Source organism: Mobula birostris, chromosome 4 (genome assembly GCF_030028105.1).
Source record: "Mobula birostris isolate sMobBir1 chromosome 4, sMobBir1.hap1, whole genome shotgun sequence".
NCBI lineage: Eukaryota > Metazoa > Chordata > Chondrichthyes > Myliobatiformes > Myliobatidae > Mobula > Mobula birostris.
The window spans coordinates 175,184,087-175,711,539 of NC_092373.1; the positions used below are offsets into that span (position 1 = coordinate 175,184,087).

The 527,453-nt window shown below is 43.8% G+C and overlaps 4 protein-coding genes across 13 annotated transcripts in view; 1 reads left to right on the forward strand and 3 right to left on the reverse strand.

Moving 5' to 3' along the window:
- The window catches only part of LOC140196079 (DNA damage-inducible transcript 4-like protein), a 6,155-nt gene extending 3,803 nt beyond the window's left edge, over positions 1–2,352 (reverse strand). The window contains exon 1 of the mRNA XM_072254788.1: positions 1,865–2,352. Coding sequence (XP_072110889.1) covers positions 1,865–1,910 — 46 coding nt within the window. The 5' untranslated portion in view covers positions 1,911–2,352. The remainder of the gene's footprint in view (positions 1–1,864) is intronic.
- A 52,367-nt stretch (positions 2,353–54,719) lies between these two features.
- LOC140196775 (protein phosphatase 3 catalytic subunit alpha) lies at positions 54,720–338,074 on the reverse strand. 4 transcript variants are annotated; one of them, XM_072256541.1, is made up of 15 exons: positions 337,847–338,073; positions 207,264–207,464; positions 162,098–162,222; positions 159,914–160,025; positions 151,162–151,307; positions 139,470–139,609; positions 110,059–110,136; positions 107,615–107,709; positions 88,435–88,560; positions 81,981–82,058; positions 80,483–80,509; positions 75,226–75,310; positions 73,355–73,452; positions 67,140–67,169; positions 54,720–56,356 (listed from the first exon to the last, which is right to left on the reverse strand). In XM_072256541.1, the coding sequence occupies exons 1-15, from the start codon at positions 337,896–337,898 to the stop codon at positions 56,175–56,177; spliced, it is 1,575 nt and encodes a 524-aa protein (XP_072112642.1). In that variant the 5' UTR covers positions 337,899–338,073; the 3' UTR covers positions 54,720–56,174. The 4 variants fall into 4 exon arrangements, with proteins under 4 accessions (XP_072112642.1, XP_072112644.1, XP_072112643.1 ...); XM_072256543.1 differs by lacking the exon at positions 67,140–67,169 and having other exon boundaries at positions 337,847–338,074; XM_072256542.1 differs by lacking the exon at positions 80,483–80,509 and having other exon boundaries at positions 337,847–338,072.
- Positions 338,075–391,563: 53,489 nt separating this feature from the next.
- LOC140196776 (uncharacterized) lies at positions 391,564–477,968 on the forward strand. Of its 4 annotated transcripts, none has more exons than XM_072256546.1 (13): positions 391,564–391,696; positions 392,849–393,250; positions 406,275–406,408; positions 407,688–407,829; positions 410,451–410,593; positions 421,319–421,445; positions 446,673–446,869; positions 467,900–468,005; positions 468,690–469,988; positions 472,921–472,980; positions 473,760–473,827; positions 476,208–476,258; positions 476,872–477,968. In XM_072256546.1, the coding sequence occupies exons 1-12, from the start codon at positions 391,645–391,647 to the stop codon at positions 476,253–476,255; spliced, it is 2,778 nt and encodes a 925-aa protein (XP_072112647.1). In that variant the 5' UTR covers positions 391,564–391,644; the 3' UTR covers positions 476,256–476,258; positions 476,872–477,968. The 4 variants fall into 4 exon arrangements, with proteins under 4 accessions (XP_072112647.1, XP_072112648.1, XP_072112649.1 ...); XM_072256547.1 differs by having other exon boundaries at positions 468,693–469,988; XM_072256548.1 differs by having other exon boundaries at positions 391,564–391,657.
- LOC140196777 (NLR family CARD domain-containing protein 3-like) lies at positions 477,093–500,679 on the reverse strand. 4 transcript variants are annotated; one of them, XM_072256551.1, is made up of 8 exons: positions 500,575–500,659; positions 497,723–497,874; positions 497,339–497,607; positions 488,526–490,209; positions 486,697–486,783; positions 480,508–480,591; positions 479,459–479,542; positions 477,093–477,583 (listed from the first exon to the last, which is right to left on the reverse strand). In XM_072256551.1, the coding sequence occupies exons 3-8, from the start codon at positions 497,511–497,513 to the stop codon at positions 477,238–477,240; spliced, it is 2,460 nt and encodes an 819-aa protein (XP_072112652.1). In that variant the 5' UTR covers positions 497,514–497,607; positions 497,723–497,874; positions 500,575–500,659; the 3' UTR covers positions 477,093–477,237. The 4 variants fall into 4 exon arrangements, 2 of the variants coding, with proteins under 2 accessions (XP_072112652.1, XP_072112651.1); XM_072256550.1 differs by lacking the exon at positions 497,723–497,874 and having other exon boundaries at positions 500,575–500,679; XR_011885810.1 differs by lacking the exons at positions 477,093–477,583; positions 479,459–479,542; positions 497,723–497,874 and adding an exon at positions 482,879–483,023 and having other exon boundaries at positions 480,525–480,591; positions 500,575–500,679.
- Between the last annotated feature and the right edge of the window lie 26,774 nt (positions 500,680–527,453).

Consider the following 527,453-nt stretch of genomic DNA (forward strand, 5'->3'; position numbering starts at 1 on the left):
CCACTCCCAATTAGCACAGATTTGTCCCTGGGCGATAGTATAGATTCCGTCCGTCAGAGGCACAAAGGATGTAGTCCTCACTGCCCAGCACAACCCCTCCAGGAGAAATGGCCGGAGAAGCACCAAACACTCTATGTGACACTTTTTGACCTTGACTGGGGTGGGAGGGAAACTGTGGAACAAATTCCTCCAACACAGCTGGCCACAGACAAGCCTCAATTTAATGCAGGCTTCGTGTCGACATAGAAGGCATAAGCCAAAGTCCACCATGGAGCCAACCCTGTTGTCCAACAAGGAAGCTCCATCCGCCAAATCATTTCCAATCCTCTGGCTACAATGAGACATTCCAAAGGGGTCCAGCTGTTGGGGTGAGTACCCCTGGTGTCTGACTGTCGGGATGAGGTACAATAAGGATCGACCGGTTGGGGGTGTGCCACCTTGAGGGCATCTGACTGTTCGGGGGGTTCACCTGGAGGGTGTCAGGCTGTTACAGACTGTCACACAATCATACGGCATGGAACCAGGCTCTCCAGCCTGATCAATTCAGATTCATAGATTCATTTGTCACATGTACATTGAAACACACAGTAAAATGCATCATTTGCATTAATGCCCAGCACACCCTAGGACATGCCCGGGGCAGCTTGCAAGTGCCACCATACATTCCAATGTCACCATGGCATGCCCATAACCTAGTCTGTGCTGCACAAGATTTCCATCTCAATTGTTGCTATTTGTCTGCATTTGGCCCATATCTTCTAAGTCATTCCCATCATCTACCTGTCCAAGTATCTATTAAATGCAGTTGCTGTACCTGCCTCAACCACTTACCAGGGGTGTCCAGCTGTTGTGATAAATCACCCCAAGACCATTTCCAGATTAGCTGAGTGTCAGAAACAACCCCTGACTGGGTGGAAGTGAACAGGAGAACTACCATCAGAAAAGCCAATGCTACTCACATAGGAAGTATCACCAGTTTCACCAAAACAGAAGCCAAGTTTTGTAGCCTTTAGGCACTTAAAAAATTAAAGCAGGAGGCGGGAACCCCAGCCGGCGCTCACAACACTGTCCAGCCAGTGTTTGCCACTACTGTCCAGCCAGCACCTCTCCGTGCTGAAAGTACATTTAGCAGAGGAACAAGAGGTTCTACAGATGCTGGGAATCTGGACCAACATAGAAAAAGGACTGCTGGTGAAACTCAGGAGAAGGGGTGGTCAGGAAGCATCTATGGAGAGAAATAGAGAGTCAGTGTTTCAGGTCGAGTTAAACACGAAGACACAGGTTCAGTGGGGCAGGTTGAGCAGAGAAGAGGACAATGGCAAGTGGGTGGGGAGGATAGTCTGTGCAAGAGAAGATGGGGTAGGGGGTAGTGTGACATGGGGCTGGGATGCTTGGGGAAGGATGTGAGATGGGGACAAAGTAGAAGGTGTGGGCTGAGGTGACAGCAGGGTGACTGTGGTTGAGTTTAGAGGTAGAGTATAAATTCGTGGTCATAGGGATTTAGGGTTGACAACAAAGGAGATTTGGGTTGGGGGGATTTTGGTGTGTTGGGGTGGGTGTGTGATGATGGAGTCTGAGAGGGAGAGGAGAGGGCTGAGCTGATGCTGATGAGTAGGGTAGGTGGCCGGTTAGTAATGATGGGAATTTCGTGTGACGAGGAAAAAGTCAAGTGTGCTTGAGTTTCCGAGGCAAGTTGGGGTTCGGTTGGGATAATGGAGGTTGGAAGTGCGGTGGTAGTGGAGGTGGTGAGGGGGAAAGGCGGGGTGACGAGGGAGGGAAGGTCATGGGGTGATTGCGACCGGAGCGTCATCCGCCACACCCCAAGCAGGTCAGTGGAAGACGGGCATGCTTGTCTTTCACTCACCCGGAGCTCCGCCGACCGCAGCCCTCCGCCTGCCGCCCGCCACCATCCTGACCTCCGAGAGTCCCGCCGCAGCCGGGCAGTGAACTCAGAGCGGCTCCAGCCCCTCCAGTTGTCCCAACACCAACCTCGGTTCGGTTCGACTCTGCCCGCGACCACTCACGACCGCTTCCTCCTCCTCCACCCCGCACACTGAGTCACTACCCCTCCCTCTCCCACTCCTCACTGTCACTCACTCGATCACTCTCCCTCTCCTATTTCCCCTCTGACTATCAATCGCTCTCTCACACACTCACTCTTTCTCACCCAATATCGTTCCCTCCCGTCGTTCACTCCTTCTACCCTTCTCTCTCACTCTTTCTCAGTCTCTGTCACTCTCCTCCCGTGTTATACACTGTCTCACTCTTCCAGCATCAGATACTTTCTCTCCGATATTATTTCACCCCACCCTCTATCATTCTCTCTCCTCTCGCTTTCCCGGTTCTACAAAGTCTAAATTGCAACATGCCGAGGATACAACAAATGGATACAAGTGACTGACCAATCACAGCCCCCACTCGGAGCTTGGCTCTGCCCCATTCGTTGACTGCCCTGAGATAGAACAAATACAGCGTAACGACTGGTTCAGCCTTTTTACCGGCTGCGGCCAATCACGCTGCAGGATTCTGCCCCGCCCCTCCCCCGATTGGCCGTCAGGGAGGCGAGGTTGGCAGTGAGCCAACGGGAGTATCTTTGCCAGGGAAAGAATGGCCTTCGGGTGTGGGAGAGACAGTCTCTGGGGAGAGGGGTGAGTGTAAGAGAATGGTGCAGGGGAGTGGGGAGAGGCTGGCCAAGGCGGTTCAGCAAAACGGCCCGGCGAGATGGTGGAGTACGGAGAAATTCTTATACTCCCATTTTGGAGAAATACTCATTTATATCTTCATTTCTCAATACCTGAGCATTACTGACAGAGACAGCATTCAGCGCTCATCTCCAATTATCCTTCAGGAGTGGTGGTGATACACCTGCTGGAATCTTTGCAGCTCTTCTGGCGAAGGTAGCCCCAATATTCCAGGATTTAGACTCCTGGGCAGCAGGCTACAGCCCCAGTGACCGTGTGGGTTTCTGCGGGGGTTACTGTTTCCTCCCACATCCAAGAACATGCTGGATTAATTAGCTGCTATAAGTTACCCCTATTGTGTGGGTGAGAGGTAGAACCCAGAGGGAGCTGGTGGGAACGTCGGGAGAATGAAATGGGGTTTGTGTAGGATTGGTCTAAATGGGTGGTTGATGGTTGGCTCAGACTCCAAGTCCCAGCGACAAGGACAAAACAGTGCTACATTTACAAGTCAGGATGGTTTTTGTCTTGGAGGGGAACCTGCAGATGTTTCCCAGCATCTGACGCATTTGTCCATCTTCATGGCCAAGGTCATGGGTTTGAGGATTGCAGTCAGAGTAGCCTTGATGAACTGAAAATTGAAGATGACCCACACTGCAACCACATTACACTGGCGGCTGACTAAACAGGCTAATTTATCTTGGGTAGTAGTAGTTAGATAGATGGATAACTTATTGATCCCAAAGGAAATGACGGTGTCACGGTAGCATTACAAATGCACAGATATAAATATTAGAAGAGAAGTAGAAATAATAAAAAAATAAGTTTCCACAGTCTAACAGGAGAGGGTAATCACTTTCCCAGCTGTAGGTTGACTCATTATAGAGCCTAATGGCCGAGGGTAAGAATGATCTCATATGACGCTCTTTGGAGCAGCACTTTAGTGTGCATTTAGTGTTCAGCAGTGTTTAGTGTTGTTGGAGATGCCTCCTTGTCAATAGGGAGTGCTCCGTCACTCTACTGACTTGGCCTTGCAGACAGCGGACAGGCCTTAAGTTGGCAGGAGGTGAGTAACTTACAGTACCAACCCCTGACATGCTCCTGTACCCACGGTGGCAGGTCCATTTCAGTTGTGATTAGCACATGTATGATTTCCCAGAATTTTGATGATTATGAGAACACTCAGTCCTCTTTTATTGTCGTTTAGAAATGCATACATGCATTAAGAAGTGATACAATGTTTCTCCGGAGTGATATCACAGAAAACAGGACAAACCAAAGACTAACACTGACAGAACCACATAATTATAACATATAGTTACAGCAGTGCAAAGCAATACCATAATTTGATGAAGAACAAACCATGGGCATGGTAAATAAAGTCTCAAAAGTTCCCGAGTCCCCGATAGCAGGCGGCAAAAGGGAGAAACTCCTTGCCATAAACCTCCAGGCACCATCAACTTGCCGATGCCTTGGAAGCAGCCGACCACAGCCGACACTGAGTCCATCCATCCAAAAACTTCGAGCCTCCGACCAGCCCTCCGATACAGCCTCCCGAGCGCCTTGGACTCTTTGGTGGGTGACTCTTTGATGGTAATGCCATTGGACGTCAAGTGTGGCGATCAGACTCTCTCCCTCGTGTTGGAGGTCATTGGCCAACACTTCTGCAGTGTGACTGTCAGTGGCTCCATTGACCTGGACGTTGTCCAGGTCTTGATGCATACAGGCATGACATTTGCTTAGGAACTGTGAATAGAATTTAACACTGTGCCAATGTCGACAAACATCTCCACTTCTGATCTTATGATAGAAGGGAGGTCATGGATGAAGGAGTTGATGATGGTTGGGTCAGGACACTGCCCTGAGGAACTCCTGCAGTAATGTCCTGGAATTGGGGTTACTGACCTCCAACAAGTACTGGGGTGCAAGGTATGACTCCAACCACTGGTGTGTTTTCCCTTTGGTGCCCGTTGCCCAGTCTTATCAGGAGCTCTTGGTGTTGCACTCAGTCGCAATCAAGCCACATCTTTCGGATCTTTTGTCCTCCTCTTTCTGTGCAGGTGACTGGGAATAGGCTGACTGGATAGTTATTAGTGAGACTGGATTTGTCCCGCTTTTAGTAGGGTGATCACTTGAGTAGAGTGCGATGTTCTCCTCAGGGGTTGTCTACTGGTGAGTCCTCAGGGGGCTGTACAGGCTGATCTGGGATCCACATATTCTGATGCAGTCCGGGATGTTAGGACGGATTCCTTAGGAGCTAAGTGGCAGATGGCTAAACTCCAGCCAGCTTCGCTCTCAGGAACTCACAAGTCTCTCTGCTGGAATAATTAGGCTAGAAGTGCAGCTAGTTCCAGAGGGCGGGTGTTCAGCACTACAGCTGGGATGTAGTCTGGTGCCTCAGAACTTAGGCTATCTCATGATCTCAGCTGTTTCTAAATAGCACACAGAGTGAATGGAATTTTCAAAAGGCAAGCTGTGGTCATGGTTGGGATATCTGGAGGAATGGAGATGGGCCATTGACTCAGCATTTTTGGTTGAACATGGTTGCAAATGCTTCAGCCTTATTTCCAGCACTCAAAGTAACAATCATCTCTGGATCAACTGCAGATAAAGGTTTCATATTCTGACCTCCTGTTACACATGCTTGGCTCCCATTGGCAGACTGTGATCCCTAGATCCACCTACCAACTCACAGAAACATTTCCTCTCTTCTTCCCCCAGCTGTTCCTCTTAATCCTCTTGAGCAAATCTCTAAACCCATCCCAACACAGCCTAGCTTCTGTAATCTCTCCTTGTAAATGAGCACATACCAGAGCAGATAGTCTGTTCTGAGTTCTCATGCCAAGTGTGACGTCTGAAACAGAACCCAGTGCTCATGGTGTGGACAACACAAATGTATGTGGCCTCTCCCACCTTGTACTCTGAATACAGGCCAGCGTTTCTTCCTTTTTTTTGATCAATTTCAGGATAGGATAGGTCTGTAATATTTCAACAAACCTGTCTACAGAGTTCTGCAGCAGCTAATGTTTTGCAGTTTAGAAAGCACACTATTCTCTCTCTTCTGGTTCATTGTGATGACTTCACATAATGAAAATCAAAACTCTGCAGATGTTGGAATTGTAAAAAAAAGAAGGAAAATGCCAAAAACACTCAGCAGGCCAGACAGCATCTGTGAAGAGAGAAACAATTAATGTTTCAGGTCTGGGACACTCCATCAGAACAGAATGCCACACCTGAAACATTTGCTGTTTTTCTCTCTCTGCAGATGCAACCTGACTCGCTGAGCATTTCCAACACTTTCAATTTTTAAGACCATAAGATATAGAAACAGAATTAGGTCATTTGGCCCATCAGATCTACCCCGCCATTCCATCATGGCTGATTTAATATCCCTCTCAACCCATTCTCCTGCCTTCTCCCCATAACCTTTGATGCCCTTAATAATCAAAAACCCATCAACCTCCATTTTAAATATATCCAATGACTTCGCCTCCACAGCCGCCTGTGGCAATGCATTCCACAGATTTGCCACCCTCTGACTAAAACAAATTCCTCATATTTACCTACATTGAGATGATGAGACATTTAACCACAACCATGTCTGCTTGTTCAGCTGGATGCAATGCCACAATTACAAAGAGGACCATGTAAACTTTTAAATTTCTCTGCCAATGTTACTTTCTCAGCTAACAAGAACAGAAGAATGAGAAATGGGCAAGGCACAATGCAAACCAGCTCCAGAGACCTGGGTTCAAGATGTCTGCTGTCCACGTGGAGTTTACATGCTCCTCCTGTGACAGTGTGGGTCTTCCCCTGGGCTTGCTCCTCTTTCTTCCACATCCCGGAGATGTGTGAGTTGATGGGTTAAATGGCCACTGTTAGTTAGCCACAGTGAGGCTAACAGGGGAGTTAATGTAGCACGTGGAAGAGAGAAGGGTACGGAGGGAGATGGGAACAGCACTCATTCGAGGGACTGAATGGCCTCTTTCTGCACCACCATCATCAATGGGTAGACCACTTGGTCCCTTGTACCTACTTCACCATTCAATAAGGTAACAGCTTTTACCTTCCATTCTCCTGCGCTATGTCCAAGCCTCTGATAGTTCAAAAATCTATTGATTTAAAGAGGTGGATAAAGATAAGCTTTATTTGTCACATGTACATCAAAACATACAGCAAAATGCCTCTTTTGATTCAAATCATATCAAAGAGGATTGTGCTGAGGCAGCCCACAAGTGTGGCCATACTTCCAGTGCCAACATCGCATGCTCTCAATTCACTAATCCTAACCCATACAAAATGCTGGAGGAACTCAGCAGGCCAGGCAGCATCTGTGGAAAAGTGTCCCGATGAAAGGTCTCAGCCCAAAATGTTGAATGTTCACTCTTTTCCATAGATGCTGCCTGGCCTGTGAGGTTCCACCAGCATTTTGTGAGTGTTGTTTGGATTTCCAGCATCTGCAGATTTTCTCCTGTTTTAACTCCAACCCGTAAAGCTTTGGAATACAGGAGGAAACTGGAGCACCCGGAGGAAGTCTGTATGGTCACAGTGAGAATGTACAAAGTCCTTACAGAAGGCGGTGGGAATCGAACCCTTATTGGTGGTCACTGGCACTGTAAAGCAATTGCACTAGCTGCTAAGTTACCATGCCACATCATGGTCTCAAACATACTCAGCAAAAGGGTCCACCTGCTTAGAGAATTTCAAGGACTCACCTTCTACATGAAGATTATTCTCACTTCGCTTTGAATCAAGCAGCCCTTATCTTACAACTGAGAAACAAAGTTCTAGATATCCCAGCATCTTTTCTGCCTCTTGCTGTTGGGCATTGTAAGGATTTTGAAATATAAACAGAATATGCAGGAAATACTCAGCAGGTCAGGCAGTACCTGCGGAGAGAGAGAAAGAGTCAATGTCCCAGATAATACTCAGCAGGTCAGGCAGCACCTACGGAGAGAGAGAAAGAGTCAATGTCGCAGTAGCTGCGGAGAGAGAGAAAGAGTCAATGTCTCAGATAATACTCAGCAGGTCAGGCAGCACCTGCGGAGAGAGAGAAAGAGTCAATGTCTCAGATAATCTAAACTGACAAACGTTAGAAATCATATATGTCTTTAGTTGTACAGAAGGGAGAGGTGGAGGGAACAAGAAGAATGTCTGAGCAAAGGAGTCCGAGTGATACAAGTGTGAGGGATGCCGGCTGAGAGAGGAGTCGTGGCAGTTGAACTCTGTAGAATGTGTAAATAGAGGGAGGTGAATGAAGACAAGAGAAAAGTCATAAAGATGATGTTGAAACGGTAAGCAAAAACAAACAAGCCACTGGAGGATCTCAGTGAGCCAGGCAGCATCGGTGGAGGCAAATGGACAGGCAATGCTTTAGGCTGAGACCCTTCATCTGGACTGGGTGGTAAAAACAATGTTGGAACTGTGAGCTATAAAGCACAGCCGCTGCTGGGAACCTAAAAGGAAAAAGCTAGAAATACCCAGCACGTAATGCAGTGCCTAAGATTTACATATGCTTGAGATTCTGTCAGCAAGTTCAAACTTAGACAAGGCAACTGTGTTTCAGAGCACCTGCATTCTATTCTCAATGGCCAACCTGCCCTCCCTGTTGCATATCATTACAACTGCCCTTCCCATTCCCACTCCAATGTGTCTCTGCTTGGCCTTCTCCGCTGACGGGGAGAGTCGAATAACAAAGTACGGGACCAGCACCTTGTTTCCCACCACAGCAGCTGATAAATTTATAAGCTGCTGGTATGAACATTGAATTCTCCAGTTTCAAGTAACCTGTACTCCCAGTACACCACTCTTCTCCACCTTCTCTCTCCTCCACCCAGCTTCATCCAGCACTATGCCCAATTGTTTCCCTTAAACATTTCACTTTTCACCATTAACCCATGACCTCTAGTTGTAAACTCACCCAACCTCAGTGGAAAAAGCCTGCTTACATCTACCCTATCTATACCCCTCATAATTTTGTACACCTCTATTAAATCTCCTCTCATTCTCCTACTCTTCAAGGAATGAAGTTCTAACCTATTCAAACTTTTCCTATAATTCAGGTCCTAAAGTCTTGGCAACATCCTTGTAAATTTTCTTTGGACTCTTTCAATCTTATTGATATCTTTCCTGTAGGTAGGTGACCAAAACTGCACACAATACTCCAAATAGGGCTTGCCAACATCTTATACAACTTCAACATATCATCCCAACTCCTGTACTTGACAGTTGGATTTATGAAGGCCAATGTGCCAAAAGCTCTCTTTATGACCCTATCAACCTGTGGTATCATGTTCAAGGAACTATGGATCTGTATTCCCAGAGCCTCTGTTTTACCGCAATCCTTGTGTTCTCTACAGTGAAGACTGATGTAAAACATTAATTTAATACATCTGTCATTTCTTTGTTTCCTGTTATTAACTCATCAGCTTTGCTCTCTACAGATCCCACACCAACCTTAGCCGCCTTTTTCCTCTTTATATATCCATAGAAACTCTCGCTGTTAGATATTACACACACATTTTCTCTTCAAACCAATTCTCTGCCTTCTTTTGAATTTTTTAGTACTTTTAAAAGCTTCCCAGTCCTCCCCACATTGTATTTTGTATTTTTCAACTTTCCTTGGCCTCCTTTGTTAACCACAAAATCTCTCTTCCTAAACGGGATGGATTCCTGCTGAGTTATGGCTAGCTGATTTTTTTTCCAAAAGATGCAAAGTTTCAAAGTTGATTTGTTATAGAAGTTTTTGTCTGCAGTATTCAAACGGATTTGTCATTAAAGGTATGTTTAAAGATTGGCTTCATTTGTCACATGTACATCAAAACATGGAAACATCCTGTACAGTGAAATGTGTCATTTGCATCATATCAAATCAGCATGGATTATACTAACAGCCCACGAGTGTTGCCATGCTCCCAGTGCCAAGATAACATGCCCACAACTCACTAATCCTAACCGTGCATCCTTGGAATGTGAGGGATAAATCAGAGCACCCGGCAGAAACCCACACTGTCACGGGAAGAATGCACAAACTCCTTAGAGACAGTGGTGGGAATTGAAACGCAGCCTTTGAGCTGGCATTGTGAAGCTTTGCACCATTTTGCTCATATGCTGTTTGGATATCTGCTCCTGTTCACCGACCGACCTGTCTCTCAGCTTATCTTCCCAGTCCACCTTAGACAACTCCATCCTCATACCATTGTAACGGCCCCTATTTACACTGAAGATTTGGTCGTGTCGTTGTTAACCCTCAAAATGTATCTGGAATTCTGTTATGTGGTGGTCAAGGGTACCCTGAATTCAATATGGACAACAGAGACCTGTTATAGTCATAGTCATAGTCATAGTCATACTTTATTGATCCCGGGGGAAATTGGTTTTCATTACAGTTGCATCATAAATAATAAATAGTAATAGAACCATAAATAGTTAAATAGTAATATGTAAGTTATGCCAGTAAATTATGAAATAAGTCCAGGACCAGCCTATTGGCTCAGGGTGTCTGACCCTCCAAGGGAGGAGTTGTAAAGTTTGATGGCCACAGGCAGGAATGACTTCCTATGACGCTCCGTGTTGCATCTCGGTGGAATGAGTCTCTGGCTGAATGTACTCCTGTGCCCACCCAGTACATTATGTAGTGGATGTGAGACATTGTCCAAGATGGCATGCAACTTAGACAGCATCCTCTTTTCAGACACCACCGTCAGAGAGTCCAGTTCCATCCCCACAACATCACTGGCCTTGCGAATGAGTTTGTTGATTCTGTTGGGGTCTGCTACCCTCAGCCTGCTGCCCCAGCACACAACAGCAAACATGATTGCACTGGCCACCACAGACTCGTAGAACATCCTCAGCATTGTCCGGCAGATGTTAAAGGACCTCAGTCTCCTCAGGAAATAGAGACGGCTCTGACCCTTCTTGTAGACAGCCTCAGTGTTCTTTGACCAGTCCAGTTTATTGTCAATTTGTATCCCCAGGTATTTGTAATCCTCCACTGTAATATCCATTGTAATCCTCCATTGTAATATTCCAGTATACCACAGGTATGAAACATTGCAGCAAGAATGAGCTAAAATGCCACATATATTATTCTTCTCAAATGTGAGTTAGTTGAGGTACAAGCAATGATTCGCTGCAGCCGTCAACAGGGAAGACAGGATTAGTTTTTGCCACAAAGTTTGAAGTGAGTTGCTTTGAAAGAGGTGTCTCCAGACCCTAACATAAGGATCAACAATGCTGTGGTCTTCTCGTTAAGGAGTCAGTGAGTTTAAAGAGCCAGACTGTTGAAGACTGCCGAACAATTGGGTCAATCAAAATCTGCAAACACTTGCAGATTGAACTCACTTTTTTTTTGTTGAGGGCCATTTTGTTGAAATTCTGTAAATCTGTTCAATGAAGGCGTGCACTTCCTGCCCAGAAACAGAATTTCCTGTTCTCATGATCCTTGCTCAGCTGTAAACTGTGATATTTATTCATTTGATTTTTCAGTGCCAGTGTCCTATTAACTGTTGCAGGAATTTCTAAAGCCTTCCTGCTAACTGCTGTGGACTCACACACACCCCGCCGTACTGGACGTCTGGTTTAACATTTTCATTTTCTATTTAGAGAAACAAGCCCTTCTGGTCCAATGAGCCCAAACCGCCCAATTGCACCTACGTGGCTGATTAACCTCCCAACCCACATGTCTTTGGAATGTGGGAGGAAACCGGAGCACCCAGAGGAAACACACATGGACACAGAGAGAATGTACAATCTCCCTATTGCTTGTCCTGAGCTGTCCTTGAGAAGGTGGGTGTGAACCATCCACTTGACGTACTGTTGTCCTGCTGGTGAGGGCTCCCACAACTAGGCCCAGCTTCAGATCCGGATCTGTTTCTACAGCTGTTGCATTGACCCAGTTAGTCCAGCTGAGTTTCTGGAGAACTGTGACAACCACAGTGTTGATCATGTTCAGGTGGTTAGTCAGTCTGTCTGTCCATCTATCTGTCTATTTAGAGACACAGCACAGAACAGGCCTTTCCAGCCCAACGAGCTGCACCAGCCAGCAACCGCCTGTTTAACACTAACTCAATCACAGGACCACAGGACCAATATTCCAATGACGGCGTGCTCGATTCATCTCCACAGATGCTGCCTAACCTCTGGCATTTTGTGTGTGTTGCTCAAGATTTCCAACATCTATAGAATCTCTGTGTTTACGGTATTAATTAGATTGACATCATGGTAGGGACAGACATGATGAGCCACAGGACCTGGTCCTGTAAGATACTGTTCTGTGTTCTTTGTTTTTGTGATTATCCCAAAGATCCTCGTCCATTCCCACTTTATTTTTCTGAAGGAATGATCAACACCTCTCCTGACATTTTCCCAAACTCAGTCCTAGCATCAGCCAGTATGTCCCCTCCCGTGCCCCTGTAGCCTCGATACAACCTGGCAACCTGGGTTTAACATTGGGGTCTCAGTATGTTGTTTCTGGACCACACGGAGAACCCATGGAGACTAAGTAACTCATCCTAATGCCTCTGTCCTACGAGTAAATACAGAGGAAACCATGGTCTCTGGACACTGCAGGAGTATTTCTGGGTCTTGAGGTCTTAACTTCACACATTGGAATTCCCAGTACAGTCTATACCCCAGGGGGAGATGCCAGATTGCACAAGACACCCAACCCAGACTGACCTCAACCAATCTGATTCTGTGATTTAGAGCGACAGTTAGTGGAGACACACCAGAGGGCAGTGAGCTTGTATCCTGATATGTGGCAACATTGAAGATTGAAGAGTAACTTTCAGCAAAAACACATCAACCATTCTTTGGCCAGCCTCAATGACCTTAAGCTGTCAGTCCCAGCCCTGTCAGTACACAGGAAGTGCTACTGCTGTAAAACAGGATGCCAACTTTCTAATCGGTTCCTGGTTGTGCTCCAAAGCTTATCATTAGGTCAATGACACAACCTCTACTATTGTTCGTTTGTTATATACCGCGTCAAACGACGTGGACCGTCACAATCATCAGCACCTGAACTTCTTCAGCCTCTACCATAGAGGAATTCTCCCACTCTGCTCTCCTGGGCTGAATACGACACTGAGCCGCAGGAAGATGGTGCAAAGAACCATTTTAACACTGGAGATGGAAAGGTGTAGGTGACAATTCCAGATCTTTGGATCCAGACTGCTGTCCTGCTCGGGTGACCTGTGGAAAAATGGGCATATTCAAGAGTACAGGAATGAGGGAGCTCAAAGATCCCTGATGTTGTTAGGCAGGATAGAGGGGTGTACAAGCCAGGGAGGGGTTACAGAAATAGGGAGGGGTGTACGAGCCAGGGAGGGGTTACAGAGATAGGGAGGGGTGTAGAGGTCAGGGAGGGGTTACAGAGATAGGGCAGGGTGTATGAGCCAGAGAGGGTTACAGAGATAGGGAGGGGTGTAGGGGTCAGGGAGGGGTTACAGAGATAGGGAGGGGTGTAGGGGTCAGATAGAGAGGGTTACAGAGATAGGGAGAGGTGTAGGGGTCAGATAGGGAGGGGTGTAGGGCCAGAGAGGGTTACAGAGATAGGGAGAGGTGTAGGGGTCAGATAGGGAGGGGTGTAGGGGCCAGAGAGGGTTACAGAGATAGGGAGAGGTGTACGAGCCAGAGAGGGTTACAGAGATAGGGAGGGGTGTAGGGGCCAGAGAGGGTTACAGAGATAGAGAGAGGTGTAGGGGTCAGGGAGGGGTTACAGAGACAGGGAGGGGTGTAGGGGTCAGGGAGGGATTACAGAGATAGAGGAGTTTAGGGTCTGGAGGGGTTTACAGAGATAGGGAGGTGTGTAGGGACCAAAGGGAGGTTACAGAGATAGGGCAGGGTGTAGGGGCAAGAGGGGTTACAGAGATAGGGAGAGGTGTAGGGGTCAAGGAGGGGTTACAGAGACAGGGATGGGTGTAGGGGTCAAGGGGGGGTTACAGAGACAGGGATGGGTGTAGGGGTCAGGGAGGGGTTACAGAGATAGAGGTGTTTAGGGGCTGGAGGGGATTACAGAGATAGGGAGGTGTGTAAAGGCCATGCTGACTATTCCTAATCATATTACGCCTCTCCAAATGTTCATAAATCCTGCCTCTCAGGATCTTCTCCATCAACTTACCAACCACTGAAGTAAGACTCACTGGCCTATAATTTCCTGGGCTATCCCTCCTCCCTTTCTTGAATAAGGGAACAACATCCGCAGCCCTCCAATCCTCCGGAACCTCTCCCATCCTCATTGATGATACAAAGATCATTGCCAGAGGCTCAGCAATCTCCTCCCTCACCTCCGACAGGAACCTGGGGTACATCCTGTCCAGTCCCTGTGACTTATCCAACTTGATGCTTTCCAAAAGCTCCAGCACATACTCTTTCTTAATATCTATATGCTCAAGCTTTTCAGTCCACTGCAAGTCATCCCTATAATCGCCAAAATCCATTTCCATAGTGAATACTGAAGCAAAGTATTCATTAAGTACCTCCGCTATCTCCTCTGGTACCGTACACACTTTCCCACTGTCACACTTGATTGGTCCTATTCTCTCACGTCTTATCCTCTTGCTCTTCACATACTTGTAGAATGCCTTGGGGTTGGGTTTTCCTTAATCCTGTCTGCCAAGGCCTTCTCATGGCCCCTTCTGGCTCTCCTAATTTAATTCTTAAGCTCCTTCCTGCAAGCCTTATAATCTTCTAGATTCCTATCATTACCTTGTTTTTTTAAACCTTTCGTAAGCTCTTCTTTTCTTCTTGACTAGATTTACAACGGCCTTTGTGCACCATGGGTCTTGTACCCTACCATCCTTTCCATGCCTCATTGGAACGTACCTACTCAGAACCCCACGCAAATATCCCCTCAACATTTGCCATATTTCTTCCGTACATTTCCCTAAGAACATCTGTTTCCAATTTATGCTTCCAAGTTCCTGCCTGATAACCTCATATTTCCCCTTACTCCAATTAAATGTTTTCCTAACTTGTCTCTTCCTATCCCTCTCCAACGTTATGGTAAAGGAGATAGAATTATGATCACTATCTCCAAAATGCTCTCCCACTGAGAGACCTGACACCTGACTGGGTTCATTTCCCAATACCAGATCAAGTACAGCCTATCCTCTTGTAGGCCTATCTACATATTGTGTCAAGAAACCTTCCTGAACACACCTAACAAACTCTATCCCAACTAAACCCCTCACTCTAGGGAGATGCCAATCAATATTTGGGAAATTAAAATCTCCCACCACAACAATCCTGTTATTATTACTCCTTTTCAGAATCTGTCTCCCTATCTGCTCCTTGATGTCCCTGTTACTATTAGGTGGTCTGTAAAAAACACCCAGCAGGGTTATTGACACCTTCTTATTTCTAACTTCCACCCACAGAGACTCCGTAGACAACCCCTCCATGACTTCCTCCTTTTCTGCAGCCGTGACACTATCTCTGACCAACAGTGCCACGCCCCCACATCTTTTGCCTCCCTCCCTGTCCTTTCCTTTTTTTAGGTCAAACATGGGCTAATGGGACTAGCTTAGATAGACACATTGGACAGCATTGCTGAGTTGGGCTGAAGGGCCTGTTTTGTTGCTGTATAATTCTATGACACTCCTCCACACCTCAGAAGCAAAACCCTTGGGCATTGGAAAGATCGGGTGTTAGGGCAGGAGGTGATTAGCTGGCACTCCTGTTTTCACGTGCTTCCCTTGTGCCTGTCGCATATCAGCTTTGTTCTGGCACACTGATCTAACCGCAGCCACCAATGTGTTAACACGCACGGCGCGCTCCAGCAGATGTTATTTCCCTTCTTGGCTGAAGGTGCCCCCATTGCAGCCAAGAGCCTCTGCCATCAAGGAGAGCCAGACCTCGCTTAATGCCACCTCTTGTAATGGCTGCCAGCCCACTTCATAACGCACCATGCACAGGCTCTGGGGGAGATCACCTCTACGATTAGTCAATCTCTCTTGTTGGTGTGAAGCGTGGGTTGAGGGAGGTTCTGCTGCATTGGCTGGGTGGAGGATTTTGCCCACTGCTACTTGTCGAAGAGTTGGCATAGTAGGCACCGTAAGCTGCAGCTGTTGGGATGCCTCAGCGTTGGGACGCTGTTCTGTAACATGGATACCCCTCCGGTTAAAATTAGGAGGCACAAAGAACAGGGAAGCATTGGCCAAAAATACACAGCAAAGGCCAAATGGCATCTGCATCTGAGCAAAGCATTAAGTGGTACTCGATCCCTCATTAGCCAATCCCAGATTTCTGCCAGGTTGTATTTTCAGCTAAAGGTTAGTTCGAGGTTCATGTTCTAACACTGCACAATCTGAGGGGGTGGGCTTCACTTTTAACCCTTTACCAGTAGGGCTCAGCACACATCCAGTCTGGCTAAGCACTCACCAACACTGAGAAATGGTTCATTTTCTACCTCACTGCCCAGTTGTTCAGTGACTTGTAGTGATCCAGCCAATACCAAATTATGCGGCTGTAGGTTTTCACAAATAAAAACAGCGGAGGTGTTTTAAGTTTAAGAAGAACCTTAACAACTCATTTATTGTATGCCAAGCACTGAACACAAAGTGTGTTAAAGGTTCGTCACATAACTGCGGCATTACGTCAGACCAGCCCCTTAAAGTGAACCCCTGCTCAATATCGGTGGTTGTGAATTATGTACGTTTCCACCAATTACATTTCCCCTCCCCTCCCCCCCGGAACTCACTGATACCAGCATTGCGAGCCTGCCTAGAGTTCAGACGAGCTGCCCAGCTCAGGTCCCATGTTCCATGGGTGGAGGAGCAGCAGAGGCCTCTAGCTCGTCCAGAGATGTGTGGACACACTCACGGTCATGTCGTGCTGGCAGGGTAGCAGAATCCTCTAAATCTTGGTGGGCGATCTACTGAAATACATTCACGTTTGCCCCTATTATCTATGATAAAAGTCTTTTCTCTCCATTCCAAAACGCGGAATGGGCCGTCGTAAGAAGGCCTAAGGGGAGGCTGGTGCACTTCAACAAACGAGGCAGAACGTAGGCCAACTGGAGTGCTGTACGCCATGATGGGAGAGAGGGTAAGTGCAAAGGAACTGAATTTACTGCGAAGGGTGGGATGCTGTTGAGATGCTGACCAGGTGGTCGTGGTGTCAGGAACAAAATTATCTGGCATTCATAACGGCTGCCCGTAGACCAACCCAGCCACAGACGGCTGCAGATCCCCCTTTGGTGCCGTTCTGAGCCCCAGCAGGACCCACGGGGGATGATCGTGCCAACACTCCTCCATCAGGGCAGCCTTTAACCAGTGGTGAATCTGCTCGCACTGGCCATTGGACTGCGGGTGATACGTTGTGGTCTGATATAGCCTAACGCCGAGGTTCTGGGCTATTGCAGTCCAGAGGGCTGATATAAATGGGGGACCGCGATCAGAGGAAATATCAGATGGGTGCCAAATCGAACAACCCGGGTGCTAATGAACGCCCGAGCCACTTCTGCGGCCATCGTCGATGCTACAGGGACGACCTCTGGCCACCTGGTGGTATGATTCACCATGGTAAAGAGCTGCGTGAAACACTGGGAGGGGGAAAAGGACCAAATGGACATTGTCAAACCATTGCTCAGGAAGTTCGAAAGGTGCCAATGGCTCCTGAACATGGTGGCCGGTTGTTTGCCACTGGCTCACAACACAGGCTGAGGTCCAATCATGCTCGTCCTTTCTAAAGTCATGCCAGGCAAATCTTAGGGCAAGCATTTTCTGTGAGGCCTTCTGGCCTGGATGTGAGAGGCCGTGGATGGAGTTGAAAACAGTTCTGCCTCCAGCTTGCAGGCACCATGGGGTGAGGGCAATCGGTTGAGACAATACACAGGAGAGAAACCCCAGCTTCCCCGAACTTAATGTCAACTAATCGCAAGCGTGTGACTGCTGTCCAGTAAGCCTGAACCTCTGGGTCTGAGTCAGTAGCATAGTCAGCTGCCACGCTGGCAGCTCTATGTATGGCCTGAATGGCTGGCTGGGAGAGGCAATCAGCCACCACAATACTTTTCCCCGTGATATCTGGTATACCAGTTGTGAGATCTGATATGTGGGCCAGTTGGCATTGTTGCTGTGCAGACCAAGGGTCTGATATTTTGGCCATCGCGTGCATGAGGGGTTTGTGGTCTATGAATGCTGTGAAATCATAACCCTCTAGAAGAAAACAAAAATGGTGGGCAGCCGGAAAGAGACCAAGAAGCTCACGGTCAGATCGCTGCTCTTCCTTCCGGGGGGACGGAGCTGCCGGCCGAAGAAAGCGAGTGGCTGCCACATGCCTCTGACCAACTGCTCATGCGCATCACCCACATCGTGGTCTGTAGTAATGGCTATAAGTGCGTTGGGGAGCAGGCGCACTCATAGGGTCACTTTGGAAAGAGCTGGTCTGGAATCATCAAATGCCGTGGTCACGTCCGTTGGCCAGTCAAGCTCGTCATCAGGTGGATTGCCTTTGAAAGCACTGTACAGGGGGAGCAGCTTGCGGAATGAAGCAGTGATAGAAACTAACCAGTCGTAAAAATCCTGTAGTTTTTTTAGTAGTGCGGGGTGGTGGGAAATCCATAATAGTGGCTACCTTTGATGGGAAGAGTCTGGTACCTTCTGCAGAGATGTAATGACCCAGAAAGTCAATGGTTGACAACCTAAACTGGCATTTAGCAGCGTTAATAATCAACCCGTGTTGACTTAAGCACTCATAAAGGGTGCAGGAATAGGATACGTATTCGGAGTTGGACGCACTGGCGACAAGCATACAATCCAGGAGAAACAAAAAGAAAATTCAAGTCTTTTAATACAGAGACCATCAGTTGTTAGAAAGTCTGTGCTGCATTTTTCAGCCCAAGTGGCATGCGCAGAAACTCAAAGAAGCCAAAAGGGGCTTTCACAGGCGTTTTGGGAATGTCCTCCGAGTCCTTAACTAGATCAACCTTGGAAAAATTAACTATCTGGCTAAACGTGCCAAAATATTTTGGATGTGTGGGACCGCGTAACGAGCGGGAGTGGTGGCTTTGTTAAGGTGTTGGTAATGGCCACATGGGTGGCCACTACCATCGGACTGAGGGACCATATGGAGGGGCGAAGCCCAGGGGCTATTCAACTGGCGTACAATGCCAAGACTTTCCATGTTGGCACTCAGCCTTGCAGTTGCCAGCTTTTCTGGGTCCAGTCTACGCCCAAGGGCATGGAGTGACGGGCCAGCTGTGGAAATGTGGTGCGCAACCACGTTTTGTGACGTAGTGGAGAGTGTGGGCTTGGCGAAGTTTGGGAATTCGCCCAGCAGTCGAGTAAACTCACATGTGGTGGTGCATGCGTTTGACAGAGTCGTTGTGGGGAATTTATTCGGGAGCAGGGTAACAACCCAAAGTCCTCGACATGCACAAGACACAAGTTCTTAAGATCAAATAGTAGTCCGTGGGCACACAGGAGATCTGAACCAAGCAGAGGTCCAGCCACCTTAGCCAGGATGAATTCCCATGTGTAACATCACCCGCTGAAGCAGAGTGTCACCCACAGCAAGTCTGGATCCTGCTGCTGTTGGCGGCCTCCAGCAAGGTCTCATCGCTCTTGGCCTTCTCATCAATGGGCAATGCTGGCAGCACACTCACTCGAGCTCCCGTGTCACACAGGATGCGTCGCCCTGAAGGAGTGTCCGTAATGAACAGTAGACGACCCTAGCAGCTGGAACCCATGGTGTTCACAGACCTCTGATGTTCTGACGTGCTGGCTCTGTCAAAGCTACAGGGCAATTGGCACTTACTGGTGTTTGTACTTAAACGGGCGTGGTAAAAACACAGGCCCAACATCGTCCACTTCACAGCCGCCGGCATCCTTGTGTGGGGCCTTGCTAACCGGGCTCACGGAGGTAGAGAAAGGAGGAGGAACAATGCACTTCTGCCCAGCTGAGTGTAGACTATCAGCCAATTTGGCAAGCTCCCTATAGTCCTTCGTGGGTCCATTAGCAAGGGCAATGCGAACTTGATCAGGCATTTGCTGCGTGGCGAGTTCTTTAAAAATAAAACAAGAATGGTGATTTCCCAGGAGAGGCAGCATGTGGTCCATTAGCTCTGACAGCTTAGCATCACCCAGGCCGGGCAAGGAGAGCTACTATTCGTCACGCTCAGACTCTGACAGTCCAAAAGTCTGTGAAAGGTGAATTTTTAGTGATCGGTATTTATCATGTTCAGGCAGGTGGTCTAGTAGACTCACAGTGGAGTTACTGAGTGTCGCTATCACGTAGAAATATTTGGTGGTGTTGGTGGAGATTCCTCGCAGCACGAATTGGGCCTCGGCTCGTACAAACCAAGCAACGGCATTTTGCTCCCAAAACTCCAGCAGTTTCAAAGTGACTGTGTTGGCTGACATATTCAATAACTCCTAGAGTATCGGGGTCACCAATGTAGGTCTTCACAAATAAAAACAGTGGAGGCATTTTATGTTTAAGGAAAAACTATAACAACTCATTTATTGTATCCAAACACCGAACACAAAGCACGGTAACAGAACTCCACTTAATTACATTAGAGCAGCCTCTTAAAGTGAACCCTAACTCAATATCAGCAACTGTGAATTATGTATATTTCCACCAATTACATGACCTTACAAGGGGTCTAGTAGCAAACAAGCTACCAGAGATCACTGGTTAAGGGTGAAAGCCGAGATTTTTAAGAGCAACTTCTTCACTCAGAGAGTGGTGAAAGTGTGGAACAAACTGCAAGCAGATGCGGGTTTGATTTGAACATTTAAGAGAAGCTTGGGTAAGTACATGGACTTGAGGGGCATGGAGGGCTATGGTCCGTGTGTGGGTCAATGGGACAGACTAGATGGGCTGAAGGGCCTGTTTCTGCTCTGCAGTGCTCTGTGACTCCACAACAATCTTCATACAGTACTCCCTCATCTTCACCTCATCTCAGTAGCCAACTCCAGCCAACCCTTAAAAATCTGTGCAATCCTCGAATTGTGGCCTCTTCTGCACCCCCTCCACCTCATCTGCTCCCACTCTGACAACCATGCCATCCCCTGAGCTCTGACGATCCCAACCCCCACCTTCCTGCCCTGTCTCTCTGGGCCTTTCTCCGTGCTCACCCCAAACCTGCTTTTTGCCGAGCGCTGGGGCAGCAGTTGTAAAATCTCCTGCTGTGGTTCTGCTGTTCACTGGGGATGGGCACTCCTGCATACATCAGGGGTACAGAATGATCTGTTCTTGCCCTTTGCCCTGTGGTAGGATGTTCCATTGGTGGCCAACACCCCCTTTGGATGTTATTCCAATTTGCCCTGGGACAGGAAGGTGCAATGGTCTGGCATTCTCTCGGCAGTGAAGAGGGTGGGGGCTTTAGGTGGTGCATAACTTCACTCATGTTATATCTGGGTTGGATGTGAGCAAGAGCAAAGTCATCTTGTTATTCACAGCCTTCAGATCCAGGGGGCATAAATCAGGGGAGATTTTGGATTTCAGAGCTAAGATTCAAATTTACTTATTGAAATATACAGTGAAATGTGTTGTTTGTGCTAAGACCATAGGATACACGTAGGAGCAGAATTAGGCCATTCAGCCCATCGAATCTGCTCCACCATTTCATCATGGTTGATACATTTCCCTCTCAACTCCATTCTCTTGCCTTCTCCCTGTAATCTAGGAAGCACTGACTATTCAAGAACTTATCAACCTCTGCCTTAAATATACCCAGTGACTCGGCCTTCACAGCCACCTGTGGCAATAAATTCCACATATTCACCAGTCTCTGGCTAAAGAAATTCTTCCCCATCTCCATTCTAAATGGATGTCCCTCTATTCTGAGACTGTGCTCTCTTGTCCTAGACTCTCTCACTAAAGGAAACATCCTCTCCTCATCCACTCTATCTCGGCCTTTCAAAGTTCAATGGGTTTCAATGAGATTCCCCCCTTGTTCTTCTAAATTCCAGGCCTACAGCCATCAAACACACCTCTTATGGTAACCCTTTCACTTTATGAATCATTCTTGTAAACCTCCTCTGAATCCTCTCCAGTCTCAGCACGTCCTTTCTTAGATAAGGGTCCCAAAACTGCTCACAATACTCAAGGTGAGGCCTCACCAGTGCTTTATAAAGCCTCAGCATTACATCCTTGCTTTTATATTCTAGTCCTCTTGAAATGCATAGCATTTGCCTTCCTCACTACAGACTCACCCTGAAAATTAACCTTTAGGGAATCCTGCACAAGGACTCCCAAGTCTCTTTGCAGCTCTGATTTTTCAATTTTTTCCCATTTAGAAAATAGTGTAATACCCTGGCTAAGCCCCTGTATTATTTTGTCAATACAGTATGCTGTTAGATATTTAATACAGTATGCTATTGGGTATTTTATTTTCTGCAGATTTTCTCAAAATGCAACAAGTATTCTTTTAATTACATTATAAAATCAAGTATTTCATTTTTGCTGTTTTAAGTTAGGCTTGTTGAATTAGCCAATAGGATTTGTCTTTCTTTCTTTCTTTTTCAATCTTTTTATTGTTTCAAATTAATAAACATAACAATAATAATGATACAAAGAGATCAGGATCACATTAATAACGATTAACGTATACAGACACAAATTCCGAGTAAGATATGTAATTTAAGCCTCCCAATCTCTTAATAATTGAACATGAAAAAGAATTTTTAAGCAAAGAACCCCCTAAACTAAATAAAAAACCCAAAACAGAACAAAACAAACACTGGGCTATCATGTTCCATCGGTTAAAATCATTGTTTGTCATTAACTCCACTCCTCTATACGTAAACAAAAGATTGTTGAAAAGGATTCAGAAAGGGCCAGCTTACATCATATGAAAATGTTATAATATAAATAATATAAATGGCCTCCAGGATTTGTCTTATTAACAATTTTTGTGAGAGCACGGGAAAAGAACGGGGAGTCATTTTCTAGAGAGAGCGTGGGATTAAAAAAGGAGGAAGAATGAAAATGGAAATGGACAATGGACAACAGACATTGCAGAGGAACATGCTGAAACATTCATGAACCCATTGGGAAAGACAGATACTGATGAAAGAAAAGGATCTAGTGCTTTCCTGGCGTGTAAGATGGATAAACTCTTCTTGGGCTTCAAGCCGGGTACAGGCATCACTTATAACTGGCGTTTCAATGACAAGCTCTGCCATCTTCTTCAGAGATGATGCCTGGACAAATCTAGTCTGGTGGTATTTATACCCATGTATTCCACCCCTCCTGATTGGTTAGTTCTCATCCAATCAGGTTTCTGCTCTCCCACCTTGTTTACAATCGAATTCCAGTCCTTACTTAGAAAGAGATTATTGGCTTTGTTAAAATTCTTTCCCTCTAGTTTTATTTCAATTGTTTCCTTTACGAGGCGGTGCCAAACGCCATCGGCATGGCACAGTAGTTTTGTGCTGTCAAAGTCAATCCTATGGCCATTGCGAATACAGTGTTCTGCTACCGCTGATTTCTCTGGGTAACCCAAACAGACACAGCTCCTGTGCTCCTTGATGCAGGTTTCTACCATGCGTCTCGGCTGGCTGATATATGCTGCTCCATGTCAATGTTCATATAGTAATTGGCTTCGTTTTCCCTCAGAAGGAACAACCAAATTTTCATGTTTGTGTTTATCAAAATCATATTTACCCTATCGTGTTTATTTATTGGAACTAGCCTTCTCATCATTATTCCCCATGCATTACAGAGTTATGTTGCTGTTAAGTTGAATTCATTGTAAAAGCAAACTCATTGCAAGCCCTCGGTGAGAAGGTTACAACAGTCTACGCTTTTATTCCTTCTACCAGAGGACATGACCAAACATGTTCCAACACTGCATTCCATCTGCCACCTCTTTGCCCATTCTCCTAATTTGTCTAAGTCTTTCTGCAGCCTCCCTGATTCCTCAACACTACCTTTCCCCTCCACTTAACTTCGTTTCTCCATAAATTTGGCCACAAAGCAATCAATTCTGTCATCCAAATCATTGATATACAACGTAAAAAGAAGCAGTCCCAACATCAATCCCTGCGGAACACCACTAGTCATCAGCAACCAATCATAAAAGAATCCCTTTATTCCCATTCTTTGTTTCCTGTCAATCAGCCAATACTCTACCCACGCTCGTATCTTTCCTGTAATACCATGGGCTCTTAACTTGCTAAACAGCCTCATGTATGGCACCTTGTCAAAGGCCTTCTGAAAATCCAAGAAAACAACATTTATCGATTCTCCTTTGTCTATTCTGCTTGTTATTTCCTCAAAGAATTCCGACAGAATCATTAGGCAAGATTTTCTCTCAAGGAAATCATGCTGACTTTGGTCTAATTTATCATGTGTCTCCAAGTACCCTAGAACCTCGTCCTTAACAATCAACTTCAACATCTTCCCAAATAGTGAGGCATGCTAAATAGCCTATAATTTCCTTTTTCTGTCCCCCTCCCTTCTTGTAGAATGGAGTGACATTTGCAATTTTCCAGTCCTCTGGAACTACCCCAGAATCTGGGGTGTAGTCCATTTGATCCAGGTGACTTGTCTACCCTCAGATCTTTCAGCTTCCCAACCATCTCCTCCCTGGTAATAGCAACTGCACTCACCTCTGCCCCCTGACACTCTCAAACTTCCTGCATTCTGCTAGTGTTTTCCACAGTGAAGACTGAAGCAAAATACTTATTCAGTTTGTCTGCCATTTCTCTGTTCCCTATTACTACCTCTTCTGTGTTATTGTTCAGTGGTCCTATATCCACTCTTGCTTCACTTTTACTCTTTATATACCTGAAAAAAATTGGTCACCTCTTGGTATTGTTGGCTAATTTACCATCATATTTCATCTTTTCCCTCTTTTGGACTTTTTGGTTGCCTTCTATTGGTTTGTAAAAGCTTCCCCACCGTCTAACTTGCACTAAATTTTGCTCTGTTATATGCCCTCTCTTTTGCTTTTACATTGGCATTGACATTCCCTGTCAGCCACGGTTGTGTCATCCTGCCTTTAGAATATTACTTCTTTGGGATGTTTCTATCCTATGCCTTCCAAACAGCTCCCAGAAACTCCAGTTATCCCTGCTAGTGTCCCCTTCCAATCGACTTTGGCCAGTTCCTCTTTCATGTCCCTGTGATTCCCTTTATTGCACTGTAATACTGATACGTCTGACTTTAGCTTCTCCTCAGAGTGCAGGGTGATTTCTATCATATTAAGATCACTGTCTCTGAAGGGCTCCTTTACCTTAAGCTTCCTAACCAAACCCAGTTCATTACCGAACACCCATTCCAGAATAGTTGATCCCCTAGTGAGCTCAGGCACAAGTTGGTTTAAAAAGCCACCTTGTAGGCATTCTACAAATCCTCTCTCTTCAAAAGTTCAGAGTTCAAAGTAAAATTTATTATCATGCCACCACATACAATTCTGAGGTTCTTTATCCTGCGGGCATACTTAGCAAATCTATAGAACAGTAACTGTAAAAATGATCAAAGAACGACAAACTGTGCAAATGTAAATATAAATAAATAGCAATAAATAATGAGCATGAAATAACAAGATAAAGAGTCCTTAAGGTGAGGCCATCAATTGTGGGAACACCAGAAATAGAATGAGTGTAGTTATCCCCTTTTGTTCAAGAGAAATCTCCCGGACCAGATGGAATGCACCCTTGTGTTCTGTGGAGATTGCGGAGGCATTAGCGATGATCTTTCAAAAGTCGATAGATTCTGGCATGGTTCCGGAGGACTGGAAGATTGCAAATGTCACTCTGCTATTTAATAAGGGGGCAAGGAAGCAAAAAGGAAATTATAGACCTGTTAGCTTGACATCGGTGGTTGGGAAGTTGTTGGAGTCGATTGTCAAGGGTGAGGTTACGGAGTACCTGGAGGCATATGACAAGATAGGCAGAACTCAGCATGGATTCCTTAAAGGAAAATCCTGCCTGACAAACCTAATACAATTTTTTGAGGAAATTACCAGTAGGCTAGACAAGGGAGATGTAGTGGATGTTGTATATTTGGATTTTCAGAAGTCCTTTGACAAGGTGCCACACATAAGGCTACTTAACAAGATAAGAGTCCATGGAATTACAGGAAAGTCTCCTGAAGTCTACAGTCAGTTCCTTGATCTTACTGACATTGAGTGAGAGGTTGTTATTACAACGCTCAGCCAAATTTTCAATCTCCCTCCTGTCTGCTGGTTCATCACCACCTTTGATACGGCCCACAACAGTAGAGTCGTCAGCAAACTTGCATACGGTGTTGGAGCTGTATTTAGCCACACAGTCATCGGTGTAAAGCAAGTAGAGCAGGGGGCTAAGCATTCATCCCTGTGGTGTACCTCTTCGGATCCAACACCAACCTGATTTTCCCAATCTACCTGAAAATTGAAATCCTCCAGGACTATTGTAACACTGCCCTTTTCTATCTCCCATTGTAATTTGTAGCCCACATTCTGTATACTGTTGGGAGGCTTGCGTAAAGCTCCCATCAGGGTCTTTTTAACCTTACAATTTCTTAACTCTACCCAAAAAGATTCTACATCTTCCGATCCAATGTCACCTCTTTCTAAGGATTCGATTACATTTTTCACCAGCAGAGCCATGCAATTACCTCTGCCTACCCCTATAAATTCAATACAATGTGTACCCTTGGATGTTAAGCTCCCTACTATGATCTTTCAGCCACGTCTCAGAGATGCCCACAACGTCATACCTGCCCATCTCTAACTGTGCTACAAGATCATCTGCCTTATTCCATATACTGCTGGCAACTCATCCCACTGACTGCTCATTTGCCCTAACTCTGGGGTGGCATGGCAGAGTAGTTTTTAACGCAGGGCTTTACAGTACCAACAACACGGGTTCAATTCCTGCGGCTGCTGGTAAAGAGTTTGTACGTTCTCCCTGTGACTGTGTGGGTTTCCTCCGGGTGCTCCAGTTTCCTCCCACATTCCAGATATGTACTGGTAGGTAGGTCAACTGCTCATTGTAAATTGTTCCGTGATTAAGCCAGGATTAAATCAGGGGATTGCTGGATGACGTGGCTCGAAGGGTCAGAAAGGCCTGTCCCACTCTGTATCTCAATAAATAAATAAATAAATCATCTGCCTGCCCTTCCTCACAGCCTCACTACACACTACCTCTGCTTGTACACCCGGTGCCCCATCCTCAGCCCTGTCACTCTGGGTCCCATCACCCTGCTAATTTAATTTAAACCCTCCCCTACAGTTCTAATAAACCTGCCCACAAGGATATTGGTCCCCCTCAGGTTCAGGTGTAACCAATCCCTTTTGTACAGGTCACACCTTCCCCAGGAAAGATCCCAATGATCCAGAAATCTGAAACCCTGCCCCCTGCACCCGTTCATCAGCCACTCATTCATCTGACAAATCATCTTATTCTTTCCCTCACAGGCACATGCCACGGGCAGCAATTCAGAGATTACTATCCTGCTTTTTAGCTCCCTAGCTTCTCTCTTCAACACTTCTTCCCTTTTCCTACCAATGTCATTGGTACCAATATGTACCAAGACATCTGCCTGCTCACCCTTCCCTTCAGAATGCCATGGACTCAATCTGAGATGTCCCTGACCCTGGCACCTGGGAGGTAACCGACCTGGTGTCTCAATTGTGTCTACAGAATCCCATGTCTACTCCTCTACCTGTGGAATCCCCTATCATTACTCCTGTCGTCTTCTCCTCCCTTCCCTTCTGAGCCACTGTGCTAGAGGCCTGTTCACTATCCAAAGTGGTAACTTATTATTAAGGGGAATGGCTACAGGGGTTCTCTGTACTGGCTGCCATTTCCTTTCCCTGTCCTGACAGTCACCCAGGTACCAGCCTCCTGCGCTACCTCCCTGTAGCTCCTGTCTGTCACCTCCTCAGTCTCCTGTATGAGCTGAAGCTCATCAATCTGCGGCTCCAGTTCCTGAACGCATTCCCTGAGGAGCTGCAGCTCGGTGCAGATGTGGTTATCTGGGAGGCTGGAGGTCTCCCGGAACTCCCGCACAATTCTCTCACAAAGAACACAGCATGACCCCGAGGAGCCATTCTTGCTGCTGCAACTATGCGCAAACAGATGAAGAATGAAGAAGAAACTTATCAGATACTTACCTCACTCAAGCCTGTTCTCAGCAAAGCCTGATGATCCGGATCCTTCCCACTCTAACACTGGTACACTCACACAATAGCCGCTCCGTTTGATGCCGCCTTACTTTTTTATTTCCGACCAAGAGCCGGAGGGTGCGCTGAGGGAAGCCCGTGAGTGTGGTCACACATTCCATTGCCAACACAGCAAGCCCACTCTGTTCAGCAGAACAAGACAAGCAGCAGAACCAGTAACATAAAGCAAAAGACAACAGCAAAGCAATCCTCTTTCCCTTGCAGACACCCTCTCACATACACAGAAAGGGGACAGACTGCCTCCCGGCTTCCAGTCCTTGGCCCAGACTCTCAGACTCACGGACATTCGGCCTTGGCCTTCCACCTGGACTTGCAAACACCACTTTCAAGCCTCTACCTTTGAACTCATTGACTTTGGTCTTTCAACCTTTCAGGCTTTCTAACTCTGGACCTCTGGACTTACCACGCTTTAGACTTTAACCTTCAGTTTGGCGCTCCAGCCTTCATCGACCTCAGGACTCACTGATCACGGGTTTGACCTCCAAGCCTCGGTCCCAGAACTTGTTGATCACGGGCTTGACCTTCAGGCTTCAACCTCTCAGTACGTCAGGCCTCGACTTCCAGAATCACACAACCTCTGATCCCAGTGGCCTGGGTGTTGACAGTCCTTGTGTCTCCCACCTCATAGCTGCTGAACAATGATCATGTAGAGATTGTGCAGAGTGAGGGGTTAGCCTGACCTATCTCAAGGCACAAAAATCAGTCATGGAACATTGGGCTTGGATCATTGAGGATGACGTAAATTACCACAATTTATCTGCCCAAGTCTATAGGGCGATCTCACACTTATCAAATCCTGAACATTTCCATACCCACCAGTGAGCAGAATCCAAAATGTAACAGACTGCAAGGTAGCTGGGCGGGTGGTGGAGGTTTCTGGGGAGACATGACTAAACTCTACTAGTGGATACCATGTTCACTTGCTTGCGTGCCATGTTTGTGCAACCTATCGCAGAATTTAACTCTTACTCTCGAGGTCTTGGTACCAAGTTGTGAATTTCTGGATGGAGAGCCTGTGGGTGTTACTATCACTCAGTCATAACTGGACCAATCCCATGACAGTATGGGTACAAGAGTAGGGCAGGGTCTGGGGATCAAGTTGTCTGCTTGTTAAACACGCAGTCCTGCATGCGCACGCGCGCGTACATGTACACGTACGTACACACACACACACACACACACACACACACACACACACACACACACACACACACACACTATCCAGAGCTGAAAGAAAGCGTTAGGGGTCACTGTGGTATACCTTGTAAGAAAATGGTGATGCCACTGGTATGGAGAGGTTGAACTGGCAATGCTGCAGATTCGAAGTATGTACATGGTATACAACCCTGAGATTCACCTTCCCACAGACAGCCTTGAACCAAAGAAGAACCGTGGAACCAACCTGTTCAAAGAAAAACGTCAATGTCCTCCTCCCCAGCACAAAAAAACAAATCACACAAATGGCAACAAAATCACAACGAGCAAAAACACGGAATTTAAAATCAAAAGGCATATTTCAGTTCAGCTCAGTGTTTGTTAACTGCAGGCAGCCCCAATTCAAACTTGCCCACTTTGTTTCAATTGATTTTTAAGCTGTTCTCATTTCTTCGTAGTGGGGGCTGACAGTTCACGGGAGGTATCTCATGGTGCGTTTATGTGTATATGAGTGTATGTATGTCTGTTTTATGTGTATGTATGTATGTGTGTATATGTGTATATATGTATATTTATGTGTATGTACAGTTACATGCCATTTATGTGAGACGAGCATTGGTAGAATATAGTCTGCTCTTCAACTACATGACACACATCATTTATTCATGCACAGTACTTAATCTGACACACACACAAAACTTTACAACAGGTAAGCATAACTACTGAACTACTGAATCCTGATGAGGGTTCTCGGTCTGAAATGTTGACTGTTTATTCCCTTGCATAGATGCTTCCTTACCTAATGAATTCCTCCAGTGGTTTGTACGTGTTACTCTGGATTTCCAGCATCTGCAGAATCTCTTCCCCCTGCAACTAGATCCTTAACTTCCTTACCGGGATACCACAGTCTGTGCAGATCTGAAATAACATCTCCACCTCGCTGATAATCAACACTGGCGCACCTCAGCAATGTGTGCTTAGCCCACTGCTCTACTCTCTCCACACCCATGACTGTGTGGCTAGGCACAGCTCAAATGCCATCTGTAAATATGCTGATGACACCGCTACTGCTGGCAGAATTTCAGATGGTGATGAGAAGGTGTACAGGAGTGAGACAGATCAGCTGGTTGAGTGGTGCTGCAATAACAACCTTGTGCTCAGTGTCAGTAAGACCAAAGAACTGATTGTGGTCTTCAGCAAGGGGAAGACGAGGGAACATATACCAGTCCTCAGAGAGGGATCAGAAGTGGAAAGAGTGAGTAATTTCAAGTTCCTGGGTGTCAACATCTTTGAGGATCAATGCTGGGCCCAGCATATCGATGCAGTTGCAAAGGTACAATGGTGGTAATACTCCATCAGTTTGATGAGATTGGCATGCCACCAAAGACACCCTCTGGTTTCTACAGATGGACTGTGGGAAGCATTGTAACCACTGCCTGGTTATGGGGAGGGAAGGAGGAGGGGAGAAACTGCGCAGGATCGAAATAAGCTGCGGAAAGTTGTAAACTCAGTCAGCTCCGTCATGGACACCAGCCTCTCCAGAGTCCAAGACATCTTCAAGAAGAGAAGACTCAAAAAGGCGGCATCCATCATTAAGGACGCTCATCAGCCAGATATGACCTCTTCTCATTGCTACCATCAGCGAGGAGGTACAGGAGACTGAAGGCACACACCCAACGTTTTGGGAACAGATTCTTCCCCTCTGCCATCAGATTTCTGAATGGACATTGAACCGATGAACACCACCTCACTACTTTTTTTCTCTTTTTGCACTACTTATTTAATTTTATATATATACTTCTTACTGTAATTTAGTTTTCATTATGTATTCCAATGCATTGCTGCCGCACAAATTTCACGGCATATGCCAGTGATATTAAACCCGATTCTTGTGTTAGTAAACGACTTCGCGGCTGTGGGAAGGCGGCGGTTCGCAGTTGGACACGCGGCTCAGCTGCGCCATCTATTGGGAAATGGCGGAAGTACATCCGTCCCAGAAATACGGTCTGGGTCATTCGCCCCATCACCGGGACCCGACAGAACTGCAGAGACACCGAGAATCTCCCCGGCACCTTCTCCGAGACGAGCCGAGGTGGGGACCTTCAAAAATCTGGCAGTTGATTAAAGTTGTGTCACAAGTCAGAGGTTAGACTTGTTTAGGAACAGACAGGTTAATGTACACAAACCTTCGGCCCGTGTCTCTGTTGTAGAACGCAGGGAAATATTCACTAATAATAAACCGTCGTTGTAAACAGAGAAGTTCGGTCCTTGCCGAGAAGGGAAATACAGCACGTTGCCGTCACGTTAAAGACGCGCAGCATTTCACACACCCCTGGGCACTGCGAGTACAGCTGTGGACGTGGGCTGTAGAGATGGGATGGAAAGGGTGGAGATGTGAGGAGTGGGAACTTGCAATCAGTTTATTGTTGTCACGTGTACCGAGGGACATTGAAAACTTTGCCTTACATCCCGTTCATACAGACCACTTCGTAATTCCCGTGCTGTCTGTACGTTCTCCCCAATGGGTTTCCTCCTGCCGTGGTTATAAATTGTCCTGTGATGAGGATTAGGTTTCTGGGTGTTATGACTCGTGGATCAGAAAGGCCTATTCCACGCCATATCTCTAAATACAATTTTTTAAAAAAGGTGCATTCAGGTAGTACAAGGGAAAGCACTAACAGAATGCAGAGTAAAATGTTACAATTACAGAGAAAATTCAGTGTAGGCAGACAATAAGGTGCGAGGCCATGTTGAGAGTGACTGTGAGGTAGAGTACAGTAGTTTTATTACAGCGGATCTCTGTACCTGGTGGACGTACTTTCAGACTCTGGTAAGGGCCCATCAAGCTCAAGAACAGCTTTGTCAGAATGCAGAGCAAAGTGTAAAAGCGCAGAGAGAGTGTAGTCAAGTAAATGTTAAGGTGCAAGATCATTATGTAAGGGGTGGGAACTTCAAGGGGGATACTGTATTAGAGTATAATACAGGAAGGTTTTTTACTCAGAGAGTGGTTGGTGCGTGGAATGCACTGCCTGAGTCAGTGGTGGAGCCAGATACACTCGTGAAGTTTAAGAGACTACTAGACAGGTATATGGAGGAATTTAAGGTGGGGGGGGGTTATATGGGGGGCAGGGTTTAAGGGTCGGCACAACATTGTGGGCCGAATGGCCTGTACTGTGCTGTACTATTCTATGTTCTATAATGAGTGAAACTGTGAGGTCAAGAATCCATCTTATTTTACAACAGAGTGCAGAGCCCAGTGTGTTAGGGGCAGCATTCCTGGCCCCAGAGACCAGGAGGCTGTAGGTTCAATTTCCAGAAGCTCTCGGCCAGCACTGAGGGAGCACTGTCATGGGTTGGATGCAACTCCTCGGACGGGGCACGGTCCAAGCTGCTCCCCCGGGCTGATGGAGACGACCCCTTGATACTGTCACAAAGAGAGCAGAGTGCAATGTTCAATGTTCAGAGCTTGCTGCTCGTAACGCAGGATCAGTGTTCCACATAACAGTGGGCACACTTCAAAAATAGACGGTAGGTTGCAGAAGCATTTGGGATGTTCTGGGGTGCTTGTACCAGCTCAGCATTACCCATGGTAAACTGCTCAGAATACTGCCTCATGATGTTCCAGTACAATGTGGTCTGCAGACCAGCATCAGACTGCCCTGTGTCTTTTCTGGCATTAGATGGGAAGGTAACAAGAGGCATTTTACAGGCAGGGCATCCTGTAAATAACAGAAAAGCTCAGGGTTGTTTATCAAAATGTAAAGTTAATTTTATTTCTGTTTCCCTGAATAGAGGCAAGAAGTGCAGCCCGGACCAGTGGATGTAATTAGATGAAGTACTGTCAGACGGGGCGGGTGCCAGTCATGAAACTTCACACAGTTCATTCAGTCACATTAATCATCAGACATACCTGCCCCTGGATATCACAAACTCCACGTACCTCTACTACCTTTTCCTAAGTGTTGTACACAGAACGTTGAACAGTGCAACATAGGAACAGGCTGTTCTGTACTGAACATTATGTCATACGGGGGGCGCTGGTGGCGAACCCAAATGCAGGACACAGACACTGAAGTACTAGGAACAGGACTAGGTTTGGCAAGAAAGCAAGGGGAGTCAGGAAGAAACGACGCTGCAAATTGACACAGGCCCTGGACGAGACTAGGATTGAGGGCCTGGGCTAGGACTTGGGCTAGAAACACGGGACCCAGACGTGGAACTAGGAACAAGGAGCCTGGACTAGGACTCCGAGCCAGAGACTGGACAGGGACCCGGAACATGGGTCTTGACTTGGGCTCAGACCCCGGATCTAGGCAAGGACAAGGCGTGGCTATAGGACTGGACGTGGAATCCTGCACAGGGCAAGGCACATAGACAGGATGAGAACACAAAGCCATAACTTGGACAGGACGAGGTCCTTGGACTAGGCTTAGACAAGACGAGGTTCTAGGACTTGGCTTGGATAGGATGAGGTTCTTGGACTTGGCTTGAACAGGACGAGAGACTCCTGGACAGGACGAAGGAATCTCCAGCACAGGATGTGGCTCTTGGACTCGGCTTGGTTAGGCTCTTGGGTACGGAGCTGGGACTCCTCCTAGGATGCAGGGCTGGGATCCTTTCTTGGACGCATGGCTGGTACGCTTTCTAGGACGCAGGGCTGGGACGCTTTCTAGGATGAAAGGCCAGGATGACTGCCGAGGATACTAGCCGAGGGAACTGCTGAGGGGCTCCTGGACTGGACAAGAGACTTCTGGACTGAACGAGAACACAAAGCCTTGACTTGGACAGGACTAAAACACGGCGCCTGGAACTTGGAACACAGGAACACAGAACACAGAGCCGGGACCCATCCTTGGGAACAGGACTTAGGGCTGGGGCTTTACACAGAGTCAGGACCCCTCCTTTGGAAGCACAGGATGTAGGGCCGGGACTTGTACACAGAACATGGACACCAAACATGGGGACACAAAGAGACAGTTCCAAACTCAACAATAGATAGTTCCTTCTCTTGGCGTGGCAAGGCTCTGGTCTCACTCCAGCGGTTGAACTTGACGAGGTTGCAGGCGAAGGTTTCAGAAGGAAGGGGAAAGGAAGGGAACAGTCCAGCCAACAATCCCTGGTTTGCAGAGGTATTTATGTGCCAGACCGAAATGAGAATCATGTGCCTCAATTAAGGCACCCAACAGAACAAGGGAGAAAACAGGAAAATCCGGAACAAGGATCGATGAACCAGAATGCGGACTTCACGGACTGGACCATGACACATTATATCAAATTAAACTAAATCTCTTCTGCCTGCATACGATCCATATCTCTCCATCCCTGCATATTCATGTTCTAGCTCAAAATTTCTGACACTCTGTAAACATATATGCCTCCACAACCAAACCTGGCAGCCTGTTCCCAGCACCAACCATTGTGTGTATAAAAAACTTGTCCCACACATCTCCTAACTTTTCCCCCCTCACATTTTAAGTGCATGTCCTCTACAAAAAGACTCTTCTAACCTAGGGGAAAAAATCTCTGACTGCCTTGATATTTGTAAAGATTCAATCTGCAGCCTGTCATCTGGAAGAGTTAATGGTAGATCTTGGTCAGGACATTGGTCCCTGCATGTACAGAACCTGGTGCTGTTGACATTTCATTGGCATCAATGTCCTGTGGACCTGCCCTCCCAAAATAAAATGAGGGAGGAAATATTTGATACTTGCTTCATCATCTCTACCTCCAGTTCTGGCTCAGTTATTTCTAAATCTCCTGACTACCCTATGTGCTCCAAAACTTGATCTCCCCAAGTCCTGCAGACTTCTGGTCACTGACCTTTTCTAGTGTCCACCTCCCTGCATGGTCTCAATCCATCTCTCCCAGCCTCTGACCCTACCTCCTTCATAACTGGTTTTTCAATTGCAGAACTTAACACACAGGACAAAACCATTCAGCTCCTTGCAGCTTTTGCCAAAGAGATGCCCCACTTATCTCACTCCCCACTCAGTCTCAGTAACTCATATTACCCTCCCTACCACAGAATAGGTGTAAGCAATGAACCCTGCCTGGTGAACATTGACTGACGTAATAGAGGGGAATCTTCTCAATAATCAGGAACTGGAGATAAACGACAGCAGTGGAAGCTCTAATTCTAAGGTCTTCACAAATGTGCTCAGGCTGGACTGTACGCAACTCCCTATCCTCTACACTTGCATCCTCTGGAATACTTCATCAGGAAGCTACTCAGTTGGGACAGGCACTGAATGCCAGCTGAGCTGGTGATGGTCATGCCTGATGGACAGAGAGTGCTGCTGTTTGACCGCGTGCCACCTTTGCCACTTCTCCACGTGGCAGCTGGAAATTTGCCTCTTTTGCACCTCAGCGTTGACAAGGAAACCTCCACTGCTGGCTCCAAGGCTGAGTGAAAGAGACTGGATGAAGCTGAACCAGGTCCCGGTGACCATGAACAGCACAGACTGTGCCCTGTCACAGGAGAATGCAGCTTCAGCCCATTCTTTACACTTGGTTCCTGGGGGGCCGGGGGGGGGGGTGTGGTTCTTACCCTGGACTGGTTCCAGCACAGAAACAAACAGAGGAAGGTCCTCCCCCAAACAGACCTCATGGCCAACTGTATAGTTAATACCAGATTGTTGCCCAGTCTTTCACCCTGTACTAGTAATAGCTCCAGTCTCTCCCGGTTATACAGGTTGCTGGTTCTGGGATGGGTTGAAAGTCATTGTCTTGCAAATGAGGAGAACTCTGCTGTCTACAGTACCTGTGCTGCTTCAGGTAGTCACCAGACCTGTATGATCACCTACTTCTGTAAACAGTCAGCGCCACCCTGACCCTCCCCGTGTCCTGGTACAGCTGGGCCAGATACTGAGGGGACTTGAGTTGTAAAACATGGAAGGATTAAGGCACACTGCTCACATGTGTTTAAGGTTGGAAAGGATTCGTGAGCAAAGGAATGACCCTTGTCTGGAACAATAATGAGGGAAATGGTTCCCAGCCTTGGGGTCAGAGAAGAATGGAAGGGTATTAACATTTGCCCTAGAGACAAAAGGGATTAGTGGAATTGAAGGTCTTTCTTGTGTTACATACCTCATGGATATCTTATGACTGTCTTGTGACCATGATGTAATTGAGTTTCTTATAAGCATGAGGTAATGGTCATATGATGGTGGGGTGATGTAATTTTCCTGCCAGTGTGAGGTCACGTGATGACATGTTCACCATGGGTATAAAAGGGAGACCTCTGGGGTGACACAGTTAGTTTTAAGTTTAGTTCGTTATTTAATTCGTCAGATACTCCATTATGCTGCGTATTCGTCTTATGACGCAGTTTCGTTTTAAAGTGCAGTTCTACTTTCTATTGTTAGTAGTATTGGAGAGTGAAGACCTTACTAAGGTACAGGAATTCGCAGAGTCGAGTAAAGCTGATATTGTTTGGCGGTTTTGGAGAGGATCGACCTTTATTGAATCTTCGTTCAAGAAAAAGTGACCTGTATCTGAGATATCCTCTGCTAAAGCAGGAAGGATTGCACAGTGTCTATTCTCCAGAGGAAAAGGTCAGTTCCTTTAAACCGTTTTATTTCCATCATCGTGAATCCTGTGGACAAGGCAGGTTCCGGCTGGGATCAGCAGTAACATCATGTCTTCGAGGAATTCTTTACTTCAGGGAAGTCTCTCCTAATTGACTGTATAAATCTCTTGGACTTTCGAATTTACCATTCTAAGAACTGTGTTCACATTTACCCTTTTAAGAACTGTTCCGGAGTTGCCGTATAGCAGTTAACTTCCGGTTAAGTTAGTCGTTTAAATACATTTCGCTATTTTTGAGCAGAGTTTAATAAATGTTTGTTTGTTTTTATAAAACCTGACTCAATTCTATATTCATTGTCACTGGTCACGTGACATAATTTGGGGGCTTGTAAGGATTGTTCCAATTTTGAGCTGAAGTGCTTGTTTAATTATCAATCTGATTTGGAAAAGGGGTAATACCCGATTCTTTTGTTTGATTGGTCTGTGGGTGGTATTCGGCAGCAATAAATATTGAAGACTTTATGGAATCACCAGACCTGGAGTTTTTAGCGAAGGCAAGAAAGGGTGATGTATCCGAGATTGCTAGAAGGTTGGATCTTAAAGGAATTACGAAGGTTAAAACAAAGCCTGTAATTCAGAGAAAAATTGCGGAACATTATATAAATTCAGGAAAGTTTGATGATGAGGTGTTAGGGAGGTTTCCGATGAGTACACTGGAAATGTAGTTACATCTTCAACAGGTAAAGTTTAAGAAATTTAAAGCGGAAATGGCCAAAAGAGAGGCAAATAAAAAGAGGGAGTTTGAGCTAGCGATGGAGAAGTTAAGGATGGAAAATCAGTCCTCTGGTTCTAGGAAACAGTTTGTTGCTAGTCAAGAGGTTATTTTGGCTCCTCCATTTAATGAAACAGAAGTGGACAAATATTTCCAACATCTTGAAACTATTGCTCTGAGTTTAGGGTGGCCGAAAGATAGATGGCCAGTGATGTTACAAGGTGTAATTAGAGGCAAGGCATAACAAATTTATACAGCTTTAACTGCTGAGCAAGCATTTGATTATGATATTGTGAAGCAGCATATATTGAAAGCGTATGAACTGATTCCAGAAGCTTGTAGAGAAAGATTCAGAAATTTGAAGAAGTCTGTGGAAAAAACTTGCGTGGAACTTGCCTGCGAGAAGTATATGTGTTTTCTTCCGCCGTCTCCGTCTCCGAGCCTACTTCTTCGGCAAGGACTCTTCCACCCCCACCGATGACCCCTTCTCCCGTCTTCAACCCTCCTCTTCTTCATGGACACCCCGCCCTGGTCTTCTGCCTGATCTGGATCCCTTTATCGCTACCTGCCGACGGGACATCAACCGTCTTGACTTCACCGCACCTTGTCCCCATTCCAACCTCACTCCTTCGGAACGCTCTGCTCTCCACTCCCTCCGCACTAATCCTAACCTTATTATTAAACCCGCCGATAAGGGGGGTGCTGTTGTAGTCTGGCGTACTGACCCCTACCTTGCTGAGGCACAGTGACAACTCGTGGATACCTCCTCTTATTTACCCCTCGATCATGACCCCACTAAGGAGCACCAGGCCATTGTCTCCCACACCATCACTGACTTTATCCGCTCAGGGGATCTCCCATCCACTGCTACCAACCTTATAGTTCCCACACCTCACACTTCCCGTTTCTACCTCCTACCCAAGATCCACAAACTTGCCTGTCCTGGTAGACCTATTGTCTCAGCTTGCTCCTGCCCCACCGAACTCGTTTCTGCATACCTCGACACGGTTTTATCCCCCCTTGTTCAATCCCTTCCTACTTATGTTCGTGACACTTCTCACGCTCTTAAACTTTTCGATGATTTTAAGTTCCCTGGCCCCCACAGCTTTATTTTCACCATGGATGTCCAGTCCCTATATACTTCCATTCCCCATCAGGAAGGTCTCAAAGCTCTACGCTTCTTTTTGGATTCCAGACCTAATCAGTTCCCCTCTACCACCACTCTGCTCCGTCTAGCGGAATTAGTCCTTACTCTTAATAATTTCTCCTTTGGCTCCTCCCACTTCCTCCAAACTAAAGGTGTAGCTATGGGCACCCGTATGGGTCCTAGCTATGCCTGCCTTTTTGTTGGCTTTGTGGAACAATCTATGTTCCGTGCCTATTCTGGTATCTGTCTCCCACTTTTCCTTGGTTACATCGACGACTGCATTGACGCTGCTTCCTGCACGCATGCAGAGTTCGTTGACTTTATTAACTTTGCCTCCAACTTTCACCCTGCCCTCAAGTTTACCTGGTCCATTTCCGACACCTCCCTCCCCTTTCTAGATCTTTCTGTCTGTATCTCTGGAGACAGCTTATCTACTGATGTCTACTATAAGCCTACTGACTCTCACAGCTATCTGGACTATTCCTCTTCTCACCTTGTCTCTTGCAAAAACGCCATCCCCTTCTCACAATTCCTCCGTCTCCGCCGCATCTGCTCTCAGGATGAGGCTTTTCATTCTAGGATGAGGGAGATGTCTTCCTTTTTTAAAGAAAGGGGCTTCCTTCCCGCCACTATCAACTCTGCTCTTAAACGCATCTCCCCCATTTCACGTACATCTGCTCTCACTCCATCCTCCCGCCACCCCACTAGGAATAGGGTTCCCCTGGTCCTCACCTACCACCCCACCAGCCTCCGGGTCCAACATATTATTCTCCGTAACTTCCGCCACCTCCAACGGGATCCCACCACTAAGCACATCTTTCCCTCCCCCCCCCTGCATTCCACAGGGATCGCTCCCTACGCAACTCCCTTGTCCATTCGTCCCCCCCATCCCTCCCCACTGATCTCCCTCCTGGCACTTATCCGTGTAAGCGGAACAAGTGCTACACATGCCCTTACACTTCCACCCTTACCACCATTCAGTGCCCCAAACAGTCCTTCCAGGTGAGGCAACACTTCACCTGTGAGTCGGCTGGGGTGATATACTGCGTCCGGAGCTCCCGATGTGGCCTTTTATATATTGGTGAGACCCGACGCAGACTGGGAGACCGCTTTGCTGAACACCTACGCTCTGTCCGCCAGAGAAAGCAGGATCTCCCAGTGGCCACACATCTTAATTCCACATCCCATTCCCATTCTGACATGTCTATCCACGGCCTCCTCTACTGTAAAGATGAAGCCACACTCAGGTTGGAGGAACAACACCTTATATTCCGTCTGGGTAGCCTCCAACCTGATGGCATGAACATCGACTTCTCTAACTTCCGCTAATGCCCCACCTCCCCCTCGTACCCCATCTGTTACTTATTTTTATACACACATTCTTTCTCTCACTCTCCTTTTTCTCCCTCTGTCCCTCTGAATACACCCCTTGCCCATCCTCTGGGCTCCCCCCCCCCGTCTTTCTTCCCAGACCTCCTGTCCCCTGATCCTCTCGTATCCCCTTTTGCCAATCACCTGTCCAGCTCTTGGCTCCATCCCTCCCCCTCCTGTCTTCTCCTATCATTTTGGATCTCCCCCTCCGCCTCCAACTTTCAAATCCCTTACTCACTCTTCTTTCAGTTAGTCCTGACGAAGGATCTCGGCCTAAAACGTCAACTGCACCTCTTCCTAGAGATGCTGCCTGGCCTGCTGAGTTCACCAGCAACTTTTATGTGTGTTGCTTGAATTTCCAGCATCTGCAGAATTCCTGTTGTTTGTGTTTTGAGAGATGGGTTTCCTCTAAAAATGTGAATGGGGAGTATAATAAATTAAAAGAGTTGATTTTACTTGAGGAATTTAAAAGGAGCATTCCTGTTGAAGTGAGGACATACTTAAATGAAAGGGACACTGCTACATTGCAGGAGTCTGTTAAATTAGCTGATGAGTATGCCTTAAATCATAAGAGTAAATTTTCTCCAGGTAGAACTTTTAAAAGGAAAAATAGCACAGAGAGTCAAGGTAAACCAGAAATTAAATCTGAAGTTAGTGAGAAAAGTAAGGATGAAGGGAGACCTGTGAAGGAAAGACATTTTGGTCCTATTTGTAATTATTGTAAGAAACCTGGACATGTAATAGCTACACACATCAAAGTTGCTGGTGAACGCTGCAGGCCAGGCAGCATCTCTAGGAAGAGTTTCAGCAACTTTGATGTGTGTTGCTTGAATTTCCAGCATCTGCAGAATTCCTGTTGTTTGCATGTGATAGCTAACTGTTTTCCATTGAAAAAGAAAGAGAAGGAAGCAGTCCCAGGTGCTTGTGTGCATCATATTGAAACACCTGTAAATCCACAGAGTTCGATAAATACCAATGAAGCTTTGTCAGAGTATGACCAAGTTAAGAGGGGACATGAACATTTTTTTTTCTTTTTATTAATTTTTTATTGCAACACCAACAAATTGCATTCAATGCAACCAGTTGCCAATTACATTTTGACTGTTTAACCCAGCCACCCCCCAACCTTCATCCCCATCACCCCTCCACCCCTCTCTCCCCCCATCCCTCTCCCCTCCACCAATCAACTGAACAGTAGTACATACACAGACAAAGCATTCCTATTTTAACAAAAGATCTTTTAAGTTAGATATCAAATTTGTCCACATTAAGATTGTGTTTGGTCGTGCATCATTTACTTTTGCTGATGAAAGTTCCAGGTAAGAAATGTCCAAAAAGCTCTGAAGCCAGTGAGTATTTGAAATATCATGGGGAGGTTTCCAATGCTGGACTACAATCTTCTTAGCTGCAGTCATGCCTGCCAGCCAGATTTTGCATGTTTTTTCCGTAAGGGAAAGGTGGGAGTCGTCATTTAGAAGATGTACAGCGGGGTCCATTGGTAATTGTACCCCCATTAGTTCCATAAGAGTACTGATAACCTTCCCCCACAAACCAAAAACCCCTGGACATTCCCATACAACATGTATAAAAGAGCCAACGGTTCCGTGGGGACAAAATGAGCAATGTGGGTCAGGAACCAGTCCCATCTGATGTCTAATTCTCTGTGTTAAATATGCTCTATGACAAAATTTCAAGTGTATATACCGATGATTTGGGTTTTTCGAAGCACCGGCAGCATTATCCCAAATCGCATTCCAGTCTAAGTCTTGTCCCAATTCAGATATGTCCCTATCCCAAGCTTTCATTCCCGATGTGGGCATGTAATTCTGGGAGGTTAATTTATCATAGATATATGACACTATCTGTCCTGGAACACTCTGTATCTGACTTAAAATGGGATGGTCCTTTAAATCTGACCCCCAGGGAACGCTGTAGGCTCTACAAGCTGATCTTACTCGAAAGTAGAAGAAAAGAGAGAGTTTATCAATATTATATCCAGATATCAGTTCCTGAAAGCTAAGGATAGTACTTGCTCCAATGAACATTTTATAACTGAAGGATTTGTATCCTTGAAAGAGGGATCCAATCCAGTACCAATAAGAATCCTTAGAGATACTGGAGCTTCTCAATCACTAATGTTAGACAGTGTTCTAAAGTTTAGTGATGAGTCTGACATTGCTGAGGTAAACTATATACGAGGAGCTGGGAGTGCCCTTATGCCGGTACATTTGCATAGAGTAAATTTAAGGTCAGGGTTAGTTACAGGGCCTGTTAAAGTAGGACTACAACCCAGTTTATCCGTGAATGATGTTTCTTTATTGTTAGGGAATGACTTAGCAGATGGACAAGTTTTTTCTGAAGTGCATTTGACAATAAAGCCTATTTCTGAGGAACCACAGAGGGCTACAAACACAGATTCTTCCTGTGTTGTAACCTGAGCTCTGGCTAAAACGACTGATGTACAGCATGAGGTTGTTACCCACGATTGTTCAACCCGGGATGCGAATTTTGAGGATGTGTCAGAAACTTTCTTACCTTCATTATTTGATCAAGATTATTGTAGTAAGTCTGACCATGAAGATTTGTTTTTATCTCGGAAGGAGATGATAGCAGAGCAGAGTAGAGACCCTGAGATTATCAAATTAAAGGAACAAGCTCTTCCAGATAGTGAAATTGAGAAGGTGCCTGTAGGATATTATTTTGAAAAGGGGGTATTAATGAGAAAGTGGAGATCACCAACAATTCCTGCCAGTGAGAAATGGGAAGTTAATCACCAGGTAGTAGTTCCTAAAGTTTATCAAAATGAGATTTTAACTATGGCTCATAGTATGCCTTTGGGTGGCCATCGAGGTGTAAAGAAAACTATAAACAAGGTTTTTAGACATTTTTACTGGCCTAGTTTAAGAAAAGATGTGGCGACATTTTGCAGGACGTGTCATACTTGTCAATTTGTGGGTAAACCTAATCAAGTTACTCCAGTGGCCCCACTGCAACTGATTCCAGCATTTGGTGAGCTGTTTTCCAAAATTATTATAGATTGTGTAGGCCCATTACCATAAACTAAAACTGGACATCAATATTTGCTGACCATCATGTGCACAGCGTCTAGGTTTCCAGAGGCAATACCACTCAGGAATATAACAGCCAAAACTGTGACAAAGGCTCTTATAAAATTCTTTACTTATTTTGGGTTGCCTATGGAAATACTATCCGATCAAGGTAGTAATTTTATGTCTGGATTGTTTCAGCAGATAGTTTATAAACTGGGAGCAAAACAGATCACCTTATCTGCATATCATCCAGAATCACAAGGAGCCTTGGAGAGGTTCCATTCTACCATTAAAACTATGATTAGTAAGTATTGTGTGGAAAATGAAAAGAACTGGGATGAAGGCATACATTTACTACTTTTTGCAGTATGGGAGGCAGTGCAGGAATCATTAGGTTTTAGTCCTTTCGAACTTGTGTTTGGGCATAGAGTTCGAGGACCTTTGGCCTTGTTGAAGGAACAGTGAACTAATAAAGAGGTACATACTAATTTGCTGGATTGTTTTAAAATTCAAGGAAAGATTGCATAAAATTTGTAGCTTAGCCAAGGAAAATTTAAAATCGGCTCAGGAGAAAATGAACACTTGGTATGATAAGGAAGCTAGAATGTGGTCATTTAAGCCAGGAGGTAAGGTGTTAGTTCTTTTCCTGGTGCAAACGAACCCATTGCAAGCTAAATTTCATGGTCCTTATGAGATTAAATCTAAAGTAAATGATGTGGATTACGTGATAAAAACTCCAGAACAAAGAAAGCCAATATAGCTATGTCATATAAATATGATAAAACCGTATTATGAGAAACAGGCTGCTACTATGACTGCTGTGGTCAATAATAATGAGTTTGATCCCACTGGGAACTTAATGGATGATTCATCTGAAACTCATTTTAAACCCAACATTATTTCTGACAGATTACCAATCTCAACAATTCTGGAAAATATTGATGAGAAATTTGCTCATTTACAGCCAGATCAGAGAAAGCTGATGAAACAGTTAATTTTTAAATATAGGGATTTATTTCCAGACGTTCCTAGAAGAACCACCGTAGCTTCGCATGATGTAGATGTTGGAGATACAAAGCCTATAAAGCAACATCCATATCGGATGAACAGGGAAACATGTGAACTTGCTGAACAAGAAATTAAGTATATGCGAGAGAATAATATTATTAGACCTTCTAATTCGAATTGGAGTTCACCGTGTGTTATGATGCCTAAGCCAGACAATAGTATTCGGTTTTGTACAGATTACAGGAAGGTGAATGCTGTGACAAAAACTGATGCATATCCAATCCCTAGGGTAGATGATTGTGTGGATAAAGTTGGACAAGCAAAGTTCCTTACAAGGATTGATTTGTTAAAAGGTTATTGGTGTGTTCCATTGACAGATAGAGGTAGAGAGATTTCTGAATTTGTACCCCATCCAGGTTATATAAATATAATGTTCTTCCCTTTGAGATGAAGAATGCACCAAGTACTTTCCAGTGGATGATTAATTCTGTGATTCATGGGTTAAAAGATATAGATGCCTATATTGATGACTTAGTTACAGGAAATAATACTTGGAAAGCACCTATTACTGCCGTGGAGAAACTATTTGAAAGACTTTCAAAAGCTAACTTAACTATTAACTTAGCTAAAAGTGAATTTGGTCATGCCACTGTGACCTACCTTGGTTATGTTGTGGGTCAAGGAAAATTAGCACCTGTTCAGGCAAAAGCTCAGGCAATTTTAAAAGCACCCACTCCAACTGGTAAGAAAGCACTCAGAAGATTCTTGGGTATGGTAGGATATTACCGAAAATTTTGTAAGAATTTTACGAACATTGCTCTTCCCTTAACTAACCTCTTGAGGAAAAATGAAAAGTTTGTTTGGACAGAGACTTGTCAAGAGGCCTTTGATAAATTGAAAATTGCAGTCAACCTGTGCTCAAATCTCCTGACTTTGAAAAACCATTTTCATTAGCTGTAGGTGCTAGTGATGAAGCTGCAGGAGCAGTGTTACTTCAAAGGGATTAGGGTGATGAAGTTGATCGTCTGGTAGCTTACTTTTCTAAGAAATTTAATTTGCATCAAATAAATTATTCAACAATAGGAGATGAATTATTATCTCTTGTTTTGGCTTTACAACATTTTGAAGCGTATGTTGGTACTACTCAGAAACCACTCATAGTTTACACCGATCATAATCCATTAGTGTTTTTGAGTAAGATGAAAAACAAAAATAGAAGATTACTAAATTGGAGTTTGATGTTACAGGAGTATAATATTTTCATAACTCATATTAAAGGTAAAGATAATGTGATCGCTGATTGTCTATCTAGATGTTAAATGTACAATGTAAATTTTTTATGGAGTGGTATTTTAACACTTGTAACACTCCTACTATATATTAGTTTGCAAGATGCTGTATGATAATATTGTGCATCTTGTGTAAGTTGTAAATGTTATACATTTGTATTTTTTGTAAATAGTTAATTGTTAAAATTTTGCTCCTAAAAGACCAAAAATTTTCTTGGAGGGAGGTGTTACATACCTCATGGATATCTTGTGACTGTCTTATGACCATGATGTAATTGAGTACCTTATGAGCATGAGGTAATGGTCATGTGATGGTGGGATGATGTAATTTTCCTGCCAGTGTGAGGTCACGTGATGACATGTTCACCATGGGTATAAAAGGGAGACCTCTGGGGTGACACAGTTAGTTTTAAGTTTAGTTCATTATTTAATTCATCAGATACTCCGTTATGCTGTGTATTCGTTTTATGATGCAGTTTCGTTTTAAAGTGGAGTTCTACTTTCTATTGTAAGTAGTATCGGAGAGTGAGGACCTTATCAAAATACAGGAATTCGCTGAGTTGAGTAAAGCTGATATCGTTTGGTGGTTTTGGAGAGGATCAACCTTTACTGAATCTTCGTTCAAGAAAAAGTGTCCTGCATCTGAGATATCCTCTGCTAAAGCAGGAAGGATTGCGCAGTGTCTATTCTCCAGAGGAAAAGGTCAGTTCCTTTAAACCATTTTATTTCTGTCGTCATGAATCCTGAGGACAAGGTAGGTTCCGGCTGGGATCAGCAGTAACGTCACATCTTTGAAGAATTCTTTACTTCAGGAAAGTCTCTCCTAATTGACTGTATAAATCTCTCGGACTTTCGAATTCTAAGAACTGTGTTCGTATTTACCCTTTTAAGAACTGTTCCAGAGTTGCCGTATAGCAGTTAACTTCCAGTTAAGTTAGTCGTTTAAATACATTTAGCTATTTTTGAGCAGAGTTTAATAACTGTTTGTTTTTATAAAACCTGACTCAATTCTATATTCATTGTTGCCAGTCACGTGACACTTGGTGATGGGATCCTCACCCTTGTAATAGGTGGAAAGGCAACAATGTTTGGGGGAGTGTCTGAAGACATAGTTGGTCCTGGAGCATTATATTTGTCGCTTGGGATGAGTGAGAGGTTTTGGATGAGAGCATGGCCTCAAGATCCTGGATATGACCAGAACAGATCGGAGTTCAATAATGAGGACTGTTAATCTGACTATGAGAATTATGTTGGGTGACTGGTATGATAAGTATGCAAAATAAGCTTTTCTCTGTTTCTCGATAGGTTCAACAATAATAAATCAATATTGATATTGGTATCAATATCATATGTATTTGCATATTGTTTATGTAGATCAAGTCATTAAAATGCATTGAGGTAGAAAGGGTAAAATAAAAACAGTACAGAATAGAGTGTAAAAGCTACTGAAAAAGTGCAGGTTGGTAAATAATGTGCAAGATCATAATGTGGTAGATTGTGGTAACAACAATACTAACAATTTCACTGACTTTAGCAGACGTTTGAACTTAGTATTGCCATCTAGGAACTGTTCAGTTTCAGAGGATGGGTGATATTCCCACCCTGCTCCCCAGTAATCATCCAGCACCCTTTATTCTAAGGAAGAAAATGTGCTAAAGATCACACTCTTTTATCTTGCAAAGTCCAACACTGAAATATCTGTAGATTGATATTTACTTTGGGAGAGATGTCCCATAGACTACAAGAGGGTGATGACTTTAAGTAGTCAGCAAGGGATAGAGGAGAGACTAAGTTAACAGCAGTAGGTTTACTTTGCTGTGAAAGGTTTTATGTGTGAGGGAAGGGGATGGTGATGTGGACTGTCCAAGGGTCCAGGAGACTAGTACATAGACAGTCCTCATAGTCAAGGAACAGTACCCGATGTAAGCTTTGGTAATGTAGCTGGGCAAAGGGAGAGAGTGTCAATTAGAGAACATTTCAGACAAAGAGCCCATATCTCTGTTACCTTTAAGGATGATATGACAAATAGCATGAATTGACCAGATTAAGGTCCTGAGTGGCAGGGGGCCAATTTCAATATAACATGGTAAATTTACCAGTAAATATGCATAGATTCTGAGGGATTCATTCAGAAATGAGATAGTGAAATGTTCATGGCCAGTTTAAATTGCACAGTTAAATGTTCAATTAAAGGTTTGGGGTGATTAATAAGTTTGCAGATGACATGAGAATTGGTGGAGTCATGGATAGTGAGAAAGGTTGTCAAAGGTTCAGCAAGATAGAGACTAGTTGGAACTGTGGGCAGAAAGGCAGCCGATGGAGTTTAATTTGACAAGACCATAAGATATAGGAGCAGAATTAGGCCATTTGGCCCATCGAGTGTGAGATGTTGCACTTTGGGAAGTCAGATAAAAGAAGAAAGTGTACAGTAAATGGTAGGATCAAAGGAGGATTGAGGTACAGAGGGATCTTGGAGTGCAAGTCCACAGCTCCCTGAAAGTAATGACACAAGTAGATCGGACATGCTTGCCTTCATCAGTCATTCTTTGATTATGCTGACTCCTATATTGAGGCAGCAAAGAGTTTAGAAGGAGTCTTTCGAGGGGAGGCTACCCTCCAAGTTGTGCTGAGCAGTGTCCACAACTCTCTGCGGTTTGTGGTCACACGCAGAGCAGTTGCCTTACCAAGCCTTTACACATCCATGTGGGAGTAGAGGCATTCTTAGCTGTGGCATCTAAGTAGTTGAACCAGGATAGGCTATTGGTGATGTTTGCAGGAAAGGTTGTTGTCCTATCACCAGGCTCTCTGACTCTTTCCTGTAGTAGGACTCATTATTTGAGATATGCCCAATACTGTACTATGGTATCATCTGCAAATTTGTAGGTGGCATTAGGGCAGAATCTGACCACAGTGACGGGTATATAGGTAGTAGAGTAGGGTTCAGGATGCACTTTTGTGGGGCACCAGTATTGAGGATAATTGTGACGAAGCTATTGCTGCCTATCCTTACTGTTTATGGTCTGGTGGTCAGGAAGTCAAGGAACCAGATACAAAAGGAGGTGTTGTGTGCCACGTTTAGGACTTAGGAGCCTGCCTTTATTTATAGTATTAAAGGTGGTACTGTAGACAATAAACAGTAGTCCATCATAAGTGTCTTTACTGTGGAGCTGGAGGTTTTGTAGAAGGGTCAGAAGTAGCTTATCAAGATGCCTGAATTGGAGAGCATGGAGAGGGGTTGGATAAACTTGGGTTGTGTTCTCTGGAGTGTCAGAAGCTGAGGGGAATACTGATGAACTGTACGAAATATGAGAGGCATAGACATGATAGACAGAGTATTTTTCCCCCAGGGTGCAAATGTCAAGTACTACAGGGCATAGATTTAAGGTGAGAGGAGAGAAGTTTAAAGAATTATGAGACAAGCTTTGTTTTACACAGAGAATCAATCTCCTTCAGCTTTAAGTGTTCATAGATTCTGCATCACTGCATAAAGGCTCATTAACCCCTGCAGGAATATTTTAACTTATCTCGATATTAAATGGATGACTCTTTTTTTTTAAAATAACAGCAACTCCTAGTTCTAGATAGCCCCCAAAAGGGATGTCCTCTCCACATCCATCCTGGCAATATTTCTTGTATGTATCAATTTCTCTGTCTCACTCAAGTTTAGCAGCTACAACCGTTCCTCATCAAACAACCCATCATCAAAGTGTCATTGTGATAAACTGCTTCTTTATACAAGAACAAAACTGTACGCAGTGTTCCACATGTGGGCTCACCAATGCTCAATGTGACATCTGTATTCAATTCCCTTAGCTAGAAACTAGAAAATACTTTTAGCTTTCCCAATCATATGGTGAACTATACTTGTATAACAAGCTTCTTTGTTCTAAATACCCCCCGAAATGGACAATTTCATATTTCACACTCCATTTGCCAGTATGTGTCCACCCATTTAACTTCTCTTCATGGTAGCCAGACAATTTTTCACCCAAACCAACAGTGGCAGAAAATACCAGTAAAGTTGGTCAGACAGCAACTGTGGAGAGAGAAAAAGTTGATGCTTCAGGTCAAGGACCACTAGTCAATCTACATCTTCAGTCCAAGCCAATCTCTTTATTCTAAAATCACAAGCTTTTATTTTCCAGGAGAGAACTGAGGCGTTTCGAGTCAAACCATCATCAACTCTCCAGAATCACTTTTGCTGGAAGTTACTAGGCACGTACTTAAGAGTCATACAACACAGTTATAGGCCCATTAGCCCCCGGTTCATGCTAACCAAGGTGCCCATTCTAGTCCCATTTGGCTTTGGCCCATAACTTTCTAAACCTTTACAATCTGTGTACCTGTCCAAATGTCTTTTAGAAGTTGTAATTGTCTGCCTCAACTGCTTTCTCTAGCAACTCATTCCATATACATTCCACAGTGTGTAAAAAAAATCTTTCCCCTCTCACCTTGAACCTAAGCCCCTTAGTTCCCGATTCCCAAATCCTGAGAAAGACTGTGTGCATTCACCCTATCTATGCCTCTCTTGAGTTATAAGCCATAACGTCCTAGCCTGTCCAACCCCTCCCTATAATTCAGTCTCTCAAGTTCTGGCAGCATCCTTGCAGATCTTTCCTGCACTCTTTCCAGTTTAATAACATTTTTCCCATAGCAGGATGACCAAAATTGAACACAGTACTCTTAAGTGTGTGCTCACCAGCATCCAGTGCAACTACACCATGACCTCCTAACTGTCTTGACTGATGAGGTCAGCTTATCATAAGCCTTCTTCACTACCGTTTACCCACAACTCCACTTTGAGAACCATATGCACGAAACACCGAGGTTCCTGTTTAACAACACTCCCCAAGGCCTCACCATTCACTGTGCAAGTCCTATCATGACTTAATTTCCCAAAATGCAAAACATCACTTAGCTGAATTAAACATTATTTGCCATCCCTGTAATTATATGCTAACTTTCTTTATTGTCTACTGTATCACCTATTTAAGTGCCATCTGCAAACTTACTAACAATTCCTTGTGCATTCGCATCCAAGCCATTGATATAGGTGACAAACTACAATGGACTCAGCACCAAACAAAGAAGTAAACATCATGGACCTCCTGTCCAAGAAACCTTCCACCATTACCTTCTGCTTTCTAACACCAAGCCAATTGTATACCCTTCTCCAGCACTCTACCATGTCCTGATCCAACCACATTGATGCCACGGATAAGAAATATCATCAAGAAATCTGCTTCCTCAGGAGGCTAAAGATATTTGATATGTCCCCTTTCACCTTTACCAATTTTATTGATGCACCAATCCAGATGTATCAGGGCTTGGTAAGGCAACTGCTCTGCATGTGATCACAAGAAACTGCAGAGTGTTGTGAACATGGCTCAGCACATCACAGGAACTCTGTCTGTACTTCTCACTGTCTGAGTAAAGCAGCCAACATAGTTAAAGACTTCACTCGCCCAGGCATTCTCTCTTCTCCCATATGCAAAACAAGCTTTTCACTCTATCTTGGTACATACAACAATAATAAACCAAGACCTGCCTCCGATTTTAGTCTTACTGCTCCCAAGTTCCCAAGTTTTTTTTGTAGCTTTTCTTCATTACAAAATTAGCCACCCTCTAGTCTTCCATCAATTTGCCCATCTCTAACAAAAATGCGTATACAGTAGCTCAGCCAGGGCTCCAGTAATTTCTTTGCTAACTTCCCAGTATTCTTGGATATACCTATCAGGCCCAGGAGATTTGTTTACCTTCATACTTTTTAAGGCATCCAGTACTTCCTAGAACATAGAACAGCACAGCACAAGAATAGGCTCTTTCCCACGATTTGTGACAAACCAATTAAATTAGTAATCAAATTCTAACAAAGTTAGCATTACAGGGATGGTAAATAACACTTAATTCAGCTAAGTGAGGTTTTGCATTTTGGGAAATCAAGACAGACTTTCACAGTGAATGGTGAGGCCTCGGGGAGTGTTGTTAAATAGGAACCTTGGAGTTCATGTACATGGTTCTCTGAAAATGGAGTTGTTCATAGCTTACTATTTTCCTCACATTCGTGTGCCTATTTAAGCATTTCTTGAAAGTCTTATTTCCTTTACTGTAATGTTGACTATCAATACCATGCTAATATCTATCTTATGTCCCCAAGTCTTTGTGTCTTTCTTTATAGTAATAAACAGAGGAGAAATAACCATCAAGGACCTTTCCCATCTTCTGAGACTCCACACAAAGGATGTACAATTTTGAATGCTTTAATATACTTTAAAAATCTTTTAAGATTCCACTACTTAAATGTAGTAATTATATCTGATCCCCTTCTGTGCTGTACAACTCTAGGACTGTTAAAAATCTTATCCTTCAGGTCCCCTGTAAAAGTTACCATAAGCATATACCTTCGTCTTGCTATCAGGTTGAGGCATTAGGTATGGAGGTGGTAAGGAGGCTTCTTGGGGATACAGATGAATTGACCGAGTGGGCAAAGTGGAATGAAATATTGAGAAATGCAAGGTGCCTGAAGCAGCAAAAGTAGAGTATTGGCTGAATATTGAGAGGCTGATGTTTATATTCAAAGTGACTGTAGTGTTTTACACAAGTTACATGAAGTCAAAAGATACCTTGGCCTTTATTTACAAGAGAATTTGAATACAAGAATGGGGAAATCCTACCATTGTATCAGGCGTTGGTATGATTTGTGGGCCTGTATTTTCAATCTAATTGCCCAAACAAGGTACACAGCCAAGGTTCTCAATATTCCTTCCCAGGACCCAGTTTGATGGACATGGTGAAATTGAGCAAACTTGGCCTGGATTCTGGGGAGTTTAGATACTTTATTGAAGCATACAAAATTCTGACAGAGTGGATGTTCACTGGGTGAGTAGGCTCGGACCAGAGCGTAAAGTCTCAGAATAAGGGAGCAGGTCATTTTTCTTTTCCTCTCCAGAGATGGAGACATCAGTAGAAACTACTACCCCAGAAAGCTGCGGTGGTTTGGTCGAAGGTCATTCATATATGTTTTGAGACCGAGGGAATGAGGGATATGGAGATAATGCAAGAAAATTGCAGTAGTAGATCAGCTAAGACCTTGCAATAGGCTAGAGGGGCTGAATGGTCAGTTCCTGCTGTTGTTTGTGTTCTTAAGTATGAAGGTAGGAGAGGGGTGGCTGGTAATGAGAATGGCAGCATTTTGTGGTCTACATTTGATGAAAGTAACTAAGATTAAATAGCAACCAATAGTGAGTCCAATACCACAGTGATCCTACTGCAGCACCACAAACATCCTGGGACAGCCTCCACTCTCTAGCTCTTGGTGCTCGAGGTAGCCAATGAAACCTACACAGATCCACTGATGCACAGCAACAGAAAGAAAGTAGTGATTGTGATCTGAGTTCTGGAGACACTGAAGCCAGTGGATGCGAAAAAAAAAAACCATAAGACCATAAGATATAGGAGCAGAATTGGGCCATTTGGCCCATCATGTCTGCTCCACCATTCTATCATAGCTGATTTATTATCCCTCTCAATCCCATTCTCCTGCCTGTTCCCTGCAACCTTTGACATCCTATTACTCAAGAACCTATCAACCTCCATTCTAAATATAACCAATGACTTGGCCTCTAAAGCTGTCCATGGCAATGAATTCCACAGATTTACCACCATCTGGCTAAAGAAATTCCTCATCCCTGTTCTAAAAGGATGTCCTTATATTCTGAAGCTACACCCTCTGGTTCTAAACTCCATCACTATAGGAAATCTCCTCTCCACTTGCACTCTATCTAGGCCTTTCAATATTCAGTAGGTTTCAATTAGATTCTTCCCCCCTCCCCATCCCCATTCTACTAAACTCCAACAAATTCATGCCAGGGACATTAAACACTCCTTATATATTAACCCTTTCATTTCTGGGATCATTCTCGTAAACCTCCTCTGAACCCTCCCCAATGCCAGCACATCCTTTCTTAGATAAGGGACCCAAAACTGCTCGCCACATGGTCTGACCAAAATGTTATAAACACGCACATTACATCCTTGCTTTTCTAGTCTTCAAAGGTCTTTATTTATTAATCTCAAACAGACATTCTCGCAGTAGAATCCCTCCAAACTTAAAATACCTTGTGTTTTAAACTCAAGAATATAGGTGGTGCTTGGAATTTGCTAACCTACAGAGCTGTGCTGATTCAGTCAGTGACTGTACTCAAGGCACAAATAGAAATGGACTTTTGGTACAAAAAGATATTGTGTGTTATGGGGAACAAGAAGAATAATGGAAACTATCACTGATAATCTCAGACATCAGACCAGCAGGGTCATTTTTAATCAGATCAGTAGTGATCTGGGCAAACAGTAGAGGAAGTTCAAAGCAGAGTATTCTACCTGTGCTGTGTAATCTCAAGTTTCATTCCCATGTACACTTTGGTTGTCGTGTTTCCCAAAATCTGCCATAACCTTGAATAGCTGAGTATTCCCTTAAACTGCCAGGCTTGAAGAATGTACACATATACAATTAGTTCTTTGAACATCAGCTTCAAATGGAACTTCTTCAACTTTGTCTACTCTGCACTGTGCTCCCAATGTGGCCTCCCCTACATCGGCAAGACCAAGCGCAGAATAGATTACTGTTTCTCAGAACACCTACATTCAGTCCACAATTGCCACCCTCAGCTCCCATGTTTACAAACCATTTCAACCCACCTTCCCATTCCCAGAATGGCCTGTTCATCCTCAGCCTCCTCTACTACCACGATTAACCCAAACACAAAATGGAGAAACAACATATTATGTTCCATCTGGTAAGTCTATAACCCAATAGCACAAATATTGTTTCCCCGATTTTAGATAACCCCTCCCCACAATTCTCTGGTCCTCCCATTCCTGTCCACTGTCCATCACACTCCTTCACCCATCTTTGTCCCTTTCCCCCTCTTGATTCTCTCCTGCCCTCCAAATTTTCATTCACCTCACCCCAATGGTCCCCATTGTTATCTCTTTATCTGAGTCCAGTACTGATGGCCCTTTGTGTTTCTACTTACCTCCTTCCAGCAGCTGTCTCCAACCTTCACACTCCCCTCCCCTCACCTTCCGCCAACTACCTTTGCATATCGTCTCTGCTTCCCTCCATCTCTCAATCACTTGCCACTGTCCCCCAACTCCACTTCTGTTCCCCTCCCCTACTGACCACCACTTGCCTATTATCTTGCACTCACTCCACCAATCACCTCAGATCCTTTCTCACTACTCCTCTTTACACTGGTCATTAGTTTCCACCTGAAACATCAGCAGTTCCTTTCCTCCCACCGATGCTGCTCAACCAACCGAGTTCCTCCAGCAGAATGTTGCAATTAGATCTTGAGAGGCCACATTGTTTTTAGATGTGAGTGGAGATGACTTGGTGCAAGCAGTCTCCTGAGCAGCACACCAGACAGACGGAACTGGCTGAGATGCTGGAGGACCTGGCCTAGAGCTAACAAAGGCAGTGTGAATGCTAGCATGACTGGCATCTCTATTCTTACAGCCATTATGTGAGGGAAACCACGGGCTCTTACATTAAAGCCTCATGGATCCACATCAGAAGTGCTATAGGAAAACACAATCAATATGTTCATGCATGTTTTATTGAAATAGTAATATAAAATACTTCCTCATTGTTACAAGTGCATGCTTAAATTGCTGACATTTCAGAGGTCAAATTACAAAGGCAAGGCATTCAAGGTTGTAGTGAATTACTTGGGCACATTTACAGTCATTAAAAAGTTCATGGGTTACCCATTATGGACCAGTTTTTAACCATTTGATCAAACCCGTAACTGATAATACAGCAGAAGGTGAAAATACACGAAACTTTTTTGTGTGGCACTAAAGTAGTCGGACTTCACCATCGGGACTAAAACAGCTTCATGCATCTAGAGTTTTACATGTACCCACACATTGAGTTTTTAATTTTCACAATGCTTGCTAAACATGCTAAATGTCTACATGTGCACTTATCAGTACTGAAAAATGTTCAAAGGTTCCACTCCCTTTCTGAATAATTTCAAGATTTTTTAATTACAAAAGTTCAAAAGGCATTAAGCATTTTCATACAGTGAATATAAAGTATGCAAGTATACATTACATTTCCAGTATATGTCAGATCACTAAGCACATTACAGTCCCATATAGGGACAGTACAGCCATTAATTGGGAAAAAAAACATGCATAGAACAGTTTTACAGACTACAGATGCTTTTCACTGCATTTATATGGTATGTCTTGTTCTTCATATAGTTAAAATAAAACTTAAAAAATGAATGTCACTCATTAATATACAATTCCAGCAAGCCACAACCAACTCAATGCAAATGAAATTGAAGAGCATGATGAATGATAAAGGTTATAAATAAATTTCCAGTTTCATTTTGGAAAAGGCTATCTCCTATCAAGTGGATAAGCTAAGTAAATAGATAAACTGGTAGCATCCAAGCACACTAAATCAACCTGAGGTAAGCAGATTCTGTACAAAACCAAATTTGATTTTTGGCATTTTTAAATGATTTTGCAACTTTACATTTTATTTTAAGACTGCCTAATTTCTTTCAAACTCTCATAAGAGTAGCAAAAATGTTAATAAATAGTCGACATCTCAAATCAGCTATTATTTAGTTTGTACAACCTCATATTTTCAATTGTTTTTTTTAAATATGTCAAACTTTTAATTCTGCAATCATAAACGGACACTAGAAGATTAAAGAGCTGCTAGACAGAGATCCCATATCCAGAATAGTAAAGGCCTTTTCAAAACAGATCTGCAAGTCTTCCTCAATGCAAAAGGAAAACAGTTTGATTCATCTAATGTGTAATATTTAACCAGCTTGTCTAGAAGCATCAAAGGCATATCCCATCTGAGGTAACTTAACTTTCAACAATCACAATACAATTTCTATCACTCTGTTACTGGAATCTGTCACCAACATCTGGCTCCCCAGAACATGCAGCAGTAATCAGAGGCAAGAGTGTCAAACCGCTTGGGACAATGATACAATCATGCCTTGGAACTGGAAACTGCAAAGGGATCATTGAATGTTACCACTCTCAGTGCCGTTCGTCTCTGAGGAGACTGCCTTGTTAATGGAGTTAAAGCTGCCATCAGTAGCGATTCCATCACGTCGCGGAGGCATCCTTTCGTTGATTCGATCCAAACCCTTGGCTTCAGCAAAGCTGCTGATCTTATGCTGTGGTGAGAATCCCCGGATGGCTGAGTGGACCAAGATTAGATCGTAGGAGAGGGAGAGCAGGGTCAGAGGTTTGGGTAGGGGAAGGAAGAAAGAAGAGGGATAGAAGAATAAAACATCACATCTTTTCTTCTCCCTGTCAACATACCAGCTCAGTATTTGGTTAGCACATTGTGGCGTATGCATTCAAGATTCAAGAAACTCTTAACCTCTTTGTATCAGACCACACAGAACTGGACTAAGAGAGCGCACAGGCAGTGATGGGCGAGTCACTCGTGTGAAGTGAAAAACTTCAGCACAACTGTAAATATTGGTGCCAGGCTTTTGAGAAACCAATCCCTCTGCATCAGACTTCAGACCAGTCTTATGCTCAGCTGTTATATGTAGGCCCTTGCTAGGAGGAAAATAACTGATTTTCCTTCATGCTGAACCACAAAATCAGGAAGAACCAAAAATTAAAAGCTCAATTTTACATAAACTGAAGGGGTTTTCCAAATCATTATACTAATGAGGGGCACGCATATAACACTGGAAGAACTCAGCAGGTCAAGCAGCATCTATTATGTTGATAGAGCTTTGACCAGTGGACATTCGGCATTTGCGATTGATTAGTAAGAGTAAATTAAAGGAAGACAGGGGAAAGCACAATGGCCATAGTCAGGTTTTAACTCAGTTAAGGTTTTAACTCTTCAAGGCTTCAGCGAAGAGAGGCTTCACTCAGAGAATGCAAAGGAAAGAAAAGCAGAAGTTTTTTTCATTCTCTTCTTTAAATCTGCTCAGCTAGGACAGTAGAGATGTGCAATGCTCCTCTTGCGGGATGTGGGAAGGCAGGGAGATCACCAGTAGCCCTGAACACTACTACTGTGAGAAGTGCATCCAGCTGCAGCTTCTAACAAACCACGTCAAAGAGTTGGAGCTGGAACTGGATGATCTCCAGATCATTCTGGAGGTTGAAGAGATGTTAGATAGGACAGAAAGAGAGGTAGTTACAGCTAGGGTGCAGGACACAGGAAACTGGGCGACACTCTGGAAGGGGAAAGGGATTAAGGAGCCAGTCAGAATACCCCTGTGGCCATCCTCCCTTCAGCAACAGGTATATCACTTTGGATGCAGTCGGGGGTGGAGGGGGGGTGAGAGAGATGACCCAACAGAGAAAGTCAGTAGTTGGGGTCTCTGGTACTGAGACTGCCTCTCTGACTCAGGAGGGAAGGGAGAAGAAGAGGCACGCTCTGGTGATAGGGGATTCATTTGGGGAATGGACAGGAGGTTCTGTGGGCGAGAACGTGATTCCCAGATGATATATTGCCTTCCTGGTGCCACGGTCTGGGATATCTTGGACTGAGTCCTCTGCATTCTTAAGTGGGAGGGTGAACAGCCAGAAGTCGTGGTCCACGTAGGTACCAATGGCATGGGTAAGATGAGTAACGAGGTACTGCAGAGGAATTCAGAGAGTTAGGTTCCAAGTTAAAGGACAGGACCTCCAGGGCTGCGATCTCAGAATGGCTTCCTATGCCACCTGCGAATGAGACAAGAACTACTAGTTTAATACGTGGCTAAGGAGTTGGTGTAAGAGGAAGGGAATAAGATTTTTGGATCATTGGGTTCTTTTCCAGGGAAGGTAGGACCTGTACAGAAGGGATGGTTTGCACCTGAGCTGGAGGGAGACCAATATCCTAGCGGGAAGGTTTGTTAATACTGCATGGTGGGGCTTAAAGTAGAGTTGCAGGGGATACGGGAACCAGGGTGCCAGAAGGGTTAGTGAGGAGGTTGTGGAGGCAGATGTCCATAAGACCTTAGACAAAGTTAGAAATCAAAAAGTTGAGCATGGTGTGACAAAATCAAAAAGGGTTGAAGGTGTTGTATCTGAATGCACACAGTATACAGAATAAGGTAGATGAACTTGCAGCATAGTAGCAGAATGTCACAAATGATGTTGTAAGCGTCACCAAATCATGACTGAAAGATATATAGCTGGCAGCTTAATCTCTAAGAATACATATTGTAGCAAAAGGATAGGCAGGAAGGCAGAGGGGGCGGTGTTGCTCTGTTGATAAAAAATATGAAATCAAATCATTGGTAAGAGGTGACATAGGGTCCTAAGGTGTTGAATCATTGTGGATAGAGCTAAGCAACTGCATGAGTAAAAAGACCCTGATGGGAGTTGTATACAGACTCCCAAACAGTAGGAAGGATGTGGCCTACAAATTACAACGGGAGATAGAAAATGCATGCAAAAAGGGCAATGTTACAATAGTCATGGGGGGGGGAGGGGGGGATGGAGTTTAATATGCAGGTAGATTGGGAAAATCGGGTGGTACTGGATTCCAGGAGGGGGAGTTTCTCGAGTGCCTATGAGATGGCCTTATAGAGCAGCTCATGCTTGAGCCCACAAGAAGATCAGCTATTCTGGACTAGGTGTTGTGCAATGAACCAGAATTGATTAGAGAGCTGAAGGTAAAAGATCCCTTAATAATATGATCAAATTCACCCTGAAATTTGAGAAGCTAAAGTTAGATGTATCAGTATTATAGTGGAGTAAAGGGAATTAGAGCCATGAGAGAGGAGTTCGCCAGAATTGATTGGAAAAGAACATTGGCAGGGATGACAGCAGAGCAGTAATGGCTGGAACTTCTGGAAGAAATTTGGATGGCACAGGATATATATATATCCCAAAGAGGAAGAAGTATTCTAATGAAAAGATGACACAACCATGGCTAACAAGAGAAGTCAAAGCCAACATACAAGCCAGAGAGAGGGCATATAATAGAGCAAAAATTAGCAGGGCAGTTAAAGAATTGGGAAGCTTTTAAAAACAGAAGGCAACTAAAAAAAATCATAAAGGTAAAGATGGTATAGGAAAGTAAGCTTGCCAATGATATTAAACAGGATATCAGAAGTTTCTTCAGATACATAAATGGTAAAAGAGAGGCAAGAGTGGATATTAGGCTGCTGGAAAACAATGCTGGAGAGGTAGTAATGGGGGATAAGCAAGTATTTTACATCAGTTTTCACGGTGAAAGACACTAGCAGTATGGAAGTTCCAAGTGTCAGGGGTCATGAAGTGAGTGAATTTAGCATAACTAGACAGAAAGTTCTTGGGAAACTGAAAGTCTGAAGGTACATAAGTCGCCTAGACCAGATGGTGTCCTTTGGTGGGAGATGAAGAGGGACAATGCTTGAGAGAACCAGTCGTAGGATTTAGCCCAGTAGGGGACCATGATTCAATGGAGCCAGGTGCCAAGATCGACTGAGGATCGGTGAATATGAATTTTGGTAAGAGGTGGTTGAAGAGATCATGAAGATATTAATAATAATCTTTCAACAATCAATAAGTTTCTGGATTAATTCTGAAAGACTGTAAAATTGCAACTATCCATTCTTCAAGAAGGGAGAGAGGCAGAAAAAAGGAAACTATAGGCCAGTTTGTCTAACCCCAGTGGTTTGGAAGATGTTGGAGTCAATTATTAAGGATAAAGTCTCCAGGCACTTGGAGGCACATGATAAAATAGGCTGTAGTCAGCAAGGTTTCCTCAAGGGAAAATCCTGTGTGACGCCGGAGGAAAGGTTTCACTGCTAGTGTAAAGGTCTTTCTGTAGAAGCAGTGTTTGGGTTAGGGTTAGAGGTAATGGGTGCTTTGGAGTGTGAGTTGGGCCGCTTGTTGGGCGGGAGATGAAGAAGGAAGACGCTTGAGAGAACCAGTTGTAGGGTTCGACCTCGTAGGGGACCGAGATTCGATGGAGCCAGGTGCCAATATCAACTGACGATCGGTGAATATGAATTTTGGGAAGAGTTGAGTTCAACTTGTGCACATTTGACTGTTTAATTATAATGGGTCTTTTCATTTTTTTTTCTTTCTTATCTTTACTAAGTTAACATACATAAATACAATTCCTTTATTTGTATGCAGTGTGCTGTCTGCTATTTCTTGGCACTGTGTTGTAACAGGATAGCAAATTGCACAGCATCCACACAAACCAAGGTTCGGGATGGGAGAGCCATCTCAATCTCATAGGTTTGGCAGGACTGGAGTGTTTATTCCCAAGACTTACACAGCCAAGGAAACCAGGGAGGTTTCAGCAACACACATCAAAGTTGCTGGTGAACGCAGCAGGCCAGGCAGCATCTCTAAGAAGAGGTACAGTTGACGTTTCAGGCCGAGAACCTTCGACCCTTCATCAGGACTAACTGAAGGAAGAGTGAGTAAGAGATTTGAAAGGGGGAGGGGGAGGGGGAGATCCGAAATGATAGGAGAAGACAGGAGGGGGAGGGATGGAGCCAAGAGCTGGACAGTTGATTGGCAAAGGGGATATGAGAGGATCATGGGACAGGAGGTCCGGGGAGAAAGACAAGGGGGGGAACCAGAGGATGGGCAAGGGGTATAGTCAGAGGGACAGAGGGAGAAAAAGGAGAGTGAGAGAAAGAATGTGTGTATAAAAATAAGTAACGGATGGGGTACAAGGGGGAGGTGGGGCATGGGCGTGGGGTTTCACTTGCTTGACAAATCTGTTGGAATTATCTGAAGAAATAATAAGCAGGATAGACAAAGGAGAATCAGCTGGTGTTGTGTACTTGGGTTTTCAGGCGGCCTTTGACAAGGTGCCTTAACAAACTATGAGCCCATGCTATTACAGGAAAGATTCGAGCATGGATAAGCAGTGGCTGATTGGCAGGAGGCAAAGAGTGGGAATAAAAGTAGCCTTCTTTGGCTGGTTGCCAGTGACTAGTGGTGTTCCACAGGGGTCTGTGTTGGGACAGAATATTTTTACATTATATATCAAAGAGTTGATGGAATTGATCACTTTATTGCAAAGTTTGCAGAGGATATAAAGATAGGTGGAGGGGCAGGTAGTTTTGAGGAACTAGAGAGGCTACTGAAGGACTTATACAGATTAGGAGAATGGGCAAAGAAGTGGCAGATGGAATACAGTGTCCGGAAGTGTATGGTCATGCACTTTAGTACAAGAAGTGAAAGGGCTGACTATTTTCTAAATGGAGAAAAAAATACAAAAAACTGAAGTGCAAACGAATTTGGGAGCCCTTGTGCAAGATTCCTTAAAGGTAACTTGCAGATTGAGTGTGTGGTGAGGAAGACCAATGCAATGTTAGCATTCATTCAAGAAGACTAGAATATAAAAGCAAGAATGTAATATTGAGACTCTACAAAGACCATAAGACATAGGAGCAGAATTAGGTCATTTGGCCCATCTATTCCGCTCCACTATTCAATCATGGCTGATCACCCTTTCCCCTCCTCAGTCCCACTCTCCGGCCTTCTCCCTGTAACCTTTGATGCCGTGTCCAATCAAGATCCTATCAAGCTCTGCCTTAAATATACCTGACGACCTGGCCTCCACAAATTTACCATCCTCTGGCTAAAGAAGTTTCTCCAGATCTGTTTTAAATATACACCCGTCTATCCTGAGGCTGTTGCCCTCTTGTCCTAGACCCCTCCACCGTGGGAATCATCCTTTCCACATCTACTCTGTCAAGGCCTTTCAACATTCTAAAGGTTTCAATGGGATCCCCCCCTTCAACAGTTTACATTCCAGTGAGTACACACCCAGAGCCATCAAATGTTCCTCATATGATAACCCTTTCATTCCTGGAATCATCCATGTAAATCTCCTCTGAACCCTCTCCAATGCCAGCACATCTTTTCTTAGATGAGGAGCCCAAAACTGTTCACAATATTCAAGGTGAGGCCTCACAGTGCCTCAAAGCTCCAGCATCACATCCCTGCTCTTGTATTCTAGACCTCTTGTAATGAATGTTAGCATTGTATTTGCTTTCCTCACCACTGACTCTACCTGCAAGTTAACCTTTAGGACATTCAGCACAAGGGCTCCCAAGTCCTTTGCATCTCAGATTTTTGGATTTTCTGCCTGTTTAGAAAATAGTCTGCACAATTATTTTTTCTCCAAAGTGCATGACCATGTCTTTTCAGACATTTCATTTGCCACTCTCTTACCCATTCTCCTAATCTGTCCAAGTCCTTCTGCAGCCTACCTGTCTCCTCATCACCACCCGCCCATCCACTAATCTTTGTATCTGCAAACTAGGCAACAAAGCCATCTATTCCATCATCTAAATCATTGATGTATAGCATAAAAAGAAGCGGTCCCAAAACTGACCCCTGCAGAACACAAGTCACTGGTAGCCTAGAAAAAAAAGATCCTTTTATTCCCAGTCACTGCCTCCTACCAATCAGCCAATGCTCTAACCATGCCAATAACTTTCCTGTAATAACATGGGCTCTCAACTTGCTAAGCAGCCTCATGTGTGGCAGCTTGTTGAAGGCCTTATGAAAGTCAAAATATACAACATCCACCGATTCCCCTTTATCTACCCTACGTGTAATCTCCTCAAAGAATTTCAACAGGTTCGTCAAGCAGGGTTTTCCCTTAAAGAAAACATGGTGACTTTGTCCTATGTTGTCCTGTGTCACCATGTACTCCATAACCTCATCCGTAACAACTGACTCCAGCATCTTCCCAACCACTGAGGTCAGGCTAACTGGCCTATAATTTCCTTTCTGCTGCCGTCCTCCTTTCTTAAAAGTGGAGTGACATTTGCGACTTTCCAGTCCTCTGGGACCATGCCAGAGTCCAATGATTTTTGAAAGATCATTACTAGTGCCCCATCTCTACTACTATCTCTTTCAGAACCCTAGGGTGCAGTTCATCTGGTCTGGGTGACTTGTGTACTTTTAGTTCTTTCAGGTTTTTTGAGCACCTTCTCCCTTGTAATAGTAACTGCACACACTTCTCTTTCCTCACACCCTTCAACATCTGGCACACTGCTAGTGTCTTCCACAGTGAAGACTGATGCAAAATACTCATTTAGTTCATCTGTCATTGCTTTGGCCAGTCATTATTTCTCCGGCCTCATTTTCTAGTGGTCCTGTATCCACTCTCATCTCTCATTTTTTTTAAAAAAATACTTGAAAAACCATTTACTATCCACTTTGTTATTGTTTGCTAGCTTGCTTTCATATTTCATCTTTTCTCTCCTAATGGTTCTTTTAGTTGCTCTCTGTAGGGTTTTAATGGCTTCCCAATCCTCTGTCTTCCCACTAACTTGTGCTTTGTTGTATGCCCTCTCTTTTCCTTTTACATTATCTTTGACTTCCCTTGTCAGCCATGGTTATACCAATTTGCCATTTGAGTATTTCTTTTGTTTTTGGAATACATATATCCTGTACCTTCTTCATTTTTCCTAGAAAGTCACAGCATTGCTGCTCTGCTGTCCCCTGCCAGCATTTCCTTCCAATTTACTATGGCCAACTCCTCGCTCATACCACTGTAATTTCCTTTACTGCACTGAAATACTGCTATGTCAGACTTTACTTTCTCTTTATCTAATTTCAAATTGAACTCAGTCATACTGTGATCACTGTCTCCTAAGGGTTCTTTTACCTTAAGCTCTCTAATCACCTTTGCTTCATTACATAACACCCAATCCAGTATAGCTGATCCCCTAGTAGGCTCAATGACAAACTGCTCTAAAAAGTTTCTAAGATAAAGCACTGGTGAGGCCTTCCTTGGAGCATTGTGAGCAGGTTTAGGCCCCTCATCTTAGAAAGGATGTGGTGACACTGGAGAGGGTTCAAAGGAGGCTCACAAAAGTGATTCCAGGATTGAATGGCTTGTCATATGAGGAACATTTGATGGCTCTAGACCTATATTCACTGGAATTCAGAAGAATGAGGGGTGACCTCATTGAAACCTATCAAATGGTGAAAAGCCTTGATAGAGTGGATGTGGAGAGGATGTTTCATATGGTGGGACAGTCTAAGATCTCAGAATCTACGAGAGTCTAGGACACAACCTCAGAATAGAGGGATGTTCTTCTAAAATAGAGATGAAGAGGAATTTCTTTAGCCAGAGAGTGGTAAATCTGTGGAATTCTTTGCCACAGGCAGCTGTGGAGGCCAGGTCTTTATGTATATTTAAGGCAGAGGTTGATAAATTCTTTGGTCAGGGTATGAGGGGATACGGGGGAGTAGACAGGAGATTGGGGCTAAGAGGAAAATTGGATCAGCCATGATGAAATGGTGGAGCAGCTATGATGAGCCAAATAACCTAATTCTGTTCCTGTATCGTGTGGTCTTATGTTCTTAATGAGGGGAAGCTTTCAGAACAAGTGCATTCTGTACTGCTGATACGGTGCAATGTTGCTATTGTAGAAGTGTTAGAAAATGGTCCATAAGATGATCCCATGCCTATGCACCAATCCCCTCCACCCAGACAAGGGACACATCAAACAGTTTCTCAATTTGGACAAGATAACCAATGAGCCACTGGTCTCTTGCCAGTATGTAACACCTGGAAAAAGTGGGGGGGCTGTAACTGTACTATTGAAATTGCAAGAACTGGAATTCAATTGTAAACAAGGTGGGACAGCGGAAACCTAATTGGATAAGGACTGGCCAATCAGGAGGGATAGATGATGGGGGTATAAATACCACCAGACTAGACATGCCCAGGTATCATTCCTGATGAAGACGGCAGCGTTTGTCATTGAAACATCAATTAAAATCAATACCGGTGCCCAGCTGAAGCCCGAGAAGAGTTTATTTGTCATAAATGTTGGGAAAGCACTTGATCTTTGTACATTTAAAACACTCCTATGTGGTCTTAAATGAACAGGAACTTTTAAGATGGGGGAAAAGATTGAGAGATGAGGAAATGAAGGAGGATGGGAAAATATTAATTGGCTACAAATTAGCAATAATTACTTCAGAGGAAGTGGTTGAAGCAGGTACATTAACAGTTGGATAAGTACATGGATTGGAAGGATCTAGAAGATTATGGGCCAAATGCTGGCAAATAGGACAAGCTTGGATGGGTCACCTTGGCTGGCATGGAGCAGTGGGGTTGAAAGACATGTTTCCATGCAATGACTATGAAATAATGAAGTTAATAGGGATTTAGTTGTCACCCAAAGTGCAGGTTAGGGAGTCAAAAAAAACCCATGTGCTTGGCAAAGAGGGCAAAATTAGTTGATAGAAGTGAAACAAGTGTCCAAAAGTGATTATGATGTACAGGTACTTTAATCACTAACATAGTTTACCCTTTAAGAATTTGGAAAATATCACTGCATCATAACAAACAGCTCTGAAATCATGTTCTGTGCATTTCCTTTTGGCTCAGTTTGATTTATTGAACCCAATTTGTTTTGGATTTTGCGAAGCAGAGAACGAGTGAATTTATATTGAGCTATTAATAATTGATTCTTACCCTACTCTCTCTCTCTCTCTCCCCAGAAACAGAAGCTTGAGGCAGTTCTGTAATCGGACCCTGGTGCATAATAAGCATAACCCACTTGCTGAGCTCTCGAGTTTCTGCTGCTCAACAACCAGCGTTGACAAAGTACCAGGTGTCTGCTTGACAAATACCCACCAATGGCTTCGGGTGACTCTCCCAGGGTACCGTATTACATTTGGCTGTTACTATGGAATCAGATTGGTACTGCACACACGGACCATTTGGCCATCACTGCCCGGACTATCTCTCTGGAAGGGCTATGTGGAAATAGAACCTTTTCATAGTTACAACATACCAGAAAACATGGAGCAAAGGAAACTCAATGCTCAAAAGGTTAAGAGGAACGGTCATTTATATCAGTATATCATTCAAATTCCTACAAACAGGGCAGCTGATTTGGAATGTTCAATACAGCCACAATGATTGTTAACCATTCCATTTGTCACATCCAGAAGACATGCAGCAAACAAGCAGTTAACGTGGTTTTCATTACTGCAGTGGGATCTTTTCATCAATAAAATGGCTGCACTTTAACAGAAACTGCATGCCCAGTGGCAGTCACTAGTTATGGGCAGTTAGATGTGATAATACTTTGAAGTTAAATTGTAATCAAGACTTTTATATATACAGATTTTGACCAAAATAAAATTGTTTCAGAGATTTTAAACAGGAAAGTGAAACACCTCACTGGAATCTTGAATTCATGTCTGATGCACTGCACACTCACTGAATATGGAGTGTGCGTCACAGGCTCAGACCAGAACTGAATTATGGTTTCAGTGCAACAAGGAAATGTATTGTTAACTGACCATGAATAAAGCAAGTTTACTACAATTAAATTATATTATAAGCAGATCCCACTGCACACCATTTAAAGGTTAGTGCTTACTTACAGACTTCCCAATGAAGCAACTGGTGATTCAGCTATCATTTGTAACACAGTAATCCAGTTTGCTGCTATGTCTGCCAGTCTGACAGTGGGATAACATGGCAGTTAACTCACACACTCACACGCGCACATACACACTATTAAACACAACACACAGCAAAGCCACAGTCACAGAAAAAAAAAGCAAAAATTAATTTCCACCACCGTTGCGGACTGTGGATTGGAGATTGTTAAATAGGTGGTTTTTAAGTGAGCATAAATAGTGGTTAAGTAGCCACTATTTAATCAGCAGTTGGCTTTGCTCTTGCTTCAGCATCTTTAGCCAATTTTGAAACATCAATTGTTAATAGCTCTTCTGGAAAAAGTACAGTTCAACTCTAAGTTATATGACAGCACAGTTCAGCCAGAAGACTCAGGTAGGTTTTTGCAAGAACAAAGCAACACAACTGCATAAAAGATGAATCTATTCAAAGCAAGCCACACCTCAACATGGTTAATATGACAGTGTTAAGGAGTGTTAGACAACTACAGGCTAACCCAACACCCACACATCATATACAAGCTACAGAACTATATTTACATTAGGTATGTATAAACCCAGCACAGCCCCAGTCCATTGTACAACAGAAAGGGGTCTGGCTAAAATATTACCTTCATCAGCCTCAATAGCCTCAACAGTCGCTGAAGAAAAGAAAAGGGTTGCAAAACGGATGAGAAAGTTGCTGAGAATTTATATCCTTAACAATCAATGAGAAGCAAAACAAAAAATAGCAACTGCAGCAAGTCTAATATAAGCTTTAGTACTCTTATGTGGTGATGAGAAACAGGACCAACACATTCACAGAGGACAACACACAGTCAATTTATATGTGGAGAGGAAACAGAAAATCTGCTTGTGATGACCGAGCAGAAAAATCAGTGAGCAACTTGCGGCCGCATGTGCGTGTGAATTACTAAATTGAAATTTATTGGTTTACAGTATCAGATGGAAAATAAGTTAAAATTTTCACAAGATTGTACTGAGGAACAAAGCTATGCCATAACTACGTAATGCAACAATAGATAATGCATTTGCTCACTACTGGGAGCAACATCTAAAATAGACCACGTCTCACAGAATAATCCCCATTTTTGATTGATCAGCATTGGTTTAGTAGCTGCAGTGTGATCTGTATGGGTTGGGTAGATTCAACAGTCAGAGCACCAACCCACAGCCATAGTCTTCACCTTATCGTAACAGCATCTAAGTAATCAGCACCATAGGAAGCTCTCCCCAAGGACAGGCTGCATAGCTTGGCTCCTTTTTATTTAAACATTCAGGTTTTACCTTGACACATTGCCAATAAATTTTAAACATGTTTTATTCCTGTTTCAGTGCTCATTCCAAGTAACCAAGGTTCACAGCTTGAGGGCACTAACAAAACCAGTACAAAATGACCAACCACCTGTCTTGCCACTGAAAGCCACGTGGCTACCATTTGGCTGTGGGCTTCCTGGCTGCCAGACTTACCCACCACCTGTCTTGCCACTGGAAGCCACGTGGCTACCATTTGGCTGTGGGCTTCCTGGCTGCCAGACTTACCCACCACCTGTCTTGCCACTGGAAGCCACGTGGCTACCATTTGGCTGTGGGCTTCCTGGCTGGAAACTGAAACAGCCTGGTTTTGGCTTGACTTGATCTCTTGTAGATTGAGAAGCAAAACTATTCATGTACAGAATTTAAATCAGAAATAGGAGTCTTAAAGTCCAACCAGGTTACAGAGAAGTTTTGTAGCTTTGTGACTGGCTAAGGTGGAATAGTAGCGTAAAGAAATGCAAGATAATGAGTGCAGAGTTTTATAGGGAAGACATCTGAGGTGGTGGGAGATAACAGACGGGAATTTGAGGGGCCTTGGTTCAGTGAGCACCTGAGGGCAAATTTGCCCACAGAGAGCGATGGGTTTATGGAATAAACTGCTAAAGGAAGTGTACAATTACAATGTTTAAAAGACAGCCAGAAAGATACATGGGTAGAAAAGTTTTAAGCATGGGGGTCCCAACCTAGGGTCCACAGATCCCTTGCTTAATGGTATTGGTCCATGGCACAAAAAGGGTTGAGAATCCTTGCTTTAGAGGGATATGGGGCAAATGTACGAAATATGGGATTCACATAGTAAGGCATATCTGTCTGCATGGATGACTCAAACTGGAAGGGCTTGTTTCCATGCTATAAATCTCTATGTAGAGAACAAGGACGAAGCAATGAAAGAAGATTCAATTTACTTAAAGTGGTTAAAATTCAAGCAATTCAGGGAAAAGATCCAGTATATTGGGGTTGACCAAATGACCCGCTCTAGTTGGCATAAAGGATGCTAAAATCACAATGAGTTCTCAAAACTGGATGATTTTCTTTATGATAAAATGTTAATTTATCTTCATAGACATCTTCATCCCTTAAAACTGATTCAGCACTCAATATAAATTTCCAAACCTTGCATTATATTTCTGGAATCATCCTCAAAATGCAACGTCACTCCATTTGTACCGACTTGGTGCTCACTTGCTATACGAAAGGCATCATACTTGTATGTCCACCAATGCATTCAACAATCAACCAGTCCTCCTGTGGTGTCACCTGCCCCATCTCAGCAAATTCTGTTAGCCATTAAACTGGAAGAGCACTATGCTCATCCACCTCCACTTCCACATATCCACAGCTTTTCACCATCCACTGAGAGTGGCCACACCATCAGTTATATGGGCCCTACAACCTGGAAATCTAAACCACCACCTGTTTCTTCTTAAAATCCACACAGACTAGACTTTCAGTCACAGTACCTTGGGGTCAAACTGTTCAATAAAGCTCCAGTGAGGCCTCTTTGGACATTCCAGAATGATGGAAGAGCCACATAAGTGAGGCAGCAGTCGATTATTTTGATTCAGACATGATTGATTCTCTCAATTCAGTCCCTTTACATAAATTTGTGCACCACTAAGCTGGGTCTTGCAGGGGCACATATGTGAGAAGTGGATCCATCTCTACAACAAAATGCCTCCAACTAAATAACCCTACTTCACATTCTACATGAGGAACACATGGGAGTGCATGTGATGAGGGAGGTCCAATATGGATGAGATGATATAGCATGGGAATTATCTAGTACAGTCATCAGGTGGCATGAACAAGGATTAGGACATATGCTGTGGCAGCTCTTCTGGGGTCATGGGCCAGACTAGTTAGAGATCAAGAATTTCAATGTGAAAAACTGGCAACTTGCAGTCAACACCAATGACTAGCTTCAAAATTATTCAAGTTCACTAATATTCCTGAGGAAAAGGAGCCATTCTTCCATCTGCTCTGCCAATGGGTTCATCATCCAATAAATGCTTATTCATCTCCTTTTAAGTAACAGGCCACTCAGTTTCAAGATGCACATTTCTGAAGGCAACTGGACCAGTATAACTGCAAGTGTGTCAATGCAATCTCAAAACAGCTTCAGTCTCCAAGACCCACCATTGAGGATAGTTTCAGATTTTCTTAGGAAGCCAAAACTTTTAATCTACACACCTTCCCTCATCCTGAAGGTTGGAACTTAGCTCCATGAGTTAGTTGTGAACAATGAAGGGAAAAGCAGTGACTTCAGCAGATTCGGACTTGGTAACCATAAGATATAGGAGCAGAATCAGGCCATTTGGCCCATTGAGTCTGCTCCACCATTTCATCATTTTCCTCTCAGCCCCAATCTCCTGCCTCCCCACCCCCCCATATCCCTTCATGCCCTGACCAATCAAGAATCTATCAACCTCTACCTTAAATATACATAAAGACTTGGCCACCACAGTTGCCTGTGGCGACGAATTCCACAGATTCACTACTCTCTGGCTAAAGAAATTCCTCATCTCCATTATAAAAGGACACCCCTTTATTCTGAGGCTGTCCCCTCTCGTTTTAGACTCTCCCACCATAGGAAACATCCTCTCCACATCCACTCTATCAAGGCCTTTCACCATTCAACAGGTTTTAGACCGTTAACACTCTGATTAGTAATACAGATCTTGACCCTTATGTGGAAATATTAAGATTGGTCTCTTGTAACCCACAAGCATTACTGGCTAATGCTATTTTTCCTGTTGGGATCTACTTTTCTACTTTAATGTTTTAATTTTAAAATATGAAGTAACTGATTCATAATATATTAAATATGGAAGTCGTGACAATCTAGAGAACTGAAACTGCACAGGTGAGCTATCTTTGGCTGAGAGAACAGATTTCCTCAGTACTTGCAACTTCTGGCTCCACACAGAACTGTTTTCTTTGTGATTTAGTGCATCAGCCTGCACAGGTGAATGTTACTAGCATGTGTAAGTTAGCACTGACACACAGAACACTGACACACAGAGGCACAGGGTGATTTGAATGAAGCGGGTACCTGATTCGTCTGAACAGGAGAAAGAGAGAAAGAGTATATCAGAAAGCAAATAGAACATTGGAAAGAGTGAAGAGGGAGGAAGTTCACAGGGGCTTTGAACAGACAGCCCCATTCCACACACAATACCTAGTTCACACATATATAAATATAAAATAGAGACAACTTACTTCAGTAATTAACTGCAACAACACAAGTCAATGATTCAGGGAAGAAAACTCAGTTACTGAGCAAGTTTAACAGATGGTTAAACACTGATGGTTGATCTCACTGTGTCCAAGACTTACCCCAAGATAGTTCATTGATTAAGTGCAAAGTGTATCCATTTAATGGTGTTTAGTTTGGGAAAAAGGTGGAGGGGAGGGGCAAATAGATTTTGAAATTTAAATTAACAATGTCACTGCTCCAATACATAATGTGGACTCCTGTTGTCCTGGAATATTTATCACATCAAATATGAGGATGCAATATTTAGCAATCATTTTTAATATGAAGATTCATAAATAAAAAGACATTAAGAGGATAATCTATCTGCCAGATTAAGGGTAGGAATTACTTTTCAAACTATATTACTTTGGTTTGCAATATTTCTTCAGCAGGTGCAACCATGCTAAGTCATAAAAAACATGTTAAGCATCCTCAGACTTGCAGACAAACTAACAAAACACTGACACTAAAGTTTAATTCTCAAACAATTGTAGCTCTCAACTCTCCTCATTTAACCTTCCTGGAGGGAAAAAATACAAACTATTTTAAAGATGTACATCAGAGCAAAACTCCAGTAAAGACTTAAGTGTCTTGTCCAATTTTTTAAAAGATTAAATTTAATAAAGAAAAATGTTCTAGCTTACCACTTAACTCAAATGCAAGTGGAGTTACTAGGGAAAGGCTACAGTATGCTTTAAAAGAAAAGCAACACCTGTAACAAGCAAAAAGGAACAGCCATGTTACCTGTAATAAATTATCTTGTATAGAGATAAGCAGATTCAATGGTATCACTCAGACTAGCTCTTGGAACTAATAATTGTAAATGTGCAGAACTGATGCTGAATGGAGAAAGATATTCCTTCACAAATATTTTTAACCACTCACCAAAATACTCGACCTAGGCAACAACTTACTCAACTTCCTTTCCATCAACCTGGGGGTGGGGGGGGGAACCAGTACAGGCCAATAATGTGCAATTACTTCATTGGGGAGCTTTAAATTAAATGGCACCACTTTTGTTAGCTTGGTCTTTCATGATCTTTTGCATCATCTACAAGTCTTAGAATCGGAAACCATGTGGCAATCACACTTGAGATTTTATGATGAAAGGGCAGATATGGAACATGCATCTTTCCCACGAACCTCTTATGCTAAGGCTTGGACACTGGGGTAATATCGATAAAACGCTGCTTCTAAATCATTTTTTTCCATTTAGACTATTGTCTTTAAGTACATGATTAACACGCCACGCAAGTCAAAAAATAATAGGGCTGCTAATGCCAAAGAATAAATTAGATTATCATAAATCAATTGAAAATGCCAGATTATGAATTAATGCTTGCACTTATTCCAATTGGCACCATGATCAAGCTGTTCCCTCTGTTCATGCAATTCATATATCAATTAAAAATTAGCAGCCCTAAAATTAATGAATTAAGAATTCACACACCAATACTCTCACCAATGATCTGGACTTCTTTATCTTCAAAGTTGCTTAGAACAACTTTTAAAAAGATTAGTTAAAACAAACCTTTCTTCTGGTAATGACTGACAAGAATATTAGAGTGAGGTAGTTTTAGCAATATGTTCGGAGTGGCTTCATCAACACTCAACCGGGGATTGAGAAGTATTGCACTGCCTCTGGCTGCAAGAGTGTTGTGACCTATGCCTCCTGCAATATCAAGCAAGCAGGGCAGTAGGCCATGGCACATGCCACCTTGTGGCATCTCACACTGTGGTATTTTATTTAGCTGCGCCCTGCAGTAATTCACCAACAATAACATGAAACCACAAAACACCACAAACAACTGCTACTGCAGCATACAGCTAACTGGATAAATTACTCCAGGGTGCAGAATGGATGAATGGATATAGTGTGTAACTCCCTTATGCTAACGATCTCAGTGATTCATAATAACGAATGGCAAGTAAAATGCTGTGCTTGTGAATAACTCACGAGTCGGAGATAAAACTTGTATATAAGGACATAATCACCTCTTTTGAAAGTGTATTGATACATCGATTTACCTGAAAACATAAACTCGCCAAACAGTCATTTAAGCATCTTCATCCTTGTAACTACTGCAAATTGTAAGGCATCACTTTGATCCAGTCCCAATCATTACCAGTTACAGAATACTGTGCCAAGTCAGAAAAGACTGGTAGTGAGAACACTGGTGAGAGCAGAGATGTACCGTACTTGTTCACATCAATTAAGAAAAGGACGGACAACAAGATGAATTTTGTTCTTACCGCTTTGAAGGGTTTGTTTCCCTCCAGCCAGCACTCCACTGGGAAGCATTCCTGTAGGAGTCAGGCCCTTTAGTGTCAGCACACTTTCACTCTCCTCTCTGGAAAATGCCAACACAAAAGTTATCCATGAACTGCTGTTTCACAGAAACTACAGACATAAACAGAATAGAGATGGACACATTTTCAAAGAGTACTGGCATTCCGCCTTCATTCTAAACTAATGATTACAAATTCAACTATGACTGGGTTTACATCAGAGCTTCTGTTGTAAACCTAATCTGGATATCAAATGAAATAATACAACATCAATGATGGCAGATAGGCTGTGAACAATCTGAATCCATTACAAGGATAGCTTCTGAAGCGTGCATTTGAACCTTTGTCTCAAGTTTAGCATTGTTAAATCTGGGTACCACAACCTCCCAACAACTGGCTCAATTATTCAGCGCATTATTTGATCTGGAGTCACCCTGGTATTCTGGTAACATTTATCCCTCTGCCTAAAACAAGTCACAGTATCTGGCCATTAACACAATGCTGTTTGTGGGAGTATGCAGTGTACAAACTGGCTGTTAGGTTAAGCTATGAAATGTTTCAGAACATCTCAAAATTGTAAGAATGTGAGGCTCTTTTCTCAAATGATTTGCATCCACTGAAATCTCAAGTTAAGGCAGCATTCAGATGCATCTTCCTCATATCTAATACAGACCAACTTTACACTCCTGAATTCCACGCGTCAAACATATGTCCTGTAACGTCAGTCTGCTTTAACATTAGTACAATTGGCAAGTAGAGAGATGTCCTCTTCTCCCAAGAGAAACTAGCCAGGTGAATGCAAACTGAGGTGCATAGCCCCCCCTCCACCCTACGTTCTTTACACATGATTGTGTGACTAAGCACAGCTCCAAAGCCATATAGAAATTTGCCTATGACACCACCTTTGAAGAACAAGTCACAGATCGTGATAAATCAGCTCACAAGAGTGAAGTAGGACAACTGGTTGAGTGGTGCTGCGACAACTTCTCATTCAACATCAGTAAAACTAAAGAACTTGATCACTGACTTCAGAAAGGGGAAGGAGTGTGAACATGCACTAGTCTATGTTGGTGAATTAGTGGTAGAGAAGTCAGCAGCTTTAAATTCCTGGGAACACACACATTAGGTGACCTACCCTGGGCCTAGCATGTGGATGCAATCAGAAGGAAGGGGCCCCAGTGTCTTTTTTTTCTTAAAAGAGGGTTAAAGAGGTTCAGCTTGTTACCGAACACGAGCTAGCATCTGCAGATGTACTATTAAAAGTATTCAGACTGGTTTCATCATGGTCTGTTAAGGCAATCCAAATGTGCTGGAACACAAGAAGCTGTAAAGTGTAGTGGTCTCAGCCCATGCATTATGAGCATGCTCCTCCCATTTTCGATGGTATCTACATGAGATGCTGCCTTAAGAAGTCTACACCCAAAGATCCTTGCCATCTGGGCCATTGCACTGTCTCATAGCTGCTATCGAGCAAGGGATAGAGGAGCCTGAAGTTCCACAAATTTCTTAAGCTTGGAAAGTAAAGGCACTGGAGCACCTGCCTTCAGGATCAAGACAGCTACTTCCCTTCAACTATTTGGTTCCTGAACCAACCTGCACAACCATAATCACCAATTACCACTTTGCACATCAGTGGACTGCTTTTTGTTCTAATTGTGGTCTTTCTTGAATTATTTGTTATGTTTCTCATGTGAATGTTGTGTCTTTGATGTATGTTTCTGTGATGCTGCTGCAACTACCTTTTTCATTGTACTTGTGCATATGACAATAATCCTGACTTTAGCTTTATGGCCCAAGCAATGGAACACCCAAAATAGCAAAGGATTTAGACTTACCGGAGGACAGAAAACATTTTGGCCATCTTGCCAATTGCTCGAATCTTGTTCCTAATCACCTCTTTACGGGCAGCAGCAGACGCACCTATAAAGTATCAGTAGGGTCAGTTTCTGACTCTAGTCAGACTCACTCAGAGATACACACATACACTAGGCAAGCAGACATGCTGAACATCTCATCAAATTGTACGCGTCAGGTGGTGTCACTTGAACTAACAGAATTTCAACAGTCTAACCCAGTGAAAATGAAAACATAATTTCAAGTCTCCATGGACACACTAGATCCTTAAGGAACCTTCTGGAAAGACCTTGAGCACCCAACACTGCATAACATTGGACTGATAATTTTAGCATTCTCTCTGAGTGGGAAGGGCAAACTATACTCCAATATTTAAGGTTTATAAAATGCCTTCATCATAGTGCAAGATTTCATCCCTTGGGTCCCTGAATCTCTTAATTCAGAAAACGAATTATTTTGTGCAAAATAAGGGAGAGGCAGTTTTATATTTACAAATACAGGACTCAAGGTACACAGCAATTTATTATGAGTAGCAGATTCTCCAGCATTGTCACTCTAATTTAGACTACTGTTCTAAATGGGGCTCAACATTTGCTGTCTTTTCTATGCTTACATTCATTAACTGGATGTGTTTTGGAGCTGCAAACTGACTAGAAAATGAGTAAATAGATTTAGAACATGGAATTAAATCCTGTATATCTGCAATTTGCTACATGATAATAAATGGAACTTGTGAAATTACTAGGAATGATTTAAGATTAAAAGTGTAGATTGACACGATATCAATCAAATATTAACATAATTAGAACAGAAATTTAATCCTGAAATATTCTAATTCATGCAGGTGTTTAGCAGTAGATTTTGCAATACAATTTGTTTAGTCACAGGCAATAAGTTAACAACAAACTGTAGGAATTGCAATTTAAAAAATTACTTAATTCAAAATAATGCATCAACTTTACAAGCGCCTTATACTGTTGCACAACAGCTGCTCTAGCTCCTTCTGAGGAGGAGAATCTGGTTCAGTCCACATCATTTTGCACATAGGACGCTTTTGCCTCCAGCCTTTGAGCCATTCATTAACACAAGCCACCAAGACTGTGCATTGTTTTCTACACAGTCACTTTTACTTTCCAATTCTTTCTGCAGAACCAACAAAATTCAAAAAGATTTTATTTTGCTTTCACATTTCTAGGTTTTGCTTTGGAATCCCTCTGACTGCCTGTTTATTGAAACAGCCCCGGACCAAAAATGGTTGATTGACACTCCTTGAATTGATTCTGCTGCAGAGAAGTACTGTCTGTACAAGAGATGAGAACAGAAGATAACAAGGTGTCCCTTGGAGATAGACAGCTGAAGTTATAATGAGTAGTAAAGAAAACGAAAGGGTATTAAACAGATGTTGTTCATTTGTCTTTGCCTAATAAATGGCATAATAAATATAGCAGAAAAGGTGTGGAACTGAAGTTCTAATACCAGTGTGTAATTATTACCACTGAATACGAAGTACTTCGGACATTAAGGGAACTTAAAGCAGACACATTGCTGAACTTAATAGCCTACACAAAAGGGCTCAGAATGGTAGCTACAGAAATAATGGATATATTCATAATGATCTTTCAAAAACCTTACGACTTTAGAATATTCTTGGCAGAATTATATGACAGGAACTGTACTGTCTGCTGGAATCAATCTTGAGGGATTTGATAAGGCATATAGAACATTAAGATAGGATAAGACAGATGCTTTTTAGAATCTAGAAATTACATTTTCCAGATTCTCAAAATGCATCTGCTATGTTGTCACACAAGAAGCTGTTACATTAAATAAGGGCTTACATGGTTTGGGATTGGCTAAGAATGAAAAACAAAGTGGAAACTAACAGGCTTTTTCTAGATTGCTACTGGGGGCACGACTGAGATCTTGGAGTGTCATCTAATGGCAATTATCCAGGAAAACGACGACAAGGGAGTGAACAGGGGTGGCAAACTGAGTACATTAGAAAATATAAGACTGATCACTGATGGGAAGAATAGGCAAGAACATTTTCAGAATGATGAGAAAGTAGTAAGCACATGAGGGTGCAGATTGCAGTGCTGTGGCTCATGAAATATGAAAACAATAATCAAGGATTCGCAAGCAATTCGAAAGGGATTGGTAGATTGGCCTTGAAATCCACTGTCACTGGACTGATAACTGGGTGAGGAATTTGCTCTACATCAGAGCAAATGCCATGGACCAATATCATTAAGCAAGGGATCTGTGGACCCCAGGTTGGGAACTCCTGCTCCACACAAAGCACTGGACGAAGATTAAGGATGACCAATTGAATTAACGATTTCTTGTTAATTTGAAAAGCTGTGAGGAGAGAGGATGGTACTTACTGGAGTTCAAAGAACAAGGTTACTAATTCAAAGCATTGATAAGATATCCATCAAGAAGTTGTTTCCTTTTGATGGAGAACCTAAAACTAGGGATTCCAGTTTCAGGCTAAAGGGCCATTTCAGTTGGAGGTGATGAGACATTTCTTTATGCTATCAATATTTATAACCTCTCCCCCTATAGAAACTCAGTTGCCAAGCATATTTAAGGGTGAGGCTATTAGATTTAGGGTGTATGAGGATTGAGCAAGAGAATGGACAAGGTACAGAATAAGACATGAAGTTTCAGGTTCAGGCAAAGTCAAGGGGCAGAGCAGTTTCTACATTTTATAATTTTTTTATACTTCTGGGATTACCTTCAAGGACTAAATAACCACGTGACTAGCAAACATTACACAGAACTTCCAGTAAACAGATGCAGATATTACTGCTCCACACCTGCCTTTTCCTATCGCTTCCTCCCCCATTCTCTCTCCTTTGTGCTTTTTATCCAGCATCCTCACCAATCCACCTCTATCTTAACTTCATCTTGTGGGAAAAAGTTCCACATCACCACTACTCTTTGGGTACTACTCTTCCTGATTGTTGTATCTCTCATTTCTGTTTTTTTTTGGTAAATGCCTATCCATGCTTTACAAAACAACTTCTCGATGAAAGGACCTGAAGATTAAGAAGAAATACAACTCTTCTATAAAACGTGTATCAACAGCTGGCGATTCCTAACTCCTTAAATTTAGCTCAATTCAATATTCAAACAGTGGCTCTGATATTCTCACAGCCATTCAGCGCTGGTGAATAAAGACTAAGATTTTGAAGTGAAGTGATTCTCCCTACACCATAAAGGAAGCTGAAATGGATTAGCAATTCTATGTAGAAAACACAAACAGGAGGAAATCTGCAGATGCTGGAAATTCAAGCAACACACACAAAATGCTGGTGGAACGCAGCAGGCCAGACAGCATCCATAGGAAGAAGCTCAGTCGACGTTTCAGGCCAAGACCCGTCGTCAGGACTAACTGAAAGAAGAGATAGTAAGAGATTAGAAAGCGGGAGGGGGAGGGGGAGATCTGAAATGATAGGGGAAGACAGGAGGGGGAGGGATAGAGCTAAGAGCTGGAAAGTTGATTGGCAAAAGGGACACAAGGCTGGAGAAGGGAGAGGATCATGGGACAAGAGGCCTAGGGAGAAAGAAAGGGGGAGGGGAGCACGAGAGGAAGATGGAGAGCAGGCAAGGGGTAATTGTGAGAGGGACAGAGAGAGAAAAAGAGAGGGGAAAACATGAATAAATAAATAAATAAGGGATGGGGCAAGAACGGGAGGAGGGGCATTAACGGAAGTTAGAGAAGTCAATGTGGCCACACATTTTAATTCCACGTCCCATTCCCATTCTGATATGTCTATCCATGGCCTCCTCTACTGTCAAGATGAAGCCACACACAGGTTGGAGGAACAACACCTTATATTCTGTCTGGGTAGCCTCCAACCCAATACCATGAACATTGGCTTCTCTAACTTCCGTTAATGCCCCTCCTCCTATTCTTACCCCATCCCTTATTTAGTTATTATTTTTTATTTTTTCCTTTTCTCTCTCTCTCTCTCTTTTCTCTCTCTGTCCCTCTTACAATTACTCCTTGCCTGCTCTCCATCTTCCTCTGGTGCTCCCCTACCCCTATCTTTCTCCCTAGGCCTCCCGTCCCATGATCCTTTCCCTCCTCCAGCCTTGTATCCCTTTTGCCAATCAACTTTCCAGCTCTTAGCTCTATCCCTCCCCCTCCTGTCTTCTCCTATCATTTCAGATCTCCCCCTCCCCTTCCCACTTTCAAATCTCTTACTATCTCTTCTTTCAGTTAGTCCTGACGAAGGGTCTCGGCCCGAAACGTCGACTGAGCTTCTTCCTGCGTACTACCACCATTTTGTGTGTGTTGCTCTATGTAGAAAACCTGGCTTCTAGATAGAAACGTCTGTGGGGGCAGGTAGCAAGGAACAACAATATCAACTTCCTCAACCCTGAATAAGGGCAAAGATTTCTTTGCTTTTGCTTGACATTTGACGAGTGTTGGACAGATATATTGCTGGGTTCAGAACATATACCCTTCTGACCACATGCCTGCCTGTCAGTACTGATAATGTACACATTTGAACAAGTGGACTGAAGCACGGGAATGTAGAAGTTGTTGGAGCAAGTTTATTGAATTATCTAAAGTCTGTCACGAGACTTGTGGCCCATCAGGCTGGTGCTTCTGCCGGTTTCCGTGGTGTGAAGCAACTGAGAGTACGAGACTCCCCCCCCCAGATAGGACACCAGTCTATCACGAGGTTAACCCCCAGCATTTTTCCCGGTACCCACTCTCAGCTGGGTAGACTGGAGCATTGTGTGGTTAAGTGCCTTGCTCAAGGACACACACGCTGCCCTGGCCGAGGCTCGAACCCACAACCTTCAGATCACTAGTCCAACGCCCTAACCACTTGGCCACGCGCCACACAAAGTTTTGGAACAGGACTTGAAATGGTCAGCTTTTCATCCCAAATAATGGACAATTATTCCTTTATAGCTACAAGCTCAATTGGTTTACTTTACTGAAGCTAAAAGCAGAGAGTCTGACAGAAGAGCAGCACAGATTCAGCCAACACAACCCACTCCAAGTTTTATAAAAGGTATTTCCAATAATTGCAGAAGGTGACTCGCTGGAAGCAGTTCCAACACATCAGTTTTTGTTGCAAAAACAAATCAGATTAAGCGTTGAATTTATACAGATTGAGAACACTGCCCTACAGATGTCAGATCGTGCAAGAGAAACATGACAATGAGTCAGAGTCTCTACCAGCTTTGCCCTTCAACAATACGCTTGATTTGTACCTTTCTTCTGGCCATAAATGAGCTGTTCTTCTCATGACACAATCCAGAAAATAAAGAGATAGAAAGATCAGTAGGAAGCTTGGAGAATGAGAACAAAACACAGGTACAGATATCTGACAGAACCAATGGAAAAGCATTAAAACCAAATTCTGTGGAGATAGAAAAGAAACAAATTAGATAAGGAAATTAAAAAAGTTGATGGAAATAAGGCACTTAAAATAAAATAAGTTTGATTATTAGCCCATTAGAATGATCCACCTGAGGGTCAATGTTTAGTAACCAAGGCCTTGGGTAGTGTGTGGAGAAGGCTTACTGAATAGACCCAAGTTTGAGGAAGCTCAGTTCCATGTAGAGACTGGAGAAGCTGGGGCTACTCTTGAATACAGAAGGTTAAGGGAAGATGTAATAGAGGTGTGCAAATAAAAGAATTTGATGAGATTAACTCAGAGAAATTGCAGGAGGTTGGTGACCAAGAGGCATAGTGAAGGGCATCATAGGCAGAGTTTCTATGCAGGGAGTTGAAAGGCAGCGGGAGCAAGTTCAATGGGAACTTGCAAATGAGAAATGAATAACTATGAAGGATAAGTCTTATTGTACTAAGGAAAAAGTTAAGGGGGATGGGACAGGTGGGATGCAAAGGAATGGTCAAAGCTCAGCAAGGTGGCATGATAGTGTAATGTTAATGTAATGCTATTATTCTGCCTGCAACATGGGCTCAATTTCACTGCTGTCTGTAAGGAGTATGTACAGTCTCCTTGTGAACGTGTGGGTTTCCTCTGGATGCAGTTTTCTCCCACCTTTCAAAGGTGCAAGGGGTTAGTAGGTTAATTGGTAAACATGGATGCCGTTGCACCAGAAGGGCCTGTTATTGTACTGTATGTCTAAGTAAGTAAATGAACACCTTCTGGTGCACTATGAATGTGGGGGCTTGACTGTGTGCAATGCCCAAATTGGCTCATTAATTACGATGGCCTGTTGCTCTGATCACATTTTTTACACTACAAGTTTTGATTTGCTTTTAATTACTTCTAAACCAATCCACAAAGAAAACAGGAAGCAGGTCTTGCTCTCATAGGGTGTATCAATTCTCAGTGATAGTCATGCATGTGTTCTAGGGGATATCAGAAAAGCCTTAGCTCGGTGAACTAATTGCTAATATTGAGGATAGCTTCCAATCATGATAACAATAATTTGCAACATTGATCAAGGTACCAAAGACAATTACAGGTCCTGTAGATTAATCATTACGCTATTTATAATCAGTTGGATTATTAAAAATAAGTATTTTAATAAGGCCCAGAGGTTAGAACGCAAAAAGTTGAAAATTAAAATCATTAGGAAAAAATGTTGAAAAACAGGTAGTGGGGAATGAGCAATACTATGAATGAACCAGGGACAGAAGAGGATTTTGGTTTCATGGGAAGCTGCAGGAGAAAGATCTGAGCAAAAGCAGATTTTATTTTGCCAGTGGTAACAATATATTCAATTAACTGCTCACCATCAAAACCATCGTCTCCTTCTGAAATGAGTTCATCATCAGAACAGATATTGAGCACATTCACCAACATCTCAGTCACTAGGAGAAAGACGGATAGAACAGTTAGTTTAAAAAAAACACTTGTACCACAAACAAACCCACATCAATCCACAGCAACAGAAGATGGAGGAACACATGTCCAAGGTGTAAGTGGGCCAGAGAGAAGGTCGGGCAATACTGCGAGCTTTCAAATTGTAGCAGATGGATTACTTTCACTGAATTCTATGTGCTTCATTATTTCTCTAGTGGCAATGACTCAGCATGCAAGAGATACACTCTCTTTGCAATGATTTTTTTTCCTAATTAGGTGAAAATATTCATTAACTGGGGAAAGTTCACATCTCTCATCACTCTACCACTGAGCTCAGCACCTCCAAAACACAGAGCAGCAGCTAAATGTAACCGTTCTCATTAAAGGTGTCAAATGGTGCAACTCAACACACCATAAACTGTTGAAGCTCCTTTCCTTTAAACTGTGTGTTCAAATCGCAAATTAACCAGCACACACAAACTATGGATTTTAAAAGGTATGTTACTCAAGTCTGCTCTTGCAGTATGAGACCTACTTACCCCTCCCTCCATGCTAGCCACCTGCCCCTCCCCTCTACATCGATCTTGGCCCCAAAGTGCAAAATTTCAAGTTTTAATTTTCTAACAGCTAGTTATCCACAGAACAAGACTAAATAGAACTAAATACAGGTTTCCCCCGCTATCCAAAGGTAGAGCGTTCCTATGAAACAGTTCGTAAGCTGGAATGTCATAAAGTGAATAAGCAATTACCATTTATTAATATGGGAAAAATTTCTGTTCCTAGACCCAAACAATAACTTACAAAATCATGCCAAATAACACATAAAATCTAAATATCAGTAACATATAGTAAAAGCAGGAATGATATGACAAATACACAGCCTATATAAAATAGAAATAACGTATGTACAGTGTAGTTTCACTTACCAGAATCGGGAAGACTCGAATAAATTGCAGTTTCGTCACAGTTAAACACTTGCTTATATGAATAACCATCTGACACAATCACCCCTGATCTGGGCCGACATTTATGTGCCGGGCGGCACCTAATTAATTAGCTTCTTTCTTTTGGCTTTTTTCTTAAAGATGTGCTGGGTGCGTTCCGACTACCGCTGCACCACTGCATTCTTCGCGGCAATGTATCGGTCCACGGCCTGGAGGTTGGGGACCACTGCTTAAACTATGAAGCTACCCTCGCCTCAGAAACCGATCAAACCACCCATGACTACCTTTAAATTCCACTTTTGCAACACTTTCATCACCATCGTCCAGTACTTTCTGTTTCAGCTTATTAAAAAGACTGACTGATTTCTCCTTAAGTATAAAAAAAACTTAACAGAACACCACGCTTTGTACACCCATCAATCCACTCAAGCAATAGACCTTCCATTTTATCCATTATTGGATGCCGACCAAGAGAGACCACTTTGCTACGAGCAGAACCAACAAAAACATTGGCAGCTCTCAGGGTCTCTCTCTCTGCGTATAAATAGTGCTAATGGTGGACGCAGGCAAGTTCAACGCACGGACAATATCCTTACTTCGTTCACCACGATCGAAACGCTTAATTATGTCTAGTTTTACACTAAGTGTAACACCCTTACAAGATCTTTTAGGCTTTTCCGATACCTTAGAACTCATCTTGCTAACAGATGCACAAAATAAATCGAAATAAAGCACGTGTTTAAGCAATGCTGGCTAGAATACAGTTCTGGGGGAGGAGCTTGGCTGTTCTGGCACGTGCTGCCTATTTTTGTAACAGTGAAAACACCTGTTAGTGAAAACAGGCAACTAATGTAGGTCTTTCGTAACAGCGAGGTGTCGTAAAGCGAATGTTTGGAAAACGGGGGCCACCTGTACGATGGCCCACAAATTTGTGCCGACCTTTTAACCTAATACTAGTGTATCTACCTCTACCACAACCCCAGCAAGGCAATCCACAAACTCACCATACTGTCTAAAAGAACTCACCTACAGTAGCATGCAAAAGTTTGGGCACCCCGGTCAAAATTTCTGCTACTGTGAATAGTTAAGTGAGTAGAAGATGAACTGATCTCCAAAAGTCATAAAGTTAAAGATGAAACATTATTTTCAACATTTTAAGCAAGATTAGTGTATTATTTTTGTTTTGTACAATTTTAGAGTAAAAAAAAGAAAAGGAGCACCATGCAAAAAGTTTGGACACCCCAAGAGATTTGAGCTCTCAGATAACTTTTACCAAGGTCTCAGACCTTAATTAGCTTATTAACAGTCGTTAGGAAATGCCAGGTGATGCAAATTTCAAAGCTTTATAAATACCCTGACTCCTCAAACCCTGTCCCAACAATCAGGAGCCATGGGCTCCTCTAAGCAGCTGCCTTGCACTCTGAAAATTAAAGCAGGAGAAGGCTATAAGAAAGCAATGCATTTTCAGGTAGCATTTTCCTCAGTTCGTAATGTAATTAAGAAATGGCAGTTAACAGGAACGGTGGAGGTCAAGTTCAGGTCTGGAAGACCAAGAAAACTTTCCGAGAGAACTGCTCGTAGAATTGCTAGAAAGGCAAATCAAAACACCCGTTTGACTGCAAAAGACCTTCAGGAAGATTTAGCAGACTCTGGAGTGGTGGTGCACTGGTTCTACTGTTCAGCAACACCTGCACAAATATGACCTTTATGTTAAGAGTCATCAGAAGAAAACCTTTCCTGCGTCCTCACCACAAAATTCAGCGTCAGAAGTTTGCAAAGGGACATCTAAGCAAGCCCAATGCATTTTGAAAACAAATCCTGTGGACTGAAGTTAAAATAGAACTTCTTGGCTGCAATGAGCAAAGGTATGTTTGGAGAAAAAAGGGTGCAGAATTTCATGAAAAGAACACTTCTCCAACTGTTAAGCACAGGGGTGGATCGATCATGTTTTGGGCTTGTGATGCAGCCAGTGGCACGGGGAACATTTCACTGGTAGAAGGAAGAATGAATTCAATTAAATACCAGCAAATTCTGGAAGCAAACATCACATCGTCTGTAAAAAAGCTGAAGATGAAAAGAGGATGGCTTCTACAACAGGATAATGATCCTAAACACACCTCAAAATCCACAATGGACTACCTCAAGAGGCGCAAGCTGAAGATTTTGCCATAGCCCTCACAGTCCCCCAACCTAAACATCGTCGAAAATCTGTGGATAGACTTCAAAAGAGCAGTGCATGCAAGATGGCCCAAGAATCTCACAGAACTAGAAGGCTTTTGCAAGGAAGGATGGGCAAAAATCTCCCAAACAAGAATTGAAAGACTCTTAGCTGGCTACAGAAAGCGTTTACAAGCTGTGATACTTGCCAAAGGGAGTGTTACTAAGTACTGACCATGGAGGGTGCCCAAACTTTTGCTTCGGGCCCTTTTCCTTTTTTGTTATTTTGAAACTGTAAAAGATGGAAATAAAAAAAGTAATCTTGCTTAAAATATTAAAGAAATGTGTCATCTTTAACTTTATGTTTTTAGGAAATCAGGTCATCTTTTACTCACTTAGCTATTCACAATAACAGAAATTTTGACCAGGGCACCCTCACTAAAGCTTCTACATCCTTCCTTTAATGAGGTGACCAGAACTGAACACAATATTCCAAGTGTGGTCTAGCCCAATTCTATAAAACTGCCACATTACCTTATGGATCTTGAATTCCATCCCCTGATTAATGAAGACATCCTATGAATTTGCACAACAACGTAGAAGGATCTACAGACGTGGACCCCAAGATCAGTCTGTTCCTCCACGCTAAGAATCATGCCATTAAACTTGTATTCTACCTTCAAATTCAACCTTCCAAAGTGAATCCCTTCATACTTTACTAATCTGAACTCCATGAACCACTTCTCAGCCCAGCTCTGCATCCTGTCAATGTCCCACTGTAACCTATGACAGTCTTCTATGCGATCCACAACAACTTTGTACGCTATCCACACATAGTTGAAGCTACCCCTGCTCTTGGCTAAGGAGAATGTTTAGAGCTTGATTAATCCTATCCTGGTGTTGAAGGGATTTTTTTTCTATTCAGTTCATCTTTGTTTTCAAATTCCTCTACTGCTCTGAACCACAGTCACCAAGATTTCTGTACTCCTTTGACTCAGCATTCTTCAGCACCTTACATTCCTAATGCTCAGCAGAAATAGAAGTAAGCCATGGTTTTGATAGAGACAACTTGATAGAGCTATGCAAGACTATAAGAGGCAGATGTAGGTAAAATGGACAGGCATCACCTTTTTCACAGGACACCAATGGCTAATAACATAGGACATAATTTTAAGATGAGCGAAGAAAAGTTTAGAGGAGACGTCAGAGGTAGTTGTTTTTTTGTTTAAGAAGCACAGAGTGGCAAGTGCCTGGAATGCACTACCAGAGCTAGCGGTAGAGGCTGATACATTAAGGACATTTAAGATACCTAGATAGGCACATTAATTAAAGATAAATGGAAGCTTACGTGCTCTATAAGAGGGAAAGGTCAGGTTAATCATGGGGTAATCATGGGGGGTGAGTGAGATCTGGGCCTGATGCCCCACTCACCCAGGGAAAGTGTACGCGCAATACATCGCCTCTCCTTTCCAGGTGTACTGATCGCTGCGTGGTCACTGTCTGGCCTGCTAGGCAGGAGGCCACTGCAAATAGCCTCTCCTACATTACTGAGTCCATAGCAACACCTTCTCGTCGGTGCCCCTTGTTTCCACTGAGCTTGCTATTTCATGGTGCGACCGAGTGTCCAGTGGTATAACTGGATGGGTAGGCTGGGCTTGTTAGCCTTGGTTGGCAGCCAGCCTAAGAGAAGGACAACTCTGAATCCAAACCCGGGCAGGTAGGGCTCGTTAGCCTTGTCAGGCCATCCACCTAGGAGAAGGACATTCCGACGTAAATCCTACGACCCGAGGACCTCGCTGTCACCGTCCCAGCTTGCTAGGCTATGGCAGATGAACCCTGGGTGTAAAGGGTGGGGCCAGTACCATGCACACTGCACTCCACCTAAAATACCATTGTGCAGGCTGAAGGACACGCCCACGTCTACAACCATCCTTGCAGCCGCTGTGACTGGGTCTGCCTGTCCCATATTGGCCTCGTTAGCCACCAGTGAGCCTGCAGAAGACATGGGCAGCCCTCTTCCTAAATCTTTGTTTGCGAAGCCAAGCCATGATGATGATGAATTTAAAAGGTCAGTATCACATCATGGGCCAAAGGACTTGTACTGTGCTGTACTGTTCTATGTCTCTCTAACCTGCCTTGCCATTTTATATCGTATGGACCACCTGATTTCTGCTTCAGTTCCACTCTGCTGTCTATTCTCCATAACCCTCAATACTACAGAAGTCCATCTCTCAACATTCTCAGCTCCTGAATAGAGAACTCCAAAGATTTATTATCCTTAGAGAAGAAATTTCCTTTCAGCTTTAAACAGACAACCCTTGCTCTGAATTATACCTCTCATTTTTGGTTCCACCATCAGCAATTTACCTGCCAATCCCCTTCAAAGATTTGTATTTATAAAATGAATTCACATTCTGCAAATTCTAAAGAGTTGAGATGCAACTATCCCATTCATTCATAGAATCACTGAATGAACCAAAACTATACATGCCTCTCAGCATCTGGTTTCAGTTGTAGGTCTACCTCAGGTACCTGTACAGCTGTGAGGGCATCACTGCTGAGACCCAAAGCACTGTAAATTCTTCCCCAAACATCACTGCTGTTTCTAAGATAATTCTAAACACCCACACCTCAAGAACAGCAGCTGCTACTATCTTCTCAAGAGCAACTAGGGATGGACAATTAAATGCAAACTCAGCCTGTGAATCCCACATCTCTTGAATAAATCTATAAAGAAAGTCCTGATATTTGCTGTGGCTCACTGACAAGTTTGGCATTATTATTTTCCAAGTGAAGCATCCAGGTTGAAAGTATCTCACAAATGCAAATTGTTGTTATTCTTCTTCTCCAGTCCTAGCCTTCTATGCTGTTTAATAGGCAAATGCAGAATGTTTTAAAGTTCAGGAAGTTGTAGCAATTCAGTCAATGCAAATCAAAACAGCGGAGAAGGTAAATCATAATGCAGTTTCTGGAGGTTCACTGCCACAGCTATGCTTACGCTGTATCTGCTTGACAAGATCCAGTCGGCTTAGAGAGCAAATTCAAGTTGCAATAGATAAATGATCCCTGAAAGTGAGGAAATGTGGATGGGATGGAGTGGGGTGGGATAGGGGTAGGGTAGGGTAGGGGTGTGTGTGTGGGGAGAGTGGTATGGCACACCCTCAGTACCACCTACAGTTCTTCCCTGGTCCTACATCAGAGAATCAGTTTGGATAATGAGCACAAATGGCTTTACTGGGACATGGGCTCATCACCAGTCAACATACAGAGGCAAGTTACAAACCTTTCTCCCCAACAAATGGCAAGGACCAGGTGAAGACATCCATGAAGTTGGGCAACCAGTAGGGATGTGGGGAACAGTTGAACTGCCTGATATTCATAACGTTGTTCTCATATTTCAAAACTGCAGCTGGAAAGAAAAAAAGTGAAATGAATAAAGGTTCCCCCCCAGCAAGATTGAAAAGCCAATATGCAACAGTGAGTACAATCAAGTATATAGACTAGGCAGTTAAATATAACTAGTTGCACCACTCACCTTATTCCAAAATAGAAACAACAGCATGGCAAGGTACAAGATGCAGCATATTGTCAAGTTATCACCAAATAACAAATTATTGTACCTGCAGACAGATTTGACCTGGGGAGGGTGGAACTGGACAGATTCAAGAGCTAACTTTCCAATGGTTTCCTTCTAGGCATTCCCCAGGTTTGAGAATTATTTAGAAAGAGAAAACAGAATCAAAATAGTTATAGGACAAAGAAGACCATTCAGCCCATCACATCTGTGCCAACTCACTTTCAGATTAAACTATGTCTGGCTCTTTCTCTGTGGCATAACACACTTCTTCCTTAAGACACATTTGAACAAAACCCTTTGGAAGGCAACTATGGAAACAGCCTTGCCACATCTGCAGGCAACACACTTTAGATTACAACCACACTGTTACTTCCACTCAGGTGAGTTCTTTTAACATAATATGATGGTTATGCTCCAGCTACCATAAGGACTATGACAGAGAACGCTTGGTAAATGCACTTGAATGTCTCCTCACACCCCTCCTCCGATATATTCTACTAAGGGGTCCTAAAGGGTTGGGTTTATGGTGCTTTCCCCGCAAACATGGTGGAATGTTCATTTCTTTATAGAGGGGTTGAGTAAATGGTGTATATATACTATATTAAAGATAAATTATTTTGTAATATGATGGTAACTACATTGTGGGGTGCATCATATTCTGATTCATGTGTAGTCTTAAGTTAACTTTGTGAGTAATTAAGGATGGCACATCCTAATGCCCAAAAAAAAATAGGGCTGATCATTCTCGGTAGCAGGCAGCAAGAGACTGAGCGACCAGGAGTTCGCACTGGGCATAGTATGTCGCTATAATTGTGTTTTCTAACAGATTAAACTTTGAGGTAGATTATTAGGTATGAGTTTAACAATGGCAAATTTCTCACTAAATTTAATTTTCTTTCCATGCTATATATGGATTTCACAAATGGCACTAATGATACAAATTCCTTCAACATTCCCAAAAATTCTTGGAACCTCCCCCCCTCCCCAACCACTGGGGGACACTTTCAACAAAGGGTTGCAGTGGTTCTGATGGTGGCTCATCATGACTTCAAGGGCATTTAGGAATGGGCAATAAATACTACCCTTGCCCTTGATGACCACACCCAGAGAAAAAGAAGTTTTTTAAGAAGTCATTCATGTAGGTGAGATTGTTTTGTCAGACTGAGCAAGATTTGTATAGTCAAATCACTAGTGCACAAAAAAGGTTTGCAGGAATTTCACAAATAACTCACAATGTATTCTTATAAGAATAAACACAATGAATTCACATGAAAACAGGGCAACAAACTGCCGTGGATTGACAGTTGATGATAGGAGAGAAAACAAAATAGGAAAAAATGGGTCCCAGTCTAGTTTGGTTCAGGCAAGTGCCAACTCAGGGAAGGATTCAATGGCAAAATTACACACTTAGGAAAGAACTGCAAGCTGAAAAATCAATGTACATCATGCCAGCAATTTTGTTTAAATTTTGTGTAATCCAAAGATCACAGGGTGAGTGTCACTGGACACTAGGGGTCAGTGCAGCTCTAACAGTGAATGTGGAAATTTTAAACATTTCCATTTTGTGTAATCTAAATAACACTTTCATCAAAGCAACTTCATGTGTTCGTACAAATGTGTAGATTGAGGAGTTTACCATATCTATGTCTACTACCTGCTTCACTTAACTTTTGTTCAGTGGTAACCTAGGCTGCTACCATTTCATTTTACAGCTGAGTATATTGAAATTAACTAAGTTTTCATAACATGAGACAGAAGCAACCTTCATTTACGTAGAATCAGGGAAACCATATTGTTCTTTAATACATTGTCAAAATGGAGTTTAATTCTGATTAATGTGAGGTGTTGCATTTTGGGAAGTCAAATCCAGGCAACACTTCTGCAGTGAACAACAGGGCCCTGCAGAATGTTACAAAACAGAAGGACCTTGGAGTTAGGGTTGCCAACTTTCTCAACCCCCTAATAAGGGACAAAAGTAGCAGTCAAATATGGGACACTTGTGTTTACCCTGAGAAAGACTACCATGACCATGAAGCTTTGCGTGGGCACCTGTGTGCGCATGTGTGTACGTGCCAATTTTTTTCTACAAATCCGTTTTGGCTTAATCTTCCTGATTCTGTTAAGAGAAACTACACTGTACATACGTTATCTCTACTTTATACAGGCTGCGTATTTATCATATCATTCCTGCTTTTACTATGTGTTAGTGTTATTTTAGGTTTTATGTGTTATTTGGTATGAGTTGATAGGTTTTTTTTGGGTCTGGGAACGCTCAAAAATTTTTCCCATATAAATTAATGGTAATTGCTTCTTCGCTTTACGCCATTTCGGCTTATGAAAGGTTTCATAGGAACGCTCTACCTTAGCAGGGGAAATACGGGACAAGGGCAGTCCCATATGGGACAAACCAATTTAGCCCAATATACGGGATGTCCTGGCTAATATGGGACAGTTGGCAACCCTACTTAGAGTACATGTACATGGTTTACTGAAAGTAGAGTCATATTCAGGATGAAGGCAGCTTTTGGCATGCTGGCCTTAATGAATCACAGTACTGTACTGAGTATGAAAGTTGGGAGGACACAGTGCATAGTACAGGATGCAGGTGAAGCTGCACTTGGAGCAACGTGTTGAGCTTTGGTTACTCTGCTATAATTCTTTGGAATAAGGTGGTATTTGCTGCCTATTCCTAATTGCATCAGATGAGCGGCCTGAGTCACAGTGGTTCAACACAAAACAAGTCTATACTCATCTTTTTGTCCACCTACACTCATCCCATTTGCCTGGCCTCTGAATTACTGATCCAATCCCGTTACCTTCTCTGTTTTCAGAACAGCCTGGTGGTTAAAAGATTTAAAAACAAATGTAACTGTTTCCCATGACAGAGGACTGGTAACCAGAATTCCCAGCTTGAAAGTGAATGGTTAAGCAGTGGTAGCTATGAACTGGAGTGCACAATTTGGTTGAGCTCGGTTGGGACCTGGCCTCGCCTGTTGATGCTGCCCTCCCATGTTTGAGCAGTGGAATGACAGGCTGGATTGCATGTGTCTGTACACTGCTGGCAGACTGTATCATCGATTGCTGGACAATGTCACTCAGGGTCTTGGACTATATATGTTTTTTTTTGAGTGAATATGCTTTTTTGTTCAATATTTTGAATTGTGTTACTCGCTACTTTTGAATGTTTGCTTACTAGTTTGAATGTTCTGCACCTTGGCCCCAGAGAAACACTGTCTCGTTCGGCTGTATCCATGTATGCTTTGAATAATAATTAAACTTGATTTGATTTGAAAAGGCTGTGTCAGTAGACTTTATAAGAATCTACAACATTGGATAGATAGCTGCAAAAGGAGTAAATTCTGGGGGACTGAGAGGAAAGAGTAGGAACTGACTAGAAAACTCGTTCAGAGCCAGAACGAGTCTAATGACCAGCTTCAAAGTAGCATCATGACAGACTGAGCCAGTGAAGCATCAGATGTAACATTGATCTGCACATAGACAACTTTAGCAATTCATTTTAAATGCAACTGGACATGACAATTACAATGTTGAGGCACAGGAAGAGCAAGGCCCACAGCAAGCTTAAAGTGATTACACTCTGTTCCAACAAAAACTAAGGCCAGGATTATCTTTTCACAAACACAAGAGAATCTGCAGATGCTGGAAATCTAAACCAGCACACACAAAATGCTGGAGGAACTCAGCAGGCCAAGCAGCATCTATGGAAATGAGTAAACAGTCAACGTTTCAGGCTGAGATCCTTTAAAATGGCAACTGTTTACCCTCTTCCACAGATATTGCCAAGCATGCTGAGCTCCTCCAGCATTTTGTGTGTGCAATCTTTTCACAACTTTTTCAACTTGTAATGCTGAAGTGCAGTAAGGAATTAACACCCCAAACTGTGTGAAGGAAATGAGAGATGTCAGCATTCAGCTTCTCTAGCCCATCTTGCAAGCAGTCAACATTTAATATAAGATCATAAGATATAGGAGCAGAAGTAGGCCATTCAGCCCATTGAGCCTGCTCTGCCATTCAATCATGGCTGATCTAATTCTTCCAGTCATCCCAACTCCCCTGCCTTCTCCCCATACCCTTTGATACTCTGGCTAATCAAGAACTTATCTATCTCTGCCTTAAATGCACCCAAAGATTTGGCCTCCACAGCTGCTCGTGGCAACAAATCCCATAGATTTACCACCAGCTGACTAAAGTAATTTCTCCGCATCTCTGTCCTTAAGGGACATCCTTCAATCCTGAAGTCATGCCCTCTTGTCCTAGACTCCCCTACCATGGGAAATAACTTTGCCATATGTGGAAGAATTTAAGACTCTTTGGATATGTAGGGGTTAACCTAATAGCTTGTGAATGCTCTTAAAATTCAGCTAAAGTCCTTGCTCTTAGAATTTAGCTGAAAGTCCCTGATAATGTCTAAAGAAAAATGTTATGGCGCCGCATTTACGTAATGCTGTTGATTGTTGAAATTTAGGCCAAGTTCAAAGTCATGTTGTTTGTTACATTTTAGGTCTAAATTCACAGTCAAGCAATGTTATTGTTAAGTGCTTTTAGTTACGTGTGCTGTGTCTATATAATGAAGCGTGTCTGAAAGCTCACCAGAGCTTTTAAACACCGCTTTTAGGAAAAGAGGCTCTCCATTATATAATGTATAAATGAAGTCCTTTAGTCTGAAACTGGCCTAACCGACGTGCAGACGCAAGTGAAAGTCCTAACAACAGAAGTAGTTGCCCTTAGGATGGTAGCCTTGCAAAATAGAATGGCCCTGGACCTACTCTTAGCCAAAAAAGGAGGGACATGCGCCATGGTAGGGCAGGAATGTTGTACTTATATTCCCGATGCCTTAGAAAACATAACTGACTTTAGTCAACACATAAGAGGAAAAATTGAGTAGATTAGAAAGATAAAGGAAACAGCTCAAGAATTTTGGTTCAGGTTGAGTCAATGGTGAGGAAGGAAAACACAATGTTAGTGTTCATTTCAGAAGGACTAGAATATAAAACCAAGTATGTAATGCTAAGGTTTTATAAGGCACTGGTGAGGCCTCACGGAGTATTGTGTGCAGTTTTGGGCTGATTATCTAAGAAAGGATGTGCTGACTTGGGAGAGGAGTCAGAGGAGGTTCACAAAAATGACTCTGGGAATGAAAGGATTAACATATGAGGACAGTTTGATGGCTCTGGGCCTGTACTTGCTGGAATTTGAAGAATAAGGTTGGAATCTCATAGAAACCTATCAGGTTAAATGTTAAAAGGGTTAGATAGAGTGGCTCTGGAGAGGATGTTTCCTATACTGGGGGAGACCAGAGGACAGAGCCTCAGAATAGAGGAATAGCTTTGTAGAATGAAGATGAGGAGGAATTTCTTTAGCCAGGAGGTGAATATGTGGAATTCATCGCCACAGGCAACTATAGACGCCAGGTCACTGGATGTATTTAAGGTGAAATTGATAGGTCTTGATTAGTCAGGCATGAAAGGTTACAGCAAGAAGGCAAGAGAATGTGATTGAGAGGAAAAATGGATCAGCCATGATGAAATGGTAGAGCAGACTCGACAGGCCAAATGGCCTAATTCTGTTCCTAGCATGTATGCTCTTTTAAATAGGGTTAACGCATGCATGCTTCTCACCCTCAGGTTTTGTGAGACTAATTAGAGGTCACAAGATTAGGGTGAAAAGTGAAATATTTAAGGGAAATCTGAGAGGCAGCCTCTTCATTTAGAGGGTAATTCAAGTGTGGAAAGAGTTGCCAACAGAAGTGGCGGATGCAGGTTCAAGAGAAGTTTGGATAAGTAGATGGATGAGAGGGGTATAGAGGGATAGAGAGGCATGAGAGGGGTATGGATGGCACCTAATAGTGACTTGATGGCACCTACCGCAACTCCTTTGCTTGCATCTTTGGAAACAGCTCTATTTCCATCTTTCATATCTTTTTTTCCCCTTTTTCAAGGTTCTTTTGAAGACCCTGACATGGAGTTACACGCTGACTTCGGATCTTTGCCAGAATGGGACCCGCTCTCAGGGCCTCATGGCCAGCCGCTTTTCAATATGCCAAGGACACAGCCTGGAAGACTAACGCGCCTTTAGGGGGCCAGATTTTCCTGGCTCTGGAGGCGGGCGGATTCGAGGTCAGTGCTGCTACCTGGTGTGTCATGGGAGTACACAGATCAAAAGCAGCGAGCTGGCTGCTGTGCCCAGAGATTCGAGATCTTTGGGCACAGAGCTCAGAAAAAGCGATGCAATAAACTTTTAACACCATAAATCAGTGAGTTGATTTGTTATAGTCTCCCTCCACTGTGAAATGGGGACATCTCTTTTTAGAGAGAGAGAGAGCGAGAGAGAGAGAGCGCGTGCGCGCCTGTGGTATGTTGAATTACCGGGTGAATGAGTGTTTTTTGGGGTACTGCAAGTGTGTGTCTTTATTGATGCTTTGCTGCACACTTGAGTACTCGGTGGAGGGTGCAGATGTTTTTTTGTTGGTGGGGGGTGTTGTCGCTTTGCTGCTGCTTATGCGTAGGAGGGTGGAATGGGGGGAGCTTTGGGGTTCTAACATTTAACTGTCATTCATTCTTTGGGGCATTCCTCTGTTTTCGTGGATGCTTGTGAAGCAAAAGAATTTTGGGATGTACTGTATATTGTATACATTTCTCTGACATTAAATGTACCTATTGAAACGTATTGAGATGGGCACAAGTAGATGGAAATAAGCAGAAAGCAGGCTGGTATGGACTAGATAGGCTGAATGGCCCGTTTCTGCTGTAGTGCTGTTATGAGTATCTGAGTTAATGATCTTATTACCCTCCACAAATTCACAACTCCATCACTGCTCACCATGTTACTGGTACTTCTACACTTCACTATTCCCCCACAAAATCCTGCCATGGCTCCTTGACTCAATCTCATTCATGCTCCAAAATGCACCCTGTCCCATTCAACCTTTCTAACTTATACTAGCCTGAAACTTAAATTCCTCATCATGTTCAAAAAGGCTTGTGTTTTCCCTCAACCCTGCGATTTCCTGCCTTATTTTTCACAACATGGTACAGCAGTCCACGTTGCTGCCTTACAGCTGTAGATGCCCAGATTCAATCCTAGTCTAGCGCAAGTATGGTCCATGTGTAGTCTATGTTCTCCCTATTCTCACCATTGGCAAGAACACTGCTACAAGAATGGCTCACAGTCCTCCTCATTACATACTCAGTGTTACAATTAATCAAAATGTTATAACTATTCCATCTCAGATAATTAAACCAATCCCTGCTCCCTAAATAATCCATGTAAGAACTGGGATCCAGGAACTTCAGATTCATGACGCTTCTAAAAATATATGTTTGTGTCTCCTTCCATTACTGTCTGTCTATTAATAGATTCTAAACAAGGAAAACCCTGCAACAACTAACAATGCTGCATACAAGATGGGCTACTTTTGAGATAGCACTGCCAACATATGGTTTCTCTGAATTACCGACTACCCCACCTAGTTAGTAGAGGGCCACTAAGCTCCCAAGACATTGACCAGAGCTGCAGTTGGCCTCACTGCAGTAATAGAACAGAATGGTACAGCGCAGAAACAGGCCCTTCAGCCCACCATGTCTATACGGATCCCTTCTACCTGTACATGATCCATTCCATCCGTACTCATGTGTCTACCCAAAAGCCTCTTATACACCACTATCATATCTTCTTCCACCGTCACCCTAGGCAAACTGTTCCACACAGACTGCTCACAGTGTAAAAATAAACTCACCCCATACATCCCCTCTAGTATTCGACATTACTACCCTTAGAAAAAAGGCTAATTGTCTACTTAATCTATGCTTCTTAATTTTATAAACTTCATCTTCCTTCAGCCTCTGACATTTCAGAAAAAAAGAATTCAAGTTTATACAACCTCCCCTTCTACCTCATACCCTCTAATCGAGACAACATCCTGGTAAACATCTTCTGCACCAACTCCAAAACCTCCACAACTGTCCTGTAACAGGAAGAGCAGAACTGCACACAGTATTCCAAGTGTGGTCTTAGCCAAGTTTTACACAGCTACACATGGCTTCTTGATTTAGAGCATATTTCATATTCAATGCCTTGACCAATGAAGGAAAGCATGACATGTGCCTTTTTTTTTTTTTAAACCACCCTATCTCCTAGTAATATTTCAGCAGTCCAGGTGCAAAACATGAACACTGGTTTCAGGACCCTGTGATAGATTGGGAGATGCCACACTGATGGATTGGGAGATTCCTCCTGCTGCATCAAACCAGAGCTTTGTAACTGCAGCACTAGGCGCTTAGGGCATCTTGAGTCTCTCTTCTGTCCCACAAATCTTCTTCACCAGCATCAGTCTTCTGTACTCAAAGGGGCTCCAGGATGGCAGGGACACTGCTAGACAGGTATCCATGTTGAACAAAGGGGTGCCACTGAGAGGGTGCACAGTCTCCAGATGGTGCAAACCACTGAGTTGATTATGTATCTCAACTGCTTTATTTAGCAGTGAGATTGAAAAACTAGAAATTGAGAAATGATTCTTCAAAAGGGCATTACAGTTGGATATACTGTGGGTTATGTTTTAGGTCAATAAGCATTAGGCCAGACTAGGCATTCTTTTTAACTGAAAAAAAATGGTTCTTATTTGCATGTTGATCATCCCTCACTGCTTTGACATGACTGTTCCTGCTGCTTTCCCATAGGTACCATGGAAATTTATGGTATCTCTGGCAAGAAGCATTTCACAAACCCATACACTTAATAACTCCAGACACTTCAATGTCTTCCCAATGAATCCTCCTCAGAGAAAGAAGCAAAATATTATTCAGAGCCACACCTCCCACAGCTGAAGCACTCCCCCCAGTTCTGTCCTTCCCAATATGCAATCCTCCCTACCTCAGTGCCACCTTTCCTGCTGTGCAACACTCCTGCTCCCCTCACTGTACTTCCTGTTGTATGTCACTCCCTAGACACCATCACTCACAGTGTGCGACAGCCCCATCACAAACTGCTATTACTTCAAACTGAGGCACTCAAAGCTGAGAATTTAACATAATTAAACATTTTAATATGGTTAAGTGGCAATTATTAACACTTAAGATAAGAACAGAAAACACAACAGCTTGGGTAGAAGCTGATGGATGAGGAAACAAAAATACAAACCGAACAAACCAGAAAATTCTAACTATATTTAACAAGATCAGGTTTAACAAGTGCTGAGCAATCTCCAATTGGTTCAACATCCCTGGAACAGTATTACATCTTCCAATTTTGAAGAGGATGTTGCAAGGACAAGAGGGCCTAAATTATAGGGTGAGATTTGCTAGGTCTTAATTCCTTGGAATGCAGAAGAGTAAGGGGAAAAACTGTTACTATCCACCTAATCTTATAAAAATACTTAAAGTTGTGAGAAACATTGATAAGGTGGATAACACAGTTATGTGTTTAGAGGGGAGGACCCTGGAGGGATACGGGCTGGACACAGGAAACTGGAACTAGCTAAGCAGAAATAGTTGGTATGGACTTATTGGGCCAAAGGACCTATATCCATTATATCTATATCTGCTCTACATAAAGCAGATCCTTTATGTGGGATCATAAACAGTGTCAGGTCTTTGATAAGTTGAGTTTGTGGCAGGTTCAATCTTGGATGTAGAATAGACAGTGTCCTATATAAATTTATCAAAATTTAAAAATACATAAAGTTTCCTGACAATTAGAATAGCATCTTAAGTTATTCCAAATTGTGCAGTAGAATTGGGGGCAATGTATTAGCATGGATAGAGGACTGGTTAACTAATAGAAAGCAGAGAGTTGGGATACATGGGTGTTACTCTGGTTGGCAATCAGTGGTGAGTGATATACCACATTGGATCTGTGCTGTGCCCGCAACTGTTCACAATATACATTAAGGACCTGGAAGAGGGGACCGAGTGTAAAGTATCTAAGTTTGCTGATGACACTAAATTGAATGGAAAAGCATATTGCGCAGAAGATACCGAGAGTCTGCCAAGAGATATAGATAGTTTAAGTGAGTGGGCAAAGGTCTGACAGATGGTGGGCAAGGGTCTGGCAGATGGAGTACAATGTTGGTAAATGCGAGGTCATTCCAGTTTCCCCCGGGATCAATAAAGTATGACTATGACTCACTTTGGAAAGGAAAATGAAAGAGCAGATTGTTACTTAAATGGTAAAAAAAAATTGCAGAGGATTGCTTCTGCATAAATCTCAAAAGGCTGATTTGCAGGTGCAACAGGCTATCAAGGCAGCAAGTGGAATGTTGGCCTTCACTGCTAGAGGGATTGAATTTAAGAGCAGTGAGGTTATGGTGCAACTGTACAGGGTACTGGTGAGGCTACATCTGGAATACTGCATGCAGTTCTGGTCTCCTTACTTGAGGAAGGATATACTGTCTTTGGAGGCGGTGTAGAGGAGGTTCACCAGGTTGGTTCCAGAGATGAAGGGGTTACACTATGAGGAGAGATTGAGTCGCCTGGGACTGTACTTGCTGGAATTCAGAAGAATGAGAGGAGCTCTTATAGAAACATATAAAATTAAAAAAGGAATAGATGAGATAGAGGCAGGAAAGTTGTTTCCACTAGTAGGAGATTCAGGGGAGTAGATTTAGGATGGAGATTGAGGTCAAACTGCTTTTCTCAAAGAGTGGTGAATCTGTAGAATTCTCTGTCCAAAGAAGCAGTGGAGTCTTCCTCAGTAAATATATTTAAGACAAGGTTGGATAGATTTTTGTATAATAGGGGAATTAAGGGTTATGGGGAAAAGGCAGGTAGGTGGAGATGAGTCTATGGCCAGATCAGCCACGATCTTACTGAATGGCGGAGGCTTGATCAGCCGGCCAGATGGCCTACTCCTGCTCCTATTTCTTAATTCGACAACCCGGTGCACCCTTCATGAATATGATCCTATTCACACATCTTTCCTTCCAACAAGGTCTATTTTCCTGTCACCCACTGAGACTGGTGATCAATACGAGCTCCCGGTGAATACAACAGTTTAATCTCACACTGTTAGCAAAATTCCACTGTTGTCTTATATCACCCTTTGCAGTTCATACAACTTTGCTAGATATCCATGATCCTCCAATTCTGCAATCTTAAATTTAGCAGGATGGGTCTCAATCCCTCAAATTGCCACTGTAAACCTCTCCACCAATTGAGCACATCTACAAGGAGTACTGCCACAAGAAAGCAGCATCCATCAAGGACCCCCCTCCCACCCCATCTAGGCCATGTTCTCTTCTCGCTGTTGCCATTAGGAAGGAGGTGGAAGATTCTTAGGTCCCACACCATCAGGTTCAGGAACAATTATTACCCTTCAACCATCAGGGGATAACTCTACTCACCCCATTACTGAACTGATGGTCCACAACCTATGGACTCACTTTCAAGTACTTTACAACTCATGTTCTCACTATTTACTTGCTTTTTTTTTTCGTAGAGTTTATCTTTCGCACATTAGTTGTTGGTTCATCTTTTTGTGTATTTTTTTATTGATTCTATTTATTTCTTTATTCTGTTATGAATATCTGCAAGAAATGAATCTCAAGAGTAGTGCTTGGTGACATAACTCTTCCTCACTGACTGAGCTCTTCATATCTTCTTCAGGAGTTCAGCACAAAGTGCTGTCATAGCTCAGGACACTGGATGTATTAAGCCTGCTGCAGTATTTTTTTTAAACGTAAAGTGTAAATCATACTAGGGTAAAGTAATTTGGTTTGGATGGGAAAGGATAATTATAACTACAATGACAGCACCCTATTTCTCTATTGAGTTGAATGCCCACTAACCAGCTCCTTTAAATCCAAGTTTGCTGTGTTTAACTTTGAACAAAATCAGACCAATTTAACACGAAAACAATAAGTTTACTTTCACATCACATTTTTCTGGCCACATTTGTTGGGACTATTTATCCTGGCAGAACACTGTACTGCGTACTCAAAACTTCAGGTTTTTCAAGAAGCAGTGATTTGCCGACCTTTCACATCCAAAATTCTTCAAGCTCATGGAGTAGTGGAAATAAAATCTCACTTCCTTCGTATGCCTCAATGTGTTTTTGTGGTCAAAGAAAATGCACTAGGCGCAAAGAGAAAACTATTCAAAGCTCGATTTTTAAGTGAATGCTTTATAGACAAGCATACTAGGTTTACCAAATGCAATATATCAAAAAAGCCTCCAAGAACAGGATTAGGCAGGCAAGAAAACAAACATCCAGGAAAAGAATGCGGAAGGAGTATGGAACTTGTTTACAAATGGGTGTGCACTAATCTTTAAAGGCAATAGGAAGAGTTGGGAGAAAATCCTAAAACTGAGAGGATGTGTGGAAATTTGTGGAAATACTTGGAAACGTGGGGTTGCTTCCTTTGGAAAAGTGTAGCCTTCAGGAGTCAGGAAGGGCTCCAACAAAGTAGCTGTTTACAGAAACTGGAGGTGGTGGTGGAGGGGTGGAAGCTATGATGTCTAGGAAAACATTCAAAGGAAATGATTCAAGAGAAATTTTCAATAGTTATTGAATAAACATTTTAAAAGAAGAGTTTTTCAGGATTTCAGGGAAAGGCAGGGGCAGGTGATATTACTTCAGCAACACGAAAAATAGGAGGGGCAAAATAACTGCCTTACATGATTTCTAATATTAAAATATTAAGGTTGAAAGTGTGTGATAAATGAAAGCTTTAGAGGGTGCCATCTCATTTTCTAATATCCCTGAGGAAATCAAGTCTATTATCCTTTTCCAGACTGGTTTATAGGTGTCTCCAGATCCAGGAATACATTAGATTCGTAGTTAGAGATAGACAAATTTTTTCACACTAAACTAACAAACAAAACCAAGTGTTTGGTGCAAGGGATGGACAGGAGGCCTGCTTAGAAAACTGGGAAACAAGGCCAAACACAAGCAAATGAGATGATCTTAGAAGGGAACTTGGTCACCTTGGACCAATTAGTCCAAGCCCCATACCCACACTGTACGACTAAGGATAATGATGATGGGGGGTGGGGGTGCGAGACAGGCCATGGAAAGACAAGAGAAAGGTTTGAAACTAGTGTTCTGAGGAACGAGCAGTTGAGGATTGCACAAGTGGACTATCCACTAATAGACAAAGCAAGGGCCAGCTAACCCACTGGTTTCAGATGCCATAAATGGGCATTAAGAGTTGGAAATTTAAATCTATTCATCAAATTGTATCTATTTAGAATAATTCAAACACTTTCGATAATTTGTGAGAATATTTTGCACTGTGATTCTAATGGAATGATTCACATTACACTGCATTCCTGTGATATATACATAAACTGTTAAACTGAAGAGGAAGCTGGATTGACTAACTGAGATCTGTAGCATTTGATACAAAACTAGTGATGCCAAAGAATGCAACTATTGAGAGCTGCTGGAGTTCAACAATTAGCAGATGGCTACTGAGAATAAGGAGTTTAACCAAATTATTTCAGGTTCTTAATATAGAGATTAAGCCGAGGTATAGAAATGCATATAACATGGCATATGCCTCAGTGATGCTGATGGTAGAATTAACACTGATCCACAACTCTAGGGACAAAGGTTCTAACCTCTTTCAATTAGGGTGTGCCAGAATTTCGAGCTCTAATGCAAAATCCCATCCAAGGAGACAGAGGTGCAGCACTAAAATGTCAGCCTGTTTCATGCCAAATCCTAAGTGTGATTTGCAATCCCAACGCATTGACAAGAGGCAAAGTATATCTAGCTCGACCATTGCTGACATAGACCTCCACACCTGGAAACAACTCCACAACATCAACCAACAGCACTTTTATCATCTTAAAGAACTCAGATTGTTTTACTGACTATCTTAGTTTGCAGTAACAAGCCAATCTGTCCACTTTGTCCTGTCAATTATACTCTCTTAATTGTGATACAAATCTTCAATGTACTTCCACTGTTACTTTAAAGTTTGTTCATAAGAAAAATGTACAGAATCTCCAAAGACAGAAGCCCTGGCGAAAGTCTTCACAACATTGTGACGAATCAAATAAACCAGCTATTAGCTGCCTAACTAACTTAACCCTTCTGCCTGCCCAAGTCCCATGGCCCTCCATTTTGTGCATATTCTGTGCCTATTGAACAGCCTTCTAAAAATACCTCTATCACAAGTCCCTTCACTACTACCACTGGCAGTCCATTCCAGGCACCCACACTGTAAAATAAACTTGCATATACATCTCCATTGACTGCTCTTCTCACCTTAAATGCACACCATCTTGAATTTTGACCCTGGAAAAAAAGATACCACCTGTTTACTCTATCTTTGCCTTTCCTAATCTTATAAACCTCTATCAGGCCTTTCCACATTCTCTGCTGCTCCAGAAAAAACAATCCAAGTTTGTCCAACCTCTCCTTTTTGCTCATACTCTCTAACCCAGGCAGCATCCTGGTAAACGGCTTCTGCACCCTCGACATCCTTTCTATAACAGGTCCACCAGATTGAAAGCAAAAATCCTGATGTGGCTTATCCAGAGTTTTATAAAGCTTCAACATAATTCCCTGACTCTTGAACTCAGTGCTTCTATTAACAAATTCAAACATGCTGTGTGCCTTCCATATCACCCTTTCAGCCACATTCAGAGAGCTAAGGACTTGGAAATTGATCCCAATACCAGAAGTTGACCCCATCTACATTGTGGACAATTATCAGCTGCCTTGCGCTATGTGGCAATTTATCCTCAAACTCACTGGATGCCATTACCAAATTCTCACAAGATTCTTCATTGTAACATTATCAGATTAAATGAACAATTCAATGCTCTACCTCTCTGCACATACAGGTTATTGGAGATATCATTTTGTCATTTTTTTCTTTGCTCAGACCCTTTTCCCCTCCTTCTGCAATACTTCACTAGTTTTTTTTTCTGTAGTTCACCCATTTCCTCCCCAATCCTTTCATCTCACTGGCTAGAGAAGTGGGCCACTGGCCCCATCATAGTCCTGTCTCAGCCTTGATGGCAGCTCTCACTCTTAAGTCCAGGTGCTGAAAATGCCTGGACTTCAAGATTCAATGAGGAAGTCTAATGTTACATACCACAAACTAGCCTGTTCCAGCAAGGTTTGGGTCAGTCATTATATGTATGAGGGCCTGGAAGCTGCTGTTTTAGGTGACTGAGTACAGTCAATAGAACAAAAACAATGAGAGGAGAGTACAGATCGATAGAGGTGTACAAGACAATAAGAGGCATGACTGGGTGGCTAACCAGAGAATTTTTTTCCCCCCACAGTTTGGAAATGGCTAATATGAGGGAGCATAATTTTAAGGAATAAAAGGAATAAACCAGGGAATTAGAGGCTGGTGAGCCTGACATCAGTAGCGGGAAAGTTATTGGAAGGTATTCGAAGGAACCAGATATATATGTACTTTGATAGGCATGGATTGCTTAAGGATAGTCAGCATAGTTTCGTGTGTAGTAGATTCACATTTAAACAATCTTTTTTTTTTTTTTGAGTTTTTTGACGAAGTTACTAGGAAAGTTGATGAAGGCAAGGCAGTGGATTTAACAAGGTCCCACACATGAGGTTGGTCAAGAAGGTTAAATCACTTGACATTCAAGATGAGGTAGTAAACTGGATTAGATATTGGCTTCATGGATCAGCAAATTTGGAGATAGCACCTAGATTGGGGATGTAGTGGACAGCAAGACTATTGTGGCTTGCAGCGGGATCTGCACTAGTTGATAAAATGGGCTGAAAACTGGCAGATGGAATTTAATGGAGTCAAGTGTAAGGTGTTACACTTTGGTAGGACCAACCAGGATAGGTCTTACACAGTAAATGGTAGGGCACTGAGGAGTACAGTAGAACAAAGGGATCTAGGAATACAGGTCCATAATTTATTGAAAGTGGCATCAAAGGTATATAGGGTTGTTAAAAAGTTTTTGGCATATTGGCCTTCATAATTCAAAGTATTGAGTACAGGAGATGGAATAGTATGTTGAAGTTGTACAAGACATTGGTGAGGCCTAATTTGGAGTATTGTGTGCAGCTTTGGTCACCTACTTACAGGAAAGCTGTAAAGTAAGTTGAAAGAGAACAGAAAAAGAATTACATGGATGTTGCCAGGTCTGGAGGACTTGAGTTATAAGGAAAAATTGAATAGGTTAGGACTTTATTTCTTGGAATGTAGAAGATTGAGAGGAGATATGATAGAAGCATACAAAATTATGAGGGGTAAAGATAAGGTAAGTACAAGCAGGCTTTTTTTTTTAAAATGAGGTTGGGAGGGACTACAAGAGGTTATGGGTTAAGGGTATAAGGTGAAAGGTTTAAGGGGAACACAAAGACTACTTCTTCACTCAGAGTCATGAGAGTATGGAATGAGCAGCCAGTGCAAGTAGTGCATGCAAGCTTGATTTTAACATTTAAGAGAAGTATGGATAGGTACGTGGGTGGTAGAGGTATGGACGGCTATGGTCCCAGTACAGATCAATGTAAGTAAGCAGTTTAAATGGTTTGGAACAGACTAGATGGGCTGAAGGGCCTGTTTCTGTGCTGTACTTTTGTATGACTCTATTGAACGGGATGTCAGAGGCAAGTTTTTTTTCTAAATAGAGTGATAGGTGTGTGGAACACACCACCTAGCAGGGGTGGGGGGGGGGATTGTTGAGGCAGATGCATTAGAGACATTTGGGAAACCCTTAGATTGGCATGAGGATGATAGAAAAATGTATGGCTATGTTGGAGGGAAGGGTTAGATTGATGTCAGAGTAGGTTAAGTGCTCAGAACAGCATCGTGGGCTGAATAACCTGTTTTAAGTTCTACTTGGAGACATCAGACTGGGTTAGCAAGCAAATTACACATTCCTCATCACCTCATATCTCAGATTGAATATTAAACACAGATGGCAAAGTGTAGCAGTTTACATTTATTGTAGAAAATGGAAGCACTGCTTAAAATCAGTAGTGCAGTTGTCATTTCTTCCATTGCACAAGTTTTCAGTTGACTGTTGTAAGAAATGCTCTGATGTGGCAGCTTTCAGATAGCTGCTGTCCGAGGCTGTAGGGGAATATGGATTGTCTAACATCTATCCCAACAGATGAACATCAAGGGAAGAGCACAAGAAATCAGAATTTATGTTAATCTATTATATAAGATCAGGTGGATCCTGGCTGGAGAAATGTGCCTATACCCTGGGAAGGAAATAAGACAAACTTCAGGAGATTTTTGGAGTAACCATGGGACACCAATTTAAAATAAAGATCACTTCTGCTCTGACTGGAAGACAGAGAGATGGATGGAGCTCTTTGGGATCTATTACTTGAATTTCCCTTGGAATGAGAGACACAGAGGTGGGCCAGGGATGGGTGGTTGGGGTTGCTCTTCGACTTATAGAAGAAACCAACATCATAAATGCTTTTGATAATATATTAAGAAAGAATAAGGGCAAGAAGGCTGGTGATCAGAGGGACATGGAATAAAGGGCATCAGCAAAAAGAACCAGGGAGTATTGTAATCTGGACCAAGTGCTTAAAAGGAGTGTAATAGCAGGTTGAACTGAGCTTTCAAATGGGAAGAGAAACATAGGGTGGTGTGAAGGAAAGGAGAGTGCAACAACTCAGAGAAATCTTTCTTCATAATGGACCGAAGGTCTTGACCATGAAGCATGGAACCTGTAATAGGACTATTTGGGAATACAGCTCATTACATGTCGAGAGACTATACTGAACCTAAAGGAGTGTAACAGTTCTTTACATGTCTTGTAAAACCTCAGCAAGTAGCTTCACATTTCCACATCACAACTGACATCTGTCAATACCTGACATCACAGAGCAGATGCATGTTGCAATGATGCACTTAGTGTCACCAAATGGAAAGCATTTTATACACATTCATTCGAAACAATATCTAAGATTTAGGAACTTACACAAGAATTAATTTTAGGTGCATTGTTGCAATAACTTATATAGTGAAAGCATCCAAGGCATAGCAATTATCACTAAACTTGGAAAAGTCAGCACTGGAGAATGGGATTTGATTCTGAAAAAGTTTTCCAATTAGAGATGGATCAGGTTTATTGAAATTGTAATTTGTGACTTGATGCATACAAAATAAACCAACGATAAAGCTTTCTAATCCCTTGCTCTACTCTACAGCAGTGACAGATGACTTATAAGACCAACACACATCACTCCTAATTTATCACATCGATAGTCTTGGGAACACAACCCAAAGTCTACATTTCTCCCACTTGACCCCTATTACTTGCTTTCTGCAAACATCTTGAAAATGCACAGCTTAACACCCGTACAAGCTCTAGCTTACCGGAACAACCCATCTGCTGAGGCGAGAGGTACAGAACAAATACATTTTCAGCCAGCTTTAATACTCTTAAGCTGGTCAGTACCATTGCACACATTCAAAATGACAGTACACAACTACACTATATTATTTTTCCATCACAGAGGGAAGTGCTGCTACATACAGGTCTGAGTGTCAGGCCTCTATCAACTCTGAATGGAGCAGTACTTCATTAACAGGACACTAAGGGATTCAACAAGGTCAATGTGTAGGGATGGTTTGTGTGGGAGAATCAAGAACCATGGGCTATTGTTTGGGGGAGGGGGGCAGGGATTACTTATTTAAAACGGTGATCTGCTGCAATCAGACATAATTTCCGCCACACCTCTTACTGATTCTTCTTTTATGAGTGCAGTAGAAGCAGAGTCTGAATACTTTTACGGGAGAGTCAGATAGATTCTAGATAAGAAAGGGGTGAAAGATTGCCATGGTTAGACGGAAATGTAGAGTTGCATCAACAATCAGATCTTATGGTGCAGTAGACTTGAAAGGCAGAGTGGTCAACCCCTTACATTATGTTGTAACCATCCAGTAATACAGTGGAGTCCATTCCCATACCTTTGTTATTGTAGACATCCAAGTAGTTGGGAGCTGAAAAAATGGTAATTAGTGAGGGGAAACCTGTTGTTTGGCTCTTTCTGTACATTCGGTACCTGGGAAGATAAAAAAAAATACAGTTATACCTGAAGTTTGCATCTACAATCATAGACAGGAATTAATTTGTCAATTTCCAGTCCTAACGATTGTAAAATCTCAAATTATCCATTAATTAGATTCTGTTGAACATACCATGGGCACGTTATGCTATTTGCTCTAAATGGAATCCAAGTAAACAGGGAATGATAGTGATGTCCTCATCCCAGCTGAGAACATTCGTAACGGAAGATGCAACATCTCCTACTCCAATGTCTACAGAGGTGTTTTACCTTCATTCTACAACTGTGTGTGACAGTGGTGATGACACTTTTTACAATTTTAAACTTGTCATTCTGTCTCCACTTTATGTTTGTAGCTTGTGTCTGAAGGGCCTCTTAGGTGATGGCAAGACTGCGACACTGTGGTTCAGGTTTCTAGCCGAGGTGAGTCTTCACTCAGTTTCCTCGCACACTGGCATCAGTGGGGGTTGAAGTCACAATCTCCAAACCTTTCTTTTCCCTCCTAGGAGTTTGAGCAGTTATGCAAGCTGAATTTTATTTTGGTGAAAGGTGGAAGATCTCTACCACCCCCCTCCCCACCACCCCGAGTGGTAGGTGCCTGGAACTGTGCTGCCAGGGGTGGTAGAGGAAGCAGATATGATAGTGCTGTTCAAGAGGCTTTTACAGAGAGATATGAATATGTAGAGAACGTAGGGATATAGATCACGTGCAGGCAACTGCGATTAGCTTCATTTGACATCATGCTCACCACAGCTCTTGTGGGCTAAAGGGTTTGTCCTGTGTTGTACTGTTCTATGTCATCATATTCAGGACAGGCAAAAAAGCTCCTGCTTCAACAAACTGCATTAACGTGAAATAAACTTCTTTCGCCAAGCTCCAGGTCACATAATGATGCTTTATATGATAATGTCAAATTTTGCTAATGCTGCTGTGTAGCTCTTTGGAGAATTTAGAAGAAATGTTAATTCACTAAATATAAATCAAGGATTCTTTAGATGATTAGTGTCCACAAAGAATTCACTAATTAGTGTTAAAATCAAAGCTTGTTGTGGACTCAAAAACTCTGCAAAGTTTGACAGTGAAGTATAGAGACTGAACTATGGAAGGCAATACAAAAGGTGGAGAACAAGTCAGATGTACATTGATTGGAGCACAAGGGCTGCTTGTGCGTAACTCCACACCAAGAAAATGGTTGAAAACATGCTGTAAATACCCAGGCCAGGCAGCATCGACAGAGATAGAGAGACAACAGTTCAGATCTGAGAAAAGAGAGCTGCGGATTTCCAGCCTCAGGAGAGCCTATTAACTCATGAATTGAAGAACAGCTACAATAAGAACATAAGGAACAGGAGAAGGCCAGTCATTCCTTTGTGTCTGCTTCACCATTCAGTAGATCCTTTATGATCTTTTACCTCAGCTCCATTTTCCAACATGACCCCTTAATATCCAAAAAATCTATTGATTTCTATCTGGAATATACTTGGCAATTACGTGGTAGCAAAATCCAGATTCCTATGAAATTCTGTCTTGCTCACAAGATCCTGCATAGCTAATTGCAGGAAACTATAGATTTTTCAATATTAAGAGAATTGAGAGGGGATGTTAGTGCAGGAAAATTGTGGTGCTACGTAAAAGGTCAGCCATTATCTCACCTCTCACTGACAGGCAGTACAGAGATAAGAGGTTGATTGGTCACCACCACCTCCTCAATTTTTAAAGTCATAACATTCCCACAGTGTGCCAAGGACATGTACAGATAATTATCATTTCTGATGTTAACTGGGAAGATAAAAGAATCACTGGATAACAAATGATAGCTTCCCACAGCTCTTCTTCAAAATAATGCACAAGACTTAGATATTTACATGGAGCCAGATGAGTTTCATTTTAATCATTCACCTGAACTGCACAGCTTCTAGCAGTGCAGCATTTACTCTGCAATGGTGTGCCAGCCAAATTCTGTCCTTGGAATGAAAGGGACCCAGTTTCTCTCTCCACGGGTGCTGAGTATTCCCTATAAGTTTTATTTACATACAATCTGCAGCATCTTCTGCATTCTGTCTTTTATACAAAGTCTTTGTTTCTTAATTGCTTCAACACTTCACTATTAGGCATCTAATGGAAAGGACAATGGCATGAAGAGACTTCCTCTGGTGGCATTTATCATAAGCTGGTCATTGCAACACTCTGACATTTAATTTTCATAAAGTAGTCTGTCTCTCATTTTCCCAGCCAACTATTCTGGGCTGAGTTAACAAACATCATCACTGTTGCACACAGGATCTATTTTAATACACAGGAATTAAGTATTCAACTTAAATGTTTAATATATAAACAAGCACCTACCCGGCATCCTGTGCCTCATGAGCTCGGATTACCGATAATAAATTATTGTGCTGTAGGAATTCGCACACTGCAGGGTAACTGCAAACAAACAGATTCAGCAGATCAAAAAGTTGTACCACTGGATTGTAGACAAGATTCTTCACTGAAGCATCAATGCAAAAGAAAACTGGACAAAAAAGATATAAAAAAGCAAATAGATAAATATACTTCTAGATCAACTTTAATTACCTCAAGATGTTATAAAAGGCTTTGCAGCCAAGTATGAAGTTTGATCATTTTGTAATTTAGGAAACAGCAGTCTGTTCAGAAAATCAGTTGTACTGCACAGAAACAAGCCATTCATCACATCAGCTTAGTTACCTCCTCAACCTATGATTCACACAACCTGCGGACTCACTTTCAAGGACTCTTCATCTCGTGTTCTCAATATTTATTGCTTATTTATGAAGTGCTTTTATTTCTTTTGTATTTTCACAATTTGCTGTCTTTTACATATTGCTTGTTGTCCTGTTGGGTGCAGTCTTTCACTGATTCTGTTATGGTTTTTGGATTTACTGCGCATGCCTGCAATAAAATGCATCTCAGGGTTGCATATGGTGGCATACATGTACTTTGATAATAAATTTACTTTGAACTTGAACTTTGAAAAACTCAATAGTTAGGTAGGGCTTCTCCCCACACAAAGCCATGCTGATATTCCTTTTTTCTCTAGGCAAATCCTATGCTTAGGATTTTCCATTAAGTTCCTTACCACTGACATAAGGCTCACTAGCCTGTAGTTATCTGATGTATCATGGGTAGCCTTGTTAAATTAAACAAGTTGGCTATCCTCTTGGCTTCTGATACCTCAACCTGTGAAGATGTTCCAGCAAATCTCCCTAAGCAACCTGGAACAGGTTCATACACAGGTAACCCCCACAATCAGTCGGGTATGGAAGAAACCAACTGACACACTCCTCACCCAGTATACACCAGGATATACATGGGAAATCGCTCCTTCACCACCCATGAGCAGCTACTATCTCCTTATATGACTCATTGTCAAATCCTGTTTAATAATTTCTGGCAAGTATTTTAAAACATGTTACTGTGTTATAGACATGCCAGAAATTGAAATATGACTTTTTTCCATATTCCTTATCTGAAGAATCATATGATGGAATGTGTCAAAGTTCTGAGAACTCACCCTGACACAGCAAGACAGGATAAGGGAAAATTTAATAGATGCATTTACAATTGATGCTTTAATAGAGTACACAATAATTTACATGGCTGGGAGAGCTATGATCCAGAAAATGCAGTCTAAAAGGGCAGTGAGGCAGGTTCAACAGGAACCTACTCATGGCAGTTCATTAAATGCTTGTAAAGAAGTAATCAGTGGGGGGGGGGGGATGTCAGGGTCTGATTTAAAAAGCTATTTTATGGCTTCCTATTCTTAATGACTGCATGATTACTTAAATCACCAATAGCTTGTTCTGATCAACCACTAGACACTATGGCCAAGAAAGTGCACCAGTACCTCCAAATCCTTAACAGGTTAAAGTAATTCTGCATGTCCTGTTGATTGTCAACAATTTTTATACTATAGAAAGCATCTTATCTGGATGCATCACGGCTTTGTACAGCAACTCTCTGCCCGAGACCACAAGAAACTGCAGAATTGTAAATACAACTCAGCACATCACAGTAATCAGCCTCACCTCCATGCACTCTGTCTATACTTCTCATTACTTTGGTAAAGCACTCAACATAATCAAACACCCCAACCTCTTTCTTCTCCTCCCTCCCACTGGACTAAAAATGCAAGCCTAAAAGCATATTCTACCAGGCTTAAGAACATCTTCTATCCTGCTGTTATAAGGCAACTGAACAGACTCACAGTAGGATAAGATGGACTCAACCTGTCTACCTCATCAAGAACCTGCACCTTACTTTCTGCCTGCACTGCAGTTTCTCTATGATTTTAACACTTTATTCTGCCCCGTTATTGTTTTACCTTGTACTACCTCGATGCACTGATGTGATGAAATGATCTGTAAGATGGCACACAAAACAGAGTTTTCCACTGCACCTCAGTACATGTGCCAATAGTAAATCAATTTATATTAGATGACATATTAACTTTTTCCTAAAGTTCTATGAGGTAGGTCTTCATCAAGCAATGCCATCATTCGAATGAGAAGACCCCGTGTAACACAAACTGTCAACTTCATGGTACTCTTTACTAATTGTGATAAGGAGTTAATCAACTTAATAAAAACACATTATTTGATCAATTACTATCTGTCTCAATACCAGCAGTGGTAACAAAGGCAGCACCAAAAAAACCCAAAAAAATGACTGTCATTATTTTTGCCATTCCTGTTTAGCAGGGAACCGCTGGCTGTTGCACAACACCATACGGAGATATCAGTCTGCTTCCAACAGGTACCTGCACAGGTTCTGCTTTGTAACAGCCTTAATGTTGGGATGTTGGGCAAATAAATGGGAAAAGAGGCTAGAATGAGCAGTTCAGAGACATCTAGAAGTGATGCAGGTGGGGGGGGGGAAGGATGGGTTCTTGCAACTAGCACAAAGAGGGTAGGTTCCTGCGGCCCAAGATGGAAGGCCCATGTTGGGTTTCTGTGGCTGGCACAGACAATGAGGGGACTGTCTGCGAGCAGAGTTTGTGCAAGCTTGGAAAGTCAGTGGAGTTTTATCTCAGTTCTTCAATGTCTAGAATTCCCGACCCTTACCTGTGAAAGAGAGTTCAAACCAAAAGATGGATTGGACAAGCATGTAGGGCAAGTGTTCCCAAGCTTAAGTTCATGGACCTCTTGGTTAATGGTAAGGTTCCATGGCATTAAAACGTTGGGAACCCTTGTGTTGGGGGATTTTGATAATGTTGGACTGTGGCAACAATGACATTGGATCATATAGTGGAGATGGCCATCACATGGAGCAGTTAGAATGCACAATTCTTTGCGCAACTACTAAAAATATTGGTTATAAACACTGGCTAAAGCTCTTGTTACTGCTCAAGTACAGTTTCTTTAATATAAATCCACTCCTAGAGGACAACATTTTACTGTTTAAGTAGATCATGTACTCAAGTGCCTGTGGTAAATTGAATGTGAGGGTGTGCTGGAGGCAGACACAAAGCAAAGAAAATTGGAAAAATATTGGGGAGTTCTTCAGAGCTGAAGAGAAACAGAATAACTAGAGAGCCTTTTTCAGAGAAACAGAGGCAAGTGATGAGCTATGTGGCTTCCTCCTGTGCTGAATGATTTTAATCCAGAGCTGCTGAAAGCAGATGAACAGGATTATGAGACCGCAGCTTTAAAATGCTCTAAACTGTCTGCATAATGGTCTAATTGGTCAGTTCAGTCTGAGAATACTTTCGGCTGTGTTTTCCCAAGACAGATAAAAGGCAGCTCAATAACATACTTGTTTTGTGATAATAACTTAAGTACAAACAGCAACAAAGATGGAAGCAAACTGACAAATCTATTTGATGACTTCTGCACTGAACCCATGTTTACACAGACAGAGCAACCAGTGAAAGCTACTGTCTTCCTGCAGGGCAGGAAGAAACCTACTTCCTCAGGACAATGCAGATCAGAGCACTGAGGCAACATTGAGACACTCTGACTACCAGAGTTTCTTCAAATCAATCATTTCACAGATCAAAGCTGCTCCTGTATGAGATATAACTATAGCTGCGTACCCCCTTCTGACGCCTGTCAAGCGTCTTTTCCTGGAGGATTTCCTGGCTGTAGGGAACTGCGTCTGTTAATGGCGATAAGATCTGCTGAAAACAAGTTCAGCTTTCTGCTTTTGGATTAGCAGAGAATGCAGCTCATACCAAAAGTTTGCAATTGGTCTCATTCACATGGGAAACTTGAGAAGCCAAGAGAATTGTAAGGTTACTTGGTCCCTCAAGTCTGTCCCACCAATATAATCATGGCTGACCTATGCTGGCCTCAACAGTTCTGTGGCAGTTCCCCATAGCTTTCAATTCCCTGATCTTTCAAGTATTTATCTACCTCCACCTTAAATATGTCTCATGGTTCAGCCTCCAATACCCTTGGGGGCACAGAATTCCAGATATTCACCAGTTTCTGGAAAAAGTTGCTAGGAATCTTAAATGAGTGGCCCTTATCTTGTAATTATGTCCTCTTCTTCATGATTTTCCCACTGGTGAAAATCTCAACGTCTCCTGTCAAGCCTCTATGGGATGTTTTAATAAGATCATCCCTCATGTTTCTAAACTCCAAGTTATATAGGTCTGAGCTGTCTAGTTTTTCCTTTACTGGACAACTCTCATCTCAGGAACTAGCCTGGTGAATCTCCTTTGAACTGCCTTCAACTTCAGTATATCTTTTTTTAAGGCAAGGCTTTTTTTAATGTAAATGTCTGCATTATTCTAGGTGTAGCCTCATGAACACCCCGTGTAGTTGAAATAAAACCTCTCTTTTTAAAAAAAAAACTCCAGTCCCTTCATAATTACGTACTAGCTGTCTCTACCTACTGATATTTTGTGATAATGGACACTCAGCTCTCACTGGTGGGTCCAAGTAGCTGTCTGCATGCGAAAATGGCCACATTCGGTGAGAGCCGAGTGTCCAATGGGACCAAAGGTGCTATCACTCCCAGTACACACTTCGACCTGTGGGTTAAACAAGGTTAAGGTAGCCAGTAGACTTTATACCCCAGTGAGATGGGGACATGTGTCCTAGCATGCAAAGTCAACTCTGGTCAAAAGAGATACACAGTGAGATCCAATGGCCAGGAAGGTGGTTCTGCAATGCTTCATGGAGAGTGAAGGGCATGACAAGGCACAGAAGATATCATGGTCATCCACTGGAACCAAAGACCCCAGTTTATGATACTTATTCAGACCACTTGAGCTGTACTTCTGAGGTTGAGAGAGTAGAACTGCTTCAGTGCAACAGCTTTTCTATTTTTAAAAAAACTCTGCTGCCATCATCGGACATGATGGACAACCATCATCATATCTGTATATCCAATCATTGTAAAATCACAAAGTCCTCATCAAGATGCCTTTCCACCTATTTTCGTATCATTGGCAAGCTTGAAAATTTCAGTCCCTTCATGTCATTAATGCAAATAATAAATAATTGAAGGCCACAAACCAATGCCAAGGTACTCCATTTACTTCACTTGTTATATCCCTCCATCCTCAAAAGAACCAAATTATTCCAACATTTTGTTTTCTAGATGACACCAAATTTTGAATGATGCTAAGTCACTTCTAACACCTTGGGCTCTTAATTAACGTACCAACCTCCTTATGTGACACAATGTCAAATTAAGCACGTTACTTAACAGAGGTTCCTTTCTATCAACCTTTCCTGCCACATCCTCTAAAGATTTGTTAACTTTTCATAAAACCATGTTTAGCCAGATAGCGGTGAATCTGTGGAATTCTTTGCCACAGAAAGCTGTAGAGGCCAAGTTTTCACATATATTTTTAGGCAGAGGTCGATAAGATTCTTGACTGGTCAGGGCATGAAGGGATACGGGGAGAAGGCAGGAGATTAGCCTAATTCTGCTCCTATATCTTATGGTCACATTAGGTTTGGTTATATTCAGCATTCCTATATGATTAGTTATTTCCTTTTTGATTATTGACTCAAGTGCCTTGGCAACAATAGGTATTAAACGAACTGGCCTATAATTCAACACCTTGTCTTTTTGATCAATGGAATTACATAGGTTGTTTATTAATCTTTTTAGAAGAATTCAGGAATTCCTAAACCTCAAAGACTACAGCGATTCAAGACAGCACCACCTTCTAGAGTATAATTAGATTAGATTATGAACACACGCAGTCCTTTTTTATTGTCATTTAGTAATGCATGCATTAAGAAATGATACAATATTTCCTCCAGTGTGATATCACAAAACACAGGACAGACCAAGACTGAAAAAAACTAAACAAAGCCACATAATTATAACATATAGTTACAACAGTGTAACAATACCATAACTTGATGAAGAAGTCCACGAGCACAGTAAAAGTTCAAAATCTCTCAAATGTCCCACATCTCACGCAGACGGGAGAAGGAAGAAAAACTCTCCCTGCCATACCCGACCCGGTCCAACTCTGAGTCATCCAAAAACTTCGAGCTCTGATCAGCTCTCCGACATCGAGTACTGAGCGCCATCTCTATCCGAACGATTCGACCTCCATCTCGGTCGCCAACAGCAGACAAAGCCGGGGATTTTGAGGCCTACTCTCCGAAAGACTCCCGACTGCGCAGTCACGACAGCAGCCAATGAGCGTTTCAGAAATTTTTCCAGATGTTCCTCTGTGCTTTCATGTCCCTTCTCCATCAAATCAGAATTGTCCATGGCCCCTATTTAACAGATACGATATCATTTTTCACCGCAGGGCTGCGCACGCGCAGTGCGCTGCTCGCTCTCCTCCTGCCTAATTAGGGATGGTAACAAATGCTGGGTCAGCCTGTGTAGCCTACATCCCTTGAACAAATAAAAAAAATTACTTCAGACCAAGAGGGCAGAAGTAGAAACACTCAACAGCAACCCTTTTGATACTGGCTTTTGAACTAACGTCGCCAAAACAAATGTCCTAACTGCTTCAAACCCTTATCACATCAGGTAACCTTAACTACCTTCTGACACTGGATACTTCTGATGTCCTCCACGAACATTCGTTGTGCCACTGTTAAAAAGATGTATGAAAGAATAGAATGGAACAGGAATATTTGTACAATGGTGGTTTAATCAAAGCATTTTCCAATTAGTCATAGTCATACTTCATTGATCCTGAGGGAAATTTGGTTTCGTTACAGTTGCACCAACCAAGAACAGAGTATAAATTTAGCCATATAAAACCATAAATAGTTAAATAGTAATATGTAAATTATGCCAGGAAATAAGTCCAGGACCAGCCTATTGGCTCAGGGTGTCTGACCCTCCAAGGGAGGAGTTGTAAAGTTTGACAGCCACAGACAGGAATGACTTCCTATGACGCTCTGTGTTGCATCTCAGTGGAATGAGTCTCTGGCTGAATGTACTCCTGTGCCCAACCAGTACATTATGTAGTGGATGGGAGACATTGTCCAAAATGGCTTGCAACTTGGACAGCATCCTTTTTTCAGACACCACTGTCAGAGAGTCCAGTTCCATCCCCACAACATCACTGGCCTTACGAATGAGTTTGTTGATTCTGTTGGTGTCTGCTACCCTCAGCCTGCTGCCCCAGCACACAACAGCAAACATGATCGCACTGGCCACCACAGACTCGTAGAACATCCTCAGCATCGTCCGGCAGATGTTAAAGGACCTCAGTCTCCTCAGGAAATAGAGATGGCTCTGACCCTTCTTGTAAATAGCATCAGTGTTCTTTGACCACCAGTTTATTGTCAATTCGTATCCCCAGGTATTTGTAATCCTCCATCATGTCCACACTGACCCCCGGATGGAAACAGGGGTCACCGGTGCCTTAGCCCTCCTCCTCAGGTCCACCACCAGCTCCTTAGTCTTTTTCACATTAAGCTGCAGATAATTCTGCTCAAATCAAGTGACAAAGTTTCCTACCGTAGCCCTGTACTCAGCCTCATCTCCTTTGCATCCAACTATGGCAGAGTCATCCGAAAACTTCTGAAGATGACAAGACTCTGTGCAGTAGTTGAAGTCCGAGGTGTAAATGGTGAAGAGAAAGGGAGACAAGACAGTTCCCTGTGGAGCCCCAGTGCTGCTGATCACTGTGTCGGACACACAGTGTTGCAAGCACACGTACTGTGGTCTGCCAGTCAGGTAATCAAGAATCCATGACACCAGGAAAGCATCCACCTGCATCGCTGTCAGTTTCTCCCCCAGCAGAGCAGGGCAGATGGTGTTGAACGCACTGGAGAAGTCAAAAAACGTGACCCACACAGTGCTCACTAGCTTGTCCAGGTGGGCGTAGACACGGTTCAGCAGGTAGACGATGGCATCCTCAACTCCTAGTCGGGGCTGGTAGGCAAACTGGAGGGGATCTAAGTGTGGCCTAACTATAGGCCGGAGCAGCTCCAGAACAAGTCTCTCCAGGGTCTTCATGATGTGGGAAGACAATGCCATTCCCATTCCATCTCTGCCTCCAAGGCTGCAAAAAAAATTATCCAAATCTCTTTACCCTCCTTATGGGTGCCACGATAGAGTAGTGGCTAGTGCGTCACTATTACAGCTCAGGGGGTTCCAGAGTTCGGAGCTCAATTTTAGCACCATTCTGTAATGGGTCTCCATATGTCCTTCCCATGGAATGCATGAGTTTTCCCCTGGTGCTCTGGTTTCCTCCCTCAGTCCAAAGTCATGCCGGGTAAATTGTCTTGTGATTAGGTTGTGGGGTTGCTGCAGCAGTATAGCTCAAAGGGCCGGAAGGGCCTACTCCACACTGTATACTAAATAAATAACCCGATTGTCTGTTAAAAGTTCCTGCTGAATCTGCTCCCACTACTCTTTCACAGATTGCCATAACTTTGTGTGGTCGATTTGTTTCATTCACCTTAATGCTTCTTTTATTGATTACATTTTATTATATGTACTTAACAATTGTAATTAAATTACATTGATTTGAGAGCCAATGATTTGTCTGGACAAACTAAATGGCAATGGCACAGCAGATGGACCTGGTCTGTGTCTGTAACTGCATGTCACTTTATACTGAAACCCAAACATAATCTGAGCAGAGAAGCACAGTGGCTCAGCTGGTAAAGCCAAAGCCTCAATGTCAGACACTTGGGTTCAATCCTGACCTTTGGCAGAATCTGTGTGGTATTTACACATTTTCTGGGGACTGTGTTAATTGGCCTCTAAATTGACATGGGCAGAGTTGATGGAAATGTAGGGGAAAAAATTATGCTTTTCATTAATTCCACTGGAGGTTGCTCAGACTGACCCATGTATGGAGTCTTACAACACTACCATCATCACTCACTGCCAAATCCTGTTGATTCGTGCTTCACAAGAATGTTCATCTAGCACTGAGTTGTCTCCGCAGACTCCTCCACATCAGGTGGCAGGACAAAGTCCCCGACACGGAAATCCTGGAACGAGCTGGGCTCTGCAGCGTCTACACCCTCCTGCTGAAAGCCCAAGCCAGGTGGGCTGGACATGTGGTCAGAATGCCAGACAGCTGATTGCCTAAGCAGCTGCTGTACGGAGAACTGTGTCAGGGCAAGCGCTCAGTCGGGGGGCAGAAGAAACATTACAAAGACTGCCTGAAAGCGTCCCTCAAAGGCCTGGGTGTCGACATCAACACGTGGGAGAAGCTTGCCTTCGACCGTCCAGCTTGGCGCAGCAAGATCATCACAGGAGCCCGTGCAGCTGAAGTCAGGCGCATCATCGAGGCGCAACGAAAGCGTGCTGTGAGCAAGGCCCGAGCAGCATCCACTGCCACGACAGCACCCACCCACTTGTGTCCCACATGTGGGCGAGCCTTCAGGGCCCGGATCGGCCTCATCAGTCACCTCCGGACCCACAGCCACCAATCTCCCATTTGACTTTGAAGCCATGGTCATCTTTGACTACGAAGGACGAACAACAACATCTAGCACTATATTCATATCAAACCAGTTAATAGCAAAATTTAAACACTGCTGAAACATCTACAGTTGATTTGCCAAAAGAGTCTTTAGTAGCCAAGCATACGCTGAAAATAACCATATAGCTCACACCACCTGGTCAAGGGCAGCAGGAGGTTTGTTGGGGTTTCCCCTGTAGACCAATGAATCCTCACAGCAACCAGACACTTTATTTTTGCTATCTTCCACCTTAACACACATCCCACGAATGTGAATAGGCAATTTCTAATAAAGGTTCTCCACTGTGTCTTTTGTCCAAGTTGTACAGCATACACTCACCAAACCACCATTTATTTGGGGAACTGTTCTGCATGTACGCAACTGCTCTCAATGGGACTGCAAGAAACTGCAGTTGTGAACACAGATCAACACCTCATGGAGACCAGCCTCCTTCTCTATAGACTGTCTATAGATCTCACTGTCTCACTAAAGCAGCCAGCATAATCAAAGAACCTACCAACCCCAGATATTGTTTCTTCTCCCATCAGGCAGATAATACAAAAGCCTGAAAACACATACCACCAGGATCAAGGACAGCTTCCATCACACTTATCAGGCTCTTGAACAGAACTCTTATATGATAAGATGGATGCTTGACCTCACAATTGACCTCATTGTTTACCTGTACTGCACTTTCTCTGTAGCTTTTACAATTTATCCTGTATATTTATTGTTTTACCTCATTCTATCTCAATGCACTGTGCAATGATTTTGGTCTGTATTAACAGTATGCAAGACAAGGTTTTCACTGTATTTCAGTACATGTGACAATAATAAACTAATTCCAATACCATGATTGTAGATAACCATCAGGGGCAGGTTTTCCTAGTCTGAAATCTATTTATAAGAAACAAAAACAATCCTGCACCTAATCCCCAAGCAGAGAGGCAGCTGCCTTGATCTGAAAGAACTCCCAGGATTTTCCTTAAAGAGTAGACCTGATCAAATACTCAATAAGAACACCGTTGACATGGCTCTTACACTATCTCCTGATTTCCATAATACTTCATAGTATACACTGGACAACGAAGCTTTTGCTTCCTGAATATCTTTAGGTGTATCTTATGAATTTTGGGTTACTGATCATGAAAATCACCATGAAATTTCCCTATCACGCACCATTTTTTGAAATCACTTATGTTTATTATTTCAATTCATAATTCAAGTCAATTAAAATGTTGCCTACAATGTAAGCTGGAAAGTTTCCTATCTTGTCCAGGCATGCTTGGGCATGCTTAGGCGGCACAGCTGCTGCATGGCAGGACAGGTTTTAGTAATAATTATTGGGTTCAGGACTGTAAGGATGGAATTTGCTATCACCAGGCACAAAAATTTCTATGAAGGATTTTGATATTTGAGACAGATGCTTCCCAGAATAACTGATGCCAAGATTAAGGAAAGCATTTTTGTTGGCCACAAATCAAACAGATCATCAATGACAGGCAATTTGAAGAATTTCTAGTGGGACCGGAGAAAATCACATGAAAGGCATTCAAGGAAGTTGTTGAAATTTTTCTCAGCATCTACAGAGCACCAAACTACATGCAGCTGGTTGAAAGCATGCTTCAAGCATATAAAACCATGAAATGCAATATGTCACTAAAGATTCATTTTCTGCATTCCCATTTAGACTTCTTCCCTGCAAATCTTGGTGCTGTTAGTGACGAGCATGGTGAAAGGTTTCACCAGGACATTGTGGTCATGGAGAAAAGATACCAGGACAACTGGAATCTATCAATGCTGGCGAATTATTGTTGGATACTTAAGTGAGAAGCCTCAGATTTTCATTTGTACAAATGAAAATCATTAACAAAATATTTTTAACACTTGAACTATTGCAAAGCATCAGCACCATTATACAATTAAACACATTATATTCAATAAAAGTTAATTGCTTGTTTCTCCAAATTCCTACATGATACAAGTAGCCTGAAATTATATTTGTGTTCATCTTCAAGCAGTCTATCATAAACAGAAAAAAATTCTGAGGAAGCAACACTTTTGAAAAGATTTGTTGTTCAGTTATATCAATACATCTAATGACTGAGCCTCCACAGTCCTCTGGGAGATTCAAAGATTCTGTCTGAGTGAGGAAAGTTCTCCTTTTAGCCCTGAATAGCTGATCACCAATTTAAGATTTTGTAGTCCGTGGTTTTAGATAACTCGAAGGAAACATCAACCCACATCTCTTCATATACATGTAAGTTTCATTGGACAATCTCTCATCTTTCTGAAGCCTACAGAATAAAGACCAGTCTGCCCAATCTCTCCCAATGGGATTAAACATTCACCAGACCCTGAAGCATCTGAAACCACACCGTCATGAGCTTTGTATCATCAGTCCGGGATATATTACACTTGGGTGCTTCATCAAATTGTCGTCATAGCTATCCCTCAAGGTCGAGGATGATGCTCTTCGTTCTGAAGAAGTGGCCCACAGAGTGAAGATGCCTGTGCGTATATTTGTTTAACGTGTACTTGATGTTGCACTCCAAGAAGCACACGATACTTCACAAATCAACCGATTCCAATGGCATGGAAACCACAACGATTGGAGCTGATGGATTTGTTGCAGCCTTCATCCGCCTTCACAGCCGTTGAGTTCGAAGTAACTTTGTCCGCCTGTTCCACTGTTAAGGTCTTGGTTGGATTGTTCTTTGTCAGGGACTCACCCTTGACCTTACCGCCATTGGTGACCCTACCAGGAGCACAGCTTCAGACGGCATTGTTCTCGGGATCACAGGACCACACAAGCTTCTCCACAACAAGGTGACAATTCATGGAGAAGCCACAGATATCGTGAACAACTGGGGCCCTCAACCATCTCTCCAGTACCCACAAATCACTGTCACCTTACCTTTCACTCCTATTCTAATCTATTAACCAAATTTACCCCTACATATGAACAAATGTAGGTATCCCAATATGGTATCCCACATCCAATGAGTTTTAATTATACTTAATCTGTTTGGCACCTAAAAAACTTTATGAAAGTCCAAACATTATCCATCATTTTCTATTGTTAGCTACAACCTCAAAATCTTTCATAGTCAGAGCTTCATCAATCCATGTTGATTCAATCATTCTAACCCGATCGCCCTGTTATCACTTTAATAAATTTCTTACTATTGATATCATGCTACGTAGTCTGCAATTTCAAGTTTTCTTTCCTTCATTTTTCTAAATAGTGGGGATACATTTGTTATCTTCCCATTTACAAGAGCCATTCCAAAATCAGCAGGATTTTTAGTGGATCCATTGATGTAATTTTCCATCTCCATAGTTGCCTCTTTCCAAATCTTAGGGTGCAAGTGATCAGGCTCAGGGAATTTCATCTCAGTTCCAATTATTTGACACTTTTTAAAAACCCGAGCCAATTCCCTTCCTCATTTACTGTAGACTTATTGTCCATTATTTGCCTAAAGTTTTCTTTAAGCTTTCTCATTGAAAACAAATTCGTCTTTGCACTGCTGAACAACCCAACGTTCTTCCCAAGTTCTGCACTTCTAACCTTGTGTACTACATTTGTTTACAATGTGGTCACCTGTGCATTGGAAAAAACAAATGCAGATTAGGTGACCACTTGGCAGAGCACCGCACTTCAGTTTGCAACGGTGATCCTGCGCTTCCAGCCACCTGCTCCATCCTATTTTGTTACAATGAGTCGCAACACATGATTGGGGAACAGTACTTCATTGTGTCTGGGCACGTTACAGCCTTCCAGACTTAATACCCAAATTCAACAGCGCTAGATAACTTACCTTCTCTGCATCAGATCAGTTCTGCTGCAGCCCATCCATTTTAGCCTTTATCTCTTTGCTAGCACAGTATGACATGTTGGACAACTCTGCACTTATTGGCTTACTCCCTTTTGGTTGGTTGGTTGGTTGTTTTTTTTATATCTCTCACTCTCTCTCACTACCCTAATTTAACAGCTTCAGTTTGTGTTTTCTAACTGCTATCAATGACCTATCTACCAGATAACATCCTATCCATTACTCCCTCTTGGTAAGGAAAAACTAGTTTCTCTCATTCCCATTTCTGACAAGTACCATCTACTTGAATAATTGGCTGTTTTTCTCTAATGCTGCCTGACCTCCTGAGTTTTTCCTTGCATTTTGTTTTTATTCCAGATATCCAGCATCTGCTGTTTCTCTCCCCACAAAATGATTGTTTTCCATGATAATATAGCAAGCTGAACAGAGCTGGGAATAGCCAGTGTATGAAGCAATGCTGGAGGAATCATCAGTTTCTGGAGCAGAACAATGAGAAGCTTCAACATATTCATCGGGATGTTGTTAAACTGATACTGCCCAAAAACAACATGCATTTGCATGGCAGCCTCAAAGTAGAAATGACCTAGGATTTCACAGGAACTGTACAGAACAAAACTCAGCATTAAACCACAGATGTGTTAAGCAGCTTGGTCAAAACGGGTTGGCTTTGGGAAGTATCTTAAAGGGATAGAGAGGAGTGGAAGGGTTTAGTGAGGGAATTCCAGAACTCAGCTGAAGGCATGATTACTAAAAGGTTAACCAGAAAGCTGTAAGAGTCAGTGAGTATGAAAGGGCCAAATTAGGCAGGCAGGGTATGGGATCTTAGGATGGAAGGAGAGACAGAATCAGCTCTGTTATTAAATAACCTGCTGATAATTTTATATTTTACATAGCACAAGTGTTCCTGTGCTCACCACCCCACAGAGATGCTGCACATCACCAACTTGGCACGATTGTCCTGCACCCACACTTCTAAGCTAAACGAAGAAAACAAAATTTAAAACAGCCTTCAGAAATGGCAAGTCCTATTTAGTGGTTACTGTCAAATTCTGTTTGACTAGATGCCCATGAAACGCCTTGATCATTTTAGTTTATTGTATAAATAATTTTTGTTAAGGTGTTACAAACATTTATCAGATGGCTACAGTGCCAAAGGACTTATTCACAACTATTACAGTGAACTCCATCTGTATTGAATAAGCTACACATGGAAGAATGCAATCTAACATTGTGAGAGATTTAAATTAAATGCTGTAACCTCCTATTGAAGGCACATTTAATCTAAATGCTGTATTGCTAACAGGCTGAGTGGAAAGAAAGGCTGCTGTCCCAAGGAACTGCTCCATCCAAAGTAAAAATACCTTGTAGCACCATAAAGGGGAAAACTGCCACATTGTTCAGTAGAACACTTTCTGAAACACATTCTAAATCTCCTTAGAATCCAAATACAGAAATACCCCAATAAGTGCACTGCCAGTTATTTTAAGACCTGCTCAGCCCCAGTAAAATACACTTGGAAGTCCCAATTTAATCCTGCCATAGATTCCTCAGGATTGTGCCCTGTCATGCCAGTTTCCTGGAATTTCTGTACCCTCACTCAATTTAAGGATCTGTTCAGTAACCAGATACATATCTAAATCTAACACTTTCGGACTTTACAATCTCATCCTTTCCACTTGACTGCAAAGTACATGGCTATTTAAACTTGAGTGCAGGCCAAAACCAGGACAATAAAACAAGATGGTCACTGACAATACAAGATAGTGACTAACAACATTTGATAGTAACTAACAACACGAGATAGTCACTAATAAATCGAATAAGGAATTCAGGAGAAACTCCGCTATCCAGAGGGTAGGGGAAGGTTGAAGTCATAAACAGTGATGGGTTTATGGGGCAGCTGAAAAGCCAAAGGAGACAGGCACCGTAAAAGGAAGCCAGCTAGTATGGGGCAGATGTAGAGCAGAGAAGCCAAATAATATACTACTTAGCTGTAGGTTGTCATCATACAGTATTTGTGAAAACACATCAATATTAGGCTTAGAGTTTTAGCAGGAGATGACTCTAGTAAAGATAATGCTGAGTGTAAGGAATTAATGTTCCTGTATAATAGAGCACTCATATCTCCACACATCTGCCGATTCAACAAATAATTTCTGTAAGGTCCTTAGTCTCACTGAGAAAATTTCTGACTATGGTTACAGGTACACTTAGTACATCCTGTACCAATTCCTGAAAAATGACCAGCCGTTACCCAAAGATCCGGGTTTTAAATTCTTTCACAAATTTCTGTTCTCCTCTCAAGACTTCACAGCAACCAAAACCTGCATCGAGTTCAAAATTAACAACAGTCTGCTTTGATCTTGATCTCCAAACAACACAACAGATACAGAAAAAAAATGCATCATTAAAATTGTGAGGTTTCCAATGAAAACATCTGGAGCCTTGGGCATAGGATAGGCATGTCACATACCAGTGAATCAACTTTTGAAGGGAGATTAAACTGAATCTCCATCTCAGGGAGATTCAGATTAAGTTTTTCTAACCAAGCTCCCACAACTCCATGCATTTATTCTCTATGTAAAACCTTGCATTTACAGCAAGATGCAGTCACTTGACCCTTCCAACTCTGCCGCATTCAATAAGGTCACAGTTGATCCTTTCTTTGTCCACTTCCTCATCCCTCAAAGCCCACCCCCTCAGACCTCATCCTGACCTCCATTCACATTCCCATGCCCTAAATCCTATTGTTCAGGGCCTTTAGATATACAATGACTAAGAATCTCCAGCTTTCTGGAGAAGAGAATTCCAATCATTCACAACCCTCAGCATAAATATTTCTCCCAATTTTTCTAATCCTTAAATCATCTCTCAGCTCTAGACCATCCAGCTAGGCAGAAGGATTGGCTTTTCACCACCTATCCTATCAAACCTTCTCAAAATCTTAGATGCGTGAACATGATCATGTCTCGTTCTCCTAAGCTCCAGCAGGTATAGGCCACCTTTACTCAATCCATCTTCATGAAAATGAACCCTCTCACACCAGAAATGAATTTTGTAAACTTATGCTGCAATGATTCCAAGGCCAACATGACACCCTCAGGTACGGGTATCAGAAGTACACAAGGGGCCAGCTGATATAGAAACCTCTCCATACAGTGAACAATGATGCTGATCCATGATAAACTGGCAGATTCTGAATAAAGAGGGATGTGGAGTCAAGCCAAATGGACAGAGATAAATTACAGATTAACTGTGATGCCACTGATTCGACTATACAAACCGGAATGCTAAATGGTGTCTAGCAAGCTCGGCAAAACCCGTACCTGCTCTTCAACATTTGTTTTTATTGAAATTACACACATCCTCAATTTACCAAACTTTGCACTAATTACATCATCATCAGGTGCCATGCCCAGTTTGAGCTTTGACTGCCATGGCTCACACACTCCTGTTCCGGGTCAAGTGGATCAATTCATTGGTATTCGTTTCCAGTTCTCTGGCTGCTGTCTCCATCATCATTTGTCTTTGTCTTCCTCTTGCTTTCTTCCCTTCAAACTTTCCCATAATTACCGTGCATTCTGACTCCTCTTTCCTCATCACATGTCCAATGAAGTTACGTTGCCTTTTCATGATTACATAGGGGAATCAAATCACCTGCAGTCTACTGTGTTAAAACTAAATGAGATGGGTCTCTCACATTGTGACAACTGTCATTCTAAACCTAGCATATAAATAGACTATATAGGATTGGTATCTCAACTGTTTATACATTACATCTCCCATCCAGTGAGAGCAGAATTGCTCCTCTGTACATTGACTTGATTACGTTCACTCTGTTTACCATGTTATGAACTGGAAACCTGTACATCTTTGCTCTATAAATCAGTTATGCTTGGTTTATGTGGATAACCAGGATGATGTGCTGCAAGGGAAGAAAATGCAATAAAAGGGGAAATTGCATAGGATGGAAGAAGACAGCTTGGTAGAATAGTTTAACAGAACCTGGTGATCTTGTTTCAGGCTGGACACAGTCCCAGCTTCATTACTACTGCTACTACTACTATTACTACTGCTGAGGACAAAACTGCCCAATATGCAACCCATACCTGACCTGCAACGAGGCTGCTAGCTGTTGCGGTTATCCTTAATGGGGGCTTGTGATACAGGAACCACGAGTCTTCCACATGTGCAGATTGATATTAAAAATTTCCAAAGCTGCTGTCACTACACCTTGTTCAAAGTTCAAAGTGAATTTATTATCAAAGTATGCATGTCATCAGATAAAGACTGACAAACAACCAATGTGCAAAACAACTATGCAAATACAAAAATAATAAATAAATGATGGTATTGAGAACATGAGTTGTCGAGTCCTTGAAAGTGAACCCATAGCTTGTGAAATCAGTTGAGATAAGTGAAGTTATCCATGCTGGTTCAAAAGCCTGATAGTTGAAGAGTAATAACATTCAAACCTTACTCCAATCTCACATCTACAGCCTTTGTTACCACTATAGTAGAGAATCAATAAAAATTCCAATAATTCATGAACTGTTCTTGCCTCAAAACTGTAAAAAAAAATGTTATGCTCTGTTCCAGGTTTTAATGATGTACTACAACACAATTATGTTTCATCAATCACTCTGCTCCCAAAAGGTAATTTTATGCATGTCAACTGTAATCTTTGCTTTAGAATATATTTGACTTTTCAATTTCTACTTTAATCTACTTCCAATCTTTATTCAGTCCTCTGTAAAATATTTGAACCTGGAGTGAAAATAAATTTTACTTCCAGGTTTGGCTGCTGAAAAAAAATATTCAACCAATTTTAATCTTTGGCCAGCTTAGGGTACTTGGAACCCTATTCAGCTAACAGCAACCAAAGTCAAATAGGAAAAAGAGCAGACTTAGAACACACTGCATCTTTGAGAGCTGAGGAGAGCAATGGACTTTGCCTGCTGACTGCAAATTCCAAGCCATTCTGATAAACAATCTGGCTCAAAAGAATTCCCCCAACTCACTACAGCTGTGCAAAGAGGGCAAAACAGTGAACAAGAGTGGTTGATGTGTACATTATGTCTGTAGCACTGAATCTATTTTACAGTGGCTTATTCAAAAAGTATATTAGGCACAAAATGGCTGTAAGCATCCAGACTAGCACTTAGACAAAAGCTACATAAAATGAGAGGCATAGAGTACCTATTCTCATGGCAGGGATGTCTAAAATTAGAGGGTTTAGGCTTAAGGTGAGAGAGAGTAATTTAAAGGTGATCTGAGGGGTAGATTTTTTCTTAAACAAAGAGTAGCTGGTTCCTAGAATGAGTTGACAGAAGAGGACATGAAGGCATTTAAGAGGCATCTGGACAGATACTTGCTAGTAGGGGATTGGTGAATGACAATCTAAAAAATATAATACCTGTGGGAAATCAAAGAATTGGCCACTAGAGAGGGACAATCAGTTGTTTCTTGTTCAGATAACATGGTACACTTCCTGCACACCTACTTGCATAACCGCCCCGTGTGTGTACAGGAGTGCACACCACAGAGCACTTCAGAAATTGGTCATCATTTCTGACCCGGCACTCATTCACAATGAACAACTAGACTTGCACCCTGGGCTATTTGACCCCTCTCTGCTTTGCCAGTGTTTGTGCACGGCACCAACATCTTACCATCCCTCTCCATCTCTCTCATATTTACCCACCTCTGTTTCTTGGACCACTCTCTCTGGCAGGTCTATATCCCCACCACTCAGAGTAATGAGGGGCCTCATGAACTTGCCAATGAAGTAATTAATCACATGTATTGGCTCCTACCACAGCTGGAAACAGCTTTATGTCATGTCCACTCTATCAAGTATTTTCACTGCCTTTACGTATATTTGCTAGAAGGGAACAAACCAATAGTGCAGTGGTAGAGCTGCTCACCCACATCTCCTGTGACCGAGTTCATTCTGCCAATCTCAAATAATTATGCAGGAGACAGATGTGTGGGTGAAGCAACAAAAGGAGAATGCAAAAGGAATGCCACAGGAAGGCGGGCTCTTACTCCTGTATCTATAAACTAAAACTAATCAATAAGCATCAAGTCCTAGGCCTCATTACCTCCTTACACAACTGGCTCCTCGATTTCCTCACTTGCAGACCTCAGTCAGTTTGGATTGGCAACATCTGCTCCACAATTACCATCAGTACAGATGCACCACAAGGCTATGTACTCGGCCCCGTGCTCTACCTGCTTCATATTTATGACTGTAAGGCCCAGTGCAGCTCCAATGCCAGACTTAAGTTTGCCAACAAAACCACTCTTGTTGGCTGAATTAAAGATAGTGATGAATCAGCACACAGGCAGGAGATTGAAAATCTGGCTGAGTGGTGCTACAGTAGCAACCTCTCACTTAGTGTCAGCAAGACCAAGGAGAAGATTATTGACTTCAGGAAGAAGAAACTGGAGGTCCATGAGCCAGTCCTCATTGAGGGAAATCAGAGGTCAAGAGAGTCAACAACTTTAAATACTTTTGACCTATCAATTCAGAGGATCTGTCCTGGATCCAGCACATAAGTCCTATTACGAAGAAAGCACAGCAGCACCTCTACTTTTTTTTTAAAAGCACCTCATTTTTTTTTTAAAGTTTGTGAAGATTCAGCATGTCATTGAAAAATCTGACAAACATCTATACAAGTGCGGTGGAAAGTATATTAACTGGTTACATCATAGTCTGGTATGGAAACACCAATGCCCTTGTATGGAAAAGCCTACCAAAAGTAGTGGATATGACCCAATCCATCATGGGTAAAGCTTCCCTCACCATTGAATACACCTACATGGAACACTGTCACAGGAAAGCATCATTTTCAATGATGCTCACCATCCAGTCCATGTTCTCTTCACACTGCTACCATCAAGAAGGTGGTACAGAAGCCTCAGGACCTGCACCACTAGGCTCAGGAACAATTATTATCTCTCGTCCATCAGACTCCTTTACCAGAGGGGATAAATTCACTCGCCCCATCACTGACCTTTTTTCTTCTCTTTCTTTTTATATTTACAAGGTTTTTTTTGCACATTGGTTGTTATCCATCCCGTTGGGTGTAGTCTTTTATTGATTCTATCATGGTTCTTGCATTTACTGTGATCACCCGCAAATAAATAAATCTCAGGGATGTATATTGTAATGTATGTACATTGATAATAAATTTTCTTTGAACTTTGAAATCTTTCTTTCTCCAATGAAGTCATTTGAGTAACTGGAGCTTCCAAGTAACATCTCATCTCACTGTTGAAACTCTGACAAACAGGTGCCTCCCCACCTACTCCACCTTCCCACCAGGGTGACACATCTGCCCCACCCACTACACCCTACCCAGAGCAACACACCCTTCTCAACCACCATACCCTATCCACCAGGACAGTGCACCAACCCCACTGTTCTTTTGACAAGTGCAGTGCACCTTTGATATTGTACTGGTTTTGATTTGGACTTGGTTCACTAGAGTGTGACTTGAACCCATGACCACTGTCTCAAAAGGGTGCACAATATCACCTGAGTCAAGGTTGGTGTTCAGCTAATTCTAAAATTATATGATTAAGTTCAAATTAAATTAAAATTCTCTTTTGTCTGTGTAATAGTAGATTGGGCTTCAAATTCATTTTGTGCATCCTGGTCTTGATTAATGATTAGTTTCCACAGCCACTCTGCATTCAGCAAATCACAAGCCCTGGATTTTGTTTCACCGTGTGGAGAGCTGCCAACTTGACGGTCTCAGAGAATAGGCATTTGTCTTTTCCTACCTATATGCAGCACTGCTTCAATTATTGAACAGCCATTATTAAGATCGACCCATTGAGCTACAAAAACCCTTCACTGTACAGCAAGTGGGTGGATAGTTTTTAATACAAAGATTGGGATAGTAATTATCTTTTCTATTCTGTTTTGTATTTTTAAAAGACCATACCAAGTTAGTTACAGATGTGAATAGCAGCCACGATTTCATTTACAATATGAACCTTTGCTCTCCCATTAAGTGTTCGGATCTGAATTCTCAATTTTCTATTACCAAGTTTCCAAGAGAACTATAACAAGCAAGTATGATATACACAACCATCTCAGGGTCTTACTACTCTGACACACTCCTGGCTGATCTCCCATATTTTCATCCACCATAAACTTAATTCTGTTATCTGTATCTGAACTGACCAGGCTTTGTTTGCCTATCTTCCCCTGAGCACAGGCCTCCATGGCAATCACACCAGAATTACCATCTACCATCTTCCTCCTACTGCTCTCCATCACCACCCCCTCCCCAGACCATGCAAGTATCTGTAACTTTGTCACTTCTGGGAGAACTCTGCACTCTTCCTATTTTGGTCTTGTAAGCATTACAGCTCTGCTTTCAGTTGCCATGGACCTAATCTCAGGAAACCTCTCCCCAAATCTCTCTGCCACTAAGTAACTCAGAAAAATCTTCTACTTTTATTTTTTTTTTTAAATCACTTGTCCTAATATCCTCTGAGACTCAGTATTGCTTGATGAAGATTCTGATGACAAACCTTAAGTTCTCAGAATCAGGTTTAATATCACTGGCATATATCGTGAAATTTATTGTTCTGCGTCAGCAGTACATTGCAATACATAATAACTATAAATTACAGTAAGTGTATATTTAAAAAATTCGAAGTTCAAAGTTTTGAACTTTGAAAACAGAAAATCTAATTAAATAATAGTGGAAAAAGAGAGAGAAAAAAGTATACTAAGGTAGTGTTCATGGATTCATCGTCCACTCAGAAAACTGACGGTGGAGGGGAAGAAGCTGTTCCTGAAACATCGAATGCATTTCTTCAGGCTCCTGTACCTCCTCCTTGATGGTAGCAATGAGAACTGGGCATGTCCAGGGTGATGGGGGTCCTTAAAGATGGATGCCACTTTGAGGCATTGCTTTTTGAAGATGTTCTGGATACTGGGGAGGCTGGGGTGCCCATGGCTGGCTTTCTGCAGCTTTTTTCAATCCTGTGTGGTGGACCCTCCATACCAGATGGTGATGCAACCAGTTAGAATGCTCTTCACGGCACCTCTGTAGAAATTTGCAAGTGTCTTTGGTGACATACCAATTCCCCTCAAACTCTTAATGAAAGATGGCCACTGTTGTGCCTTCTTTCTAATTGCATCAATATGTGGGTGCAGGATAGATCCTCAGAGATGTTGACATCCAGGAACTTGAAACTGCTCACCGTTTCCACTTCTGATCCCCTCAATGATGGCTAGTGTGTTTTGCTCTGACTTCCCCTTCCTAAAGTTCATAATCAATTCCTTGATGTTGAGTGCAAGGTTGTTGCTGCCACACCACTCACCAGCTGATCTATCTCAGTCCTATATGCCTCTTTGTCACCATCTGAAATTGAGCTAACAGTTGTTACTTTGGAAAATTTATAGACGGCACTTGAACTGTGCCTAGCCAATCATGGGTGTAGAGAGAGCAGTATAGTGCACTAAGTACTCATCACTGAGGTGCACCAGTGTGGATTGTTAGCAAAATGTTACTTCTGATCCGCACAGACCAGGGTCTCTCAGTAAGGAAGTCAAGAATCCAGTTGCAGAGGGATAAACAGAGGCCCAGGTTCTGGAGCTTTTTTTATTAGAACTGAGGGCATGACATTGTTGTACGCTGAGCTGTAGTCAATAAATAGTATCCTGACGTAGGTATTACTATTGTCCAGGTGATCCAAGGCCGAGTGGAGAATGCACCCGCTGTAAACCTATTGTGGCAATATGCAAATTGCAGCGGGTACAGCTTCTTGCTTAGGCAGGAGTTGATCCTAGCTATGGCCAACCTCTCAAAGCACTTCATCATCCATTAAAAGGCAGTGCCACTGGGCAATAAGCGTTGAGGCAGCTCACCTGGCTCTTCTTACAATAAGTGTACTATGCAAGTTTAAGTCGATGATGTCATGGAGTGGTGTGTTACATCTAACTGCCCTGAAACACCTTTTAAACAGTTTGTCCAACAGAGAGCAACTTTTGATAAAACCTCTATCCATGCCATTGGCCCTTGATTTGACATGATTCGCCTAGGATTTAGTTCTCAGACATTAAGGAAATCAAAGGATACCATGTTACTAAGTGGAACATTGCCAAAAAAAATCCAGCCACTACCTCATTGAAAGGCAGTACTCAATGGCTCACTCCAGTTTATATTTCCTATATTCAATCAGATTGACAAAATTGTATGTACATCCCCAAAAAAGCTATACGCCATCACTAGAATGGTTGTGTGCATCACCAATCAGCTTTGAATGGCATCTAAATAAAGAAACTGACTGAAAGGAAAACATACAATTAAATGGATAAATGGGGCTGGGGTGAGGCACAAGGCAAGTTTTGCTAAAGAAAATTGAGAAATGTCTTGCATTTGTACAGCATCTGTTATGATCTCAGCTTGTTATCAAAATATTTAGATATCTGATGTAGGAAATTCAGTAACCACTAGCATAGGATGCTCCCATAGGCAACGTGATACGGAGAATATCTGTTAGCAGTGATGTTGACTGAGGGATATAAATGGGATTAGACAGAAGGGAGAACTCACTGCTCTTCATATAACACCATGGGATCTTCAGCAGATGCTTGTGAACTCAGTTTGGGTCTCAGCTTAATGCTTCATCCAAAAGAACTGAGGAAAGAAGGTCTGAAGATGAAAAAGAAAAATCAGCTCATATAAAAAGCTGAAAAAAAATAATAAAGTGCCTGGCTTACAAAACATTGAAGTCTGCAGCTTCAGAGAAAATGTAATTCCACCTGCAGCCACTTCCTCACCAATTATAGCTTCCTTGCCTGGGCCATTTATCAGTCATGTTAATAAAGCTACAGATCAAACTGTATATGTAGCTCAGTCAGCCCTGTGAGCTCACACCCAGAGCAGGTCCTCTTGATAGATGTTATACAGTTTCTTTTCTGCAACCTGCAGTTTTGACTCCACAATAGGACAGTACTTGTTATTCAATTTTCATTGGGAATCACATTAACAAAGAAAAAACATTTTAGTTACAAAACTACTGAAACATTTATTACTCCCAAAAGAAGCATAGAATGTTAACTTTTTAAATACCTCCCTGTGCTTTGTAAAAATAACTGTTTATTAAGAATATTTTGGTTTTCTGAACCGGTAGAGATTATACAGCAAGAACTGATCACGCTGAAGGGAAGGAATACCAACGGCTAGTCACACTTTGAAATGATACTGCTTGTTTCAGTCCACCTATTCTAGGTGGTGTTTCAGTGAGCAGCACTCCCGTTGGTGTCAGGAGATGGTGACTTCAGGTCCCAGTCATCATCTAGACTGCAATACAGGAGACAGCAGATGATGAAAGCTGGAGTAACAAACCAATCTGCTGAGGGAACTCAGCAGGTTGGGCAGCATCTGTGGAAGGAAATAGATAGTCGATTCTTTGAGTTGAGACCCTTCATCTGATACTGCTTGACCCGCTGAGATCCTCCAGAAGATTATTTGCTGTGCTGTGCCCATTTCAAATGAAACATTAAAGCCACATTTCAATGACCAGGGGAAACTTGCCCAGGTCCAGGCTTTAGTTTACTTCCTAGTAACTAAGACAGACCACCTCAAGACAAGCCTGAACTGGCTACAACCATTTTCAGCCTCATCCTGAGATCATACCACCAAGGAAGCACTCTATTCTGTTCATGTGCCAAGGAAAGTGCTCAGCGTTCTGTATTCAGGAAGTCAAGGGTCCCTGAAAATATCCCAGTGACCTTTACAAGCAGTTGCATGGCATCACCGCCACCTACAGGTTCTTCTTCTCATTCACTCATGTCAGCAAAATAAAAGAGCTGGAAGAGGGGGGGAGGGATGCTAGTGCACCTATTGACATCAATGGTGCTGAGGACAAGAGCGTTGAGAGCTTCAAATTCCTAGGAGCAAACAAAGAAAACCCACTAGCATCTCTATTTCCTTAGGAGGCTAAAGAAATTTGGCATGTCCCCTTTGACACTTACTGATTTTTAAATCAATGCATAGATAGCATCCTATCCAGATGCATCATGGCTTGGTACTGTCAATTGCTCTGTCAATGGCCACAAGAAACTAGAGTTGTGGACACAGCTCAGCACATCACAGAAAACAGCTTCCCTCAATGAACTCTGCCTACACTTCCTGCTGTCTCGGTAAAGCAGCCAGCACAATCAAATACCCCACCCACTCCAGATGTTCTCTTTTCTCCCCTCTTTTGACATCATAACCAACCTCATTGACCTTGAACCTTAGCGTCCTCCTACCCTTTCTCTGACACTGCAAGATTCTACCCTGCATTGTTATTGTTTTACCTTGTACTACCCCAATGCACTGTTACAATCAACTGATCTGCAAGAACAGCAAGACAAGATTTTCTCTGCACCTTGATACACGTGAAAGTCTCTGACCAAACAAGTTCAACATGTTAGCTGCAGTACCAGAGGCACCAATATTCTGTCACTGTTACACAATAATCAAGAATGCTACCATACCATCCAAAACTCATACTTTGGCAAGTCCAATCATCTGGCTGTATTTCTACTCCCAGCATATAGGCGGAGCCAATACCAGGGATAACGACCACAAAGGTATGGCAAAGGGAGGCAGAGGTCTGCAGTGAGTCAGCAGACTGGATGAATTACAAGATCTGCAGTCTGCTGAGGGCTAAATCTGTGGCATAGAAAATCAGCAATCTAGAATCCTGCAAGTCCAGGTACAACCTATGACAGCAAAAGACAATTCTGAGTGAAATTAGAGACACAATCGAATGCACAACAGCTGCAGTTGGGTTTGCATGCCATTACTTCCTATCAAGGCAAAACCTAACAGCATAAATATAGTGATGCTTCAATTTCCCATTAGCTCATATTCTTTTATTCAAGTCTTGAAGGGAAGAACAATACTATACCTGTGTGAATTCCCGACATCATCTAGCAAACCCTGTGATCTCTGCCTTGGAGGCTGATGTCAGAACATCATCCTCAACAGGGTGAACCCTTATAAGGCATCAGGTTTATGTCTCCTAATTTTGATAGTCTCTTCCTGGGGAGAAATATTGTTACCATCCACCTATCGATACCCCTCATTATTTTAAATATTTCTCATTCTGCTGTAATTCATGGAATAAAGTCCATTCCTGTCAGGTGTTGACATTTTTGTGATTCTTTCTACATGGATTTGGCTCAAAAATGTTAAATACATTCCCATTGTAATGCCAAAAACAATTGGACTTCAAACAGAAAATGGTTGGTAGACCAAGTGCCCGCAACTACGCAGTAACATCTCTCTAACTGGCACTAATTATACCAAATAATGACATTACAACAACAATGTGGACCACAATTGTAACAGCATAGCCTGGTTTATTTCATTGTCTTTGTAGCCATTGATAGTCTAATATTCCATAAGGAGCCACTTGTTCTCATTATAGGAGAGCTGCCTTCTGTTCCTATTATTGTACATATTGACTGCTCTCTATATTCATTTGCAGGGTATAGCACTGCCAGAGTTTATCGCCCATTCCCATTGCTTGACAAGGTGATGAACCACCAACTTCCTGAACATTTGCAGTCTGTGTGTTGAAGGGGTTATTGGGTGCAATTTACATTTAGAGAAATTGGATTTAGAACCAGCAACAGTCAAAAAGTGATCCTCAGCTTGGTGAAATGGAAGTGGGAGGTGGTGTTCACTTCCAACTTCACCTAGGTAAGTAAAAAGATGTTTTAGAATGCAGCATTCAGAATAATCAATTGCATAGTGAAAAGCATGAGTGGTGGATGGAATAACAACCACACAGGCTGCTTGATGTTGAATGCTGTTACACTTGAGTGCTCGTGGATAGCACTAATCCAGACAGGCGTAAAGTGTTCCATTATGCTCCTGATTTGTGCTCTACAGATAGTGGAAAGTCTTTGGGGTGTCAGCTGAGTCATGCCTTGAGATACTCAGTTTTTGACCTACTCTTATAGTTAGAACCACATTCTACCCTTTAAAAACACCCACCCAAAATTAAATGTGTTTTATTACCAATTCCATCCTCTAATTCACAACGAGCACATTTGCTCAAATGCTTGCTTTAAATCAATTTTTAAACAAAAATATGCATCTCCTTTTTTAATCCATTATTGCACAAGGCTCGTGGGCTGTCATTATGCTGAGGAGCCAAATTACAGCAGTGTTTTAAAATGCCTCTGGGTTCTGCATACAATTTGAATTCTATCCAATTCCTTCCTCATCCACCAACTTTCTACTGACTCTCATACTGTAGTTATGACAAAGTGGTACAATAAATCATATCTCAAAATATTTCGTATGCACTTTATGCATTATACTTCAGTTTCACAGAAAATAAAATGATCTGAATTCCATACAAGTCTCATTTATATAACACCTTGAGTAGAAAGTTGCCACATAGTACACTACAGTTGAATAACACCTCATCTGTCACGGAAAACTACAGCCTTCCATATCAGATTCTACAACTTCAGGTAACCACCATCTGACTGAGAATAGACTACTTCTATTGTAAGACATCCAACTGTGATATGACCTGCCAGCAGTAACTCACAACTGTTTATGCTAAGCTTATCTCGTCTTCCTAACTGCCCCCATTAACCAAAGAATCTCTACAACTCATTCCCACAGCAACCCTGATATCACACTAAGATATCCACTCAGACCTACCCATCCCCTCTACTCTACAGTCTCAACAACTTAAAACTAATTTGTTTTACTCTTCCACAGTTCCGAAGGGCCATCATCCTGAAACAATGGATGTTTCTCTTTCCATTGATGCTGCCTGATCTACTGAGTGCTTTTTCCAGAAAGTTTTAATTCAGATTCCGAGCAACCGCAAGGTTCTTGATTTTCATTTATGGGAAATATGTAGGAAAGATAACAGAAAGCAATGGGTTTTTTTTCTAACCAATGTCTGAGGAATAGCAGTTAATCCAGGAGGGACAACAAGAAGAGCTGAGGCAGGCGAAGGAGAGACAGAGTCAGTTGTCTTTAGAGCACACATAGAGCTGAAGCATGTAACAAAAATTCAGCACAATAAATTTTCAATTATTTTGACATTAAGTAAGCAACAATATTGAATAGTATTAATTTTTAATTGGAAAATAATTCAAAATAAACAATAATAATAGAAAGAATTCAATACTGGAGTCCCAACCATGACCAATTAGCAACCTCATCAGCTCAACTGCATAATCAATTATCTGGTCCAAGCAAAAAGCTAAGAGGAACAAGAGGAGGCCCTCAAGCTTGTTCCACCATTTAATGACATTACAGCTGATCTATATCCCATCCCATTGCCCCCATAATGCCCCTATGCCCTGGTTAAAGAAAAGTTATCAATCTCAGACTTAAAATCATTAATTGAAGCACTGAGAGACAAACCACCTTTCTGTCATCAGATGTCAAGTATTTCCCAACCTCTTTCCTGTTGCCCTGATCTGACTTTAAGATGCGCCCATGTTCTTGACTCAATCCATCACGGAGTACAATCACCTTCCCCAAAAATATTTTCAAAATTCCTTTAAAAAACTAAATGACTCATATTTTATCTATTTTATAAAAACACGAGCTTAGTGTTTGTAATCTAACCCTTGTAGCCCTGGAACATTTGAGTGAAATTATACTGCACTCATCCAAGGTTAAGATGCTTTCCTAAAGGCACTGGAACCTTCTAGTGTTCTGGGGATGGCTCATCAACAGAAACACAAGGCTCTGTTCTACAATTTAATGAGATCACAGCTGATCTGTGACCCAAATCCATTTGCCCGTCTGCTTTACATACTTAATATATTTTATTAAGACTTAAGATCAGGTTTAAAATTAACAACTGATCCAGGGTCAATTTCTGCTCATGACAGAGTCCCAGACTCTACAACAGAGTGTGCAAGAGTGATTCCTATTAGACTCTCGAAAGCCTGGCTTTGACTTCTACATCATGACCCCCCAGCCATAACTTGAAATGCAGCAGACACTTAATCCAAGAGTGATAGGATAAATCCCCTTACCTGTAAAAGTAAGAACAGCCTCGAACTGTGTTATGAGTAAAATGTTCCTGAGACTTTTCATTGCCAAAGTCTTCTAGTGGGTCAGACCACAATAAGTCACACATGGGTCCATAAGCAGGGGGTTCTTTGAATCTATCTAACTAAAGGAAGAAAATACAAATTAAAAACATTGAAAATATAGACAAAAGACATACACAGCACTAGTAGTGCTACAGGGTCACAATGTAAATAAAAATACCCCATTTCACTCTTTCGAGTGGAGGACGACTGATTATTGTATTTTTATTGAATACCTTGGCTTAATTGGTAAGAAACTTTACGAGCACCACAGTCACCAATTCGTGTTGGGAGTTGATACAATATGAGACAAGACCACCAACAGTGGGATTCAGGAAAGGAGAGAAGCTTGTTTTCTCAGACTTCTAAAAAAAATCCACAGTAAACAGAAACCCCTAATTCTCCCCAAAGCAAAACATAGTATACAATCCATTGTCAGCACTTCCAGCCAACATAAAGGACATGAAGACAATTCTGACTTTTAATTAAGACAGACAAGAAAATTCCCTCTCTGCTCCTGAAACATATTAGCAATGCTGTGCTTTACATCAGTAAAAGTGAACAGAATCCCAAATAATACATAATTAAACCTCTCAATATCCACAGAAATTGATACCAGAAGACTGGGGACAGATTTGTTTCTCTCCCTACTATCCAACGAATCTTCCTGACTTCCAGTGGGTTTTTTTCCCAAAGGCTCCCAATAGATCACACTGTGCAGAGAAAATATAAACAAGGGACAAACAAGTTTATCTAATTTGGGGAAATCTGGAAAGCGCTGGCAATGAACAATTATTGAAAAAACCCCAATATATTTGAATCGAAGGGTTTGGTCTCTCACATCTCAGAAAGCAATCAAAACCTTGGCAGTTAGCCACAGCTTCGTGGCAATGATCTAACAGAGAAGGTAGAAAGCATCTTGTTCAACTCCCTCATCCAACAATTTAGTCTGGACTGACAGCCCAAGTGGAATACTGAAATACTTTAAACAGAGACCCATTCAGCTGTCTAAGAAATACAAACCCCACAGCACTGCTTTCAGTGAGAGTACAGGATTTCTCATCTAGGTCCCAGTGGTAATGTCAACACAAGAACAGGTACCGCTGTATGAGGCAACTTTTATGCCTGCAATGGCTGCCATATTCCCTACACTACAACACAGACTACAAGGTAATTTATTGACTGAAAGGTGCTTATGGACAGAGGCATCATGTGATACACAATGGAAATTCAAGCCTTCCTTTATAAAGTCATGTATTTGATCAGGAAAAATCCTTTGTACTACTAAACTTATACACCAAACAAGAAATAAAATTCTGGTAACTTCTGACAAACCCAAATCCAAAAACATTCAGTGCCAATATCTGGAAATTATATACAATCACAAGCTCCCAATACACAACATAGGAACAGCAGTAGGCCACTCAGTTCCTTGAACCCATTCTGTCATTCAATTCAATCACAGTACAACTCTTTGCAGCTTTATACTATTCACTCATCTTAACTTTTACCATTTTCCAATTAACCCTCAGCACCTGCAGCCCCCTGAGAGACAGTTCCAGAATTCCAATGCCAGTCGAATGAGGAACTGCTTCTGAACGTCCCCTGAAACACCTGACCGGTATCTTACACATCTGTCCCTTCGCTTGGAACTCCACACCTTTCTCCCTATTTGTGATGATTACATACAGTCTACCTGGAACGATTTGCTTTGGGCTGTCACTTGCATGAAGCTCACCGCACTGGAGCATTTCACTACTTCATCCGTACAGTTTGTTTAAAGAATAAACAATGCTCAGTTTCTAAGCTAGCAGGTCTGATTATAGCCATTTACTCTTCATTCTAGAAGCCACACTCGAATGCTTTCTGACATTTATTAATACCGCATCCCACTTTCCAAATCACCAACTGACTTTTAGGGGATGGTTGATCTGCTAAACAGCAGAGGATATTAAAAAGGATTTCTGAGGACAATTCATGTCCTAACCGGTGGTGCTCTAGGAGAGCAAGCTACACCCTAATCAATCAGAAATGTCAGGAAATTTCATTATTGCCTTTCAAAACCAATTCTGGATGAGAAAAGAGTCGTTTAAGAGTCAAATACATCAGTGAAAGCTGCCAGTTTTGCAAAGTTATACAAGTACCACAATTTTTTCTAGCTTCAGCTAGTTACAAATACACGAGAATCAATGCATATTCTCCAAATAAAGGCAGTCTAATTAAAAATGATTTTTTTCTTAATTCAACTCATTGCATGCTGTATTAATTCCAACTACATATCATAAAGTTTTATTAAAACAAGTCTATTAAACATATTGACATTTCTGTAGCCCAGTGGCATTGAATTTTTAGTGAATATTTGGGTGCAATAATAAAAAGCTTGGTTAAGTTGTCGACACAGTTAACTTGCTGCAGGCATTAAATAATTCATGCACACTGTCACATGAAAGAACTTCAATAAATCTTAAAATAAAGCAAACTCATAAATATTGATGGTTTTGCAGATTGGAAGTCTGGCAGAGACTTATTACCTCCACACAAACAGGGAAATGAGATGAACGTACTTAGAAACAACAGTCCACATTTCTCTTACATCCGGGTAAATGAACATTCAGCCCATAAAAATAAATTGCTGGGTAGAGAGAATTTGTCACATCTGCATGTTAAGGAATCAGGAATATGATCAACCAGATGGACTACAGAGAACTTGCCCACTTGGGTACTGCCGACAAACCAGAGTTCACAATTCCCCACTTTAGCACTATTTCTGATATATAGCACTTTTAACAGGAAAGTTTCTCTAGATTCTACATCAGGGGCATGTGCAAACAGCTAAGATCCTGACCAAAAAGATGGTGGAAAGGAGAAGGGTGGGGGGGGGGAGAGAGAGAGAGGGAGGGGGGCAGGGGAGGGGGGAGAGGGATACAGCCTTGGTCATTGATGGAAATAAGGGAAAACTAACAGGCTGGCACTGCAGAGCAGGGAAATCCCAATCACATCAGGTGGAGTAGATTTCAGACAGGGCAGATGGCATGAGTGTAGGTGAAGAATATTAAAAGGAAGATCATGCTAAACAGAAAACTGGTGAAGACTGATGGGTCAATTGGAAACGCTCTTAAGTACAAATCAGGCTGAGATCAAGTTTAAAGGTTTTTTTCCAACCCCATTAATTGAGATGTGAGTATTGCTGACAAACCCAGCATTTGTTGAGGTTGATAGTGACAACTACCCTGTTTTATGCCAGAGTTTTCCCCTTGATGCTCGTTGACTTCAGCATCATCAGGACTTCTTCATACCCCCAGTCAAATGTTTCATTGATATCAAGAAGAGATTCAAAGGTGGCACGGAATGTACTCAAATTGTCAAATATAGAGATAAGAGGAATAGATTTTTACCACAGTGCTTGAGCTGAGACAGAGTTGGTGATGGTATGGATGCAAAGTTTGTGGTCCAATACAACACGAATGTTGAGAAAGACAAGCTCAGTTTTCAACAGCTTAGAAATGGATAGCAATTGGAAGATTTATTGCAAACTGTATCTAAAGGTTTTTGACTTAACAAGTATTCTTCCAACAAATGCCGAGAATCTGAACACACGTGTTGGTTTCATCTCTATTACCTTGTCAGCTTCCCTCAAAATATAATTTGGAATTGCAAACACTGATTCGCCCTTTTACCCAGTAAATATACTATTGAAGTCTCAACTCTTCTGGTGTTCCCATCTGACACTTTTTTTTTCTTTTTTGGTCACAGACAAATGTTAGCAATTATCAATTACTGCAGTGAAAATCTGACAGCATTTTTTTTTCCAAAAAAGGGATTCCCCTACACATGATATGTCATTAAAAACTATTTACAAACCGGAAGCCATGCTGGATGGTGCATCTATGCAAACAATAGGCACACACAAAAGTTCATTAATTGCTTGCTCTTTCTCTGGACACAGTGTTTAATTCTGGCCACAATGAGGAGACTAGTAGTGAGTACAGTGAAGGAATGAAGTCAACGAGTAAATCTCCCTGACACCCTTGAATCTGGACACAAACTAAATTCTACAGTAATGTGAGATGTGCATTTCAATAGAACTTTTCACAATAATAGGACATCATAATATGCATTTTGGCAAATTGAATGCCCCTTGAAATATGGTTACTGTTGTGATGAAAGAAATGTGGCACTCAATTTCTGTAAAACTATGCATTACTGTGTGAGAGCTAATCATTAGATTTTAGATTCTTAGAATCAGATGTATTATCATTGACTTACAAGATCATAAGACGTAGGAGCAAAATTAGGCCATTCAGCCCGAGTGACCCACCATTTGATCATGCCTAATCCATTTCTCTTGTAACTGCATTCTCCCCATAAATCTTTCATGCCCTGAATTATCAAGAATCAACTACCACCTTAAATACACCCAATGACCTGGCCCCCAAAGATGCCTGTGGTAACAAATTCCACAGATTCAGCTCTAAATGGACGTCCCTCTATTCTGAGGTTGTGCCCTCTTGTACCAGACTCCCCCACTATAGGAAACATCCTCTCCACATCCACTCTATCCAAGTATTTCAACATCCGATAGGTTTCAATAAGGTCACCTGTAATTCTCCTAAATTCTAGCCAGTACAGGCCCAGAGCCATCAAGCTCTCATGATTACTCTCTCATTCCCAGAATAATTTTTGTGAACCTCCTTTGAACTCTCTCCAATGTCAACACATACTTTCTTAAGTAAGGGGCCCAAAACTGCTCACAATGCTCCAAGTGAAGCCTCACCAGTACCTTAAAAGGCTTCATCATTGTATCCTTGTTTTTATATTCTAGTCCTCTCAAAACGAATGACAACATTGCATTTGCTTTTTTCACCACCGATTTTATATGACATAAAATTTATTGTTTTATGGCAGCTAGGCAGTCATTGGGCTTCTCCCTTGCTCTCTGACAGTGTCCTGTATCCACCCACGGGGCCTATTTGAGGCCATGGAAACGAAGTTCTTCAGGGACCTTCACAGAGGTTTACTGTTAATATTGTGCAGAGATGAATAGACTGAGTGAAATACATCAAGTAGAAAAATATTCTCTTGCTTCAGAAGCCTACTTTGATGAGACAAAGCTGAGAAAGTTCAGAGAAACATTTTCATGCTGAGGAATACAAGACTAACCCATACTGTGTCACAGAGTGATCTCGCTTCCTAGATCTTGACTCTCTCTGGTTCCGGCCATCAGTAGGCCGCCTGTCACTACAAATTCATCTATGTTGGTTTGACACACTCCAAAGCTGGACATTTCAGTAGCTTAGTACCATGTCAGGTTTATCATAATTCATCACCATTTCCATTTACCATCAAACTTCAAGACTGTACTTTAAAAACTTTTGATTTTATTTAAAATCAAATATGAAATCATCCCACATGAACATATGCAATTATCCCTCTAGTGAGGGAAGTACCTGGAATTTAATCAAAGCCACCTCCACACAGCAGGCTGGCGGCTGGGATACCATGCAAGCATCACGAACACCAGCCCACCTGCCACTTTTCAATGATGCAGACAGCTGAAGTGCTAATGCCTGCAGCATAGCCACCTACAGAATGCTTTCAGACATTTAAAAAATTCACACTATTGTACAGCAAGCAGAACATTTACCAATTCTGGCTTGGGCTGCTGCTTTTACAATTTGAAGAGACCCTTGCTCTTTCCTACTCAAAACCTACCAAACACTCAGTAACCCTTCCTACATCACTTCCTTTGATGCAACATAATTTAATTTTTATATGTATTCATTTACAGGGTGTAAACATTGCCAGCACTATCCGTGTTTATTGTCCATCCCTAACCGCTCTGAGTGACCAAGCATTACAGTCAACCACTTTACTGGGTCTGCAATCACATTTAGACTAGACCTGGTGGGAATAGCTGGCTGCATTCTCCTTAGGACATTGATAACTGTGAATCAGATAGGATTTTACAAACGTCTGGCAATTTTTACTGAAGCTGGCCTTCTTCAATTCCAGAACTATTGATTGAATTGATGTTAAATTTGCAATGTGCTGTGGTTGGATACAAACTCAACTCTAGATCAATGGTCCAGAGCTCTAACTGTTCATCCAGTAGTCACATAGAAATACAGAAATCTACAGCACATTAGGCCCTCTGGCCGACAATTTTATGCCAACTACGTAACCTACTCTAGAAACGGCCTAGAATATCCCTAGCGTATAACCCTCTATTTTTCTAAGCTTCATGTACCTATCTAACAGTCTCTTAAAAGGCCCCATTGTATCCGTCTCTACCACCGTCACTGGCAGTGCATTCCACACACCTGCCACCCTGTGTGAGAAAAACTTAGCTCTGACATCCCCTTCGCACCGACTTCCAAGCACCTTAAAAGTATGCCCCCTCCATGTTAGCCATTTCAGCCTTGGGAAAAAGCCTCTAGCCATCCACACGATCAATGCCTCTCATCATCTTATACACCTCTATCAGGTCACCTCTCCTCTGTCGCTCCAAGGAGAAAAGGCTGAATTCACTCAATCTTTTCTCCTGAGGCATGCTCTCCAATCCAGGCAACATCCTTGTAAGTCTCCTCTGCACTCTCTCTATAGTATCCACATCCTTCCTGTAGTGAGGTGACCAGAACTGAACAAAGTACTGCAAGTGGAGTCTGATCAAGGTCTTGTATAGCTCTAACATTACGTCATAGCTCTTGAACTCAATCCCGTGGTTGATGAATGCCAACACACCATGTACCTTCTTAACAACACTGTCAACCTGCGCAGCAGCTTTGAGTGTCCTATGGACACGGACCCCAAGATCTCACTAATCCTCCGCACTGCCAAGAGTCTTACTGTTATTATATTCTGTCTTCAAAGTTGACCTATCAAAATGAACCACCTCACACTGATCTGGGTTGAACTCCATCTGCCACTTCTCAGCCCAGTTCTGCATCTTACTGTTGTTGTGCTATAATCTCTGACAACCCTCCAGACTATCCACAATACCCCCAATATTTGTGTCATCGGCAAACTTACTAACCCACCCTTCTACTTCTTTATCCAGGTTATTTATAAAAATCACAAAGAGGAGGGGTCCCAGAACAGATCCCTGCAGAACACCACTGGTCACCGCCTTCCATAAAGAATAACTATCTACAACCACCCTTTGCCTTCTGTGGGCAAGCCAATTCTGGATCCACAAAGCAAGGTCTCCTTGGATCCCATGCCTCTTTACTTTCTGAAAGAGCCTTGCATGTGAAACCTTATCAGATACCTTACTGAAATCCATATACACTACATCCACTGCTCTATCTTCATCTATGTGTTTTGTTACTTCCTCAAAGAATTCAATCAGGTTTGTAAGGCATGACTTCCCCTTGATAAATCCATGCTGACTATCCCTAATCAGATTATGTCTCTCCAAATGCTCATAAATCCTGCCTCTCAGGATCGTCTCCAACAACTTGCCCACCATTGAAGTAAGACTCACTGGTCTATCATTTCCTGGGTTATCTCTACTCCCTTTCTCGAACAAGGGAACAATACTGGCAACCTTCCAATGCTCTGGTACTTCTCCCGTCCCTATTGTTGATACGAAGATCATCGCCAGAGGCTCAGCAATCTCCTCCCTCACTTCCCTCAGTAGACTGGGGTATATCTTGTCTGGTCCCTCATGCAAGGTATCTAACTTACTACCTTTCAAAAGCTCCAGCACATCCTCTTTCCTAATGTCTATACACTCAAGCATTTCAGTCCGCTGTAAGTCATCTCCACAAATGTCAAAGTTCTTTTCACTGGTGAATACTGATTAAGTACCTCCATTGCTTTCTCCAGCTCTATGCATACGTTTTCACTGTCGTTCCTGATTCATCCTATTCTCACACAGCTCGTCCTCTTGCTCTTCACATACTTGTAGAATGCCTTGGGGTTTTCCTCAATCCAGCTTGCCAAGGTCTTCTCATGGCCCCCTCTAGCTCTCCTAACTAAATTCTTAAGCTCCATCCTGACAACCTTGTAATTTTCTAGAACTAGTATCTAGAATTTTTCTAGAATCAGTATCTAGTTTCTTGAAACTTTGGTAAGCTTTTCTTTTCAATTTGATTTGCTACATCTTTTGTACACCGTGGTTCATTTATCCTACCATCCTTTCCCTATGCAGAACGCCATACAAATATTCCCAGATTTCTGCCGTGCATTTCCCTGAGAACATCTGCTCCCAATTTATGTTCCCAAGTTTCTGCCTAATAGCATATTTCCCCCTATCTCAATTACCCAATTAAATGTTTTCCCAAAGTGTCTGCTCCTATCTCTCTCCAGCACCATGGTAAAGGAAATAGTGTTGTGATCACTACCTCCAAAATGCTCTCCCACCAAGAGATCTGACACCTGACCAGGTTCATTTCCCAATACCAGATCAAGTGTTGGCTTATCTGCATATTGCATCCTGAAATCTTCCTGAAGACACCTAACAAACTCCACCCCATCTAAACCCCTTGCTCTAAGGAAATACTAGTCAATATTAGGAAAGTTAAGATCTCCCATCACAACAACCCTATTATTATTGCACCATTCCATGATCTGCCTCCTTATCTGCTTTTCAATGCCTCTGTTACTATTGGAGATTTTTATAAAGAAAAACACACAGCAGAGTTATTGCCCCCTCCCTGTTTCTGACTTTCACCCACAGCGACTCAGTAGATAATCCCTCCATGACTTCCTCCTTTTCTGCAGCCGTGACACTATCCCTGATTAGCAATGCCACATCCCCATCTCTTTTGCCTCCCTCCCTGTCTTTTTTGAAACATCTAAAGCCCATCACACTCAGCAGCCATTCTTGCCCCTGAGGCATCCAAGTCTCTCTAATGGCCACAACATCATAGTTCCAAGTATTGATCCATGCTCTAAGTTCATCTGCCTTGCTTATGATACTCATTGCATTAAAGTAGACACATCTCAAACCATCTGGCAGAGTGCTTCTGCACCCTGCAATGTTTCAACATGATGTATAAATGCAAGGTGCTGTTATAAAACCGGCTGAATTCAGGGCTAATCCTTGCAACTTTCTGCTTTCACAATTTCGTTACTGATTCAGTATATCTATTGCTCTTCTCACTGTAACTTCTGGTAGACCAAGTTGGTAGTTAGTGGGAAACAGCAATCTCAACCACAAACGCATTTTACATTGTCAAATTACAATGTAGAGTATTGCTCCATCTCACACTTGGTGCAACTAAACATTTCAACCTTCCTTTGCCACTTGTTTCATTACCACTCATTCCCAACAAAGAGCTGCATTCTATATTGCAGCACCTGGTCACCTTCTCCAATTAGGCAATCACATCCAATTGAGGAAAGCATGATAAACAGCACAATACTATTCCCAGAAAGTGATCAGACTGATCACCTGAAACCTTCCTGATTCAAACGTGGGACATGCAACGATGAGAGATAACTGAAATGAAGTCTATCATTAGCTGGCTAAAGCAGATTCTCTCCAATATTAGCTAATTACTAATCTAAACATTTAACCCATGAGGAAGGCCTAATTTTAAAGGCAATATGCTAGAGGAAATCAGTAGATTATGCGGGAGGAAAGTCATCAACATTTCTGGTTGAAACCCTGCATCAGGATGACCAACATACAGAAAAGGAGGCGGCCAGAAAGGATTCTGAGACAATTGGTGGACTGAGGAGGGGAGCAAGATGACAAGCAGGTACCGCCAAATAGGGGTTATGAGTGGAGTTGAGAAACTGTAGCATGTGAATGATAGATGGATGCAGACAAAGAGATGAAAAAGAAAAAAATACAGATGGAGCAAGGTGAGGAGTACAGAAATGTGAAGACTATAGACAGCTTTGGATAGAGCTGAGGAGCCTAACTTTTAAAATGCTAGATGTGAGAGGCCTCAATGATCCACAGAACCACCTAAGGTGTAGCATTACTTCCAGTCAGCTGTGCAGTTGAAAGACAAGGTTGCAGGATTAAGTCCCACTCTAAAGATCTGAGCACAAAACCTACTCTGACACAGTACTATACCACTGGAGGAATTGTGTTTTGAATATGTTAAACAAAAATCATAAATTCACTCTTAGATGAAGATAAAATATTTCAAGTCACTATTCATTAATGGTAAGTCTCTTGGCAGTGTGGATGATCAGAGGGATCTTGGGGTCTGAGTCCATACGACACTCAAAGCTGCTAAGCAGGTTGACTCTGGTTAAGAAGGCATATGGTGCATTGGGCTTCATCAATTGTGGGATTGAGTTTAAGAGCCAAGAGGTAATGTTGCAGCTATATTGGGCTATGGTCAGACTCCACTTGAAGTACTGTGTTCAGTTCTGGTCACCTCACTACAGGAAGGACGTGGAAACCATAGAAAGGGTGCACAGGAGATTTACAAGGATGTTGCCTGGATTGGGGAGCATGCCTTATGAGAATAGGTTGAGTGAACTCGGCCTTTTCTCCTCGGAGCGACGGAGGATGAGAAGTGACCTGATAGAGGTGTATAACATAATGAGAGGCATTGACTGTGTGGATAGTCAGAGGCTTTTCCCCAGGACTGAAATGACTAGCACGAGAGGGCATAGTTTTAAGGTGCTTGGCAGTAGGTACAGAGGAGATGTCAGGGGTAAGTTTTTTTTTTGTTTGTTTGTTTTTTTTTAAACACAGAGAGTGGTGAGTGCATGGAATGGGCTGCCAGTGGTGGCGACAGAGGTGGAAATGATAGGGTCTTCTAAGAGACTCCTGGATGGCTACATGGAGCCTAGAGGGCTATGGGTAAAACCAAGGTACATGTTCGGCACAGCTTTGTGGGCCAAAGGGCCTGTATTGTGCTGTATGTTTTCTATGTTTCTGAAGGTCAAAAGAGTTCTTCTCAATGCTGTGCCCATCTACCCCAGAATAGATTTGGACATTGTGCACACTCTTTTTTGTGGGAGGCTGCGGTGAACAAATTGGCTTTCTGATTTCCCAAATTACAATAGTGACTTTACCTATTGGCTACAAAGTACTTAGGGAGGTCCTAATGTCACAAAAGGAGCTACAGCAACCCAAGGGCAGCAGACATTTGGAAACCAACATGAATTCTCCATTATGCCTCAGAAATGTATTGCGTTGCTTCATTACTTGACCGGTGCTGGAATTCCCCACTCAATAATGCCATATGAAAACCATCACCTGAAGGACTGCAATGGTTCAAGCCAAAGCTCATCACCAACCTTACGGGCAATTAGGGATAGGCAGAAAATCACTGGCCTTACCAGGAACTACTGCTTTCCATGAATGAATTAAAACATTAAAATTCCAACTTGTGAAATATGCATTTTAAACAAGCAGTTAGCAAAGCAAAAATTCTGCCATGGATAGTCCCAAACCTGGCTGCAAAAGGAGGAGGATTGGGTATGGGGCCAGCAACCCTATCCCATAAAAATGGAGTACTACAGAAATGCCAACAGAAGCTCCAAAGGCCTCATCCCTGGGAGTAGACTAAGATGGGCTACACCTGGGATAACTTGTAAGACTGGCCAAGTTAGAGGACTCTGGTGAGCTGCTGAGAGTAGGCTATGCTCCAACAGGGGTGATGGGCTTGAGCTTGCAGAGCATAAATGCTCTCGTAGAGGGTGAATTAATAAATGTACTTACTTTCTTGATGTCTTCTAAGGTATTAACCTCAGGAGAGAGCCCACCATGTACACACAGAAACTGCTGGTTCATTAATGCAGCCAATGGCAAGCAATCAAAAGCATCCATACAGGCATCATATATTCGTTCTGAGTATTTAATTTTACCTAGAGCAGAGAAACAAAATGTTAGACAAGAGATTTACACCAAAATGCAAATGAACAGCTATTACCCCTGCAGCAATAGTAAATCAGACTTGGCCACGTCTTTATTAAACGTGAAGCCTATAAATAACACCACTGGCCTGTACTCCAAAACCGTTGCAATTTCCGAGAATGGTTATCTCTTCTTCCCTTAAAAATTTAATGCCTCTTGCTTCAATAATTGTCTGTGACAATGCATTTCATGTGTTTATAACTAATACTGCTATAATGGAGGTTGCTGCATAGCTCAGCTCTCTATACCATAAAATGGATACAGAGGCAATGGAGAAATACAGAAAGAAATGATTTGCTTGATATCTTATCCAAGTAGTTGTGCTCAAGAACAAGGCTCAGCAGGCTGATGGCTTTCCTTACACAAAAAAGGAAGCACATCAAGTATGATGTGAGAGGGTTCTTTAAAATTACAGGAGGAGTTGAGAGAGTAAATAGATATAGAGGTACAAGAAGACTAAAACTAGATAGTGACTAATAAATACAATAATGCATTCAGGAGGAACAAGTTTAGCCAAAATGGGAAGCCTTGGAACTCTATCTCGCAAAGTGGCTGACAGAAATTCCACAAGCATGATTAAATGAGCTACTTCAACACCAGAAAAATTTTTGTCAGCTCACCATTAAGCTATAAGTAGGGAATGACAGAAAATATTAGGTGGACATTCATTTGATATTTCTGATAAGTTAAAGGGAGGAGGTTAATATCAGGCTTCAAAACTGCTTAATTTATCAAAAAGCTATTGATGCTTTCTTTAAGTGTAAGATTAGCAAGTGATGGCTCTCAATGCTGACTCCTTTGTGTTCATCTACAAAAACCGCTTAATTTCTACCTTTGATGTCTATCCTTTTCAGAATGGATGGGGTTTTGTTGAAGACCCTGACCTGCAGTTACACTCAGACTTCTGTATCTTGCAGTGGTTGGACCTGCTCCCAGGGGTTCATGATCAGCCGCCTTTCTTTCTTTTCAAATCTTTTTATTGTATATATAGGAAAAAATAACATGAGTACATCAAAGTAACAACACTTACAATGCCTCAAAAAAACCCATCATCTTAAAGATTGAAAACAAAATTTTGTGATAACAAAAACCTACTGAGCAGAAAAGTGAGAAAAAAAAAAGAGAACCCATTAGGTGTACAATCCCGGAGCCATGCGTCATACAAAAAGCTTCTAAAAATAAACATCAAACCGCCAGCAAGAAAATATACTAAAAAAATTTACAATTAGATCGTGGAAAAATTATATCAATTAACTCAAATGATAATAATGAGCAAATGAGCCTCATCTTTTCTCAAAATCAAATAAAGGTTCAAAGGTTCGACTTCTAATTTTCTCCAAACTAAGACATAGCATCACTTGAGAGAACTATTGTGACAAAGTGGGAGCTGATATATCCTTCTACTTCAACATAATGGCCCTCCTAGCTATCAATGTAACTAATGCAATAACATGTTGGTCAGACACAGAAATACCATGAATATTTTGAGGAACTATTCCAAAAAGCACAGTTAATTTATTAGGTTGTAAATTAATTTTAAGTGCTTTAGAAATTGTTGAGAAAACCGACTTCCAGAACTGTTCCAATATAGAACAAGACCAAAACATATGTGTCAGTGTAGCTATCTCAGTTTTACATCTATCACAATGACTATCAACATTAGGAAAGATTTTAGAAAATCTCTCCTTTGTCAAATGATAACGATGTACAATTTTAAGTTGAATCAATGACCTGTTAGATACTATTATGAGTATGAATCCTTTCATTAAGGGTTCTATTGGAAGAATTTATAATTTACTATTACAATGGGATAAGCGTCCTTTGTCTAAGATTAAACAGGATTGGGAAAAGGAACCTAATTTGACTTTTATGACAGAGGATTGGATGCGGATTTTGAAGTTGGTTAACTCTTCTTCAATTTGTGCTAGCCATTCATTGATCAGCCACTTTTCAATATCCCAAGGATGTGGTCTAGAAAATAAGCGCGCCTTCAGGGTTCCAAGGTTTCAAGACCCTGTTGACGGCTGATTCTAAGCCAGTGACGCTGACTAAAGCACCATAAGAGAGAACGTAACATCTGGAACAGCGGATTAGCTGTTGGAGGCTCTGTACTAGGTGAACTGCTCTCTCTCTCTCTCACACACACACACTGAAGGAGAGATTGCTGCCGATTCCTGGACTCAGTGGGAAGAAAAGAGGCATGACACTCTTAACATTGTAAATCAGGAAGTTGTCTTGTTTTGTCTTCCTTCTTGCTGTGAAAAGGGACACCTCTTTTTCCCTTCATTGGGGCGGGGGGGGGGGGAAGACAGAGAGCCTTTGACATGTCAGACTGTTGGGTGAACGATTAGTTTTCATTGTACCGTAGATCATGGTCTTTACTGTGCAGCCTATTCAGGGAAAGGCTCTCTTAGATTGGGTGTTGTGTAATAATCCAGATTTTATTAGTGAACTTAAGGTAAAGGAACACTTAGGAGACAGTGATCATAACATGATTGAGTTCATACTGCAATTTGAGAGGAAGAAGCACAAGTCAGATTTATCAGTATCACAATGGAATAAAGCAAATTAAAGATTCATGAGAGAGGAGCTTGCCCAAGTGGATTGGAGGGGGATAACGGCAGGGATGACAGCACAGCAGAGGTAGCTGAAGTTTCTGGGAATAGTTCATAAGGCGCAGGACAGATATATCCCACAGAAGTAGTTCTCAAATGGCAGGGCTAGGCAACCATGGCTGACAAGGGAAGTTAAGGATTACATTAAAGCCAAGGAAAGGGTATATTTGGTAGCAAAAGTGAGTAGGAAGTTGGATGATTGGGAAGTTTTAAAAATCCAACAAAAGACAACTTAAAAAAGATATAAGAAGGGAGAAGATGAATAGGAGGGCAAACTAGCCAATAATATAAAGCAGGATACCAAAAGTTTTTTCAGTTATGTAAAGAGTAAAAGGGAGGTGAGAGTTGATATTGGACCACTAGAAAATGATGCTGGTGAGGTAGTAATGGGGACAAAGAAATGATGGATGAACTTAATAAGTACTTTGCATCAGACTTCACTGTGGAAGACACTAGCAATGTGCCAGAGGTCCATGATTGGCAGGGAGCAGGATTGAGTGCCATTGTTATTACAAAGGAAAAAGTGCTAGGCAAACTGAAAAGTTTTAAGGTGGACAAGTCACCTGGACCAGATGGACTACATTCCAGAGCTCTGAAAGAGGTTGCTGAAGGGATAGCAGATGCATTGGTTATGATATTTCAAGAATCACTTGATTCTGGTATGGTTCCAGAGGACTAGAAATTTGCAAATGTAACTTCACTCTTTAAGGAAGGCAAAAGAAAGGAAATTATAGGCCAGTTAGCCTAACCTCAGTGGTTGGGAAAGTGTCCGCACTCATTATTAAGGGCAAGCTTTCGGGGTACTGGGAGATTAATGATAAAATACATCAAAGTCAACACTGTTTCCGTAAAGGGAAATCTTGCTTGACAAATGTTAGAGATCTTCAAGGAAGTAACAAGCAGGTTGGACAAAGAAGAGAGAAAGAGAGAGATTTACTTGGATTTTCAGAAGGTATTTGTTAAGATGCTTTATGAGGCGGCTTAACAAGATAAGATCACATAGTGTTACAGGAAAGATACTGCATATACACAGGAATGACCGACAGGTAGGAGGCAGTGAGTAGCAATAAAGGGGGCCTTCTTTGGTGGGCTACCAGTGACTAGTGGTGTTCCTCTGGGGTCAGTATTGAGATCGCTACTTTCACACTGTTTGTCAATGATTTGGGTAATGGAATTGATGGCTTTGTGGCAAGGTTTGCAAATGATATAAATACAGGTGGAGGGTAGGTAATGCTGAGGAAGCAATGCGATTGCAGCAGGACTTAGAAAATTGGAAGAATGGGCAAAAAGGTGGCAGATGGAATACAGCGTTGTAATATGTATGATAATGTATTTTGGTAAAAGGAACAAAAGTGCAGACGATTATCTAAATGGGAAGAAAATTCAAACAGAAGAGCAAAAGGACTTAGGAGTCCTCGTGCAAGACTCCCAGAAGGTTAATTTGCAGGCTGAGTCTGTGGTAAAGGCGGCAAATGCAATGTTGGCATTTATTTCAAGGGTGAATTTCCAACCCAGTGAGTGGCAGAGGCAAGGTCAATAGGGATATTTAAAAAGGAAGTGGATACATTTTTGAAATGAGATTTTACGCTATGGGGATCCAGCACGGGAGAGAAGATGACCAAGCAGAAGATCAGCCATGATCATATTACATGACAGGCAGGCTTGAGGGGCTGAGTGGCCTATTCCTGCTCCAAGTTTCTATTATTATTACTGTCATGATATATGTTACAGGACAGCAGATTTGCATACTGCAAGATCCCCATACACAAGCAGGGCAAAGGGGAAACCCCTGATGTCATGGGTGGGACTTCGGGAAATAAATTAATCTTTTGCTAACAAGTTACATTGTTTTAACATGAGAGTACATATCTTTGGAAAGAAATTCAATATTGAACCTTTATTGTTTACACAATTCCTTCTTTGCATTTGCCCTAATTAATATTTGCCACAGATGGAAATCTTAATTTACCAGGAAATGTTGAAGATTTGCCACCAAATACCTGCCAATTTTGATGAATACAATCTTGAAAACTCAGGACAGAATGAGAAATATATATTTATCAAGAACATCTATAAAAGAGTTAGAAATGTAAAGGTTGTTAAATTATTGATATTTGCTGATCTAAGCCATGAGCATTTGTAACAGTATATTGTGATTTTATTTTCTTCAAGCCTTTGTCAAGCCCTGTAAGCCCCCATAATATGACCCTCGTAAATTCTGTCTCTTTGTGCATCCATGACTTCAGTGCATTACTGGCACCAGTGAGTTCTGCAGCAGAGGTTATAAACCCTAGATTTACTCGCCTTAAGTTTTTTCACTTCTTCATTTGTTAAACCCACGTCTATGGGCAAACCTTTGTCCACATTTCATTATTTGATTCAGTGTCAAGCCACCTTGCACATGCTACATAACTGTGGGCTGATGCTGCTTTGCAAAGCCTTTGTGATTACACTGTAGTGAATGATATACATGTTGTTTTACAGAACAGGCAATAGGTGAGTTGGGATGATTGTTTTCTCAATTGCAGAGAGCAACAGAATGAGCCAGGCAGCAGGATGAAGTTGATTCACGCAAAGTAGAGATTTCTGGTTTGCAAAGAAATGACCTGCCAAGACTTTCTTGTACCTAACTTGGCAGCAGAACAAGTTCTCACCACAGGACTCCTGACAGCAGCCTGGTTGTTCCAGGAGGGAGTCACGCAAACTACATTCCATTCCGAATTTTTTTTTAAGTGAAACAGGACAATGGACAGCTGCCATTGTACCACGTTCTTTCTGACTAATGAAATGGCCCAAAGTTAGCTTCCAAGCTCTCAAATCTCTGAGCAAAAGACAGTTCGTGGAAAGCAGAGACAACTCTGATCCACCTCAGATACCCAAGGTAGAATGCTTCACACTTGCAAGCAGGTGATTTTCTAGTCCTGATAAAGTTCTTAGTTTGTGTTTTAATAATCTTTTTCACTGCCCCTACCACCTTGTATCCCTTTGTTACCTGCCCACACAAGCAGATGTGCTGCTTACAGCTCTACAAATTGAGACAGAGGTGAACACAGATGTTACACAATGGCTTTAAACTGCAGATCACATAATGAAAATGAGAGCTCAGAAGAGGTTATGTGAAGGTTCAGCCACAAGCTGTAATTTTAAACTGTGTCTGCACTATGGAAACTGCAGAGAAGGCCATTCTAGACTGGGTATTGAGCAATGAGGAAAGGTTAGTTAGCAATCTTGTCATGCGAGGCCCCTTGGGTAAGAGTGACCATAATATGGTGGAATTCTTCATTAAGATGGAGAGTGACATAGTTACTTCAGAAACAAAGGTTCTGAACTTAAAGAAGGGTAACTTTGAAGGTATGAGATGTGAATTAGCTAAGATAGACTGAGCAAGCATTTAAAGATCGCATGGATGAACTACAACAATTGTTCATCCCAGTTTGGCAAAAGAATAAACCAGGGAAGGTAGTGCACCCGTGGCTGATGAGGGAAATTAGGGATAGTATCAATTCCAAAGAAGAAATATACAAATTAGCCAGATAAAGCGGCACACCTGAGGACTGGGAGAAATTCAGAGTCCAGCAGAGGAGGACAAAGGGTATAATTAGGAAAGGGGAAAGAAAAGATTATGAGAGAAAGCTGGCAGGAAACATAAAAACTGACTGTAAAAGCTTTTATAGATATGTGAAAAGAAAAAGATTGGTTAAGACAAATGTAGGTCCCTTACAGACAGAAACAGGTGAATTGATCATGGGGAACAAGGACATGGCAGACCAATTGAATAACTACTTTGGTTCTGTCTTCACTAAGGAGGACATAAATAATCTTGTGGAAATAGTAGGGGACAGAAGGTCTAGTGAGATGGAGGAACTGAGGGAAATATATGTTAGTAGGGAAGTGGTGTTAGGTAAATTGAAGGGATTAAAGTCAGATAAATCCCCAGGGCCAGGTGGTCTGCATCCCAGAGTGCTTACGGAAGTAGCCCAAGAAATAGTGGATGCATTAGTGATAATTTTTCAAAACTCTTTAGATTCTGGATTAGTTCCTGAGGATTGGAGGGTGGCTAATGTAACCACGCTTTTTAAAAAAGGAGGGAGAGAGAAACTAGGGAATTATAGACCGGTTAGCCTGACATCGCTAGTGGGGAAAATGCTAGAGTCAGTTATCAAAGATGTGATAACAACACATTTGGAAAGTGGTGAAATCATCAGACAAAGTCAGAATGGATTTGTGAAAGGAAATTCATATCTGACAAATCTCATAGAATTTTTTGAGGATGTAACTAGTAGAGTGGATAGGGGAGAACCAGTGGATGTGGTATATTTGGATTTTCAAAAGGCTTTTGACAAGGGCCCACACAGGAGATTAGTGTGCAAACTTAAAGCACACAGTATTGTGGGTATGGTATTGATGTGGATAGAGAATTGGTTGGCAGACAGGAAGTAAAGAGTGGAAATAAACGGGACCTTTTCAGAATGGCAGGCAGTGACTAGTGGGGTACCGCAAGGCTCAGTGCTGGGACCCCAGTTGTTTACGATATATATTAATGACTTAGACGAGGGAATTAAATGCAGCATCTCCAAGTTTGTGGATGACACGAAGCTGGGCGGCAGTGTTAGCTGTGAGGAGGGTGCTAAGAGGATGCAGGGTGACTTGGATAGGTTAGGTGAGTGGGAAATTCATGGCAGATGCAATTTAATGTGGATAAATGTAATGTGGATGAATGGCGGTGCAGGCTCGAAGGGCCGAATGGCCTACTCCTGCACCTATTTTCTATGTTTTCTATGAAAGACAATTCAGTACTTCATGTCCATATTGGCTCCAAGTTCTTCAGTCAGTCACACTCTCCTGTGCTCCCTTACATTACAAATTTCCTTTTTTCAAGAATTCATCAAACAAATCTAACAATTTTTAGACAATTTTTTTCATCTGTCCTCATTGGGTTAATGACCTTCTTGCCAATGAAGACACTCTCCCTTGATTTATTCCATCAAAATCTTACACGACTTTGAGCAAACTTAACAGATGTACTGTTGAAAGTATACAAGTTGGTTGCATTATCGGCCTGGTACAGCAATTCAAATGTCCAGGAATGCAAGGAGCTGCAGAGTAGTGGATGTGTCCTAAATATTACGGACATGTTCCTGCCCATAATCAGTAGTATCTGGAGCAGGAGCTCCCAACCTGTGGTCCACAGACCCCTTGCTTAATGGTATTGATCCATGGCATAAAAAAGGTTGGGAACCCCTGGTCTTGGGGAAGCACTGCCTCAAGAAGGTAATTGCCATCAAAAATCATCATTCGTACCCGGCCATCTTCTTGCAGTTACCATCAGGCAGGATGGAGTAGCTTAGTTAGGCATTTGATTACTGATTTTGTTAACTCAGCACTGGACGATGAAGGGCCTGTTCCTGTGCTGTACTGTTCTATCAGAAGCCTGAAGTACCACACTACCAGGTTCAAGAACAGCTACATCCTTTCAGCCATTCTGTTCTTGAACCAACCACCGCAGTCCCTAATCACTAGAACCACTTCAATTACTTTGTATTAAAATGGATTTCTTTTGGTTCTAATTTTGTTCTTGTAAAAATTTACTTTATGTCTAATTTATGCTTTTTTGTGAATGTTGATTATATGATGCTACACACCTGTGATGTTGCTGCTGCTTTTCTATTGCACCTGTGCACAGATGTACTTGTGTAAATGACAATAAACCCCACTTTGACCTCTATTAAATCTCTCCTTAACTTTCTCTGTCACACATCACAAAGAGGCACATTGCTAAGGCTATTTTGCTAAACCTCCTTTACATCCTTCCTAAAGTGTAAAACATGACCCCAACCCAGGTCTAACCAATTTATAAAAGCATATACTAAGTGATTCTGATCTTCAACTGTGAGTTGGTAGATGTATTAAGGTAACTGAAATGTGAAGCAATCCATACTTACATTCCTGCTTAAAGGTGAAATACTCCGTCAAGTGCCGGCATTCATGATTCCCACGAAGTAAAAACAAGGTTTTTGGATACAAGATTTTCAAAGCCCAGAGGTACAAAACACACTGAAAGACAAACAAAATCTAAGTCACAAATAAGCCAAAGAACACAAGCAAGCTTAGACACTGCGGCTCACCAGCGAAACTTGAAAACAAGACCGATTGGGGCATCTTTTAGAAATAATTATGAGCTGCGTACAGGGACACTAATGCCAGCTTTGAAGAAGATAAATGAGCAACTTCACCATCAATCATGCCTGGAGACCACACTACTGTGAACCGGAATTGTTTCCAGGTACATAACTTGTTGGTCACAGAATTTAGTTGGAGAAATACAACTGCTTTCACCAAACTTTTCCATAGTTTCAGCCAAGAGTGCTTTTTACCGTACTAATAGAGTCTTAAATGGATTCTGTTCATCATACTCTTAGACAGACCCAGCGGTTCATTGGCCCTTGCCTCAAGCTCATCAGTTCAACCACTAACTGCATAATGCATGGTTGTCTGACAAAAAGGTACATCTTCAGGTACAATACTTTACAAGTGTGAGCTACTTAACCAAACTCAGGCCAGACATGCCTGGATGCAAGGGGTTTAATTACATAAGATCAACATTTCTACCAGAATACAGAATTTAAATATTTAGAATTCCATGGAGACATATTTGACCCCATCCTTCAGTGTTTCAATCCAAAAATTAAAATAGTACATTTGCAAGTACCTGGGCTATATATTGACAAGCAAAGAGTGACCCATGGACACAAACATAAATTAATGAACTTGATGCTTAAGTTAGTACAATCTCATTAATTTAATGCTTTAAAGTTGACTAAATTTATGACATGATTAATTTTAGTTACCATATGATCATGGGCACACGAAGGCCTCCAACATTAACCATGGAGATCAACCCGACAACTTCTGTTCAGCAGTCAGCAGTACCACTTCCAGTAACATACCCAAAGAAACAAATCAAATCAATTGAGAGGGTGACCTTAATGCAGAATGCTTCACATCTCACTGTGCATTTTAATTAAACTCCCTAGTGTCATGCTTAAATTCCTTCATAGAGCTGAAACTCCTCTACCCTAATGTCACAACTATTCAAAAGAAACATTTACAAACATTTTTGCTCAGTTATGTATAAGTCAGGCAATGCCAGCAAGTTTAATGATGACATTAAGAGTGGGACAGCAAGCATTCATCCAAGGACTGAGATATTAATGATTTTGATATTAAACATCTTAACTCTGAACCAATTCATTATACTAACCAAGCATTTGTGTATTCTAGCTTTCAGGACCTCAGGATGGCCCAAGTTGGCATTCTAACTAATGAAACACTTTACATGCACAATGTGTAAAGTTGAGAAAGTAGCAGCCCATTTATGAACAAGAAGCTCCACATGTTAATCACCAGACAGATTGCTTTAACATGATGACAAACAAATGTAAATACTGGCCAAGCCACTGGGAAAGAACCTCCTTAACTCTTCGACAAAACAGTGCCATAGCTTAGAATAAAAGAATTTTAAGGACTGTATTTTTGGCAACAAGTTATTCTTAATATTCCTACGGTATCTTCAAGATGCTGCAAAGAAGAATTACTAAAGAAAATTATACCCCAAATCCTTAAGCGACATTAACAGCAATGAGCCAAAGCTTGGTGAAAGAGTTTTCAGAATGTAAAAAAGTAGAAGATAAAGGATAATGGAAAGATTTGAAACCAGGATGAGAGAAGTAAAGTGAAGTGCTGCTGGGTTGAAGAAAAGACAAAACCACTTGGTAGGCTAATTGGTCACTGTAAGCTGTCCTGTGATTAGACTAAGGTTGAATCGGGGGTGGCCGGGACAGCACAGCTCGAAGGGCCAGAAGGGCCTACTTCGCGTGGTATTTCTAAATAAAATAAGGTGCAGATCAGTGAGCAATGCAGTGACTGGGACTTGGTGCAAGCTCAGGTACAGAAGCAGAGTCTGGGTAAGAATGATAGATTGCAGGAATGCTTATGAGAACATTAGAATGGCCCAGATCAGAGGGAACAATGAAGTACAATGAAAACGAGATTGATTCATGGAGGTATAAGCAGGTATTAGCTTCTTCCACTCCCACCCCACCATATGCAAGTTCCATTCTACTCACTTCAATGCTGAAGTAACCTCTGTCCACGTAGTCACCAAGGAAGAGGTAGCGAGTAGATGCGGGGGACCCACCAACTTCAAACAGCTTCATCAGATCGAAGAATTGACCATGGATATCACCACAAACTAAAAGAGATCAACAGAAAGAGTAAATAAGGTACTTAATCCTGCTAATCTACATAATGTACAGTTATAATATTCAGGAGCAACTTGTTCATATCTGCTCCAAAGGGTGGGCGGGTGAATCACAAAACATTCAGAAATTGGAAGCGAGCTGAATACATGTGAAAGCACCTCACCATTTCTCTACTGCTCTACAACTTTAGGTGGCGTTACTTACCGGCTACCGAGCCTTGACTAGCCAATTTACAAATGCAGGAGTTTCTCACTTGCTAATATGATAGGATTAACTGTTCTCCATATTAGAAATTCTTTAGGCCAGAAAATAAGTTTAGCATTGAAAGTGCAATAGATGCAAATGCCATTACATTTCCAAATGATTTCCATATCACATCAGTAACAACACTTCAAAGCACTTCAGTACCCGGTTGTGAAAGAAAATGTACAAATACAGGTTCTTCTAAAGTGAAATTTATTGTATATTCAGTCCTAATTGCTAATAGTACATCTTTAAAAAAACCACACACACACTGCATATCAGGAAGCAACTAACAGCACAGCTTACACAAACTGCTGACAGCTAATCATGGGCAAGGTAAAGAAACTACATTGTTTTCTTCTTTGGAAAAAAGCGAAGGAAAGGATGAGTGAATGACCTCAGATGGGCAAAAGCTATGCTGACCACCGAAGATGGTAGCCAATTTCATCAAGATCTTTCTTTGCTGAAAGCAACTCTCCAGTTATAGGTAGTCATTCACATTTTTTTTAAGGATATCATTATGGGCCTTTATTGTTGAAAAGCTGTCTTTCACAGCAGGGGAAGGCTGGCAGCTGACCTTTAGTGCAAAAATTCAAAGCTTATTCTTTCAGACATCAGTGGATGAATTTATAGCGCTCAAACCTCTGAATGTGCAGATATGCAAGTATCATCTGCTCACCGTTACTCAATCATGATTATGCTGTACTAGCACTTAGATTGGAACAACTTCTCATTTGTCCTGCAGAAAACTCAATGAAAGAGGTGCAGTATTGAATGAAAATTCAGATACACTGGTATACTATCTGTCAAGGACCTGTTGGTTAATAAACACAGCAGTGAACTTCAGGATTCAATAATTATATGAATAGATTTGACCAGTATAATAATATTACCAGCAGAGTTTCATGCAGGATGCCATTCCAACCCTCAGATTAACACATCCTTTCCTAGCAAAGTTTTTAAAAATAACTAGAATTGTTTTTATTGGTGACACTGTCAGTGTGGAATGCCTTGGGACGTTTATTTATAGTAAAGGTGCTGTATAAATGCAAGTTGTTCTTGCCACATTAACAAGTGTGCAGTAAAAAATCAATTAGTTTAAGGAGATCAAAACTAATGCAAATGAGCGATAAATCCCAGTAAGATTAAGAATCACTCGTCTAAACAAAAGCTAGCATTTAATAAATTATCCAATGCAAACTTATTAAAAGAGCTAGAACCACTGATGTTTGAGCTGCCATTTTGTAATAATTGAGGTGAAATCCCCACGTCATGGCTAGGACTGCACCCCTACAGTGCCACTTAAAAGTATTAAGCCCTCAACCCTTTATTCACATAAGTGAATATTACAATCAGGGATTTTGATCAATTTAACCAATAATTTTTATTTGTTAATCACATGCTCCTTTTCTCCCCCCACAGTAGAGTCCAAAAAAAAGGGAAAGTTGTAAAGCATGAAAAACTAAAAATTCAAAACCTGAAACATCAGCATTTCAAAAATATTCATCCTCTTTTGTTCAGTAAATTAGTCGAATCACCTTTCACAGCTACTACTGCCTGTGGACTTTTTGGATAAGTCTCTATTAGCCTTGCACAATGTGATGGAGCAAGATTTTCCCATTCCTCCTTCCAAAATTGCTCAAGGTGTGCCAGGTTGGCGGAGTTCAGCAATCTTGAGGTCTTGCCAGAGATATTTGATCAGGTTAATGTCTGGACTTTGGCCCACTCAAGGCCATGAATTTTCTTCATTTGAAGCCACTCTACGTTTGCTCTGGAAGCATGCTTTTGGTAGTTGTCCTGCTGAAAGATGAACTTTTTTTTAGATTAGATTATGAGGACACTCAGTCCTCATTTATTGTCATTTAGAAATGCGTGCATTAAAAAATGATACAATGTTCCTCCAGAAAGATATCACAGAAACACAGACTAACTGACAAACTGACAAACCAAGACTAACTGACAAAACCACATAATTATAACATATAGTTACAACAGTGCAAAGCAATACCGTAATTTGATAAAGAGCAGGCCATGGGCACGGTAAAAAAAAGTCTCAAGTCCCAATAGCCCCATCACCTCACGCAGGTGGAAGCGCCGCAAACTTGCCGATGCATTGGAAGCACCAGACCGCAGCCGACCCTGAGTCCGTCCGAAAACTTTGAGCCTCCAACCAGCCCTCCGACACCGAGCACCATCTCGGCTAAGCACTTCGACCCCACCCCGGCGACCGAGCAACAAGCAAAGCCGAGGACTCGGGGCCTTCCCCTCCAGAGATTCTGGATCACACAGTAGCAGCGCCGGGAAACAGGCATTTCAGAAGTTTCACTAGATGTTCCTCCGTGCTCTCACGTCTGTCTCCATCAAATCAGGTTTCTGCACGGCATCTACTTGACAGATAACAGATCGTTCACCGGAGTGACCACTGCAAGTTGCGTCGCGCCGCCATTTTCTCCTCCTCCATTCTGTGAACTTCCTCCACAATTTAAGCTTTCAGGCAGAGACTAGGTTTTTATCCAGGATCTCTCTGTATTTAGCAGCATTCATCTTCCCAACAATCCTGACCAGATTTCCTGTCCCTTCTGCTGAAAACCATCCCCAAAGCTTGATGCTACCTCCACCATACTTTTCAGAGGGATGGTGTTACCTGGCTGACCTGTAATATTAGATTCAAGCCACACGTATTGCTTAGTGTTGAGACCAAGTTCCACTTTAGTCTCATCTGAACACAAGACCTTTTAAATCTTTACAACATCTTCTAAGTGACATTTTTGCAAAGTCTTTACAGGCAAGGATATACCTTTATGTTTAAGCTTTTTCCCTTACCATTTTTCCATAAATACCTTTTTTGTACAAGGCCTTAAGAGATTGTGGAGCCGTGAACTTCATCTGCAGTTGCAGCCACTAACTTCTGTAGCTCAGAATGACTGTCAGTGTCATAGTAGTCTCTCTTACAAGTGACATGCCATTCTTCTCCAGCAACAATTTAGAGGGGCGGCCTGACCTAAGTAGTGTGGCTGTGGTTTCATTTTTTTCCCCAATTTTTAAATGATGGACTGCACTGAGCTCTGAGGTATGTTCAGTGACTTTCGAGATGGTCTTGAACCCTTCCCTAGATTAGTGCTTCTCTATTATCAGTTCCCAAACTTGTCTTGAATGCTCATTTGTCTTCATTTTGGTTTCATCTGTTGAAAATCTACCATACTGGTGGACCCTGAGGAGAGAGGGGTGATTTGTTATGAATTCATTAAAAACCGGTGATCCACCAATTTTGTACATCAACAAATTGGGTGAGTTGGGAAGGTAATACAGTATATTACACCTGAGGAAAGTTAGCAAAGTAATTACAAAGGGAGTGAATATTTTTTCAGTCTCAACTTTGGTTTTTAACTATATTTATCATGTGTTTCATTGTACTGCAACCATAAGGCTAACAAATTTCACGACATTTGGCGGCAATATTATACCTGATTCTGATTCATCTTCCTTTGCGTCAGTACCAGAACTGGCCATCTCGGCCTGAGATAATTTTGATTGTTTTTCCTGATCTTCCGCATTTACTTTGGCCTGTGGGTTGGTCCATAGCCTCATCATTTACAAAAAACATTAGGCAGACAGGTGTGCAAGTCACCCTATTCCCCCCCCCCCCCACCACCATTAACACATTTGGTCTTGCTCTATCAGGATATTCCCTTGCTTCTACTCTATTGTCCCCAACCTTCTCAGCTACTAAAGACCATTTGGTTTTCCTCATTCTCAGTTTTCACAAAGTGTCCTGACATGCAATGCCAACTGTTCTTTTCTTTACTGCCTGACCTGCTCAGCATTTCCAGTATTTCCTGTTTTTCTTTCATTTTGTGCCCATCAACTTAATCAAGACCTGTGAGGATGATTGTGTGTCCTCAAGAACATACCAGACATACCCAAACCAAAAGCCTTGGATAAACTAGAAGATTCATAATCTGTTGAGGGCTAGATCCGTGGTATTCAAGATTGGTGATCCAGAGCTATACAAATAGTCAGATATAACCTATGGAAGGCTAAATGAAGTGCCACAAAACAATTCTGATCAAGGTTAAAGGCAGAGTCAGATGCATGTCAGCTCTGTCAAGGCTTGCAGGCCATTACTTCCTACAAAGCATGTATGGCTGTGATGCTTCACTCCCAGATGAGCTCGATGCTTTTTATGCACACTTTGAAAGGGAGAATAAAGCTACACATGTGCAAATCCTTGCAGCATCTGTGATCTCTGTTTCAGGGGCCGACGTCAGAACATCTTTCAAGAGGGTAAACACTTGCAAGGCATCAAGCCCTAATGGTGTACCTCATAGGGCATTAATAACCTGTGCCAACCAATTGGCGAAAGATGGTCAAGGATAAGCTCAATCTATCACTGCTGCAGATGGAGTTTCCCTCCTGTTTCAAAAGGGCAACAATCACACCAGTTCCCAAGAACAGTGGAGAGAGCTATCTCAATGACTATTGTCCAGCGACACTCACATCTACCGTAATGGAGAGGTTGGTCATGGCTAGAATCAACTCCTACCCAAGCAACAACCTGGCCCTGCTGCAATTTGCCTATCGCCATAAGTAGTCTATAGCTAGTGCAATCTCTTTGACTCTCTACTCAGCCTTAGACCACCTGGAAAATAGTAATACCTACATCAGGCTGTGGTTTATTGCCTACAACTCAGCGTTCAACACAATCAACCGCTCAATCCTAATCAACAAGTTCCAAACCCTGGTTCTCTACCTCCCTCTGCAAATGGATCCTTAACTTCCTTACCAGGAAAGCATAGTCTGTGCGGATTAGAAATAACATCTCCTCCTTGCTGGCAATCAACAATGACACACCTCAAGGATACACGCTTAGCCCAATGCTCTATTCTCAATATACCCACAATTGTGTTGCTAGGCATAGCTCAAACAGCATCTATAAATTTGATGACAACACAACTATTGTTGGCAGAATTTCAAATCGTAATGAGTTGGTGTACAAGATCAAGTTAGATCAGCTGGTTGAGTGGTGTTGTAGCGACAATCTTGCACCCTACATCAGTAAGACCAAGGAATTGATTGTGGAATTGATGAGGAAGTCAAGGGAACAAAGGGATCAGAAGTGGAAATTCTGATTCTAATGCCACCTCAAATTGTTGCATGTTAAATGCAATTTGGTAACACTTGTGAAGCATATTAGGACTTCTGCAATTTTAAAATGGGCACTCTGATATACAGCCCTTCTCTTGATCTAACACTGCAATATGAATTCAGTATTTCTCAGAGGGCATTTGCTAGGATCTTCTTCAGGAGACCTCTTGGATTTTTGAATCATAAAAAGTGAGTGAATATCAGGGAATTGATGTATTATCACTTAAACCAATAGTTAAAAAATTGACCAGCTACGTCCATTTGCGAATAATAGAGAAACACAAGTCTTGATTTAGATAGGAATTTTTAACACTTGGGTCTGCAAATCAATGCTGCTTTAATTTCCTATGGACTACAATTTTCTGACAAGCTTTATGGAACTGAACACACATTCTCAATTGTTAGGGATGAAAAAATCACACACTTTAGACAGGCATGGAGACCTATAGGAGGTACTCCCTGCCAACAGAGCTCATGTAACATCAAGGAAATAAGTCCATTTCATGTTTCAATCAAAAGTCAGACACAAAGCTTAAAAGTCAACCAGAGAAGCACATCACTTCATCTAATGGATGCAAAAGCGCATCAATATCTAACAAGTGCATTGAACAATACAGGTTTCCCCCGCCATCCGAAGGGACAGCATTCCTATGAAACGGTTCGTAAGCCGAAATGTCGTAAAGCGAAGAAGCAATTACCATTTATTTATATGGGAGAATGTTGTGAGCGTTCGCAGACCCAAAAATAACCTACCAAATCATGCCAAATAACACATAAAACCTAAAATAACAGTAACATATAGAATAAGCAGGAATGATATGATAAATACACAGCCTATATAAAGTAGAAATACTTTTCCACAATCATTACTGCACTGTTCTCCGTAGCGAAAATCTCACGCAAGCGCCATCGGCAGAAAATCTCACGCAAGCGCTGCTGGCAAAAACACGGCGCAAGCGCTCTCCAGTAACCTTTAAGTTATGAAGCTGCCAAATCATACCAAATAACACGTAAAAATACACAGCCTATATAAAGTAGAAATAATGTATGTACAGTGTCGTATCACTTACCGGAATCAGGACAGCGTCCAGCACACTGATGGTAGTGTGTTAGACTGAGTCGTCGCAGGTTGGGTGGTGCAGTGGCCCCCACCCTCCAGGCCACCGACCGATACCGATCCGCGAAGCATGCAGGGGTCCAGCGGTAGCTGGGAGGCACACAGCACATCTTTAAGAAAAAAGCCGAAACAAACATGCTAATTAATTAGGTGCCGCCTCGCACATAATTGTCGGCCCAGATCAGTGCCGATTTCCGATTGCGTCGTCTCTGATCTGGGCCGACAATTACGTGTCAGGTGGCACCTAATTAATTAGCATGTTTATTTCGGCTTTTTTCTTAAAGATGTGCTGTGTATCTCCCGGCTACTGCTGCATTCTCCGCGAAACGGTATCTGTCTGCGGCCTGGGGGTTGGGGTGGTGGGACACTGGGGTGTCATCGTCTGTTTCCATTAGGGCAGGCAGGTCATCTTCTCCTATGACTGCCCACCTCGATGTCAAAGGTCGAGGTTCGTCGTCTGCTGTGGCTGATGTGAAAGGCTTGCTTGACTGCTTAGCTTCGCGCATTTTTCTATCACACAGTTCTTTGTCAGCACTCAAGCCATCTTGCAAATATCCCCTAAACCTATGTACCCTTTCAAAATTAAAGTCGTACTTTATCATTGCAGCGAAAATCTCACATAGTTGCCTCACGTTCAGTTCCTGGACGACATCACCTTCGGTCCGTTTGCTACTGTATTCGGTTTCGATTGTTATCCTTTTTTCTTCCAATTGCATCAGCTCTTCATCTATCAGATCTTGGTCATGAGATGCCAAAGCCTCTTCAACATCATCTTCAACAAATTCCACAAGCCAAACTCACTTTGTCCTTACTTCGTTCACCACGATCGAAACGCTTAATTATGTCTAGTTTTACGCTAAGTGTAACACCCTTACAAGCTCTTTCAGGCTTTTCCAATACCATAGAACTCATCTTGCAAGCGGCTGCTCACAGGCACATGTTTAAGCAATGCCGGCGAGAATGCAGTTCCGAATCCGGGGGAGAGCGGCTGCTCGGGGCGCGCGCTGCCTTTTATCGCATGCTGATTTTTTCGCGCGCTGATTTTTTAATCGCATGATTTTTTTTTCGTAACAGTAAAAACACCTTCTGAAAGTGAAAACAGGGTACTAATGTCGGTCTTTGGTAACAGTGAGGTTTCGTAAAGCGAACGTTCAAAAAGCAAGGGACACCTGTATTGGCTAGCAATTTATTACTGCCCTCAGTATTGTATGCCCTCAATGTTGTGCACACAATACTGTAGAAAGAATTTAATAATACAACTGAAGTTAAGTGGCTCAACAATGTGGTCAATAATTCAGTTATAAGAAATCAAATTATTGATGCTAAATATCTGAAATAGAGTCAAAGCAGTAGTAGCCAGACCATTAAAGAGTTAACCACATTGTGGGTCTCGGGTAATAGAGCAAGAGTACAAATGGCTCTGAAGGGCAGCACTTTGTTTTTATCTCAGTTGTATTCATGGTCTGTGAGCTGCATAGCTGCAGCTTTTGAACGTCCCACCCTGTGTAAAAGTTAAGCTGCAGATCAAATACTGTGTACGTTTCTAGTGGCCACATTACAGGAAGGATATGATTGCAGGGGATATTCATAAGGACTGGAAAATTGTAGCCGTGGGTAAAGATTGGAGAGGCTGGGATGTTTTCTTTGGAACAGAGGATAATAGGAAACAACTGAGGTGCGCAAGTTTATAAAGAGCTTCCATTGTGTAAATAGGAAAGATCCATTTCCCATAGCAAGGGGTCAAAAACCATGACTAGCAAAGCAAAAAGCCTCACACTTAAGTACTTATGTACTTGAAGTGCCACTGCCTGCAAGGCCAAAGATTTAGTCCTGGAAGGTGAGATTAGGTTCAGGAACCTTTTTTCCAGCCAGCACAGACATAGAAACATAGAATAGTACAGCACAGTACAGGCCCTTTGGCCCACATTGTTGTGCCGACCCTCAAACCCTGCCTCCCATATAACCCCTCACCTTAAATTCCTCCATATACCTGTCTAGTAGTCTCTTAAATTTCACTAGTGCATCTGCCTCCACCACTGACTCAGGCAGTGTATTCCACGCACCAACCACTCTCTGAGTCAAAAACCTTCCTCTAATATCCCCCTTGAACTTTTCACCCCTTACCTTAAAGCCATGTCCCCTTGTATTGAGCAGTGGTGCCCTGGGGAAGAGGCGCTGGCTATCCACTCTAATTATATATACATAGACATAGCCATGGTGGATCAAATTCTTTTCTACTAGGATTTCTATGAAAGGGTGAAATGCAGACAGCATTATCTCAAAGTACAGGGATGTTCAAATCACTTTCTAATAACCTACAGCTTTGCTTTTTACATTTACCCACAACATCGTCCAAAATACCACACTTACAAGATAAGCCATCAGAGAACAAACTTTTAAGAGGTTCCCGCAAGCAGAAAGGAACTAGAGGCTGGAAATACAAGATAAGCACAGGGTGGTGATTGTAGTCATAATATAGGAATAACAAGGGACAAAAACACTGGAACAAGTAGATTGCAATATATCCATAAAAGTGGACGAATTGTGAACTGTAAGGAAGACTATCAAAATATTCAGCAGATTATTTTGACCTGCTGGAAATGAGGTCAGATAAATTTCAGATGGAGTTTAATCTGCACAAGTGTTGCACTTGGAAGGTCAAGTGTAAGAGAAAAGCGGCAAGACCCTTTACAGAACTGTGATCTACAGTTTAACAACACTATGACCACTTTGATCACTTTGCACAAAAATTGACTTTTTTTGTTCTGATTATGTTTTTCTTTTAAAAGTTATGTACAATTTGTATTTGGCATTCTTGTAAATGCTGCTTATATAATGATGCCACACACACAAAATGCTGGAGGAACTCAGCACCAAGTAAGCTTTTTATAGTCATAATTATAGTCATACTTTATTGATCCCGGGGGAAATTTATTACACGTTTGTAGATATGTACTTGTCCAAATGACAATACTGGACTTTGGTACAGAGGAATCTTGGGGTCCAAGTCCACATCTCCCTGAAAGTAATAACACAAGTAGATAGGATGATAAAGGCATTCATTAGCTGAAGTGGTGAGTATAAAAATTGGGAAAACATGTTGCAGCTGTATAACATTTAAGTTAGGCCATATTTAAAATACTGCATGCAGTTCTGGTTGCCACTTTACAGGAAGGATGTGGAGGCTTTGGACAGGATGTAAAAGATGTTTACAAGGATGCTACCTGTAATTAGAGGGATTAGTTACAAGGATCAATTGGACAAGCCTACATTGTTTTCTTCAACCATTGGGGGAAAACTAAAAGAAATAGAAAATTATGAGGAGCATAGACAGGAGAGATGGTCAAAGAGCCTTTTTATCCCCCAGGGTAGTGTGGGCCCCTCTCCCTCCCCCCTCCCCCACACACACATCCTCTGACGGTGTTGGTGGCTGACACAAACAATACTTTCACTGTTTTTTTCAATGTGCATATCACAAATAAAGGTAATCTTTATCCTTTAAAGGAATCACCATGTACTGGAGTGCACAGATTTAAGATGAGAGATAAACCTTAAAGGAGATTTATGAGGTAGGTCTTTCAATTATTTATTATGGCACAGAGTGGTAGGTGCCTAGAAAGTACCGTCAGGATAAGTGTGGAAGCAGGTACAATGTTTAAGAATGGTCTGCATCAAGGACCCTCCACCATCCAAGCCATGCTCCCTTTTCACTGCTGTAATCAGGAAGGAGGTATAGGAGCCTTAAGTTCCATACCACCAGGTTCAGGAACAGTTGTTATTTCCTCAGGCATCAGACTCCTGAACCAGAGTGGATAACTTCACTCACCCCAATACTGTGCAGATTCTACAACTTAAGGGATTACTTTCAAGGGGTCTACAAATCATGCTCTCAATATTTATTACTTATTTAATTTTTTTTTGTATTTGCACAACTTGCTGTTTTTTGCACCTTGGTTGTTCTTTGTCTGTTTGTGTGAAGTTTTTCATTAACTCTATTGTATTTCTTTGTATTTTGCATTTACTGTGAATGCCCACAAGAAAATGAATACCTGGGTAGCATATGGCTGTGCGCGCGTACTTACTTTGATAATAAACTTACTTAGAACTTTGTTTAAGAGACATTAGACAGGCACATGAACAAGTATATTGAGGGAAATAGACCACATTCAGACAGATGGGATTAGGATCATGGTCAGTACAGACACTGTGGGTGAAGGGGGCTGCTCCTGTGAGGTACTATTTTATATTCTCAGTCTTCCTGATGCTTGTATGAGGAGGAATAAAGTACATCAAGGTATATAGATATTAGGAAAGACTTCAACCTTCACACACAGAAGTTAAATCAAACCAGCAAAAGTAACTTGGAAGTGAAGTTCACAGCATGTATTTAGCACAGTTTTCTACAACAATATCTTGGAGTTAGGATTCAGGCCACCTTGAACATAACCTTGAATAATGAGAATTAACTGAATGTCTCAGCAAGAGGCTTTCTGGGAAATTTTCATGACAACAGAATTTTCAACACAGTTTGAAAGAAACTAATCAGTAAAACACTAAAGTACTGGGGGGGCACTTTGGTCAAGGTAGATTAGGAAATATGAGCAAGCACTTAGTCAGTCATAGGGTCATATAGCACGGAAATAGGTTCTACATCTCAACCTGTCCATGTCGAACAAAAAGCCTCAAAGCTAGTCATATGTCCTTGCATTTGGCCTGTCACCTTCTGAATCTTTTCAATCCAAGTAACTGTCTAACTGCCTCAACACCTTCCTCTAGCAACTTATTCACATAAATATCACCTTTTGTACATTAAAAAAAAAGTTGTCCCTCAAGTTCCTATTAAATCTTAACCCTCACTTTAAACCTATGCCAAGCAGCTTTTCATTTCCCAACCCTGGGAAAAAGACAGAGTGAATTCACCCTATCTATGTCCCCATGATTTTGGACACCTCTAAGAGATCATCTCTCAGCCTCCTATACCCCAGAGACTAAAGTCATAGCCTGTCTAACATTTCCTTATAACTCAGTTCTTCAAGTCCTGGCAGAATCATGTGTATTTAAATATTTCAAAATTCTCAAATGTGCACTTCATTGAGAAATTTAAAAACTAAGCAAAGTTATCTACTGGATCAGATCACTCTATTAGCATAATCAGAAAATCAAAAACAGTATATAATGTTCTGAAGTGCAGCAATCCCTAGTGTTTTTGAATGCCACAAACATTCAATCAGTTACTGAAAAGAATGAGGAAATTTACAAGAAATAAAGGAGTATATGCTTCTACAGCTCTCTAGAGTAGAAGGGAAAGTGTTAGGCTCTGCTTGATAAGAAAAAAAAACATTTTTAAGAACAGTGGGAAACTAGTATTTGTATAGAGAAGGATCTAGGTATGTTGGTTCACAAGATGCAGGAAATAAACCTACAGGAACTACAGCAAATTATACTGACAAATGATGTGCCAGCTTTGGCTGTTGTACAGGAATGACAAATCATTGATAAGATTGGGATTCAGTGACGTGTGCCATTTCAGTCTCCAGCTCAGAAAAGCTTGGTTTGGAACCATTGTTGCAGATACATTCACTGGACTGATCCTGGCATGAGGGCTTAACATACTGGAAGGTTGGCTCCAAAATGGTCCTTGTGCTAAATGAAAGTGTTTAAATAAAAGGTGATCCATTCGAACATAATCCTCTGGAGACTGACAGGTGTGCTAGCATAACAGGATTGGCCGTTTCACACTTACATTGGGAATCTCTATGTTGAAGGTTGAAAATATTTGTAACTTCCTATTTCGGGGGCAATGAATGCTCAGTATATTTAAGGGTGATATCAGAGGATATTGAAGTTAAAGTTAGGTTTGTCATATGCAAAAGGTGCAATGAAAAACTTAATTGCAACACCAAAGAAATGTGTACTAGAAACATTCACAAGAAAATCAAATTAAATAAATTATACACCATTTTTAAAGGAACACAATTAGAATAAAAGAAAAAATATTTTAATGCAAAGTGATCAGTGTTGTTAAACTGTAGTGAGAAGGGTTGTGCCAATTGGCTTAAGAACACATCAGATGAAGGGAAGTAGCTGTTCTTGAACCTGGTGGTATGGGACTTCAGGCTTCTGTATCCCCTGTCCAATGGTAATTATGAGGAGATGGCACAGCCTGGATATTGGGAGATCTTTGATGACAGATGTTGCCTTTAAGGGAGCTTGAGTGGGAAAGTGGAGGTAGAACAAGAAAATTATATTATTGATTGGAACAACCAGCACAAGGAACCAAATGCCGATACCTGCTTCTAATGTACTGAAGTTACTCCCAAATTTCCTGTTTACAGAGAGCGGTAAGAATGTGGCAATCCCTTTCATGGCGATTGGTTGAGAGAAATTTGTATCAATGCATTTAATGTGAAGCCGCATAAATACACAAGGAGAAAAGGAATAGGTGAATATGGTGAAAAGATTGTGTGAGGGAAACACCTTCATTTAGAACAAGGGCCATTGTGGAGTAGAAGGGCTATTAGCAAAATCCAAACTTGATTCACCAACCAGTCAAAAGCAGCGATCTTAAAGGCTACAATATGGTCAGTTGGCAATGCAGAACCTGCCTTAGACCTGAACAGATCTATGAGGAAAGTCAAAGTTCACAGGAAAGACCCATTGACAGTCCAAAATATATCCAGTTCACCTTAATCACTGGACTAAGGTCGAAAGTAAATGGTGGATTTTAATAAAACTAAATATCTTCACACACTACTCAGTATTCATACACTTTCATGCCATTTGGGAGGAAAGTCTGTTATTTTAAAGAACATGCCACAGCCCTGCTCCACACCCTATTTATACTCCAGATCTCCTATCATCTCCATCTATTCCTTTCCTCATGTGTTAGCCCAGCTTTCCTTACATGTAGCACTGCCATTTGTCTCAATTATTCTTTATAGGAGAGAGCTCCACATTTTCACAAATTCCAAGTTGGAACCACCTTGTGTTCTGGTTACGATCTCACACGGAAACATGTTTCTACATGTACTCTGAGAAGTCCTCTAACTACTCTGAAGCTCTTGGTCAGGTCACCACTCAGCCTAACCTTTTCTGAAAATTCACACACATGGGGTTTTGTAAGTATGAATCAAAATCATTGTGTTGAAAGGCCATTCAGCCCAAAAATGCACCTGCCATCCTGTTAACCAAGATTAATCCAGTTAATCCCACTCACCCCTGCTGATCTTTCCACTGAGCCCAATAATTTTACCCTATTGAAGCTTTCCACCTACACCATCAGTTTTTAATTCTAACCCTCCAAGGCCCAGCTCAGCCATTCTGCTCCAAAGCTTTGGGAACTGGATATTTTTGGTACCAAACTGCACATTAATCTGCCAAAACCCAAATGCCACGTGGAATCTATTGTAACTAGAATGGGAATCTTTAATCTAACAAGATCTCAAGATAAAGGAGCAGAAGCAGGCCATTCGGCCCATCGAGTCTCTTCCGCTACTCCACCATGAGCTAAACTATTCTCCCATCTAGTTCCAATTTCTGGCTTTTTCCCCATATCCCTTGATACCCTGACTAATTAGATACCTAGCAATCTCCTCCTTAAACACCCTCAATGATCGGCCTCCACAGCTGTATGTGGCAACGAATTCCATAAATCCACGACCCTCTGGCTAAAAAAAATTCTCATCTGTTTTAAATGGGTGCCCTCTAATTCTAAGACTTGTGGCCCCTTGTCCTGGACTCACCACTAAGGGAAACCGCCTTTCCACATCTACTCTGTCCAACCCTTTCAACAATCAAAATGTTTCTATGAGATCCCCTCTCATTCTTCTATACTCTAATGAATATAGTCCAAGAGCCGACAAACTCTCCTCATATGTTAGCCCCTGCATTCCAGGAACCATCCTCATAAATCTTCTCTGAACTCTCTCCAACATCAGAACATCCCTTCTAAGACAGGGGGCCCAAAACTGCATACAAAATTCCAAATGAGGTCTCACCAATGCCCCATAGAGCCTCATCGACACCTCCTTACTCTTATACACTATTCCTGTTGAAATGAATGCCAACATAGCATTCGCTTTCCTTACTGCTGATCCAATCTGGTGGTTAACTTTAGGGCATCCTGCACGAGGACCCCCAAGTCCCTTTGCACTTCCGAGTTTTGAATTTTCTCCCCATCTAAATAATAATCTGCCCGATTATTTCTTCTTCCAAAATGTACAACCGTACATTTGTCAACATTGTATCTCATCTGCCATTTCTTTGCCCACTCTCCTAAACTGACCAAGTCTCTCTGCAACCTTTCCGTTTCTTCAAAACTTCCCTCTCCTCCACCTATTTTGGCGTCATCTGCAAATTTAGCCACAAAACCATTTAATCCATAATCTAAATCATCGATATACATGGTAAAAAGAAGCAGCCCCAACACCGACCCCTGCAGAACACCACTAGTAACCGGCAACCAATCAGGATAGGATCCCTTTATTCCTACCCTTTGCTTTCTGCCCATCAGATAATGCTCCACCCATTCCAATATCTTTCCTGTAATTCCATGGGCTCTCATCTTATTAAGCAGACTCTGATGCGACACCTTATCGAAGGCCTTTTCAAAATCCAAATACACAATACCCACAGCCTCTCCCTTGTCAATCTCATTTGAGATTACCTCAAAAAATTCCAATAGGTTGGTGAGGCAGGATCTTCCCTTCATGAAATCATGCTGCCTTGGGCCTATCTTGTCATGCACCTCGAGGTAATTCATAACCTCGTCCTTGAGGATCGACTCCAATATCTTTCCAACTACCAATGTCAGACTCATAGGTCTGTAATTTTATTTTTGCTGCCTCCCTTTCTTAAACAGCGGAACTACATTTGCAACCTTCCAGTCCTCCAGAACCATGCCAGAGTCTACTGATTCCTGGAAGATCACCTCCAATCCCTCTACAATCTCCAAAGCCACCTCCTTCAGAACCCATGGGTGCACCTCATCCGGTCTGGGAGACTTATCTATTCTTAGTCCATTTAGCTTCCCAAGCACTTTCTCTCTAGTAATCTTGACTGTACCTAATTGTATTCCCTGAGACCTCTGGTTATCAGGTATGTTGCTAATGTCTTCCACTGTGAAGACTGATGCAAAATACTCAATTTAGTTCCTCTGCTGTCTCTTTGTTACCCATTATAATTTCTCCAGCATCATTTTCCATCAGTCCCATACCTACCCATATCACTCTTTCACTCTTCATATATTTTTAAAAACTCTTAGTATTCTTTTTAATGTTAATTGCCAACTTCTTTTCATAATTCATCTTTTCTTTCCAAATGACTTCCTTAGTTTCCTTCTGTAAGTTTTTAAAAGTCGTCCAGTCCTCAGTTTTCCCACTAATTTTTGCTTCCTTGTACGCCGTCTCTTTTGCTTTTATTTTATCCTTAACCTCTCTCGTTAGCCACATTTGTGCCATTTTTCCATTCATGATTTTCTTTTTATTTGGAATATATTTTTCCTGCACTTTCCTTATTTCTTGTAGGAATTTCATCCAATTCTGCTCTACCATCCCTCCATCTAGCTTACTTTTCCAATCGACTTGGGCCAGTTCCTCTCTCATACCACTGTAATTTCCTTTGTTCCACTGAAATATTGATACACCTGATACCAACTTCTCGTTTTCAAATTTGAAACTGAACTCTTCATATTATGATCACTACTTCCAAGGAGTTCCATTACCTCCCGCTCCCTAATCCCCTCAGGTTCATTACACAGCACCCAATCCAAAACAGCCAATCCCCTGGTGGGCTTATGGACAAGCTGCTCCAAGAAGCCATACTGTAAGCATTCTACAAACTCCCTCTCCTGAGATCCAGTACCTTCCTGACTTTCCCATTCCACCTTCATATTAAAATCCCCCATAATTATCTTGACATTTTCCTTCTGACATGCTTTTTCTATTTCCAGCTGTATCTTGTTGTCCACATCCCGGCTGTTGTTTGGAGGCCTGTACGTAACTGCTATTAGTGACTTTTTATCCTTGCCATTTCTTAACTCGACCCATAAGGATTCTACCTCTTCTGATCCTCTGTCCCTTCTTTCTAGTGATTTGATATCGTTGCTTATCATCAGGACCACGCCACCCCCTTTACCTACCTTCCTATCTTTCCTGTACACTGTGTATCCTTGGACACTCAGCTCCCAATCACATCCATCATTTAGCCATGACTCGGTGATGGCCACAATGTCATATCTTTTAACCTGTAGCTGTACAAGGTCATCCACTTTATTTCTAATGTTGCGTGCATTTAAGTACAGTACATTTAGATCAGTATCTGTTACTGATTTTGCTATATTTCCATCGCACAGCAAATCATCCTGTCTATTCGCCCACCTGTCCTTCTTGCCATCTTTGCTGCACAGTATTTCTATTTTCCTCTTCCTCGACCCTAACACCCTGGTTTCCTTCCCCCTGCAAACTTAGTTTAAACCCTCCCTAACAGCAATATTAAACAATCCCGCCAGGATATAAGTACCCTTTGAGTTCAGGTGTAACCCATCATTTTTGTATAAGTCATACCTCCCCCAAAATAGATCTCAATGATCCAAGAATTTGAAGCCCTGCCCCCTGCACCAGTTACTTAGCCACACATTCATCTGCTTAATTTTGCTATTCTTACCTTCATTAGTGCGTGGCTCAGGCAGTAATCCTGAGATTATTACTCTGGAGGTCCGGCTTTTCAATTTTCTTCCTCGCTCCCAGTAATCTTCCTTCAGGATCTCCTCTCTTTTTCTGTCTATGTCACTGGTACCAACATGTACTAAGACTTCTGGCTGCTCGCCCTCTCTCCTCAAAATACTCTGGACCCGATCTGAGACATCCCATACCCTGGCACCAGGGAGGCAACACACCATCCGGGTATCCTTGTCCAGCGCACAGAATCTCTTGTCTGTTCCCCTCACTATGGAATCCCCTATAGCTACTGCATTTCTCCTTGCTCTCTTGATCACGGCACTGGGCAGAGTGCCAGAGTCCCACAGTCTCATTTGTTGTGGTCTTCCTCTGTAGGGTCAACCTCTCCAACAGTATCTAAAACGATATATCGATTTCTGAGGGGGACTGTCACAGAGGTACTGTCCACTATCTTTCTATAGGTATTATCAATCACCTCCTCACTTTCCCTAATTAGCTGAAGGGCATCAAGTTGCAGCTCCAGATCACTAACACGGTCCTTAAGGAGCCTCATCTCAATGCATCTGGTGCAGATGTAATCCTTGGGGAGGCTGGGAGCTCCCAGGGTCCCTACATCTGGCACTCCAAGCACAACACTAACCCTAGACACATACCTCTAATGCTACTGTTATTATTAAATAAATAAACCTGTAACTTACCCCTTTACTATGAGACTCAACGGTCGCAGGAAGCCTCTTCCCGTTTCTGCCTAAGACCTATCACTCTGCAACCTCTCACTCCGCTGCCCGCTGGATATGGCGGTGTTCTTTTTAAGGCTTCTGCACTAAGGTCACATGCCTTCACAGACCCGGCCTTACCTCACTGGGAACAAGCTCGTCCTCAGCCTCTGCTCGCCGAAGCCTCTCAAGCCAAAGCCTTCCTACTCTGTTTCCCACTGCTCCATCGTTAATCTATTCACTTTTTAAACTCTCCCGTTGTCTCACAGGCCAACTTTCACGCGCTTGCGCAGTCGTGCCCCATTCAAACTGCCAAAGAAATGACCGCCCCTTCTCAATCTGCTTGCTTTTTAAACTCTCCTGCTGTCTCACGAGCCGACTTTCACGTGCTTGCGCAGTGGTGCCCCATTCAAACTGCCGAAGAAATGAGAGTTTAAAAAACGACAGGCTTTCACATAGCACTGGCATTCAGCACAAGTTTACCAATTTTAGAACTGCCCACTTGGTGCCAGGCCACTTTTGAATCATTGGCCCAATTGTTCAAACCTATCAAATTAAAGTCAGGTGAGTACTTGTTGCTTAATCAGTGAGAAAACTAGGTCTAATCCACCATGACAGTGCAGCCCCTCAAGTATCACCTCATCAATGGCATCATACTTAAAATGTGTGAGTGCGTTATAGTAGCCAAAATCCCAACAGCATCCTTAAAACAAAGTTTTAGAGCGTGTTTCAGCCACCAACCATTGCAGGAGACAAAGACCTGCAGTTCAAACTGCAAAACTGATATACAACACACTTTTCCTAAAAGAACAGTAATGATAAAGTAAGGATTCAACGATTGAAAGAAAGGCAATTTGTCACAGTTTCTGTGCGTTCAAATTCTATGGCAAGCATATTTACTATAACCCAAACAACCTAACTGTCTTGAATTTGTTGTGGTCTCTGATGTTTCATATTCAAAAGTAATAAAGTTCTCATTAAAGATGAGTGTGAAGATAGATAGGAATGCACAGATCTTAAAAGCTACCTCTTGCCTTCCATTTTAATGGTTCGGAATCATTTTGCTTTGGTTAACAGAACATTTTTTGAAAACAAGATGAAGAATTGATTTAAATACAAGTTGTTACTAACCTTGTTTTCTTTTAAAACCAAAGAGAGCAGCACCAACATCAGCATGTCTCTCAGGTTGCTGTGTTGTTAGGTGTCATGTCCTAACTTCAGACTGGATTTATTCTGACAATTTGAGGCAGCCCACTGAGCAATCAACATTACACTATTTCAGTAAGAAACAAATCCAACCTTTAGCAGCAATTTTGGCTGTGGTGGGCAACCATACTTTCGCCTAGAATGGTTTCCATTCCAAGAAACTGTACACTGCCCCTGAATAAAACTGAAATATGTTTTCATAAAAACTTATTAGCCGTTGAATGAGGTTCAGCTGTGACTCACTGTCTGCAGTGAGAGTTAAGAGTCAAGATGTCAGATGCAGCTAATGGAACCAACATGCACGGGAACAATTTTAACCATTCTGTTGTCACTTAAGTGTGATAGATGTCTATTTGTTTTGCTTAGAGCTTTACTGCTAACTCCCATTGTGCTTTTTATCTACTTTATATCTGAACACTTTTGCTTATTTTATGAGAAATAATTTCAGCTCCCCACGTGGGGACTGCCTGGGTAAACACAGTAGCTCACACTGAGCTGAAGGAAAGCTATACAGTCAGCCTTGCGTACACCAAGGTAGCTGGTGGCACAAGAGCAGTAACAGTAGGGCAGAATTTGAACCACTAAATCAAATGGGGCCTCTGCACTTAAGTTGTTGCTCCCAGTAATTTCCTAAAGGTCAAAATGAGTACTTTAATAAAATTCTCACAATTGAAAATTATATTTGCCTTTAGCAACAAATTTGTTGGGTTGTAACTGCAGAAATTTTCCGCTCAAATCTGAGAACTCTGGGTGGGAAAATCGATTCACACAGCAATGTAATTGAGTATAACTTCCTGGGGTTTTACAGAGTGATTAAACCTAAATTTAACACAAAACCCTTTCAGATAAAACAAATCACCAAAAGCTTAGTGAAAGGGGGTCAACTTTAAGGAGCCTTTTTGAAGTAGAGAGGCAGTGACTTACGGAGAAATAGTGGAGTGAACACTTCAGAGATGGTCAAGAGGTTAAAATTTCCCAGCAATTCTGGACTCTTGGGTCCAGAAGAGGTAAGTGGGATGGGGAAAGATGGGTCTCGACAATCGCAGGATTGGAAAAGAAGTGAAGTGTAATACGGCGGGTAGGCAGTCACTTTAAGAAACAACTGCAGATTTGATTTCTCAAGTGCTACGTCCATTAAAAGACTACTTATTTCTCAATGTCATTATAGTTCACCCAGTCTCAACACCTAAATTCCCAACCACACAAAGCTCAATGGTAGGGCTCTGGGGAGTGCTATGGAAGAGGGGGACCAAGGGGTGCATGTGCATAGTTCGCTGAAAGTGGTGTCACAGAGAGTTAGGGTAGTGAAGGGGTCATTGGCACGCTGGGCTTTATCGGTCAGGACGCTGAACAAGTATGGGAGCTGTGAAGTTGCACTGCAGTTATATAAGACATTGGTGAGGTGCATCTGGAGCATTGTGTACAGTTTTAATCACCTTGTTACAGGAAAGATGTTATTAAACTAGTTAGATCATGAGGGGCATAAACAGGAGGAAAGCACAACCATTTCCCTCCCCCAAGGAAGAATGTGCTAAAAACAAGAGGGCATAAGTTTAAGATTAGAAGCAAGAGATTTTAAACGGATATCAGGGCAGCTTTTTCCACACAAAGGGTGGTGCATATTTGGAGTGAGAGGCAAGAAATGGTGCTTGTGGTGGACATATTATAGCAATATTAAAATCCAGCTGATAAGTACTTGGATAGGAGAGGTTTTAGAGGGGTGTGGGCCAAACATGGGCACAAAAGACTAGCTTGCTGGCAACACAGTACGTATGGATGAGTTGGGCCACAAGGTCTGCTTCCATGCTGTATGACTATAACTCAAATCTAGTCTCTCAATGCAGCCAGCAAGTCAGATTAGAGAATTTAGTGTTGGGCAGATTCAACAATATGGTTTATGCAATTTCCAAATCCTTCTTTAGAAGCTGATCTGTGCATTTGTACATCACTGCTATTCACTCATTTGGTTCACAGTCAGAAATACATCAGAAATTATAAATCAAAAATTTTCATCTAATCTGGACCCAGCTGGCAGTGTGGTGGCATCGGTGCTGGACTTCGGGATGAAAGGTCCTGAGTTCGAATCCGGCCGGCTCCCCTCACACTTTCTCTCTGTGCTGGGTTACGAGCTGGTGATCTGTTTGGAAACTCACCCGGCAGAAGGCAATGGCAAACCGCTGCTGTAACTTGCCTCGTACGCGGTTCCCCGCTACGTCAGAGAGGCGTGGAGGGAAATTGTCCGCTAACCGGACAAACTCCGGATGTGACGTACCTTTCCTTTCCTTCTACTTTGAAATTTTAGGTACAAATGTTTCAGGTAAGAATAGGAACATCATGTCACCATAACTTTCAAAAAAAATCTACTCCAGTGTGCTTTACAGATGCAATGCAATTTGAAGTTGATCATTACTGCAGTGTGGGAAAAATTTGAGTGTTGGCAATCTGAAAGCTGCAAGCTCCCACAACTGGATCATGGTTTTCATTCTATCTTCCATAAACTTAAAGCCTTCCTAAACTAAGCTTCTACATCTTAACTTACACCAAGTCAATTCAACCATCAAGTTTACCAACCAACACCAGCTATCTGATAAGCAACACCTTGTTTTTAAAATTCTCAAATCAGTCAGTGGCACTGTGCCCTAACTCCATTAACCCTTTGCAATCCCCTTGCCTTCTAACTTTCATCTCCTATGCAACTCCAACAATCAATCCACTACAGCCCCTAGTTGTGGAATTCCCCTCCCCAACTTCGATACTTTCTTGCTCTCCCACACCCTCCACCACTTCTTTTAGATGCTCCTCAAAATATGTTCCTATCCCTTTATTGCCTGGTGTCAAACTGTCTGAAGTTATTGAAGTACAGTCTAACTATAAAAAACTGAGGAACAGACAACACTAAATTAAAAGCAGGAAGGCATTGTAACTAGAAGTGGAACCATGATTCAGACTACTTTCATATTTTGTTCTCCCATGTTTGCCAACATAACCAATAGTTAAGTTCAACACTCTGAAGTCTGTTCATCAAATCATATTAACTATGAGCCAACTACCTGGCAAGAGTGCCAAGCACATGCATCAAGTTTGCTTTGGAAAATGTGAGGCATCACAGCATGACATTTAATAATAAATATAATGTAGGAACTTTGGCAGAAAGTTAGATAGCTTCTGGTTAATACATACATCATAGTGATAATGAAAATAACCAGTTATGACCACAAAAATGTCCAAATTAAAACAAAATTAGGATGCCAAGAATGTGTTAAAGACCAATTGTATAGATTTTAAACATGAAGAGATTCTCTGTCAATGTCCTTTGCTCATCCATTTGATGTTTTCTTTGCTTTAATTCTCAATTAGATTGTTTTGCTAAAAAACTACTCCAAAAGTTGATTCTGTACGTTTATTTTCTTCAGTTCTTGGGAAATCTTGTAATGTTGGGAACTCAACCCCTGTTCACTGACAAACAAGAGAAAATCTGCAGATGCTGGAAATCTAAGCAACACACACAAAATGCTGGAGGAACTCAGCAGGCCAGGCAGCCATCTGTGGAAAAGAGTAAACAATTGACATTTCCGGCTGAGACCCTTCATCAGGACTCCAATCTGCCAAAAGCAGACAGTTTTAGAAATCTCCATGCTTGGAAAATCTAGTTACAGAATATTGTAAGGGTTATGATCCTCAGCACACAGTGCTTCAAGACACAGCAACACATTAGGAGCTGAAATGTGGAAAAAAAAAGAGCTTCTAGTCATGTAACTTCTCCATTCCGGCTCCATTCCTACTTGTCTGCCTTCGATCTACCACATCGACTAACTGGAAGTCCATCCACACAAGCTCAAGGAATAGCTCATCTTCCTCTAGTCCTCAGGATTCAATAAAGTATTCAACAGTTTCAGCAAACCTGCCTTTCCTGGTTCAATCTGATTTGGCCAAGTCTAATGCAAGATGAATTCAGTTTTTCCTCTAATATTAACTCCGATTTTCTCTCTTCATAGATTCATTTTCAGCGTTCATCTGTCTCAGATTTCCAGCAATTTGATTAATTCTACATCTTAAATTTCCAACATTTTTTTCTTCCTACTGCATACATTCATCTTCCTCTGTTTATACCTCTCCAGTCAGCTGTGATTAACAAGCATTCATTTTCCTCCTTAGGATAGCACAGATAGCCATGTTACCCAAGTAACCTTAGTTTCCACCATATCACAGTCCTTCTACTGTTTCACATCCCACAGCCCCACCCCTTTGCTCTGCAACTTAAAACCTAATTGTTTTCAGTTTTCCAGTTCCGAAGAAAACTTACTAACTTAATATGTTAACTGTTTCTCTCTCCACAGATGCTACCTGACCAGCTGAAGATCCATTTTCTCTAAAAGAGTGGGTAACTTAGTTAAATGTGGCAAGCAAACATAGAAACATAGAAACCCTACAGCACAATACAGGCCCTTCGGCCCATAAAGCTGTGCCGTACATATCCTTACCTTAGAATGACCTAGGCTTACCCATAGCCCTCTATTTTTCTACACTCCACGTACATATCCAGGAGTCTCTTAAAAGACCCTATCATTTCCGCCTCCACTGCCAGCGGCCCATTCCACGCACTCACCACTCTCTGCATAAAAAACTTACCCCTGACATCTCCTAAAATTACTTATGATAATGCACAAATATATAAACTGGAAAAATGTCCAATTGAATAACATAAAGTATCTTGGTGCACAATTTATGTTTAAGCTCAAAAAGTCATGAAATTCAAGGAGAATTAACTGCCAATGCTGCTGCCAACTCATTAGCTGACATTGGTTTCAATGCTACTTCTGTATGTGGAAAATTGTAGAGCAGGTTTGGCAGTCGTACCATGGCCCTTTTAGTTATCTTGATGATGTATTTATCTCCATGATGCATGCAGCTCCCTTCCGAGCTACAGCTGTACAATGGAATGGGTCTTGAAGCCTTTCAGCATGGCCAGGACCTCATTTAAGGGATCAAGACCTGAATAGGCATACTCAATGAGCTGGAGCCACAACAGAAATTGCAGCAAGGGCTTTCTGCATATTTCACTGCAGCCAAGTGCATTTACTCGGCTTATTTACATTATGCATTACAACAAATAGTATCTAGGGCCTTTAAATCATTGTCTGTGACTTCAACCAGGCCAACTTTAAGTGTGTGTTACCACAATACTACCAGCATGTCTCCTGTCCCACCAGGGACTAAACACCCTTGACCATTGCTATACATCAAAGACGCATACCAAGCCAATCCTTGCCCATGCTTGGGTAAATCAGGTCATCTGTCTGTGCTCCTCTTCCCTACATACAAACAGAAGCTGGACCAGAAAATCATACAGTCATATAGTGCTGATGAGGAAACAGACGTGATTTTACGTGACTGTCTCGAGTTGAGAGACTGGCTCATGTGTCAAGACTCAGTTGCCAGCGTAGATGAGCATGTCACTGCATCAGATGTTGTCAGCAAGTCTGTTGAGGCCTATGTGCCAAGGGTGGAGGGGAGGGCGAGAGAGACATAGACATAGACACAGACACAGACAGGGGAGTATGGGGAGTAGAAAGTGATGGATGCAACTTTGTGGAAGCTCAAGTGTTTGGAATAACCATGGCAGAGGTAATTCTTACTAATTACAGTCAGTTAGTCAGAATGTCATACAGCTGTAGCAAAAAGCAATATTTTCTGCTTGTAATTCCATTATTCCCATTGCTCAGCTGCTTCCCTGTAACATTTTATTTTCAAGGTATTTATCTAATTCCCTTTTGAAAGTTTCTTCTAAATCTGCTTCAACAACCTTTTCATAAGAATTGCTGCAGGAATGAACATAATTCCAACCTTATCTCAGAGAAAAACACTCTCCACTCATTAAGTCACTCACTGATGAGTAGTTTACAGTTAAAAATGAAAAAAACAACAATCTCAGCATAATTTAGACTGATACCATTTTTAATTATGGTTTACACCAGTTAAGGACAATGTCAGAGTCTGCCTGGGAACTCAGATTCCAATCAGCTCATTAGCAACTTCAAATCAATAATGGTAAACACATAGCATCTCCCTAGGACCTCCCACAGCACTTTATTGTCTGTGATTGACTTCTAAAGTGAAAACACTTCTGATCTGGGTAAAATGGAGGTCAGTGGTATACCAAACCCCCACAAAAAGATTGACAAGAGCATATTCTAATGGTGTTGACTGTTGGGACACACCTAGAAAACAAGGTAACATGTCAGAATGCTGTTTCTGGATCTCAGTTCAGAATTCGACACTATTGCCCCACAGACCTTGGAGAACACACTCCAACTCCTCTGTCTAAATACACCCTTGTACAACTGGGTGTTGGATTTCCTAACCAACAGACCTCAGTCAGCCAGGCCGCACAACCACTCCTGAACCTCATTATTCTCAACATAGGTGCTTGCAGGACTGTATGCTGAGTCCACTGTTGTAAACTCCGCTCACACACAACTGCATAGCCAAACACTCGAGCAATCACATCATCAAGTTTGCCGCTAATATGACAGTGGTGAGGCTCATCACTAACAACGATGAGACGGCCTACAGAGAGGTGATGGAAGATCACCAGGCAAATAACCTCTTCCTTAACGTCAACAACTTCAGGAAAGCCCGCAGCACTCACACTCCTCAGCGGCACAGCAGTGGAAGCTGCAAGCAGTTTCAAACTTCTGGAAGTGCACATTTTGTAGCTCTCCTGGTCCCAGAACACATCCTCCAATGTCAAGAAAGCTCATCAATGTCTCTATTTTCCGTGGATGCTGAAGATTGCTGGACTATGCACATCAATACTTACAACTTCTTACAGACACACAGTTGAGAGCATGATAAAAAGCTGCATCACTGTGTGGTACCAAAACTGCACTGCAGTAAACAGGAAGGCTCTACAACAGGTTAGAACTGCCCAATGCATCATCAGCACCAGCCTACCCACCCCCAAGGTCATATTTGGAGAACCACTCCTCTCCACAGCCCCTCAGCATTCTCATTCTGTACCCCCATGTACTGCCACTTCACATACAATCCACATCTCATACTTGCACTGACAGACACGGTCCTGCTTATTTTCCTGATGCTACCTAGAAGAGTTCCTCTTGTCAAGAGTCACTTTGTCACTTTATCATTGTCTTATAGGATTGCTTTATACTTACATTTGTATTTTTTATGCTGCATCAGATCTGGAGTAACAATCATTTTGTTCTTTGCATTCATGTACTGAAGAATGACAATAAACAATTTTGAATCTTGAATGGAAGTGATATATGAGATTCAACATGATCAGTAACCCACAAACCTAGATCCATTGAAAGCAGAGCAATGAATTAGCCACCCATTCTCATTGCAGACACCAAAAACACACTGTGGATATATTGCTGGATTGACATCAGATTAAATTTCAATTTTCAAAACTTGACTTTATCCATATTCTGCTTTAAAATCATTAGAGGATATTCTGAATTTTGAATCTTAAAATATCTGCAATGCTTAAATTTAGGTTAATACTGACTGAGCTTATTCTTCTTGTATCTTGAATCATGTTTCTGTACATCCCGGTATTTGGGGCTTACTTTAGGAATGCAATGTGTTCAAGTAAAGCCCAGAGAGAGGCGCTAATTTAAAATATTGGCATACTTTTGGCAAATGCTTCTTCTAAAGTATTAAATTCCAATAGGAAAAGAACTTGATCTTTTTGTTATTGGTATTAAATAGATTATTCAACTTAAATAAACTCATTTAATTCCAAGTTTATATGTACAAATGTAGCTTTAAGATAGATAAAAAATGACAGAAGATCCACATCAGTCGTGAAAGAAACCAGCTAGTCCTTGGTGTCAAACAGATTGAGAAATAATGGTAATTTCAGTCCTAGTGTCCTGCCTCAATCAAAAATTTCCACTGTTTTATACACTGGTTATCAGCCATGATTCAATTAATTTCACTCTCATTGAATGTCAACCTCTCTTCACTGATCAGACTGAAGTCCAAACCACCAAGTATAGGACTGAAGGTTGAGGCATTGCTCCAGAGTGGGTGTGCTGCCAGAAAGGCTGAACGTGCAGACTCCCACACTGTCAGCATCGTGCAGGCACCAAATGGTTGCAGAGGTAACACTACTCATTGACTGACACTAGTTCAGGAATCTTGCAATGGCATCATTCTGAAGTCTGTTACTGCTCAGTGGTGTTTTACATGGTTACTCATTGTGTCCTGATATGGGTCGTCAAATTTCTGTTTAAATTTTTGTGGAGAAGAGCACCTACAAACTCTCAACAGTTCACGTAGAAATATGACACTATAAACAAGCATTCCCGAGTCCTGCTCAGCATTTAAATCAGATCAAAATTGATCCATGTCCCAAGCACATCAGATTTGCTTTGAATCCTTTCCAGGCTAAAACTGTTCAGTTTGGAAATTATCAAAGCACCCAGCTCTTTTACACAGCTGACTTCCTCTGGCAAAATGCACCTTCATTTCACTCTTGAATGGCCTAGATTGGGCTAAGATTGTGTTGTATTCCAGACAAATTGTTCATTTGAATTTACCCTACAAGGAAAACAACTTTTATCTAAAAAACTTCAAACATCTAAATTTACAAAAGCTTGCCTGCAATCTGTCATAGAGTAAGTCTTCAATTATCTTCAGTTATTTTATCATGAATTTTCTCTTTCAAGGGAGTCCCTTTAGCGTATCACTGAAGTGCTGTGAGTTGAAGAGCTGGTAACCCAATGTGGGAGCCACAAACTACCTTGCAAATCAGATAATATTCAAGGTCAACTAGTTTGGGCAACTAGTGCACTTTCTGCCACTGACAAGAGATGTATGCATACCTGCCAAATAGACAAAGTTCTCAATGTCATCCCAAAGTTCCTCCTGCAGTTTCAGCTGTCAAGAGCCAGGTAATTCAAGTCAGTTTTTGAATCCTTTAAACATTTCCTACTCTTTTGTAATGAAGTTCAGAAAGACATTTTCCAAAGTCTGGTATCGGGAATCAAATGGTGGGCCTGCTCTCTGAGGCCAGCTAACACTAGCCCAGGAAAGAAAGCTGACATTGGTTTGCTTATCCTACCAAAACATTTGGTAGATTACAGGGAGTTAACATGGTTCTACTTTGGGTTCTGTGAAGATTCAACTTGATGGGGTAAGATCAGATCCATACAATTAAACCAAGAACAACACAAAACCTGGAAACATGCCAATAAGCATTGCCTAAATTTGGTCCATATCCCTCTAAATCTTTTCCCACCTTCCATTCTCTCTCTCTTCTCTCCCCTCCCATAGGGCCAAAGATACAAAAGCCTATAAGCATGTACCATCAGAATCAAGGACGGCTTCTATCCTGATGTTATAAACCTATTGAACAGTTGCCTAGTACAATAACATGGACACACTACCTCAATCTACCTTTTTTATGACCTTGCACCTTAATTCCTGCCTGCACTACATTTACTTTGTAACTGCACCACTTAATTCTGCATTACTATTGGTCTCCTTTGTATTACTACAATGCATTGCTGTAATGAAATAACCTGTATGTATGGCATGCAAACTAAGATTTTTAGTGTATCTCAGTACCTCTAATAATAATAAAGCAATCCATACACCTGTCCAAGTTGTTTTTTTAACCAGTCAAGTAGTCCTCTTGGACAGCCTAAAATTCATTAACCAAATTTTGCCAAGTTATACAGGTGAGTTCACAAGTCAGACCAAATGGTAACTCTGCTAGTGCTGAACAACACTGACAAAAGAACTTGCCCTATCCTTGAAGACTAGCCCTCACTTACAACAAAAGCGACGAGAGAAGCCAAGATGTAATAAGTTTATCTTGCATTCATACCCACGTCAGCCTAGAGCAAGTATTGCCTTTGGCAGGTTTAACAAGGACTAGAATCTATACCAGGAGTGCTATCAAAGGGCAGGTCAACAATGGGGGGGGGGGGGGGGAGGAATCAGAATTCAGGAAAATGCAGCTTTAAATTTCATTATAAAGACTGGAACCCATTAGTATTAGATCAAATATATGATCAAATATTAGATTTGACTGAGGCGCGGCACAGTAGCATAGTGGTTAGCACAATGCTATTATAGCACAAGCAACCAGGATTCAATAGTGCCGCTGCCTGTAAGGAGTTAGTATGTTCTCATGACTGCATGGGTTTCCAACAAGTACTCTGTTTCCTTCCACATTCCAAAGAGGCATGGGTTAGTGGGTTAATTGATGACAACTTTCTAGTTGGGTGGTGTGGGCTTGTTGGGCTGGAAGAGCCCGTTACCATGCTGCATTGCTGAATAAAACTACATAATAAATGAGCAGAAAAGCCAGCCATTCAACAAACACTCAGTTACGTTTAACAACTAGGAAAATACTTAAAGACACTGACATTAAACTGACATCAATAGCAAACAAGACTTGGTCCCATTAATCTTGCCCAAGCATACAAAAGACAAAGACAAGCATACAAAGATCATAACAGAAGCTGTCAGCATTGTGTCTGCAGACATTTGAGAGCTACAAGAGGGCAGGATAACTACGTCATAAGTACTTCCAGATCAAAGAACCCTTCCAAATTCTCTTCCATTCCTTCCAGAATAGAAAAATTAGTACTTCAATCCATCTGTAATGTGAGGGAAATTATTAAACCACAGGTTTACAGAGCATCTTATTTCATACTGTGTCCTTGTAAACAGCAGGTCAGGCACCAGATTGGAAAGCACTACTCCAAGTCAACAGTCTATTCATGGAATTACACCACCCCTAGTGCCCACCATCTGTTAAAAGTTTTCCTGAGGGCAGCACACAGACTTCTACCCTTGCGGAAATAAATCAAGTCAGTGTAGAGAAATCCTGGCCAGACTCAGGACCACGGCATACCATCTCCAGATATTTTTAATATAAGAATACACAAGTGGGAGAAAGGCTCCATGTCAGTACAAAAGCACAGCCACACAGAAGAGATGTTCCAGTTCACTGCAAAATACAATGTTTTAGAAAGGTATTTTCTTAAAAATTGTTGCATCTTTTTCCAGTTTTCTTTAACCAAAAGCAAAATTCACCATTGAAAGCCCCATCTCCTCAGATCAGGCAGAAATGCAGACAGCCCAGGCTTTAATTACTATTCATTCTTTTGTTTAGTAACAGCTTACACATACAGGAGTACGGCAACTATCCCAGTAACACAAGGTTACAACAGTCACACATACAGTCTAGTGGTTAAATTTGTAATCCCCCAGTTACACACAGTTTTTTTTTATATATGAGATCACACCTGGATGAATGTTACAGATTTGGCTTCCTTTCCCAAGAAAGGAAATACAGTACTTGTCATAGACAGCAATGATTGTACTCCAGAGTGATTCTTGGCTTGGTGAGACTACTACACAATGAGAGGTACGTTGGGTGAACTTCTGTGCATTCAGTGTTCAGAAGAATGAGATACAAAGGATACAATATTCTGACAAGGCTCAAACAAGCCTAGAGTAAGGGATAGGATGTTAGGAGAGATACGAAACTGTTTCATTCACGGGATGAAGAGCCTTGGGAATTCGCTACCTGGAGGGCAATGGAGGCTCAGTCATTTGTTCAAAACTGATCAATAAATTTATAGCAAAATGAAGCCAATGTAGAAAATCAGCTATGACACTGTATAGGAGAGGCTGAAAGTGGTGGGTAGTCTTACCCTGTTTTTGATTCTTATACTGGGATAGCTACCAGACCACTAAAAGTGTAACCCAAGGATAACATGCTCATCACTAGACAATTTAAAATACAATCTGGTGATTGGAATCCATCTCAACACCAGGTTCTCCCCTTATCCAACATCTTTTACATCTAGAAAACTATTTGTTCAAATATCTCCAATAACTTGACTGCCACAGCCACTCACAATAGAGAACTCCAAAGTTTTACTACAATTGATGACTTTCCCATCTTAGTCCTAAATGTCTGAACGTTATTAGCCTAACACGGACTGAGAGAACTCAGACAGGGAAACCTTCCTCCCTGCATTCAGCCTGTTTAGCTCTCTGCAAACATTTTAAAAGTTTCAACAAAGTTGCCTCTCATTTTTTTAAAGGGAATACAGTTCAAGTCTACTCACTCTCCTCTCAAGGGAGATCCACCAACTTAGAAACCAGGTTTGTGAATCTCCACTCCCTGCTTGGCAAATATATTCATTCGAAGAGAAGCACACTAAACAACACAGTACTCAGTTGAGGCCTCACCAAAGCCTTACATGATTGCAGCAAGATCTTTTATTTCTCATTCTCAAATCCATTTACAATAAAAACATATAATTTTCCCTCTTAACAGCCTACTGCAGTGAAGTTATCTTTCTTAGCAAGAACTCCCATAGCACTTTCAAGTATTTTCCATCTCTCCTCATGCTTTTTTCATCATGGCTTGAGTTTCTGGGGGAAAATCAGGAAGGTGGAAGATAGATGTATTCCAAAAACAAAGAAGTACTCATATAGCAAAATAGTACAACAGTGGCTGACAAGGGAAGTCAAAGCTAATATAAAAGCAAAAGAGAGGGCATACAACAAAGCAAAAATTAGCGGGAAGATAGAGGATTGGGAAGCTTTTAAAAACCTACAAAAAGCAAATAAAAGAATCATTAGGAAGGAAAAGATGAAAAATGATAATGTTTGCATCAGTCTTCACAGTGGAAGACTAGCAATGTGCCAGGTGTTGAAGGGTGTAAGGGAAGAGAAGTGAGTGCAGTTGCTCTTACAAGGGAGAAGGTGCTCAAAAAGCTGAAAGACCTTTGGGTACACAAGTCACCCGGACCAGATGAACTGCACCGTGCGCTCCTAAAAGGGGTAGCGGTAGAGACTGTGGGGGCATTAGTAACGATCTTTCAAGATCGTTGAACTCTGGTGTGGTTCTGGAGCACTAAAAAATTGCAAATGTTACTCCACTCTTTAAGAAAAGGAGGAAGGCAGCAGAAAGAAAATTACTGACCAGTTAGCTTGACCTCAGTGGTTGGGAAGACGTTAGAATCAATTGTTAAGGATGAGGTAATGGAGTACTTGGTGACACAGGACAAGATAGTAGAAAGTCAGCATAGCTTCCTTCAGGGAAAATCCTGTCTGACGAACCTGTTGGAATTCTTTGAGGAGATTCCACGTAGATCAAGGGGATTCAGTGCACATTGAATATTTGGATTTTCAGAAGGCCTTTGACAAGGTGCCACACATGAGGCTGCTTACCAAGTTAAGAGCCCATGGTATTACAGGAAAGTTAGTAGCATGGTTAGAGCATTGGCTGATTGGTAGGAGGCAGCAAGTGGGAATAAAAGGATCCTTTTCTGCTTGGCTGCCAGTAACTAGTGGAGTTCCACAAGGGTCAGTGTTGGGATTGCTTCCTTTTATGCTGTACCTACATCAATTATTTAGATGATGGAATAGATGGCTTTGTTGCCAAGTTTGCAAATGATACAAAGGTTGGTGGAGGGACAAGTAGTGCTGAGGAAACAGGAAGGCTGCAGAAGGACTTGGCCAGATTAGGAGAATGGACAAAAAAAACTGGCAAATGAAATACAATGTTGGAAAATACATGGTCATGCACTTTGGTAGAAGAAATAAATGTGTAGTCTATTTTCTAAATGGGGAGAAATTTCAAAAATCTAAGATGCAAATGGACTTGGGAGTCATTGTACAAAACACCCTAAAGGTTAACTTGCAAGTTGATTGGTGGTGAGGAAGGCAACTGCAATGGCAGCATTCATTTCAAGAGGTCTGGAATACAACAGCAGGAATGTGTTACTGAGGCTTTATAAGGCACTAGTGAGGCCTGATCTTGAGTACTGTGAACAGTTTTGGGCTCCTTATCCATGAAAAGACGTCCTGGCATTGGAGAAGGTTCAGAAGACATTCACCAGGATGATCCCAGGAATGAATGGGTTATCATATGAGGAATGCTCTAGGCCTGTACTCACTGGAATTTAGAAAGATGAGGGGGGGATCTCATTGAAACCTTTCAAATATTGAAAGGCCTAGGCAGAGTAGATGTGGAAAGGATGTTTCCCTTGGTGGGCAAGTCTAGGACAAGAGGGCACAGCTTCAGGACAGAGGGGCATTCATTTAAAACAGAGATGCAGAGAAATTAGAGGGTGTTGAATTTGTGGAATTTGTTACCACAGGCAGCTGTGGAGGCCAGGTCATTGGGTGTATTTAAGGCGGAGATTGATAGATCCTTGATTGGCCATGGCATCAAAGGCTATGGGGAGAAGGCCAGGGAGTAGGGCTGAGGAGGGAAAAAGGATCAGCTATGACTGAGTGGCGGAGCAGACTCTATGAGCAAAACGGCCTTATTCTGCTCCTATGTCTTATGGTTTTGTCTTGTACACTAAAGTAGATAACTTTAAGTAATACCATGTAAATTCCACCTGTGTTGTTCTCACCCTTGAGCCCGCACCCTCACGACATCCTTACGTTGCTCATGACCCTCAGTCCCATCAAGAAAAATGGTTTCTCAGCCAATTCACTGATACGGATTGGGAACAGCCGAGGCTCAAACACCAGCCTCCACAGCATTCCATTAGTCACAGGCTACCAATCAGGGAAAGACCCGTTTATTTCTACTGTTGGCTTTGTCTGATGACCAACTCATTCTATGCTAGTTTATTGCTCTCAATTCCATACACTTTAATCTTATTCACCAAGCCTTCTGAAATTAAACATCACATCCAGTAGTTCCCCTTATTCATTCTATCAGACTCATCCTTAAAGAACTTAAATAGGATATACAAATATTTTCCTTTTGTAAATCCAGACCAACTCCACTGAATCTGATTGTTCTAGGGGTTGTTATTATATCCTTCAATATGGATCCCAGCATTTTCTTTACCTTTGCTGAGACTCTAACAGCTAGTAGTTCCCCGTTTTTCTTCACCCTCTTAAATCATATTTACATCCTTCCAATCTGCAAGAACCATTCCACAACCCACGGAAGTTTGAAATATGACAAGCAGTACATTCCCTGCTTCCAAGACAATTTTTCAAAACTCTAGGATGTAATCTTCAATTCCTTGCAATTTATCAGCTTTCAGTGTCCATGACTCTGTTACTACAGAGAGCTTTCATTTCTCCATAATCAACCTTTGTTTTCCCACACTTCTTTCCATAAACATTACAGTCCATTTTTTTATTTTGTCAGTTTCATTACCAATGTCTTTGTCCTCTTTTACTGTATTTTAAAACACAACCAACCTTAAAACCTACCACTGTTTCTGGCAAATTGATAAGTGACCCGTTTTGATTGAATACCACCTTTAATTTCCCTCGTCAGACAAGGAAAGATCACCCTTGCTTACATGTTTGCGCCTTGAGAGCACTGTAATATCTCTTCCTAATCAAACACAAACACCTTGCTTTTTGTAACTTCATAATTTCCTTTGTGTGTATTTAAGACCCTGGTTTTGACTGAATTATTTCAATTTCAAACTCGATTAAAAATTCCATATTATTGTCACTCTTTCTGAAAGGTCCTTTTATAGTATGATTAATTAGCCCCTTTTTGCTGCACAATGCCAGATCTAAAAGAAGCCCATTGTCTCTTTAGATCCTCAACATATTGATCAAAACAAAACATTCTGTGAATTCACCCTCAATTTATTAACTCCAACCTGACGTTCACTCTCTGAGATTAAAACCCAACATGATTACGGTATTACTCATTACGTGATCCTATAATTTCCGCTCCACCCCAACCCTAATTTGACCACATACAGTACTGTGCAAAAGTCTTAGGCATGTGTATATAGCGAGGTGCCTAAGATTTTTGCACAGTACTGTATTTGTCAATGTGGAGCAGAGAGTGAGCTGCGAATCTGGCGGGAGCAAAGGATGTTGGAAATGGCAACGGTGGAGCACCACGAGAGAGGGGAGGGACAGGCAGCAGAGGAGGAGTTGCAGAGTAGGGGATGATGCAGTTGCTGACACACCCAGCCCTGGGACATCTGGCAAGGTCATGAGATTCCAAACAAATGGTTTATTGATCATTGCAGGATGTCTCTCTGGTGCTTCCCATTCCCTTCCCTTTTCCCAACCATGATTCCTCTCTCCCTGGCCTCTTCCCACTCTCAGTCCACAATAGAGATCCACACAAGAATCAGGTTTATCATCACATGAATGTTTTTTTTGCAGCAGGACGGTACAATACAAAACATTACTACAGTACTATGCAAAAAAAAAAAAATCACTGTTCTTTAGCACTCCCTTAGGGCTTCAATATCTTTATTAGTTCTCCTGAAGTGCATCATTTATCAGGATTAAATTCCATTTGCCCATCTTATTCTTTATCATCCTGTAGATTGATTACTGCCTTCACCATCCACAGTGTGATGAATTAGCTTGTCTCTAGGTAACATGCCGTTTGGTTAGGGTGCCAATGACCATTCACAAGGTTCAGGAATTAGCACTGATCTGGCAAGATCCACAGAGTTTAACCTTGGGCTTGTTTTGGTGTCTCAATTAACACATTTCTCCTCAACTTCAACCCTAATCATTTGTTTCTTGAAGTTCACAACCAATCTATTGCCAATACCATTTCAGGCCAGCACCTTTTAGATCACACTAACATGCTGTGTGAAGTGTTTTTCTTGTCACTCTGCTCCTTTTGACAGATGTCTTAAATCTTGCCTTTTGGTTAAACCCTTCCTGCCTCCTGGAGACAGTTCCTCCTATTTGGTACCAAATGCCATCATGACTTGGAACAGAATCAAATCTCCTCATGACTTCTGTTACAGAAAATTTTGATCTTGAATTTAATTTGTGTATGTCTGCAAGGCACTATCAGGAAAAATAGTCCTCTCCTGGACCCTTCAGACTACAGGTACTAGGGAAATCCCTGTATGAACATGTACTATATATCTGGCTTACCTGAATTAAAATCTATTCATTATTGAACAAACATTATTGAATCATAATCTCAGGATTGCTACCTGTGCCATGTGCTAGCAAGGGCAAGAATAGTAGGGTCAGGCAGATGAATGCATGGCTGAAAGACTGGTGCAGGGGGCAGGGCTTCAGATTCTTGGATCATTGGGATCTCTTCTGGGGGAAGTATGACCTGTTCAAAATGGACGGGTTACACTTGAACCCGAAGGGGACCAATATCCTGGCGGGAAGGTTTAATAGAGCTGTTAGGGAGGTTTTAAACTAATTGGCAGGGGGATGGGAACCGGAATGATAGAATGGAGGAAGGGAAAAACAGAAATAAATCTAAGATAGTGAGCAGTAAAGATGTCAGGAAAGATAGGCAGGTGATGGGGCAAATTTGCAGCCATTGGGATGAGTTGCAGTGCAATTAAAGCAAAAAGTACCAAATACTGGTCTTTAGGTGTTATACTTAAATGCACGTAGCATAAGGAATAAGGTGGATAATCCTGTGGTACAGCTACAGATTGGCATCACTGAGACGTGGCCATCACTGATGCATGTCTCTGGGAGCTGAATGTCCAAGGATATTGGAAGGATAGGCAGGTAGGCAGAGGGGGTGGCATGGCTTTATTGGTAAGAAATGATATCAAATCATTAGAAAGAGATGACATAGGATCGGAAGGTGCAGAATCTTTATGAGTTGAGCTAAGAAATAGCAGGGGTAAAAGGACCCTGATGGCAGTTATTTATAGGCCTCCTAACAGCTGCAGTGATGTGGACTACAAATTACAACAGCAAATAGAAAAGGCTTGTCAGAAAGGCAGTGTTATGATAATTGTGGGGGATTTTAACATGCGAGTGGATTGGGAAAATCAAGTCGGCACTGGATCTCAAGAGAGAGAATTTGTAGAAGGTCCGCGAGATGGCTTTTTAGAACAGCTTGTTGTTCAGCCCACTAGGGAATCGGCTGTACTGGACTGGGTATTGTGTAGTGAACTAGAGGTGATTAGAGAGATTGAGGTGAAGGAACCCTTAGGAGGCAGTGATCATAACATGATTGAGCTCACTGTGAAATTAGAAAAAGAGAAGGCGAAATCCGATGTGTCGGTGTTTTAGTGGAGTAAAGGAAATTACAGTGGCATGAGAGAGGAACTGGCCAAAGTTGACTGGAAAGGGACACTAGCGGGAAGGACGGCAGAGCAGCAGTGGCTGGAGTTTATGCGAGAAGTGAGGAAGGTACAAGGCAGGTATATTCCAAAAAAGAAGAAATTTTCAAATGGAAAAAAGATGCAACCGTGGCTGACAAGAGAAGTCAAAGCCAAAGTTAAAGCAAAGGAGAGGGCATACAAGGAAGCAAAAATTAGTGGGAAGACAGAGGAATGGGAAGTTTTTAAAAGCATACAAAAGGAAACTAAGAAGGTCATTAAGAGGGAAAAGATGAACTATGAAAGGAAGCTAGCAAATAATATCAAAGAGGATACTAAAAGCTTTTTTCAAGTATATAAAGAGTAAAAGACAGGTGAGAGTAGATATAGGACCGATAGAAAATGATGCTGGAGAAATTGTAATAGGAGATAAGGAGATGGCGGAGGAACTGAACGAGTATTTTGCATCAGTCGTGAAGACATCAGCAATATACCGGGTGGCAGGGAAGAGAAGTGTGCGCAGTCACAATTACGACAGAGAAAGTACTCGGGAAGCTGAATAGTCTAAGGGTAGATAAATCTCCTGGACCAGATGGAATGCACTCTCGTGTTCTGAAAGAAGCAGTGGTGGAGATTGGGGAGGCATTAGCGATGATCTTTCAAAAGTCAATAGATTCTGGCATGGTTCCAGAGGACTGGAAGATTGCAAAAGTCACCCTGCTATTTAAGAAGTGGGGCAAGGAATCAAAAAGGAAATTATAGACCTGTTAGCTTGACACCAGTGGTTGGGAAGTTGTTGGAGTCAATTGTTAAGGATGAGGTTACGGAGTACCTGGAGGCATATGACAAGATAGGCAGAACTCAGCATGGTTTCCTTAAAGGAAAATCCTGCCTGACAAACCTATTACAATTTTTTGAGGAAATTACCAGTAGGCTAGATGAGGGAGATGCAGTGGATGTTGTATATTTGGATTTTCAGAAGGCCTTTGACAAGGTGCCACACATGAGGCTACTTAACAAGATAAGAGTCCATGGAATTACGGGAAAGTTACATTCGTGGATAGGGCGTTGGCTGATTGGCAGGATACAGAGAGTGGGAATAAAGGGATCCTATTCTGGTCGGCTGCCGGTTACCAGTGGTGTTCCACAGGGGTCCGTGTTGGGGCCGCTTCTTTTTACGTTGTTCATCAATGATTTGGATTATGGAATAGATGGCTTTGTGGCTAAGTTTGCATGACGATACGAAGATAGGTGGAGGGGCCGGTAGTGCTGAGGAAACAGAGTCTGCAGAGAGACTTGGATAGAATGGAAGAATGGGCAAAGAAGTGGCAAATGAAATATAATGTTGGAAAGTGCATGGTTATGCACTTTGGCAGAAGAAATAAACGGGCAGACTATTAATTAAATGGGGAGAGAATTCAAAGTTCTGAGATGCAACAGGACTTGGAAGTCCTCATGCAGGATACCCTTAAGGTTAACCTCCAGGTTGAGTCGGTGGTGAAGAAGGCAAATGCAATGTTGGCATTCATTTCTAGAGGAATAGAGTATAGGAGTAGGGATGTGATGTTGAGGCTCTATAAGGCGCTGGTGAGACCTCACTTGGAGTACTGTGGGCAGTTTTGGTCTCCTTATTTAAGAAAGGATGTGCTGACGTTGGAGAGGGTACAGAGAAGATTCACTAGAATGATTCCAGGAATGAGAAGGTTAACATATGAGGAACGTTTGTCCACTCTTGGACTGTATTCCTTGGATTTTAGAAGAATGAGGGGAGACCTCATAGAAACATTTCGAATGTTGAAAGGCATGGACAGAGTGGGTGTAGCAAAGTTGTTTCCCATAATGGGGGAGTCTAGTACGAGAGGGCATGACTTAAGGATTGAAGGGCGCCCATTCAGAACAGAGATGCGAAGAAATTTTTTTAGCCAGAGGGTGGTGAATTTATGGAATTTGTTGCCATGGGCAGCAGTGGAGGCCAAGTCATTGGGTGTATTTAAGGCAGAGATTGATAGGCATCTGAGTAGCCAGGGCATCAAAGGTTATGGTGAGAAGGCGGGGGAGTGGGACTAAATGGGAGAATAAATCAGCTCATGATAAAATGGTGGCACAGACTTGATAGGCCGAATGGCCGACTTCTGCTCCTTTGTCTTATGGTCTTATTCAATACAAATAAAAACAAAACACAAAACTCATTACCTTGCCCAGACCATACCTGGAGAATTGGAGAAGGCTTTGGTATTCAGATCTTAGGATGAAAATGGAAGCATTGGAGAAGTGTAAAAAAAAGGATCAGAAGAATGATATTGGAACTAAAAAGGTATAATCATTTGGAAAGATTGAATATACTCAGATTTGCCTCTGGATAAAGCATATTCTAAGGGGGTGATCTTATAAAGGTTTCCACACCTAGGATGAGCTTGACAGAACAGTCTGCAGGGAATGTCAAGGGGTTTTAAAACATTCTAACAAATCCATTAAGGAATTCAGAATGAACATTTTCCTAATGAACATTGGAAATGCAAAACTGGCTCCCATGGGGAGGGATGAAGAAGGGCAGCAGTGACGGGTTTAAGAGGAAGCTGAATAAATATATGAGGTAAGTGAACAGGAGATGGTGATGGAGAAGTGGCGTGGGAGGGATCTGTTGGGTCAAATGGCCTGGATCTGCACTCTAAATCATTTAGAATATATTTTCATCTTCACACTGATGCACAGTTTGACCTCTTACTTCCACCCTGTAGTGGCATTCTAGGTTACTTGTGATCAGAATAAGCTGATCAGTTAGTGAACCAGCACTGATTGTGGAGATACTCAAAACTCAAACAGGCACCTCCAAGTTTAAAGAAACTTGCTGAGATCCCCAGGCCAGTGAAATGGAAGACTCGTTAAAATATTTGGGTCATTGGCTGGCAGCCCCCTGGAGTCCCAAAATTCTCTTTTTTGCTGAGGTCAGTGCATTCAGATCAATCACTTCAGTCGTTAGGCAACTATAAAAATATTTTTTACTGCCTTCCTCAGTCACAGCTTCTGTTAAAGAAAAGCTTCCTTTGGCTCTGTCCTCCTTATTCCCTCTGGAAAATATCATTAATTTAATAAGATTTAGCCTTGGTTTAAAGATTACTTCCAATTGGAACTTTTCAAATGCCCTGTGAAAACTCAGTGCCATTCTATCCAGAAAGATCACTTAGCAATTTAGTTCTTTCTCATAGAATTCCAAGAGCTGAGAAAAACAGTTTATTAAGTCTAAAACTAGACTCTCAGCTCCTTGGATGAATATTAATGATATTGTGTAAAACACTCTCAAGCACTTTCTCACTGGCTATAAATTCTATTCACACACACCTCCTTTCTGTAAATCAGGTTTATATTCACTATCCTCCAACTAACATTTAATAGTGTCTATCAATATTAACCAGCAACTCAGCTAACTTCTTACATCACAATGCTGAAAACTGATAAGATTATACTTTCCTTGAGCTGTGATGCTAAAAGTAAATGAGGGCACAGTACTGTCCTGGAGAGTTAAGTATTTCAGCCTAATTACTGTGTTTTTCTCTACTGTACTGATAGAAGCTCAGAGGGTATCATCAGACTCTCCCCATTTGTTTCTTGTGCACAGTAATCACCACTTGAAGATGAATTTTGAATCTCAAAACTTGAGATTCCCAAGCTGAAGTCTTGTACAGACAACATTAAGCACTTGACATAATCTTGCAATATCCCCTAATATTTCTACAACCTTCCATCTTGGTAAACACACAAATAGCTCACTATAGTTGATTGACACACCATCCAACAACCTGGATGGATTTTTGAAGTTAAGGATGGGTATTTAATCGTCAGCGTGGGCTTGGTGAGTCAAAAGATCCGTTTCTATGCTGTATGATATGATACTATGCACCACTGCAATAAACCATCTATAGTTATTTGCCAAGGAAACTTTGATAGCAATTCCCTTTACCAATGACAAGTGCAGTGCACAAATAGGAACACCATCACCTGCAAGTCACTCCAGACTCGTACTATCCAGATTTGGAAATTTCTTGCCCTTTCTTCACTACTAGGTTAGATCATGAGGACACTCAGTCCTTGTTTATTGTCATTTAGAAATGCATGCATTAAAAAATGATACAATGTTCCTCCAGTATGATATCACAGAAACACAAGACAGACCAAGACTAAATCTGACAAAAACCACATAATTATAACATATAGTTCCAACAGTACAAAGCAATACCGTAATTTGATAAGAGCAGACCATGGGCATGGTAAAAAAATGTCTCAAAGTCTCAATAGCCCCAACATCTCATGCAGACGGTAGAAACGGTAGAAGAGAGAAACTCTCCCTGCCATGAGCTTCCAGCGCCGCAAACGTGCCGATGCAGCATCCTGTAAGCACCCGACCACAGTCCGACTCTGAGTCCATTCGAAAACTTCAAGCCTCCGACCAGCCCTCAACACCGAGCACCATCTCTGCCAAGCGCTTCGACCACGCCCTGGCCGCCAAGCGACAAGCAAAGCCCAGAATTCGGGGTCTTCCCCTCCAGAGATTTCGGATCACACAGTAGCGGCGGCAGTGAAACAGGCATTTTAGAAGTTTCACCAGATGTTCCTCCGTGCTCTCACGTCTGCCTCCATCAAATCAGAATTGTGCACAGCGTCCTACTTGACAGATAACAGATATTCATCACCAGAGAGGCTGCGTGCGCTGCATCGCGCCGCCATCTTCTCCTCCTCCCAAAGGCATTCTACTGGAAGTCAAATTACAAAACTCCCTCCAGAGCAGCACAGTGAGAGCCTCCACCAGATGACTGCAAAGACAAGGCAGCATCTCACCACCTTTTCCAGTACAACTGGGGTGGTAACAAAAGCTGGCTTTGTCGGTGATGCACTGATCTCAAAACAAATTCAAAGAAACAGAGCCTGAAAGGAGCTAGATAATACAAACTTCTTAAATGAGAAGAGTATATTTAAGATGTCAAGCAAGGCTTCAGATGGAGTGTGGAAGATGGGATTAAGTCAGAAAAATTTATGGAAAGGCACATTCAGATCAGACCGAATGGCTTCTGAGGAAGCTATTCCCTCTTTTCCAGTTTCCTGACATCTACAGTCTGATTTTACAATCTTGTCACCTCTGTCTTTCAAATGAAAGTGGATTTTCAAATCTGCTTACTAATAATCTTAAATTTTTCAAATAATTCTGCTCTATTTTAGTTTCTAAAATGTTTATTCAAGTTATTAGTAACCAATCACATCTGGCACCACAAAAATGAATTGCTAAAACATTGGGCAGTGCTTACCATGCAAAGAAAATATGAATCTGCAATGCTTCAATTGCTCTGAGGGTTTAAATTTTTAACAAACTAGAATTAACTTGGTTGGCCTTCAAGGGAGATCAACAAATTATAAGAATTAAGGGTGGTGAAGGCAGCATATGGCATGTTTGCCTTCATAGGTCAAGGCACAGAATATAGAAGCTGCCATGTTATGCTGCAACTTTACAACAGTGATCAGAGTGAGAGAGTAGAGAGGAGATTCATCAAGTTGTCCAGATGGAGGATTTGAGTTTTGGGGAGAGAGCTTCACTTGTTTCTTCAGCGAAGTAGTGGTGACTGACAGAAGTATATCAAATTATGAGAGGCATAGATAGGGTAATCAGAATATTTTTACCTTGGTGGAGGCATCATAAAACAAGAGGGCATAGGTTTAAAGTGACAAGGAAAAAATTAATTGGGATTGAGGGGTAAGTTTTTTTTTAAAAAGTGCAAGAGTGGCCAATATCTGAAACATGCTGCCAGAAGCGGTGGTAGAATCAGATACAATACTAAATTTAAGAGGCATTTAAACAAATACTTAAGACATAAGAAAATAGACCCAATCAATGCTAACACATTGGATAATGTAGATGAGCATACAAATTGGAATGGATGTGGTAGGCCAGAGGGCCTATTCCTGTGGTGCACAACTAATAACCCTATCCCTAATATTCAACTTTATGACTGTGCCATCTTCAAATAAACATTCCTTGAACCATTCAATTTGCATTTTAAGTACATCAATCTTACATCTGCAATCATACAACTTTTACATGCACTACAACTTGCACCAAAACAACTCAAAAATAATATTCATCATGGACATCGCATGGATACAAAGGGTATATACATCCATGACTGTTCTTTCTTGCTTCAGACCACCTCAATTTCAGCACCTAACATCATTTAAAAGTGGATATTTCAGAAAAGTTGCACCGCTATATCAATGCTGTCACTGAAGTCCCATGTCTTGAGCTAGGAAACAAATTATGTAAACCAAAGAACAGGAGAAGGTGGGGAATTGGAAGGAGTACTTTACATCACCTAGGTGAAATAATTTTTCTTAATTGGCAGTCTTCTGGTTTTAGAAACACTACATTCTTACAAGTGCAGGGGATTCATAAATTGAATTCTTAATGGGAGAAGTAGGATTAGACAAGCTTGAACAAATGGAGAACAGAAGCACTGATGAGTTGAATTTTCAAATGAGAGAGCATTAGGCATTCAGCTGTACGTGTACAAACCTTGCTCCAACTCTGTTCATACCAACAGATTAATTAGCCTCAAAACATTTGTGAAATACCTAATGAGTTTTATTCTAACTGAAAATTACAAACTAGTGGACCATCTCTAACGAAGCTTCAAAATGAAATAGAATTTTACATGAGTGACACATATATTCAATAGAAAAACCAGTTGCCAAGAGTCAGACTTGACCCTCCATCAGTATAATGACTCAACAGAGCATCAATACAAGATATGCAGCACGAACCATTTACTGCCGTAAAAAAAAATCAGTGTTACTCAACATACACAAGCACTAAAATTGCATGAAATTTACTATAACAGCTCATTTGTTCCATATAGTCTAACCAGTTCTTTGATATCCTAATTGTAAACCTTCTTTTGAGTACCACACCCAGCGCCTCCATGCATATTTCCCGTGAAATGGAGATCGGTGTAAAACCCAGCACTTTGGTATAGCAGTAACTATTCTCTGTTAATAATATCCATATACAATAATTGAAATTAATGAAGAGACAGATAGCTGTTCCAGCAGGCTTGCCACACATGATGACCATAGAAACATAACACGGCGCTTCCATTGACGCTGATATCCCATACTTCAATGTGATTTCTTAATAGAGACTGAAGATGCTGAAAATTGGGGTAAACACAGTCTACAGGAACTGCCAACTTCCTCCAACATATTGCTTGAGATTTCTCAATGGTCTGGCCTTTGCTTGAGATTTCTCAATGGTCTGGCCTTTGCTTGAGATTTCTCAATGGTCTGACCTTTGCTTTGGAAGCATGTTGGATTTTGACCTCATCATGACAGTAGAGGTTTCTGTCTGGGTAGCCTCAAACCTGATGGCATGAACATCAATTTCTCAAACTTCCAGTAATTGCTCACCCTCCCTCATCCCATTTTTCCTATTCCTCATTCTGGTTACTCTCTCATCCTTTTTCTTCTAACCCATCCACCACTTTTCTGGTTTCTCTCCTCTTTCTTCCACGGTCCACAGTCTTCGCCTATTAGATTCCTCCTCCAGCTCTTTACCACTTCCACCCATCATCTCCAGGCTTCTTACTTCATCTCCCCACCGCCATCTACTCACCTTTCCCTTCACCTGGTCTCACCTATCACTGGCTAGCTTGTAATCCTATTCTGGCTTCTGTCCACTTCCTTTCCAGTTTTGATGAAAGGCTGTTTGTTCCTCCCCCCCCCCCCCCCCATAGATGCTGCCTGAGCTCCACAAGTACTTTGTGTATTGCTTGAGATTTCGAGCATCTGTAGAATCTCTTGTGTTTATAATAAACCAGACACACTAGCCTTGTAGTAACTCACCTGTGACTGGTGCTTCAATGTCGAGCATAGTCTTCTCTTGCCGGAGAATGGAAGCTCCTTCTGTTATAATCCGCATCGCGACTGTCTCCTCTACCCGGCCTTCCTTAGTAAGGTGAGCCTTGAGTATGTCAACCCGGGGTTTCCCATCATGGTCAAAAACCTCCTTGAGAGTCAGTCGGTGGCTCGGAGGGAAGGGTACAGCTGTGGGCAGGAAAGGGATCAGAGCATCAGCATGTGTTGCATGAAAATGCCGCATTCCAGAACCTGAACTTCTAGCAATTCAATTTCCTTATTTATGTCAATATTTCATTTACCAGATTTTTACAGGAATGGAACAAAACATTTCTGCTGTCCTGTCCTTGCATGTGTAATGTCCCTACATTGTGGATCAATGATTCACACTCTTGCCTCTGACATGGGCGGTTGTGGGTTCAAGCCCCCATTCTAGTTATATGTGTGGATATTTGAATAAAGTTCCAAGGAAATAATTACACTGTCCAAGAAGATCACAAGACAAAGGAGAAGAAGGTGACTTTATGGCCAGACATTAAATAATATACCTAGAGACAGAGCACAAAAACAGGCATTGATCCAAGATGACCAAGATTCCATCTAAGATTATGCCATTTGCCCATAACCCTCTAAGCCTTTCTGATTCGTGTAAACAATCACAGATTGCATGGAACAATGGGGTTTATTCCTGATGTATGGGGCAACATAGACTTTAAATGACTATTAAATAAACTCGTGGTCATTATAATGTTGCGGGATCTTGCATTGTGTCAACAAATACCATACTCCCCACATTACAACTAAAGTGTGTTAATAATACATCACCATAAATGTTTAGCACACAGGGCACACTGGACTGTGAAATGCTCCGCCAACTTTCAATCAGTAGGATGAATAGGTTCTGCTGCTAGTACACAGTAATTCAGATCAATCGGAGTGAACTTCTCTCTCTGCAGAAACTACTGGCAGAATTCTGTACTACATCAGACAGTGTGACTGAACTAGTGTAATGCAAAGAACAGGATCACAACATTACTCCATCTATTCATACACGTGGGAAAGCATCTGCCCTCAGGCATTATGGTGGGGGTGGGGGATAATTATTTCCCTCCCCCAACAAAAAGTAATACCGCAGCGCATGAAGGAATGATTTACAGATATTAATTGAATACAACTCTTCAAAAACTGTTCAATTATAGCCTTGTAAGTAGTTCTGCTCTCTCCTCCTTTCCAACAAATATAAATGTGGAGTGTTTACATAATGGCCACCTTCAGCTGAGTAAGATTGTGCATCAAGGCATTTTGCCATTTGAATTGCTCAGCACCAGAGTCCTTGAAATCTACCTCTGACCAACCTGTGCTGCTGAAACCCTTCTCCATGCCAGAGTGGCTTTACACCTTCCACCCTTCATAAGCTTGAGTTTACCCAAATTTCTGCTACATGCATGCTGATCCAGGCTACCCCCATTCACCCAATACATGCTGGTCTCTGGGACTTCCATTACTGTTACAGCTAACCACCAAACTTCCTGCCTTCCTTCAGGGAGACAAGTAAGAATAACTACTGATCTCAGACTCTCAATCAAATGGTTTTGCAGAAACCTGAACTGACTACACTTGTCATTTGACCTCCATGCATTTTACATGATTTTGAATACCCATCATCTCCTAATACCAAAAGAGCAAGCACCTTGGCTGGAGGCCACAACAAATTTTACTTCACCTTTGTGGGAGAACTAGCTACATTTTTTTAAATAATCAGAATTCGTAACTAACAATGACAAGACTGCATCAAGTCTGGCTGTAAAAACTGATAGCAACAGCTGGAGTGGCACTCACTCAAATCAGGACAGTGCCATCAGTGATACCCTGGCTTTCCCATGCCACACTGCTGAAGTAATCAACAGTGGCCTGATGTGAACTTCAACATCAAAGTCACGGGGGGGGCGGGGAGGAGGAATCTCACCAAAGAAGCCTGCTACATCCTTAAAGGGAACTCAGCAGATTACCTCCCGCTTCCCCTTTGCAGCCAGCTGCACAAGACCATTATCTATTCCTACTAAATGCAATGTTTTGCACCAGATTAAATGAATTAAAGTAATGAATATTTAGAGGATCTTCAATACTTAAACAAAACTGAAGCAGATCATCTGAATTAAACAGCTCTAAATTAGCAGACTGTATAAACAAGCCTTTGAAGTACCTATTTCTTTTTGATACGAATATAACAGAAAAGACTAAAAACCTTTTTCTTGAATTGTGGAATACCTGCCTTTCTATGGTTCAGGTGCTAAAGGGTACTTAATGATAATTTTACTTGCAAGCAATTATGCTTTTATATGACACAAACACCAGGAATTCTGCAGATGCTGGAAATTCAAGCAACACACATCAAAGTTGCTGGTGAACGCAGCAGGCCAGGCAGCATCTCTAGGAAGTGGTACAGTCAACGTTTCCAGCCGAGACCCTTCGTCAGGACTAACTGAAAGAAGAGCTAGTAAGAGATTTGAAAGTGGGAGGGGGAAGGGGAGATCCAAAATGATAGGAGAAGACAGGAGGGGGAGGGATGGAGCCAAGAGCTGGACAGTTGATTGGCAAAAGGAATACGAGTGGATCATGGGACAGGAGGCCCAGGGAGAAAGAAAAGGGGGAGGGGGAGGAACCCAGAGGATGGGCAAGGGGTATAGTGAGAGGGACAGAGGGAGAAAAAGGAGAGTGAGAGAAAGAATGTGTATATAAATAAATAACGGATAGGGTACAAGGGGGAGGTGGGGCATTAGCGGAAGTTAGAGAAGTCAGTGTCCATGCCATCAGGTTGGAGGCTATCCAGACGGAATATAAGGCGTTGTTCCTCCAACCTGAGTGTGGCTTACCCTCGGTACCTCTTCCTAGAGATACTGCCTGGCCTGCTGCGTTCACCAGCAACTTCGATGTGTGATACTTCTATATGAAACTGGCATTAAGCAGCCTGATTCAAATCTCCATGACTATTACAAGCTAACATTAATATTTTACCAAAATATACTGTGAAGCTCTACACTTAAGTAGAAATGCTGAACTCTGGCACCATCTCAAAATATAGTTTTGTTCTGAATTCTGTATAAGCACAGAATACTTTACAAATCAATAATTTCAGAAACACTTAGCAATCAAACTGAAATTTACAAAGAAACTTTAAAAAAGATTTGTTCTGCAGCAGCCAGTAAAATCCATACCACTCCACCCACATAAATTGAAAGCTTTCACTTTCACTAGAAGCTTCAATTTGTGACCTGTGAAAGAATGGGTTAATAGTTACTCTTACTGAGCTGGGAAGTTCCATTCACCTTCCCTTGGCTTTCTGTGTAACAGTGATAACCCAGGCCTGAGATTCTCGTCATGCATTTGAGGCTCTACAACCAGTAAAACTGCTGACATTGCATGTACCATCTAAGAAATAACTGCAACCTTCAACCTTCTCTCTCCCTATCCACCCTTTTTGATAGAAATTTTCGTGAAAGCCCAAATTCTTAAGGCCCTAAAGACCCTGACTCTAGGCTCACAGCCATTACTTTTTGAGAAAGAATATAAATGGACAAGTTGCATTTTCAGATCATCAGAACACTTCAGATCATTTGGAGTTCAACAGGAGAGCAAGTCATACAAAACTAGATGCTGAAACCAGACCAGACCACAGGAGCTGGTTTTAAGCAGTCTTTTAAAGTGATTTATAGAGAAAATTCCAGATCTTAGCACAAGGAGGTACCACGGAGAGATGAAGAGGAGGTCTGAATGACATAGCACAGATACTCAAAATACTCTACTTCAGTCAAGAAATAAGTATAAGAGCTGGGACAATAAATTGCAGTAAAACAAGTCATTGGTAAGGTTGCTCTTGGAGTATTGTGTATAGTTTAGGTCACCCTATTATAGAAAATGTGATTAAACCGAAAACAGTGCAGAAAAGCTAGGAGAATGTCGTCAGGATTAGAAGACCTGAGTTATAAGGGAAGATTGATCAGGCTAGTTCTTTATTCCTTAGAACGTGGGAAAATGAGGAATTATTTTATAAAAATGTTTAAAATGAAGGGCATTGATAAGCTAGATGGCAACAATCTTCTCCCCAGGGTAAGGGAGTCCAAAATTATGGGGCATAGATTTTAAGGTGAAAGAGTTATAAGGGACCCAAGCAGCAATTTTTCCACAGAGAAGTGGTGAGCATATGGAACAAGCTGCAAGAAGAACTGGTTGCCAAAGGTACAATAGCACAATTTAAAAAGGTATATGGAGAAGAACAGCTTAGAAGGTACAGGCTGAATGCGGAAAACCAAGACTAGCTGGGTGGGCACAGAGTTAAGCATGGACTTGTTGGACCAACAGGCCTGCATTCATGCTATATTGCTCTATGGCTGTAATTATAAATCACAAAATTCAATCCCAAACCACACACTGATATGGATATTTTCATAAATTAAGCTTGTGACACCTGCATTTTCATTCTTTCAATTATCATGCGATGTTTTGGGAAAACAACTGTCCTCTAACCTTGTACAGTTTACATTAAACGTGAACAGTTTGCCATTAGTATTCAAAGTTGTGATCAAAAACAAACATCTCCACAGGGACGAGGGCGCCAGATGCATTCTACATCTGTGGCAGCAACTATACAGAAATAGATGAGACAAACTAAGCATGAAACGATCTATCAACTGCTGAGTCACACACAACCCACATGTCACTGTCACACCTACTCCACCCAAAAGTTCACACCCCCCTTATCTGAACATAAAGCAAACCATCAGATCCCTAGATAGTGATAAAGGCCCCTTGACAACTTAGATGTTATAATTCATTGTCCCAGGTCTCAAATACAACATGTGGAACCAGATCCCACTGGGAGTGCAGATCAGAGTACATGAACACCGAGTCAGTATACAGAGCAAGCAGACTGCACCACACCTCATTTAGCTACTAAACTGATGAGCATTACACTCATTTTAAGCCATCATGAAGCGTCCTAGGCAAATCAAGCAAGAGTTCACAGTTCTCCCTATAAAATAAGTGGAGCAGAGTAAGAAACTGCTGAAACTGATACAAAGGCAGAGGGAAAAATGATGATCTCAAAGCAGTTAAACATCCAACTTATAACCTACTAGTATTTTTGTGCAAAATTTTGTAAACTTGAAGATGTAGTTAAGAAACAACAGGTGTTAAGGTACAAAAAGCCAACATTTGTTTTTGAAAATCATTTGCCAAAACAAATGGACCTGTGTAGCTAAAGATTAAAAGATTAGCTTTATTTATCATATGTGCATCAAAACAGACAGTAAAATGCATCCTTTGCATCAACAGTCAACACAAACAAGTGTAGCCATGCTTCCGGGGCCAACATAACATGTCCATAACTAACTGACCCTAACTGTATGTCTTTAGAATGTGGGAGGAAACCTGAGAACTCTGAGGAAACCTGGGTTGTTTTATTTTACAAAGATAGTGAGATGGGTGCTTGGAAAGCCTGCTAGTTGTGATGGAGATAGCAAATATGGTGGTGGCACTTGAGGCTTTTAGACACATGAATATGCTGGGATGAAGGCATCAATTGCAAACAGAACAGAATTAGCTTAATTTGGCATCATGTCCAGCACAGACTTTATGAACCAAAAGTGTTCCATATTCCCACACGCAATATCAGAACATCAGGTAATTAATTATTCTAGTGGTTGGACTTTGAAAACAATGTAAACATGATGCTTCAAATTCTGAAAATCCACACACAACTCCAATAAATACTCCAGCTCCTGTGGACAGCCACAGGTATCAAACCAGCCAAATGACCTATAAAATCTGATCACATTTTCAAGCAATGAGCATGACTAAAATTAGTTCTAGACACAGGAAAGAACTTGCAACAAAGTTCAGAAATAGATTGACAGCAATGGAATCTTTTTTTAGTTGACGCTGAATGAGAGGTAAACTGTGGTCTGAGAGGCTCCCCTCTTTTCCAATAGTGCTATAGGGTTATTTACGGGGGAATGGAAAGCACATTGTTGGTGACTGGTTCAATGTCTCATCTGAATGATAGCATTTCAGCACTCTACCAACTTTTGTAGTGGAACTTGAATTGTTATATTCTGACTTCAAATGAAGATTTCTCTCGCCTCATCTTCCTGGGTAGTCTCTCCAGATTTCAGACTGAAATGTTTTCATTCCAATTGTGTGGATTCTGAGAAGGCTGATCAGGCCAAAGTGCAAAGTGATAGATATATAGATATGATATTGTTTGAACTGTATGTAATTTAATGCTAGGAGCTTCGAACATGAATCAGTACATGGAACTATGACGTTGTGGCCATTACTAAGACTTGGTTGAGAGAGGGACAGGAATGGGTGCTTAATACCCCAGGGTTTCAAAGTTTTAGAAAAGATAGAGGGAGGTTGGGGGGGGGCTGGAGGGAAGGGTCGGAAAGAGTTGCACCACTAGTCAAGGACAATATTACAGCTGCACTCATAGGGGACATAACGGAGGGCTCCACCACTAACTCAAATATGGAGAACTCAAAAATAGGAAGGGTACAACTATACTACAGATGGGATCATACTACAGATTCCTGCAATAGCCATCAGGACATTGAGGAACTGATATGCAGGCAAATTAAGGAAAGGTGTATGAATCGTAGGGCTGTTGTCTTGGGGAAACTTCAACTTCCCGAACATAAACTCGGACCTTCTTAGTGAAGTGGATTAGAAGAGGCACAATTTGTTAGGTACATCCGGGAGGATTTCTTAAATCAATCTGTAGATAGTACAAGAGAGGCTGTACTGGATCTGATGTCAGGTAGTAAACCTGGCCAGCTGACTGACCTTACATTAGGTGAGCAGTTAGGGAACAGCGACCACAACTCCACAAGTTTTAAGATAGCTATAGATAAGGACAAGTATGGACCTTGGAAGAAAACATTAAACTGAAGCAGGTCAAATTATGGGAGCATTAAATAGGAACCAAGGAGAGTTAATCAGGGCAGCACTGTAGCGTAGTGGTTAGCTTAAGTCTTTACAGTACCAGCAACCTGGGTTCAATTCCCGCCACTGCCTGTAGGGAGTTTGTATGTACGCCCCATGATTGCTTGGGTGCTCCAAAGACTTACCAGGTGGTAGGTTAGTTGGTCATTGCAAATTGTCACATGATTAGGCTAGGATTAAATTGGGGAATTGCTGGGCATCACAACTTAAAGGGCCTATTCCACGCTATAACTTAATAATAAAAAGAATAATCTGGGCATCTGGCATGTGGAGGCTGTTTAAAGACTAACTGCACAGAGTACAATACAGGTATATTCCTGTCAGAAGGAAGGGCAAGGATGGTAGGTAAGAGAATTTGAATGTTGAAAGACATGAAGAATTAAGTCAAGATGAAATAGGAAAAGTAAAGCTTAGGACACCGGAATCAAACAGAACCCTTAAGGATTATAAAGAAACCAAAAAAGAACTAAAGGAAATGAGGTAAGCCAAGAGGTGCCACAAAAAGTCCTTGACAAGTAGGATTGAAGAGGATCCCAAGGCATTCAATACCTAGTAAATCAGGAGCAAGAGGATAATTAGAGAGAGGGAGGGACTACTAAAGGATAAAGTAGAACATATTTGCTTCAATGCAAAGGATGAGGGTGAGGTCCTTAATGAGTGCTGTTGGGTCTCTTAAAGAGCACTAAGGTGAAAAAGTCTCCAGAGCCTGATAGAATACACCCCAGGTTATTGAGAGGGGCAAGTGAAGAGATTGCTAGGCATTGACCAGTATCTTTGTGTTCTCTCGAGCCACAGGCAAGGTCTTGGAGGACTGGTGAGTAGCTAATGTTTCATTGTTCAATAAGAGAACCAGGGATAATCCTAGAAACCACTGACCAGTGAGTATCACTTCAGTAGTAGGGAAGTTACTGGGCTGAATTCTTTGGGAAAAGATTTATGAGCATTTGGAAAACTATGATCTAATTAGGGAGACCCAGCATGGTTTTCTGCAGGTCACAGCACGTCTGGCTAACTTGATAAGAGTTTCATTGAAAAGTTGATGAGGATGATTGATGAAGGTAGAATTGTGGATACTGTCTACGTGGATTTTAGTAAGACACTCGACAAGGTCCCTCATGAGAGGTTCATCCAGAAGATTAATATGCATAGGATCAATGGTGAATTGGCCATTTAGAACAAACAATGGCTTGCTCATAGAAGACAAAAAGTTGGTGGTCGAAGGGACTTATTCCAGCTGGAGATCTGTTTTTAATGACGATTTAATGATGATTACAGGGATCTGTACTGAGACCTCTGCTGTTTGTGATGTATATAAATGATGTGGATGAAAATGTAGATGGGTGGGTTAGTAAGTTTGCATATAATACAAAGATTGGTGGTGTTGTGGATAGGGTAGACGATCAATAAAGAATACAGAGAAATTTTCCACCCATACCTGTAACCCAGTACATTTCCCTGCAAAAACATCATCCCAATTCACACCCGCAAGTTCCAGCCTTATAGCCTCATAGCCTCATAATTTGCCCTTCCCCAATTAAAAATTTTCCTGTCCTTTCTGATTCTATCCTTTTCCATGATAATGCTGAAGGCCAGGGTATGTGTATGATACAGGTATGTGTATGATACAGGTATGTGGAGGCAAAAGAGATTAGTTTAGTTAACCATTTGATTACTAATTTAATTCATTATGACATTATGGGCTGAAGGGCTGTGCATGTGCTGAACTGTTCTAAGTTCTATTTCCATATGGTGGCAGACATACTTAGTAGGGCAGGTGGGTACTTGGTGTTTGCTGGGCTTTTCCCGTACTCCAAATACATTGACTGAAGTTTCTCAGTGCCATCACAAATTCACTATTTGGGAAGGTCATGGGCCGGAGATACCCAGGAATGGAGCTATTTTCTATTTTTCCCCCCCCAAAGAGGTTTGAAGAACACCCTTCAAGCATTTCCTCTCTTCACTTGACAATCCCTTTCCATAACAAAGCCAACGTCAACAATGTTGAGGAAATTCCTGAACTTATGGTACCAGTAGCCACCTGTTGGTCCTAGGTAAAAGTGGAGCCAATAAAATCAAGAGTTTGGTGGTAGGCTGCCATGCAGAGTCAATTTGTTTTGCATACAAATTACTTCACTACATTTTTGAAAGAAACATATTATTTCCACATGCCAGTCTACAAATAAAGCTACAAAGAAAATGGAGCTGCTAATTAACAACAGTTAAGACAGCATTAAAAAGTGTTAAAGCCAACATACTGATGCATAAACAAGTGCCTAAATGTTAGCCAAACAAGGACCATTCTTCTTTAGAAAGTAATCAGACCTATAGTTATCGACAATGAAGAGCAGAAAAGAACTCATTTTAAGGTCTCAACCTTTCAAAGTTTAGATCTAGTTTATGTTGAAGGATCATAGCACAGCAGGAGGCTGAAATACTTTAATATCTTGCCACGTGAAAGTACTTATTAACCATAGACGATGGCTACTCATATAACCTGGGGTCCTGGACAGAGTCGCTGCTGATGTCAGAACTCCTATGAGCAATTTTACATTTTTACAGCACAATTATTTTTTTCTGGCATTCTTTGACCCAAGACCATTTACCATAGCCTCGTGATAACTCAATTTACCAGATTTTAGTTTGATTGTGCGTTTAAGTCCACTCCAAAGATTAAGGCACCAAAAAAACGGTTTCCAGTTCAAAAAGTTCAAAGTTCAAAAGTAAAAGTACATATATGTCACCAAATACAAGTCTGGATTTACTTTCTTGTGGGCATTCACAGTAACTGCAAAGAAACAATAAAATTAATGAAAGCAAACACAAGGAAATCTGCAGATGCTGGAAATTCAAGCAACACACACAAAATGCTGGTGGAATGCAGCAGGCCAGGCAGCATCTATAGGAAGAGGTACAGTCGACGTTTCGGGCCAAGACTCTTCGTCAGGACTAACTGAAAGAAGAGATATGAAAGTGCGAAGGGGAGGGGGAGATCCAAAATGATAGGAGTAGACAGGAGGGGGAGGGATGGAGCTAAGAACTGGAAAGTTGATTGGCAAAAGGGATACATGGCTGGAGAAGGGAGAGGATCATGGAATGGGAGGCCTAGGGAGAAAGAAAGGGGGAGGGGAGCCCAGAGGAAGATGAAGATGAAGAGCAGGCAAGGAGTTATAGTGAGAGGGACAGAGGGAGGAAAAAAAGAGAATAAAAAAGGGGAGAAATAAATAGATAGATAGTTAAATAAATAAGGGATGGGGTAAGAAGGGGAGGAGGGGCATTAATGGAAGTTAGAGAAGTCAATGTTCATGCCATCAGGTTGGAGGCTACCCAGACAGAATATAAGGTGTTGTTCCTCCAACCTGAGTGTGGCTTCATCTTGACAGTAGAGGAGGCCGTGGATAGACATATCAGAATGGGAATGGGACGTGGAATTAAAATGTGTGGCCACTGGGAGATCCTGCTTTCTCTGGCGGACAGAGCATAGATGTTCAGTAAAACTGTATCCCAGCCTGCCTCGGGTCTCGCCAATATATAGAAGGCTGCACCGGGAGCACCAGACACAGTACATCACAACCAGCTGACTCACAGGTGAAGTGTCGCCTCACCTGGAAGGACTGTCTGGGGCCTGAATGGTGGTGAGGGAGGAAGTGTAAGGACATGTGTAGCCCTTGTTCCGCTTACAAGGATAAGTGCCAGGAGGGAGATCAGTGGGAAGGGATGGGGAGGAGAAATGAATGGACAAGGGAGTCGCATAGGGAGCGATCCCTGCAGAAAGCAGAAGGTGGGGTGAGGGAAAGATGTGCTTGGTGGTGGGATCCCGTTGGAGGTGGCGGAAGTTACGGAGAATTATATGTTGGACCCGGAGGCTGGTGGGGTGGGAGGTGAGGACAAGGGGAACCCTATCCCTAGTGGGGTGGCAGGAGGATGGGGTGAGAGCAGATGTGCGTGAAATGGGAGAGATGCGTTTGAGAGCAGAGTTGATGGTGGAGGAAGGGAAGCCCCTTTCTTTAAGAAAGGAAGATATCTCCTTTGTCCTGGAATGAAAAGCCTCATCCTGAGAGCAGATGCAGTGGAGATGGAGGAATTGCGAGAAGGGGATGGCATTTTTGCAAGAGACAGGGTGGGAAGAGGAATAGTCCAGGTAGCTGTGAGAGTCTGTAGGTTTATAGTAGACATTAGTAGATCAGCTTTCTCCAGAGATAGAGACAGAAAGATCAAGAAAGAGGAGGGAAGTGTCAGAAATGGACCAGGGAAACTTGAGGGCAGGGTGAAAGTTGTGGCAAAGTTAATGAAATCAACGAGTTCAGCATGCGTGCAGGAAGTAGCCCCAATGCAGTCGTTGATGTAGCGAAGGAAAAGTAGAGGACGGATACTAGTATAGGCTTGGAACATGGATTGTTCCACAAAGCCAACAAAAAGGCAGGCATAGCTGGGACCCATAAAGGTGCCCATGGCTACACCTTTAGTTTGGAGGAGGGGGAGGAGCCAAAGGAGAAATTATTAAGAGTAAGGACTCTTGTCAATGAAGGACTGGTGTTTGTTATCTTGGGTGCAATGTACAAAAGACAACACACTGTGCAAAAACAAAAAGAAAAATAATTATAATAAATAAGCAATAAATAGAGAACATGAGAGGAGAAATCCTTGAAAGTTAGTCACTAGGTTGTGGGAACAACTCAGTGATAACGTGAGTGAAACTCAGTCATGTTTCCACCTCTGGTTCAAGAGCCTGATGGTTAAGGGGTAATAACTGTTCCTGAACCTGGTGGTATGGGTCTGGAGGCTCCTGTACCTCCTTCCTGATGGAGAGAGAAGAAAGCCTCATTATTGGAGGGCCAGTATGCAGGGAACAGCAAGGCTTGCCAAGTCTCACATTTCTAATTAATGATTAAACCAAGTCCCTCTCTACATATGTAAAAGACCCAAAGCAATTGAGATCAGAAATATTCTTCATATTTTAACATTGCCATATGAACAGCATCATATTGGTGTTCATGAGTGCATATCTGCATTATAGCAGTCTCTATAATTTAGTAGCACCTCATTAATTGTGAAGCCCTTTGAAATATCCAAGGATGCTAAATGATGCCATTGAAATGCAAATCTCTCTTTGTTCTATTAAAATAGGGGGGAAAAACATGGGCAGAATATTCAATCCTTGGTTCACAATTTTCTTTTGGCAGTGGTCAGGTCTTCACTGCAGATATAATCATTTCAATAAAATTACCCTATTCTCAATTTAAAAGATATGCATCTCAAGTAAACTGTTAATTTAAATTGGAATCATATATAAAATCTCCTATGCAAGTGTTGATTTGAACATCTGTGGATTTACAGCAGATTAGATCTTTATACAGATGTCCACTGACACTGTAGATGCAGCAATAAACATATGCAATACATTTTGCATTATTTGGCATCTATAAACAGTAAAACATTCTAAGCAGTTTCATGGGAGAACTTCACACCTATCCACAAAGGTGGCATCAGGAAGGTGGCAAATTCTTAAAAGTAGTCCAGTAAGGAGGACAAAGACACAATAGTTCAGGGAGAGAAGTCTAAAACCTAGGACCCAAGCTCTCACAATTCCAAAATTAATCAGGATGCCAGACTTGGAGCAAAGATCTCAGAGGATTGCAAAGCCAGAAATAAGACCATAAGATATAAGAGCAGAATTAGGCCCATTAACCCATCAAGTATGCTCTGCCATTTCATCCTTGCTAATCCATTTCCCTCGCAGCCCCAGTCTCCTGCCTTTCCCCACATCCCTTCATGCCCTGACTAATCAAGGATATATCAACCTCTGCCTTACATATACCGAATGACTTGGCCTCTGTAGCTGCCTGTGGCAACGAATTCCAGAGATTCACCAGTCTCGGACTAAAGAAATTCCTCCTCATCTCCTTTCTAAAAGGACATCCCTCTATTTTAAGGCTGTGTCCTCTGGTCTTAGACTCCCACATTATAGGAAACATCCTCTCCACATCCACTATCGATTTCAATGAGGAATGAGGTCACCCCTCATTCTTCCGAATTCCAGTGAGTACAGGCCCAGAGCTATCGCTCTTCATATGACAAGCCTTGCAATCCCAAAATCATTTTCGTGAACCTCCTTTGAACCCTCTCCAACGTCAGCATATCCTTCCTTAAAGACCCCAATACTGCTCACAATACTCCAAGCGAGGCCTCACTGGTGCTTTATAAAACCTCAACATTGCATCCATGCTTTGTATTCTAGTCCTCGTGAAATGAATGCCAACATCACATTTGCCTTTCGCACTACAGACTCGACCTGCAAATTAACCTTTAGGGAAGCCTGCACAAGGACTCCCAAATCTCACTGTACCTCAGATTTTTGTATTTTCTCTACATCTACCCTTTATTTCTTCTACCAAAGTGCACTTCCCAACTTTATATTGCATCTGCCACGTCTTTGCCCATACTCCTATTCTGCCTAAGCCCTTCTGTAGCCTCTCTGCTTCTGCAAAATTACATGCCCCTCCATTTAGCTTTGTACTATCCGCAAATTTGGATGATGGAATTGATGGCTTTGTGGCCAGGTTATTGACATTTAACATAAAAAGCTGTCCCAACATAGACCTCTGTGGAACACTAGTCACCGGCAGGCAACCAGAAACGTCTCCCTTTATTCCCACTCTTTGCCTCCTGCCAATCAGCCACTGCTTTATCCATGCTAGTATCTTTCCTGTAATAGCATAGGCTCTTAACTTGTTAAGCAGCCTCATGTGTAGCATCTTGTCAAAGGCCTTCTGAAAATTGAAGTACACAACATCCACCAATTCTCCTTTATCTATCCTGCTTCTTATTTTTTTCCAAATGTAAGGGGTTTCTTCTTTTATGTTACTGCGTATGTTAATTAAAATGGCTTCTTTGTTATGTTAAATGCTGATAAAGTCTCTAGCTAGCAGTTTGCTTGGGTTATATTATAGATAACAGAGCAAATGAACCAACGGGTGTCCATGTTATTCTTTCTTGGGGTGATATGCTGTCTCATGTGGCTAGGAAGCAGGAGGTTTTGGCGGGGAGTTGGAGGACAGACCGTGAGGACGGCAGACGTACGGGGAGAGCTGTGATCGATCACTGCAGGTGGGGAGTTGGGGAGACCGTGAGGACGACGGATGTACGGGGAGAGCTCTGGTCAATCACTTCGGGCGGGGAGTTGGAGGAGAGAGCGTGAGGACAACGGACTTACGGGGAGAGCTGTGGTCAATCACTTCGGGTGGGGAGTTGGAGGAGAGACCATGAGGACGACGGACGTACGGGGAGCGCTCTGGTCCATCACTTCGGGTGGTCCTGGGCTGCAAGTTGAAGGGGTCAGAGTGGATCGCAGAGGGAAGGAAGGAGGTCCCGAGCTCCAACGTGTGCACGAAGAAATTGAACTTTGATAAGTCTGGTGCCTTTTCCATTCCTTTTTGTATTGTACCTCTATTAATCTCATAGACTTGGTAATATCTATGAAGCGTAATTGGTAAAATGTACATTGTGTGCTGGCAGATGATTGATGTTTGAAGCTGAATCAGGTGGCATTTGTACAGCAACCGACGTAACCGGGAGAGAAGGCGGGCGGCGGACGGGGTTTCCCCGAGATAAACACAAGCCAATATAGCTGAGTGTTACACAAATAACTCCAACGGGTTTGTCAGGCAAGATCTTCCCTTAAGGAAACTATGGTGCCTGTAGCCTATTTTATCATGTGCCTCCAAGTACCCTGAAACCACATCCTTAATCAACTTCAACATCTTCCCGACCACTGAGATCAGACTAACTGGGCTATAATTTCCTTTCTTCTGCCTCTCTCCCTTCTTGAAGAGTGGAGTGGCATTTGCAACTTTTCATTCCTCTGGAACCATGCTAGAATGAATTGATTCTTGGAAGATCATTACTAATCCCTTCACAATCTCCTCAGCCACCTCTTTCAGAACCCTGGGTTGTATACCATTTGGTCCAGGTGACTCATTTACCTTTAGATCTTTCAGTTTTCCAAGGGCCTTCTCCCTAGCAATGGCAGCTTCACACACTTCTGCCCCAACACTCCCAACATTTTCATACTTCTAGTGTCTTCCACAGTGAAGACTACTACAAAATAGTTATTCAGTTCCTTAGCTCTATCCATGACTGAACACCTTCCGACTTTATCTCACCCCTTTCTAATGATTTGATTTCAATTTTTACCATCAGAACCACACCACTCCTTCTGCCTGCTTGTCCTTTCGATACAATATGTATCCTTGGATGTTAAGCTCCCAGCTATAATCTTCTTTCAGCCACGATTCAGTGATGCCCACAACATCATACAGCATATGCCAATATGTAACTGTGCTGAAGTTCACCTACCTAATTCCATATATTGCACACATTCAAATATAACACCTTCAGCCCTGTATTCACCCTTTTCTATTTTGTCTGCCTTTTACATTGCAACTCATCCTGTTGACTGCAATTTTCCCCTTATCATTAGCCTCTTCTTGCTAGCAGTCTCACTACACACTGCCTCTGCTTGTAAACCAACTACCTCCTCCTCAGCACTATCACTCCAATTCCCATCCCCCAATAAATTAACGTAAACTGCCTGAACAGCTCTAGCTAATCTGCCAGTAAGGGTATTGGTCCCACTCGGGTTCAGGTGTAACTCACCCCTTTTGTACAGGTCATACCTTCCTCAGAAGAGATCCCAATGATCCATAAATCTGAACCCCATGCACCAGTTCCTCAGTGATGCATTCACCTGCCAAATCATCCTAGATGACTACCCTGGAGGTCCAGTTTTTCAGCATTCTATCTTGCTCACTAAAATCACTCTTCAGGATTTCACTTTTTTTACCCATGTCGTTGGTGCGAAGTATCTACCAAGACTTCTGTAACTACCAAGTAGTTACAGAAATAGTAAGGAGAGGAACCATGATCTTGGTTACAGTCTTATGAGAGGAATCTGAAGAGATCTGGGGAATGAGCCAAGGGAGTCAAAGTAATTCGAGAGCTTTTTCAAAGAGCTGGCAAAGGTACAAACGGTGAATAGTCTCCTCTGTAGTATGACTCAAAGATTATCATAAATTTACATCAGATGGTGATCTTCAGTGAAAGTGATTCCACAAGGAAATAAGTGGGGTTCTGGGTAATACTTCACAGCTGTGACAAACTCACTTCCAGGTGATACATTAGTAAAATGTTACGCTTTCTCTAAGATTAATTGCCTGTCATGTATGTGTTCTAATCATTTGCTGTTGATGCTTACTCAAGATGCAAAAGAATGCCTCCACACTAAAGCAAAAATTACAAAGTAATTAGGCAGCCAGCCACTCTCTAAAATTGGAAAGCAGTCCTCAACCACTCATGTAGAAATCACTTAGTCATCTCTTTTTACCTGAACTTCCAACTGGATGCAAGAACTGGTGATATCTGAAATCAATACAAACTAACAAAAATCCTGTGACCACACCTCTACTTTCCTTATTTTCCCTTACCTCCAGCCCCACTCCACTCTAAGATTTCCAGTTATGGGCTCCATTATCTCACAATTCCCATCAGTCCACCAAAAGCAGCTGTGCCATCTGCTTGTCCTTTGGAGCTAGAATTCCACACATTGCATTGGAACATCTCCATTTCTCTCCTAAAAAATTTCCATATTTACCCAAGGTTTTAGACAGTAGCTATTAGCTCTGCTATATTTTATTTTGTTTATAGCTCCGTAAAGCATTATGGGACATTTTATCTTAAAGATGTCGTAGAACAACAAAATGCTGTGATTTCACGCCAAATCAACTAAGAATTGACGCAGAAATGTGGCTGACTCTTTCATACCATGGCTGAGGAAATGCTGCAGTATCAAAAGAGTCTGCTGCCAGATGAGTTTTTAAAATTTTATTGAGATATAGCATGGAATAGCCCCTTCCAGCCCTTCGAGCCATGCCACCTAGCAATCTCCTGATTTCTAATCCTAGCCTAATCACAGAACAATTTACAATGACCAATTAACCTACAAACCGCTAGGTCTTTAGACTGTAGGAGGAACCCGGAGCACCCAGAGGAAGTCCATCCAGTCACGGGGAAAACGTCCAAGCTCCTTTCAGGCAGTGATGGGATTTGAACCCCATGTCGCTGGTACTGTAAAGCATGAACAACCACTATGCTACCATCAGATGTTGAACCTAGATGCTTTCTTCACGATTGCATCATTGTGGTGGGCCCAGGACAAATCTCAGATGCTGTTGCCCAGGAACTGAAAGTTGCTCACCCCTCAATGAGGACTTGTGTTTGTTCTCCCAACCTCCGCTCATGAAGTCCATAATCAATTCCTTGGTCTAGCTAACAGTGAGCTCAAGGTTGCCATTATGACACCACTCAACCAGCCCATCTTCTATATTCCTTGTCATCTCACTGCCACCTGAGATTTTAACCAACAGTGGTGTCATCAGTGAATTTCTAGATGGCATTTGAGCTATGCTTAGCCACACAGACATGAATGTAAAGATTAGCCAGTGGGCTGAACACACATCCTTGAGGTGTTGATTGGTAGTGAGACGTTACCACTGATCTATGCTGACAATGGTCTCCCTCAGAGGGATTTGCAAAGCCCAAGTTTAGAAGCTTGATGATTAATACTGAGGGTATGGTGATATTCAATACCCAGCTGTAAAAGATTAACAGCAACATGACGTACATTTTGCTGTTGTCTAGGGCTCCAAAACAGAATGGAGAGCCAGTGAGATTGTGTCTACTGCAGATCAGTATGCAGCAATAAACAAATTGTAGTGGGTCCAAATCCTTGCTCAGGTAGGAGTCAATTCTAGCCTGAACAATCCTCAATCCTGAACAACACTTCTTTAAGTTAGTTGTGAGCACGACTGAGCAATAGTCATCAAGACAGCTCACCCTGCTCTTCTTGTGCACTGGTATAATTTTGAACCTCAGACTATAATAGAGAGCAACTGAAGGTGTCCTTGAACACTCCAGCCAGTTGGTCAACACAAGTTTCCATTACCAGTCAGGTACACTGTTGAGGCTTGATGCCTTGCAAGGGTTCACCCTCAAAGCATAATCTGACATTGATCGGCTGAGGGTTCATGTGGTTGTCCGACGTAGCAGGGATTCAAATAGGAATAGTATTATTCTCTTTTTCAAAGCCTTTATAAAAGGCATTGAACTCATCAGGATGTGTAGCATCACTGCCATTAATGAGAGTAATCGAATTTACAGTATATACAGGCTTCCGAACAGTAGCCAGGATGTGCGCTACCAATTACAATGGGAGATAGAAAAGGGGAATGTTACAATAGTCTTAGGGGATTTCAATATGCAGGTAGATTGGGAAAATCAGGTTGGTACTAGATCCCAAGCAGGGATGACAGCAGAACAGCAATGGGTGGAGTTTCTAGCAGCAATTTGAAAGGTGCAAGATAAACAAATCCCAAAGATGAAGTATTCTAAAGTGAGCATGATGCAACCTGACAAGGGAAGTCAAAGACAGCATGAAACCAAAGGAGAGGGCATATAATATATCAAAAATTAATGGTAAGTTATAGGGTTGGGAAGCTTTTAAAAACTAATAGAAGGTAACTAAATATCCACAAGGAGAGAAAAGCAGGAACATTAAGGTAAGCTAACCAATAATATAAAAGAGGATACCAAGTTTTCTTTAGAAATATTCTGTGGAGACAAACTGGACACCCAGATGGCATGTTGTCTCCCAGGTGCCAAGGTCAGGTATGTCTCAGATCGCATCCACGTCTTTTTGGAAAGGGAGGGAGAGCAGCCAGATGTCTTGATACATATTGGTACCAATGACATAGGAAGGAAAAGTAAAGAGGCCATGAAGAGAGAATTTAAAAACCTAGTTAGAAAGCTGAGTAGCAGGACCTCCAGGGTAGTAATTCCTGGATTGCTAACTGTGCCACACATCAATGAGGGTAGAAACAGGATGATTTGGCAGATAAATGTGTGGCTGAGAAGCTGGTGCAGGGCTTCAGGATCTTGGATCATTGAGATCTCTTCTGAGGGAGGTATGACCTGTACAAAAGGAACGGGTTATACTTGAACCTGAAGGGAGACCAATATTTTATGTGGGCAGGTTTGTTAGAGCTGTTGGGGAGGATTTAAACTAATTTGTTAGAGGGATGGGAACTGGAGTGAAGGGACACAGGATAGGACAGATGGTAAAAAAAAGGAAAGATAACATGCAGCAAGACAGTTGGGAAGAGAAGGCATTTGATAGGACAAAATTGCAGCTAACAGGGTGAGTATCAGTGCATCAGGGACGCAGAATCAAAAAGGGTAACAAATACAGTCATCAAAGTGTTATATCTGAATGCACAGACTATAAGAAATAAGGTGGATGATCATGTTGCTCTATTACAGATTGTCAGGTATGATGCTGTGGCCATCACTGAATTGTGGTTGAAGGATGGTTATAGTTAGGAGCTAAATGTCCAAGGTTATACATTGCATTGAAGGGATAGGAAAGCAGGCAGAGGAGATGGTGTGACTCTGCTAGTAAAGAGTGGCATCAAATCATTAGAAAGATGTGTCATAGGATCGGAAGATGTTGAATCCTTGTAGGTTGAGTTAAAAAAAAACTGCAGGGTAAAAGAACCCTGATGACAGTTACATACAGGCCTTCTAACAGTAGCTGGGATGTGGACCACAGATTACAACAGGAAATAGAAAAGGCATGTCAAAAGGGCAATGTTATGATAGTCATGGGAGATTTTCACATGCAGGTAGATTGAGAAAATCAGGTTGGATCTTTAGAGGGTGAACTTGTTGAATGCCTACAAGATGGGTTTTTTGAGCAGCTTGTCATTGAGACTACTAGGGAATCAGCTATACTGGATTGGGTGTTATGTAAGAACCAGAGGCGATCAGGGAGCTTAAGGTAAAGGAACCCTCAGGAGACAGTGGTCACAATACGACTGAGTTCAAATTGAAATTTGATGGGGACAAAGTAAAGGTTGACGTAGCAATATTTCAGTGGAGTAAAGGAAATTACAGTGGTATGAGAGAGGAGTTGGCCAGAGTAAATCAGAAGGAGATGCTGGCAAGGATGACAGCAGAGCAGCAATGGCTTGAGTTTCCGGGAGAAAAAATGAGGAGGGTGCAGCACAGATGTAAACAAAAAAATACTCAAATGGCAAACTAGTACAAGTGGGGCTGACAAGGGAAGTCAAAGCTAATGTAAAAGCAAAAGGCGGCGTACAACAAAGCAAAAATTAACAGGAAGATAGAGAATTGGGAAGCTTTTAAAAACTGACCGAAAGCAACTAAAAGAATCATTACGAGAGAAAAGATGAAATATGAAAGCAAGCTAGCAAACACAAGTTGGATAGAAAAAGCTTCTTCAAATACATAAAAATTAAGAGATGAGTGCAGATATTGGACTGCAAGAAAATGAGGCAGGAGAAATAATAACAGGGGATAAGATGGCAGATAAATTAAATGAGTATTTTGCATCAGTCTTCACTGTGGAAGACACTAGCAGTGTGCCAGATGTTGAAGGGTGTGAGGGAAGGGAAGTGAGTGCAGTTACTATTACAAGGGAGAAAGTGCTCAAAAAGCTGAAAGAACTAAAGGTGCACAAATCATCTGGACCAGATGAACTGCACCCTTGGGTTCTTAAAGAGGTAGCAGTAGAGATTGTGGAGGCATTAATAATGATCTTTCAAGAATCATTGTACCAAAGATATTCGATTGGGTTAAAGTCACAACTCTGACTAGGCCACTCAAGGACCCAAATTTTTTTCATCTGAAGTCGCTCCTTGGTTGCTTTTGCAGTGTGCTTTGGGTCATTGCTCTGCTGAAAGATGAATTTCCTTCTTCGTTTAAGTTTTCTAGCAGAGGCTAGCAGGTTTTTATCCAGGATCTCTATTTAGCAGAATTCATCTTCCCATTAATCTTGACCAGATTTCCAGTCCCTGCTGCTGAAAAGCCTCCATTTTTTTTTTTTTACAGTAGGGATGATGTTACCCAGTTAATGCACGGTATTAGATTCACACCACACATACCGCTTAGCATCGAGGCCAAGTTCCACTTTAGTCTCATCCAACCACAAGGCCCTCTTCCACATCTTTACAGAATCATCAAAGTCACATTTTGCAAAGACTTTAAAGGGACTGATATGCTTCTTTTTTTTTAAAGCCAGGGCTTCTTCCTTGCCGCTCTTCCATAAATTCCCTTTTGGTGGAAGGCCTTAGAGATTGTGGAGCCACGAACTTCATCTCCAGTCGCAGCCACTGACTTCACAGCTCACTCAGGGTGACTGTTGGTGTCACAGTAGCCTCTCTTACATGTGCCATGCCATTCTTCTCCTCTTAGAGGGGCAGCCTGATCTGGGTCTGGGTGTGGCTGTGGTTTCATATTTTTTTCCACTTTTTCATGATGAACTGTATGGAGCTCCTAAGTATGTTGAGTGACTGAGATTACCTTATACCCTTCCCCAGATTTATGCTTCTCTATTATCATTTCCCTGACTTGTCTTGAATGCTCTTTTGTCTTCATTTTAGCTTAGTCTGTTGAAGATCTACCATACTACTGGACCTTACAGCGAGAGGGGGTATTTATTCTTATGAATTCATTGAAAACAAGTGACCCTCCAAATTTCTACATCAACAAATTGGGTGAGTTGGTAAGGTAATGCAGTATAATGTACCTGAGGAATGTTAGCGTAGTAATTACAAAGGGGATGAATGCTTTTTCGCCTCAATTTTGGTTTTTAATTTTTTGTGAACTATTGAGAGGTTTTTGAATGTCTCTTTTGATTTGACACGGTCTCAAAAAATCCTACATCAATATCATTGAAATTTAGAAAATGAGACAAACTGTGAAAATAGTTGAGGGGTTGAATACTTTTTCAAGATACTGTATATGTCAATGATTTAGATAATGGAATTGATAGCTTTTTCCACCAGGCTTGCAGATGATACAAAGTTTGGTGGAGGGGCAGGCAGCATTGAAGAAATGGAATCTGCAGAAGGACGCTGACTGGAAGAATGGGCAGATGGAATATAGCGTAGGAAGTGTATGGTCATGCACTTTGGTAGGAGGAATAAAGACAGAGACCATTTCCTAAATAGGTAGTAAAGTTTGAGATGTTGTTTTGGGTACTGGGGCGAGATGACAGTGTGGGTGATGGCAGATAGAGCTCGATGCATGCCTGGGACAGATGAACGAGATGGTTTCTTCACAGCTAGTTCTGTTGTTTAATGGTTCCAACATCGCCAAAGTCTGGGGCTTGAAAATAAACATAAAAATGGTCACATCAGACAACACTTGTGGAGAGGGGAAGGTGAAAGGTAAATACTACGGATCCATGGCCCCTGAGCTAAAATGTTCCAAGCCCATTTCCCGTGGAATGTTATGGATTTTCTCTGTACCTGCTCTCAGATGCCCTAATAATTAACTCGCAAATCTCAGATGTGCTCAGTAGGAAGTATACTAGTCACTGAAATAGAAAGTAGTATGTTCCAGAGGCTATTGGTTGATGATGTAGGTAGGTACTCCAGCACAGTATGGAAGGAATGAGATGCTATTAGTTACACACATAAAATGCTGGAGGAATTTGGGTCGGGCAGCATCCATGAAAATGAACAGTCAACATTTTGGGCTAAGATCTGTGTCCTAAAGAAGGGTCTCTGAAATGTGCCCTGACGAAGCGCCTCGGCCCAAAACATCGACTGTACCTCTTCCTAGAGATGCCGCCTAGCCTGCTGCATTCACCAGCAACTTTTATGTGTGTTGCTTTCTCTGAAATGTTGATTGTTTGTTCAGTTCCATTGATGCTGCCTGACCTGCTGAGTTCCTCCATCATTTTGTGTGTGTTGCTTTGGATTTCCAGCATCTGTAGAGGTTCTTGTTTATTTCCAACCAGGGGTTAAATGTTCAGCACAGCTGTGTGGGCCAAAGGGCCTGTATTGTGCTGTAGGTTTTCTATGTTTCTAGGTAGAAAATTCAAAAATCAGATGTGCCAAGGGACTTGGGTATTCTCCTGCAGAATCCCCTAAAAGTTAACTTGCAAACTGGAGTCCATGGTAAGGAAGCCAAACACAATGTTAACACTCATTTCGAGGACTAGAATATAAAAGCAAGAATGTAATGCTGAGGCTTTATAAGGCATTCGTCAGACTGCACTCGAGTATTGTGAGCAATTTTGGGCCTCTTATCTAAGACGTACTGGCATTGGAGATGGTCTAGAGAATTTTTGTGAGAATGATTCCGGGAGAGAATAGTTCCGTAATGAAAGAGTTAACATAGAAGTGTTTGATGGTTCTAGGCCTGAACTCGCTGGAGTATCATTGAAACCTATCGAACATTCAAAGGCCTAGATAGAGTGGATGTGGAGAGGATATTTCCTATAGAGGGGGAGTCTGGGATCAGAGGGCACAGCCTCAGAGGGACATCCATTTAGAACAGAGATTGGGGTATTTCTGTAGTCAGAGGGTGGGGAATCTCTGGAATTCATTGCCTCAGACAGCTGTGGAGGCCAAATGACAGGGTATATTTAAAGCAGAGGTTGGTAGGTTCTTGATTAGTCAGGGTGTCAATGGTTGCAGGGAAGAGGCAGAAGAATGGGGTTGAGGGGGATAATAAATCAGCCATGATGGAATGGCAGAGCACACTCAGTGGGCCAAATGGCCAAATGGCCAAATTCTGCTCCTATGTCTTATGAAAGCGGTTAAGTTTTGTATCGCAAAAAGTAATAGCTATGGTTATACGGAAGCCTGTCACCTTCATATTGGTTGTTCCATAGAACACAGAACAGTACAGCACAACACAGACCCTTCAACACACAATGTGGAGGCATCCTTTTAACCTATTCTAAGATCAATCTAGCTCGTTCCTCTCACATTGCTCTTTCAGTTCTTCCACCCATGTGCCTAAAAGTCTCTTAATGTATCTGCCTCTACATGGCATCACATTCCAGGCATCTCCACCAATGCAAGTGTTTTACACATGTAATGAGTTAGAATTCAGATAGACAGGAAAGCACAGGTCAAGGTACACAAAATCAACTACAAATTCAGGGAAAACATCTGCTGGTGAGTACAGAAATCACTTTAAAACAGCTATGTTTGAAATAAATAGTAGTAAATTCAAGCGGAATGTGGATGAAATGACGAGAAAAAGAGAGAGATATTGGGCTGTGATGAAGAGGATTGGGAAGGAGTTTTGAGAAGGACAGTGGCAGAGTGGATAGACCAAACGGCCAGCCTCCAAGCTGCAGATTTTACACTTCTCCAGAGTTTTCTGAGGAATTTTGTTGCAAATATTTCTACTGATACTCATAAAGAATCAGGGAGCCATTTACTTCATACTGTGATGCTCAAGTTTCCATTTGAAAGGACATCTTACCAACTGCATTAAATCTTAAACATTCTCATAAAATTCTGCTAGTCTCTGTAACACACCAAAATTCCTCTGGGCCATTCAGACATCGCAATTTTGCTTCAGCATGATTGTCTTTGAAATCAAGGTAATGGCATTGGTCTGTGCCAGGAAGCACCCTGAAGATATAATTAGAGTCCAAAACACTGCCTTTCTAAAGTGGCTTTGGCTCTGTGTTCAGTTATGTGTATAGGTTCTATCTACAAATGCAAATAAAATGCCTCCTGTAAAACTACTCCTTCTAACAGTCACTCACAGTAGAAGAGGGTAGTGAGGGAAATTTAATTTGATATTCTAGTTTATTGATCAACATTTTATTCTAAGACTAAATATTGTTTAGTAATTTGAACCTTAGTAACCCCCATGAATTCTTTAACTCTAATATCAAGGAATAGGAATATCATTTGAAGACCTCACAGTCATCTTACAACCTTTCCAGGTAAATCTCTCAGACTTTGACCTGAGCAGCCAGTAAAGAAACCCATGTCCCCATGGCTCGTTTCTAAATCAAGGACTGTGGGTTCAAGCTCCAGTCCAAAGATTTCAGCATGGCACTCCACTGTACCACCGCAGAAGTGCTGCAACAAGAGCATTGTCATTTGGGTGAGATGTTAAACCAACTCCTTGGGCAAAGGTAGAATGCCCATGGTTTGGGATTGAGGTGAAGCAGGAAAGGTCTTCCCTCGAGTCCCAGTGAATATCAAAGGTACTGATCAGTACTGTACTTGATTATATTGTATTCCAGGGAAGTTTGCTATGTTTAAAATTGGCTGTCCATTTTCAATATTACCGGTGATCGTACTTCAAAACCCACCTTACTTTGAAACAGCACACCTTGGGATACCAATATTCTTTGAATATTTTAGCTTTTGTTTGAGGTATTTAGAAATGCTCATTTAAAAAGCCTCTCAGCTGATCATGTGAAACCTCCAATTGTGGACTGAAGTCCATTTGCTTTATAGCTCACCTTGAGAAAGACACTGCAAGCATGGACATAGAGTGACCAGCTTCTCAAGGGTGGAGCAAAACACAGAGGTAATAAAGCCTAACTTAGTGTAAAATTGGCCGATGGTCCTGACCCCTGAAAATGCTGACCTTCTTACATGTGTTAATTGGATGTTTAACATTACCCTGTGTGGATGTCAGTGGATCAGCTGGCAGTGCAGTCACTGCACTCCATGGAAAGAACAATCACAGAGTACAGGCTTAAGGATAAGCCTGGCTACTAGAGGGCATCACTGAAAATCTCTCTACCTGAAAATCTGGTAGGGGGAGTTACTGCTCTTATTTTTTCTGGGTTTCTGAGCAGGAGATTGATTCTTAAATTCTTGAAGATTCTCGGAAATCACCGGAAATTTGTAATTCTGCAATTGCCTTGAAACATTCTTTTAAATTACAACCTTGAGAATTTCCTGCAACAGGGATGGCAACAAGGCTAGTCTGAACAACCTATGCAGAATGGGCATCAGGAACCATTTAAGGCAGGGATTCCCAACTTCTTTTTATACCAGGAGCCAATACCATTAAGCAAGGGGTCCGTGAACCCCAGGTTGGAAACCCCTGATTTAAATGTATATCTTTAGGAAAATCAGTGACAAAATATTAACACATTGGAGTGACATATCTTATATCAAACAAATCAAAGCATACCAGGCACAAAGTTGTATTTTAAATAATTCAGAACTATTCAGGTTAAGCAAGGGGACATGTAAAATACTAAAGGGCTTGCATATAAGGTGAGGGGAGGTAACTTTAACAGGAAGTTTATTTTTTTTATTCTACACAGGGAGTGGGTGCCTGAAATGCACTGCCAGGGTGGTAATGGAAGCAAGTACAATCCACGCATTTAAGAGGCTCTTAGGCACAATGTGCAGAGAATGCATGAATGAATATAGACATTTTGTTGGCAGAAAGAACCAACTTAGTTTGGTTTTTAATTACGAGGTTAGTTAGTCTGGCACAACATCATCGGCCAAAGGGCCTGCTCTTGTGCTATGGTGTTCTGTATTCTATTCAGGTGTACACAGGAAATTTTTGATCAGAGCAGGGTCAATATGGTTTGCTTCATTCTTGTAATTTCACGTACTGACTGCTACATTTTACACTGTACCAGCAACTGAAGTATTGCAGATGATAAAGCTCATATAAATTATTGTAAAACTCTGTATAAGAATAGAACAGATCCTTCAGTGGTAAAGATATACAAAACTAGGGGACATAGGCTCTGGGTAAGGGGGTGGCTAGAACCTGAAGCACACCTGCTGAAAAGCACGGTGGAGACAGATACTTCATTTAAGTGTTTCGATGAGCATTTGAAACACTAATGGATTGAAGACTGTGCAGGATTAGTATAACGTCTACACGGTCAGCACTGACTTCTTGATTCAGTTTGTTTGCAAATCTTGACTCAACTATCCACAAGTTTTGAAAGCATGGCTGGAACATGGGCTCCTCAACAAACACAGCTATGCTTATTGACTTATGCTGTTCCCCCCATTCCCACAACACAGCATGTTAACATTCACATTCTTTCTTTCCATACATCACCTTACCCTTCTCTACTGCAGTATACTTCAAGTCGTCTCATCCCATCAAGGGCTTTCCCCTATCCCTGTCACCAGTGGCCTTTTAAACCTTTCCCATTTTATTTGCTCCATTACTGAAGAATGCATTTTTAGCTGCCTAGGAATAAAATATGGGTCTCCTCTCGAACTTAGACTCTTACTTAGACTCAACCTCACCGCTGCATCACCAATACCCACCTCACTACAAACAATTTTTTTAAAAAGGATTTATTTGGTCTTCAATATCAAGTTGAAAGCTCGTCTTCCCAGTTTTAAGTACTTATAGCCTCATGTACAAAGGTACAACTACAAGACTACAGAACTTAGTTGAAAGAAATATCTCTAAACAAACCTTAAAGATCATAGGCATAAGATTCTGCAGATGATCAAAATCCAATTAATTACAGGGGTCCCAACAGTGTTTTGTTCCTGAAAACTGTTCATCAACCAAACATAAACAATAACAGTTCCTAATCAGAAGTGAATACAAACAGTGGGAGAGTATCACAGAAATAGCTAAGTCTGTAGAGTGAACCACCAAGCCAGCCTCACCAGCTCAGAAACAGAATCAGAATCTGGTTTAATACCATCCACAAACCCATTAGGAAGCTCAAATCACAGATTATGCAGTCAAAGATGACCTGGGATCCGGGACGGCTAACATTCACAGGATTCCCTGTGAATGCAGAGCAGCTTATATCAGCCAGACAGGACGCACAGTGGAAACTCACATTCAGGAGCACAGGAGGTACATCCATTTGGGTTACCTGGAGAAATCGGTGGTAGGAGAACATTACATTCACAATGACCGACTGACCGACAGCACAAAGCTACTGTGTCGCACCAATGGCTTTTGAGACTGCCTGGTGAAGAAAGCCATTGAAATAAAACTAAAGGAAAAGAATTTTAACGACAAATGTCTCACTCCGAGTAAGAACTGGAATTTGAATGTCAAACAAGGTGGGACACCGGAAACCTGATTGGATGAAGACTAACCAATCAGGAGGGATGGACAACAGGGGTATAAATACCACCGGACCAGACATGCCCAGGCATCATCCCTGATGAACATGGAAGAGTTTGTCATCGAAACTTCAGTTAAAATCAATACCTATACCCAGCTGGAAGTCCAAGAAGAGTTTATTTGTCATATATGTGGGGAAAGCACTAGATCCTTTTTTCAGGTTTGACATCACTTGTATACGTCGTGAAATTTGTTGTTTTGTGGCAGCAGTACATTGCAAAACATAATAAAACTATAAATTACAACCATGACCAACCTGCATAAGCACTTCATCATAGTAGATGTGATTTTACTGTGATTACAATGGAGAGTGAGCCAGCACAGTGCTCCCAGCTCTACTCCACCCAGCCCTGACTTGGGGATGGGAAATGTCCTTTTACCAGCTAGCAGAAGATGCCTGCAGCAGCAGACAAATCTATCGCCATCTATCCTGTTAGCCCCAAGTGCTCCCAAGTACCCATGAGTCGGAGTTCAGGATTTGTAAATGGGCGGAACAACCTAGCACGATAGGTCAGCATAGCAAGAAACCAGTTTGACAGCTGTGAGAGAAACTTTACAGAATTACAGATGTTAAACTATCAAGGATTGATGTGCACTACTCTGGGAAGACAGCTGGAGTGAAACCCTAGACAGACAAATCACAGGTTGCACATTTAATGAATGAGAATTTAATGATAAGTTTGCTCATCATTTCAGACATGATGGTAATATTACTTGTATAAAGTAGAAGAAATAAATCCTGAATTCAGTAGGGTAAGCCAATGTGTTTTTATGTCATAAAAATATATATTCATTGCCAACTCCCTGTTGAAGGGAACCGTATCAGTCCCTTCACTGTTCACCTGCATCACCCACTCTTCCCCCAACCATCAATATGGCACAGCAAAGGTGGAGCAGCTAAACTTAATCACATGGTAGAAAAATTACAAAGCAATCACTTTCTTTACAGTCCAACTATGCATTGCCACAATAAAACAAAGTAGAATTAATTTGAATACAACTAACCATCTGAACAATTGCAATTCAATTTTGAGTTAAAATGATCAAAGAATGAAAATAATACAACATGAAGCAGTTTCCTTAAAGGGTGGCTGTTCAAAAGCTATTAGCTCATTTGGAAGTTGCCGGGGGGTGGTTTGGGAAGAGTTAAAGCTTGCTCTCCACTTACATTTTTCAGGCTGTCAGGAAGATGAGGAACACAACAGTTCTTGGAACTGGATCCTCTTGTTTCCATCTATGCACTATAAAAGGTAAGATGGTGAGATAGTGCATATGGCACACTGACAATTCAAATTAAAAAAGATGTGCTGTCTGGTCAATAAATCCAGAATCCACAACAAGATCAATGGTAAACACAGCACCCAACCTCCACTTGAGATTTCAGTGAACACCACAGGTGCAGGACTGAGAGAATGCTGAACCATCAGCAGTGCCACCTTTTGCAGATGTTATACTGAGGCCACACCAGGCCTCAGACCTTTCTGATCTCTCAGCACTGAGCTAAAGAGCAAGGTTCTCCCTGGCATGTCAACAAAATTATTCCCTACAAGCATCTGTGAAAACTGAATTATCTTATCATGAGCCCGTAGGAACTTGCTGTGCAAAAGTGGATGACAGTAACTTCATAGCAGCAGTTACAACACCTTCAGAAACTTTTACAGTTCCAAGACAGCAAAGGCATCTCAAGACTGAAAGCGCCATGGAAAGGGAAGTCTCTTTTCCAAATCAATGGTACTTAAGTAATGGTTTATGACGGTGACATGGTACGCTCTATTCAGTCTGAACCTTCTCAGTACTCACTAGATCACTGGATCTTCTGCAAAATCAACTGCAGCAGATTTAGTGGCTTAAGCAGAGAGGCACTGAGAACTGAGCTTTTGTCAGGAGCACAGATACCCAGGGTAAACAATGGAAGGTATACATCACCTTGCAAACTACCATTTATCTACTCTATCAGTCACCTCCTACTCCAACTGTGTAAGACTCAGGTTCCCACATTAGCCTTTGTCACATTGTAAACCACTAAACCTAATGCCAAACACCAAGTTCACTAATGTAGCCTCAATACTTCCTGGTTTCCATGTATGATCAATGTTGAAGACTGAGCGCAGAAAGGACAGCTGGCCAGAAACAGAGGTAACGTTCATGGATGGAGTGGAAGGCCATGGCCTGCAGCTTCTTTGAGGAAAAGATGGTGATAAGACAGGAGAAATGGTGGAGGAAATTCCAGAGTATAAGACTTACATCACCTAAATATTGCCAACCCCTTTGGCAGAGAGAAACACTCAATATTTTATGCCAGTCTAATTTTGCATTTCTACAGTGTCTTTCCTGCAGGAGGGAGCTTCTTGGAAATAGGATTTGCTGCATTTGGAAAAACATGGCTCAAGTTGGCTTTTTGCAGGGCAAGACATGGCTTACCAGCAAAATTTTGAAGTGGTGACGAAGCTGATTAATGAAGAACTAGATTTCTTTCTGGTTCAAGATAACAGGAGACAGAGAAGAAGCTCAGAAAATTTGACACTCCCATGTAATTGCAGGAACATCGACTATACTCAATATATTCTGCTGAATGACAGTAGAATATACTAATCATTGCAGAACCTTCTTTTAGAAGACAGATAAAATATTAGCACAAAAAAAAATCAACAAATACCTAAAATAACTTGGATTCTGGACAATGCATTGATAAGCAGATCCTGAAATTCCTTTGAAACCATGGGCACCACTTTGAAAATCAAGCATGTAGTGCTTTTGCAAATATTCTGATATACTATGGCATTAGTCAAGAGCTCCTCTCAATTAGTTCCAGCTGGTTGAACCAGTCTATTCATAACAAATCACAAACATGCAATTAAGAAAGTACAGTAATATCCTTGACAACTATGAAAGAAAACAGTTAAAGAGCTACAGGAACAGTAATTTTGATGCTAATTAAACTTCAGAGCATTTTACAGCTCCAAGGACCCCTACACACACAACTCAGCCTGTAGCTGCAAAAGCCTAAAAAAAAACAGAATTTCAAAGTATTGTCCATAAGAATAACATCCTGGCAAAATATTTCAGTCACAGGGTAAGAAACAGGTCAACCAAACACAGATGGGAGAAAATTGGAGGGATTCTCCATTTCTTCGAGTGCACCCAGGAAAACAGCTGAACTCGAAAGTGATTTAAAACTTTTGATTTAAAAATTCTCATCCTCTAAATTTAAATTGCTTAACCAGTGAGTCTGTATAGGTCAGTGGGGCATAAGAATGATGGTGAACAGTACTGGTTGACATTGGTCAGCCAGGAACACACCGAAACACTTGTCACCCAGAAGTTTAGTCAGGGCACATTTGAAGTGTTGTGAGCAGTTTTAGGCCCCATATCTAAGAAAAGATTACTGGTATTGGAAAGGGTCCACAGGAGATTCACAAGAATAATTCCAGGAATGAAAGAGTTAATGTATGTGGAGCATTTAATGGCTTTGGGACAGCACTCACTGGAGTTTAGAAGGATGAGGTGGGGGATCCCATTGAAACCTACTGAATATTGAAGTGCTAAATCGAGTGGACATGGAGAGGGTGTTTCCTTCTAGTGGGAAAGTCTAGGACCAGAAGGCACAGCCTCAGAACATAAAGATGCCCCTTTCGAACTGATGAAAAGGAATTTCTTTAGTGGGGGGGGGGGGAGAGAACGGGGAACAGTAGAATTCATTGCCACAGATGGCTGTGGAGGCCAAGTCATTGGGTTTATTTAAAGCAGATGCTGATAGGTTCTTGATTAGTAAGGGTGTCAAAGGTTATGAGAAGGTAGGAGAATGAGGCTGACAGGAAAAATAAATCAGTCATGATCGAATGGCAGAGCAAACTTGATGGGCTGAATGGCCGAATTCTGCTCCAGTCTTATTCTTAACCTCTGACATCACTCTGGACTGTAGCAACATGTTCTGCCTTGAAAGTTTCAGAACCACCTATATAAATGAAACACTGAACTAGTCCCTGACTCAGAAGATTCAGATAGTTACGGGTTTTAATCTTTTCTAATAAATGTTGAGAAAATGCAGCTTATCTGGCATTGTTCCCACACTGCATTCCCTTGATTAGCATTCAGGTGGGAGGAATATGTACAAAATTTACTGATGGGCACACTCTCAACCCACACTCCATTACACAAACTCTCAGTGAATCAGCAAGCATCTGATTCAGCAGCACAAATCATGAGTCCACTTAACCCAATTCCAATCTAGCTCTGCACATTACTCCACACACCACTCTCAAATCTTTACCACATTTTAGAGGGAAAATATGACCAGAAGCTATGCAAGCTACCTGTAAATGGGCAATGATGATATTATCAAAGACAAGGAAAGAGCTGAAATGGTGAAGGATTACTTTACATCAGTACAGTTGACAAAGGATGGAATATCCTGGATATGCCCAGAAAACTAAACCAGTATAACTCAAAAATGATTGCAAACTAAGAGTAACGAAGAAAACAATACGACTAAAGAGTGACAAAGTCCATCTGTGAGAACTGTATTCAGCTGCAGCTGACAAACTGCATTAGGGAACTGGAGCTGGATGATCATTTGGGAACCTGAAGGTTTGATTGAAAAAAGTTAGAGGAAAGCCACTGAGTCAGGTCACTAGCAGTAACTGGCTTTGTGGCTCTGAAGGGAAGGGTGGGGAGAAAGAAGAGGTGAGCAGTAGCAATAGGGGTTTCAATGGCTAGAGGAACAGACAAGAGATTTTGTGGACGTAGATGAGAACAAGACTCCCACGTGGTACGTTATCTTCCAGGTGCCAGGGTCAAAGACATCTCAGATCAAGTCCACAGCATTCTTAAGAGGAAGAGTCAATAACCAAAAATTGTGGTCCACATTACTGCCAATAACATAGGTCCCAAAAAGTGAGTTCAATGAGTTAGATGCTAAGTTAGAAAAACCAGGAGCTTCAGGGTGGTGATCTCAGAATTGCAACCTATGCCACATGCTAGTGAGGCAAGAAACAAGAGTAGTACAATCTAACATGTCTATATAGCCACAGCAGGAGGAAGGGCTTCAGATTTTTGGATACTTAGGCTCTCTTCCAGGACAAGCAGAACCTGTACAGATGAGACAATTTTACACCTGAACTGGAGATTGACTAATACCTTTGTGGGAATTTTAAAACGCAAACACAAGGAATTCTGCAGATGAATGTTTGCTAGTGCAGCGCCTGGAGGTTTGAAATAAAGTTGCAAGTGGCTTGGGGTAAGTAGATGGTAAGCCTACAAGCAAAGACAGAAACCAAAAGGTTGAACATGGTGGTATTAATAATCTGCAATGAATCTATTTCAATGCAAGGAGTATTTTAAGTAAGGCAGATTTATTGGGATCAGCATGAAGAGCATGGAATTGCGATATTGCAGCCATTAGCAAGATTTGGTTGGGGTATGGGGCAGGACTGGTAGCTCAATATTCCAAGATTATCATGTTTTATACATGATAGAAGATGAGCTATTATGGAGGGAAAATGAGATGCATTGCTCATGAAGGAAAATGTCACAGCAGTGCTCAGAGATTACATACTGGAGGGCTCATCTACGAAGGCAATGTGTGGAACTGAAAAGTAAATAAGGGATGAACATGTTAAAGGGACTATACAAGAAACTTCTCAATAGTCAGAGGAATTTAGAAAAGCAAATTAGTAGAGAGAAAGACAGTTCCAAGACATAAGGTAAGTGATTTTAACTTTTCTCATATTAACTAGGTATCTTGGTATATATGACAATAATAAGCCAATATCATACTGGGAACTATAAGAGTTGTGCTGGACACAAGTTATGAGGAATACTCAGCCCTGAAGGAGTACAGCAGATTTTTGTTAGCATAATGGTAGCTTAGTCCCATGGGATTATATTAATTGTAGTTTCCAGGACTGGGAAGCAGTCAGTCAGGCGTTTTGAGGCATAAAGGTGGGAATGTCTACATAAATGGGAATTGGTGCTTAGATCAATCATTCATTGTAAATCTGGTGTAGATCGTTTTTATTAATTGAACAAATTCAAGATGAGGAAAGAGTAGCTTTAGAGAGTTAGATTAGAATTCAGCTTGGCAAAACAGTTGAAAGGATGGTGAAGGCAGCCTAAATGACCACTTCCTCTTCCTTCATGAGTAATTGTTACCTAAATATAATGCACCGCGGCAGTCCACAGTGCAACAACTTCCAGTGACAAACATATCACAAGCCTTATTGTTAATACAGATACAACTACATAAATTACAACATAGAAGCAGCCATTTACTCTGACCATCCCAGTTGGCAATAATGCTACATATAAATTTCCTGCTATATTACCTTTTAACCATCAGCATAGCCCACAATTCTATTCTCTCTCATCTGATTATTAAACTACACACAAATGTTATTCACCCACATACTTGTCATCTGTATTTACCAAGAAGATTGACTTGAAAGATAACCAGTTCAGGGAGTATATCAGTAGTGAGGAGAGGAATCAGAATCAGGTTTACTATCACTGGCATATGTCGTGAAATTTCTTGTTTTGTGGTAGCAGTACAGAATAACTATAAATTACAATAAGTATACATAAAAAAAGAAAACTTAAGTATTGCAAAAAGAGGGGTTAAAGATAGTGAGGTAGTGTTCACGCGTTCATTGTCCATTCAGAAGTCTGATGGCAGAAGGGAAGAAGCTGTTCCTGAAACGCTGAGTGTCTGTCTTCAGACTCCTGTACCTCCTCCTGGGTGATGGGGGTCCTCAATGACAGATGCAACCTTTTTGAGGCATTGCCTTTTGAAGGTACCGTGGATGTTGAAGAGGCTAGCGCCCATGGCATGGGATAGATTAAGATATAATGAATCCCCATACCTGTTGAAATCTATTCTAAGTTTTTAATGGGAAGTTGATAGTTGATACCCCATACATATCTTTGTTAACTATAAGTAAAGTTCCAGAAGAGTGAAGTTCAATATTCCATTATTTAAGGTCAGCAGAGCTAAGCTAGGTGACTACAGGCTGTGAACAGGATACAGTTTATGTACACTTAGAAAGATAGATGCTGATCAAGCATAGTCAGCATGAGTTTGTGCAGAGGCAATACTGTCACACTCATTTTGATTGTTTTTTTTTTCCCAGGAGATAACAGAAGTAGTGAAGGTATAGCAGTAGATATCGTCTGTATTGACTTTAGCAATACATTAGAAATGGTTCCACAAGAATCCAGAAGGTTAAGGCAAATGGGATCCAAGGTGAGTAGGTTTATTGGTTCCAAAACTGGCTTGATGATAGTTCAAGTTCCTGGCCATCATGTGTGGCTTAGCTACTAAGCTCAGTGGAATTGTTTCAACTAACAGGAGAAAGAGCAAAGGCAGGTTACTGGTGGATTAAAACCAGTCGCTCTAGGCAGATGGGGCTTGTCTGCCATAGTTGGCAGCTCATCCAGGAGGAGGAAAATTCTGATCTCAAACTTCCTCTGCCTTGCAGCTATACCCACCATGGGGAAGGCTTCAGGAGTAAACCCTGGAAAAAATCCAGAGCTGGACTCCTCAAGGCAGTCCTATATTGAGCTTGATGCTGACTGGCAACTCCCTGACACAACTGGTGCCAAACTATTAATTTCTGATGTTCCTTGGGATTCATTAGCTATGTGCAGAGAGGGAACTTGCTGCAGGGGCAAATCCACATCATACTGCCCTGACTTGCACATAGACAACTAGGACGCAACATCCATAGTTCACCCTGACCTACGGAGGTCCTCATTGCCAATAGGAGGCAAAGAGTGGTGGAGGAGGGATGCTTTTCTGATTGGAAATCTGTGACCAGTGGTGTAACTTTGGGATTGACTCTTATTTGCGTTATAATGTATATTATTGACTTGAATATGAATGTAGGAAGTATGATTACTAAGTTTGCAAATGACAAATTTGTGCTGTGGATAGGGAAGATGGATTAGATCAAATACAATGTTAGGCAGAGCACAGGCAGATGGATTTTAATACACAGTGATACATTTTAGGAAGTCAAATTAGAGTAGGATATATAGAGTAAATGGTAAGCTACGAAGGTATTTTGATGGACAAAGGAAATTTGGTTTCAAGTCCAGAGGTGCCCCAAAGTAGAAGCATAAACAGGATGGTGAGAGTGGCAAATGGCATGATTGCCAAATAGGATGTAAAAAGCCAAGACATTATGCTGCAACTTTGCAAACTATGAGTTGGACTGCAGTTGAGAGTATTGTGCACAATTCTGTTTGTCCCTCTTGAAGGAGCATATCTGAGCTGGACCTAGTGTAGAAGAGGTTCACCAGTTGAGACCTACAATTGGAGGCCTTTAATTATGGGATACATTGGCTAGGCTGGGTTTATTTTCTCTGGCGTGAAGGAGACCAAGGGGTGACCTGACAGAGATACATAAAATTATAAGACACATAAATAGGGCAGTCAGTCCTAAGGAAGCAACATCAAAAACAAGATATAGGCTTAAGATAAAGGGATGATGTTTGAATGGGGTTGGAAAGGAAAGTGTTTTTTTTTAAAAAAGAGAATGGTGGACATCTGGAACTCACTGGAGATGTGGTGGCAGAATCAGATACAATCACTACATTAGACCAAGATACAAGGTATAGGAGCAGAATTAGGCCATTCAGCCTATTGAGTCCACTCTGCCATTTCATCATGGCTGATCCCAGATCCCACTCAACCCCATACACCTACCCTCTCACCATATCCCTTGATGTCCCAACCAATCAGGACTCTATCAACTCCATTTTAAATATACCCACAGACTTGAACTCCACTGCAATCTGTGGCAGACCTTTCCACAGATTCATCACTTTTTGGCTAAAAAAAAAAAATCCTCCTTATCTCTGTTCCAAAAGGACACCTCTCAATTTTAAGGCTGTGCCCTCTAGTTCTGGATACCCTCACCAGAGGAAACATCCTCTCCACATCCACCTCATCTAGTCCTTTCAACATTGGGTAGGTTTCAATGAGGTCCCCATGCATTCGAAGTTCCAGTGCGTACAGGCCCAAACCTGCCAAGCACTCCTCATATGCTAACCCCTTCATTACCAGGATCATCCTCATGAACCTTCTCCAGACTCTCTCCAATGACAATACACCCTTTCTGAGATAAGGGGTTTAAACTGTTGACAATACTCTAACTGCAGCCTAACTAGTATCTTATAAAGCGTCAGCACTACCTCCTTGTTTTTATATTCTATTCCCCTTGAAATAAATGCCAACATTGCATTTGCCTTCTTTCACACAGACTCAACCTGTGAATTAACCCTCTGGGAGTCTTGCACGAGGACTCCCAAGTCCCTTTACACCTCTGATATTTGAATTTTCTCCCCATTTAGATAATATTCTGCACTACTGTTCCTCTTACCAAAATACATCATACATTTCCCAACACTGTATTCCATCTGCCACTTTCTTGCCCAAGTCCTGCTGCAATCACATTGCTGCTTCAACACTACCTAACCCTCCACCTATTTTCGTATCATCCACAAACTTTGCCACTGAGACATCAATTCCATTATCGAAATCACCAATGTGAAAAGTAGCAGTCCCAATATTGACCCGAGGAACACCACTAGTCACTGGCAGCCAACCAGAAAAAGACCCTTTATTCCCACTCGCTGCCTCCTGCCTGTCAGCCATTCATCTATCCATGCCAGTCTCTTTCTTGTAACACCATAGGATTTTATCTTGTTAAGCAGTCTCATGTCTGGCCTTTTGAAAATACAAGTAAATGATATATTCTCTTTCCCTCTCCTTTGCCCACCCTGCTTGTTACTTCCTCAAAGGATTCTAACAGATTTGTCAGGCAAGATTTCCCTTTACAGAAACCATTCTGACTTTGACTTGTTTTATCATTGGTCTTCAAGTCCACCAACACTTCATCAACCACTGAGGTTAGGCTAACTAGCCTATAATTTCCCCTTGTCTTCCTCCTTTCTTCAAGAGTGGAGTGACATTTACAATTTTCCAGTCCTCTGGGACTATGCCAGAATCAAGTGATTATAGAAAGATCATGACCAATACATCAGTTATCTCTTCAGCAACCTCTTTCAGAATCTGGGATGTAGTCCATCTAGTCCAGGTGACTTATCCACCTTAAGATCTTTCAGTTTGCCCAGCACTTTTTGCTTTGTAATAGTAAAGGCACTCACTCCTGCTCCCTGACACTCATGGACCTCTGGTATACAGCTAGTGTCTTCCACAGTAAAGACCGAAGCATACTTAAGTTTATTTGGCACGTCTTTGTTCCCCAATTACTACTTCACCAGCATCATTTTCCAGTGGTCCAATATCAATTCTTACCTTTTTATTCTTTATATAACTGAGGAAATTTTTAGTATCCTGCTTTATATTATTGGCTAGTTTGCCCTCATATTCATCTTTTCCCTTCTTATAGCTTTTTTTCAAGTTGCCTTTTGTTGGATTTTAAAAACTTCCCAATCATCCAACTTCCCACTCACCTTTGCCACCAAATATGCCCTTTCCTTGGCTTTAATGTAGTCCTTAACTTCCTTTGTCAACCATGGTTGCCTGCTCCTGCCATTTTAGAACTTTTTCTGAGGGACATATCTATCTTGCGCCTTATGAGCTAATCCCAGAAACTTCAGCCACTCCTGTTCTGCTGTCATCCCCTCCAGTATCCTCCTCCAATGCACCTAGGCAAACTCCTATCTCATGCCTCTGTAATTCCCTTTATTCCGTTGCTGTACTGATACATGTGACTTACTTTTCTCCCTCTCAAATTGCAGTACAAATTCAATCATATTATGACCACTCCCTCCCAAGGGTTCCTTTATGCTAGGCTGACTAATAAGGTTTTACACAACACCCAATCTCAGATGGCCTTTCCTCAAGTAGGCTCAAGCACAAGCAGTTTTAAAAAGCCACCTTGTAGACAATCAAGTCCCTCTCTTGTGATCCAACATCAACCTGATTTTCCTAATCCCTTTGCATATTGAAGTCCCCCATTCCAATTGTGACATTACCCTTATTACATGCCTTTTCCAGCTCCCTTTGCAATCTCAACGCCATATCTTGGCTATTATTTGGAAGCCTATACATGATCCCTATATTGTTTTTTTAAAACCCTTGCAGTTTCTTAACCGCACCCACAAAGATTCCAGTCTCTGACTCTATGACCTCTTTCTAAAGATGTAATTTCATCTCTTACCATTAGAGCCACACCACCACCTATGCCTTCCCACCTGTCCTTTCTATACAAGTATATCCTTTGATGTTAAACTCTCAACTATGACTCTTTTTCAGTCATGACTCAGTGACGCCTGCAACGTCACACCGACTAACCTCTAATTGCACCACGATTCGTCCACCTTATTCCGAACGCTACATGTATTTAAATACAGCACCTTCAGTCCTGCATTCATCACCCTTCATGAATTTTGCTTCTGTGGTACAACTTAACTCTTTGCTCTGTCTGCAGCTGTACCCAATTATTGGCTTGTCCTTCCTTACATTCATGTTACACCCATCATCTACTTGTAAACTTGCTGGCTCATCCTCAGCTTCATCATACTTTTAGACAGGTATTTGGAAAAAGCAAGGCATAACATTCAGACACATAGCAGGCAAATGGGATCAATGTTGATGGGCAAAAATATAAACATGGAACGGTGTGCCAGAGAGCCTGTTGTGCTGTACAACTTGGACTCCAACTCTCCTATTCCCTCTTGGATCAAGTTCCACATTCTCTGTTCTCAATGGTAGTAAAAACTAATTATTGATCCTGAAATCAACAAAACGTATGCAGTCATTTATCAAGCTAGACAACAGCCTACACCAAATGTACAATAGCCAATTTGCTAAAGGTACTCCTAAATTGTTTCTTCAATCACCACAGAAATGGATCAACTAAACAGATTGTACAAACTAATTCAGCAACTCCATAATTGGCAGGTTTACAAATAAAAATTACGAGACGATATGTTGGTTAGACAAGAAATTATTGCCAAGGACACTAAATAACCTCTGTAAAAGGCGGCTGTAGAAATTCATCAGCATTTTCAAATTGTTCCAAACACACTTCACTCGCAATACTGCCAAACTGTTCATTCTCTGACTGAACAGCTTTCAAGAACTATCAATATTTGGGTCTCAAATAGACTTCACAGTTTCTCACTTTTTCAAGATAGCAACCAATCCTCCTTGAGCGAGAGGGAATTACCTATGAAGCACAGAATGATACACTGGATGGAGTCAGTTGTTTGTACATGAACTGATTCTTCGTAAGAACTTCTTAAAAATTACGCTGTTTTACTGTTTCTTCACTGCAGTAATCTTCACCCTAGGGTGGGGGGGAGGGGGGTCCAAAACTAAGGGACAGAGGTTCAGGGTGGGTGGGTGGGGGGGAAGAAGATTTAGAATAAAACATGAAAGGCAACTTTTTCATGCAGAGGGTGCTGAGTACACTGAATGAGCTGTAGGACAGCGTGGTTGAGGCAGCTGCAATACTATTATTTAAGAAGTACTTGGATAGGTATGTAGCAGAATATGGGGCAAATATAGGAAACAGACAGACAGACTGAGTGGGCACTGTGATCAGCCAAATGGGCTGTATTCCTGCTGCACTGCTCTATGACTCATTGATTCATCCGAGCTTCTACTGTCCTTCCTAGTAATACATTCTAGATCATAAATATCAGTGTGTTGTTTAACAGAAGTTCTCATTCCCCGCCCCCATCAACTCTAACGACACTCAGCTCTTCTTCTGCCAGCATCTTAAGCTCAAACAATCTCCCTCAAGAGATAATTGGCAGGTCAGCTTTTTCAAACTACACTCCTAAACTGCTGAATTCAATGCCCAAGATTACAAGGGGATGAAGACTCAGCTGACACTTACACACAAGCTCAAAACCTATTTAACCTTGCCTTTAGCTAACATCTTTTTGTCTTCCATTTTCATGTTTGTTTTAAATTTTTATTTTATTTTCATGTTTTCACTTTTATCCCATTGTAAAGCACTTTGAACTACTGTATATCGTTCTATGAAAAGTGCTCTTTAAATTATTAACTCCTACCACTGTAAATGTTGCTTAATTACTTGATCAAACCTCTCAAGCACCCCTTGACCTCCCTGGTGCCTCACTTTCTCCAATGGACTGTCATTCCTGGGACTGCTCTGGCAAACTTCCTGTGTCATCTCCAAGGCCTTTCCATCCTCGAATAATTTCTGTCAGCTCATTTATCTGAAAGTTACTCAGAATATGTCAACTTCTCGAAATCATTTAATAAGTGTTCAAGGAATCACTAGAAATATGGCAAACTGTTACATGATCAAAGAATCTATTTATTTATTGGGGTAGAGCACAGACTAGGCCCTTCCAGCCATGCTGCCCAGCTAGCCCCAATTTAATGCTACTTTAATCTCAGGACAATTTACAATGACCAATTAACCTACCGATTAGTATGTCTTTGGACAGTGGGAAGAAACAGGAGCGCCCAGAGGAAATCCCTCCCATGATACAGGAGTGTCTCCAACCTCATCATTGACTGTTTCATTGGTTCTCTTCTGAAAATGCCCTTCAGCATTGTGAAAGCAATACCTGCTCTCCCAATTGTTGAATTCCCTGACTTGCAGATCACTTGCTGAAACACAGCACTGATAAACTCTTTAAATGGGTCCTAGGAAAGCTCCCTACAACCTGAACCCGTGTTATTTTATCTTGCTCAGCCCACTAATGCCGCAACTCATGCTAATTGTCAGCATCAAACATACATTAATGCATTGGAGGGAGCACAGAAATAACTAATCCTGCAGTTCTGACAAAGTAAAGGAATTAGATTTGAGAAGAGGATTTAATTAATAAATTGACAAAGCGGCTTTGCACAGGTCACTCATTAGTGAGGTGCAGCTAGATATAAACTGGTTGTATGACTGGGATTACTCTATGTACTCAGCAGTGATGGGTTTAACCAGTTTACAAGCCTCAGGCTACAAAGGGTAAATGAGGGCTCTCAATGAGCCTCATTCCAATTCCTCCACACCTTTATGTTATATATACTAATGCAAGGTCTTGTCTGAATTGTCAGCTACTCCTTTACCTCCAGTGACGTCACTTGACCCACAGTTCCTCCAGCATTTTTGCTTTGCTTACGCAGAGACCATGTACAGGCAGATCGGTGAGCAGATAAATCACAAGGAATCCCAAAATCAGAGGAGATCTTATCATTCAGCCCTTTATACCTACATCAGCTCTTTGAAGAACTGAAATAATCGACACTACAACTCTGAAAATGGTTCCCTTTTGAAAATCTTTATTGAATCTACTCCTACTACAATTTTAGTACAGCCATATCATAACAATTTTGTGCAAAGGAAATCAAGCCCAACTACCTTCAATTTATCTCCTCTGGTTAGTGATCTTCCTGCCATCAGAAACAACTACTCAAGAGAATCATTAGACAAAATGCATTGGCAAGACACAGATATTAAGGTAGATGATCAAAAGCTTGGTCAAAATCGTCAATTTTATTGAGTATCTCAAAGATGAGGTGACCAAGAATTCAAGGATGGGACCCCAGAGTAAACTTCCCAGAAGATGTGGGCACAATATTAAGTGGCGAGAGATCATGGATGGACAAGTGACCTGAATTGGAACACAAATCTTTGAGCATGGAACTACAAGAGGCTACAGAAATACAAGGTTTATCAAGCCAGATGAGATTATAAATATGATGAAGCCATGGAGGGATCAAACAAGCTTGAGAAATCCAGAAATTAAATCTTAAACTATTGCTCACTGTCAGCAACTTTCAATAATCCTAATTAGGCAACAAACTTTCAATAATCCTAATTAGGCAAAAAAAAAAAAAAAAAAAAAAAAAAAAAAAAATAGGCAACAAACTTTATCAGGTATTATTGTAATAACTCAATCCAATCAGTCAGATATGCACATTTCCTCTGGTTCAACACTTCATCTTAAACCTGACTTCATGATAGCAAAGATATTACACCAACAGCAGATTCAATGGAAAGTAGCCAAGAATAAGAGCTACGAAGAAAACCTCTTTTTGCAAATGATGAATCAAGGATGAAGGGCTGCTTGAATCAATGGTGAATTGGTTATAGAAGCAACCAAGGATTATTAGAATGGAATCCTGTGTAATTATTTAGAAGGTTCAATATTTGATCAAGAGTTTGCAAAGGAAGAATGTAATGCATTAGGAGATTGTAGCAAATAAATGCTGGGAAGTTTTGTCACACCAGCAGTGAATCTCTGGGATATGGATGCAGCAGATCCATTAGCAACATGCTCTTATTATGATGAGTGAGAACTGGCACATGACCAAACTCTAGATATCTATCCTGGCAATCACCCCAGAACATTAGCACACTGAGTAAATTCAGCACTGGCTAATTTTCAAATCCTTGCATTTACAAGGAAGATATTTGGTCACTAAAGCTACCATTACCATATAGAGAAGAGTGGAGCTGGGGAAGATATGGGGCACGTGGAGGGGGATGAACAGGGAAAGACAGAAGAACAGACTACTTCTCCATACAATATTTTTCATAATCTCAATGTCCCAAAAAAAGCACTTGACTTTTCGCACTCTTACCATCAGGAGATACAGAAGACTGAAGGCGCACACTCAACAATTCAGGAACAGCTTCTTCCCCTCTGCCATCCAATTCCTAAATGGACTTTGAAGCTTTGGACACTACCTCACTTTTTTTTAAATATACAGTATATCTGTTTTTGCACATTTTTTAATAATCTATTCAATATATGTAATTGATTTACTTGTTTATTATGTTTTATTTTATTATTATTCTTTTCTCTCTCTCTCTCTGCTAGATTATGTATTGCATTGAACTGCTGCTGCTAGGTTAACAAATTTCACGTCACATGCCGGTGATAATAAACCTGATTCTGATTCTGTCACTACAGAACTTTCAAACTTAAAGCACTGCTGTTATGTTGGAAAACTTGTAACCAGTTTATAAAGGGCAAGCTGCTACAAACAACAACATAATAAACGACCAGATAATCTATTGTTATGGGTAGAACTTTCATGTTCCATTTCCACATGGTTCCTCAGACCAAAGACATCATCATCCTGCATCACTCCTCCCACAACACAACAGCTCAGCAGAGACCTCACACAGCACTCCACCATCCCTCAACTACAGTAGTGACCCCCACAGTACCGAAGCATTCCCTCAGAAAAGCACCAAGATTGCATTATTGAAGGAGGGCCTTAATCACATACTGATGAACTGGTAATTGGAACACGAGAAACTGCAGATGCTGGTACATGGAGCAACACACAAAATACTGGAGGAGCTCAGTAGGTTGGGCAACATTTACGTAGGGAACTGGACAATCGATGCTTGGGATCAAGACCCTTTATCTGGACAAGTATATTTAAAAAAAGACCGTATAAAAAAGGTGTGGAGCAAATGCTGGCAGGTGACAGATGGGATTCAGGTGTGCTGGAGGTGATACACTGTTGAGGAGGGGGGTGAAAGAGTGCAAATGGTGGGGAAAGCTGTGAGATGATCCAGGAAGTGACAAAGGACTGAAGATGATGGAATCTGATAGGACAAGAAGGTGGACAATGGAACAGAGGGAGGGAATCGGGGAGGGACCCAGTGGGAGAAATACGCAGGTGATGTGTAGACAAAGATTATGGGAAGGGGTAGAAAGAGATAGGCTAATGAGGATCAGTTAGATTACAAGCAGAGAAAGAAAGAACGGGTTAAAAAAAGGGACAGAGGTGAAGCAGTTACCAGAAGTCTAAGAATTGGTAAATGCTTTTTGTCTAAAAATGTACACCACATAAATCAGACTGCATTTTCTGCAAACAAAAGACACAAACGGTAATGGGCCACAGATTACAACATCAGAATCGTCAGTTCTCGCCAGATACCCCAACATCAATGAAAATAAATGTGAAAATAAATGTGCTTGGTGAGAAATTCTACTTTACACTCACCAGCAGACACTTCCTGCTGCTGTCAAGCTATTATGGAAACACCAATGCCCTTGAATGGAAAATCCTACAATAGGTAGTAAAAAGAGCCCAGTCCATCACGGGTAAAGGGATCTCTACTAATAAGCACATCTACATGGAACACTGTCGCAAGAAAGCAGTATCCATCATCTGGGACCCCCACCACCCAGGAAATGCTCTCTTCTTGCTGCTGCCATCTGGAAGGTGGTACAGGAGCCTCAAGACTCACGCCACCAGGTTCAAGAACAGTTACTTCATGTACTGAGATGAAGACACCAAATCAATGTGGTAATATACCAAATTCAATGTGGACACTGCCCTAAACACTATATAGAACAGACAGGGAAAAAAAAATGATCCACAAGACTACATGAACATCAAGAAGGCGTAAGACGACATGATGCTCTGTCTCTTATCTCAGTACATGAAGACCAAAGACACAATTTCGCCTGGGAAACTACCAAGCTCCTGGCAGAAGCACAAAACAAGAAATCAAGACAATTCTTAAAAGCTTGGTTCTCAATGGAAGACTATCAACAAACATATTGAACTGGATGCAATTTACAAACCTATGCCTCTACAGGATCAGGGCCGAGGGGCGAGTTGTGGACCCCCAAGGAACCAACGTTCATAACAACAAATAACTAGGGACACAGGCCAAAAAAGACCATTCAGCTATCCGGTTGACCAGGACTTAGTGGAGACTAGCAGCCAGCGTGAAAGTTAACCAATCAGAACAACAAGCTGGACCAAACAAGTGCGAGAACTCGGCTGAAAAACTCAGTTGTGCACCGATGATGTCACCACCTCCAGGCTTAACGGACAACCCTATAAACAAGCAGCCCACCTGAACTACCAATCTTCTCTTCCATTTCATTTATTCAGTATGCCCACAAGAAAATGAATCTCAGGGTTGCATTTATTCATATATATGTATTTTGCTAATAAATTTACTTTGAATTTTGAAAAACAGGTTAAGTTTGTACACACAAATTGCATATTCTCAAGGAGCATTCTTTGAAAATTCTTTGCAACATGACTTCTGTGATTTATTGATGACCACTCTCATCTTTTAATCTTTCATAACCACTTGTCCTGTAATTTTTGTAAATAAACCGCAATTACAAACCATCATTCAATCTGTTGTTGCCACATTTTAACCTTCAATATTCCCATCATCTACCATCCCAGGATGACTCCTGGCCAGCAACAAATGACTTAATTCTTAGCATCCATGTTGTCAGACCTGCCAATGTCCAACCTTTTGCAGTCCTACAACTTTCAGACCCCCATGCTCCTCCAATTGTGTTCTACCAGGGATAGATATGTGATGCTAATGAAGCATCCAATTTTGACATTTCTCCATTAAAGCTCCTGCCTCTCTTTAAGCATACTTCTTAAAATCAATCCTGTTATTTAATGAATCTGTCGCTTTCATTACACTGTTGGTGGACAGTGCCAGATTTTGCTCCATATTGCTGGACAAGTGTGCTCTATTAATGCTGGGCAAGGTTTCCTGAGCAACAGCATCGGTGATCAATTTACCTTCAAATATCCTTGTGGTATTAGAATTTATCAGCAATCCACTGTACAGAAAATAATATCTAATCACAAATGTCAAAATGCTTTGAAGTATTGAGAATACTAAATGGATCAGCATTTCTAGACACAACTGATAGATAGCTCCTGATGCACAGACAATTTACAGAATAAAATCAGTCTTGCTGCCCTATCCAACAACGTACATACATTTTTTACTGTTACCTTCAAGTAACTAACAGCCATAACTCATTATTTCTGGTTGGTGTTATTAAATCATAGCTACCACATGATTTAACTCTCCCCCAACTTGAATCTTTAACCTGTCACACCTCAATTGTATTGTCTGTACCAAATGTGCATACCCAATCAGTATTTTTTAAAAATACAAACCACCCGTAACTGTCACTGAAGTGAGAAGGGTGCATCTGAAGCCACTCAAAAGTCAGACCAGTTAAGGACTACAGATTGTTTCCCAATGATGCGAGTGAACCTGAAGAGTTTTCAATAACAATCCAGCGGTTTCATGATCACCACTACAAAGACTAGATTTACTTAATTATTTGAAACCCATTTTCCCAGCTGCCTTTTTGTGATTACAGTGTGTGTGCAGACAAATAGCTCAAAGCTCTGACTGCTAGTCTGGTGTGCCTCATACCGACTGCTAAGGAGACCAGTGATTGAGAGCCAGAGACTTGATTGTATTCCATACCTTTTGCAATCTAAGGGCATCCCAAAACCACTTTGTTTTTGAAGTACAGACACCAAGTGTCAGCCAAAGACGAGTCTCCCACAATCAGTAACAGATGATGTGGCTGAGTAACTAAGAGGACTAATCCAAAGTGTCCCAAGTATATACAATGAGAACAGTGGGATCCAATCACTGTAGATTAAAAACATTTTCAAAGTTTTATCAATTCCAAGTTCTGTTAAAGAGCAAAGATATGAGAGGAACTTGAAGTAGTGGCAGTGATTGGACTAAACTATTAGCATCATAGCCCAACATACCAGAATCACACAGAAGGCAGTCCAGTATGCTTATGCCGGTTAAAACACAGCCACCCAGTCAAATCCCACTCAGGCCTACAGCCTGCATAGCATGGCTCATGCAGCACACCTTCAAGTGATGCTAAATGAGATGTGGCTTTCTGTCTCCATCACCTCTACAGGCAGCAAGTGGCAGACCCCAAGCACATTCTGGGTGAAAAACATTTTTCACCTCACTTCTAAGCTTGCCAATTACTTTAAACTTGGGCCCCTTGATTTGTTGGCCACTTGTTAAGGGAAATAGATCCTTCCCATTTGCTAAATCACTTCATTATTTCCCCACCACAATGCTGTACCTAATCTCCAATGAACTTCCTGCTGCAGTTTAACTAACCAATGGATTAAATGGGAAAATGTTCATCTACAAGTCACCAAAGTCACCCAAACCTCAGAAGTCAAGCTGTAAAACTTGATGCTTGCTTATACACATATTCAAAGGACAAGCTCCAAGTTATCAGCTTGTTCAATGCAGACAAGATAATCAAAGTACATTTGTTTATGTTACCATATACAACCTTGAGATTCATTTTCTTGCAGGCAGCCACTAAACCATTCACAAAAAACCCACACCACAATCAAGACAATCAAACATGTAATGTGTGAAAAAGAAAACACCAAATTGTGCAAACAATAAAAAAGGCAAACGATCCTCAAAAGGTGAACCGCAGAGTCCTCAGAGGTCAGTCCACAGTCTCGGAGCCAGTTCAGCGCTGAGGAAGTAAAGCCTCACAGAGTAGTGAGCTGAACACTGGTTCATTCAACAACGGTCCTCATACTCAACATGCACAAGAAAGACCTCCCAAAACAGGAACACCCTCATCCCCACACTATCCTCCAATATTAAGGGTTCACGTTGAGACACTGGTATGTGTCAACAATTTGTCATATGCTAGGGAGCAACCTCCCTGTGAAACGATGAAATTCACAACTGCATCCGACACATTACCACAGCCTTTGGCTAAGGAAGAGAGTGATTTACAATCAAGACCTCAGATCTGGTACAAAGTCCATGGTCGACCAGGAAAGGTCAGTCAAAGATGGCAACAATGCAGACTCTTCTATTTTATATACCTCAGTTGTCTTCCATCAAACTCTGTTGAAAAGAAAACTCTAGTTAATCTGACAGCTAGTTTTATAATGTCAATAACATCCTCAAATCTCCCCTGCATCCTCTCCTGTGCAATCACATGACCAGCACTGTATATAGCTCTCGGTTTATGACACAACTAGCATAAACTCCCAGCTTGTATTCTCAGGGGTGCAGGAAGACACAAAGCCATGAAGCTCTTTCAAAGTATGATGAAAATGTGAACAATCAATGCACTGCAAGATTGCAACCAAATTTAGATGCTTACCAAGGATGGAAGGTGGGAACACGGTAATATGTAGGGATGGACTGTGGGGCAAGCTCAGGCCTTTATCCTGCCAAGAGCCTCTACTGTGGCATGTTTCAAAGCACAGATCAATGTAGATCATTGTTATGATGTGAAAAACATTTCAATGAATGCCCAAGACAGTTAAAAAAACTGACAGGTTCAATACATCATCTTCTGAAACACCATAACTCAATCCAGAACACAGTAATCCCAAATTTCTGCACATAATTCCCAATAAGCATCAGTAATAAATGCTTCCATGGCTTCAACACACTGCACCATGTTCAAATCAGGTTTGTGCCAACAATTCCTCAGCAACTTCCCTATGATGCCATGACAACATTTATTTTTAAAATCAGGTCAGGAAAACATTCATGAAAACAAAACTTGCATTTATTTATTGGCTTTCAGAAACTCGGTAAAACAGAAATTCGCTAAAACACGTCTTCCACACTGGCAGATCATAACTGTTGACACTATGGCCAGATTGTCTGCATGCCCTCCAGACCTATCCACAGCTTTACACATGGTTTAATGATCATTAGTTTCAGCAATCACTTCCATACTCGCAGTTGAGAATAAGTGCCAATTAAAGTTACTGATGCAGATTATTACTAAAACTGAATCTCTGTTATACACTCATGAAATAAAATGTGTGAACTCCAGAGCCAATAGCACCAAAAGCAAAGCAATTTTTGAAACAAAGTGCTTTGAGATTTGTATATTTGAATTTTGCAAAATGACAAAGTGCATCCTAATAGAGCTCATCAAATCAGGAAAGCCATGATCAGAAGCATACTGCCTAAAAGGGCAGTGCAAGCAAACTTAATACTAACCTTAAAATACATTGGATAAACGTTTAAAATAAAATTCTGCAAAGGCTGTAGAAAAGAGCTAAGATTAACAGCAAAGTTCTTTCAAAGAGCCAGCACAAGTTGATGGGCTGAAAGTTCTCCTGACTTGCCTGATTCTACAGTTACAGCACAGCAACAGGCCATTCAGCCAAACATCAATGTATCCTCTAGCTTCATTTAAAAGCTTAAATTACCACAGATAAAGGGGAATTTGATACCAAGCAATAGAATCTTTGTGGGATGTGAGAGACAGACACACCAAATCTCTTGTGCTATTTCCACTTCTCTGGAGCAGAGATTTAAAGAAAACCTAATGGAAGTGGTCACAACACTGTGGACATTTGGAGTGTGGAAAATCTGGCAAATGAAAGAGTTGTAAGTTTTAATGTTTTCTAAAGAATCAGTTGGCAATGAAGGAGGAATCACTTTTCATGGAAGGTAAAGAGGTGGAACATACTGCCACATGTGTAAATGCAAATAGATTCCACCAGAAACTTCCAGAGCAATCTGATAAACTAGGGGTACAGATCAGGGGGAAAAAAGTGCTCGGTAAAAAACTAGATTGTCCTCCGAGAGACCAGCAGCACTACTAGTTAAGTGGCCTCCTCCTGTCCCTTAAAATTTCAATTCTGTGCCCCATACTATTTCAAACAGCTTTATTTCACAGTCACACTATTCTGTCTAGCACTATGCTCCAATCTCCTCCACGGGTTCTTGTCAAATTACATTACTTTAGAAAACTCTAGTGGAATAAGGCAAATCTTAACCCTTCATGCTAAGATTGCTGTTGTTCCTTTCTGCACCTTGTGTCACACTGGGTGGCAACCTTGCGATTTCTTTAGCATTTGTCTGTTTCTTTTTTAAAAATGAAACCAGGTTGTTAGCTCAACATTCAACCCATGGCTGGAAAGTGTGCAAGAAGCCAGCCAGATTCAAACCTGGGAACACTCGCCTCGAAGTCCAGTGCGGATACCACGACACCACCTGCCGGCTTCATGCTACAAGGTTCCTTCTTATTCTCTGATCCTGAGTGTTATTATTGTCTTATAACAGCAAGATAGAATCTGTCCTTGAGCCTAGTGGTATGTGCTTTCAGGGTATTGGTACTTCTGCCCAATGGGAGAGGGGACAAGAGAAAATGACTGGGCTGAACCTCCACTGGGTCACCCTGCAATCCCCTCTCTTCTAAAGGTGGTGAATTGGTTAGGGATATTTGGTGCTTTAGAGGAAACACTAATGAACTGTCTTGTGCACAACAATTGAAAATTGTTCATCTGGACCACAGACTCCTCAAACTAAAACTATAATTAAATCCATATACTGGATAAGCCAAAATCTTCAACAATATAAATAGCTATTTACAATGAATCACTGAAAAAAAGTCTTTTTCCCCCAGTGAGGGAGTGCTAAAAACAAGGCATAGATTTAGGATCAGAAGAGGGAGATTTAAAAAGGAAATCAGTGGCAATGTTATCAAGCAAAAGATGGTGTGTATTTGGAATGAGCATCTAAAAATAAATAGTGGTTGAGATGGGCACATTAGCAACATTTAAAAGCTATCTAGATAAGCACATGGATAGGAGGTTTCAAGGGCTACAAGACAAACTGACTGAGCAACACACCTGGCACAAATGAGTTGAATCAAAGAGCTAGCTTCCATGCTGTATGACGGAACAAAAAGAATCTCATGAATACTGTAAAGATGGACTTCTACACAGCCTGTGTTGGAGTAATTTGCAGTCACTGCAAACTGGCTCTATGCCTAAATTGTAAACTTACCTTTATAGCCCAGAATATGCAGCCAGACTAAGTTAATGAACCAGATTTAATATCACTGGCATATGTCATGAAATTTGTTAAACATGCAGCAGCAGTCCAATGCAATACATGATAAAAGAGAGGAAAAAACTGAATTACAATATATAGTGCAAAAAAAAATCTGGAATAAAAAAAGTAGTGAGGTAGTGTTCACGGGTTCAACATCCATTCAGAAAAATCGGATGGCAGAGGGGAAGAAGCTGATCCTAAATTGCTGAGTGCGTGCCTTCAGGCTTTTGTACCTCCTTCCTGATGATAGCAATGAAAAGAGAGCATGTCCTGAGTAATGGAGGACCTTCGTGATGGATGTCGCCTTTCTGAGGCACCGCTCCTTAAACATGACCCAGATATTATGGAGGCTAGTGCCCATGATGGAGCTGACTAATTTTACAACTCCTTGCAGCTTACTTCAATCCTGTGCAGTAGCTCTCCCCACCCCACCCCCATACCAGGCGGTAATGCAGCAAGTTAGAATCCAGCCACAGAACATCTGTAGAAATTTACAAGTGTTTTTGGTGACACAACAAACCTCCTCAAACTCCTAATGAAGTATAGCCACTGTCTTGCTTTCTTTATAGCTTAATCAGTATGTTGGGACCAGGTTAGATGTTCAGAGATTTTAACACCCAGAAACTTGAAATTGCTCACTCCTTCCACTTCTGATCCCTATGAGGACTGGTGCATTTTCCCTTACCTTACCCTTTCTGAAGTCCACAATCATTTCTTTGGTCCTACTAATGTTGCATACAAGGTTGTTGCTGCAACACCACTCAACTAACTGGTATATCTCACTTCTGTACACAGTCTTGTCAACATCTGAGTTTCTGCCAACAATGGTTGTATCATCAGCACATTCATAAACGGCATTTGAGCTGTGCCTTGCCAAACAGTCCTGGATATAGAGAGACTAGAGCAGTGGGTTAAGCAGACATCCGAGGTACGCCAGTGTTGATTTCAGTGAGGTGAAGATGTTATTTTCAACCCACTTGGGAAGGCCACAATGCTGTTCGCCATAATTAAAAAAAAAATCATACCAGCAAACCATGAAAAGGGAATTGTGAATCACCATAACCTTCTGCCACTCAGCTCAAAAGAAACAGCAACTAACCCAGAAGGTCAATTTTTTTTAAAAATGCTGCATTTACACATTTAAGCTCGCATTAATTCACCCACAAATATTAGGACAATTGAAGAGCAACCAATTAATCAATTTCTATTTAAATAAGCACGGCAAACCAATTGTGCGGCTGTAAAAAAAAAGAAAAAAACAGTACAGTCAAGACTTCATTTTACCAACATGCAAGGTCAGATGGGCAAATGCATACAGAAAAAAATTGGACTAAAAGTTAACTGTGGGAACCCAGAAGCATGATCATAAATATGGGCGGTCAGTCCATTTATCTGAAAGGACAAACACAGGCCAAACAGGAATACACTCCGTGGCCACTAAGCTGTCAGGAAGTCAACAGTAACTCAAATAACCACTTGTTATAATAGTGGTGCACAGAAGAGCATTCTAATGCACAACACTTCAAACCTGAAGTAGATGGGCTGCAGTAGAAGAACACACTGTATTCCTGTAGAAATACATTTATCAGGCATCTCCTGTACCTAATAAAATTTGCCACTGAATGTATAACAAGTAGCAAGAACTTTGGAAGGTTTTAATGAGCACCTCAGAGAAGAGCAAGGACATGGGGACATAGTTGGAGGCAATTACAAAGCTTGGGGACAGACAAGCACTGACCTAGCCAGGGAAGTGATGAAAATTGGATAGCTGAAGAGGCCACAGATCCTACCTGGGTCGTGGTGCTGGAGGTTACCACCTAGGGATGACAAGGTCATAATGCATATAAAAACAAGAAAATTATAATGCTGAACCATTGCCAGAATGTGAACCTGGACATTTAACATTTGCAACTCTTCCTCAAATGAAAGCAAATTAGTGTAGGAATCCAACTTCTACTGGGTAGCAAGCTACAGAACTGAATGCAGTTTGCTGAGAAAAACAAATACATACAGCAGCTCACTGGCACACTTCCAAACTAAGAATATATTTAAGTGTTTTACACAAAACGCAAAATGACATTTGCAGACCAAAAAAAACACACGCACAGGAGAGATGGATATTGAGCTGGAATACAGGATCAGTTTAGAGGCCAGTTTAATATTGTAAGATACATGATAAATCACTTGCACTCCACAACTCTCCATATTAAGTACAATTTCACAACAAAGGTGAATCATTGATCTCAGACATTCCCACCTAACCAAGGTCACCATGATTGTCAGTGACAGTTTAGACTTCTGTTGGAGATTTCTAACAAATTCACACCAATGAACATGGGAGGATTGATCATATTTGAACAACATTGATGGATGGTGACCATTGGCATAGCCATATCCAGAAACTCATGTACACATCCAGCAAAAGTAACAGTACACAATTTCCTCCAAATCTTCTCTGAAGAGAACAATCTCCATTTTGCTCATCTCTCCCAATCCCTGGAGCTATTCCAAGAAATTAATTCAAGCCCCTAACAAAGCTTGAACATTCTTCTCAAATTGAGGGAACTTGAATTGGACACAAGGCTCTCGAGGGTTCAGTATACCCTCTATTTTCCACTTTTATATCCGAAGCAGCCACTACATTCTTAACCATTACACAATACATGGCCACTTAGATTTTCACTTTCACTTCGAGATTTAACACTTAGAAAAGGGATCTAAGTGAACTTCTGAATTCTCTCCAAGTAAGGGTTAGCATTGCTATTGGGATTTGGGTTACTTTTATATAGAAGACGTCAAAGACGTTCACCTCAGCGAATTATACGGCTCGAAAAGATGACCATAATCTTTAGCCAAGTTTTAAAGAGCAGATTGAAGAGAAGGGGTGAAGCTTCTGGGACAGAAAACTAGAGCTTAGGATCTGAACAAATGGAGGCATAATAAAGGTGAAGCATGGGAAAATGAGAATATTCAAGTGGTCAGAAAAGATTTGTGCAGGGATTTGGGAGAATTGTAGGAGGGATGGGGAGGTTCACAAACAGGGAGGGATAAGAACATTAGATGTATAAACGAGGATCAGACTTCTAAGAAGCATTGGCAGACTGAGTGGCAGTGCAAGTCAATGGACAGAGTTGATGGGTGAACCACAAGACATAGAAGTAGAATTAACCCATTCAGCCCATCAAGTCTGCTCCACTGTTTGACAATGGCTGATTTTCCCTTTCAACCCCATTTTCCTACCTTCTTGTAACCTTTAATGCTCTTACTAAACAAGAACCTATCAACCTCTGTTTTAAGTACCCAATCACTGGCCTTCATAGTTATCTATGGCAATGAATTCCACAGACACACCCCCCCCCCTCTGGCTAAAGAAATTCCTCAGCTCTGTTTGAATGGGATGTTCTTCTATTCGGAAGCTGTGCCCTCTGGTCCTAGACCTGCCCACTATAGGAAACATCCTCTCTACGTTCACTATCTGTACTCTTCAATATTCAGTAGGTTTCGATGAGATCTCTTTCCCTCCTTCCTCCCCCTCCCCCATTCCTCTAAACTCCAGCAATACTGGCCCAGACTATCAAACATTCCTCATACACTAACCCTTTCATTCCTGGCATAATTCTCATTAGCCTCCTCTGGACCTTGTCTGATGCCAGCACATTTCATCGACATGGGGCCCAAAACTGCTCACAATACTCCAAATATGGTCTGACCAATGCTTTATAAATGCATTACGTCCCTCATTGCTACAGGCAGGAGTTTCTACCTGCTTCTAAGGAGTAACTATCATACCAGTGCCCAAGAACAGGGTGTGCTGCCTTAACGACTATCGTCCAGTAGCACTCACATCCAAGTGCATTGAGAGGTAAGTTATGGCTAGAATTAACTCCTGTCTTAGCAAGGATCTGGACCCAGTGCAATTTGCCTATCGCCACAATAGGTCTACAGTGGATGTGTTCTCATTGGCTCTTCATGGGCAGCTTTGGATCTCTTGAATACTAATACTTGCATCAGGCTGCTACTTATTGACTACAGCTCAGCATTTAACACAATCATTCCCATAATTCTAATCAAAAAGCTCCAAAATATGGGCCTCTGTACCTCCCTCCGCAACTAGATCCTTGACGTTCTCTCCATGAGGATCGGAAATAGCAACTTCATCTCACTGATGATCAACTCTGGCTCACCTCAATGATGTGTTCTCAGCCCAAAGCTCTACTCTCTCTACGCCCATGACTGTGTGGTTAGGCACAGCTCAAATGTATCTATAAATCTGCAGATGACACAACTATTGTTGGCAGAATTTCAGATGGTGACAGGAAGGCATACAGGAGCAAGACAGATCAGCTGGTTGAGTGGTGTCACAGCAACAAACTTGTACTCAATGTCAGTAAGATGAAGATTTCACTAGTCATCATTGAGGGATCAAAAATGGAAAGGGTGAGTGTTCCTGAGTGTCAAAATCTGAGGATATTTCCTGGGCCCAACATATCAATGCAATTACAAAGAAGGCATGACAGTGACTACATTCCATTTGGCGTTTGAGGAGAACTGGTATGTCACCAAAGACACTCGTACATTTCTTCAGATATACTGTGGAGAGAATTCTAACTGGCTGCATCACCGTCTGGTAAGGGGGTTGTTTTTTGGGGGGGGGGGAGGGGTAATGGCACTGCACAGGATTGAAATAAGCTGCAGAAAGTTGTAAACTCAGTCATTTCTATCATGGGCACGAGCCTCCCCAGTATCCAGAACATCTTCAAGGGCAGTGCCTCAGTAAGGTAGGATCCATCATTAAGGACCCCTATCTACCCAGAACATGCCCTCTCCTCATTGCCACCATCAAGATGGTGGTACAGGAGCCTGAAGACACACATAATTCAGAAATAGCTTCTTCCCCTCTGCCATCAGATTTGTGAATGGACATTGAACGCATGAACACTGCCTTACTACTTCTTTAACTTTCTAAAATCTATATGCTTCTTACTATAACTTAGCTTTTACGTATTGCAATGTACTGCTGCATAACGTCAAATTTCACGACATATGCCAGTGACATTAAACCTGATTGTAATACATGCTTGTTTTTATATTCTTATCTTCTCAAATGAATTCTAACATTGCATTTCACTCACTTATTACTGACTGAACAGAAGGTGTTAAGAGTCAGGACACAGATGGCAAAGTTTTGGATAAGCTTGAGTTTACTGAAATGGAAGTGAATCAGATGGGTGTTTCAACAATCAATGTTTTCATTATCACCATTACAGCCATTGGCTTTTTATTATAGATTTAAGTACTTAAATGTAACATTTCCCAAATTGGCATTTCCAATCATAAGCCAAGCTTCTGGATATTAGTCCAGTGAAACTAGTAAACTATAAGCATCTGTCCATTCTAGTAATTAACATTAAGGAAGGTTTTAGACTGGATTTTAGCTGAACATTTCAACTTCAGCCTGTTTGGAGTTATCATACAGGCCACAATTTAAACCACATCAACAAAGTGTATCTCATATCAGCCATAAACTTTACTGCAGAAGGTCACCTCATTACATATGGAAGAAATGCAGGGAAGAACTTCAATTTGCCAAGTCTATGTAACAGCAAAGTTAACCTACAGAATGTGTTGCAACAAAAACGTCTGCAAGTCTAAGTACCATTTGTAGGGAAGCATTAGGACCTTGTTCTTTTAAAATTAGTTTAACATTGCCACAATTATCTAGGTACAGTCAAAGCATTTGCTTTGCATGTCATCTATAAAGATAATTTCATCGCATCAATATGTTAGCACAAGTGAGAACAAGAAATATAGTTTATGCAAAATAAAGCATAGTTACAGAAAAAGTGCAGTGTAGGCAGACAATAAAGTCTAAGGTCATAATGAGGTTTGTAAGCTCAGGAGTTCATCTTATTGTACTAGGGGACTATTGAATGGTGGTCAAGGAAGTTTGACCAAGGACCATACAGGGACATGTATTACCACTGTCACTGATTGGAAACAAATATCCTCAAAAACTGAGTTAGTAAAAGATTAATTCATTAAAGGCAACAACATCATGAAGCAAGTCATAGAACATTGAAACTGGTAGGTTTATGATTTAAAATATGGTATAAATTAAGCACTTTTTGGTTGATATCAATTCATAATTCATGTCAGGGCACTAGAGTATTGCAAAGCATGACAGGATGGAGGGAAAGCAAGTAAAATCCATATATGAGAACAGGGTTTTTCCAGTTGGTTTTGTTCCATTCTGTAGTGTTATCTGACTGTACGCCAATTTTTTTTAAATTATGGAATTAAAGTTTAGCACTCAGCCAAATCTGGACAAAGTGGATCTACCTTGGGCACAACACTGATGCAATTATAAAGAATGCATACCAGCAGCTCTACTTCATTAGGAGTTTGAGGAGACTTGGTACTTCAAATACTGGAAGATATCTACAGATGTATGGAGAGCATTGACGATTGCATCACAGCCTGATACGGAGACTCCAATGCACAGGATTGCAAGAAGTTGCACAGGGTTGTAGAATCAATAGCTCCATCACATGCATAATCTCCTGTATGACAAAGAACATCTACAAGAGGTGGCACCTCAGAAGGTGGCTTTCATCATTAAGGACCCTCACCATCTAGGACATGCCCTCTTCTCATGAGGCGATACAAGAACCTGAAGGGCCACACTCTACAATTCAGAAATAGCTTTTTCCACTACAACAGATTTCTGAATGGTTCATGCACACTACCTCATTATTGCTTTCTTGCACTATTTTGTAAGTTATATTATGAATTTGATTTGTACTGCTGCCACAAGATATCAAATTTCATGCTATAAGTTAACAATAAACTTTATTCTGAGACAACTCACTTATTCCAGCTGTCATTGTCATCCAGCATGCAAACTGTCCTTGTGTCCACCACTGACCTACTTACACTAATACAATTTTCCCCCACACATTCACAAAACACCCTCAACTATCAACAAAAATTCAACCACCCAATGACAATAGAGGCAACTTACTGCAGCCAATTATCCACATTCCTATACACCAATGTCAAGTGGAGAGAAAACATCACCAAACCACAGGTCACAGGAAGAACTTGGAAACTCCATACAAATAGCAGTGGAGGTCAGGACTGAACCCAGGCTGCTGGAGATGTTGCAGCAGCATTAACTGCTGCACTATTGGGCCAGAATTTCATCAACTGTATCAGCATTGATTATTTGAACTACAGCAATTGCACTCCACTAAAAGTGGCAAGATAGATAGCCCCTCAGATATAATCAGCTACCAATCAGAAAGCAAGCCAAGTATTCCTTGCTAAGAACACACCATCATACCAGTTTGGAACTTGAGTACAAAGTGAAGATGACAAATAGCTATTAGCAAAAGCCACTGAGAGCCAGAAAACACCACTTAAATTGAATTTGGTTCCACTGGTACCAAAATGCAGCAAGGAATTCTGTTGGTCTTTCAGATTTTTTTTTTAAATATAGAAAAAGCAGCTGGTTAACTGCCATAGTGTCTTTAGAAGTAACTGTCATAGTGTCTTTAGAAGTAACTGCCATAGTGTCTTTAGAAGTAACTGTCACCATTTTTTCTCGAGAAGAGGCAAGGTTGTGAAGACTGACGGACAGATCAATCATGATATAACGACTGGATCAGGCACTGAGGAGTGAATGGCTGCTCATTTTTCCTTTGAACAATTTGGAAATCAGTTATAAACAGTATCTGTTGGTTCTATATGGGTTTGAGGAACAGATTCCCTAGTGAATGGTGTACTGGTGTATATGCAGAATGACAGAAATTTAATACCACCCCCTTACAAAAGAAAAGCATTTACTTTCCTGAAAAATACTGGACAAAGGCCATATTCTTAAAGGAATTGGAAAGAAAATATTCTCAATTTGACTGCTTGAGTGTTGAAATAAGCAATGTAATAATACAGATCACTAGAACAGGTTGTTTTCCAATATCATCCAATTCTTACCACTGAAGCTCACTCACAGTTCATACCTTAATACAAAGGCAATGGGCATAAATATTTGTCCTCAAATTCCTAGAAACCAGGGCGATTTTTATTAAGTACAGGGAAGGCAAAATGAATACGTGAACTAAGGTGCTATTTTTCTCAAATGCAATCAGTCATCCCAAATCAGGTAGTGACAACAATTCAAAAACAGGAAAAGCAATTGCTCTAACAGAGATTCATTTAGATTCTCCATCATGAGGATAAGAAACCCCCTCACATGAAGTATTTTGCAAAGCTTCCAATGTTTATCAACTCAGCCCAGACAAATGGATAAAAGACTTCCCTCCGATTTCAAACAGGAGTGACCTCGCGACCCACAGAGGCAGCAGTGGCTGAGCCTAAAGGCTCAAACTGACTGAATGCCCAATGCTAAAGCCCCTCTGAATTAGAAGTCCAATCTACAGACCACATAGGGTTGAGACCCACTGCCAAGGCTACCCTAGATACCTCCACTCACCTGCTAGAACAGCCCACTCCTCTTCAGGAATTTCAGACTGACATGGGTACAACTTAACTTGCAGACCAGCTGAATCTATGAATCCATGTCTTCCAGATCTGCTCAGAAGAAAAATCATGATTCTTCCAGACCAGATGAATCTATTGCAGGCCGTCCAGATCTGCCCTTAAGTAGACATTTACCTCCCTATCCAGGTGGTTCCAGTCCCTAACTCTCAGGACAAATCAATTAACTCAGAAGCATGGACAGCAAGTGAAGCTGAAATACTGTGGGTTCAAGTCCCCCTTCCCCAGAATATTACCTAACATCCAGACCTTTGAGAACAAAGCTAATGAATTAAGAGGAAGACTGATCTACCTACGAGAACTGAGGAATTGCTGTCTGCCTTGGCTCTCCGAAAAACTATACCTGTTTCTGCTGACTGTACCATACAACCCAAGGGTTTCTTAATTCACCAGATGGACCATACATCATCCTCAGGCAAAGTTACTCATCAGGCTAAAGAAATGTAATACCTCTGACTCTCACCAATTTTCATCGATACACCATTCTACTGGATGTATCATGGCTTGCTAAGGCAACTGTTCTGCCTGTGACAAGAAACTGCAAAGAGCTGTGGTCACAGCTTAGCACACCACAGAAACAAGCCTCCTCTCTACAGACTCTCAACATTTTGCGTAGACTTGGAAAAGCAGCCAGCATAATCAAAGATCCCACCCACTCTGGCCATTCTTGCTTCTTCCCCCTCCCACTGGGCAGAAGACAAAGTCTGAAAACATGTGACACTAACCTTAAGGACAGCTTTAATAGTTAAAAGGCTATTGAATGGTCCTGTAGTATGATAAATTGGACTCTTGACCTCAATACACCTTGTTCTAACTTTGCATCTTATTGTCTACCTGAAGTGCACTATCTCTGTAATTGTAACATTTTATTCTGCATTTTTTTTAAACTTTGTATAACTTCAAGTCCTGGGTATGACTCTAAACTGTAACCGGTGATGAGTCTCTGATTGGGGACTTTCAGAGTTTTAGGGAAAATGGAGTTACCCCATAGTCACTCATTGCTCCCAGGGACGCTCTGACCCGGAATGGTAGCACTTGCAAGGGTTCCTGCTCAGGATACGAGCGAAGGCCAACGGTAGATCCGGCAGGTTCAGTAACTGAATTTATGATGGAGAAGGCGGATGAGCTAGGACCTCAAATGTCAATGGCTATAGTACAGGTAGATGAACATTTGGGAAGAGAAATGGCGATTTTTTTAGTTCGCCCAACAGAAGGCAATAGCAAACCACCGTTGCTAGATACTAGGTTTCCTAGAATCTATTTGCTAAGAAAACCATGGTCAAACTCACAAAATGTATCACACAACAACAGCGTCGAGGATCTTCAAGACAATTCTGAAGATGCTTCACTTGGTAGAGTTGATTCTGGGCAGCAGGGGATCCCCAACCATCATCAGGTTACTGCTCATAAAATTCAAGTAACACAAAAGAAAATTATTGCCACTTGGAATGTAAGAACCCTATATCAAGCAGGAAGATTGGACAATGTGATAAATGAAATGGAAAGACTAAAGATACGGGTACAACTTAACTTGCAGACCAGCTGAATCTACTCCATGTCTTCCAGATCTGCTTGGAAGAAAAATCATGAATCTTCCAGGCCAGATGAATCTACTGCAGGCCATCCAGAGTAGACATTTACCTTCAGTGCACTGTTGTAACAAATTGTTCTGTATGAATGGTATTCAAGTTTTTCACTGCACCTCAAGCCCATCCTTATTTTAGCCTAAGGCAACACGTTTAAATTGGGCTGCTACAGCTCCCAGTGAAGCCTTTACCAATAGCATAAATAGTTAAAACATTATTTGTACAAAATGGACAATTTCATTCAATGATCACTAGTGTACAAACTGGAAGGCTTGTTCTAATGCCATTTGAGTTCAAGCAGTACATGAGCCACTGCAAAATGTACTGGACTGGAAAGTTACAACAATCAGTGGAATTTATGGAAGGAAGGCACTTTCCTCACAAAAACATTGGAATAACATCAAGATATGAAGTTTTAAAAGTGATTTTTCTTTTAAGCATTAAAACAGCAGAAGATAATGGCTGAATTAAGTAACAGATAATGACTTATAAAACCAAGACTGCATGCATAATTGCAAAACTTCGGAGCGTGTCTGAATTGAAACCATGGATTAGATAAAGCTCGGACAAGCTGACTGGCAGTTCCCCAGAGTAACAAGGGCCCGCCCATTCCCACTGTAAACATCTGCACATTGCAACATGACAGAGGTCAGAGACAGGTGCACCTGACTCAGTACTGGATCCAGAAACAGACAACCTGCTGAGCCAAGAACTCAGTTGACTTCACAACTACCCCTTTGCTTTAAGTCAGGAAGGAATGGTACAGGTAGCAAAGTCCCATTCACTTGAACAGGGTCACTGATCTGGAATGGAACTCTTGGTGCCGTTTATTTTTAAAAAGGTTCAAAAATTATTACATGTGCTTTAAGTACTTAAAAAACATTTAAACCCATTTTAAACTGCTTTTAATATCCCTAGTCAGAGACACTTAAACCATTAGATTACCCCCTACCAATGTAGTCCCAGATCCATACTTCTTATTCATAGCCATCTTAAAGTTTAAGGAGCTGTGATCACTGTTTCCTAAATATTCTCCCACTGGAAGGTCAGTCATCTGGCCAGGCTCATTTCCCAATACCAAGCCCAGTGCATAATCCCTCTACAAAACAAGAGAGAATCTGCAGATGTTAGAAATCCAACACACACAAAATGCTGGAGGAACTCAGCAGGCCAGGCAGCATCTATGGAAGAGTACAGTTGGCATTTCTGGCTGAGACCCTTCAGCAGGACCCTTCATAATCCCTCCACTTGTTTGAATAATGCATCATATGCTCATTGGCCTCAAGTACATGCTGGTCCAGTAGCCATGACATGGGAATAATTCTCAATGAATAGTCTTCCACTCCCAACTTCACTCAGGGCATTCATGCTCTAGCAATGCAAACATAAACGCTGGACAGATCAGCAACCAAGCTAATAACACAACAGAATTCATCATGCCCATATCAGGTACACGGAGAAAGCTCTCCAGGTAGTGATTTCCATTGGTTCTATTTAAAGAATTTACATAGTTCTATTTCTATTTCTTAATCTCACCCTTTCACACGGCATGTCTCAGAAAACAATCTACAATGCAAAACAACTTACTCTGGTTCCTTTATCAATAATTTTCTTGTGTTCTAGTTACCAAACCCCATTAATACGTTCATTGATACGTTTCAATTATAGTCATCAGGTTCTACACAAATGGAAATATGCAATGCAGTGCCTTCTTAATGGACATGTTGATACCAGTTTCAAACTCTGGTCAGCTACGTTCTATCCTTTCATACCCACAATCAACCAATGCACAACACTGCCAAAACACTTGATACAGGTACACTCCAAAAGTTGTAATTTGCTGAAAGCAGACATTGAATGCACTGTTTCAATCAATCCTGTCCAGCAAGCTAACTGTAACCCAAAACTTCATTTCTTTCACAAGGTTTAGCTGCTGTTTAGAATTACCAAGGTCACAAAAGGGCCCTTAAATTCAGAACATGTAATAAAAGCACTTTGCAATAAAAGAGCTCTCAAAACTATTATTCCTCTTGGCTCTAATCCAACCTTTGAATTAGTACTAATGCAGAAGTCTCATCTGTAAAGTCTTTTATCAGATTCATCTGTCAAAACATTTTCCAAACAATCTTAGTGGGTGGAGGGAGGGAGGAAGGATGAAAGAAAGAATGAATGTTTAAGTACCACAGTCTAAAAGAGAAGGGAATAGGGAGATTACAAGACTTGTATTTTTTTACCTTTCCCAATTCCAAAAGAAATAAGGAATATAAGAGGAGAACAATGTTACAACTGACAGTTATAGGGATACACAGCCAAAAAGACCATTCAATGAGATCATAGGCCTCAACAGCTTAAACTGACTGAGCAGCAGTGCCAACAACCTAGACTAGGAAAGACCCTGAAATGCTCAGGACGGCACCAAACTATCTGGGGCAGCTGAGATTCAACATTCTTGAATATTAAGAGAATCAGACTCATCTAGTTAATGAAGGAATACAGCACTGAGATAAAAGATCAGCTCCACTCCTATTGACTTGCAGAGATATGAAGGGGCAAGGCTGCCTATTCCTGCATCTGTGACACATGTTCATGAAGAGGAGGTCACTCAAGAAGAAACTATGCTCCCAGTGAAGGGACACCTATCACTGGGAAGGTATGGGCCACAAGTTTGACATTTATATGACTGCATTTTGTACTCAAACTGGCTGCTGTGCTTCCAACGTAATGGCAATGACAAGACATTTTTCCACAGGGACAGATATTGACATCAGTCTTGCACATCTCTAACGCTGGTACATGCTTTATATTGGTAACATGAGGAAATAAAAGGAGACTGGCAAGAATTTTCAACCAGAATGCAAGAGTTCACAGCAGAAATAGTAGAAATTTTAATGCAGAAGAAATTGATTCACGGGACATGATCATTGTGAAGTCTGCCATTTATTGCACATTGTTAATTACCCTGGAGATGATAAGCCACATTCCCAAAATGCTGCAGTTCTTCTGTGAAATTGCATCAACGATACCAATGGGTTTGATATCAACCCTGCAACAAGAATGGATCATTCTCTTTAACCTTTGATCTCCAGCAGTAGGGATATCATCTGCATTGAAACAAGACCACTTATAGATTAGCCTCCAAGTCACATACATGCCAATATTTTCAAAGTGGTCAAGGTTATGACAGTGAGCATGGGGGTGAAAGGTAGATGAGAATGATTAAATCAATTATAATCTTATTCAGCAGTGGGTCTCAATAACCTCCTTTTGCTCCTCATTCATCTCGTCACATCAAATGTGAAATGAATGTAAGCAGTGGCATGAATACAGGTCAAAGAAAATAGTTATGGACTCAGTAGAAAGCAAAGTACAGTATGGGAGACATAAGGGTGGTGGGGGTGGGGGGAAGCAAAGACTACACCCATCTTGTTTTCCTTTAAACACTACCAGACTTTCTCCCTGGAGTGAGATGGAGTGTAGGCACATTTACCCCTAGGACTCAGCCCAGAAGGACAGACATTTTTACATTCAGTGCAAGTGGCCCCAGAGGGGACAATGATGAATCAGTGTTTTTATTATAAACGTATTTGAAAATGATAAGGACAGCAATGACAGCAACAGCTTTCATGTACACAGCAACTTTGAATAAATCAGGTATTTCATAGCAATAAATCCAAACAGTGTGGGGTATTGGGACAGACTGCCAATTTTTTTTTTAATCAAAGGAGCAATGCCTTTGTAAGATTCCTTTCTCTTCAGCTCTCACCTTCAGGATACTCTACAAACCTTTTCTACGTGACCAAGCTTTTAGTCACTTCAATTTCATATGACTCGCTGAGAAATATATCTGACAACCATAACACAGGCCCATTGTATTTGCTCCACTATTTAACTATGGTTAATTTTTTCCCTCAGTCACATTCTCCTGCCTTCTCCTTGTAAACTTTAACTCTTTTACCAATCAAGAACCTGTCACTGCCTTAAATATATCCAATAACTTGGCCTCCACAGCCATCTGTGGCAACTAATTCCACAGACTCACCGCCTTCTGCTAAAGAAATTCCTTTGCTCAGCTCAAAAGGGACATCCTTGATCTGAAGACTCATTGATTCCAAGACACTCCAACTAATGGAAGCAACCATGTTCACTCTATCCAAGCCTTTTGGTACCCAATATGTTTCAATGAGCCTCCCCAAAATCCTTCTGAACTCATTGAGTACAGGCATAAAGATATTGAACTCTCCTCATATGTTAAGCCTTTCATTCCTGGGATCAGTCCATTAGATCCTCTCAAAGGACAACACAATTTTCCTTAGATATGGGGCCCAAAATTGCTCAGAATATTTAACTGTAATCTGATCCGTGTCATATGAAGCCTCAACACTACATCCTTGCTTTTATACTCTCATCCTCTTGAAATGAATGCTACCATTACATTTGCTTTCTCTACTACCAACTCAACCTGCAAGTTAATCTTAAGAGAATTCTGAACAAAGACACCCAATTCCCTTTGCACCTCATTTCTTTATTTTCTCCCCACTTAAAAAATAATTTACACATTATTTTTTAGTACATAACCCCACAATTCACTACACTGTATTCCATCCAGCACTTCTTGCTCACTATCCGCATCTGTCCAAGTCCATCTGCAGACTGTGAAACCATTCCTTTATCTACCTATTGTGTATCATCGGCAAAGTTGGCCATAAGGCCACTACCTCCTTCATTCACATCATTAATGTAAAAATTGAAAAGCTGCAGTTCCAACACCGACCCCTGCAAAATCCCACTGGTCACCGGCAGCCATCCTGAAAAGGACCCCTCTCTGTGACTTCTACCAGTCACCCTATGTACTATCCATACAAGTACCTAGCCTCTAACATCCATGCATAGCACCTTGGCCTGGTCAATAACATTAAAAGGCTCTACATGAATATAGGTTATTGCTCTGAGATTTAGGGAGGGAACTTCAGGACTCTGAAAGCTAATTGTCACCAACAGTACAGTGATTAAATTGCAGATAGGTCTCATGGAAGGATTTCAAAACTAGGATGCCAATTTTAATAAAAGGTGTGTTATACATCAGAATCCTTGTCCCATTCTGCACTCCTGGTATCAAAAAATTCCTGATATTTAATATTTAGTCCATGAACATTTAGAAATACTGCGACACTACTATGTGCAAGTTGTCATCAGCTAACAGAATGATCTTTAACTAAATCATGCAATTTTCAGTGGTCTCTCCATGCATAATGCTCACTGATTTCAAAAGTAGAATTTAAAACTATATGACTTTTAACCTATACAAATTTCACCCACAAACATTAATTTTTGCATTTCACATTTCAATTGTCCATCTACAGACTGAAGTTAAATACCTCTAATGGGAACAATGTTTGTTTATTAAGTGCAAGATACTAAATCTCAAACATACATATCATGCACATTGCAAACTAAAGAAAGGAATAGAAATAGAACTAATTTGTTCTGTTCTAAATGCCACCACTTCAACTCAAGATCTCCTATTCTACCACTTTTTTTAAAATCATATTTTATCAAAATACCTTAGGCTAGCCAAAATGTTAAGGATGTTAAGAACTCCAGCTGAAATTTATCATTAGGTAACTTTTGCATCAGAAATCCCTCAGAGTTAAGTTTACAAGAAGATCAAAGCTTACTTCCACACCACCAAAATAATAATTCCACAGTTCCTTCTTCATATATAAAAAAATCTGGATCATAACCTCAAATTGACACATTTTGGAAGGGAGACCATTGACAGCTTTATAACAACATCTACCAATAGCTCCATCAGACCCAAAGCTTGTTGAAATAAATATAAAAACTGCATATATTGGTTACCTGAAATAAAAACAAATGCTGGAAACACTCAGCAGGTTAAGCAACAACTCCGGAAGATGAACTAGTTAATTTTTCAAATCAAAGATCCTATATAAAACATACTTCTCATACTTTTATGAAGGACGGAAGAATTATTTACACTTCTGGAGTAGCTCCCCCTTTCTTTCTCCCTAGGCCTCCCGTCCCATGATCCTCTCCCTTCTCCAGCCTCGTATCCCTTTTGCCAATCAACTTCCCAGCTCTTAGCTCCATCCCTCCCCCTCTTGTCTTCTCCTATCATTTCGGATCTCCCCCTCCCCCTTTCAAATTTCTTACTATCTCTTCTTTCGGTTAGTCCTGACAAAGGGTCTCGACCCAGAACGTCGACTGTACCTCTTCCTATAGATGCTGCCTGGCCTGCTGCATTCCATCAGCATTTTGTGTGTGTTGCTTGGAGTAGAACTGACTTGTTTCCTATTTCTTGGGGATATGGGATTCTACAGCGATACACTGATAATAAGAAATGGCCAAATATCTGGGCCAGTTCTGGAGAAGTAGATGTGATTGCCAATGGAATGCGTTGAGATGTATATTTGGGAAGATAGGTATCCTCTTGGATGAAGACTGATACATAGCTAAATTTCAATGCCAAAAAAGTAAGCTGGCTAAGGATCATAACATTAAGTAGTTAACTAAATAAACAAAATTAATTAAATAGAAAACCTATTTATGGCAATATTTCACACGTCAAACTTCCACATGTCACAAAATTATAAAGCACCCTCATACAAAATTTAAGGTTAACTTAGTGTAATGCTTGCAAGAATAAAACAAATGACACTGAATTCACAGCAGAAATATTACACAATCCTCAATCCCACTGAACCTTCTCATTGATCCAACCTTCTAACTTGTGGAATTTATTACTATAGGCAGCTGTGGAGACCAGGTCGTTGGGTGTATTTGAGGCAGAGGCTGATAGGATCTTGATTGGGCACGGCATCAAAGATTACAGAGAAGGCTGGGGAGTGGGGCTGAGGAGGGGGAAAAGGATCAGCCATGATTGAATGGCAGAAGAGACTTGATGGGCCAAATAGCCCAATTCTGCTCCTATGTCTTATGATCTTATTGCTTTCCTGCAAAAGGCATTAAGAAACAACTGCCATTTAATGGCAGGCAGCAAGGCAGAAGGGGGAAATACTTCTACCTTCTTCCATGAGAACAAACCTTGCTCAGTCAGTCAGATTCTAAATATCTGTGCCCACAAATAACTGTTCACCAGGAAATTAGGTACATTCTTACTTTGTGACTGCTGTGTATACACCCTTAATCCAAGTTAACAAATTCTGAATTTGAACGACTACTGGACAGAATTGTCTCCAGTAATCCATTATTGAAGGGCACCATTTTTCTGAGTAGACATTAAACCAAAGCTCCATCTGATCTCAGGACATCAGTTTTTCAAAGACACAGAATAATTCTCTCCGTTATCTTGCACAATAATTGTCTCTCAAGCATCAGACTGTTGTTTGTGGATACATGCTGCATGCAGAATCACAATTCAAAATTCCTCCTTTGACAATGAAATAGAACATTAAGGTTGGGAAGGACTCTTAGAAATGGAAGAATACTTCCTCTTGCCACCACATACTATGTTGCTTACTGACAAATCAGCTCAGCTGAAGACTGAAGCATGTAGTCATTTTCCTTCCATTGCAACTTGTTCTAAACACAGCAGAAACTTGAGGATTGAGGGGGGATCTTATTGAAACATATAAAATCCTAAAGGGATTGGACAGGCTAGATGTAGGAAGATTGTTCCCGATGCTGGGGAGGTCCAGAACGAGGGGTCACAGTTTGAGGATAAAGGGGAAGCCTTTTAGGACCGAGATGAGGAAAAACTTCTTCACACAGAGAGTGGTGAGTCTGTGGAATTCTCTGCTACAGGAAACAGTTGAGGCCAGTTCATTGGCTATATTTAAGAGGGAGTTAGATATGGCCCTTGTGGCTAAAGGGATCAGGGGGTATGGAGAGAAGGCAGGTACAGGGTTCTGAGTTGGATGATCAGCCATGATCATACTGAATGGTGGTGCAGGCTCAAAGGGCCGAATGGACTACTCCTGCACCTATTTTCTATGTTTCTATGACCCACAAGTCTACCATTTTACATTCTCCAAAAAAGTTGCTAAATTATTAAACTACTGTTGATTTACAGTTTCCAGGACACTCACAATAGTACTATTGTGTCTAGAGCATGTGCATAAAAGGTAGAGTTCTAAGAATTTTGTGGAACAAAGGGATTTTAGTACACTACAGGATGGATTTAGGACATGTTCAAATTCTGCAGAGAACAAGCCAGCCAGCTGGAGGATCAGCACTAAACCTCATAACTACAAGATAGTTGTTTATGTCAAATGGACAAAGGAATTAGGACCTTTGCAGATGACAAACCTCTGCTTGTATCAATAAAAGGTGGTGTTACAAGGATGGGAAAGAGGTGCCTGAGTGGAAGAAAGTGAAGAGGCAAAGAAAAGAGAAGCATTGAGAATGAGGTAAGAGGAGGAGGAAGCAAGTGGAATTAAACGAGAAGTAGTTTAACAAAGCTTTCTACATATTGGAGCCCCTTCCAGCAACTCTGCTGTCGCTTTGAAATGGATCACTGACTTGCTCAGGATAGAGTTTAAATATTTCAGTAGGTATCTGCCAGGCTCATTCTAAAGAACAAAAGGAGATTATCAACAGTTTAAAAGACAGGTCACACACTGTTCATTATTACAGAGATATAATTTCTGTGGTTTACTCTGAATGCAGAGGGTGCAAATACACCTCAATCTGCTTTCAAAGAATCATTTGTTTCTTGACATCACATAATACATAAAATATATAATTCAGCAGAGCACAAAAATCCCCCAGTGGTCATGAAAGACCATAAGAGGAGAGGATTGTGGTACTTCTCATACTTGTTACGATATATATAGAGGCATATGTGGAGTTTGCATGTTCACCCAGAACTGGGGGTTTCCTCCCACATCCCAGAGATGTGCAGTTAGGTAACTGTTTGCTGTAGATTACCCCCTTAGCAAAAGGGTAATCAGCAAAAGAATTATAGGGAGTTGATGGGCACATCAGACAGCAAATTGCAGGACATCAGGAACATAAGGTGAGAGAGACTAGGACTGAACACGCTACTCCGCTGAGGTGGTATAGACCTAATGGGCCACATGAACTCCTACTTCATACTAAGTAAATGTATAATCAGGTTCATCAGTGACTGGCAAAAAAAAAAAAACAAAAACATTAAATGATGGAAATAATCAACAGGTCAAACCACATCTGTAGAGAGAAAGTGAATTAATGTTTCAGGCTAAACAAATGAAAGCCCAGTGTGGGTCAGGTTTTCATGGTATAACTGAGCAGAGATCCAAAAGCTTTCTCCTTCCTCACTGATGAGAGGGTAGAAATGGTCAGAAAAAGGAAATGGAGGTGAAACTAAACAAAGGCAGTGCATTCCTATGGACCAATCAACCAGTACTTGAATGGAGATGGCAGTTCAGCAATAAAACCCATCAACCATAGCAGAATGTGCAGGAAATTAAATCCAACATTCTAGTCCTTGTCTTTGACAAGGCCTCTCTTGGGAGGTTCGTCCGGAAGGGTCAATTGTTTGGCATTCAGGATGAGATAGGAAATTGAACTAGACACTGGCTTCACAGGAGTAGATGGTTGGCTCTCTGACCGGAGGCCTGTGACTAGTGGTGTACTGGGTCTGTTGCTATTAGTCATCTATATTAACTCTCTGGATGATAACGTGGTAAACTGCATAAGCAAATTTTTGGATGTCACCACTGCTGTAGGCCTAATTAAGGGTGGTGATGAATCAGCATGTTGGAGGGAAACTGAAAATCTACCTAAATGGTTCTATAACAACAACCTCTTACTCAATGACAGCAAAACCAAGGAGCTGAGTCCTCATTGGAGGATCAGAGGTGGAAAGGGTCATTAAATCTAAATTCTTCTGTGCTATTATTTCAGAGGGCTTGTCCTGGACCCAGTAGGCAAGTGCAATTACAAAGAAAGCACAGCAGCACCTCGACTTCCTTAGGAGTTTGTGAAGACTCAGCATGACATCTAAAACTTCTACAAACTTCTATAGATGTGTGCTGGAGAGTACATTAACTGACTGCAACATAGCCTCTTATAGAAACACCAATGCCCTTTAACAGACAATCCTACAAAACGTAGTGGATATGGCCCAGTCTATCCCTGGTAAAGCCTTCCCCACCACTGAGTATATCTACATGAAATGCTGTTGGAGGAAAGCAGCATCCATCATCAGGGGCCCCACCCCCAGGACATGCTCTCTTCTCACTGTTGCCATCAGAAGGAAGGTATAGGAGCCTCAGTACAGGTGTCCCCTGCTTTTCAAACATTTGCTTTATGAAACCCCACCGTTACGAAAGACCTACATTAGTACTCTGTTTTCGCTTTCAGAAGGTGTTTTCACTGTTACGAAAAAAAATCGGCGCGCGATAAAAAATACAGCGCACAAGAAAAAGCAGCGCACGTCCCGAGCAGCCGCTCTCCCCGGATTCGGAACAGCATTCTCGCCAGCATTGCTTTAACGCGAGCCTGTGAGCAGTCATTTGCAAGATGAGTTCTATGGTGTCAGAAAAACCTGAAAGAGCTCGTAAAGGTGTAACACTTAGCGTAAAACTAGACATAATTAAGCATTTCAATCGTGGTGAACAAAGTAAGGACGAAGTGAGTTTGGCTTGTGGAAGCTGATGAAGATGATGTTGAAGAGGTTTTGGCATCCCATGATCAAGAACTGATAGATGAAGAGCTGATGCAATTGGAAGAAGAAAGGATAACAATCGAAACCGAATGAGTAATGATAAAGTACAACTAGGGGATATTTGCAAGATTCTTTGAGTCCTTACAAAGAACTGCATGATAGAAAAATGCGTGAGGCTCAGCTGTCCAGCAAGCCTTCCACATCAGCCACAGCGGACGACGAACCTCGACCTTCGACATCGAGGCAGGCAGTCATAGGAGAAGATGAGCTGCCTGCTCTAATGGAAACAGACGATGAGATGACACCCTAGTGTCCCACCACCCCAACACCCAGGCTGTGGACAGATACCGTACTGATTCGTGGAGAATGCAGCGGGAGCCGGGAGGCACACAGCACATCTTTAAGAAAAAAGCCGAAATAAACATGCTAATTAATTAGGTGCCGCCCCACACGTAATTGTCGGCCCAGATCAGAGGTGATGCCATCGGCACTGATCTGGGCGACAATTATGTGTCGGGCCGCACGTAATTAATTAGCATGTTTGTTTCGGCTTTTTTCTTAAAGATGTGCTGTGTGCCTCCCGGCTACCGCTGGACCCCTACATGCTTCGCAGCAATGTATCGGTTGGTGGCCCAGAGGGTGGGAGCCACTGCACCACCCAACCTGCGACGACTCAGTCTAACACACCATCATCAGTGTGTTCTGCGCTGTCCCGATTCCGGCAAGTGATATTACACTGTACATACATTATTTCTACTTTATATCGGCTGTGTATTTTTACGTGTTATTTGGTATGATTTGGCAGGTTCATAGCTTAAAGGTTACTGGAGAACTCTTGCGCCGTGTTCTTGCCAACAGCGCTTGCGTGAGATTTTCTGCCGACGGCACTAGCGTGAGATTTTTGCTACGGAGAACAGTTCAGTAATCATTGTGGAAAAGTATTTCTACTTTATACAGGCTGTGTATTTATTATGTATTTCCTGCTTTTACTACATGTTACTGTTATTTTAGGTCTTATGTGTTATTTGGCATGATTTGGTAGGTTATTTTTGGGTCTGCGAACGCTCACAAAATTTTCCCATATAAATAAATGGTAATTGCTTCTTCGCTTTACGACATTTCGGCTTACGAACCGTTTCATAGGAATGCTCTACCCTCGGATGGCGGTGGAAACCTGTACTCACAACAAGGTTCAGGAACAGTTATTACTCCTCAACCATCAGGCTCTTGAACCAAAGGGGATAACTTCACTTGTCCCATCAATGAAATATTCCTACAATCTATTGACTCACTTTTAAGGACTCTTCATCTCGTGTTCACTATTTTTTGCTTAATTATTTATTACTTTTGTATTTGCAGTTTGTTGTCTTTTGCACCCGGTTGAACGTCCACATCGCTGCGTGGCCTTTCATTGATCCTGTTATGGCCATTATTCTATGGACTACTGAGTACTCCTGCAAGAACATGGTGACTTATGTACTTTGATAATAAATCTACTTTTGACTTTGATTGCAGGCATTGTGGACAACAAGGAAGACTATCAAAGCTTGAAGCGGGATCTACACCTGCTGTGTAAAAAAAAAAAATTGGGAGATGGAATTTAATTCATACAAGTGTGAGGTGTTGCACTTTGGGAGGACCAACCAGAATAGGTATTGCACAGTGAGCATGGTAGAACAGAAGTATCTGGGAATACAAGCCCTTAAATCCTTGAAAATAGTGTCATAGGTAGACAGGGTTGTAAAGAATACTTTAGGTATGTTGCCCTTCATAAATCAAAATATGAGTTGTACAAGACCTTAGTGAGGTTTAATTTGGAGTACTGTATGCAGTTTTGGTCACCTACTGACAGGAAAGATGTCAATAAAATTTAAATAGTGCAGAGAAAGTTTACAAAAATGTTGCAGAATTTGAGGACCTGATTACAGAACAAGGTTTGGACTGTGGTTCTCCACGAGGCCACATTGGATTTCAGAGGGGCCACAAGTGAAAAAAACAAGAAACTGGGCACCATAGGAGTTTTTGGACTTCTGAATAAGTTTACTGTTTTAATGAAATATTACTAAAATATATTAAGAATTTAATGTGTTCTTTAATTGGAACCCTGAAAGAAAGAAATAGTAAAATATGCCAGAGGTTCACCCTGAAAGGAATAAACAGTAAAATACCAGTATGCCAAAGGCACTGTTTTGCATCATACGTGTGTGGGGGTACTGCACATCAATCATGTCAAATTTAAATCAATGCACTTCACGATAAGTCTTTTTCGACAACTGTGTGAGGAAAATTAAGATGATTTTGAATGGCTACTAATGCATACAGAGGTTCAATAGTTATAAAAAGGTAACGTCTCTGTCACTTTGTTGCACTTTGGGATAGCACTGTAGCAGCTTGGAGAACAATTTATCACTGCTAAGTCCAACATAGAGTATCTGTCAAATAAATTTGTAACTATTTAATAAGTTCAGCCTTTCAAAGAAAAAATCTGCACTGATGCAAGTAGGTTATTACTGCTTTCTTTGGAAAACTAACTATTCAGTAGCAATATTGGACATCACGAGTATATGCAATTTCCTTCAATGGCCACTCTTAAAATGGAATCATAAGATGATGATTTGCTTGTATAGCTTAATTATTTGAAACAACGACACACTGATACAGAATTTCAGTCCAGAGACCTGCTGAAGGTGCATATTCCAGATTGGGTGGTGGATCCATTTGGAGTGAATGTGACTGATATTAACACCACATTGCATGAATGTCTTATTGAGCTACAAAGTGATAGAACAGCTCAAGCAAATTCATACACAGCAAGCAAAACTTCTGGATAACTAGTGATATTCAAAATAAGTTACCACAGCTCTAGGACAAAGAAAAGTTGTTTTTAATTGGGTTTTCCACCTCTTTACTAGTTGATTGTGATTTCAGTCAAGCTCTTCACCTATCAAAAGCTCATAACCGCCATGATGTTGTGGGAAAAAAAAGTGATTTTCAACTCTCTTTAACCAGGATGCAACCAGATATTTAAAAACTCACTAGTGTGCATCAATTGTAAAGATCTTACTAAACACCCAAAGTAACAACTATAAGCACCTTTTCTTTAGTAGTTGGAAGAATTTTATATGTACGATAAATACATTTTCCTATTCAGCACTTTGAAATAGTTTTAATTTTCATATAAACCTATAACATATTACATAACATATAATATCTATAACCTGTTTAAATATTGACTGCATATTTGAATCATTAGTAATTTGTGTATTTAATATTTCAGTAATATTGTAAACATGCTTGACTAAGCATTCTTTGTTTACATAATTCATTATGGGTTATATGTAGAGGTATGTGATTGGCATAGGTCATTATGCTGCCACATCATATGTATGTGCCTCACTAAAGAAAAAACATGGTAGACACGTGTATCATCAGCACCATGTTTTTCCTTCAATTAGTTTTATATTTTGAGAGTTAACAGCTGACCAAAAAAAACTTTAGCACATAACACAGACTATGGAGGGTGGTGTGGTGGTGGTGGGGGGGGGGTGAGAGAGAGGTCACAGAGGTAAATGGAAGTCAAAAGTAGGTCATGAGCAGAAAAAGGTTGACAACCACTGGGTTAGGACTTTATTCCTTACAGCGTAGGAAAATGATGGGAAAATTTGATAGTGGTATACAAAATTATGAGGGCTATAGACAGGATAACCGCAAGCACGCTTTTTCCACTGAGGTTGAATGAAACTTGAACGAGAGGTCATGGATTAAGGGTGAAAGGTGAAATGTTTAAGGGGAACATGAGGGGGATCTTCTTCACTCAAAGGGTGTTGAAAGTATGGCATGAGCTGCTGGAGGTGATGGATGCAGGTTTGATTTCAATATTTAAGATAAACTTGAAGAGGATGGGTATCAGCCTGGTACGGGTCAACGGGACAAGGTAGATTAACAGTTCAGCACAGACTAGAAAGGCCAAATGGCCTGTTTCAGTGCTGTAGTGTTCTATGTCTATTGGGAAAGTTGTGGACTGAAATCCACTCTGAAGAAGAGGTACATTACCAGAATTACCACTTTCAGGATGAAACCACCCATCCTCAGATACACGTACATAGTGTTATCATGGATAATGAGGATAGGGAAGTCTCCTCAGGACCTTTCCCAATACAGACCACACTCTGTGTGGATTGGTGATAACATATCCTCCTTGCTGATGATCAGCACTGGTGCACCTCAGGGGTGTGTGCTTAGCCCTCTGCTCTACTCTCTATATACATGACAGTGTGGCTAGGCATAGCTCAAATACCATTTATAAATTTGTTGATGATACAACCATTGTTGGTAGAATCTCAGGTGGTGATGAGAGGGCATACAGGAGATAGATATGCCAACTAGTGGAATGGTGCCGCAGCAACAATCTGGCACTCAACATCAGTAAGACTGACAGTCAATCAAGTGCTCATTATCTCAGGGCTGCTTATGGGGACTTATTGTGCACATACTAGCCAAGCTCCACATCACAACAGGCACGATACGCTAAAGTATTTCATTCAGGATGGTCCTAGATTTGTGAAGGACATCTGTGAAAAGGAATGCCTTTGTATGTTTTTAAATTAAAACCATCCAGTCTTTTTGCAGCCTAAGAACAAGGTATGGCATGCTGATGTGACCAGGAGTCATAGTCATACTTTACTAATCCCGGGGGAAACTGGTTTTCATTACAGTTGCTCCATAAATAATAAATAGTAATAGAACCATAAATAGTTAAATAGTAATATGTAAATTATGAAATAAGTCCAGGACCAGCCTATTGGCTCAGGATGTCTGACCCTCCAAGGGAGGAGTTGTAAAGTTTGATGGCCACAGGCAGGAATGACTTCCTATGACGCTCTGGGCTGCATCTCGGTGGAATGAGTCTCTGGCTGAATGTACTCCTGTGCCCACCCAGTACATTATGTAGTGGATGGGAGACATTGACCAAGATGGCATGCAACTTAGACAGCATCCTCTTTTCAGACACCACCATGAGAGAGTCCAGTTCCATCCCCACAACATCACTGGCCTTACGAATGAGTTTGTTGATTCTGTTGGTGTCTGTTGCCTGCTGCCCCAGCACACAACAGCAAACATGATAGCACTGGCCACCACAGACTCGTAGAACATCCTCAGCATCGTCCGGCAGATGTTAAAGGACCTCAGTCTCCTCAGGAAATAGAGACGGCTCTGGCCCTTCTAGTAGACAGTCTCAGTGTTCTTCAACCAGTCCAGTTTATTGTCAATTCGTTTCCCCAGGTATTTGTAATCCTCCACCATGAGGCAAATAAATTAAACATAGCGGTACAACAAGTACTTCAGAAAGCAATATAAGTGCTGTTAGATCTTAATGCAACAGTTTAAGGTGCAACAGTTCCAAGTGAACTGCCTGATTTTTATTAGTACACAGTGGCACGCAAAAGTTTGGGCACCGCTGGTCAAAATTTCTGTTACTGTGAATAGTTAAGTGAGTAAAAGATGAACTGGTCTCCAAAAGTCATAAAGTTAAAAATGAAACATTCTTTTTATCATTTTAAGCAAGATTAGTGTATTACTTTTGTTTTGTACAATTTTAGAGTAGGAAAAAAAGGAAAGGAGCATCATGCAAAAGTTTGGACACCCCAAGAGATTTGAGCTCTCAGATAACTTTTACCAAGGTCTCAGACCTTAATTAGCTTGTTAGGGCTATGGCTTGTTCACAGTCATCGTTAGGAAAGGCCAGGTGATGCAAATTTCAAAGCTTTATAAATACCCTGACTCCTCAAACCTTGTCCCATCAATCAGCAGCCACGGGCTCCTCTAAGTAGCTGCCTTGCACTCTGAAAATTAAAATAAATGATGCCCACAAAGCAGGAGAAGGCTATAAGAAGATAGAAAAGCATTTTCAGGTTGCCATTTCCTCAGTTCGTAATGTAATTAAGAAATGGCAGTTAACAGGAACGGTGGAGGTCAAGTTCAGGTCTGGAAGACCAAGAAAATTTTCCGAGAGAACTGCTCGTAGGATTGCTAGAAAAGCAAATCAAAACACCCGTTTGACTGCAAAAGACCTTCAGGAAGATTTAGCAGACCCTGGAGTGGTGATGCACTGTTCTACTGTTCAGCGACACCTGCACAAATATGACCCTTCATGGAAGAGTCATCAGAAGAAAACCTTTCCTGCGTCCTCACCACAAAATTCAGCGTCAGAAGTTTGCAAAGGAACACCTGAACAAGCCTGATGCATTTTGGAAACAAGTCCTGTGGACTGATGAAGTCAAAATAGAACTTCTTGGCCACAATGAGCAAAGGTATGTTTGGAGAAAAAGGGGTGCAGAATTTCATGAAAAGAACACTTCTCCAACTGTTAAGCACAGGGGTGGATTGATCATGCTTTGAGCTTGTGTTGCAGCCAGTGGCACGGGAAACATTTCACTGGTAGAGGGAAGAATGAATTCAATTAAATACCAGTAAATCCTGGAAGCAAACATCACACCGTCTGTAAAAAAGCTGAAGGTGAAAAGAGGATGGCTTCTACAACAGGATATTGATCCTAAACACACCTCAAAAATCCACAATGGACTACGTCAAGAGGCACAAGCTGAAGATTTTGCCATGGCCCTCACAGTCCCCCGACCTAAACATCATCGAAAGTCTGTGGATAGACCTCAAAAGAGCAGTGCATGCAAGACGGCCCAAGAATCTCACAGAACTAGAAGCTTTTTGCAAAAAGGAATGGCCAAAAATCCCCCAAACAAGAATTGAAAGACTCTTAGCTAGCTACAGAAAGCGTTTACAAGCTGAAATACTTGCCAAAGGGAGTGTTACTAAGTACCAACCATTCAGGGTGCCCAAACTTTTGCTTCAGGCCCTTTTCCTTTTTTGTTATTTTGAAACTTTAAAAGATGAAATAAAAAAGTAATCTTGCTTAAAATATTAAAGAAATGTGTCATCTTTAACTTTATGCCTTTTGGAAATCAGGTCATCTTTTACTCGCTTAGCTATTCACAGTAACACAAATTTTGACCGGGGTGCCCAAACATTTGTATGCCACTGTATATACACAAATTCCACAATAATTTAAGCATCTCTGGAAGTTCTAGATAGCCTGCAACACCATACTGGGTACAGTACAAAAGGCTAAAGGTTCCAAATATTCAGCCTCCTACACAGCACATCCAGCAAGTTGATTCGGAATCTGCAAACTGAGATTTAATCTCCGAAGGGAATAAGTATCCTGAATTGCCAAATCATTTAATCCTACTTTTTGATGGACACCCCAAGAGAAAGGATGAAGAGGAAGGGAGGAAAATACCTCATCAAGAACATCAGGTCAGGTTTTTGTTTTGAGAACCCCAACTTCCAAACCACCTCCTCTGTGTATTTAGAATGAAAATAAATCATTCATTTTGTTATTGTATGCACATTGCATCAACTTGTAGTTATTGCTTTGGAGCTAACATTCTTACTTGTTAAAGCATTATTTCCCAGTTGCCACTTCAGCAGTGCAATTTGTCTAGACAGGCTGCCCCTTTATGCTGGGTTACAACAGTGACCACATCAAGTCCCAGAGAAAGCAGAAAGGCCTCAGTTAAACTCTCAGCTGAATGATGTTCCTTTGGACAGCACTTCTGCAGTTATGCACTGAGATGTCAGTCTAATGTGTGTTTCTGGAGATGGCCTTGAAACCACAATGTTCTTCTCAAAGGTGTACATGCTGCCAACTGGGCCAGACTGAGGCAGCATCTGCAGACTGAACAAGGGAAGTGTAGATTGGTACCCCAATAATCCGCTTGTTTCATAATCATGGGAACACATTTTTAAAATTTTCAAAGGAGGGAAAAGAAAATAAATATTAGGGGATACTAGACTTCAGGCAGTCAAGCAGTCTAGTAAAATGGGAAAGTTCATTGCAGATGAAATCTTAGTTCTGGCAAGAATAATGTGATACTATATAAATTAGCTGGTACAGCTCCAAGAGGGTGTGGAACAGATGGACCTGGAAATGAATATTTGCATTAAGTTTGCAGTGCAGCTTTGCACTGAAGGTCAAGTTGAGAAGTTTATTAAACACAGATAGGATCAATGGCTTTGGAGGCAAAGGACAATAAATTATTTTTTTAATATGAAACCTTATGTTATCTCAGCTGTAATGCTGTCCCTAGTTCTCAGCCCACAGAAGAATGGGGAGGACACAGAATGGCATCAGGTATGAAAGACCAAGTTGGCAGAAAGAATGGAGGAGTGGGGCTGTTCTCAGGACAGAAAAGATGCCAGGTGAAGAAATTTAAAACGAGGGATGGCTTGGACAGACTTAAATTGGGAGAAACCAGTTACACACAAAATGAAGGAGCAGAGGAGGAGGAAACTTTTGTTATGCAGCAATCTGCTATGATTAGAGTTAGCAGCAATTTTCCGAAAAGAATTGGAGCAATACTTGAAAGAAATACCTAGCTGTGAGGAGAGAGCAGCAAAGTGAGACATTCTTTCAAAAAACCAACACGGGTTTGAAAGCAGAATGGCTTTTTCTGTACTGCAATTTTCCATTCTGCAATTTAGAATAATTTAACACTTCAGATATCATAGGCATTATGCCCTCATGATTCTGTAATTGTTTCTAACTTTTCCCCTGTAGTTTTGAAAGTTTTTTTTAGAAAAAATTAAATTCTGTCCATAAGTACGTTCTCAGCTGGAAATAATTTTGCTCAACAATGTATAAAATTACAGCCAGCATCTCCTGGCCAAAATACTAGCTACAATATTCATTTTCTTGGTTTTAAACAAAGCACTTCAGCCACAGGACCTCCAAAGGAAGTTAACTAATTGTTCAGCAGTGCACACAGCTTAATTGTTAACCCATAAATAGAATGAATTTAATTACACAGAATATATTCAATATTAACAAATTTGAAATTGAACATTACGCATGAAATAGAGCGCATCCTCTAGAAAGAAATCTTGGATGTACACGGAGATTTTCATGCAAAATGCTTTCAGGTTTAGTATTTACTGCAGCGTAGTGCCCAATCTGAATCATGAAAGCACTTAAATCAGATTTAATAGTTATTTTTATGGTCCCCCTCAATAAATGAGAATCAAGATATTTTAACTTTCACAGCGCAAAGAGTCACACCATTTTTGGGGAGAAATGAAACCAAATAATAAATCACTGCTAAATAAGTAATAAAAAATACAGTCAGAAAACAGAACTGGGGAACTGATATTTGGTTCATATAATCCAGGGGTATCAAACTACTGGCCTGCAGGATGATTTGGGGGGGGGGGGAGAAAAGTATAATCACGACTATTTATTATGTATCTCTACGGCAGCCGCTCTCTCTCCCACCGCAGTCTGTGCCGCCTGCTGCGCCGGCAGCTTGTTGTGTGAACTTAGAAAACAACAGACGGCTGTTAACCACCTACTGTGCATAAGCACCTACCGCCCTGCACTGAAGACCACTAGGGCCCCACTTCCGTCATCAGACACAGTATAAGCACACAGAGTACTGTTAAGTAACACCTGTAGCAAGGCTGAGACTGTCTGCTGCTGTGATTCAAAATGCTTTCGAAGAAAAGTTGACATCGAAGGTCAGATATTCAATGATAATTGGAAAGATTGTTTTTTTCTCCTGTGAGGTCAACGGCAAACTTGTGTGTCTGATATGCTCGCAACAAGTGGCTACGGCAAAGGAGTACAATATCAAACGACACTATGAGAAGTCACATGGAGAAAAATATGACAAGTATGCAGGACGACTCAGAACTCAAAAGGTAAATGAGCTTGAAGCAGCTCTGAAAAAACAGCAGTCAGTGTTCACCAAAAGTCGAGAGACTCATGATGGAGCTGTCAAGGCCAGCTATATTATTGCCAACAAAATAGCTGCTGCGTCAAAGCCATACTCAGAGGAGGAATTCATCAGGGCATGCATGCTGACGGCCGCTGAGCTGGCGTGCCCTGAGAAGAGACAGGCTTTTGGTAATAGCAGCTTGTCAAGAAATACTGTGGCAGAGAGAATCGGGGACCTTGCAGGAGATTTGAACAGTCAACTAAAAGACAAAGTGAAGTCATTTATTGCCTTCTCTATTGCAATTGATGAGAGCACCGACGTGACTGATGTAGCTCAATTGGGAATATTTATTCGTGGTGTTGATACATCTTTGACCGTCACCGAGGAGTTTGTGAAGATGGTGCCCATGACAAACACAACGGCGAAGGACGTTTTCTCCAGCCACGTCGAGGCCTTGGACAGACTGGGGTTGACTGGAGTCATGCTGTCAGCGTGGCAACAGATGACGCACCGTCCATAGTCGGGACAAAGGCAGGTGTTGTTGTGAAACTCAGAGAGGAAGTTCAGACAGAGAAGCCAGAGCAGGAATTCAGGAATTTTCATTGTATTATACACCAAGAGGTGCAGTTGTGTAGCCTACATTTACAATTTGTTTCGTTAGGTCTACATTTGTCTCTGCTAATGATCAATTTCAAATGGTTTATTAGTGGAAGGGGTGTGGCTCCCAAAACAACTTTAGCCAAAATAGCAACGTTTTTACTCTCTCTCATCACAACTTTCTTGTAGCCTACGGCTGTAAGTTAATACCAATCATAAAAATAATGCTTGCTAGGCAATCTTCTTCATAAGAAACGAAATTTGTAAAGTGAAATACTTTGTAGTTATAGCAGAGACTGAGACATAACAGCAGGTTGAAAAAACGAAGGCAACAAAAGCTGTGGGAGCACGCGCGCTTGCGTTCGCACGTGCACAACTGATCTGGCCCACATGAAGTTGCAGTTTGCCCAATCCGGCCCGTGACCTAAAATTTAACGTTTGGCATCCCTGACATAAGCCATCTCAAACAAACAGCATCCATTTGATTCCACATCCCCAACTGCTCAGTAATAATTTATTTACTTCAATTATAAGAGGTCCTATTTGAATACTACCTGTGAATCTGCACTTCATAAAAGTTTTGAGACATAACACAGAAACAGGACCTTCAGCACACCGAGTGTGTTATCAAGTTCCCAACTATGCCAATTCTGACAAAAGACAGTTGACCTAAAATATTCACTTATTTTCTGCAAATATCACCTAACCTATGCATCTCCAGCACTTCTTGTTTGCTTGCATCTGTTAGATTATGATTTTGTAAGAATAAGTAACAATCTCTTGGAGGTGTGGAATCTGGAATCCCATCACTCGAGAGAAAAATGATAGATAAAATCCAAATGTTTAATTTGATGAGACAGAAAGGTGCAAACTTAAGGGACATTCCCATATGGCATATGATTCTGTTAAGAGTCCTGTGTAACACTTGCTCAAAACAATCTTGCACTGGATAACAATTTGAAAGTCAGATATGCCCAAATACAAAATAATTTTTCTTTTAGATTTAATGTCAATTAATTTAGATTAAGTCTTTCATGAGTCATTGTCCCAATGGACCTTGAAATTAATTGGAGAAACCCCTGGAGTTTCAGTTGCTATTTGTCAGGGGATAACACCAAATGTGTCAACAGACCAAAGGGAATCACCATAGTACATTCCCAATCTTCAGAGACAAACTCGAAAATATCAGGCTCCATTTGTGGGTCCAATAAATGCACTTAACTGTGTCAGTGACAGAGGATGTGGTCTTATGTCTCAGTCTCTTCCTCATATGTGTAACAGCACAAACTCTTACAAGCAGTAGACTCAGATGAACTGCAAACCTGGTACAGGAGACCCCATGTTATGGGTTGGCTGGGGGTGGGGGGGGTTTGGAAAAGTTGAAATCAGTCCTAGAAAAAAATTCATATTCATAAGCACTTTCAGTTCCATGTCCCTCACTAGGTGAAAGGAATCTGATGTAATATTAAAGGCAATGATGACAAGTTTGAAGCAGATCAGGCAAGAACCACAACTGATGGTTTACCCACTTTAATACTAACCTTTCCTAGATACAACTTAAATAACAGAACATTTGGCTTCTTGCTCCTGCTCCAAGATTCAACTGTTTGGCCTTTTACCTGTGGCATTTTCCTGGACAAAAGCTCCATACTTTTCCATACAATCCAAAAAGGAGCTTCGGGTTCTCATCAAATGCTGCTGGTAACTATTACATGGGGCGGGGGGGAGGTTAGGAAAGGTGAATGAGGAGTGATCATGAGAGGCATAGGTCATGTGGATGGTCACAGTCTTACCCAAGGTAGGGTACATACAGTAAGTTTAAGGCAAAAGGGAAAAGATTTAAAGGGGATTTGAGGGGGCACAGAGTGATAAGTATATGGAACAACCTACCTGTGAAAGTAGTACAGTTGTATTAGCAAGTACAATCAAGTTAAAAAGACATTTGGACAGGTTTATGGATAGGAAAAATTTAGAGGGAGGCAGGCAAATGGGACCATCTGAGGTAAGCACCTGATCAGCATGGACTGGTTAAGTTAAAGGACCCATTTCCATGCTGTATACCTCTATGATGCTAATCCATCTTGAGAAGATGTAATAAACCACAAATACATTAAGTCATTCAGCAGTGTAGCCCAAGGGAAAATATAATTAGCAACGACTTACACAAACACCCATCGATGTTGTGTTGTAACAGCATTGGGAGTAACTATATCTTAACACTGGAAGGCCCTGCAGCACCTTGGTCAGCTGTGGTAGGTGGCATGCCACTGGCAGTTCAAGTGCAATACCACTTGCCAACCCCACTCTACATGGGGCAGTCTCAGAGTGCACTGTAATTTATGTGTCATATAAACAAACAAAATTAAGTACCAACAACTAAGAGCATTACTGAGCCACACGACACAAATATGACAGATGAACAGCATTTGGTCTATCACCTAGCATTGAAACTGATTTATTTTCAAACTTCTAGTCTTTGGCTTACATCAGGCTCCTCCAATTCCACGTCCCAAAACCAAATGCTACAATTCTTAACTCTTTCTGTTTCAGTAAATGCTGCATACAAGACAAGCAACTGAAAAGGTTACTCCAGGTGCTAGAATCTAAATTAAACAAACTTTGGAGATACTCAGCAGGAACACGGCTTCTCCCTCCACAGATGCTGCTCTCCTCAAAAAATATCACCAGCATTTTCCTACAAGAAAAACAATCTACACAATTTTTGCCTGAATAAATCTAAAGACAATGTTGCACGACAGTTATTGTAGTCACCTTCTATCCAGGAGCTACTCTCACCATCAGAAAGATGAAGATGCCAATCCACATTGTTTCCTATAGGTTAAGCATATCAGGGCTCTTATACGGATGCTTTCCAAAACCCCCTTTTGTCATTCATCTGCACAAGTTCAATTCTAGCTTTTGATCCAACAGATTTCAAGTCTTTTTCCTTGTTTACAAATCCCACCCTTCACCTCTGCAACAGCTCAGTGACACTTGCATTGTCTTAATTCAGAAGCTACAAGTCAAAATCCCACCATAGACAGTTGAGTATATAATCTAGGCAAATACAGACCATGTAAATCTACACTCACGACTCTCAGATAGCACATTCTCCACAACGACACAAGAAACGGAAGTAGGCCACATGGGTTCTCAAGCCTGCTCCACTTTTCAGTAAGATTACAATTGGTGTAATTGTCTCACTTCTACTCTTACCCAACACCCATAATACTGGATTTCTCAGCAGTCCAAAAACTCCTTCCAGCCTTGAACAGTCATAATTACAGAGCATGGAAACAGACCCTTTGTTCTAACTCATTCATGCCAACTAAGTTTCCTGCCTGGCTAGTCCAATTTGCCTACATTTGGCTCATAAATCTAAACCTTTTCTATCCATGAATCTGTCTGAATGTCTTTTAAACATTGTAATTGTATTAATCTACACCACTACCTCTGGTATTTCCTATATACCTATCACCCTGTGGCCTACTTTAAATCTTTCTCCTCTCACCTTAAACCCATGGTGTCTAATTTTAGAATCCCCACCCTGGAAAAAGACTGACTATCCACCGTATCACTCGTTGGTCTCCTTCACTCCAAGGAAAACTGCCCCAGCCTATCCAGTCTCACCTTACATCAAGCTTTCCTGCCACAGCAACATCCTTATGATTATCTTCTGCACCCTCTCGAGCTTAATAACATAATTTGTTTCAGCTTGTTTTTTTTTAAAACCCCATCCTTCGAGTGGAGGACATACCCAGTATGACCTGCTAACATTGTCCTGCTCTGAATTTTGCAAAGCCCATATTCCGTATCAAGGTGAGTGAAAAATCGGCATGTAGGAGGGAGATTGAAAATCTGGCTGAGTGGTGCCACAACAACAATCTCTTAATGTCAGAAAGACCAAGGAGCTGATTATTGACATCAGGAGGAAGAAACAGGAGGTCCAAGAACCAGTCCTCAATCAAGGAATCAGAGGTGGAGAGGGCCGTCAACTTTAAATTCCTCAGTGTTATTATTTCTGAGGACCTGCCCTGACTCAACACATATATGCAATTACAAAGAGCACAACAGCTCCTCTACTTCCTCAAAGTTTGTAAAGATTCAGAATTACATCCAAAACTTAGACAAACTTCTATTGATGTACGGTGGTGAGTATATTGACTGGCTGCATCACAACCAGATGTGGAAAGACCAATACCCTTGAATGAAAAATCCTACCAAAAGTATTGGATACGACCCAGCCTACCACAGGTAAAACTCTCCCCACCATTGAGTAGATCTATGTAGAGCGTTGTCACAGCAAAGCAGCACCCATCATCAGGGACCCCACCATGCAAGTCATACTCTCTCCTCACTGCTACTATCAGTATTGTGGTACAAGACCCTCAGGACTCACACCACCAGGTTCAGGAACAGTTACTACCCCTTAACCATCAGGCTTTTGAACCACAGAGGATAACTTCACTCGACTTCACTTGCCCCATCACTGAACTGTTCCCACAGATTTACCATCAAGGACTTTTCATCTCATCTCTGATATTTATTGCTTATTTATTATTACTTTCCTATTTTTTGTACTTACACAGTCTATCATCTTTTGCATACTGTTTGTCTATCCTGTTAGTACAGTATTTCATTGACTCTATTATGATTATTGGATTTATTGAGTATTCCCACAAGAAAATGAATCGCAGGATTACATATAGTGTTATACATACACTTCGATAACTTTTTATAAAAACTTTTGCTCTCACCATCTAACTGCTCCCATTTAATCACTGACCAGATAATTTTGTTTACATTTTATGCCCTTGGTCACCCTGGTTTAACCATATAAGAAATGTAGGCATTCCCACTATTCCTGCAGCTTTACACGCTTTATTTTTGTCCTTTCCAGTTCTGATAAAGGTCCCTGACCTGAAATGTTAACTGCTTCTCTTCCCACAGATGTAGTCTAACCTGCTGAGTATATCTAGAATATTTAATCTCCATGAATTTCAGAAATCCAAAGATTCCCAATCCCAAAAAGAATTCCTCATCTTGTTGTGAAGTGGGCAACTCTTATTTAGATTGCCCCTTCCTCTTAGTTCTAAATTCCTCCGTGAGTGGGAACAGCCTCTCAAGCATCTTAATCAGCTTCTTCAGAATCAGCTACATTTGAAAAAGACTTAATTCCAGAATGTCAGTCTATTCAATATTTCCTTATAAGATAACCTCTTCAAATCTGGGATCAATCTAATGACTCTTGTTTCACCAAAACGCCTTTGATACTCCATGTCCTTGCAATAAATGACTACCACAATTCAGTACAAAATAACTTAATCTTCCCTTTTGCTCTTTTGCCAATTTATTTTAATATTTCATGGTTACCAACCCTACTGTGGGTGGAGGCAGTAAAAAGGGCGCAACCATCTAACCTAGGATTTCTAACAAGTTATTCTTACTCTGGTTACAGTGGCAGAAACTACTCAGCAGTTCGATTTGCAAGGGCTTCACATTTTCAGCAGCATCATCAACAAATATGTGTTAACAAAGAAAAAGCCCAAATAAATACCTTTGCCATTAAATGGGAACCAGGGGAATTGTCTTCAGATAAAACAAAACTAATTCCAAACAACAGTTACCCAGCAACTTCAGTGGTATATTCTCCTTGAAGTTAAGGAGTTCAATAAGCATTTAAACCAGGGGTCGGCAACCTTTTTGCCTCTGTGGGCCGGATCGCGTATTAATGAGCGGATAGTGGGCCAGATAAATGCCATAAAAAACTTGAAATATGGGAATTATCCACTTAAGTACATCTAGTTATGTTTTGCCTCAAATTAATGAATAACGCATGCTAGAAAATCATTTGTGCTTAACCAAGGATGCCAATTAGTAATCAAAGAACCCAGTTATGTTGCAATTTATTTCAGTCAAGGCATCTTTTGAATCTATTAAAAGGACACAAAGAATCTCTAAACATAAAACATATGAACACGATGCATTGAATGGTGCTAAGTTAAGTATAATAAAAAAGAAAATGTTAATGCAAACAGTCGATAAATCAATGTGAAACCTGATGTTGTTTGTTTCTTGAAAGCTTCTCAACATTGGGTGTCAGACTTGATGCCAAGAGCATGACATTATCCAGATGGGCATCAGTCAATCTTGTTCTCAAATGGTTCTTGGTGTGTTTCATATTTGAAAATAATTGCTCACACAGATAAGTGCTGCCAAACAATGATGCCTTCTTTTTGCATGGTCCACATTCTTTGACAAACTCTCCATCTGTAAAAGGCTTCATCTTTTCTGCAATATGTTTTGAGACTTCGTAGCTGGAACGGATATTTCCTTCTTTTTCACTACTTTTCTTGGCAAAAAATGATGTTTGTTTTCTGAAACTAGCCTTCATTCGCTCAACTTCATCTTTCCTTGCTTGCCCAGTAAACTTGTTAAAATTTCCACTATGGCGGGTCTCATAACATCGCCTGATATTTGCCACCTTCTTCACAGCAACATTTTCTAGGCAAAGGAGACAAATTGGCTTCCCAGCTTGCTCGATGAAGAAGTAATCTAGTGTCCAAGTGTCTTGGAAATTTCAGAACTCAGTGTCTACATTCCTGCGTTTTGCATTCATTGCCATTGGAATTTTTTCCTTTGATCTTATTTCGAAACGCAAGTTATTCAACAAGTATCGTAGCACATGTAAATATCTGGATATTTAGCATGGATTTCTTGTTAAAACACAGTGATGCTGTTCCTGTTTACAAATTTGAACGATCCCATCTGAAAACCTGTGCAGGCACGGAGAGCATCTAATACATATTAATAAGGTAGTCTGCCTTTCCATCATTCACATATACCAGTGTTTGGTTTGGAACAAAACGGAATCTGGGGCCAGTGTAACAAGACGCCATGCATGTCCATCAGTGTGGTCGCGTGAAACACTCAGAATAAGGAAAAATCGCTCGTGGGCCGGATAAGCATAGTATCCCAATATTTGCTCGCGGGCAGGATCTGGCCCGCGCGCCGTAGGTTGCCTACCCCTGATTTAAACCATTGATATCACTATAGGTCAGACAGAACCCAATGAATGCAAGATCACTCCCTACAAGGTACATTCCTGCAAGGTAGAATAACGCAGCCCAGAAATGTCATTCAGCCCATCCGCTCTGGGCTGGTGCTTCTGCTTCACACCAGCCCTCTCCCATCACTCTCCATCTGATCCCACTAGCTTTCTCTTCAACATTCACCTTGCCCCTAACTATATTCCTGATCGAACCAATCGCTGTGGGACAGAGTTCCAAGGGACATGTCAAATAGGCCACTAAGCCACAAAAGCCTGCCTCAGATTTACTGATCTGATTGTAACATCAACCCTGCATTCCTAGCTGCCCATGGAAACTTTTCATATGCTTGATTAACATCCATCCACCTCTGCCTTAAAAATATTCAGACATTACTTCCACTAAAGTAAGAGGGGAAGATTTAAAGGAAGGTAAAAGGTATAAAGAGTGAACCACTACAGGAAGTTGTAAAGATGGATATAATTACAGCATTTAAAAGACATTTGGACAGGTTCAGTGATAGGAAAAGTTTAGAGGAATATAGGCAGGCAAATGGGCCCAGCTCAGTTTGGTACTTTGGATGACCAATGTGTCTATGACTGTCCTATGAGGAAGAGAAGGAAGAGAGTTCCAAAGACTCGTAACACCGGTGGGGGGGGGGGGGGGTGGAGAACATCTCATTATCAACAGCTTTATTTTCAAGCAGTGGCCCTAGCCACAAGAGGAAATATCCTCTGCACAGTTATCAAACATCATATATTTCAAGTGTCCCTCACTCATCTAAACTCCAGCAGACTTGAGCTCAATTTGCCCAACCTTCCCAAGTATTAATCCAATAAACACCTCTGAACTGCTTCCAACATATTGACATGGTTAAGGAGAACAACACCACACACAATACTTCCATGCTGCCCAGTATCAAATTTATTATCACTGACATATGTTGTGAATTTTGTTGTTTTGTGGCAGCAGTACAGTGCAAGCCAGAAAATTACTCTAAGTTACAAAAATAAATAAAATAATGCAAAAGAGGAATAGTGAGCTCACAGACCACTCGGAAATCTGATGGTGAATCCCAACATTATTTGTTATATCATGAGCTTTAATTTTCTGAAATAACATTATCAAATTCTTTCTGGAAATCTCAACATATCTGACCACAGTACATCACCTTTCCAATAAGTTAAAACAGTATGATTAACATCTCTTTCCAAATCGGATCAGATTTGTTAGTGGCTGATATTGTTGGCCTCAGGCTTATCTTTAAGTAGAAACAATTCTCATCTCACAGCTCATAATTTCAAAGTTCTCAGATTACCTCTCTGCCTCCTTTTCTATAGCAGAACAGTATTTCCCATCTGTTCAGCTGTCCCTGAAGCACATTAAGTTTCAAGTTATACCTGGTAAAAATTGATTTATTAATGATTTGTAACGTTTAAAATACTGTGAACATAAGCTTGCTTTAGGAATATGAACAATGGACAAATTAGGAAAGGTGGAGACAGGATTCTTCAAGTTCAAATTCAACCATACACATGAATACAGCGAAAGAAAATATTGTTCCTCTGGCAGCAAAATGCAAAACACAGTACATAGTCAACACATAGCAGAGAAAGTTACGATCCAGCATATACAGTCACAAAATTATATTAGCACAAGTTCTGAGTGGCACGACCTGAAGATTGATAGTGCATGGGAGAGCTGGCTTGCAGGGTTAAGCCTTTTAACCTAGCAGGATGCCAGCATGCTTGCTCTACTTTTCTTTTCTTTCACACCACCTATGGCGCCTCCTCCCCGGGTTAGTTTTACAGGTGATGTCTCAGTATAAAGGCATGGCCCGTGCAATGACCCAAGGCTACGCAGCTTCTCTGCTGTTGATCTTGTTACTGAATCAGACTCACAATATTATGTATTATTAATGTCCAACTGGTCTTGCAATCATAAAAAAGTGCAAGACAAACATTTGAACCACTTGTTAGACCTGAAGAGGTTATTATAACTCTAAGTGTGCTGCCATTTTACCAGAAGTATTGGAGAGAAAGCCAAGGGAGACCTGGTGAAATATTAAATTTCTACCCATCTCACTAAATTAATCCATTCCCACAACCCTGAAACTTTTCTGGTTTTCTCTGAATCAGGCCTCTTGTACATGATTTCTATCAATCTACCATTGGTGTTCTTGCATTTGGCTGCCAAAATTCTAAACTCTGGATTCTCTACCCAAATCTCTCTTCATCTATACTGTCCCTCCTTTGCAACATTGCTTAAAACCACCTCTCTCTGAATGCATGATAGGATTAGCAAGTGCTTGTATAAAATAGCTTCTCCTAATCCCAACTACTTCAGCAATGATTATCTTTCCAAGTATAAACACAACTCTAATCTCAGTTTTTAAATGAAGAGCTGGCAGCAGTCAGGTGCCTGGGAATCCCATTACAAAAGGAATGGGAAAAAATGCATGAACAATTTGAATTTGAGTAAACATTCCTTAATGCACTGAAATGCTATTTAACAGAATTTAAGATTAACTATGCGAAAGTTTGGTTTTGTAGGAAACGGTAAGATTTAGGCTGGAAATTCCAGCCTTTGGGGCCTCAATTGAAGTTACAGCTACCAATAAAATGGTAATTAATTCAGAATTAGAGGAATACAGGTTTTGCAGGGCTGTAAACTTGGAAATGATTACAGAAATGAAGGGTATTGCCAAATAAGTTTAAACAGGAGCAGATGTGATTTAATATCCACATGCTATAGGAAGGGGAAGCAGTGTAGGTTAGTGTTCACGAGACAGCAAAGCATGAATGCAAATCAGCTACAAAATGGGACACAGGTAGGATTTCCAATAAATTTATGCATGCACAAGTGGAAGACTGACCTCACATGGGCCAATTAACTGCTGTCACCACATGATCAAACCATATGCTGACACATTTGTTTTTGAGATAGAGTGTACATTTATAAAGGTCACATGCCGAGACTGTTTACAGAGTTCAAATCCACTCACTTTATAAACTCACTACAAATTAGTGCGACTTTAAAATTTAATAAGCAGTGCAACATTCCAGGCAACTTCCTGGTGAACCACTTCCACACTATTGCCACCACATCCTTCCTGCAGTGGGGCAACCAGCACTGTATACAATACTCCAAATGCAGTCTACCCAACACTACGTACAAGATGTGACATCTCAGTTCATACTCAATGACTAATCTGATGACACAGCAAAGACTGCAGATGCTGGAAGTCTGAAGTGACACATCAAAAACGCTGGTCAGGAAGCATGAACGAAGGGAAATGACCAGTCAACGTTTCTGACCAAGACCTTTCATCAGACCTGAAGAATCAGCCCAAAACATCGACTGCTCATGGGTCATCATTATAACATACAATATGTAAATTATTTGGATGAGAATATAGGGTGTATAATAGTAAGTTTGCAGATTACACAAACGGTTGCAATTGTAAATAGCAAAGAAGACTGTTTAAAGACCAGCAGGATAATTACCAACTGAAAAGTTGGGTGCAGGAGCAGCAGGAAGAATTACTCTAAAGTATGAAGCAATATATTTTGGGAGGGTCAAAATTTGGGAGGACATGTATAGAGTAAATAGGGACTTTATGAACATTGATGTACGGAGACTTTAGAATGCAAGTCCATAACTCCCTGAAAGCAGTGACACAAGTGAATAGGCTAGATAAAAAGGTATTTGGTATTACTAGATTTGTACCACATTCAAGAATTTGCTCCATATTCTCATTTTGGTTAAGAAAAAAAAAGAATTTTCCTCAAATTTCCTGTTGGATTTAGTAGTGGTTATCTTGTGTATGATCACTGATTTTGGTGCTAAATGCCTCAAACAGAGACAAAGCCAGACACATCTTCCAATGCATTCACGAGATACTCACCCCATATTAAAGGAATGTATTGTGATGCTTTTTATAAAGCATTAAAGGATGATGCTTTATAAAAGGAATCATCGAAGATTGTACGCCAGACATAAATGGGATAAAACAACAAAGAGACTCTTCAAATAAACACAGTTCAACAAAGAAAAAAGCAGTCTCCAAGCCACAGGCGTGGCAATGATTTAGATTTAGAGATACAGCATAGTAACAGGCCCTTCCAGCCCAACAAGCCTGCACACCCAATTATACCCATGTGATAGAGCAAAGGCACCAAAGCACTGACTGAGAATAAATCAGGAGAACTTGATCCAGAGAGCAAGGATCATGTAAACTTGCTCCAACATGAACAAACTGGAGCAAGAAGCAGAGAACTTATTTACAAGGAACTTGGATAAATGTGAGAGACAGCATAGGAAAGACAGGCTGAAAATGGCATGGAGATGAGTGGGAGGTGGCTCAATGGAGTGAAAGCAATGACACCAATAGGGCTATGAGGGCTGTGTCTGCGCATCTATTTTGATGCCATTCTAAAAATACCTGAATCACAGAATGGTGCAGAGAGATCATTCAGCCCATCATGACCTTGCCAGCTCTATAAAGCAGCTCAAAAGAACAAGAAATGGGAGCAAGCCATTTAGCTCCTGAATCCGAAACACCACTGAGATCACAGCCAACTTGGCCTTGGTCCCAGCAGCACTTTTCTGCCTGTTCAATAGGCCTCACATCCACTCCCAAACAAAGATCTCTCTCAGCTTTGAATATATGCAAGGAGTCAGCATGCACAACTCTATGGTAGAGGATCCCAGGATGTGACCTTTAAGAAATTTCTACCCATCTCCATTTTAAATGGGCTAATTATTCTGAAACTATGTCCCCTAGCTCTAGATTCCTCTCATGCCATCCCACCCTAGAGAAATATCCCCTAAGGCAGTCAATCAGGCCTCCTTGGAATCTTTTTCACTGCTTATTCTTCTGAACTTTAACGTATTTAAGGCCAGCCTTTCCTTACAGGAACAATGTCCATGCAAGGAACCAAGCTACTGAGCCTCCAATGAAGTGTATTTCTCCTTAAATTATCAGAACAAAGCTGCCAGCAATGGTGGTCATAACACCCTTCTATATAACTGCAACAATATTTTTATTCTGCACTTGTTTCACCTTCCTGATTTCTAACTTTGTCCACTGTACAAGAACATTCAATATGCTTGTGCTACTGCATTCTTCCACCATTTAAACAGGATTCAGATTTTCTACTCTTCCTACTAAAGGGGAAGAACCCAATTCTTCACAATTCTATACTTCAGGTACATCTTTTCCCACCACCCCTCACCAAACTCAAGCTTGAGTGCAGAAAACATTGCCCGACGGAGTATATTCCTTCACACTGCCTGTGAATGCCCAAAACAAGCTCAATAACACAAATGTTAAACAAGACTAATGTGGAATCTAAAGCATAGGTGCCTGCTATTCAGCCCAGTGTATGTGGCTGCATGCAAGGCAGGCAGTTACACCTGACAGATAATAACTATTTTACCCAAAATATTATTTTTTTCTGGAACTTACAGCGCAAAATAAAAGCCATTCTGATGGAACACACAGAGTATGCTGTAAGTGGACAACTTGTTCATCTTTAAATGTATGGAAAGTCAGTGAATTAATTCTCATTTGTTTTTTTTTCCAGAATAAAATTTCTAATAGTGCTCCTTTAAAGTATGAATGCAAACAAATAATGATCAATAGTTTTTACAAATTTTTGGCTGACTTCTATGGTTGACTGCGTGTGGCTACAAAAGGAGAAAATACGGAACTAAACAAATGCAAAATATGACTGCAACTGGACAAATTTTTACATGAAACCCACCCTTTTCACTATCCCATCAACTAATCCTATAAACATAACTGCCAGGGGGTGCATATTCAATGCGATGTAAATGCTTACTCAGAAAGGGACACTGTTTAGGTTCTCAGTCATTATATTTTACTTTCTTTTTCAAGGACTGATGCAAATCACCTGATCTCAGACTTCCTGAAAGTGTCTTTCTTTATCTCAGAGAGCCCGTTGTTATAAACCTAGACTGCACAGAGTAGAATTGTAGACGTGGCAGATTATTGATGTAATGTGACCAAGGCACCTGTTGGGAGTCTGTTCCAACAAAGGGGAGCAAGTGTAAGGCAGCTGGTGCCGACTCACATCTCCATTTTGAATTCCAAGAGGGCCTTCTCCTGTAAAAAGCTGCAATTATGCAGCACCTTTAATATTTTCAGACTGCTTAAATACTTCAGGGAACAGAGGTAAACAAAATCTTGATCCTGAGCTAATAAGGATTCAGAAACCTGATCAAAAGCTAGATAAGATTGTATTTTTACATCCCCCTCAGAATACCACAAAGTACTTTAATGAGGTACAGGTGTCCCCCACTTTACGAAAGTTCGCTTTAAGCCACTTTGCTTTTACGAAAGACCTACATTAGTACTTGTTTTCACTAACCAAAAGAAATCCAAAGAGGATTTTTGCTTTTACAAAAAAAGGCACCTGCTTTAAACAACACACATCAAAGTTGCTGGTGAACGCAGCAGGCCAGGCAGCACCTGTAGGAAGAGGTGCAGTCGACGTTTCAGGCCGAGACCCTTCGACTGCACCTCTTCCTACAGATGCTGCCTGGCCTGCTGCATTCACCAGCAACTTTGATGTGTGTTGCTTGAATTTCCAGCATCTGCAGAATTCCTGTTGCCTGCTTTAAACTTGTGTTTACCCCAAGAAAGACTACCATGACCATGAAGCCTTGCGCAGGCAGGTGTGTGTGCATGCATGTACGTGCTGATTTTTTTTTCTACAAATCAGTTTTGGCTAAATCTTCCTGATTTTGATAAGTGAAAATACACTGTACATACATTATTTCTACTTTATATAGGCTGTGTATTTATCATATCATTCCTGCTTTTATTATATGTTAGTGTTATTTTAGGTTTTGTGCGCTATTTGGTATGATTTAGATGGTTTTTTTGGGGTCTGGGAATGCTCAGAAATTTTTCCCATATAAATTAACGGTAATTGCTTCTTCGCTTTACGCCATTTTGGCTTATGAAAGATTTCACAGGAATGCTCTACTTTCGGATAGCAGGGGAAACCTGTATAATATAGGAAAGTTAATGGTATGTTTTAAGGGTATCTTAGTTAAATGAAAGGCTGAGTGACACAGGTCTAGGATCCAAAGATATAGTCAATGATGGCAATCAAATCTGCTGCGCAGGTTGACTCTGTGATTAAGGCGGCATACAACAACCATAGGATTGAGTTTAAGAGCCATGTGGTAATGTTACAGCTATATAGGACCCTGGTCAGACCCCATTTGCAGTACTGCGCTCAGTTCTGGTCACCTCACTACAGGAAGGATGTGGAAACCATAGAAAGGGTGCAGAGGAGATTTACAGGGATGTTGCCTGGATTGGGGAGCACGCCTTATGAGAATAGGTTGAGTGAACTAGGCCTTTTCTTCTTGGAGCGGCAGAGGAGAGGTGATCTGATACAGGTGTATAAGATGATGAGAGGCATTGATCGTGTGGATAGTCAGAGGCTTCTTCCCAAGGCTGAAATGGCTAGCACAAGAGGGCACAGTTTTAAGGTACTTGGAAGTAGGTGCAGAGGAGATGTCAGGGGTAAGTTTTTTTTTAAAAATGCAGAGTGGTGAGTGCATGGCATGGGCTGCCAGCAACAGTGATGGAGGCAGATAGGATAGGGTATTTTAAGAGACTCCTGGATAGGTACATGGAACTTAGAAAAATAGAGGGTTATGGGTAACCCCAGGTAATTTCCAAAGTACGTACATGTTTGGGACAGCATTGTGGGCCAAAGGGCCTATATTTTGTTGTAGATTTTCTAAGTTTCTATGTTGTGTCCAGCAAGAATGAAGGAACAACCAGAATAGTTACCAAGTACCAGTTCATTTCCAGATGGCTCGAGATAGAGGCAAGGGGAAGGGTTCCACAAGATAGTGTTCCCATGGAACTGCTGGCCTTGTAGTTCTTGGCAATAGAGATCATGGGGCTAGGAAGTGGTGTCAGTCAGACAAGAAACTGAACTACAATGTGCAGATTGTACACACAGAAGCCACAATATGCCAGCAGGAATGCCTGTTTAGGATGGTTGCTTGGTCCTGGGTGCTATGAAGTTTCTTGAGTTGGAGCTACATGTAACCAGGCAAGTGGAGAATATTCCAGTATTCCTTACATAGATTATGGAAAAGTTTTCGGATGTTAGGAGATCAGTTACTACCAGCAGGATACCCAGACTCTCATTTCTTCCTGTAGACTTGGTATTTATATGGAAGATTCAATTATGTTTCTAGTGACCAATTTTAAGGAGGAGATTATTGGACAACAGGAGTCTTAATCTGATCCACTTCGGCTCAGCATCACCCCTGCAGAATATGGAATGTGCCTGAGCCAAGATGAGCAAAGTGCACTCACACTTTGGAACAACCAAGGAAGGAGATTTTGGTACAACCAAGGAAGGAGATTTTTCAAAAAGACAGATCACACAGACTAAGTGATTTGATCCAAATTAACACTACTACTTATGGTTTTAATACTGTATATACATCCAAAAAAAGAACAGGAGTATTAAGCTTCGAAAACAATGGCACCAAAGTTGTGGAATAGTTCCTGCTGCAGGGAAAGTTGTGAGTAACAAGTGAATTTGTGGTTTCTTCACATCAGCTGTAGAATACATCTTCAAAGTCTAACCCTTTGAAGATGAACCACAATACATTCTAAACAGCAGTTTCCTGTACCAAATAATGCTCCAAACAATTCCAACAGAATGCTCAACAAGGCTTTGTTCTGTAATTATACTTCAATCCAGAAGGATTCTGTTGCCAATTTCACTTGTATTCTCATCACATCCTCACATATGAACATAGAGCAGGAAAAAGGTACCAATCCAGGATAAAAAACCTTGCTCACACCCTTTTGCTCTCTTCAAATTATTTCAGCTCAATTCACCCACCAGAGAATACAATAGGTGGTGGCCGATCAGTCCACTATACTTGTAATTGCTCTTTGAAAGACCTACCAATCCGTCCTACTCCCCCCACTACTTCTCAGAAAACTTCGCTATCATTGTAAATTTACATCCAATCTCTTCTGGCTACAATCCCAATAGTAAAGAATTCTCAGCACACCATTACCCCATCCAGCTGTTTCCCCATCCCCCACTGCCCAATTCCATCCTCCAGCATTTCACCCAGCATATTTACTCTTATCAAATCTCATAACTTTTTGATCACAACTGCATAATGATGCAACTTCCTGCACTGTATTACAAACGTACATGACCAGATACCCACTAAGCCACTGTGACAAATGGAACAATTCTGTTAATTTGTATTTTTGAAGTTCAATCAGCTTCATTAAAATTCAACTCTGGATTTTCATTGGCAAAATATCTGTTTGGTGCAGAGTTAAAAGCAGCTTCCTTTTACAAACAACACCTGTGTCATGGCACTGAAAGACACAAAGGCAGGGCTGTGAATTTATTATGAAGTGCTAATTCATGCATCTATTGAATTGGTGACTGCTGCTCCAAACTGTTGCCAAGGTGCTTTTTCCAACCCAGGCACGTTGACTGATTGCACTGAAAGATGCAGGAGTTTTATTGTACAGCAAAGACTGCCTGCAGCCAACCTGTGATGTCCCCACAGAGCAGAACAATCCTCCAGTGCACACAAAACCAAGGACAGACTCCCAGACAAGACTTCAGGAAATGGGTCAGCTACTATTCCCAGGGCATTTCACATTTGTTCTCACATAAAGCAGAAACACACACACACTCACTCTCTCCGTACAGAAAGATACATACAATATACACTTTCTCATACACACACAGCTTGCATGGAATCATTTTGAGAAACATTTTTCTGTAGCACAGCAAGGATCAAATCCAGCCGAGATCCATCTGTACTTACCTCAACTGCCAAGTATAGAAGAAAAATGTTCATTTCCTCTTCCCTCACCCTAACCGTAAACCGAGAGGATCCAGGCTGTTCCCCCTAAACTTAGCTAACCACTTATTTAAAGGGTATGGAAACGGATGATACTCCTGCGCTGTGGCATGCTGCACTTCATGGAGATTTAGTAAGGATCATTTCCAGCAGGTCATGATACACCAGGGAGGGAACATGCCCATTCATTCCACTCATCCAGATGGTCACTGTTCTGTGTGCCTGCATCAAACTGTGTGGATCCAGAATACAAAAGTGTCACTGTGTGCTGAGATTCTACCTGCATCCCGTTGTTAAAGGATGGGCCTGGCCTCAGAGGCAAGCAATATTCCATTCAACTGGAATGTGCCCCACCAAAATGCCTCTAACTACAAGTCCATCAGGCAGTGATTGGCAGAGAATGCCATAGAAGCCCTGTTGTGGTCATGGGATGGTTTCCCAAGCAAACGGTCAAAATCATTTGGCAGAATACCACTTTGCCAGAGCAGACACCAAGACTTTACTTGGCTGGCAGTGAGAGAAACCCTCCCCATTAGGTCTTCCTGCATAGCCAGCCTCTCATTCCTAATGCACAATGCCCTTGAGATGACGCCAATCTACAGGCTGTTCCCAGGGATGCATACTTATACAATCATCAACTGCTGCTGGAAGATCAACTTGATGAAAGATGCACTTTCTGTCCAAGATCTGTTGGTCTTCCAGTGCAATGAGAGGTCCACAAATGAACACCACTGACTAGCATCTTCCAAGGTACAACAGTACACAGCTCTGAAGAAAAACTATGGTTTAGGGGCCTGCTGCTACTGGACACCGAGGGCTTCAATCCAATGTAATAGCCTCTCAAACAGATCAACGTACTGCTTGAAGAAACATGAATGGCACTGATGCATTGATTGAATGGTATGATGAATACAGAGAAAGACATAGCAAGTGCATTAACTGTTTCTATACATACATAAATTTAAAACAAAAACATTTTAACTGATGCAGAATCACAGTACTTCACTGTGCCACGACTATGAAAGCGCTCTACAATAATTCCACTCTCTTGCTCTTTGCAGAGTATTTATGCAGTTTTCTTTTGAAAGGTCCCATTGAATCTGCTTCCACTTCCCATTCAGCACAACCCAGGTAACAACAGCTCAGTGTGTAACACCTACCCCACTCACAAACCAGATCAAATCTGAAGCATAACAAAACTCAACATATTTGGAATTCAAAATGAGACCATAAAGCACAGGAGCAAAATTAGGCTATTTGACCCAACAAGAAAACAGATTACACAGGATATCCTCAGATCAGAAAAGATCTGAGGAAATCCTCATATCAGGGAAAATTCCATTGGGAGAATTGCGCAGATGCAATAGCTCGTCATTGCACAAGGCCACTGAGAAGGTTCCAGGAAAAAAGGAGTACACTGCTTAGCAGAGCAGTCATCATAGGAGTACTCGTCAGAGTAGCGCAAGTTAAAGTAGTAGGGTTTTGGCTCATCGGGGCTTCAGGTGTCAGATGTGGGATATCTAGGAGACTTTCAGCCTCCTTAATGGCCACATCTATGCCAGGTACATTGAGCTGCAGCTCCTTAGAGACAGAGTTAGGGAACTGGAGTTGTAGCTCAATGAACTTCCGCTTGTTAGGGAAAGTGAGGAGGTGATTGATAGGAGCTACAGGCAGGCAAGTCACACCGGAGCCACAGGAGTCTGATAAGTGGGTGACTATCAGGAGAGGGAAGGCAGAACATCAGGCACCCCTGTGACCATCCCCCTTAACAGTAAGTACTCCATTTTGAGTACTGTTTTGGGGGGGGGGGGGTGGGAACGACCTGCCTGGAACAAGCAATAGTGCCCGTAAATCTGGCACTGAGTCTGGCCCTATGGCTCAGAAGGATAGAGAACAGAAGAGGATGGCAGCAGTAATAGGGAATTCTATAGTTAGGGGGACAGATAGGTGGTTCTGTGGGCATGAAAAAGAAACACAGATGGTAATCTGCTCCCAGGTGCCAGGGTTTGGGTGTTTCTGAATGGGTCCACTATATCCTGAAATAGGAGGGTGAGAAGCCGGAGGTCGTGGTACATATTGGTACCAACAACATAGGTAGAAAAAAATGGAGGAAAGCAGAATACAGGGAGTTAGGAAGGAAGCTGAGAAGCAGGATCTCAAGGGCAGTCTTCTCAGGATTGCTGCCTGTGCCAAGCGACAGTGAGTATAAGAACAGAATGAGGTAACAGGAAGGAGGCAATAACTCTTCGAGGCGTTTTTTATAGACAGGGACATAGCTGAGCAGATAGGCAGGCAGACTCTGGAATGGTGCAATAATAATATGGTTGTTGTGACAGGAGATTTTAATTTTCCTAATATTGACTGGCATCTCCTTAGAGCAAGGGGTTTAGATGGATTGGAGTTTGTTGCGTGTGTACATGAAGGTTTCCTGGTACAATATTAGATAAGCCAGCTAGAAGAGAGCTGTAATTGATCTGGTATTCAGAAATGAGCCCGGTCAGGTGTCAGATAGCGTTGGAGAGGGATAGCAGTAGACAATTTGGAAAAATATTTAATTGGAGTAGGGGTAAAAATGTTGCTATTAGACAGGAACTTGACAGCACAAACTGGGAGCAGATGTTCTCAGGGAAATGCACAGCAGAAATGTGGCAAATGTTCAAAGAACATTTGCATGGCATTCTGCATAGTCCATTAAGGCAGGGAAAGGATGGTAGGGGTAAAAGAATCATGGCATACAAAGGACGTAGAAAATCTGGTTAAGAAGAAAAAAGGAAGCGGAGATACTTAAATACTTTCCTTCAGTATTCACCAGGAAAAAGGACCTTGGCAATTGTGGGGATGACTTACAGCGGACTGAAGAAACACTTGAGCATATAAAAATTAAGAGGATGTGCTGGCACTTTTGAAAGGTACTAAGTTAGACACCTTAAGTTAGGGACCGGACAAGATATATCCCAGGCTACTGCAGGAAGCAAGGGAGGAGATTGCTGAGCCTCTAGCGATGATCTTGGCATCATCAATAGGGACGGGAGAAGTACCAGAGGATTGGAGAGTTGCAAATGTTGTTCCCTTGTCCAAGAAAGGGAGTAGATAACCCAGAAAATGTTACGCCAGTGAGTTTTTCTTCAGTGGTGGGCAAGTTGTTGGAGAAGACCCTGAGAGGCAGGATTTATGACCATTTGGAGAGACATAATCTGATTAGGGATATTCAGCATGGCTTTCTCAAGGGCAGGTCATGCCTTATGAGCCTGATTGAATTCTTGGAGGATCTAACAAAATACATTGTTGAAGGTAGAGCAGTGGACGTAGTGCATATGGATTTCAATAAGGCACTTGATAAGGTTCACCATGGAAGGCTCATTCAGAAAATAAGGAGGCATGAGATCCAAGGAATCCAAGGCAAAGGGTAGTTGTAGATGGTTCATATTCTGCATGGAGGTCGCCGACCACTGGTGTTCTGCAGGGATCTGTTCTGGTACCCCTCCTCTTTGTGATTTTTATAAATGACCTGGATGAAGTAGAAGGGTGGGTTAGCATGTATGCTGATGACACAAAGGTTGGAGGTGTTATGGACAGTCTGGAGGGTTGTCAGAAGTTACAGCATCACATTGATAGGATGCAGAATTGGGCTGAAAAGTGGCAACTGGAGTTCAACCCAAATAAGTATGAAGTGGTTCATTTTGGTAGGTTAAAATTGAAGACTGGTAAGACTCTTGGCAGTGTGGATGATCAGACAGATCTTGGGGTCTGTGCCCATAGGATACTCACAGCTGCTGCACAGTTGACACTATTGTTAAGGTGGTGTAGTATGGTGTGTTGGGATTAATCAACCATGGGATTGAGTTCAAGAGCTGTGAGGTAATGTTAGAGCTATGCAAGACCTTGATCAGACCCCACTTGGAAGTACTTTGATCAGTTCTGGTCACCTCACTACAGGAAGGATGTGGATACAAAAGAGAGAGTGCAGAGGAGACTTACAAGGATGTTGCCTGTTTTGGAGAGCATGCATTATGAGAATAGGTTGAGTGAACTTGGCCTTTTCTCCTTGGAGCAACAGAGGATGAGAGGTGACCTGACAGAGATATATAAGATGATGAGAGGCATTAATTGTGTGGATAGCCGGAGACTTTTTCCCAGGGCTGGAGTGGCTAACACAAGGGAGCACAGTTTTAAGGTGCTTGGAAGTAGGTACCGAGGGGATGTCAGGGGTAAGTTTTTGGTTTGTTTTTTAGAGTGGTGGGGGTGTGGAATGCACTGCCAGCAACAGTAATACAGGCGGATACAATAGGGCCTTTTAAGAGACTCTTAGATAGGTACATGGAGCCTAGAAAAATAGAGGGTTTGCGGTAGGGTAATTCTAGGCAGTTTCTAGAGTAGGTTACATAGTCAGCATAACATTGTGGGCCAAAGGGCCTGTAATGTGCTGTAGATTTCTATGTTCTATCTATGGCAATAAAGTTAACCACCAAAATTCATAGCCTTTCATATGAGCAACAAATTCCTGAAGCTAATAGAGCCACTTCTTCACAGCTCAGTAGTCATGGATTCAATCCTAACTTCACACAGGTATTGCCTGGAGTTTCCACACTCCCCAATGTGCCAGCCCACCCCCTCAGCCAGTGATCTTGCAGGATTCCAAGTGCTCAAGTTTTCTCCCACATTCAAAGACTTACGGGTTGGTAAAATAATTAGTAGCAGAATGTGGAGGGGGGGGTGGAGTCAGACTTAGCTACAGCCTCTGTTTTGTGGTGTACAACTTTAAGACATCCACTTGTAATGCTGACACACAACCTACTGAGCATGACCAGTATTCCTCAAGCCTAGGATACAAGACCCCAATTAACGAGGAGAGAAAGTGAAGCAATGCACACACTCCAATTCCCCAACAGAGGGTGGCATCAGTTTGCTCTTCAACAGACATGAATAAGATCTTCCATGAGCTCCACAGTATCAAGAATGCAAATCCCATGCTCTCTTCCATTCCTTTGAAACTAACATTCAGGCCATGCTCCCTTCTCACTGCTGCCATAAGTGAGGTGGTACAGGAGCCTCAAATCACACACTGACAGATTCAGAAACAGTTAGTATATGAGATATATGTACATTCATAATAAATTTACTTTGAACCTGAGCACTTTAGGTCCTTACACTTATTTGGTTATATATTTTGGCCTATATGAGTATGTTGAAAATACTACACAAATGCAAGTGGTTGTATAATACACCACTTGTACTTATTTAGTGGTTATTGGTTACATTACAAAAATACAGATCTTGAATAGCTCTCCACACCTCAAAACAATGGAAGGTGCCCTCAGATTATGTATCCCATTGTTCACCATGCTGTGGGGCTTAGTTTTCAAAACTAACCAGGACACGTGACTTGGAGAGAAAACCTCACCTGTAATTATTACTTTAAACCCAACACTGCTGCAATCCAAAAATCAGGAAGCAGAGTATGGAAAATATCAGTTTGAAAGGGATTACTACCCATCAGCAGTATTGACATAGATTGAAAATAACAAAAGAACCATGAACAACTCCACAGTTTTCATGAAGTACAGTATTTCCAAATGGAGGTCTCTGGATAACTACTCTTAAACCCATTCATCAACTTTCTCACCTGCAGTCCACAGGAACCTCAGGTACTAAGGAAATGGAAAACAATGTTAAAAAGGAATAGGACTACAAAGTACAGCAATCTGCGTCATCCCACATCCAGTCCTCCTGTCTTTCTCTGGAACACCTTGGAACATCTTAACATTCAGACAGTGTGCAAGTGCGAGCCGAAATGCCCTGAATATTTCCTGTTAAATGGGAAAGGAAACCATAAATCTCTTTTGCTAAGTGTGAACAATAGTACAGGGCCAAACAGCCAACTGAATCAGTTCTGACATTCAAATGTATAATTGCACCTTGATTCTGGGCTTCATCCCTCATCCCATAACGTTATTACAAAAGTGAAACTTTCAGATGATGACATTTTCTTTGGTGGGAGTGCAGATGGGAGGGGGAGGAGAGAAAACAATAGGGAAGAGGAGAGAAATAGAGATGTTGCAGATTTCCATTTCCCTTTGTGTATGTAGTGCTTACCAATACCGCTCCTAGCCAACATGGTCCTCATTTTTAGCTTCTGCCCCTCATTCTCAATACTTTTTAGAGAAAACAGCTTGTCCCTCTATATTCTTAATTTTATATATTTGAGGCTTGACTTTTTATTTCATCCAATAAACCAACTTCCTCCACCCCCCGCCCCCACAAAAGAGATCCATTTAAGCTATAATGCCACAATGGCTAAAAATTTTTTCAAATCCTGCCAACCAATCCAGTTTGCATGTGCAAAGAAATGGGATAAAAGTATCGACCACTACACAAGAAAATGAATTTTTTGCTTGTTATTTCTTTGACAAAAGTCTGAACCAAAATGCCCTTATTGACAAATAAATCAACATATAAAAAGATTGAAAATCTGGCTGAATGGTACTACAGCAACCTCTCTCTCAATGTCAGCAAGGTCAAGGAGCTAATTATTGACTACAGGAGTAGCAAACTGGAAGGAAACAATAACGCAGGACCATAGCTCTACTTTCTTAAAAGTTTGTGAAGATTCAGCATGTCATCTAAAACTCTGACAAACTTCTATACATGCAGGGTGGATCAACTGACTGGTTGCATCACAGCCTGGTATAGAAACACCAATGCACAGAAAAGCCTACAAAAAGTAGTGGATACAGCCCAGTCTATCATGGGTGAAGGCCTCCCACCATTGAGCACATTTATAAGGAGTGCTGTCATAGGATAGCAGCATCCATCAAGGACCCCCACCATCCAGGCCATGCTCTCTTCTCAGTGTTATCAGAAAGGAGGTACAGAAGCCTCTGGACCCACACCACCAGTTCAGGAACAGCTATTACTCCTTGACCAGCAGGTTCTATAATCAGAGAGGATAACTTCCTCATCCCAACACTGAATTGATTCTACAACCTATGGACTCACTTTCAAGGATCTCATGTTCTTGACATTTATTGTTTATTTATTATTACTTTGCTTTTTTCTTTGTATTTAATTTATACTTTTCACATTGTCTCATTGTGTGCAGTTTTTCATTGATTCTATTGTAACACCATTTACCGTGAATGCCTGCAAAAAATTTATCTTAGTGTAGTATATGGTGATATACATGACTTTGAAAATAAATTGACTTTGACTAGTGGGGGCCAAAAGTTGATAACCAAAAGTAACCAATTGGGTAAGCAGTTAAAAAAGAAATCTGAACTGAACCACAGCAAACTACAACTATGCTCAAGGGAATATAAACCTAATCAAAGCAAAGCATCCCCATTTAAATCCACATGGGAAAAACCAGCAATTTCTCTCTCAACCCTGAAGTCACTGATATCTGCAGCCTCAGAAAAGTTCTGCAACTACTATACCTAGCCCAACTAAATTATTAGTCTGCCTTGCTCAAAACACTGGGATCCCTTTTACTAACCTTAACTTCTGTTGTCAATTTTCCACACTGGAAACATCATTTCTGAAGTCGTGAAGAAACCAACACAAGTTCACAGCTGTGAAACACCCTCCATCCTGCATTTTCAACTGGAATTGTGGGCAGAAAATTACGGTTACCCAACTAGAAGTTTAGGTAGAACTTTCTTTCACCAGGAAGCAGAGCTCTTCCCTTGAGTGCAAGCTCAAGGGAAAGCTAAATAAACACTAGGAACAATAGATGCATAGAATAAGACACCATGCTGATGAGTGAAAGGCTTACACGGGGCATAACTCAATTGGAATGCCCTTCCCATATGATGAAACATAGGTGCAGCCTCATCCCTATAGTTCAGACTGGTCACTGAACAAAACTTATTTATACAAGCCTCCTACTGCCACCCTTCCTCCCCCAACCCAACCTCAGTCCAAGCAGCAACAGGTTCAGGGTCCCCACTTGCTCATATCATTGTGTCAAAATCCAGTAAGTAGGAGCAATACAATAAGGTGTCACCTGACAAGCAAAACTGCTCACCTCCAGGGAAAAAGGTAGGAAGGTAGCCCAGTGGGGAAAAAACATTGGAGAAAGCATTTTCTGGGTCATTTGATGTCCGAAGTGCACAATGAAGGTCTGTGTGCAAACCGTAAGCACATTGTACTGCTCTCAAATCTTATAACACAAGGATTAGTTAATGGTCTTTTCCCCTCAGGCACATGTGAATAGCAAATGATCCCATGATACCACGTAGCACAATCTACATTTACACTGACCCGGAAAGGAAACCCTCTCAAAAGATGCTGCATGACCCCAGTAATTCCAGGATTTTCTAATTTCAGATTTCCAATACCCATCTGTTTTTAAATCTACATTTCCAATTTATAATTGCTAGCAGATCTTTTCCCCAGTATATCTGTGTCTCTGGTACTGCTGTCAGAGTCCAGATTAGAAGGTAATTTGCTCACCATCACTTCAATTTCAACAAGAATTACTCACCAACAGAAGCTAATGACTACATCATAGCTTCCTGGATTCAAACGAACTGTTCAATCGAACAAGCAGAATTCAGTTTCAATTTGAGAAAACGTTTCAATTTATATTTGTTGCAAACACAAGCGTGTGATATCTATAATCTCATGCTTCTTAAGAAATAAGCCAACTGACATTCACTATGATAACAAGCCTTATTCACTTTCCATCCAATCAAAATACCAGCCCCAGACACAGAATTCTGTAAATTTCAATCCAAAATCTCCTGCCCTTAACCCAAAACTATTGTTAGATTCCATAGATTTTGGGTTAGTGGAAAACAGATTTTAAAAATCCTCAGCACCTAGCAACACCCTCAGAATACAGCATCTCTCAGTAAAACCTCTCATTCTTCTGATCCCCATGGCATATATGACATTCACAAAGACTAATGAGTTAAAGAAAAATGCTCATTCCCAAACCCATCTCAAACCATTCCATGCAATAGATTTACCTAATCAGTGTTAACTTACATTTCTCTATCCATTAATATATCAAAAGACTGGATAAAGTCTCATATCTTCTTTAGTTCACCTTCCCTCAAACCCATGTCATCTGATTTGAAATACCTCCAACATTGGAAACAGACATTAGCTATTTATGCTATTTATAGGGTAAATAGCTAGAGTCTGTACCTCTTTGTACCTATAGCCTAGGTTCTAGAACACTACCCAGGGCTTTGCCATTCACAATATCCTTCCCTGGTCTACCTTCCCAGATGCATCACTTCACAATTAGAATAGTACAGTAAAATACTGGCCCTTCAGCCCATGATGACCTTTTAACCTACCCCAAAATCAATCCCATCCTTCACTCCCATATACCCCTATATTTTTCTTTTATCCATGTGCCAAAGAGGCTCTTAAATGTCCCAAAGTATCAGCTTCTGCCACACCCCTGGCAGTGTGTTCCATATACTTACCACTCTAAAACAACCTACCTCTGACATCTCCCCTTTATTTTCCTCCAATCTGCTTAAAATTATGCCCACTTATATTAGCCATTGCCACCCTGGGAAAAAAAGGTGTTGGCTATCCACCCTATGACTCGCTCCACGTTATACATGTCTATCAAGTCACCCCTTAACCTCCTTTGTTCCAAGGAAAAAAGCCTAGCTCACTCAGCCTTTCCTCCTGAGACATGCTCTCTAATCCTGATAAATCTCCTCAGCACTCTCCCTAAAGTTTCTACATCCTTCCTATAATGAGGTGACAAGAACTGAATACAATACTCCAAGTGTGCTCTAACCAAACTTTTATAGAGCTGCAACATCATCTCCCAAACGTTGAACTCAATCCACCTAATGAAGACCAACCCATCATATGCCTTAACCATCCTATCAACTTGAGGGATCTATAGACTTGTACCTCAAGATCCCTGTTCCTCCACACTGCTAAGAATTGTCCAGCTTAAATGTTGTCATTCCTTCACCTACATTCACAATTGATCAATATCATGCTAGAAATGATAGAAAACTTCACTATCTACTATACCAATTTTGGTGTCATCTGCAAGTCTACTAATCATGCAATCTACATTCTCATTCAAACCATTAAATTAAATTGCAGTTAACACTGGACCCAACATTGATCCCTACTTCACCACTGGTCACATACTTCCAATTGGAAAAACAACTTCCACTACCACTCACTGCCTTCTATCAAGACAATTTTGTACACATGGGCTTGCTCACTCCAGATCACAAAGTGTTCTAACCTTTCGTCTAGCCTAACATCTGGACCTTAAAGGGTCTTCTAATGTATATACAGATAACATCAACCATCCTGCCCATGCCAGTCATCTTGGTCACCTTTCCAAAAACTCAAATTCACGAGACATGATTTCCAAAGCACAATGCCATACTATCCCTAAATGGACGTTGGTTTTCCAAATGCAAATAAATCCTATCCATCAGAATTCCTTCCAATAAATTTCCCATCATTGAATTGGCTTGAGTCTGCCCCGCCATTCCAACATGGCTGATTTATCTCTCAATCCTTCTCCCCATAACTAAATCAAGAACCTATCAACCTTCACTTTAAATATACCCAATGACTTGGTCACCACAGCTGTCTGTGGCAATGAATTCACTACCATAAGACCTGGAAGCAGAATTATGCCATTCAGCCCATCGAGTCTGTTCTGCCATTCCATCATGGCTAATTCATTATCCCTCTCAATTCACTACCCTCTGGCTAAAGAAATTACTCATCTGTTCTAAATGGATGTCCCTCTATTCTGAGGCTGTACCCTCTGATCCTAGATTCACCCACTATAGGAAACATCTGTGTCACTTTCACTATCTAGGCCTTTCAATATTTGGTATGTTTCAATGAGATACCCCCTCCCACTCTTTCTTCTGAACTCCACTGAGTGCAGGCCAAGAGCCAAATGCTTTCATTCCCAGAATCATTCCTCTAAACCTGCTTTGAACCCTCTCCAATGCCAGCATATCTTTTCTGAGATAAGGGGCCTAAAACTGCTCATAATTCTCCAAGTGTAATCTGATCAATGCCTTATAAAGCTTTAGAATTACATCCTTGCTTTTATATTCCAGTCCTCTTCAAAATGAATACTAACACTACATTTGCCTTCCTTACCACCAACTCAGCCTGCAAGTTAATATTTAGGGAATCCTGCATGAAAATTCCCAAGTCCCTTTGCACCTCAGAGTTTTGTATTTTCTCCCCATTTTGAAAATGGCCTACGCCTTTATTCCTTCTACTAAAGTGCATAAATATATCCCTACGCTATATCCCATCTGCTATTTTTTTGCCCATTCTCCCAATCTTTTTAAGTCCTTCTGCAGACTGTTTCCTCAACCTCCCTTCATATCATCTGCAAACTTGGCCACAAAGCCATCAATTTTGTCATCCAAATCCATAGATATATGACGTGACAAGAGGTGGGCCCAACACCGAGCCCTGCAGAACACCACTAGTCACCAGCAGTCTTCAGAAAAGACCCACTTTATTCCCATTCTTTGCCTCCTGCAGTCAACTAATCTTCTATCCATGCTAGTATCTTTCCTGCAATATCATGGGCTCTTATCTTGTTAAGCTACCTCATGCTTAGCACCTTGTCAAAGGCCTGAAAATCCAAGTACACACCATCCAATGACTCTCCTTTGACTATCCAGCTTGTTATTTCCTCAAGGAATTCCAACATGTTTGATCATCTGCAGCACCACACACAATACCAGAGGAACTCAGGCAGCATCTAAGAAAAGGAATAAACAGTCAACAATTAGTTTTAGTTGTGATGGCGAGAGGAGAAGATGGCAACGTGCGCAGCCTCTCCGGTTAAATGATATCGTATTTGTTAAATAGGGGGCCGTGCACAATTCTGATTTGATGGAGACAGACGTGAGAAGCACGGAGGACCATCTGGAGAAACTTCTGAAATGTCCGCTTTGCTGCCGCTGCTACTGTGCAATCGAGAATCTCCGGAGGGTAGGCCCCACATTCTCGACTTTGCCTGTTGCTAGCGGCTGGGGCTGGGGTCGAAGCGCTCGGCAGAGATGGTGCTCGGTGTTGGAGGCTCAAAGTTTTCGGACGACTCGGACTGTGGTCAGGTGCTTCCAGGATGCTGCATCGACGAGTTTGCTGCGCTGGAAGGTTCATGGCAGGAAGAGTTTTCTTCCTTCTCCCGTCTGCGTGAGATCATGGGACTTTCGAGAGGCTTTGAATTTCTTTTACTGTGCCCATTGCCTGTTCTTCATCAAGTTACGGTATTGCTTGCACTGTTGTAACTATATGTTATAATTATGTGGTTTTTGTCAGTTTTTCAGTCTTGGTCTATCTTGTGTTTCTGTGATATCACACTGGAGGAACATTGTATTATTTCTTAATGCATGCATTACTAAATCACAATAAAAGAGGACTGCATGTCCTTCTAATCTAAACAGTCAATGTTTCAGGCCGAGACCCTTCTTCACGGCTGAGGAAGGAGGAGGAAAATGCCGGAATAAAAAGGTGGAGGAAGGGAAGTAGGCTAGCTGGAAGGCGATAAGCAAAACTGGTTGGGTAGGAAAGGTCAACAGTCATAAGAGAAAGGGAAGGAGAGGAGGATCTGGAGAAATGATAGGTAGGTGAGAAGAGGTGAAAAGTCAGATTGGGGAATGGGGGGGTGTGGGGGGAGAAAGGATTTTTTTTAAACCAGAATGAGAAAGCAATATTCATGCCATCAGGTTGGAGGCAACCCAGATGGAATACAAGGTGTTGTTCCTCCACCCTGAGGGTGGCCTTATCTTGGCACAGGAGGAGGCCATGAACCAACATGTCATAATGGAAAAGTTCTGCTTGTGCCAGGTGGAGGGGAGGTGCTCAACAAAGCGGTCCCCCAATTTACAACAGGTCTGTTGAAATTTTCAAGACTAGCTGAGAAAGTCTGTAAAGCAGCACACTAGGTCCAGGACTTAACAAATAGAGCAAGTCATAGTGAATATTTATAAGCACTGGCTCAGTCACAACAGGAATATTATGTCCATTTCTGAACACCAAACTTCAAGGAATTTGGAAAAGTTTGACAGAATGTACAGAAGTTTACATGAAGGATTCCAGACACAAGTGCCCTTATGATTGGGGACAGACTAAAGGGTTTTCTTCCTTGGAACAGAGGTGGTTCTGAGGGAATTTGATCAAGGCATTTAAAATTATGAAGGACATAAGCTGAGTAAAGAAAAACTGTTCCCTCAAGAGTGGAGCTCAAAATTACACAGACCCAAGATGCTCTACATAGATAACAGAGGAAATTCAGCTGCACTGCTCAAAAGGGAGCTGAATCAGTATCTGAAATTAAAGAACCTGTAGTGCTACAGGGAAGGGGCAAGGTTGTGAGACTAGCTCTCACATACAGATTCTATAAGCTGAATAAGCATCTTCCAAGTTGTAGCTATTCTGTGAAAACAGGGGCATCACCAACAAAATGCAGCAGGCAAGCTGCAACAGGAAGCACGAGCTGTTTAATTTTACCACGACTGAACACGTGGTGATTTATCTCAATGCTATTAACGCCAACTGGAACTGAAACTGCCAGCACAATCTCAGATTTCACAAGGCCATAGGCACACCCCACTAAAAGAAAATTACAGTCCATGGCTATTCTTAGTTGCTTGAAGCAGCTCACACTGCAATAATTAAAAATAAGGTCTTTGGCTCTTTTACTGATGAAAGACTGCTGCTCTGACCCAGCAATTTGGAGCACTACGCAGGACACTGCTTAATTCACAGCCATCAAGATTCTGAAAACCAGACGAGAAGCAGTTTAAAACTGCAAACTTTATCACTGAAGTATCCAGAGTATATTGAAATCCTTATTTCAGTTTCAGACAATCACAAGTTGGTTAAGCATTGCATGGCAACAAATGAAAATCATAATACTTGCATGATGTTCGCAAGGTACAGCTACATTCAGTGTACAATGACCAAATCTTTCACATCCACTCTTGATTGTAGAGGAGTCCCTAGTTTAAAACCTTCTGAAAGGCCACCTCTGAAAGTCTGTTGCTCCCGTGGTATTACCCCTCTGGCAGCAGTCCTTCAGCACTACTTTGAGATGGTTGATCTCGATTTTGCACTTAACTAATCTCAACAATCTCAAAAAGTAAACAATCTCGCAGTCTACTTGTGCTGTGCACTACATGCATTTTGAATGATAATTTTATGAACTTATTTATGGTAACATTGTTTTGAGTGTGTGTATGATACATGCTTTGTGGGTGCACTGTGGTCTGGAGAAACATTGTTTCCTTTGGTTGCATACAAGTACAGTTAAATGACAACAAAATTGAACTTGAACAAAGTATGCACCCAGAGCCACTGCAACATTTAAAGATGTCACACAACTGCAAAATTACCAGGATTAACAACCATTTAGTTTATACTATTATGAGATTCAGTGGAGGGGAAAACCTCTAAAGGCCTTTTATGCAAATTACTACAAGTTTTGATGCTAAAAATGCCATGATAGATAATTCTTCTCATTATTCTGGGAAACCCAGCTGCCTTCTAACTCCATTTGAAGCACCAATAATAAAGAATATTCTTGTATTTTGAATGGCTTTAAATTGTTTTTAAAACACAAGATTGCAAGGATTACCTGTAGACTTGGAACTGATTGAACTGCTTTTAACTGTGGAGGTGACCTACAGAATAAATCTTTTAAGTACAGATCAGTCACTCTGCTACTACATACTGGATTAAAATGCATTCAGCAATTGCTTCTGAACCATGATCATGCCACAGAAGTTCCCAGCTGGTGATCTATTCCCGTATCTCCAGTGAATTAAAAACCAACTGAACTGTTTCAGTGTTGTGAATACTATATGGTGAGAAACTGCTCTGGATTTTGGTTATACCATTATCTGGCAGTATTGCAGCCCTTCTCAACTTCATTTCCCTCCAAGATCTAATTTGCTCTTGGGGTATATGGAAGTGCAAGTAAAAGATCTATAATTCCACTTGGAACAATTTCTTAGTTGCTTAAACAAGGTGATGGCTTGGGAATGACATACTGCAAACGTTCCAGCAGTGTAGCAGCTGTACTACTGGTAGTAGAGTGCGAACTGATGCAAGAAATGGTGAACATTGTAAACTCCCAACAGCCACAAATACATAAAAAGTTAAATCTGCAAAGCATTCTGGTAAAACAAAATTTGATGGTTTCACATGTGGATAAATTAGGGCAAATGACTAAATGCCTGGTCAAAGAGCTGTGGCTAAAGAGTGCCTTATAGAGTGGTGTAGAGCTTAAGAAAGGGAATACCAGAGCTCAGGTCTTGGCAGTTAAAGGCACAGCTGCCAATGATGCAACTCACCACTTAATTTTGTGATGTTCTTCAAAGTTAATGTAAAACCATCTGCATTTCAGAAGTGACCCAGATTTTTGATCATGCACAAGGATAATCCTCAAGGCAAAAATATTGATTCTTGACATCTGGAAAAATCTGCACAGCCAACCACTGGGATCACCAAGTACACAAAAAAAAGGTCTGAGGGCACGATCAATGGCATCGTATGCAAAAACATCCCACTGCAATTAGAAAGTGGAAGTTACCTTCCAGAAACCTGACTCAGTGACAGGGCTGGCATCGGGACACAGCCCTTCATCCACCACAAACAGACCACTGGGGTGTCAGAATGCTGCTGTTTGGAAAATTTTTAAATAGAGATTTCATTCAAATGCTGGTCTCATAATGCAACACTTCAGAACACCAAACTAATAGGAAATGTTTTCAAATTATATTTTTTTAAATCGCCAAATCAAAATCACCAACCCTATTTAAAATAAGTTGACAATGTTCCCACCACACTATTTGATTTAAGAAATTCTCAAATCTTCACTAAACCTTAGCCCCAATCAACATCAAAATCAATTCTTGTTTATTTAAGTTATTCCTTTACAAAACCATTGAACACATTCACAATAACTGGGCTGAAGCACTTTAGGAAATCCCAAAGACAAAGGTTACTTCCTTAACATGATTAAGTACTGTACTACAATCCAGAGGCCTGGTCTATTGATGTGGAGAATCCCACCAGGATAGATAGGATGTGTAAGTAATTAAATTTCAAGAAATTGAATACATCTTGAATTAAAAACCTAGTATCAGTAATGGTGAGATCAGTTAAATATTATAAAACCCTACTTGGTTTGCTAATGTCCTCCTGGGAAGGAAAGGTGGCAGCCTTACCCATCCTGGCCTATAAGTGACTTCAGACCAAACAATATGGTTGGCTGCTCTCTGAAGGAACTATCAAGACACTCGGTTCAATATCAAATAAGAATGGGAATTAAATGCTTACCTTATCATCAATGTCCTCAGTGCAAAATGAAGGAACAAATCATTGACTTCAAAAGTTGTGTGGAGTACAAACTTGTTTGTAACAACGGAAGTGGAAATATTTGAGTGCTTCAAGTTTCTAGGTGCTTATTCTGGTTGAAACACATGAATACTATGGACAAGGATGCACATCAATGCCTCTAATTCCTCAGGAAACTAAGGAATAAGTTCTTGATGACTCTTGCATTTTAAAAAAAACAGAAAGCATCCTATTTAAATGCATCACAGCTTGGTTGAGCAATAGTTCTGCCCAACAGCATAACAATCTGCAGAGTTCTAAACTCTGCCCAGTCCATCACAAAAAGCAGACTTTCTTCCATTGACCATCTACATTTCCCTCAGCTTCGAGAAAGCAAGACTCCTCCCACTGCAGTCATTCTCTCTGAAGCTAAGAAAAGCTGGAGAGCATGCATCACCAGATTCAAAGATCACTGCTATTAAGACTTGTACACTAAAAGATGAAATCCTGATCTACCAATATACCTCAGTACTGCCCTTGCACTATCTACATACACTGCACTCTGTAACTGTAATACTATATCCTGCATTGTTTTCCTTTTTACCATCTCACTGTACTCATATATAGATTGATCTATTTGGATCAAAGCTTTTCACTGTATCTCAGTACACTTGACAAGAAAAATCCAACACCAGAAATGATAAAAATGCTTATTTATGGTGGGATTAGAGATCTGACCACCATCTCACTGTACACTCAAAAGTCATAATCATGCAGCAGAATCAAGATTTTTGTAATTTTCTTAAAAGCCAAACCAAGAGCACAATTGTGATTTTAATTTCTTTCTTTGTAATCTGCATATTCTCAAGTGATTTGCTCCTTACAAACATGCCAATTAGAAAATAGGTAAGGAGTAACATTGTCAATTCACCCACAGAAGTATTCTGATAACTGGTAGAGTATTCTGATTTACAGATGTGCCAGGGACAAACCACCAGCACAAACCAGCTGGTGTCAGAGTAGGTTTCAGACTGCATAGGTTCCTCAAATTTCCAACCAGCACTCAAAAATGAAATTAAGAGCAACATAGAAACTACGTATATCACTACCTTTGCAGACACAGGGAAGGCTGGCATTTACAATCCCACTGGCATGATTTGTTTTTAAAATTTGAAAATCAGGTCAAATGTGCCTAACAGTTTAGTATTCAAGGAAAGTAGCATTTGTGTGGCAGCCAACAACTGAATGATATTCATGTTTAAAAAAAGAAATCCATTTTGTTCCTGAGAGACAGTGTTAACAGAAGTATGGAGGTATTATCCAGGTAGTTTTCTTTTGCCTTGAGAAATTACCCTTCAAACAACACAGGTCAAGTGGGCAAAACAATACTGGATTATTTCGGGGAGACTGTTGTGCACTCAGACTATGTAGTGAAGACACCAAAATTGTTTCAAATTGTCACAAGGTTGAAAGACATTCCTCCATTTATATTGTTCAAAGCACTACAGGTTAAAATGAAGCTAGCCACATTAATCTGTGTTCACGGGCTCTATTCCTCGGGATACACAGTGCAAACAGCTGCACCCCATTGTTCTCTAAAGCAGACTCACTTCTGGACGCACTATGTGTAACATTCACAGAATTTAGCGCAGAATTTGGAGGAGGAAGCCATTTATCCCATATCAACAATGCTACCTACCTTAACTCTTTCACATCAACATCTGAAACGTGATACTCTGTAACAGCTGTGTATAAGAAACAATGTTCTGGGATATTTTATTACATTAAATACAAGCCGCATGTGAAAGTACACGGCTGCTGCGGCTACTAATTTTCAATCTTTGATCTCTCTGAACTGATTTTATCAGCCAATAGATCTGAACCCTTTCATCATTTCACCTAACCTACAAATTCTTACCTTTCTTCACAAGCCTACTGCAGTTAATGAAGCATCATACCACATTCAACATTCACTCACTTGATATAACACTGCAAAATAGTCTCTGAAAATACAGCCCTATTTGCATGCCAACCTGGTCTGCTCAGACTACATAAAACCAACTGTAGTTCCCTCTGGCTTCTAGCTTTGCCCCATTAACGTTGCTTACCTAATTCATCTGAACATGAGCTCAAGATAGAGGGTGCCATGGTAGCATAGTGGTTAGCGCAACACTATTACAGCTCAGGGCGTTCTGGAGTTCAGAGTTCAATTACAGTACCATTCTGTGAGGAGTCTCCATACGTGGGCTTTCTTCAGGTCCTCTGGTTTTCTCCCAAAGTCCAAAGATGTAGAAGGTAGGCTACTTTTCCCGTGATTAGGTTAGGGTTAATCAGGTTTGTCGTGAGTTACTGGGGTGGCACGGCTCAAAGGACTAGAAGGGCCTATTCTGTAACGCTAAATAATGAGTCAAGCCTACCTTTCAGAGTACATCTCAGTCATAGAGGGCTTCAATCTAAGGAGCACACCAACAGAATTTAAAATTTTTCCTGCAACCCTTCTGCTCCTGAATATCCCACACCCATCTCTTCTCCAGGGCTTCCTAAACCCCTTCTCGGCCATGCCCTTCCACTCTCCCTTCTGTGGTGCTTCCATTCATCTCCTGTCCAGAGATTCCTAGCCCACTCATCCTCCATCTCCAGTCTAAGCCTACCCCAACCTTCTCCTCAAATATAATATAGCAAACCAAAGACATTAAGACAAGTTGATGCAATGCCTAAAAAATTCACCAGTTACAGCAATTTTTTGTAAAGGATATTGGATAAATACTTGGAGGGTAAAATTTGCAGGGCTTTTAAAGTGTCAACGCCAGCTCAGTGGGTCAAATGGTCTCGTGGTGTCCAAGCCTGTGCGGAAGTGTACAAAAACACAACCAAGTATGAGGACTGACAGCAAATACACTTCCCCCTTTCTCGAAACAGTTGCATCTAGCATACCTTGCCAGTTCAGGTTTCCTCCAAATTATAGAGGGCGATTGTGTTTCCAGGGAACAGTCTGTACTCCAGTTTTTCAGAACGTGAAGCCTTCTGCATGTCTGGAAAAGTAAGTTGCTTTACTTCCTCCCCACCCCCCCATGCATAAAATCTGTGCAAGCAATTTTATACGACATCAAATTTTTAGGTAGTGATTCGTGAATTCTGAACCTGTATATTTTCCATAACCTGAATGGCCAGAGTGATAGAATTATCCGCTAAAAACTGCACATCTTCCAAATGTAAGAAGATTGGAAGGCCCTTAGACTTCAGACAAAGCAACTCTTGCAATGTTAGCATAAGCCATTCATTTGGTAATCTTTCCATCAACCCCTCATGAAGCCAGTAGGTGAAGTATGGCAATGCTACCTTCACAACACTGCCATACTTCAACTGTGCGGATGAAACTGCAGGGCAAGTATCCCCCTCTACCATTCCCCCCGCCCCCACCAACCCCAGAACCCACAGATAACAAGCCATATTCAAAGATGAAAACAACAGACCAAAACAGTGATTCTCTAGTCATAGAATGTCATTGTTCTGAGCCATGCAAACTCTCCAATCGAATCTGCTTCAATCTCCCTTCCATTCCATGCATTCCAGATTACAACAGTGTGAATAAAGTAGGCCATGATCTAAATTTTCAGAGAGCAACAGGCTGCTTTGCCCTCTTGTTCTTACGTTGTAGTGGGCTTGTCCAAGTATGTTAATTTCTGGCAAACAGCAAAAGGGAAAGTAAGTGCAATTTCTTGGTACTTCCCCAGCATACCAACACTCCCTTATAAAAAGCCTGCAAAAGTGATCCCCAATCACCAGAAAAATAAACCACAAGATTTCTGAAGTTTGGTTACATTGAAAACTAATCATACAACCTGAAAAATGTGGAAAAACTAATAAAATTTGGCTGACTGAAATCTTATTTGATAGTCAATGTTGAGGCCAATGAATAAAACATATTTCAGATGTCTTGCATTAGAAACGGGAGGAGGGAGCTATGCAAGCTTTCAAGCCTGCTCCACCATTCAATGAGATCATGGCTGATCCTCTGCTTCAACCATTTCTGTTTCAATTTCCATATGCTGAGTTTCTCTTACTACCCAAGAATCTGTCAAACTTTGAATATGCGCAATGACCGCGAGTCCACAGTGCTCTGGGGAACAACTTTCCAAAGACTTAAGCTTAGGCAGAAGGAAATTTTTCATCTCAGTCCAAAGTGATTATATTCCTAGTTTTAGACTCTCCAGTTCAAGGAAATATCTTTGCAGCCTTTAAGTTTTTCATTATTCTAAATCCCTATGAAGAAAGCCTCATTCTTTTTAATCACTGCTTAAAGACCAAGGCCCTCAACGCCAAGATCAATCTCCACTGCACCACCTGTAAAGTATAAAAAATGAAACACCATTTTACCTAATGCTTGCATAAATACAGCAAGGCCTTAACTTTTATTTCAAACTATTGGAGTAAAGGACAACTTTCCCAACCTCTGTATTTCCTACACTGATATTTACAGTCCTTCTACACTCTAACACAAATTAGTTTCTTACATTGCAAAATCATCCTTTCTTTTCTTAACATTTGCAGCCTTCTAACCAACACAATTTAACTACTTCAGAACATCTATACTCATTGCAACTGACTGTCTCACACTGAAACTTCGAAACACTCATTTTCCATCAGATTCATTCACTTAAACTAGTCAAAGCCTTGCATCCACCCTTTTGACACCTCCTTACTGCTTGAAAATTTGATCCATTGTTGAAGATGGAGTTATACTACATCAAAAGACTTATCAACCACACTAGACAGTCCAGTAACTCTGTCCAGAAACAAAGCTAAACCATAGTAGTAATAGAGTTAAAGTTCCTACCTGGTTGAAAGGTTAGTCATACTGTGGAAATTGCCATAGACAGCCAACTTCTAAAGTTGCTAACATCAATTAACAGAAACCTCAAGCCAATAATTCTTCACCCCAACTAAGAACATCTGTACTCCACCAGTGAAAATTTCTATTTTACATACTTAGATTAGATTATGAGGACACGCAGTCCTCTTTTATTGTCATTTAGTAATGCTTGCATTATGATACAATATTCCTCCAGAATGATATCACGGAAACACAAGACAAACCAAGACTGAAAAACTGACAAAAACCACATAATTATAACATATAGTTACAACAGTGCAAAGCAATACCGTAATTTGATAAAGAACAGACCATGGACAAGGGAAAAAAAAAGTCTCAGTCTCTCGAAAGTCCCATCATCTCACACAGACAGTAGAAGGAAGAAAAACTCTCCCTGCCATGAATCTCCAGCGCCGCAAACTTGCTGATGCAGCACCCTGGAAGCACATGACCACAGCCGACTCTTGAGTCCGTCCGAAAACTTCAAGCCTCCGACCAGCCCTCCGACACCGAGCACCATCTCTACCGAGCGCTTCAACCCTGGCCCTGGCAACAGGCAATAGGCAAAGCCGAGGATCTGGGGCCTTTCCCTCTGGAGATTCTTGATCGCACAGTAGCAGTGGCAGCAAAGCTAGCATTTCAGAAGTTTCTCCAGATGTTTTTCCGTGCTTCTCACGTCTGTCTCCATCAAATCAGGATTGTGCACGGTACCTACTTAACAAATACCAATATCATTTTGTTGTGGCCGCACGCGCTGCGTCGCGCCGCCATCTTCTCCTCCCCTCCATCTGTCATCCTCATCACAAATATAGCTCAAATTATACTAAAGATTACCCAAAGATTTTCCTATTCGTTTTAACAGCACAATAGCAGGGATCTGATATCTATCAAATCACATACAACTGCCAAGATGTGCCAATTACAGGTCATATCTCATAACAATGGAGAATGCCATTTGACCCACTGAGTCCACAGCAGTTCTCAAAGCAATCTGAAACTAACCCCAACAATTCCCTGTAATCTATTCACCCACACATCCTCATTAACAACCCCCGCTTCCACATCAAAGGAGCATACAAATCATTCTCTAACCTGTGTTAATCAAAATCAGCATCATTGAGATGGTCACAAGTTAAAGGTCTTTTAAGATTTGTCAATAAATACCCACAACTCCTTAACTGCAAGGCAATACAATAAAACTTGCAAAATGACCTGATAGGTTTATAGAAACAATTTTATACTGTGAAAACCATCTTTGTCAACTCCCACAGACTGACTATTACCTGGAGCAGCGCTAACCAGTAATCCTAAAAGTGAGCAAAACAACAGATGAACAAAAAAGCTGCAGCAATTTATTTAGTCCCAAATGCGTACTTTTATAAATAAAACAGAGGAAACCCAGCAGCCTCAATTTGATCACAGCATTAGCAGATGAAACCGACGGTATATTTATGGTGGTGTGCTGTATGTGTCAAAGATAAAACTTCACTTCCACATTGTGCATGTCAAATACAAGACTCATCTCAAAGACCATTTGAGGAAACAAACTGAAATCAATAAGTGGTTAAACAATACACTTTGTTGAAACAATTAGAGAAGCACAAAATATGGCCATTTGCCCATGAGCTCTCTGGGATTCATTCCACTTCATAGCTCTCCACTTGTATCTGTCCAGTTCACTACACTTCCAGTGACAATCTGCTTGTATACTCCACTACACTTCCTAAGTTGTTTCAGGGCTTCTTCAAAATCACCTTTTCAGTACGAGTGCCCAAATCTTACTCTTTGGAGAAATACTATTTCATTTTCTCTCCAACCCTTGTACTATGTCCAATCCACCCTTGTACTAGGTCCAATCTAAGGGCCGTGTTATTGGCCACCACAGCCAAGAAAAAAAGATCCTTTAAATTCCCTTTATTCGGATTGCTTACAATTCTACAAGTCTCTAATCAGCGTCATAAAGAAGAACATACACTCTTCCAGCTCTGGCCTCAATTTAAAAACACAAGAGATTCTTCAGGTAACACATACAGAATACTGGAGGAACTTAGCAGGCCAGGCAGCATCAATGGAAAAAAAAGTACAGTCAATGATTTGGCCCTAAACATCTTGTTTGAGATTCTGCAGTTGCTGGAAATCCAGAACAACACACAAAATGCTGCAGGAACTCAGGTAAAACATCTATGGAAATTAATAAACAGTTGATGTTTTGGACTGTGAATCTTCACCAGGACTGAAAAGGAACGGGGAAGAAGCCAGAAGGTGGGAGGAGGAAGCAGTACATGATAGGTGATACCAGGTGGGTAAGGCAGGTGTAGGAAACTAGGTAATGATAAGTGGAAAAAGTAAAGGGACGATGAAGGAATCTGATAGGAAAGGAGAACAGACCATGGGAGAAAAGGAAGGATTTTAATGTATAGTACTGTGCAAAAGACACAGGCACATGCAAAAAAAATCTATAAAGCAAAGTTGCTTTCAAAAATAATGAATTCAAGTTTCTAAGTATCAAACAATATACTACAAGGTGCAGTAAACTGTAAAAAAAAGCTAAGTCAAATCAATATTTGTTGTGACCACTCTGCCTTTAAAATTGCATCAATTCTCTTTGGTACACTGTCATGCAGCTTTATAAGAAAATCAGCTGGTAGGTTGTTCCAAGCATTTTGGAGTTCTTCTCTAGACTTTGGTTGTCTCACTTGCTTCAGCCTTTCCAGGTCATCCCAAATAGTCTCAATAATGTTGAGATCAGGGCTCTAAGGAGGCCATACCATCTGTTGCAGAGCTCCTTGTTCTTCTTTACACTGACCTTGGAAGTGTGTTTGGGGTCATTGTCCTGCTGCAGAATGAAGTTCAGACCAGCCAGACACCTCCCTGATGGTCTTGCATAATGGATGAGAATCTGCTTGTACTTCTCAGCATTGAGGATTCCGTTAATGCTGGCCAGATTACCAACACTATTTGAGAAATGCAGCCACAAACCTGCAGGGAACCTCTGCCATGTTGCACTGTTGGCTGCAGACATTCATCCATGTAGCCCTCCCAGTTCTTCTACAGTCAAATTGCCTCCTGCTTGAGCCAAACATTTTCAAATTTTGATTCACCATTGTTCAGTACCCCAATCCTTATGATGTTGTGAGCTGGTGAGTCTTTTGGCTTTGTTTCCACTTCAGAAGAATGGCTTTTTAAAAGCAATTCTTCCATGAAGACCACTTCTGACAAGACTTCTCCAGATTATAGAGGGGTGCACTTGGGTTTCTGTAAGTCCTGAGCTGATAGCAGTGCTGGACTTCTTTCAACTTAGAAGGGATATCAGTTTGATGCATCTCTCATCTGCTGCATTCAGTTTCCGTGGCTGACCACAGCATTTCTTGGCCTCAACCTTGCCTATTCCTTTGTGCTTAGGAGCTTGACAGCATCTTGAAACTCCTGTCTGCTTCAAAATTTCTGCTTGGGAGAGACATTGCTGTTTTGTTGCTAATCTTACCCTTGCCATGGTGTAAGACTTGATGATTTGAAGGTTAAATTATCACATATGCCACACCTTTGCTTTTTAGATTGGTTGTCCTTCACCCACTTTGATTCCTTCTACATCTGTTTTTGTTTCAGTTAATCAGTTTAGTTTGTTCAACTTATACTGTTTGTTATCTTTGTTTAATCATGTATTGGGTTATACATCTACAAAGTAATCAAGTTTTATTTGAAAAATGTTTTATTTCTTTATATGTTACTTTAATGAAATAAAATTCTCTAGCTTTTTTGGAAAATGAATACTTGGAAATCCAAATTTTGCTCTTTTCTACCGACACTAATGCAGAAGACAAAAGCAAACATCCAAAACAAAATTTATATTTCAAAAATCTATGATGCCCAAGACTTTTGCACTGTACTGTACTTCTGGTTTAATGTGTATCTGACAGAAATGTCTATTGCAATTGTTGTGTCTTCTTACCTTGCTTGCCCTCCCAATTGTACTGCTGCTTCGTCCATTTGCCCCTTCTTACTGAAATTTACCTGCAGTCTAGGATTTTCTTCAGTCAATTTTATATCCTCTGCAAACTTATTTATTGCTCCTGGACTCAAGCCTAAAGCATTTATGTACAACTCAGAAACTCAGTCTGTCTTTTGGAATTGCCATCCAAAATAATATCCTCATCAACCCTCCCCGAAAAATCTCATCTGACCTGATCTAAACACAACTTTCTTTGATATACCTGTGCCTTCTAAAAGCATTATACTACTCAGAATTGTATAGCCAATAATTTGATGAGTACAAGGATCAGGCTAACTGGTCTGTACGCAGTTATTCCATTAACATAGGACATAGGAGCAGAATCAGGCCATTCAACCCTTTGAGTCTGCTCCACCTTCCATCATGGCTGATTTATTATCCTTCTCAATGCCATTCTCTTGCCTTCTCGCCATAACCTTTGAATTACCTTCTCCCATTCTTTTTAAATAAAGAGCAGCAGGATGTGAAAGATAGACCCAAAGAACTTAAGATCAAGCCACTGTTATAACTTAAGATACCCTGCCAGCCACACAAGATCCCACTTCAAGAATATAATAACCAGACAATCCAGTTCATATCAGATTACAAGATACTTGCAGTGAACACAGTTCATCGTTCAAGAAAAGCAATTGCTTCTTTTCCCCTCCAGATAGTGTCGTTCCTTATCCTCCAAGTATCAGCCAGAATTTTCTTCTTCCTAGCAATCTTGCCCTCTTCGTTTCCACAGCTTAAAATAAGCATTGCAAATATGCTTACAGTCGAGGATTAATCACTTAGGAGGTGATTAATTGACATGAATTAGTCAACCTGTTCAGAAACAGTGTTTACTCTTAATGGAAAAAGTAGATTAGGAAGTTCAGTTTCTTCCTTCAGAGTTGCATAAATGGTGTTCTACAAACTACCATACATATGTCCTGTGTTTTTGGGCATGTTTCTTAGCATTACATTACAAGATAAACAAAGTAAAATATGATGTTGTATTCATATTGCTCCCATTGCTATAGTCTAACAACTCCAAGGTTCACTCTCCCAGCACTGGCACCCAATGTTGTAATTTAAAGCAAAAACCACCTTGAACTTCTCATTCCTCCTTTATCAAGCTTTAGGTCACCAGTCTTAGCATGCGACTGTTTTGTTTGATAATGCTCTGTGACTGGCCCTCCAATATGGGAAAGGCACTATACAAATGCAAGTACTTGGCTCAGTACTAGATTTGGCTTTCTTTCAAACAGCATATTTGCAGCAGTTATTACGATATCATCCACCTATAAAGTACCTTTAACATAGCCAAAATGTCCCAGGGTACTGTGCACAAGTATTTTCAAGTAGAAGTAGATTTGACGAAGAGGAGTTGCCATGGTTACAACCAGGACTGAAAACAAGCCAATGGTCCCTCTGCAACCAACCCTTAGCGGCTTTCAGGAAAACGTTTCAGATTAGGTTCACTGTGTCACATACGTGTACCCAACTCCTATTCCACATGCACAGTAGCAACTGGGAAAAGCAAGGGGTATGACCAGAAAAAACCCATAGGCAATGCTTACAGTTTAATTTCACAACCCCTTGCTGTGATCAGTTTCTAAATCACTGAAGTACCTCTGCTATGAAGTAAAATTACTGTCCTACACATTACAAAGTGTATTGGCCTATTCAGAGGATTAGTCTGTAATGTGATCATGGCTTTTTGAAATAAATTGCTGATGACTGTATTAAAGTGTTCCAATTCAAACTGATCTTAGAGTAAACAATTCCCCACATTCTACCGTAGAGAGGTGTTATACGAGGAGATCGCCAACCAGAAGGGAGAGCTTTCACAGAAGAGAGTCGGGCTTTTTTTAAATTGTATGATATGCTGGATTTCAGCAGCAGCAGAAAAGACAAGTGCTAGGATGGATTACAATGGTACCATCCATGAAGCAATTGCTTCAATACCCTGTTGATAGAGGAAAGATTGAAATTTAATAAAAAGATTGAAAAAGAAAGAAAGAAAGATTTGGTCAGCAAAGCTCCAAGAGAGGTGACATTTAACCCTTGTTTGGAGAATAAATCAATTCATTTTAATTGTTTAAACAAGAGCATCACTAGCCAAGAGAAACTACTGCAGGCTAGCTTAGGCTTCATACTAGATGCAGTACAGTTGCAACTCAATCGGTTGGACAAATTATGCTTATTTTTAGTTCATAATATGTTCATTTCTCCTATTTATTAAACAATGTCTGAGAGATTCCCTCATTCTTGAGCAGTGCAATGGGGACGTAGCAATTACAATGTTGCACCACATAGTCAGTGATTGTGATCTATGCTTTTACATTGCCCATTATCCCATATTGTAAGCTGCTAAATAAAATAGTTTAGCCAGTCTCCAAGGCACAACATGACCCACAACCTAGCATATATTTAAACTACATTTCAGCTAGATTTAATGAAGAAATTAATGAGTTTTTTTTACTCTGGGAAATGGGCATTGTTAACAAGGCCATTAATAGCCATGTCTACCAACCTGAAGGTGGCACTGAGCACTCTTCAGTTCCACTTTTGGGGCAGGAATTAAGATGGTTAAGGTTTCTAATTAATATTTAGTTGTTGTTTTCACAGGAGATAAGAGGTTGTAGACAGGGATAAGACGGATGAGTGTGAAATGTTGGATAAAGAAAACATCAAGGATTCAACATCCTTAGACAAACCGCCAGGTTCAGATGAAATACATAATAGGATGTTACAAGCAGCATGAGGAAAATACTGTGCAGACTCTGACCCTTGATCACTGTAGTAACAAAATACTGAAGGACTGCAATTTCCTTTGGGATCAATAAAGTATCTACCTAACACTGTATGGTTTAAAAAATGGAAATGATGAGCCAAGCAATTAATTGTAGCCATACAGCACAGAACAGATTCTTCAACCAACTGGTCCATAGCTAATCCCATTTGGCCTATAATCTTCTAAACCTCTCCAATCAATCCATGTACCTGTCCAACTGTCTTTTAAATGTTGTTATTGAACCTCCCTCAACCACTTCCTCTGGCAGCTGATTCCACCCTTTGTGTAAAAATTTGCCTTTCAAGTTCCTCTTAAATCTTTCCCTTCTCACCTTAAACTTATGCCCTCTAGTTCTTGATACCAACTCTAAGGGAACAAAAAGACTGAGTGCCTCATGATGTATATGCCTCTCAGTTACGTATACTCCAAGGAATAATGTCCTCACTTGTCCAATCTCTCCCAACAATTCAGTCCCCAAAGTTCTGGCAACATCCTTGTAAATCTTTCCTGTTCTCTTTCCAGTTTAATAACATCCTTCCTGTAGCAGAATGACCAAAAATGAACACAGCACTCCAAGTGCAGACTCACAGCCTTACAACCACATTTATGACCTCCCAACTTGTATACCCAACACGCTGACTTTTGAAGAGCCAAAAGCCTTCTTCAATACCCTATCTACCTGGGACTCCACTTTCAGAGAAGTCTGTACTTCGTCTGTTCTACAACATTCTCCAAAGCGGCCATTCACTGTGAAAGTCCTACCTGGATGTGATTTCCCAAAATGCAGCACCTCACACTTTATCTCAATAAAACTCCATTCACCAGCCCATTTACACAACTGATCATGATCCCCCTATAATTTCTGATAACCTTCACTATACCACCCATTTTAGTGCCATCAGCCAATTTACTAACTGTGCCTTATACATTCTTATCCAAATTGTTGATATAGATGACAAACAATGACAGGAGTTAATGTAACTGCAATCACATTAATTGGATCAAATAGGGGATAACACCTTCATCCAGGCACAAATTAAGCCAAAGGTATATTTAGGTCTGATACTGTAACAAGGAAATGCATGTGATCTACATGGAATTTAGTAACAAGTGTCCACATGACAGATATGTCAAAAAAGTGAAAGCCAAAGTGATCCAAAAGAGAGGGCATATAGGATACCATCTGTGACCTGCTTGTGTAAGACAAAGGGTAATTGGTTGATAGGCACCTTTTATAAATGCAACTGAGGTTTGAGTCAGTCTGTACCACCCCAGCTCAGTATATTATCCAGGTCAAGATAATTATTCTCATTCCCAGCACACAAATAGAGTGTTTAAGATTATATTTATGCTAACTGTTGATTACATACCTCAGCAGTCACCTGCTTCACTTTGCTCATGCAAACAGCTGCTTATCTTCAAACTTTGCTTTCCTCAAAGTCCTTGAGCACAATGGCAATCATTAATGATGGCATCTGAACCTGTCAATGAGGTCTCCACCCATTGTCTCAGCACTCAATAGCCCAAAGTTACATGTCAACATCAACAATGCAAAAATGGTAACAGTTACATTTTAATTCTTCATTTGAAAATTCAGACATGGTCAGCTAGTCTCACTCTTTCGCCAAAGTCAGAGGTTTGGTTTAGAGTCCCACTCAAGAATTCAACAAGCAAATCTAAACTGTGTAGGTAAGAAGTGGTGTGAGTGCTGTCTTTGTTGGGGCATGAACTCGCTAAATTCAGCGGTGCTATTGAAAAGACGACAGCTCACCTCGTAATATTAAACCATCAACCAAAATCACTAAAAGAAATAATCCAGACGTGCTGACATTGCTGCTTGTGGGAACTTGCTGCGTGCAGATTGCCTGCCCGGGTCGTACACTACAGCCGTGACTTTAAGTAACACTCCTTTAACAGCAGCACTCTGGGAAATCCAAGGTCACGACAGGCTCTGCTGGGGATTCCTTCCCTGCCTCTGACACAACTGCTTACACCATATAGGTGTTCACTGTCCAACCAGGCAAGACTAGCTTCACTTGGTTCCACACACAGGCAATCTGTAACACCTTCTCCTCCAGCAACTACACCATGAACCCCTGCAGATAGCAAGAATTCAAACGCAGCCGCCAACGTTCCCATTTGAAGTCTGACCCTCTTGCAGCATCGTCAACTCCTTCCAGAGCCAAAGCTAAATGTGATCACTTCAGCACTGGTGGCTGCACCTTCAGCAACCAGTGGCAGTGCTCTGGAATTCCCAGAGTGTAGCCTACCTCTGCGTCCGTCGCTGTAAAATGTCCAAAGCAGAGGAGAGCCACGCAACGCAATGTGGGGGTCCAGCCAGGAGAAGCTGAGGTTGGGCTGAAGCAGCTGTGTGGCCTGGAGAGGAGGATTAGCGGGGTACCGAGAGGGGAGGGGGTTGAGGTGACAGGTAGTGCAGGAGGCTGTGGGTGCTGGCGAAAGGTGGAAGGCAGGAAGGGTTTAAGGGGAATGGGAGAAAGGGATAGGAGGGTTAGCGGGGAGGAAGGGATAGAGTGGCGGAAAGGGACGCGTGGAGGTCGGCGGGGAACGTAGTGAAGGTGTGGGGGTTGACGCGGTGGGAGGTGGTGTGGGGGTTGACGGGGGCCGCCCGGCACAGGTTCACCGGCAGGGCGCGGCGAAAGACACGGGGAGTCAAGACTCGACGGGCGGGGGCGGGGAACACTACCGAGCCCGCGGCCTCGGTCACTGTCTAAGGAGGCGCAGAGCTCCCCTAGTTAGAGCAGCAGCCGCCGCCGCCGCCGCCCGCAACAGGCCAGCTCCGCGATCCCCCTCAAACCCCGGGCCGCGCGTCCTCCGCACGGGCGCTGGCCCCGTTCCCGGTCGGCCCGGGTGGAGCGCCGCCACCTACTCACATTTCACCGTCCGCTCCGTGGTCGAGTGCTGCTTGGGCTCCTTCTCGGACATGTCCTCACGCCGGTCGGGTCCGGGGCGCGAGCGCGGCGGGTGAGCGTCTCCGGGAGAAACGGGGCAGGAAACACTCTCCGCACCAGCTCAATGCCAGCCCGCCGCCGCTCCGCCCAGCACTCGCGCACTAACCGCAAAGACGCAGGCACGGCGGCCGCGCGGCGCACCCCGCCCCCGGAGTCAGATCCCGAAGCCACGCCCCCACTGTCAAATCCAGAGGCCCCGCCCCCACAGTGTCAGCTCCAGAAGGCCTCGCCCCCTCCCCCACCGGAGGGCCCGCCCCCGTGAGATCCCGCAGGCTCCCCCCCCCCCGTTGACTTTGGGAGGAGCTCTCAGAGGTTCGCCTCCGCCCTGCTGCTTGCTGCGTGCCTCTCATGCCGTGTTTTGCCCCGGTGCCCCAAGTCGCCGCCTCTCTCCTGCAAGCTGATCCTCCTCTCGCACCTTTTTGTTTGTTTTCGCTGTGGGAGAGCTGCAAATTATTTGCAGCAGGGGTCGGCAATACGTGTGGCCCATGTGTCATGACTGTAGAACATGTGGTCCCTCATGAGGTGGAGGTGTCTGCAGAATTCGCAGTGGTGGAGGGGAGGAGAGTCCAGAATGTATGCAGGTTTGTTGTGATGACGGCTAGAACCCGACATGGGAAAGTTTTTTTTGTTGTGGGAGGCGGACGTGTATGCAAATACTCTTCACTTTTTCCCTTTTAATTCATAGGTCAATGGGGCACAGCAATATAGTGTATTTGTATAGCACCTTAATGTTAATGTTTTTTAAGTTACACCAGTTAAAGTATTTGGCAAAAGCAACATATCAATGAGGAAATGAACACATGAAACAGAAGCCCGACCCGTCTGCCAGCTCTATTCCCCACATTAAACAACTCCCTACTGCCTCCTGACCCTGATCCTGATGAGAACTTGTCTATCAGTGGGATATGTGTAATAGTCTGAGTTCCAGACCTACTCCCTCAACTCTCACTCTAATATTGATGGTTGTACTGATGCTGCTTCCTACACTTGCAAAAAACTTTGAAATGTCATTACTTAGACTCTCATTTTTACCCTGCAGTCACCTTCACATGATCCAAACCTGACCTTCCCTTTCTGAATCTCTCCAACTGCATGTCAGGCAATCAGTTAGTGATAAACTACACTACAAACCCCCAGACTCCAAGCCCTCTCTTGGCCATACTTACAGCGATCTTGCCTCCTGGAAGGACTGCATACCATGTCCAGAATTCCCCTGTCTGTTCCAATGACAAGACCTTGAATACAGATGCCTTTCAGTTACCTTCTTTCTGAAATGTCTTCCTCCTGAAAGTTTGATGTATGTTTTTCCTCTTCCCACCATCCACAGACACCAACAGTCCTTCCAACTCACTATGTGGCAATCTCTGTGATGGTGAAACTAAACTCAGATTGGATAACCACTTTGTGGAGCACCTGCATTTAGTTCAGGTTCAGATTCGCGTGTACATCGAAACGAGTTATGTTTTTGAACTCCAAAGCATAAGAACTAATTGAAAGGAAAAGAAGGTCTTAAAACTGGAGAACAGTTTCATTTTTACTTTTAGTGAGATGTGCACATGACATGGTGGTGTGATGATGTATGCCATTTACGTACTTTTATATAGTGCATAACCCATTATGAATTACTTAAATAAAGACTGCTTAATCAACAACGTATTTACAATAGTATTCAAATATTACAGAAATGTTAAATACACAACACTCCTCGTTTAGCTATAAACTCCAACTCAATATACAATGCATTTCAACTTGTATACATATACATACATATATGTATATAAACAACTACTATGTAGACATCCACAACAGAGTAAATTTTAAAATATTCTATTCAGGCCTGAAGATTTAATTGCTGTGGAGGTTTTGTGGGATAACATCTTTCCTAACAAGGGAGGTCATTCTGCTTAGCAGGTGAGACTTGTAGCTGTAAAACAATCTCAGGTTCTGGGGCCTCCTCCGTGATTGCTGTAGGAGTTGACCCTGGGACTGCAGGAGAGTGATTCTGACAGCACTCGCCATATTCCTTCTCTAACAATCAACTCTGCTCTCCTCAGCCAATCAATCTGGTATCTGCCGACGATATCAGACGCAATCTGTACTGTGCAGGAAAGAAGTCCAGTTCTGTCCTTAATCTTTCTGGGTCCCCACTTTGATCAGCTCTGTAGTCCCTCAAATCTCCATGTTTCAGGAACCCTCAATATGTCTCAGCTGTTTGTCCTGCATACTCTTTCTGAGATGGAATTGAGGAGATGCAAGTGTGAACACAAGGTATGACCCAGGAACAGCAAAGCTAATGAGTTGATGGTTATGGAGTGTGCTGCATTACGATATACAAGGAGGAAATTGGTGAGCTTCTGGTTCAGTGTCAGTGTGGTGTATACTGCTGACATCGCTCGCAGTGCTTCCTTTAGACTCTGGACAAACATTTTCACCATGCCATTTATAGCTGGCTGTTAAGGTGCAGATGTAATTTCTCTTATTCCATTCGTTTTAAGAAAAACCTGAAACTCTTCCACCTCAAACTGTCACTAAGTGTTCTGGCACATCAATGGTGTGCAGGGCTGTAGTGAAGGCCATTGGGAACACTTCTGGCCACTTTGTAGCTGCATTCACAGCTACTAAGAAATTTGTGGCCATGAATGGTCTGGCAAAATCCACATGAATCCTCTGCCAGGGCAATGCGGGCCATTCCCAGGGATAGATAGGTGATGCTGTTGGCATCTTCTGGATGTGGTGACATCCTGAACAGTGCATGGCAAGCTGCTCGATCTGCTGACCCATCCCACGCCGCCAGATAAAGCTTCGAGCCAATGTTTTAACTCTGACCATGCCTAGATGACCAGCATGTACTGTAGCTCCTCCAACACTTTAGCTCTTAGCTTGGATAGTATGACAGCTCTGAATTCCAACATAAAGGGAACCTCCATCAAGGGCAAGTTCATCCCACTGCTGGTAAAAATGGAGGAACTAGTGTTTCTACTGCACATTCCACCCATGTACACCTGAGACAGTGTGGATTTTTCAGGTTTCATTTAGATCACCTCTGCTGTAATAGGGAGACCTTTGAGCTGCATCGGGAAGAATACGTCAAGAGGAGTATCCTCTTCTGTAAATTATGCAGGTACTTCCTTTTCCAAGGATTAATGGGACAATCCATCATCATTTCGTGATTAGTTGAACTCTTGAATCCGATTTTGTAATTGTGTCCTCCAAGAAACAGAGCCCATCTCTGAATTTGTGCTGTTATGGTTAGTGGAAAACCCTTCTGTGGATTGAAAATGGACACTGGTGGTTGATGATCAGTAACAAGGGTAAACTCTCTCCCATTCAAATACTGATAGAAGAATTTTACACCCCAAACCAGACTCAAGGCCTCTCTGTCAATCTATTTTTCTCTGCAGCAGTAAGAGAACATGATGCAAACACTATTGTGCATTCACTTCCATCACTAATAACATGTGACATAACTGCACCTATCCTATAAGGTGAGGCAAGCTCGCGCACGTGCTCGCGCTCTCTCTCTCAATTCCTTCCCTCTCTCCAATCTCTTCATTCTCTCCCCTTCCTCTCCTCCTCTACCCTCTCTCTCTCCCTTTCCCTCAACACCTTCCCTCTCTCCAAGCTCTCCATTCTCTCCCTCTCCTCTCCTCCTCTCCTGTCTCTCCTCTCTCTCCCTCACACTCACACTTAGCCCTTGTTAACCTAGCAGCCAGCCTTCAGCTCCCTTGGGGTTAGGGAATTCACTGCTTTCTGAGAGAAGAAATATCCATGTACCCAAGTTTTAAATGACTGCCCTGACCCCTTATCTATGTACCCTTGTTCAAGACTCTCCCACTGGTAAAAACATCCCCAAATCCATCCTGCAAAGCCTCTAAGGATATTACAAAATTCATTCTTCTAAATTCTAAGGAACACAAACCCAAACTGTCCTCTTGATGGAACCACATTCTCCTCATAGGCTGGGATTAGCCTGGTGTTTTTTTTTAACTGCCTCCAATGCTGGTGAATTCTTTCTTCAATAAGGAGACCAAAGCTGTGTACAGTCCTGCTGTGGTGTCACCAATGCTCTGTGCAACAGGAGCCACAATTCCTGACTAAACTTGAATCACTGAAGGATGGTTGACAGTTGTGTCAGGGTTTGAATATTATCATCTCTTAGAAAGTTAAATCAAGCAATGTAGGCAACAACAGGGCTTTGCTTCCAGATGAGCTCAATACCTGCTATGCTCCCTTTGACCATCAAAACATGGAGGAACCATCACAAACTCCCACATCCCCTGATGATCCTATGATTTCAGCCTCTGAGGCCGATGTGTGAACCACCCTCAGAAGAGTGAACCCGCAAAAATCATCCAGCCCAGGTGAGGTACCTGGCCGAGTACTGAACACCTGTGCTGATCAACTGGCTGGAGTGCTCACTGAGATCTTTAACCTATCACTTTAGCAGTGTGCGATACCTACCTGCTTCAAGCAGGCTTCAATTATACCTGCGCTCAAGAAGCGTGTGGTGACCTGCCTCAATGAAGCAACTCAGATCTGCTCCATTTTGCCTACTGGAGCAACAGGTCCACAGCAGATGCCGTCTCACTGGCTCTTCACTCAACCCTGGAACATCTGGGCAGCAAAGGTGCATACATCAGGATGCTCTTTACTGAGTACAGCTCAGCATTCAATACATCATCCCCTCAAAACTAACCAGTAGGTTCCATCATCTTGACCTCAATACCTCCTTGTGCAATCATATCCTCGATTTCTTCACTTGAAGAACCCAGGCAGTTGGAATTGGCAACAGCTTCTCCTCCATGATCTCTATTCACACAGGTGCACCACAGATCTGTGTGTTTAGTCCCCTGCTCTAATTGCTTTACGCTTATGACTGTGTGGCTAAGCACAGCTCCAATGCCATATTCAAGTCATAAGCTGAATCAAAGATGGCGATCAATCAGCATATAAGAAGGGGAATGAAAATCTGGGCGAGTGGTGCCACAACAATAACCTCTTACAAAATGTCAGCAAGACCAAGGAGCTGATTATTGACCACAAGAGAAGGAAACTAGAGGTCTATGAGCCAGTCCTCACTGGAGGATCAGAGATGGAGAGGGTTAGAACATTAAATTCCTCAGTATTATTATTTGAAAGAAACTGTCCTGGGCCCAGCACCCAAGCGTAACTATGGAAAAGGCACGGCAGCGCTTCTACTTCCTTACGAGTTTGTGCAATTTGGCATGACTTTGACGAACCTCTGTAGATGTGCAGTGGAGAGTATATTGACTGGCTGCACCAATGCCCTCGAATGGAAAATATGGCCAGTCCACCACAAGTAAAGCCCTCCCAACCATTGAGCACAGCTGCATGAAATGCTGTCGCAAGAAAGCAACATCCATCATCTGCGATCCACACCACCCAGGACATGCTCTTTTCTCACTGCTGCCATCAGGAAGAAGGCAGAGGAGCCTCAGGACTCACACCACCAGATTCAGGAACAATTACTATCCCTCGACCATCAGGCTCTCGAACCAAAGGGGAGAACTTCACTCAACTTTCACTTGCCCCATCATTGAAATATTCCCACATCTGTTAGACTCACTTTCAAAGACTCTTCATCTCATGTTCTTGATATTTATTATTTATTTATTTATTTATTATTATTAATTCTTCCTTTTCTTTTTACGCAGTTTGTTGTCTTCTGCACTCTGGTTGCCCACCCTAGTCTTTCATTGATTCTGTTATGGTTATTGTTTTATATATTTATTGAGTATGCCTACAAGAAAATTAAACTCCAGGTTGTACATGGTGACATATAGGTACTTTGATAAGAAATTCACTTTGAACTTTGAAGAACTCCCTACTTTCAAACTCCAACCCCTTTATAATAAAAGCCAAGATGCCATTTCCCTGTTGGACCTATCTCCTAACTTGTTGTGATTCCTACACCAGAGCATCTAGATTCCTCTGGACTTCATTTATTTATGATCTCTTTACATTTAGATAATAATCCCCCTTTTGATCCCTCTTACCAAAGAGCATGACCTCACACATTAAACTCCAAATGCCAGTATTCTGCCCACTCTCTTAGTCTCTCTCTGTCCCACCGCAGAATCACAGTTTGCTCATCCCAATATGTCCTTCCACCTATTTTTGTATCATTAACAAGCTTGAAAACTTTAGACACTGTTCCTGCTTATGGAACATTAATGTAGATTGTAAATAATTTCAGAGCAATATCTAGACCCCAGGGTGATCCACTCATTATTTCTTTCCAGTTTAAGAACTCATTTATTCCAACACCAGAACTATTTCTTTGTCCTGTTAATCTCTTACTCATTCTCTCTGATTTCTCCCCTCTCCAGTTCTGGCAAAAGGTCTTTAGCCTGCAATGCTGCCTCACTTTCTCCCTCTGCATACACTGCCTGACCTGCTGAGTGTTTCTGGTATAGTCTGCTTTTATTTAGGACATTGGGAATCTGCTTTAATTCGATGAGCCGTTGTGATTTACACAGTTGGAATTTCCAGTGAAATGGGTCCACATTTAGAAAAGGGAAATCTGCGGTTCCGTGAGGAAGGAGCAGTTTGGCGAGGCTCTGAAGACTGAAGACATCATCTGTGTTCTCTGATTCAATATGTGAGGCAAAGCTTCTCCTTAAAGGCATTTCACAACTACAACTGTGAACAATTACATAAGGAGATACAAAGACAAGGAGACACTGAAGGTCCTGACTCTGTGCTTTAATACTCCATGTGACTAAATTTTGACCAAAGCAGTCACCCTTAAGAGAGAAAGGTTAGTGAAGGAATGCCAGATGTTAGGGAATTGAAATTCGAGCAGGGCTTCCTGTGACAGATTGAAGATCAAACTATGACAGAGGCCAGAGTCAGATATCAGAGGTTTGTAGGGCTGGAGGGGGGGGTGTCCATATTACTGCAAGGCACTGTTGCTGGGGTCTACCTGTGCTTAACTTCCTATGCCTGCCCCGTTAAGAGTGAAGGAGGCAGACTAGGAGTCACACAAGGGAACAACCCCCTTATCTAGGGTACCAAATCAGACAATGCTCCATCATCCTGTATACTGATTAAAGGAAAAGCATCTCAATGTGCCACTTTGTCCCGTTTAGGATCAACATGATGATGCAATCACAACTAAGGCATGTCAGTAGCTATACTTCACAAGGAGTTTGAGGAGATTTGGTGATGTCACCAACAACTCTAGCAAAGTTCTACAGAGGTATCATGGAGAGAATTCTGACCGGTTGCACCTCTCTCAGGTATGGAAGCACAAATGCACAGGATCATAACATACTTCAGAGGATTGCAGACTTTGCTAGCTTCATCATTGGCACAAGCCTCCTCGAAAACATCTTCCAAAACTGGTGTCACAGAAGCCAGCATCCATTCCAAAGAACCGTCACCATCCAGGACATACCGGCTTCTCATTCTTACCATCAGGGAGGAGGTACTGGAGCCCAAACAACCACACTAAGTATTTCATGAACAGCTTTTTTCCCTCTGCCTTCAGATTTCTGATTGGGCCATGAACCCGTGAACATTACCTCACTATTCTTCCTTTGCACTATTTATTTATTATCTTACAGTAATTTATTATGCCTGCACTGTACTGCTGCCACAAACCAACAAAATTTCACGACTTATGTCAATGGCAATAAACCTGATTCTGATTCTATTACTATGTCGGCAAAGAACCCTGTTTGGTGTTGACTACCAACAGTCTCGTTCACATAGTGATTGGTATGTTTACTGAAAATCTGACACAAAAGTAGAAAATGCTAGAAACACCCAGCAGGCTAAGCAGTGTTTGTGGAATCTCATCTAATCAGACTGGACAACAAACTTTTTAAAAAGTGTTGCTTCCTCAGAATTTTTTTTTGTTTATGATAGACTGCTTGAAGATGAACACAAATATAATTTCAGACTATTTGTATCACGTAGGAATTTGGAGAAACAACAAATTAACTTTTATTGAATATAATGTGTTTAATTGCATAATGGTGCTGATGCTTTGCAATAGTTCAACTAAGTTAAAAATATTTATTAATGATTTTCATTTGTACTCAGTGTCTGAGGCTTCTTGCTTAAGTGTTTAATAATAATTCTCCAGCATTGATGGATTCCAGTTGCCCTGGTATCTTTTCTCCATGAACGCAATGTCCTGGTGAAACCTTTCACCATGCTCGTCACTAACAGCACCAAGATTTGCAGGGAAGAAGTCTAAATGGGAATGCAGAAAATGAATCTTTAGTAACATGTTGCATTTCATCGTTTTATATGCTTGAAGCATGCTTTCAACCAGCTGCATGTAGTTTGGTGCTCTGTAGATGCAGAGAAAAAGTTCAACAACTTCCTTGAATGCCTTCCATGTGATTTTCTCCGGTCCCACTAGAAATTCTTCAAGTTGCTTGTCATTGATGACCTGTTTAATTTGTGGATCAACAAAAATGCTTTCCTTAATCTTGGCATCAGTTATTCTGGGAAGCATCTGTCTCAAATATCAAAATCCTTCATAGAAATTTTTGTGCCTGATAATAGCAAATTCCATCCTTACAGTCCTGAACCCAATAATTATTACTAAAACCTGCCCTGCCATGCAGCAGCCGTGCCGCCTAAGCATGCCCAAGCATGCCTAGACAAGATAGGAAACTTTCCAGCTTACATTGTAGGCAACATTTTAATTGACTTGAATTTTGAATTGAAATATAAACATAAGTGATTTCAAAAAATGGTGCGTGGTAGGGAAATTTCATGGTAATTTTCATGATCAGTAGTCCAAAATTCATAAAATACACCTACAGGTATTCAGGAAGCAAAATCTTTGTTGTTCAGTGATTCCACTGGTGGTGTCTGACCTGCTGAGTTTTTCGAGCACTTTCTGTTTTTACTTCAGATTCTTTCCTTCAGATTAGCTTTATTAAAGATTAACTTTATTTGTCACGTGTACATTGAAACATCAAAACATACAGAGTGCAAAGCATCATTTACATCAAAGCAAATCAGCAAGGATTGTGCTGGGCAGCCACGCTTCTGGCACCAATATAGTATGCCCACAACTTAATAAACCTAATTGTACATCTTTTCATTATGGGAGGACACCTAAGCAGTCAGAGGAAACCTTTGTGGTCACAGGGAGAACATACAGACAGCAGTGGGAATTGAACCCCAATCGGTGATTGCTGCCGCTATAAAGTGATACAGTGACACTGTGCTACCATGCTGCCTCCCTGTACCTCGTATCTTGTTCCTAGGTCAATAATCCCCAGTCTCAGGGAATTCCTATACTTCTTGGGGCACACTCTGCACAGTTCCCAGTGGCGCTGGTTTAAGTCCCACCTTGGGCTGGCGTCTGAGGGAGGCCTGCTCTGTCAGATGGGCTGCCCGGCTGACGTGGATGTGAAAGATCCCATGATGATATTTTTCAAAGTTCTCCCTAGAAGCCTGAAACTAATAATAAATCATCAGAATCAGATTTAATATCATCGGCATATGTTGTGAAATTTGTTAACTTTATGGCAGCAGTACAATGAAATACATGAAAAATAAATATAGAGAAAAAACTGAGAGAGAGTGTGTATATATATGTATATGTGTGTGTGTATATATATATATATATATATATGTCTATTAAATAGTTAAGTTAAACTAAGTAGTGTAAAAATAAAAAAGTAGTGAGGTAGTGTTCATGGAGACAATGTCCATTTAGGAATCGGATGGCAGAGGTGAAGAAGCTGTTCCTGAATCGCTGAGTGTGGGCCTTCAGGCTTCTGTACTTCCCACCCGATAGTAACAGGGTGAAGAGGACATGTCCTGGGTGGTGGGGATCCTTAATGAAGGATGTCACCCTCCTCAGGCACTGCTCCTTGAAGATGTCTCGGATACTATGGGAGCTGGTGTATCCAGTGTTCAATTAACTGGTGTATCTCACTGCAGTACGCCCTTCCGTCACCATCAGAAATTATGCCAACAATGGTTGGTATCATCAGCAAATTTATAGGTGCTGTTTGAGCTATGCCTAGCCACGCAGTCATGGGTGTAGAGAGCGTAGAGCAGTGAGCTAAGCACACATCCCTGTGGAGCACCAGTGTTAATTGTCTGTGAGGTGGAGATGTTATTTCCATTCAGTACAGATTAAGGCCTTTTGGTTAGGAAATCGAGGATCCAGTTGCAGATGCAGGTTCAGAGCCCCAGGTTCTGTAGCTTTTCGATCAGGGCTGTAGGAGTGATGGTGTTATATGTCAATAAACAGCATCCTGACATAGGTATTTGCATTGTTCAGGTGATCCAAAGCTGGGTGGCGAGCCATAGAGATCACATCTGCTGTGACCATAGTCACACTGCTGTTTCTGAGAGCTTCCTCTGTGCCAATTGGTTACAGCACTTCCCACAGTAAGGAACTGCACTTGCCTGTAGAGTAAGCTGTAAAATGTGCCCTTTTACTCAAAATTTGTGATCATTTGTGGAAATGTGGAAGCTGCATTTAAATGATGCACGTAAATGCTGCTGAAACGTACATCCATATCTCTGGAATCACTTGCCTGAGTGGTTCGGTCTTCCAGCCTCTATAAACCCTGCTTCCCCTATCCTCGTTCTTAGTCATCAAGGAGATTTGAGGAGATTTTGTGTGTCACCAAATTTTGACAGATATACCATGGAGAGCATTCTAACTGGTAGCTTCACACTAGGGCCACTGCACAGGATTGGAAAAAGCTGCAAAGGGCTGCGTACTCAGCCAGCTCCTTCATGGGCACCAGCCTTGCCACTGGTGAGACATCTTCAAAAGGCAACATCTCAAAAAGGTGGCACCCATCATTAAGGACACCCATCACTCAAGACATGCTCTCTTCTTATCACTACAATCAGGGAGGAGCCTGAAGCCGCACTATGTTTTAGAAACAGCTTCTTCCCCTTTGCTATCAGATTTCAGAACGGATAATGAACCAACACATGAACTATTTTGCTCTCTTTTTGCACTACTTATTTAATCTAATTTTAATATATATTTCTTATCGTATTTTCTAGTATTTTTATGTATAGCACTCCAATGCTGCTGCAAAACAACAAAATTCATGACACATGTCAGAGATATTAAACTTGATTCGGACTTCCATTCAGCCATTCATTTTGAGCTAGCAGGCATAAGTTTACCCTCCAGTTGGAAGTACTACATGTTAATAATGTTCCTCCTTGCCTTCACTCCCCTGTAGCTAGTCCCTGCCTGGTCTCTGTAACGCCCTCAAATTCTGCAGGCCTCCATGATGTTGTACACTCAAGTGTTGCCAGTTTCCAGTGATTCACTGCTGGAGGCAAAGCCCCTGGGATTCCTTCCTTAAATCTCACTTCCAGCCCCAAGGTTTCCTTCTACTGTACCAACTTTGACAGATCTTTGTTCACCTTTCTCCCATCTCCTAATGTGCCTTGGGTCCGATTGTATCTGCAGCCACTCTCCTGAGGCATCCTTGCATGTTCTACTGTGTTAGACATGCTCTGCAATTGCAAGGTGTTGCCAAGATGATCCAGTTGATGTGCACAGGAGATTCTACAGAAGACAATCAGTTCAAACATGGCCGTTTCTGGGTAAGCAGGAGCACTAATCAAGATATCACAAGAAATTCATTTTTCTCTGAGTTGCATTAAAATTAATCTGAACAGACAAACAAAGCCTTAACTTTATCACGAGCATCAGTTGTTCTTAAACCTTGGAGATGGTTCTCAGAGATGAGAGAGGGTAAAAGTTTTTAATATAAGTGGTCTGTATTCCAATTCAGTGGCTGATTCAGTTCAGTTCAGTTTTTTGTTTATTGTCATTTAGAAATGCATGCATTAAAAAATGATACAATGTTCCTCCAGAATGATCTCACAAGAAAACACAGGGCAAACCAAGACTAAAACTGACAAAACCACATTATTATAACATATAGTTACAACAGTGCAAGGCAATACCATAATTTGATAAAGAACAGACCATGGGCACGGTAAAAAAAAGTCTTAAGGTCCCGATAGACTCATCATCCCACGCTGGCGGCAGAAGGGAGGAACTCTCCCCTCCATGAACTTCGAAGCGCCGCCAACTCGCCGATGCAGCACCATTGGAAGCACCCGACCGCAGCGTACTCTGAGTCTGTCCGAAAACTTCGAGCCTCCCTCCAGCCTCTCCGAGCACCATCCTCTGCCGAGCGCTTCGACCCCGCCCCGGCTGCCAAGCAACAAGCAAAGCCGAGGGCTTGGAGCATTCTCCTCCGGAGATTCTGGACCACACAGTAGCAGCAGCAGCAGCGAAGCAGGCATTTCAGAAGTTTCACCAGATGTTCCTCCGTGCTCTCGCGTCCGTCTCCATCAAATCAGGATTGTGCACAGCACCCTACTTGACAAATAACAGACATCATCACCGGAGTGACCACTGTGAGCTGCGTCACACCGCCATCTTCCCGCCATCAAAGACAAATCACAAGGATAGTGGTGATCACAAGGAAAGAGGTGTCAGTTTTTGAGAGGTGAACTTGTTCTCAAAGACCAACACCACTACCTCTGTCTTGAGGTCACACCAATCAATGGAGATAGATGTCTCCTGTAGTCTTGAGTGCAGCTAAAGCTTAGTGCCCAACTGTTGATTTCAGTCTAAACTCCTGGAACAATTTGGCTAGACCTGCCAGAAAGAATGACGGAGGACTCCAGGAAGGTGGGGCAGAGGATAAGATTTGGGAGGAACTGACATGATCACACAAGTTGCCAATTGATTGCTCTAAAGATTTGAACAAAAAATACAGGTCTTTCCAGAACAGTGGAAGGCACAACCTGAAGGTGCATGAAAATTATTGATGCAAGGAGCATTCCTGAAGGACTTGGCTCCTATATCAGGCTCCATCTGATTTGAACAATGTAGGACAAGAGAGCAGACTTGAGACATGCAGAAACAGGAAGGCTGGCTGCATATCAAAGCTCCTGAACCATGTAAAGGTTAGATTGGAGACAGACTTTACCAGTGATTCTGATGAAGAGCACGTAGGGGTAAGCCAGTAACAAGTTAATCCTCATATGATTCACTACAAATGTTTTGTTTTTAAATACTTTGCATTTCTATAACCTGTTTGGGTTGAAGGTACACCCACCTGCTGAAAGTAGAGGGAGATCTGATGGAGAGGTACAAGGTTATTGACTGGTTTAGACAGAGGGAGCAGGGAAGCCATTCCCATGAACAGAATACAAGAACCAGATAGCAAACTTATGTTGGGTAAAAGATGCCTAGGGGCATGAGAAAAGACTTTTATCAGCTCCAGCGATAATGATCTGAAACTCTCAGCTGAGATTCTGTGAAAACAGTCAATCAGGGCTTCTGAAACAAAACTGGAAAGTCAAGAGAGAGAAGTGTAATTGTCAGGCCTGGAAGGGAAAGAGGAGGGGAATGAGACTGCAGTGCTTCACTGCGGAGAGCACAGCCTCAGGGAGAGTGAGAGTGTGAGGAGGATGCAAAGAGGACCTAACATGACTTAGAATAGACAGGGTGGGTGAAATAGTAAACTTAATAAATTGATTTATTATTGTCACATGTCAGGAGGTACAGTGAAAATCTTCATTTTGCACAGCAACGTTCACGCAGATCATTTCATCACATTAGTACAAAGTAAAACTAGTCTAGGACAAGAGGGCACGACTTCAGGATTGAAGGACATCCAGTTAGAACAGAGATGCGGAGAAATTACTTTAGTCAGAGGGTGGTATATCTGTGGAATTTGTTGCCATGAGCACCTGTGGAGGCCAAGTCATTGGGTGCATTTAAGGCAGAAATAAATAGGTTCTTGAATAGCCAGGGCATCAAAGGGTATGGGGAGAAGGCAGGGGAGTGGGGATGAATGGAAGAATTGGATCAGCCCATGTATGAATGGTGGAGCAGACTCGATGGGCTGAATGGCCTACTTCTGCTCCTATATCTTATGATCTCATGGTCTTAAAAGAAATAAGAGAGTGCAGGATCGGTGTTGGATTCATTGTTGTTTGTCATCTTTATCAAAGATCTGGACGATAATGTGGTAAACTGGATCAACAAATTTGTGCATGACACCAATATTGGGGGCAAAGTGGACAGCGAAGATTGCAGCGGGATATGGACCAGCTGGAAAAATAGACTGAAAAATGGTAGATGGAATTTAATACAGACAAGTGTGAGGTGTTGTACTTTGCAAGGACAAAGCGAGGTAAGACTTGCGCAGCGATCAGTAGTACACTGAGGAGTGTGGTAGAAAAGAGTGATCTGGGAATACAGTTCCATAATTCCTTGAAAGTGGTATCACAGATAGAAAGGGTCATAAAGAAAGCTTTTGGCACATTGGCCTCCATAAATCAAAGTTTTGAGTACAGGAGTTGGGATGTTAAGTTAAAGTTGTATAAGATGTTGGTGAGGCCTAATTTGGAGTATTGTGTGCAGTTCTGCTTACCAACATACGGGAAAGATATCAGTAAGATTGAAAGAATACAGAGAGGGACTTGAGGACTTGAGTTATAGGGAAAGGTTGAATAGGTTAGGAGTTTATTCCCTAGAGCACAAGAGAATGAGGGGTGATTTATTAGAGGCACACACAATTATGAGGGGTTCAGATAGAGTAAATGCAAGCAGACCTTTTTGACTGAGATTAGGTGAAATTAGAACTAGAGGTCATGATGAACATGGGGGGGGATCTTCTTCACTCAGACAGTGGTGAGAGTGTAGAATGAGGTGCCAGCAGTTGTGGTGGATGCAGATTCAATTTTAACATAGAAGAGAAGTTTGGATAAGTACATGTATGGGAGGGCTATGGTCCAGGTGCAGGTGGATGATACGAGGCAGAATATTACATAAGCTAAAACCCTGTTTCTGAGCAGTGGTGCTCTATGACTATATTACATGATCCCTTGAGTGGCAGATGCAGTTTAATATGGATTAATGTGAGATTCTCCACTTTGGTTCTAAAAGCAGAAAAAAAGATGATCTGTATGGTGATTGGCTATACAGGGAAGGTAGGGGAGACCTGGGTGTTCTTGTATAGTAGTCACTGAGGGCAAGTGTTCAGGTGCAGAGAGCAGTTAGGAAGAGAATGTAAGGCTGTCTTGCTGCAGCTGTACAGGACCTTGGTGAAACCTCATGAGGATTTCTGAGTGCTTACAGTTAAAGCTTTATTGCATATGCCTTTGATTCCCCATTCAATTCCATCCTGTACATCACCAATTCTTTGTGTTCCTTGAACTTCCTGAGCTTAAGGTGTGTCTCATCTTTTGCATTTTCCTACTTTACTAACATCACCTTGCTGCCTTTCAGAATCAGACTGTACATTCGCCAGCAGGATAGTCAGGAGTGGGGGGGGTCTAAGGTCTCTGCATTTCAATATTACCTGCAGCCCAGTGTAGGGTAACGTAATTAGGAGAAATGTACATAATTCACAACCAAGAGAAAATCTGCAGATGCTGGAAATCCGAGCAACACACACAAGATGCTGGAGGAGCTCAGCAGGCCAGGCAGCATCTATGGAAAAAAGTACCGTCGACGTTTCAGGCCGAGACTCTTTGGCAGGGCACCTCCGACATCGAGTTGAGTTTCACTTTAAGAGGCTGGTCAGACTTGACATTATTACATAAAGACTTTTAGCATGCTTTTGCATTTAGGTTTTGGAGTTTAATAAAATGTGTACAGGTTTCATTAAATGTAAAATGCCTCACTTCATTTTATTTGTGAAAAACTACACCAGCATTCCTTCCATGCTTCCTGTTTCTTAAAGGGGAACTGCACTTGTAACCTGAGTATGCGGTCCGGGGTCCACCAATTTGAGGACCATTAGATTTCTTCTAAACGTCTTGAAACAATGTTGCTTACTGGAGCTGATTATTGACTTGAGGAGGAAACCAGAGGATCAGAGATAGAGAGGGTCAGCAAATTAAAATTCCTCAGTGTTATTTTTTCAGAGGGCCTGTCCTGGGCCTAGTACGTAAGTGCAATTATGAAGAAAGCATGGCAGTGCCTCTACTTCCTTAGGGGTTCGCGAAACTTCGGCATAGCACTTAAAACTTGGACGAACTTCTATAGATGTGTAGTGGAGAGCATAATGATTGGCTGTATCAAAGCCTGGTATTGGAACATCCATGCCCTTGAACAGAAAACCCTATGAAAAGTAATGGATACGGCCCAGTCCATCACAGGTAATGTCCACACTACCAGTTTCAGGAACAGTTGCTACCCTCAACCTTCAAGTTCTTGAATCAAAGGGGATAACTTCACTTGTCCCATCATTGCAATGTTCCCACACCTATGGACTCACTTTCAAGGACTCTTCATCTCATGTTCTTGATATTTATTGCTGACTTATTTATTATTACTAACTCTTTATTTTGTACTTGCAGAGTTTGTTATCTTTTGCACACTGGTTACAACACCCAAGTTGGTGTGGTCTTTCATTGATTCTGTTATGGTTATTATTCTATTATGGATTTCTTGAGTATGCCTGCAAATCAAGGTTGTATATGATGGCATATATGTATTCTGAAGTACCCATGGCTGTGTTTGTGGATCTTAGCTGTCATAGTCCTAAGCGGCAGTATTTGAAGATTCCCATTGGAGCTGCATGCAGTGTCGCCACTTATTGGCGCCATCTTGAGCCTGTCTTACTGAATACACACAATAGTGCTTCACAGTCAATGAAACACTTCTTACATGTACATGTCAGTAATAAGACTTTTGCACAGCATTGTGTTTGTCAACATGGAGCGGAGAGCGAATTTGTAAACCTGGTGCACTTTGCGGGGGGTCAAATGAAAGGGAAAAGTGTATGGTAAATGACAGGAACTTCAGGAGCATTCATGTACTGAGGGATCTTGGGGTACAAATCATGGTAGGTCATGTCAAACCAATCTTATAGAGTTTTTCCAAGGAGGCTACCAGGAAAGCTGATGATGGAAAGGCAGTGGGTGTTGTCTACATGGAATTTTGGCAAGGCTTTTGACAAAGTCTTGCTTAGGATGCTGGTCCAGAAGGTTCTGTCACTTGGCATTCTACATGATGTTTTAAAATGGGAAGGTAGAGAAGGCGTACAATACGTTTGCCTTCACTAGTCATTGTAGTGAGTATAAGAGTCAGAAAGTCCTGTGGCAGTTGTAGAAAACTTTGGCCAGTCCATCTTTTGGAGTATTGTGTGCAGTTCTGGTCACCACATTATACGAAGGATATGGAAACTTTGGAGAAGGTGCAAGAGAAGATTCATCTGGATGCTGCCTGGCTTGGAGAGCATGAGCTATGGGGAGAGGTTGGACAAACTGTTTTTGTCTTCTCTGATGCATCAAGACTGAGGAGAGACTGATCAATGTTTATAAGATAATGAACGGCATAGATAGAGTAGACAGAGTATTTCTCCCAGTTTGGTAAAGTCAGTTACTAGAGGGCATAACTTTAAGGTAAGAGAGTTAAACTTTAAGGGAGATTTACATAACATCAGTCGTGGGTAAATTGTTGGAAAGTTTTATAAGGCACAGGGTACATAAGTATTTGGATGGCCACAATCTGATTAGGGATAGTTAATATGGCTTTGTGCGTGGTAGGCTTAACCAATCTGTTAGAGATTTTCAAGGATGTTGCTAAGGAAATTGATGAAGAGACGGCAGTGGACATTGTCTACGTGGACTTTAACAAGGCCTTTGACAAAGTTCCACATGAGAGGCTGTTCCAGAAGGTTTAGTCGCTTGGCATTCGGGATGAAGTAGTAAATTGGATTCAATGTTGGCTTAGTAGAAGAAGGCAGAGCGTGCTGCTCTCTGACTTGAGGTCTGTGACTAGTGGTATGTGACAGAGATTGAAACTGGGTCTTTTGTTGTTTGTCATCTATAGTAATTATTTAGATGCTAATACAGTAAACTGGTTCCACAAATTTGCAGGTGACACCAACACGGTAGTGTAGTGGACAGTGAGGACAGCTATCAAAGCTGTGAATTGGTCCGAAAATTGGCAGATGGAATTTAATGTAGACAAGTGTGAGGTATTGCACTTTTGGAGGACAAACTAGGGTAAGAATTTTACAGTGAATGACAGGACATTGCAGTGTGTAGTAGAACTAAAGGTTCTTCAGATAGAGAGAGGATGAGATCTCCAGACAGAGAGGGAATGGAGATTCTCAGACAGAGGGAGGTTGGGGACCTTCAGATAGAGATCTTCAGTCTGTGGCATTAGAGGACCCATGTCTGACATGAGTTGTAGACAACAGGAGTTTCACTCAAAATTTTTCCTATGTCAAAGTGAAGAAAAACTGTTCTGTTCTGTAACATAGTTCCCTACTTCTGGACAAAATGAAATGGGTACACAAAGTGAGAACAAGACCCTGGAAGAACTGAGGGTGAAAGTACAGGGGTGTACAGGTCCTCTCTCCCTACACCCAAGCCCCAGCAGAAGGTGGCGGTAGTTTCCAGGTTGATGAGGAAGGAAGATTTGCATATTGTGGTGTTGATCACAGTGTCAGTAAGTCCCAAGGTCTGAGACAGCTGATAAAGTGATTCTTTAGTGGTGTTACAGTGGTAACTTTGCTAGCACAGCAAGCCTCCATTTCTGTTGTTCAAATGTCAGGTCAGCAGTCTGAAATATCCACACAGAGAATGAAAATTGCATAACAGAAAATGCTGGACAAACCTTGCAGGTGAGGCATCACCTGTGGAGAGAGAAACAGAATTAATGGGCACAAGGGTATTTTTAATATGGAAATCAGGAAAGCCAAGGGGGGAACATGAGATATTGCTGGCAGGTAAGGTAAAGAAACATCCTAAGAGATTCTACAAGTATATAGAGCAAAAGGGTAACAAGGTAGAGAAAATTTCCCTTAAAGATCAGTGTGGTCGTCTATGTTTGGAACCACAAGGAATGGAGAAGATCTTAAATGAATATTTCTCATATAGAGTCATAGAGCACTACAACACAGAAAGAGCTCTTTCAGCCCATCTAGTCCAAGCCATATGTTTTTAATGTGGAGAATACTGTGAAAACAAGGGAATTCAGGGAAGAAAATGGAGAAGTGTTGAACTATATCCTCATTACTAAAAAGGTGCTGGCAGTCTTGGTGTGCATAAATGTGAATAAGTTCCCAGGTCATGACCAAGTGTATCCCAGGACATTGTGGAAAGCCAGGGAAGAAATTGCTAGGGCCCTGTCAGAGATATTTGTATCACTGTTAAGGCTGATTTATACTTCTGCGTCAAATGGACGCCGTAACCTACGCAAGTGGTTTATGTTTGAGCATTTATACTTGTGCGTTGGTGTGTCTGCGTCGCTCTTCAATTCGCGCACGTCAGGCATGTGCACACACCTGCCCATGCAAGGCTTCATGGTCATGGTGGTCTTTCTCGGGGTAAGCAAGTTTAAAGCGAGCGTCTTTTTTCGTAAAAGCGAAATGTGTCCTCCATAATTTCGGAGGTCTGTAAAGCTTTATGGAAAGCATTGTAGCCAGAGTTCCTTCCCTGCCCTTCAGTCGCCCAATGGGAAGCTATTGCAGCATAGGAATTTGGGAAAGCAAGGACTGACCAGGGATATTGATCATGACTCTGTTTGTAGGAAATAGTGTCTCAGAAATTTGATTGAGCTTTTTGAAGAGGTAATAAGAGGATTGATGAGGCCAGGTTGGTAGAATGTTCTACATGGACTTTAGGTAGGCTTTGACAAGGCCCTGTCCAGTAGGCTGGTCCAGAAGGTCAGATTGCTTGGGATCCAGGGTGACCTAGAAGAAAGCATACAATATTGGCTGGCAGAAGGAGACAGAGGGCGGTAATGGAAGTTGCTTTTTCAGATAGGAGGCCTGTGACCAAAGTTGTGCGGCAGGGATTAATGCTGGGTCCACTGTTGTTTGTCATCTATATTAACAATTTCCATGAGAACACCAAAACCAGTGGTCTGGAGGAACTAGATCAAGTTTCAGATGGAATTTAACTTTGGCAAGTGTAAACTGATGTGTTTTGGGAAGCAGTGCCTGGTTGAACTTCCCAGTGACAGAGCCTTGAGCAGGGTTGTCAAACAGAGAGACCTTCGGGTAAAATTGCATGGTTCCCTGAAAGTGGTGACAGAAGTAGACAAGGTGGTGCAGAAGGTGTTTGTTATGTTTGCCTTCATTGGACAGGACATTGAGTGTAAGAATTGGAAAGTTCTGTTATGGCTGTATAAAGTGTTGGTGAGACCACAGAGGGAGTACTGTCTGCAGTTCCAGTTGTCATACTGTAGGAAGGAAGCAATTAAGCTGGAAAGGCTGCAGAAAAGATTCACCAAAACATTTTCAGGACTGAAGGGCTAGAGTTATAAAGAAAGATTGGATAGGCTTGGTCTGTTCTCCCAGGAGCGAAGAAGTCTGAGGGGATGACCTTACATTGGTTTATAAAATCATGAGGGGCGAAGAGGATGCGGGTGGTCACTGTATTTTCTCCCTGGGTAGGAGAGTCTAATTCTAGAGGGCATAAAATTCAGTGAGGGGGCAGTACTTAAAGGGACTTGAGCAAGTTTTTCCCACACAGAGGATGGTGGGTGTATAAGGAAGTGGTAGAGCTGGGTACAATGCTTAAAAGACATTTAGACTAGTACATGGATAGACAATGGGACTAGTTCAAGAAGATACCTCTGTCAGCATGGACCAGTTGGACAGAAGGGCCTGCATCTGACCTGCATAACTCTGTGACTCTGACTGTAATGTTTCAAGTGAAAGGTCCTACGTGGAGGTACCTGGCTGTGGGTGGGTTGTACAGACAGGTCCATCAGACACGTTCAGATTTGGGGAGTGTTCCACTGTCACATCATCATCAGGGATTCTTCACCTCATGAACGATGGTCAACCTCAGTTCTTCATGTCTCTCTGCATGGACACTGCCTGACCTACTGAGTCTCCAACATTTTTTTCTGAGTTTCCAGCCTCAGCAGTTCTCACCTTTTCCATTTATGAAGGGTTCAGTGTAGCAAATTACCCCAAAATACTGTACCACAGTGAGAAAAAGTCAGAGCCAATCAGAGGGGAGCTTAACTGGCCTTGAGTGCAAAGGGCATTTGAGGAGTTTCATAAAGGAGAAGAATCATCAGGAGATCCTCCATCCTCCAACAGGAAACCTTTCCTCATGAAATCTTCCATCAGGAGATTCGATATCAGAAGAGGTTTTATCAGGATATTCTTTCTCAAGAGATCCTTGATCAGGAGACCCTCCATCAGGAGACCATCTATCTGGTGACTCTTCATCAGGGGAATCATCAGGAGAACTTCCGTCAAAAAATCCGTCATCAGGAGACCTTGTATCAGGAGAGCCACCATCATAAACCCTTCATACATGAAGCATCCCCTGACAAAGCCTGACCAGCTGAGCTTCCAGCATTTTCTCTCTCCTTACTGGATTTCCAGCCTCAGCAGCTTTTAGCTTTTCCATTTCTAAAGTGTTTTCAATTTATTAAGTTGCTGCAACATTTTTAATTATTTCAGCCCCATCTTAGGCCTATAGATCAGAGTGAATGTCGGTTGGCAGCAATTCACACAGCGCATTAGTCCCTGATGATGGAAAAGTACAACTCTCGCCACTTGTTTGAGGATCATGGATTAGGTCCAAGCCCCAATGCAGCTCTCAAGTGGCAGCTGGGGGAGTGCTGCACTGTCTCCTGCAGTGGGTTGTTTGGCATGGTTAGCTGGCTAATAATAATCTCATGTAGAGCAGTAGCAAGCTGTCACGTTATTAGTTCTGATGAGGGGTCTTTGACAATCATGAACTCCGGTTTAAGTTAGCTGATGACATTGCTGTCATTGGCTGAATCTAAAGTGGTGACGAATCAGCATATAGGAGGGAGATTGAAAATCTGGCTGAGTGGTGCCAGAACAACCTCTCACTCAATGTCAGAGGTAATTATTAACTACAGGAGGAGGAAACTGGAGGTCCACGAGCCAGTCCTCATCAGGGGATCAGGTGGAGAGGGTCAGCAACTTTAAGTTCCTCAGCGTTATCATTTTGGAGGATCTGCCTTGGGTCCAGCACAGAAGTGCCATCACAAAGCAAGCACGGCAGTGCCTCTACTTTCTTAGAAGTTTGCAAAGATTTGGCATAACATCTAAAACTTTGACAAACTTCTATAGTTGTGCAGTGGAGAGTACATTGACTGGCATACATCACAGCCTAGTATGGAAACACCAATGCCCTTGAACAGAAAAGCCTACAAAAAGTCATGGATATGGCTCTCCCCACCATTGAGTACATTTACAAGGAGCGCTGACACAGGAAAGCTGCATCCATTATCAATATCCCCCATTATCCAGGCCATTCTGTCTTCTCGCTGCTGCCATTAGGAAGGAGGTACAGGAGCCTCAGGACCCACACCACCAGGTTCAGGAACAGGTATTACTCTCAGCCATCAGGCCTTGAATGTGAGGGGTAACTTCACTCACCCCACACTGAACTGTTCCCACAAACTATGGACTCTCTTTCAAGGACTCTTCATCTCACATTCTGAATATTTATTGCTTATTTATTTATTTTTTTTATTCTCTTGTATTTGCACAGTTTGTTGTCTTGTGTGCAGTTTTAATTGATTCTATTGTGTTTCTTTGTATTTACTGTAAATGTTAGCAAAAAATGAACCTTAGGGTAGTATATGGTGACATATATGCACTTGGATAATACATGTACTTTGAACTATGAACTTTAAACTTTGAACATTAGTTCTATGCAGGCACTGCCAGACCCTCTAAATGGTTCTGTTTCATATCAGGTTTCTACCAGTGGAGCCTTTCTTTTGTGCTTTTCCAGTTTTGTCAGTCCCAGCCACAAATAGTGCAACTGATTGCCATTAGTCTAGGCACTGGCCACCGTCAGGTCCAAAGAACTCAGGGAACGCATCTTAAATTGCTCACTCAACGGGTCACCATTCTGCTACCCTCTGCAAGAGCTCATAATGGCTGCAGCACAGCATGGGAAGCTTTGCCACAGATCTCCTAGGTTTCAGACCTCAATAAGCAGAGAAGGTATATAAATACAAGAACTACAACACAGGGAACTTTGTTCAACCTTCCTAGGTCCTGCGTGGCCCCAGCCACAGGTCCGGCTCCAGTTCTTAGTTCCTCAATCTGGGACGGATGTGGAGGCAAGGCGGGAGGAGATTTTCTTGTGCGACCCCAGGGTTTGAGGAACCTGCCGAGAGAGACGAGGGAAGAGTGCCTGTTCCCTCAGAGCCGGGATGGTGAAGGGAGACTCGACAGCACACATAAAATGCAGGAGGAACTCAGCAGGCCAAGCAGCATCTATAGAAAAGAGTAAACAGTCGATGTTTCTGGCCGAGACCCTTCATCAGAATTGGAGAAAAAAAGATGAGGTCACTGTAAGGGGGTGGGGGAGGGGAGGAAGAAATACAAGGTAGTAGGTGATAGGTGAAACCAGGAGGGTGGAGGGGTGAAGTAAAGAGCTGGAAAGTTGATTGATGAAAGAGATAAAGGGCTAGAGAAGGGGGAATCTGATAAAAGAGGAGAGGAGGCCATGGAAGAAAGGGAATGGGGAACAGCACCAGAGGGAGGTGATGGGCAGGCAAGGAGATAAGGTGAGAGAGGTAAATGAGAATGGGGAATGGGGGGGGGGGACCATTACTGGAAGTTCGAGAAATTGATGTTCATGCCATCAAGTTAGAGGCTACCCAGACGGAATATATAGGCATTGCTCCTCCAACCTGAATGTGGCCTTATTGCAGCAGTAGAGAAGGCCATGGAGTGACATGTCAGAATGGGAAGGGGAAGTGGAATTAAAATGGTTGGCCATCGGGAGATCCCGCTTTTTCTGGCACACTTTTCAATAATTTCAAGTTGTCCAGTCCCTATACACTTCCATACTCAACCAGGAAGGCTTCAAACCTCTCCTTTTCTTTCTAGACAGCAGATCCAATCAGTTCCCCTTCACCACCATTCTCTTTCATCTGGCAGAACTGGTTCTCACTCTCAATAACTTCTCCTTCGGCTCCACCCATTTCCTCCAAACAAAAGGCGTAGCCATGGGCAATCATACAGGTCCCAGCTAGCCCTGCCTTATTGTTGGCTACATAGAATAGTCTTAGTTCCAAGCCTACACTGGTTTCACTCCCCAAATTTTCCTACGCTACATCAGCAACTGCATTGACGCTGCTTCCTGCACCCATGCTAAGCTCATCAACTTCATCAACTTTGCCTCCAGCTTCCACTCTGCCCTCAAATTTACCTGGTCCATTTCCGACACTCCCCTCCCCCTTCTCAGTCTCTCTGTCTTCATCTCTAGAGACAGCTTGTCTTTTATAAACCCACGGACTCTCACGGCTACCTGGACTTTCCACCTTGTCACTTGTAAAAATGCCATTGCCTTCTCTCAATTCCTCCATCTCCATTGCATCTACTCTCAGGATGAAGCTTTTCATTCCAGAACTGGGGAGATGTCCTCCTCCTTCAAAAGAAGGGGTTTCCCTTTCTTCATCATCAACGCTGCCCTCAACAGCATCTCTTCCATTTCACACATGTTGCCCTCACCCCATCCTCCCGCCACCCCACCAGGGATAGGGTTTTGTCTTGTCCTCATCTACCACCCCACCAGCCTCCACATCCAGCACATAATTCTCCGTAACTTCCACCATCTCCATTGGGTTGCCATCACCAAGCTTATCTTTCCATCCCCGCCCCCCCCCCCCCAATTTCTGCTTTCCACAGGGATCGCTCCCTACATGACTTCCTTGTCTATTCATCTCTCCCCACTGATCTCCCTCCTGGCACTTATCCTTGGAAGCGGAACAAGTGCTACACCTGCCCCTACACCTCCTCCCTCACTATCATTCAGGGTCCCAAACAGCGTTTCCAGGTGAGGTGACTCTTCACCTGTGAGTCTGTTGGGGTCATCTACAGGAGTGCTCCTGGTATGGACTCCTGTATATTGATGAGATCGGATGTAGATTGGGAGACCGCTTCGCTGAACACCTACGCTCCGTCCACCAGAAAAAGCAGGATATCCCAGAGGCCATTCACTTTAATTCTACTTCCCATCCTATTCTAATATGTCAATCCACGGCCTTCTCTGCAGCTGCAATTAGGCCACACTCAGGTTGGAGGAACAACACCTTATATTTCATTTGGGTGGCCTCCAATCTGATGGCATGAACATCGATTTCTCGAAATTCTGGTAATGCCCCTCCCCCACCATTCCCCATTCCCATTTCCCTCTCTCACCTTATCTCCTTACCTTTCATCACCTCCCTATGGTGCTCCTCCCCCTTCCCTTTCTTCCGTGGCCTTTTGTCCTCTCATATCAGATTCTCCGTTCTCAGCCCTTTATCTCTTTCACCAATCGACTTCACATCTCCCACTCTCCCAGTTTCACCTACCATCTTGATTTCTACCTCCTTCCCCCCACCTTCTTACTCCGACTTTTCATCTTTTCACTCCAGTTCTGATGAAGGGTCTCAGCCCGAAACGTCGACTGTTTACTCTTTTCAATAGATGCAGCCTGGTCTGCTGAGTTCCTCCAGCATTTTGTGTGTGTTGCTTGGATTTCCAGCACGTGCAGATTTTCTCTTGTTGGAGATTTGACGGAGGGTTTTACATTTGCTGGCTGAGCCCACTCCTGGTGATATTGTCAGTGTGACTTAATGTGAGGCATGGCCACAGTCACAGTTTGGATCACTGAGCATCTCCTACAGTCAAACAGAAGACCTAGACCCCACACACCCATGCACAGCCAGCTGAGGAGTCCACTGGCTGCCACAAAACAAACATTTCATCATATTTGACGGTGAATAAAAAACTGGGTTCTAATTCAGCATCCTCCTTGCTATTTCCGGCTGTCTGCATTCAATCCATAATCCCTGAGCCCTCCTCTCCACAAACCTATCCAAATGCCTCTTAAATGTTGCAACTGTACCCACTTCAACAACTTCTTGCCCCCAGTATTGGATCTTCACCATGGACTCCCCACTGTCCACAGGCCCGTGCCCACAGCACAGACTGTGGGCTCCCAGAGCGGAAGATGGAATGTCAAATTCTTCTGTGGTGGTTTTGAGAAGTAGGAGGGAAGCCTATCAAATATCTGAGAATTGTGAACGTTGATGAAATACCTCCATCCTCTCTTCACAAACCTTCACCTCTTCATTAATGGGTTTAGAATGGCAAATGGCAATCACCGACTTTGTTGTGATAGGAACCAACATTAACCATGTCCCGGGTCTTCTGATTGAGATTTTTCACTGGTCACTGATGCTGATCACAGGGAGGTGGGATCGGTGGCTTGGTTTGATGTCACTGTTCTCACACTGACACACCGTGTGCTGTAGAGAATAGAAGGCACTGTGTACACTCCGTCACTGTCTCCAAGGCAACAGGGAAAATACACAGCCGACGGTCTGATGAAATCCTTTCCCAGCTCTGCCTGTAGATCCTGATGAGGACTGGGGGCTGGAGGAGGATGCTCGGAGAGTGCAGAGGCAGGGAGATCCAGTTTCAAACCCCCGGAGATGCTGTGACACAGATCCAAACTGAACTTGAGTTGGAAGCTCTGGACAGCTGCTACCTTCTGATTCCGAGGTGTCATGGTTTACCCCCCCCCATGTAAAACTATTCAGCAGCTTCCTGTGCATGGAGGGAGTAGGGGAAGAGGAAAGGGTAGTGGTGGGGAGGGGGATGGAGAGTAATAAGGGAAGGTGGAGGAAGAGGGGGATGAAATAAAGGATGTAGAAGGGAGGAGGAGTGGGTGGGAGGGAGGCGGGAACAAAAGAGGGGGAAGGATTAGAGGGGTAGAGGAGCAGAGGAGGGGGGACAACAGTGGAAAAAGGCAAGAGGGAGAGGGATAGAGGGGAGGAAGGAGAGGGGATGGGAGGATCCCACTGGTCACAAGAGGAGAAAAACTTGGCAGATTGTGGGTGCAGGGTCTCCATTGGAAGCGCAGAGGATCTGAGTATACAGCTGCAGGGACGGAGAGAATGAGGAGGCAGACCTTGGAGAGTGAGGGCAGAGACAAGGTAGACACCACACACAGTAGGTTATTGCCATCTGCAATCCATTGTCCTACATACATTCAGTAGAGTCAGCAAGGTCATCCTCTGATCTACAGAAGACAGCTGATTGGAACAGTCTAAAATGGAGGCAGCATACAGTGACTGGGCCAAATGACCTCCTTTCCATGTGGCAAGGATTGTATGGCCTGTAATTGTAACACATGTTACAGGTGCATGATTCAGAGGTTGACTGAGACCAGGAAACATCCCTGTGGAAATTACTAGTTTTTCAGAAGAACTTACGAAACTGTTGCCATGGAGATCTAAGGATACACAGTGCCCTTGTCTCGGAAAGACAGATAACGAGTAACGAAACAGCAGCATAGAGTTGTGGGCTGAATGGCTTGTTTCTGTGCTGTCAATGACAGGTCATCTTCAAGCCAGGCATAACACCACAGAGCATTTACAGACAGGTGATTCAGATCCTCGGGGCCATGAACACCATTGTAGTGTCACAGGCAGTAGGAGCTGGGTATTTGGTTACCACTGGTGAGGTGAAGTTGGAATTGATGATTCTCCAGCCTGAGATATGAGTCATCTGTTGTAACTGGTTGATAAATTCCTCACTGAACTGACCAGTCATGGGCTGCTGATGGTGGTGGTGTCGGCAGGCTGGATCAAGCCTCTGATGATGATGGACCTAAAACTGGGTCCACTGGGTCCTGACGAAGGGTCTCGGCCTGAAACGTCTACTGCACCTCTTCCTACAGATGCTGCCTGGCCTGCTGCGTTCACCAGCAACTTTGATGTGTGTTGCGTGACCCAAAACTGGGTGCTGGTTTCTGGTGGGATCCAGCCCTGGAGGACCCCCTACCTAAAGCTGTAATCAGTCTGAGTCCTGATGAGCTCCTGGCATTTCCTAGTCACCAGTCTCTGAGGGTGTAAGTGTTTGTGTTGGTGCTAGCCACTGACAGCATTATTTCTGCAGTCAACACACTTCATTGTATGATTTATCTCTGTACTGCTTTGACTGACTGACCCTGGGCTGGCTGGATATATAGGTTTCTATCGCAGCCACCCTCTCTGGGAAAGGAGCACTCACTTGATTTGATTATATAATTCTCAACTCAATAACTTCTGAGAGATAAGACCAAAATGAATTTTCCTAGGGTTAAATATGGGGCGGGGGGTGTTGTGCAGTTCATTGGGCTGGAAGGGCCGGTCCACACTATCTCTAAATAAATAAAATTCGAATGTCTCAGATTCAAATTTATTTACATATTTACATATTATTTATTTACATATTTATTCACATGTACTGTATATCGAATCATACAGTGAAATGTGTCATTTGTATTAATGATCAACTCAAACTAAGGATATGCCAACATTCCGACACCAACATAGCTTCCCACAATGCTTAGCAGAACAACACGTAACCCCAAAAAAAACCCAGAACACAACAACAGCAAAACAAGCCCCTTTCCTTCCTCCCACCCACCCGCACACACAGATAATCCTCCGACTCCAGGATGGACTTCCCGGCCTCCAGGCTTCGACTTCCAGACTACCGATCGAACGTCAGGCTCCAGTCTTCCGTATTGACCCCCGGACAGGTGCAAGCATTTTTGTCATATCCATTGAGCAAACTCTCGGTGCTACACTGGTTATAAGTTTCTTGTTTGGGTTGGAACAGTTTGTACAACAGTGAGACAGTGGTTAATTACTGGACTAGTAATTCAGAGCCTGGCCTCTGAAGTCGCACTGCCATTTGTGGAAATTAAATTCAGCTAATAATCTGGAATCTGGGACAACAAATGCATTGGGAATGTGCCTACAGAATCACTGGGTTGGTGTAAAATCTGATCTGGTTTGCTGAAGACCTTGAGCAGAAGAACAGAACATGGAACATAGAGCAACAAAGGAACAGGCCCTTTGACCCATGTAGTTGCACCCATCTGCTTCCACTAATGCTACCAGATTACATGGTCCATATTACTTCACCCTCTGCATATTTTCCTGCCTATCTCAAAGACTCTGACATGCCTCTATCTGCCTCCACCATCACTCATAGCAGTGCATTCCGGACACCCACCACTCTTCCTGTAAAACACTTACCCCACACATTTCCTTTGAATTTACCCCCTCTCAATTCGACATACCCTATCAATGTCTGTCAGAGTTTTATAAACTTCTATCAGGTCTCTTCTCAGCCTCAATTACTCCAGAGAAAACAACCCAAGTTTGCCCAGACTTTCCTTATAACACATGCCCTCTAATCTCGGTAGCATCCTGGTAAACCACTTCTGTATCCTCTTCAAAGTCTCACATTCATCCTATAATGGGGTGAACAGAACTGAATGCAACACCCTCAATTCCTAACCAGAATTTTATAGAGCTGCAACGTAACTTCCTGGCTTTTGAACTCGATGCCTCGACTATTAACGGCAAGCAAGCCATATGCCTTCTTTACCACACTCTCAGCCTGCGCAGCCACTGCCAAAGTGCTTTGCATTTGGATCCCAAGATCCCATTGTATATCAATGATGTGAAGGGTCCTGCCATCAGATTTACATTTGATATTCCAAAGTACACCTCACACTTGGCCAAACTGAATTCTGTCTGCCAATTCTCCAGCCATATCTGCAAGCGATCTATATACAGTGGCATGCAAAAGTTTGGGCACTCCTAGTCAAAATTTCTGTTGCTATGAATAGCTAAGTGAATAAAAGATAAACTGATTTCCAAAAGGCAGAAAGTTAAAGATGACACATTTCTTTAATATTTTAAGCAAGAAAACTTCTTTATTTCCATCTTTCACAGTTTCAAAATATCAAAAAAGGAAAAGGGCCCGAAGCAAAAGTTTGGGCACCCTGCATGGTCAGTACTTACCAACACCCTCTTTGGCAAGTATCGCTGCTTGTAAACGCCTTTTGTAGTCAACTAAGAGTCTTTCAATTCTTGTTTGGGGGATTTTCACCCATTCTTCCTTGCAAAAGGCTTCTAGTTCTGTGAGATTCTCAGGCTGTCTTGCATGCACTGCTCTTTTGAGGTCTATCCACAGATTCTCGATGATGTTTAGGTCAGGGGACTGTGAGGACCATGGCAAAACCTTCAGCTTGCACCTCTTGAGGTAGTCCAAAAAGCATTTACAAGCTATGATACTTGCCAAAGGGGGTGTTACTAAGTACTGCCATGCAGGGTGCCCAAACTTTTGCTTCGAGCCCTTTTCCTTTTTGTTATTTTGAAACTGTAAAAGATGGAAATAAAAAAGTTTTCTTGATTAAAATATTAAAGAAATGTGTCATCTTTGACTTTATGCCTTCTGGAAATCAGTTCATCTTTTATTCGCTTAGCTATTCACAGTAACAGAAATTTTGACCAGTGGTGCCCAAATTTTTGCATACCACTGTAAATTGCCGCTTTCCCTGTAACTCCAGGCCCACCAATGTAGAGACCATTAAATACCCCTAAAATTTCCAGCAAGCCCCTCATTTCTGGTAACCATACCCTGACCTATGTCCCAGGTAACTCACTGACCCAGCCTGAGGGATGGATGAAAACCATGTCCAATTTTGAGTCTCATAGCTGGAGAAGGTTCAGTGTGAGGGATTGGTTCTGTGAGTGATTGGAGAGATTGGCCCACTGCCCTAGGAGCAGAGATGGGTGAGAATTTGTCTCCCACCCTTTGTGTCCTTCATTTTACAGTGAAACCATGTATCATGATCCCTACCTTAAAACAGCTCTCCCTTCTACCTGCCCAGTGTCATTCCATACATCCGAGTAATCAACAATCTAACGGTAGATTGTGTGGGTTTTCCAATGTGAGGGAAATATGTGTACCTAACTCTGTATGATGCCATGGGTGGCAATCTAATTCAACAAGACTTCTACAAACTGTTGGGGAAGCTCATTAAGATGTTTTAAGGAAACTCATCCGAAAGAATATCACTGTCACACTCTGAGGGAGCATCACAGTGGCAGAGGGGTGCTACTGAGGGAGTGTCACGCTGAGAGAGGGGTGGGTGTGTTGGAACATCACGCTATGGGAGGGGTGATACTGAGGGAGCATTGCCCTGTTGGAGGGGCGGCACTGAGGGAATGCCACACTGAAAGAAGGATGGCATTGGACTGTGAGACGGGCAGAACCCGAGGGATGTCACACTGTCAAGTGCCAGACTTTGGATGTCAGATGATTGACTAGGACCTGAATGGTATTTTATATTCCAGATTCTTTTTGTGGGAACATTTATTCAGTGGTGCTAACTGTAATTAAGAATGTGACTTATGTAAGGGACCTCAGCAGGCGTGTCTGTGGACCTGCAGCATCCTAATGCAGAGACGTCTTCACTAGTTCCCAGAGAAGTAAATTATCACTCTTGGTTCCTTATCTGACTCTGTTTTCTATCACCCTTCGCCTTGATTTTTATAACCTCCACACCTCCAACCTCGACTCCTCTTCACCTCCACATCTCCAGCTTCCTCCACACCTCCAACTTCAACACCTCCAATGTCTATTCCTCCAACCTCCACACTTCCAATCTTCTCCACACCTCCAACTTCAACACCTCCAATGTCCGCCCCTCCAACCTCCACACTTCCAATCACCTCCACATCTCAAACCTCTTTACCTCCAACATTCTCCACACTATCAACCTCCTCCACAAGCACAACATTAACACTAACCAAATTCTACCCAGGTTCACATTGTCAGCAAACTTGGACGTATTATACTTGTTTCCCACCATGAAGCTTTCGGTGCATATAGTGAACAGCCGGGCTAAGCACTGATCCTATGGTTCCCCTCTCATTGCTACCTCCCACCCAGATAATGCCAATTTTATTTCTACTTGCTGCCTCCCATTCCTAGCCTTTAACTTTTCACAAGCCTTTTAGGCAGGACTTTAGATTTTTGAAGATCCAGACCCCAACATCCTCAGTTCCTTTGCTTTTTCCAGCCATCACATCCTCAAAACTTCCCACTTTTGTGCAACACAAATCCCCTTCCAGTAACTCATGCTGACTAATCTAATTCCACTGATGTTTTCCCAGTGCTTGCAACCTTGTTCTTTATACTGGCCTCCAGCAGTCCCTCTGATATCCCTCTAAGAATAAAAATCAACACTGCCCTGCTTTCTCTCTCCCTCCTTTCTGAAAGGGTGGAATACAGTTGCCATCCCTCCAATCGCCAAGGATGGTGTAACCGAGAGAACTCTAGAACAGGCCCATTTGTGAGTTGGGACAGTGGAGGTAGGCTTGGGGAGTGAGGGAGTGATCAATGTCAGCTGTGAGGTGTCAGATTGTCCTCACAGTGGGTGAAGCAGTGACTGCCAGCATGTGACAGGGACAAAGATAAACATTCACGCCTGTCTGAGACTCTTGGGACCTGGGACGCGGGCTGGGACAGTGAGTTACCTAGGGCACAGGCTGGGACAGTGAGTTACCTGGGGTACGGGCTGGGACAGTGAGTTACCTGGGACACAGGCTGGGTCAGTGAGTTACCTGGGGCTCAGGCTGACACAGTGAGTTACCTGAGACACAGGCTGGGACAGTGAGTTACCTGAGTCACGGGCTGGGTCAGTGAGTTACCTGGGACACAAGCTGGGTCAGTGAGTTACCTGGGGCACAGGCTGGGTCAGTGAGTTACCTGGGGTGCAGGCTGGGACAGTGAGTTACCTGGGTCACATGCTGGGGCAGTGACTTACCTGGGGAAGTGAGTTACCTGGAACACTGGCTGGGGCAGTGATTTACCTGGAACACTGGCTAGGGCAGTGAGTTACCTGGGACACAGACTGGGGCAGTGAGTTACCTCTGGCAGTGACTTACCTGGGGAAGTGAGTTACCTGGGACACTGGCTGGGGCAGTGAGTTACCTGGGACACAGGCTGGGACAGTGAGTTACCTGGGACACAGGCTGGGGCAGTGACTTACCTGGGGAAGTGAGTTACCTGGGGCACAGGACACTGCAGTGAGTTACCTGGAATACAGGACGAAGCAGTCAGTTACCTGGAAACAAAGAAAAAGCAGCTCCAAATATTTCTCATGTTATTTTGCTAAAAAATCCTCATTTGCTGGTTTAATTGGCGGAACTGCTTATTTAGCACAGCAACAAATTTACAGTGTTGGGAACACTCACAACACGCTGGAGGAACTCAGCAGGTCGGGCAGCATCCGTGGAAAGAGATCGGTCGACGTTTCAGGTCGGAACCCTTCATCAAGACTGTAGGGGGAAGGGGCAGAGACCCTATAAATAAGGTGGGGGAGGGTGGGAAGGAGAAGGTTGGTAGGTTCCAGGTGAGAAACCAGTAAGGGGAGAGATAAAGGGGTGGGGGAAGGGAGGCAGGGAGGTGATAGGCAGGAAAGGTCAAGAAGGAATAGGGGAAAATACAATGGGTAGTAGAAGGAGGCGGAACCAAGAGGGAGGTGGTAGGCAGTTGGGGGAGGGAGCAGAGTGACATAGGGATAGGGGAAGGGGAGGGAATTACCGGAAGTTGGAGAATTCTATGTTCATACCAAGGGGCTGGAGGCTACCTAGATGGTATATGAGGTATTGCTCCTCCAACCTGAGTTTAGCCTGTGACGACAAACCAAGTTATCAGAAGATTGATGCTGATGAGAGAGATAAGTGAGACAATGGAGAAACATTCAAAATGCTAATAAGAGAGAAGAGAGAGATTAACGAGAAAGAAACACATTTCAGAATATTGACAGACCGGTTGCTTTGAACCTGAACTGTTTAAAGTGTGATGGACAGGCGATACCCCAGCAGGGGGATAAAAAGAACAGGTTTGCTAAGGCACGACACCATGAGATCACGAGATAACGAGACCCTGGAAGAGCGGTGTGCCCCCATGAGTTGATGGGAGTTTGGAGGTCTGGTCGCGGGAACCGACCATAGACGCACAGGGTGAAAGGGTACAATCGGCAGGAACCTGGTGTGTATGTCCGCCCTTGCCTGGGTGCCGGGTTCACCGCAGAAGAACGGTCGTATCCGGAGTGGAGGGGTCACAGTCGGTGACCACAGAAGACATAAAAAAGTGTCCACCCGAAAGCCAACTGCGAAGAACATCAAAGGTCTGCTGAATCAGATTTGCATATCTCTCTCTCTCTCTCTCTCTCTCTCTCTCTCTCTCTCTCTCTCTCTCCCTCCCTCCCTCCCTCCCTCCCTCCCTCCAACGGCACGACAGCGATTACTGTGAACTGTGCTAAGCTGAACTGAACTCTGCGTCACTAGAGACTGATCATTTTACCCCTAGACTGCAATAGAGCTTGGTTGATTCCTATTACCCTAGTTCTGTGTACATGTGTGTTTTTATCATTGCTAACCTGTTGCATTTATATCTGTATGATTAGAGTACTGTGTTACTTATTTCTTTAATAAAACTTCATTAGTTTCTGTTAAACCAGACTCCAACTAAGTGGTCCATTTCTGCTGGTTTGGCAACCCAGTAACTGGGTCTCTAGTGACGCAGAGTTCAGTTCAGCTTAGCACAGTTCACAGTAATCGCTGTCGTGCCGTTGGATGCGGGTGAGGATATCATTGATGTCAGCAGAAGGGAAACCACGATCCTTAAAGAAAGAGGACATTTGAGATGTCCTGGAACAGAAAACCTCATCCTCGGAGCAGATGCGGCGGAGACGGAGGAACTAGGGATAGGGAAGGGCTTTTTTGCATGTGGGGGGGGGAGAGGTATAGTTGAGGTAGTTATGAGAGTCAGTGGGCTTGTAGAAGATGTCAGTGGACAGTCTCCAGAGATGGAGACCGAGAGATTGAGAAAGGGGAGCGAAGTGTCCGAGATAGACCAAGTGAATTTGAAGGCTGGGTGGAAGTTAGAAGTAAAGTCGATGAAATTGACAAGCTCAGCATGGGTGCAGGAAGCAGCACCAATGTAGTCGTCAATGTACCGAAGGAAAAGTTGGGGAGCAGTACCAGAATAGGTTTGGAGCACAGACTGCTCCACATAACCAACGAAGAGGCAGGCATAGCTAGGGCCCATACGAGTTCCCATAGCTACACCCTTGGTCTGAAGAAAGTGGGAAGAACCAAAAGAGAAGTTATTGAGTGTGAGAACCAGTTCCTCCAACCAGAGGAGGGTAGTGGTGGTGGGGAACTGGTGAGGTCTATTATCCAGAAAGTAGCGGAGGGCTTTGAGGCCTTCTTCATGGGGAATGGAGGTGTATAGGGATTGGATATCCATAGTGAAAATGAAGCGGTTGGGACCGGGGAACTGGAAGTTATTGAAGAGGTGGAGGGCATGGGATGTATCCCGGATGAAGGTGGGGAGAGACTGAACTATGGGTGACAAAATGGAGTCCAGGTAGGCAGATACAAGTTCGTTGGGACAGGAGCAGGCAGAAACTATGGGTCTGCCGGGACAGTCAGGCTTGTGGATCTTGGGGAGGAGGTAAAACCGAGTGGTATGGGGTGTGGGAATAATGAGTTTAGCGGCTGAGGATGGAAGGTCTCCAGAGTTGACAAGGGTGGTGATGGTACGGGAGACAATGGGTTTGATGTTTTTTGGTGGGGTCTTGTTCCAGGGGTAAGTAAGAGGAGGTGTCAGAGAGCTGCCGTTTGGCCTCAGTGAGGTAGAGGTCCATCCACCAGACTACTACGGCACTACGATTACTACTTTGTCAGCGACTTTGATGATGAGGATTGGATTAGTGCAGAGAGAGTGGAAGGCAGTGCGTTCAGAGGGAGTGAGGTTGGAACAGGAGAGAGGAGTGGTGAAGTTGAGACGGTTGATGTCACGGCGACAGTTGGAGATGAAGAGATCGAGTGCAGGTAGAAGGCCCGGGCAGGGTGTCCAGGAGGAGGAGGAGGGTTGAAGACAGGAGAAGGGGTCCTCAGTAGGGGGAGGAGAATCCTTGCCAAAGAAGTAGGCTCGGAGACGTAGGCGACAGAAGAAGAGTTCAGCGTCAATGCGGGCACGGAACTCACTGAGGTGTGGACGGAGGGGGACAAAAGCGAGGCCCTTGCTAAGGACAGAACCTCATCTCTTGCCACCATTCAGGGCCCCAAACAGTCCTTCCAGGTGAGGCAACACTTCACTTGTGAGCCTGTTGGGGTCATCTATTGCATCCGGTGCTCCCAGTGCGGCCTCCTCTACATCAGTGAAACCCAACGCAGATTGGGGGACCACTTCGTCGAGCACCTCCGCTCCGTCCGCTACAACAGACAGGATCTCCCAGTAGCCACCCACTTCAACTCTGCTTCCCACTCCCATTCAGATATGTCCATACATGGCCTCCTCTACTGCCATGATGAGGCTAAACTCAGGTGGGAGGAGCAACACCTCATATACCGTCTAGGTAGCCTCCAGCCCCTTGGTATGAACATAGAATTCTCCAACTTCCGGTAATTCCCTCCCCTTCCCCTATCCCTATGTCACTCTGCCCCCTCCCCCAGCTGCCTACCACCTCCCTCTTGGTTCTGCCTCCTTCTACTACCCATTGTGTTTTCCCCTATTCTTTCTTCACCTTTCCTGCCCATCACCACCCTGCCTCCCCTCCCCCACCCCTTTATCTTTCCCCCTTACTGGTTTTTCACCTGGAACCTACCAGCCTTCTCCTTCCCACCCTCCCCCCACCTTCTTTATAGGGCCTCTGCCCCTTCCCCCACAGTCCTGACGAAGGGTTCCGGCCCGAAACGTTGACCGATCTTTTTCCACGGATGCTGCCCGACCTGCTGAGTTCCTCCAGCGTGTTGTGAGTGTTGCTTTGACCCCAGCATCTGCAGATTATTTTGTGTTTACTGTGTTGGGAAGAAGGGGTTATACTGTATTTGGAAAATCTCCCATTCGTAACTTGATTTATATCCTGCAATATAGTTAAATGGTTTGGCAGTGGGACTTCCTTTATCGATGTGTATACAGGGCCTAACTCTCAGCACTCAGACATTAACAGCACAATATAACATTATTCAGCTTCAGAATTCCCTGCCAACTCTTTACTACACAAACTGGTCACCACTCTTTCTGCATTAAATATCGATCCTGGTTTACTCCAGCAGATACCTCATTCATGAACGTTGTGCATTCCGACCCCAAGACTCTGGGAAACATTCCTTCTCCACTCAGCCACAGTTTTAGGTTGACGCTCCCTCATCACTGACCCCTCCACTACTTAACAGTTTTTTCTGCTCCACCCAGGACCCTGGAACTTCCTCTTTATCCCTACCACCTGCAGCACAACATATGCTCAAGTTGTCCCTTTGGTGTAGAAGGGCATCCCCTGGCCATTGCAGAAGACCATTCAGCCCCTCTAAATTGTCCTCTGATCACAGCCAGTCTGTGCTGGCCTCAACTCCGCTTTGTGTAAGATCCCTGTAACCCCTGACTTTATCTCCAGCTTAACAGTGTCACATGGTGTGGTGATGAGAAGTTTGCTCAGGGTGGTGGGTGTGAGATCAGTGAGGAGCCAAGGCAGAACATCTCAAAGCTTAGGTCCATTTGAGGCTGACGGCAGTGCTAAGAGAGGACGTGTCGGGAGATGCTGTAGATCAGAACCCCGAAGCCTTATCAAGCACCTTCCAGTCCAACAAGCCCATGCCGCCCAATTACAGCCCTGTGACCAATTACCCACAACCTGTCAGTCTTTGGAGTGTTCAAGGGCCTGGGAACCCATGTGATCACTTCTACAACGTCGGGAGAGACTCTGCCTTCACTGTACCCTCGTTTGTTTCAGTATGTTTCTAGTACGTTTCACTCTCTGGCTGAAAACAAACCCCCTCAGATCTCCTCTAAACTTTGACCCCCTTTTCCTAAACCTGGAGCCTTCCAACTTTAGACACTCCACCTTTGGGGGAAAAAATTGCTACTGATAATCCTGTTGATGCTCCAGATGATTTTGCACTCCTCAGTCAGGTACACTCCCCCCACCAAGACCTCTTCGCTCCAGGAAGATGGCGGCGCACTTGGATGCAACAGCTTCTACAGGGCCAACCAAAGATGCTACTGTCTTTTTTTAAAAGTCATTTTTTGCAATCACGTGTCTCTGCTGGATATTAGGAACTTCTGCAGGTCTACCCCTTTAGCGGGTTGTTCGTTGGAGGAGCTGGAGGAACGGAACTTTGTACAAGGTGTTCTGCAGCTTGCTGCAGAGAGGTTTTGGGCTCAGTGAGCGAAGGAGATGCGCAATCTAACAGCAAGTGATTGGCTTGTGATCGCAAGGCCCTGTTGGACACTGGTAGTGTGGCAACACTGCAAGTCCAGTTCACTGACTTACTGGCGAGACTGATGGTGGGAGAGCTGCAGGGCCTTGATCTGACCCCGTGTCTCAGTGTGGCCTCCTGCAGCTGCCCAGGAGGGGTGACGCCAGAGGCAGTGTGGTGCGGCCTCCACGTTGCCATCAGTTCTGTGCTCCAGTGTTTGTTCAGTGCAAGACAAGCTGGATTGCTTTCGTCTGCTGGCTGCTGTGGGCTCGTTCTTGTTGACACACCAAGGATTTGGGCTATATTATTTTTTTTGTGTGACTGTATATTTACTCCTGCCTTATGTGTGCTATATGTGCCTTGTGCATTGTGGTACTCTGTTTTGCACCTTGGTCCCAGAGGAACACTGTTTTGTCTGGCTGTATTCACGGCTGGTTGAATGACAATTAAACTTGAACTTAAATTTGAAGAACAAGTCAGTTCTATCCCTTCTCTTAGCTGAACAGCTCCATCCCAAACATTGTCCCAGTGGATGTCCTCCACACCCTCTCCAGCACCATCGCATCCTCCCTATAGTGTGGTGAGGTGGGCACAGTTATGGACAGCTATGACTCAACCAATGATCTATAAAGTTGAACCATAACCTCCATGCTGTTATGTTCTGTGACCCTGCTAATAAAGGCGAGGATCGTGTATGCCTTCTTCACTACCCTGTGAACCTGTGCTGCCACCTTCAGGGATCATTGAACTGGTACATCAAAGTCCCTCTGTTCTTCAGTACTCTTTATGCCATACTATTTACCGTGTACATCCTCCCAAAGCGTTACACTTTGCAGTTATTTGGATTAAATTCCATCTGACATTGCTCTGTCCATCAGTATCATCCTGGAAGTCCACAGCTACGATTTCTGTATCATCTGTAAACTAACTAATCATTGGTCTTGAAGGTTCAGTCACTCGGCATTCAGGATGAGGTGGTAGATTGAATTAGACATTGGTTTTGCGGGAGAAGCCAGAGATTGGTACCAGATAGTTGCCTCTCTAACTGGAGGCCTGGGACAAGTCGCATGCCACACAGATCGTGCCCGGTACGTTGTTGTTTGTCGTCTACTCTATGTCAGCAATCTGGATGATAATGTAGTAGACTAGATCAGCGTACTTGTGAATGAAAACAAGGTTGGGGGCATAGTGGACAGTGAGGAAAGCTATCAAAGCTTTTAGCAGGATTTGGAATGGGCTGGAAAATGGCAGGTGGAATTTAATGCAGACAAGTGATGTTGGACGACAAACCAGAGTAGGACTTACACAGTCAGCAATAGGGCACTGAGGGGTGTGAGAGAACAGAGGGATCTGGGAATACAAATCCATAATTCCCTGAAAGTGATGTCTCAAAAAGAGAGCGCTGTAAAGAGAGCTTTTGGCACATTGGCCTTCATAAATCAAGGTATTAAGTGCAGGAGTTGGGATGTTATGTTGAAGCTGAAAAGGACATTGGTGAAGCCTAATTTTGAGTATTGTGTGCAGTTCTGGTTACTACATACCTACAGGAAAGATGTCAATAAGATCGAAGGAGTGCAGAGAAAATTTACAAGGTTGCTTCCAGGACTTGAGGACCTGAGATATAACGAAAGGTTAAGTAATTAGGACATTATTGACTAGAGCGTAGGAGAATAATTGGAGATTTGATAGAGGTATTTAAAAATATGAGGGGTATAGGTAGGTTAAATGCAAGCAAGCTTTTTCCGCTGAGGTTGGCTGAGACTAGAACTAGAGGTCATGGTTTAAGGGTGAAAGGTGAAATATTTAAGGGAACATGAGGGGGAACATCTTCACTGAAAGGGTGGTGAGAGTGTGGAATGAACTGCCAGCAAAAGTGCTTCATTTGGGTTTGATTTCAACATTTTAAGAGTAATTTCGATAGGGACATGGATGGGAGGATTATGGAGGGTTATATTCCGGGTGCAGGTTGATTGGACTAGGCCGATTATAGTTCGGCATTGTTCAGCATGAACTAGATGGGCTGAAGGGCCTATTTCTGTGCTATGATTCCTTACCTCCTGCGTTCGCATTCAGATGTTTAAGGATCCCACCATCATTCCCTATGGAATACCGCTGGTCAGAGGCTTCCTATCACAAAATCAACCTTCCACTATCAACATCTTCCTCGAACAACAAACTAGTTCCCAATCTAATTTACCAACTTGCTTTTGATCGTTAATCTTAGGTTCCAATCTTGGAACAGCCAAGCATGTGGGGCCTTGTCAAAGCCCTGACTGAAGTTCATGTGAATTGCATCAAGCACTCTACCTTCATCAATGTATTTTGTTACCTCTTTGAAGAATTCACTAAAATTGGTCAGACAAGATCCACCTACAACTTAATCATATGATGCAAGTGTTTTAACCTGAAATGTTAACAATTCCTCTTGCCCCCATAGATGCTGCTCGACCCACTGAGTTTCTCCAGCAGATTGTGTGTTGCTCCAGATTCCAGGATCTACAATCTCTTATGTGTCTGCACCATTCCTGTAGTGTGGTGACTACAGCTGCACAAAATGCTCTAAGCGCAGCTAAATCAACATTTTCTACAAATAAACATGACATCCGTACTTCTAGACAACCTTCTGTACTGTTTATTATACCAGCAATTCTGGTCTCATCTGCAAAAGTACCAATTATGCCACCTACAGTACATTCTCATCTAAATGAGGAAGAACAGGGAAACAAACCAGCAGCAATTTCTGCAGCACACCACTGGTCAACAGATCCAATATTTCTATATCCTGCTGCCCTCTATGGCCAAGCCAATTTTGAATCCAATCTGGCGAGTCTTGATGGATCTCATGTACCTTAATTTTCTCGATCAGCCTATCACGAGGTTCCTTGTCAAAAGCTTTACTATCGTCCACGTAGTCAACATGTAACACCCTTCCCTTATTGATCACATTTATCACCTCCTAGAAAATTCAGTCACTGTAAAACATGACCTTACCTGCACAGTCATGCTGACTATCCCAAATAAAACAATGCTTTTCTAGATCTGAGTAGATTTTACCGCTAAGAATCTTCTCCAGTGATTTCCCTACTATTGAAGTAAAGCTTGCCAGCCCATAATTTTCCATCAGCCCATTAATGTTGTTCAAGAACCCCAACACCTACCTTTTCTTGATATTAACATGAGCTAGTATATCAGCATACCGTTCCCTTATCTCTGTAACCTCTAAATCCTTCTCCTTGGCAAATACCAAGCCAAAGTACTCATTTACTACCTAACCCACTTCCTCTGACACCAGGTATAAACTCCCTCCTTTATCCTAAAGTGGTCCTACCCTCTTTGAAATTACCTTCTTGTTTTTAATGTAGATTTAAAAGGCCTTGGGATTCTCTTTAATCTTACCTGCCCAGGATATTTCATACCTTTTGACTCTCCTAGTGCTGCAAAATTTATATTCCTAAAGGGTCCTGTCTGATTTCAGTTTCCTAAAACTCACATATGCTTCTTTTTCATTTTGGACTAAAATTCCAACATCTCTTGTCATCTGAGATTCCCAAACTTTGCCATCCTTGTCTTTCTTCCTCACAGGAACAGGTTGGTCCTGAATGGTCAATCTTTATCCCATGGAGAGGAGTCTAAAACTAGAGGGGACGGCTTTAAGATGAGAGGGGAAATGTTTAAAGGTACCTGAGATGCAACTTGTTCTCTCAGGGGTGGTGTGTAAATGGAATGAGCTACCAGAGGTAAAGACTGGTCCAATTGCAAAGTTTAAAAGACATTAGGACAGATACATGGATAAGAAAGATTTAGAGGGAAATGGGCTGATAAGACTACAGGCAGACAATTACTTCGATGAGTTGGGTGGAAAAACTTGTTTCAGTGCCATATAAACCTGTGACTCAATTTGAGGACAAGCTTTTCACACTGAGGTCACTGGGTATGTGAAACAAGCTGACGGGGAGGGGAGGGATGCAGAAATAAGCACAATGTTTAAAAGACATTTGGATCAGAATGGGATGAGTGTAGATGGGGTTTACAGACAAAATCTCCAGGTTGGGCTGCGGGGCCCATCTCATGTTATACAGCCCTATGGCTCAATAATTCCGGCCTTTGACTTGTCCCCATAAATGAAAGCTGAGATCTGGACCTCCAGGCATTGGATCAAGTAACCATGTGCTGTCAGTCATTGCAAAGCGCAGAGCCAGCCAGTCGTTCCGCACAAGCAAGCACACCAGGTGTTGCATGTAATGAGACTCGGGGCTGCAGCTGACTGAGTCCATGCGTGATGGATCAGCAGGCTCTCTGTTGCTCCACAGTGTCTTATGCAACAAAAATAATTGCAGTTTCTAATCCTTTAAACACAAGTTAGACAAATTTGTTGCCTGGATTTAGTCTGGTGCAGTGAACTGGAACGTACAGACTGCAAATTACATTGGAGGGCGAATCTTGTAATGAATGTGGTTGGACCTGTGTTGTTGGGGATCAGCGCTTTGTTTGGACAGCAGATGCCCACAGCTATCAGCCGTGAGTTACGGAGCCACGCACTGCTCCGACAATCTACCTTCCTTATTTGATCCTCTGCATGCCTCACCTGGTTGGGTTGGAACTCCCAACAGCCGACCCACACCACCCATGCTCAGTGTTGACTGTCTCGTCTCTGGTGGTCTGGAGTTCACTTCCCCGCCCCCGCGCACCGCTGGAGTATCACTCACACAGTCCTGCTTCAGCCTCCCCGCCGTGAAGGATGGAGGATCGAGCTGTGGAGCCAGGTCCCACGTGCAATCATATCCCCAACTGTGTCCCAGAACCAGGATCCTGCCCAGTCACTGATGTCCAACCCTGGAACTAAGGTCACTGATCCCTGACCTTGGACATCCATTCTCAGACCCTGGTCCCCTGTTCACACTGAGTGAGTGGATGAAACACCAGTAAGCATCCCAACTGCACCCCATCCATAACCACGGTATGGTGTCCGGGAATCACCGAACACTGGGCGAATTATCCTTTGGACTGGCCCCAATGCCGCCAGATCCTTGATCAGTTAAGGAGAGTACGGGATGGGGTAGGAAGGCTTTCAGAGTGTGGCTGGGGGTTGGGGGTGAAAGGTTATTGACGGTCAACAGGAATGAGGATTTGAGGTCACAACCTTATTGCACCTGGATAGGTTTGAGGGGCCTTTTCCCAATCCTAATTTGAATATCCACGTGCAAATGGGTAAGATTTAATAGACATGGTGCTGACCTACTCAAACAGTGACCAAGGTCAGGAATTAGTTATTCTTGGATATTTAGCTTCAGTAAGAGAGAGGTGAAATGGAATTGGGGAGGGGTAGTCCTGATTGTAAGGATAGGCAGAGGCTTGGGGGGGGGGGCGCGGAATAGATGTTTATTCAGAGAATCCAGAGTTACACAGAGAAAGGGACAGCAGCTATTGATCGGGAGCGAATGGTTGAAGATAACCAGATGCATCATATATATCAGGTAATTAGAGGTACCAATAAGGGACAAAGGGGACTTTGTCTGACAGGGGTGGTAAACATTAATAGTATGGGAGCAAGTAGGGAGAAGGATGGATGGGGAACTGGCCTCATATTTTGGGAATAGCATTGTTCTATGAAAAGTGATGAATTAATGATCTGGTTATAAAGGGCCTTTGGAGAAGAATAATCATAATCTGAAAGGAATTTATATGGTCTGCAAGACATTTAGATCAATCGGATATACCTTTCAAGCTAACAGAAAAATAGATCAGTTGTAGCTATGGACAATTTAAAGATCAAAGGTGAAGGCTTGTAAAGTCACCTAAAGAGCAGTTAACACCGAGGACTAACAAACTTCAGAATTCAACAAAGAAGGAAGGCTTACAAGAAAAATGTGAGAGTAGTCCAGCGAGGAACGTAGTCACAGACTGTGCACTTGTAAAAGAAATGGGCAGTGAACATGAATGGGGCTCCTGTGGACAGAGGCAGGACACATCACTCTGGGAAGATGGGGTGGCAAGGAAATTAAAAGTGACTGATGTCTCTCCTTGCCAAAACTGACAGAGAAAACTGGTGTATTTTGTAACTCCAAAACACAGCTAATTGAAAGAAAAGCATGAGAGCCCGAGAAAACTTCTAAATTTCAATTTTACATATAGTTGTTTCAGCCTCTCATGGACCCACAACGCTGGCCTTCCTGTTTTGACTGCATACAAGCCCAATGTGGCTTGTTGGTTGTTGTATTTCATTGTTATGGCTGTCATTCCTGCAGGAGTTATTCTGTATAATTTCTTAGTTGAGGCTGAGGTATGCAGACGTTTCCAACGAGTGGACAGTCGCAAGGCTGTGGGACCGGACGGCATCCCAGGGAAGGTACTTGGGATGTGCACAGCACAACTGGCAGGTGTGTTTACAGACATTTTTAATCTCTCCCTCTCCCAGTGTGGCGTGCCCTCCTGCTTCAAATTATCCACCATCATCCCTGTACCAAAAAAGACTAAGGTAACATGCCTGAATGACTGGCGTCCTGTCGCACTCACCTCAAAAATACGCAAATGCTTTGAGAGGCTTGTCAAGGACGACATCTGCAGTACCGACACAACCAATCGACAGATGACACAATAGCTACAACTCTATACACCGTCCTTATACATCTGGAGAAGAAGGATGCTTATGTGAGAATGCTGTTCTTGGACTACAGTTCAGCATTCAACACCATAGTTCCATCTAGGCTCGACAAGAAGCTCAGAGACCTCAGCCTTGACCCTGCCTTGTGCATCTGGATCCTGGACTTCCTGTCAGATCGTCAGCAGGTTGTAAGAGTGGGCTCCCTCACCTCTAACCCTCTGACTCTCAATACAGGAGCCCCTCAGGGCTGTGTACTGAGTCCCCTCCTTTACTCCCTGTATACCCATGACTGTTTTGCCACCCACAGCTCCAACCTACTAATTAAATTTGCTGGCAACACTACATTGATTGGCCCTATCTCAAACAATAATGATGTGGCCTACAGGGAAGAAATCATCTCTCTGACACAGTGGTGTCAAGAAAACAACCTCTCCCTCAATGTCGCAAAAACAAAGGAGCTGGTTGTGGACTACAGGAGGAATGGAGATGGACTAACCCCTATTGATATCAATGGATCTGGGGTTGAGAGGATAAACAGCTTCAAGTTCCTCGTTATCTACATCACTGAGGACCTCACGTGGTCTGTACACACCAGCTGTGTGATGAAAAAGGCACAACAGCACCTCTTTCACCTCAGATGGTTGAGGAGGTTTGGTATGGGCCCTCAAATTCTAAGAACTTTCTACAGGGGCACAACTGAGAGCATCCTGACTGGCTGCATCACTGCCTGGTGAGGGAACTGCACCTCCCTTAATCACAGGACTCTGCAGAGAGTGGTGCAGACAGCCCAGCGCATCTGTAGTTGTGAACTTCCCACGATTCAGGACATTTACAAGAACAGGTGTGTAAAAAGGGCCGTAGGATCATTGGGGACCCAAGCCATCCCAACCACAATCTATTCCAGGAAGCAGTACCGCAGCATAAAAGCCAGGACCCACAGGCTCCGGGACAGCTTCTTCCACCGGGCCATCAGACTGATTAACTCACGCTGACTTGAGCATACTCTATATTACAATGACTGTTCTATTTATTATAAATTTTTATAAATTGCTTTGATTGCACATTGTACATTTAGATGGAGACATAATAAAGTTTTTTACTCAGGTATGTGAAGGATGTAAGAAATAAAGTCAATTCAATTCAATTCAATATCTGCAGGCTTTAGTTTGGTATCTTTGAAATGCTGTTCAATCTCATTTTATAGAATGACTGAAAGAGCTGAACCAGTATCCAATTCCATTTTAATTAATTTGCCTTTCACTTCTAGTGTAAGCCATTTAGCTTGTCTCCTATTAGTTTTCACATTGTAAATCTCAGGCTATCTTGTCCTGTGTCACTCTCATCATTATTAGATTTTTCATCAACAGCATGCAGATTAGTGCTCTTTCTGCAACTTGACTTTTTATCTTCTTCTCTTCCCTGTGCAGTCCATTTATATTTGTCTGCCCGACATGCTCTTTATATGTGTTCTACTTTGTTGCATTTAGTGCAAGTTTAACCCCTAAACCTGCATTGGTCTGGTGTATGTGAGCTCCTGCTGCAACGGTAACACAATTTGTTTGGCCAGGCAGGTTTCGGTTTGGCCAAAGCACAACAATTTGTTCACACTCACCTTCATTGCTGACTGTAACTCAAATACGTCTCTGACTGTAGTTTCCATTAATACAGTGATTTCAACAGCTCTTTCAAATATGAGTTGTGATTCAGTTAGGAACCATTTTTGAATGCTTTCTTGTATGGTTCCACAAACTAAACAGTCTCTCAGTGCATCATTAAGTATTACTGAACTGACAATGTTCAGACAAACCTCAATTCAGCCACATAAGCTGAAATGGACTTCCCTTCCTTTTGATTCTACTTATGAAACCTAAAGCATTCTGCAATCAACAATGGTTTCAGTTCTAAGTGTTCCTGCATTATTTTCACGATATCAGCAAAGCTAATTTGGCTGGTTTGGTCGGAGTAGTTAATCTTCTAAGAAAACTGTATTTTCTTCCATCTATTCCACTCAAAAAACTGGCACTCATTTTCTATTGGCTATTTTATTTGCTTCAAAATCCTGCTCAATTCATTCGGTATACAATATCTAGTTATCTCCTGTGCAATTGAAAGCATCTATTTTTCTGATGTAGCCGGCCATTTCTGCCTTTTAAAAAATTTATGATTATCACTATTTATGAACCTGTGAATTTTGTCTATTTTCTGCCTTTTTTTAAACAAATGTCTCGCTGCACTACCAAAGAAAATAAAATATGCTGCACCTTTTTTAAAACTCTTCTGTCTCGCTGTGATTCAACAGGTATATAGAAAGTTGTCTCGGGTTCATTTTAAGACTTCCTCGCTGCCATCATTATGTTTTGTAACTCCAAAACATAAAACTAATTGAGAAAAAACATGGGAGCCCGGGAGAACGTGTAAGCTTTCTTTTTACTTTAGTGAGGTGCATACTTATGACAGAGCAGCATAATGCCGTATGTCCTTTCATGTACTTTTAAATATAACCCGTGATGAATTATGTAAACTACAAAGAATGCTTAATCAAACAATATATTTTGTATCATTACTCAAATATTACTGAAATATTAAATACATAAATACTTGCTGGAAAAATAAACAAGTTTTGAGCAAATGTTCAATGAAATTAGCAATAGTGCAGAACTACTTTTAGAGAAAATTATGGCTGCTTTAGACTGATAGTCTGAAATCAGACCTGAAAAATGCTGAGATGTATTCTCACAGAAGTGATAACAGGAAGATAAAATAAGAATATGATTAGACAGAGTCAATTTGGATGTTAAAGGGAAGTCAAGTTTAACAAATTCTTTCAAATTCTGTACTGAGCAAGATAGAGAAGGTGGAACCAGTGAATTTGACTTTTAGAGACCATTAATCAGGAGCCATTGAAAAAAAATGACTGAATAACATTAGAGCACATGGGATGGAGGATAATGTCGTAGCATGGACTGGTCATGGACGAGGAACAAAGAATTGGAATAAATAGTGCGTTTCAGATGGCAAGGCTGTGATATTGTGGTCAGAAGTGACCGATGATCAGGGTCATCATCACCTTTATGTGCTGTGTTATATGACGTGGGCAGTCATGGTTCATGACCATGATTGTTCTTGGCAAATTTTTCTACAGAAGTGGTTTGCCATTGCCTTCTTCTGGGGAATGTCTTTACAAGAAGTGTGACCAGAGCTATTATCAATACTCTTCAAAGATTGTCGGCCTGGCATCAGTGGGCACATAACCAAGACTTGTGATATGCACCAACTGCTCATACAACCATCCACTACCTGCTTCCATGGCTTTGACGTTACACCTTGCTCAAGGGTGACCTGCAAGCTAGTGGAGAGAAGGGTGCCTTACACCTCCTTTGGTAGGGATGTATCTCCTCCTCTCCATCAGGGTAACCTGCACAAAATGCCCCCACACTCAGCAGGCCAGGCAAAATCTTTGGAGGGCAATCAACTCTTGATACTTTGGGCTGAGACCCTTTATCCGGACTGGAAAGGAAGGGAGAAGAAGCAGGAATAAAAAGCTGGGGGGGGGGGGAGGAGGGAAGGGAAGGAGTGCAAGCTGGAAGGTCATAGGTGAGACCAGGGGAAGGGGAAAGCACATAGCTGTGGTAGTGAGTCTGGGTAAGCACAAGATCCAAGAGTCCAAGAGCAGCAGAGACCACAGAGGGAGCAGGAAGTGTGAGATGCTCTCACTGAACTTACATCGAAGAAAGGATTTAATTATTTTCAGGGTAGGGACACCTTGAAGGGACTTCACAGCGGAGCAGTAAATCTTAAACTAGAAATTCTGCAGCTACTGGAAACCCTGAGCAACACGCACACGATGATGGAGAAACTGAGCAAGTCTGGCAGCACCTGTGGGGGGAATAAACAGTCAATATTTTGGGCAAAGACCCTTCACCAAGACTAGAAAGGAAGGGGACAGAAGCCAAAATATTAAGGTGGGTGACAGGATCAACTCTAATATACCCAAGTTTGTTGAGTGGTAATACTGGATCCGGCTGGTGGTGCAGTGACATCAGCGCCAGACTCTGGAGCGAAGGTTCCCGAGTTCAAACCCAGTCGGGCCGCTCCCCGGCATGCTTTCCATCCGTGCCGGGCTGAGTGTCGAGCTCGCAACTCGGCCTCGTAAAAAAAAAACTGCGCTGTGAGGAGGACGTGGGGGGCCACTCACAGAATCTTTCCTCCAAGACAACCACTTGAAAAGGTGGTCGCCGAGGCTCTGGCAGAGTATGGCACACAATAAAAAATACTGGAAAGGGTGCAGGGAAGCCTTGGGAATACAAAGGCGGCTAATTGGACAAGGAAAAGGCAAATGGAAAATCATGAAGTCATCCACGTGGGTTAAATATCAAAAGGATGGAGCTCTTTTTTTAATAGTGTAAGGTTAAAAGGTATTGGTGTTCAGAGGAACCTGTGTGTCGGAAATATAAGGCAACCAAGCACAGAAGCAGGTCCTTCAGATCCATGCCAAATGTTGTTCCATCTATACCAATGTCAATTACCAACAGTAGGTTTGGAACCTTCCACAACTTGATGATTGAAGTACCTGACCTTGCTGATTTAAATGATCCTTACACACAGATCACGGAAAATTAATATACTGTGCAACCTCAGCAAGCAAACAAGGAGGCAAATGATATTTTGGCCTCCACGGCAACAATATTTTAGTAGATATCTTGCTCTAATGTATAATGCCCTGTGGAGACAGGATAATGTGATGGATTAACTTTTCAATATACGTGGAATCCAGCGACATGGGGTTGGTGAAGCAGATTTGCAATGAAGTAAAAGAGCAGACATGATCTTATTGAAAGCTGGAGCAGAATGGCCAGTTCCAATCCTGACATTATCATGATGAAAGGCTGAGTGAAGAGAGGGGTTATCAGGAGCATCATAAGGAAAAGAGAGGGGTGAGACCAACCAGCTATATGTATAATTTGCTGATCTACGGGACCTTCCTTGCATGATCCAGCCGTTTTTACACCACATGTCCAGTTCTGTTGGGAAGTACTTCCAGAACAGCCTGAGAATCTGCAGGACCTTCCTGAGCTTTATCCTCAATGTCATAGAAGGTGGGAACTGGATCCTGAAACAGACTCAGTCTGTTCATGACAGCATCACCATAAGACCATAAGACAAAGGAGGAGAAGTCGGTCATTCGGCCCATCGAGTCTGCTCCACCATTTTATCATGAGCTGATCCATTCTCCCATATAGTCCCACTCCCCCGCCTTCTCACCATAACCTTTGATGCCCTGGCTACTCAGATACCTATCAATCTTTGCCTTAAGTACACCCAATGACTTGGCCTCCACTGCTGCCCGTGAGAACAAATTCCATAGATTCACCATCCTCTGACTAAAAAAATTTCTTCGCATTTCTGTTCTGAATCGGCGCCTTTCAATCCTTAAGTCATGCCCTCTGGTAGTAGACTTCCCCATCATGGGAAACAACTTTGCCACATCCACTCTGTCCATGCCTTTCAACATTCGAAATGTTTCTTTGAGGTCTCCCCTCACTCTTCTAAACTCCAAGGAATACAGTCCAAGAGCGGACAAACATTCCTCATATGTTAACCCTCTCATTCCGGGAATCATTCTAGTGAATCTCTGTACCCTCTCCAATGTCAGCACATCCTTTCTTAAATAAGGAGACCAAAACTGCCCACAGTACTCCAAGTGAGGTCTTACCAGCGCCTTATAGAGCCTCAACATCACACCCCTGCTCCTATACTCTATTCCTCTAGAAATGAATGCCAAATTGCATTCACCTTCTTCACCACTGACTCAACCTGGAGGTTAACCTTAAGGGTATCCTGTACAAGGACTCCCAAGTCCCATTGCATCTCAGAACTTTGAATTCTTTCCCCATTTAAATAATAGTCTGCCCGTTTATTTTTTCTGCCAAAGTGCATAACCATACACTTTCCAACATTGTATTTCATTTGCCACTTCTTTGCTCATTCTTCCAATCTATCCAAGTCTCTCTGCAGACTCTCCGTTTCCTCAGCACTACGGGCCCCTCCACCTATCTTCGTATCGACAGCAAACTTAGCCACAAAGCCATCTATTCCATAATCCAAATCGTTGATGTACAATGTAAAAAGAAGTGGCCCCAACACGGACCCCTGTGGAACACCACTGGTAACCGGCAGCCAACCAGAATAGGATCCCTTTATTCCCACTCTCTGTTTCCTGCCAATCAGCCAATGCTCTATCCACGTATGTAACTTTCCTGTAATTCCATGGGCTCTTATCTTGTTAAGCAGCCTCATGTGTGGCACCTTGTCAAAGGCCTTCTGAAAATCCAAATATACAACATCCACTGCATCTCCCTCATCTAGCCTACTGGTAATTTCCTCAAAAAATTGTAATAGGTTTGTCAGGCAGGATTTTCCTTTAAGGAATCCATGCTGAGTTCTGCCTATCTTGTCATATGCCTCCAGGTACTCTGTAACCTCATCCTTGACAATCGACTCCAACAACTTCCCAACCACTGATGTCAAACTAACAGGTCTATAATTCCCTTTTTCCTTCCTTGCCCCCTTCTTAAATAGCGGAGTGACATTTGCAATCTTCCAGTCTTCCGGAACCATGCCAGAATCTATTGACTTTTGAAAGATCATTGCTAATGCCTCCGCAATCTCTACAGCTACTTCCTTCAGAACACGAGGATGCATTCCATCTGGTCCGGGAGATTTATCTACCTTTAGACTATTCAGCTTCCTGAGTATTTTCTCTGTCGTAATTGTGACTGCACACACTTCTCTTCCCTGCCACCCTTGAGTGTCCGGTATACTGCTAATGTCTTCCTCAGTGAAGACTGATGCAAAATACTCGTTCAGTTCCTCAGCCATCCCCTTATCTCCCATTACAATTTCTCCAGCATCATTTTCTATTGGTCCTATATCTACTCTCACCTGTCTTTTACTCTTTATATACTCGAAAAAGCTTTTAGTATCCTCTTTGATATTATTTGCCCAGCTTCCTTTCATAGTTAATCTTTTCCCTCTTAATGACCTTCTTAGTTTCCTTCTGTAAGCTTTTAAAAACTTCCCAATCCTCTGTCTTCCCACTAATTTTTGCTTCCTTGTATGCCCTCTCCTTTGCTTTAACTTTGGCTTTGACTTCTCTTGTCAACCACGGTCGCACCCTTTTTCCATTCGAAAATTTCTTCATTTTTGGAATATACCTGTCTTGCACCATCCTCACTTCTCGCATAAACTCCGGCCACTCCTGCTCTGCTGTCTTTCCCACCAGTGTCCCTTTCCAGTCAACTTTGGCCAGTTCCTCTCTCATGCCACTGTAATTTCCTTTACTCCACTGAAATACCGACATATCAGATTTCGGCTTTTTCAAATTTCACAGTGAATTCAATCATGTTATGATCACTGCCTCCTAAGGGTTCCTTCACCTCAATCTCTCTAATCACCTCTGGTTCATTACACAATACCCAATCCAGTACAGCCGATCCCCTAGTGGGCTCAACAACAAGCTGTTCTAAAAAGCCATCTCCCAGACATTCTACAAATTCTCTCTCTTGAGATCCAGTGCCGACCTAATTTTCCCAATCCACTTGCATGTTAAAATGCCCCACAATTATCATAACACTGCCCTTCTGACAAGCCTTTTCTATTTCCTGTTGTAATTTCTAGTCCACATCACTGCAGCTGTTTGGAGGCCTATAAATAACTGCCATCAGGGTCCTTTTACCCCTGCAATTTCTTAGCTCAACCCATAAAGATTCTGCACCCTCTGATCCTATATCACCTCTTTCTAATGATTTAATATCATTTCTTACCAATAAAGCCACGCCTCCCCCTCTGCCTACCTTCCTATCCTTCCGATACACCGTGTATCCTTGGACGTTCAGCTCCTAGAGACATGCATCCTTTAGCCACGTCTCAGTGATGGCCACAATATCATACCTGCCAATCTGCAGCTGTACGACAAGATCATCCACTTTGTACCTTATGCTGTGTGCATTTAAGTATAACAGCTTAAGGCCAGTATGGTCACAAGGTAAACAGAAGGAGTCTGCCTTGGCTGTGACACCAAGCTGGCCCAAGTCTGAGTGCCTGAGAGTTCCCTTCCGAAGAGCTGAAGAGGCTGATCCTGCAGCGGAGGACAGCAATGTCCATGGAGATGTTCCAGACAGATGTCTGACAGATTCCAAACAGATGTCCAGCCAAGCTGAGAACACCCATCCTAATCTCAAGATGACAGGGTACAATTCCAGTGAAGAGCAGGGAATTTCCCGTTATTCCTCGGATACCATCACCATGTGGATTTTCTTGTGATAATCATCTGTGGGATCTTCCTATGTACACATTGGCTGCTGCTCTTCAGAAAGCATGTTTTATCACCTGAAACCATGCCTTGGGACCTCCCAGTTCCTTCATAACGATTAAACGTAGATCTTATGAACATTATGACAGCTAGTTTTTCGGGAATCAGACTTGTACCTGAAGCCACAACTCATCCCTTGACGAGCCAGGTCCAGCCAAAAAGACACGAGTTACTTGGGTAAGAGCGGGGTGCCTATGCCTTGCAGGAAAACTCACCATTAGCAAGGAAGGTCATGACATTATGTGAACACTGGCCCCATTCTCTTTAAAAGTTCGGGTTCTCCTCTTCCCCATCTGTGCACGTTCGCACGCTCCCAGGATCAGAGTTCCTCAATGTCAGGCGTTTGCTTAAGTCTTTTATTTGGAGTCAATGAGTGACCGGGACACTGGGATACTGAGATATTGGATACTGGACAATGGGATATTGGACACAGGGATATTAGACCTTGGACAACGAGACTTGATTAGGACTGGGTCACACGACCTCCCTCCCCGCCCCCCCGGGCTCCAAACGCCACCCGCCGCCTAGGGTTGAGCTCAAGACCCGCCCCGAGCCTGTGATCACCGCCGGCTTAGTTCTCAGTGTGAAACCTGCAGAAAGCTGCGAACTTTCCTACGTCCCACCGCCTGGCCCTCATCCGGAGCCGTGAGTGGAGCATGGAGCGCTCAGGTACCGCTCGGGACTCGGCTGCACCCGTGGAGCGAGCAGGTGGGCGGCAGGAGATGAGAGTGAGGGAGAGGGAGGGGCTGATCCCCGTTATCCGGTGCCCGTCTCTGGACCCTAGTACCGATGAGCTTCCGCTGCCGGCCCCAGCAGACTGGTGAACTCATGGGGGAGAGGGTTGCGGAGGGGGTAGGCTTGCTGGGTCGGGTAGCCTCTGCCGTGCAACTGAGATCCCACAGAAGGAGGTCAGAGTGGACGTGGTGTTCCTGGGGTGACGGGACGCCCGATTGGGTGCCGGGTCCCCATCTGTGAAGCCGGAACTTTTCATCGACCTGTCGAAGGACGTTCCGCAAGGTGGGGCTCCCGACTGGAGAGCGGGGGCACCAGCTATCCCTAAGAACCTGGCCCCTACAACCCCCCCCTCAAAAAACCACTCCTCCTCCAAGGACCACCCCCCCATCTCCCAGACCCTGTTCTGCCCCTCCCCCAGGAACCCTACACCCTTCCCTCCTCCATCCCTACCCCTCCCTACCAGCTGCAGCCCAACCTCTTCCACCTCGCCCAGAGACTGCCCTTCCCAGAGACCCTGCCCTGCTCCACAGCCCCTCTGATGTTGGGGTGCTCCCTCACACTGGCAGGGTGGAGATGGCGAAGGAGCACTCCCTCAAAGTGATGGCAGGTTATTCCCTCATGCCGGTGCCTGGGTGCTCCCTCACACCCACAGTCGGGTGCTCGATTGCATCCATCACCAACCACTACCCAAAGAAGCCAACTCATACCACCGCCTGTCCCTCAGTACGTCAGAACTCTGGTGCATTTTGAGCCAAGACCTTGAACATTTGCCTGGTGGGAACGCCTTTACTCCCTGTCACATCGCTAGGTCTTGAGCGGTTACTCTTTCTTTAACCCAGGACTGGGACCTGAGAGTAATGGCCAGCCTAGGCTAGTCTTGAGGCAGGGTTGTGGAATTCTCCCCATCTGAGTGCAGCTGAAGCAAAATCTAGGTACGTTTCTGAAGTGGGTCAATTCTTGGAGGGTGCGTGGTAAAAGATGGGAAAGAGGGTTTGGCCAGTGGTTCAGCCAGGATTATGTTGAAAGTAGGGCAGGCTCAAAGGGGTGAGTGGCCTTTTGCTCTGAGTTTGCATGTTTATGCTCATGCTGGCTGAAGATAATGAACCCTTTAACTTTTCATTGAAGATGTTGCAAGAAGGGACGTGGTGATTCTGTATGGAGAGGACGCTGGTGAGTGGAACGTATACTTGAAGGATGAGTTCCTGCAATACCGAGACCCAGAAGGTGTCTGCAGTTTCCAGATCGGCCTGCTGGAGGATTTGCAGACTGCTGCCCACACACTGGCTGACTGCAGGTGCAAGTTTCTGGTCCTGACCTCGGGGCTCCTGAAGTCATTGGACAGCCCCCAGAGCCAGCTCCTCGGCAACGTTCTACAGCCTCCTGCTACAGTGGTGCTGCTTCTCTGTGGAGTTCCCAGCTCTGATGAATTCTATAACGTGCTACCTGTGGAGAGGAGGTTCAAGGAGGTGTCGGCTGAGCAGGAGCCTTGGGAATACGTGTCGATGGTCATCAGCATTGTCGAGTCAGGTACATCTGTCTGTTCTGTTTCCAGCACCTTGATTAGTTTTTGATATAAGCAGTGTGAGCAACAATGGGTGTCCTACTGCATCGACTGTCCTCGGAGGTCGTCAGCTCTCAGAAAGGTGCTGACATCAAGGTCCTGAGTGTAAATCCCTGTCCATTTGGACAAGGCTCCACAGCCAGGAGCTGGATCTGAGGCAGTGTGACTTTGATTCAGGACATCCTGTCTGAAATAGACATCCTTGAGAGGTTTGGGAAAATAACTCCAGGGGTGTTGGAAGAGACCAGGGAAGTGTTTTTGCTCGAAAGAGCGAACATGGACTGAATGTCCCCTTTCCTACATCATTCTATAACTCTAACAGTGACATTGAGAATGGGCCAAACCATCGGGTTGGGGTGATTTGGTGTTACCACAGAAGTTCCTCACCCCACATGAGTCATATTCAATCAAAAATTGTAGCTCTCTGAACACCCATCCACCGTAATTGCATTCCTCCCCCAACCACTGACTCCAAACTCTTAGCGAGGAATTACCCTCTTCTAACCTGTCTGCTGTGAGGAATTAACCCCTCTCCAACCTGTCCCTGGTGAAGAATTAACCCCAAACCTATCAGTGAGGAGTTACCTCCACTGATGATATGTTGAGCCTGTCTAGGGACCCCTGTGTTCTCTGGGTGACTCCTGTCCCGCTGACATCCAGTGCAGCAGGTGCCATGCCATGTGATGGGACTGTTGGTGGTGATGTGTCTGTGTTGTACTGGGACGGAGGCCTGTCATGTACCCCAGTTAGAATTGCAGTTGGCCTGGCAATAACATGAAATTCTGTGGGCAGCTGGAGTTGAGAATATTCTCCAGAGTTCCTGATGATTACAATCCCCACCCCCACCTCCAACGTTGTCATGTGTTCCACATCAGGACTCACGCTTGAGTGGAGCCTGGGTAGGTTGGTTTTAACCCAATTCCCTTGTTCAATATCCCTTATAATTTGTGGTCTGGTATTACCTTGAATTTAAAATCAACAATATTTTTTTCTAATTCCAACATATTGTCCTTTCCGTTTCTGGAACCACTTCCAGCCTTACAACCAGAGATAGAGATTCTGGCCTCCGAGGGACTCCTTACTTCCTCTACCCCCTTACTGGTGACCGCACTGTCAATGCCCCAGTCCCTTCATTCTCCTCCCTTTGTGTCTGACTTTTTAATCTCCCACCCTTACAGAGAGTCAAGAGTTAGTGACCTTTAGAGTGGAGCCTAACCAGACCAGAACACCTGTCCCAGTGTGCTGCTCCCTCAGTACCGTCCTTCCGCCAGTGTGACCCTCCCTCAGTACCGTCCCTCCCGCAGTGTGACCCTCCCTCAGTACCGCCCCTCCCGCAGTGTGACCCTCCCTCAGTACCGCCCCTCCCGCAGTGTGACCCTCCCTCAGTACCATCCCTCCCACAGTGTGACCCTCCCTCAGTACGCCTCCCACAGTGTGATCCTCCCTCGGTACCGCCCCTCCCACAGTGTGACCCTCCCTCAGTACCGCCCCTCCCGCAGTGTGACCCTCCCTCAGTACCGTCCCTCCCGCAGTGTGACCCTCCCTCGGTACCGTCCCTCCCACAGTGTGACCCTCCCTCGGTACCGCCCCTCCCACAGTGTGACCCTCCCTCAGTACCACCCCTCCCACAGTGTGACCCTCCCTCAGTACCGTCCCTCCCGCAGTGTGACCCTCCCTCAGTACCGTCCCTCCCGCAGTGTGGTGCTCCCTCAGTACCGCCCCTCCCACAATGTGACCCTCCCTCAGCACCGCCCCTCCCACAGTGTGACCCTCCCTCAGTACCGCCCCTCCCACAGTGTGATCCTCCCTCAGTACCGTCCCTCCCACAGTGTGATCCTCCCTCAGTACCGTCCCTCCCACAGTGTGACCCTCCCTCAGTACCATCCCTCCCTCAGTACCGCCCCTCCTGCAGTGTGACCCTCCCTCAGTACCGTCCCTCCCACAGTGTGACCCTCCCTCAGTACCGCCCCTCCCACAGTGTGACCCTCCCTCAGTACCGTCCCTCCCTCAGTACCGCCCCTCCCGCAGTGTGACCCTCCCTCAGTACCATCCCTCCCGCAGTGTAACCCTCCCTCAGTACCGTCCCTCCCGCAGTGTGACCCTCCCTCAGTACCGTCCCTCCCTCAGTACCGTCCCTCCCGCAGTGTGACCTTCCCTCAGTACCGTCCCTCCCGCAGTGTGATCCTCCCTCAGTACCACCCCTCCCGCAGTGTGACCCTCCCTCAGCACCACCCCTCCCGCAGTGTGACCCTCCCTCAGCACCACCCCTCCCGCAGTGTGACTCTCCCTCAGTACCGTCCCTCCCGCAGTGTGGCACTCCCTCAGTACCGCCCCTCCCGCAGTGCGGTGCTCCCTCAGTACCATCCCTCCCACAGCACAGCGCTCCCTCAGACGTGCCCCTACAACAGAGCAGCGCTCCCTCAGTACTGTCCCCCCCCCACAGTGCGGTGATCCCTCCGTAACCCCCCTCAGTACCACCCTTCCCGCAGTGTGACCCTCCCTCAGTACCACCCCTCCCACAGTGTGACCCTCCCTCAGTACCACCCCTCCCACAGTGTGACCCTCCTTCAGTACCACCTCTCCCATAGTATGACCATCCCTCAGTACCACCCCTCCCGCAGTGTGGTGCTCCCTCAGTACCACCCCTCCCAAAGTGTGACACTCCCTCAGTACCACCCCCCCCGCAGTGTGGTGCTCTCCACAGTACCACCCCTCCCGCAGTGTGACCCTCCCTCAGCACCACCCCTCCCACAGTGTGATCCTCCCTCAGCACCACCCCTCCCGCAGTGTGACCCTCCCTCAGCACCACCCCTCCCGCAGTGTGACTCTCCCTCAGTACCGTCCATCCCGCTGTGTGACCCTCCCTCAGTACCGCCCCTCCCGCAGTGTGGCGCTCCCTCAGTACCGCCCCGCCCGCAGTGCGGTGCTCCCTCAGTACCATCCCTCCCACAGCACAGCGCTCCCTCGGACGTGCCCCTACAACAGAGCAGCGCTCCCTCAGTACTGTCCCCCCCCCCCACAGTGCGGTGATCCCTCCGTACCCCCCCTCAGTACCACCCCTCCCACAGTGTGACCCTCCCTCAGTACCGCCCCTCCCACAGTGTGACCCTCCCTCAGTACCACCCCTCCCACAGTGTGACCCTCCTTCAGTACCACCTCTCCCACAGTATGACCATCCCTCAGTACCGTCCCTCCCGCAGTGTGGTGCTCCCTCAGTACCACCCCCCCCCCCGCAGTGTGGTGCTCTCCACAGTACCACCCCTCCCGCAGTGTGACCCTCCCTCAGTACCACCCCTCCCGCAGTGTGGTGCTCTCCACAGTACCACCCCTCCCGCAGTGTGGTGCTCCCTCAGTACCACCCCCCCCGCAGTGTGGTGCTCTCCACAGTACCACCCCCCCCGCAGTGTGGTGCTCCACAGTACCACCCCCCCCGCAGTGTGGTGCTCCCTCAGTACCACCCCCCCCGCAGTGTGGTGCTCTCCACAGTACCATCCCTCCCGCGGTTATGCACCCCCTTTGCACTATCTATCTGTTATCTTGAGGGTATTTGCAGTATCCTCAATGGAGAAGACATATAAAACATTGACCTAATACATCTTCTATTTCTTTGTTTCCTGTTACTGCTCACCAGTATCCTTCTGTAGAGCTCCCAGACCCACCTGAGCCACCTTCTTCTGATTGGAAATGTTGAAAGAAACCCTCACTGTTTGTTTTAATATACAGATATTTTCTCTCAAAACCAATTCTCTCCCTTATGAGTTGCTGTGGGATCCTAAAATCTTCCCAGTTCTCTGCTCAACCACCAGCCCTTCTCTCTTTGTATGCCCTACTTTTCAAATTAACATTATCCTTGACCTCCTTTGTCACCACAGAATCTCTCTTACTAATTGGGACAAATTCCTGTTGAGTTGTGGACCAGCTGTTCGCATACCTGCCACTGTTCATCCATTGAAATGTCCGTTAGTTTGTCTTCCCAGTCCGCCCTGGACACCTCCATCATAACAGCCCTATTTACACTGAAGATTTGGTCGTGGTCTCTTATTAATCTTGATCATTAATACATGGATCTCTTGTTAATCCTGAACATTAAAAAACTGCATAATATGGAAATCTAAAATAGGAACAGAAACACTCAGCCAATCGGGCAGCATCTGAGTGGAAGATGTTATATTTTCAGGTTGAACTGATGAAGTTCTGATGAAGCTTCTACAGCCTGGAATGTGAGCTCTGCTTCTCTTCCCACAGATGCTGCCTGACCTGCAGAGTGTTTCCAACATTTTCTGTTTTTCCACGAATTTATCCTTCCTCATTAATCATGATCAAGTCTAAACGAGCCTGCTACTGGATAGGTTCTGAAACGTACTGGAGATGTAATTCCTGATGTATTCCACAAATTTATTCCTCAACAATACCCGTGCCAGTTTGTCTCAGTCATAAAGCACTAGAGCACAGAAAAAGGCTCTTTAGCCCATCTAGTTCATGCCGAACTGTTATTCAGCCTAGTTCCATTGACCTGCAGCTGGACTGTAGCCCTTCATATGCTGTACCCCCACTGAGGTACTTATCCAAACTTCTCTTAAATGCTGCAAACGAACCTGCTTCCACTGGCAGTTCATTCCACACTCACACTACCCTCTGAGTGAAGAAGTTCCCCCTCAGGTTCCCCTTACGGATTACAGATTTCACCTTTCACCCTTAACCCATGACCTCATCCAATCTCCATTGAAAAATCCAGTTTACATTTACCCTATCTGTCCCCCTCATAATCTTGTATACCTCTATCAAATCTCTTCTCATTTTCCTATGCTCCAGGGGAATGAAAGCCCAACCTATTCAGCCTTTCCCTATAACTCAGATCCTCAGGTTCCAACATCTTTGTGTATTTTCTCTCTGCTCTTTCTATCTTATTGATATCCTTTCTGTAGGTAGTTGACCAGAACTGCACGCAGTACTCCAAATTTTGCCTCACCAGAGCCTTATAAAACTTCACGGTAACATCCCAGCTCCTGCACTCAATGTGTCAGAAGCTCCTTTATGACCCTTTCTACCTGTGACACCACTTTCAAGGAACTACGAGATCTAGGTGTCCTTGTACATCAGTCACTGAAAGCAAGCATGCAAGTACAGCAGGCAGTGAAGAAAGCTAGTGGCATGCTGGTCTTCATAACAAGGGGAATTGAGTATAAGAACAAAGAGGTCCTTCTGCAGCTGTACAGGGCCCTGGTGAGACCACATCTGGAGTACTGTGTGCAGTTTTGGTCTCCAAATTTGAGGAAGGACATTCTTGCTATTGAGGGAGTACAGCGTAGGTTCACAAGGTTAATTCCTGGGATGGCGGGACTGTCATATATCGAAAGATTGGAGCGACTGGGCTTGTATACTCTGGAATTTAGAAGGCTGAGAGGGGATCTTATTGAAACATATAAGATTATTAAGGGATTGGACACGCTGCAGGCAGGAAGCATGTTCCCGCTGATGGGTGAGTCCAGAACTAGAGGCCACAGTTTAAGAATTAGGGGTAGGCCATTTAGAACGGAGTTGAGGAAAAACTTTTTCACCCAGAGAGTGGTGGATATATGGAATGCTCTGCCCCAGAAGGCTGTGGAGGCCAAGTCTCTGGATGCTTTCAAAAAAGAGATGAATAGAGCTCTTAAAGATAGTGGAATCAAAGGTTATGAGGATAAGGCAGGAACTGGATACTGATAGTGGATGATCAGCCATGATCACAGTGAATGGCGGTGCTGGCTCGAAGGGCCAAATGGCCTACTCCTGCACCTATTGTCTATTGTCTAATATGGGTCTGTATTTACAGATCCACCCACGTTACTGCACTCCTCAATGCCCTACCATTCATTGTATAAGACTTCCCCTGGTTTGTCCTCTCAAAGTGCAACACCTCACACTTGTCTATATTAAATTCCATCTGCTATTTTTCAGCCCATGTTTCCACCTGATCCAGATCGTCCAATTAGTACATAGATTAAAATCTCTCATGACCATTACAGTACCCCATATCATACCTTAGCTATTTCCCTAGATATCCCATTCGGTGGTCATTCTCCCACTCCTCCTCCTCCTCCTGCTGTTCATGGTTTCACCGAAACTGATTCCGCATCACAACCCATTGCCACTGTATCATGACCCATTGCTGCTCTGGTACTTCCCTGACTTACAATACCACCCCACCTCCTTCTGCCTTCAGCCTGTTTGTTTGGAACTTCAGACCAATATCATGTCAGTCCTGGTCACCCTGCAACCATATCTCCATAACAACTAGACTACCTTCAGATGTTGTCACCAGTGCTGTCAACTCTTGTATATTTATTTAGAGATACAGCATGGTAACATGCCCTCCCTGCCCAGCGAGCCTGTGCCACCCAGTTACAGACATGTGACCAACTAACCTACTACCCAGTACGCCTTTAGAATGTGGGAGAAAACCAGAGCACCCAAAGGAAACCCACCCAGTCACGGGGAGAGCAAACAAGCCTTACAGACAGCGGCAGGAATCGAACCCAGGCCACTGGAGATGGAATTGTGTTCCAATAACCATTACACTACCGAGCTGCCGCTGATTGCAGATGTAACACAACCACAAGCAAAGAACATTTACCTTTGATATTTTACAGCTTTTGCTAACTCTGGGTTTGCTATCAGCTGCACATTTTAGTTTCTATTTTGTTCCCCAGCCAGTTGCATTTTTTGCCAATCTCCCTGGTTCATTGAACAGCCCATTCTTGGTGGCCCGATCCCTCATTTAGCTGAAGGTCATTTTTACAACCCTATTTATGTGATGGGAGGTTTGAGGGATGTTTAGGGTGTGTAGGAGGGGTGCAGACTCTTTGACAAGAGGTGGAAGAAAGGAGGAGTGAAGAGGGTTTGGGGAGGGTTTGCATTGTGGAGCTGTGCTAAGTAGGAGTGTAGGAGAGTGGAGGAGAATTGAGGCAGAAGGAGGGTAGAGAGATGTTGAGGTTGTAAGAGGGTTGGGGAGATGTTGAGGGATTAGGAAAGTTGGGGTGTGTTGAGGGTATAAGAGGTTTGGGCAGGTTTTGTGGGTGTAGGAGGGTTGGGAAGGTACTGAAGGTATAAGGGGGGAGGTGTTGAGGGTTTAGGAGAGTTGGAGAGGTGTTCAGGGTGTAGCAGGGTTAGGGAGTTGGTGTAGGGAGGGGTAGGGAAGTGTTGCGAGGATTGGGGAAGTTTTGAGGGTGTAGGAGGGTTGGGAAGGTACTGAAGGTATAAGGGGGGAGGTGTTGAGGGTTTAGGAGAGTTGGGGAGGTGTTCAGGGTGTAGCAGGGTTAGGGAGTTGGTGTAGGGAGGGGTAGGGAAGTGTTGCGAGGATTGGGGAAGTTTTGAGGGTGTAGGAGGGTTGGGAAGATGTTGAAGGTATAAGGGGGGAGGTGTTGAGGGTTTAGGAGAGTTGGAGAGGTGTTCAGGGTGTAGCAGGGTTAGGGAGTTGGTGTAGGGAGGGGTAGGGAAGTGTTGCGAGGATTGGGGAAGTTTTGAGGGTGTAGGAGGGTTGGGAAGATGTTGAAGGTATAAGGGGGGAGGTGTTGAGGGTTTAGGAGAGTTGGAGAGGTGTTCAGGGTGTAGCAGGGTTAGGGAGTTGGTGTAGGAGGGGTAGGGAAGTGTTGAGGGTATAAGAGGATTGGGGAGGTTTTGAGGGTGTGGGAGGGTTGGGGAGGTGTTGAGGGTGAGGAGGTGTTGAGGGTGTAGGAGGGTTGGGGAGGTGTTGAGGTTTTAAGAGAGTTGGAAAGGTGTTGACGGAGTAGGAGGGTTGGAGAGTTAGTGTAGGAGGGTTGTGGAGAGGTGCAGGAGGTTTGAGGAAGTGTTGAGGATATAGGGGGTTGGGGAGGGGTGTAGGAGGGCTTGGGGGTGTTAAAAGTTTAAGATTGTCTGGTCCTGTTGAGAAGGGTGTAGGAGGCGTGGACAGAGGTGTAAGTGGGTTTGGAGGTGTTAAAGGTGTAAAAGTGTGAGGAGATGATGAGGTTGTAGGAGGGTTGGGGAGGTGTTGAAGGTGTAGGAGGGTTAGGGAAGTGTTGAGGGTGGAGGAGGGTTGGGGAGCTGCTGTGGATGTAGGGGGTTGGAGAAGTGTAGAAGGGTTTGGGAGACGTTAAGGGTGTATGAGTGTCAGGAGGTGTTGAGAAGGGGTAAGAAGCTTGGAGAGTTGGGGAGAGGTTGAGGTGTAGGAGAGTTGGGGCAGTGTTGAAGGTGTAGGAAGATTGGGGAGGTGTTGAAGGTGTAGGAGAGCTGGGGAGATGTTGAGGGTGTAAGGGGTTGGGGAGAGGTGCAGAAGGGTTTGGGAGACGATAAGGGTGTATGACTGTCAGGTAGTGCTGAGAAGGGTGTAGGAGGCTTGAGGTGGGTGTAGGAGGTTTGGAGAGTGGTGTAAGCCGTTTGGGGAAGGGTTGAGGGTGTAGGAGGGTTGGGGAGATGTTTAGGATGTAAGAAAGTCAGGAGGTGTTGAGGATGTAGGAGGCTTGATGTGGAGTGTAGGAAACTTGGAGGAGGGTGTAAGCGAGTTGGGGTGGTGTTGAGGGTGTAAGAGTGTGGGGAGGCATTGAGGGTGTAGAAGTGTGGGACAGTTAGTGTAAGTGAGCTCGGGAGGGCAGAGGAGGACTGAGGAGAAGTGCAAGTTGTTTGGGGAGGTGTTGAGACTGTAAGTGTGGTAATGTACTGAGGGTGCAAGAAGGTTCAGGAGATGCTGAGATGTGTAAAAGGGTTGAGGGTGTAAGACAGTTGGGGAGTTATTGAGGGTGTAGGAGGGTTGAGGAGCTGTTGGGAGTGTAGGAGTATTGGGGATTTGTTAAGAGTGTAGTAAGATTGGGGAGGTGTTGAGGTTGTAGGAGGGTTGGGGTGTTGAGGGTTTAGAAGGGTTTGGGAGGTGTTGAGAGTATAGGAGGGTTGGAGAGGTGTTGAGGGAGTAGTGGGGTTGGGCAGGTGTTGAGAGTGTAAGACGGTTGTTGAAGTTGTAAGAGGGTTGGGGAGGTTTTGAGATTGTAACAAGGTTGGGGAAGTGTTGAGGGTGTAGGAGGGTTGGGGAAATGTTGAGGGTGTATGAGGTTTGGGGAGGAGTTGTTGAGGGTGTTAGGAGGGTAGGGAGGTGTTGAGGGTGTAGGAAGGGTGGGGAGGTGTTGAGGGTGTAGGAAGGGTGGGGAAGTGTTGAGGGTGTAGGAGGGTTGGGGAAGTGTTGATGGTTTGGGAGGGTTGGGGAGGTGCTGAGGGTGTTGGAAGGTTGGGGAGTTGTTGAGGGTGTAGGATGGTTGGGGGAGGTGTTGAGGGTCTACAGGGTTTTGGGGAGGTGATGACAATGCAAGAGGGTTGGGTAGTTGGTGTAGGAAGTTTGGGGAGAGGTGTAGGAGGATTGAGCAGGTGTTCTGGATGTAGAGGGTTGGGGAGGGTTGCAGAAGGCTTTGGGCGATGTTAAGGGTGTAAGACTGTCAGGAGGTGTTGAAGAGGGTGTAGGATTCTTCAGGTGGTGTTTAGGAGGCTTGGAGAGGGGTGTAAGCAGGTTGGGGAGGTGTTGAGGGTTTAAGAGGGTTGGGAGTTGTTGAGGGTGGAGGAGTTTTGGAGAAGTGTTGAGTGTAGAAGTATTGGGGAGGTATTGAAGAGGATTGAGGGGTGTAAGATGTTTGGGGCGGTGCTGAAGTTGTAAGATGGTGAGGTGCTGAGGGTGTATGTGGGTTGGGGAGGTGCTGTGCAGGAGTATTGGGGAGGTGTTGAGGGGGTAGGAGGGTTGGAGAGGTGTTGAGGATTGTAAGAGGACTGAGGGGTTGTGGAGGTGTTGAGGAGGGTGTTAGGCTGTTGTGGAAATTGTAAGAGGGTTGGGGTTGTAGAGGAGTATTGGAAGCTGCTTTGGGAAGGGTGAAGGATGGTGGAGGTAGTGGGATGGAGATGGAGTGGTGTTGGGGAGGTGTTGAGGGTGTAGGAGTGTTGTGGATGGGTGTAAAAGGATTGGAAGGTGCTGAACCTGCCAGGGTGAGTGTTAAGTCTATCTGGCCAATTTCTTAGAGAGCTTCTCATCTTGTCTCTGTCTCTGGAGTCACCCAGAGCTCTCAGCACAGGAAGTGTACACTTGTGGGCAGACAAGCAGCTGGGTGTTTTTCTGAACTGCCAGTGTGAGCTGTGGGTTGGTGGGAGGAGTTGTCTAAGAGAAAGAAGGGGATGTGAAGTGTATTCACTTCTCACAGGCTGACCGTCATTCACTAATCACTGATCCATGAGCCGGCGTTGAGAAGGTTCCCCATGTCCAGTCTGTAGCCTGGAGTTTGAACCTGTCCAGTGTACAGAGTCGCTCTCCCCAACCCCGCTTTGACATTTGTTTATCCACTGGGCCATCTCCTGCTCAGCTTGTTGCCTGGGGACTGAAACCGGGGCAATCTTGAAATATTAGCAGAGAGTTATGTCTCCGTCTGACTATTCTAAACAGGCCACTGCCTCAGCAGTGGGACACCTGGCCCAGAGGGTTAAATGAGGAGGAGGCGTTGTAAGGGTACCGGAGGAAAGTGTTAAAGATGGTGGAAGGGAAGTGTTTTTGTGCTGTCTGTGTGGGGCAAGGGGTGATGACTGTGCAACCTCAATGCACCATCACTGACAGAGCCAGTCCAGCAACGGAACTCCCATTAAACTACGCAAAACTATTCAGCTGGTGGGCCATTTTAATGGTGCATTTTTAATGTTGTGTACAGAGTTGTGATTGACAGGAAAACAATTCACTTCAAGAAATTCAGACTTGGAATCTTGAAAGTGATTTGAAGATCAGACCATTGGAAGTAAATGTGAAGAGAAATTGTGTCTGTGGTGTTATTCATTCTTATTAATTTAAGATTCTGATTATCAACCAGCAACATCTTGGTGTTGGACTGGACAAAAACAGCTGAAAATCTTGGTCCAGTTATTTCCAGTCCCAGTTGACAGGTTGGAGAAGAAAGTATACTGCACAGTTAATATGTACCTTCATAGATTGTGGCAAAGTATTTTTAAGAGTTGGGAGGTGATACTTCAACTGCCCAGTATATTGGGTAGGTTGCACTTAGCCTTTTGTGGGCAGTTCTGGCCACCACACTGTCAAAAGGATGTGCAGAGCGAGCAAAATGACAGAATGCTGGCTTCACTAATGAAACATTGTTTACTTCTGGCCAACAAGTCTCAGAGGGAGTCATGGGAAAAAGTGAGCCAAAAGCAGTGAATTCTTACAAATTCCGGTGAGGATGGACGTCAGCAGTGTTGAAGTTTAAAGGATTTGATGGCCAGACTCTTATTAAGGTTGTCTAGATAAAGGCAAGAGCCTTCAGAATAAGGTTCAGGCCCTCCAGTAGCGTTGGGGGCTCTATCTCCACGGCAGGGGGAGGGTTTCGGAGGCTGGGTGGGCTGATCGTATCAAATAACTGATGATGCACTGGGTGATGGTCAAGACACTGGGGCAGTGGATGGAGAGTATTGTGAAATTTAGGGCAAAGAGCAAGAGATTCCAGTGACACAAAGGAGCTGAGACACTTGGATGAGCTGTGATCCATAAGACCATAAAACATCAGGGCAGAATAGGCCATTCAGTCCATCGAATCTGCCCTGCCATTTCATCATGGCTGATTTATTATTTCTCTGCAGCCCATTCCTTTGCCATCTCTACATAACCTTTGACATCCTTACGAATCAAGAACCTCCCAATCTCTGCTTTATACATACTCGATGAGTTTGCCTCCAGAGCCATCTGTGGCAATGGATTCCACAGATTCACCATCCTGTTGAATTGGGGACAGATTTGAGGCACTGAGTGCTGGGAGCAGTTTCTCTGCTTCCACTAACAGAGTGGACCTCTACCCCCATCCTCTTAGCTTTGGGCATGGAAGGAATCCCCCAACCCCTCATTCCAAAGCTGGGGAATGACCAGAGGCAGTGCACTGATGGGAATGGGGAAATTCTGGATAATGTTAGTGTGAATAATCCAGTCACTTTGAGCCAGGTCCTGGGACCCACCTGTGCTGACTCATGGACTGGACTCCCCTCCACACAGTGATTGTGGACTGGCCCCATGTGAGCTGGTTTATTATCGTCACATGTACTGAGGTGTTGGGTGGCGGGTTCGAGATACATCTCTACCAAAGGAGGCGTCAGGCATTCCTTCCCTCTGCTGCCCCGTAGGTCACCCTTGGGCAAGGTGTAGCACCTGTATAGCACCCCAGTCAGGGTCACGTGAAGCTATGGGAGCAGGTGGTGGATGGTCTTGTAAGCAGCTGATGCATATCACAAGTCCTAGTCATGCCGGGCAGACAATCTCTGATAGAGTATTGATAATGGCTGGGGTTACCTGTCTTGTAAAGACACTGCCCAGAAGAAGGTAATGGCAAACAACTTCTGTAGAAAAATGGACCAAGAACAGTCCTGGTTAAAACCCTGATCGCCCATGTCACACGCCATGGTACACAATGAGCAAAAACTTTGCAAGAGATCCATTCACTCATTACAGGAGTACATTGAGGAAGTACAAAGAAAAACAACAATGCAGAATAAAGTGTTACAGATACAGAGAAAGTGTAGTACAAGTAGACCACAAGGTACAACGCCATTACAGGGTAGATTGTGAGGTCAAGAGTTCGTTTTACCATATAGGATGGTAAATAGTTCTTTAACTACATGAAATAGTCCTTAAGCCTGGTGATATGTGCTTTCAAGCCTTTGTGTCTTCTGCCTGATGGGAGAGGGGAGAAGACAGAATGTCCAGGGTGGATGGGGTCTTTGATTAATGCTGTGCTGCTTTACCGAGACAGGGAGAAATGTAGACAGAAGTCGTGGAGGAGGGGGTATTTTTCGTGATATGCTGAGCTGTGTCCACAGCTCTTTGTGGTTTCTTGCATTCATGGGCAAAGCATGATGCATCTGAATTGGATGCTTCCTATGGTGCACCAACAAAATTTGGTGAGGATCCGAGGAATTCTTTTGCCTTTTGGTATTCCAGGCTCTGTACTGACAACTGTCCACTCTTCCCTAAAACAGATCCCATCCCAGTACCAGAGCTGAAATATCTTCGCCCAGAGATGGAGGTGACAGAAGATCTCACTGACATGCTTGTAAACCCTGATGACTTCACAGAGCCTCTGCTAGTGATGCCCACCCAAATCCCGTGTAAAGTAAGTGCTTGTTCTCTCCATGGGAGAGTGTGCCTTCCGTTCCCCAGCTCTGCAATTCCTTCTCTGGACCTATCCACCTCTGAAAGTAGAGTCCTCTTCAAGCTAGCCTCCAGCTGAAGCCAGCTCAGTGACACAACTTTCAAATAAATCCAAGTAAATGACGTCCACTACCTCTCCTTTGTCCACCCTTGTTACTTCCTCGAAGAACTCTAACAGATTTGTCAGGCAGGATTTCCCTTTATAGAAACCATGCTGACTTTGACTTGTTTTATCATTGGTCTTCAAGTACGCAAAACCTTAATAATAGACTCCAACACTTTCCCAGCCACTGAGGTTGGGTTAATTGGCCTATGATTTCCTTTCTTTTGACTTCCTCCCTTCTTGAAGAGTGGAGTGACATTTGCAATCTTCCAGTCGTCTGGGACCATGCCAGAATCAAGTGATTCTTGAAAGATCATGACCCAATGCATCCATTATCTCTTCAGCAACCTCTCTCAGGACTCTTGAGATGTAGTCCAACTGGTCCAGGTGTCTTATCCACTATAAGATCTTTGAGTTTGCCTGGCGCTTTTTCCTCTGTAATAGCAATGGCACTCACTCCTGCTCTCTGACACTCACGGACCTCTGGCACACTGCTAGTGTCTTCCACAGTGAAAACTGATGCAAAGTACCCATTAAGTTCATCTGCCATTTCTTTGTCCCCCATTACTACCTCACCAGCATCATTTTCCAGTGGTCCAATATCAACTCTCATCCCCCTTTTACTCTTTATGTAACTGAAAAAACTTTTGGTATCCTGCTTTATATTATTGGCTAGTTTGCCCTCATATTTCATCTATTCCCCTCTTATAGTTTTTTTAGTTGCCCTGTGGGTGTAAACACCTTGTTAATGAGGGAGGCCAGATTGCATCAAGCTGACAGGAAGGCGTCAGCAAATCCAATAACCACGTGTTACAATAGTGATGTGCATCTCTGAACGGTTAACACATCGAACTTTGAAGTGGATGGGCTGTAGCAGCAGAAGACCACAAAACATGCATTCAGTGACTATTTTATGAGATGCAGAAGATACTTAATCATGTGACCACTGAGTGTAAGATCACCACTGTCTCAGTGGATATGGGATAGGTTAGAAGGGCTGAACAGCCTTTTCTAGAATTCAAATACTTCTAATGCTTCATTTTTCTTTTGTTTTTGTGTGTTGTAACCAAACCAACCACTACAAATATAGTTAAAACATCTCTGACCCTGTACCCTGATGAACTTCCTTAACCCACAGAATGTGACGAAGATATACCTGCTCCTGAAACACCACCTGTCCCTCGAGGAGAGGCCTGAGGTTGAGTTTGTGACAGACACCCAGCAATTGAAAGTGCAAGCCAGCATGTTGAACAGCCAGACAGTCTGCGTCCGATCTGTGGGTAAGTATGAGGGGATGGTCCCTCCATACCAGAACCCTGGTCCATTCACCGATGGCTGAAGGCTTAGTTTCATTCCTGCTTCAGCCACGTTTTCACTGGAGCCACAGACTCTCATGACCTATCAGGCCAAGAAGCATAGAGTGCCTATAAAAAGTACTCAACCCCCCCCCCCAAAAGTTTTCATGTTTTATTGTTACAACATTGATTAACAGTGAATTTAATTTGGCTTCTTTTGACACTGATCAACTGAGGAAGACTCTTTCATGTCAAAGTGAAAACAGATTCCTACAAAATGATTTAAATTAATTACAAATATAAAACAGAAAATAATTGATTGTGTAAGTTTTCACCCCCCTTTAAAACACCAAATCATCACTGGTGCAGCCAATTAGTTTTGGAAGTCACGTAAGTCGTTAAATGGAGGTCTGTTTTCGGAGACCTGTGTGTAGTCAAGGTGTTTCAATTGATTGTAGTAAAAATACACCTGTATCTGGAAGGTCCAACTGCTGGTGAGTCAATATTCAGGCAAAAACTACACCATGAAGTCAAAAGAACACTCCAAACAACTCTGTGAAAAGGTTATTGAAAAGCACAAGTCAGGAGATGAATACAAAAAAATTTCTAACTCACTGAATATCCCTTGGACTACAGTTAAGTCAATCAAGGAATGATGGAGGAGTTACAAGCTTCAGTGGCTGAGATGGGAGAGACTGCCCATACAACAACTGTGCCCGGGTGCTTCATTAAGGCCGACTGGCAAAGAGAAAGCCGCTGTTGGGAAAAAAAATCTCTTATGAAATCTCAGCTGGAGTTCACCAGTAGGCATGTGGGAGACTCTGAAGTCCGATGGAAGAAGGTTCTATGACCTGATGAAACCAAAATTGAGCTTTTTGGCCATCAGACTAAACACTATGTTTGACGTAAGCCAAATACCGCACATAATCAAAAACACACCATCCCTACTGTGAAGCATGGTGGTGGCTGCATCATGCTGTGGGGATGCTTCACTGCAGCAGGCCCTGGAAGGCTTGTGAAGGTGGAGGGTAAAATGAATGCAGCAAACTACAGGCAAGTCCTGGAGGAAAACCTGTTGCAGTCTGCAAGAGAACTGACTTGGGATAAGATTTGTTTTTCAGCAAGACAATAACCCCAAGCATAAAGCCAAAGCTACACAGGAATGGCTTAAGATCAACTAAGTTAATGTCCTGGAGTGGCTGTCAGAGTCCAGACCTCAATCCAATCGAGAATTTGTGGCTGGACTTGAGAAAGGCCATTCATTCACGATTCCCATGCAATCTGACAGAGTTTGAGCAGTTTTGTAAAGAAGAATAGGAAAAAATTGCAGTGTCCCGATGTACAAAGCTGATAGGGACCTATCCACACAGACTCAAAGCTGTAATTGCTGCCACAGATGCACCCATTAAATACTGGTTTGAAGGGGTGAATATTAATGCAATCAATTATTTTGTGTTTTATATTTGTAATTAATTTTGATCACCTTGTAGAGATCTGTTTTCACTTTGACACTGAAGAGCCTTTTATGTTGATCATGTCAAAAAAGTCAAATTAAATCCACTGTAATTCAATGTTTGTAAGACAATAAAACATGAAAACTTCCAAGGGGGGTGAATACTTTTTATAGGCACTGTATGCTGGCCTTGTGAAGGCACCTTCCCCACTCTCCCCACAGTCTGAGATTTCTCGGGAAACTCCTGTTGGACCTGATCCCACTGCCCGCTCTTGCCCAGGGCATAGCTCCACGTGCGGAGACTGTAGCCTATTCTAACTCTGGTTCTAGGCCGTTCTCCTCACTCTGTCTCCTCTGGACCCTGCCTTCCCAGCCCCTGAATTAACTGTATCCAAACTCTTCCTGATTGTGAGTTCTTCCATTCCATTTCCCCAGAACCTTCTCTACTGAGTGAGGAATAACAGAACTGGAACCCCTCTGTTTGAGAGCTTCCTTAAACCCTTCTGCATCCTCCCTCTCCACCGCAACTTCCACAATGATCGTTCCTTAGTACTGTCCTCCCACATTGCAGCATACCCTCAGTACTCCCCTCCCGTAGTGTGATACTCCCACTGTGCAGCCATCCCTTAGTACGGCAATCCTTCACCACTGCCCCTCCCGCAGTGCAGAGATCCTTCACCACTGCCCCTCCCGCAGTGCAAAGATCCTTCACCACTGCCCCTCCCGCAGTGCAGAGATCCTTCACCACTGCCCCCGCAGTGCAGAGATCCTTCACCACTGCCCCTCCCGCAGTGCAGAGATCCTTCACCACTGCCCCTCCCACAGTGCAGCACTCCCTCACAACTGCCCTCCTGCAGTCTCTCAATACTGCCCAGTCCATACTGTGGTGCTCCCTCAGTCTTGCCTTTCCCTCATGGGCCAATTTCCCAGCTTGACTCCCTCCTTGATACAGTGGGGAAACCAGGAAATACTGGCACCCAGGGTTCAGGAATTCTCATTGGGGTTGGGAGCTTGCTATGCACACTCACCACCTGTTCTCCAGTGCTTGTCTCTGAAGTTAACTTTTTGGCCATGACCGGTTTGACCCTGGTCACATAGTCCTGTGGAAAGCACCAGTCCTCTCCACCTTCTGACTGCCAGTGTTTGGTTTCAGACCTCCCCGCCGGCCCTGTGATACTGAAACTCCGCTGCCGAGGAGCCCTCCTGGGCAGTGCCCAGGTGATCTACTTCAGCCAAGTGGAAAAGGTTAAATGTCTGCTGCTCAAGGTCACTGACCCTGTCCAGTTTATCTGCCAGGTAAGGATCTCCCTACTGCTAAGTGACACTTCAGCCAAACTGAGGGGTCATCCCACCAATGGAAGGAACCCCACAGGGTCTGGGAGGATTTGGACGTTCCCACTTGGACATCCGGATTGAGGAGAGCTTTGGGATGGGGGTGGGGGATGTAGAGGTGAGTCTGGGGCAGGGTTGGATTTAGTGGGCCAGGGCCCCTGCCGACACCGTAAGATGCTGCTGTACCAAGCAAAAAAAGGCAAGAACAAGAGCAAAGGTCGCACTGGTCTAAATATCAAAGCTGTGGACCAGGACATTGGTTTAGTACAATACGTAGGCTATAAACTTACAGGCCTTAAGAGGGAGGATAGAAAGTAATGTAGATTCTTAGGTTGAAGGACAGCATCTAAAGCACTCAAAAATTGACCTAGGCTTAGTTGGCTTAGTAAAGTTATGAGGGAGACGAAGTATGATGTAAAAATGTATAAATCTTTATTTAGCTATTGCCGCACATACCATAGGCCTTATTTCTCAAACAATGCCAAAGCATTTTTATCTATCTCAAGCTTGTCCATTTTTTTCTAGGTATCTTTCTCAACCGTGTGTTCTGAGAAAGTAAAATGAAAATGAGCTCAATAAACTCCTCACATGTTTTAGGTTGAAAGATATGAAGGGGTGCCTGATCCTGCATTTCCAAATTTCTGTATGTGCGCCTTCAAAAACGGGTCAAACTCATTTATTACCTCTAGAATGCCCAAGTAGTTGCTGTTGTCAGGTCTGCCAAATCAGGAGCCTCAGAAAGCCAGTCCCCTCTCGACCAAAAACCTCACAACCACCACCACTCTTCTCAATACATCAGTCCAGTAGACACACTCTGACTCAAACTGTCTTCGCAGTTCTGTATCTATTCTTCCGCTGTCAGACGCTAGTGTAACATAGGTCAATATCGTTTTCCTGTGGTGTTCACTATTTTCATGCTCTCCTATGCGCTCAGCGGCGTGTTTCCAGTCGCTAAAGCCAGTTTCGAAGATGGCTGACAGTTACCATCACTGAAGATGCGGCATGCAAAACAAAACACACAGCCAGTGGTAGGGGAATATAGGAGCCATTGCCTTGATATGTACTCAACATTTACGAGCTTGCGTTTGAAGTGAAATTTGGAGAAAAAACGTCCCTGCTGTTTGCATACGTTCTGAAGCTTTGATACCCACATCCTTATTCTGGCAGGATTCCGGCCCTTTCTTAGCCCAGTATGCTCGGACTGGATCATCTAACGTTTCCTTTCCCCAGTGAGCAGGATCAGTGCTGTAAAGATCCTCAGTAGCGGTAATGTTAACGTTAATGGTGGCCCGACTTGGTTGTTCGGGGGCCTCTGTGGTTGGGAATCCGAAATGCTCTCTGCCTCTTCAACGTTAGCTGCTGACTGTGTCAGGATGGTGGTCCTGTGCTAACGCTGGTGCTAGCACTAGCTGTTGAACAAGTCTCCATTTGTCCGCCGGTCTCAGACTGTGACAAGAGCAATGGTGCTGCTGCATCATCGAGAACAGGTTAAAAAAATTCTGTCAATTTCAATGTCTTTTTTAATGCTTCTTTCTCACGGTCCTCTTTTTCTTGTTTCTTTTTTCTTTTCTGTGCTCCACTCTCGTGTTTTTTTTGTCCACCATGATGATAGCGACCTATTTTGGGCCCCTCTGTAGCTCTGGACCCTGGGCTGCAGCCCAGCCTAACCCTGCCCGTAGTCTGACCCTGGTCTGGGGATGGGAGGTTTCGGTCCTGGGGTAGCTCTGGTCAGGAAGTGGTTGTTCTGCTCAGAACAGGGAAAGTTGGGAGGATTCTGAATGGCGAAGGTCGATACAGGAACGGGAGGGAGGGTGACCAGCACATACAAAGTGAAGGAATTGCAAGAGGAGCAGAGGGGAAGTGGAGGAGGATGATTTGACCATGAGTACCAGAGTCTGGGACACGTTCTCTGTCCAGGTGGTAGGGGGAGATTCCCCAGGACAGGAGAACAAGAAGAGAGATTTCAGGGTTCACCGTACTGCCTTGGTCCTTGCTGATGATGTTTCATTGTAGCGGGGTGGTGTGGAGAAGGCTTTATATAGAGACTGGTTCAAGCATTAATGTTTGGAAGGCAGTTGCTTTGCTGTGGTTGCAAAGAACAGAACTTTCACTTTTAATCAGGTAGAGAAATGGGTAATTACTAAAGTAGAGCTTGAATTTATACTCTGGGTTGTTATGAGAAATAAGTTAGGCTTCAGAGCCGATATTTGGGCTGGTTGTGCATGAGTCTGTTGGTTTGATAAACTTAAAATCTGGATGAAGAATTTGCATAAGTTGCTTTAAAAATATTTTTATTATTTTATTTGGTATTTTTATGTGGGCCCTCACACACTGTTTACGCTGAGCAGACAGCACTTGGGGAGAGGGGGAGGGAGAAAGGCAAACTGACAATTCTGCCAGATCCAGCATAGACTGAGGCAAAGATGTTTGCCCTCACCCTCCTGGTTTTGAGGCAAAGCAGAAGAATAGAATCAGCATTGTGACTAAAGTGAAATAGAAATCAATTTTTTGGGAAGTCTCTCCATAGTTAGTTTAAAACAGGATCCAGTGAACAATAGGACATTTGTTGACAGTTCCACTTTGGGGTTTATCTTTGCATGTGTTTGTGAGTGCATGTGTGTGTCAGGTGTCATTGGCAGAACAAACCATTCAAATCAAAGTTGGAGAAGTACAGTACAGAAACTGGTCTTTCTAGTCCATGCTGAAACCGTTTAAAATGCCTACTCCCATTGACATGCACTGGGACTATAGCCCTCCAGATCTCAACTATCCATGTACCTATCCATACTTCTCTTAAACATTGAAATCGAGCTCACATGCACCACTTGTGCTGGCAGCTTATTCCACACTCTCATGATCCTCTGAGCAAAGACATTTCCCCTCATGTTTCCCTTAAACTTTTCACCTTTCACCCTTAACCCATGACCTCTGGCTGTAGTCCACCCAACCTCAGTTGAAAAAACCTGCTTGTATTTACCCTTTGTATACCCCTCATAATTTTGTATACCACTATCTAATGTCCTCTCAATCTACTACGTTCTAAAGGATACAGTCCTAACCTAATCAATCTTATCTTATAACTCAGGTCCACCAAACCCAGCAACAACCTTGTAAATTTTCCCTACACTCTTTCAACCTTGTTTACATTTTTCCATAAGGCCATAAGACAAAGGAACAGAATTAGGCCATTTGGCCCATGGCGTCTGCTCCGCCATTTCATCATGGCTGATTCCCTTTTTCCCTCCTTAACCCCACTCCCAGCCTTCTCCCAGCCTAACTTTTGATGCCGTGTCCAATCAAGAATCTATCAAGCTCTGCCTCAAATACACCCAATGGCCTGGCCTCCACAGCTGCCTGTGGTCACAATTTCCACAAATTCACCACCCTCTGGCTGAAGACGTTTTTCCGCATCGCTGTTTTAAAAGGACGCCCCTCTATCCTGAGGCTGTGACCTCTTGTCCTAGACTCCCTCACCATGGGAAACATCCTTTCCACATCTACTCTGTCTAGGCCTTCTAACATTTGAAATGTTTCAATGAAATCACCCCCCCACTTCCAAATTCTAGCCAGTACAGACCTAGAGCTATCAAATGTTCATTGTATGATAACCCTTTCATTCTCAGAATCATCCTTGTGAACCTCTGCTGAACCCTCTCCAATGCCAGCTCATCTGTTTTTAGATGAGGAGCCCAGAACTGTTCACAGTACTCAAGGTGAGGCCTCACCAGCGCCTTATAAAGCCACATCCTTACTCTTGTATTCTAAACCTCTTGAAATGAATGCTAACATTGCATTTGCCTTCCTCACCACTGACTCTACCTGTAATTTAACCTTCAGGATGTTCTGCACAAGGACTCCCAAGTCCCTTCAAGTCTCAGATTTTTGGATTTTCTCTCCATTTAGAGAATAGTCTGCACATTAATTTCTTCTGCCAAAGTGTATGACCATGCATTTTTCAACATTGTATTTCATTTGCCACTCTCTTGCCCATTCTCCTAATCTGTCTGTCCTTCTGCAGCCTTCCTGTTTCCTCAACACTACCTGTCCCTCCACCAGTCTTCGTATCATCTGTAAACTTGATAACAAAGCCATCTATTCCATCATCTAAATCATTGATATACATACAGGGAAAAAAAGAAGCAGTCCCAACACTGACCCCTATGGAACTCCACTAGTCACTTTCAGCCAGCCAGAAAAGAATCCTTTTATTCCCACTTGCTGCCTCCTACCAATCAGCCAATGCTCTAACCATGCTAGTAACTTTCCCGTAATACCATGGGCTCTTAACTTGCTAAGCTGCCTCATGTGTGGCAGCTTGTCAAAGGCCTTCTGAAAGTCCACATATACTGTATAACATCCACTGCATCCCAGTTATCTATCCTACTTGTAACCTCCTCAAAGAATTCCAACAGGTTTGTCAGGCAAGATTTTCCCTTAAGGAAACCACGCTGACTTTGTCCTATCTTGTCCTGTGTCACTAAGTACTCCATAACCACATCCTTAACAATTGACTCTAACATCTTCCCAACCACTGAGGTCGGCTAACTGGTCTAGAATTTCCTTTCTGCTGCCTTCCTCTTTTCTTAAAGAGTGGAGTGACATTTGCAATTTTCCAATCCAGTGGCACTATGCCAGAGTCCAATGATTTTAGAAAGATCAATTTTTACTAGTGCCTTCATGATATCTACTGCTATCTCTTTCAGAAACCTAGAGTGCAGTTCTTCTTGTGCAGGTGACGTACGTACCCTTAGGTCTTTCAACTTTTTGAGCACCTTCTCCCTTGTAATAGTAACTGCACTCGCTTCTCTTCCCTCACACCCTTCAACATCTGGCACACTGCTAGTGTCTTCCACAGTGAAGACTGATGCAAAATACTCATTTAGTTCACCTGCCATCTCCTAGTCCCCCATTATTATTCCTCCAGCCTCATTTTCTAGCAGTCCTATACCCATTCTCATCTCCCTTTTATTTTTTTATATACTTCAAATTGTTTGCCCATTTTCTTTCATATTTCCCTCCTAATGGTTCTTTTGGTTGCCTCTCTGTAGGTTTTTAAAAGCTTCCTGCTCCACTGTCTTACCACTAATTTTTGCATTGTTGTATGCCCTCTCTTTTGCTTTTACATTAGGTTTGACTTCCCTTGTCAGCCACGGTCATACTATTTTGCCATTTGAATATTTCTTTGTTTTTGGAATATATCTATCTTGCATCTTCCTCATTTTTCCAAGAAACTTACCCCATTGCTGCTCTGCTGTCATCCCTGCCAAAAGCTCCTTCCAATTTACTTTGGCCAACTCCTCTTTCATACCACTGTAATTTCCTTTACTCTACTGAAATACCGCTACATCAGATTTTTCTTTCTCCCTATCAAATTTCAAGTTGAAAATCATATTGTGATCACTGTCTCCTAAGGGTTCTTTTACCTTAAGCTCCCTAATCACCTCTGATTCATTGCATAACACCCAATCCAGAATAGCTCATCCCTGGTAGGCTTAACGACAAACTGCTCTAAAAAGCCATATCATTGCATTGGCATTCAACAATCTCACTCTCTTGAGATCCATTACCAGCCTAATTTTCCCAATTGACCTGCATGTTGAAATCTCCCATGACTACCATAACGTTGCCCTTTTGATACGCCTTTTTCTCTCCCATTGTAACCTGTGGTCAACCTCCCAGCCGCTGTTGGGAGGTCCGTATATAATTGTCATCAGGATCCTTTTACCCTTGCAGTTTCTTAACTCAACTCACAAGGATTCAACATCATCCAATCCTATGTCACATCTTTCTACTGATTTGATGCCATTCTTTACCAGCAGAGCTACGTCACCCTCTCTGCCTACCTTCCTATCCCTCCGATATAACGTGTAACCTTGGACATTCAGCTCCCAACTGCAACCACTCTTCAGCCTCGATTCAGTGATGGCCACAACATCATACCTGACAATCTGTAAAAATGCAACCAGATTATCCACCTTATTTCTTATACTCTGTGCATTAAGATATAACACATTGAGTACTGTTTTTGATTCTGCATCCCTAGTGCACTCATACTTACCCTACTGGCTGCAGTTATGTCCTATCATCTGCCTGCTCTTCCTGACAGTCCAACTGCATGATATCTTTGCTTTTTTACCATCTGTCCTATCCTGAGTCCCTTCACTATGGTTCCCACCACCTTGCCAGATTAGTTTAATCCCTCCCCAACAGCTCTAATCTACCTGCTTGCAAGAATATTGGTTCCCCTTGGGTTCAGGTGCAACCCTTCCCTTTTGAACAGGTCATACCTCCTCCAGAAAGGATCCCAATGATCCAAGAACCTGAAGTCATGCCCCCTGCACCAGCTTCTCAGCCACGCATTAATCTGCCAAATCATCCTGTTTCTACCTTCACTGGTGCGTAGCACAAGTAGCAATCCAGAAATTACTACCCTGGAGGTCCTGCTTCTCAGCTTTCTACCTAGCTCTCTAAATTCTCTTTTCAGGACCTGTTTGCTTTTCCTTCCTATGTGATTGGTACCAATATGTACCAAGACATCTTGCTGCTGTCCCTCCCTCTCCAAAAGGCTGTGGTCGTGATCTGAGATGACATGATCTGGCACCAGGGAGGCAACAGGGAGTTCACGTCCACAGAACCTCCTTTCTGTTCTCCAGACTATTGAGTCCCCTATCACTACCAAAACTGCACATAATACTCCAAATTAGGCCACACCAACGTCCTATACAACTTCAAAGTAACATCCCATCTCTTGTACTCAATAATTTGATTTACGAAGGCCAATGTGCCAAGAGCTTTCTTTCTGACCCTGTCTACATGTGATGCCACTTTTGATGAATTAAGGACCTGTATTCCCAGATCCCTTTGTTCGACCATACTTACCTGTCCCCTACTGTTCACTGTGTAAGACCTACCTCAGTTGGTCCTACCGAAATGCAACACTTCACGCTTGTCCACGTTAAATTCCATCTGTCATTTTTCAGCCCATTTTTTCAGCTAATCCAGATCCCTATGCAAGCCATAATAGCCTTCCTCACTGTCCACTACACCCCTCATCTTGGTGTCATCCACAAATTTGCTGATCCAGTTCACCACATTATCATCCAGATCATTGACATAGATGACAAACAACAAAGGACCCAGCACTGGTCTCTGTGGCACACCACTAGTCGCAGGCCTCCAGACAGAAAGGCAATCCTCTACTACCACTCTCTGGCATCTCCCACAAGGCCAATGCTTAGTCTAATTTACTACCTCATCCTGAATGTCAAGTGACTGAACCTTCTTGACCAGCCTCCCATGTAGGCCATACTAAAGTCCATGTAGGCAACATTCGCTGCCTTGTCTTCATCACCTTTCCTGGTAACTTCCTCAAAAAACCCTATTAGATTGGTTAGATATGACTTACCACACACGAAACCATACTGACACTTTCCCACTACTTATGTCAACTCACCAGCGTATAATATCCTGATTTATCTTTAGATCCTTTTTTTTTAAAAGCAACAGAACAACATTAGCTATCCTCCAATCCTCTGGTACCTCTCCTGTTGTCAGGATGCTTTAAAATATCTCTGCTTGGGCCCCAGCAATCTCTATACTTGCCTCCCATAGGGCCCAGGGAACACCTTATCAGGCCCTGGGGATTTGTCCACCCTGATTTGCCTCATGGTAGCAAACACCACCTCCTCTCTAATCTGTGCAGAGTTCATCCATTTGATGCTGCTTTGCCTCACTTTTATAGACTCTGTATCTGTCTCCTGAGTAAATACAGATGCAAAGAATGTATTTACAATCTCCCCCATCTGTTTCGACTCCACACATGGATTACCACTCTGATCTTCCAGAGGACCAATTTTGTCCCTTGCAATCCTTTTGCTCTTAACATATCTGTAGAATCCCTTTGGATTCTCCTTCTCTTTGTCTGCTCGAGCAACTTCAAGCCTTCTTTTAGCTTTCCTGCTTTCTTTCTTAAGTGTTCTCTTGCATTTCTTGTACATAAGCACCTCATTTGTTCCTACTTGCCTGTACCTGCTAGCACCTCCTTTTTTCTCTTTACCAGGGCCTTGATATCTCTTGAAGACCAAGACTCCCTACACTTGTTATCTTTGCCTTTGCTCAAGATTTTGATTCCTAACTTTGTCTGAGGTCTTACCAACATCTGCCTCCATAACCTCTCCATTAATTGTTCTGGCACTCTGGTTCCCATCCCTCTGCAACTCCACACCATGCAGCATTATCAAATGTTCCTGCTAGGATATTAGTCCCACTCCAGTTCAGCTGCAAGCCGTCCCTTCTGTACAGGTCCCACCTCCCTGGAAGAGAGACCAATGATCCAAAAATCTCATGTCCTCCCTCCTACGCCAACTCTTTAGCCACTTGTTAAACTGTATAATCTTCCTAGCTCTGGCCTCACTAGCATGTGGCACAGGTAGCAATCCTGAGATCACAACCCTGAGGTCCTGCCCTCCCTGAACTCCCCTTGCAGAACCTCATCTCTCAGCCTACCCATGTCATTGGTACCCACATGGACCACGACCTCTAGCTGTTTACCTTCCCTGCCTGACTTGCTGAGTTGCACCATGCAAATTCTGTTTCTTTCGAGAGTTTTCTGTGATGGGGAGGGCTCTGGGTTGCCAGGAACAGACTCTAATTCTGTAGAAATTCAGCTCTGATCTGCTGGTCTAAGATGAGCCCAGCCAGACGGCCAGAGATCATCCAGGAGTTACCTCACTGCCTCAGGGAGCAGGGAAGCGAGTACATCACCTGTGGATCAGGCACTCACTGCACATAACATGCGCACACGTACACTAACACACACAGGGCACACGTACACTAACACACGTGCACACACAGACATGTGCACACACACAGACATGCACACAGAAACACGCATATGTACACACACATAACACTAACACACACACACAACACAAATGCACACACACACACACACACACACAACACAAACATGCACACAGATGCACGCACACACATAGATACACGCACAAACATGCGCACGCACACACACACACAGAAGTGCATCTATTTTAAGTGACTAAGCTGTTATTACTTCTGGTGGAAACATCTAATCCAATCCAAGCCCAACACATACCAACAGATTGGATACTAAAATGTTGGGTATAGCTATGTAAGCACAATGTGTAATTGTCCCATATGTGTCTCTGTTTGTGTATGAATGTGTGTGTTTGTTGTGCACGAGTGTGAGTCTGCATATGTGTACTTCTATATGAGGTTAGTATCTCTGGTCTGTACCTCATTGTCTTTATGCTGCAGGATCCCACCCCCAAGAACCTTCGGAGCTGTCTCCTGTAAGACTTGCATATCCAGCTCTTCTCAACTCCTCCCTCCTGATGCAGATCTCATTTATTGGGACCTTAGGCTGCAGAGGTGTAACTGCTGGAGAGACCCAAGGATTGGTCCTGGGTCCTCAGTTATTTACTGCCAATATTAATGGCGTGGAGGAGGCCAGAGTATGAGGTGACAAAGTCTGACAGTGACCCGTCAGGTAGGAGAAGGTGTGGTGAGGATATCTGGATTGTGCCAGTGAATAGAGATAGACTGGTGAAAACCTGGTATATAGAGCTTGATGTGGGGAAGTGTGAGGGCATGCAGTTTACTCAGGGGAACCAAGTGGGTGATTATTATCTGAATGGAGAAAGATTTCAGATTAGTAAAATTCAGGGGAAAGCAGGTGTTCTTTGTATGATTCACAAAGAGTTAATCAGTCCAACAGGTAGTTGGGAAGGCAAATAGCATGCTTATTGCAAAGTGGGTTGGAATATAGACATTGTGCAGTAATGGCTGTATTCATTATGGGTATTCATGTATGGTTGAATGAAAATTAAACTCGAACTTGAACTGGGGTGGTATTGTAAATGTCCAGGGTGTGTGTGAGGCTTGGGTACCTCTCTTTACATGGTCGTCTGCCTTTGGGTTCCTCCTATTGAAGTGCATGGCCTGGTGTGTAGGTGAGTTACAGAGCAATACAACACAGATACTCGGCCCTTCAGCCCAATTGATCCCTGGTGACTGGATGCCCACCCAGCTAGTCCTGATTTTCTAAATTTGGCCCATCTCCCTCTGAGCCCTGCCCCTCCATGTTCCTGTCCAAGTGCTTCTTAGATGATAATACTGGACCTGCCTCAACCACTTCCTCGGCCAGCTCACTCCCTACGGGTGGAATAGTTGCCCCTCTAGTCCCCCGGGTTGCCTCTGCTCCCAGTCGTCAGTCAGCATTGGGGGAGGTACCGTCCTGTCGGAGAAGGAGCCTCCGTGCTCACCTTCACCTGTTTGGCTGGATGGAAAAGCAGGACTAAGGAAGGAAGGATGGGAAGGTCAGAGTTTCCAACAAACCTGGAAGTTGGGATCCATGGACTGGACTGATTCCTCAGGTGAGGGTCATGGAACTTGTGGGGAGGACATATAGAGGGGGCAGGGCAACATGAGGAAGTTCTTCTTCTCACATAGTAGGCAGTGTATGTCTGGAAGCTGTGTCCTCTTCTGGGATTAGTTAGCAATGCTGATCATTGGGGTCATGGTTTGGATAGAGTGCACACGAGGATCGGCTATAGGAATAGCCTGCTGGTGCTGCGGTGTTCTGTTACTTCCACCTGGTGGGGGTCTACAGCAATGAGAAGCCCCTGTTGCCATGTGTTGCTTTCCTTCCAGGCATTCCAGATTTCCACCCAGACCCAACTGGATGATCTACTCACCAAGTCACTCCAGAATTCCCTGCCTTCCAGTAGGATCGGAGCATTTCAGAGCATCGGAACCGATAGCCACTCTCCTCAACACAGTAAGTATACGACTCGCAATGCAGGGAAGTAACATGGCTCCCATTAGACTGCATGCCAACTAGAGCAAGGACCTTACTGGACCTGATGTTGGGAAATGAGCCTGGTTAGGTGGGAGAATGGTTTGTGAACAGTGATCACAAGTCCTAAATCCTTAAGGGAATTATGAATAAGGATAGGCATGTAAGTACGAAGTTGGGAGAGAGCAAATTACAACATTATTGGCCATGAGTTAATTGGGAGTATCTTTCAGTGGGTAAATCCGCACCTGATGTGGAGTTGTTTAATGACCAGCTGATCAGAGCACAGGACCACCATGTTTCAGTAAGGATGATGATGAGGATGACAACGGAAGGGAACCTTCTCTTGAGGAAGATAAATATAGCAGAAATGAGCTCATGAGGGGCTAAGGAGGGCAAAAAAGGGCCCATGAAATGTCCTGGGCAAGTCAGGTTAAGGAGAACCCCAAAGCACTTTATACCCGCATTTAAAAACGAAAGGGTAGAATCACTCAGGGATAAAGGGAGAGATTTATGCTTAGAGTCATATGATGTGTGATAGTTTGCATCTGTATTCACCAAGAACATGGAGGTAGTGAGAACAGTGATAATGCATGAAGGCATTTTGAGATCAAGGTGGGTCTTTGCAGAGCATCAAGGTGGAAGTCCTCACAGACAGATGGCAGATATCTCAGGTTGTTAAAAGAGGCAAGAGGCAATATTGCTGGGGCCTTGCCAAATATTGTTGAATCCTTACTAATAACAGATGAGGTCCTGGAGTAATGGAAAATAGTCAATTTTCCTCTGTTGCTCAAAAGGGGATATTCCTTGAAATTATGACTCACGTCAGTGGCAGGGAAGCTATTGGAGAGGATTCATAGTGATTTGATTTATGCACATTTGAAAAAACATGGCCTGATGAGGGGCGACCAGCATGGCTTTGTGCGGAGTGGGTCAAGTCTTGTTGACTTGACTAAGTTTTTTGAGGAACTGATGAAAGTGATCAGAGAGGGTCGAGCAGTGGGTATTGTCAACTTGGACTTCATGATGGGCTGATCCAGAAGATGAAGATGCATGGAATCTGTTGTGACTTTGCAGTTTGCATTTCAGATTTGGCTTGCCTGTAGAAGCCAGAGGTAGTGGTAGCAGGGTATTATTCTAACTGGAGCGCCATGACGAGGGAGTTAAAATTCAAAGTAAATGTTATTATCAAAGTGTGTCACCATGTACAACCCTAAGATTCACTTTCCTGTGGGCATACTCAGCAAATCTTTTGAATAGTAACTATAACAGGATCAGTGAAAGATCAACCAGAGAGCAGAAAATGACAAACTGTGCAAATGCAAATATAAATAAATACCAATAAATAACAAAAATATAATATAGTGAGTCCTTAAAATGCAATTGTTGGTTGTGGGAACATCTCAATGATGGGGCAAGTGATTGTAGTTAACCCCTTTTATTCAACAGCCTGATGGTTGAGGGGCAGTAACTGCTCTTGAACCTGGTGGTGCGAGTCCTGAGGCTCTTGTACCTTCTACCTGATGGCAGCGGTGAGAAAGTGTGACCTGGGTGGTAGGGGTCTCTGATGATGGATGCTGCTTTTCCCCAACAGCGTGTCATGTAGATGTGCTCAGTGGTGGGGAGGGCCTTGCCTGTGATGTACTGGGCTGATCCACTGCCTTTTGTAGAACGTTTTGTTCATTGGTCATTGGTGTTCCCGTACCAGGCCGTGATGCAGCCAGTCAATACATACCCCACCACACATCTATAGAAGTTTGCAGACTCCAAAGGAAGTAGTGGTGCTGCCGTGCTCTCTCTTTGCAATTGCACTTGCATGCTGAGTTCCCCAGGAACTGTTGTTGGTGATGTATATCAAAGACTTGGATGAAAATGTAGATAGCTGCATTAATAAGTTTTGAGAATGACAGAAAGATTGATGGAGTTGCAGACAGTGAAGAAGGTTGTCAAAGAGTTCAGCAGAATATACAGTACAGTATAGGTGGAGAAACGACAGATGGAGTTGAACTGAGCAAGTGTGAGGTGGTTCACTTTGGAAGTTTAAATATAAGGGGAAAGTGCACAGTTAATGACGAGGCCCTCAACAGCATTGATGCATAGAGGGATCTTGGGGTCCAGGTCCATAGCTCCTTAAGAGTGGCCACACAAGTTGATAGGGTGGTAGAGAAGGCATAAAGCATACTTGCCTTCATTGTTTGGAGCAGTTTTAGAGTAAGGAAATCATACCGCAGCTATATGAAACAGTGGTCTCCAACCACCAGGCTGCAAAGCATGCGCTACTGGGCCGCGAGGAAACGATATGATTTGGCGATGTGACCGTGTTGCCGTCTCGCCGGCTGGCGCCTTCTTGCCCAGAATCTTGGCGGCAGAAACATTGCCAAATGTAACTGACCAAAAAACATTTTTCTTAAAGGAAAATGTTTTAGAAAAAGGATGGTATGTAATTTTCGTGTAGATAATTTTAACATGTAAAAAAGCCAGGAAAAAACCAAAAGGCCAAATGAATTTTCTGACGCCAGCCGCATTGGAAAAAAGCCCAATTTCTGGGATTGGAAAGTCAATCTGGTAACCCTGTATGAGTCAGCCGCACCTTTCCTCATTCCCTGTCACGCCCACTGTTGAACTTGAACGCACGTGAGGTCATTACGCACGCATCATCCATGTCAGCACGGGAAGAAGATCAACTCCTCAAGCTTGCAAATGATGGCGGGCTGAAAAGTATGTTTGACATAACATCTCTGCCAGCATTCTGGATCAAAGTCAAGGCCGAATATCCTGAGATAGCCACAAAAGCACTGAAAGCTCCAACCAATGAAGGCAAGTATGCTTTATGCCTTCTCTACCACCCTATCAACTTGTGTGGCCACTCTCAAGGAGCTATGGACCTGGACCCCAAGATCCCTCTATGCATCATAACTGAAAACGCTTCCATTTCCAACATCATATCTCTGCGAAGCGGAATAGACTGGACATAAGGAACCCCCCTTCGATTATGGCTGTCTCCCATCACCCCTCGATGGCACCGTCTTGTTGCAGGGAAACAAGCCCAGGGCTCCCACTGATTCACCAATATTGGTGTGTTGCAATTATTTTATATGTTCATACGAGGAAAATATGCGCTGTGTTTTCAATATCCAAACGTTACTTAAAATGTTATGATGCTATTGACTTATCACTATATTCATGCGAGGAAAATATGTGCTGTGTGTTTAATATTAAATCGTTAGATAAACCCTTTTAGAAACGAAATTGAGTTTATTAGCCACTTATAAGTGACTTATAGTTGACATCACCTATATTCCGGTCGTGATTAACACCCCCCCCCCCCCACCCGTCGGCCGGTCCGCAGTGCAAAAAAGGTTGGGGACCCCTGATATAAAACCTTGGTTAGGTTGCAAATAGAGCATTGTGTGCAGTTCTGGTCACCCCATTACAGGAAGGATGTGGAGGATTTAGAGAGGATGCAGAAGAGGATACCACTTGGATTAGAAGGCAAGGTTCAAAAAAACTTGCATTATTTTCTCTGGAGCGTTGGAGGCTGAGGGACAGAGCTGATAGGAGTTTATAATATCAAGAGAGGGATAGATATAGTTACCAGCTGGCATCTTTTACCCAGGGTTGGAATGTCTAATACTAGAGGACATGAAGTTAAGGTGAGTAGGTTAAATTCAAAGGAGAAGTAGGGGGCATCCCTCTCACATTGGAACACCTATCACCTTGCACCTCTCAGTCCTGATGAAGGGTCTCAGCCTGAAACACCAACTGTTTACACTTCTCCATAGATGCTGAGTTTCTCCAGCATTTTGTGTGTGTTGCTTTGGATTTCCAGCATCTGCAGATTTTCTGATGTAGGGGGCAAGTTTTTTTTACCCAGAGAGAAGTGGGTGCCTGGAATGGGCTATCAGAGGTAGTGGTGGAGGCAGATAATGATAGAAGTGTTTAATAGCCTGTTAGATAGACACATGACACATGACTATGGGCAATCCACACCAGGGATGCATAAAAAGAGTTCCCTTTCAGTCAGGTCCACATTAAGTCAATCTTTGAGCCAGTTTTCTCTGAGTTGGACAATTCACATCAGGGGTACATAAAAAGAGCTACTTTTTAATCAAGGCGGTGATGGAGATTTTGAAGGCAGAGTTTTGTGGCAGCTTCTCTGAGTTGAGGAGCGACCAATCAGCAAGAGGGATTTATAAGAAAGGACCAATAAAAATAATCCAAGTGCAAGTAGAGCAGCCATTCTTTGAGTGGCCATTCTATTGAGGATGCCAGTCTTTGAAATGGCTTTGGCTCATCAAGCTTAGGCAAGATCAGGTTTGTGTGAGGTACATTGTCTTGTAAATGTCTCTCCCTCCCTCTCTCCCTCCCTCTCTCCCTCCCTCTCTCCCTCCCTCTCTCCCTCCCTCTCTCCCTCCCTCTCTCCCTCCCTCTCTCCCTCCCTCTCTCCCTCCCTCTCTCCCTCCCTCTCTCCCTCCCTCTCTCCCTCCCTCTCTCCCTCCCCCTCCCTCCCCCTCCCTCCCCCTCCCTCCCCCTCCCTCCCCCTCCCTCCCCCTCCCTCCCCCCTCTCCCCCCCTCTCCCCCCCTCTCCCCCCCTCTCCCCCCCTCTCCCCCTCTCCCCCTCTCCCCCCTCTCCCCCCCTCTCCCCCCCTCCCCCCCCCTCTCTCCCCCCTCTCTCCCCCCCTCTCTCCCCTCTCTCCCCTCTCTCCCCCCTCTCCCCCCCTCTCCCCCCCTCTCCCCCCCCTCTCCCCCCCTCTCCCCCCCTCTCCCCCCCTCTCCCCCCCCTCTCCCCCCCCTCTCCCCCCCCTCTCCCCCCCCCTCTCCCCCCCCCTCTCCCCCCCCCCTCTCCCCCCCCCCTCTCCCCCCCCCTCTCCCCCCCCCCTCTCCCCCCCCCTCTCCCCCCCCCTCTCCCCCCCCCTCTCCCCCCCCTCTCCCCCCCCCCTCTCCCCCCCCCTCTCCCCCCCCTCTCCCCCCCCCTCTCCCCCCCCCTCTCTCCCCCCCTCTCTCCCCCCCCTCTCTCCCCCCCCTCTCTCCCCCCCCTCTCTCCCCCCCTCTCTCCCCCCCCTCTCTCCCCCCCTCTCTCCCCCCCTCTCTCCCCCCCTCTCTCCCCCCCCTCTCTCCCCCCCTCTCTCCCCCCCCTCTCTCCCCCCCCTCTCTCCCCCCCCTCTCTCCCCCCCCTCTCTCCCCCCCCTCTCTCCCCCCCCCTCTCTCCCCCCCCCTCTCTCCCCCCCCCTCTCTCCCCCCCCCTCTCTCCCCCCCCTCTCTCCCCCCCCCTCTCTCCCCCCCCTCTCTCCCCCCCCTCTCTCCCCCTCTCTCTCCCTCCCCTTATTTGCTCATGGAGTGCACAGTACAGTGATAATGGCTCCAGAAGCAGTGTTTTGTACTGTATGTGGGAAGTGTGGGAGACCTCCAGTCTTCCAGATAAATGCCTCTGTGTCAGGTGCACGAGCTGCAGCTCCTGAGAGAATGTATTGAGGAACTGGAGCTGCAGCTCGATGACCTTCAGCTCATAAGGGAGGCGATAGACAGGAGCTACAGAGAGGTAGTTACCCCTAGTTTTCAGGAGACAGGTCATTGGGTGACTGTCAGGGGAAGGAGGGGGAATGCACACCTGTGGCCATTCTCCTCAATAATAAGTATACTATTGAGGGGGATGACGTGCCGGAGGTGGGGTGAGGGGAGAGCCACAGTGATTGTGTCTCTGGCACTGAGTCTGGTGCTGTGGCTCAGAAGAGCAGAGAGGTGAAGAGGACTGCAGTGTTGAGAGGAGATTCCATAGTCAGAGGAACAGAGATGAGGTTCTGTGGGTGTGATAGAGGCTCTGCATGGTATGTTGTCTCCCTGGTGTCAGGATCAGGGATGTCTTGGATTGGGTCCATGGCAGGATGAGGGTCAGCAGCCAGCAGTCCTAGTGCATATTAGCACCAGTGATATAGGTAGGCAAGCTGAGGAGGTCCTGAAGAGAGATTTTAGGGAGCTAGGTAGAAAGCTGAGAAACAAGACCTCCAGGGTAATAATCTCTGTATTGCTGCCTGTTCCACGTGCCAATGAGGGTAAGAATAGATTGGTTTGGCAGGTGAATGTATAGCTGAGGAACTGGTGCATGGGGCAGGGGTGCAGATTTATGGATCATTGGGATCTCTTCTGGGGAAGCTGTGACCTGTAGAGAAGGGACGGGTTACACCTGAACCCGAAGAGGTCCAATATCCTTGCTGGCAGGTTGGCTAGGGTTGTTTGGGTGGGTTTAAACTAATTTGGCAGGGGGAGAGAAACCAGAGTGATAGTGCTGAAGGTGAGGTAGTTGGTTTTCAAACAGAGGCAATGTGTAGTGAGACTCCTAGCAAGGAGAGGCTGATGGTAGGGAAAAATCGCAGTCAACAGGATGAGTGGCAATGTAAAGGGCGGACAAAATCAAAGAAGGTGAATACAGGACTAAAGGTGTTATATTTTTATTTGAATGCGCCCAGTATACAGAATAAAGTCGATAAAGTTGTAGCACAGTTACAGATTGGCATGCATGGTGTTGCAGGCATCACTGAATCATAGCTGAAAGAAAGATTATAGCTGGGAGCTTAATGTCCAAGGATACACATTGTATCAAAAGCATAGGCAGGAAGGCAGAGGGAGTGGCATGGCTTTGTAGTAAAAAATGAAATTAAATCATTAGAAAGAGGTGACATAGGGTTGGAAGGTGTTAAATCATTGTGGATAGAGCTAAGTAACTGCAAGGGTAAAAAGACCCTGATGGGAGCTATATACAGACCCTAAATAGTACTAAGGATGTGGTCTACAAGTTACAACAGGGGATAGAAAATGCATGCCAAAAGGGGTACACCAAGAGGGGAACTTTCTAGAATACCTACAGGATGGGTTTTTAGAGCAGCTAGTGGTTGAACCCACCAGGGAATCGGTTGTTCTAGACTGGGTGTTGTGCAATGAACCAGAATTGCTAAGAGAGCTTAAGGTAAAAGAACCCTTAATTCAATTATAAGTCACTTATAATTCAATAGCATCATAACATTTTAAGTAACGTTTGGATATTAAATAGTGCATATTTTCCTCGTATGAACATATAAAATCATTGCAACACACCAATATCGGTGAATCAGTGGGAGCCCTGGGCTTGTTTCCCTGCAACAAGATGGTCCCATCGAGGTAAAGGAATGGACTAGCTGTGATGAAATGGTAGAACAGATTTGATGGGCTGAATGGCTAATTCTGCTCCTATATCTTATAGTCTTATGAATACAGAAGGATATGTATTATGTGCATGTGGAAGGGATTTAGTTTAAATTGTGATTGACACAGATATCGTGTGCTGAATACCCTGCTCCTGTTCTGTTCTGTGGTGATGCTGGCCGACATGAAGTGGGCTGCAAGGGCCCAGAGCCACGGCCCACTGGGGGGAGACTGCAGGCCTGAGAAGGGTTGGAGTGATGTACAGTGTCCAAGGTGGGTAGGGAAATGGTAAGTGGAGGCTAACCTTGGAGCTGTGGAGTATTGAGGAACAGAGCGACCTCCGTACACAGGAAAGAGGAGTCACTTAGTCCCTCATACCTACCACACCATTTTGTGTGATCATGGCTGATCTATACTGGCCTCAACTCCTCATCTGTGCCTTTTCTCCACACCTTTGATTCTACCTCCATAGTTATCTTTAAGATCTGGCTTTTTGTAGCTGCCAGGGCAGAGAGTTCCAGAGATTCACCACACTCTGAGGGAAGAGTATTGAGGAGCTAAAGGACCCTAGTACACACATCTAAAGATCCCTGAAGGTGGCAGCATAGTTAGGTAGGCTGGTGAAGAAGGCTTTCGAAAACCAGGAGACACAAGACACTGCATATATGCACATGCATACACACCATGCTGAAGGTGCTTAGTGAGTCAAGCACTGTCTGTGGAGGGAAAGGTGTTATCAATGTTTCAGGTTGGAAACTCTTTATCAGGACTACAAATACCTGTCTTCATTAACTGGGATATTAAGCATAAGAGCAAGGGGTACAGTTTTGGTTTCAGCCTGAAATACCGCCTGTTCATTTCCTGACCTGAAGAAATGAACATTTTGTGTGTGTTGATCAAGATTTCCAGCACCTGCAGAATCTTTTACGTCTTCATAAAACATTGATTAGGCTGTAGGTAGAGTACCATACAGTTTTGGCTGTCACAGCACAAAGACAGAGCATAGTGTACAGGAGAGGGTGTAGAGGAGATATACCAGTAACATTGCCTCAATTGAAATGTTTCAATTATGGTGGCCAAAGGGCTTTCCATGTGCTCCATCTGACCCTGCACCAAGAAACCATGAGAAATAATTAGCCACGAGTCCAGGGCCAGGTTGGGGAAACTTTCAGTAAGATTATCAATGGGCCTAATCTTGCCCACAATATCAGCTGTGGCCTCACTTGCTGAACTGCATGTCCAGGACACCAATCTCTCAGATTGTCACTGACATTTATAAGATTATTTAAATCACTAAAATTGAAAACATTTAAAATCCAAAGCCCTGGTGCTCTGAAAGAATAAAGACTGTGTTAGAACCATATCATTCTTCCAGGCCCCACACATCACTATAAGTCCAATGCAGTGGCTGGGCTTGTTATCAGCAGTGAGCCCAGAAGTAACAGACATAAACGCATTTGATGAACTGGCCTGATGCATCACAATTTAAATTTAGCAAAGATAAGTGAGAAGTGAAACCATCTGGGAGGAAGAAGATGTGAGGCCGTCATTCAAATTTTGCATGTGGAGGGTTTGTAGGACAGACAACGAGGGGCAGGCTGTGCACGTATCTGAAGGTGTGAGGCACCAGAGGTCCCGATGCTGATGCCCTAGATTCCAGATTATCTACTGAATTTAAATTCCACAGCCGCCTGTGGATTTGAACTTGTCCAGGCGCTGGCTTCCCGATTTGTGAATTGAGGTCATGCATACAAATGCCAGGAATTGAAGATCACTTTGTATAGATTCCTGTCAGATTAGTAAATTGGTAAATACATTTATTATTATTACATGTCCCGAGGTGCAGTGGAAAATTTGTCTTGCATACCGGCCATACAGATCAATTCATTACAACAGTGTATTGAGGTGGTCCAAGGTCAGACAAAATACAGAATAAAGGGCTATAGTTACAGAGAAAGTATAGAGCTGGTAGAAGATCAGGTGCAAGGCCCCAACAAGGTAGATTGTGAGGTCAAATGTCCATCTTGTCATACAGGAACCTTTCAATAGTCTGATAACAGAGTCTTCAACTCTGTCTTCAGTGTTGAAGCTGTCATTGAGCAGGGTAGTACACAATTCAGGCTGTTGTATCTTCTGTCTGTTTGGTGAGGGGTGAGGAGAACATACTTGGGGTGGTTGGGATATTTGAGTATGCTGGCTGCTTTACTGAAGCAGTGAGAAGTACGGATAGAGTCCATGGAAGGGAGGCTGCTTTCTGTAATGTGCTGAGCTCTGTCCTCAATTCTTGGTAGTTTCTTGTGGTCTCTGGTAGACTGGTTGCCATACCAAGCCTTGATTACCTGGATGGATGCTTCCCATGGCGCAGTGATAAAAATTGGTGAGGGTCAAAGGGGACATGCCAAATTTCTTTATTCTCTTGAGGAAGTAGAGGTGCTGGTGAGTTTTCTTGGCTGTGGCATCAACATGTTGGAACAGGACAGGCTATTGATGATGTTGATACCTAGGAACTTGGAAGCTTTCAACCCTCTTGACGGCAGCACAGAAGCACATGCACCACCCTCCCCCTTCCTGAGGCCAAACTTCTGCTCTGATGACATTGACGGAAAGGTGATTGTCATGAAAATATGTTACTAAACTCTCTATCTCCTTCCTGTATTCCAACTCATTGTTATTTGAGAAGAGGCCCATGACAGTGGCGTTATCTGCAAACTTGTAGGTAGAGTCAGAGCAAAATTGTGAATATATAAGGAGTAGAGTAGGGGCTAAGGCTGCAGCCTTGTGGGGGCATCACAGTTGGGGATAGTTGTGGTTGAGGTGTTTCTGCTTGTGGTCAAGGATTCAGTTGGAAAAGGAGGCGTTGAGTCTCAGATCTAGAAGTTTGGTGTTGAATTTGTTTGGAATCATAATATTAATGGCAGGGCTGTAGTCAACAAACAATGGTATCACATAAGAGTCTATTGTCAGGATGTTCTAGAGATGTGTGTAGGGCCAGAGGTGCCATAGACCTGTTTTGGCAATAGGGAAATTGCAGTGGGTCGAAGTTGTCTGGAAAGCTGAAGTGAATGCATGCCATGCTGAGCCTCTCAAAAGCATTTCATGTTGGTGTCTCTCAGAGCCACTGGGTGGTAGTCATTAAAGCACTTGACCTCGTTTTCATTAGGCACTGAGATGATAGTGGTCTTCTTAAAGCAGGTGAGAACCTCAGATCCAAGTAATGAGAGGTTAAAGATGTCTGCAGGTACTCCTGTCTGCTGAACTGCACAGGATCCAAGGACTTGGCTGGGGCACCGTCCAGGCCCGTTGCTTTCCTGATGGATTCCTGTCCTTACAGGAGTTAATTACCCAGACTAGTAATCCAAACCCTTAGTGATGGCGACACATGAGGCAGTAGATGCTGGAAACCTGGAGTAATACACAAAAAGCTGAAGGAACCCATTGGGTCAGGCAGCATTTATGGTGGAATTGAACAGTTGATGTTTGTAGATTAAGGATCTTGACTCAAAACATTGATTGTCTATTTCTCTCCATAGATGCTGCCTGACCTGCTGAGTTACATCAGCATTTTATGTGTTGCCTTAGTATTGATATTGGTTTATTTATTGTTGCATGTACTGAGATTCAGCGAAAGGCTTTTGTTTCTGTGTTATCTGGGCAGATAATTTTATATGTGTATAAATACATAGAGGAAGTCTTAGACCATAACGTATAGGAGTAGAATTAGGCTATCTGGCCCATCGAGTCTGCTCCGCCATTCAATCATGGCTGATCCTTTTTTTTTTTAACCTCCTCCTCAACTCCAGTTCCTGGCCTTCTCTCCGTAACCTTTGATGCCATGTTCTATCAAGAACCTATCAATCTCTGCCTCAAATACACCCAACGACCTGGCCTCCACAGCTGCATGTGACAACAAATTCCACAAATTCACCACCCTTTGGCTGAAGAAATTTCTCCACATCTCTGTTTTGAAAGGGTGCCCCTTTATCCTGAGGCTGTGCCCTCTTGTCCTAGACTCTCCCACCATGGAAACATCCTTTCCACATCTACTCTGTCTAGGCCTTTCTACATTTGAAAGGTTTCAATGAGATGCTCCCTCATCCTTCTGAATTCCAGCGAGTACAGACCCAGAGCCATCAAATGTTCCTTGTATGATAACCCTTTCATTCCTGGAATCATCCTTGTGAACCTGCTCTGAACCTTGTCAAATGCCAGCACATCCTTTCTAAGATGATGGGCCTAAAACTGTTCACAATACTCAAGCTGAGGCCTCACCAGTGCCTTATAAATCCTCAGCATCACATCCCTGATCTTGTATTCTAGACCTCTTGAAATGAATGCTAACATGGCATTTGCCTTCCTCACCACCGACTCAACCTGCAAGTTAACCTTTAGGGTGTTCTGCACAAGGACTCCCAAGTCCCTCTGCATCTCAGACTCCTGGAGTTTCTCCCCGTTTAGAAAATAGTCTGCAGATTTATTTCTTCTACCAAAGTGCATGACAATGTATTTTTCAACATTGTATTTCATTTGCCACTTTCTTGCCCAATCTCCTAATCTGTCCAAGTCCTTCTGCAGCCTTCCTGTTTTCTCAACACTACTTGCCCCTCCACCAATCTTCGTATCATCTGCAAACTTGGCAACAAATCCATTTATTCCATCATCTAAATCATTGATATACAGCAGAAAAAGAAGCAGTCAACCACTAGTCACTGGCAGCCAAACAGAAAAGGATCGTTTTATTCCCATTCGCTGCCTCCTACCAATCAGCCAATGCTCTAACCATCTTAGTAACTTTTCTGTAATACCATGGCTCTTAACTTGGTTAGCTGCCTCATGTGTGGCACCTTGTCAAAGGTCTTCTGAAAGTCAAAATATACAACGTCCACTGCATCCACTTTATCTGTCCTACTTGTAATCTCCTCAAAGAATTCCAACAGGTTTGTCAGGCAGGATTTTCCCTGAAGGAAGCTATGCTGACTTTGTACTATCTTCTCTTGTGTCACCAACTACTTCATCACCTCATCCTTAACAATTGACTCTAACACCTTCCCAACCACTGAGGTCAGGCTAATTGGTCTATAATTTCCTTTCTGCTGCCTTCCTCCTTTCTTAAAGAGTGGAGTGACATCTGCAATTTTGCAGTCCTCTGGCACCATGCCGGAGTCCAATGATTTGTGAAAGATCATTTCGAATGCCACCACAATCTCTAACGCTGCTTCTTCAGAACCCTAGGGTGCAGTTCCTCTGGTTCGGGTGAGTTATGTACCTTTCGGTCTTTCAGCTTTTTGAGCACCTTCTCTCTTGTAACAGTAGCTGCACTCACTTCCCGTCCTTCACACACTACAACATCAGGCATACTGTTAGTGTCTTCCACAGTGAAGACTGACACAAAATACTCATTTAGTTCATCAGCATCTCCTTCTCCCCTGTTATTATTTCTCCTGCCTCATTTTCTAATGGTTCTATATCCACTCTAATTTCTCCTTTATTTTTAACATGCTTGGAAAAAAACTTTGATATTATTGCTAGCTTGCTTTCATATTTCATCTTATCCCTTCTAATGATTTTTTAGTTGTTCTCTGTAGGTTTTTAAAAACTTCCCAATCCTCTGTCTTCCCACTAATTTTTGCTTTGTTTTATGCCCTTTCTTTTGCTTTTACAATAGCTTTGACTTCCCTTGTCAGCCATGGTTGTACTATTTTACCATTTGAGTATTTCTTCATTTTTGGAATACACATGTCTTGCACCTTCCTCATTTTTCCCAGAAACTCACACCATTGCTGCTCTGCTGACATCCCTGCCAGCACCTCCTTCCAATTTACTTTGACCAATTCCTCTCTAATACCACTGTAATTTTCCTTTTTCCTTACTCCACTGAAATACTGCTACATCAGACTTTACTTTCTCCCTATCAAATTTCAAGTTGAACACAATCATATTGTGATCACTGGTTCCTAAGGGTTCTTTTACCTTAAGCTCCCCAATCCCTCCGGTTCATTACATAACACCCAATCCAGTATTGCTGATCCCCTAGTAGGCTCAACAACAAACTGCTCTAAAAAACTATCTCTTAGGCATTCAACAAACTCACTTTCTTGAGATCCATTACCAACCTGATTTGTCCAATCGACCTGCATGTTAAAATCTCCCATGACTGCCATAACATTGCCCTTTTGACTCCCCTTTTCTATTTCCTGTTGTAATTTGTAGTCCACCTCCCGGCCACTGTTGGGAGCTCTGTATATAACTGCCATCAGGGTCCTTTTACCCTTGCAGTTTCTTAACCCATCCTACAAGGAATCAACATCTTCCAATCCTGTGTCACATCTTTCTACTGATTTGATTCCATTCTTTACCAGTAGAGCCACACCACCCCCTCTGCCTACCTTCCTATCCCTCTGATATAACTTGTAACCTTGGGCATTCAATCCTTCAGCCACGATTCAGTGATGGCCACAACATCATACCTGGCAATCTGTAATAATGCAACAAGATCATCCACCTTATACTACGCGCATTTAAATACAACACTTTGAGTACCGTATTTGCTATCCTTTCTGATTCTGCATCCCTAATGATTTGGTACTCAGTCCGTTGGCTGCAACTGAGTCCCATCACCTGCCTGCCCTTCCTGACAGTCTGACTGCACGCTATCTTTACTTTTTTACCATCCATCCTATCCTGCGTCCCTTCACTCTCGTTCCCACCACCTTACCCAGTTACTTTGAAGCCTCCCCAACGGCTCTAACATAGACGAGATTGTTAAAGGAAACAGAGTGCAGAATATAGTGTTCCAGTTACAGAGAAGGTGCTTTGCAGGTCGACAATGAGGTGCTAGGATCATGACAAGGTAAAATGAGAGATGGAGAGTCTGTCTTGAAGGTGTGTGGATCGATGGATAATTTGCCCCTTTTAGATGAGGGGTGGGATCTGGGGTGATATGATAATCGCTCACACTGAACCTTCCCCTCCAGATCCCGAATGGAATCTGTCCCAAACTGCCCAAGCTAGGGCTTTCGCTCTTTGGAGCGAAGGAGGGTGAGACGAGACTTGATAGAGGAGTAAGATGCATGAATAGAGTGGATAGCCAGCACCCTTTTCCCCAGGGTGGCAATGGCTGATATGGGAAGACATTTTTAAGGTGATTGGAGGAAAGTACAAGGGAGATGTCAAAAATGTTTTTTTTAATACAGAGTGGTAAGTGCGTGGTCGGCACTGCTGGGAGTGTTGGTAGAGGTAAATACATGGACAGTTAAGACACTCTTAGGTAGACACATGGATGAAAGAAAGATGGAGGGCTATGTGGGAGGGAAGGTTAGATTGATCTTGAAGTAGGATAAAGTATAGCAACGACACTGTGGGCTGAAGGGCCTGTACTGTGCTGTACTGTTCGATGTCACCTGGACATGAAGGGCTCACCAGACATTTCAGGAAGTGTTGAACAGTCTCGGGAGTTAAAGGGAGCCTGAGCAGATTCCTCCCCTGAAGGTCTCCAGTGAGCAGACTGGATTCTACACCAACCCAATGGTTCTGTGGGCACATTCCCAACCTACTTTTTGTACCAGATTCCTGATTAATAACTGAGTTTAATTTTCACAACTGCCGGTATTGAAGACACTGCAAATGTCCCGCAGATAACAGATGGAATAATTTCAGGTAACATGGAGGAACTTGTGCTGCTGAGGTCATGGTGGAGGCAGGTACATTAAAGGCGTTTAACAGGCTCTGAGACAGGCACGTGAACATGCAGAGACAGGAGGGAGATGGACCACTTGCAGGCTGAAGAGATTAGGTGTCAACACAATATTGTGAAGTTTCATGTAACAATATTGGAGAAACTAACAAGGCTGAGGGCTGACAAGCCATTGGGATCCAATACTTGCACTTTCAGCTTTTAACAGAAGTGCCTGCAGAGGACAGTGAGACGAGAGGACCCAGTGGTTGGAATTTTTACAACTCACTAGGGTCTGAGGGGGTAGCAAAGACCGAAAAACAGCCAGCATGACTTCTTTGTTCTAAAAAGGAGGAAGTCAGAGGTGGGGAACTTCAGGGCAGTTAGTTTGACATTCATTATTGGCAAGGATCTAGAATCAATACTCAAAGAGGAAATAACTAATCATTTAGGAAAGCTGGCTATTCTCAAATCAACCTGGTTTTATGAAAGATGAATTACTTCTGACAAACTTGTTCAAATTCTTTGGGAATACGACAGGGAGAGAGGAACCTGTAGATATAGTGTATTGAGATTTCCAAAAACCATTTGACAAGTTGAGAACAGGGCAGTGGAATTAGTTTGCAATTCATGCAAGACTGTGAGCCCAAACTCCTTTCAGCCCTGTAACAATCCCAGACTAATCCCACTGCCCACTCTCTCCCCACAGTCTGTATCAGTCCCACACTAATTTCAGTGCCCGGCTCTCTCCTCATATCCCTGTATCATTCCTACAGCTCTGTATCAATTCCTGACTAATTCTACTGAACCGCTCTCTCCCCAAAACCCCGTATCAACCCAGACTGATCACACTGTCCTGCTCCCTTTCACGGATCGATACAGGTGGACAAGACTGAATTAGCAGTCTTTTAGATGTCTCTGTCCCTGAGTTCATGTCACCGAGATGCCTTCAGCACGTCGTTCTTTGTTACAAGAGCATTTGAGAACAAGGATGAAGGCATCTTGCTGAAATAATACAGGGTCTTGATGAGTCCCCAGTTGGATGATTGCCAAGATTTTCAGTCTCTTTAACCAAATGCCACAGAGGGAGTGAAGTGAAGGTTCACTGGACCCGTTCCAGGGGTGGGGACAGGGAGGCTGCCGATGTTCAGTCTGGAGTGAAACACAGTCTGCTGGGTGAACTCAGCAGGTTGAGCAGCATCTATTGAGGGAAAGGAATTGTCGACATTTTGGGATGGAGCTTTGCGTTGGGACTGAGAGGGGAGATGTAAGGTAGCCTGCGGTCTGTCTGGGATCAGGAGAGCCAAAGGTTCCAGGCCCTTTGGATTGGACAGCTTACTCCTACTCATTCACCATACTGTACCACTCCCCTCTCCCTCCCCTACATCCCCTACTCCCATTCCTCCACCCCACTTCAGCCTCTTACCGCCCCCCCCCCCAAACTCTGTCCCTGACTCCCCTCACTCTCCACCTCGAAACCTCCCCTCACCATCCTCCCATCCCTCAGGATCATGTAACCAAGCACCAGGCAGACTGAACCTGTCCCGAACCATCAGCTGACCCCCCCCCCTTACACACATACACTTGGCTCTGTCTTTTGAATTTAAGATTAATTCCATCTTCTCTCTGTTGAAGAGACCTAGACAAGATACAGACTTCACTGCTTTTGGTGTTTGTTCCTCTGGGGCTGACATGACACACAACTGTCCTCTGCTCTCTATTGTCTGGGCTCTGTGGTCAAGGCGTTTGATCTATGTCGAAGTTTATCCACTGTTGGTTCTGTACGCAGCAACACGAGGTGCATTGTATTCAAAATAAGGGACTAAATCATCCTAATGGCCAGATCGGCTCATTATTGTTGCTAAGCAATCGCATACTTTAAATAGCAGTGTCTACCTGAAATGTGTTTCAGTGTAATAGCAAACAAAACGGAAGTCAGCTGTTGATGTGAAGAATCGTCATGGAGATTGAATTTTATGATTTTGATTTGTTCATTTGTTCACCTTCTCTTGCTACCAAGATTTAATCTTTGAGTTATCTCCCTAAGAGGAAATTTCAGCCTTTCCCAAAGACAGTTAGGGAATTACAGGCGCATGGATTGCTTTGCTTTTGATGTGAATTTGGCTGATCTGATTGTAGCCCTACCCCTTAGTAACCTCTCACTCGTCTGCCATGTGGGACCTTGTCAAGAGCCTCAGTGAGGTCCGTGTAGACGCGCTGTCTCACTGGTACATTTAGTCATATCTTTGAAACATTCAGATCAGTCAGAAGGATTTTCTGCTTGTCAAAGCCACACTGACAATACCTTCATCTCCTAGGCTAGGGTAATTCTGAGCACTGACACCAGACTAACCAGCCTATAATTACTTGGCTTCCTCCTGCTTCTCTTCCAGAACGAAAATGTGTCATGTTTCTTATCATCCAGAGAAGACTTGCCAGAGATGATTTGTTGGATAATTTAGTCAAGCTCTTGAAATGCCATGGCACAGAAGGCTACAGGCCAAGTACTGTGATCTGGAATTAGTGTGGAGCTGTGTCCATGCCAACCATCAAGTACCTATCTATATTCATCTCAATTACCAGGATGTGGTCCGTAGCCTTCCCTGCCATGGCATATCAAACCCTCATCTAGGTGCTTCTTAGATATCGTGAGTATCTCTTCCTCCCCACTCCCTCAGGCAGACATTCCAGATTCCAAGATCTTTCTGGGGGAAGAATTTATTCCTCAGATCTCCTCTAAACTTTTTGTCCTGTACTCTAAACCTTTGTCCTCCCAATTTTGACACACCAAAGGACTTCATGATTCTAACATGATCTGCTTTTGTAAACCATGTCAATGCAGCCTTTTTTCATATTTTATAATCCCTTTGCATGTTTCCCAAAGCCAGATGTTCAGCTCACCGGCCTGTAGTTTCCTGCTTTTTTTCTCCCTCCCTTTTGAACAATGGAATTACATTTAACATTTTTCAGTCTAATGGAGCCTTCCCAAAATCTCAGGAATTGTAAAAAAACAAAACCAGTGCATCGACTTCCTCACTCACCACTTCTCAGACCCTGGGATAAAGTCCAACAAAAGCCAAAGGCCTATCAGCCATGGCTCCAACAATTCCCTCAGCGCCACTGCCCTCGGGATTGCCAATCTCCTAAACTCCCTCCTCTTTCGAGTTCCTAATTACTAGCTTCTTCTGGGATGTTGCTTGTAACCTGTTAAGTGAAGACTCAGTCAAAATTCTCGTTTAATTCATCTGCTATCTTCTGGTTTTCTATTAGTTCACCGGACCAGCACTTGTTAACCATTTTATAAATGTCAATAGAAGCTTTTGCTGTGTTTGTATTTCTAGCTGATTTTATCTCACACTAATATTTCCTTCCTGTTGGACTGTCAGTCATCTTTTGCTGTTTGTTCTGCTCTGTCCAACATCCTCAAACTGCTTTTATATAGTTCTCTGCTTTTCCCCTAGTTTTATATTCGAGCTGGGCCTATTGTTGCACGTCATCCATATAAACGATTTGGATGAGAATTATACAAGGAGTGTTTAGTAAGTTTGTGGACGATACTAAAATAGGTGGTGTCGCAGAGAGTAAAGAAAGTTATCAAAAATTACCGGGGGATCTTGATCAGCTAAGCAAGTGAGCCGAGGAACAGAAAATTGCTTTCAATGCGGATTGGTGCTGCATTTTAGGAAGTCAGACCCTAACGAATAGTAGGGTCCTGGGAAACATTGTAGAACAGGGGGACTTAGGAGTCCAAATACACCCTGAAAGCAGGATGTTGAAGAAAGTCTGACTCACTGGCCTTCATCAGTCAGGGCACTGAGTACAAGAGTTGGAAGGTTATGTTGATGTGACAATTCCTGGAGTACTGTGTACAGCTTTGGCCACCCTGTTATAGGAAAGGCATCATTAAGATGGAAAGTGTGCAAAGATATTGGCCACACATGGGAAAATCGGGGAGAAAAAGGGAGGAGGTCCTGAAGGGAGAATTCAGGGAGCTGGGTAGGAAGCTAAAAAGCAGGACCTCCACGGTAATAATCTCAGGATTGCTGCCTGTGCCACGTGCTAACGAGTGCAAGAATAGCATGATCAGGCATGTTAATGTGTGGCTGAGAGACTGGTGTAGGGGACAGAGCTTCAGGTCCCTGGATCATTGGGGCATCTTCTGGGGGAGGTACAACCCGTACAAAAAGGATGGGTTACACCTGAACCCAAAGGGGTCCAATATCCTAGTGGGCAGGTTTAATAGAGCTGTTAGTGAGGGTTTAAACTAATTTGGCAGGGGGATGGGAATCGGAGTGATAGAGCTAAGGAAGGGGAAAACAGAAATAAATCAAAGATGGCGTGCAACAGCGATGATAGAAAGGACAGGCAAGAGATGAGGCATAATCATAGCCAGTGGGATGAGTTACAGGGCAATAGAGGCGTGGTGCAGTTAAAACAGAAAGCCACAAATACTGAACTGAAAGTGTTATATTTGAATGCACGCAGTATAAGAAATAAAATGGACGATCTTGAAATTCAGCTACAGATTGGCAAGTATGATGTCGTGGCCATCTCTGAAACTTGGCTAAAGAATGGCTGCCATTGGAAGCTGAACATCCAAGGATATAAGGTGTATCAGAAAGATAGGTTAGTAGGCAGAGGGGTTGGTGTGGCCCTGTGTATAAGAAACAATATTAAATCATTAGAAAGGGGTGACATTGGATCAGAAAGTGTAGAGTCTCCATGGGTTGAGTTAAGAAATGGCAAGGGTAAAAGGACCCTAATGGCAGTTGTATACAGGCCTCCAAACAGCAGCCGGGATATGGATTACAAATTACAGCAGGAGATAGAAAAGGCATGTCAGAAGGGCAATGCCATGATAATCGTTAGGGATTTTAACATGAAAGTGGATTGGGAAAACCAGGCCAGTACTGGACCTCAAGAGAGTATTTGTAGAATGTCTAAGGGATGGCTTTTCAGAACAGCTTCTTGTTGAGCCCACTAGGGGATCGGCTGTGCTGGATTGGGTGTTGTGTAATGATCCAGAGGTGATAAGAGAGCTTAAGGTTAAGGAACCCTTGGATCATGATATGATCGAGTTCACTTTGAAATTTGAGTAGGAGAAACTAAAATCCAATGTGTCGGTATTTCAGTGGAATAAAGGAAATTACAATGGCATGAGAGGGCAACTGGCCAAGGTTGACTAGAAAGAGACACTAGCAGGAAGGACAGCAGAGCAGCAATGGCTGGAGTTTCTGCAAAAAATAAGGGAAATGCAAGACAGATATATTCCAAATAAGAAGAAATTTTTGAATGGAAGAAGGACACTACCACGGCTGTCAAGTGAAGTCAGAGCCAAAGTAAAAGCAAAAGAGAGGGCATACAAGGAAGCCAAAGCTAGTGGGAAGATAGAGGTTTAGGAAGCTTTTAGAAACTTGCTGAAGGAAACTCAGAAGGTCATTAGGAAGGAAAAGATGAATTATGAAAGGAAGCTGGCAACTAATATCAAAGAAGATACAGAAAGCTTTTTTAAGTCTATGAAGGGTAAAAGAGAGTTGAGGATAGATAAAGGACCAATAGAAAATGGCGCTGGAGATATTGTAATGAGAGACACAGAGACGGCAGAGGAACTGAATGCATATTTTGCATCAGTCTTCACAGTGGAAGACATCTGTAGTATACCAGACATTCAAGAGTGTTAGGGAAGTGAAGTATGTGCAGTGAAAATTACGACTGAGAAAGTGCTCAGGAAGCTGAATGGTCTGCGGGTGGATAAATCCCCTGGACCTGATGGAATGCACCCTCGGGTTCTGAAGGAAGTAGCTGGAGAGATTGCAGAAGTCCTAACAATGATCTTTCAAGAATAAATAGATTCTGGCATTGTACCGGATGACTGGAAAATCCCAAATGTTACTCTGCTACTTAAGAAGGGAGGGAAGCAGCAGAGAGGAAACTATAGACCTGTTAGCCTAACATCAGTGGTTGGGAAGTTGTTGGAATCAATTGTTAGAGATGAGATTATGGAATACCTGGAGGCATATGAAAAGACAGGCCAAAGCCAGCATAGTTTCCTGAAAGTAAAATCCTGCCTGACTAACCTACTGCAATTTTTTTGAGGAAATTACAAAGTAGATGTAGTGTACTTGGATTTCAGAAGGCCTTTGACAAGGTGCCACACATGAGGCTGCTTAACAAGATAAGAGCCCATGGAATTACAAGGAAGTTACTAGCAGGGGTGGAGCATTGGCTGATTGGCAGAAAACAGAAAATGGGAATAAAGGGATCCTATTCTGGCTGGTTGCTAGTTAACAGAGGAGTTCCACAGGGTTCGGTGTTGGGATGGCTGCTTTTTATGACGTCTGTTAATGATTTGGACGGTGGGATTAATGAATTTGTGGTTAAATTTGCTGATGATACAAAGATAGGTGGAGGAGTGGGTAGTGTGGAGGAAACAGAGAACTTGAAGAGAGACTTGGGGGAATCGGCAAAGAAGTGGCAAATGAAATACAATGTTGGAAAATGTATGGTCATGCACTTAGGTGTAAGAAATAATGAGCAGACTATTATTTAGATGAGAATTCAAAATGCAGAGATGCAAAGGGACTTGCGAGTCTTTGTGCAGGCTACCCTAAATGTTAACCTCCAGGTTGAGTCGGTGGTGAAGAAGGCGAATGCAATGTTGGCATTCATTTCTACAGGTATAGAATATAAGAGCAGGGTTGTGATGTTGAGGCTCTGTAAGGCACTTGTGAGACCACACTTAGAGTATTGTGTGCAGCTTTGGGCTCCTTATTTTAGAAAGGATATATTGACATTGGAAAGGGTTCAGAGAAGATTCATGAGAATGTTTCCAGGACTGAAGGGGTTACCAATGAGGAACATCTGGCAGCTCTTGGGCTGTATTCCCTGGAGTTCAGGAGAATGAGGGGGGATTTCATAGAAACATTCCAAATGTTAAAAGACCTGAACAGATTAGATTTGGCAAAGTTATTTCCCATGGTAGGGGAGTCTAGGACAAGAGGACAAGATTTCAGAATTGAAGGATGTCCATTTAGAACAGAGATGTCGAGAAATTACTTTAGTCAGAGGGTGGTAAATCTGTGGAATTCATTGCCATGAGCTGCTGTGGAGGCCAAGTCATTGGGTGTATTTAAGGCAGAGGTTCTTGATTAGGCAGGGATTCAAAGGGTATAGGGAGAAGGCAGGGGAGTGGGGATGACTGGAAGAATTGGATCAGCACATGATTGAACGGTGGAGCAGACTCAATGGGCCGAATGGCCTACTTCTGCTCCTTTATCTTATGGTCTTATAAATGGGACTAGTTTAGATGGGCATCTTGGCCAGCAGAGACAAGTTGGGCCAAAAGGCCTGTAGCCTCCATGACTACGGATGGTGAACTGAACCTTAAAACATTTCTTCCTTGAAGAGTAGTTATTCTAATAAATCTTCTCAAATGTCTCCATTATATCTAGGTCTACCAATACCCTAACAACATGCCACCAGCTCTGTCTTCATGTCTCCATAGCTGTCCCACTTTAAGGTCCAATGACTAGTCTCTTCTTCTTTTCCTCAAACTGAGGGTAAAATCCAATCTCATTATGATTACTGTTCCCCAGGAGGATCTTTACTCTAAGGCCATTAATTGATCCAGCCTCATTGCATAATGCCAGGGCTGGTACACAAACTAACCCAAAACATTGTCCATCTGGTCCACTGTTGCCCAACATTGGTGATGACTGTGACGGAAATGTCGATCATGCTGAGGTTCTCCGTACCGAGTCGAGTCAGGTGCAAAAGGCCACCAGACTTCCCTTCACACCTCGATACCACAGGCCTGACAGCTGCCAATGGTGGACACACAGGGCACTATGGTGATCTGGAAGTGTAACGTCCAGTGTCCATCTACTTCTCAAACCCACCCTCCAGGACCAGTCATCGACCTTTCAGCTGCCCGGTCCTAAGCTCCACAACTCCCTCATGGTCTCTTCATGGCTAGTTTGAATCATCTTGTCTCTCGGTGTCCAGGGTCAGTCAGGAGCACCATTCCCTGTGATGTCCTAGTGTTCTTCTCCCCCATAATCCCTGGGATGTCCTGACACCACAGCAGATAGTTCTTTCTCTGCCCGTTTACCCCTCTTCCTGGGTCTTGCTGCCTCCAAGACAAATGTCACTGATTTTCACTCCTCAGAGAGGCAACATCGGTTCACTTCTGGTGAGGACCTTTGCATTTTTCAGGGAGCTCCTGTTTATCACCATGGGAACGGAATCAGTAGGGACCAACACCAGGAAATTGATGATCACAAAATGGTTACAGCAGAGGTCACTTGGCCTGTTGACTCCATGTTGGCTCACTGCCAGAGCAAGTCCTTAAAAGAACTTGCTCTGGCAGTGAGCCGGGGGCTGTGTGGAGAGAGCAGGAACTAACATGACACACTTTCACAGAACTGACACTGACACATGAGGGGATATCTTCCTTTGATAACCAACATCGGCTTTGACAGATATCACTTTATTTATCACTGGTTCATGAAACAAAAGACTGGTGCATTTAGCTTTGGGTATCTTCCCTCGATCATAAGGCTCACATTAAATCAAGCTAAGCGACTTCTCACTTGGTTCAGGAGATGAATAATATTTGTGATCACAGTTCCAAGATATAGCGACCACTGGACAAAGTGTGACAGCTGGTACTTAGCATTAGACTGAGACTTGATGACACTCTAAAATGATTCAATAAACACACTCTGCAAATCCTCTCTGAACTGTTCCTGCAGAGGCAGGCGAGCGCTGATAGGACCTCAGGGAACAGGAGAGTGTGGAGTTGGCTGATAATGAGAATCACAATCAGAATTAGGTCTATTATCATTGTCTTGAATGATGTGAACTTTGTTGCTTTTCGGCAACAATACAGTGCAAAGGCATACAATTACTATAAATTACAAAATAAATAAATAGTGCAAAAATAGGAATAATAAGGCAGTGTTCAAGGGCCATTCAGAAATCTGATGGTGGAGGGGAAGAAGTTGGATATTCTCTTTTCAGCCTCCTGTCCCTCCTCCCTGCTGGTAGAAGCAAGAGGAGATCATGGTGAGGGTTCTTAGTGATGGCGGCCCCATGTTCTTGAGGTCAAGCAGGAATGGGATAATCACACAGGGAAAGGGAGACGGCAGGAATGGGATAAACACACAGGGAAAGGGAGACGGCAGGAATGGGATAAGCACACAGGGAAAGGGAGACGGCAGGAATGGGATAAGCACACAGGGAAAGGGAGACGGCAGGAATGGGATAAGCACACAGGGAAAGGGAGACGGCAGGAATGGGATAAGCACACAGGGAAAGGGAGACGGCAGGAATGGGATAAGCACACAGGGAAAGGGAGACGGCAGGAATGGGATAAGCACACAGGGAAAGGGAGACGGCAGGAATGGGATAAGCACACAGGGAAAGGGAGACGGCAGGAATGGGATAAGCACACGGAAAGGGAGACGGCAGGAATGGGATAAGCACACAGGGAAAGGGAGACGGCAGGAATGGGATAAACACACAGGGAAAGGGAGACGGCAGGAATGGGATAAACACACAGGGAAAGGGTGATGATTTCCTCCGGACACTCCGGCTTCTCCCCACATTCCAAAGGCAAACAGTTAATTGGTCAGTGGGGAGAGGGGAGGACAGGAGCTTAACGGTGCTAAGTGGCGTGTAGGGGTGACTGAGCCCACCCTCTCTGCCTGTGCTCGTGCTGTGACAGAGGGCTCCTACTCAGCGAGGCAGGGAGCCAGCACTCGGAAGGTGAATGCCCGGGTTTTCTGGGGAACTTATGCACTGGGGAGATGCACGTCCTTAGAACAGGAATGACTGGGTTCGTGCTCTAAAGGGATGAGGGATGAGCATGCGAGGCCTGTTATCAGCTGGTCAATTCCACCGCTCTCTGTAAGGATTTTGCACATCCTCCCTGTGATCGGATGGGTTGTCTGCAGCTGCCTCTCGCACTCCAAAGACATATGGGTTAGTAGCCACATGGGTGTAATGGGGCAGTGTGGGCTCGTTGGGCCAGAAGGCCTGTTACTCTGCTGGATCGCTAATTAAATAAATAAACAATACCTGATGTGTTTCTGCCTCAGTCCCTGACTGACTGACAGACCCCCGCAGCCAGCACAACTTCCCCCACCCTTATAGCAGTTGACAACTTCGTCCCAGGCTCCCCCAAATCCCTGTCTGGGCCTCTTCAAGCTCCACTGATTAACCCTCTTCCAAATTTCAGAGAGTAGCCCAGTCCCGGTCTGCCCCAGGCTGTGGGCTGGTGAGGGTCTTTCTACACCACTGAACAATGCACCTCAGGAAGTGAACCCAGAATCACTAATCCTCACTGCCGTCTGTCTCTCCAGATGAGGAGGATTATGAGTGTCCAACATTGCTTCACTTCGCTGCCAAGAATGGATTGGAACGCCTCACCGCCCTGCTCCTCGACTGTCCTGGGGCAAAGCAAGTCTCAGCCCTCCTCAACAGCCACGGAGAGAAGCCAGGGGAGGTGGCCAAGAGGTACGGCTTCCAGCGTGTCCACGAACTGATGGATAGATTCATGGTGAGTTACTTCTGTGCTGCTTTCACCTCTCACACCAGAGGGAACTCCCAGGCGAGGTCAGTCGGACAAAGACGTCCTGGTCCAATTCTGTGGTCAGCAGCAACAGGTTTGATGGACCAGTGACCTCAGACCACCTTTATCCCAAATCTGGGTGCTCAGGTCTGTTCAGGGACATCACCGGGGTCCAGTGCCAATGATGTCACCACACTGACTGAGCAACCAATCACGCTGAGGAATTCTTCCAGATGCCTGAAGCATCCTGGCCGCTCAGGGAGATTCCACACCAGAAGCGTGCCCTCCTCATCCAGGTGTCAATCAGTCAGGGCAGTGCACTTGGTTCTGATTCCAACATGTGAGTCAGTCCTGGTGACCAAGGACAACTTTCCTCCACACATGATCTTAGTTAATATTTTAGAGAGCGGTGAATGAGGATTGAAGTGCAGACAGGGAACCTCCCCACATTCTGGGGTATATCAATTCTCTTTGTCACCAGTACTTACTTTCTGGGAGCTTACTGTGCATGTGCTTGCTACACCAGCGCTGTGATTCTCCCCACATAATCACCAGCCCTTCCTCTACGTTACCCCTGTGTCCGACTGTGAATGTCACAGAGCACGTGAGCGAGCTGTGCTAGAGAGAGTGGAACATAAGTTTCTGTTGATTGAGGAAAATATCAGCATTTAGGAGAAACCACTCTGCGTGGATGAGTGAAAACTCCATTGTCCAACAGCACCCTACACAAAGACAGGACTGAACCAGTAGAGACGTGGCTAGTTCGGTGAGAGGGGGCATGCCCCTCTGCTTGGAATGTTGACCAAGTGGATGGAAGGACCACTGGGGACGTTCTGATGGTCACTCGGTGTCTGGGACACTGATACACTTCCACGGTTGCTTCAAGAGGGACGATAGAGAGCAGAATACTGTAGCTGCTGGAAATCCAAAATGGGGTGGAAAATGTGGGAACTCTCAGCTGAGGTAGTGGCTGCAGAGGGAGAGACAGACAGTAGGGGTGAGTACGGTGATCTTCTATCAGAACAATTTTTTCCAGTGCTCCAGCTGAATCGACAGAGGAGGCTCCACACACGTAGCAGTGAGCGATTTAAAAAGTAGTGCTTGTGGGCTTTTAGATTTTCCCAGAGGTCCAATCATATCACAATTCATTAGCAAGGGCAAATAAAGATAAGGTAGGGACAAGCTGAGCAGCCATTATTTGAGCAGCTATTGTTGAAGTGAACTAGTGTTAGAGTGGGGAGGCTGTGGCTCAACATGCTTGGGCGAGGTAAGTGTCTGATAAATATTTTCTTCATTCTTTGGCTGTTAGAGCAGTGAGAATGGCTTCAGGGGCTGGGGTTGTATTCTTTGTGTGAGATGTCAGAACTCAGGGAGGCCTCCAGCCTCCCAGATAACCACATCTCCAGGTGCACCGAGCTGCAGCTCTTCAGAGGACGTGTTAAGGAACTGGAGCTGCAGCTCAATGACCTTCAGCTCACACAGGAGAATGAGGAGGTGGTCAAAAGGAGCTACAGGGAGGTAGTCATCTCTAATTGCATGTAGCTGGGTGACTGTCAGGAGAGGGAAAGGGAATGGCCAGCCAGTGGAGGGTAACCCTGTGGCTATTCCCCTCAATAATAAGCATACTGCTTTGGATACCACTGAAGGGGACGATCTACCCGGGGGAGCCACAGCGACTGGGTCTAGGGCACTGAGTCTGGCCCTGTGACACTGAAGGGAAGGGGGTGGAAAAGAAGTGCAGTAGTGATAGGGGATTCCATATTTAGAGGAGTAGACACGAGATTCTGTGGACTTGAAAGAGACACCCAGATGGTGTGTTGCCTCCCAGATGCCAGGGTCAGGGACGCCTCGGATCGGGTACATGGCATTTGGAAGGGTGAGCAGCCAGAAGTCTTGATACATATTGACACTAATAACAGGGGTAGGAAAAAGGAAGAGGCCCTGAAGAGAGAATTTTGGGAGTTAGTTAGGAAATTGAAAAGCAGGACTTCAAGGGTAGTAATCTCTGGATTGTTACCTGGGCCACGCACCAGTGAGGGTAGGAATGGGATGATTTGACAGATGACTGAGTGATTGATGCAGGGGAAGGACTTCAGGTTTCTAGATGATTGCGATCTCTTCTGGGTAAGGTATGACCTGTACAAAAAGAGATGGGTTACACCTGAACCCAAGGGGGACCAATATCTTTGAGGACAGGTTTGCTAGAGCTGTTGGGGGAGGGTTTAAACTAATTGGAATAAGGTAGGTGATCTTGTAGTGCAGTTAGAGTTTGGCACGTATGACGTTGTGGGCATCACTGAGCCATGGCTGAAAGAAGATCATAATTGGGAGCTTAACATCCAAAGATACTCATTGTATCGAAAGGACAGCCAAGTAGGCAGGGGTGGTGTGGCTCTGTTGTTTAAAAAAAAATTAAATCATTATAAAGAGGTGATATAGGATCAGAAGATGTAGAATCCTTAATGGTAGAGTGAAGAAACTACAAGGGTAAAAAGATTCTAATGGGAGTTATATACATGCCTCCGAACAGTAACCAGGATGTGGGTACAAATTGCAACAGGAAATAGAATAGGCATGTCAAAAGGGCAATATTATGATAGTCATAGGGGATTTCAATATGCAGGTTGGTGCTGGATAACAAGAGAGAGAATTTGTAGAGTGCCTACGTGATGGCTTTTTTATGGTTGAGCCCACAAGGGGAAAGGCTATTTTGGATTGGGAACTTGAGAGGGAAAAGCTAAAGTCAGACGTATCAGTATCACAGTGGAGTAAAGTGAATTATAAAGGCATGAGAGCGGAGCTGGCTAAAATTGATTGAAAGGAGACACTAGCAGGAATGATGGCAGAACACCAATGGCTGGAATTTCTGGGACCAATTCAGAAGGCGCAGGATAGAAACATCTATCAAGAAGCGTTCTACAGGCAGCATGACGCAAGTGTGGCTGACAAGAGAAGTCAAAAGCAACATAAAAGCCAAAGAGAGAACATATAATTGAGCAAAAATAGTGGGAAGTTAAAGGCTTCAGAAGCTTTTCAAACCAGCAGAAAGCAACTAAACAGCCATAAGAAGGGAAAAGATGAAATATGAAGGTAAGCTAGCCAATAATATCAAAGAGGATACGAAAAGTTTTTTCAGATATATAAAGAGTAAAAGAGAGGCAAGAGTAGATACTGGACAGCTGGAAAATGATGCTGGTGAGGTAGTAATGGGGGACAAGGAAATGGCAGATGAACTGAAAAAGTATTTTGCATCTAGCTTCACTGTGGAAGACACTAAAAGTATGCTGGAAGTTCGAGAGTGTCAGGGTGCAAAAGTGAGTGTAGTTGCTATTACTGGGGAGAAAGTGCTTGGAAGTTGAAAAGTCTGAAGGTAGATAAGTCACCTGGACCAGATGGACTACACCCCAGGGTTCTGAAAGAGGTAACTGAAGAGATTGTGGAGGCATTAGTAATGATCTTTCAAAAACCACTAGATTCCAGTATGGTACCAGAGGACTGGAAAATTGTCACTTCATGCTTCAAGAAGGGAGAGGCAGAAGAGAGGAAACTATAGACCAGTTAGCCTGACCCCAGTGGTTTGTAAGATGCTGGAGTCTATTGTTAAGGATGAGGTCTCAGGGTACATGGAGGCGCATGATAAAAAAGGCCACAGTCAGCAGGGCTTCCTCAAGGGAAAAATCTTTCCTGACGAAGCTGTTGGAATTCTTCGATGAAATAACAAACAGGATAGACAAAATAGAATCAGTGGGTGTTGTGTACTTGGATTTTCAAAAGGCTTTTGACAAGATGCTGAACATGAGGCTGCTTAACAAGATAAGAGCCCATGGTATTATAGGAAAGATGCTAGCATGCAGTAAGGATTGGCTGAATGGCAGGAAGCAAAGAATGGGAACAAAAGGAACCTTTTCTGGTTGGCTGCCTGTGACTGGTGGTTTTCTGTAGGGGTCTGTGTTGGGACCGCTTCTCTTCATCAGTGTATCAGTGATTTGGATGACAGAATTGATGGCTTTGTGGTCAAGTTTGCAAACAATATGAAAGTAGGTGGAGGGCAGTTAGTATTGAGGAAGCAGGAGGCTGCAGAAGGACATAGAGAGATTAGGGGAATGGGCAAATCAGTGGCAGATGGAGTGCACTGTCAGGAAGTGTATGGTCATGAACTTTGTAGAAGCAATAAAAGTGTAGACTATTCTCTAAGCGAGTAGAAAATTTAAAAAATACAAGGTGCAAAGGGGCTTGGGAGTCCTCATGCTGGATTCCCTGAAGGTTAATTTGCAGGTTGAGTCAGAAGGCAAATAAAATGTTAGTGTTCATGCCAAGAGAACTAGAATATAAAAGTAAGGATGTAATGCTGGGGCTTTATAAGCCATTGGCCAGACTTCACTTGGAGTATTGTGAGCAGTTTTGGGCCCCTTACGTAAGAAAGGATGTGCTGACACTGGGGAAGGTTCAGAGGAGGTTCATGAAAATGCTTCTGGGAGTGAAAGGGTTAATGTATGTGGAGCATTTGATGGCTCGGAGCTTGTACTCATTGGAATTTAAAAGAATGAGGGTGGGATCTCATAGCAAATGGTCAAATGTAGAAAGGCTGAGGTGGAGTGGATGTTTCCTGTAGTGGGGGAGTCGAGGACCAGCGGGCACAGCCTCAGAATAGTGGGACCCCATTTAGAACAGAGAAGAGGAGGAATTTCTTGAGCTAGATGGTGGTGAATCTGTGGAATTCATTAACACAGTCGGGTATGGAGGCCTAGTTATTGGGTGTATTTAAGTAGAGGTTGACAGGTTCTTCATTAGTCGGGGCATGAAGGGTTACGGGGAGAAAGCAGAAGAATGGGTTTGAAAGGGAAAGTGGATCAACTGTGATGAAATGGTGGAGCAGACCAGATGGGCTGAATGGCCTAACTCTGCCTCTACTGTATTTTTGTGCTCTAACTAGGCGTTCCTGCTTTAAGTGACAGGTGGGGTTGGGGAGACATGAAGGAAACAGGAATGTCCAAAATAGAGTGGGGTAGTGAGAGGGCCTGAATGTCCCCAGGCGATGGTGCTTGCTAAGAGAGGGTGGAGAGGGGAGAGTTTGTGTTCGCTCTGTGTGCTGAATTTGGTCTGTTTTTTTTTTGTTCTGTGCACTGAGTTTAGCTTGTTCGCTGTGTTTGGACCTGCTCTATTTCTGTTGCAGTATTTGCATGTCAGTGAGATTACTGCTTTGGGAGTTGTCACATGACCACAATTAAACATTGCCATTGGTGGACTTCCTCTGTGGGCCTGGTGTGTGTTGGTGCATGCATGTGTGTGTGTAGATGTCGGTTTGAGTGTGTCTGTGTGCAGTATGTGTGTCTGTCTGTTTATGTGTGTGTTTATGGGTGATTCTTTGTGTCTGTGGGTTTGTATATGTACTCTGAGTACATCTGTCAGACTGTCTGGTTTGTGTGTTTGTGGGTGATCCTTTGTGACTGCGTCTGTGGGTTTGTGTATGTCTATGTCTGCTGGAGTGTGTCTGTGTGTGCGGTATGTTTCTGCTTCAGTGCGTCTGTCTCTGTCTCTCTCTCTGTCTCTGTCTCTCTCTCTGTCTCTGTCTCTGACTCTGTCTCTGTCTCTGTCTCTGTCTCTCTCTCTCTCACTCTCTCTCTCCCTCTCTCTCTCCCTCCCTCCCTCCCGTCTGTGTGTGGTTATTCTGTGTGAATGCATGTGTTTCTCTGTGTGTGTGTTTGTGTTTCCGTGAGTGCACTGAGCTGGGACAGGCTGAGTGCACTCCAACTGCTCCCTCTTGAGGGAGGGTGCAAGGACCAGCCACTCAGCGGCTGAGTTCCCAGGCAACGGTAACCACAGATACGATGGGTTGAGTTGATGACGGCCAGTGACCAATAAGGATGTCTGCGAATTTCTTATTGACCAAAGTAAGGTCTGAACCCGGGACCACCAAAATCCCCACCCACAGGCAAAAGGCCACTCAGCCTCTCCAGTCTGACTCAATCTCCCCACTCCCACAACTCCCCACCTTGCCACACCTCTCACTCCCCTCACCCCAGTCCTCTTTCCCTCTCAGTACCCCCACTCCCCCCACACAGTGCCCCCCAACACCTTATCCCCATTCCCACCTCCTAGCCACATCCACCACTCCCTCTCCCCACACACTCTACTCTCCCAAAACACCCTCCACTCCCCAAAGCCCCCACTCACCTCCCCTCTAACTGTTCCCCCTTCCTCTCTCAACATGTGCCACTCCCCAATCCCCACATCTGCCATTTGCTAGCCCCTACTCCCCATATCCACCACTCCCTATGTCTGTCACTCCCCACATCCACCACTACACAACCCCCTCCCCACGTCCGCCACTCCACAATCCCCACTCCCTACATCTGCCAATCCCCACGTCCACCACTCCCCAACTCCCACTCCCCACACCCACCACTCCACAACCCCCACTCCCCACACCCACCACTCCACACATCCACCACTCCCCACATCCACCACTCCCCAACTCCCACCACTCCCCACATCCACCACTCTCCAACCCCCACTCCCCACACCCACCACTCCACAACCCCCACTCCCCACACCCACCACTCCCCACACCCACCACTCCACACATCCACCACTCCCCACATCCACCACTCCCCAACTCCCACCACTCCCCACATCCACCACTCCCCAACTCCCACTCCCCACACCCACCACTCCACAACCCCCACTCCCCACACCCACCACTCCCCAACTCCCACTCCCCACATCCACCACTCCACACACCCACCACTCCCTAATCCCCACTCCCCACATCCACCACTCTCCAATCCCCACTCCCCACATCCACCACTCCACAACCCCCACTCCCCACATCCACCACTCCCCACATCCACCACTCCCCAATCCCCACCCACCACATCCACCACTCGATAATCCCCACTCCCCACATCCCCTACTCCCCACATCCCCCACTCCACAACCCCCACTCCCCACATCCACCACTCCACAACCCCCTGCTCCCCACATCCACCACTCCACAACCCCCACTCCCCACACCCACCACTCCCCACATCCACCACTCCACACACCCACCACTCCACAACCCCCACTCCCCACATCCACCACTTCACAACCCCTGCTCCCCACATCCACCACTCCACAACCCCCACTCCCCACACCCACCACTCCACAACCCCTGCTCCCCACACCCACCACTCCACAACCCCCACTCCCCACATCCACCACTCCCCACATCCACCACTCCCCACATCCACCACTCTCCAATCCCCACTCCCCATACCCACCACTTCACAACCCCCACTCCCCACACCCACCACTCCACAACCCCTGCTCCCCACACCCACCACTCCACAACCCCCACTCCCCACATCCACCACTCCACAACCCCCACTCCCCACATCCACCACTTCACAACCCCCACTCCCCACATCCACCACTCCCCACACCCACCACTCCACAACCCCCACTCCCCACACCCACCACTCCCCACATCCACCACTCCCCACACCCACCACTCCACAACCCCCACTCCCCACATCCACCACTCCACAACCCCCACTCCCCACATCCACCACTCCACAACCCCCACTCCCCACATCCACCACTTCACAACCCCCACTCCCCACATCCACCACTCCCCACACCCACCACTCCACAACCCCCACTCCCCACACCCACCACTCCCCACATCCACCACTCCCCACATCCACCACTCTCCAACCCCCACTCCCCACACCCACCACTCCCCACACCCACCACTCTCCAATCCCCACTCCCCACATCCACCACTCTCCAATCCCCACCCACCACATCCACCACTCGATAATCCCTACTCCCCACATCCACCACTCCATAACCCCCACTCCCCACACCCACCACTCCACAACCCCCACTCCCCACACCCACCACTCCACAACCCCTGCTCCCCACACCCACCACTCCACAACCCCCACTCCCCACATCCACCACTCCACAACCCCCACTCCCCACATCCACCACTCCCCACATCCACCACTCCCCACATCCACCACTCTCCAATCCCCACTCCCCATACCCACCACTTCACAACCCCCACTCCCCACACCCACCACTCCACAACCCCTGCTCCCCACACCCACCACTCCACAACCCCCACTCCCCACACCCACCACTCCACAACCCCCACTCCCCACATCCACCACTCCCCACACCCACCACTCCCTAATCCCCACTCCCCACATCCACCACTCTCCAATCCCCACTCCCCACACCCACCACTTCACAACCCCCACTCCCCACATCCACCACTCCCCACATCCACCACTCCCCAATCCCCACCCACCACATCCACCACTCGATAATCCCTACTCCCCACATCCACCACTCCATAACCCCCACTCCCCACATCCACCACTCCACAACCCGCACTCCCCACGTCTGTCACTCCACAACCCCACTCCCCCCATCCACCACTCCCCAATCCCCACATCCACCACTCCCCAATCCCCACTCCCCACGTCCACCACTCCCCAATCCCCACTCACCACTCACCACATCCACCACTCGATAATCCCTACTCCCCACGTCCACCACTCCACAACCCCCAATCACCATGTCCACCACTCCACATCCACCACTCCACAACCCGCACTCCCCACGTCTGTCACTCCACAACCCCACTCCCCCCATCCACCACTCCCCAATCCCCACTCCCCACATCCACCACTCCATAACCCCCACTCCCCACACCCACCACTCCACAACCCCCACTCCCCACATCCACCACTCCCCACATCCACCACTCTCCAATCCCCACTCCCCATACCCACCACTCCACAACCCCCACTCCCCACACCCACCACTCCACAACCCCCACTCCCCACATCCACCACTCCACAACCCCCACTCCCCACATCCACCACTCCCCACACCCACCACTCCCTAATCCCCACTCCCCACATCCACCACTCTCCAATCCCCACTCCCCACACCCACCACTTCACAACCCCCACTCCCCACATCCACCACTCCCCACATCCACCACTCCCCAATCCCCACCCACCACATCCACCACTCGATAATCCCTACTCCCCACATCCACCACTCCATAACCCCCACTCCCCACATCCACCACTCCACAACCCGCACTCCCCACGTCTGTCACTCCACAACCCCACTCCCCCCATCCACCACTCCCCAATCCCCACATCCACCACTCCCCAATCCCACTCCCCACGTCCACCACTCCCCAATCCACCACTCCCCAATCCTACTCCCCCCATCCACCACTCCCCAATCCCCACATCCACCACTCCCCAATCCCCACTCCCCACGTCCACCACTCCCCAATCCCCACTCACCACTCACCACATCCACCACTCGATAATCCCTACTCCCCACGTCCACCACTCCACAACCCCCAATCACCATGTCCACCACTCCACATCCACCACTCCACAACCCGCACTCCCCACGTCTGTCACTCCACAACCCCACTCCCCCCATCCACCACTCCCCAATCCCCACATCCACCACTCCCCAATCCCACTCCCCACGTCCACCACTCCCCAATCCACCACTCCCCAATCCTACTCCCCCCATCCACCACTCCCCAATCCCCACATCCACCACTCCCCAATCCCCACTCCCCACATCCACCACTCCATAACCCCCACTCCCCACATCCACCACTCCCCACATCCACCACTCTCCAATCCCCACTCCCCATACCCACCACTTCACAACCCCCACTCCCCACACCCACCACTCCACAACCCCTGCTCCCCACACCCACCACTCCACAACCCCCACTCCCCACACCCACCACTCCACAACCCCTGCTCCCCACACCCACCACTCCACAACCCCCACTCCCCACACCCACCACTCCACAACCCCCACTCCCCACACCCACCACTCCACAACCCCCACTCCCCACATCCACCACTCCACAACCCCCACTCCCCACATCCACCACTCCCCACACCCACCACTCCCTAATCCCCACTCCCCACATCCACCACTCTCCAATCCCCACTCCCCACACCCACCACTTCACAACCCCCACTCCCCACATCCACCACTCCCCACATCCACCACTCCCCAATCCCCACCCACCACATCCACCACTCGATAATCCCTACTCCCCACATCCACCACTCCATAACCCCCACTCCCCACACCCACCACTCCCTAATCCCTACTCCCCACATCCACCACTCCACAACCCCTGCTCCCCACACCCACCACTCCACAACCCCCACTCCCCACACCCACCACTCCACAACCCCCACTCCCCACACCCACCACTCCCCAACTCCCACTCCCCACATCCACCACTCCACAACCCCCACTCCCCACATCCACCACTCCACAACCCCCACTCCCCACACCCACCACTCCACAACCCCCACTCCCCACACCCACCACTCCACAACCCCCACTCCCCACATCCACCACTCCCCACATCCACCACTCCACACACCCACCACTCCACAACCCCCACTCCCCACACCCACCACTCCACAACCCCCACTCCCCACACCCACCACTCCACAACCCCCACTCCCCACATCCACCACTCCCCACACCCACCACTCCCTAATCCCCACTCCCCACATCCACCACTCTCCAATCCCCACTCCCCACACCCACCACTCCACAACCCCCACTCCCCACACCCACCACTCCACAACCCCCACTCCCCACATCCACCACTCCCCACATCCACCACTCTCCAATCCCCACTCCCCATACCCACCACTTCACAACCCCCACTCCCCACACCCACCACTCCACAACCCCTGCTCCCCACACCCACCACTCCACAACCCCCACTCCCCACACCCACCACTCCACAACCCCCACTCCCCACATCCACCACTCCACAACCCCCACTCCCCACATCCACCACTCCCCACACCCACCACTCCCTAATCCCCACTCCCCACATCCACCACTCTCCAATCCCCACTCCCCACACCCACCACTTCACAACCCCCACTCCCCACATCCACCACTCCCCACATCCACCACTCCCCAATCCCCACCCACCACATCCACCACTCGATAATCCCTACTCCCCACATCCACCACTCCATAACCCCCACTCCCCACATCCACCACTCCACAACCCGCACTCCCCACGTCTGTCACTCCACAACCCCACTCCCCCCATCCACCACTCCCCAACCCCACTCCCCCCATCCACCACTCCCCAATCCCCACATCCACCACTCCCCAATCCCCACTCCCCACGTCCACCACTCCCCAATCCCCACTCACCACTCACCACATCCACCACTCGATAATCCCTACTCCCCACGTCCACCACTCCACAACCCCCAATTACCATGTCCACCACTCCACATCCACCACTCCACAACCCGCACTCCCCACGTCTGTCACTCCACAACCCCACTCCCCCCATCCACCACTCCCCAATCCCCACATCCACCACTCCCCAATCCCACTCCCCACGTCCACCACTCCCCAATCCACCACTCCCCAATCCTACTCCCCCCATCCACCACTCCCCAATCCCCACATCCACCACTCCCCAATCCCCACTCCCCACGTCCACCACTCCCCAATCCCCACTCACCACTCACCACATCCACCACTCGATAATCCCTACTCCCCACGTCCACCACTCCACAACCCCCAATCACCATGTCCACCACTCCACATCCACCACTCCACAACCCGCACTCCCCACGTCTGTCACTCCACAACCCCACTCCCCCCATCCACCACTCCCCAATCCCCACTCCCCACATCCACCACTCCATAACCCCCACTCCCCACACCCACCACTCCACAACCCCCACTCCCCACATCCACCACTCCCCACATCCACCACTCTCCAATCCCCACTCCCCATACCCACCACTCCCCATACCCACCACTTCACAACCCCCACTCCCCACACCCACCACTCCACAACCCCTGCTCCCCACACCCACCACTCCACAACCCCCACTCCCCACACCCACCACTCCACAACCCCCACTCCCCACATCCACCACTCCCCACACCCACCACTCCCTAATCCCCACTCCCCACATCCACCACTCTCCAATCCCCACTCCCCACACCCACCACTTCACAACCCCCACTCCCCACACCCACCACTCCCCACATCCACCACTCCCCAATCCCCACCCACCACATCCACCACTCGATAATCCCTACTCCCCACATCCACCACTCCACAACCCCCACTCCCCACATCCACCACTCCACAACCCCCTGCTCCCCACATCCACCACTCCACAACCCCCACTCCCCACACCCACCACTCCACATCCACCACTCCCCACATCCACCACTCCACAACCCCCACTCCCCACATCCACCACTCCACAACCCGCACTCCCCACGTCTGTCACTCCACAACCCCACTCCCCCCATCCACCACTCCCCAATCCCCACATCCACCACTCCCCAATCCCACTCCCCACGTCCACCACTCCCCAATCCCCACATCCACCACTCCCCAATCCCACTCCCCACATCCACCACTCCCCAATCCCACTCCCCACGTCCACCACTCCCCAATCCACCACTCCCCAATCCTACTCCCCATGTCCACCACTCCCCAATCCTACTCCCCACGTCCACCACTCCCCAATCCCCACATCCACCACTCCCCAATCCCACTCCCCACATCCACCACTCCCCAATCCCACTCCCCACGTCCACCACTCCCCAATCCCACTCCCCCCATCCACCACTCCCCAATCCCCACATCCACCACTCCCCAATCCCACTCCCCACATCCACCACTCCCCAATCCCACTCCCCACGTCCACCACTCCCCAATCCCCACATCCACCACTCCCCAATCCCACTCCCCACGTCCACCACTCCCCAATCCCCACATCCACCACTCCCCAATCCCCACTCCCCCCATCCACCACTCCCCACTCCCCACGTCCACCACTCCCCAATCCCACTCCCCACGTCCACCACTCCCCAATCCCCACATCCACCACTCCCCAATCCCCACTCCCCCCATCCACCACTCCCCACTCCCCACGTCCACCACTCCCCAATCCCCACTTCTCACATTATTTCCTGGGTACTTACTGTTTATGAACTCATGATTTTGTTCTGTTTTCTGCCTCCCTTTTTCAACTCGAATAACTCACCCCCTCCAAAGAAAAAAAATGTTCTGCGCTTTGTTTTTACCTGAAAGTCTTGTGGCCTTTCAGCAGGTAAGTAGTCATCTCGAGTTCTTTTTAAAATTACCACGTCACTTTGCAACTCCATAAATTAATTGGAAGAAAATTATGGGATCCTAAGAAAACAGGCATACTCCAGTAGTCCTGACGAAGGGTCTTGGCCTGAAACGTCGACTGCACCTCTTCCTAGAGATGCTGCCTGGCCTGCTGCTTTCACCACCAACTTTTATGTGTGTTGCTTGAATTTCCAGCATCTGCAGAATTCCTGTTGTATACTCCATTTTACTTTAGTGAGGCACTCACATATGATATGATGGCATAATGACATATGCTGTTCATGCATTTTTACATATAACCCATAATGAACAATGTAAACAAAAAGAATGCTTAATTAAACAATATATTTACAATATTACAGAAGTATTAATACTGTACACTACTCCCTGCTTAGTTATAAACTCCAATTCAATATAGAATGCATCTCAGCTCAAATATATAATAGCTTGTTCTCCAGTAATATATATACTGGAGAGCCACTAAGCTGAAGGAACGTGTGTGAATTCCTGACCTGCTCAGAGGGGGATGGGTAATGGATCCAAAGGCTCCAGGCACCAACTACTGATAGACAAAGCAGTCATGTGAAACTCCAAGACCAGGCAAACCAACCTCAGCACAGACTAGATCGACAACCAGAAAACACACGACTCAACGTCCCACACGTGGATCCTGGAATGCCTGTCTCTGTACAAGGTCAGCAAGATGCTAAGAACCTTCATCAGGAACTCAATGGGCCATTGGAGGACAATGCTAGAAGTTAACTCAAAGCCAATAGCACAAGTGACCATCAGATGTGGAATATACCTGGGTGATGCACTCTCCCCACTGCTGTTCTGCAGAGACTTGAACCCCCTCCGCTAGATCATCTCAAAGAGTGGATATGGGTACAGGTTCAAAAGTGGAGTGACCATCAGTGACCTCCTGTAATGGATGACATCAAGCTGTCTGCCAGAAATGAAAGAGACATTGGCTCACTTATCCACCTGACAAGGGTGTACAGCCGAGACCTCGGGGTGTCATTTGGACTGGAAAAGTGCAGTCAGATGGTAGTGAAAAGAGGCAAACTCATCAAGACTGAAGGAGCCAAGTTACCCAAAGACCACATACCAGAGGTACAGGAAGCTACAAATACCTGGAGATCCTGTGGGTGCATGGAAGCCACGATGAGGACACAAGGAAGACTGCAACATCCAAGTTCCTCCAAAGAGTGAGACAGGTCCTAAAACGCCAGCTGAATGGGAAGGACAAGCTCAGAGCCATCAACACATTCACCCTACCCATCCTCAGATACCCAGCCGCAATAGTGTGCTGGCTAAGGAATGAACTGGAAACGGCTGACATTGATACCCGGAAACTACTAACAATACATGGAGGATTCCATCCAAAGTCCAACGCTGAGTGACTGTACACTTGTCGGAATAAAGAAGGACAGGGACTTGGAAGTGTCAAGGCCATGGTCCTGGAAGAAAAGTGATATATCCATGAGTATGTCAGGAAGGTAGCCCCTAGTGACGACCTGCTAGGAGAATACCTCAGGCAGCAGGCAGGGGACATGGAAGTGGAAGTGGGTGAAGCAGAGCCAGAGGAGCAGAGGCCATGGCAGGACAAGCCACTGCACGGGATGCACCATCACCAGATATCAGAGGTGGCTGACATCAGAAAGTCCTACCGATGGCTGGAAATGGCAGGGCTGAGGGACAGCACAGAGGGCACTGCTCATGGCTGCACAGGAACAGACGCTGAGCACAAGAGCAATAGGAGGACGGGTCTATCACACCAGACAAGACCCAAGATACAGACTGTGCAATGAATCTACTGAAACCATCCAGCACATGGTAGCAAGGTGCAAGATGCAGACAGGGACAGCATACACTGAACAGCATAACCAAGTTGCAGGAATTGTGTACAGGAACATCTGTGCTGAGTACGGATTGGACACTCCCAAATCCAAATGGGAAACACCCGAGAAGGCAGCAGAGAACGACAGAGCTAAGATCCTGTGGGATTCAAACCAAATACAGACTGATAAGCAGGTACTGGCCAACCAGCCAGACATTGTAATACTGGACAATGAACAGAAGAAAACAATAGCTGTGGCAATCCCGAATGACAGTAACATCAGGAAGAAAGAATATGAGATGCTGGAGAAATACCAGGGCTTGAAAGAGCAGATAGAAAGGATGTGGAAGGTTAAAGCCAGAGTAATCCCTGTGGTGATAGGAGCACTTGGAGCAGTGACACCTGGACTGGGAGAGTGGCTCCAACAATTCCCAGGAACAACATCTGAGATCTCGGTCCAGAAGAGCGCACTACTAGGAACAGCTAGAATACTGCACCAAACCCTCAAGCTCCCAGACCTCTGGTAGAGGACCCTAGTTTGAGGGAAAATACACATGCACACCACCCATAAGGGGTGAGAAAAAAAAAATTATATATACATACATGCACACACATATACAGTGCATGCACATACAAATTTACCATGCTGTTGATGTCTATATAGTAGATGTTATATGTATAATACAACTACTATATAGACATGCTCAGCACAGTAAATTTTAAATTGCCCCTTTCAGGCCTGAAGATTTAATTGCTGTGGAGGATTTCTTACTCTTGTGGGATAAAGTCTTTCCTGACAGGCGGGGTCACTCTGCTTGACAGGTGAGACTTGTGGCTGTGAAACAATCTCAGGTTCTGGGGCTTTCTCTGTGGTGGTTGTAGAAGTTGACCCTGGGACTGAAGGAAGTGGTTCTGACAGCTCGGGACACCTTTCTCCTCTAACAATTGACTCTGCTCACCTCAACTGATCGATGTGTTGTCGCCAAATGACACCAGACACAATCCCCACTGTGCAGGAGAGTGGACCAGTTCTGTCCTTAATCTTTCCAAGTACCCACTTCTGGTATTTCTGTAGTCCCGCACCAGGACTGCTGTGCAGGAATGAAACATCAAACCTCCTTGTTTGAGGAGCCCTCAATTTGTCTCAGCTGTTTGTCCTGCATACTCCTACTGAGAGTTGGTTTGAGGAGATCCAAGCGTGAGCACGTAGGACAACCCAGGAACAGCACAGCTGGTGAATTGTTGGCTGTGGAGTGTGCTGCATTGCGATATGCAAGGAGGAAATTGGTGAGTTCCTGATTTAGTGTCAGTGTAGTGCGTTCTGCTGACATTGTATTCTTTAGACTCTGGAGAAACCTTTCCATCAAGCCATTTGTAACTGAGTGGTACAGTGCAGATATAACGTGTCTTATTCTATTCATTTTCCGGAAAGAGTGAAACTGTTCCACAATAAACTGTGTTCCATTGTTGCTGACTAAATGTTCTGGAACACCAGTCCTTGAGAAGAGGCTTCTTAACACAGCAACGATGTGCGAGACCATTGGGATCATTTCTGGCCTCTTTGTACTGTAGTTGCATCCATTACTACCAAGAAATTTGTGCCCATGAATGATCTGGCAAAATCCACATGAATCCTCTGCCAAGGCAGTGCAATCGATTCTCAGGGATGGAGAGGCGCTGTTCTTGGCTTCTCCTGGATGTGTTGGCATCGTGAACAGTGCCTGGCAAGCAACTTGATCTGCTGATGTACCCCAGGCCACCAGACAATTCTTCAGGCCAACGCTTTCATTTTGACCATGCTGAGATGACCAGCTTGTAGCTCCTCCAACTCTTTGGCTCTCAGCTTGAATGATACAACAAATCTCAACCCCCATTCAAAGGCAAATTCATCCTGGTGCTGGTAAAAATGGAAGAATTTGGGTTTTTGCTGTACATTCCAGCCAATTTGTGTTGCCATGTAGTTTCTAGTTTCCCTTTGGATCATCTCTGCAGTAATAGAGAGACATTTTGATTTGTGTTAGTACCCTCTATTATAAATTTTTCATGTATTTCTTGTTTCAAGGGTAAACAGGACAACTCATCAACATTTCCATGATTAGTCATCCTCTTGAATCTGCTCTTGTAATGGTGTCCTCCAAGACACAGAGCCCATCTCGTGTTTCTGCTGCTGCTGTAAATGGAACACCCTTCTGTGGATTGAAAATGGACACCAGTTGCTGATGATCAGTAATGAGGGTAATTTCTCTTCCACGCAAAGACTGGTTGAAATGTTTTCAACCCCAAACCAGACTCATCTGTCAATCAGAGCGTAATGTTTTTCTGCAGTGGTAAGGGAACGTGATGTAAAATTCACTTCTATCGCTCCTAACGTGTGACATGAGTGCACCTATACCATAAGACGAGGTATCCCGGGCAGGCTTCGCTGGACAATGTGGATCAGAATGTGTGAATAGTGGCTGGCATCACCATTTCCTTTGTCTTTTGGAAAGCCACCTCACACTGCTTTGTCTATTGCCAGTTCTGCCCTGTCCATAGTAATGAGTTCAAAGGCTGGAGCACGGTAGTCAGGTTTGGCAGGAACCTGTTACTGTAATTGACAAATCCTAAAAGTGACCTCAACTGTGACCCGTTCTTTGGCCTTGGAGCATCCACCACTGCTTGTGTGTCAACAGTGCGACCGTAGTAAATAATGCTTGGTTTAAAGAATTCACACCTGAAACATCGTGCTCTGTGCCCATAATCTTCTAATCTTTTTAAACATTGCCTTGAGATTTTGGAGATGTTCCTAGTCATTCTCACCGGCAACAACAATGTCATCCAGGTAACACTTGAGTGCCTGGGTAACCTTACAACACCTGTTCCATAGCTTTCTGCCAGTGCAGGTGCAGGCACTACTCCAAAGATAACAATTATAGCGATAAAGCCCTTTGTACATATTTATGGTGAGAAACACTTTGAACTCTTCTTCCATCTCCATCTGTAGGTGGGACTCAGCCACATCTACTTTGCTGAAGTGTTTTCCTCCAGAAAGTTTTGCAAAGACATCCTCTAACCTGGTCACAGGGAATTGATCAACTATTAGTACTGGGTTGATGGTGACGGTAAAATCTCCACAGTTCCTGACGTACCCATCCTTCTTGGCTACTAGGAACCCCCCCCCCCCCCCCCGGGCTCCACTCAAACTTGGAAAGAACTTCTTCAGACTCCATGCAATCTAACTCACTGGCTACTTTATCATGGATAGTATAAGGTTCCAAATGAGCTTTGTAAAACTTGGATTCAGCATTTACATTTACACTATTTTATCCTTCATATGTCTGAGTTTTCCAATAATGTCCTTGAACACTGTTGTGGCATCATCCAGTACCTTTCCTAATTCACTTTCAGTTAGTCCTTCGCTGGGGATGGGGCATGCAAGGGATGGATGGAGCTCCAATCAAATTATAGTTGCCTCAGCCAATCAAGGCCCCACAATGTTGGCCCTCCTGTTTTTACCACCTGCAAGCCCAAAGTGGCTTGTTAGTTTTTGTGTTTCACTGTTACGAATGTCATTTCTACAGGAGTTACTTTTCTCCAGTATAAGTTCCTAGTTGGATATCTGCAGGCTTCAGTTTAGTATCTTTGAAATGCCTCTCAAACACATTTTATGGGCTGACAGAAACAGCCGAGTCAGTGTCCAATTCCATTTTAATTAACTTGATGCTCACTTCTGGTGTAAATCACATTGCTTGTCTCTTGTTAGTTTTCATAATGTTCTATGAGTTTTCATAATCTCAAGGCTACCCAGTCCTGTGTCACTCTCATTATCAGATTTCATTCCCTCAGCAACAAGCAGATTACTGCTCTTTTTGAAACTGCAACTTGACTTTTTATCTTTTTCTCTTCCTTGTGCAGTTCATTTATTTTTGTCTTCCTGACATGTTCTTTGTACGTGTCCTACTTTGTTGCATTTGCTGTGGGTTTTGCTTGGTGTAAGTGAGCCCCACTATAAAGGTAACATGATTTGTTTGGCCAGGCAGGTTTCTGTTTAGCAGTGTGCCAATTTTCATTCCCGACTGCAACTCAAATGCGTCTCCAGGAAGATGTGTCCACTTTGTTTTCATTTAGTGAGGCACTCATCTAGTCGTGCTGCCGTAACGACGGATGCCATTCGCATACTTTTACATATAATCCTTAATGAATTACGTAAACAAAGGATACTCAATCAAACAATACATTTACAATATTACTGAATTAAATACATTACATCCCCTACATCCGCCACTCCATAACCCTTACTTCCCACACACTTTGCTCCCCCACTATTCACTCCCTCAATTCTCCTCCAGCTATCCATATCCTGACTCTCCCAGTCCCCCACACTCTTACTCCCCCATACCCTCACTGTCACCTGAACTTCTGGTCCCATTAGGATGCCTGAGTGGATTTGGGGACTGGAGGAGTTGGGAAGGGCCGAGTGCAGGATGGGGGAGGGGGGAGAAGATTGTGGGTTGGGAAGGGAGAGGTATAGGAGAGGGAGTAGGGGTATTGAGGGTTGAGGATACATTGACATGATAGACTAAGGCTGCTTTGAGTATAAATGTTGGGAGGCGATGCCTGGGTTATACAGGGTGGTGGTGAGACCACATCTGGAGTACTGTGTGCTGTGCAACACACACACACACACACAATGCTGGAGGAACTCAGCAGGTCAGGAAACATCTATGGAGAGATGCTGATGAGATCTCATGAATGATCTCGGCCCACAACATTGACTGTTTATTCCTCTCCGTAGGTACTACCTGACCTGCTCAGTTTCTCCAGCATTTCGTGTGTGTTGCTCTGGATTTCCAGCATCTGCAGAATCTCTCCTGTTTATGTTATACTGTGTGCTGTGACAGTATCCTTATGTTACTGCACTGAGAGAACTTCAGGGAGGATTCACTACACTGTCACCTGCATGGGCAGGACAGAGACCAGGTCAGTGGGCTGGGCTGATCCGAGAGTTTGGAAGTGTGCGAGGGACTTGGTGAAATGCATGTTGACAGAGTGGCTGTGGAGGGCGTTCCATCATGTGGGGGGACTACAAACTAGGAGTCACTGTTTAAAGGTCAGGGTTTGCCTGTTTGACAAAATGAAATGCTCTGTCTCAGATGTATATTCGGAACTCTCCCTCTAAGAGTGGTAGAAGCAGAGTTTGTTAACGTTGTAAGGCAGAGGGAGAGTGGTGCTTGATGAATGAGGGGTAAAGGGTGACAGGCAGTTTTACACGCTGGGATTGCAGCAGTGACAGTGGAAACAAGCCTCTTGGCCTAACTGGTGCTTAGTGACCAATATGCTCCTTCCCAGATAGTCCTATTCGCCAGCATTTGGCCCATAACCTTCTAAACTTTTCCAATCTGTGTACCCGTCCAACTGTTCTTTTAAAGGTTGTTATTGTACCACTTTGGCAGCTCATTCCAGATGGACACCACCCTTTGTGTAAAATAAAAACCCATTTTCCTTAAGTGCCTATTAAATCTTCCCCCTCTCATCTTAAAACTGTGTCCTCCAATTTTTGATTCCCCAACTGTGGGTGAGAAAGACTGACTGCATTTGCCTTATCTATGCCCCTCATGATTTTATACACCTCTAAGAGATCACCCCCGGCTTGCTGTACTTTAAGGAATGAAGCCCTAGCTTGTCGAATCTCTCCCTGTAGGTCAGTACCTCAAGTCCAGGAACCATCTTTGTAAACCTTTGCTGCAGTCTGTCCAGTTTAATAACATATTTCCAGTACTGAACACAGTACTCCAAGCGCAGCCTCACCAGTGTCCTGCACAACCGCAAGGTAACCTCCCAACGTTTACAGTTACTGGGCTTGTGAAAGACAGTGTGCCAAAAGCTATCTTCCCCACCCTGCTGGTGTGGAGGGGAAGCCCGAGACCTGAGCTGAGCTGCTAAAGACGAGGCAGCTTCCACATCAGAGCCAGATACAAACCTTGTTGATGATCTTCCACAGGAGTCAACACAGAGGGTGGAGGACCAGTATGAGAAGGGGCTCGAACCCTCCCAGGGGGGAGAGGATGAAGAGAACATTTATGAGAAAATGACTGGCCTGCTAATGGGTGAGTGTCATCAGTACAGTATGGAGAGCTAGCCCACAGACCGCACAGCTCCCTTACCTTCTCAGCTCTCCAAACCAAGGCATCAGGAACTCCCTGTCTCTGGCGGGAGTGAGAGCTCACGCCCTATCGTGGGTGCAGGGACACAAGGGCCCAACCAAAACCTGTGCAAAGGGCAGTGTGGCCGGACGAGCCAGGTGACTGAGGGCTGGTGGTCCCAGCTGAAGGCATGGATGTTCCTGAGGGGAAGATGCCTCCTACAGAGAAGATGGCAGAGACGGGTGGAGAAGATGGATAAGAGTGGCTTGACTAAGAAAGGGGAGGGAGGGGCAGTCTAGGGTGGAGAGGAGGGAGGGTAGAGGGGAGGGGTGCAAGGGCAAGGGGAGGGATGTAAGGCGAGGGAGAAACGTATGAGGTAGAGGGGGAGGAGATGGAGGGGTGAGGAGAGATGTGAGGCGGAGGTGTGTGAAATGGATCAGAGAATCGGAATCTGGAATTGTATCCTCGAAAGCTGATGGAGGTCGGATTGTTAGAAGTGCTATGAGGAACTGGCACTGGGGAGTCACTGAGGTCTAGGGAAGATCTGCTATAGTTGTATTAATAGTGGGAAAGGCTCGAAGGGCCAAGTGGCCTACTCCTGTGTTCTTCTTAATCCCCAGATTTATTGAACTTGATTTCTCGTTTCAGCAGCAGACAAGTTTGAGGGAGTATCCAAGTCGGAGGAGGTAGTCAGCAAGGAAGATCCCTACACCCTGTCAATGGACAAGGAAGAACAATACAGCACTGTGTCCCCCAACAAAGACCGATTCACCACAGTGGGACCCAGCAAAGACCGATTCACCACAGCGAGACCCAGCAAAGACCGATTCACCACAGCGAGACCCAACGAAGACCGATTCACCACGGCGGGACCCAGCAAAGACCGATTCACCACGGCGGGACCCAGCAAAGACCGATTCACCACGGCGGGACCCAGCAAAGACCGATTCACCACAGCAGTGACCAAGGAAGATTGCTATACCATAGCAGTAGATGAAGAAGACCCCTACATCCTGGTGTTGGACGAGGAAGACCGGTACACCACAGCGGGACCCCAGAAAGCCCACGACACCACCACAGCAGTGGATGAAGAAGACCCCTACGACCTGGTGTTGGATGAGGAAGACCGATACACCACAAGGGTACCCAAGGGAGACCAGTACACCACAGCGGGACCCCAGAAAGCCCACAACACCACAGCAGTGGATGAAGAAGACCCCTACATCCTGGTGTTGGGTGAGGAAGACAGGTACGCTGCAGTGAGACCCAAGGAAGATCGGTACACCGCAGCAAGACCCAAGGAACACCGCCACACCGTGGCATTCAATGACAATGACTACACCACAGTGGTGCCCAAAAAAGACCGCAATACCACTGCAGTGGACGAGGAAGACCCCTACATCCTGGTTTTGGGTGATGATGACTATAACACCACAGTGAGACCCAAGGAAGATGGGCACACCGCGAGACCTGAGGAACATTGCCACACCGTGGCATTCGATGATGACCGCTATACCACAGTGGTACCTAAGGGACGTCGCTACCCTGTGGAGGTAGATGAAGAAGACCCCTACACTCTGACTTTGGATGAAGACCTCTGCACCACAGCAGTACCTAAGGAAGACTGCTGTACCATGGCAGAAGAGGGGGAAGGCCCTGGAACCTCAGCATTGGACAAGGAAGGCCAATATGACATGGTGATACCCAAGGAAGACTACTACACTGCAGTGACCAAGAGAGACTGCTACAGCAGAGCGGTAATGAAGGAAGACCGCTACACCAGGACGGTAACCAGGGAATACTGCTGCACCGTGGACAACCCATACGATTACATTCAGCCACAGCAGAAGAGCAACCCAGACGCTCGGAAGGAGAGTCGGCCGCCAGCACCCATCCCTCGGCCTGTTGTCTTGTCAGAGGCCCCCAGTGCGCCATTCATAGCTCAAGGTATGCCCTACACTCTCAGGTAGGGCTGGTGGAAGCTGAACTAATCCCGAGAACATTCATGGGAGTAAGGGCTCGGACACAGGAGTTAGAACTAGGTGGACTCCTGACCTGTGCATGTCTGCTCAGCAGAGGGTCTCATGTGGAGGAGTGAGGGAGAGTGTTAAGAACACAGAACAAAACAGAACAGTACCTCACAGGAACAGGCTCTTCAGCCCCCCAGTGTCTCTGCTGAACATGATGCCAATCCATACTAATCACATCTGCCGACACATGGTCTATATCCCTCCTCTCCGTTTGCTCACGTGTCCATCTAAACACCTCGTCATTGCTGCTGTTGTCTACATTCCCACCACTTTTCCAAGTGCCTGTCACTCTCTTGAGTAAACAAAAACTTGCCTTGTAAATCTTCTTTGAACTTTCACCCTCTCACCTTAGAGCTTTGCTCACAAGTAATTGACATTTCTGCTCTGGGAAAACACACAATCAATCTCATCTATTCCTCTCATAATTTACATACTTCTATCAGTCACCTCCTCAGTCCCTGACTCTCCAGACAAAATGATCCAAGCTTGACCTACCTCAACTGGTAATACTGACCAGATTCTGGTGAGCCTCTTTTGTACTGCAATAGGCTGCCCTGAACTGCACACAATACTCTAAGTGTGGTCTAACCAAAGTTTCATTAGCTGCAACGTAACTTACCAACTCTTACTGTATATCAACGCCCTGGCCAATGAAGGCAAGCACGCTATATGGGTGCTGTGCTTTACAATACCGGTGACCTGGGTTCAATTCCCACTGCTGCCTGTAAGGAGTTCGTACCTTCTTCCCGTGACCATGTGGGTTTCCTCCGGATGCTCCGCTTTCCAAAGCCATGTGTGAATTGGGTCATTGCGAATTGTCCTGTGATTCAGCGAGGATTAAATCGGGGGATTGCAACTCAATAAATATATAGGATGGTAGCTATAAAATCCCTTTGTACATCAGGACCTAAAGGTCCCGCCATGTGCTGCATACGTTGCTCTTTAACCCCTCAAAGTGCAACACCTCACGTTGTTCTAGGTAAATCCCTCCCCACCATCGAGCACATCCACACGGAGAATTGTCACAGGACAGCAGCATCCATCGTCCGGGACACCCGCCACCCAGGCCATGCTCTCTTCTCGCAGCTGCCATCAGGAAGGTACAGGAGCCTCAGGACTCAGACCACCAGGTTCAGGAACAGTTACCACCCCTCGACCATCAGGCTCTTGAACCAAAAGGGATAACTTCACTCAATTTCACTTGCCCCACCACTGAAATTTTCCCACATCCAATTTCAGGGACTCCTAATCTCATGTTCTCAATATTTATTGCTTATTTATTTATTTATTAATTATTCTTTCTTTTTTGTATTTTCACAGTTTGTTATCTCTTGCACACTGACATCCATCCAGTTGGTGTGGTCTTGCACTGATTCTATTATGGTTATTAGTTTTATTGAGAATACCCGCAAGAAAATGAGTCTCATTTGCACATGGTGACATTTATATACAGTACTTTGATAATAAATTTACTTCAAATTTTAAACTCTATCTGCCATTTCCCCCACTAGTAATACCAACTTGTCTATATCCTGCTGAATCATTTGACAACTTTCCTCACTATCCACAAATCCAGTTTTCATATTGTCTGCAAACTTACAAATCAACATTTTCATCCAAATTACTTCTGTAAACTGCAAGCAGAGAGCCATGCCAGACCCCGCTGGTCAAAAACCTCCAGTCAGAATGACATCCTTTCACAACCGCCCTCTGTCTTCTGTGGAGAAACTAATTTGGAATCCAGTCTTCATAGATCCCATTAGCCTTAATCTCCTGGATCAGCTGCTATGAGGGACCTTGTCGAATGTCTTGGTAAAGTTCATGTCGAAAACCTCCACTCCCCATCACTCATTTATCATCTTCAGCACCGCCTCAAAATACTAAAGTTTATAAATTTGACCACCAAATCCCAGGCAGTGGACAGTGGAGCAGTGGGTATTGTGAGGGAATTCGGAAAGGTCATGCAGTGAATGGACAACCAACTAATGTGCAAAAGACAATAAACTGTGCTAATACAAAAAGAAAGAAAAATAATAAATAATAATATTGGAAAAACATGACCATCCATGGAGGACATCCCCATGATCTGAGCAGACTGGACATTGACAAGGAATGATGAATGCCTGGCTCAGAGTTGGAGAGCTCTTCCCAGAAACAGAAGGATCCCTTGTGGTAATACAGGACCAGGTGGTTAACACTAAAAATGATCAAAAATACATAATAAAAGCCAACAAATTCAAGACAACAAATGCAGAAAATGCCAAAAGAAACCAGAAACAATCCAGCACGTTTCAGGATCCTGTAGCAGTTTAACTCAACCTGATTACTCACACAGGCACAATCAAAAGGCCAACATCATTCACCAAGTCTCGCTTTAAAATACAGACTCATACCTTACCATAAATACAAGCCTGATCCAGTTTTACAGTCAGAGTCCTGCAAATTGGACAGTGGACAGACACTGGGGTGGTGGGTAGGATGAGGGGTCAGTGAGTCTGGGGTCAGACACTGGGCGGTGGGCAGGCTTGAGGGGCCATTGGGTTTGCGGTCAGACTCTGGGGTAGTGGCAGGTTTTAGGGGTTAGTGAGTCTGGAGTCAGGCAGTGGACAGACACTGGGACGCTGGGCAAGGTGAGGGTGTTGTGTGGGGTCAGGCAGAGGATTGACACTGACAGAGGGTGGGTGATCAAGTGGGGAAGGTGTGGTGTTGGCAGTATGGGACCTCTGGATGAGCCCCTGTGAAACCTTTCATAAGATTTGGTTCTTTCCCGAGAGTGCACAAGGGTTCTCCTGGAGCAGCATTGTTCCCGCTGACCAATTCCTGACGTGTTCTGATTTTTTCTCTCTTAGTCTTTCAGCAAAGGACGGGCAGGGAGATTAATGAGCACATCTACGGGATCATGGCAAGAGGTAGGAATCTGTATGTCACTACCAGTGGCTGGTCTGACACTTTTCCCAGTTTGTGGCCAAGGCTGACCACCAAGTGACCTAACACATCCATGGCCACTGGCAGCAAGTCCACTCACCAGGACAGCAGCCTGGTCTGGGGAGTTACTCCAACAATGGAACTTCTCCCGGAGAGGTTACTGATACAACACAGGCCGAGGCCGCCCCCTGCTGGCAGGCAGCAGAACTCCACTTTACAAATGGTTTACTTTGGAATTTCTGTCGTTTTTCAGTACCAGCCAGATGATCTCACACAACTCATCGCTTTAGAAAAAAACTGAGTTTTACAACACTTTACATTAAGCAGCTCCATTTGTTCTTAAATTTAATACGTTTCACAGCCAAGGATATAAAGGCCCTATCAAGAATGGGGCAGATAGTTCCTCGCATTGTCTCTGTGATGGGGCTCTATCTGTGTGTCCGGGGAAAACTGACCACTTTCTCTGGTAACGGTCCCTCAGTGTCAGGGTAATCTCTGTGATTAGCAAATACCACCAAGGGGAGGGTGATGAAGAGAGATCCCACAGCACCGACCTTGTTCCTCGGACTTCCCATCACTTTCCCTCCTCAATCCCACCCTCTGGATCAGCCTGAGGACCCCCGACACCTTTCCTGATGCCCTCGGCCCGCACACGAGTCTCCATCTCTGTGACTCCCTTGGGTCCTGCAAACCTCTGTCTCCATGATCCTTTCTAGTCTCCTGTGTCTGTATCTCAGATCAGTGTAACCCTCTCTTCCCACAGATGTGAAGACACAGAGAGACAGAGAGAACATCTACAGTCTGGCTGCTCCCATGAGACAGGCCCCTGGGGTAAGAGGACTGCTGACATCTGACCACACCCGTCCCCCCCCCCCGTCCCAAACCCATGTGAATGATAGGTGCTGGGCGTGACCCCACAGAAAAATGAAGGCTCACCCCCATGAACCATGACCCTTCATCACTGACACATAATTCACCCAAACACCCCTCTCCCCCATCTTCTCTTACCCCACTCAAATGCCCTGTGTGTGAGGGGTAGAGGGTGTGTGTGTTTCCTGTGCGGGAGAGAGGGGTTGTGCGCATGAGTTTCCTGTGCGGGAGAGAGGGGTTGTGCGCGTGAGTTTCCTGTGCGGGAGAGAGGGGTTGTGCACGCGTTTCCTGTGCAGGAGAGAGGGGTTGTGCGCGTGTGTTTCCTGTGCGGGAGAGAGGGGTTGTGCGCGTGAGTTTCCTGTGCGGGAGAGAGGGGTTGTGCGTGTGTGTTTCCTGTGCGGGAGAGAGGGGTTGTGCACGCGTTTCCTGTGCGGGAGAGAGGGGTTGTGCACGCGTTTCCCGTGTGGGAGAGAGGGGTTGTGCGCGTGAGTTTCCTGTGCGGGAGAGAGGGGTTGTGCACGCGTTTCCTGTGCGGGAGAGAGGGGTTGGGTGCGTGTGTTTCCTGTGCGGGAGAGAGGGGTTGTGCGCGTGAGTTTCCTGTGCGGGAGAGAGGGGTTGTGCACGCGTTTCCTGTGCGGGAGAGAGGGGTTGGGTGCGTGTGTTTCCTGTGCGGGAGAGAGGGGTTGTGCGCGTGAGAGTGTGTGTGCGCGTGTTTCTTGTGCAGGAGAGAGGGGTTGTGTGCGAGAGTTTCCTGTGCGGGAGAGTGTGTGTGCGCTTGAGTTTCCTGTGCGGGACAGAAGGGATGTGCACGCGTTTCCTGTGCGGGAGAGAGGAGTTGTGCGCTTGAGGTTCCTGTGCGGGAGAGAGGAGTTGTGCGCTTGAGCTTCCTGTGCGGGAGAGAGGAGTTGTGCGCTTGAGCTTCCTGTGCGGGAGAGAGGAGTTGTGCGCTTGAGCTTCCTGTGCGGGAGAGAGGGGTTGTGCGCTTGAGTTTCCTGTGCGGGAGAGTGTGTGCGCGCGCTTCCTGTGCGGGAGAGAGGAGTTGTGCGCTTGAGATTCCTGTGCGGGAGAGAGGGGTTGTGCGCTTGAGATTCCTGTGCGGGAGAGAGGGGTTGTGCGCGAGAGAGGGGTTGTGCGCTTGAGTTTCCTGTGCGGGAGAGTGTGTGCGCGCGCTTCCTGTGCGGGAGAGAGGGGATGTGCGCGCGTTTCCTGTGCAAGAGAGAGGGGTTGTGCGCGCGTTTCCGGTGCGGGAGAGAGGGGTTGGGTGCGTGTGTTTCCTGTGCGGGAGAGAGGGGTTGTGCACGCGTTTCCGGTGCGGGAGAGAGGGGTTGTGTGCACGCGTTTCCTGTGCGGGAGAGAGGGGTTGTGCGCGTGTGTTTCCTGTGTGGGAGAGAGGGGTTGTGCACGCGTTTCCTGTGCGAGAGAGAGGGGTTGGGTGCGTGTGTTTCCTGTGCGGGAGAGAGGGGTTGTGCGCGTGTGTTTCCTGTGTGGGAGAGAGGGGTTGTGCACGAGTTTCCTGTGCGAGAGAGAGGGGATGTGCGCGCATTTCCTGTGCAGGGGAGAGGGGTTGTGCGCACGTTTCCTGTGTGGGAGAGTGTGTGTGAATGTGTGTTTGCTGTGCGGGAGAGAGGGGTTGTGCGTGCGTTTCCTGTGCGGGAGAGAGGGGTTGTGCGTGAGTTTCCTGTGCGGGAGAGAGGGGTTGTGTGCGCGTGTTTCCTGTGCGGGAGAGAGGGGTTGTGCACGCGTTTCCTGTGCGGGAGAGTGTGTGTGAATGTGTGTTTCCTGTGCGGGAGAGAGGGGTTGTGCGTGCGTTTCCTGTGCGGGAGAGAGGGGTTGTGCGCGTGTGTTTCCTGTGCGGGAGAGAGGGGTTGTGCACGCGTTTCCCGTGTGGGAGAGAGGGGTTGTGCGCGTGTGTTTCCTGTGCGGGAGAGAGGGGTTGTGCACGCGTTTCCCGTGTGGGAGAGAGGGGTTGTGCGCATGAGTTTCCCGTGTGGGAGAGAGGGGTTGGGTGCGTGCGTTTCCTGTGCAGGAGAGAGGGGTTGTGCACGCGTTTCCCGTGTGGGAGAGAGGGGTTGGGTGCGTGCGTTTCCTGTGCAGGAGAGAGGGGTTGTGCACGCGTTTCCCGTGTGGGAGAGAGGGGTTGGGTGCGTGCGTTTCCTGTGCAGGAGAGAGGGGTTGCGCGCACGTGTTTCCTGTGCGGGAGAGAGGGTTGTGCGCGTGTTTCCTGTGCGGGAGAGAGGGTTGTGCGCGTGTTTCCTGTGTGGGACGGAGGGTTATGCGTGTGTGTAAAGGCGAGGATTTATATTCAGTGGTTTTACTGCCCAACTTGTTCTCTCTATTCCAGCCCCCCAAGTTACCAAATCTGTATGACAAACTGCCCAACATCCGGTAACCAGTAAGTCTCGTCTGTTGTTGTCCGGTGTGCGCTGGGGGAGGGGGAGGGGGAGGGAAAGGGAGAGGGGAAGGAGAGGCGCGTCTGTAGCGATCACCCTGAGCCGAAGGGACCTGGTTGGAATGCAGCGCACTCTCTCCCTGTTGGGCTGAAGTCAGGGGTACTGAGCAGCGGTCTGTCTGAGGACCCAGAGAGCAGCTAGTCTGTGTATTGTCCATGTTATCTCATCCACTCCCTTCCCTCCTTAAACCCTCCCTCCTCCCCTTGTCTCCTCAGCCCCTTCCCTAACCATTCTTCCTACTCCTTACCCCCTCCCTCTCCCGTTCCTTCTCTCTCCCTCTACCTCACTTCACTCCCTCTTCCCCGTTCCCTTCCCTCTTACAGTCCCCCTCCACTGTAACCTCCTATAACCCCTCCTCCCTCCCCATTCCCCCTCCTCCCTCCCCATTCCCCCATCCTTCTCCGCTCCACCACCCATCCCCCGGCCCCCTCCTCCCTCTCGGTTCCTGAGCTGAGCCCCAGCCCAGACTCTCAGAGCCAACGATGGCACAGTTGAGGGGATCAGCGGGTTTGGGGGTTGTCGGGACAGCATTGACAGACAGTTTCAACCCTGCAGGTTGCGATTTCGGATTCCGGGAATGCTCTTCACCCTGCTCCACCCACCTGAAGGAAAACTCCAGCGGATGAAACGTCGGATATATTGACCAAAGGGAATCAAAGTGAATATAGGGATGGCAGTGTGCGTGCGGTCAGCGTTCACCAATCATCTGAGAGGACCACCTGTTGTTGCCTCCCCCACCCGCCCCCGCCCCCAATCTCTGGGAAGGGAGCTTCCCCTCCCTGCTGTCTCCTCAGGAGAGACCATTCAGCCCATCACCACTGTCCTGGTTCAAGGTGTTGGAGCTTGATGAAGTCTGACAGGAACCACATGAGGGCCAATCAAACAGATGGTGTTCAGTGTCTGACCCCCCCTCCCCATCCCTCAGCAGTACAGCCCGATGGTCCCCTGCAGTTTCTGCAACTTCCTGCGGGTTTCTGCGATCCTGCACTTGCTGATGCGTTGCTGCAACAGCTCCCACAGGGCCGCGCACCATTGCGGCATCCACGGCAGCGTCCGCCAGTGGGCACAGTGGCGGAAGATCTTATTGAGGAACTGGACGAGCTTCTCGTCCGCGCAGGTCCGGCTCCGCTGACACACCCAGTCGCACCAGCCCTGCCACTGCTGGTAGTCATCGCAGAACCAGGCCACAATCCGGCCCGAGGCGCTGGGCGGCAGCTCCTGCTTCAGCCTCGCCGCGTCCTCCTCCTCCAGGCCGTGGCCGATGACCCTGGAAACAGGCAAGCCAGGCGCAAGGTTGGGGGAGAGTTAAACAGCAGAGGCAGAGGCCCTTCAGCTGTCCGAGCACATGCTGACCCTAAACCACCCATTTTATTCCCCCACATTCCTATCATTCACAGCGGCCAATTAACCCAGCAACCCGAACACCTGGAGGGAGAGAGAGAGGAGATGAGAGACTCTGGACAGCCACTTTCCTCACTTGGATTACCGTTTTCTACCATGGGTAGGACCCCAGTGGCTCCTTTTGTACAATGGTTGTTTCTCTGACTTCATTTGTAGTTTTCAATTGATTCTATTGTATTTCTTTGCTCTGTAAATGGCTGCAAGAAAATGAATCTGCATGGTATATGCTGACATATACAGCACATATTGTGAGAATAAACTTACTTTGAACTTTGAACCCCTCGGCCCTGCAGCAAGCCTTTTGGAGAATCTGCCCCCCTACCCTGCGCTCCCGCGATTCCCCGATCCTTGCCACTACCATCCCAGTTCGACCGTTCTCTTTCTGGTTTCTTTGGCACTCCCGGTTTCCCGGATTCCTTCCTTCGGGAACAGCTGCCCTGATCTTCCCACCCCCATGTCAGCTGACCCTGGACCGTCAGAGCCGCAGAGATGGGCTGTCCCCGGCGGTCCCGAGGCGGGCCCTCGATGGTCAGTCTTCCTGCGGGATCTCCCCATGCGTACGCGTCCTGGTTTTGCTTGAACGAGGCGGTGCAGGTAGTGCTGCTATCTGTCGGCCCCAGGGACCCACGTTCAGCCTCAGCCTCAGCCTCAGCCTCCGGCACGGTCCGTGCGCAGTTCGCAGGTTTTCCCTGTGACCCCGTGGGTTTTCTCCCAAATCGCAAATGTGTGCATGTTTTATAACCTGTTGCACACCGTCTCTTGTGTGCGGGAGAGTGGGGGAACCTATCGTCGATGGAAATGTAGGGAGAAATGGGACTGCTGTCGGTATGGTTGATGGTCACCATGTTTCCATACTGCATCTCTCTAGGACAATAGGGACCCTCCAGAGGAACCCAAGGTTATGGGCAGTCTCTGAAGTTTAAATTCCAGTTCCCTTTTCTCAGCCTACAGAATAAAGCACAATATTTACGTCCTTCCACACTGGTAAGCAGCTGGGGAGATGGTGAATGCAGCCTGCACCTCGCTGCTACATCAGAGCACTTCACTCAGAGCAGCCGATGCCCACGATGGGACCCATCCAGCCTTCAGTCCAACTGCCAGGCACTAGCCCAGCCGACACAAGGCAGATCCCATAAGTGGGGAGAACGACTGGGGTCGGGGGGGGGGGGTCCCCACCCGGAGAACACAGGAGGATGAGACTGAGGTGCCTGATGATGCACCAAGAGAAAACACTTTCCATGGGAGACCAAAGCCTGGCTTCTCAGGGGTACACTGAGGCAGGGACAGCCCGGACACATCTCTGCAGAGAGCCAAGGAAGTAGAAATGCCAACCTCGACACTGGAAGGATTTAGGGCAGATGTTTATTTCAGCATCTGCAGCTTTGTTTCGATCACCCATAGTTTGCGCCGCCCCCATGCCACACCCTGAATTCTGCTGCCCACCCCCACAGCTCTGGAAACCAGGATCAATCCTGACTGCCAGCTGTCAATGTACAATCGGTGTAAATGATAGAATCTGTAGAATCTGGAAATCTTCATCAGGGTGTTGGCTTGAAACGCCAACTAACTATTCATTCCCCTCCATAGATGCTGCCTGGCTTGCTTTGAACCTCCAGCTACTACTACTACTATTTACTAATACTGTAAATGATTGGTGGTCAGCATGGCCTCAGTGGGCCGAAGGGCCTGTTTCTGTGCGGCAGAGCTCCGAGACTAACACACTGAAGACCCGTCTACTTACACAACTTTCCTCAAGGTGGAATTGTTGGAGGAAACTGCAGCAAAGGCCGAGATCCCGTCGTAGTCGGCATTGCTACCCTCGATCCTGAAACACACAACAGATTTCACAGCTGGACACCGGGAGGGCAGTCTGCACCAGGGGAGACTAGACTAGACTAGACCGCAGTAGCACAGACTAAACAGACAGATGGAGACACAACAGATCATAGGTGATGGGATCTGGAGTAGAGAACAAGATGGTGGAGGGAGTCACAAACACGAGGAATTCTGCAGATGCTGGAAATTCAAGCAACACACACAAAATGCTGGTGAACGCAGCAGGCCAGGCAGCATCCATAGGAAGAGGTACAGTCGACGTTTCGGGCCGAGACCCTTCGTCAGGACTAACTGAAGGAAGAGCTAGTAAGAGATTTGAAAGGGGGAGGGGGAGGGGGAGATCCAAAATGATAGGAGAAGACAGGAGGGGGAGGGATGGAGCCAAGGGCTGGACAGGTGATTGGCAAAGGGGATACGAGAGGATCATGGGACAGGAGGTCCGGGGAGAAAGTAAAGGGGGAGGGGGGGAAACCCAGAGGATGGGCAAGGGGTATAGTCAGAGGGACAGAGGGAGGAAAAAAAGGGGGGGGATGGGAGGCTGGTGGTGTCAGTGGAGAGGGGAGGGTTGGGGTGAGAGGAAGATGGAGCCTCTGGGGGCTGACGGTGGGATCTGAGGGAGACAGGGTTGCAGAGTGGGTCAGCAGGTTGAGCCGCACCTGCGGAGGGGGGAGTGGACATTCGATGTTTCAGGCTAAGGCCCTCCACCTGGACAGACTTCATCCAGCACCTTGTTTTCAGACAGATAGTTGGCTCATTGTGTAAGACAGTGGGTTAGATTTAGATCAATGGTTAGTCCGACATCAGGAGGTGAGCAGAGTCAGGAGGTAAACCAGGAAGAGAGACATGATTACAGCCGTGGAGTTGTTCAGTGTGGAAAAAGGCCCTGCAGCCCATCTGGCCCGTGCTGACCATAGATGAAGATACAGTAAACAGTGTGATGTATGGGAGAGGTACCACAATTCCTGAAGAGTCCTGTTCTCCTTCAGTGCATCACAGATTTCCCTCAGCTCCTCATTCCCAATGTTGGTCCAGCCGAGGCTGTTAGAGAGAGGCAGAGGTGAGAACAGCTAAATAGAAACGGGCAGTTCAGCTCCTCACTCGGTCAGAGTGTGCTCACCATTCTACCCTACTGCTACTTTCTCTCACTGACCCCACATCTAAAGTCCATCACTCTCCATCTGAACTGAGCTCGCACAGCCTGCTTGGCCGGCCGTTCCCAAAGGTTCACCACCCTCCTCTCATCTCTGACCTACAGGGTGACCCTTCCACTGAGACTGTACCACAAGAGACAACAGGTACTGGAATCTGGAGCAACACACTGCTGCAGGAACCCTGCGGCCCAGGCACCATCTGTGGGGACAAATGGGCAGTCGACGTTTCAGGTCAAGACCCTTCACCTGGACCGGGTGAAGCTGGGCATCAGAATCCCACATTGCCTTTGATCTGGCTTTTTACCGAACCTATCAGCCAGCCCGACGTCCAGCATATGCACATTCACATCACTGTCTCGGCAGCGTTGGAACAATCTGCTGGTCCACAGCGCCACACACAACACAGTCACCTCTACGCCATCGTGGTCCACCCATCAAATCGTTAACCACAGCAGGAGGAGCAAGCTTGTCCTGTGTTCCCTCCGTACCCCACTCCTCTCCCGTTCTCCCCTCTACACGACAGCATGTCAGTGCCTTTCAGAACTTTTCGGCAGCTTGCAATCATCGCGAGGTTTTTAAAAAAAAGAGCTCGGGGCCTTTCGGGACTTTACAGCGGGCTGAGATCACAACGATCTCTCAGGCACTCGTAGTGCAGTCATGTTAGCGGGGGGCAAGTGACGGGATTATCCATTATCTACCAGGATGTGTGTAGGGGAGTGAGTGACATGGCGGCTGGGCACAGCAGGGGTAGCACTCCATTGTAGCCCTTCTATGTCAACAGCGGAGTCGGTGAACACCGTCCTTCCATCGGTAACCTTACTCGAGTGAGTAGATGAGGGAATAGCTCTTTAGTGTGAAACAGGGAGGAAGAGATCCCTACATGCACTCTGCAGCTTCAGCTATCACCGTGAGAGATGATCATTTATACCCTGCGACTGCAGAAGTGTTTTGTGTTAGCCCACAATCTTAGTTGTATCGGGTAGGCTTTGTCACAAGGTGAAGGGACTGGGTAACAGAACGTCAGGACCCAGTGAGTGAAGGAGCAGACTCAAAGGGCTGAATGGCCTCCTCCTACCCCATGTTCCCTAATGCAGAGGAAAATGGAACAAAAGCCTTCACAGGATGGCTGTAACAGAGGAGCTGTTACATATTGGCATCGTGTAGGAGCACACTGCCCTTCGAGGTGCTGACCCAGCTCCTGTTTTGATTTCTATCAGGCCCTTTGGCCCCTCTGAGTGCTCCTCGCCCAGCTAGCGCGCCTTTCCTGCTCACATTCAGATCACCGCGTCCATTCTACATCCCCCCGCCCCCCCCAGTTCTTGACCCTACACCATCAGAAAAAGCCCGTCATTACCTGCCCCTTCATGACTCTTCACACCTCCCTCAGATCCCCTCACAAGCTCCATTGACAAGAAGGCGGCAGTATCTCAGACAACCGTGTGTTACAACAGCGGTGTGCAGAAGAGCATCTCTGAATGCATGCCAAACCTTGAAGTGGGTGGGCCATAGCACTAGAAGACCACGAATGTACACTCAGTGCCCACTTTATGAGGCACAGGAGCTACCTAATAAAGTGGGCTCTCAGTTTATAATTAGTAAAGCTACAGCCCTGTCACTGACCCCGGGGAGTCTCTCCTGTACACTTTCCTCTGGTTGACAAACCATCTTCCACCATCAGTTCCTCACACCCAGCCTGATCTCCCTCATTCCAGCCTCTTTCACTCCATGACCATCAGAGTTCATAACAATCACATCAATCTGCAATTCTCTCATTGACTGATGCTTCATCCAGACACACTCTGAAGTCAGTCAAGTTTTATTTTTCTTCAACAGTCATTCAGCCCACCTTGCCTGTGCTGAACATGAAGTCAATCTAAACTGTTCCCATCTGCCCGCATATGGGCCGCACCCCTCAATTTCCCACCTGTTCACGTGTCTGTCTACGTGCTTCCTAAGTATTGCTATTGCATCTGCTTCTACCATCTTTCCTGCCAGCACACTGCAGGTACCTATCGCTGTCTACGTAAAACAAAACTTGCCTTGCACATCTCCTTTAAACTTTCACCCTTACTTTAAAGCTATGCCCTCCAGTATTCGTCATTTCTACCTTGAGAAAAAGACTCGATCTACCCTATCTATTCCACTCAAACTTTTAAATAATTCCATCAGGTCACCTCTCAGTCTCTGATGCTCCAGAGAAAATAATCGATGTGGGTCCAATGTCTCCTGATAGCTCATATCCTCTAACCCAGGTAACATCCAGGTGAACCTCTTCTGTAGCCTCTCCGAAGCCTCCACATCCTTCCTGTAATGTAGTGACTAGACCTGCATAAAATACTCCAAATGTGGCCTAAACCAAGTTTTATCAATCATCTCCAATAGGTGTATGTTTTCCCAAATAAACCCCTAATATTTTCTACAATAATTTCCCTCTCGCTGATGTAAGACTCAACAGTGTCTAGTTCCTTACTTCATCACTGTTGCCCTTCATAAACAAAGGAACAACATTGACCATTTTCCTGTCTTCTAACACCAGGCCTCTCCTCTCTTGCTTCCTAAATCCACATTGCCTTTGTCTAATCAGGCTGCACTTGTCTAATTATCTATGAACTGTTTCCCTAATTTTACTGTCCAAAGTAACACTCACAAAATGCAGGGGAACTCGGCAGGTCGGGCAGCATCTATGGAGAGGACTAACAGTAGATATTTCAGGCCAAGACCCTTCATCGGGAAGGTTTGTTCATTTCCATAGATGCTGCATGACCTGCTGAGTTCCTCCAGCATTTTGTGTGTGATACTCTGGATTTCCAACATCTGCAGAATCACTTGTGTTTATAATTTGCTTGTATTAATACTTTACAAAATTGCCCCTGCCCCCTGTGACTGATCTGCAGTTACTGCAGTCATCACTACGCCATTTTTTGTGCAGCTGCCTTTCCCCAATGTTCAGGAAATATCTTTGGATCTACAGATGTTTGCGACATTACAGCCAGGACCTTTACAAACCCTTCCATACTGCCATCAGCAAACTGAGAAGCATCGCGGTTAGACTAGGGGATTTATCTACTCAGTACACTCTCTGTACTATCAGCTTTCAGATCACGAAGAGTTTCAAACACATCATCCCTTGCTGAGACTCCGAAGGCATCTTCTCCTTCGCTGAAACTGATGCAAGGTCCAAGGTGAACAGCTTTCTCTCTGACTTTACAAGTGGATTTCCTTTTTAACACGTCTCGGTTCCACCTCTCTCTTTAAACCTTCCTTCTCTTCCCTTGCCTGGAGGTTATTTTTGGATTGCTTTCTGTGCCACGTCATTCTCCTCTGATCCTGCCATGTTTCCTCTTTTCGTTTCCTCACTGAACCTTCTGTAACTATAGCAGTTCTGACTTGCGTCAACAGCATGACATCTATCATTCACTGGCTTGTCTGTGCCCTCTGTCCCTTGCTGGCAATCTCTGGCCATCATTACTCACTTCCCTATACAACATGCCCTGTACTTTCTCTTCAATTCTCTAAATTTCCCACCTCCTGCCATACCATTTCATTTAAAGACCATAAGACATAGGAGCAGAATTTGACCATTTTACCCCATCAAGTTTGCTCTGCCTTTTGATCAATGCTGATACATTTTTGCCTCCCAACCCCATTTTCCTGTTTACTCCCCATAAATGTTGACACTTACTAGTCAGGAACCTATCAACCTCTGTTTAAAATATACCAAATGATTTGGCCTCCACTGCCATCTGTGGCAATGAATTTCACAGATTCATCCCCACTGGCTGAAGAAATTCCTCACAAACTAGAGAAAATCTGCAGATGCTGGAAATCCGAGCAACACACACACACAAAAGGCCAGAGGAACTCAGCAGGCCAGGCACCATCTATGGAAAAGAGTACAGTTGACATTTCAGGCCAAGACTCTTTGGCAAGAACTTCCTCATCTCTGTTCTAAAGGGTTGTGTTTTTATTCTGAGGCTGTGGCTTCTGGTTCTAGACTCGCCCACTACTGGAAACATCCTCCCATATCCACTCTATTCAGGCCTTTCAATATTCAGTAGGTTTCAATCAGATCCACCCCCCCCCCCCCACCATTCGTCTAACTCACCTACAGCCCCAATTTTCTAATTAACGAACTCTGACTCCAATCCATCTCAAGTGCAGCTGTTCCATGGGAACTCTCCCTTTCTTTTCCCCTTTTCCAAAGGAGTTTATACAGTGATTATGGCACACTATTACAATAGTTTAATACTCCACATTCAAAGGTTTCATATTATAACTCGGTCGTGTCTACCGAAAGCAAACTTGAGCTCCTTTGCCACCCACTGGTCCCAGAAAGCCCCCAGTGTACCCAAGGATACCGTGTACTCTCTCTCCAGGAACACACGACATGGATGTAACCAAGGAAGAAGGGCAGACAATTGGCCCAGGCAGACCCCTCGATCTGCCCGCTGACTGGACCTGTGAATGATCACTTCGCTCAGGTCCAGGAGCAACATGACCAGGATATTCCCCCATCGAGTGACCAAAGATCAGGAGTGTGGGACTGAAATGCAGCCAGAACTCAAGGAGCAGCCCCTTTGTATCCTATCCTCCTCCCTCCCCAGCCACAATCAATCATGGCTGATTTATTTCCCCATCTGTCTGTAATCTTTGACACCATTGGCCACCCAGAGATTGCCAGCTTTCAGTGGTTAACTTGGACCCAAGCTGTTCTCTCACCATCACCAGAACCCCCTTCTTTGTCCCGCCCTCCAGCGGCCCCCATGTGGACGTGCCAACCAGTTCTCTCGCCTCCAGCTCCAGAAAGAGGCCCTTCCCTGGCACGGAGCACAGCCTCCTGGATCCATTCACAACTGCAGGATATGTTTTACCCCCTAATTAAACTCTCCCTGTTACCCCCTCCCCTTTCTTCCTCACTGTGTGGAACGGCATCACCGGTCCCTGTCCTGCTCTCATCCACAGAGGCTGCATAGAAGCTGAAACCTGCTGGACAAGTACAAGGGCTGAGGATGCACTTTCTGGATCTCCACACCTGCTTCACTTGTGATACCCTTTTGGTTGCCTTGACTAACTGGTTCTGCTGTAGTTCATCGAGGAGGTGCGATTGATTCACAACACCATTTCATTCCATCTCTTCCTCTAACCCCTCCCCTCACCCCCTGATACTCACGCCCAAAGCTCAGACTCCAGCTCATCAGTCTGACCCAAAGTTCGTACAGCCTCAGGTCTGCTGCAACTGTGCTCAGCATGGATCCCATTAGATTAGATTAGATTCAACTTTTTTGTCATCGTGCCGAGTACAGATACAAAGCCAATGAAATGCAGTTAGCATCTGACCAGAAATGCAAAGAATAGTGTTATTTACAAAATAACTGCAAATAAAAAGTGCTACAGCACACAAATATAAAAGTACTGAGACAGTACAATATGGGTGCAATACTGCTTAGCGCTGTGATGAGGTTCAGCAGTGTCACAGCCTCAGGGAAGAAGCTCTTCCTGTGCCTGCTGGTGCGGGAGCGGAGGCTCCTGTAGTGCCTATCAGATGGGAGGAGAGTAAAAAGCCCATGGTTAAGGTAAGATGCAACCCTGATAATGCTTTTTGCCCTGCCCAGGCAGCGTTTATGGTAGATGTTCCCAATGGTGGGCAATTGGGTGCTGATAATCCACTGGGTAGTTTTCACCACACACTGGAATGCTTTGCGGTCTGATACGGGACAATTGCCATACCTATCATAATCCATTTAACCACACCTTTTGTCTAACCTCACCAAAGACCCTTACTGCCCAGAGTCCACACAGCATAGCCTTTGTGTTCCACGTCCCCAGGCTATCGTAACCCTGGAGATCTGAACCCCTGGGCCTCTGGGTCACCAATATGGGTTTCAATAAAGGATGCTGCCAATCCGCACGCTAAAGGCTCCTGTTCTGACATCTTCCAGCCCATCTCCAACTTGTCAGTCACTTCAGCGCATAAAGAAAGGTTGGTAATTACCCCAGAAGTTTCAGCCTGTAGTCTTGGGATTTCAACAGCTCACTCAAGAAGTGAATTGCTTCAGAATCCAATTTGTTCTCCCCACACCTAATAATTCAGAGACAAAAAACGAGGCATGTCTGAAACTTCCACTATCCATCTGATTTCTGCCGGTCATCTCATTGAATGAAAATTGCCCAGTCCAAAACGTACACCTCTGTATCCTGCCCCCACCCTTCTCAAAGCACCACCCTTCACACAATCAAAAGGAACAAAAGGACAGTCAGCCCCTCAGGCAAACCTTGCCCCCATCAGAAAGACCTCTCTGAACCAGTTCCCACTATCCATTCAAGATATTCTGAGTCACAGCAGGAGATACAGTGACAGGGAGAACTGGAAGGAAAGAGAGATGCAAGGGATGGGGGAAGAGGTGGAGAGAGAGTAAAAGCAGGAGAGACAGACAGAGAGAAGGGAGGGTGAGAGAAAGAAAGGGAAGGGAAAGAGAGGGAGGAGGAAATGGAAGGAGAGAGGAAAAGAAAAATGGACATGTGAGTGAAAGAATGTGGGAAGTCAAAGAGGAAAAAGAAAAGGAGGGAAAATAGAGATAAGGGAAACGTAGAGGAAAGTTTGGGGTTAATATTCTAAAAGTGCAGGAAAAATCAGAGTAGAGTCCAGGGAAGAATAGATTGAATGGATTAAATGTAAATATTAGTATAGTGTTAATGGCAAGCTCAATAGAGTTGTTATGCAGAGGGATGTTGGGGTGCAAGTCCATAGCTCTGTGAAAGTGGCTGCACAAGCTGAGAGGGTGGTAAAGAAGACATGTGGCATTCTTGCCTTTATTAGTTGAGGAATTAACTTCAAGATTCAGGAAGTTACGTTGCAATTTTATAAAACTGCAGTTACGCCACATCTGGAGCATTGCATTCAATTCTGATCACTCAGGGATGTTGAGGCTTTAGAGAAGGTGCGGGAGGGGTTTACCAGCAAGCTGCCAGGAGAAGTTGGACAAACTGGGGTTTGTTTTTCTCTAGCGCAGCAGAAGCTGAAGAAAGGCTTGATAGAGGTTTATAGATAATGAATTGCATGGACAGAGTAGACAGTCAGTATCTTTTTCCCCCAGAGCTAAAATGTCTAATACCAGATTGTATGCATTCAAGCTGAAAGAGGCTAAGTTCTTTAAAACACAAAGTGCTGGGTGCCCTGGAATGTGCTGCTGGAATTGGTGGTGGAGGCAAAAACAATGGTGATCTTCAAGAGGACCCATGAATGAGCAGGAATTGGAAGGATATGGACATTGTGTAAGCAGATGGGAGTAGATTAGTTGGCTGTTTAATTCAGGACAACATTGAGGGCTGAATGACCTGTTCCTCTGCTATACTGTTCTATGTTCCAGGAAGTAAAACAAAGCAGATGCAAGAAACAGAAGGGAGATGAACTTCAACCCCCAAAACTGGATTTTTAGGATTGGTGAGATGAAGACATCTTCAAAAGTTCAAAGCCAATACATGTACAGAGGTAGACCGAGGGATAGGCAGCCAATTAGTTTCTAGGAGGAGGAGAAACTATTAGATGAGTTGAGAGAATCCAGTATTGCCAGATCTTATCAGTTGAACCCTCGCTGGCCCAGGTTCCCTAACTCTCAGCAGCTGCTGTGAGGAAGAGAGGACCATAGCATCGCTGGTGTCGAAGCTCTTTGACTGGTTGATATGTTCACACCGGAATCAAGGCCATGGGAGATCTTTGTGCAAAGCCAGCAGGACCACTAGCTGCATGTCCCTCTGCTTGGAGACATGAGGGACTAGTGATGACAACCACAAGTTGGCTCACCCTTTGAGAGGAACACTCACCACAGGCTCTCACAGTGCTTCAGATAGGGTTGGAGGGTCCTCAGGCCCAGACCACTAATATTGGTGGCAGTCACATCCAGTTCCACCACATCTCCAATCTGCAGGTCCAGGAAGTACTGCAGCACACTCAGATCCATTGGGCAAATTATGTTGTCCCCCATGTGAATATGGAGACTCCTGGGTGTTAGCCTCTCTGCTAGAGAGGGGTTTTGCTGCTCGAACAGGCAGTGGAGTAAATTCAAAATACTGGAGCCCTTTTCACAGCTCTCTGTAATGCCTTCCAGCAGCCACAGGTGGTGGACCTCTAGTTTGGTGACATCCCCCAGCTTCAGGTGCTTGGAGAGCAAGGTCTGGTTTCTCTCTGACAACAAGCCCGAGACAAACCGGTGAAAGATATCCAAGTATCCCGAGCTCACACTGCACGTGTCTGTGTCCATGATGTCCGGGAGAGGGCGGGGTTCTAACACGTAGTGCAGAGCTGCCAGGAACTCCTGGATGGTGAAGTGCGCAAAGGAGAAGACGTCCTCCACACAGTCCGGCTCCTGGATGCAGGTTCTGTCCAGGAAACTGTTGACAAAGGTACTGAGCTCAATGTGGTGAGTCTGCAGCTCATGCCGGTAGAAGAGTGTTTCATGCTGGAGCAGCTTGCTGTACGCCAGCCTGCCCAGGTTACGAAGCATCTGTGTGAGATCTTCCGGACTGTCCAGCTGGGGGCGGGAGTGATGCCTCAGCAGCATGGTGAGGTACCGGCTGTAAATGTCGGTCATCGTCTTGGGTTGCTTATGGTCCACCGCTCCCTCATCCTTCAACACACTGCACACGATGTAACAGAAGGCAGGGATAAAGCACAGAGTGAAGAGAAAATGGTTTTCCTTTACCAGCCCAAAGACCCTGTTGCCGAGATTCTGGTCCTGGTAATATTTCAGGAAGAAATCTTTGATCTCCTTTTCTGAAAACCCTGTGATGACCACAAAGCGGTCAATTATCTCCACGGGAATGTAGGTGACCGCGGTGGGACGGCTGGTCAAGAGTACGGACACCCCGGGCAGCAGCTCTCCCCGGAGTAGACTGTTGACGATGTGAGGTAGCTGGCCCTCCTCGTCTGGATCCGTGACATAACAATCTCCATCCACACTAGCACAGAATTTGAACTCATCGAAGCCGTCCAAGATGACCAGCAGCGCCTGCGCTTCCTCGAAGACCAGATCCAACACTTTGGCCAAGTGGCCGTTCTTCCTGAGGACCAGCCTCCTGAAGGTCACTGGGTTATCAGCGAGGTTCAGGTCCCTGAAGGTCAGCTGCAGGACCACCTGGAAGTTGTGGAGACACCGGCCGCTTGCCCAGTCGTAGGCCAGCTTCTGCAGCAGCACTGTTTTGCCAATTCCGGCCATGCCGGTCAGCAGTACCTTGCTGGGGGCCCTCCTGTCAGTGAGGCGCTGGAAGAGCTGTTCGGGCAGGATGGAAAACGGGGGGCCCCCGCGCTCCTGCAGCTCAATGCGCTGCTGGCCGAGCGACAGGAGCTCGTGCTGTTTCAGCTCCACGTTGCTGTGCCCATTGGTCAACAGCAGCTCAGTGAACTGGTCCAGCAGGTAGACCTTCTCGCCTGCCCTCGAGTTGTAGTACACCATTGACTCATTCCTCCTCAGCAGAACTTGTCGGTGCTTCTTCACCACGGCACGGTGTTCTGCGGAGACACAAAGTCCTGGTCATGGATCGACTGAGATGCTTCAGGGGAAGGAGAAGAGGGAGGGAGGTCCATCTTCTAGCAGCCACTAGACCACACCCACTCCCTTTCCCCACCATCACCCCCATCCCACTTCCAACCACCTCCCACTCCATCTCTCCCACCTTCTCCACCCCAATATAACTCCCCCATCCCTTGCCTCTGACCCAATCCCCCTACCACTGCTCCATTCCCCTCCCTCCTCTATCGTTCCCCTCCCCACTCCTCTCTCCCTCCCATTCCACTCTCCTTACCCCTGCCAATCCTCTCCATCTCTCCCCACCCCCAGTCCATTCCTCTCCCACCGACCAACCATTCCCACACCACCCCTTCATCCACTCCCCCACCCCGCCCAATTGACAGCTCTGTGAGGGGAGGGCCACCCTGGTACTGAGAACCTTGATCCATGCCTTGAGATCCCCAATCCCAGAGTAATGCGGGAGAAGTCACTACCTCACACACTCCTCACCTGACCACTCCCTCCGACACCTCCAGCTCTAGACCGGCTTCCTCGTGCATGGAAGCAGAGTGAACTCAGTTCACTATTGACCTGGAGGGATGGTGCCTGTCCCCCAGCAGGTTAGGCAGCAACACTTCCACATAGATTATTCTCAACACTTTTGCCATGTACCAAGATACCAGCGAAAACTTGTCTTGCAGGCTATTCATACAGAGATCCAAATCATTGCATTGAGGTAGAACAAGGTAAAGCAATAACACTGCAGAATATGGTGTGGAAGCTACAGAGAAAGTACAGACAAACAAAATGCAAGATCATAACGAATTGGATTGAGAGGTTGAGTCCCTCTATAAGAGGTCCATTCAAGACTCTGGTAAGTGAGTAGAAGCTGTCCTTGAGCCTGGTGGTATGTGTTTTCAGGCTTTACCCGATGGGAGAGGGGAGAAGAGAGATCGTTTTTGACTATGCTGGGTGCTTTACTAAAGCTGCGAGAAGTACAGGCAGAGTACAGAGGAGACTGTGGTTTCCATGATGGACAAAGCGGTTTCCACAACACCCTGCAGTTTCTTGCCATATGAAGCCATTATGCACGCAGATAGGATGCTTTCCATGGCACACAGCCCCCTACTCTACTCCGTGTACACTCATGGCTGTGTGGCTCTAACTGCTCTAACTCCAGGTACAAGTTTTCAGATGATACCACCGTAGTGGGCCATATCTCAACTAATTCGAGTCGGAGTGCAGGAGTGGGACAGAGAGTGACATGGTGACACGACAACAACATTTCCCTCAATATCAGCTAAACAAACGAGCTGGTCATTGACTTCAGGAGGGGGTGGGAATGGGGGTGCATAGTTCCCTGTCTATGTCAATGCTGCTGAGATTGAGAGCTTCAAATTCCTCGCATAAACATCACCCATTGCCTGTCCTGGTCCAACCACATAGATGTCATGACCAAGGAAGCTTACCAACACTTCTACTTCCTCAGGAGGTTAAAGAAATTTGGCTTGTCCCCATTAACCCTTACCATTTTTATTGATGTGCCATAGAAAGCATCCTATCTGCATGCATAATGGCTTCATATGGCAAGAAACGGCAGTGTTGTGGAAACAGCTTTGTCCATCATGGAAACCACACTCTCCTCTATGTACTCTGTCTATAATTCTCGCATCCTCAGTAAAGCTCCCAGCATAATCAAAGACTATCTCTCTTCTCCCCTCTCTTATTAGGCAGAAGATACAAAAACCTGAAACCACATACCACCAGGCTCAAGGACAGCTTCCACCCACTGTTACCAGACTGTTGAATGGACCTCTTGTACATGGACTCTTAACCTCTCAATCTAACTCGTTATGATCTTGCACTTTGTTTGTCTGTACTTTCTCTGTAGCTTCCACACCATATTCTGCAGTGTTATTGCTTTACCTTGTTCTACCTCAATGCAATGATTTGGATCTGTATGAACAGCCTGCAAGACAAGCTTTTCACTGTATCTTAGTACATGGGACAATAATGAATTGATGACCAATAATCTGAGCAGTTCTCTCCCCATGCAGGTTAGCCGGAGGTTCTGAAGGATACCTGTAATCTGGCCTCGCTGAGGACCTATTCTGGTGGATCTATCTGCACTCCAGTGCCTCTCTACCTTTCTGTCAGTACTTCCAGTTCTCCAGCTGGGGAGTGTTGTAGAACCCTTCTCTCCCACGTACTCAGTCCTCTGCAACCATCACCTGTTTTTTTTAAATCCTTTTTTAATGTGCAAAGTTGTGATCCTCAGGGTTGAGTACTCAGTAAGACCTATTTGCCGTTATTTGCTCAATCTCCTGATTCCTCTCTCGCCTAATACTTCCACCACACAGTGTGGTGCCTACCTTGTGCCAAACCCGGGTACCTGAATTTCTACCCCATGATATTACATTTCAAGTGATGCCACAGAGCTGACACTCCACTCTACCTCTCACACAAAGTCCTGCCCAAATGACCCTTCAGTCTCAATGAGCAACTTGCAGCAGCACTATAGGCACATAACCCAGCATCTGAAGTAAAAATGTAAACGAAACATATAGTCCTGATGAAGCACCTCAGCTCGAAATGTCAACTGTTTATTTCCCTCCATTGTTGCTGCCTGACCTGCTGAGTTGCTCCCGCATTTTGTGTGTGTTACTCAGGATTTCCAGCATCAGCAAAATATCTTGTGTTGATCACCCTTCAGTCCCATTATTTTCTTCATTCCCCTTATTGTTAATTTGATGAAACCCTGCCCTGGGTCAATCCTCTCATGAAACAGCTCTGCAATCTCCTTGTTTGCACAGATTATTCTAAACAAATTCCAGAGATCTGTCTTTCAGGCTGAGTTCACCCCTGTCCACACAAAGATTAGCTCCAGCAATAGGGCCACACTGCCATATCTCATCCTATCTAATCTCAGCATGCACAAATTTTCCCTCAGCAGCCTCTAGGAAGTTGACACACAACTCTTGACTGTCTCAAACACTTGTCTTTTACTCTATCTTTTAATGGCTGAAAGAAAGGTGCAGAGGGCAGGGCTTCAGATTCTTGGCTCATTGGGATCTCTTCTGGGGGAAGTATGACCTGTTCAAAATGGACGGGTTACACCTGAACCCGAAGGGGACCAATATCCTGGCAAGAAGGTTTAATAGAGCTGTTAGGGAGGGTTTAAACTAATTTGGCAGGGGGATGGGAACCGGAGTGATAGAACGGAGGAAGGGGAAAACAGAAATAAATCTAAGATAGTGAGCAGTAAAGATGTCAGGAAAGACAGGCAAGTGATGGGGAAAATTTGTAGCCATTGGGATGAGTTGCAGTGCAATAAAGTTGCAGTGAAATCAAAGCAAAAAGTACCAAATACTAGCCTTAAGGTGTTATACTTAAATGCACGCAGCATAAGGTATAAGGTGGGTGATCTTGTCGTACAGCTACAGATTGGCAGGTATGATATTGTGGTCATCACTGAGACGTGGCTAAAGGATGCATGTCTCTGGGAGCTGAACGTCCAAGGATAAACAGTGTATTGGAAGGATAGGAAGGTAGGCAGAGGGGGAGGCGTGGCTTTATTGGTAAGAAGTGATATTAAATCATTAGAAAGAGGTGATATAGGACCGAAAGGTGCAGAATCTTTATGGGTTGAGCTCAGAAATCACAGGGGTAAAAGAACCCTGATGGCAGTTATTTATAGGCCTCCAAACAGCTGCAGTGATGTGGACTACAAATTACAACAGGAAATAGAAAAGGCTTGTCAGAAGGGCAGTGTTATGATAATTGTGGGGAATTTTAACATGCGAGTGGATTGGGAAAATCAGGTCGGCACTGGATCTCAAGAGAGAGAATTTGTAGAATGTCTGGGAGATGGCTTTTTAGGACAGCTTGTTGTTGAGCCCACTAGGGGATCGGCTGTACCGGATTGGGTATTGTGTAATGAACCGGAGGTGATTAGAGAGATTGAAGTGAAGGAACCCTTAGGAGGCAGTGATCATAACATGATTGAGTTCACTGTGAAATTTGAAAAAGAGAAGCCGAAATCTGATGTGTCGGTATTTCAGTGGAGTAAAGGAAACTACAGTGGCATGAGAGAGGAACTGGCCAAAGTTGACTGGAAGGGGACACTGACGGGAAAGACGGCAGAGCAGCAGTGGCTGGAGTTTATGCGAGAAGTGAGGAAGGTGCAAGACATGTATATTCCAAAAAAGAAGAAATTTTCTAGTGGAAAAAGGATGCAACCGTGGTTGACAAGAGAAGTCAAAGCCAAAGTTAGAGCAAAGGAGAGGGCATACAAGGAAGCAAAAATTGGTGGGAAGCCAGAGGATTGGGAAGTTTTTAAAAGCTTACAAAAGGAAACTAAGAAGGTCATTAAGAGGGAAAAGATTAACTATGAAAGGAAGCTGGGCAAATAATATCAAAGAGGATACTAAAAGCTTTTTCAAGTATATAAAGAGTAAAAGACAGGTGAGAGTAGATATAGGACCGATAGAAAATGATGCTGGAGAAATTGTAATGGGAGATAAGGAGATGGCAGAGGAACTGAACGAGTATTTTGCATCAGTCTTCACTGAGGAAGACATCAGCAGTATACCGGACACTCAAGGGTGGCAGGGAAGAGAAGTGTGCGAGGTCACAATTACGACAGAGAAAGTACTCAGGAAACTGAATAGTCTAAAGGTAGATAAATCTCCCGGACCAGATGGAATGCACCCTCGTGTTCTGAAGGAAGTAGCTGTGGAGATTGCGGAGGCATTAGCGATGATCTTTCAAAAGTCAATAGATTCTGGCATGGTTCTGGAGGACTGGAAGATTGCAAATGTCACTCTGCTATTTAAGAAGGGGGCACGGAAGCAAAAAGGAAATTATAGACCTGTTAGCTTGACATCGGTGGTTGGGAAGTTGTTGGAGTCGATTGTCAAGGATGAGGTTACAGAGTACCTGGAGGCATATGACAAGATAGGCAGAACTCAGCATGGATTCCTTAAAGGAAAATCCTGCCTATTACAATTTTTTGAGGAAATTACCAGTAGGCTAGACAAGGGAGATGCAGTGGATATTGTATATTTGGATTTTCAGAAGGCCTTTGACAAGGTGCCACACATGAGGCTACTTAACAAGATAAGAGCCCATGGAATTACGGGAAAGTTACATACGTGGATAGAGCGTTGGCTGATTGGCAGGAAACAGAGTGGGAATAAAGGGATCCTATTCTGGTTGGCTGCCGGTTACCAGTGGTGTTCCACGGGGGTCCGTGTTAGGGCCGCTTCTTTTTACATTGTACATCAATGATTTGGATTATGGAATAGATGGCTTTGTGGCTAAGTTTGCTGACGATACGAAGATAGGTGGAGGGGCCGGTAGTGCTGAGGAAACGGAGAGTCTGCAGAGAGACTTGGATAGATTGGAAGAATGGGCGAAGAAGTGGCAAATGAAATACAATGTCAGAAAGTGTATGGTTATGCACTTTGGCAGAAGAAATAAACAGGCAGACTATTATTTAAATGGGGAAAGAATTCAAAGTTCGGAGATGCAACGGGACTTGGGAGCCCTCGTACAGGATACCCTTAAGGTTAACCTCCAGGTTGAGTCAGTGGTGAAGACGGCGAATGCAATGTTGGCATTCATTTCTAGAGGAATAGAGTACAGGAGCAGGGATATGATGTTGAGGCTCTATAAGGCACTGGTGAGACCTCACTTGGAGTACTGTGGGCAGTTTTGGTCTCCTTATTTAAAAAAGGATGTGCTGACATTGGAGAGGGTACACTAGAAGAAGGTTCACTAGAATGATTCTGGGAATGAGAGGGTTAACATATGAGGAACATTTGTCCGCTCTTGGACTGTATTCCTTGGAGTTTAGAAGAATGAGGGGAGACCTCATAGAAACATTTCAAATGTTGAAAGGCATGGACGGAGTGGATGTGGCAAAATTGTTTCCCATGGTTGGGGAGTCTAGTACAAGAGGGCATGACTTAAGAATTGAAGGGCACCCATTCAGAACAGAAATGCAAAGAAATTTTTTTAGTCAGAGGGTGGTGAATCTATGGAATTTGTTGCCACGGGCAGCAGTGGAGGCCAAGTCATTGGGTGTACTTAAGGCAGAGATTGATAGCTATCTGAGTAACCAGGGCATCAAAGGTTATGGTGAGAAGGTGGGGTAGTGGGCCTAAATGGGAGAATGGACCAGCTCATGATAAAATGGTGGAGCAGACTCGATGGGCTGAATGGCTGACTTCTGCTCCTTTGTCTTATGTCTCTCATATCTGTTGTAAATGTGAAAGCACCCTGCACAGAACTGGACTCCTTCAGAGCTTGAGAAGATTTTCCACCCTGGAAAGGTGGTGCTATCTCCTTGCAGCTACCGTCAGGCAGGAACTACAGAAACCTGAAGACTCACAGCATCAGGTTCAAGAACAGCTCCTTTCTCTTAACCATTCAGCGCTTGAACCAATCTGCACTAACTCCAATCACTCCCTCAGTATAGCATGCAGCACTAGGACCATTTTGCACTACAATGGTTTCAGGTCACTGGAGCAGGGATCCAATCGCAGACCCAGTACTGTGTGCACAGTGATATTAATTGAGTAACAGATCCCAAGGTGCAAACACAGTCAGCATCAAAGTTCAGGCAGAGATTAAAACATCCAGAGAAATCCAAAAACTAAAATCAGGCAGAGTCAATATTCAGATGGACAGAGTACAGATACAAATACTGGGGAGGCTCAGGAAAATTCACTGGCACAATCTGGCAACAAACAGGTGAAAACACAGGACTGAAATACACTGAGCAATAAACAGAGAGGTGGATGATAGGTGGAGCACAATGAGACAGGTGTGGCAGCAAAACAGGTAATAATGAGAAATAGGTGAGAGACAGAGTACTCAGTAATACAGGGGCTGGAGTAAAGCAGGAACAGAAGCACAAAACAGGTAGGGGGAAACACACAAAAAGACAGAGTTCAACTGGAGGTACTGACAAATTTACATTGTCTTTTCCGTTCCAATTGTGCCTTTTTAAAATAATTTTTGTATAGGTTTATTTATCTTACTCATTTGAATGTTATATGCCTGTGATGTTGCTGCAAGTTATTCATTACACCCGGCAGAACTTCACTCAACCACAGTTTCACTTACCGCTTGTCCCAATACTCCTGTCCTCAACACCTTCAGATTTCGCAAAGAGGGAGCAGAATTCATTGGCCACCAGCTCCCCACGGCGATCGATGATGTCGAGCAGAGTGCGGACTCTCCTTCGGGGACCAGGCACGTACTTCACGTCTTCATAGTCATCCTTGGTGACCAGCTCCATCTGCAGGGCTTGCTCCAGGAGCCAATCCACCCGCCCTTCCAGCTGTTCGACAAGCTCCACCCGCTGTCTCCTCAGCAGCTGAAGAGCAGGAACTCTGCCAGCACAAAGCAGAAGTTCTGTCAGCACAGGGCTCCCATCTCACAGAAAGCTAAGCACAACCCCCTCAGTGTACCTCAACTCTGAACTGATTCCACAATCTGTAGACTCACTTCCAAAGATTCTGCAACTCATGTTCTTGGTATTATTGGTTTATTTTTGTCTGCACAATTTGTCTTCTTTTGCATATTGTTGTTTGTCATTCTTTGTTCATGTATAGTTTTCTCATATATTCTATTGTACTTCTTTATTTTCCTGTAAATGCCTGCAAGAAAATGAATCTCAGGGTAGTATACTTTGATAATAAATTCGTTTTTAACTTTATTATAAGCCAGCATTTTGGCGAGAAATATATCCTTCTATTTGGTCCCTCAACCCGCCGATAGAAGCTGTAGGGCCAAGGATCCAGTTCTGTTGAAGGTCCTTTGACCCGAAATGTTTAGTTTCTCTCTCCTTAGATTAACATCTCCAGCAACTCTTGTCTTTGTTTTGTTGAGGAAGGATACAGTTGGGACACCATCAGCAACAGAGCACTCTCTCAGTACAAAGGAAGGAATCATATATCACAGCTCATGGGCACCAGCTCCCCCAGTCACACAGGGCAGAGTGGGAGTGATGCTGCAGAAAGCAAGTTTGGGGAACTAACACAAAATCTGCTGAAGGAACTCAGTGGATCGAGCAGCTTCTATTGGGGGGGGGGAAGGAATTCTCAACACTTTGGGTCTAAGCCCTAAACCAGGAGTAAAACATTTCTCTCCTAAGATGCTGCTCGAACCACTGAGTTCCTTTAGCAGTTTGTATCTGTAATCCCTTGTGTCTCCTCAGGGTCAAAGGTGAGGAGTGTTGTCACCAGAATAAGTGAAGATATTCGTCCAGATTACTGATCTCATCACAGGACAGTTACAATGCATAATAAGGCTATTCAGCCCTTCACGTCTGTACTGGTCAGAAACAAGCTAGAGCCAAATATTACCCTACAACACTGCGTGGATAACACATAAAAGACATGCTGGAAGAACTCAGAAGGTTGGGCAGCATTTATGGAAGGGAATAAACCGTCAATGGTTTGGGCCACAACTCTTCATCAGTGCAGGAAAGGAAAGGGGCAGAAGCTAGAATAAGTTGGGGGAGGGGAAGGAGTACGAGCTTGTGGATGATAGGTGAAACCAGATGTGAGGGAAGGTGGGTGGTCAGCTCTCTAATCTGTCCCTATAATCCTAATCCAATGAGTGGTACCAAGATAGTTTGGTTTGAGCCTCAACATGCCGTGTGCCATCATTTCCACAAGACACACTAAGGTAGTGATTCCCAACCCTTTCTATGCCATGGACCAATGCTATTGAGCAAGGGGCCCATGACCCCCAGGTCGGTAACCCCTGCACAAAGGTTCACAGAGCTTCTCAGTGCCTCTCTCCTCACACAAGGCCAGGTGGCTGCAGGTTGGCCTCACAGAGAGATTCTGCCCTTGCCGAGGCACCTCCCCCTCCCCAGTCCTACCACAGCTCACTGGTAGTACAGGAATAGTTAGCACCAGACCTCCAGCAATTCTGATCTGCACCCACTCCGTGGCCATGGCAATCCATAAACCTGTCTCTACACCCGCCAGCTTCACAGTAGACCGAACTGTGCTTCCTCAAGGAGACGTTCCTAGTGTAAATCCAGCGACCTCGGGAAGAGAGGCAAGACAAAGGTCAGCTGCAGACCTCCCCCCATCCCCCGCACCATACAGCTTTCAGTAAATAGGGCGACACGGTAGCGTAGCGGTCAGCAAACGCTATTACAGCACCAGCAACGCGGGTTCAATCCCCATCGCTGCCTGTATGAAGTTTCTGTAGGTTCTCCCTGTCATTGCCCGGGTTTCCACAGGCATTCCAGTTCGTAGTTCAATTAGACACATGGGTGCGGTCTCGTTGGGGCGGAAGGCCCTGTTACCATACTGTATCCCTTAAATGAAAAATAAATAAACGTTATGATGGCACCCAGGGAAATGAGAAGCATTCTCCCCCGGGCGCCGATGGAATTCTCTGTCATCTTCTGATGTGTCCGTTTGAAAAGCAAGACCTGACACCTAGCACAGAGCCGATGGTCTGACGGCCGTCCTTTCTCCCGAGAAAGCAGACATCTCACCACACTGGCGAGATAGCAGCAGCACCCTTTCTGTGTACTGAACCCGGTCCACCTTCACTGCCTGACCCTGACCCTAACCCTAACTCTGACCCAGGCTCAGACCCGTGAAACAGACACCCGTGTGCCAGACCCCGTCGTGGGAGGAGAGTACCAGACTGAGAGGAAAGGACATGGTTAAAGCCTCGGCGAAGAAGTGGAACGCCCGTATCGGGGCAACAACAAACTGCTCGAGGTACTCAGTGAGTGGAGCAGTATTTGTTGATGGGGAGGGACGACGTTTCGAGTCAGAGACAGGATCCCAAAACAAAACGACAAAGAAATTTCAAACTACAAGATCCTGTAGGCATTGGGACACGCGGCCGTTAAGTGGGTGCTGAAAAGTCGGAAGTCTCCCCGCACCAACAGCAGATTGTGACTGGCCACTGCCACAGTATATCCTCACTCCTAATCCTCACCCCTCAATTTCTCATCCTCGCTCCTCAGACCCACTCCTAATCCTCACTCAATTCCTCGTCCTCGCTCCTCAGACCCACTCCTAATCCTCACCCAATTCCTCGTCCTCACTCCTCAGACCCACTCCTAATCCTCACCCCTCAATGCCTCGTCCTCGCTCCTCAGACCCACTCCTAATCCTCACCCCTCAATTCCTCGTCCTCGCTCCTCAACCCCACTCCTAATCCTCACCCCTCAATTCCTCGTCCTCGCTCCTCTGACCCACCACCTCAACCCCCCCCCCCCAGCCCGTTGCTAGTTTTAAGCCTTTACTTTGTTCAAATTCAGATCTCTTCTTCCCTCCCTCTCCCTCTCCTTCCACCACCGCCCGGACCCGCTCACTCACCGGGCCGCCGCCCCTGTCCCGGACACCCAGTGTCCCTTCTCGCCGCCCTGGTCCCGATCCATCGCCGCAGCCCGGAATCCGGCTCCAGCAGCCCGAGCAGAAACCCCGGCTCCGCCCCTCGCTCCTCCCACCGAGCCGAGCTCCCTCAGTACTGTCCTCCCATTGAGCGGCGTCCCTTTCACCGGCGAAACCCCATGCGGTGAGAGTGTGGCAGTCCGGCCCCACTTCCACCACATTCCGCAGGCTGCCCGTCTGAAGCCGCGTGTCGCCTCACTGTCGGATGAGCTGGCATCTGAAATCACCTTTGCTTTTCATCCTAGCCAAGATCAGTTCCTTCTTCCACACTTACCCCATAAGACATAGGAACAGAATTGGGCCATCTGGCCCATCGAGTCTGCTCCGCCATTCAGTCATGGCTGATCTTTTTTTCTATCTCCTTCTCAACCCCAGTTCCCGGCCTTACCCCCGCCCCCCCCCCGTAACGTTTGATGCTATGTCCAATCACCAACCTATCAATCTCTGCCCTAAATACACCCAAGGACCTGGCCTCCACAGATGCATGTGGCAACAAATTCACCACCCTTTGGCTAAAGAAATGTCTCCGCATCTCTGTTTTGAAAGGGTGCCCCTCTATCCTGAGGCTCTCTTGTCCTAGACCCTCTCACCATGGGAAACATCCTTTCCACATCTACTCTGTCTAGGTCTTTCAACATTCAAAAGTTTCAATGGGATCCCTCCCCCATCCTTCTGAACTCCAGCGAGTACAGACCCAGAGCTATCAAATGTTCCTAGTACGATAACCCTTTCATTCCCGGAATCATCTTTGTGAACCTCCTCTGGACCCTCTCCAATACCAGCACATCTTTTCTAAGATTAAGAGCACAAGACTGTTGACAATACTCAAGGTGAGGCCTCACCAGTGTCTTATAAGAAGAGGATCCGTGTCCGAGCTGACAGCCCTGAATGGTGTTCCTGTCCCTCGGCCAGTGGAAGCAGTTCTCACCATCGGCAGCTATTGAATCGGCAGAGGGCTCTGGCTGAGATGGTTGTGAGGAAGTTTCTAGCTGGGCACACTGTCACCTCCACATGCTGAGTTTCAATGGGCCACCCTCTCACCAATGGACATACAGTCAGGGCTGCAACCCTCTTGCTCCGGTGCGAGTCTACACCCATTCTGTGGACCTGTAAGAGGGAGGATTGATGTTCAGACGTTGAGGCCAACTAACTTGGGCGGGCTGAGGTGTGGACGTAAGACTGCTGCCATGCCTGGTGTGTGAAGCCTCTAACTGGCAGAGGATGCTGGGCAGTGTCTGAGTAGCACCAAGGCTGGAGCTCCCACTCATTGGGCTGAACTACCCTAGCTAATTGATGCCTTCACAGCTCCGGACCCTGGGAGTGGGGATGTGGGTACGCACCGCCCCAGTCCCAATGTGTCAGCTGCACAATTCTAGACAGCATAACAATCCCTTCGATTTAACCGACCACAACCACACCCCTCTCCATGGGTGAGCTTGGCCCATTAGACTTCCTGCACCTTATTTCCCATTGTGATTGCAGTGCACATTGAGAAAGCAGCAGCAAAGCTATGGGGCAATTCCTCCTTTATGGAGCAACTCCTCCACAATGAGGCAATCTTCTCAATGTGACAGCTCCTCCTCAGTAGGGCAATTCCTCCTCAGTGGGGCACTGAGGGGTGGAGGAATTCAGGTATCGAGGAAAATAAGAATAAAGGAATGAAGGCATGGTTTAGAAAAGCAAAGGAAGAAAAACTGAATGACATCTCTGGGACCAGTCAAATGATGTGTCATTGTTTTACTGGTCGTGTCTCTGGCCCAGAGGTTCACTGGCATTGCAGCAACATTAAGAAAGCCTTTACCCTGACTTTCTGTCGCACAGTCATATATACAGAAACAGGCATTTGGACAACTGATCCATGCCAGCCAAGATGCCCATCTAAGCTCCATCACATTTACAAACCTATGCCCTCCGGTTTTTGATTCCCTTTCTCTGGGAAAAAGATTGTGTGCATTCACCCTATCCATGCTACTTATGGGAGTATTCACCTCTATACAATCACCCCTCATTTATCTACATCCCAAGAAATAAAATCCTAGCCTGCCCAACATGAGTCCTGGCAACATCTTCATAAGCATCAGTTTCTCTGATGGGCTTAGTAGGCTATTAGTGTCATGGACCTGCAATAGTGGGAGTTTTAATTCACAGTGGGAAGGTGTAGTGACCTCTGCTCACCACAGTTTGCCAGCTGACTTCCACACTCAGACTCAGTAGATTTGGGCAATAACCCTCCCATTGTGTGATCTCTGACCCCGCTGTCCACTATGCCTGGGTCTTGTGGCTCTTGTGACCCGCGGCAAAAGGAACTGAAATCAGGAAGGGCGTGTGTGATGTGGTCTCTAGACTGGCAGTGGGTTTCGTCTTTCCAACAGCACAGGGCGCAGAGGGAAAAGTGACAAACAGATGAGGAAGTAGGTTGTACACGCTGGGACATTGCAACATAGCGGACCGTCTGAGTCTGCAAACGGGTAGTGGAGCAAACACAGCGACTACCTCAAGAATGTGGGCTCCATTCCAATCTCGGCGGCTGTCTGTGCCGAACTTGTACAATCTCCCGTGGGTTTCCCCGAGATGATCTGGGTTCCTTCCATGTCTCAAACACGTATTGGTCGGTGGGTCAATCACCCACTATAAATTGCCCCTAGGTAAGGGGTAGAATGTAGGGGGAAGTTGATGGGAATGTGGGGAGAATGAGCTACAGGGAAGGAAACAGGGAGTGTGATTGATGGTAATGCTCAGAGGACTGGCTCAGACACAATGGGCTGAAGGGCCTCCTATGAAATTCCAGAAGGGAGCTCCAAACGGCCGTGGTGGATGGAGTGCAGGTGCTTAGCAAAGCAGTCACTTGTGCAGAGGAAACCACACCAAGGCCAGCGAGGGTGCAGAAGATGTATGTGATAGACACTGCCACAGCGACATGAGTCACAGTATCTCACTTCACCTGCCAATGACCATTTGTTTCGGCTTATCTGAAAACCTTCATAGTACTACAAGCACATCTTGTGGGAAAGATCCTCGGTTACAGTCCTTTCTGTATATTAGTGACTCTTGGTGCTGTGGTCAAGTATCTTGATCCTCAATCCTGACCTGGGGAAATGGCCACAGAATGAGACCAGAGGGCCATTCCCTCCCCTGTGAGGGTGGCAGGGCTGGGAGGTGAAGGGGAGAGAATTGGGAATAGGGGGGGGAAGGGTTGAGGGATAAAGGGAAGAGGGTTGAGAGGCAGAGGGAGAAGGGCTGTGAGGTGGAGGAAAGTGTTGAAGCAGTGTATTATGCCTAAACAATGGGGACTACAATGGGATAAGGAGGATTTGGCTATTGTAGACTGGGAACACAAGCTATATGGTGGGGTGTCTGAGGAACGGTGGAAGACTTTCAAAGAGATTTTTCATGGTGCTCAACAAAAGTATATTCCAGATAAAAGCAAGGACAGTAAGGGTAGGGAGAGCCAGCCATGGACAACTAAGGAAATAAAGGAAGGCATTAAACTAAAAGCTTGTGTGTACAAAGTGGGAAACTGGAAGATCGGGAAAACTTTAAAAACCAACAAAGTACCACAAAGTGGGTAATAAAGAAAGGGAAGATGGATTATGAAAATAAACTAGCGCAAACAATGAAAACAGATAGTAAAAGATTTTATAATTACATAAAGCAGAAAAGAGTGGCTAAAGTGAATATAGATCCCTTGGAGGATGAGAAGGGGGAATTGATATTGGGTAATAAGGAAATGGCAGAGACTTTGAAGGACTATTTTGTGTCAGTCTTCACGGTGGAGGACTCATCTAATGTGCCAAAGAGAGATGTTATGGATGGCATGGGAGGTGAGGACCTCGATTCAATAGCTACCACTAAAGAGGTAGTGCTGAGCAACTTGTGGGCTTGAAGGTAGACAAGTCCCCTGGTCCTGATGGAATGCATCCCAAGGTACTGAAAGAAACGGCAGAGGTTATAGTTGAGGCTTTGGTGATAATTTACCAAAATTCTCTGGACTCTGGGCAGTTCCCGGTGGATTGGAAGAAGGCAAATGTCGCGCCACTATTCAAAAAATGATGTAGGCAAAAGGCAGGTAGTGATAGGCCAGTTAGTTTAACATCTGTCGTTGGGAAAATGCCTGAAGCTATCATTAAAAAGAAATAGTAATGCACCTAGAAGGAAATGGATCCATCAGGCGATGCAGCATGGATTCAGCAAAGGCAGGTCCTGTTTGACAACTTTACTGGAGTTCTTCGAGGATTTAACGAATGCAGTGGATAGAGGGGAGCAGATGAACATTATTTACTTGGATTTCCAGAAGGTGTTCAATAAGGTGCCACATAAAAGACTTATCCATAAGATAGGAATGCATTGAGTTAGGGGTGATGTATTAGCATGGATAGAGAATTGGTTAACCAATAGAAAGCAAAGAGTTGGGATATATGGGTGTTTCTCTGGTTGGCAATCAGTGGTGAGCGGTGTGCCGCAGGGGTCGGTGCTGAGCCTGCAACTGTTGATGATATACATTAACGATCTGGAGGAGGAGACTGAGTGTAGTGTATCTAAGTTTGCTGATGACACTAAAGTGAGTGGAAAAGCAAAGTGTGCAGAGGATACAGAGAGTCTGCAGGGGGATATACTGTAGATAGGTTAATCGAGTGGGCAGGGGTCTGGCAGATGGAGTACAATGTTGGTAAATGCAAGGTCATCTACTCTGGAAGGGAAAATGGAAGATCAGACAATTATTTAAATGGTAAAAGATTGCAGCGTGCTGCTGTGCAGAAGGACTTGGGAGTGCTTGTGCATGAATCACAAAAGGTTGGTTTGCAGGTACAGCAGGCTGTCAAGAAGGCAAATGGAATGTTGGCCTTCATTGCTAGAGGGATCGAATTTATGAGCTGGGAGGTTATGCTGCAACTGTATAGGGTACTGGTGAGGGCATATCTGGAGTGCAGTGCAGTTCTGGTCTCCTTACTTGAGGAAGGATATAATGGCTTTGGAGGCAGTGCAGAGGAGGTTCACCAGGTTGATTCCAGAAATGAGGAGGTTAGACTGTGAGGAGAGATTGAGTCGCCTGGGACTGTACTTGCTGGAATTCAGAAGGATGAGAGGAGCTCTTATAGAAACATAAAATTATGAAAGGGATAGATAAATTAGAAGCAGGAAAGTTGTTTCTACTGGTAGGTGAGACTAGAACTAGGGGACATAGCCTCAAGATTCAGGGGAGTAAATTTAAGATGGAGATGTGGTGGTACTGCTTTTCCCAAAGATCTGTGGAATTCTCTGCCCAGTGAAGCAGTGGAGGCTACCTCAGTAAATATATTTAAGACAAGGTTGGATAGATTTTTGTGTAGTAGTGGAATTAAAGGTTAAGGGGAAAAGACAGGTAGGTGGAGATGAGTCCATGGTCAGATCAGCCATGATCTTATTGAATGGTGGAGCAGGCTCAACAGGCCAGATGGCCGACTCCTGCTCCTATTTCTTATGTTCTTATGACGGAGGAGGAGAGGGTTGGGTTGGAAGAGGAATCGTTCAGCGGTGGAGAGGAAAGGGTTCGAGGTGGAGGCGTGACAGTTAATGGTGGAGGGAGAAGGGGTCGGGGATTGGTGGGGGAGGATTGGATGCAGGGGGAGGGGGGCTTCTTCTGAAGCTCAAGCAGGAGTGGAATTGACCCTGATAAAAATCCCAGGAGCAAACATTTAAAGTCAAGGAGGTGGCTTAGTGACTTCTGGGCTGGGAGAAGAGAGGGAATTGAAGTGAAGCGATGTACAGGTTGAGGCGGTGTGGCAGCGAGAGCTGGCACAGCGAGGACAGGGCACCAGAACTGCGAACAAAGAGAAAATAGGAGCTGAAAGTGAAAAGAAGCAGAGTGTGACAAAACCAACATGTAGGGAAGGAGGGACAACAAGTGTTGAATCAGACAAACCATCCATAAGTGACTCTGCATGTAGCTGGGCAGAGGAAGGAAAAGTAGTTCTGAAACTTTAATCCACCAGCGTTGAACGAGCAGGGAGAGTGGGGTGGAGAGAGAGTGAGGGGAAGGGATGGAGTGAATTTCTAAAATGTGTGAAAGATTTCCTCTGGAATAAGCATTCCAAGTCCACAGGAGGAAAGGCAGCAGCAATCCACCCCATCAATGAATCGGGCAAGTGAACAGAGTGAGGGGGGAACTTTAATAATAGTGCACATACCGCAGTATGGGGAGGGGGGGTTGGGGAGGGATCTCATTGAAACCTATCAAATATTGAAAGCCCCAATTGAATGGTGAAGCAGACTCAATGGGCCAAATGGCCTAATTCTGCTCCTATGTCTTTTAATCTGATGGTCTTACAGTCTCAGGCATGTGGGCAAAGTGAGGGGAGCAGCTCAGCAGTAGTGAGCACATCATGGTAAAGTCTCAGACAAGTGTGCAGAGTGAGGGAGCTGCTCAGCGATAGTGAGCACACCACGGTAAAGTCTCAGACGAGTGTGCAGAGTGAGGGAGCACCTCAGCAGTAGTGAGCACACCACAGTAAAGTCTCAGACAAGTGTGCAGACTGAGGGTGCAGCTCAGCAGTAGTGAGCACACCATGGTAAAGCCTCATACAAGTGTGCAGAGTGAGGGGACAGCTCAGCAGTAGTGAGCACACCACGGTAAAGTCTCAGACAAGTGTGCAGAGTGAAGGGGCAGCTCAGCAGTAGTGAGCACACCACGGTAAAGTCTCAGACAAGTGTGCAGAGTGAGGGTGCAGCTCAGCAGTAGTGAGCACACCACAGTAAAGTGTGCAGAGTGAGGGAGCCACTCAGCAGTAGTGAGCACACCACGGTGAAGTGTGCAGAGTGAGGGAGCAGCTCAGCAACAGTGAGAACACTGCAGTAAAGTTTAAGCAAAAGTGAAATGGGTTTGGATTGGGTTGTAATAAACCAAGGAGCCTATTATTGAGGAAAGGAAGAGATCTTAATTTGTGGCTTTATAAATGACACATGGGAAGAAGATTTGAAAAAATGGAAGGAATAGTTGATCAAAAAGGAGATTGTTCAATCCATGAAACAGGAACAACCTTAGAAGCAATGTCTGAAATAGACCATGAAGCATCAGATGTAATAAAAGAAGATCAATGCCATGATGTTGTCGAAAATACAGACAGGGAGGTGAAGGAAAGCAAATCACTAAACCGAGAGTAGGAAGCAGGATGGGGAGTTTGGTGTAAGGTCTGCAGCACAGAGGGAGAGAAAGAGATGGGGGAGAGACAGAGGAATGGAGGGGAGGTGGAGGGTCAAGGGAATGGAGGGAAGGAGGAGGGTCAGGGGAATGAGGGAAGTAGGAGGGACAGAGGAATGGAATGAAAGAGAGGGGAATAGAGGAATGGAGGGGAGGAGGAGGGACAGTGGAATGGAGGGAAGGCAGAGGGACAGAATGGGAGGAAGGAGGGTAATAGAGGAAAGGAGGAGGGTCAGAGGAAGGGAGGGAAGGTGATGGGACAGAGGAGGGACAGAGGAATGGAAGGAAGGAGGAGGGACAGAGGGATGGAGTGAAGGAGGAGGGTCATAGAAATGGAGGGAAAGAGGACAGAGGAATGAAGGGAAAGAAGAGGGTCAGAGGAATGGAGTGGAGGAGGAGGGACAGAGGAATGGATGGAAGGGAGGGTCAGTTGAATGGAGTGAAAGAGAGGAGGATAGAGCAATGGTGGGAAGGAAAAGGGACATAGGAATGGAGGGAAGGAGGGGGGACAGAAGAATGGGGGGAAGGCAGAAGAACAGAATGGCTAGAAAGAGGAGGGACAGAGGAATGGAGGGAAGGAAGAGGGTCAGAGGAAGGGAGGGGAGGAAAGGGGGACAGAGGAATAGAGGGAAGGAGAAGGGACAGTGGAATGGAGGGCAGGAGGAGGGTCAGAGGAATGGAGGGAAGGAGGAGGGTAAGAGGAATGGAGGGGAGGAGGAGGGACAGGGGAATGGAAAAGAGAGGGGGATAGAGGAATGGTGGGAAGGAGGAGGGACAGGAGAATGGAGGGAAGGAGGAGGGACAGAAGAAGGGAGGGAAGGAGAAGGGACAGAGGAAGGGAGGGAAGGAGGAGGGACAGAGGAAGGGAGAGAAGGAAGATGGACAGAGGACAGGGGGAAGGAGGAGGGTCAGATGAATGGAGTGAGAGAGGGGGACAGGGGAATGGAGGGAAGGAGGAGGGACGGAGAATAGAGGGAAGGAAGAGGGTCAGAGGAAAGAAGGGAAGGAAGGAACAGAGGAATGGAGGGAAGGAGGAAGAACAGAGGAATGGGGAGCAAGATGGGACAGAGGAAAGGAGGGAGGGAGGAGCGACAGGGAATGGAGGGAAGATGGGGGACAGAGGAGGGACAGAATAAGGACAGAGGAAGGAGGGACAGGGGAATGGGGAAAGGAGGAGGGACAGAGGAATGGAGGGAAGTAGGAAGGAAAGAGGAGGGACAGAGAAATGAAGGGAAGGAGGAGGGTCAGAAGAATGGAGAGAAGGAAAGGGGCCAAAGAAGAAAGGGAAGAAGGAAGGACAGAGGAATAGAGAGAAGGAGGAGGGACAGAGGAAAGGAGTGAAGTAGGGTCAGAGGAATGGAGGGAAGGAGGAGGGACAGAGGAAAGGAGTGAAGTCGGAGGGTCAGAGGGAAGGAGGAGGGACAGAGGAATGGAGGGAAGGAGGAGGGACAGAGGAGAATGGCAGAGGGTGAAGCTGCCGGTTTGTTCAGTTCCCAGCTAGAGTCCCTATGTGCAGCCATGAACCCCAACACCCTAGGGGTGAGAGACTATGTTAATAGGTGATAATGAAAGGCAGATTGTTGTCCGGAGTTCATAAGTAAGTACCTATTGTTTTTCAGCGCACTGAGTACATGTTTTCCACAGTACCACAGTAGAGTAGTGGTTAGCACAATGCTATTACAGCTCAGGGCTTCAGAGTTCAGAGTTCAATTCTGGCATCCTCTGTAAGACATTTATACGTTCTTCCTATGAGCAAACAACAGGAATTCTGCAGGTGCTGGAAATTCAAGCAACACACATCAAAGTTGCTGGTGAACGCAGCAGGCCAGGCAGCATCTCTAGGAAGAGGTACAGTCAACGTTTTGAAGGAAGAGTGAGTAAGAGATTTGAAAGTTGGAGGGGGAGGGGGAGATCCAAAATGATAGGAGAAGACAGGAGGCGGAGGGATGGAGCCAAGAGCTGGACAGGTGATTGGCAAAAGGGATATGAGAGGATCATGGGACAGGAGGCCCAGGGAGAAAGACGGTGGGGGGGGGGAACCCAGAGGATGGGCAAGGGGTATAGTCAGAGGGACAGAGGGAGAAAAAGGAGAGTAGAGACCTTGCCCATCCTTGCCTTCCCCCCCTCCCCCGTCTTTCTTCCCGGACCTCCTGTCCCATGATCCTCTCGTATCCCCTTTGCCAATCACCTGTCCAGCTCTTCGCTCCATCCCTCCCCCTCCTGTCTTCTCCTATCATTTTGGATCTCCCCCTCCCCCTCCAACTTTCAAATCTCTTACTCACTCTTCCTTCAGTTAGTCCTGACGAAGGGTCTCGGCCTGAAACGTCGACTGTACCTCTTCCTAGAGACGCTGCCTGGCCCGCTGCATTCACCAGCAACTTTGATGTGTGTTGCTTCCCATGCGCATGTGTGTTCTCGTTCCACTCGCAGTCCAAAGATGTACCAGTTAGTAGGTTAATTGGTGATTGTAAACTGGCCTGTGATTAGGCTAGTGCAAATAGGTGGGTTGCTTCACAGTGCAGCTCGTTGGGCTGAAAGGACCTGTTTTGCACTGTATCTCTAAGTAAATAAAAATAAACAAATAGATAGCGTTTATTGTTGCCTGAAGGTCTTTGTAAGTTTACTCAACTAACAGAGCAGATCACCACGACCTCAGTGTAAAGAGTGCCATGAACACCAGGAACCAGTCACTAGAGGGAACTGTGTGCAGTCTCATTGCTCAGGATTCAATATTGTTCAATGTCATTTCCAGTTCACAAGTGCAAAGGAGAACAAAATAATTGTCACAAGGATAATGGATAAGGTGAAGGTAACCTCTCCAAGTTTCAATATTATCCTCTAGATTGAACCCTAATGATTGCTTCATAGTTTCTAACAGCTTTATATATGTGATTTGTATCCCCATAACCCAACAATATTTGTCCACTCCTATCCTTCTGCGAAGTTTTTAAGCTGTTACACTGGGACACAACACAGAGGATGCTCTGTAAACTCTGTTGCTTCTGGGTGATGGGAGCTCCCAACAGCTGTTCAAAGAGAAGTAATGACAGAGAGAGATTAATGTGACAACTTGGTCACTTTGACAATTCCAACATTTACCAAAGGTACAGTCAAAGTAAATTTATTACCAAACTACATATATGTCATCATACACAACCCTGAGATTACCTTCCTTGCAGACATTCTCATCAAATATAAAGAAGCACAATAAAGTCAATGAAAGACCACACATAACAATATGGACAAACAAACTGTGCAAATACAAAAAGACAAGCAAAATAATAATAATAAATTTACAAAATATCGATAACATGTGATGAGAGTCCTTGAAGATGCGTCTATATGTGGTGGGAATAGTTCAGTGATGGAATGAGTAAAATTTAGTGAAGATATCTCCTCTGGCTTAAGATCCTGATGGATGAGGGGTAATAACTGTTCCTGGACCTGGTGATGGGGTCCTGAGGCTCCTGTATCACCTTCCTGATGGCAGCAGCGAGAGGCGATCGTGGCCTGGGTGGTGAGAATCCTTGCTATTGGATGTTGCTTTCCTGGGACAACACTCCTTGTTAATGTGTTCACTGGTGAGGAAGGCTTTACCCATGGTCCACTACTTTTTGTAGGTTTTCCATTCAAGGCCATTGGTGTTTCCACGCCACGCTGTTATGCAACCAGCCAATATACTCTCCACTACACATCTGTAGACATTTGTCAAAGTTTTAGATGACATGCCAGATCCTCACAAACTTTTAAGAAAGTGAAGTACTGCCTTGCTTTCTTTGTAATGACACCCAGAAGAGATCCTCTGAAATGATATTGCTGAGGAATTTGAAGTTACTTACCCATTCTGCCTCTGATCCCTTGATGAGGACTGGCTCATGGACCTCCTGGTTTCTCCTCTTGTAGTCAATAATCTGCTCCTTGGTCCTGCTAACAGCAAGTGAGAGGTTGTTGTTGTGGCACCATTCATTCAAATTTTCAGTCTCCCACCCATATATTGATTTGTTACCACTTTTGATTCAGCCAACGACTGTGCTGTCATCAGCCAACTTGAATGAAGCAATGGGGCTACGCTTATCCTCACAGTATGAAGTGAGTAGAACGGGGGGCTGAGCACACAGCCTTGTGATTGTGGAGGAGATGTTGTTGCCAATCCGAACTGACTGGGGTCTGCTAGTGAGGAAATCAAGGATCCAATTGCACAAGGAGGTGTTGAGGCCAAGATTCTGGAGCTTACTGATTAGATCTGAGCGGATGATAGTATCGAATGCCGAGCTGTAGTCAATGAAGAACGTCCTGATGTATGCATTTTTCTGTCCAGATGTTCCAGAGTTGGGTGAAGAGCCAATTAAATAGTATCTACTATTGACTGAGTGTAGACAAATTAGAGTGGATCCAAGTCGTTCCTCAGGCAGGAGTTGATATGTTTCATCACTAACCTCTCAAAGCACTTCGTCACTGTGGATGTAAGTGCTGCAGGAAGATAGTCATCAAGGCAGGTTCTTCTACTGGTATAATTGTAGCCTGCTTGCAGTAGGTGGGTACCTCAGACTGCCGAAGTGAGAGGTTATAGATATCGCTGAACTTTCCAGCCAGTTGATCAGCACAGGTCTTTAGTACTTGGCCAGTTCCCCGGTCTGAGCTGGATGCTTTCCGTGGGGTCGCCCTCATCTCGGCCTCAGAAACTGAAATCACAGGGTCATTGGGGCTGTGAGAGTTGGTGAAGTTGCCTCCATGTTTTGATAGTCAAAGAAAGCATAGAAGGCACTAATTTCTATGTCAAGGGATTTCTGAAATTGAATGAGATTGCAAAATGGACTGGCTGAATCTACAGACGGAGAGTGAGAGGGTGGCATGTTTGTTCAGTGAACACAGTCGAGATGGTTAGGGGAAATCGAGGGAGATGAAGAGAGATGTTTTTCTTATGCAGAGAGCTGTGCTCTGGGACACACAGTCTATAGGACAGGTAGGAGCAGGTTCAAAGTTCAAAGTAAATTTATTATCAAAGTACATATGTGTTACCATTAAGAACCTGAGATCCATTTTCTTGCAGGTATTTACAGTAGAAAAAAGAAATACATTAGAACCAATGAAAAACTATACCCAAAAAAGACGGAAACAATTAATGTGCAAAAGTTGTCCATTCGTCCCTCCCTACTGATCTCCCTCTTGGCACTTATCCTTACAAGTGGAACAGGTACTACACCTGCCCTTACACCTTCTCCCTCACTACCATTGGGGGTCCTAAACAGTCCTTCCAGGTGAGGCGACACCTCACCTGTGAGTCTGTTGGGGGTCATCTACTGTATCTGGTTCTCCTGGTGCAGCCTCCTGTATATCGGTGAGACCCAATGTGGATTGAGAGACCATTTCAACAAGCACCTACACTCCATCCGCCAGAAAAAGCCGGATCTCTCACCCATTTTAATTCCATTTCCCATTCTCATTCCAACATGCCATTCCACGGCCTCCTCTACTGTCACCATGAGGCCACATTCAGGCTGGAGGAGCAACACCTTATATTCCTTCTGGGTAGCCTCCAACCTGACTTCTCAAGCTTCCAGTGATGCATCGCCCTTTCCTGTAACCCTTTCTCCCCTTATCTCCTTATCTGCCCAACACCTCCCTCCGGTGCTCCTCCCCCTTTTCTTTCTTCCATGGCCTTCTCTCCTCTCCTATCAGATTCCCCCTTCTCCAGCCTTTCCCAGCTCTTTACTTCACCTTTCCCCCTCCCATTTTTACTTTTCACCTTGTATTTCTTCCTCCACTCCCCCCACCTTCTAACTCAGACGCCTCCTGTTTTTGTCTCCAGTCCTGATGAAGGGTCTTGACCTGAAACATCACCTATACTCATTTCCAGAGGTGCTGCTTGGTCTGCTGAGTTCCTCCAGCATTTTGTGTGTCTTCCATCGGTTGAGGAATCAGTTCAGTGGTGAGGTGAGTGAAGTTATCCACACTGGTTCAGGAGCCTGATGGTTAAAGGGTAATAACTCCTTAGGGAAGTTAGGGAAGTCTCCTCAGGGAATCAAGAACTATCTGCCTTCAGGCCATAGGCAGAGAGCAGGGGAGGGCAGTGGTGAAGGAGCACCTTCACCGAGCTCCAGCTGATCAGACCTTTGGCATACATGTAAGACCTTACATGTATGAAACATGTAAGAAACATGTGAACTTGAACTCTCCCTGTGACTGAAGCTTTCAGGTCAGGTTTTTGCATAACTGCTGATGCTCACTCTGACAATGGGGAGAGGGAGGGTCAGGGTACTGCCCATGTAGTGAGCAGGGAGGAGGGGCAACAGAAGACAAAGGGCTAAAAAATGCAAATGTTGAAATTTGAACACATAAACAGAAACAGGGATGCTGTTTCATTTGGCCGTATTTAAGAATATTCCAGTATGGTTGAATGATAACTAAACTTGAACTGCGGGAAGCACTTAACAGTTTGGGCAGCATCCGTAGGGAAAGAAACAGAAGTGGAAAAACGAGAAGGCAAGTGTGTTTAAGTTGTGTGGGTACAGGGCTTGGAGGATAGGGGTGGAGAAAACAGTGGTCATATCAAAGTTACCAAAGTAAAAGTTACTTTAAAAACTGGCAAATAATGATAGAAGAGAGAAAAAACGAAGACAAAGACATGGAGATGAGTAACAGTGAGTACCTGAGATCGGTAAGTTCAATATTATGTCCAGAGGGCTGCAGCAGATAGAAGATGAGGTGGCCTAGAACTATGCAGCATGGAAACTTGTCCGTACCAACCAAGGTACCTACTGTACTGGAGTTAGTCCCATTTACCTCTGTTTGTTCCATAACCCTCTCACCTTTCCTACCCATGTACCTGTCCAAGTTCTTTTTAAGTATCTAACTGAGATGTGGACTTTAAGTCAGTGGCCCCCAGCCTCCGGGCCACGAAGCATGCAAAGGTGCAGCGGTAGCCAGAGCGCACCCAGCACATCTTTAAGAAAAAAGCCAAAATAAACAAGCTAATTAATTAGGTGCCACCCAGCATGTACACGTCGGCCCAGATCAGAGGCCATTGCCGATTTCACTTGCTTTATGAGATGTTCACTCCTCCTTCCAGGGCGCTGGAGCCTTTAGCTGTTCCATTGTTTGGTCAATTTAAACGCCAGCCCAGACAGGCTGAAAAGACAGGGCTGTCAGGATCGAGGTGACATGTTGAATCTACACAAACTTATAATAAAGTATAGGTGCTTTCTTTGTAATGACAGTTACCAGCTGGTCCCAGGACAGATCCTCTGACACTTTTCAGAGAGAGAAACATCGATCCTTAATGCCGAAGCATTTAAAGTTATTGACCCTCTCCACCTCAGTTCCTCTAATGAAGACTGGCTTCTGGGCGGCACCTAATTAATTAGCTTGTTTGTTTCGGCTTTTTTCTTAAAGATGTGCTGGGTGCACTCCAGCTACCGCTACAGCCCTGTATGCTTCGCGGCCCGGTATCGGTCCGCGGCCCGGAGGTCAGGGACCACTGCTTTAAGTAATAGAATACCAATAAATGATTAGAATAAAAATGTTAATCAGAGTGAGAAATTAATTAATAATTATATAGCAATGTTTTAAAATACTAAAAATAATTGGAGGAGAGAAATGATAATTTTGATGGTGCCCAGGATGATGTTAATATTTCAATGACAATGAGACAGGGCCTGACAAAGACAGGTGGTGAAAAAAATCCACCCTACCACCTAATACCTGCCATGTTATCTCATTCCTTTATCAATCCATCATCAGTCTGTGTTAAGCCAAAACCCAGTTAAAATGCCTTCGGATTATTAGTGCATTGCTGAATTATTCATCAAATCTAGAGTTTATGTGGCTAGTACAAAGTTTACAAAGGTTGGTTATCCACCAGTTTGAATTCTGTATCCTTGATTACCTAAACATAGATCAGACTGCTGCTCACCTGCCCATGCAACTGTCTAATGGTGTGCCGATGGAGTAGGGTTGGTCTCAATAAACTCTCAGTCCTTCTTTACTATTAAATGAGTCTCAACATTCTGCCCAATATCCATATGTTGACAGGTGGACACCCCTCCATCTCCCAACACTTGGTCCATAGGCTTCTATCCCTGGTTGATCCAAGATCTCATCCAGACTCTCAGTGACCTAACTTCCACTATTCTTGCTCACACAGTGCATCCTAGGCACTCACTGCCTAGTGGGTGAAGCAAGTTCCCCCCTCATATACCGTATAAATCTCCCCTGCCTGGTCTTAAAACTATATCCTCTAGTTTTAACAACAACTGATATGAAGAAATGTTTCAAGCATTCTACTCTTTCACCCTCATATCATGTCACTCAATCTTAACCTCCTCCACTACAGGGAAGGCAAACTCAGGTTCTCCAGCCTCTCCAAGCTAGGCAATGTGCTGGTGACAAGTAACTATCCAGTGTAGCTACATCCCTTCTATGCCTTGGTAACCAGAACCTCATGCAGTACTCTATCTGAGATTTGACCAAGATTTTATCAAGTTGGTGGATAACCTCCCTACTTCTGTATTCGGAGTGCAGAATACTGAAGGCCAAAATCCCATTTGTCTTCCCAACCACATTAGCTCCCTGCATTACCACCTTCAAGTATCTATGTGTTGGGTACTTAATATTTTAGTAATATTTGAGTAATATTGTAAATATACTGTAATGTTTGATTAAGCATTCTTGTTCATTTAAATAATTAATTACAGGTTATGTGTAAAAGTATGTGAACAGCACACGTTATCATACCACCACATCATACATGTGTTCCTCTCTCAAAGTAAAAACGAAGCTAGACTCACATTCTGGACTCCGAGTTTCCCTTTCAATTAGATTTATGTTTTGGAGTTACAAAGCACAACAGTACCAATGAGGAAGTTTTAAATGAACCCAATATGACTATCTACCTGCTGAAGCACAGTGAGACCTTTGAGTTATAAAAAAAAAACAGTGAGAAACGGTCAAGTAAAAAAAGCAGCACAGTACATACTTATTCTGGAAGGAATGGAGACATTTGAGTTTTTTAAAAGAAGATAGAAAATGGATGAATTCATGAGTTCATAAACAGTGAGTACCAGGTGATAATAATCATAAATTTAAAAAAAGAGAAGGAATGGCTGGCTACACTGGAAAGATAGATGTGTTCAATTGCACAGGAGATAACTGGATATTGTATACTGAGTGAATTGAGCTGTATTTTAAAGCCAATGAAAAGTGAGTGCCAATTTGCTGAGTGCATTGCATTTAAAAGCATACAGTTTGCTAAGAATTTTAACTGCTCCAACCAAGCCTTAATGAGTTTTGCTGATATCATGAAAATAATGCAGGAACATTTAGAACCAAAACCATTGTTGGTTGCAGAATGCTTTAGGTTTCTTAATCATAATCTAAAGGAAGACGAGTCCATTTCAGCGTAAGTGTGCTGATTTGAAGAGATTGCCTGAACATTGTCAGTTCAGTGATGGGCTTAATGATGCACTGAGAGATTGTTTAGTTTGTGGAATCTTACAAGAAAGCATTCAAAAAAAGAGCCTGACTGAAGCATAACTCATATTTAAAAGAGCAATTGAAAGTATTGTATCAATGGAAACTGTGGACAGAGACACACATGAGTTGCAGTCAGGAATGAAAGTGAGCATGAACAAAATTCCAACATATCAACAGAAACCTGCCAGTGCGAACAAATTGTCTTACCTTTGTAACAAGGGCTGATATACACCTGATCAATGCAGGCTTAAAGGTGAAATATGAAGAAATTGTAACAAAGTAGGATATGTACAGACAAAAATAAATGGACTGCACAGGGAAGCAAAAAAGATAAAAAATCAAGTTCCAGTTTCAAGAAGAGCTGATATGCATGTTGATGATAAAAAATCTGACAATGAGAGTGATAAAGGACAGGGTAGCCTTAAGATGTACAGTGTGAAATCTAACAGGAGACAAGTAATATGGTTTGCACCAAAAATGAACAGCCATTGAATTAAAATGGAATTGGACACTGGCTTGGCTGTTTCATTCATTCCACAAAATTAGTTTGAATAGCATTTCAAAGATACTGAACTGAAGCCTGCAGATATCCAACTAAGAACTTATACCAGAGAATATATGACTCCTGTGGGCATGACATTTGTAACAGTGAAATACAAAAATCAACAAGTCATATTGGGTTTGTATATGGTAAAAACAGGACAGCGAGTGTTGCGGGGGCATGATTGGTTGAGACAACTACAACTTGCTTGGAGATCCATTCACAATTCATATGCCACATTCTCTGCAATAGAGTCAACTGAAAGTGAATTAAGAATGGTACTGCATAATGCCACAGCAGTGTTCAAGGATGGCATTGGAAAACTCAAACATATCAAGGGTAAAATAGCGTTAAGTGAAAATGCCACATCCAAGTTTTACAAAGCCTATTCGGTTCCTTATACCTATACCATCTTTGATAAAGTTTACAGTGAACTAGACCACATGGAGGCTGAAAGAATTCTTTCCAAGGTTGAGTAGAGCCCATGGGCAATGCTAGTGGATCAAGTAACCAAGAAGTATGGGTCTGTCAGGATCTGTGATGATCTTACAGTCACCATCAACCCACTATTGAAAGTAGATCAATACCTCCTGCCCAGGATAGGGGATAATTTTGCAAGCCTTTCTGGAGGAAAACACTTCAGCAAAGTGGACTTAACTGAAGCCTGCCTACAGATGGAGATGGAAGTAGACTCCAAAGTGTTTCTCATGATAAACACTCACAAAAGACCTTATTGCAATAATGGAGTGGCATCTGCAGCTGCACTCTGGTAGAGTGTTATGGTGCAGCAGGGTGGCCGAGGCACGCGGTGCTACCTGTTTGACATCATTGTTACTGGCAAGAATGACAAGGGACATCTCCAAAATATCAAGACAGTCTTAAAAAGATTAGAAGATTACGGCCCCAAAGCATGATGCAATAAGTGTGAATTCTTTAAACCAAGCATCACTTACTGTGGTCACACCATTGATGCACAAGAATTTCACAAGTGTACTGAGAATATTCAAGCGGTGGTGGAATTTCCAAGGCTAAAGGACATGTCACAGTTGTGGTCCTTTTTAGGATTTATCAAATGCTGTAACAGGTTCCTGCTAAGCCTGGCTACTGTGCTCCACACCCTGGATTCATTACTTCAGATCAGGAAGAAACGGCAATGGACAGAGCAGTGTGAGGTAGTGTTCCAAAAGGTAAAAGGAAATTGTAACGTCAGACACTGAACTCTCACATTATGACCCACATCATCCAGTGAAGCTTGTCTGTGGTACCTCACCTTATAGTATAGGCGGAGTTATATCAGATGTTATGAGTGATGGAAGTGAATACTCCATAGACTTTGCCACTGTAGAGAAAAATTGTGCACAGATTGACAGAGAGGTCTTGAGTCTGGTTTGGGGTGTAACAGTTCAACTCATACTTTCATGGGAGAGAATTTACTCACGTTACTGATCATCAACCACTAGTGTCCATTTTCAGCCTACAGCAGGGTGCTCCACTACCAGCAGCAGCAGCAATGCAGGGATGGGCCCTGTTTCTTGGAGAACACAATTACAAAACTGATTTCAAGAGAATGACTAATCATGGACATACTGATCGATTGTCCTGTTTACCCTTGGAAATGAAAATACCTGAAAAATTTACAAAAGAGGACAGTCCTCTTGACATATTCTCCCTAATGCAAATCGAAAGTCTCCCTATTACAGCAGAGGTGAACCAAAGGAAAACTAGAGAAAAAAACCCCACATTGTCTCAGGTCTACATGGCCACCAAAAATGGCTCGAAAGTGCAGTAGAAATCCAGCTCCCTTATTTTTACCAGCGCCGGAATGAACGTGCCCTTGATGGAGTCTGCCTTCTGTGGGGATTGAGAGTTATTGACCATTCAAGCTGAGAGCTAAAGTATTGGAGGAGCTACATGCCGGTCTTCTACGTGTGGTCAAAATTAAAGTGTTGGCTCAGAGCTTTGTCTGGTGGCCTGGAATAGATCAGCAGATCGAGCAGCTTGCTACGCACAGTTCAGCATGCCAACACATTCAGAAGAAAGGTATTCAGAGCTGTCAGAACCATTTCCTGCAGTCCCAGAGTCAAATCCCACAACCACCACCGAGGAGGCCCCAGAACCTGATATTGTTTCACAGCCAAAAGTCTCACCTGCCAAGCCGAGTGACTTCCCTTGCCAGAAAAACATTATCCCACAAGAGTTAGAAATCCTCCACAGTGATTAAATCTTTAGGCCTGAATGGGACAATTTAAAATTTACTGTGCTGAGCATGTCTTTATAGAAGTTGAATTGCAGAGTATACTGTGAGTGTGTATATGAATATGCTTATGTGTGTGTGGGAGGGTGTTGGAGTTTATAGCTAAGGTGGGAAGTGTATTGTGTAATTAAAATATAAGTAATAAATGAGTAATTTTGTAAATACACTGCCTTGTTTGATTAAGCATTCATGTTTATTTGAATAATTCATTTCAGGCTTTGAATGGCTTACGTGCATCATGCCACCACGTCATTCAAGCATGCCTCGCTTAAAGTAAATACGGAACTAAGGCATGCATCTCTTGGGCTTCCGTGTTTTTCCTTACAATTAGTTTTATGTTTTGGAATTCCAAAAAATAACACTATGGGCTTGTATTCTAAGGTCCCTCTATTCCTCCCTAGGGCCCAATCACTCATGGATATTTACTACCACATAAGTGCTCCCAAAATGTACCACCTCACATCTATCTGGATTAAACCCCATCCACCATTTCTCATCTTCTCAGCGGGCTGTGGTCACAGTGATCTGTTCGGCACTTGGCAAAGTGACGGAAAAGGTGCACGGTGTAAGCAGAGTTGGCCATTGCTGGAGTGGACAGTGTTAGAGCAATCAGGCTTAGGCAAGAAAAGGCCGAGTAAGTTTCTAGTAATTTTTTTCTTTTTCTTTGTTTATTAGTATATAGCTAGTGAGGTGAGAATAGGTTCAGGGTTAGTGGCGTTGTCACAACCACAGATTCGGCCGTGCAGTAGATACGGCAATTGCGCTCTTGAATTTGCACGTGTCCGCTAATTATTATTTAATCGTGATAGCATTTAACTCCAAACTTGTCGTCGTAGTGCTTGTCGAGACTTAGACAGAGCACAGCAATGCTTTGCTGCCTGTTTGCTTTCAGCTTTCCCTGAGAAATTGGACTATTGAGTCAACTGATTCTGAAGACTAGCGGTGTTCGTTTAATGTTTAGATTTTCTTTTCAGCCGCAGTGTAAGCTTCGTTTCCCGTCTGAGAGTTTTAGTTAACAAACCTATTTGACCGAGCGCTTATTGTTTTACTTTCCCTTTAACACTGTTCACATTAAAGTTTGTGAACTATCGATCTGCTTCAGTGTCTCTCATCCGCACTTGGGCCCTATCCGAACCTAGGTTCTTGACCACACTGAGAGAGAGCAGCTAACCTTGGCCATGAGATTCATTGGTCAGGTAGGAGACAAGCTACAGGAAATGGAATCTGTTCTCAGTGAAGTTACGGAGGCAATGCGGCAGGTAACCTCATGCCGACAAGCCCAGTCTCACTTGGAGGAACAGGTATCGTCCCTAGGCACAACTGTTCAACAGCTCACCACAGACAATCGGACTCGAGTGTCTGCGATTTCTGCACTCACAGCTGCTGTCCACAAACGTACTGTGAACAACCAGCATCAGCTGACAGTCATTAATGCTCTCGCCAACTCAATTCAGCAGCTTCAGGCAGCCTCAGTCCCACTCCCACCATCTCGCAGGTCCTCCTTTTCTGCTGCCCTGACAATCTCTGCTACGAATGCTCCCGCTCCCGTGCCCGGACCAGAGCCGACTCCCACGACCATTCAGGAACCGAGTATTCCACCACCAGGTAGATATTCTGGTGATCCCAATGGTTGCAGGAATTTTATTACCCAGTGCGAGCTGACCTTTCAAACCCAGCCTGTTCGTTTTGGTGATGATGTGCGAAAATTGGCGTACATGGTTAATCTTCTCGACGGACCTCCGCTCAGCCTGTTCAACACTTTACGGGAGTAAGGATACCCCGCAGCCCAGTCATTCCGACGTTCTGTGGCAGAGTTAAGGAGGGTTTTTGATCTTCCGGTTCAGGGTCAAGAGGCTGCCCACCATCTCTCGGACCTGTGCCACGTAAGAGCCCATGCGGTGAAATTCCGTACCTTTGCAGTAGAGAATGAATGAAATGAGAGATCTCTCGTCACTGCCTTCCAGCGTGAACTGGACGCAGGAGTCCGGCATAAGATCGCTGTCCAGGACGAGCAGGATAGTCTGGATGATCTGACTAATCTGGCTATTCGAGTTGACGACCGGGTAACTGAGTGGCGCAGTAGAATGTTTCAAACTTCCTACGCACCGCCAGATCACCGTCTTTTCTTGCCCTCACCTGATCACCGTCTTTCCTCGCCCTCTCCCCCTCCCTCACCACCCAGCACCCAGCCCACGGAGGAGCCTACGCAAGTAGGGTACATGCGCCTATCTCAGGAGGAACGAGAGCGGCGCCAGAGAACAGGTTCCTGCCTCTATTGTGGGGATCCAGGACACTTCCTGGTGGCATGTCCCAAGCATCCAGTAAAAGAGAATACCCATCAGCAGGGAGGGGAATCCTGACGGGTCGGTCTCCCTTCAGTCAGCTTACCCGAATTCTGTAATGCTCACAGCTTCCTTGTCTCAGACCCATGAACTTAAGGTGTTTATTGACTCTGGTGCAGCTGGGATTCTCATGGACATCTCTCTCGCCCAAAGGTGGTGAGTTCCAACTCAGGAATTAAGAGAAAAAATCAACGTCAAGGCGCTGGATTGTCGACCTCTGGGAACTGGCCAGATCCATCTTTCCACCCAACCCCTCCCACTGGTGCTCCAAGGCAACCATCATGAAGAAATATCTTTCTATCTGGTTGATTCACCTGAACTGCCGCTGGTACTTGGTCTCCCCTGGTTATCCCGACATAACCCACGGATCAATTGGTCTCTGAAAGTACTCCTAGAGTGGGGACCGGCATGCCTGTCTACCTGTCTGGGTCCAGCTCAAGCTCCATTCCATGAATCCCCTCCTGTGTCAGCTAAGGATGTGGACCTGTCTGGGATTCTGGCTGAATATGCGGATCTCCTTGAGGTTCTCAGTGAAAGTGAGTCCACCACCCTGCCCCCACACCGGCCATACAACTGTGCCATAGACCTTCTACCTGGCACTAGTCCTCCCCGGGGCCGTCTCTTTTCCCTGTCTCATCCTGAAACGGTGGCCATGGAAGAATACATTAAGGAGGCATTGAGCATGGGGTTTATCCGTCTGTCAACCTCGCTGGTAGGAGCGGGCATCTTTTTTATGAGCAAGAAAGATGGCAAGCTCTGTCCCTGCATCGATTATCGGTCCCTGAACAACATCACTGTGAAGAACCGCTACCCTTTTCCCTTGCCGGTGTCTGCGTTTGAACATCTCCAGGGAGCAACAATATTTTCCAAAATTGATCTGCGCAATGCTTACAATCTGATTTGCATAAGAGAAGGGGATGAGTGGAAAACGGCTTTCAGCACCTCTATTGGCCACTATGAATACCTGGTGATGCCTTTTGGTCTGTATTCCAGGCCTTGGTTAACGATATGCTTAGGGACATGTTGAACCAGTTTGTGTTTGTGTATTTAGATGACATCCTTGTCTATTCCCACGCTCATCAGGAGCAGGTCCAGCACGTCCAGACAGTACTCAGACACCTTCCTGAAAACGACAGTGCGCTAAGCCTGAAAAATGTGAATTCCATAAAGACCAGGTGTCATTTTTAGGCTATATGTGTTCAAATGGGCTATATGTTTTCAAATGGACCCTAGTAAATTTCAGGCAGTTGCAGAGTGGCCCAAACCGTCTACAGTCAAACAGGTACGGTGTTTCATGGGGTTTGTGAACTCTTATCACCGCTTCATTCAAAATTTTGGCTCTATCTCGGCTCCAATTAATGCGCTCACCGAGAAGACCTCGGCAGGATTCCATTGGATGGACGATGCCGACCAAGCATTTTCAGAGCTAAAGCGACCTTTCACCACTGCCCCGTTGCTGCAACACCCAGACCCATCCCAGGCATTGATTGTCGAGGTGGATGCATCTGATGTTGGCATTGGAACTGTCCTCTCTCAGCGCTCAACTGCGGATAGAACTTCTGCACCCGTGTGTCTTTCTTTTTCATCGCTTGACTCCGGCCGAGAGGAATTACGATGTTGGGAACCGGAAACTTCTGGCTGTCAAGGAGGCCCTGGAGGAATGGCGACACTGGCTGGAGGAGGCAGAGCATCCATTTTTGGTCTGGACAGATCACAAGAACCTCTCCTATATTCAGGATGCTAAGAAACTCAACTCTCTTCAAGCCCAGTGGGCTCTCTTCCTCACACTGTTCAATTTCGTCCTCTCTTATCGCCCCGGCAGCAGGAATACAAAGGCCGACGCTCTCTCCCGGCAGTTCGACGGATCTGAGGACAATGCAGATCCAGAGCCCATTCTTCCTCGCTCGTGTATCGCTGCTCCAGTGATCTGGGGAATAGAGGCAGAGGTGAGGGCCGCCCAACAGTCGGACCCAGGCCCGGTTGGGGGACTCCCAACCAGCTGTTTGTCCCTGCTGCGGTGCATTCCAAAGTGTTGGAATGGGGTCACTCCTCCTGTCTGGTTGGACATCCAGGAATTCAATGGACTCAGGGGTTTATAAAGAGACAATTTTGGTGGCCATCTATGTCCCAGGATGTCCAGGATTTTGTACCTGCCTGTCACACCTCTGTTCAGAACAAGACATCATGCCAGTGTCCTGCGGGTCTGTTATGGCCATTGCCTGTGCCCCACCACCCCTGGTCCCACATCTCAGTGGATTTCATCACTGGTCTGCCCCTGTCTAATGGAAACACCACCATTTTAGTTGTTGTGGATCAATTTTCCAAGGCTGCCCACTTCATTGCCCTCCCCAAGCTCCCATCGGCTTGTGACACTGCCACACTCATGGTCCAACATGTGTTCAGTCTCCATGGCTTTCCTCAAGACATAGTGTCTGATCATGGACCACAGTTCACTTCCCACTTTTGGAAAGCTTTCTGCTTTAGAAGCCACCGCCAGCCTCTCGTCTGGGTTCCGCCCCCAATCCAATGGCCAGACTGAGAGAGTGAACCAGGAGTTGTATACAACCCTGCGTTGCCTTGACTCTTTCAACCCCACGTCCTGGAGCTCCCAATTGGTTTGGGCAGAGGTCGCCCACAATAACCTCCAGTCATCCACCACTAGTATGTCTCCCTTTGAGTGCCAGAACGGATTCCAGCCCCCGCTCTTCCCTGATCAGGAGATCGACGTAGCAGTTTCTGCTGCTGAACAGCTGATCCAGCGCTACAAGTGCACCTGGAGACGAGCCAGGGCTTCTCTGCTGCACGCCCAGAAACAACATTCCCAGCAGACTGATCGGCTCCATCGACAGGAAAGGCCATTCAAGCCAGGAGAGGAGGTGTGGTTGGCATCAAGGGATCTTCTCCTGAAAGTCGAGAACCGGGTGTTGGCACCGCACTATGTGAGACTGTTTGTAGTGGAAAAGGCTGTCAACAGGGTGCCCTATAGATTGCACCAACCGGTATCACTGAAGGTCCACTGAAGATTCAATGTTTCCCAGATCAAGCCGGTTACTACTCTCCCCTGGCCCCAGTCACCCCGCTTCCCCCTCCTCCCCGCCTGGTAGATGGTTCCCTTGTCTCTACTATGTGGCACCTCCTGGCATCTCGCTGGGTACGTGGTAAGGTCCAGTACCTTGTGGACTGGGAAGGATATGGCCCAGAAGAATGTACTTGGATCCCGGTGAAGGACATCTTGGACAAGTCGCTGATCCGGGATTTCCAGCGGACACAGGTCTGTGGCGCCTCAGGGGCTGTCCCCGTCATAACCACGGATACGGCCGTGCAATAGATACCACAATTGCGCTTGTGAATTTGCACGTGTCAGCTAATTATTATTTAATCGTGATAGAATTTAACTCCAAACTTGTCGTCGTCGTGCTTGTCGAGACTTGGACGGAGTACAGCAACGCTTCGCTGCCTGTTTGCTTTCGGCCTTCACTGAGAAATTGGACTATCGAGTCAACTGATTCTAAAGACTGGCGGTGTTCATTTAATGTTTAGTTTTTCTTTTCAGCTGCACTGTTGGCTTCATTTCCCGTCTGAGAGTTTTAGTTAACGGCCCTGTTTGGCCTAGCATTTATTGTTTATTTTCCCTTTAGCAATGTCACATTAAAGTTTATGAACTATCGACTTGCTTCAGTGTCTCTCACTCGGCACTCGGGCCATATCTGAACCTGGGAACAGGTGTGTTCTTTGTGCGAGATGTAGGAATTCAGGAAGACCTCCAGTCTCCCTGATAACTAGATCTGCAGGAAGTGTATCGAGCTGCAGTTTCTTGGGGACTTTGCTAAGGAACTAGAGATTCAGCTCAGTGATGTTTGGCTCATACATGCCGTGTTTGGGAACAATAGATTGCGTAATCCTGGTCACATTTCTGCGAAAGAACTAATTTGCAGTCCAGACATCAAACGCTATCAAGGCCTTTCACCATTTGCTAGGTTTCAATGAGGTCACTCCTCGTTCTTCTGAATTCCAGTGAATACAGGCACAGAGCCATCAATCACTATTCATATGACAAGCCATTCAATCCTGGAATTGTTTTCCTAAACCTCCTTTGAACTCTCTTCAGTTTCAGCACATCAAGGCTTGAAAAGCTATTCATATGAAGAGTGTTTGTGTCATGGTCCGGTCCGTGAAGTCTGTATTCTGGTTCACAGTCTGGTCCATAGTTCCTTATTCCAGGGTTTCTGGTTTTCCCCAGTTTCTGCTGTAGGCACATGATTCTTGTTTTGGGGCTGAGACATAAATACCTTTGCAAACCAGGGATTCCCTGCTGGACTGTCTGTTCCCCTCTTTGTCTCTACCCCCGCCCCCCACCTTGCCTGACTCTCTGCCTGCTCACCCTAGCCTGGATACCCAGCCTGTATCGCTGAAATCTTACCGCCGGAGCAAGACTGGAACCTTGTTAGGTCAAGATAAGGAACTGTTTTTCGTTGTGTGGAATTGTCTCTCTGTGTCTACGCCTTCGCTAGGTAGGTCCGGCCGTTTGCCACTACCTAGTGTTGGGAACTGTCTCTTCATGTTCAGCATTCTGTGCTTGAGTCCCGGCCCTACGTCTTGTTCCCAAGGAGGGGTCCCGGCTCTGTGTTCCATGCTCCCATCTCTTCTAGGCCAAGGCTCCATGCTCCTGAAGGCCCTCGTCCAGTCCTATCCAAGTCCTGGCCATGTGCCTTCAACTGTCCTTGTGTCTCGCCCTACCCAGGAGTTCCTCACCCAATCCATGTCCAGTCCTGTAGCTTCGTATTGTCCTCCCCTAGTTCTGGAGTCCAAGCCTGAGTCCAGTCCCAGGTTCTGGGTCTTTGCCCAGTCTCTGGCTCAGAGTCCATACCCAAGCCTTGAGCCTCAAGATCCCAAGCCCGTCTCCATCTATACTTAATTCCCTGACTGATACGAGACACCTTCTTTTCCTCCCTATCCACATGCATTAAGTCTTTCAGGGCTTGCACCCCAGGATCCTTCTGTGCATCAAAACTCCTAAGGCTC

What these genes read in the sequence shown, in the direction of transcription:
- LOC140196775 (XM_072256541.1), bottom strand. Translation starts at nt 337,898, where the DNA reads ATGTCCGAGAAGGAGCCCAAGCAGCACTCGACCACGGAGCGGACGGTG. An exon ending in AGGAGACGATGGTTTTGATG is followed by an intron (nt 80,510 to 81,980) that starts GTGAGCAGTTAA and finishes TGTCATGAGAAG; the next exon opens with AACAGCTCATTTATGGCCAG. An exon ending in GAAACAAACCCTTCAAAGCG is followed by an intron (nt 67,170 to 73,354) that starts GTAAGAACAAAA and finishes TCTTTTCTTCAG; the next exon opens with CGACTGTTGAGGCTATTGAG.
- LOC140196776 (XM_072256546.1), top strand. Translation starts at nt 391,645, where the DNA reads ATGGAGCGCTCAGGTACCGCTCGGGACTCGGCTGCACCCGTGGAGCGA. An exon ending in AACTGATGGATAGATTCATG is followed by an intron (nt 446,870 to 467,899) that starts GTGAGTTACTTC and finishes GATCTTCCACAG; the next exon opens with GAGTCAACACAGAGGGTGGA. An exon ending in AATGACTGGCCTGCTAATGG is followed by an intron (nt 468,006 to 468,689) that starts GTGAGTGTCATC and finishes TTCTCGTTTCAG; the next exon opens with CAGCAGACAAGTTTGAGGGA.
- LOC140196777 (XM_072256550.1), bottom strand. Translation starts at nt 500,636, where the DNA reads ATGGATCGGGACCAGGGCGGCGAGAAGGGACACTGGGTGTCCGGGACA. An exon ending in AGGACTCTTCAGGAATTGTG is followed by an intron (nt 479,543 to 480,507) that starts GTACCTCTCCCA and finishes TGTGTGTTTCAG; the next exon opens with GATCGAGGGTAGCAATGCCG. An exon ending in TCCACCTTGAGGAAAGTTGT is followed by an intron (nt 477,584 to 479,458) that starts GTAAGTAGACGG and finishes GCCTGTTTCCAG; the next exon opens with GGTCATCGGCCACGGCCTGG.